Source organism: Trachypithecus francoisi, unplaced genomic scaffold, assembly GCF_009764315.1.
Source record: "Trachypithecus francoisi isolate TF-2019V2 unplaced genomic scaffold, Tfra_2.0 Lachesis_group0, whole genome shotgun sequence".
Taxonomy (NCBI): Eukaryota; Metazoa; Chordata; class Mammalia; order Primates; family Cercopithecidae; genus Trachypithecus; species Trachypithecus francoisi.
In genome coordinates this window covers 140,578,614-141,155,329 of record NW_022681453.1, presented here as the reverse complement: position 1 = coordinate 141,155,329, position 576,716 = coordinate 140,578,614, and the positions used below count along the sequence as shown (strand labels likewise).

General features: G+C 41.1%; 4 protein-coding genes and 5 long non-coding RNA genes across 17 annotated transcripts; 5 read left to right on the top strand and 4 right to left on the bottom strand.

The window, feature by feature from the left end:
• Positions 1–24,776: 24,776 nt before the first annotated feature.
• Positions 24,777–54,963, bottom strand: ABHD5 (abhydrolase domain containing 5, lysophosphatidic acid acyltransferase). Of its 3 annotated transcripts, none has more exons than XM_033212254.1 (7): positions 54,257–54,608; positions 46,696–46,781; positions 43,455–43,827; positions 33,593–33,747; positions 29,514–29,625; positions 26,793–26,979; positions 24,777–26,196 (listed from the first exon to the last, which is right to left on the bottom strand). In XM_033212254.1, the coding sequence occupies exons 1-7, from the start codon at positions 54,301–54,303 to the stop codon at positions 26,107–26,109; spliced, it is 1,050 nt and encodes a 349-aa protein (XP_033068145.1). In that variant the 5' UTR covers positions 54,304–54,608; the 3' UTR covers positions 24,777–26,106. The 3 variants fall into 3 exon arrangements, with proteins under 3 accessions (XP_033068145.1, XP_033068144.1, XP_033068146.1); XM_033212253.1 differs by lacking the exon at positions 54,257–54,608 and adding an exon at positions 54,739–54,945 and having other exon boundaries at positions 24,781–26,196; XM_033212255.1 differs by lacking the exons at positions 26,793–26,979; positions 54,257–54,608 and adding an exon at positions 54,739–54,963 and having other exon boundaries at positions 25,840–26,196.
• A 43,099-nt stretch (positions 54,964–98,062) lies between these two features.
• Positions 98,063–103,021, top strand: LOC117083980. The gene is made up of 4 exons (XR_004437275.1): positions 98,063–98,942; positions 99,833–99,978; positions 101,596–101,760; positions 102,887–103,021. It is a non-coding gene; the product is annotated as an uncharacterized LOC117083980 (long non-coding RNA).
• An 11,702-nt stretch (positions 103,022–114,723) lies between these two features.
• Positions 114,724–375,756, top strand: ANO10 (anoctamin 10). Of its 2 annotated transcripts, none has more exons than XM_033212251.1 (13): positions 114,724–114,891; positions 131,162–131,311; positions 136,845–137,042; positions 138,432–138,566; positions 152,021–152,140; positions 155,248–155,817; positions 157,646–157,701; positions 160,699–160,773; positions 171,926–172,108; positions 177,858–178,049; positions 183,380–183,508; positions 306,201–306,317; positions 375,104–375,748. In XM_033212251.1, exons 2-13 carry the CDS (start codon positions 131,173–131,175, stop codon positions 375,170–375,172), a joined length of 1,983 nt encoding a protein of 660 aa, XP_033068142.1. In that variant the 5' UTR covers positions 114,724–114,891; positions 131,162–131,172; the 3' UTR covers positions 375,173–375,748. The 2 variants fall into 2 exon arrangements, with proteins under 2 accessions (XP_033068142.1, XP_033068141.1); XM_033212250.1 differs by having other exon boundaries at positions 114,732–114,891; positions 131,159–131,311; positions 375,104–375,756.
• LOC117083977 (60S ribosomal protein L18a-like) lies at positions 244,156–245,105 on the top strand. The gene has a single exon (XM_033212252.1). The coding sequence runs from the start codon at positions 244,746–244,748 to the stop codon at positions 245,049–245,051; it is 306 nt and encodes a 101-aa protein (XP_033068143.1). The 5' UTR covers positions 244,156–244,745; the 3' UTR covers positions 245,052–245,105.
• LOC117083979 lies at positions 329,301–333,558 on the bottom strand. The gene is made up of 3 exons (XR_004437274.1): positions 333,453–333,558; positions 330,351–330,398; positions 329,301–329,467 (listed from the first exon to the last, which is right to left on the bottom strand). It is a non-coding gene; the product is annotated as an uncharacterized LOC117083979 (long non-coding RNA).
• A 647-nt stretch (positions 375,757–376,403) lies between the features above and the next one.
• On the top strand, positions 376,404–392,526 carry LOC117083975. The gene is made up of 2 exons (XR_004437273.1): positions 376,404–378,054; positions 387,702–392,526. It is a non-coding gene; the product is annotated as an uncharacterized LOC117083975 (long non-coding RNA).
• On the bottom strand, positions 391,066–460,846 carry SNRK (SNF related kinase). 6 transcript variants are annotated; one of them, XM_033212244.1, is made up of 8 exons: positions 460,682–460,846; positions 457,590–457,639; positions 446,135–446,196; positions 441,565–442,259; positions 411,303–411,444; positions 401,246–401,458; positions 398,688–398,822; positions 391,106–394,837 (listed from the first exon to the last, which is right to left on the bottom strand). In XM_033212244.1, the coding sequence occupies exons 4-8, from the start codon at positions 442,151–442,153 to the stop codon at positions 393,619–393,621; spliced, it is 2,298 nt and encodes a 765-aa protein (XP_033068135.1). In that variant the 5' UTR covers positions 442,154–442,259; positions 446,135–446,196; positions 457,590–457,639; positions 460,682–460,846; the 3' UTR covers positions 391,106–393,618. The 6 variants fall into 6 exon arrangements, with proteins under 6 accessions (XP_033068134.1, XP_033068138.1, XP_033068139.1 ...); XM_033212243.1 differs by lacking the exon at positions 457,590–457,639 and having other exon boundaries at positions 391,066–394,837; positions 460,682–460,818; XM_033212245.1 differs by lacking the exons at positions 457,590–457,639; positions 460,682–460,846 and adding an exon at positions 460,549–460,617.
• Positions 460,847–488,305: 27,459 nt separating this feature from the next.
• Positions 488,306–489,311, bottom strand: LOC117077423. Its single transcript, XR_004434763.1, has 2 exons — positions 489,179–489,311; positions 488,306–488,442 (listed from the first exon to the last, which is right to left on the bottom strand). It is a non-coding gene; the product is annotated as an uncharacterized LOC117077423 (long non-coding RNA).
• Positions 489,312–512,640: 23,329 nt separating this feature from the next.
• Positions 512,641–530,885, top strand: LOC117077420. The gene is made up of 3 exons (XR_004434762.1): positions 512,641–512,931; positions 530,235–530,294; positions 530,843–530,885. It is a non-coding gene; the product is annotated as an uncharacterized LOC117077420 (long non-coding RNA).
• The last annotated feature ends 45,831 nt before the right edge of the window (positions 530,886–576,716 follow it).

The window sequence follows — 576,716 nt, the reverse complement described above, 5'->3', positions numbered from 1 at the left end:
AAGTGAAGGATCTTAAAATGCGGAGATTTTCCTGGATTATCTCAGTGGGCCCACTGTAATCATAAGGGGCCTTATAGGTGGCACACAAGAGAGTCAGACATTAGAAAAAAGAGACATGGCAGAATCAGAGGTTGGAGTGAGGCACATTGAAAATGAAGGAAGGGGCTGCAAGCCGAGGGATGCAGGTGGCCTCCAGAAGCTGGAAGAGGCCAAGAAACAAATCTTTCTCTGAAGCCTCCAGAAGGAACCAGCCGCACCTTGATTTTAGACATCTGGCTTCCAGAATTGTAAGACAATAAATTTGTGTTTTTGTGAGCCTCAAGTTTGTAGTAATTTGTTACAGAAGTAAAGGAAAACTAATACAGACAGGAACTGAGTCTGTGTCTGCTCAACATGGTATCATCCAAGCCCACAGCAGTGCTTCCCATAGAGTGGAGGCTCATTAAGTATTTGATGAATGAACGAATGAGCCTGGCAGGAGATAGTGAATTAAACCCCCAGCAGACGGACTGTAAGAGCTCCTGCTCTTCACTGTTCCTCATGCCTGTGCTTCCCCAATGCTTTCAATTCCCAAAGGAAGAAATATGGCAAAACATTTCTCAGAGTTGGCTGTGAAAGACAAAAAAAAAAAAAAAAAAAAAAAAAGGGTTGGGGGGAAGGTTAGAATAACAGGCTACAGGGTGGTGGGAGGGGTCCAGGAGATGCCACCTACCATACTAATCTCAAGCCAGAAGGGACCATGGTTCACAGTCAAGGCCTCTGGTACCAAAGAAGAGACTGCCCGGTGGCAAGACTCTTCCAGGCTACCCAGCCTATGTGGCGGAGCAGGGAGAGTTCCCAGGACCCCTGGGTGGGTGGAGGTGCCTTTGGAGGGCCACAGTCAGGGAATCCCGCTAACCTTAGTGAATGCGGGACCTGCCAGGCCAGGCTGAGTCTGCCTGGACAGGCCGTGTGTCGGGAGGGCAGCTCTGAAGGCCCTGCTGTGCTGCACGCACAAATGCAAGGAGCTCTGACAGCTTTTCCTCTCATAAGTTCAAACTCAGTGAACCAACAAAGAAGGTGTGATATGGCAGGAGGCGGGGGAGGAGAGAACCAACTGGTTGTGGGGGGAAGCGTGGGGGTGAGCAGGGAATTCAAATGTTTCTACAATGTTTATTTCCTAAAAAATAAACTGAATATGACAGAATGCTAACATTTATTAAATCTAGGAATGGGTTATATAATTCTGCAAATCTCTAAATTTTTCTGCGTTTAAAATCTTTTTAAAAGAATAGAAAAATGGAGAAAGTATTGTTTTCTGATATGTATTCATAAAGGAATCACACTAATTCTCTCTCTCTCTCATACACACACACACACACACACACACACACACACACGTTTCTACGTAGGCTAATTGTCCATTCCTGTCTCCTTTTCCTCCCATCACTAAAATAATTTTCTCTGTACATAGAATTTATATAATCACAGCAGACTTAGTGCTTTTTAAAAATTCAATGAGTTTTCTTATCAATTTAATTATTTCAACACATTGTTCAAGTTAATTAACTTTCATTGAGTTGATTTACTTTTATAGAAACAAAGATTTTTAAGCTCAGAAAAGATTTTTAGAAGTCACCAATATAGAAATGAATGTTGTTGAAATTCTAGCTGTAAAAATATTTATCTGTATTTTCCAATCACCCTACCAGCTACCACCTAGACATAAACTCTTAATGTTTTGTATATTTCCTTTTGATCTTTTTCTTAAAGCAGAGGTGAAAACATGTGATTTATAGAAATGTGTATTCTTTTTTCCCCTTAACATTGCATCACAAGCACTTTATCACACCACTGAAAACTCTTCCTATGCAGTGTTAACGAAACTTTAACACTGATTTTAACACGTGTACCATAAATTGTCTCCACTCCTCGACATTTAGCATGTTCTATTCTTTCCCTATTACTGTACTGCTGAGACAAACATCTTGGCCTATGAATCTTTGACCCCAATGATGTTTATTTTCTTAGGGAAGTTTCCTAGAATTGAAACTGCCCTGTGTTACTGAGTGAAAGGGCATACAAGTTTTTAAGTTTCTTGATATCAGCTGCCAAATTGCCTTCTTTTTTTTTTTTTTTTTTTTTTTTTTGTTTGAGACGGAGTCTTGCTCTGCCACCCAGGCTGGAGTACAGTGGCCAGATCTCAGCTCACTGCAAGCTCCGCCTCCCGGGTTTATGCCATTCTCCTGCCTCAGCCTCCCGAGTAGCTGGGACTACAGGCGCCCGCCTCGTCGCCCGGCTAGTTTTTTGTATTTTTAAGTAGAGACAGGGTTTCACCGTATTAGCCAGGATGGTCTCGATCTCCTGACCTCGTGATCCGCCCGTCTCGGCCTCCCAAAGTGCTGGGATTACAGGCTTGAGCCACCGTGCCCGGCCCAAATTGCCTTCTAGAAAGGATGTAACAGTGTCATGTGGCCACCAGAGTGTCTGTGTGCCAGTCAGTTTGGCAAGAATTTAGAAAATCTAGTTCATTGGTTTAATTTGCTTTTCTCTGATCGCTCGTGAACTTGAACATTCTCCCCCAACTGTCTTGAGCATTTTCATGTCTATTTTTGCCTATTTGTATTCTTTGCCCACATTATCTCTGGATTCTCATTGTTACTCCCATCTTGTGGATATGAGTCCTTTATTTACTAAGCACATAGCCCTTCATCTATTCTACATATGAAAAGCATTTTGCTCCAGTTTATCTTTTGCCTCTTAATTTTGCATATGATGCTTTTGGTGCATGGACAGTAGTTTATGTAGTTTTATCTATTGATCTTTTCCTTTCAGTTGAAATAAGCCAAACAACAACAGTCCATGTAAAAACATAACCCAAAACTTCAATTTGAAATATAAAGAACCACGTGGTGACGTGGCTCACACCTGTAATCCCAGCACTTTGGGAGACCAAGGCAAGAGGAGCCCAGGAGATTGAGGTCAGCCTAGGGAACACAGCAAGACACTGTCCCTACAAAAAGTTAAAAAACGAGCCAGGCGTGGTGGTGCATGCCTATAGTCCCAGCCACTTGGGAGGCTGAGGCAGGAAGACTGCTCGAACCCAGGAGTTAGAGGCTGCGGTGAGCTATGACCACACCACCCAGTGCGACAGAGCAAGGCTGTCTCTAAAAAAATAAATAAAAAGTAAAAAGTAAACATAAAAATATAAAGAACCAAACACAGGCAAGACGAAACCGGTGACCATTTAATTTTCTGATTCACTTGAAATGTGCTTTGGTATACAGCAGAAAGTGGAAACTCTCAGTTGGCTTTTTTCCTCAAATAGCTAATAGCTAACACCATTTGTTGAACAATAGTTTAATTTCCACAGTGATTTATTGTCATTTATTTATTTATTTATTTATTTATTTATTGAGACGGAATTTTGCTCTTGTCGCCCAGGCTGGAATGCAATGACGCACTGCAACCGCCGCCTCCCGCAGTCAAGCGATTCTCCCATCTCAGTCCCCTGAGTAGCTGGGATTGCAGGCATGCGCCACCATGCCCGGCTAATTTTGCATTTTCAGTAGAGACGGGAGTTCACCATATTGGCCAGGCTGGTGTTGAACTCCTGACCTCAGGTGATCTATACACCTTGGCCTCCCAAAGTGCTGGGGTTGCAGGTGTGAGCCACTGTGCCCGGCCAATTTATTGCTATCTTTATCATGGATTATATTTTGTTGTGTGCTAGTATTTGACAACAGTGGATACCCCTGCTCTTGAAATTCTCCCTTTCTGTGGTTTCTCCCAGTTCTTGCTGAATAAAATGCTTCCATCTCCACTGCTCTTCCATTTCCAAAGCTGGCCACCAAGTATGGAGGCTCCCTGGGGCTCTAGCCTGGCCTCAGCTCCCGTCGATCTACGCTGCTCCCTGTGCTGTGGCCTTCCCTCCTGCTGTGTGTCAATGCCACCCTCTTCCTAATGATGCCCAGGTCTTGACATCCAGCCCATGCCTCTTTCCTTAGTTCTTGACCAACTGCCTCCCTATGTCCTGTGTAAAGAGACATCTCAAAATCAATCTTTCCAAAATTGCACGTGTCACCTATTCCATCAGAACTTTTCTGGCTGGTTTACAGGCTCAGAGTTTGGGTTGAGTTTCTTCGAGGGTGGTGTGTGTGTGTGTGTGTGTGTGTGTGTGTGTGTGTGTGTGTAGGGGAGTGTATTATAAACATGCACTGTAGCCATCGTAGTAACAAGCACCTTGCAAGAGTGCAGGGAAGACCAGAGCCCAGCCAAGTTCTCGAGGTCACTCAGTCCTGCTCCAGTCACAGCAGCTTGGGGCATCTCAGCAGAAAGAACCCGCCCCTTCACACCAGCAATCTGCCATCAAAAGGACTCAATCTCTCCCTGAGTCTGCCCTGGCCTCTGAGCATAACTGGCTCACACTTTCCCTCTGCAATCACATCACTAGTCTACACAAGGACTCTTCTTTACTTGTAACTTGAGAGGCCCATCTGACCCATCATGGCCTCCATCCTACCTCTTGGCTTCTTTCACCTTCAGCTTCCATCAACTGTGTCATTCTTTCCATTTCTCAGTTCAAATTCTTGAGCACAGGAATCTGACCAACCTTGATCCTTTCACTCCAGACCATGCAGGTTAACAATGCTGATACTGCTTTACATCTATATTGGAACTGAATGGTTAAGTGGATGGATGATGGGTGATGGGAGCCAGTTTTCTCACTTTGGGAACAGGACTTCACAGATAAGCCAGCGGGGCCAGAGGCTTTGCTTCTCCAATGTCTTGACTCCCCTGTTGTCTTTTGGCTTTCCTAAGGACCACTCTCTAGACAGAGTCTGTCTTGTGACCCTTTCAGCTGTAATCTACTACTACTACTACTACTACTACTACTACTACTACTACTATTATTATTATTATTATTATACTGGAAACTGCTAGTGTGGTTATAAGGTATTGGGGAGGGAACATATTCTATGGATGTAACCTTCACAAGTGATTTTTAACACCTGCTTCCCCCACCCCACCCCACCCTGCCCTTAGGCCCTTAGGGGAGTTGGGAAAGCCAGTGTGTGCTGAGTTGGGGAAAGGCCCCATTCTCCAGGTGAGCTAAGGCTCTGGTGAAGTTTTTCCTGCAGTACTCTCCTTTGTTATGGAGAACACACTGGGTGTATTCCACAATGGTTACTTTTCCTTCCCCTTACCAGAGCCAGAATGGGTGGGATCTTTCTTGATTCTTCATCATGAGATGATGGGGTCCCTAAAGATAAAACCCACAGAACTATGGCCCCCCATCTAAAACTGCAGCCCCCAAGAATTTGCCACTCTCATGCTTGCCCACACTCAGCCTCCGGCAATTCCTTTAAATCTCCATGTAAGCATTCCTACCAGAGTGGCTCCAGCAGCTTCTGCTCCAGGGAAGCAGACCTCAGCGAAGATGTGTGGATTTGCCTACCTCTCCAGATTTTGAAGTGGCAGTTAGCCCTGTGACCTCAGTTCTTCAGTGGGTCCAAGAAAAGTCATTGATTTTTAGGTTTTTTAGGGGGAAGGGGCTTTTATCTTCTTTGAGGACAGGAGTAACAATTTCCAAGTTCTTTACAGGTCAGAGTTGAAACCAGAAGAGATTTATTTTTCAGGAGGTTTTCAAATTTGAATAAAATTTATTTAATGGTTATAGGACTATTTAACCATTAAAGAATTTGAATTTGTAACTTAAAAGCTCCCCAAAAACAAATCTTGCAGGCCCAGATGGTCTCAGTGGATAATTCTACCAAACATTGAATAGTCCTATAGCTTAGTTTTTTAAAAATGCTCCACCTGAGTGACTTGACTCCTTTGTTGTAGATCTAATCTTCTCTTTCCATTACCACACATTTTTCATTGTAAACTAAAATATATTTCTAGTTTGTATGTCTACTTATGTATTTCATGTGATCCCAGTACTGACCACTAGAATATGGGTTACAATCATTTTAGCCTTGCACACTTCTTACTTAAGCACCATATTCACTTAATATTTCAGCATATTTCCTTATTCTTCCATTTGAAGCTTTATTTTTCTTTTCTATATCTTTCTCTGTATATTTTGTGGCTTTGCTGATAGAGTTTGAAACACATACAGAAAGAAACAAATGAGCCATTATACCAATTTAGTTTGAGAGTGGCAAGTGCAGCTCTGTTGAATTTTCACCAGCATCAACTTTTTTTAAAAAGTCACTAGTACAGGCCGGGCGCAGCAGTTCATGCCTGTAATCCCAGCACTTTGGGAGGCTGAGGCAGGCAGATTATGAGGTCAGGAGTTTGAGACCAGCCTGGCCAATATGGTGAAATCCCGTCTCTACTAAAAATACAAAAATTACCAGGCGCGGTGGTACACACCTGTAATCCTAGATACTCAGGAGGCTGAGGCAGGAGAATTGCTTGAACCTGGGAGGTGGAGGTTGCAGTGAACTGAGATAGCGCCACTGTACTCCAGCCTGGGCAAGAGAGCGAGACTCCGTCTCAGAAAAAAAATAAATAAAAGTTAAAAAAGTCACTAGTACAACTCTTAGTCACTCTCCTGCTTTACCATTCAAGGGCTGGTTTCTCTAACAATCTATATGTGTCTATGGAGGGCACGATGGTTGCCCTAAATCATAGCTGGTACCATGATATAAACATTGCACTTGGGATCTGTGAAGGCAGAAGCCGTGTCCTAATCCTGAGCTCCCTGTCTCCCTCTCTGGGCTTTAGCACAGCCAAGCAAAAAAACAAAACAAAACAAACAGAAACCTGGGCATGATTTGGAGTAGTTGTTACATTAGCTGTGCCCTAGGGCCAACAAAAATCTTGGGAGGTCCCCAGGCCAGGGTTCCCAAACCAGGCTGTGTATCCAGGTCACCCAGGAAACTTGTCAAATACAGATTCCTGGCCTTCGGTCCAAGAGAGTCTAATTCAGAAGACGGGACCTCAGAAGTTTTAACAAGGTCTCAAATGTCGTTCTGCTACATTGCCAGTTTTAGAAACCTGCAATCCACTGCATTCCTCCATCTGAGGAAGCTACCTGAGCAGGCTACTTGAATAGGTCTCAGAACCTGCAAAAGGGCTTCTTTTTCTATAGATTTTTTTTTTTTTTTTTTGAGATGGAGTCGTGCTCTGTCACCAGGCTGGAGTGCAATGGCGCGATCTCTGCTCACTGCAACCTCTGCCTCCCAGGAGATTTTTTTTTTTTTTTGAAAAATTATCTTTGGTTACTCTTCCCTGGTGGGATTCAATTCATAAACTTACGCATTCAGCTCCTAAGAATACTACAGCCCCATTCAGAGGCTGGAGTCACAACAAGAGACGAGAAGTGTGCTTAAGTTTCTGGGTGAGCAGTGTGAATGTTATTGTGGTATAATGGGTCCCCAGGAATTTTTAAAGCAGCAGGTGGAGATGCTGCTGTATTCACTGGACCTAGGCCTGGGTATTTTGATAGGTGATGCACATGACCCAGCTGAGTAGGCCAGACTCTCCCAAAGCAGTGGCTTTTTACATATGCCACTGATACCTCCCTTAGGCTCTCACTGACATATCCCTTCTGACTCCAAGTCCATTTTTCCAGCCTTGCCTCATTTAGCGCCCAACTTCGGAGCATGGCACTCCTGTCCCAGTATTTGCTGGGCAAGCTCCCCTGTCCAGAGCAGAACTTCTGATGATGGTTTTTGCCAACAGATAGAGCTTGTCAGAGAAATTAGTTTTCCATCTTTTTTTTTCTAGTCCGGATCAAATTCACAGAAAGCAGCACCTTCTTCCATCTCTTTTCTGTACTTTGTCCTGCCCTTGGTCTGTGGGAGCAGCTGGTGCCCAAAGGTGAACTCAGTTTGATTACAGAATGGTGTTCCCAACTGCTCTAGGAACCTGGAATGGAGTTCGAAGGAAGTGAGACTTGTGACTGGGTTAGTCAATTCTTAGATGTGTGGTTCTGCCCCAGAGGGCTGTCATTACTTAATACCAGACACAGCCACACCCTGCTTCCACGGTGGAGCACTGCTGAATAGGTGCCACGAAGCAGGGAGGCCAAATTCCATGGGGCCAGGTCGTTAGGTGGTCTCCCTTCCTCACCCTCTGGGAATAGGACATCACATGACCCTGCATTCTTCTGATAACCACCGAGAAGCTGGTTATCCTGGAGGGGGATACCTTTGGGCAGGCAAGTGGCCCTCCCACTTTCCTTTCTGAAGTTATTTCTCAATCTGTCACCCCATCAAAAACCAGAGTCCTAGCACTTAACCATTCCCAGAGAGGACAGTCTAGGTTGTAAGACTTGCTTTCTTTTTATCTCACCCTCAAGACTACAACGTATGATTTTGCAGTCTGTATACTGCACCATTCCAGGGTGACACCATTTATACAGACTGAGATAAATGATGCAGTGCTCTGATAACCTTAATCCTTCTCATTTCTTGTCTCACCCCAAACTCTTCTGACTCATTTACGTCATGTGTCTGTACCATAGGTCAGCAAACTCTGACTCATAGGCTGGCCACATGGTTTTGTAAATAAGCTTTTATTGGCATAAAGCCACACCCATTCATTTACATCTGGCTGCTTTTACACTAAAACAGCAGAGTTGAGTAGTTCCATCAGGGTCCCTATGGTCTGCAAAGCCTGAAATACTTACTATCTGGCCTTTTATAGAAAATGTGGGCCAACCCCAGCTCTAAATGGAAGGGATCCAGCATCTTTATCCTTTTATCTAGTTGTCCAAAGCCCCGACATGTTCCATCTGGCCTAGGGCCTCCCCAAGCTCCAATATCACCAAGGAAGTCAGACACGCCTAGATTTGTGATAGGCTTTCATCTCTTTGCAAATCAACCTTTCCAGGCTCTGTCTCCTCATAGGGATAACAGCACCCCTCATGGGGTGTTGTGAGGATCAGCGAAATGGCCTATGAGACCCTCAGCTGGTTATTCAGTACATCTTATGTGTGGGGAAACTGAGGTCTGAGAGGTGATTTCTGACTCCCAGGGTTGTTGAGCAGGTCAGAGGAGAGGGGTCACGAGAATGCAGGTGGCATGCAGCCATCGCCCACTCGGTGATCGATGTCTTCGTTTCCTTTATCTTCTTCCTCTCTCCTTTCCCCTCTCCCAACTTACCATCAAGCCTTCTCCCCATCCCAGTGTGAGGATGAGGCCAGGGATCCCTGACAGGCTTGGGAGGTGGACAGGGCATTTTTGACAGATGTTTGTGGTCATAAAGGTCTCCCCGATGGCTGAAGGCTGAAGTTAGGAACATCAACTCTTACCCTGGAAAACCCTCGCACTTCTGAAGGAGTGGCCAGGCCTGGGAGGCCACATTCTCCACCGCAGGCCCTGCGTCCCTCAGACTGTGTCACCTTTACTCGGGTGATGAGCCTCTCTGCCCATGGGGCCCCTCAGGGAAAAGCCTCCAGCTCAGGATGGGCCAGAGCTGATCTCAAGTCCACAGAACACCCAGGGCTGGCGTAGGGGTGGGGACTTCTGTTCTTTGGCCCAGCATCTCAATTCCTTGCCATGGCTCCTATCCCTTGTTCTGAAAAATCCAGAACTAACCCCTCTGAGCTTTATCTGACCACTCAGTAGTGAGAGGGTAAGGACACACAAAATAACTACAAGTCCAAAAGTCAGGTGGGAGGAGAACCACTGAGAAGGCTGGGTATGGATGAAGCAGTGGAGGGGAGGGGAGGGGAACGCAGAGTGTTTCATTTTGAACCATAAATCCCAGCACACCAGGTACCAGGCTAGCAAAGCCCTGGCCTTGTCCCTATGGGACAATGACAGCACCTGCTCTCATTCCCCAGACACTGAGAAAGGCAGGGAGCTGGACCCAGGAGAGCTGCTGAGAGCAGGGAGCTGCCTCCTCTGTCAAGTTTGCCAGCATGGTGGGAGGTGGCTGGGGGTACAGAAGAGGGGTTTCCAAACCTACCAGAATGCTGGCACCGGCAGTCTAGACATACCTGCTAAGACTGACCTCAGATCATTGCCTTCCCTGGGTCCTGATCTCCATCATACTTCCTAGAGGAGCTGGGACAGAGTGAGCCCTCAGCCCAGACTTCTCTTTATAGTATATAAACAATTGTGGCCATTACTTTTAATGGCCAAAACTGCATTTACTTTTGCACCAACCTAATACTTTCTCTCCTTTGTGCCCCTAAACTCTTCTCTCCTACAGTCAAACATCTTCAGGAATTCTAGGCCTCATTTTAGAAATTCAGCATGATTTGGTTCAATAATTATTCAGTGAGTATTCACGCTGAGCCGGACATGAGCAGGTGTTTCTACTTAGAGGTTTCAGCATCACATCAAATGCAAACTAGATTTTCTAGAAACTAAACACTGCACATTTATTCAAATATATCCAGTGCTTTAGTTTAAGACAAGCTTGTCCAACCCATGGCCTGCAGCCCACATTCAGCCCAGGATGACTTTGAATACAGCCCAAAACAAATTTGTAAACCTTCTTAAAGCATTATTAGATTTTTTTGCATTTTTCTTTTAGGTCATCAGCTATCGTTAGTGTTAGTGTATTTTATGTGTGGCCCAGGGAAGCCAAAAGATTGAACATCCCTGGTTTAAGGCTTCCTCTCTGCTTTCACACCTCACCATCCCCCATTTTCATGATGACCTACATCCTCCAGAAAATTCAAGAAATCCCATACCCATAAGCCCTTCCTTATAAGGTGACTTTCTTGGACCAGGGTCTCTAGTAGTAGAGCCTAAGACAAGAATTCTTGTATATTGGGTTTGGGGGGCTCTCAAGAAAAGCAAGGAGAGAGAAATAGGCTGGAGTGAGGGAAACAGCTAAGTAAGGATGTAATTTCATCTGGAGTCTAACTTAGGCCAGTCCCACAGGTGCCCAGGAACATGAATTGCACCAGAGACTGGGTCCCACGTGGAGGCAAGAGGGCAGGCTTTCTACACCCACGTGTCAGTCAATCGTCGGCTGCAGGGGTGTGATCTCCCAGGTGAGGAAGCGCCTGTTTGGCCAAGGGCAATTCTGCAGAGGAAACAGCTATGAGCCACTAGGGGACACCTTCCTAACAGTTGTGGGTAGTTGCACCAGCCCCGTAAAGAGCACCAAGGCATCTACTGACAGCACCCATTCATGGTCATCAGAAAGCATACTGCAGAGGGAGAGATCCCTGAATTACTATTCATCCAAGCCCAGCATTCCACAGACAAGGAAACTGGTGCAGACTGGGTGACTTGCCAAGGCCACTCAGCTCATTGGTTGGGGCACTGGGACAAGAATCCAGACTTCCTGGCTCTCAGACGTGGTTTTGCGGAATGAGCCCCGAAAAAATAGTAACAGTGTTAATGAATTGATTCTCAATCATGTCATCTTAAAGACATTCTCTGAGGGACCTAACATGATGTAATCACCACCCATGTGCACACAGATTTTAAAATTTATGCCAGGATGGTTGTGAAAATATGTACCCCAAATACGGTTTTTTCCTTGAGTAAAGGACATTTAAAGGGAAGTACTGTACTATATTTACTCCTCAAGAGAGAAATGTGACTCAAATGTAAATTGCTGCTGATGGCAGGACTATGACAACAATCCAGATGTAAAAGGCAAACACAAGGGCGTCCTGTGGAAAATTTTCTTCTGGAATGTTTAAGCTGTTGTTTTATCTTTCATGGCACGACATTTTGACCTTTTAATATGCAAAACTGCCAAACCCATTTTACAATGCAAATTAAAAACAACCTGTTAATGGCGCCAAACTGTTTTTTCAAAACTGCTTTTATTTGTAGCAATTCATATGTTCATTCAACAAATAGTGATTGATTATATGAGAGCACCTGACACCAGGTACTGACGCTTATGAGCAAGACATCTTGTCAACCATAGGGAGGCTGGATGAGGCTTTATATAGCTCAGACGTATGACCAAGTCTCCCTTGTCTGACAGGCCTTATTATGAATGAGTGCGGTAGTAAGCTCTAAGACGGCCCCCAGGGATCCCAGCCTCCTGGTGCTCACACCCTTGTGAGTTCCCCTACCCCTGAGTGTGGATGACACCTGTGACTTCCTTCTAACCATCAGAATCCAGCAAAGACCACGGGATGTCACTTCCATGATTACACTGCACAAGGTTGTAACTGCTGTCTTGTTGGTTTACATGCTTTGATAAAGGAAGTGGCCATGCTGAGGAGGTTCACATGGAAACAAACTGAAGGTGGCCTTCAGCAGATGGACAGCTACGAACTGAGGACCTCAATCCATCAGGCTGGAGGAAACAAATCCCACCAACAACCACATGAGCTTGGAAAGCATGTCCTTCCTCACTCAATGAGGAAGCCCAGCAGCCCTGGCCATCGCCTTGGCTCCAAGCCTTGAGACCCCAGCCCTGGCTACCATCTTGACTGCGGCCATGCAAAGATCTTGAAGCAGAGGACCTAGCTCAGCCATGCTTGAATTCTTGATCCGCAGAAACCATGAGATTATAAATGAGTGTTGACGTAAGTCACTAATTTTGCAATTACCTTTAAATACTGTGCTTACCTTTACATATTTAAATCCATTAAAAATATATAATTTGTTCTAATTAATCAGTATTTAAACATCCCCTGCCCGAGTCTAACAAGACTTTAAGCTTGCATTTTACTTTTCTCTTACCTCTTGACCATCTCTTTTATGTTGCTGAAATTATCAAATTTTAATGTGTATGATTTTTAAGTACACATCTCCCCTGTATTCTTTTTGTTTGTTTAAGACACAGATTTTGCTTCCTCGCCCAGGCTAGAGTGCAGTGATGCAATCTCGGCTCACTGCAACCTCCACCTCCCCGGTTCAAGTGATTCTCCTACCTCAGCCTCCCAAATAACTGGAATTACAGGCCCATGCCACCTTGCCTAATTTTTCTATTTTTAGTAGAGACAAGGTTTCATCATGTTGGCCAGGCTGGTCTTGAACTCCTGACCTCAATTCATCCACCCGCCTCGGACTTCCATAGTGCTGGAATTACAAGCATTAGCCACCGTGCCAAGCCCTCCCCTCTATTCTTAATGGTATTCCAAAAATTATTAAGCTCCATAAAGAATATTAAAGACAATTTTTTTAATGTTTTACTGGGATCATTTTTTGTTTTGTCTTGCACCCACCCCTTTTATTGAATTGAATGCTTTCTTTTTTCCAGAAAAGTTCACGAGTGGAGAGTCTTCTCAGCTACCTGGGCACGTGGGTTGTGCAACCGCACAGGGTTCTGCATTCAGAGGGGTCCCACACTTATTTTAATGCTCTGCAGTTGCCATCTTGAAATTCTTAACTTTTTTTTTTTTTTTTTTTGAGACGGAGTTTCACTCTTGTTGCCCAGGCTGGAGTGCAATGGCGCCATCTCAGCTCACCACAACCTCCGCCTCCCGAGTTCAAGTGATTCTCCCGCCTCAGCCTCCTGAGTAGCTGGGATTACAAGCATGTGCCACCATGCCCAGCTACGTCTGAGTGTTTGCATGTTCAAGAACACTGTTATTTTGTTCTCACTCTTAATGATAGTAAACAGAATATAGAATTCTAAATTCAAAATCATTTTCCTTCATACAAATTTAGAACTTTGTAGACAGTTCTCATTTGGAAGATAAACCATTGAGTGCCAGTCTGTTGAAACTTTCTATGTCTCCTCTGGCAATATGTAGAATTTTCACCTTAGCTTTAGCCAAGGATCCTTGGAATTCTTAGGAGGTTGAAATTATACTAGGTGATATCTGTGTGTGAACTTTCTCCCACTATTGCTGCTCACCACCTGGGGCCACAAGGAAATTCACTTAAAAAAAATGGATTAGGGCTGGGTGCGGTGGCTCACGCCTGTCATCCCAGCACTTTGGGAGGCCAAGGTGGGTGGATCACGAGGTCAGGAGATTGAGACCATCCTGGCTAACACGGCGAAACCCTGTCTCTACTAAAAATACAAAAAATTAGCCAGGCATGATGGCATGCACCTGTAGTCCTAGCTACTCAGGAGGCTGAGGGAAGATTGAATGATGAGTCTAGGAGTTCAAGGCTGCAGTGAGCTTTGATCGCACCACTGTATTCCAGCCTCAGAGACAGGGGAAGACCCTGTCTCAAAAAAAATAAAAATAAAAATAAATAAATAAAATAAAAGGATAATTATTTTCTATTCTCCATTAAAACAAATCAAAACAAAAAAATCTTAAAGTCTCTCTTTCTGGACTATCTATTAGATGGAAGATAGATCCAGGAAGTCCAAAGTCTCTCACTAGTGTTTTGCATATTTTCTACTTAGTCAGCAAGGTTTCCTTGACTTTCCCTTCCAGATTACCTCTCCAGGTATGACTGCTCTCATCAGCCAAGAGTATTCCTTAGGAGAAGGCTGGTGTGAACTAGTTAGCAGCCAACACCAAGAGAAGCTGGCCCAGCAAAGGTCATCCAGGTGGGGCACCAATAGCATTGCTCCAATAAGTTAACTGAGCCTTCGGTTCCTCCTCTGTGAAATAAGTGTACCTTTCCCATTGAGTTGTTAGAAGGATTAAATGAAAGATTGTTCCAAAGCTCCAAGCATGCAATAAGTGTTCCATAAATGTCATTTCTTATAAAAGATGAACAGAATTTAATCACCAGCTTCTAAGTCTTTCATTTCAAATGCCACCTCCTGCTTCAGCTTTCCTGATCTCCCAGGCCAGATGCAATCTCTCTCCCTCTGCAACAATACAATATGTTTACTTTGCAGTATAGTTAACAAGAGCACACAAAGGAACTATAGACAGAAATAGACTCCTAAATAGCTTATGATCCAGTAGAAAGGAGTCTACACCTTACTGATTTTCATTTCTGGAATCCCTGTAGCATGGAATACAGTGCTGGCCTATACTAACATTTATTTGAGCACCTCTATCATACAGCAACTTGTAATCATTCTGAACATATCTTCTGTCTGGCTAAGGCACTGGTAGCTTTGTGATATCTCAAAATTTGGCTAGACAAATTATCTACCTTTGTCAACCAAAGATCCTGCCCACTCCAACACATGGCAGGCCAATCCTACACTATTATTGACATTTGGCAACACTATGAAGAAAGAAATACAAATAAAAAGAACTCTAAAGGGAATATTTTGGTTCCAGTGTCCTGGCTGACTACTCATTAGCTGTATGATCCTGGGCAAGTCACTTAACCTCTCTGGGCTTCATTTTACTCTTTGGTAAAATGAAGATGGTTTTTGGAGATGTATCTCAAATCTACTCAGTCCTATCCCTCACTCTCCCCATAAATGCATGTTACCCTTAGGATGAAATCCAAAATCTTATAAGGCACAAAGAACAGATGGTAAGGATGAAATATTTGTGGCGCCTTTTGTAAAAGTGCTGTGCTTTCCCTGTCGTCATCTGCGGGATGTCGTTGTCCTCCAATCATCCAAGATGACCTCCTTTCCACTTCTCACACATCAAGCTCCCCGTCGTATATTCTCTGCCAACCTCACCACGAGGTCGCTACTGTTATGCATCCTTTTGGGGAGGAGAACTACTGCTTTCCTCCCCTTATTGGGGAGGAGAACTACTGTTTTTCCACAAGGATGGATCTCCTGGGAGCTCTGTCTCAGGCTGTTATGGTTAGAGTCACCACAAACACTTTAAAAGTTCATATTTGAAAATACACCAGCTTATTCTTTGTTACTCCTTGCTAAGTCTCTCTGCCAGCAAACATGTTAGAAACCAGGAAATCCTTACTTTTACACGGGATTCTAATCCGCTCAGCAGATTAAAAAGAGTAATTTGTAAGTGCAGTGATTAATTGCTGAGGGAGGGCCTGCTTAAATGCTGAGGGAGGGCCTCTGAGTCTTTCTGGCAACCAGGAAGTGCGCAGGCTTTACGTGTAAGGCTCACTGGTGTCCACTCTGGGCACTCAGGCCTTGTTCTTTCTTCCTTAGTTCTCAGATCTGTTAGTGGAGGTTGCTTAATAGGTATGTGTGTGATACCTGATTTACTTAATGGTTGGCTCCCGTCCCCACAGTCAAGGAGTAATGAACGATGAGGCAGACATCGCAGCGGTAACTAACAGTCACAGAACAGTGATGCTCAGAATTCCAGGTCCCACTTCATCAGTCTCTGGGTAGTAAATAAGTCCCTTACTCATGTCATCTCATTATTTCCAAATTCCTCCTTTATCATTTTTTGGAGAGCGGAGGTGTGGAGGAAGCATATCAGGAACATCACCTCTTAAAGAGTTATTTATGGGTTAGCTTTAGGGAACCATGAATAGTTTTCATCAGCAATGTAGAAGTTTAAAAACACTCATCACTCAAGACTGTTGCTGACTTGTTCATCACTCTTATCCTGTAGTTGGTGCCCTGGTGTTTTGAATGATGCGAATATTAGGGTACTTTACTATCTGAATTTGTTAGAACACTAATTTCCCAATTTAAGAGAATTTGGCATTTTTCAAGAATTTTGCCATGTTGCTTTTTCTCAGCACAGCACTAGGGCTGTTAGATTACAGTGAACCAGCATGGCTCCAACCATAAATATGAATTCAATCCCAGAGAGGACAGAGCCCTCAGGAACAATGGGCCAACAAAATGTTGCAAGCTCTAGAGCCACTGGTGGGCAGAGCAAGGACTGTGAGGTCAGCAAAAGTCAGAGAAGGGCTTACAAGGAAGCTGTTTCATAGATGAGACAGAAATGGTGGTTTCCAGACAAGATGCTGATAGCAAACAACATTTTCATTCCAGCCACATTTGGGGCCTCATTCTTTAAAAGTAGTACAAATATGACTGGGCGCGGTGGCTCACGCCTGTAATACCAGCACTTTGGGAGGCCAAGGCGGGCTGATTACCTGAGGTCAGGAGTTCAAGACCAGCCTGACCAACATGGCGAAACCCTGTTTCTACTAAAAATACAAAAATTAGCCAGGCATGGTGGCGCATGCCTGTAATCCCAGCTACTAGGGAGGCGGAAGCAGAACTGCTTGAACCCGGGAGCCGGAGGTTGCAGTGAGCCGAGATTGCGCACTGCACTCCAGGCTGGGCAACAAGAGTGAAATTCTGTCTCAAAAAAAAAAAATAGTAGTACAAATACACCACCATTTTTTCCTGCATTGGCTAATTCTCATTTACATTTCTAGAGTAAAGTGAAATATCTATAGATTGCTAGATGTGGCCACAGAAGGTTGATGGTAGGGTAAAGTACAGAAATAAAATGTAAGCATTCTTTCAGCATGGTAAACTTCCACCTAGCCAAATCTTGAGGGACACTGGGAAAAGAGATTCTCAAAGTCTGTGATCCAAGAGTTCTGCTTCCAGTACAGTGGAATAAGGTCCAGTGGGGACTAACCCACCTGCTGATAACTATAAAGTGGCCAATATCAAGAAACAACCACCTGAAGACACTAGAGAATGAACACAAGCAAAGAGATTCAGGAAGCGAGTTCACATTTGAAATAGAGACCAGCATTTTCACAGCTTTCAGTCTGAGGGAAGGCAACTCAGGGTTTCAAGGTGGGGAGAGTTGTGGCAGAAAACCAACAGCCCTTCCGGCTTCAAGAACCAGAATGCAGAGTTCAGGGCAGCCACAACCACTGCAAAATGAGGGAGGAGTCCTGGAAAGGAGAGCCAGAGAGGGCACCCCAAAATCTGGATATTATCTCTCCCCAAATTTCTGCAGCTAAGGATAAAGTATTAATAATTAAACTGAGAGTTCAAGTGCCACCAAAAGACAGCATATGTAGTTAACGTCCAACCAAATGAACTGCCCGATAAACCACAAAACAAAAAAACTGAACACTCCTGTGTCAGATATTGAGGGTGGGAGTGCTTGTTAAAATGTCGATTCCCAGGCCCCACCCACAGAGCTGCAGAATTAGAATCTCTTGGGGGTAGTGCCTCAAGTCTGCATTTGCAACAAGCAGCCTTGATGACTCAGGCGCACTAGAGTTTGAGCCTCAGTGCTCTGTGAGTTGGCACAATCCACATCTCATGGTCAGATGTTTGCCGAAACAGGCTGCACTTGAGAGCGCGGTGTTCTGAATGGCTGTCAGTTGCTGGCATCTTTGGTGCTGGCCAAATGAAGCTAAGAGGTCATTCTGCAACACAAAGATGCTCCCTCCTTCAGGTCATCACTGAAACTTTGATAAGGAAGAGGCCATACAGACAGGACAGCTGTCCCTCAGCAGTCTCCTGCAGGCCAGCACGAGAGTCCAGTCCTTTCATGGTGTTATCCTCAATGCCTGACTTCCCCCCTCTGTCATCTTTTTCTCTCCATACCCCCTGACCCTGGTGCCCCTCCCACCCCATGGAAAACAGTATTTTCAAGTCTTGAACAGATGTATGTTAAAGATTGTTGGGACATTCATAAGTCCCAACAGAAATATAGTAAGATGGTTGGCACAGGAAGGTGAAATACCAGTCATTCGTGTCTGGTATCTTGGTCTTAACATTTCATCATTTCCATTGCTGTGATTTCCAATTATAAAAACATTCACAAGTTAAAAATTAGGAAACAGCCCTTAATGAACCTGATAAACAATGCACTTGTTTCCCACCCTGGTCATTGTGACTAATATTTCTCTTTCTTTGAAGAAGGAGACAGGCCAGTTATTCAGGTTTTCAGACCTGTCCTGGAGACACTGTCCAGAATCATACAATGTGGCAAACCAGCTTAAGAACTCTCAGCCTTCACATCTGTTAGCCAAGTGACTCCTCTCTCAGATGAATACAATATTTTGATTTTTTAAAAAGTAGGATTAGGTTATTCTAAATTTTCAAACAACAGGCACCTCATGGAAATCTTTTAATCTTTAAGTGAACACACAGAACATTTTTTTAAGGATTAAACTACATGGTAGAATAACATTCCTTATTCATGTCACTTAGAAAACTACTTGGTAAGAATGTTTTAAATTTTTAAATCTTGGAGCTAACCTAATTAAGCCAAGCTACAGACAACAAACAGGCAAATAAACGCTAACTAGTTCTAACTTAATATAATATTTTTAAAAATTAAGGAATGATTTTAGAGAAAACAGCAGAGGAGATATAACGGTGCATATGAGATGGCAAGAAATAGAGAGGCAGAGCTTAATATACAGAGAGATATAGAGAAGTATATATTCTAATTCAGTTGCCCCTTTCAACAAGAAAAAGGACAAATAAAAAGGGCAGTTTTGTATTGGGACTGTGTTTCTTAGTTAGGGAGAACAGACAGACCAGTTACAGCTTTATAGCTCTATTTCCAGTACTTAAATTACGGAGACTCACAACCTGCCATACATTCAACACCTGTCCCACTTCCCCTAATCTGGATCTGCACATCGACACGCAGACAACAGCACAATAAGACCTTTTAGTTATTTTCCTACCTATTTCATACCCAAGATTTTTCTATATTTTACAGTTTTCATTAAAATATAATGAATATGTAAGGATCCAACATTTACAAAAGCATATCCAACAGGAAGAATTGTCCTTCTCCAAAGCTAACCACTATATTGACAAACTCATGCACATATTTATCCTCCTCAAAATGTCTATACATATATATGGGCGTGTGTATAAGTACATCTTTATATAACTTTGTAGACACACTATTCTGTATGCATGTATATATTTACATATGTGTGTGTATAGAAGAATATTCTGTATTTTGGTAGTTTTGTTTTCCATTAAAGATATTTTGGAAATTTTCCACATTGCCACTTATTTAGAGATCTACCTCAATCTTTAAGGCTGCATAGTACTCCAGCACATGAATTTTGCACATAGTACTCCAGCATAATTTAATCAGTTATATGTTTGATTGGTGACTTCTAATACTACCATATTGCAATGAACATCTTGTGGATGCCTTTGCATATTGAAGCTGGAGTATCTGTGGGATAGAAACTTGGAAACAAAATTGCTGTTAGTGGTGTGATGCACTTACAATTTTGCCATATACAGTATTGTGAAAAGACTTGTCAAAGGGGTTGTACCTATTACAGCCCACTGACAGTATATGAGAGTTCCTATTTGCCCTTAGCCTTGCTGATAACATCACCCCAACCGAGCTCTCCTGCACCATGTTTTCCCCCTCTTTCTGCTGGGTTATTCACAAGGGTTCCCTCCAGCTATTACCTACTTTCTGTTTTCTTTATGCCTAGAGTTATCCATACTGGCATTATCCAATCTCTTTTCCTATTTTTTATTCTTTAAGTTTCTACTATGGAAATTCTAAACATGTATAAAAGTAGAGGAAACAGAATAGACCCTACATAAGCTCCTATGTGTGTGTCACCCAGCATCAACATAACATTCTGCTCATTTTATCTATTTTCTGACAACTGACTTTTTCTCCTGGAGTATTTCCAGGTAAATCCTAGTTAAAATCTCAACCATGAATACTACACCATGTACCTCTAAAGGTAAGGGTTTTTTGTTTTTTGTTTTAAATAAAAGTCGCTATACTTTCACCCAACAAAATTAATAATTCTTTAATATCATGTTACCCAGTCCATTATAAACTCTTCTCTAATTACTTCAAAAATGTCTTTTTAAGGTTTTTTTTGTTCAAATAAGTATCCAAACAAGGTCCTTTAAGTTTCTCTAAGTCTTAAAGTCCTACTAACACTTTTATTTTGCAGCTTCAATTTGCTGAAGAAACTGGAATTTTTGTCCCATGGCATTTTCCACATTCTAGATTTAGCATATTAATGTGCTTTTCAATCTCCTGTGTGTTTTTTATTTATCATTAGATGTAGAGGCTTGATTAGATTCAGGTTCAATTTCATTTGTTTTAGGCAGTAATTCATCATAATTCAACATGGTATGTTGGGTTCTTGCTATTGCAACACAACAGAAGCATGTCTCATTGTTCCTTTTTCAGTAATACTAAGATTGAACATCGGGTTCAGATGTTATGAACCTGAGCCATCCAATAAATGCTTCGCATCAACTTTTTATTTCATGTTTTTAGCAGCTGGATCTGTTACTTCATTAGAGGTGGCAAAATGGTGATTTCCTAATCTTATCATTCCTCTCCTATTTACCTATGATTCTTACATGAAGAAGTTTCCCTTATCAGGGTAACTTGATACACCAAGAAGTTGGGATAAATGATTCATTTTTCCCATGAGCAATTTTCAAAATATTGAATTGGTGCCCTAGTAACCTCCAAAAGTGACCAATTCATTTTTTAAATAGCATTATGATCTCATGGCCATTTTATATATTTCATGTTTCAACTCATTACTCTTTCCGATGCTCACATTAATCCATCTTTGGCCAATGGAAACCCCTTCAAGTTAGCTCCTGGGTCCTTTTGACACGACCTTACTCTGACTGCTGCCTTGCTTTCTGACACAAAATATTCCAGACTCATCTTGTCCTTTGCCTGCCGCCTTTTAGTGGGACAGTCTGGGTGCGAGGGTGGGTCTCACTATTGAGCTGTGATTATTTCTAGGCCTTTTCAGTGAATAAAGCTATGCAATAGGTATTTTTCAGAAATAAAATCATGATTCTTTATTATATTCTTGTGTCTCTTTTCTCCTCCGCTGAAAATCTTGGCCCTTGATTCCAACGACACAAGTAAATATTTGCTTTAACACATATAAATACCCAAATGATACTACCAATATCATTGCTAAAAAAGAAAAACAAAAAACTATTGAATGCAGTTTAAGATTTATTTGTGGTTGTTTGGTCTATAGGATATATTTCACTAGCAAAGTATAGACAAAATACTAGGCTTTCAAGTCACTTGAAGTAATTCTTCTGTGGGTCTATACCACCAACTTGGCAGACTGTTAAGTTTGTTTCACTTTTAAGAGTTGCCTTTTCAAAAAATGTTTATTATATAAAACATTGACAGGGCCTCAAAGTAAAAGGTATGTAAGATACAGAAATAGTTCCCATCCTTGTCTAGCTCCCTACCACTACTAATAAGGGGATTATTTTATTAGTTATTGGTATAACTAATCCTTCTATTGTTTTACAAGAAAAGCAAATACATATATATTTTTTCCATTTGTCTCTTCGTTATACAACAGATAGCACACCATACATTCTCTTCTGTACTTTACATTTTTCATTTCCTATATTCTGGAGATTTCTCCAGACCAGAACTACAAAAATAGTTCACAGTCCTTTCTACAGCTGTGTAGTATTCCATTGTATAGATATACCCTAGTTCCTTCCATCAATTCCCTATCAATGGAGATTTGGTTGGCTTCCAGTCTGTAGCCATTAGAAACAGTGCTGTAATCAAGATCTTTGTGCATATACCATTTCATATTCTTGCAAGTGCATCTCGTATGGATTCTTAGAACTGGGTCTGCCAGGTTGAAGGATATACTCGTTTAATTTTGCTAGGTAACAAATACCATCCATAGGGATTTGTACTTTTTGGAGTGCCTGTTTCCCTACTGACTCAACAGAGTGCATTGCCTAACTTGGATTTTCCCCAATCTGACAGGTAAGAAAGGTATTTCCATTATTTTATTTTATTTTGTATTTGTCTTTTTACGCATATCCTCATATGTTTAAAGGCCATTTGCATTTTATTTTCTGTGAACTGTCTGTTCATATCTTTTTGCCTAATCTTCAGGTTCTTCTCAAAGTTTAAAATTCTTCATATGTGGGGCTACAATTAGCCCTCTGTGATAAATGCTGCAAATATTTTCAGCTATCCAAAAAAATCTTTCTTCTTCTCTGTCACCCAGGCTGAAGTGCAGTGGCTTACTGCATCCTCAAACTCCTGGGCTCACAGTCCTCCCACCTCAGCCTCCCAAGTAGGTGGAACCCAGCCCAGGTACTTAAATTTTCTTTTTTTTTTTGTAGAGCCAGTCCTACTAGGTTGCCCAGGTTGGTTCTGAATTCCTGGTCTCAAGCAGTCCTTCTGCCTCAGTCTCCCAAAATGCTGGCATTACAGGCATGAGCCACTGCATCTGGCTGAAAATTCTTCTATAGACTTTTCTTTTTATTGCTTCTGAATTTTCAGTCCTAAGAAAGTTTTTCTGTCAGATTATACAACAATTCATCTATGTTTTCTTCTAGTTAGAAAGAGGGTTTCATTTTAAAAACTGGGTCTTTGATCTATTCAGATTTTATCCTGTGTACCCTGTGAGAAATCGAATAAATTTTATTTTTTTTCCCAGATGGTTAACCACACTTGTCTCAACACCATTTTTAAAGCCTTTTTCTCTGAATGAGATGCTTCCTTTATCATGTACTAAATTCCTAGACTTTCTCATATTGTAAACATTATGTTATAATATTTAATAGAGTTATCCCTCCTTCCACATTGTTCCTTTCTAGGCATCTCCCAGCTATTTTTGTTTATTCTTTCCAGTACCTTGGTATAAGGAAAAACTTCTTGTTTTATTGAAATCAGGTATGGCCCTTTAAATATAAATATATATTATATATATGACGACATTTCAAAAGTGTTGAAATGCAAATCATATTCTAAAACCAACTTTAGGCAACTTTTTTTTTGGAATATTAGTCTTAGAAAAAAAAAAGAAGAAAACAGAAATCATCTCAAGGGAATGCATGGACACAGATAAAGCCATGTATGGCGGCCACAACACCCAGAGTAGCCTTCCCTAAGAACAGCAGCAGCATTTACTGAACATTCACTGGATCCATGGTCCTGTGGTTAACTATTATACAGAGACTGGTCCATACAAAAGACTTAAGAAAATACACAGCTGTCTTGTAATGACTATCACAGGAAAATTTATTCTGTAAAATAAAATAAAAGTACGCTGCGCATAAGTAGGCAAAGATCAAATGCTGTAATAGATTTTTAAGAAAACATTTAGCACCCAATATATTTTTTGAAATGTGAGGATTGTGAACTTCCCTTCTAGCTCAATCTTCACAAAATCACATATACTACACCTCAGGGTAAAATCTAACTTTAAAAAGAGTTACAATATCTTTCAAATAAAGCAAATTCAGTCTGTAGGAAAATAAAGTATCACTTGATATTCGGGTATATCTTTTTCTTGAATCACTTGGCATATCTGTGGCCAGAAACTCCATTCATTAAGTAAACCAAGGAAATTCTTCCTTCCAAGGGCTGGGACCAAATTTCCTGTGCAAAAACCTGCCTGTATAAGTGAAACCTGTCATTCTCCCAGCAAAGGATAATTGAGATTAGAGAGTGTGTAAAACAAAAAAACAAAAATATTACCCAAATTATTTGTACCACACACGGGTTTGAAACTTGGCCATCCAAGATACTAACTAAAAAGACTACTATTGGCTGGGCGCAGTGGCTCAGTGAGCCTGTAATTCCAGCACTTCGGGGGGCCAAGGCGGGCGGATCACAAGGTCAGGAGATCGAGATCATCCTGGCTAACATGGTGAAACCCCGTCTCTATTAAAAATACAAAAAAATTAGCTGGGCGTGGTGGTGGCGGGTGCCTGTAGTGCCAGCTACTCAGGAGGGTGAGGCAGGAGAATGGCATGAACCTGGGAGGCGGAACGTGCAGTGAGCCGAGATTGTGCCACTGCACTCCAGCCTGGGCGACAGAGCGAGACTCCATTTCAAAAAAAAAAAAAAAGACTATTATTGTTCTTAAGGTAGAGAAATCAGACAATACATCTTGGCGCTCATGTTGCCTTCCTACACTAACCTAGTTAATCTGACAAGTGAGACAAATTATTCATTGGGAAGATGTTTATATCATGCTTCAGTATAATTTGTCTACTCTTTTTGTAGGGGAGAAATGTTGAAAACAGAACATTCAGTCTTTCTGGCAGTTAATCAACAGTGATACAACCTTACATTTCCTAACAACTACAAATTCCCTAATTAACCGTTTTAAAAATGCAATAACAAAGCCATTAAACCACTATTTGCTCTAGTTCACTGTTTTTATTTACATAGCTACCTTTCTCCTGGACAAGCAATGTTAGCCAAAGATGCCTTCTTGATGACAGTCCTATTCAATTTTTATTTATTTTTTTTGGTGAAGGGTTTTCTCAGCAGCCAGTGACCACAGTTTCAAAGAAGTTTTCCTCATTTTAAAACTGCAAGAAAATTCTACACTTGATGGTAGTTCCTAAAAAAATAGTTCAACCTTTTAGAATTTTTGTAATATAACTTCAAGTATATAATGATTTAATTAACACAATACTCTTAACAAACAATAACAACAACAAACCCAAGTGGTAGCTCATTTCTGGTGCCATGAGACATAACAGCACCACTTGTTTTTCTATTTTAGTGGTTAAAATGTATGCATTTTTAGCACCCATCTACAAAAGTTAGATGTTAATAAAAATATGACATTACTCGGCTTACTAGGAAGTAACAGTCTTAATATCCCCTTAAGTGAAGAAATTTGCTTCATTTGCTGCATCCTGGGTCATGGAAAAGAATAGTATGAAAGGGAGAAACAAAGAACACCCTTTTAGCTAAGGCTTTTCAGTACCTGAATCACTGAAGTATTGAAGTCATGTTCCTTGGAAGTGTAGAATCATACCACACATAGGAGGTTCCAAGGAGTTATGTTGTTATACACTGTGTATGTCAGGATAGACCACATTTAAAATGCTGAACATGGCTTAGCAGCCTTAAATATAAAAAAGAGGTAAACTAGAAAAAGTAATGATAGTGATCAACTCCCATCCTTTAACCAAAACTCTGCCTTGTCGCTCCATTTCAAAAACAAAGTGAAATATTCTAAACAACTGACAGGTTTTTTTACATAAAAACACAATGAATTTAGATTAATATCAGTCATCAGACATAATAAATACATGATGGGGAAGACAAAGAAAATAAAGTGCACCTTTACAGTGTAAGAGACTCAGAAATCACTTCCTAATTGGCAATATAAATTGCAATATAAAAAGTAACTGATTAGCAAAATTAGATTAAAAATTTTTCAGCTGAAAAATTAGTTTTTCAGTACATGAGAGGGACAAATAACCTTTTATTTAAAGGTATTAAATTTAGAGACTTGTATATTTTAATTTTGTGTAGGAGAAAGGAAAGCCATTCTTCTAGAAGGCACTAACTGGTTTAAATGTGCAAGTGAATTTCTAAAGAAAACGTGCAAAGTATAGTCAAGAAGGTTGCCTGGTTCTTGTGTTGTATTCATTACTCTTCAGCATATACTATGAATTATTGCTGAACAACTGTATCAGTAACCAGGTTTTCCCATCAGAGCTTCAGTGTGTTCAGTCCACAGTGTCACAGATCTCCTTTACTTTCTGGTTGAATTCTTCTGGTTGATCTGCATATACATAATGTCCTGCCCCAAGAATAGCCTGGATAAGGAAAAGCATTCAGAAGGTTAGTGAGTAAAAGCATTTAATAAAACACAATAATATATAAGCAAAGACACTTAGTAATAAAAGTGAGAGCCACTATATTTAAATAAAACACATGATAAAAAATAACAATAATCTATAGTGACTATTAAGTATATCCATTAAAAGGATCTGAGAATAGAAAAATCTACTGAATTGAATCTACATACAATTTTAATATGCAAAAAACACTAAATTGACCACAAATAAAAGTGCCAACAGAGAAACTGAAAAAAGTGAGACTGTCCTGCCTTGTGAGGTGGGAATTACTTTAAGAGCTACTGGACCAGTCCCTCTGCCCGTCTCTCCTAATGCTGTGGCTCTAGGGACAGGAAAAGTCACTCAGAAAGGTGGTTCATGGTTTGGACATGAAGATGTATGCAGGCCAAACCCTGCACCCAACACATGTGGTATCAAGTCCCTGACTGATACCTGAGGCTGCAGGTGTAGCTTAGATGACCTGTAACACCAGGATGACCTAAAACCTCTTTTAAGGGAGATAATAAAACAGACTTCACTTATACCTAAAAACCCAAATCAAGTCACACACTTACTATTGTCTTCACATATGAATGTGGTCGTAAGGACTGGATGCTGGTGCCAGAATTGCCATCTATGCAGGAGCGGGCACCAAAGATCACTGAAACTGGAATGTCAGGGTGCATTTTACCAATTCGCTGGAGCATTGGCCTTTTTGCCCATCCATAAGGAATAGTCATATTCTTGAAAGCTGTCTCACCACTTTAACAGCAAGGAGAAAATCACAATGTATGATTTTTGGGAATGAGTATGCATTGCACTGTCACTCCTATCAAAACACATTCATATTTAGCTTTTCCAGCACTTAAGAAAAACCTCAGCTTAAATGGATAATAATTTATGAGATAGTGTAAAGAACAAATCTCACAGATCACTGTTAGATAAGCAAGGCTGCTGTATACTTCAGCTGATTTTTAAAAGTTTTCCTGTAAACCAAAATGTACAACCTTAATTTTCTGTCATTAAATTATTTATTGTGGAGATAGTTAAAAATATGTTTTTTCACCCTTATTTAAACTGATGTAGAAGGTAGCTTATCCCCAGGTTCATGGCACCAGCATTTCACCTGCAATGCCAAAACCATTACCAAGTTAAGAAACTCAGATAATATATTCTTGCAAACTCTCAGGATAGGTCTATTTGCTGTCACTTCTGCTATTCATTTTTTTTTTTTTTTGAGATGGAGTCTCGCTCTGTTGCCTAGGCTGGAGTACAGCTACACAATCTTGGCTCACTGCAACCTCTGCCTCCCGGGTTCAAGCAATTTTCCTGCCCCAGCCTCCTGAGTAGCTGGGATTACAGGCACGCATAACTAAATCTTGTATTTTCAGTGGAGACGGGGTTTCACCATGTTGGTCAAGCTGGTCTCAAACCCCTGACCTTGTGATCTGCCCGCCTTGGCCTCCCAAAGTGCTGGGATTACAGGCGTGAGTCACCGCGCCTGGCCACTTCTGCTATTCTTACAGAACTAGAGAAAATTCTAACTTGCCTTTTATGAAGAATTCAAGTCTCACCACAAGAAAGGTAACAAACTAGGACTACATGAACACATGTAATCATGAAATAAGAGGACGTGAAGAGTAAAACTTAGACCATGCAGGAAAGGAATGATGTTCCTGGGGCAGACCCCTAAAAACAGCTGTTGGAGCAAGTCAATCAATGTGTTCACCTAATGCACAAGATCTGACTGCCTAGCAAGTCACAAAACCTCAATCTCTTGGGGACCTTAAACCTCTAGTCTCCCTCACTCTTGGCAGAGAACCTCTAACCTACTTTATTAAAAAGACTGAGGCTACAGCTACACCTATAAATAACTACCATGGCCTCAATCTTTTTAATAAAGTAGGCGTACATATTATCTGCCAAAAGCGAGGGAGGAAATAAAAGGGAGGGAGGCTGCCTCTGCATCTCACCTCTTAGCCTTTCATCCAAACCTCAGTCTTAGAAAGGATGAGATACCACTTCTCTGTCTTAAAGTGTGCTCCATGACCCACTATGCAGAATCACCAGAGTATTTGTTAGAGATGCAGCCCAGAAATGCTAGTCTCAGTCTTAGAAATAAGCCTCAGGAGTCACATTTTAACAAGCACCCCCAATAATTTCAGTACATGACATAGCATGAGAACTGTAGCTCTCATCTTTGCATTCTATTCTTGATGCTCCTCCTAGAAACTCTAGGGCCTTATCGTTTGGCCTCCCCCTAGTTCACCACTGTCGTCAGGCTATGTTTTCTCCACTGGTACTTTTCACCCAACATCCATAAGTAGTATTTGTACAAAATACATTTGGCCCTCTTGCTCCCTCTGCTACTATGCCCCATTCTGTCTCTCTCCTTCTAGTCACTGTCAAAATACATGCAGAATCCCCCACTTCCTCCTCACCCTCTGCAGCTGCATTTCTAAGGCTGACCTACAGATGTTTAGAGTTGTTCAGGAGTACAATCATCAAATAGACTTGAAAAATACTACACAGCCTCTCCCATTCACTTGGGAAATTCAATACCTTTCGGTATAGTAAAGGATAATTCATAGTACAGACAACTATTTACTTTTGTTTAATCTGGCACCCTTTTTTCTTTTTTTGATGAAACATTCATACTCAGTTTGGGAAATACTTCATGTGAAATTCTTCAACTCTCAACTCAAACCATCTCTTGGAGATGCCCAAGACCATGACTTCTTCAACTTATTCATAAGAACTTTGAGGGAAGAGTGAACATCTCACTTTTTAATCCGCCATCAGAACTCAGCACAATGTTTTATACAGTGGGTACTCTAAGAATAGATGAGTAAAATAAACTGTATTAGACACATGTCCTTTTAAATTCAGTAATTTAACTACTGATAAAAATCTTCTGGACCACTGATATATTTTTTAAAAAGGCCGGGAAGAGTGGCTCATGCCACTTTGGGAGGCCGAGGTGGGCGGATCACCTGGGGTCAGAAGTTCAAGACCAGCCTGACCAACATGGAGAAACCCCATCTCTAATAAAAATACAAAAAAATTAGCTGGGCATGGCAGCGCATGCCTGTAATCCCAGCTACTTCGGAGGCTAAGGCAGGAGAATCGCTTGAACACGGGACGCAGACGTTGCAGTGAGCCAAGATGGCGCCATTGCCCTTCACCCTGGGCAACAAGAGCAAAATTCCATCTCAAATAAATAAACAAATATTAACAACAACAAAAAAATAGTCTAAAACACACACACACAGTGAATTGAGAAACCTAACCCTCACCTTGGAGTCTGTACATTACAGTGGTAGATGTATTCTGTCACAGTATCGTCTTCGAACATTGAAGAATACTTCCGTTTGAAATCAGGCCTTAAACGCTGCACTAGACTTAAACCTATTTAACAGGAAATTTTAAAAATGCATGTTTTAAATTATAATTAACTTATCAACTAAATAATACAGAAAGTTTTAGTGCTTGTCTGTGTAATGACTGTTATGTGCACACACACATATATATATGTATTCAAATATATATTGTAGGTGGTAAAAAGCACACATTCTTATAGCTGTCCTCCTAAAGTTCCCCAAGGAAATATTAATGTAAGAATTAAAGAGTATTGTATTTTGACTTGCAGATGTGCTTTAGGGCCTCAAAAACGTGTAAGTTAGAAGGCACTTTTGTAGGTAAATAAATTCTTTAAATGTGGCCAGTGAGTAGCTCATACATAAAATTAATGTTAACTTGTATTTCTTCCATAATTATAACACATTAACATCCAAATGAAGTAAACTAGCATATATAATTATTTCTGTGTGAAAATAAATTCAGTTTTTTCTTGGGACACTAGCAAGACCCCCTGCTAAGGTTATCCCTGGTGGTGCACATAGCCCCACTCTAGAAAAAGCCGAGGGCATCCGGGAGCAGTGGCTCACGCCTGTAATCCCAGCACTTTGGGAGGCCGAGGCGGGCGGATCACAAGGTCAGGAGTTTGAGACTAGCCTAACCAACATGGTGAAACCCCCATTTTGTATTTGTACTGAAAATACAAAAATTAGCCGGGCGTGGTGGCATGCACCTGTAATCCTAGCTACTCAGGAGGCTGAGGCAGGAGAATCACTTGAACCTGGGAGGTGGAGGTTGTAGTGAGCCAAGATCGCGCCACTGCACTCTGGCCAGGGTGACAGAGTGAGACTCCGTCTCAAAAAAAAAAAAAAAAGAAAAGGCTGGGCGCTGTGGCTCATGCCTGTAATCCCAGCACTCTGGGAGGCCGAGGCAGGCGGATCACGAGATCAGGAGATCGAGACATTCCTGGCTAACACAGTGAAACCCTGTCTCTATTAAAAATACAAAAAAATTAGCCGGGCGTGGTGGCGGGTGCCTGTAGTCCCAGCTACTTGGGAGGTTGAGGCAGGAGAATGGAATGAACCCAGGAGGCAGAGCTTGCAGTGAGCAGCGATCGCACCACTGCACTCCAGACTGGGCGACAGAGCAAGACTCTGTCTCAAAAAAAGAAAAAGAAAAAAAGAAAAAGCCCAGGGCAAGGCCCACAAGGGAAAGAGGATGAAAAGCAGAAGCTTTCCTCTAGTCACATTTTTCCATTCTGAGGCCCCAGAGACTGACTGGTCTCCCTTTCTGGTACCACTACCCCATTAACTCCAGCAAGGCTTTACTTCTCTACTGGTCCTCTCTTTCCATCTGTGATGAATTATACAGCTCCACCAAGAAATTCTGTCATGCAGTTGATTCTACATCACCTTCCCACCCGCAAGTGCAAGCAATAATAGGAGGCTGAGGGCATGGCTTTAAAGAGCCTCTCCTAGGTGTTCTCCCTTGGCCGTCACTTCTCCTAATTTCTCTTCATACTTTACTTTTCCCATAATTGTTATTTGTGTACCTGTGATCTAGTAAAATCTATTTCTATTTCAGGGCTATAAAGATTAAACGAAGCTCTTAAGTAGTTTACCAGAGGAGGACCAAGCATACTAAGGAGTGGCTCTACTGGGGAGGGCTGAAAGACTGCAGGTAGGCAAAATGTGCCTTCTGTAAGAGCACTGAGGCCGGGCGCGGTGGCTCACGCCTGTAATCCTAGCACTTTGGGAGGCCGAGGCGGGCGGATCATGAGGTCAGGAGATTGAGATCATCCTGGCTAACACAGTGAAACTCCGTCTCCACTAAAAATACAAAAAAATTAGCTGAGTGTAGTGGCAGGCGCCTGTAGTCCCAGCTACTCGGGAGGCTGAGGCAGGAGAATGGCGTGAACTTGGGAGGCGGAGCTTGCAGTGAGCCGAGACCGCGCCACTGCACTCCAGCCTGGACAGCAGAGCGAGACTCCATCTCAAAAAAAAAAAAAAAAGGAGCACTGAGTAAAGTGTGGTCACCAATTCAACCCCCATACCCTCCTCTAAGTCCTGCAGTCCCACTGCTCTCCCCATCCAAAGAGAAGGCACTAGGGCAAGGAGGGCCAGGGGTGGGCAAAAGGGAACAGCATTTACAATAACCTGCATGACAGTTAATCCCACACCCTCCTCCACACCCCCATGCCTCTTCTGTTTTCTTGCTAACAGAAGAACCCATCTTTCCTTTCTTTCTTTCTTTTTTTTTTTTGACAGGGTCTTGCACTGTTGCCTAGGCTGGAGTACAGTGGCGCAATCTTGGCTCACCACAACCTCCATCTACCTCCCAGGTTTGAGTAATTCTTGTGCCTCAGCCTCCTCTCCTGAGTAGCTGGGATTACAGGTGTGTGTCACCATGCCTGGCTAGTTTTTTTGTATTTTTAATAGAGATGGGGATTTGTCATGTTGGCCAGGCTGGTCTCGAACCCTGGCCTCAAGTGATCTGCCCACCTCAGCCTCCCAAAGTGCTGGGATTACAGGTGTGAGCCACAGCACCTGGTTAGAACACATCTTTTCTATAGTATCAATTAGGCAGCAATGTGCTCAGGAAAGCAGGCCCTGGGAACAAGTCATGATTGGTCCATCACAGAAATTTCTTCTTTGCTGGTGGAAGGACTAGGAATGCGCAGTCATAAGGGGAGGTTGACTGGAGCTTTCCAGAGAGGACTTTCTTCCCTGACAAAGCATTATGGAGACAAGGACCATTTTCCATGCTTTTCTTTCTTTTTGCTCACAAATCAGGGTGCTGATTTGTGAGATGATGCTTAATGCCATGGCAGGCATCAAACCCCTGTGAGGAAAAAAGTCAAGAAAATCACAGACACAGACCAAACCCTAACATCAATGAGCAAGCAACCAGAACAAGTGCTAAAACCTATCTCCAGTTTGCTTATTAAGGAAATAATAAAAGGCCTTATAATTTAAGCCACTTGCGTATTCAGTTACTTACAACTAAAAGTACTCCAAACTCATACAAGTTGTACAGGGGAAAGGCAGAAGTTTGGAACATCATTATCTGTGACAATGAGGGAAGGAAATTCCCATGGCTGTAGGGCTGAGAGAGAACTGCTGAGAATCAAATAAAATTCAATCAGGGACTAAACATTGGTGCCTCAAAATATGGCCAGAAATATACATCAGGAGTCCCCAAAATGTTGTGGAAAAAATAACTTTATCGGCCGGGTGCGGTGGCTCAAGCCTGTAATCCCAGCACTTTGGGAGGCTGAGGCAGGCGGATCATGAGGTCAGATCATCCTGGCTAACATGGTGAAACCCTGTCTCTACTAAAAAATACAAAAAACTAGCCGGGCGAGGTGGCTGGCGCCTGTAGTCCCAGCTACTCAGGAGACTGAGGCAGGAGAATGGCGTGAACCCGGGAGGCGGAGCTTGCAGTGAGCTGAGATCCGGCCATTGCACTCCCGCCCGGGCCACAGAGCGAGACTCCGTCTCAAAAATAAAACAAAAAAAAACTTTATCTTTCCAACATTCTGACATAGATGAGGGAAGAATCTGTGAGTGTAGTGGTACCTGTTATCCCCAGGGTAAATCAAATCAGGTTTTATGATCTACCAAATGGTATCATCAATTGGCGAAATGCTCTCCAATGCTCGCCAACAGGGCAACATGCTACACTTCTCCCAGGCCCTGGACTAGCAGATGTCCTTATATCCTCCCCAAAACACTCTGCTTGTCTGGCTTTTTTTAGAGTGTTGAGGACTAACTAACCTCATCCTCAGCATTTCCCTCCTTTTCTGCTTTGCTAATTATTTGTAATGTTTACAACATAAAGAGTCCCCTTTGAGGAGAAGAGCCTAGTTGCATTCGTCTTTGTGTAAGACATGGTACTTATTAGAGGAAGAGGAGAAAAAGTAAGGGTTGAGGATTTTTTTTAAGATTTTGACTAGCGATAGTGAATTCTCTTCTGATAATCTACCAACATCTTGCTTTCCTAGAACATAAGCACTCACCAAAGGGTCCTGCAATCCTTAGGCCAGCTAAAGGGTTAAAGGGAGTCAACGCTGCTCCCAAGGCTCTGATCCAAACTGGAATTGGTCTGTCTTGATCAGCAAGGTCTGGTCGTTCAGGGAAGCCCCAAGGTTCCACTAAAATGAGATGATTAACCCTGTTGGAGGAAAGAACAGATTTAAGTTCATTTGGTAAAATCACTCTAAGACTATAAAGAGCTAACATGATTTATAAAATAAAGGTAGAATGAACCACTTTCAAAAACCTTCACGTTAAAGACTAATGGCGGTACAGGTCATATCATACTCTTATCCTGTGTAAACTTTTGAGATTCAGTAGGGTCTAAGCGGTGTATGGTAGAAAGAGGGCTTTATTTTTAATATATCTAAATGTGGATAATAAAAGATGTATAGAGTATACAACTGTGTGTTTACTGAGAAAAAGAAAAAAGGGCGTTTGTTATTTAAGTTACAATCTGGGAGATGATGTAGATCACTGGCCACTCAGAAAAATCCAATGGTTCCATTTATATCATGGCTGACACTGCAAAAATGGCCAAAGATCAATATCTCATTCTTTTTTATTTATTATTTATATTTTATTTTATCTTATCTTATTTTATTTTGAGACAGAGTCTCGCTCTGTTACCCAGGCTGGAGTGCAGTGGTGCAATCTCGGCTCACTGCAACCTCTGCCTCCCGGGTACATGCCATTCTCATGCCTCAGCCTCCTGAGTAGCTGGGACGACAGATGCCCACCACCACGCCTGGCTAATTTTTTTGTATTTTTAGTAGAGACGGGGTTTCACCATGTTAGTCAGGATGGTCTTGATCTCCTGACCTCGTGATCTGCCTGCCTCGGCCTCCCAAAGTGCTGGGATTATAGGCGTGAGCCACTGCGCCCGGCCCAATATCACATTCTTATGAAATAGCCTCAAATACCAACAATAGTTATCTCCTATGAATCAACCATCCTAAAAATTTAAGTGAAGTTAAGGACTTAAAGTGGGTTCAAAAGTACTTTAAATTAAGTTTTCATAAACATGAGGATAACGTACTGTGGACTGAAAACACTCCTTAGTTTGGGATTCTAGAACTGTTGAAAAGGAACATGTCTATCTACCTTATCCATGATTTCATGCTATACTAACATTAGATTCTGTTCCCATTGTTTCCCAATTTTCTTTTTCTTTTTTTTTTTTTTTTTTTTTTTTTTTTTTTTTGAGACGGAGTCTTGCTCTGTCGCCCGGGCTGGAGTGCAGTGGCCGGATCTCAGCTCACTGCAAGCTCCGCCTCCCGGGTTTACGCCATTCTCCTGCCTCAGCCTCCGGAGTAGCTGGGACTACAGGCGCCCGCCACCTCGCCCGGCTAGTTTTTTTTTTTTTTTTGTATTTTTAGTAGAGACGGGGTTTCACCGTGTTAGCCAGGATGGTCTCGACCTCCTGACCTCGTGATCCGCCCGTCTCGGCCTCCCAAAGTGCTGGGATTACAGGCTTGAGCCACCGCGCCCGGCCCCAATTTTCTTTTTCATTGACCAAGAGATAGAAAATCTTTAGTACAACTTCATATACAATTATTTCTTATTGTTAATCATTTTAATTTTTCCATCTTATGAAACTTCTTCCCAATGAAGGAAAACCACAACTATCAGCAGTACTTTCATGTAGCTGCATCATACTTTATACATCATAAAGATTCTAAACAAAGTACAAAGATCCTTCTGAAACAATACAATGTTCAACTGTAACCAAACCAGCCAAGAAATGCCTGCCAAAAATCTCCCAAGGATAAACTGACAATGACTCTAAAGTCCCTTTCCTAAGTTATAACTGAAACAGAAAGGTAAAGAAACTAAAACATGGGCACAGATGGTACTATTCCTCATATAAAATCCATTCTATTATTGTTGTCAGCATGCATAAGAATGAGTCAGTAACAGGTCCATACTGTGACTGCTTTTTTTCAGACAGAAAGCTTTAGAGCACAGAGCTCTATGGTCCCTTGGAGAATATTGGGTGCAATCTTTCATCTTAGATAAGAAGGAAGCTGAGATGTACTACACGACCTGCTCTGGTATATAACATTAGTTAACACAGAACTAGGGCTGAAACCCACATTTCTCTACTCCAGCATACTAACAGATGCTGATAAGGAATTGGGCAGAAGGCTTTGTTTTCTAAAAATAGGCTAATCAACGTAAGTAAAATAGACATATTAGTAAAGGTAAAACTTAACCTTTATTAACTCTCAAGACCGGTCCTAATAGTATACTCTAGATTTTACAGCATTGAGAACATATGTAGACTATAACCATAAAGATGTATGAAGATATATGATAAATGAGTTTCATATAATTATGAAGTATGCCTTCACAGCCTAAAAATTTCATATGAGAACATTTTCTAATAGTGTATCAGAAAGAGGTTGGAAATGAGTGTTCTGCTTTGTTTTTTAATGGCAAAGACTATCTCTTATATTCTGACCACTTCCTAAATTCCTTTTTATTTTTATTTTTTGAGATGGAGTCTCACTCTCTTGCCCAGGCTGGAGCGCAGTGACGCAATCTCAGCTCACTTCAACCTCTGCCTCCTAGGTTCAAGTGATTCTCCTACCTCAGTCTCCTGAGTAGCTGGGATTACAGGCATGCACCACCACGCCCAGATAATTTTTGTATTTTTAGTAGAGACGGGGTTTTACCATGTTGCTCAGGCTGGTCTCAAACTCCTGACCTCATGATCCACCCACCTTGGCCTCCCAAAGTGCTGGGATTATGGGCCTGAGCCACTGCACCCGGCCCTAAATTCCTTTAATTACAGCCCACAATAAGATGTGGGGTAGGGAAAGGAAGAGGCCTAACAGGGGTATGAGTGGAACTAACGAGACAGCCACCTAGTTGAAAGCAGCAAAGATTCATGTTAAGAAACAGCCACCATTATTCACTATTGACTTACTTCCCAAAGAGAAAAATGAACTCTTCATTAAAACATACCCTACCCTAAACAATTGTTAAATTTTTATCACAAATTTGTTAATGGATCTTGCTCAGTCTGCTCTAAACTCTTTCTGACCTGCTAACCCAAAAACAGGAGGACAAAGGAAAACTTGACAGAAGTCTCATCTGTCTCTAGGTGACTATTTTTGCCTTAGTTCTGGTTTGCCTTTTAAATATGATCTTCAAAATTTCATCCCTAGGTGAAAATGCCAGTTTAACAAAGTATGCAAAGTATATATACTAAGGCAGATGACCTTTCAGTTCCTTTTTGAAAAGGAGTGAATGTCCCTACAATTGCTCAATTCTACTGTCCCTACAATTGATCAGTTCTATGTCTTCATAACCTAGCATGAGGCTTAGCACGTGGCAGATGCTTGGTAAACATTTGGATTAATATGCTTTTCCACGTTTTCTTTTGGTCCTAGTCTATTAAGCATATACAAATTTTATAAAGTATAATCATAGCATAAGCATCCAACTTGATTTTTCTGGTCCCCCAGATGACATCAGAACATCACTCCTATTTATTAATCTCATTATTCAGTAACAAAATCCATTTAGATAGTCAACAACCAGTCTTTTCTAAATAAAATTATACTGTCTGGAACAGAAAAATAAATCATAAGCATTGAATATTGGCCACAAAATTATATTAATATATGTGTGCATGGGTGTCTGAAACAAGTTTTGTGGGGTGATACAATTGTATTTTTCTAATCCAAACAATATAGAAGGGCTATAGTAAAAAAAGTTTGACCATAATTTTTTAAAACTCTACAACATCTAAACTGTAGTTAACTGTAGTTATATATCATCTGCTTCTACTACATGTAAAAACTCCTTATTTTTGGTTTTAGGAATTTGAAATAAGATAGACCAAGCAAAGCACTCAGGTTAGTGGCTATCAAAAGGTAAATATTCAGTAAATGTAAGATAGTTACAGTAGCAAGAATAGGAAGACTACTAGAGTAGAATTTATTCCAGGGAACATGGAAAGACAGGTATTTATTCTTCAGAAGAGCTTGATCACAGGTGACTACAACGTTGCACCAGACCAAGGTCCCAGGCTATCTTCTAACCTCTACTTCTAGTAAAAATATTATCTCCTCACTTGATAGGAGTTACTGGGTTTTAATGTACATCTAAACTATAATTAGCTAAACCCTACTCTTTAATATTCCAGAGAGGGTTCCCTGCTGGGATTGTTAGTTCACAGTTAGGGTAAAGAATGGGTCCAACCAGACAGCACATGTGAGTCATCCTATTAGACATCCTTGTCAAGAACCAGAGACTGGTTTAAACCACAAGAAAAATAAAGAACCAGCAGAGCAGGAACAACAGAACAGCTCATCAGTTTTGAAATATAAAAAGGCATTCTTCTTAACGTTAGTCATTAGAATTGGCCTTAAGTTTGAAGATGGTGAGCAGAGTACATCCTTAAGGGCACAGCAGTGGACAACACCTGTACCAACACACTGGGACCTGATTTCACTTGGTCTAAATGCTAACAAGGGTAGATAAGCCTGACCTTCATGAGATTTAAAGACAGCCACCAACCGGAAACAATGCAACAAGAACAACAGTCAGGTCAGGCGTGGTGGCTCATGCCTGTAATCCCAACACTTTGGGAGGCTGAGTTAGGAGGATCACTTGAGGCAAGGGGTTCAATATCAGCCTGGCCAACATGGTGAAAACCCGTCTCTACAAAAAATACAAAAAAAATAGCCAGACGTGGTGGTGCATGCCTATAATCCCAGCTACTTGGGAGGCTGAGGCACGAGAATTGCTTGAACCCAGGAGGTGGAGGTTGTAGTGAGCCGAGATTGTGCCACTGCACTGCAGCCAGGGCAACAGAGCAAGACATTGTCTCAGGCGGGGGCGGGGGGGGGGGGAAGCAAAGAAAGGAGAACAATCAGACCTAGGATCAAAGTGTATAAAGGAATTTAAGGAAAATAATCAGAACGAATTCTAGTCAATGCACAAAGGAGGCATTTGCAAAATGAAGTTAGCCCCAGGTATTTCCCATTGGCTCCAAGCCACTGGAGAGAGAAAAGGGAAGGCCTGGAGAACAACAAACTAAATAAATACCTTCAACTTCAAATCAAGTAGAACAGCTTTTCCTAGAACAGCAGAGGGCCAACAAAAATTGCTCAACTCCGTTCTGTACAATCAGAAGACAGAACCAGGCAAAAGAAAAGTATTTGAGATAAAATTATTTAAAAACTTTTCACTAGAGAAATAAAGACTAGTCAAAACTTACTCTAATCTAACTCGGAATAGATCTCTTTGCTAAACACTTTCTAAGTTAAAGTTTCTATAATCTCCTTTTCCTTAGTTTATAACAAATATCTTCAAAATACAGATAGTCTTTTTAATGGGGTCCTGAGCAGCAGGGGCCAGAAGAAAAGGAAAATTAAAAGAGAAAAACTGGACCGGGTGCAGTGGCTCACGCCTGCAATCCAAATGTTGGCAAAAACTGATCAGCTTTTATTTGCTCTTTAGAGTAAGAATCCTTCTTAAACAAGTGCATTAAACTAGGCATTTTCATTCTTCTCCTCAAACTATCCTATAAAAATAACAAATGGAAGAATGGAGCTGCCCATAAAAGACAAAGACTGAAGTAGGTATGGCTTGGAACACTAAGTCCTAAAAAATAAAACAACGTTGTTTTTGTGTTTTTTTCCCTCCATGCATTAAACAGAAAGTAAGGAGCTGTCATTTTACTTAAAAGAAAAAAAGAAAGATTACATTTGCAACACCTGAGGAAGCAAAGAATAAAATAACATTATCAGCTGGGTGCAGTGGCTCATGCCTGTAATCCTGGCAGTTTTGGAGGCCGGAGGATCACTCGAGGCCAGATTGACACTGGCCTGGGCAACATAGTGAGACCCCCCATCTCTACATAAAATTTAAAAAATTACCCAGGCATGGTGGCACACCTGTAGTACTAGCCACATGGGAGGATTGTTGAGCCTAGGAGGTCAAGACTGCAGTGAGCCATGATTGTGCCACTGCACTCTAGACTGTGCAACAGAGTAAGACCCTATCTCCAAAAAAAAAAAAAAAAAAGTAACATTCTCAAAGTCCACTATCGAAAAAAAAGAGAGACAAAAGAGGCACAGTGAGTATAAGAAATGATCTGAATTTCATTTGATCTCCAGACCACTTTTCCCCTCCTCTTAGCGCTCCCCCCACTCCCACCAAAAGTCTTTCTGAAACTCAAAGATTCACTTCAATCTCATGACAGCATAATAAAAATGCTACTGGATCAAAAGCAAGCTGGATGAGCACTGAGTATGTAGTTCGGTACCTGTTTGTTGATACCAAGCGGACTGCTCTGTTGCACCAGAGAAAGCATGTGTGTGCTGCAAAGAAGCTTCTCCAGCTCAGGTGAAACATTCCAGATCACACAGAAGGCAACCCTGACAACTACCCATCTGCTTAGTGGGAATGCCAACTTCAAGACACACCAAACACTAAACATCACTTAATATGAGGTTTGCTATAATGGTGAACACTTATAGTACTCAGTCCTGTTTAATCCTGTTTAATGTTTGGATCTGTGAGTCTACTGAACTATTAACTATCAGATCATCTATATAAATCTGTACAAATTTGCCCAACCAGGATCAAGAGAAAAAAATTCCTTTTAATAAAAAGTTAACAAATATAAGCAACATTATTAGTAATATGAATAAACATGTGGACAGCAAGACCAAAGGGCACCAAAGGAGACGATGCACCTTGCAGAAAAGACAAGAGATATTCATTTTTCCCTGTCCTCTCCATTTAAAGAGAAGTGCTTTCCAGGAAAGTCATACTGAAAAGCAATGAAGGAAAAAAGCTAGGGAGAAGGGGAAGCACGTGAGATTGTTAATTCCAGTCTTCCTACATTATATGCTACAATGGGGTATTAATCTGGTCTATTAGAATAGGGAAAAAATAAACTTTATTTTACTTTTATTTAGTAGATTTAACACACTTCTAAACTAACTAAAGTTGTTGGTTTAAATGGCTGGTCAATTTGTTTAATTCTGTAAAATATTCATGTAGGTTATATATACATATATATGTGTGTGTAAATGTTAGAAGAAACATTCTAATACCTTTTTCTCACACATACATGTAGAATGATCTCTTTATTTCCACTGTATCCTGTTTTTATGACATAGTAACTTAAGATGTAGATTAACTGGGCAAAAGGCATAAAACTGAAATCTCTGCCTGCTTATGCTTGCATATCTGAAACTAATTTTTCTCCCAAAAATAAATTAGAAAGATATGACATGACCAGCTCTTATCTCTTGATACTTCTGTGCAAAATGGAAAGAGAAGAACAGAGAAAAGAACAAAAAATTATAAGCTAAAAGGTGAACTTAGCTTATAATTCTCTTTTTCAAAATCACCTATTCAAGAAATATTTACTAGGCAGCCACTATGTGCCAACCATGATGTTCTGACTGACTGGACATAATCATGATTGGAGATATCTGAAAATCCAGAAAACATCATTATTTTGAAATTAACCTGTATTTAATAATTTAAGTTTTATGCAGAATATAAACTTGAATATTCAACACACTCTGTACTGTTCAAAATTTTGTTGGCAACCAGCCAAATTTAGACAGGCTAATTATTTCAAGCATTCTCATATCCATCTACTGCTACTACTTATGATTCTCGGTCCTGACATAGTACTCTAGTTTTATTTCTAGCATTAGACACAAACATTCAAAAACCATTTTCTAAAATATAATCAATCCAATGCAGGAATCACTAGCTTTGTTTTTAGATACCTTTTGCTATTCTCTTTTATAGATGTTTTTAAAGTGTTGATTCCCTTCTGAATCCCTGAGGCTTCACCCCCTATTTCTTTAGAGCAGTTCACAATTGAAAATGAAATTCTTACCAACTGACTTTATCAGTAGAGAGCTATGAAGGGTCAGGATTCTAAGACTTAGGGTTTAAAGACCAAGGTCTAGCCTGCAGAGTTCCATGTCACATCTCTAGAGAATAAATACCACAAGACAGACACAGACATAATACACACCTGATAAAAAACAAAGGAAGTTCAACTCCCACAAATAGCCCTGTTGACTTGTACCAGAAAGGCATCTACTTCCTTCTCCTTTCACCATAAATGCAGATAGGTGTTTGTCACTAACAGTAAGACACAATAAAAGAAAGTAACCCTAGCCGGGTGCGGCAGATCTCCTGAGGTCAGGAGTTTGAGACCAGCCTGGCCAACATGGTAGAACCCTGTCTCTACTAAAAATACAAAAATTAGCTGGCATGGTGGCAGGCTCCTGTAATCCCAGCTACTCGGGAGGCTGAGGCAGGAGAATTGCTTGAACCTGGGAGATGGAGGTTGTGGTGAGCCGAGATACCGCACTACCGCACTCCAGCCTGGGTGACAGAGTGAGACTGGCTCGAAAAGAAAAGAAAAGAAAGAAAGTAACCCCAAAATGCCAACCAGGAGAAGAAAATTTGCGTTTCTTTTTAAAGAACCGGTCCACCAGTTGACAGGACTATTACTGTCTAACACATATAGGACCATGAGATCAGAAAAATCAGGTGTAAATGCTAAAGTTTAAAGAGTCTATAGAGAAAAAGTGGCTGTTCCAGAGGAAGAGAACCTCAGGTACAGAGGGCTGCTGCTTCACCCATCAAATTCTGTGTTGAACACACACCCAGAGTTACGCAATGGGGCGATCTTATAGGTATATACAGGGACTCTGAAACGACCATCATCCCATGTCTCACTCACAGACCTCAAAGTCAAAATCAGTTGCAATTTTGGATTTAAAAATCAGTCCAATGGAAAAATACACTGGCAACATGAAAATGCTGTATTCATTTTTTGTTGTTTCTTTCCAAAAGATGAGTGTTTCTCCTGTTTTCTTAGCACTTAAATGTGACCTTCTCTCACAGTAGTAACATGAATAATAGAAAATAGCATTTAAAAATAAGGTAAAGAGGCTGGGTGCAGTGGCTCAGGTCTGTCATCCCAGAGCACAGAGGGGAGGCCGAGTCGGGTGGATCACTTGAGGTCAGGAGTTCAAGACCAGCCCGGCCAACATGGCAAAACCCCATCTCTACTAAAACTACAAAAATTAGCTGAGTGTGGTGGCATGCACTTGTAGTCACAGCTACTCGAGAGGCTGAGGCAGAAGAATCGCTTGGGCCTGGGAGGTAGAGGTTGCAGTGAGCCAAGATCACGCCACTGCACTCCAGCCTCGGTGACAGAGCAAGATTATCTCTCTTAAAAAAAAAAAAGACAAAGAAAGGAGATGATGCTAGAAAGACTTTGAAGCAAATATTCATTAATTCAATGTTTTATAATGAGAAAGGTTAGGGTATGGTATAATAAAAAACTCTGGGATATATGCTATGAAGTTATATTTTCTATAGTTTAGATAAAAGAAAACTAAAGGTTAGATGTTAAGTGATTTGCTCTAAGTCATAAAGCTAGCACTAGTACCTACATCTTCTAACCTTCTGGTTTCCCCTTACAGCTTACTATAACTTAGAAAACATTAGACAAAGCCTGCTGGATCCATAGATTTTAATGATAATAGTAACAAATAATTTTTACTTGTGGCTTAAAATCATACATTAAAGTTTCTACAGTTCTAAGTTTAACAAATAGAAAGCCCTTTCCCAAGCCTATTAATGTGTAGTACATGTAATAGGAAGATCTGACATGATTATTTCAGCTACCATATTGGTCATCAGTTGTGGTGTGGTCTATAGGGTCCTTTAAGAGAATGTCTGCCTTGTAAGGTTCAGACACTAAAACCACCAAAGATGAGAACTAGAGTCTGGTACTTGGAAGCACAGTTTTAATCCCACTCTTCTGTCACTAACACTTACCTTGATGGGTACTTCAGCGAGTAAGCAGCAGCCAAGAATCCACCTAGGTTGTGCCCAAGCAAGATCATTTTGTCCAATCCTAGGGCACATCTCCACTCTTCAATGGATTCCACAAACTGATTCTCCACTTCTTCTGCGTCACTGTCAAACCTGGGTCTACTACTTCGTCCAAAACCCAATAGGTCAAAAGCATAGACAGGTCTGTTGGTGCAAAGATCTCCAAAATTCAGTGCCCAGAGCCCAAGACCTCCTCCAAAACCATGTAGAAGGACAAGTGGAGTCTTATTTGAAATATTATGAGAGAACTTCAGTGTCCATATTTTATTTCCATTAGATATACGAACAGGTTCTTTTTTGTATGTGCAAGGGACACCTAATGAAAACATAAAAAAGAAATTCTGTTTCATTTTATTACTTCTGAGAAGGGAAGTATTCTCAGAGCAATCAAAAATTACAAACCATCTAGTATCCAATCTCATGATTTTAGCTTTTATTGTCAGCTATTTTTTAAAAGTACACATTTTATTGAAGTAAATAATTCTAAATGACTATGTTTTAAACCTAAGGGGGAAGACCTACCTCAGACAAAACTCAAGTAACCTGCGGTCAAGGTCTTTGGCAAGTCATATTACCTTCTAACTTCTTTCCACATCTATCAAATGAGGGTATTATACTCCTAGAAGTGAACAGGAACTTAGTGGCTACCGAATCCATTATTTTAAGGTCTCTAGCTTTGCAGACATTTTGTAGAATACTGTCAGGTGTCCTACAATTTCAAGGTGGCATTCTTTTGTTAACTTTGAGTTGAAGTCAGACTCAAAGGCATCATTTTTCCTTTAAAAGTAATCATGAACTTAGGGAAGGATTAATGGTATCTATATTAAACACATAAGTGAAATATTAAGTCATTTCAAAGTTTAGTAGAAAAAAAGTTGACAAAGTATTGTAGGAACTCCTCAGCATGACACACCAGGTAACTTGGGTCCAACTCTAGTAATCTCCCAGAAAAAGCAAATAGTCACAATTTTAAAGATCAAAGCTCTTTTTTACCTTCAATGCTGTGGGACTAAATACTTTAAACACTCCCAAAAATTGCCTAAAAATGAAATGAAATTTGAAATTCACTTATATTTAACTATCAACTGAATAGCTGCATTTCAGATATACCCCTTAATTATTTATGCATATTCATATACAGTAGACAAAACACTGAAGAAACAGGAGTTTCTGCCTTTTAACCAAAGAAATAATCTCAGGTTTTGTATCCATATAGTGGCAGCAAAGAAGAAACCTAACATTCATTCAGATTATTAACAGAGCACATACCCTCAAGTTGGGGGAAATACCATTAGTTTAGAAAAGGGGCTGCTTTGGCTTCAGTACCAAGCCAAACCACTTCAGCATTTTGAACACATACATCTTGTGTATTCCCATAAAAACCATCTGTAAAACTATCAGATAACTCATTCCACAGTAGCTTACTTTCATGTCTGATAAGCAGAGACAAATTCACATTCCTATTTGCATCCCTAGAACCAAAAGGAAGGGAATCAACATGTTTGTTAGATGCATGAATTGAGAATCTAGCACCTCTTTTTATCTCCTGACAAGAATTTTTTTATTTTGGTAAATCACAATGACAACTTTCTCACTTTTGTAGAGAGCAAGTTTACCCACGTACATGGAATAAAAGTTCATTATGTTAAAAATCTGTGTAATAACCAGGTGTGGTAGCTCACGCCTGTAATCCCAGCACTTTGGGAGGCAGAGGCGGGTGGATCACCTGAGGTCAGGAGTTCGAGACTAGCCTGGCCAACATGGCGAAATCCCGTCTTTACTAAAAATACAAAAATTAGCCGGGCATGGTAGCAGGTGCCTGTAATCCCAGCTACTCGGGAGGCTGAGGCAGGAGAACTGCTTGAACCCAGGAGGCAGAGGTTGCAGTGAGCTGAAATTGTACCACTGTACTCTAGCTTGGGTAACAGAGCAAGGCTCCATCTCAAAAAAAAAAAAAAAATTTATGTAAGATGGCTAATTATTCCTTCCTAAGGATATATATAGTTATGGTCACTGACTCCTGAATCATTCAAATGCACAAACAAATTCATTAGTGGTAAAGAGAACGAAAAACAGATATGTACAAACATCTGCACCTACATACAAAAATAACACATGAATGTGAACGGTACTACTTAATCCACTCCTTTAAGTAGAATCAGCAGAACAAAATTGCACAACAAATACCACTGCTTAGAACTATACCCACAGATACCTTGGAATGCCCTGATGGTACAAGTTTGGATAAATTTTAGTGATCATAAGAAGGAAAAAAAAAAGGCTTCCACACAACTATAAATACAGAATCCTAGAATGCTAGAACTAGAAGGAATTCTAAAGATCCCTTCATTTTACAAGAATCCTACCCCTTCATTTTACAAGAAACAAGAAGCTGAGCAAAGTGACTTGTCCAAGATTTTGTGGCAGATCTGGGCCTAGACCAAGTTACCTGGGTCCAGTCTAGTACTTTCACTATACAAGGCTGCATGCTCTGAAACACCTAGAATCTGTTCTGAAAGCATAGTCTCAAGCATAGTCAGGGGGGTGTCCCTGAGACTCTTTGAGGGGATCCAGGAAGTCAAAACTATTTTCATCATAATACTTATAATACTAAGACTTTGTATTTTTCACTCTCATTCTCTAGTAGGTATACCATCTTCCAGAAGTCACATATGTGATTACCCATAAGACTGAAAGCAGAAGCAGCAACCTTATGTCAAGCTAGACATAAAAGAGATTTGTAAACATGTAAACAATGTTACTCTTTTCATTACATATTTTTTGGAAAGTATTTTTTTTTGGTACAAACTTTATTTTAATCTGTAATGGGTTTGTTACCATTATTTTTAAAGAAATTAATAAATTAACATTTTTGATTATTCAATTTTAATTTCTAATTGAATTAGAAATGGTAAATATTGATAATAAGCCCATAAAAAAATCTCCTTGGGGTCCTTACTAATTCAAGAGTATAACAGGGGCCCAAGACCAAAAAGTTTTAGAACTCCTACCTGCCAGCCCCCAGCATTCATTTCTGTACTTTCTAATGACAAGGAAAAGGAAAAAAAGTTATCTTGCTAACAATGAACACACCACAAAATCTTATCTCTAGTTTCAGGGCAATGAGATATATCGGACCTATCTTAGTACACAGTTCATTTAACTTACAAGAAGAAAGCCTTACATTTTAACATCTTCTCTTCAGCTTCTTTAAGGTGTAATGTAGACGTAGGGCACCATGTAGGGAGCCAGCCAGTTAGCCATCCTGACCTACAGCACCAAAAACAAAATACAAATAGGTGAGTTCATGCTCTTCTCAACTACCAATTGTCACATGCACAGAAGAAAGGCAGCACAGGAAATTTACTACCTGTGTGATGGTGAAGCTATGTGTGACAAAAGTGACCTAACATGCACAAAACATGGTGGTAAGTACTGGGATACAGATATTCAACTTCAGCCTGTGTACTTACAAGTAGATCTCAAAGTCTATCTTATTCATGGATAGTCAGATTCCAAATAAACAAAAAGAGGATAAAATGGGCAGAACAAGAAAACACAAAAAATACATTCCTCCCCACTGCAAGACAGCCTCTTATTGGAGAGAAGTGCAAAAAAAGTTAAAGACCAGGAATAGATTCATTTGAATGATAGTTTCACAGTGAATATAAAAGGTACCTCTATAGGGGTTGAGAAAAGAGATGCCTTATTACAATCTGAGATCTATCATTTTTTGGGGAAAAAAAGGCTTCAAATCTCATATGAGTAGTAACATACCCCTAACACAAATGTCAAGGGCTGGACTCTGTACAATCTCCTTGGGGTGAACTGGTTAACTGTTAATAGAAATACAAAAAAGCTTTGGGTTTCAGCAAACAGTAGATGAATAGAATGACCAAAGCATCCATCGGAAGACAGCACAACAAAGAACAAGGATGCAGATCTGAGGCAACTAGTGAAGAAAGGCTTGGGGGGACTGCAGCTGACATACTTTGCTTGTAGCCAACAAAGGAGAGGGTGAGCCTCAACTCCTGGCCTGGCAGCTACAAACCAAAAGCTTATTGTAATAACCTGACATAATGTAGAGCTTCAGCAGTCATTTGACAGTTAGCAAGGGCTGGGTACATGGCTGGTATTATTTAAAATGAGAACTCTCTGATGAAAAAGAAATGAATTAGAAGAGGAAAAGTAAACTACTGCAGAGTCCAGATGAGAGGTAAGGGCCCAATCCAAGGCTTTGGCAACAGGGATAGAGATAAGAAGATGTAGTCACATGTAGTCACAGAATATTTAAAAGGAAAACAGGTTGGATTTGATAATTGGTTGGATATAAAGAAGGTATAATAAGGATTCCCAGGGGTCTCTCTTAGGGTACCACTATAATGACAGACAACACAAGAGTTAGAATAGGTGTGAGTAGGAAAATATGTTAAGTTTTGGAAGTGTTGTGATCAACACCCAGCTTTCTAACCTTTGTACATTCATCCTACAATACTTCCCTTCCCTGTAGAATTTATCTGGATATTATGTATAACAGGTACTCAATAAATAATGTTTGCTGAATGATTAAGTCACTCACAATCCAGGAGATTCTCAGTCCAAATTATCCCCATTTCATAGATGTAAAAACTGAAGTTCAGAAATGTTAAGCACCAAGTCCAAGAGTATACAGCTAGTAAGTAAGTGACACAAGCAGAGATTTGAGTTTGATTCTGAGCCACTCCAAAGTGCTTTTTTCTCAAATGACTACCTTCCTTAAAATGTCTGAAGAGTTGCCCATTACCTACAGGATAAGTCTATATTTTCTTGGACCTGCACAGAAGGTACTTTGCAATCCATCCACAGCCTACCTCCATCCCATCTTTTCTTTTCCTTTATACATTGTACTTTTTCCAGTACCTCATAGCTCCCAAAATTTCACATGATTATGTGTCTCTATGGCTTTGCACAGCTCTTGTAAATTACCCAGTCTCAAGTAGTTCCTTATAGCAGCATGAGAATGGACTAATACACAGGCCACTAAAAATAAAAGAACTCATGATTTTTAGAGGTTAAAAACAATAAACTATCATTAAGGTGAAGCTCTTTTGTTCTTGACCAGCCAGTAGGTCTATATTTAACCATAAAAATATGAACTAGTACCAACATGAAATTACTTACAACTCAATCTCATCCATTGTCTTAAACGAACATCTCTCAAACCATACCACAATAATTTGCCAGAGAGAATCAGAGGTTAACAAAAAAAAAATTACAGTGAAATGAAGTATAATCTACTATTGCTCCAATTGATATCACAGACAAATTGGGGCAAAGAAAAAACAAATGCATTCTTTGCATTAAAAAAGGATGCTTTTTTTAAGAAACAACATTCAAAAAATAATTCAGACACTGAATACCTACTATGTACAAAGCACCAGAATTTAAAAAGTTATATACCAGCCTGTAATGGAAGAATCATGCCTACCTCCATCAACTTACCACTTACTACAAAACCAGCTTTCAAACAATGGGACTGTCTGTCCATGGATTTCCCTCTTAGTGACGAGCTCAACTCAAAGAAGGGGCAAAACATGTTTTCATGTTTGTAAGCTTACATTAAAAAGTAGGGATCTTCAACCATAAGAAGAGGCACCAACTCTTTTCAGGTTTTCAAAGAAGCATCTTCATCAAAACAGGTGATTTTTTTAAAGTGGGTTTTTTTCTAACAGAAAAATATACCTTTAACAAAACATAGCAATATATTCTCACCCTTAATGGAACTGTAAAGACAGCACTCTTCCCCTAAGCCCTGATAATGTTTCTGTCCAGTTTTACTTTAACCAGATGGTTAAATGTTTTACAGAAACTATCCTCTACTTCTTTGAGACACTCTACAGGATTGAGTGTTATACATATAATAGGCTCCAAGGAACACTTCCAATGAGTAAAAAGCAAGGGCCTATCTTTTCCATCCTTTAGTTGATTCCTGTTTGTTCAAAGGTCCCATACCTTACCTTGCAACTTCTATTGCTTCAACCCTCTAAAACTTACCCATCCAACTCTACCTCCTGTCTTTGGGGTAAATTAATCTCACCTTCAAAGAGACCCTTTGCCCCCTTCCCAGTGGTATCCTATGTCATTCAGTGTTGTTCAGCATTCCTAGGTTTAAATATATAGAAGACTGGAACTAAGGACACACGACTGAAGCTTGTCAGATATCCTGCCATTCTTCTGAGGTCACAAAATTCAAGGTAAAAACTAAATTCACACAGACCACCTATAAAACAGTAAACTAGATTCAATGCCTCTTCCTCATAGCTTTGGAAAATAAATAGAAAAGCAAAACCTAACCTCCCTATTTTATTTAAGGAGATAAGCAATAAACACTATCATCCATCACTGAGGCCTAAATTCAACAGTGACCAAAGTGTCAACTATAACACAAAGAAAAGCCATTCACCACAGGAACTATAGCTTTCTAATAGTAAGCATCGATGACATGGGGAAAGCTGACCAATGCAAGCCAAAAAGTTTTCTACACAGCCCCATCAGTTGGGCACTTACCTTATTAGCAAGGAAAGAATACAAGCCCTAAAGCATCTACCTAATCACAGAAACAAAAACAAACAAACAAAAAAAAGGATTCTTGTTTTATAACCATTGTAGTGTAAACTGAGAATCTTTTTAGTGAGCAGACTTTTGAGTAAGTTATAAAAGATCACATCAGAGGTGACAATTCTAAGGAAAGCCAAGTAAGATATGCTTAACATATTTTAATAGAGTATATTTTACCTAAGAATCTGACTTTAAGTATCCTGAGTGAGAGACAGACACCACTTTTTCCATTAACTTTTTACCTAATCTGTTTAAAAAAAATTACATTGTACTTACACCCTATACCATCAACACTTAAGATTCCTGGTAATCTCTGTTTTGTTCTTTAACATATCTGACTATCTATACTATTACCAAACCTGAATTGCACAATCTATAAATATTATGAAACAGTGAAAGAGGTTTCAAAGTATTCTGAAGAAAATATGCAGAAATCTGGCCAGTTTCCACACACTCTTGGCCACTTAAATAACATTTCTAATTAGGTTATAAGTAAAAAGGATTTCATTATATTAAAATTTTGTTTAAAATGGCCTCCATTCCTATTCTAGTACAGTTGAGACAGAAAAATTATGTAAACTTACTATTACTCTTGATAAACTAATCTAAGCACAGTATTCTACCTCATTTAAAGAAACCATGAGGCTTTGATTTTTATTATAAATATCCAAATTAATTACAGGTATGAATATATATATTTATTTATATTTACACTTACATTTATCTGAGATACTTCCTCAACCAATGACTAAAAACTTCCAAATTGGAAATTGTAACACCTGGGTAAATAAAGACCTTTCTTGGGAATTGACTTTTTAAATTCTATTCTTGGGAAAGAGAAAAAGAAAAGAAAAAAGAGGACTTTGGGAGGTTAAGGTGGGAGGATTGCTTGAGCTCAGTCAGGTGGTCAAGACCAGCCGCCTGGCACATGCTTGTAGTCCCAGCAATCTGGAGGGGGAATACGGGGGCTGGAGGGCAAGTTGCTGAGATGCTAGGATTGCTTGAGCCCAGGAGGCTGAGGCTGCAGTGAGCCATGATTGTGTCACTGCACTCCAGCCTGGGAGACAGAGCAAGAACTTGTCTCCAAAAAAAAAAGAATATGGTCTCATACAGCTACAATTTAAGTGGCTAACATGCCATTTTATTTTGGATAAATGATACTTAAGTGATTCAAATTATCAACGACAACCCATGCCCTCTAATATATGTTAACACATTAATACTCTTTTAACTGCTCCCCCACCCATTTCTAACCTGTAACTTTTAAAGACTCAGAGTGGTAGTGTAAGTGTTTTAGACAAGTCATGTGCTGGTAACACTTATCTCCCCATTGTTTGCTACCTTCCTTCACACAGTAAACAAACTATTTTAGAGTCACTTATATGACCTCATTATCAAACACACTTGAAGAAGCCTCATGTGTAGTCTACTTAACAAGTGAGTTACATTTCTTTGCATCAGTTCTAAAATAAGTTCATTCACTAGACAATAAAGAGAATAAAACTAAAAATCCTAGGTCTCAAACTGAACAATCAGTTTTAATGAATCATCTCACTACATGATTTTTTTTTAATAACTCACAATCAGGAGTGGGAATTACAGAACCATGAGATTAGACTAATAACCTAACAATTAGTCAAGGCAATGTTTAAGCCAATATAATGTTTCAAGAGGAAGAACTGAGCTTTTTATATCGTTTAGGAGCAGGAAGGTAAAAATAAGATCATGGTCTGGACATGTTAAATTTGAGGAATCAGGCACAAACATCTGACAATTAGAAACATTACCAGAGTACAGAAGAGGATTCTAGGAAGAAAATGAGATCTGAGTCATCTCCACAGACGAGATAGCTCAAGGAGTTTAAGTAAACAAGACAAAAAATAAAAACAACGGTGATGACAGAATCCTGGAAAATGACTACATTTAGAGAACGAAAAAAAAAAGGGAGAAACTAATAAAAGTATTGTTGCTCTCAGGTAAGATAAAAGGCAAAATGTCATTAAGAGCTAGAATGTCTAATAAGAGTTTCAAATAGTAGTAGCTATCATTACAGTAACAAACACCAAAGAGGACCCAAGAAGTACTGAAAAAACTAGGCCACTGGGATGTGGCAGTGAAAAGTTTTGTGATTTTTAAGATGTCAGGTGGCAAAGGTTTGGGAAGGAGAGAAGGCAGCAGAGAGAAAGGCACATATCTTGCCAGTTTTTAAAAAGATTAGATAGAGAAATCCACTCTTCTATATCCAAGGCAAAGACCTACATTCACAGTCTAATGAAAACCCAGTGAGGAGCTAGCAAACAGACTGAAGCAGGAGGGGAGAGAAAAATCCCTTATTTATACTTTATTTATAGCATTTGATGATTTCCGTGGTGTAAATACTCCCACTATGGCCAATTTCAAGCTGCCAACGGTTGGCAAAATTCCTAAATTTAGCAATGGCTTGCTGGTACAAATCAACTCCAGCACACAACTGCAAATCACCTCTTTTATGGTCTACCCTGCAACTGGGCAATTCTGTGACAGCTTTCCTCTCAACTCAATTGTCACTTAATCATTCTCTAGGATAACTTAAAGCAATTCACAGAAGTCTACTCTACTCTCATTACTTTTAGCTTTCTCAACTGTACTGCAGCTGAAAGGGGTTGGATGTTGAAAGCAAAATGGATCCCAGTATGCCTGTCTTCACTAAGTGCCACAAAGTAAAGGACAAGAATCATATTCAAAAAGCCATCAGATGACCATTTTATAACTTTCCTTTGTTAATGCCATCTCCCTATCTAAACCTCAAATGTTTTAAGGTTAGGGAACTGTATTCAAAACAAGAGTCAGACATCCCACGAGTCCCAATTCCAGTGACAGGCAGCAGAGATACAGGGTAAGCATCTTAGATTAAATCCAGACACCTCAAAGGGTTCCACTCCAGCCCTGCTACTTGCTGGCAGACTGTCAGTAGCCCTTCCAGTGGTAGTTTCAACTGCAAAATGGGAACAATAATATCCAGCACACAGGGTCAACCTTGGACTTCACAGGATCACTTCTAGGGACAGTCCCTAGACACCGCTAAAGCATATTGCCAAGAATACCAGGGAAGCCCACTTCTGTCTAGAAACTATGGCTGATCAGCTGCTAAGGATTTTTTAATCATCTACCTCCAATGACCTCCAACCATCACTGCAAGCCATAAAACCCTTTCACGATTGTGTCCTGGACTCCCAGGCCCCACTACATCAAAACCAAAGAGTCCACCTGAAAGTAGTGTCAAGAATCAAAAATGTTGTAACAAACCAGATGAGAACACAACCTACCAATCAGGTTCCTACTTGCGTCCACATAACATTCAACATTTCACCTCAATGCAACGAGGAAGTTCATCAATAAACCTCAACAAATAAACAAATCTCAAGAGAATAACTTCGTTTCTAATATTTCACAATTTTTCCCCATGACATCTTTCCAAATATCCCCGTCTTCATGGTACTCCATATTCTATCATTTAGGTTATGCTTCCTAGGCAAATTTCTTCAGAGGTCTGAAGTAGAACCGATGTCAAAAAATTAAATATATATGGGGGAAGTTTACTTTCCAATATAAATGACAGGTCTTGAGAAACAAGGCAATAATCTTCCTAATAATTATTCCACTCATTAACTACTATTCTTCTACTAACAAATGCAAGAAGTCATTTAGATGTAGAAAAGAATAAACTCACTACACCTGTATGTCAAAAAGTTTCAGATTAGACATCTGCCCTCCAACTTCCAGTTTCCTATACATTATGTGTGTTCTTCTAAGGCACATGCAGCACACACTTCGCCAGTAAAGTCAGAATAACCTCAGAAGCGCAAACAAATAAGGGACAGTGGAGCTTGCAAGCCAAAGACCTTTATTCGAAAGATGAATTATCACATTTGAACGTGGTATCTCTATCTTAAGGGCTAACTTTCTTTCTATGAAGTATCTGAAACCCACAGCCATACACCCACTTCCCTAACTTCTTCTCCCCCCCCTCCTTCTCGGCACCCCCGCCCTCCCGCCGCTTCCCGGGCGAATTCGGGCCTCTAATATCCCCCCCAAGGAAGCGCCGCCTCTTCCCATGGCTACGGGAAGGATCGCCCAGCGGCCGAGGCTGGACAGAGCACAGGTAGTACCTGTAGACGGAAGCCGCGCTGGGAGGCTGACAGAGAGACCCGGTCATTTCCCGCGCCTCGCAGTCAGGTGCAGGGTCTGCCGGGAACCGCCCGCCGGCCTCACTGGGGCAGGCCGGGTTCCTTGGCAGAGCCCGAGCCACTGCGGCCGCCGCGGCCAGCTCCGTCGCCGGCCCGCGGGGCGGCTTACACAACAACGGGGCGGACCCTCCGCTCGGGGTCAAGGCGGCCTCCCAGCGCGGCCGGAGTCAGGCTCAGACACCTCGCGGCCCCAGCGCTGAGGGGAGCCTATCCCGAGCAGAGCGGCGCCGGGACGCCTCGGGGCGCCGCGCGGAGTCATGCTGGGGAGGGTCGAGGAAGCGGCCGGTCATCGCCAGGCGGGCGGCGAGTCCTTGGTGCTGCCCGCTGGGCCCTAACCCGGCCCCCGCGGAGAGTGCGCGCCGGAGACACATAGAAGCCCCCTGCCCTCTGCTGGCTGCGCTTACCTCTCTCCGGTGTCTGCGGAGTCCACCTCCTCCTCCTCCTCCGCCGCCATAGCCGCCGCCGCGCAAGCGCCGGAACTTACCTCGGAGCCGGCTGACAGGCCGACTGGGCGGCCCTAGGTCGGCGCTGCACTTAAGGCCGCGCGGGCCGCCCGCGCATGCGTCTTCCGCGCCCTAGCACGGCCCGGCGGCGCGCCGGCGTTTGCGCGTGCCCGGCCTTGCCTCCGCCATCCCCAGTCAGCGCGCACGCGTTCTCCCGCCCGACGCCCCCGGGTGTGAGTGCTGGGCGGTAGTCAGCCCAGAAGAACTGGTGAGACTCACCCGACTGAATTAGGTGATAGCTAATTTGAATAATGACTGTATTCATGCATCATCCCGTCAGTGTTGGCTGTCAGGTGGCACCTTGGGGACGGAGGTGCTTCGGGTCCTGGAAGAGCATAGCTAGTGTCCGATAGATGGTGCAGTGGCGAATGAAATGCCGTAATCGAGGTGCTGTGTGGCCTCCGGGGCCTCCCACCAGCCCTTCCCTGCGAGTTGAGGGGCCGGGGGGAGAGGGCGACTCTCAGGAGCCTTCAGGCAGTTGAGCACTGTTCTAGGTATTGGTGTTACTGTAGTGGCCCAAACCAGCAATTTCCCTCCCACCCAACTCTCTAGATACCTGAGAGGGTGAAAAGAGTAGGTGTTGGCCGGGCGCGGTGGCTCACGCCTATAATTCCAGCACTTTGGGCGGCCCAGGCGAGCGGATGACCTGAGGTCGGGAGTTCGAGACCAGCCTGACCAACATGGAGAAACCCTGTCTCTACTAAAAATATAACATTAGCCGAGCGTGGTGGCACATGCCTGTAATCCCAGCTACTCGGGAGCCTGAGGCAGGAGAATCGCTTGAACCCGGGAGGCGGAGGTTGCGGTGAGCCGAGATCAGGCCACTACACTCCAGCCTGGGCAACAAGAAGGAAACTCCGTCTCAAAAAAAAAAAAAATCGATGTTTAGGTACTTAGAGTTATTGAGGGGAAATGACTAACCTAAATAGCAGTATTTCTTGACCTGTTTTCAAGCCTTTTAACCATCAGGTGCAACCTGCTTTTGTAATTCTACCACCCACTACTGCTCATTCATTTGTGTTTCATGTGTATCTACTATGGGCTCACTTGGTTCTAGGTGCTTGAAAACAATCGGTTGAAATATGGCTCCTGTTTTGATAGATCCTATGCTAATACATTAACCTTTATTTTAGACTCAGTTCATTGCTCTCCTTCCCTGACTTTCCTCCCTCTTTTTGTCTCCTCTGAGCCCCGCTGTAAATGTGTCTTTATCGACCATCTAGCTCTCAGATTCTCGGCCTTGTGTAATTGTTACAGCTTTTTAATAAACATTATTGAATATCTTTCCAACTACACGAGAAAGTCCTCTAGGATAGGAATGGTGTCTTCTGTAATTTAGAGGGGGGAAAGCCACTTATAATCTCTTAGGCATAGTAATAACTAATAAATTTTTTATTGTGTTTGATCTAATTCATAAAATATTTTAGGGAAGACCAGAACATATAAAAAACATTTTTACAGGAATTTCTGGTTGTTTTATGAAAGGGCCATATATGCAAAGTGACCTCCAAATGCAGAAGGAGCTGAGAAACTAAAGAATGAAGCAGACAAATCCAGCTTGTCAGTAAAAGGTGGTTTATTAAGGAACTTATGGACAGAAGCATGGTCTTGGACAGCAGCAAGACAGGTAAATCTCTGTGCTGTTACCCTCCCAGACCAAGGTTGTTTTGACCTAAGGGCAGGTAGGTAAGAATGTGCTCTGATATAATTTGGATGTTGTCCTCTCTAAATCTCATGTTGAATTGTGACTTCCACAACTCCAGTCCAGGCTGGAGTTAGAGATGGGGTTTGATGGGTGGTGATTAGATCCTGGGGGTGAATTTTCATGAACGGTTTGGCACTATCCCCTTAATGTTGTCCTTGCAATGGTAAGTTCCTGTGAGATCTGGTCGTTTAAAAGTATATGGCCCCTACTCCTCACTCTCTTGCTCCTGCTCTAGCCATGTAAGATACCTGCTCCCGCTTTGCCCTCTGCCATGAGTAAATGTTCCCTGTGGCCTTCCCAGAAGCCAAGCAGATACCAGCACCTGTACAGCCTGCAGAACCATGAGCCAATTAAACTTCTTTTCTTTATAAATTACCCAGTCCCAGATATTTCTTGTTTTTGTTGTTGTTGTTGTTGTTTGTTTGTTTGTGTTTTTGTTTTTTTTTCTAAGACGGAGTTTTGTTCTGTTGCCCAGGCTGGAGTGCAGTGGTGTGATCTTGGCTCACTGCAACCTCCACCTCCCGGGTTCAAGCAATTCTCCTGCCTCAGCCTCCTGAGTCACTGGGATTACAGGCACCTGCTGCCACGCCGGGCTAATTTTTTGTATTTTTAGTAGAGACAGCGTTTTACCATGTTGGCCAGGCTGGTCTTGAACTCGTGACCTCAAATGATCCTCCCTCCTCTGCCTCCCAAAGTGGTGGGATTACAGGTGTGAGCCACTGTACCCAACCGTATTTCTTTTTAACAATGTAAGAACAGCTGTCACATGCTCTTATAAAAGGAAAATAGATAAAGTAGAAAACTTGGAGGCCTTCCCAAAACTAGGGTTACTCAGAAATCAACATTGTGGATTAGCATCCAAGATGGAGTTACTTTAGCCTCCACAAGAATGTTGTCAGACATTTGTAGTATATCTGCAGAAAGTGATCCCCTACAATCGCACCTCTCAGAGTGTTTGTTGAAGACCCTACTGCCTGGAACACAGTCTAAGCCCAGTGGTACTGAGTCCAGTAAGAAAACCCTAGGATTTTGCAGCAACTCCTGCAACACTTTGGTCTTTATGGACCTGGAGCCTGCTGCACAGTCACGAAAAAAGAAAAGAAAGAAAAAAAGAGAGAAAGAGATAATTGATCCAATGCTAGAGTTTATGCAGAAACTGACAAGCAGTGCATAGGACTATATATAGGACTTCATGATCTTCCTCAACTCTGGGAGTAGCTCTGGCCCAGGCTTCACCTTGCTACTGATGAAGAGTCATCTTCGACAATGGCAAGAAATCCAAGCTAGAATTGACCATCCACCTATCCCCTGGGTGTTGCCAGCAATGATGGAACCCTGCAACTCTATCCTGACCACTATGCCACCCTGGAGCCCTTGGACTGTGTCTTCTTGGGGGATAATGGACCAATACATGTCATTGCAACCTATACCCAAGGGCCTCACATACTTGAACCACAGCTTGGACCAGAATTCCTCCATTACTACCTCCCTGAACTTTGGTGGTGCCCTGAAAGCAGACCTCAGAGTTTTAAGGCCAGCTTGGTCCCTTACCTCCAAATTAACTCCTTTTTGTGACCTACTAACCAGTTACCTGGTTGAGCAGTGCTTACTTTTGGAGATTGCCAGTACCTGCTTTGTACTGTCCAGTCAGATGGCCAGATATGACACTGAACAAAGCAAGTACAGAGTTTGCTCTGCATGTTCTGCCCCAGGGTTGTAGCCTAAAGACTGAATGCTGCCATTGTCCCACCAAGACCAAGTGTGCCATACTCTTGGTTGATGACTGGTGCCCCACTGGGTTCAAGGTTGGCTTTAATTTCCAGCCCTCCAACAGCAGTTCCCCAGGGAAAGTGCTGAGCAATACCACAGCCATCACAGGGGCCTGGGCCTTTATCACAAGCCTGTCAAGCAAGCACTTACAAACCAGAATGAGGGTGAGGGCATGGAGAAGGGGATGTTTTATGAGGGCTTCAATGGCCTGGCTGCTTCGTAAATATTTTTTGGTTTTGGTAGAGACAGGTCTCACTGTGTTGCCCAGGCCAGTCTCAAACTCCTGGCCTCCCAGAGTGCTGGGATTTTACAGGCATAAGCCACCATGTCCAGCCTGTAAATATTTATAAAGAAATGCTGTAATAAAACATATTGAGAAAGCAAATGTGGCAGGGAGATAAGAAGGACACAGGATGATAAGGGAAAGTAGTAGCTTGGGTCAAGGGAAGGGCCTGAAAATCAGCTGTAGTGACTTTTCAAAAAAAAAATCACATGACTTTAGGGCTTCTTGGACTCTAATCTGCATGCAGACTTCCTGTGGATCATGTTAAATTGTAGATTCTGACTCTGTTGGTCTGTGGTAGAGCCTGAGATCTCTATTTCTAACTAGCTCCTAGTTACGCCTGTGTTCCTACTGCCAATCAGCAGACTACCCTTTAAGTAATGAGCTCTAGAGCAACCCTGTCCGCTAGAACATTCTGTAATGATAGAAATGTTCTAGACCCACACTCTCGATACAGTAGGCATTAGCTACATGTGGTTGTGAGCATCTGAAATTTGGCTAGTGTGACTGAATTTTGAATTTTAATTAAGTTAAAATTTAGAAGCCATACGTGGCTAGTAGCTACTTTACTGGACAGCAAGGTCTACATCTCTTAATCCTCATCTATAAAAATAAGAGTTTGGGCTGGGTGCGGTGACTCATGTCTGTCATCCTAGCAGTTCAGGAGGCCAAGATGGATATATCGCTTGAGCCCAGGAGTTCGAGACCAGCCTGGGCAACATGGCAAGACCCCATCTCTACTAAAAGTAAAAAAATTAGCTGGGTGTAATGGCATGTGCCTTTGGCCCCAGCTACTCGGGAGGCTGAAGTGGGAGGATCCTTTGAGCCCAGGGAGGGCAAGGCTGCAGTGAGCTGTGATCATGTCACTGTACCCCAGGCTGGATAACAGAGTGAGACCCTGTCTCCAAAAAAAAAAAAAAGAAAGAAAGAGAGTTTGAGACTAGACAATTCCCGAGGTCCCTTCTAGTATTCTGTGGTTCCAAGTTGTTTTTAAGGTGTGTATGGGGTGGGGTAGGGTCGGGGGAGGATTGACAGATATTAAAGTCTAGAGTAAGGCATGAGGAATTGAGAGGTCCACATAGTTGAATGGAGGAATGAGGAAGAGGAGCATGGTGCCCTGAGGGCTGGATCCTAGAACTCAGTGGTAGAGCTGCCCTCCAGAGACAAGAGATTCTGATTAACTAATGAGCATTAATTGAACTCTCAGAACCAGAATAAAAGACCTTCTTGAGTCGGACACAAATGCCAGGCCATAAAGGAAAAGAGTGATTAATTTAACCACATCAAAATCTAAGACATCGTGTGAAAAAAGGCACAATAAAACTGCAAAATATGGAACAGATTAGAAATCTGTTTGAACATGTTAAGAAACCAAGGCTTTAATATCTTCGATATATTTTTAAAAATAGAAAGTAGATGAAAAAAGCCTTCTCAGAGGAGAAAACCCTCAAGCCATAAACAGCTGCAAGATGCTGAGACTCATCAGTGATCAATTCACTCATCAATATAAAAGGCTGATGCTGCTAAATATTGGCAAGGCCATGGATCAGTGGGGAATGTCCCTACCTATTTGGTGGAAGTGCAAATTGGCACAGCCATTTGGAAAGCAGTTTGGGAGATCTGATTTAAATTGTAAAATCAATGTACTCTGTGGCCTAGGAATTTAACTTCTGGGGGTCTGACCTTTCTCATGTGCACATAGAGACACATAAAAGGATGTTTGCTTCAGTAGTCTAATAGCAAAAAAAAAAAAAAAAATTAATAAGAATGCCTATGATTAAATAAATTCTGGTACCTCCATAATGTGGAATACTATGGCAGCAATTAAGATAAATGAAGTGGATCTATATGCACTAATATGGAAGTACTCCAGAGCATATTGATATGTGGAAAAAGCAAAATCCATGAAATATCCAAAAGTTGGTTCCTTGAGATTAATAAAATTGATAAATGCCTGGATAACTGATAAGAAGAAAAAGAAAAAGTACAAATTAACAGTATCAGAAATGGAAAAGAAGATATCACTAGAGATCTTACCAACATATTCAAAAGATAGTAAGGCAATACTACAAATAGCTTTATGCCAATAAATTTGACAACTTAGATAAACAAAATCTTTAGAAACCATAACTTACTAAAACTGATAAGATAAAATAGAAAATCCAAGTAGCTGGCAGATCACTTGAGGTCAGGAGTTCGAGACCAGCCTGGAAAAAAAAAAAAAAGAAAATCCAAGTAGCTCAATATCCCTTTTTTTCATTGAATGTGTAATTATTTATTTATTTATTTTTATTATTAATTTATTTATTTGTTTTATTTATTTTTTTTGAGACAGAGTCTCGCTCCGTCACCCAGGCTGGAGTGCAATGGTGCTACCTCGGCTCACTGCAAGCTCCGCCTCCCGGGTTCACACCATTCTCCTGCCTCAGTCTCCCGAGTAGCTGGGACTACAGGGGCCCGCCACCACAACCAGCTAATTTTTTGTATTTTTAGTAGACATGGGGTTTCACCATGTTAACCAGGATGGTTTAGATCTCCTGACCTCATGATCTGCCGGCCTCGGCCTCCCAAAGCGCTGGGATTACAGGCATGAGCCGCCGCGCCCGGCCAGAATGTGTAATTTTTTAAAAACTTCCCACAAAGAAAAGTATTTTACAAATATAGCCCCCAACTTATGATGGCTCAACTTACAATTTTGTGACTTTACAATGGTGTGAAAGCAATACACATTCAGTAGAAACCATTCGAGTACCAATACAGCAATTCTGTCTTTTACTCACTGCATTATTCCATAAATTGCATGAAATATTTAAGACTTTATTGTAAAAATAGACCTTGTATTAGATGGTTTTGCATAACAGTAGGTTAATGTAAGAGTTCTGAGGACATTTAAGGTAGGCTAAGCTATGATGTTAGGTAGGTTAGGTGTATTAAATGCACTTTGAACTTAACGGTGTTTGCAACTTACAGTGGGTTTATCAGGAAATAACCTCATGGTAGGTCAAGGCACAACTGTAGTTAATTGATTGGCCCCTCATTGCCCCTCATGTTGATTAGAGTTTGTTTTTCCTTCCCTTGAGTCTGAACTTTGTGACTTGTTTTGACCAAAAGCATGTGGCAGAAGTGATGCTGTGTAATTTCCGATGCTGAAACTTAAGAATCTGTTGCTCCAGAGTTCATCAATTTATCTATTCCCCCTCCTAAGTCAAATACTATGACAAAAGTCTGACTACCCTGAGACCACATGCTGTAAGCAAGCCTTGCTAGCCATGTGGAGAGAGAAGCCATGTGCAGAGCACCGAGCCACCAGACTTATCAGTGAAGGCTTTGAATTCCCAGCCTGCCCACCACCTGAATGCAGCTGAGTGAATGGCCCCATCCAGTATTGTCTGGATTAATGTCTGTCCAGATTAACTTGAATTCCTGACCCACAGAATTGTGAGAAAATAAAATGATGATGGTTTTAAGCCATTATATTTTGAGGTAGTTTGTTAGGTAGCAATAGATCATCAAATCACCTTCACACCATGCATTGATAACTCCTTATCCCACCAATGTGTAATGCCACTATTTCATCTACTAAATTATGTGGTTAATTTAATTCAAGATTTTTTTCACAAAGTCTTTTTTAAACTATTTATATTGAGATAACTGCAGATTCACATGCAGTTGTAAGAATAATACAGAGAGCTCCCATGTACCCTTTACCAACTTCCCCTTGTGGTAACATTTTGCAAAATATTACAGTGTCACAACCAGGACATTGACACTGAAACAATACATATGTGGAACATTTCCATCACCACAGGATCCCTCCTGTTGCCCTTTTACAGCCACACCCACTTCCCTCCTGCACATACAACCCAGCAACTAATCTATTCCTATAATTTTGTCATTCCAAGAAAGTTATCTAAATGGAATCATTATAGAATAGTATATGACTTTAAAAAAAAATTTTTTTTTTTTGAGTCAGGGTCTCACTCTGTCTCCCAGGTTGGAGTGCAGGTGCAAACCTGGTTCAGTACAGCCTTGATCACCTATGCTAAACAATCCTCCTGGCTTAACCTCCGTGTACCGGGGACCACATGCTTACCACCATGCCTAGCTAATTTTTTTTTTTTTTTTTTTTTTTTTTTTGTACATACAGGGTCTCACTTTGTTGCCCAGGCTGGTCTGAAACTCCCGGGCTCAAGTGATCCTCTCACCTCGCCTCCCAAAGTGTTGGGATTACAGGCCTGAGCCACCATACTTGGCCCATATTTAACCTCTTGGGATTGACTTTTCTCTCAGCATAATTATTTGGAGATTAAAATTGTTGCACATATGCCTAGTTCATTCCTTTTTCTTGCAGAGTAGTATTACAAGGTTTAATATACCCGTGGTTTGTTTAATGTTTGCATCAATTAACTGATGCAGGACATCTGAGTTTTTCCAGTTTTCAGCTATCACAAATAAAGCTGCCAGAAACATTCATGTACAGGTTTTTGTGTGATTCCAAGTTTTAATTTCTCTGGGATAAATGTCAAAGAGTACAATTGCTGGGTCATATGATAGTTGCATGTTTTGTTTTTTAAAAATCGCCAAACTACTTTCCAGAGTATCTGTACCATATATTCCTACCAGCAAGCTGTGATCAACCTAGTTTCTCTACTTCCTTGCCAGCCTTTGGTGTTGTCTCTGTTTTTTATTTTAGCCATTCTGATGGGTGTGTAGTGATGTCCCATTGTGACTTTAATTTGCATTTCCCTGATGGCTGGTGATGTTGAGCATCTTTTCATGTGATTATTTGCCCTCTGTATATCATTTTCAAAATGAGGTATCCATTCATATATTTTGCTCATTTTCTAACTGTTGAGTTTTGAGAATTCTTTATATTCCGTAGATACCAGTCCTTTGTCAGGTATGTAGTTTGCAAATACTTCCTGCCATCTGTAGCTTATTTTTTCATCCTCTTCATATGGCGCTTACTTTTGCACAGTAAAAGTTTTTGAATTGATAAAATCCCATTTATTGATTTCTAAAAATGGATTATGCTTTTGCTTTCAAGTCTGAGAACTCTTTGCCTAGCTTGAGGTCTTGAGGATCCTATGTTTCTCCTATGTTTTTTCTTAAAAGTTTTATGATTTTACACATGATGTTTAAATCCATGATTCATTTTGAGTTAATTTTTATGAAAGTGAAATGTTTAGGTCGAGGTTTTGTTTTTGTTTTTGCTTATGGATATCCAATTGTTCCAACACCATATATTGGAAAAACAATAGTTCTTAAATCATTTTGAATGTATTAGTAGGTAGACTCTTATGCTGTTATTTAGTATGTGAGATGTGTAAAAGATGATCTATATTTTTCAGGTTAAGGAGACTTGTGGCTGTTGACACAGAGATGTGGTGCTCAAATTCCCCTTCAAGGAAGGATTTATTGCCCCAACTGTAGTGGGTATTTTGATGGGACAGTGGAACAGCTTTCAGCTTTTAGTCCCTTCCAGGAACACATCATTATAGAAAGCCATCTCACCAAGGTCATACCCTTCTAGGAAAGGCTCACATCTATAGAGGCAGGGACATAAAAGACCAGCCACTCTGACTCAAACTGGGATGATCCTTTTGAGCCATTTCTGCTCCAGAACTCCCTGTGCCAGAGACTGTCAAACCTACATCACAGTTCAACTTCCCCTCTGTCCAATCCCTCTTTCTCCCTTTCTTCCCACAGGTGTTGATTGCAAAAGCACTCCTGAACATTAAACTCTGTCCCAGAGACTGCTTCTTAGAGAACCCAAACTGTGACATTTGTTTTCATTTCTGTTTAATGCTAAGCATGAAATATGTCTTAAGTGTTGAGAATGGTGAGGTCATAACTTGTTGGTTTTTATACTATGATTATAGGAGGCAGGCACCTCAGGAAAACTTTGATCAAAAAGTCTACACTCCTGTGGCCAGGCATGGTGAAGTGTGCCTGTAATCTCAGTTACTTGGGAGACGGAGGCAGGAAGAATACTTGAGGCTAGGAGTTTCAGACCAGCCTGTACAAAATAGTGAGACCTCATCTCTACAAAAAAATAAAAATAAGTAAACAATTAGCTGTGTATGGTGATACGTGCCTATAGTCTCAGCTACTCTGGAGGATAAGGAGAGAAGATCACTTGAGCCCGGAAGTTCAACATTACAGCGAGCTATGATTATGCCACTGCTCTCCAGCCTAGGTGACAGAGGGAAATTCCATGACTAAAAATGCATGGGTAAATATCCCACACATGAAGTGCAGCAGGGCTAAATCTTCCCATTAACATGTGATCAAAAATTAGTCATGACCCTTGAAATAAACCCCAAGCTTATACCAGCTCCCATTCTGATGTCCTTCACATACTCTTCTGGAAGTATGTGACATTTCTGACTTATTAAACCGAGAAGGAAGCCATAGAACAGGTTTTTATCTGATTGTGCAATTTCAAGTTCCAATGTCACTGGGGGTAGGGGTAGAGAAGAAAGAAGAAAGGAAGAGCCCAGAGGAACTACCATTCGATCTCCAGTCATGTTCACCAGCCCCAGGAAATTTAAAGTTGCGATGATTTGGAGAGAGAATTTTAATAGTGTTCTTTTCCTCCACCTTCTATTTCATTTAATACAATAAAGAGCCCTGAATTTTTATTTTCAGTAGAATTAGTGTTTTTTAAAAAATATCTTTTTCCAGCCTATTTCAGATCTTTGAACTTTTATTTTTTTTTTTTTACTGGTTGTTTTTTCCTGGTAAATCCATGCCAACATAATAGGCATCCCCATAAATCAGGAAAAGCATTGCCCTCCAAAATATTGACATTGAAAATGTCAGTTGCCTTTCTGTATTTGAGTTTCCAAGAGCAAAATCCATCTATTGTCATTATTCATGCCACTGAACATTTGTAGCAGGGTCAGGTTTATACAGAAGCAGAAAAAAAGTGTTCATACCCATAATTCCCTCTGACATTAATGTTGCCTGTTTATTCTCCTCCATCCCATTTTGAAAATGCATCCTTCAGTTGAATACAGCTTACTGAATATCCATTCTGTTTAGTCTGCACTTGTGGCAGAAAACAAACACCAATTGGCATCTTGGCTCTATTACACTTTCTGACAAGTGGGAACTAATCTGTTTGTGATGCAATAAATACTTGGTTCTAAGTAATTCAGCAAATTGGCTTATTTAGCCTTAGCTCTGCAGGGATGCATAGAGGGAAGAATTTTCACCCATCATTGATTCCACACTGAAATATGTTATAATTGTCTACGCACACAACTGGAGGAATTTTATGATGGTGTAAGTGAATGAGCAGTTAGTGAATAATACTCTTCTAAGTCAGTGCAAAGCCAGTAATGATCTTACTGTTTACCTACATGGCTAGAGCAGACTTTTTTCTGTTCATGAGAACTGATTGTCAAATATTCAGGAATTTCATGAGCTGGATATTAAACCTTGAAACTTTGAAATTGGAAGTATTTATACCACAGAAATTGTCAATCACTTCAAATCAGGACTTTTTTGTTTTTCTTGAAAGCTGATTTATAAATATACCACTGACTACTTTAAGTCAATGTAGAAAAGTTACAAAGGAGATGGCAGGTAAAAAACTTACGGTTTCAAAGGGAAAACTGAGTAACACAAGTAAACTAAATCACAAAGAAATTGATGACACAGGTGTAATAATTTTTTAGGAAGGTACACAGATGGGGATACACGTATTTAAGCATTTGAAAGATAGAGACCTGGTTATTAGACTAAGCAAGTATGATAATGATTTATGAAAATGCATCTGAAATAAGGTGGGTTTTTTTGTTTTAATTTTTGAGACAGGGTTTCACTCTGTCACCCAGTCTGGAGTGCAGTGGTGCAATTACCGCTCACGGCAGCCTTGACCTCCTAGGCTCAAGCGATCCTCCCACCTCAGTGTCCCAACTAACTGGGACAGCAGGCATGCACCATGCCCAGTTAATTTACTTATTTCTTTTTATTTTTTGTTGTTGAGACGGGGTCTCACTATGTTGCCCAGGCTGGTCTAGAACTCCTGGGCTCAAGTGATCCTCCCAGCTTGGCCTCCCAAAGTGCTGGGATTACAGGCGTGAACCACCACACCCAGCCTGTTTTCTTGTTAGTTGAAGTAGGCAGCACAAATCATAATGATTGTCACAAATCATAATGAACATGCCCACATAAGCACCATCCAGGTAATCAAGCAAACTCTGAAGAGACAAAAAGGTACTTTTTTGTGGAAAGTAATGGATTAGGCATTCCCAGCACGCATGCAACGGGAAAACGACTTGTAGCACCATAACAGATATATTTGAGCTTCAAGAATTTTAGCTGCACAATAAACCCTCCTCTGAATTTTTATTTTATTGGATGCTGCAGATTAGTTTATAAAGACTTTTTAGCTGTGCTGATGAATATATGTAATAGCTAAATTTAGGGCTTTAAAAAACACTCCTTTGAGATTTGAAGGTGTTGTTTAGCTACTCCTTTTCTTAGTGAAGTCTCTTATTTAATGTAATTTCTTGTGCTGCAGGTGGGGGAAGTGGGCTATTATTGAGTATCTTTCTGTCAGGTTTGGTAGCATATGCAGTATACACATTGCTGCTACTTTTGTATCGTTAACTCCTTAGTCTCCTAAAACTAGACATTTAAACCATCATTTATATATGTATGTGTGTGCATTCTTTTCTTGGTATAAAGGTTTATGTAGACACAAATTACAATTATGGTGATAATACCTGTAGTTATACTAAACTGTTTCATTTTTACTGTAAAAATTTTTTCAGTACAAGACCTTTAAAACAAGAATTTTATGGTAGCATGAGATTGTGCTAAATGGTTTTCCAAAATAATTAAACCCTCAGAAGTGAACCCATCCTTTAAGCCTATGTTTTATTCCTTGAGTCTCCTAGAGCTTCCAGTTCTCTACACCTGAACCTGGGCATAGACCATTGAAGGATCAACAGAGTCCTTGTCAGCGGTGGCAAATGCTAATATTTTTGTTAGTGTGCTTATCAACTTTGGGGTTAGTCCTGTCTTACATGGAGTATAATAATTCCATGAGAATAGAGATGTGGCCTCTAATTCCTTTATAATTCCTAAAAGTACTTAGAACTATGTTATAATCCACACATTGCGGGGACCAAGTAAGCTTTTTTTATTGACCAAATTGTAGCTCAGATTTAAATAACACCTGCAAGGAATTCAAAATTCTACCTAATTAAGCCCATTGATCTTTACGTCATTCTTAATAGTTACTATTATTTCCATCATATAAATGGGAAATCAGAGAATAGAGAGGTTCTATTACTTACCAACAATTATACAGAGAGATGGTAGCAGGAGATAAGGGGTCTTTTCTCTGTTTCTTTGCTTGAGTATATCATATGCCCTAACATGATGGCAGTGACTATCCCATGAGTTGGTGGTGGGTTAATAAATGCTGTCTCACCACACACTCCCATTGCTTAGGCACACTCCAGGAGTTGTATTTCTAGCAGTGATAATGGGTTTGCATCTGTTATAGGGCAGTTGAAAGAGTTAGCAGTGTGGCTGTCTATGAAACTGACAAGACTAATTTTGTTGGCTCTAGTATGGAACAGTAACCACTGTGCTACCAGCCATAGATCTACTTCAGTGCCAAAATACAAATGTAACCATCCAGTTCCATTGTCAACCAGCCCATCTAAGTAATGCTATGACTAGTAAATTAGAACCGACCCCTCAGCTATCAAATACACTTGGACCATTTGGATATAAGAATGTTGAATCCACTCTGTTTGCCCTGTTGCACTTGTCATGAATATTGGATTATAAGGATTACTTTTCACCCTAATTGGAAACTTGGAAATCAACTTCATCCTAGTCATATAAACGTTATGTAAAAATACCACCAAATTCTGATTTTTTAAAAATTAAGGTTCTTAACTATAAATCGTCTGACCTATTATGAAATTAGGAATGATCACCAAATTTATTTACTTATTATTTTATTTATTTATTTAAGAAAGGGTCTTGCTCTGTCACCCAGCCTCATCCTCTCATGCTCAAGCAATCCTCCCCACTCATCCTCCTGAGCATCTGGGACTATAGGCATGTGCCACCATGCCTGGCTAATTTACTTATTTATGTATTTATTTGTAGAGATGGGAGCTCACTGTGTTGCCCAGGCTTGTCGTGAACTCCTGGGCTCAAGCAATCTTCCTACTTTAGCCTCCCAAAGTGCTGGGATTATAGGTGTGAGCCACCATGGCTGGCCAATCTCCAGATTTAGACCATAGAATTTTATTTAAAAGTAAACTAAAAAGCCGGGCACGGTGGCTCACACCTGTAATCCCAGCACTTTGAGAGGCCGAGGCGAGTGGATCACGAGGTCAGGAGATCGAGACCATCCTGGCCAATATGGTGAAACCCCGTCTCTACTAAAAATACAAAAATTAGCCAGGTGTGGTGGCAGGCACCTGTAGTCCCAGCTACTTGGGAGGCTGAGGCAGGAGAATCACTTGAACTCAGGAGGCAGAGGTTGCAGTGAGCTGAGATCCCACCACTGTACTCCAGCCTGGGCGACAAGAGCAAAAACTCCATTTCTAAATAAATAAATAAAAACTAAAAAGACTTCTGGTTTCTGGTCCAAAATGTAAAGAGCTTAGAAGTTGCCACTCCATCCAAACATCAAATAAAAAGCTGAATAATCTGAAAAATCAACAACTCTTCTTAGCTCCATCAGAGAAGTGAATTCACAGGGCAAACTGCTGCCCCCATAATTGAAAAAATAGGCAGCAAATACAGAAAAACGCAACTTAACCAGACCAGAAACCTAGGAGCAGAAACCTCTGCAGGAATCAGAGTAGGAAAACCTGAAGTGTAATTGACAAATTGCTGGAGACTCAGTGTGAACAATTCTGAGTTTAAAACTCCAGGGAGACCCATTTATGGGGGGCCCTGACACTTTCTTGAGTTTTACCTCCAGGAATGCTACCAGGTTCTCACAGAGAATATTGGTGACATACTCCCTCATGTCTCCATCAGCAGGGAAAAGGAACCATTTTGCAGTACACTGGAGGATTCTGTTCCTTTTAGTAAGGCCTTTCCTCAGGAGAAACTATTTTATCAGAGCCTAATCTCCTGAGGTTTTTCCGGAGACTAATTGACCTGAGGGAAGGGAAATATTCAACTCCAGCCTGCTCCAGCCTTCCAGTCCCACCTAAGGGAGGAAAAAAACTGAGAAGCAATGGTGAAGGTTGCAGTCCAGGGACATAGACTCATCAAAAGACCAAGACCTAATCATAGGACTATAGAACACTTGGATTAGTTATAAATGTACATTACAAACTCTTGGGCAACAACTAAAATAATGTTTTTAAAGAAGTACAATTGATATGCTTAGAAAGGAGAGAAAATGCAATTATGTAAATGTAATTAATGCTCAATTAAAATGGCAAAAAGCAGAAAAAAGTATGGAATATAAAAATAGGAACAAAGAAAAGAACAACAAATAGAAAACAGTACAATTATGCTAGCTATTAATCTAGGTATATCAATAATGGTGTTAAACATCAATAATAATAATCTCTGGAGAACCCAGAAATAAGAACAAATACAGCCAACTGATCTTCAACAAAGCATACAAAAACATAAATTGAGGAAAGGATGCCCTATTCGATAAACGGTACTGAGAAAATTGGCAAGCCACATGTAGAAGAATGAAACTGGATCCCCATCTATTACCTTATACAAAAATCAACTCAAGATGGATCAAAGACTTAAATCTAAGACCTAAAACAGTAGGAGTTCTAGAAGATAACATCAGAAAAAACTCTTCTAGACGTTGGCTTAGGCAAAGAATTCATGACTAAGACCCCCAAAGCAAATACAACAAAAAAAAAATTAAAAAATGGAACCTAATTAGACTAAAATGCTTCTGCACAGCAAAATAAATAATCAGCAGAACAAACAGCCCATGGAGTGAGAAAAAAAAATTCACAAAATTTGCGTCTAACAAAGAACTAATATCCAGAATCTAAAAGAAACTCAAATCAGCAAGAAAAAAAAAAAATCCCATCAAAAAGTGGGCTAAGACATGAATAGACAATTCTCAAAAGAAGATACACAAACAGCCAACAAACATATGAAAAAATGCTCAACATCACTAATCATCAGGGAAATGCAAATTAAAACCACAATGAGATACCACCTTACTCCTGCAAGAATGGCCATAATAAAGAAGTCAAAAAACAATAGACGTTGGTGTGGATATGGTGAAAAGGGAACACTTTTACCCTACTGGTGGGAATGTAAATTAGTACAACCACTATGAAAAACAGCATGGAGATTCCTTAAAGAACTAAAAGAACTACCTTTTGATCTAGCAATCCCACTACTGGGTATCTATCCAAAGGAAAATAAGTCATTATATAAAAAGATACTTAAACACACATGTTTCTGGTGCCATAATTGGCAATTGTAAATATATATAGAACCAACCTAAGTACTCATCGACCAATGATCAGATAAAGAAAATGTGGTGTAATATATATACCATGGAATACCACTCAGGCATAAAAAGGAACAAAATAATGTCTTTTGCAGCAACTTGGATAGAGCTGAAGGCCATAATTTTAAGTGAAGTAACTCAGCAGTAGAAAACCAAATATTGTATGTTCTCATTTATAAGTGAGCGCTAAGCTGATGCAAAGGCATAAAAATAATACAATGGGCTTTGGGAACTTGGGGTGGGGGGAAGGTCACGAGTGGGATGAGGGATAAAAGACTACATATTGGGGCCGGGCGCGGTGGCTCAAGCCTGTAATCCCAGCACTTTGGGAGGCCGAGACGGGAGGATCACGAGGTCAGGAGCTGGAGACCATCCAAAGCTATTGAAATACAAGTCAAAAAAATTTAAAAAACAATAGTCTAAGTACACCAATTAAATTACATGGATTGGGCCAGGCACAGTGGCTCATGCCTGTAATCCCAGCACTTCGGGAGGCTGACTTGGGTGTATCATGAGGTCAGGAGTTTGAGACCAGCCTGACCAACATGGTGAAACCCTGTCTCTACTAAAAATACAAAAATTAGCTGGGTTTGGTGGTACGCTCCTGTAATCCCAGCTACTCAGAAGGCTGAGGCAGGAGAATTGTTTGAACCTGGGAGGCAAAGGTTGCAGTGAGCCAAGATTGCCCCACTGCACTCCACCCTTGGCGACAGAGTTAGACTCTGTCTCAAAACAACAAAAAACAAAAAAACCAAAAACCAAAAAGCCATGGATTGTATTCTAATGCATGAGAATTAAAAAACAAGAAAGGGTCAAAAAACAAGACCCAACTATATGTTCCCCTCAATAAATCCACTTTAAATATAATTACACATGTAAATTAAAAGTGAGATGGAGATATACCATGCTAACATTAATCAAAAGTGTACTAAAATTAAAAACTGTATATATTCAAGGTGTACAATGTGATGATTTGCTATTCTGCCAAGCAAAGACACAGCATTCAGTCTTTCCTCCATGTGAGGATGCAGCAAGAAGAGCCACCCAAGAGCTCTCTTAGAAGAAGGGAGCAAGCCCTTAACAGATAGCAAATCTGCTGACACCCTGATCTTAGACTTCCCAGCCCCCAGAACTGTGAGAAATAAATTTCTATTATTTATAAATTACCCATCTATTTTACTATAGAAGCAGGAATAGTCCGAGACAGAATGGACTGAGAATATTGATAGATATCTATGATTGATTGATAGAGAGAGATATAGTCTTTCCCACCTTGAGTATCTTGTCAGTGTAATTGTAATCATCTTCATTTGTTGAAAACAAATGACAAGAAAGCAATTATCACTCTAAAGAAAATATATAGAATACTGGCTAAATCCCCAAACAAGAAAAAATTAGGTCTCTTACATTAATTTTTAGCTATTTTAACAACTTACAGAAAACTAATTACTAGATTTAGTTAAAAATTCAGTTCCCCAATCCAGAATGAGATACTTCATATTCCATGTAACTGTAATTCTTAATCTCTTCCAGTTGTTTGAATCATCACTATAATTTAGCCTTTATTCAAATGTGAGTTTTTTTTTCTCTTGAGAGAAAGAAAACAAAGGGACATTAAGTACTTCCTTTTGAATTATTCTTTAATGCTTGAAATAGAGGTTTTATTTCAAAACCAATATTTGTGCTTTGAATGATATGTAAATCGGGGTTTGAATTAAAATCCCTGAAGATATTACAAAAATGTAATATTATTTTAAATTTAAATGTTCCTTAACATGTAAATGACTTAAAATTACATTAATATATTTTTTGTCATCTGCACGTTCTGTAGCTCCTTTGGAGTTATGAAAAGTATACTGAAAACAAAAACAAATAAATACCTAACATAAAAGCACATGCTGAAACCTCTTTATAATTGTATAATTAAGCACCCCCAAGTTGGGAAATGTAAAATTGAACATTTCATACAACCGTCAGTTCCTGGTGTTGCATACAATGAGAGCATTACTCAACTTCACTCACAAATAATTAGTTGAAAATATAATTAGGCCGGGCGCGGTGGCTCAAGCCTGTAATCCCAGCACTTTGGGAGGCCGAGGCGGGCGGATCAGGAGGTCAGGAGATCGAGACCATCCTGGCTAACACGGTGAAACCCCGTCTCTACTAAAAAATACAAAAAACTAGCCGGGCGAGGTGGCGGGCGCCTGTAGTCCCAGCTACTCGGGAGGCTGAGGCAGGAGAATGGCGTAAACCCGGGAGGCGGAGCTTGCAGTGAGCTGAGATCCGGCCACTGCACTCCAGCCCGGGCGACAGAGTGAGACTCCGTCTCAAAAAAAAAAAAAAAAAAAAAAAAGAAAATATAATTACATTTAAACTAGCTAATTGGATCTCAAAGTTGGAGCTATGACCAACCAGTGAATCCTGAAGATTTTGTGAATTACTCATATTGTGTTCTTGAGCAGGAGCAGTGTTTTCAGAGAGGTGTTGGCAGAGAGGAAGGTAAATGAAAAGGAAAGCAAGAGAACAGTAAAGAAGGCAAACTTGTTGAGTTCTCTGTAATAAATGCCTTAAGATCACCAATGCAGATGACTGGATTTTTCTTTTTTTTTTTTTTTTATTATACTTTAAGTTTTGGGTTACATTTGTAGAATGTGCAGTTTTGTTATATGGGTATACACATGCCATGGTGGTTTGCTGCACCCATCAACCCGTCACCTACATTAGGTATTTCTCCTAATGTTATCCCTCCATTAGCCGCCCACCCCCAACAGGCCCTGGTGTGTGATGTTCCCCTCCCTGTGTCCATGTGTTCTCATTGTTCAACCCCCACTTATGAGTGAGAACATGAGGTGTTTGGTTTTCTGATCTTGTGATAGTTTGCTGAGAATGATGGTTTCCAGCTTCATCCGTGTCCCTGAAAAGGACATGAACTCATCCTTTTTTATGCCTGCATAGTATTCCATGGTGTATATGTGCCGTATTTTCTTAATCCAGTCTATCATTGATGGGCATTTGGGTTGGTTCCAAGTCTCTGCTATTGCTAACAGTGCCACAGTTAACATATGTGTGCATATGCCTTTATTGTAGAATGATTTATAATCCTTTGGGTATATGCCCAGTAATGGGATTGCTGGGACAAATGGTATTTCCAGTTCTAGGTCCTTGAGGAATTGCCACACTGTCTTCCACAATGGTTGAACTAATTTACACTCCCACCAACAGTGTAAAAGTGTTCCTATTTTTCCACAACCTCTCCAGCTTCTGCTGTTTCCTGACTTTTTAATGATCACCATTCTAACTTGTGTGAGATAGTATCTCATTGTGGTTTTGATTTGCATTTCTCCAATAACCAGTGATGACTGGCATTTTTTCATATGTCTGTTGGCCGCATAAATGTCTTCTTTTGAGAAGTGTCTGTTCATATGCTTTGCCCATTTTTTGGTGGGGTTGTTTGCTTTTTTCTTGTAAATTTGTTTAAGTTCTTTGTAGATTCTGGATATTAGCCCTTTGTCAGATTGGAAGATTGCAAAAATTTTCTCCCATTCTGTAGGTTGCCTGTTCACTCTGATGATAGTTTCTTTTGCTGTGCAGAAGCTCTTTAGTTTAATTAGATCCCATTTGTCAATTTTGGCTTTTGTTGCCATTGCTTTTGGTGTTTTAGAGGTGAAGTCTTTGCCCGTGCCTATATCCTGAATGCTATTGGCCAGGTTTTCTTCTAGGATTTTTATGGTCCTAGGTCTTACGTTTAAGTCTTTGTTCCATCTTGAGTTGATTTTTGTAAAGGTGTAAGGAAGGGGTCCAGTTTCAGTTTTCTGCATATGGCTAGCCAGTTTTCCCAACACCATTTATTAAATAGGGAATCTTTTCCCCATTGCTTGTGTGTTTCAGGTTTGTCAAAGATCAGATGGTGGTAGATGTGTGGTGTTATTCCTGAGGACTCCTTTCTGTTCCATTGGTCTATATATCTGTTTTGGTACCAACACCATGCTGTTTTGGTTACTGTAGCCTTGTACTATAGTTTGAAGTCAGGTAGCGTGATGCCTCCAGCATTGTTCTTCTTGCCCAGGATTGTCTTGGCTATGCGAGCTCTTTTTTGGTTCCATATGAAGTTTAAAGTAGTTTTTCCAATTCTGTGAAGAAAGTTAGTGGTAGCTTGATGGGAATAGCATTGAATCTATAAACTATTTTGGGCAGTAAGGCCGTTTTCACAATATTAATTCTTGCTATTGATGAGCATGGAATGTTTTTCCATTTGTTTGTGTCTTCTCTTATTTCCTTCAGCAGTGGTTTGTAGTTCTCCTTGAAGAGGTTCTTCACATCCTTTGTAAGTTGTATTCTTAGGTATTTTATTCTCTTAGTAGCATTGTGAATGGGAGTTCATTCATGATTTGGCTCTTTGTCTTTCTGTTATTGGTGTATAGGCATGCTTGTGATTTTTGCACATTGATTTTGTATCCTGAGACTTTGCTAAAGTTGCTTATCAGCTTAAGGAGATTTTGGGCTGAGGTGATGGGATTTTTCTGAATATACCATTATGTCATCTGCAAACTTAGACAATTTGACTTCCTCTCTTCCTATTTGAAAACACTTTATTGCTTTCTCTTGCCTGATTGCCCTCACCAGAACTTCCAATACTATGTTGAATAGGAGGGGTGAGAGAGGGCATCCTTGTCTTGTGCAGTTTTCAAAAGGAATGCTTCCAGTTTTTGCCCATTCAGTATGATATTGGCTATGGGTTTGTCATAATTAGCTCTTATTATGTTGAGATACGTTTCACTGATACCTAGTTTATTGAGAGTTTTTAGCATGAAAGGCTGTTGAATTTTGTTGAAGGTCTTTTCTGCATCTATTGAGATAATCACGTGGTTTTTGTTGTTGGTTCTGTTTATGTGATGGATTACGTTTATTGATTTGCGTATGTTGAACCAGCCTTGCATCCCAGGGATGAAGCTAACTCGATCATGGTGGATAAGCTTTTTGATGTGCTACTGGATTGGGTTTGCGGGCATTTTATTGAGGATTTTCACATCGATGTTCATCAGGGATATTGGCCTAATTCTCTTTTTTTTGTGGTGTCTCTGCCAGGCTTTGATATCAGGATGATGCTGGCCTCATAAAATGAGTTAGGGAGGATTCCTTCTTTTTGTATTGATTGGAATAGTTTCAGAAGGAAAGATACCAGCTCCTCTTTATACCTCTGGTAGAATTTGGCTGTGAATCTGTCTGGTCCTGGACTTTTTTTGGTTGGTAGGCTGTTAATCATTGCCTCAATTTCAGAGCCTGTAATTGGTCTGTTTGGAGATTCAACTTCTTCCTGGTTTAGTCTTGGGAGGGTGTATGTGTCCAGGAATTTATCCATTTTTTCTAAATTTTCTAGTTTATTTGTGTAGAGGTGTTTATAGTATTCTCTGATGGTAGTTTGTATTTCTGTGGGATTGGTGGTGATATCCCCTTCATCATTTTTTATTGCATCTATTTGATTCTCTCTTTTCTTCTTTATTAGTCTTGCTAGCCGTTTATCAATTTTGTTGATCTTTTCAAAAAGTCAGCTCCTGGATTTATTGATTTTTTGAAGGGCTTTTCGTTTCTCTATCTCCTTCAGTTCTGCTCCGATCTTAGTTATTTCTTGTCTTCCTCTAGCTTTTGAATGTGTTTGCTCTTGCTTCTCTAGTGCTTTTAATTGTGATGTTAGGGTGTCGATTTTGGATTTCTTGTGGGCATTTAGTGGTTTAAATTTCCCTCTACATACTGCTTTAAATGTGTCCCAGAGATTCTGGTATGTTGTGTCTTTGTTCTTATTGGTTTCAAAGAACATCTTTATTTCTGCCTTCATTTTGTTATTTGCCCAGCAGTCATTCAGGAGCAGGTTGTTCAGTTTCCATGTAGTTGTACGGTTTTGAGTGAGATTCTTAATTCTGAGTTCTAATTTGATTGCACTGTGGTCTAAGAGACAGTTTCTTGTGATTTCTATTCTTTTACATTTGCTAAGGAGTGTTTTACTTCCAATTATGTGGTCACTTTTAGAGTAAGTGCGATATGGTGCTGAGAAGAATGTATATTCTGTTGTTTTGGGATGGAGAGTTCTGTAGATGTCTATTAGGTCTGCTTGGTGCAGAGCTGAGTTCAAGACCTGGATATCCTTTTTAATTTTCTGTCTCATTGATCTGTCTAATATTGACAGTGGGGTGTCTCCCATTATTATTGTGTGGGAGTCTAAGTCTCTTTGTAGGTCTCTAAGAACTTGCTTTATGAATCTGGGTGCAACTGTATTGGGTGCATATATATTTAGGATAGTTAGCTCTTCTTGTTGAATTGATCCCTTTACCTTTATGTAATGGCCTTCTTTGTCTCTTTTGATCTTTGTTGGTTTAACATCTGTTTTATCAGAGACCAGGATTGCAACCCCTGCTTTTTTTTGCTTTCCATTTGCTTGGTAGATCTTCCTCTCTCCCTTTGTTTTGAGCCTATGTGTGTCTTTGCACATGAGATGGGTCTCCTGAATAGAGCACACCAATGGGTCTTGACTCTTTATCCAATTTGCCAGTCTGTGTCTTTTAATTGGGGCATTTACATTTAAAGTTAATATTGTTATATGTGAATTTGATCCTGTCATTATGATGCTAGCTGGTTATTTTGCCCGTTAATTGATGCAGTTTCTTCATAGCATCGATGGTCTTTATAATTTGGTATGTTTTTGCAGTGACTGGTACTGGTTGTTCCTATCCATGTTTATTACTTCCTTCAGGAGCTCTTGTAAGGCAGGCCTGGTGGTGACAAAATCTCTCAGCATTTGCTTGTCTGTAAAGGTTTTTATTTCTCCTTCACTTATGAAGCTTAGTTGGACTGGATATGAAATCCTGGGTTGAAAATTCTTTTCTTTAAGAATGTTGAATATTGGCCCCCACTGTCTTCTGGGTTGTAGGATTTCTACAGAGAGATCTGCTGTAAGTCTGATGGGCTTCCCTTTGTGGGTAACCCGACCTTTCTCTCTGGCTATTCTTAACATTTTTTTTCCTTCATTTCAACCTTGTTGAATATGACAATTATGTTTCTTGGGGTTGCTCTTCTCGAGGAGTATCTTTGTGGTGTTCTCTGTATTTCCTGAATTTGAATGTTGGCCTGCCTTGCTAGGTTGGGGAAGTTCTCCTGGATAATATCCTGAAGAGTGTTTTCTTTTTTGTTGTTTTTTGGTTTTTGAGATGGAGTTTTGCCCTTGTTGCCCAGGCTGGAGTGCAATGACATGATCTCAGCTCAACACAACCTCCGTCTCCTGGGTTCAAGCAATTCTTCTGCCTCAGCCTCCTGAGTAGCTAGGATTACAGGCATGTACCACGATGCCCAGCTAATTTTGTAGTTTTATTAGAGACAGGGTTTCTCCATGTTGGTCAGGTGGGTCTTGAACTCCTGACCTCAAGTGATCCGCCTGCCTTGGCCTCCCAAAGTGCTGGGATTACAGGCGTGAGCCACCGTGCCTGGCTAGAGTGTTTTGTAACTTGGTTCCATTCTCCCTATCACTTTCAGGTACACCAATCGAACATAGATTTGGTCTTTTCACATAGTCCCATATGTCTTGGAGGCTTTGTTCGTTTCTTTTCACTCTTTTTTTTCCTAATGTTGTCTTCTTGCTTTATTTCATTAATTTGATCTTCAATCACTCATATCCTTTCTTCCACTTGATCGAATCAGCTGTTGAAGCTTGTGTATGCTTCACGAAGTTCTGTTATTGTGGTTTTCAGCTCCATCAGGTCATTTAAGCTCTTGTCTTCACTGGTTATTCTAGTTAGCTTCATCTAACCTTTTTTCAGAGTTTTCAGCTTCCATGTGATGAGTTAGAACATGCTCCTTTAGCTCAGAGAAGGTTGTTATTACCGACCTTTGGAAACCTACTTCTGTCAACTAGTCAAACTCATTCTCCACCCAGTTTTGTTCTCTCACTGGCGAGGAGTTGTGTTCCTTTGGAGAAGAGGCATTCTGATTTTTGGAGTTTTCAGCCTTTCTGCTCTGGTTTCTCCCCATCTTTGTGGTTTTATCTACCTTTGGTCTTTGATATTGGTGACCTACGGATGGGGTCTTGGTGTGGATGTCCTTTTTGTTGATGTTGATGCTATTCCTTTCTGTTTGTTAGTTTTCCTTCTAACAGACAGGCCCCTTAGCAGCAGGTCTGTTGGAGTTTGCTGGATGTCCACTCCAGACCCTGTTTGCCTGGGTACCACCAGCAGAGGCTGCAGAACAGCAAATATTGCTGCCTGATCCTTCCTCTTGAAGCTTCATCCCAGAGGGGCACCTGCTTGTATGAGGTGTCTGGGAGGTGTCTCCCAGTCAGGCTACACGGGGGTCAGGGACCCACTTGAGGAGGCAGTTTAGTCCGTCATTGGAGCTCAAACACCATGATGGGAGAACCACTGCTCTCTTCAGAGCTGTCAAGCAGGGGCTTTTAAGTCTGGAGAAGCTGTTTGCTGCCTTTTGTTCAGATATGCCCTGCCCCCAGAGGTGGAATCTAGAAAGGCAGTAGGCCTTGCTGAGCTGCAGTGGGATCTGCCCAGTTCTAGCTTCCCTACCACTTTGTTTAGACTGTGAGCATAGAACCGCCTACTCAAGCCTCAGCAATGGTGGACGCCCCTCTCCTACCAAGCTCCCATGTCCCAGGGTGATCTCAGACTGCTGTGCTAGCAGTGAGCAAGGTTCCGTGGACATGGGACCCACTGAGCCAGGCACAGGAGGGGATCTCCTGGTCTGCTGGTTGCGAAGACTATGGGAAAAGCACAGTATTTGAGAAGAAGTGTACCATTTACAGTCATTCATGGCTTCCCTTGGCTAGGAAAGGGAAATGCCCTGACCCCTTGCACTTCCCGGGTGAGGCAACACCCTGCCCTGCTTTGGCTCACCCTCTGTGGGCTGCACCCACTGTCCAACCAGTCCCAATGAGATGAACGAGGTACCTCGGTTGGAAATGCAGAAATCACTTGTCTTTTGTGTCAGTCTCTCTGGGAGCTGTAGACTAGAGCTGTTCCTATTCAGCCATCTTGGAAGTGACCAAGATTTCTCTTTAAAACCAAGAAAAGAAGATACTGCCTTTTCCCCCATACTTAACTTTTCTCCATTAAAATATATATACAGAAAAGTGCACAAAATATAAATATTCAACTTAATGCTTTATAATAAGATATAACACAACCACCACCCAGATCAAGAAATAGACTATTCCAGCACCACAAAGACCTTTATAGACCCCCACTCAATCACTATTGCTCCTCTCTAAAGTTAACTACTCTCTTAACTTCTAATACCATAGTTTAGTTTGGCCTGATCTCGAGCCTTACATAAAGATTCATAAAGAACGTAAACTGGCTGGGTGTGGTGGCTCATGTCTGTGGTCCCAGCACTTTGGGAGGCCAAGGCAGGTGAATCATGAGGTCAGCAGTTCGAGACCAGCCTGGCCAAGATGGTGAAATTTCATCTCTACTAAAAATACAAAAAATTAGCTGGGCTGGTAGCAGGCACCTATAATCGCAGCTACTTAGGAGGCTGAGGCAGGATAATTGCTTGAACCCAGGAGGTGGAGGTTGCAGTGAACCAAGATTGCACCACTGCACTCCAGCCTAGGCAACAGTGCAAGACTCCATCTCAAAAAAAAAAGAAAAAAGAACACAAACTTTGGTATCTGACTTCTTTCACACCATATTCATCCTTATGATTGCAATTCCTTGTAGGTGGTCACATTCATTGCTGTAGAATATCCCATTATCCACATATACTGTATATGTGCTGATCCATGCTAATGCTCATTCTTCGATGATTTGCTCTGTGACAAAGATCTGTTTGAATTTTTTTTAGTACTAGATTATGACCTTTCTTGATGACTTATCCATTCCTATGGCCCTTAAAAATACTTCTTTAAGATACATAAATTTTGATTGTTTAGTTTCTCTAAAGAAGCAATTTTAAGCTGATATTTCCCATATAACTTGTACTGTTATAATTATTTCATATTATTTTCAAAGACTGTTTAAATGGCAGCAGATGTGTGCTCCTGCAGTGGGTTTTACCTGTGTGAAGGGAGGACTAGCTGGGAAAAGAGAAAGAAGAAAACTCAAGTTTAATGTTTTAAAATATTTATTCATAACCCTAGGAAGAAAAAATCATGCCATCCAGGCAGAATACACATCTTAAAAGAAAGAACTAAGGGCTTTATAACTTTTTGAGATCTTTAAGTTTTTCCAAACAATAAATGAAAACATAGCTACTTTCAAAGATGGAATTTGGGAGGTACTGAAGGTTTCTGTTTCAGTTTGGTTCTTTGGCATAATCTATAGTAAGTTCCTCTGGCCATCTTAAAGAGGAAAATATATACCTGAAGCATATTATGGGTGACAGAATGGCTAGGAGGCTGGATAATGGGGCCAGAACAAAGGCTATCCTGGGGCCTAGAAAGACATCTCATAGCAAGAAGTATATGGGCAGATGCCGCCAGTCAGATTGATTAAACTAGTTTTCCGTCTCTTTATTTCTCAGTTCAAGATTCATATTCCAAGAAGGGAGCAAATAATTGCTTTAGCTTGGGTCAAATGCCTTCCCTTTAGCTGGGCAGAGAACTTCGTGACTGTCCCATAAGATGCTATCCAACAATTTAAAGGTAAAACTAATAAATGGAACTGAGGGACCGATAGGAAAGGGAAATAGATGCAAAGAAGCTCCAACCCAGTGATATTCACTGCATGCTCCTACAACATGACCTCCATTTGGGACCAATATGGGCCAATGGAAATTGAAGCCTCTGCTTTATATATAGAATTGGGGGAATGTACAATTGATGTCATTATTGCCCCTGCCTTCTTCAGACTTGTAGACTGTCGGGAGCATTGCTATTCCCAGACTTTATTCCTGGAGATCCCTGTCCTTACAAAAGCAAATAAACAAAAATAGAAGTTGCAAGCTTCTTAGAGCTCCTTGGAGAAGAAGACAGGAAAAGGATCCCCTAATGATTATTGTCACATTTCTTCATGTGAGTTGCATCTAATCGTTGTTAGAATTGAAACATTCATTTATTTTTGGATGAAGAGTTTATTCCCTTCTAAAGTTTTTGTTCACAAGAAAACACTGGTAAAAACTTGAAAGAAATGCTTCGGCTATTACCTGTAAAGAGTGAAAGGCCCTTGCTGTTCTTGGAATCATGTGACATTAAAAGAAACTTCCCTCTAGTTTTACTGTGTATACATGTAAAAGGAAAATATCGTTAGAAGCTTTTCTGATTTAAATAAAGTATTACAGAGCCTGTGATCCCTGTACTTCATGGAATTAATCTGAAACCTATATTTTGCTTCTGAGAAAGAGAAAGTCAGTGACCAAGGTAGCATCCTTCATCCCTGGTACCTCGAGTTGTAACTATTTTAATGCTTTTGCTTAGAGAAAACTGATATGTGTGAACATATAAACATAAGGTACAAAATCCAAGGACTGTAACCCATGGAGTAAAGTCAGAGGTAGGGCCAGTTTTTTCACCAGTCCAGTGCACTCGTTGTTTATGGCAGTCATCCATTCTGACTGATCACTGCCTGTTCTGACCATCACTCCTAGCAGTGGGGATGCAATGAGGATGACCACTTCTCTTCTTTTGTCCATCTTCTGGCTGGAGAAGTCAGAGTGGCAGAAGGGAGGAGTAGAAGGAAAGGGGCAAAGAGCTTTCCACCAAACTGTTTTTGGTTGTGTTACTAGTTCTCTCGTCACATTTTGGCTGGCAATAGCATTTCATTATGGCAAGCATCTAATGCTCGCTCTTTAGTGAGAAGCATTTGCAGTTGGAGACCTCAATCCAGGAGACTCCATTGCAACATTTTCTGATGTAGGTAATGTTAACTCTCAGTTAGAGGTCAGTGAAAATAAATAATTGATTCTTTTTTTTTTTTTTTTTGAGACAGAGTCTCACTCTGTCGTCCAGGCTGGAGTGCAGCGGTGCAATCTCGGCTCACTGCAAGCTCCGCCTCCTGAATTCACACCATTCTCCTGCCTCAGCCTCCCAAGTAGCTGGGACTACAGGCACCCGCCACCACGCCCGGCTAATTTTTTGTATTTTCAGTAGAGACGGGGTTTCACCGTGTTAGCCAGGATGGTCTCGATCTCCTGACCTCGTGATCCACCTGCCTTGGCCTCCCAAAGTGCTGGGATTACAGGCGTGAGCCACCGTGCCCGGCAAGAATTGATTTTTTCCCATTAAAGATCATATACCCTCTGAATTCTATCCCCATAAAAATACTACAGTGTCTGTCTGAGATTTTATCTAGGGGTAGGAAAAGGAGACCCAACAGAGTATTTCAAAGACGTAGGAAGAAAATTAAAGCCATTTCCTATTTCCATCCTATTGGGATTTTTTCCCTTTCTTCTTTTTGTGGAGCATGCAGGGACAGAGTAATCCTCCATGTTAATCTGTGGTGGCAAATTCCAGAATGTCCCTCTCAATCCAGCTCAAATGATAATGAAATGAACAGGTTTATAGCTTGAAGTCCAGAAGAAGAGTGGCTTCAGAGCTGGTGGCTCTGGCTCCATTTTCCTGTAATTTTCTCTTCTCCACCCTTCCCTGGTGTCAGTTTAATTTTCAGACACATTGGAGATGCAAGTCTGGGCCTCATATCCAGGTGTGACCGAGGCCAGAGAAAGGAGGTGATGCTTCCAGAAGTTGCACAAAAGCCCCAGCAAACTGCTCTTTACATCTCATTGACATGTATTAAGTATTAGGCTTATCCATTAACTATTTATTCATTTAAGCAACTTCTGTCCAAAGGGATAGAAGGGGTCAGATTCTCCTGAGTCTGGGGACTTCATGGGATTCTAGGTACGCAGAAAGAGAGAACAGATGCTGGGTAGGCACTCTAGTATCCCTCCCAACAATTTTAATAGCTAGATGGTATTCTATTTATTGATGATTTATTTAATCACCTATTATTAGAGACTTAGGTTGTTTCTAACTTTTCATAAGAATTCATAAGAATGTATAATCTTGTACACATTCTTTTGAATACCTCTCACATTATATATTGGGATATAATTCTAGTAAGATGATTATTCAAAGTATTTACATATTTTTAAGCATTTGATTTATATTCCAAATTGCCTTCAGCATAGTTGTTGCAAGTTGTACTCACACCAGAAGCATATAAGAATCCTATTTTCCCACATATTCAGCCATGTGTATTTTACTTCTTTCAAATCTTTACCAATCTAATGGTTGGAAACAGGTGTTTCATGGTGCTTCAATTGGCATTTCTTTAACTATCAATGAATCTGAATACTTTTATATGTGTTTCTTGGCCAGTTCTGTTTCTTATATTATGAATTGTCTGTTCATGTCCTTTACCTATTTCTATATTAGGGTGTTGATAATTTTCTTCTTTTTTTTTTTCTTGGAGACCGAATCTTGCTCTGTCACCAGGCTGGAGTGCAGTCGTGTGATCTTGGCTCACTGCAACCTCCGCCTCCCAGGTTCAAAGGATTCTCCTGCCTCAGCCTCCCGAGTAGCTGGGACTACAGGCATGCGCCACCATGCCCAGCTAATTTTTTGTTTTTGTATTTTTAGTAGAAATGGGGTTTCACCATGTTGGCCAGGATGGTCTCGATCTCCTGACCTCATGATCTGCCCACCTCGGCCTCTCAAAGTGCTGGGATTACAGGTGTGAGCCACTGCACCCAGCCTGGTATTGATAATTTTCTTACTGATTTTAAATAGTCTCTCTATATTAACAATGCTATTAACACTATGTCTGGTATATATTGTAAAATTTTATTAATGGTATTTTTAATATAGAAATTATAAAAATAATTTATAATCAAGTATATAAATTATATTTTTGCCTTGATAACATGCTTTGAAAGGCCTTATTTGGCTCTAAGTTATGCAAATGTTCAACTATACTTTCTTCTAGTAACTCATTTAAGTCCTTTTAAATTTTATTGAGCAATAACTTACAAACCTTAAAATCCACCCACTGAAGGTGTACTATCCAATGATTTTAGTTTATTTATGGAGTTGTACAACCATCACCAGTATCCAATTTTGGAATATTTTTATCACCCTAAAGTGATTACATTTAAATCTATGATGTATTTTGGGCTAATTTTCGTGTATGGCATTAAGTAGTGGTCCAGCTTTATTCTTTTGCTTGTGAACATTCAGTTGTCTGAGCACTGTTTGTTGAAAAGACTATTCTTTCTCTCATTAAATTATCTTGTCACTCTTCTTGAAAATCTGTTGACCATTAATGTAAGGATTTATTTCTGGATTCTCAATTCTATCCCATTGATGTATTAATATATATCTATCCTTATGCCAGCAAATGCCACACTGTTTTGATTACTATATGTTTGTAGTAAGTTTGGAAATCAGAGTATGTAAGGCCCCTACCTTTGTTCTTCTTTTCCAAAATAGTTGGCTATTATGGATCCCCTATATTTCCATATGAATGTTAGAATCAACTTATCAATTTCTGGAAAAAAAAAAAAAGGCAGCCAAGATTCTGACAAATTGCATTGAATCTGTTGATCAATTTGGGGATATTGTCATCTTGACAATATTAAATCCTCTGACCCAAGAACATGGAATATATTTCTATTAATTTAGATCTTCTTTAAAAAGGAACTCTGCTTTGTAAGAAATGCTGTCTTCCTTATTACTCCCGGCCCCCAACCCCAGAGGAGTAGAACCAAAAGAAGATGGGGAAATGGTCTTGCTACAACCAACCCTAGACTATACTGTAGGAGGAAAGAACTTATCTGAATCAGATATGAAATTTAAGTTTTGAAATTGATTGAACTAAGTATTAATCACTAAAAAGCGCTGGTACAAAATAGAACCTGCCCCTGATGTTATTAAGGGCCAGGCAAGGAAGATTCAACATAGAATGGTAGAAGACATGATTGGAAAAATCTTAAATGTTTTTCACATTTACAATCCAATGAGTTAAGACTTCAAGAAACCTGTTTGGACAAGGCTAAATAAGAGAAAAACTCTACTCTTAAGGAATGCATCATCTTGTCCACATTCAAATGATTTTGCCAAGGCTGCCACTAACCCCCATGGCATTTCTGTGCTAGCTAGAAAAAAATACTCCCTCTTTTCTTAAGATGCTTTACTTCCATCTTCCAAAAATTCTTATAACAAATTGCAACTCTTCCACATGTACCACTGGAACAGCATCCCTTTCAATACTGTGTAGACTTCACTTTTACTGCACAATTAAACACAGCAGCTGTTCTTAGAGGAGGAATTCTGTGGTTTTATGGTGTGTCTTTATGGCATAAGATTATGTATACTTTTATCTTGTTCTTCTAATCATTTTGTATAGGTTTTTCTTCTGTACACTATCAAAAGTTTTGTAAAAGTGAGGACAGTGTAGAACACATAGTAGATATTTATTAATTATTTGTAGACTTGGATTGAATAGAACTGAATAACATTTTTTGAAAAGTGTTGTGAATAGTGTTTTTATCCTAAACTTTGTTCAAATTTCTCATCCATTATTTCACCTAATTTTACTGCCCTCCCAAAAAAACATTTTTTGGAAAACAGCTTTTGTACAAGTAACAGATCAATTGAAAGGAACATGTGCTTGCTGGCACACGAGAGGGCAAGAAATAAATGATGTGATGAGCATATTATTATTCATTTTATCAAAAGGTGCTTCCTCAAGGAGGATACTATTGTGTTCCTTATGAAAGGAAATTAACATAGGTGTTTGTTAATATAAATATAACTTCCACAAGTGTGTTTGAGGCCTTTGACTTCTTTCAGAGATAGCAAATTGCTCATGTATTACATTAATGTTAGTACAACACACAGGAAATTTTAAAAGCTGAATTAACACAAACAGAACACAGCAGCTGGCTTAAGATAATTATTTAGGGCTATGGGGAAATGTTCAAAACAGCCTAAAAACTGGAAAAAAAAAAAAGAATTCAGTACTTTAATTCTCGTATGTGTGCGTTTCCCTAAGTTCTGCTCTAATCCCAACCCAGAAATCCTTTAATAACAGTCTTGCTTTTTATTGAAGTTTTTTTTTAACTTATGCAAAATAATTGCTGATGGCATTTTTTCTGTGACTCTTTATGATTAAAAAAAAAATCAGGTTACTGCATATTGTTTCTTAGTTTTATTTCCTGTGTTTTCTTTTTCTAACCACCCCAAAAGGACACCAGACTTGACATCCTTGATGATTTTGCTCAGTAACTTAATGGTTTTTCTCAGTTTTCAGAAAAGCTTCCTTTCAACTATCTCTTATTTTTCTTATCTCACACCCATAAATGCTTTTACCTACCAAGAGACGGAACACAGGGAGGCGTTCAGCTGGGGATGGTCAAAGAATTGGCCGCTGGATGGCCAAACTCCAGGGGAAGATCATCTTCCCACTCCATCCCCTTTACAGCTCCCCATCCATCCCATGGAGAGCCACCTCCACCACTCAATAAAACCCCCACATTCACCATCCTTCAAGTCCATGTGTCACCTGATTCTTCCAGGACACTGGACAAGAGTTTAGGATACAGAAAGCTGTCACACTGGCCCTCTGCCCTTGCAAAAAGGCAGAAGGTCCACTGAACTTGTTAACTTACGCTGTCCATGGGACAGCAAGGCTAAAAGAGTGCACTGTAGCACATGCCCACTTGGGCTCAGGGAGTCACAGCTGTCCACCCCTGGACACTGCTGTGGGGCCAGAGCCCAGCACCTGGCTCCTGCACCTGTTCGTCTGCATGCTCCCCATCCCATAAGGGATTTGAGCATCAGTGGCGACTGAACAGACAAGCCACACCCCTGTCGCATGTCCTACAAGGGGGGTCGGGGAACTCATCCATTTCACTAATTAGCACAATAACTGAGGTCATGGGACCTGGACTTAGCCTGAGTTCAGATTCCAACTCTGTCTCCTACTAGCTATATGATTTGAGGGCATTAGTTACTTTTTCTAATGCCTATCTATTTCACTTTGCTCAAATCTTGAGTGTGCTGTAATCTCTGACTCTTACACCTCCCTGTTTACTGCCACCTAGAGCTGTTCTGTGTTAGGTGGCTGAGGGAGGGTTAGATAATTCTCCCCCATATAAATAACCAATGAATTTACGCTATTCATTCAGCAAGTGTGACAGAAGACTCAAGTTTCAGCTTAGTGTTTCCCTTAACCCTAGAGAGCTATGGCTCCTGCTCTTACTTACACGGAATCTCATGAGTAGAAACAAAAACAGCTATAATCAGTATACATTATTTAATGTTTTTAAGGCTACCTTTTGTATTTATGTTAATGCAAAAGGAAACTTATTTAATTATCACAGTAAATAATCTGTAAGGTAAACAAAACATAACCCCATTTTATGGAAGAGTTAAGTCAAATGTAAAGCAGTTATTTACACAATATCGCTGGAGGCAAGACATGAACCTACTTGGTTCCCAACTCAGCGGGGCTGTCAGAGGTGTTTGAACCAGAGCAACTTCATCTTGAATAGGAGCTGGGTAAAATAAGACTGAGACCTACTGGGCTGCATTGCCAGACAGTTAAGGGATTCTAAATCACAGGATGAGATCGGAGGTCAGCACAAGATACAGGTCTTAAAGACTTTGCTGATAAAACAGGTTGCAGTAAAGAAGCCGGCTAAGGCCGGGCACAATGGCTCACGCCTGTAATCCCAGCACTTTGGAAGGTCGAGACAGGCGGATCACGAGGTCAGGAGATCGAGACCATCCTGGCTAACACGATGAAACCCCGTCTCTACTAACAATACAAAAAGTTAGCCAGGTACGGTGGCGGGCGCCTGTAGTCCCAGATAATCGGGAGTCTGAGGCAGGAGAATGGTGTGAACCCGGGAGGTGGAGCTTGCAGTGAGCTGAGATCGTCCCACTGCACTCCAGCCTGGGAGACAGAGCGAGACTCTGTCTCAAAACAAAACAAAACAAAAAAAGAAGCCAGCTAAAACCCATCAAAACCAAGATGGCCACGAGAGTGACCTCTGGTCATCTTCACCGCTACACTCCCACCAGTGCCATTACAGTTTACAAGTGCCATGGCAATGTCAAGAAGTTACCCTGTATGGTCTAAAAAGGGGAGGCATGAATAATCTACTTCTTGTTTAGCATATAATCAACAAATAACCATAAAAATGGGCAAGCAGCAGCCCTTGGAGCTGCTCTGTCTATAGAGTAGCCATTCTTTTTTGTTTTCTTGAGACGGAGTCTCACTCTGTCTGTTGCCCAGGCTGGAGTGCAGTGGTGCAATCTCGGCTCACAGCAACCTCCAACTCCCGGGTTCACGCCATTCTCCTGCCTCAGCCTCCCGAGTAGCTGGGACTACAGGCGGCTGCCAACACGCCCGGCTAATTTTTTTTTTTTATATGTTTAGTAGAGACGGGGTTTCACCATGTTAGCCAGGATGGTCTCGATCTCCTGACCTCGTGATCCACCCTCCTTGGCCTCCCAAAGTGCTGGGATTACAGGCGTGAGCCGCCGCACCCGGCCAGAGTAGCCATTCTTTTATTCCTCTACTTTAATAGACTTGCTTTCACTTTATTCTATGGACTCGCCCTGAACTCTTTTTTGGCAAGATCCAAGAACCCTCTCTTGGGGTTTGGATCCAGACCTCTTTTCTGTAACAGGGCCACTTTCTCCCTGCCCATTGGCAGAAGATGAAATTTTCCGCCTCCAAATGTTTGTCTTCCCTGGATTTAAGCTAGTCTGACCTGCCTAAAGGTTAGAAATTCAGGTTGAAAAGTTAATGAATGGATTTGTATTTTGTATTTATGTGAATAAAGTATAAAACTTTATACATGAGGAGCCCAGAGGACGGTGAGATTCTGGAAACTTGGATAGGTAAGGGAAGGTCTCCTGTGCTTCCGCCTGGCTGTAACAGGTAAATAGACAGAGGTTGGTTCCCTAGAGAGAGGAGAAGAAAGAAAGTAACAATGAGTTGGGCATGGCTGCCAAAGTAGAGAGGTGAGGGCCTTTAATGGTAATAGTAGTAGTTGAGGCCACAGCTATGCTAATCACTGTTCATGTATTTAAACTTGTTTAATCCCTACATAAACCTATGAATTCTGAGCTATTGTTATCCCCTTTACCAATGAAGTAACTGAAACCCAGAAAAGTTTAGTCCATCTATGTCACACTACTGGTAAGTGATTGCATCAGAATCCTAAAGGCTGCAATCGGTCTCCTTCCAGTGCCCAAGGGGATATGGTTGAAAAGTAATTAGAATTAGGCAGTAAAAGGATTTGAATACTTTGAATACAGAGTAGTCTAATATAATGGTTAATTTTATGTCTTAACTTCACTGGGTTAAAGGATATCCAGAAAGCTGGTTAAACATTATTTCTGGGTGTGCCTGAGAGGATGTTTCCAGAAGAGATTAACATTTGAATCAGTAGTCTGAGTAGAAAGGAATTTGCTCTCACCAATGTGCATGGGCATCACTGAAGCCGTTGAGGGCCTGGAGAGAATAAAGCTGTGTCGGGGAGGGTGAATTCACTCTCTCTTCTGGAGCTGAGACAGCCATCTTCTGCCCTCGGACATCCAAGCCCCAGGTTCTCAAGCCTTCAGATTCTGGGGCTTATACCAGCGCTCCCCCAACTCCCCAACACACATCACTGGCTTTCCTAGTTCTCCGACTTGCAGACAGCAGATCATGAGATTTCTCAGCCTCCATAATCATGTGAATCAATTCCCATAATGAATCTCTTATCTATTTATCTATGGGTATAGAATACACACACACACACACACACACACACACACACATATCCTATTGGTTCTGGTTCTTTGAAGAATCCACACTAATACATCTAGTCTTCTGGCATGAACCCATAAATCAAAGGAATCATATGCTAATGGCAGACTTCCAGACCTTAACAGTTGGAGGATGGAAGTGAATTTCCTTCTTTGGGAAGGAAGGGTGCATTTCTTTCCCGCTTTTCACAACAAGTCAGTCTTTACCTTCCAGATAAAGACTACCCCCACCTTCAGGAACGACTCCATAATACTTGAAAGGAACAGTTTGTGTGACCAGTACAAATTTCTCGTTTTAGAACCAAACTAGAAGTAAACAGTCATATGAGTCTATGTAGAGAAAGAAGAGGCCAGGTGTGGTGACTCGCGCCTGTAATCCCAGCATTTTGGGAGGCTGAGGCAGGCAGATCACCTGAAGTCAGGAGTTTGAGACCAGCTTGGCCAACATGGTGAAACTTTGTCTTTACTAAGAATACAAAAATTAGCCGGGTGTGGTGTGGTGGCAGGCACCTGTAATCCCAGCCACTCAGGAGGCTGAGGCGGAAGTTGCGGTGAGTCAGAACTGCACCACTGCACTCCAGCCTGGGTGTCAAAAACAAACAAACAAACAAAAAAAGTAGAGACTACTGACTCAGCATGACCATAACCATGGCTCTATCTTCTAAGGCTCCTTCTGCCATAAAATTGTTATCTTAGTTCTCTAACTCAAAGACAAATTCACAATCTCAGCCACACCTGCTGTTACGATGAGCATATACAAGGATCAGGACAGGTAGCAGGTAGAAGTGTGGCCTTGGTCTACTCTCCCTCCTCCTCATCATCCCTGCTCAAAATAGGGAAGTGGAAAGAGTCCCCTCTTGAAAGCATGGGAATTAGAATTCCTGGAGTCTTTTGTTTTTACATTGTATCAGAGTAAAACAATTAAAATTTACACACTAAAACAAGATAATATATAACTTTGAACGTGACTCAGCAGAAAAATAAGAAACTTCCCACAGACGTTTTCCACTAGTCAATTAAGCTACTTAAAACAGGCAGCAGCCAGGTGCAGTGGCTCATGACTGTAATCCCAACACTTCGGGGGACTGGGGTGGGTGGATCACCTGAGCTTAGGCGTTCGAGACCAGCCTGGGCAACATGGCAAAACCCCTCTTTACCAAAAATACAAAAAATTAGCCGGGTGTGATGGTGCATGCCTGCAGTCCCAGCTACTCGGGAGGCTGAGGTGGAGGATCGCTTGAGCCTGGGAGGTGGAGGTTACAGTGAGCCCAGATCGTGTCACTGCACTCCAACCTGGGTGACAGTGAGACCCCATTTCAAAAAAGAAAAAAAAAAAAAATAGAGAAACACTCCAGGCAGAGATACTTAACTTTTCTAGAGCCTTTGGAAAGCTAAGTGCAGAACTATCAGAGTAAATAAATGTGCCCAGGAAGTAGCTCTAGGGGCTTGACTGGAAGTAATGGGAGCAGGGTTATTTTTTATTTTATTTTAAGCAGACATAGCAGAGCCTGCACATGCACATGTCTGACTTCAAAACAATCACTCCAGAGAGAATACTAGCTTGAAATATTTTAGAAATGCTTTTAGTGGAATTGTCTTCAGAGGCAGAGAATATTCTCTTTAATGCCCCTAGGAGGAGTTCAACCTTAAATTATTATTATTATTAATATGTTTGAGACGGACTCTTACTCTGTCACCAGGCTACAGTGCAGTGGCATGATCTCAGCTCACTACAACCTCCGCCTCCTAGGTTCAAGTGATTCTCCTGCCTCAGCCTCCTGAGTAGCTGGGACTACAGGCACATACCACCACACCCAGCTAATTTTTGTATTTTTAGTAGAGACGGGGTTTCACCATGTTGGCCAGGATGATCTCAATTTCTTGACCTCGTAATCTGCCCGCCTCAGCCTCCCAAAGTGCTGGGATTTCAACCTTAAATCTTTGAGATGGGTTTACTTTCTGAAACCAACCACAAATTAGACCAAAGCCTTGCATAGTGAATAAGGAGGATAATCAAGATAAATAATGAATAATCAAGTTAAATCACTGTAGATCTTTAAATGAGATGTGGCCTCCTTGACTATTGGCTTTGTAAATTTTTAAATTTAGGATTGGTGGAGTAGAGCCATACTGCCTACTTTTTTGACAGATGGATTGGTATGTATTTGTGATGTCGCTGGTATCAGCCAGGTTCTGGCAGGACACAGGCTGCACACTCAGTGGACGAGAAGGCATACCTGAAAAGGGTTTGGGAGGGCCTCTTTACAGAGGTGTGGCAAGGTTGAGGAAGCAACCCAGCAAGTGGGAGGAAGGGCCTATCAGCAGTCAGCAAGAGCTTCAGCCAGAAGGGTGGCTGACCCACTGAAGAGGTGGTTGTGGAGAACACACTGCAGCACCTGCCAAAGGGAATCCAGTTTCTCTTATCTTGTGCTCAGATCTCCTGGCAGTGTGACAGTCCCCCATCAGAGTAAACCCAACCAAAAGCCAGGGGCAAGGCTACTGAGTGATGTCATCCACAGAGGTCAGCCTTCTGGAGGAGAGCAGGCCAAGGCAGGCCAGAGCTTGGATCTGGAAAGGCCAGTGGAGGACAGCACAGACACACTGTGCGTGCATTGCTCCTCTCTGTTCCAGGGAGGGAGGGAGCAGTTCTACTCCATGGCAGAGTAATCATGTCTATTCGTTGATCTCATTTCTCACCCTCCCCACCCCTGTGTTTGCTTCTTAGTCTCTGTGTGCTGCATTACAGCAAGTTAAAGTCTAAAACTAAATCAAGTTATTCCTGTCTGAGGAAAAACTGGGTTTTTAAATACATGGTATTGGGACAAATAGAAAGTCACCTGAAAAAGGATGAAGTGAATCTAAACCTCATACTAAAATAAATCCTAAATGGACCAGAGATCCAAATGTACAACGTGCAACCAAGGAGGTTTGGCACATGTGAATTACTTTATAACCTGGGGGTGAGGAAAGCCTTTCAACATTCAGCAAAAAAAAAAAAAAAAAAAAAAAAAGAAGAAGAAAAGAAAAAAGAAAAAAAAATAGGGAAAGAAGACTGGTGAACTTTGCTACCTAAAACAAATAAAATCCCAGAAGCAAGGTCAAAAAACAAATGACACACTAGGAGAGACCAATTGCAAGTTATATCAGCAGTGGCTTACGCCTGTAATCCCAGCACTTTTGGAGGCCAAGGTGGGCAGATCACCTGAGGTCAGGAGTTTGAGACCAGCCTGACCAACATGGAGATACCCACCGTCTCTACTAAAAATAAAAAATTAGCCGGGCATGGTAGTGCATGCCTGTAATCCCAGCTACTGAGGAGGCTGAGGCAGGAGAATCCCTTGAACCCGGGAGGCGGAGGTTGCAGTGGGCCAAGATCGAGCCATTATACTCCAGCCTGGATAAGAGCGAAACTCCGTCTCAAAAAAAAATAAAAATAAAAGGGTGGGGACAAGTGCATGAAAAGCGTTTAACAATGGAGAAGCCCCAAAATTGCATAGAAATATGTGCAAAAGTCACGAAAAGAGAGAAATGTGAGAACGGAGTGAAAAAGAAATGCAAGTCACTCCCTACACATATGAAATGATGCCCAATTTCCCTTACAATAAGAGAAATGCAAGTTAGAATTCTTCTGGACCCAAACGTTTTACAACATACTCTACTGAGAGTGGAAATGCAAAATGGAACAAACCCTATGGATGGGGATTTGGCAAAATTGAACAAAATTACATATGTGCTAACCTTTCATGCAGCAATCTCATTTCTAGGAATCTACCCTGAAAATACATCTCTACAAATGATCAATAACATTTGCACAAGGTTATGTAACACAACATTGTTTGCAGTAGCAAAAGATTAGAAATAATCTAAACATCCACCAACAAGAGAGGCAGTAAATAAACTGCAGTACATACATGAATTGGCAACCAGGTGTCATAAAACACAGAAAAAAGTGTCTGTGAATTGAAATAATCTCCAGAATATATTTTTAGATTTAAAAAGTTAGTACACAGCAGTACATAGACTGTGGTATATTTTGTGTATAAGGGGAAAAAAGTAGGAATAAGAATATATTTAAATATTTGCCTATATTTGCAAAAAGAAGCAATAAAAATAATTACCTATAGGAGGTGGGGGGAATGAAGTGAAGGGAGAGGGTTAGGAGCGAAACTTCTGTGGGTTTGGTTACCTTTTTGTATATTTTTAAACTTTGGGACCACATAAATGTTTTATATATTTTAAAAATTCAAATAAAAAAGACAAAAGTAAAATCTTAAAATGGAAAACAATTGAGACCAATGAGCCTAACTTTATTTCAAATGTGGCAACAACAGCTATACAAAGAACAGAATTATTTCAGTACTTTAATTATACACTCATAATGGAATATGATCTAAGGACAAATAAATAGAAGGAAATCTTAAATTTCACTCAGTAATGTATTATTAATATAGTATTATAATTCTGACCTAGGAGAAAACAAGTGTACAATTATGAATTAGGAGGAAAGAAGCACTATATTATTACAAACCAAAACTTTCAGTTTAACAGAAAAGAGAGGCAAAAACAACTATTAAGTCAAAGAACTTAAAACACTGTAAGGTTAAATTTGAATTGAGAAATTCATATGCAATAACCTTTTAAAAGTGTATTTGTCTTTCCTGGATCTGTTCACTGAAAGGGCTTTGAAGCAATGATACCCTTGTGTCAATGAACATACCTTGCCCCTTGATCTTGGCATTGAAATATCATTTCTCACCAATAAGGAGAATGTTCTTATTAGGAAATGCATGTTGAAATATTTAGGAATGAAATGGCATGAGTCTATAGTTTATTTTCAAATGGCTCAGCTGTGTGTGTGTATCTGTGTATGTGTGTATGTGGCTAGGTGGGTAGGTGGTAAGGATCTAATTATTACACCAAGAAATCCCTTTTCCTGCACCTGGCATAACCTCCTGTAGAATGAGCTCAAGCTGCCCACACTCTCTTGACATAGCCTCCATTCTGAAGATGAAACAAAACTTGGAGGAACACTCATGGAAAGATCTAAATTACTAAAATGCCTGTCCCTGAGACTCCGAGATCCTAAAAATAGACAGTGCCATGTGTGCTCTAATTTTCTGCTTAAAGTGACTTAAATTATTTCAATTCAGACATTTTCAATAGAATATATGGTACTTCAACCTTATAAGTCAAATGCATTTACTGAAATACCATTTCCCAGTAGTTTTTTCAGTTTCCCTGGCTGCAATGGGTGGAGAACTTTCATTAGCAGTATTGGCTTTGGTGTGGCCCTGGATGTTGCACAAAGGCCTTTGCTTAGGAATTGGGAAACACAGGTTCTCACTGGGCTCTATAACTAACTTGCTATGTAGCTTTGTATAAGTCATATCACCTTTTGGGATCTTGGTCTTTCAACTGCCAAATATAGATATTGGATTTTTCTTCTACTATAAACAGTGATTTGGAATTTTCTCCAAGTAGAGTGATATATCTACCATAACAGGGGTAGCAAGAAAGAGACAAGAGTGAGGGTTTATTACAGCATGAGGTGGCACCAGGAATAGGAAAGGAACCCCTAATCCAGATAATTTTTTGGTATCAATCTTGTGTCAAATTCTTTAAACATATAACAATGAATAAGAGCAACAAATGCATCCTCAATTTTAAGATCAATATTTTGGTATATCATTTTATGTATAATTATCCTTAGTTCCAATAATTATTTTCTTTTTCTGTCTAGAAGGAAAATGATGGGTTCTGAGTGGTTCCAGCTATCCATATCTCCCTATAGCTGCAATTCGTGTGGCAGCCTGTATCTGTGCTAGCGTTGGCTGAGGATTTGTAATGCACTTCAGATTTTGGTTTAATATGCTCGCAAATAACTTACCGTGGAAGTCCCCTTGAAACACATTAAATCCTCTGTTTACTCGCATGACTGGGGAATTAGACAATCAACCGTGACAATCTATCAAAAGTATTAGAATACAAAAAGCACTAAGCATGAAATCCTATTGAAAACCATTTCATTCTCTTAATTATTCATTAGGCTCCTCAGACTCTGAGCGACCTTCAAGGTCATTATTATGAATATTAATTATCACTGTAATATGGCAATGGAAATGTATTTTAAAAGAGTTCTGTTCAGTAGAACACTGCTATTAAAAGAATTCACCATTTTATTTTGGAGTGCGTGCTCTTCTGCTCTTTTGCTACATGATGAGAAAATGGGAACATTAGAAGTGAACCTTCCAGAATCTTTTTAGTGCATGGGATGGGTTCCAGTTTGCATGATTCCTGTGCAAAGACCTGGAAGGAAGGAGTACCTGCTGACTGGGGTCAGGGAGGAGGTGGAATGAAGTAGTGCCAGGCAAAGATGGCAAGCTCTCCACTGGCCAGGACTGATGCTTTGCCCTGCTAGCCAGTTGTTTTTAAAAAAAATTCAGCCAACATCCACCAGATGCCTTCTCTTCAACATGCTTTTTGTTGGTTTAGAAACAACAGAATGAAGTTGGTTGAGTGGTGCAGCTTCAAGTAAACTCTTTCTACATTATAAGCTGGGGAGTATACTTTTTAACCATTTCTTCCCTGTCCCCTCAAAGCACACAACCAGCAGTGAGAGGTCCTGTGAAATTGAAACCCATTAAATATAAAGACATCTAATGACTGATGTGTTTAAATATCAGTCCTTCAAATAGAGCTTTGTAGAGTGGTTCATTTTGGAATGATTGTCCAGAACACTGTTTTCAGACCTACTCTGTGTCCTCTTCCTTTACCAGCCCACTTTCACCCTGACATACACCTTCTCCAACCCCACCTCTCAGGACTAAGCTTGCTTAGGCTAGTGACACTCCAATGAGTTCAGCTGGTTGTGCTGATAACACAAAATAATGCTGGAGACATTCTCCGAATGAACTGGGGTGCCATCCAAATGGGCTCATATCTGAAAGTATACTAATGTGCCAGATCCTACTTTCTAAAAAGGCAGAATTGTCTGTATTTTCTTTTTCTTTTTCTTTTGAAATGGAGTCTCACTCTGTCACCAGGCTGAAGTGCTGTGATGTGATCTCAGCTCACTGCAACCTCCGACTCCCTGGTTCAAGGGACTCTCCTACCTCAGCCTCCTGAGTAGCTGGGATTACAGGCATGCACCACCACCCCTGGCTAATTTTTGTATTTTAGTAAAGACGGAGTTTCACTATGTTGGCCAGGATGGTCTCGATCTCCTGACCTCATGATCTGCCTGACTCGGCCTCCCAAAGTGCTGGGATTACAGGTGAGAACCACTGCACCTAGCCAGAATTGTCTGTATTTTCATCACAAATTGATTCTTCAACTGATTTTAGTTGTGTGGCATTCGGATCTATGTCTTAAACATTAGCGCTAGGAATGCACTGTAAACGCCTAGCAAGGGTATAGATGGGAGCCCTCTAGATCTAGTGAGGGCAAACTCTCTGAGTCATCTGATCTCTGGGCTGGCTGCACTGCGGTGATTTAAAATGTGAAATTCTTTGACACTCCTTTCAAAGGATGAAGCCTGATTCCTCTCCCCTGGAATGTGGGCTGGACCTAGTGACATGCTTCTAAGAGCTAGAACAACACAGAAATGATGGTGTGTGACACGGGAGAGTAGGTGATTCATGGGTATTACAGCTTCCTGCTTGCTCTCTCTGTCTCTGAGCCCTCCCTCTGCAGGAAGCCCATGCTGTGTCCTGAGGACGGGTGAGCAGCCCAGTGGAGAGATCTACCCGGTGAGGAACCGAAACTGCCTGCAGTCATGTGAGGGAGCCACCATAGAGGCAGACCATCCAGCCTGAGTCAAGCCTTCAGATGACTGCAGATGACATCTTGACCACAACCTCAGGATCGATTCTGAGCCAGAACCACTCAGCTAAGCCACTCCCACATTCCTGACTGTCAGAAACTGAGTGACATAATGACTCTGTGGTTTTAGGCTGCTATATCTGGGAGCAATTTGTTCAACAGGAGTGGCACCTACCTGAAAAATTAATAGTTGTTGAGAGTCACCTTTCTCACCCCTTCACTTGATGGCGCTGTTGTGCAACTGCAAACTCCTGTAGAGACGACTTGTCTCATTGTACACCAGGTATGTAACTTCCTGCCCAGTGAGTGCTGGGAATCAGGCCCTTGACCACCGTTTCACAAACCTCTAGCTACTCTCTGGCTACTTGTGAGTTAAAGTATTTTTACCTTTAAAAAATACTTACTAAACATTTCATTTTTCACAAATAGGTAGAAAAAAGATATGTCACAATATCCCATCTATATCCCATTGAGCAGATTGAATAGTCAATATTACATGCATTTATTGCTTGATTCTGAAGACTAAAAATCGCAGTAAAATGACACTTGCTTTAATAGGGGTAATTATAATCAAAATTTTCCAATTTGTATTATTTTTATTAACACCATAAAAACATCTCAAAAAAACTTCCCTTCTTAACTCTTTGTAAATTGTGATCAAGAGGATTAATATAAATTGCATAATTTCAACAAAAATATCTATTTATTACTTGTGAAAATTATTCATCTCTTCAATTGTAATGCAAGTTCGAAGGTCATCCTTATAAATGAGTAGTTTATAGCCTGGTTAGTCAACGACCATTTATACATTTCAGTCTGGAGAAGGCAGATTTTCAGGAGGAATAATGTAGAGTTTGGGTTTTCACAAGATGATCTCATTAAGAATTTTAAACTTACAGTTCAATTAAACAATGTATCTCAACTTAATCTGCTTGTATTTGAAGATAAATAGGCACATTTTCTTTATGCTTTATGAAGGAAACAATTTTTAAAACTTGATGGAATTCTACTTTGGATATTTTTATGATTACTCATTCATTGCTGCCCATTATATTCTTATACTGTATTCAGAACAGGTAGTAAATCCCACTAGTTCTAAAAGGGAAAATGACCACTTTCTGATTTATCCTCCAACAATGGTTACTTTTTGCCTCATAAATTGTTTTCTTTAAGACAAGAGGTAAAAAGCAAGATTTGAGAGAGGTTCATGGATCAACTGGCACAATCTGCTTAGTTCTACAAAGTGGAGTTTCTGGGTATCATTCTCCATTCCTGTACACAAAGTGCTGTGAAGCTCAAGAAGAAACAGCTCTGCGCAGGTATGATGTGCACCACCCTACTGCTTCTTTATCTAATAGGTGAAAACAAAATGCCCTGACACCGTCTCTTGGGCTCTTTTATTTTTCTTCTAAATGTTGTCCCTAATTCTCCATGATCCTATTGTTTTTAATGGGGCGTTTGTTTGTTTGCTTGTTCGTTTGTTTTGAGACGGAGTCTTGCTCTGTCACCTAGGCTGGAGTGCAGGGGCGCCATCTCGGCTTGTTGCAGCCTCTGCTTCCCAGGTTCAAGTGATTCTCTTGCCTCAGCCTCCTGAGTAGCTGGGATTACAGGCAAGTGCCCCCAAGCCCGGCTAATTTTTGTATTTTTAGTGGAGACGGGGTTTCACCATGTTGGCCAGCCTGGTCTTGAACTCCTGACCTCAGGTGATCCGCCCACTTTGGCCTCCCACAATGCTGGAATTACAGGTGTGAGCCACCGGACCCGGCCTTTTGTTTTTCTGAGGCAGGGTCTCACTCTGTCACCCAGGCTGGAGTGCAGTGGTGTGAACACAGCTCGCTTCAGCCTCCATCTCCCAGGCTCAATTGATCCTCCCACCACAGCCTTCCTGCTAGCTGGGACTGCAGGCATGCACCACCACGCCTGCCTGGCTAACTTTTATTTATTTATTTGTAGAGACAGATTCTCACCATTTTGCCCAGGCTGGTTTCAAATTCCTGGACTCAAGGATTGGCCTGCCTTGGCCTCCCAAAGTGCTGGGATTATAGGCCTGAGCCACTGCACCAAGCTAAACGGGGCCTTTTTAGTGGTGAGAGAGACCAGGTGTTTTCAGTTTTTGAGACTCCCAATATATTTAAAAAATAAAGAAATGTCAGTTCAGGGTTATAAAAAATTTAAGTGCCAAATACTTTCAACACCCACATTTAACAAAGTACGCCTGTTAAACACAAAAATATAAGACAATATATTATATGAATTGCAAGATGAAGAAAGGCTTTGTGAGAAATATTAAATTCGTTGTGTATAATTACTACTACTGTGGTCTGTTAATGAGACACAAGTTTAAAGTTACTTTGAAGGATGTCTTCTTTCAGTCCTCTCTGTATATCTCTGTAACTACTTCTGTACCCTCAGAGATGGTGTTTCAACTTCAACTTGTGAATGTGAAATATGAGCCAAAAGACTCCCTTGGCCCTGAAATGATCTTTGTGGCAGATGCTGCCAGAAGCCCCTCTTATCCTCCCTGGACTCTCCACCTAACCTGATGTCAACTGCCAGTATGTGCATCTCCTTGCCTGAGGGCTCTTCTGGTGGCAAGAGTCCTTGCTACTCACAGAAATGGCCACCAGAAGTGCCAGAAAATTAACCTCCCTTGGCCAGTGGTCCTCAACCAGCTCCCTCACTGACACTGATGTGCAGGTATCTCCTATACTGGTTGCTGGAGTCAACCACAGTAGCAGCCTTCTTGACAACATACCCTTCACTGGCTGCCTTCCTTTCTGTCTTCCTTCTTCACTCCCTTACCTATGCCTCCTGGGCTTTCCCTTCAAATAAACAGCTTGCACGCGAATCGTTGTCTCAGGGTCTGCTTCTCGGGAAACCCACACTAGGACAACTCTGTTTTTTGTTTATTTTTGTTTGTTTACTTGTTTATTAAGGATTCACCATATAAAAATGCTAACATCTGACACACTGGACCACTCAAAGAGAAGACACCAGAGCTGGGTCGGGCACAGTGGCTCACACCTGTAATCCCAGCACTTTGGGAGGCCGAGGCGGGCAGATCATGAGGTCAGGAGATCGAGACCATCCTGGCCAACATGGTAAAATCCCGTCTTTGTTAAAATACAAAAAATTAGCTGGGTGTGGTGGGTGTGCGTCTGTAGTCCCAGCTACTCAGGAGGCTGAGGCAGGATAATTGCTGGAACCCAGGAGGCGGAGGTCGCAGTGAGCCAAGATCGCACCACCGCACTCCAGTCTGGTAAAAGAGCGAGACTCCGTCTCAAAAAAAAAAAAAAAGATACCAGAGCTTACCAAATTATACGAACTAAAGAAACCAAAACTATAACGACGGATTAAGTCAAAGACCTTTAAAACATTACCATTGTTTACTTCATCATATATATAAAGGACTATATTTACTTTATAAAAATCACAATTCATCTTCAGCCATGAACTTGTGTTTACTAGAGAATACTTAAGTAGCAGTCAGTGTAACATCTATAGGTTATATGGCCAGATGGAGGGATTTTTATTTAAGTCTAGGATATGTGAATGAGGACTTGAAGTGTTGTTCAGGGTGATTAGAGTTCAGACGACTAGCATTTGACATCACAGAGGGTTCTGGTACTCAAATTTAGCTCCGAATGTTTTGCAGTCTGTGCTTGAGGATATGGATTCTGGCAATGAGTGTCCTAAATGATGCTTAGGCTGTTACATGTGGGCTCAGTATCCTTGTTCTTTTGCATTAGGACCAAAGAAGATCATGTTGCTACACATATTCCCAAGAAAAACATAACTGGCAGTAACATTGCGTTTGAGGCCCTTTTGCATGAATGACCCCTCCCTCCCTCCTTTCCTCATCATCCTTCTGCCCCAGCTCCATGGACTGTTCCTTGTGTCCTTAGTCCACACCATGCTTTCCTGCCTCTGTACATCTGCTCATGTCTTCCTTCTTCCTGGAATGCCTGTCTATTCCACTTTCCACCTGCTGCCTAACTCACACATGCCACAGGACCACATCTTCTTTCATCAGACTAGCTCACATACCACATCTGCCATAAATCCTCTCACGAGACCCTCTAGCTTTAAGTAGTTTATCCCTCCTCTGATTACCTGTGCTAATCATTCTTTATCTTGTATTTATGTGTGTAGATGCCTTACTCCCCAACACAGGTGTGAGCTCAGTGAGGGCAAGGATCATGATATAACTATCCTTAAGTCTTCCAGGATGGTCACCAGATGGGAATAAATGAAGAAATGCAAGAATTCCGAAAGCCACTGGATGAAATTGAAGTGCTTCTTGTTTTAGATTTTTCACCTGCTTTAATATTATTGCTTCTGGAGGGTGGAGATGTGTGTAGGACAAGATTTTTTTTTTTTTTTTTTTTTTTTTTTTTTTTTTGAGACGGAGTCTCGCTCTGTCGCCCAGGCTGGAGTGCAGTGGCCGGATCTCAGCTCACTGCAAGCTCCGCCTCCCAGTTTACGCCATTCTCTCGCCTCAGCCTCCCGAGTAGCTGGGACTACAGGCGCCCGCCATCTCGCCCGGCTATTTTTTGTATATTTTAGTAGAGACGGGTTTCACCGTGTTAGCCAGGATGGTCTCGATCTCCTGACCTCGTGATCCGCCCGTCTCGCCTCCCAAAGTGCTGGGATTACAGGCTTGAGCCACCGCGCCCGGCCAGGACAAGAATTTCAGGTAGGGGGAAGACATGAGTATACATACACATACCGCGGCCCCAACATGTATGAAATCTATATCATATGCAACATTTATATATAAGTAGTATGTATATCCAGGACATTCAGAATAAGCTTGTTTACTCTGGGGAGAAAGACTGGGGGGTTGGGAGACAGGGAAAGTCACCTACTTTTCACGGCTTACACTCTTAATAGTTTTTTTATTTTTATATTAAGTGCTTGTATTATATCTATCTTAATTTTTTTAATTATTAAAAGACATATAAAAATGAAATCTAGCAATTGTTCTAAGTTATGTAACTCCGAAGGTCTGCTACCTGTGTAGGCTGTAGAATATATTTCTGCTGAGAAAGCTCATGAGTTGTGCTGGTGGCAAGGGTACTCCTAATTGTTGGGAGATAATTCTACATGGGTCTTTTGTGTGTCTGCCCATCTTCTGAGTAAAGGCACTGACACCCTTTGTTTAAAATTATTAAATATCTTTTGGAAGATGTTTGTATAGCCAACAGCCTTGAAGATAGTGGCAGATTTTTTTTTTTTTTCTGTCCAGGACAAGAAAAATAATGTTTCCCTCAGGTTGAGCACATTTGCTAACAGTCCCTTGAAAATACCAGGGTTAAAAGTCTGAGTTTTTTTAGCTATGATGCAAATTTATTGATTGTGTAGAATCCACCTGAGCTGTTCCACATTGTTCCTATGGGACTTGGGGAGTAAGGAGAACTGACACAAATATGAAGCCCATGCTGACTGCTACACAACGAGTGATAATGTCTTTTGTCTCTGACCCAGGAGTCTTGTGTCTTCTGTCAACAACCGTGAAACTGTGACAGGCTAACTTATTAGCTCATACATGTGGTAAAATTCCAACCCGTTTGTAGTTCTTGACACTAATGGTGCATATTCTGATAGTTAAAATATCTATATTCATCAAAATCTAAATTTAGAATGAGCAGTTCTCAGGTGAGTAATTTCGTAAAGGAATTCTATTACTTCAATGGCTTTATTCTAGGAATGTATTACATACACAGAAGACACAGAAAAGACCCATTAGCCATTTAGCCTCTTCCCTGCTAAGACAAGAAACTGAAATGGCACTGTGAGCCAAATTGTGTCTTTGGTTATTTGGCAGATGTCAAATGGTCATTATGTTGTAGGTTTCCAGCAAAAACACAGTGGAAATAAAACCACACTTTCCCCAAGATAGTCAAAATATCTATATGGTATTTTATCTACTGTAACTTGTATTCAACATTATAGGGAGGATGGAAACAGTTTACATATTATGTTGGTGCAAAAGTTATTGCGGTTTTTGCCATTACTCTCAATGGCAAAAACCGCAATAACTTTTGCACCAACCTAATATTTCTTTCCAGGAGGATGAGATAGGTCTTTTAATACATGAAAATAAATTTATGTTTTCTATTTCAAAATAGAAAACATAAAAATGTCTTCAGCAAAAATGTAAAGTTCTTTTTCTCTTCATTTTATTTCTACTTGATATGCTGAGACATTTTAAATGTGATGCGAAATACTTGACTGTAATTGATTTGATCTAAAGAAAGATTGCTGTTATATTTAAATAGAAATTTTTGTAATCAGAATATTAATTCTCTTTACCACCGCTGCTCTTCATATAGACTTTTTATTCATTGCCTACTAGAAGCTAAATTTTTACATCTAAAACTATTTTCATTATGTCATAGTTGCCTTATGAAGGCTGTCCAAACATGAAAAATCAAATAGTGAATTACCTCCATTAAAATCTGAGTCATGTTGGGAAGAGTTTAGGATGGCAGTCAAGTCTATTATAGAAACTGTGTAGTGCTGCATGGAGATGCTGGAATATATTTAGGGCAGCAAAACATGTCCAATGCATCAGTCACAGTCCTGGCAGGAAACAGATGGCATACTCCAATTTGGTAATTTGAGTGGAGTTTTAAAAAGAGACTATTCACAAATGTGTGAGCAAAGTTTAGGGAAACCATGCGGGATGGTGGTGCATCCTGAAGCTAGTAATAATTGAGTCATTACCATTCTAGGCCTGAAGGGCAAGGGGCAGGAGCAGTTACTCCACTATATGGAAAAGGCTGCCTGACTGGAGCTGTGGCCTTCCACTGAGGGACATGGCCAACTCGCTATAACTCAGCACAGAGACAGCCAAGGAACAAATACTCTGACCTCACTCTCTTACCTCTGTCTAGTCTCCTGCCAGTGCTCCCATTATCTGAACCCAATCAGGAACCAGAGGACAAGGAAGCCTATTGATGCATCCACAGAGGCCAGTGCCTCCTAGGGCACAGAGGAGGATGGAGAAGGGTAGAGGGTAGATGTGGACAAACAGAAAATAACCAGCACTGTCAATTTTATTCAAAACGAGTTTCTTAAGCACTGAACTCTGTATCATATTCCGGAGGAGAAAATTACGATTTTGTAACTTTCTATTTTTTTTTTTTTTGAGACAGAGTCTCACTGTGTCACCCAGGCTGAAATGCAGTGGTATCATGTTGGCTAACTGCAACCTGTCTTTTGGGTTCAAGCAATCTCCTGCCTCAGCCTCCCGAGTAGCTGGGATTACAGGTGCCCAGCACCATGCCCGATTAGTTTTTATATTTTTAGTAGAGATGGGGTTTCACCATGTTGGCCAGTCTGGTCTTGAACTCCTGACCTCAGGTGATCCACCTGCCTTGGCCTCTCACAGTGCTGGGATTACAGGTGTGATCCACCGTGCCCAGCCTGTAACTTTCTTTTCTTTTCTTTTTAAAAAATATATAAGCACTTTCTTTTGCCTTAGAAAATAATGGGTTCTCTGCATTCATTGAGGTAAGTTGGGTGTGTTACATAGAATCATGGAATTTCCAAGCTGAAGGGGACCTAGAAGTTATTTAGTGGGTCCCTCTCATACAACGAGAATATTTTTAAACAAGTCTTAGAAAGAAAAAAAAAATCACTATGTTTATGCCAAGTCTGAAAACCTTTTAATAGCTGAAACTCCTAACTTGGCTTTTGCTAATAGTAAAACCCTAATTTATAGAAAATCAGTTGGCAACTCTGGTTTGAGAAGGGTGGATACTATAAGCATTTCTCCTTTCTCTTAGAAACCACTCAGCAGTAATGAGGACACTGAGGAACAGAAATGAAAACCCCACTTTTGCAAAACAAGGAGACATCTCAAACTCGAAACCACACAAAACACGTGGTAGTGGTATCAAGGCAGTGAGGGTTAGTAGGAAAGCTGGCAGAAGGGGTTGCAGATCTCAAATGAGGCTAGTGCACACTCCAAGTTAAAAGGCTTGTGGAAGGAGGTCACAAAGCCAGATCCTAACCAGAGGAGCAGCATGCGGAGAACAGAGCTGAATGAAGATGCGGACAATTCATGTATTTGCAGGAAGCAGTCAGCCAGTGAACATGGAGAGAAGACCGCACTGACAGCAGCCTTCCAGCTGCCTAGTTTTTGGCTTGGGAGAAGTAAAGGCTAAAACAATTCACTCACTCAATCCTGAACCATAAGTCAAACTCCTTCCAGCCAGGAAACTGGATTCTACTAACATATACCTCTTGCAGGTAGCTCACGTGAGAAAAAGTGAGACAACCGATCAAACATGAGCTGGTAGCACTTCAAAAAGAAGTGAAAGGGGAAAAAAAAGCATCAGAGAAAAATAGGAAAAACTGGAAGCAGTCCATGAAAGAACAGGCACTAAAGAACATTCAGCAAGGGCCATGAAAAGCAGGAACAAAATGTGCAAAATAGAGTTTCAAAGAATTAGACAGAATAGGTTACGATTTTAAATATGGAAGTCATAGTAGGATTCATTGAGAAAATAAGGTTTTAAGCAAAGTCTCAGGGAAATGAAGGAGTTACTTGTGCTCTGGGGGACAGTGTTCCAGGCAGTGGTAGCAACCACAGCCAAGGCTCCAAAGCAGGGGCACCTGGGTGCATTTGAGGGGTAGCAATGTTACTTAGGGCATATATACTCATAGGAGGTTATGTCATTGTGAAGTCTGCACCTTAACATTCTAAACTCCCCTTCTTTGTTTTGTTTAATAGGTTTCTTTTCTCTGAATTTAACTTTGTCATAATCTTGGCTTTATTGGTGTTTATATTTGCCTGGTGTGTTTTTGCCCATCTTTTATTTTAAAACTTTTTGAATCAATTTGTTTTAGGTGTGTCTCTTATATAACGTACAGAGCTGAGTTTTAATTCATCCAGTTTCAGTATCTTTGTTTATTCACAAATGATTTTAGTATTTAGATTTCTGTGTTAGTATTTAGATTTTAGTTTTATAATAATTGATAGGACAAATACATTCATCCTAGTGCTGTCCCTTTATTTTTTCAGTTCTTATCTTACTTGACCTAGCATCAACATATGGCACAGCTCTTAAATTCAGATTCTTCGTTTGCTTCTGAAACACTGCCCTTCCCCATTCTCTGGGTTTACCTCACATCTCATTGACCAGTCTTTCCCAAGTTCCTTTGCTATTTTCTCTTCTCTCAACTTCTTACTATTGGAGTTAAGGATTGAGGCTCAGTCCATGGTCCTCTTCCCTTCTGTAACTGCACTCACAACTCTGGTGAGCTCATCCAATCTCGTAGCATCAAATATCATTTTGTGTTGATAACTTGCAAATTCTTATCTGTAGCTTTGGCCTCTCTCCTGAATGCCAGAGGCCTATTGACTGACTCAGATTTCCAAAAGGCATCTCAAACCCAAGAGTATCCATCACAGGGCTCCTGAATTTCTCCCAAATCTGCTTTTCCTATAGTTTTCCTTACCTCAGTTATCAGCTGACTCCTCTTTCTCTTATACTTTACATCTAATATGTCATCAATTCCTGAAAATTCTACCATCAAAATATTTCTAAAATGCAACTGCTTCTCATCACTTCTGCTGCTACCCCCCTAGTACAACCAATCCATCTCTTGTCTCAAAGATTGCAATAGCCAGCTTCCATCCTTGTGTCTCTGCTGTGTATTTCAATGCAGAAACCTGAGTGATTCTGTTAAGATCTAAGTCTGAATAATGTCTCTCATCTGCTCAGAATTCCCCAGTGACTCCTCATTTCTCTTAGAATAAAGGCTAAATAAGGAAGCCTATTAACAAAACTCAAAATTACTAAGAAAAAAAAATCACATGACTATCTCCATAGATGATGAAAAGGCATATAATAAAATCCAGCATTCATCCTTAATAGGTAAAGAATTTCAACAAAATAAGAATTGATAAATTCTTACTTAATGATAAAATATGTTTATCTCAAATCCAAAGTCAATCTCCTCCTTGCTGAGTGAACACCAAAAACATTTTCTTAATACCAGAAACAAGACAAGAAAGGAGGAAAAATAATTATTACCTTCATATTATATGACCGTAAACTTGGAAATCCTAAAAGAACCAACTACTATGCACGCCTGTAGTCCCAGCTACTTGGGAGGCTGAGGCAGGAGAATCGCTTGAACCCGGGAAACGGAGATTGTGGTGAGCTTAGATAGCGCCACCGCACTCCAGCCTGGCGACAAAACAAACAAACAAACAAACAAACTGACTACTATAAACTATGATATTTTATTCTGAGTATAATATTAATATACAGAAATTAATGATTATATATATGCAACAACTAATCAGAAATATAATGGAAGAAACAACAGTTTCTTTAGTAATTAGAAAAATAAATTGCCTAGAAATAAACTCTATAAGAAACGAGCAAGATTTATGTAAAGAGGTATAGAGGTCAGAGTCCTAAAAACATCAGGCTCTCCAGTTAGATGCACTCTCTTGGTATCAGGCAAGTAGAGGTTAGGAAACCATCCTCCTGTGGCTTTGGATGCTTCCCCGTGAATAGGAAGGTTGTGGCTTCTTTGTCACAAGTTTCAGTCCTTATTCTTCAGCTTCCTGGGTGTTAAGAAGCAGTAGTGACTGTGGCAGCCTCTTGACCAAATGCAGAAATCCCCAGATCACAGATTAAGGTGTCCACATTCAGGCCATGGCCTTGGTTCCAGGCCTAGCCTGGCTCCAGTGGCCTCAGACTGAGCAGCTCCTTTGGTAGACTGGCCCAGTAGAGTTGTTCACTCCAAGATGTCCAGCCCAGAGCTGCTTCTTCAGGCCTTCCACCAATTTGGTAAGAACTTATTTCTCTTTATTAAATATCTTCCTGTGTAAAATACACACAGTGATTTCTGTTTTCTGCACTGAAATTTGACTGCCAAGTTTGGTATTGGAAGTGGTTGCAGAAATCAGACCCTGAAACTGGGAATCTGGGACTGGCTGGGTTTGAAGACAATGGTGGACGGTGGCCTTGTCACTTAGTGGAAAATGGGATGCTATGAATCTAAGCATACAGAAGAAAAATTATGTAAATTATCACTTTGGATGAACAGTGAAATTACGTGGTCACCTTGAATGAACAATTTATTGACAGTGAGTCTTCAGTGGCTGCTATTGTAGGTGGTTATGAAGGGAATTCGAGATACAGAAACCTCTGGGTGGGTGGGTGGGTTGACTTTTCTGATTATATTGTAGAGTTTAAAGATAGAGAATGATGTATTATGAAGATTCAAAAATTAAAATCTTATGATTCTGGTACAGAGATAAACCAACAGATTAATAAGATAGAATAGAAAGTTCATAAATAGGGAAGGAAATTTAGTATATGATAATGGTGGCATTTAAAATCGGTAGGGGGAAATATGGATTATTAATGAAATGGGGTTGGAAAAATGTGCAGCTATCAAGATATAAAGTTGGATCCATTCCACTTACCTCACATCAAAATAAATTCCTGATTGGTCAAATTTTAGAAGTAAAGGACATGGCCAGGTGCTGTGGCTCATGCCTGTAATCCCAGCACTTTGAGAGGCTGAGGTGGTCAGATCACTTGAGGTCAGGAGTTCAAAACTAGCCTGGCCAACATGGTGAAACCTCGTCTCTACTAAAAAAATATAAAAATTAGCCAGGCGTGGTGGCACATGCCTGTAATCCCAGCTACTCGGGAGGCTGAGGCACGAGAATTGCCTAAACCTGGCAGGCAGAAGTTGCAGTGAGCCAGGAGTATACCACTGCACTCCAGCCTGGGTGATACAGTGAGACTCAGTCTAAAAAAAAAAGTAAAGAACATAACATAATAAGATGTAAACAAGAAACCATGGAAGAATTTAAAAAGTAATTGGGCCAGGTGTGGTGGCTCATGCCTGTAATCCCAGCCCTTTGGGAGGCAGAGGTGGGTGGGTCACTTCAGGTCAGGAGTTTGAGACCAGCCTGACCAACATGGTGAAACTCCGACTCTACTAAAGATACAAAAACTAGCTGGGTGTGGTGGCTTACGCCTGTAGTCCCAGCTTCTTGGGAGGCTGAGGCAGGAGAAGCACTTGAACCCGTGAAGTAGAAGTTGCAGTCAGTCTAGATCATGCCACTGCACTCTAGCCTGGGCAACAGAGCTAGACCTGTTTAAAAAAAAAAAAAGTAATTGGAGAGAGAGAGGTGTAGGTCTTTCTAAGTACGATACAACCCAGAAATAGTAAGTAGTAAAAGAAAAGCCTAGTAAAATTGACAAGTTAGAAATAGAAAGTTTCATGACCAATAAACAAAAATAAAAACAAACAAACAAAATAGCATAAGAGAAATCAAAGGACATGACAAACTGAGGAGAAGTTTTGACAATCATATCTGAGATAAAGGACTGTACTATTATATAAAGAGTTTCTATACATAGAAAATTAGACAATATATGTAAATAGATAATTCACAGAAAATGAAAGACAAATGTCTCTTTAACCTGAGAAGATGCTCTCAAACTCACTCTTCATAAGAAAAATATGACTTAAGGTGTTTTTTCATCTATTAGATTGATGAGTTCCATTTCTGACCAAAATAGAGTAAGTCCACCTCCGCCCATGTCTCCTACTGATTGATCACTACTAAAATCTCTAAATAATATACAAAGAACAACTATCCAAGGACTCTGAAAAGTAAATAATAGCAGGTGGATCGTGATGGCAGGAAACTCAAAGCCTGAAGAAAGACAGATATAGGAGTAGTGAGATTCCTGTTTTTATTTTTTCTCCTCTATCTCTTGGCTTTGATCCGAGGATAGATGAATTGGGAATTGTCAACCAGACACTATCAGCAAAATGTCCGAGAGAAGCCTGACCATGTAGCCACAGGACCAGGAAAAAGGCTGCTGCAAGCTAGAGAAAGTGGTGGAAACTGCTGATTCCTTTTTTCTCTTCCTCCCTTTCCCTGAAGCCGTTCCCAGTCAGGGAGCTGCCCTGCGGTGGTACAGTGACACAGTCACCTGGGAGAAAACCTGTTCTTCTGGACAGACAGAGGAGTTGGGAAAAGGGACTCTTGGAAGCCAGAGAGAACATGGAGGAAATACCCAAAAAGAGACAAGTGGAGAAAGGAATCCCTAATTCTGTATAATTGTTTGACATGCAGTCATAGGTAATTGATACAATTGTTCCCCTTAGCCACAGTTTCTCTTTCGATGTTTTCAGTTACCTTCAGTCAACCGAGGGCAGAAAACATACATGGAAAATTCCAGAAATAAACAATTCATAAGTTTTAAATTGTGTGCCATTCTGAGTATTGTGATGAAATCTTGCACTGTCCTACTCCATCCCTCCTGTGATGTGAATCATCTCTTTGTCTGGTGTATCCATACTGTAGGTCCTTGTATTAGTCCATTCTCATATTGCTATAAAGAAATAACTGAGACTGGGTAATCTGTAAAGCAAAGAGGTTTAATTGGCTCGTGGTTTTGCAGGCTGTACAGGAAGCATGATGCTGGCATCTGCTTGGCTTCTGAGAAGGCCTCAGGAAACTTAAAATCATGGCAGACGGTGAAGGGGGAGCAGGCATATCACATGGCCAGAGCAGGAGCAACAGAGAGAGAGCAAGATGCCACATACTTTTAAACAGCCAGATCTTGTGAAAAGTCACTCACTATTTCGAGGACAGCATCAAGAGGATGGTGCTAAACTATTCATGAGAAATCTACCCCCATGATCCAATCACCTCCTACCAGGCCCCACCCCCAATACTGGAGATTTCAATTCAACATGAGATTTGAGTGAAGACACAAATCCAAACTATATCAATGCTACATACCTGTTGGTCACTTAGTGGCCATCTAGGCTATCAGGTCGAAAAAGCATAATATATACAGAGTTCAGTACTATCTGTGGTTTCAGGCATCCAGGGGTATTGAGAAGTGGATAAAGGGGACTATTATATAGGGATCTATGTTATTAACTCAGTTTTGCCATTTATGTTGTCTGACAATCTGCTATACTTAACAGAAAGTTTTAATTTGTTAATTGTGGAGGTGAAATAAGATTATCCAAGAGAAAAGGAGGTTTATATTTCCATTCTGTTTTTTCCTAATTCCTCCAGCCACATAAATATAAGAAAATAAAGTTATATGGAGGATGGCTATAAGTTGAAGGATTAGAAGATAGGAAGAATACGATTTAAAAACAAAAGTCTAAGGAGTAATTCATGTCTAAACTTATTGAAGTTCATAAATAATTTGTCCTGATTTTCAGAAGACAGAACCTCTGAACATAACCACACAGGACCTACAAAAAGATAGCCGCAGGAGAACTGGTTAATAATGTTGTGAGCTGCCATGATAGCATCAGGGGTCTAGAATGAGTGACAAACTGCTCCTACCAAGTAATTCGTCTTCTGCTCCTTTTTTTTTAGTCTCCCTGCCTCCCGCCTGGAACCTGGAAGACCCAGAAAAGGGTGGGGAGTAAAGAACAGACCAGCCTTCTCCCCACTACAGTTTATTGAGGCCTTGATCTGGCCAAAGCTGGATGTATGGAGGCAGAAAGGGTTCATTCATTTTTTTTTAATTTTTAATTTCGGAGTTATTGCTTGTCTACTATGGACCTAACACTGTTCTAAACATTGGGGTTAGTAATCTTTCATTATCTGTGGGAGATACATTCCAAGATCCCCAGTGGATGCTTGAAACTGAGGATAGTATAAAACTCTATGTATACTATGTTTCTTCCTACACATACATACATACTATGATAAAGTTTCATTTATAAATTAGGTACAGTAAGAGATTAACAACAATGAATAATAACAAAATAGAAAAATTATAAAAATAGACTGTAATAAAAGGTGAATATGGTCTCTCTCTCTCTCCCAATATCTTACTGTTCTGGCCTCACCTATTTTCAGACTGTGGTAGACCCTGGGTAACTAAAAACACTTTAAGCCAGCTAGGCGCGGTGGCTCACGCCTGTAATCCCAGCACTTTGGGAAGCGGAGGCAGGCGGATCACCTGAGGTCAGGAGTTCAAGACCAGCCTGGCCAACATGGTGAAACCCTGTCTCCACAAAAAATACAAAAATTAGCTGGGCGTGGTGGTGCGCGCCTGTAATCCCAGCTACTCGGGAGGCTGAGGCAGAGGTTGCAGTGAGCCGAGACAGCGCCACTGCACTCCAGCCTGGGTGACAGAGCGAGGCTCTATCTCAAAACAACAACAACAAAAAGGCAATAAGCGTGGTGGACAAAAGCAATAGGAGAGCAGGTAAGGAAATGGTGGGGTGGGGAGGAGATGAGAACAGGTGTTAAGTAGGACGGTCAGAAAGGGCCTCAGGGAGAAAGTGAAAGCCCAGCAGAAACCAAGGGAGGTGAGGAAGTGAGCCAAGCAGCTATCCCGAGGGAAGAGCTTTCTGGGCAGAGGGAATGGCTGGGGCAAAGACCCTGGGCCTGGAGGTGGAAAGGTGTCTGGCGAGTTCTAGGAGGAGCAAGGGTACCAGTGTGGCTGGAGAGGAGCAAGTAGGAGAGTAAAAGAGGTTTTCATAGAGGTAAGGGACCGGGAAACCCTATAAGCCACCGAAAGGGATTTGGCTGTGGTTGGATGTTAGGTTTTAATTATAAAAGGATCTGCGTTTTTCACAACTTGAAAGTGAGCTACAGTTAAAATGAGACTTGTTCTTATACCTGAAAGTGACCAGAAAATTAGGTTCTGGTCTTTAAGAGATGGAAGAGGGAAATGTGAAGGGGCGTATTCCTTTCCCCCGCCCCGACCGCTCTGCGTTGGAGAGCCCAGCTCGGAGTGACAGCCCAACCAGTCCTCTCCCCTCTCGGCCCCGCCTCTCCCGCTGCCTTCCGGATCTCGAAGGGTGCTACAGTACGTTAGGCACGCTCCTCCCTTTCTCCCGGCCTGGGCTCCTTTCCAGGCGACAGCCCAATCAGTGCTGCCTTTTGTTTCTTCGGACCGGTTCCAGTCTGGGTTCTCGTCCACGACGACCGCCCAGTGAGGCCCCGCCCCTCCCACCACGGTTCCGCCCCTCCCGGAGCGACCGCCCAGTGAGGCCCCGCCTCTCCCGCCGCGGCCCCGCCCCCTCTGCGTGCGACCGCGTCTAGGCCCCGCCGCGTCCGCCACGCCCAGCGCTCAGCAGCGCCCGCCCCACTGGCCTGGCCCGCCCCCCGCACCAAGCGCTCTTTTGCCCGGCCTCCGGTTCTCGCCGGCTCTCTGGCCAGCCCCCGAAGACGTGGACCTCTGCGGCGGCGGGTGAGTAGGGAAGGGCACCTCGGACCCCCAGCTGTCGGCGGCAGTGCCCGGCTCCGTGCAGCGACAGAGCCCTGGCCACTGCAGGCTCCAGGAGTTCCTCCTGGCCGCCGCCCTGCGTTCCCGGGCCGTCTCCCGGTGCCGGCACCCCTGGGGATGGGAAGTGGGACCAGGATGGGCGCGGAGGCTGTGGGGGCAGGGACGAGTGAAGGTGTTGCGGGTAGTGGAAGTCGCAGGGGAGGGGAGAGGTTTGTAGAGGGAATATGGGTCTGGGGCGAGGGTTTGAGTCCTGAGAGACACGCGATAAGGCTGAAATTTGGGGCTGGTGGAGTCAGGATGGGGGATGTTGGGGGTCTCAGCGCTCTGGGGAAGGAGGCAGTGAGTGGGGTGGTTGGCGGAGCGGAGTGAAGGGTGGTTTTTAGAAGGGCCAGCTCGGGGTCCCGGGATTCTTGCTTCCTGAGCAGTCCGGGGATCAGGGCGGGCAAGGCTGTCTCCAAGCGGGTTTGGCCGGAGCAGTCTTGCAGGGTAATGCTCACATCGAGGTGATCGGGTTTCCAGGTTTTTGACTGGAACATACTGTGCAGTTTAAATAATAGATACCTGGCTGGCTGGTACCTGGGACACCTGAGAAACGTGAATGGAATGGGGTTCTCCCCTACAGGCAGCGTCTGATTTTCTGGGTGCCTTCACAGCACCAGCATTGGTGTGCGCTGCCTTCTGTAAAACCTTATATTCCAACAGAACGGTGTATGGAGGTTCCAGACTTAAAAAGTACAGCTGAGGTTTATTCAGACTCAGGACACAGTTGTATCATATTGCCTTAAATCCTGCGGAGTTTAAATCTAATCCTGTGGGGTTTAAAGCGGTTAAATCCACTTTGTAGTATCTACTTTTAATTTAAAGTCGTACAAATCTAGAGGACTAGATGTTTTCTAAGGGCCCATTCTGCATGATAAACAGTTTAAAATTCAATGTGGAAAGTAAATCATCTGTTCTGAACAGCTGTTGCTGAAAGAATCTTAGAGTTGCAGATGAATGAAATTTGAAAGCTCTAAAATAATGGAAGGGCATAGAAAAGGCTTAGTAAATTGGGGTGTATATGCACTTAAACCCATTGAAACTTTTTTCTTTTCTTTTTCTTTTCTTTTTTAGACGGAGTCTTGCTCTGTCACCCAGGCTGGAGTGCAGTGGCACAATCTCTGCTCACTGCAACCTCCGCCTCTCGGGTTCAAGCGATTCTCCCGCTTCAGCCTCCCGAGTAGCTGGGATTACAGGCGCCCGCCACCATGCCCGGCTAATTTTTGTGTTTTTAATAGAGATGGGGTTCCACCATGTTGGCCAGGCTGATCATGAACTCCTGACCTCAGGTAGTCCTCCCACCTTGGCCTCCCAAAGTGCTGGGATTACAGACGTGAGCCACTGCGCCTGGCCAACTTTTTCACTGTAGACACCTTTGGAAGACAGAGAAAAGGATAAGGATGAAAATTAAAATCTGTAGTTTTGCCACATGTAATAACATTTTGATACATTTCTTCCTAATTTTTGTATTTTTGTACATATGAATGTACACAAAATTAGGGTAGTATTGTTACATAGTTGGGGTAATGTTATATTACTTCATACTTTTGCTTTTTCTTTCCACCTTACATTTTCTCACTTAGCATTTTTGTGGATCAGATTCTTCTTAAACATCTTTGAAAATGCTTGTATAATCATCATGTGGATTCATTCTCTTATGAAATATTAGAGTTTTAGTTATGTGCCTAGTACTGTGCTTGGAGGTGAAAAATCAGTGTTACTCAAATAGATATATTTGTCATGGCTTGCATGTCAGCTGTACTAAGCCTATTTCTCATCTGTCAGTTAAATTGTCTCTAGCCTTCTGTTTTTATAAGCAATAAACCTTTGTTTTAATGGTTACAAGCACACAATAAGTCTCATGTCATGTGTGAATCAAAAACTGTAATTTTTAATGTGTATGAGTTTTTGTGTGTATGTGTTAGGAAATTACAGAATTTTTGGGGGAAGAGGATTTTTCTTTTTTTTTTTTTTGGGCAAGCTCTTACTCTGTTGCCCAGGCTGGAGTGTGTGCAGTGGTGCAGTCACAGCTCACTGCAGCCTCGACCTCTAGGCTCAGGTGATCCTCCCATCTCAGCCTCCTGGGTAGCTGGGACTACAGGCAGGAGCTTCACTATATCCAGCTTATTTATTTATTTATTTATTGTAGAGACAGGGTTTCGCCATGTTGCCCAGGCTGGTCTTCAACTCCTGAGCTCAGTGGATCCACCTGCCATGGCCTCCCAAAGTGCTGGGATTACAGGCCTGAGTTACTGTGCCCAGTCCCTGGAAGAGGCTCTTTTTAAAAAGTTTCTTGTTTTGAAATAATTTTAGATTTACAAAAAGTTGCAAACTAGTACAAATTTCCTTATGCCCTTCACCTAGCTTCCCCAGATGTGAACATCTTAGATGACAATGGTACACTTGTTAAACCCAGGAAACTGACATTGATACAATTCTATTGTGTAATCTTCAGACCTTATTCAAATTTCACTAATTGTCCCGCTAATGTTTAGGATCCAGTCTGAGATCCTACACTATATTTAGTTGTCATATGTCCTTAGCCTCTTTTAACCTGAGCATCCTCCTAAAAAGGATGACCTGATGCAGACCTGTAAAGTGAAGCAGGCCTGCTAGAAAGCACACATGTGCCCTGAATTCATATCCAAAACCCATCCCTTAGAAGGAGATATTTATCTTCTTTTTCTATATAAATAGACTACTGTTTGATTAAGATGTATAACATGGCAGGGCACTGTGGCTCACGCCTGTAATCCCAGCACTTTGGGAGGCTGAGGCGGGTGGATCATGAGGTCAGGAGATCGAGACCATCCTGGCTAACATGACGAAACCCCGTCTGTACTAAAAATACGAAAAAAATTAGCTGGGCGTGGTGGTGGGCACCTGTAGTCCCAGCTACTCGGGAGGCTGAGGCAGGAGAATGGCGTGAACCGGGAGGTGGAGCTTGCAGTGGGCAGAGATCGCGCCATTGCACTCCAGCCTAGGTGACAGAGTGAGACTCCGTATCAAAAAAAAAGAAAAAAAGATGTATAACCAATAAGGCGCCTTTTAATTACTTTTATATGCCATTTCTAAATCATCTGGGAGTTACAGAATAGAAAGGATGATCTGAGTAATCCATGCTTATTATCTCTTTTATTAGTCTATGAATTGGCAGTGGGAGTCTTTCAAAAATAGAGTGCCAGATGCTGACTCTAGTCCCTGGGTCTTTTGGAGGAAAGAGTAATGGCCTTTACTCTTTACCAAGTGTGACCAACTTGTCCCAGTTTTAAAGGTCTGTGTCTTGGGAACTTCTTCAGCCCAGGGCAACCTCACAGCCTCTAGAGCATTTCTACTAAGAAGCCAGAGTGTATTTCTGACATGATTCTAGCCAAACCAAGCAAACTCTTGGCAGTATCGGCGGTAATGAGAGTAGATGGAGGCATGAGTGACAGGAGGAAATACTCTTGTTTTCCTCACTGGTGCTTCCATGGCTAGACCCAACTGGGTGATTGTGTGCAGCGGTCAGTGCAGCATCTAATCAGGCCTGGGCCTGGGCTGTTGTGGCAGGACTGTCTTCAGTATCCTGTGTCTCACCTCTCCTGGACCTTCCTGTGGAATCCTGAGGGCACGGAGTTCCCTCGGGGAGTGGTCCTTACCGGCTTCCCTAAGTTATCTGTGTTACCGAGAAACTATTATAGTAAGGATGGGTGTATGCGGGGCTGATTTTCCACTCTCATGTCTGTCTACATCTGTGTAACTCCCCAAGGCAGCTGCCCTAGGTACAAGGAGGGAGGCTCCCACAGTTAACTCTCACAATTAACTGCCTGCCTGTAGGTAAGTAGTGTCTCCGCATCTCAGGTCCTCTGGAGATGGCCTGGCCCTCTTTTAGCCTGGCCATTAAAATTGCAACTTTTGTCCTATGGAGATTCCTCTCGCCTTCCAGCTTGAGCAGTGTGGCCCTTCATTTTTCTCTTACTGAAGTGTTTCCTATTCTGCTTCATAACTGAGAATACTTTTTGTTCCTGTTTCTCCTTGAATCTGGAATAAGGTGATTCCTGAAGACAGTGTTATGCATTTCCTTCTTAACCTTTGAGTTTGTGATAATTCCACTGACTTTTTTTTTTTTCTTTACCCAAACTTAGGAAAAGAATAATCCCCAGAATAAATGTTCCATTATTCTTTTCCTGATCCTTGTTAAATAACTCCCCACTCTCCGCACACTCCTCTGACCTCTCTGTGGTGAACTCAGTATGTTTCTCTACATCTTGACCACAATGGTCAGACTTTACCTCTTGTGGGCCAGTGATCCAGTTGTTAATGTAAAAGCCACATTAATTTAACTTATTTGTAGGTCTCTCTTTCACCCTGTGTGCAATTCAACACATGATAAAGAACACAATTTGAAATCGCTGTCTCTTGATCCCATGCCACAGGGCCTGTGTGGAACCTGGCTGCTCTGTGCCTTATAATCAGCCTGGCTGCTGTCCTGGCTGAGAGTCCCGATCAAAGGGGGATATTGGCTGCAATAGCAGTAATCATTCTACCCTCTGGTGCCCAGGAAGTCTGTATGGTCAAATCATTGTTTTTAGATTGGCTCCCAACTGGAACCATAAGGTTCGTGCTACACCTGCGGGAAGACTTAAAGCCTTCATGTCCCCATCTGGTATTTTGGTTCCATTTCTTCATCTTGTATGCTTGGTAATGGTAGAGCAAGTTCCCATTAAGACCCTCTGGTAAAAGTAGATTCCAGAATTCAGTTTAGGCCAAGGCTGCCATGAGGCTTCTTGTTTCCACCACTTTACACCTTACACTTGATATTTACATCATTGGGCCAGCTAGAGAAGAGAGATTGGAGCAAGCCTGGCCAGGGAACTGCAAGATGAAAGTCTGTCACATCCATAACCCTGCTGCATGTAAAAACACAGAGAGGGGCAGGAATACCCCAAAGAGAGGGGATCCCCAGAGGTTTTACTATACAGGTAATTCCCTGAGGAGTGGACATACCCAGGTGGGATTACCACATGGGGACAGACATTTCCTGAGCAGAGGGCACCCCTGGATGGAACTGCAGGGACAGAAAGAAGAGACAGCTTAAGTAAGCTGGCCTGTATGTGCGCTGTGGCATAATGACTGACACAAATGTAGAGTGAATGAAAATGGGCACAAGAGGAGCAGATCTGGTTCTTACTGTGGACTGTGTCGCTGTAGTGTTCAAAGCTCCAAGAGCATCTTACGTCCTGGAGCCTTACAGGGGCTAGGCTTACCAGCTTCCACTAAAAAAGCCCAGCAGCCTGTCCTCCGTCTACCTACATGATTCTCATTTCTTAAAGCAGAATCCAAGTAATGCCAGCACTTGTGTTGGTCTTGAGATTATTATTGAGCTGCAGCATGCAGCTGCATGATTGTAGCAAAGGTAGTGTTATTTTTGATGATGAGGGCAAAATACAGGCTTTGACGTTATTGACTGGTAAGTTCACAAAAAGAAAAAACAGAAGGTTGTCTTCTGATGGCATGGTGTTGTTCAAAGAGCATTGGATTCCAGTTCTGCTTCTGCCACACTGGTGGTGTGACTTTGGCTCTGAGTAACATGATGGTGAGGGACTAACTGATCTCCAAGATTCCTTCTCTTCTTAAAGAGTCTATCGTTGTCCAGCTCTCTGAAGCTTTGCAGTCTCCTGGATAGGAGCTGGATGGAAGATGATATGCTTATGTATGGATCCTTTTATTTCTCATACTGTTGAGTGTGTGACCTTTCCTCAGAATAAACCAAATTTTAAATCTAGGTAGCTTTTATACAAGGTTGGCATGCTTTTAATCTGGTGAAGAAAAGCAAAATATCTTGTATCATATAGTTAAAAAATACCATTTGATGGCTGGGTACAGTGGCTCACGCCTGTAATCACAACACTTTGGGAGGCCAAGGCGGGCGGATCACAAGGTCAGGAGATCGAGACCATCCTGGCTAACACAGTGAAACCCTGTCTCTACTAAAAATACAAAAACTTAGCTGGGTGTGGTGGCACGTGCCTATAGTCACAGCTACTCGGGAGGCTGAGGCAGGAGAATCGCTTGAACCCTGGAGGAGGAGGTTGCAGTGAGCCGAGGTTGTGCCACTGCACTCTAGCCCAGGCAACAGAGCAAGACTCCATCTCAAAAAAAAAATATATATATATATGTGTGTGTGTGTGTGTGTGTGTGTATATATATATATATTTAACCTCTTTCACCTAAGTTTTCTCATGGGTAAAATGGAAGCATTAAAGTTTCTTCTTCAAGGGTGAGGATTAATTCACATAAAAATGTATACTGGGCTACAGTCCAGTGCCTTACCTGTAGTAAATCATTAGCAAATGATAGCTGGTGTCATTTTGATATTACTATGTATTTATTATATATATTTATATGATCATACTTTACATTTTTTACCTTACAATGTGTTAGGAAATCTCTCCATGTTAATAAATATAGTTGGGTCTGTATCTCAGTATTAATGGTTCTATTGTATTCTTGTACCAGACTTTAGCCAATTTCTTATTGATGGACATTGAAGTATTAAGTTGTTTTTTTGCCGTAAATGCATAAATAAAAATCTGTAATGAACTTTTACATGCATATTTGGCTTAATTATCTTTTTGAGATAAATTCCATAAAAAATTGTAATGAACTATATATATATTTTGTTTAGTTTTTGTCTAAGAATTTGGGATAAGTTCTTAGAAATAGCATTGTTATGTTGAAGAGTATGAATGTTTCATATTATATTTCTTGTTGCCTCTCCGCTTTATGGAAATGTGATATTAAATTATGACATCTGTCAGCAGTGTGTGAAAATGCTAGATTTTCTACATGTATCCCCAAACTGGGTTCTTTCCATCTTTTAGCTTCAGCTGATTTGAAAAGGGAAAAGTATTTTATTGTTACTTTGCATTTTTTGAATTGGTGACTCTGGACATCTTTTCTTTTTTTTTTTTTTTTTTTTTTTTGAGACGGAGTCTAGCTCTGTCGCCCAGGCTGGAGTGCAGTGGCCAGATTTCAGCTCACTGCAAGCTCCGCCTCCCGGTTTCCGCCATTCTCCTGCCTCAGCCTCCCGAGTAGCTGGGACTACAGGCGCCCGCCACCTCGCCCGGCTAGTTTTTGTATTTTTAGTAGAGACGGGGTTTCACCGTGTTAGCCAGGATGGTCTCGATCTCCTGACCTCGTGATCCGCCCGTCTCGGCCTCCCAAAGTGCTGGGATTACAGGCTTGAGCCACCGCGCCCGGCCTGGACATCTTTTCAAATGTGTCTTGGCATATTTCTCTTATGAGTTGTAGCTTTATGTTTTTGTATTTTCTGTTGTTGATTTGTAAGAACTCTTTGTATATCAGGGATAGTGAAATTTGTCTGTCATATTGCAAATATTGTTAAGGTTGTGCCTTGCATAATGAAAGGCATAAAGTATCTCAAATGAGAATAATCAGTGAGCAAATAATATATGAGTTTGTAGATAGTGGTCATGTACATGTTTAGAATGGAAACCTGCCTTTAGTGTCTCAACAAAATTATTTCATGATCTGGTTATTATGAATAAGGTTGTCCTTTTATTACTCACATTAAACAGTGCATACATGTTCAAAAACGTTGACCTTTAATGCATGTCCCCACATACTCTGCTGAACACTTTATTGTTCCCTTAAACTAACCATTCTTTCCAACTTTGCTGTTTTTTCATACATAGTTATTCTTGCCATATCCAAGGCTGGAAACCTTGGGGTTATCTGTGTATCTAGTCTAAGTTGAATGCTGTCTGGCTCCCATCATCCCTTCCTGGACAGTGCCCTCTCCTGAGGCCACCCCTACTTTTGGGGTTCCTGCTACTGTACTTAGCCCATGTGTTAGAATAATTTGATGTGTGCTTGCTTCTGCTACTAGACTAAGGGCTCCTCAAAAGCAAGATGTAGACTTTATTTACCTTTGTACCTTTAGACTCTCATGGCTTGGCTCATAGTAAGCACATGATAAGTGTTTATTATATTTGGTATTTCCATTTTGAAGGTGATGAACTCAGCTTCTGTATTCTACTGGTAGGTTAATATTCTTCCCCACCAGCTTTTTATTATGAAAAATTTCAGCCAGGAGAGTTGAAAGAATACCACAAAGAATACCCATATTCTCACCCAATAGATTTACTCACTGAGATTCATATTACTCTGACACAAAATCCTCTGCTTAGAAACCTACAAGAACGTACTGGCCATTGGATCAGATGTAAACTATAGCATTTGTTATCCTTAAATGGCTGCATCTAATAAAACGTAGCCCTCTGTTCTGGTCAGGCCAGTCTTCTTATTGTTCTTTTCCCATGCTGTCTTTATTCTTGCTTCATTGATTTTACACATTGTTCCCTTTTGTAGAACATGCGTCCCCCATTGTCTGGTCCAGAATTTTTATGCATTAAGTGTTCTGACTGCATTACTAGCTATTTTAGGTGACCACTAGATTTTGTCTTGATCTGATTTCCTTCGTTGAACCTAGCATGTTGAATATTGATTTGGCTGATATTTTTCAATAGCATTCCTGATACATTTGGAGTATAATTTGATTTTTTTTTTTTTTTTTGACACAGAATCTTGCTTTGTCTGTCACCCAGGCTGGAGTACAGTGGTGTGTCCTTGGCTCACTGCAGCCTCTGCCTCCCAGGTTCAAGCAATTCTCTTGCTCCAGCCTCCCGAGTAGCTGGGATTACAGGCGTGCGCCACCATGCCTGGCTAATGTTTATATTTTTAGTAGAGATGGCGTTCCACCACGTTGGCCAGACTGGTCTCAGACTCCTGACCTCAGGTGATCCACCACCTCTGCCTCCCAAAGTGTTGGGATTATAGGCGTGAGCCACCGCCCCCAGCCTGGAGTATAATTTTAATCCAACATTCACTTAGAAGACCTTTTTTTCCCCTGACAATACCTAAGCTCTGTTAGAGGAAAAAAAAAGTTGAATGGTTCAAGCAAGATATTCTGAATCTGTTTAATCAGATTGCCACAAGATTATGGTTTCTACTGAAGAAAGGAAAGATGTTGTTATACAGTGTTGGCCAGTTCCTTTGTGATTGTTCCCTTGAGTTTGATTTACCTTTGTACTTTGGAGTCATTAAAGCTTGTATGAAGTGCACAGTTAGAATAAGTATGTCTCAAGTCTGAAAATTGCCGTGGTTGAGAATCACTGGGTTAGATAGGGTCACCTGAAAAACATCTTAGAGCAAGGCCTTTAAGTCTTAAGTGACTGACTCCATTTGTATGTCTCCAGGTTGGCTCCACTATTTTGCAAGCTTTGTTACAGAGCTGAAGGTGGTGTCCTTGAGAAAGGTAGGGAAACTGGGAAGGAAGCTGAGGCTGGCGAGAAGTTTATGATTAGTTTTGGTTTTATTGAGACAAGTGTTAGTGAGATAACAGTGTTGGAAACTCCTGAAGGAGCTCAACTTAGAAGACGAAACTAGCGACAGATTGCAAAAACAGCAACACAGAGGTTAGAGTTTGAATTTAAGAGAAAGAAAGAGGGTTTAGAGGGAGAAATAATATAGAAATAAGGCAAAAGTCTTGGGATTGTTTCTTGGGCATATATATATATATATAATATTTAATTTTCTTCGTTCCACTGCACTCAAAGGAGAAATGATTTGGGCATATTTTTGCAGATAGTGTTGGGAGAAGCCAGAAGGAAAAGGGGATTCTAGAGGTAGGGAGAGAATCAAGATAATAAAGCATTCTGGAAACTAAGGAAAGAGTCTATGATAACTTTGAATTTAAATGGAAGTGTTTTGTTTTTTGTGCATCTAAAAGTGTTGTTAATATTTTTTAACAGCAAGTTTGGGCTATTCCAACAAGAGTATCTTTGACACACTAGATAGACTACCTCTACCCTATGGCTACTTACTGTCAGCCTTATCGTATTTGTTCTTGCTGGTTAGAGCTGGAAACTTGATCAGAGTTGACTAGAATTTCTCTGAAGAGAGTTTAATTGCAGAGTTTTAATATTCTATTTATACTAGTAGCCAATAATAAAAAGGTTACCATTTGTTCCATGCCTACGATGTGGCAAGCACTGTGCTGTACATGTCTCTCATTTCCTCTCACACCATTCAGTGTGGCATGTACTTTTATTAATCCCACTTTACAGAAGAGGATAAATAAATTGCCTAAAGTCACCTAACTGAGAGGTCATGAATTGAATTTGAATTTATGTCTGTCTGTCTCCAGAGATTAAGCTCTTAACCAATTCTAATAGACATAATTAACCAAAGTCCAAACCACTAGAACAAAACAAGACAGAGGGATTGTATGCTATTAATCAGAGTAAGCTAGACTGCTGTATTGTTTAAATCCTGATGTATGTAATATGCTCAAACATAATAGATTTCTCACTCATGTAACTGTTCAAGGCAGGTATTCTGGATTGGTGGGTGGCTCAACTTCCTTCTGATTTAGGAAGCCATACTTTCCTGTCTTGTATCTCCCCAGTATCCCAAGGGCCCATGGAAAGGGAAAGAAAACATTGCGGAGAGATAGAACCACTCCCTTAAAAGTCTTCGTCTGGAGTTGTGAGTTCTTCTGCTCACATACTATTGTCTAGAATTTAGTCCCATGCTCACCTAACTCCAACTGTGTGGAAAATATAGCCTAGCCGTGTACTTAGACAAAGAAAGGGAGAGTGGATTTCAGAGGATAGTTCAAATCTCTGCCACAGAAACGAAGGAAAAAGGATTGGTTAGAGAACTAGACAAGAAACCCTAAATAAGGTCTTGAAGATTCTCTTGATAGTCTCCTGAAGTTATCCTAAAAATGCAGGTTCTTTTGGGGTTCATTTCAGTCAATAGGATACAATTTCATAGGCTTTCATTTTTACAGATTGGTAAGGACTACTTATTAATTGGCCATTAAATAAATTATTGAGAATTACTGGTATTTAGTATTCATAAAATAAAATTGGTATACTTCTAGAGTTTATTGAAGTCTAATTCAGCAATCTACTAAAATGTCTAGCTGTTTTTCTGTGCCTGACAGTGTTATAAAGATTAATTTGCAGACACTTGCATGTACAGTCATGTGTTGGATAATGACATTTCAGTCAACAACAGACTGCATATATCATGGTCCCATAAGATTATAACAGAGCTGAGAAATTTGTGTCACCTGGTAACATCATAGTATAACACATTAGTCATGTGTTTGTGGTGATGCGGATGTAAACAAACCAACTGTGCTGCCAGTTGCATAAAAGTAGCACATACAGTAATGTACAGTACATACCTGACAATGATAATGAACCCATTTTTACTGGTTTATGTATTTACTATACTATACTATACTCTTAATAATTATTTTAGAGCGTACTCCTCCTTATATTAAAAAAAGTTAATTGTAAAACAGCCTCAGGCAAGTCCTTCAGGAGGTATTCCAGAAGAAGGCATTGTTGTAGGAGATGACAGCTCCATGTGTGTTACTGCCTCTGAAGACCTTTCTGTGAGACAAGACGTGGAGGTGGAAGACAGTGATACTGACGATCCTGACCCTGTGTAGACCTAGGTTAATGTATTTGGGTCTTAGTTTTTTTAACAAAAAATGTTTAAAAATTAAAAAAAAATTAAATAGAAAACAGTTTCTAGAATAAAGACATAAATAAAATATTTTTGTACAGCTGTACAATGTGTTTGTGTCTTACCCTAAGTGTTATTACAAAAGTCAAAAAATCAAAAAATTAATAAAGTTACAGTTAGCTAAGGTTAATTTATTATTGAAAAAAACTTTAAAAAATATATTTAGTATTGCCTAAATGTACAGTGTTTATAAAGTCTACAGTAGTGTACAATAATGTGCTAGGCCTTCACATTCACTCACCACTCACTCACTGACTCACCCAGAGCAACTTCCAGTTCCGCAAGCGTCATTCATGGTAAATATTCTATACAGGTGTATTCATTTTTAAGTTTTCATACTATATTTTCACTGTACTTTTTCTGTGTTTAGATACACAAATACATATTATTGTGTTACAGTTGCCTACAGGATTCAGTGCAGTAACATGCTGTATAGGTTTGTAGCCTTGGACCAATAAGCTATACTGTATAGTCTGGGTATGTCGTAGGTTATGCCATCTAGGTTTGTATGAGTACACTCTATGATGTTTCCACAACAGTGAAACTGCCCATTTCTCAGAACTGTCTTTGTCATTAAGTGATGCATGACCGTAAATGGTTGGAATTCTCTAAATTGTCAGAAGGATCCTTTGTTATCAGTTCATTGTTGATATTGTCTTCAGTTGGTCATGATTTTGGCTTGAGGTTTACTCTTTGGCTGCTGACTATTTTTTGTTATTAATATTTGGGCACTGTGTTACTTGTTTTATATATTTAATTTTGCTTTAGGTCAGAAGATTCTGTAATATCTTCACTTTGTCATTTTATCTTGAACTGTTTAGCTCATCTTCAACAGAGTTGTATGGTAGACAATTCAAAATTAAGTTTTCATTTAGTAGGAAAAAACATAGAATTTGGATATCTCTAATGACTCTATTTTCTCTAATTTTAAGCTGTATATCATGGGAAACTAACTTCTTGCTTACTGTGAGCTTAACAAAGTAACTTCTTCATTCAATTTTCCTCTGGGTTTTTAAAGTATAAATTATAGAGCTTTAGGAAGATTATGTAGAATTTTGTACGTAGGTATCCAGAAAGTATCTTATATGTAGTGAGAAATTCAACAAAAGAGAAATTTAGTAAAGAAGAAATTAAATTTAAAAGGCAGTAGAGGAGCTCCTATATTACGAATGCTGTCTGTTCACTAAATGTGAGATTGCTATGTTCCAGATGCCAGATCGTTTGCAATCATTTCTTTCTGTCTTAACACTCTTGGCTGGGCACGCTAGCTCACACCTGCAATCCCAGCACTTTGGGAAGCTGAGGAGGGAGGATTGCTTGAGCTTAGTAGTTTGAGACCAGCCTGGACAACACAGAGAAATCCCATCTCTACAAAAATAAAAAAATTAGCTGGGTGTCATGGCACGCACCTGTGGTCCCAGCTGCTTGGAAGGTTGAAGTGGGAGGATTGCTTGGGCCCCAGAGTTTGAGGCTACAGTGAGCCACAATCACACCACTGCACTCCAGACTAGCCTGGGTGACAGAGCAAGACCCTGTCTCAAAAAAAAAAAAAAAGGCCAGGTGCAGTGGCTCACACCTGAGGCTGAAGTCTCAGCATTTGGGGAGGCCAAGACGAAAGGATCACTTGAGCCCAGGTGTTCGAGATGAGCCTGGGCAACATGGCAAAACCCTGTCTCCACAAAAAATTCAAAAATTAGCTGGGCGTGGTGGCACATGCTACTGGACTCCAGCCTGGGCAAAAGAGTGAGACCCTGTCTCAAAAACAAAACAAAACAAAACCACAAAACAAATACCATTTCATTTTCTTTGGTGGAAATATGCTGATGAATCCTCTCAATTTTTGTATGTTTGAAAATGGCTTTATTTCTCTTTTATTCTTGAGGCATATTTTGGCTAAGTATATAATTTTGGAGTAGCCATAATATTCTCTTGGTACACTGAAGATATATGATTGCTCTTCAAGGTATTTTGTCTTTATTTTTCTGCTTTGATTTTTCTCTCTCTTGGCTTTTCTGATGTTTACTATGCTTTTTAAAATTTATCTTGATGGAGGTATATTGAGATTCTTAAATCTGTGCCTTGGTATCTATTTTGTCAGCTTTGGGAAATTCTTGGTCAGTCTCTCTTCAGATATTGTTTGTATTCTAATACCTCCCCCTTTTAGTTCCTTGTCTCTTACTTTTTACTGTATTTTCTTTTTTTTTTTTTTGTCCTCAGGGCTTAATTCTAGATATTTTCTTTGTGCCTGTATTATTATTCATTGGTTTTTATCTTTAGGTTGTCCGATTTTCTATAAAGCCTTCCTTGGGTTCTCAATTTTGACTCATATTTTTAAATTCTAGAATTTCCATTAAAAATAGTTTTCAGTTCTTTGCCAAAGTTATCAATCTTGTCTTTTAGTTCTTTGAATATATGATCATTATTTTAAAGTCCTTTCTTTCTTTTTTTTTTTTTTTGAGACGGAGTCTCGCTCTGTCGCCCAGGCTGAAGTGCAGTGGCGCTATCTCGGCTCACTGCAAGCTCCGCCTCCCGGGTTTACGCCATTCTCCTGCCTCAGCCTCCCGAGTAGCTGGGACTACAGGCGCCCGCCATCTCGCCCGGCTAGTTTTTTGTATTTTTTAGTAGAGACGGGGTTTCACCGTGTAGGCCAGGATGGTCTCGATCTCCTGACCTCGTGATCCACCCGTCTCGGCCTCCCAAAGTGCTGGGATTACAGGCTTGAGCCACCGCGCCCGGCCTAAGTCCTTTCAACTACATTATTTGGATCTATTATGTGTTTGTTTCTATTGCTTGTTACTATTTTTCGTTTTCGTTCGTACTAACTTTTCTCCTGATTAATGATACAAACCTAGAATTTAGTTCCTATCAGGGTTATCTAATTCTCATTCACTATTCTGTTTAGAATGTAGCCTTTTCAGGTCCCAGTTCAAAGTGGATTTTATCTGACTGTCTTCCTTGATCAGTTCTCTACTAATTACATATTTTGTCCCCAAGCCTCCCATGGCCAACAGAAGCCCTGCTTAGCTTCTCACCCTCTCAGCAGAGACCCCAGAGAAACTGGTTGCAAGTGCTTAGCTGTCTTCTGGACTCCATTATTTCCCACTGCCTTGTTTTTTTTTTTTTTTAGAGACAGGGTCTTGCTATGTTGCCCAGGCTGGTCTTGAACTCCTGGGCTCAAGTGATCCTCCAGCCTGTCTCCAAAACAGCTGGGATTACAGGTGTAAGCCACTATGCCCAGCTTAGTTGGCTTTTTGTTATTCACAAATTTTTAAAAATACAGGTCACGTATTCCTTATCCAAAATGCTGGGACCAATAGTGTTTCAGATTTTGGGTTTTTTCAGATTTTGGAATATTTGCATTTATATAATGACATTTCTCGGGAATGGGACCCAAGGCTAAACATGAAATTTATATTTCAAATGCACTTTACACACATAGCCCAAAAGTAATGTTATATAGTATTTTAAATAATTTTGTACGTGAGATCAACTTTGTGTTAAGTACTTATGTGTGGAATTTTCCACTTGTGGTGTCACATATATATGCACATATTTATGTATGTGACTGTGGGTGTATGTTGTCTAGTTGTCTTCAGCAGAAGAGTTTGAACCCTTTAATCTACTGTCCTGGAAGTGGAAGTCTTGGCTTGTGTTCATAGTTAATATGTCACTTTGAGGATGTGTAGTTTTGGAGGAAATGTATAGTAGTAATTCTGCCTAGCTGAGATGGGTACTGTAGAGAGTTCCATATAATTACACCCTGACTACTCATTACCCACTAGCATTTTTCTTTTTCTTTTTCTTTTTTTAGTAGTTATATTCAGCCCAGTTGTCTGCTTCTATAGATTTAACCCCCAGCTATCCTTTCCTCTTCATTGTCATTGTTCAGATCAGTATCAGCTTTTTCTAGACTACTTTAATGGCCCCCTAACTGGCCTCCCACTCTCTAGGCTGACCCTTTGTGATCTGTAATAGCTCCCTACTGACTACATCAGTTCCCTGCTCATGATGAATTGGTGACTCCCATTGTATGTTAGACAAAGCCCATTTCTTTTGTAATCTGGGACCCTAGTTGGATACCAGCTCATTGCCACCTTTCTTTCCTCCTACACAAAGTTAATGTTCCAACCATACCTGACCATTTGTATTTCTCTGAGCCTCTTGGCTGTTTTTTCATCATAATTTTCTAGGGAAATAAAATTTTGTTCACTTAGGATACCTCTCATTGTGTATCTGGCAAACTCCTATTCATTCCTCTGAATCTTGTTCAGATGCCACATTCTTTGAAAATACTTTCTTATTGTGTGACAGCACATTTTACATTGTTATCCTTCATTTACACAAATGTCTATTCTGCTGCATTCTGAGCTGCTTATAGAAAAGGATGGCGTTCTTTCCAAAGCTTGGCTCACACATGTACTTTGAACCATTGGTTGAGTCTGTCATATAACCCGTCTGAATCATGAGAAATTTGCTTTGATCTTGGAAGCCAGAATTAGGTATAATTGAGAGAAAATGGAAGTCTATAGCATATTTCTCTTTGCCATAGTAACAACCCATTTTCACTCTTTATTTTAATTTTCAGCAGATTTGTCAAAGATGAAAGTGACCTTATCAGCTTTGAATACTTCTGAGAGTTCTTTCACGCCTTTGGTGGTCATAGAACTTGCTCAGGATGTCAAAGAAGAAACCAAAGAATGGCTGAAAAACAGAATTATAGCTAAAAAAAACGATGGAGGTGAGTAAAATAGTCACTACTCAGACTTAGTCTGGCCTCCCACACTGTATGCTCAGTCACTAAAAATGTATTTGCAAATGTATTTTGTAATTTTCATTGGTATATTTTATTTACTAATGTTACATTTTTTTGCCTTTTATTGTCTGTCTGGGACCTGGAAGGAGGTCCTAAATCAACAGGAGGCTTTAAGTTCCCATTAAACTGAAAGCAGCATGAGTGGTTTTCTTCACAGCTCTAAATAGTATGCCTACTACAGTGTTTGGTGCATAGTAGGTGCTTAAAAAATATCTGTCAAATGAATGGACAAGTATCTATTGTATGGTCTTTGTGTGCCAGTTATGGTACTAAGGGAGAGAGAAATATAGTCTCTGCCTGCAAAGATGTTACCATCAGGGTAGAAAGAAATTTAAAATAAAGAAAAGTACTTGGAAGAGCTGTCACAAAGCAATGCATGGCATGAACAAATGAATCGTGTATATTTACTGTAAAAGTAAAGGGAAAGGCTAGATGACACCATGGCAGTACTTTCTGCAGTGGCAAGAAATGACTTCAGATGCCAAGGTTTAGCCTTCTCTTGAAAGGTGACATGGGTTCCCAGTCTGGGTGAGAAAGCAGCAGGTGTTTTAGTGTTTTACATGAGCAAATATTTTGTAAACTACCCAAAACAACACCTTAGTCTGCACAGAGTCTCTAAACACTGGACTAGACTTAGACTCTTAAAAAAAAAAAAAACTGTTACTATAAACTGAAGTTATTTCTTAAGAATAAAATTGGAATCAAAGTGGAATTAAAATTTTTTTCAGACAGTTGAACCAGAAGGAAACTTAAAAACAAGAGTATTTGCTTGCAGAAATGTGAGCATTTCACTGAACTTAAGTCTGTTCTTTAAAATTTTTGTAATTTAAGAATTATATAGTGTTTCAGTGTGAAAGATTCCAGTGTATTCCCCGTGGTCTTTTTGCTGATTGTGTGCCTCCAGGGACACACAGGGATGGGATGGGCATCTTTCCACACTTTTTGGGCGATCATTAAAAATCTTCCCAAAAAAGTGTTCAGCATCTTCCAGGTGAAGGGAGTGGATTTATACGCATGTTTACTTTTATTCTCTTCCAACCTGCTATTAAATTGACAATAATAATAAAAAATATGTAAAAGACCAAAGTCACATGGACCAAAAAAAAAAAAAAAGGAAAAGATATAAGAGCAGCAAAAAGTGGAAGCTAGGAAATAGGTGACTGAATAGTTATTGACTTGTCAGATTTGAGAAAGCCAAAAGTTAAGCCGACAGGGAAGGAAGTTGAGATGCAATTTGGTTTACTCTGCACAATACCCACAATGACTCAGGAATTAGGGACACTGGACCTATGGAGGTGGGGATAAAAGTAGGACCAAGAAGAAAAGGTAACTGGCTGAGATCCATTTAAGAAGTAATACAGAGTTTCAAATAGCTAGAAGGAGGATATTGAATGTTCCCAACACAAAGAAATAATAAATGTTTGAGATGATGGGTGTGCTAACAATCGTGATCTGAGCACTCTACATTATATGTATTGAAATACTACTATGTACTCCATGAATATATATACAATTATTATGTGTCAATTAAAATAAAAATAAATCCTCGAATCCCTTCCATATTCTACAACCCCAGCAGAAGACTTGAGGTTTATTCTCTGGAGATGGTCAGATGCATGGTTTTTGGCATAGGAGTCTATACACAGTTGAAGGCACAGATTCTGAACCGAAAATAAGATACTGAATACCATTCCCCTTTCCCCCACTCCACCACTCACATACCTAATTCAGTTTCCAAAATATTAGCAGTGAGATTCACACCTCATAGGACGCAGATTGGACAGTCTTTGTTTGGAGAATCTGACCGGCTTAAGACAAAATAACTAAAGGTGCAGAAATCAGGGAGTTGCTAACGGAAAATTATTTGACCAGACTGCCTTACATTAAAGGCCATCCTTGATGAGCTCCATCTAAGCCCTCAGAACTTCCGTTTAGCCTCATACGGCCCCTTTCTTAAATGTGAACATGTAATAAAAGATCACCAAACATCTGAGAACAATTCCTAACATGAAAGAGAAATCTAAAACTAAACAGATAAAAGCAACAGACTATTCAGAAGAAGAAAACCAAAAGATAATAAAAATCCCAGCACTCAGAGTTGTGAAAAGATGTAACATCTGTAAATCAAGAATAGGATATTATAAAAATCATTTAGGAAAAAAGCAGCTCTTATAAAGTGAAAATATGAAGTTAAAATGTAAAAACTCAGTAAAATTATTAGAAGATCATGTTGAGAAAAGCCTCCAAGAAAGAAGAGCAAAAAGGTAAAGAATTGGAAAATATGAGAACAAATAATAAGAAAATTAAAGGACTAGTTCATGAGGTACACATCTGAATAAAAGGAGTTCTAGAAAGAGAACAAAGAAAAGTGAGGTGTGAGGGCAGAGTGAAGAAAGAGTTCTCCAAGAAGATGATGTTGATAGGTTATCTTTTGTGTCAGTGGATCGAGGAGAGAGACAGTTGGCAGAGAACTTGGGGGATTGGCTTACTGATAGGTACATAATAAACTAAGCAAATGATAAAACAAGACAGCAACTTTTGGGAAAATGGAAAGTATGAGAAAGGAAAATCATAGCATACTGTATATAACATGTAGTCATAATCACACACTGACTTGATGTAACCAAAGGATGATTTAACCATATTGTGAGAATAGGTGATGGGAATGATGAATGGAAATGGTGAAGAAGGAAAGTGAGCTAAAAATCCTCATCTTCAATGGTTAAAACTGAAAAATCAAGAAATAGCTCTATAAGCATGTTATTTGATGACGTGAAAACAACTAACAAAGGAATCACCTGAACAATTTGAAAGGGAAAGGTTAATGGAGGGGAGGAAGACCTTACATTAAAGGCCATCCTTGATGAGCTCTATACAAGCCCTCAGAAATTCCGTTTAGCCTCACAGAACCTCTTTCTTAAACATGAACATATAATGAAAGATCACCAAACATCTGAGAAAAATGCTCTTTTTCAAAGCAAAATGTTGACAAATGGTTCTTCATAAAGGTTATACCAGACCAGGCATAGTGGCTTATACCTGTACTCCCAGCACTTTGGGAGGCCAAGGCAGGAGGATCACTTGAGGTCAGAAGTTCAAGACCAGCCTGGCTAACACAGTGGAACTCCATCTCTACTAAAATTACAAAAATTAGCTGGGCGTGGTTGTGTGAGCCTGTAATCCCAGTTATTTGGAGACTGAAGCAGGAGAATCACTTGAACCTGGAGGCGGAGGTTGCAGTGAGCCAATATCGCACCATTGCACTCTAGCCTGGGTGACAGAGTGAGACACTGTCTCAAAATAAATTAATTAATTAACTAATAAAAAAAGGTTATACCAATTGCCGTCCCACTAAAAATGACTGGGATGCCTTTCCCCAAAAACTCACTGTGTCTGTTTGGGTCTTCCAAACAAGAGATGGGATTTGATGAACAAGAAGTTTATTGAGAGAAATATTTGTGGAAAGAAGGAGGAGGGAGCAAGAGTGGGTCTAGAGAGCCTTCAGACTTTGTCAGTTTGACACTTGTGAAAGGAGAGAGGAGAGGAAGGAGAATTGAGTCCGAAGAGCCTCAGACCACAGCCCAGTTCTGAGAAACTAACAGCCAGGCTTAAAGTTGCCCTTTAAAGGAAACTTACGTTGTGCAGAAATGGCCTTATTCCAGTATCCCCTCTGTGCCCAGCTGATGGCTGGAGGCAGCTGGGGGAAGCATCTTAAGGTGTGGCAACAGGAGCCTGGCAGTCAACCCTGTTCTTCAAAGCAGATTGTCTTGAAGGGAGAGCTGGTGGAGTGGTACCGGTACCTTCACAGCTACCATGCTCACCAACCTGTTATCAAACTTTCTATCTTTGCAGTGTGAGAAGTGAGAAACAGCATATTGGTATAGTTTTTACGTTTGTCTTAATATGAATGAGGTTAAGGATCTTATATTTATGTGTATACATGCAAATATTTTTGTTTTCCTTTTTCTTTCTTTCTTTTTTTTTTTTTTTGAGACAAAGTCTCCCTCTATTGCCCAGGCTGGAGTGCAGTGGGGCCATCTCTGCTCACTGCAAACTCCACCTCCTGGGTTCGCGCCATTCTCCTGTCTCAGCCTCCCGAGTAGCTGGGACTACAGGCGCCCACCACAACGCCCGGCTAATTTTTTTGTATTTTTAGTGGAGACGGGGTTTCACCATGTTAGCCAGGATGGTCTCGATCTCCTGACCTTGTGGTCCGCCCGCCTCGGCCTCCCAAAGTGCTGAGATTACAGGCTTGAGCCACCGCGCCCGGCAAGGATCTTATATTTAAGAGCCATTGGTATTTTCTGTAAATTGAATACACCTTTTACTAAAGTCTTTAATAGCTTTACTGTACATTACCTAGATAATAGTGTCATAATGCATTCATCTTAATATATTAATCCATTTGATAAATGAAGTACAAATTCTGCTCATGATCCTGTTATCATCTGATTAATATTTTCATCATTCCTGTCAACCATCTCTAGAGGGTAAATAGTAAAGAAATAAATGTACCTTTAAAAGTTTGAGGCCGGGCGCTGTGGCTTATGCCTATAATCCCAGCACTTGGGAGGCCGAAGTGGTTGGCTCTCTTGAGCTCAGGAGTTCAAGACCAGCCTGGGCAACATGGTGAAACCCTGCCTCTACAAAAAATACAAAAAAATAGCTTGGCGTGGTGGCACACACCTGTAGTCCCACCTACTCGAGAGGCAAAGGTGGGAGAATCTCCTGAGCCTGGCAGGTGGAGGTTGCAGTGAGCCAAGATCATGCCACCGCACTCCAGCCTGGGCAATAGAGTGAGACCATGTCTCAAAAACAACAAAAATTGATGTAGGTGGAAATAATCTTTTTTCTTTATAATCTTTTAAGTAATAATTACATGTACATGATCAAATCATAGCATCTCTTTATGTTTTGGTAACTTATTTCAGAAAAATATTAAACCAAATAGAACATAGAAATTTATGGGAAAAATCAGTGAAAAGTTATATTGCTTTTTATGATTTAGTATTTAACATTCACAAAATCTGTTATAGTCCAGTGTAATTGTATTACATTTTTGGTTTTTCTTTTTACTGAAACATATTGTTCCAAATTAATTTTCTTAAATTTTGGTCTATTATGTTTATATTAAACTGCAGTCTTTGTTCTATATTTTTATTTAGTGCACTTTTATACCTAGAGCTCGTAAATACTGAATTCTTGTCTCATCTCCTTCACATTTGAATAAGTGGAAGGCCACTTACTGCTACATTTTTCAGTTTTTGCATTTATTGAAAAACTATAAAGAACTGCCATCCCTAATGTACTTATGTTATTTACTTGGAAGATGGATTTAAATTGTTAATATAATTTCTTTTTCTTCTACCAGACTAGAAACATTATATTTATTTAGAAAGTTTTTATTTTTGAATCTTTTATGTTTGTCTAAGATTGTACTTATCTTTTGTTTTTGAAGGTGCCCAGTTGTTGTTTAGACCATTGTTAAATAAATATGAACAAGAAACACTAGAAAATCAGAACTTATATCTTGTTGGTGCCTCCAAGATTAGAATGTTACTGGGAGCAGAAGCAGTGGGATTGGTAAAAGAGTGCAATGATAACACCATGAGAGCCTTCACATACAGAACCAGACAGAACTTCAAAGGTTTCGATGGTAAGCCCTAAGTTCTTTGTCTCTGTTAGAATCCATTTATCAAAAAGAAGTTTATGATGAATAGATCAAATAGTGAGTATTTTTTCAGTAAAGGATCAAATAGTGAATATTTTAGGCTTTGCAGTCCGTGTGGTCTCTGCTGCAGTTACTCAACACTGGCATTGTGGAGCAAAAAAGCAGCCATAGACCATAAGTAAGTGAATGGGTGAGGCTGTGTTCAATAAAACTTTATTTATAAGACCATGTGGCAGGCTAGCTTTGGCCTGTTGCCATCCTTTGCCTCCCCTGGATGAACACAAATTAGAAGAACACATGTAACTTATTTATATTATTCTATTCTAATTCTTATGAGTATTCAGTAGCTTGATACAGAAAAATCCTTTTTTTGGAATGCAGAATGATTGTCACCAATCAATTCTAAGTTAACAAAATACTCCAAAAAAAGTATTATATTTTCTAACTCTACAAGAAAACAGTCATGTAAAAAGAAATTAACTATAGAAAGTTGCATAAGTAGAGATTATTTTCTATAAATAACCACGTGTGAATATTTATTAGAAAAAATTTGTAGTAATGAGAAACACAGTAGTAGTTCAGTACCTTAGAAACCTCATTTCCTGAATTTTCTGGCTCCTGCTGAATGTGATAGGGTCATTGGTTCTATACTGGCCCCAAAACAGGTTCTAGTAGAGAATATTTTCAGGAAAGAACTGGGAAAGCCAGGGTGGATATGATAACAGGATGGGAGCTTAGCTTCAGAATCAAACTGATCCCTGCCAGGGCTTTCAGAGTTAGAAGATGTGATTAGACTTCTTTGGATTCACTTACTCTGGATTTTTATACCTGAGTGAATAAATGTTCAAGATGAAATTTACCTTATTTAAGAGGATTCACCTGTCAAATAGCAACAATATTTTCTTACAAGACTTTCTTCTCTCTCATTAATGGAAAGGATGTTTGACTCCAGAAGGGAATGGAATGGGCTTGAGAGTTTGAAGGAGGATAATTTGCCATATAGGCAAACTTCTTCGATTCCATCCCTGGTTTAACACAATAATATGTTAATAAGTTTAATATATTATTATAATTTAAGAACATACTGCTTTCTGCTCATTGGTACTAAATGAGATCAATTATATGCTTTTTGAATGTTTCTACTATAAGTATTAAAATGGTTATTGTAGAATTGTATTATGTGAAGGCATAACATTTTTTTTATTCTTATAAAATATCTAAGGAGCTTTATGTTCCATTTAATTTACCAGCTTCATACTTTGTTTACTTATGTTAATTACTTCTTGTTTACACCATTGTTTCTCTAATCTCAGGTAATTGGAATATTTTTATTTTGATTACAACTAAAATCTGGTAATTTCTGTTTTATTTTAGATAACAATGATGATTTCCTGACAATGGCAGAATGTCAATTCATTATCAAACATGAACTTGAAAATCTTAGAGCTAAAGATGAAAAAATGATCCCTGGCTACCCCCAGGCAAAGCTGTATCCAGGAAAATCATTGTGTAAGTCCTTATGTCAACCAGCTTTTTCCTTTTTTTTTGAGACGGAGTCTCACTCTGTCGCCCAGGTTGGAGTGCAGTGGCCGGATCTCAGCTCACTGCAAGCTCCGCCTCCCGGGTTTACACCATTCTCCTGCCTCAGCCTCCGGAGTAGCTGGGACCACAGGCGCCCACCACTTCGCCCGGCTAGTTTTTTGTATTTTTTAGTAGAGACGGGGTTTCACCATGTTAGCCAGGATGGTCTCGATCTCCTGACCTCATGACCCGCCCGTCTCGGCCTCCCAAAGTGCTGGGATTACAGGCTTGAGCCACCGCGCCCGGCCACCTTTTTTCTTAATAGACATAAATAGCAAATTATAGATGCCTTTTTCCCTCTTACAGAAGAATTTACACAAACTTACAATGACTTGTATTTTTATGAACATATCTTTTCCCCTTGGAACCTCAGTATATTGCACCTTTAAATCAATGTTTGTTTTGTGTTGTTGACTACTTATTTATCAAGGTCTCATAGCATACAGTTAGCTTAAAATCCAGTGTGAACACATATACATATTACTCAATTAAAATGAGCAAAGTTTGCTTTATGCCCTAACATTGTACATGAAAATCTGTGGAGGAATATAAAAGGGAAGACATGATGTTTTCCTGGAGCACTCTTTCCATTTCCTCTGATGTCACTGGGTATACAAATTAGAATTTTGCAACTTTTTGGTTTTGTGTGATTTCATTTTAATGAGGATACTAGTTTGCAAATGAAAGAGTTTATTACAATGCATAATTCCAAGTTTGCTTCAAACCAGATAGTGGCAAAGCTTCAGAACATTTTTGCTGCCTAAGATACACTTAAACATGTAAGCTTCTCTGTCCCCTAGTCTGTTTTTTTTGTTGTTGTTGTTGTTTTGTTTGTTTGTTTTTTTGAGACAGTCATATTCTGTCACTCAGAATGGAGTGCAGTGGTGTGAACATGGCTCACTGCGGCCTCCACCTCAGGGGCTCAAGTAATCTCCTGCCTTAGCCTTCTGAGTAGCTGGGACCACATGGTTTACGTTTAATAGTGTAATACCACCTTCCAATCTTCATCCAGGTGTTACTGGTGGGTCTTTGTTCTTAGAGCTCCCAAGGTGGGGGCGGGTCGCTCCCAAGGAGGGGGCGGGCCGCTCCAAGGAGGGGGCGGGCGGCTGGGGAAAGCGGCTCCCAAGATGGGGGCAAGCCTTTTCTTCTCTGACCTGGAGTTCTTGGCTTCACAGATTCCAAGGAATGGAACCTTGGGCCATGCGATAAATGTGATATTATAAGCTGTAAGTCACAGCTTATAATGTGGAACCCAGCAACTAGTGTTTAACTCCATTAGGATGAACCTGGGCACTTAGCTGCGCAGGAGCAATGGCGAGCTTCTAGCCCAATCGGGAGCGGCAGTGGGTGCCTTGCTGGATCAGAAGCGTGGCAGACGCCTTGTGGGATCCGGAGGGGTAGAAGTCAATGGCGGGTCTGCGACTGCGGCGAACAGCAGTGGTGGACCATGAGCAAAAGCTCAGCTCGAGCCAGAACAAACAGGAACCAGAAGAGTGTGCAGTTGCCAGATTTAATAGAGTGAAAACAGAGCTCCTGTACCAGGGAAGGGGACCCAAAGTGGGTTGCCGCTCCCTGCTCGAATGCCTGGGTTTGTATCCCTATCATTGTCCCTCCCCCGGTGCTCTCAGGCGATGGATGATTTGACTATGTCTTTTTTTTTTTTAAATTATACTTTATGTTCTAGGGTACATGTGCACAACGTGCAGGTTTGTTACATATGTATACATGTGCCATTTTGGTGTGCTGCACCCATTAACTCGTCATTTACATTAGGTATATTTCCTAATGCTATCCCTCCCCGCTTCCCTCACCCCACAACAGGCCCCGGTGTGTGATGTTCCCCTTCCTGTGTCCAAGTTTTCTCATTCAATTCCCACCTATGAGTGAGAACATGCGGTGTTTGGTTTTCTGTTCTTGTGATAGTTTGCTGAGAAAGATGGTTTCTAGCTGCATCTGTGTCCCTACAAAGGTCATGAACTCATCCTTTTTTATGGCTGCATAGTGTTCCATAGTGTATATGTGCCGTATTTTCTTAATCCAGTCTATCATTAATGGACATTTGGGTTGGTTCCAAGTCTTTGCTACTGTGAACAGTGCCGCAATAAACATACATGTGCATGTGTTTTTATAGCAGCATGATTTATAATCCTTTGGGTATATACCCAGTAATGGGATGGCTGGGTCAAATGGTATTTCTAGTTCTGCATCCTTGAGGAATCGCCACACTGTCTTCCACAATGGTTGAACCAGTTTACAGTCCCACCAACAGTGTAGAAGTGTTCCTATTTCTCCACATCCTCTCCAGCACTTGTTGTTTCCTGACTTTTTAATGATTGCCATTCTAACTGGTGTGAGATGGTATCTCATTGTGGTTTTGATTTGCATTTCTCTGATGGCTAGTGATGACGAGCATTTTTTCATGCGTCTGTTGGTTGGTTTCATGTGTCTTCTTTTGAGAAGTGTCTGTTCGTATCCTTTGCCCACTTTTTGATGGGGTTGTTTTTTTCTTGTAAATTTGTTTGAGTTCTTTGTAGGTTCTGGATATTAGCCGTTTGTCAGATGAGTAGATTGCAAACATTTTCTCCCATTCTGTAGGTTGCCTGTTCACTTTGATGGTAGTTTCTTCTGCTGTGCAGAAGCTCTTTAGTTTAATTCGATCCCATTTGTCAGTTTTGGCTTTTGTTGCCATTGCTTTTGGAGTTTTAGACATGAAGTCCCTGTCCATGCCTATGTCCTGAATGGTATTGCCTAGGTTTTCTTCTAGGGTTTTTATGGTTTTAGGTCTAACATTCAAGTCTCTAATCCATCTTGAAGTAATTTTTGTATAAGATGTAAGGAAGGGATCCAGTTTCAGCTTTCTACTTATGGCTAGCCAGTTTTCCCAGTACCATTTATTAAATAGGGAATCCTTTCCCTATTTCTTGTTTTTGTCAGGTTTGTCAAAGATCAGATGGTTGTAGATGTGTGGTACTATTTCTGAGGGCTCTGTTCTGTTCCATTGGTCTATATCTCTGTTTTGGTACCTGTAGCATGCTGTTTTGGTTACTGTAGCCTTGTAGTATAGTTTGAAGTCAGGTAGTGTGATGCCTCCAGCTTTGTTCTTTTGTTTTAGGATTGTCTTGGCAATGTGGGCTCTTTTTTGGTTCCATATGAACTTTAAAGCAGTTTTTTCCAATTCTGTGAAGAAAGTCATTGGTAGCTTAATGGGGATGGCATTGAATCTATAAATTACCTTGGTTTACCTCCTGCTTTTAGCCTAATTGGTATTTTAGTGAGCCCTCTTAACTACCTGATGGGTCGAGTGTGAGCTGAATTACAAGCCCTGTGTTTAAAGGTGGATGCAGTCCACCTCCACAGCTAGGCTTAGGAATTCTTAGCCTCGTAAATCCGGCTAGTCCTATCTCTCACAGGCAGACAGATGCCCAAGAACCAGTTCATATTCGCATTTCCCAGTTGTCACCAAATATATTTTAGAGCTTGTTTGCTCACACTAAGATCCAGTCTAAGTTAACCCATGTTTTTTGGTTATGTCTGTCTCTTTTAATATAGAATAGTTTCTCTTTTCCATTTTTTCCCTCATGATATCGACTTGCTGAAGAGACCATGCCATTTGTCTCTTAGATTTTCTCATTGTTCCCCTATCCTCTGTTTTTCCTGAAAACTGGAAAATTTTTGTCAAGAATTCTTTATAGGTGATGCTGTATCTTTTCTGGACTTCCTGATTTCCTTAGACATGATAGGGAATAGAAGGCCTTCTGAGATTTTATTTGCCTCTCTAACTTCCTAACTCTCTAACTTCTAACTTCCTCTTTTGTGTTCAGAATTGTGCCTTACTTTTGACAGAACTTTTTCTAATTGTAATCTTTCTCGACCTTCTTGCATTTTAGAGTATTTTCTTAGGATAAATTATAATTTTTACATTTTTTTATAGGAAGTCTTTTTTAAAATAAGATGTAGTATTTATTCTAGCCTATTCTGAACTGTATTCAGAGTTCTGATGAAAACAGAGTTTATCATCTGTACTGTGGACATATACATGATTCCTTTCAATATATAACATATAGCAGGAAAATACTTCTCCCAAGCATCTTACAATTTTTGTATTTATTTTCTATTAGTTTCTGTCAATTTAAAAAATAATACATGTATATGATGAAAATTCAAATAGTACAAAAATTTAGACAATGATAAGTTGTCTCTTTCCTGTCCCATGTTCCAAATGCCTTTGTTCCCTCCCTATTATATACCCTTAGAGAAATGCTGTTCAAGAGAAGACATGTTCAGACAGATGGGGAGTGTATTGTGCATACCATTTTGGATCTTGCTTTTTTATTTAACAATATATTTTGAGCATTATTGTAGAATACCAAATTAGGCTCATTCCTTTTCTTGGCCACCTAGTATTCCATCATATAGATATTATATTGATGAACATCTAATCATTTTCCTTCAATGTTTTCATTAAAAATAAAGTAGGAAAATTCCCAGAAGTGAAATTGTTAGATCAAAGGTATATGCATCTTTTAGAGTAGATACTGCCAAATTGCCTTCCATAGTGATTGCTTCAATTTATTTATGTATTTATTTATTTATTTGAGACAGAGTCTCGCTCTGTCACCCAGGCTGGAGTGCAGTGGCATGATCGTGGCTCACTGCAACCTCCGCCTCCCAGGTTCAAGCAATTCTGCTGTCTTAGGTTTCACCATGTTGCCCAGGGTGGTCTTGAACTCCTGACCTCAGGTGATCTACTCGCCTTGGCCTCCCAAAGTGCTGGGATTAGAGGCGTGAGCCACTGTGCCCAGCCGATTGCTTCAGTTTATAAAGGGAATGCATGTTATATTGAGCATTCAGCATGATGTTGGCTTTTGACTAGGTAATTTTTATTGTGTTTGGAAAACATTCATTCTTTTACTTTATTAAGAATATTTTGTATTTTAATTTATATTGTATATATTAATGACATCTGTGAAGACTATTTTTTTATCCCTGACATTATCAATATGGCAACTGATGTTAATAGAATTCCTAATATTAACTCATTCATTTATTCCCATGGTGAACCACACTTGCTTATATTATCTATTTTCCTGCTGACTTCCATTTAATATTTTATTATTTTTGCATCAGTATTCATATGACGTGAGTATTTAGATTTCTTTTTTGTTGTATTCAACAATTTATATTACATATACATTGTTAATTTTTTCATGTAGTTTTTATGTCCCTTGTACTTTGCTTTCTTGAGCCGTCATAGCCCTAGATCTCTATAACAACTATGGGAATTTCCTTATGTTCCTGCCAATTTGCTCTTTGTATTTTCTTTTACCTTTGTTTTATGAATTTTGTAGCTGTGTTTTGGCTGCATAAAGATTTTGGATAGATTTTTATTGTTGATTGCACCTTTTATCATTATGAAATATTATTCTTCATCTTCCTTAATGTTTTATTGTTGCTGAATTCAGCCTTGTCTTGTGGTTCTTGCCTTATTTCAGTTTGCATCTGTTAGAATGTTTTTGCCCAGCCTTTTACTTTCAGCCCCTCTCAGTATCATTTTACATGGATCTCTTATATCAGGATGTAGTCAGATTTTGCTTTGCACTCTAATCTGAGGAGTTTTTTTTTTTTACTAAGTAAATTTATGCTAAGTAAAATATTTACTAAGTAAACTTAAACAAATTACATATTTTGTGTTAGGTTATGGTAGTTGATGTTATATTTTATGTTGAAATTGCTTTTTTGTGTGCTTAAAATATTTTATATAGGCTATGCCATCTTTTTTCCCATTTCAGTGGAAAAGACTAGGAAATATATTTTTGAAAATCATGAATTTATATTGATATAGTCAATTCAAATTTAACATTATAGGCTATCAATTTGTTTGGTTTATATTTGTATCTTTTTACTTATATTGAAAATATTGATTCTTAATAACATTACCGTAATTACTAATTTGCTTTATTTTACAATTTACATAAAATAGCTTGTAAGGCCATGCTAATTTTAATATTAATGCAAGTTCTGGATAAAGTTTAAGATTTTCTTTTTTCTTTTTTGTTCTATAACTATATGTAGTCACAATCTAACCTGTTTTAAAGGTATGTTAGAATTTCTATATGAAACCATCTGGTTCTGATGTTTGTTTGTGGATTAGGTTTTTGAACAGTTTTCTCTAAGTCTTCTATGGAAATTGGTTTGTTTAGACTTTCCATCACTACTGGGGTTAGTTTGGGTAAATTATATTTTCCTAGAAAAGTTTCCATTTTATCACATAGGCTTTCAAATTTGTGTGAATTGGTTTGTACAAATTTCTCTCAGCATCTTTTAAACTCCTGTTTTAATGGTATTTTTCCCTTATCTTATTTGTGCTTACTTTTTTCTTCTTGATTAAAAAAAATTCTCATTAACATTTAATTATTGAGGGTATTCCTCTATCAGCCATTAGCAGGAGATCTTATGGAATGTGGGATCTTGATTCAGTAGGACTCTTAATCACTTTTTAACTTCCTTTCCTTCCCCATAGGCTGCTACCCCCAAAGTCCATTGCTTTTCCAGACACTTCCCTCTGCATTTCCCAGAAGCAGTGCTTTCCGGTCCGCTTGCCTCTTGTTCTGTGTGCTTTCCAGCCCTTCCCTTCAGCCCTTCCTGCTGTCAGAGCTCTGACCTATCAGGTCTCAGACTTGTTTCTGGAAGTTCCCACTTGGTGTGGGGCCTTCTCCTGAAGGAGGGTGATGAGGCCTCATTGGTGTTATCTGGGTTCCTACACCAAATGGACTCCTCTGGCCTCCCCGTTTGTCTCTGCAGCTCCTGCTGGGGCTTCCTGCACCATTCTAGTCTGTGGCCAAGATCTCTTCCAGGTTTTGGTTCTTTATTGCCTGGCTTACATGTTGCAGTCTCCCCTGTCTCTGGGTTGTGCTGTAGGCATATGTTATAGGTGCTTTTAGTTGCTCTCCTTGTTCATCTGCATGGCTTTTAGGAGGTATTAGGAAGTTTGAAGGTAGGCACTCATTGTTCTTATTTGTCTAAATTTCCAGTTATCTGTGTATGTCTTGACGTTATTTTTTATCAGTTTTTTTTTTTGGCTGGACATACGTTCTTTCAGTATACAGAGTAAGGATTACCATGATTTCAGGAAAAATTTCTTCAGTTCTCTTTGAAGAGTTATTTGGTTGTATTTGCTCTGTTCTCATCTTGAGGGGTGCGAATTTTATATATATGGGCTCTTACATATTCTTTGTAGTATTTTCAAGTCTTTGTTCTTACGTAATTTTCTTAGGCTTGTCTGCCCGTTTCCTGATTGTATTTTCAGTCTTTCCTTTTTATTGTTGCTTTTATCATGACTTGAATCTGTAACAAGTTTATAGATTTTTCTCTTGTATTGCTTCTCTGAACTCTCTCCTTCAGCTCTCAGAGATCTTTGAGTTTTCATTTCAGACATGGGATGTTTGCGTGAATTTCTTTAATTTCACGAAGAATTTCATAGTTTTTTGTTGCTGGATGCTATAATTTTCTGCTGTTTGTTCTTTGACTTTCTTTTATATATTTTTTTCTTATAGTATTTTTGGTTTCCCCTTTTTTCCAGGTAGTATTTTTGTATAGCTCTATGCCAGTTTCTTTGTGATTATTACTTATTTTTTATTACTTATGTTTTAATGAACCCCTATTTTTCCTGGACTGGCCATTTTTAGAAGAAAGTGTGTGTGGGAGAGAGAAGGTGCTAGGGGCTTCCAGCAGGGAACTGTGGTAGTGAGAAGCTTAGATTTTGCCTGGCAGTGTGTTCTCCTTGAGCCATCTTAGTCCCTGAAGAGAACCTCCATGGAGCCCTGATCTTGCAGGGTTTTTCTTGTGTTTGGCAGTTATGCCTGTCTTTGGCCCACCAAGACCCACAGCTCCATAGCTAGTTACCTTCCATCCTTGGGTCCCAGCAGGTCACTCTTCTTCCTCCAACCTGGCCTCTTATCTATCTGGCTATGGTGCCAGGCAGGGAGCAAACATACTCCAGGTGTCTGTCATGCACCCTCATTGCCTGCATTCTGAGCAAGGGGACTGTGATTGACCATCCCCGGTTCCAGGAGAGCCTTGCTCTTTGTGTGCTTGGCCCAGGTTTGCAGACGCATGGGTGCTCTTAGTTTACCCAGGGCTAATTTTCAAGGCCTCTTTTTATAGTTGGTGATTTGGGATTTTAGTTTGTTTTCTCATACTTGCGTGAAAGATAGGGATTTCTTTTTATGTTTCTTGTTTCCTTTTGTTTTTAATTTGGCATCACAAACAAGAATAGGGCAGAGGTATCTTTTTGCCACTATTTGTAACCACGATTTCCACATTCTGTAGTTAAGCAGTTGTTTGATACTGTCCCAAAATTTTTAAATCTTTCGTCATCTCCTAGCGGGAAGGCATGTTTTCAGACACAGCTGGGTACTGCATCCAATAAAATACGAAGCAGACTGGGGCAGAGTTCTGATTGTTAGTGTAAGCATTCTGTTTCTCCCTTTTCATGCACATTGATAATGTGGAAATCACGGCTTCCACCTGTGAGTTTCTGCACAGGTACGTCCTCTTGGATGTGGCTGGGACAGAGAAAAGAGTGAGTGTGCTCTTTGATCAGATGGGATAATGGCGCAGCAGTTTTTCAAATGCTTCTAGTTGCTTCAAAGAGATAAATTTTCAGCTGAATGAAAACCTTCAAGGAAATATGTAAATGGATTTCTCTAACTGTGTAGGTAGGCAGTCTGGTATCCTGAAGCAATAATAGAAATAACTTTCTTTCTGGCAGGATGAGGCTTTTGTAAACAAGGATTTTTTTTTCCTTTCTTCCTCTCTTCTCCCTTTCTCCCTTCTCCCTTCCCTTTCCTTCCATTTTGGTACTAAATATGAGTACAATAAAATCATCTTGATCGTGGTCATTGGAAAGATTTTTATACTGAGATAAGAATTAAGTTGTCAGTCCTGGGATTTTAAATGCTGCATTATTCTCTTCCTTTATGCCTTTGAGAATGTGATCCTTAAACTGCTGTGTTTTTTGCATCATTCTAATTTTATATAATAATACTTGGTTGAAGGAAAGTGGTATATGCATAATTAAAACTATAACCTATTTTGAGAGTGCAAATTTTAGAACTAATGAAACTTGGAGTAACTTAAATCCTGGATTTGCATTAAGTTAAACTACAGAAATAAGTGGAAAAGCTATTTTCATTTTATTTGAAGGCATCTGCTCCCCTAGGCAGCCTCTTTGAGGCTAATTGGGAGGTGAGGCTTTAGTTTGCCCAATGTAATGCCCCTCAAGACTGAAAGGCGGCCAGGACTTTCATGAGAAACACTCCCCAGATCTTACATTTAATTTGATTTTCATTTTACACACACTTATAAAGTTGCTTGCTGCTTGCTGTAATGCTGTGTTTTGATAGAAAGCTTTCATTAAGTAGATAGCAAGTTTTGTCATGTAAACATGATTTCAAGGCAGTTAGATGGCGCTGTGAGATGTGCATTATAGGTCCATGACTATGCCGAATGTTATGCTTGGGGTCAGGTTCCAGCTCATGCTGAGGTCTGAAGGGAGTGGGTGGATGAGCCGATAGCTGGGGGTCCGTAGGTAGGTGAAAGGTAGTTTTATTCAGCAGCTGTCTCAGCAGCAGCTTACTTACACTAGCTCTCTCACACTGTTCGCCCTGTCTCAGCTGCTTAGTCCGGTGGCTCCCACACACAGCTGCATGGTCGGCTCTCCAGGGTCAGCAGCCTAACTCTTTCTCTTTCTGGGTATGCGTGAGCTGAGCCGTGTCCTGGCTTCCCGCTGTCCATCTATTAAAGCCATGTTATGGCTACATGGCTATGATAACAAGTGGAGTTATATGCCTGTGCTCTAAAGTTGCTGAGTCACTTTGGATGTTTACCTTGGGCTTTCCTCGACCAAAGCACAGCCGTGTTCCTTACATGCATATAAGGGTTCGCCTTCATTCCACCACGTGACAAGCAACATGGAGAATTAGCAATTGGCTACATGTGTCTTAGTCCCCAAACATTCATCTTGACAGCCATTCATTTCTTGTTTTCATGTCTTCTAAGATCTTTTCATACCCTCAGACTTTGCCTCTCCTAGTGATTAACAGTCAATCATCATGCAAATAACCTAATGAAAGAGTTTTAGAGGAGTTTTTAAGGGATCCAAGGTTTTCTTACATTTTAACCATATCCTAAGGGATGTTACTTTATTTAGATTAAAGCTGTGTCTAAAAATGTCTATTGGATGTTTATCACGTTTTGATTGATGGGACCACTTGGCACATGTATTATGTCTTTAATATTATATAGATATTATTTTAGAACCTTATGATAGTGTTTTAAGAAAGACATTTCTTTTTTATTAAGACAAAAGTGATCTCTTCACACCTGAGTGCTAGAGTTAGAGTAGTAGGTGCAGCAGCAGCTGTGGGAACAGGGACTGTCTTCATTGTGCAAAGGCTGCTGGCCACCACTTCCTGCAGTCATCTATGCTTATCACCCCCTATTGGATTGGAGGTAGCATGACCTGCTCCTCTCTCTCCCACAGAAATGCTGTAAGGAGTTATGAGAGGGATTTTGCTTTTACTTTTGCAGTAAACACATCACATAAACCAAAGACAGAAGCAGTACTGTGTTAATATTGTTAATTGCATTAGTTAATCTGGAGGGTCCTACTGTAAACTATGTTACTGATGATAGTCTCTCTTAAACTAAATTTTGATTTGTTTGGCTAACGGTTCAATGGCTATTACAGCCCCAGTACCTTGACAAGAGATCATTCAGAACTCTTGAAGGAAGGAATCTGGCTTAGTTTTTTGTTTTCTTTAAATAGGCCCACATGGCATCATGATTTCCTTTGAAGGTAAGTCTCCTTCCTAGTAATTACATTCTTAACTGACATGAGAAGTTTGAAGGATTAAAAAAAACAAAAAACAAAAAACACCTTAAAGCAAACCTCTGTTTTTAGAAGCTGAAACCAGAACCATGGCTTTGGCACTGATAAACAGAAGATCAGTAATTTAGGACCTGCAACTTTGTATTCTCTCCAAGTCTTCAGTTCACAGTCCTATTTTTAGAAACTGGTTTTTATGCCTGCCTGAAAAGTCTTCTACAGTAGAATGGAGTCATTTTTTTTTTAAAACAGAACTTAGAAATAAATAATTTATATGCTATAAGTCAATTCAGTTAAAAAACTTCATGTAGTAATTTACAAGGGTAGTAATACGAAGAAGGAATCAGCTGTAGCCTGTACATCCCCAAATAAGGACTAAGAATCAGAACAGTCGTGTGCGATCAACTTTAACTCTTGCAAGCTGAAGAAAAATCCACTGAACCATGTTAGAATTAAAATATTAAAAAATGGATTTGCCAGTACCAGAGACTGAATAACTTAAACCACATGTCTTTTTACCCTAGTTACTGATACTTTGAGTATATACTTTTTTACAATCATGAAGGATAATTTTATCACAAACCTAGCTTTTAAAAACTTTTTTCCTTGTATAACTTATGAAAATATAATTGTGGGGAGAACTATATATGAAGAATCTTTTTTTTTTCAGACTTTTCCTATTGTTAGTACCAGATATCTCTTTATTATCTTTTTCTTTTTCATTTCTAAGAAGTTGCGTTTACTTTTAAATTATTCTGAAGATTTTATGATGGGGACCTGTCCTAAGAATACATTGTCTTTATGTAGTGTTACTACACTGAAAACTTTGTGTTTCTGTTCCACACTGCAGATGTTTATTTGCCAGTCCTCAATAAGGGGTCTTATACTTTTATCACCTGTCTCTGGTAACAGGTAGATAGGAGATAAGGGAGGTAGCCCTCTGAAGACTTGAGCTGATAAACCTTAAAGAGCTCAAAGCTTATCAGTGGATGAAAACAGCAAAGCATCCTTTCTTAATGCAAATTTTATCTTTTTTTTTTTTTTTTTTTGAGATGAGCTCTTGCTCTGTTGCCCAGGCTGGACTGCAGTGGCACTCTCATAGCTCACTGTAGCCTTGAACTCCTGGACTCCAGTCATCCTCCCACCTCAGCCTCCTGAGTAGCTAGGACTACAGGCACACACCACCATGGCCAGCTCATTTTATTTTTTTTGTAGAGATGGATGTCTTGTAATGGTGCCCGGGCTGGTTTTGAACTCCTGACCTCAGGCAATCCTCCACCTCAGCCTCCTAAAGTGCTGGAATCGTGGGTGTGAACCACTGTGCCTGGCCAAATTTCATTTTATAAGCAACCATATTCTTAGTAACAGACTGTATTAGGAACTCATGTGGAAAATATTCCATCTCCCCAAATATGGCACAAGGCATTGTATTTGAGTTCTCTATATCTACAGAACACACTTCCTCTTGAAGACCTGAAGATACTCTTCTCCATCCACTGAGTCATTCTAATTACTGTGGATGAGACAATTCCAAATTTTCATTTAATATTGCTGGGAGATACTGTCTTTGGTTAAATTCATTTGTCTCTTCCAGATATGTGCATGAGTGTTCAAACCATACTAGTCAAATGACTGCTAAAAATAGGAAGTCTTAATTTGATTTTGTTATTTGCTATTTGTGAGTGTAAGCTTTTGTTATCAGATTAGAAGAGATGAGATGGATTGAAAATACTCTGTATCAACAAGAATGAAAAGAACTGAACATTTTCTTATCTTTGCTATAGTGGAAGGACAGATTGGTAGATTTTTTCTAGAGACAATTTTATAATATGTGTCAAATATTAAAATACATATGCCCTTGGACCTAGCAGTTCCCCCTCTAAGTACTAAAGAAATAGTAGACAGGTAGGGAATGGTATTTGTACACATTTTAGCATTACTTACAATAGCAAAAAAAGGGAAACAAATGTTTTTAAATAGAGGATTAGTTGAATTACAGCTTTTCATGCAAGGGAATATCACGGTACTATTAAAAGGACATTTCATGTTCTATTTTTATTGGCATCAAAAAAATTCACTGTATACTACTACATGAGAGGAGATTACAAAACACCGTAATGTGTATAAAATGATTCTATTTTTGTTCTTAAAATATATATGGATATATTTTTATGTCTGGTTATACACTACATTGCTTTTTACAGTGATTGTTTTCAAGGGGAAGGAGAGACTAACAGGGGCCTCTCATAGCCTAATTTGTACACTTCTGTATGGTGTAAAATGTTATATTTTCTTGTTTTGCTTCATAGTCAAAGAGAATAGTAAAGATATTTACATTCTGAAAAAGGAAAGAATATACAGGTTTGGAGTAGGCAGTATGACATTGACCTTTGCGTTGTACTTCTCTGTGGAGTGTCCTTACAGTATTTGCTGAAGCGTATCATGCACAATCTCCAGTCCATTTCATGCAGTTTGGCACATTTTCCCTGTGCAGTGAGAAGATTGCTCACGTCTGGCATCGTGATTCAGGTGTTTCCACTGCATGACAATGAAGCCCTGAAGAAGCTTGAGGACACCTGGTACACTCGGTTTGCTTTAAAGTATCAGCCCATAGGTATGTGTCAGTACTTGTTCTCTTAAAGAAGAGGAAGGCCTCCAATGAAAAGTTATGATCCAGCAGTGCGGTCAGCTCCCTTGGGCAGATATTTAGTGCTCTACTAGGCAGGGATCACCAGCTGCATATGGGAAAACATTTTGTGGGGGAAATAAGATGGGTTAGATGACCTCTTTATTCTTTTTTTTAAACTTTCTTTTTTTTTTTTTTTTGAGAAAAGGTCTCACTATGTCACAGGCTAGAGTGCAGTGGTATGATCACAGCTCACTGCAGCCTTGACCTTCCAGACTTAATCAATCCTCCCATCTCAGCCTCGTGAGTAGCTGAGATCACAGGTGTGCACCACCATCTCCAGCTAATTTTTTGTATTTTTTTGTAAAGACGGGGTTTCGCCATGTTGCTCAGGCTTGTCTTGAACTCATGCTTAGGCAATCCCTGTGCCTTGGCCCCCCAAAGTGCTGGGATTATGGGCGTGAGCTACTGTGCCTGGCATTTTTTGATGTTCTAATACTACTTTAGATCAGCTGAATCATAGGCTTTCACTACCCTTCACCAACAATACAGACAGTTCAGAGTGGCCTTCCTACATATGTGTCAGAGTTGGAATCAAACAAGTTTTTTTGTTTGTTTGTTTGTTTTGAGATGGAGTTTCACTCTTGTTGCCTAGGCTAGAGTGCAATGGTGCAATCTCAGCTCACTGCAACTTCTGCCTCCCAGGTTCAAGCAATTCTCCTGCCTTAGCCTGCTGCATAGCTGGGATTATAGGCATGTGCCACCACACCTCGCTAATTTTTTGTATTTTTATTAGAGATGGGGTTTCACCATGTTGGCCAGGCTGGTTTCGAACTCCTGAACTTAGGTGATCCACCAGCCTCGGCCTCCCAAAGTGCTGGGATTACAGGTGTGAGCCACCGTGCCTGGCCTCAAACAAGTTTTAATAAGAATTTAGTTTGACTATGAATGACTATTTTGTATTTGAAAATTTCTATTTTTGAGGAGCCAGTTATTTAGAATGAACCAAGCTATGCCACACTTAGGGCAACTAGCAGGCCAAGCATCTTTGAGGTGATTTGTGATTACCTTGGCATGAATTACTGGATCTATCCATTTTCTTTGAATATAATTATAAGAATAATTATTTATTTGGTATGTGCTGGGCATTACTTAAAATTTTGTCAATATGGATGTTCAAGTATTTTAGTCTGGTTATGTTTTTTAAGCATGAGAATTAAATTTAAGCTCGTAGATTTCACCTTTGCATTACTATCATTTTTTTTTTCTTTAAAGGATATTTTCCTTTTGATTTTGTTTAATGGTATCCTTCTAAAATAATTTTCTTTCTGTTTTCTGTTTCTGAAAACAACTATTATATAATGCTTTACCAAACAAAAATTGTTTTTAAGATCAAACTCTGAAATTACATTTTGAATTTTGTTTGTATTCTCTGAAAGGAAAAGTTCTGTTTTTGTTAATTCTGGGTCATACAATAGTCATTTTATGTTATACTTATAACTCTTTAACTTTGTTTTGGCATTTAAGTGGGAGGGAATTTGAATATTGCCTCTAGAACTGGTAAAGTGACTGTATCTGTTAGCTACTTTTTTTTTTTTTTTTTTTTTTTGAGATGGAATCTCGCTCTGTGGCCCATGCTGGAGTACAGTGGCGCAATCTCAGCTCACTGCAATCTCCGCTTCCCGGGTTCAAGCGATTCTCCTGCCTTAGCCTCCTGAGTAGCTGGGATTACAGGTACACATCAGCATGCCTGGCTAATTTTTGTATTTTTGGTAGAGACGGGGTTACACCATGTTGACCAGGCTGGTCTCGAACTCCTGACCTCAGGTGATCTGCCTGCATTGGCCTCCCAAAGTGTTGGGATTACAGGTGTGAACCACTGCTCCCAGCCTCTATTAGCTACTTCTTAGAAAGTAAAGGGAGAAAGTCGATGGTGAAGGCTAGGCATGGGGTGGTAGTGAATTTGGGGTCTCTGGGGACTGAGACTGGTGATAGCATCTGGGATACAGGCAAATCTTGAGGCTCCTTGAGATTGAAAGGGGAAAGTCATCTGCTGTGAGCCAAGTGTCATGAGCACCTTTTTTTTTTTTCTTTTTTTTAAAAAAGATCAGATGTTCTTTAACCTGATTTAAATTTGAGGTGACATCATACCTACTGTTTTCATTTACTCCTGGGTTAGGGGGAAGAATTAAGGATAGGAGAAAATCAGTTCATTCTAACTCACCTTTATAGACTACTCAAATTATCTTAAGAAAAATATGTTAACTGTGTGTTATTAACTAAGAAATAATAATGCCCACTGCCACACTTCCTCTCACCCGCTGCTTCCCACCCTAGTCCTGGTGCAGGATGCTCTTACGATCCAAGCACTCCCCATGTGGATGAGGCTGGCAAAGGATGCAGTGTTGGTGACCTCTCTAGAGTCAGTTAGCTTGTGTCACATTCACAGAACATTAGCAGTCATGTTGCTTGGACCTTCTTCCCAGTGCATATATGAAAGTGTTGATAAATGTGTTCCATGGCTGTTCTGGGAGTTCATGTGTAGAATCCTGTTTTGTGCTTTTGAATAATTTTTCTTTAGTGTATTGAAAAATTTGCCATGATACATTGATGAAAGTTTGTCTTTGGGTAGGGAAGAGCAGAATTTTGTGGATGGGTAGTCTTCTTTGAAAAGAACATTTACAACACCAAAGTGGGAGAAAAGTGGGGAGCATAAATTAAACCCCCAAATTAATGTTCAGTGGCCATGGCTGAACTTAAATTAGGACCTTGGAGATTTTGGGTAAGCTACAAGATGAGTTTTCCTTTGGGAAGAAGGTATCTACCAGGTGAGGGGAAACAGAGTCCAGGTGCCTGCAGAGCAGGCCCTGCAGCTAAGGCCTGGGTGCTTACCTGGGGGAAATGTTGGACCTACCATGCAGACAAGCAGGGTCTTTGTACTGCATGGAGGCTGGATTTACCACCACATGCTGATTGGGAAGTGAGGGTTAAATGATCCCCACTTAACTAAAAAATGAATAAGTGTACTTGAAATGATTTTTTAAAGTCTTTGGTAGTCTATACTTATGTTCTTTCTTTCTTTCTTTCCACTATAGACAGTATTCGTGGCTACTTCGGGGAAACAATTGCTCTGTACTTTGGATTTTTGGAATATTTCACTTTTGCATTAATCCCCATGGCTGTCATTGGGTTACCTTACTACTTGTTTGTGTGGGAAGACTATGACAAGTATGTGATCTTTGCCTCATTCAACCTAATCTGGTCCACGGTGATTCTGGAAGTGTGGAAGCGTGGCTGTGCCGACATGACCTACAGGTGGGGGACATTGCTCATGAAGAGAAAGTTTGAGGAGCCCCGGCCGGGATTTCACGGTGTCTTGGGTATCAATCCCATCACTGGGAAAGAGGAGCCTCTGTACCCCAGCTACAAGAGACAGTTGCGCATTTACCTGGTCTCCCTGCCATTTGTATGCCTCTGCCTCTATTTCTCACTGTATGTCATGATGATTTACTTCGACTTGGAGGTTTGGGCCTTGGGTCTACATGAGAACAGCGGGTCTGAGTGGACCAGTGTCCTGTTGTATGTGCCCAGCATCATCTATGCCATTGTGATTGAGATCATGAATCGTCTCTATCGATATGCTGCCGAATTTTTAACTTCATGGGGTAAGACTTGAGGCTTTATATTCACGTCTTACTTGCCTGTAAGAAATGTTGCCTAGATCGTGGGATTCATATAGCTGCTACCTTACAGAGAAAATAGACGTTGCTTTTGGCTCATTATAGAGACATAAGGAAAAATTCATCAGCTTTGTGAACACTGATGATCTCCATGCCATGGTTATCATAACTCTCATTTATTGAGTGTTAATTACTATGTTCTAGGTATCCTGCTAAGCACTTTATTCACGGTATCTCACCATCACCTTCTCAAGGGTACCGTGAAGTAGAAGTTATTTCACCCTTTTATGGATAAAGATAACTGATGCTTAATGAGGTTCAGACAGCAAATAATGGAGCTAGACTAATTCAGACCTATCTGTCCAAAACTTGTGCTCCTAATACTATGACATTGTGTTTCATGCCGAGGGTAAAATAGATTGAAATTGTTTCACTGGCTAGAGCCACAGAAAAAAGAAAAAATTGTCTTCATGATACTCAGCTAAATCAACTGTGACCACTTTCCTAAAATGGAGTATCTAGTTGGTGTGAGGCACTGAGGACTGCTATTGAACTCGTTGAAGGCAGGTGTTTATGGATGTATCTGTGGTAAAAAAGGAACTTGGTTATAAGTTGAAAATGGTCTTGATAGGCCATTCACTCTTTATGTATTCATTCAAACCAATGAACAAATTCACTATATTATTCCCTAGGAAGAAGTCTAGGCCTTAACTTTATGGGCCATAAAGATGTTTTAGGGGCCAGACATGGTGGTTCACACCTGTAATCCCAGCACTTTGGGAGGCTGAGGCGGGTGGATCACAAGTTCAGGATTTTGAGAGCAGCCTGGCCAATATGGTGAAACCCCGTCTCTACTAAAAATACAAAACTTGGTGTGGTAGCGGGCAGCTGTAGTCCCAGCTACTCGGGAGGCTGAGGCAGGAGAATCGCTTGAACCCGGGAGGCGGAGGTTGCAGTGAGCTGAGATTGCCCCACTGCACTCCAGCTTGGCCCACTGCACTCCAGCCTGGGCGACAGAGCAAGCCTCCGTCTCAAAGAAAAAAGATGTTTTAAATTATTTTTATTAGTTGTATAGCAATATCAGCTGTCATTTATCAAGTACTTTCCTTATGCTAATACTAGGCTAAAGTTTTATATTAGATCCTGAGAGTGACCCTGGGAGGAAGATGGTCAGCCTTGTTTTGAGGGAATAAGGCTAAGTATCAGGAGGTTAAGTAACTTACCCAAGGTTAGGCAGTGGCTGAGTAGCTGAGTTGGCGTTCAGATCCAGGTCAGTCCAACACTCTATGTGTAAGATGACATTTCTCTTCAGAACTTTCGTTTTTGTCATTTTATCTTGCTGTTTTGGGATCTATGCAGTGTTAGCTTTTCTAGATTAAGATAGAAATTTGAGTTTCCTTTCAAGTTAACCCTTGCAAGCCACATGAAACTTTACTTACAGAATTTTATTTACAGAAAACTTTATTTATTGCCCTCTTCTTTAGCGGTTACTATTAGTTTTCACTATTTCTTCTTATACAGGGTCTTTGGGTGGCTGTCTGTAGGACTGTTTGCCAGCACTTCCCAAATTTCATTGTAGCAGTAATTTAAAAAATAATTTCAGACTACAATGCTATTGCAGTACCCTGAAAAATGTGTCCTTGTTTGATGCTCTTGGTGGTAAGACATAGCTGTGATTGACAGCCTAGATCATTTACTGACTGAGGCTCTGATGTTGGACGTCTCTTCCCTCAGTGCAATTCACTTGACCTCATAACAGTGCTTTCATGTTGTTTTCTTACTGAGAAGTTACCTCTGTGTTTTAATGTTTTAGAGAATCATAGATTGGAATCTGCCTATCAGAACCATCTAATTCTGAAAGTTTTAGTGGTAAGTACAGCATTTATATACAAATCCATGTTATGAAACTGATATATGCTACATAATGTATAGGAATATGAATATGAAGAATTGCTTCTAAGTTATCAGTTAACATATTTTGTGCAAATAGGCAAGGATTGATTAATAAATATGTTTACCCCTGTGTTTGGTAGTCTTGTTACAAATGTGCATGTGATGTAAGACTTCAAAATATGGGAGTTGTATTATGGCCAATTTCCAGTTATTTAAAAACTAGACCGGGTGCAGTGGTTCATACCTGTAATCCCAGCACTTTGGGAGGCCTATGCTGGTGGGTCATGAGTTCGAGACCAGCCTGGCCAACATAGTGAGACCCTGTGTCTACTAAAAACAGAAAAATTACCTGGGCATGATGGCGCAGGCCTGTAATCCCAGCTACTCGGGAAGCTGAGGCATGACAATTGCTTGAACCCAGGAGGTGGAGGTTGCAGTGAGCCAAGATGGTGCTGCTGCACTCCAGCTTGGGTGACGGAGCGAGACTCTGTCTCAAATAAATAAATAAATAAACAAATAAATAAAATAAAAAAAACTAACGGGCCAGACACGGTAGCACATGCCTGTAATCCCAGCATTTTGGGAAGCTTGAGGCAGGTGGATCACTTGAGGCCGGGAGTTTGAGACCAGCCTGGCTAACACAGTGAAAACCTGTCTCTACCATAAAACACACAAAAAATTTGCCGGGTGTGGTGGCACCTGTAATCCCAGCTACTGGGGTGGCTGAGGCAGGAGAATTGCTTGAACCTAGGAGGCAGAGGTGGCAGTGAGCCGAGATTGCACCACTGTACTGCATCCTGGGTGACAGAGCAAGACCTTGTCTCAAAAAACAACAACAACAAAATAACCACTTTTTAGACATGTTTCTGTTCTTTTCCTTTTGGTGATTTCTTTGAATGTTTTGCTATTCAGCAATCGTTCCTGTCACCACAACCTGTATAGTGATGGAACATTACATTAAAAAAAGGTTTTTTTTTGGTTAAATTTCCAAAGCTCAAAAAGTTCCCAGCATGTTTTGACAGGTGGGAGGAAAGAGACAGAGAGAAAGCAGTATGTAACCTGCTTGCTGTTTGTGTAAAAGCTGACATGTTATGCCTTTATGCCTCTTTCCATAATAAAGAAGTACCAGCTTGAAAACACCTCATTTATCAGGGGTTTACCTCAGTCATCTGTAACATAAGTGAGAATCAAGAAAGGTGCATGAAGAATCCTCTGAACTTTCAACTGGAATTGATTTAACACAGTCCATGTACTTTACTCCCAAGAGAAGGATCCAGGCCCTCTTTTAGAATCTCTGTTCTAGCCGTAGAAATCATTCTAAGAAGTTTATCTATCTGGTTTTTCGGTCCTTGAAAAATCAGAAACCACCATCATGAGGTGTTTAGATTTCTGGAAGTAGGCAAACCTACAGAGGAAGAACAGGTAAGGAAATGAAAACCTGTCATAAGAGATAAGAATTCAACAACTGGGCATTAGGAAAGCAAAAAGTAGCCCTACATATCCAAAAGACTTCGAAGGCCTCCTTCACACTGTGAAATGGCTGATACTTAGAATGTTGGTGCTAAATCCGCAAGGAAGTTCTGTTCTGTGCTCTCTGTGTAAGAAAGTAGAGAAACATGGGATACATTAAAAAGTTCATTCAAAAAGGTTATAATAGGAGGAGGTTTTTCCCTCAGAGGTAAAAACATTCCGTTTGTCTTGAAGACTTCAGTTATTTGTGAGACTTTATTATTTTCTGATGATGCCAGTTACAAGGTAACTGCCTTGTAAAAAAAAAAAGCCATTAGTTAAAGTCTTCTTCCTCCATGGTGCTTCTTAGGCCTTTCTCTTCCTTTTCAATCTTAAGGGGATGGTGTTTCTTAGCCTTCCCAGGCTTTTGCTTTTCAACTTCTGCTCTAACTTAGCACCCCTGTCCTGTGGCAGTATTGATCTTACTACTCACTTTCTAGAACGACTCCCCATCTCCGCAGTAATTAAGCACTCACACCTGTACACATAGCAGCTGTTGTCTAAGTGATGCTACTGGGTTGGAATAGTCAGCATGGGGGCTGGGAGGCAGAAAGGAAACCCACTGGTACCTGGGGTAAGCTATAGGTTCTTGAGCAGGGAACTCCTGGAAGAGATGGCACTTTTTGTGGGAGGATCCCCTTAATTGGTACTTCCCTTCACCCAGCCTGCTTCTGTGTATCTGGCAGGGCAAGGGAGTTCATGCTCATGGTGACAAAGATGCTTCCCAGGCCAGACTGGTTGTTATAGCCTCCCAGTTACCTGCTGTCTCTCTGTAACAGAGAGAATCTCAGGTCCATAGGCATGAAGAGGCCTCTTGTATTAGGCCCTTGTGGCAGGGCCCCCTTTGCCAGTGTCACCCAGCTGCCCCACTTACTTTTGATGGGGTTTCCAGGCATGGGCTTGCTGTGATGGGGTCTTTCTTGCCAGTGCTTGCCTGGCCATCCTGGGATCTCTCTGTGGAGTAGGGGAGTCTCAGGCCCAGCAAGGAAGAAGAGCACTTCCCCAGGAAACTTATTGTTAGTGAGGGGGTCCTCATTGATTTCCCCTTGCCGGTTTAGCAGGGCTCCCCTGGCACTGACAGAATTCCTATTCAAATGTGGGAGGAATGAGCCTGCTTGGGCTACCTGGGTTGGTAGGTTGGGGTTGGGAAATGCCAGGCCTTGGTCTCCTCCTTCTGTTGGGTGGCGGAACTTAAGGTGTGCATGTGCTGTGTTGTTCCTTCAGCTCTGGGTTCCTAAACCATCTCATCTTCCTTTAAGCATCTTTCACAGTTCTCCTTTGGTTGCCTTGTTTGTTATTTCCAGAGTTTGTTTATTTAATAAGGAGACATGGGGAGAAACAAGTCTTCTCTATTGCATTTAGACTGGAAGTCTCTCATTACATTTTTAAATGCTACATTACAGTTGTAATAAAGTACTCTAAAGCAGTGTTTAACACTTACCTTTTTTTTTTTTTTTTTGGCAGTTCAACTTTCTCAATTGCTTTGCCTCACTCTTCTACATTGCCTTTGTCCTGAAAGATATGAAGCTTTTGCGCCAGGTGAGTGTAAATAACAGAAAAATACCATTTTTTTAGGTCATGGAGGTGGTTTTCTATCTTTAGATGCTGTAATTGGCTTCAAATTATTTTTACAAATAAAACTCTTTTAAATTTTGTATATTTTTAAGCAAATTCTAAATAAAAAGTTATTAGGAATCACATTGTGTATTATGCTCAGCTGAAATGAGTTGAACCTAAGCAACCTGAAAAATTAATAGTATAGGGCAGTAAAATCAATTATATAGTTCACCTCAAAGCTTGTAAGCAACTCTAACAGCAAAAATGTAGTATTCATTAATCGAACTGTTTTGTGTGCCTTGGGTGGGGATGATTGGTGTAACCCTAGGTCTCATAAATTTAATTTTTAAATTAATAAGTTGTTAAACTTTAGAGACCAGTGGATCCTATGCAGTGCTGTATCTTTTCTAAAGTGTCTGACATTGATTTTGGTGTGTTGTCATTTCTGGATCACATGATAACAATGAATAATAAATTAAGAACTAATTATTGATTCTAAATTCTCCTTTTTATATTTGAACCAGTTATAAGTAAATGGCTGTTTTTTTCCCAGTTTTAATATTCTGAGATTGTTGGTGAGCAGTCTCAAAGCCTAGACTCCACTTGTTAAAAATTATTTTTCAAAATAGAGAACGTTTAAAGTAATACATTTGGAATTGATGAGTTGGATGTACATGTAATAGTGGTCCCATGTAATAGTGTATTAGTCGAATGTGACTTCTCATTTCTTCTGCTTTAGAGAGTCTCCTTTATTTAGCAGAAAATAGGGGAATGGAGGAGGACTGCTTAAAAAAACAGTTGTAATACCGCAAAGGTGGAGTGTGATGGAAACACTCATATCTATCTGAGAAAAGTGGAGATTGATATATCTCTGGAAAGCAGCTCTCTTGACAGCTTTGCCAAGAACCTTAACTCATCCCTAGTAAATCTTCAGAGAGGAGCAAAGATTCATGCACATAGATATCCAAGCGCCAGCATTATAATAGCGAAAATTGGGAGTAATGCTTAATTCAACAGCAGTGTACGGGCCAAGTAAAAAAGAATTTTTAATGACATGGGAAAATGCTCACACATATTAAGTGATAAAAGCAGTAAACAAAGTTGTATCCATATAGGATAATTATGGTTTTATTTTTATATATGATTGGAAAGAAATATCCCAAGAAATAGCAGTGGTTTTGTCATGGTTGTGTAATTATGGGTGGCTCTTTTTTTCTATTTTCTTTTTTTTTTAATTAATACATGCCTAGTTGTACATTTTTATGGGGTACATATGCTGTTTTGTTACATTCATAAAATGTGTAATGAAGGCCGGGCATAATGGCTCATGCCTGTAATCCCAGCACTTTAGCAGGCTGAAGCAGGCAGATTGCTTGAGCCCAGGAGTTCAAGACTAACCTGGGCAATGTGGCGAAATCTTGTCTCTGTCAAATATACAAAAAATTAGCTGGGTGTGGTGGCACATGCCTGTAGTCCCAGCTACCTGGGAGGCTGAGGTGGGAGGATCACCTGAGCCTGGGAGCTCCAGGCTGCAGTGAACTGTGATCGCACCACTGCAAAGTGAGACCTTGTCTCAAAAAAAAAAAAAAGTGTAATGATCAATCAAGGTATTTAGAGTATCTATCACCTCAGGTATTTATCATTTCTATATGTTGGGAGCGTACAATACATTATTTACACACCCACCCAGCCTCTGGTAACTGTTGTCCCACTCTGTCTCTATGAGATCAACTTTTTTAGCTCCCACATATGAGTGAGAGCCTGTGATATTTGTCTTTCTGTGCCCAGCTTATTTCACTTAACATAATGACCTGCATTTCCATCCGTGTTGCTGCAATTGACAGAATTTCAGTCTTTTTTATGGCCAACTAGTATTCCATTGTGTATATATACCACATTTTCCTTTTCTGTTTATCTGTTGATAGACACTGAGGTTGATTCTGTTTCTTTATTATTAAGAATAGTGCTGCAGTAAACATGGGGGTGCAGGTATCCCTTTGATATGCTAATTTCTTTTCCTTTGGAGAAATACCCAATAGTTGGAATGCTGGATTCTATGGTTGTTCTATTTTCAGTTTTTTTTTTTTAGATGTCTAAAACAAAAAAAAAAACTCCATACTCTTTTATATAATGTCTGTATTAATTTCCATTCCCACCACCAACAGTGTTTTTAAAAGTTCCCTTTGTTGCACATTCTTGTCAGCATCTGGATTTTTTGGGTGTTTTAATAATAGCTATTCTAGTTGGAGTAGGATGATATCTCATTGTGGCTTTGATTTCCATTTCCCTGATGATGAGTGGTGCTGAGCATTTTTTCATATACCTGTGGCTATGTATATGTCTTCTTTAGAGAAATGTGTATTCATGTCTTTTGCCTACTTTTTAATGGGATTATTTGTATTTTTGCTATTGTTTGAGTTCCTTGTATATTCTGGTATTCTAGGTATTAGTTCCTTATCAGATGCATAGTTTGCAGATCTTTTCTCCCATTCAACGATTGTCTCTTCACTGTGTTGTTTCCTTTGCTGTGCAGGAGCTTTTTTCTTTTCTTTTCTTTTTTTTTTTTGAGGCGGAGTCTCGCTCTGTCGCCCAGACTGGAGTGCAGTGGCGCAATCTCGGCTCACTGCAAGCTCCGCCTCTCCGGTTCACGCCATTCTCCTGCCTCAGCCTCCCAAGTAGCTGGGACTACAGGCGCCCGCCACCTCGCCCGGCTAGTTTTTTGTATTTTTAGTAGAGACGGGGTTTCACCATGTTAGCCAGGATGGTCTCGATCTCCTGACCTCGTGATCCGCTCGTCTCGGCCTCCCAAAGTGCTGGGATTACAGGCTTGAGCCACCGCGCCCGGCCGCTTTTTTCTTTAATGTAGTCACAGTTGTCTATTTTTGGTTTTATTGCCTGTGCTTTTGGGGTCCTAGCCATAAAATCTTTGCTTTGACCAATGTCCTATAGTATTTCCCCTATGTTTTCTTCTAGTAGTTTTATAGTTTCAGGTTTTATGTTTAGATCTTTAATCCATTTTGAGTTGACTTTTGTCTGTGGTGATAGAGAGGGGTCTAGTTTCGTTCTTCTGCGTATAGATACCTGGTTTTCCCAGCACCATTTATTGAAGAGGGTATTTTTTTCTCCAGTATACATTTTTTTTTGAGATGGAGTCTCACTCTGTTGCCCAGGCTGGAGTGCAGTGGTGCAATCTTGGCTCACTGCAGCCTCCAAGGTTCAAGAGTTTCTCGTGCCTCAGCCTTCCAAGTAGCTGGGATTACAGACGTTCGCCGCCACGTCCAGCTGATTTTTGTATTTTTAGTAGAGACGGGGTTTCACCATATCGGCCAGGCTGGTCTCAAACTTCCTTTTTTTATTTTTTCTTTGAGACAGGGCCTCGCTCTGCCGCCCAAGCTGGAGTGCAGTGGCGCGATCTCGGCTCACTGCAAGCTCTGCCTCCCAGGTTCATGCAATTCTTCTGCCTCAGCCTCCCAAGTAGCTGGGACTACAGGCGCCCCCCACCATACCCGGCTAATTTTTTGTATTTTTAGTAGTAGAGATGGGGTTTCACTGTGTTAGCCAGAATGGTCTCAATCTCCTGACCTCATGATCCGCCCGCCTTGGCCTCCCAAAGTGCTGGGATTACAGGCATGAGCCACCGTGCCGGGCCTCAAACTTTCAATCTCAGGTGATCTGCCCGCCTTGGCCTCTCAAAGTACTGGGATTACAGGTATGAGCCACTGCAACCCGCCTCAATACAGATTCTTAGTGCCTTTATAGAAAATCAGTTGACTGTAAATATGTGGATTAATTATTTTTTCTGTTTTTTTGTAGCAAGGGGGTATGTATTAGTGGCATACTTTAAATTCTTTAAAAAAGAATTTAGTCAAACTTTTTTTCCATAGTTGGCAACATCATTTAGATTTACATGTTGCAGTCAGGAAGAAATGTTGAAGAACACAACTGCAAGTTAATTCATTTTCGTAATGATTCTTTTTTTAAAGTTTTAGAATTGACAAATAATTGTACATATTCATGAAGTACATGGTGATGTTTTCATACATAAAATGTATCACAATCAGATCAGGGTAGTTAGCATATCCATCCTCTCAAACATTTTTTATTTCCTTGTATTGGGACTGTTTAATTGACCAGTTTGTTTCTTATTATAACGTTATTTGTATTATAATCTTATTTATCTTTTTTATATGTATATATATTTTTTTATTATTATACTTTAAGTTCTAGGGTACATGTGCATAACGTGCAGGTTTGTTACATATGTATACTTGTGCCATGTTGGTGTGCTGCACCCATCAACTCATCAGCACCCATCAATTCGTCATTTATATCAGGTATAACTCCCAATGCAATCCCTCCTCCCTCCTCCCTCCCCATGATAGGCCCTGGTGTATGATGTTCCCCTTCCCGAGTCCAAGTGATCTCATTGTTCGTTCCCACCTATGAGTGAGAACATGCGGTGTTTGGTTTTCTGTTCTTGTGATAGTTTGCTAAGAATGATGGTTTCTAGCTGCATCCATGTCCCTACAAAGGATGCAGACTTATCCTTTTTTATGGCTGCATAGTATTCCATGGTGTATATGTGCTACATTTTCTTAATCCAGTCTGTCACAGATGGACATTTGGGTTGATTCCAAGTCTTTGCTATTGTGAATAGTGCCGCAATAAACATACGTGTGCATGTGTCTTTAGAGCAGCATGATTTATAATCCTTTGGGTATATACCCAGTAGTGGGATGGCTGGGTCATATGGTACATCTAGTTCTAGATCCTTGAGAATTGCCATACTGTTTTCCATAATGGTTGAACTAGTTTACAATCCCACCAACAGTGTAAAAGTGTTCCTATTTCTCCACGTCCTCTCCAGCACCTGTTGTTTCCTGACTTTTTAATGATTGCCATTCTAACTGGTGTGAGATGGTATCTCATTGTGGTTTTGATTTGCATTTCTCTGATGGCGAGTGATGATGAGCATTTTTTCATGTGTCGGCTGTATGAATGTCTTCTTTTGAGAAATGTCTGTTCATATCCTTTGCCGACTTTCTGATGGGGTTGTTTGTTTTTTTCTTGTATATTTGTTTGAGTTCTTTGTAGATTCTGGATATTAGCCATTTGTCAGATGAGTAGATTGCAAAAATTTTCTCCCATTCTGTAGGCTGCCTGTTCACTCTGATGGTAGTTTCTTTTGCTGTGCAGAAGCTCTTTAGTTTAATGAGATCCCATTTGTCAATTTTGGCTTTTGCTGCCGTTGCTTTTGGTGTTTTAGACATGAAGTCCTTGCCCATGCCTATGTCCTGAATGGTACTACCTAGGTTTTCTTCTAGGGTTTTTATGGTATTAGGTCTAACATTTAAGTCTCTAATCCATCTTGAATTAATTTTCGTATAAGGAGTAAGGAAAGGATCCAGTTTCAGCTTTCTACTTATGGCTAGCCAATTTTCCCAGCACCATTTATTAAACAGGGAATCCTTTCCCCATTTCCTGTTTCTCTCAGGTTTGTCAAAGATCAGGTGGCTGTAGATGTGTGGTATTATTTCTGAGGACTCTGTTCTGTTCCATTGGTCTATAGCTCTGTTTTGGTACCAGTACCATGCTGTTTTGGTTACTGTAGCCTTGTAGTATAGTTTAAAGTCAGGTAGCGTGATGCCTCCAGCTTTGTTCTTTTGACTTAGGATTGTGTTGGCAATGCAGGCTCTTTTTTGGTTCCATATGAACTTTAAAGCAGTTTTTTCCAATTCTGTGAAGAAACTCATTGGTAGCTTGATGGGGATGGCATTGAATCTATAAATAACCTTGGGCAGTATGGCCATTTTCACAATACTGATTCTTCCTATCCATGAGCATGATATGTTCTTCCATTTGTTTGTGTCCTCTTTGATTTCACTGAGCAGTGGTTTGTAGTTCTCCTTGAAGAGGTCCTTTACATCCCTTGTAAGTTGGATTCCTAGGTATTTTATTCTCTTTGAAGCAATTGTGAATGGAAGTTCATTCATGATTTGGCTCTCTGTTTGTCTATTACTGGTATATAAGAATGCTTGTGATTTTTGCACATTAATTTTGTATCCTGAGACTTTGCTGAAGTTGCTTATCAGCTTAAGGAGATTTTGGGCTGAGACCATGGGGTTTTCTAAATATACAATCATGTCATCTGCAAACAGGGACAATTTGACTTCTTCTTTTCCTAACTGAATACCCTTGATTTCTTTCTCTTGCCTGATTGCCCTAGCCAGAACTTGCAACACTATGTTGAATAGGAGTGGTGAGAGAGGGCATCCCTGTCTTGTGCTAATTTTCAAAGGGAATTTTTCCAGTTTTTGTCCATTCAGTATGATATTGGCTGTGGGTTTGTCATAAATAGCTCTTATTATTTTGAGGTACGTTCCATCAATACCGAATTTATTGAGCGTTTTTAGCATGAAGGGCTGTTGAATTTTGTCAAAAGCCTTTTCTGCATCTATTGAGATAATCATGTGGTTCTTGTCTTTGCTTCTGTTTATATGCTGGATTACGTTTATTGATTTGCGAATGTTGAACCAGCCTTGCATCCCAGGGATGAAGCCCACTTGATCATGGTGGATAAGCTTTTTGATGTGCTGCTGAATGCGGTTTGCCAGTATTTTATTGAGGATTTTTGCATCGATGTTCATCAGGGATATTGGCCTAAAATTCTCTTTTTTTGTTGTGTCTCTGCCAGGCTTTGGTATCAGAATGATGTTGGCCTCATCAAATGAGTTAGGGAGGATTCCCTCTTTTTCTATTGATTGGAATAGTTTCAGAAGGAATGGTACCAGCTCCTCCTTATACCTCTGGTAGAATTCAGCTGTGAATCCATCTGGTCCTGGACTTTTTTTGGTTGGTAGGCTATTAATTATTGCCTCAATTTCAGAGCCTGCTATTGGTCTATTCAGGGATTCAACTTCTTCCTGTTTAGTCTTGGGAGAGTGTAAGTGTCCAGGAAATTATCCATTTCTTCTAGATTTTCTAGTTGATTTGCGTAGAGGTGTTTATAGTATTCTCTGATGGTAGTTTGTATTTCTGTGGGGTCAGTGGTGATATCCCCTTTATCATTTTTTATTGCGTCTGTTTGATTCCTCTCTCTTCTTCTTTATTAGTCTTGCTAGCGGTCTGTCAATTTTGTTGATCTTTTCAAAAAACCAACTCCTGGATTCATTGATTTTTTGGAGGGTTTTTTGTGTCTCTATCTCCTTCAGTTCTGCTCTGATCTTAGTTATTTCTTGCCTTCTGCTAGCTTTTGAATGTGTTTGCTCTTGCCTCTCTAGTTCTTTTAATTGTGATGTTAGAGTGTCCATTTTAGATCTTTCCAGCTTTCTCTTGTGGGCATTTAGTGCTATAAATTTCCCTCTACACACTGCTTTAAATGTGTCCCAGAGATTCTGGTATGTTGTATCTTTGTTCTCATTGGTTTCAAAGAACATCTTTATTTCTGCCTTCATTTCGTTATGTACCCAGTAGTCATTCAGGAGCAGGTTGTTCAGTTTCCATGTAGTTGAGCGGTTTTGATTGAGTTTCTTAGTCCTGAGTTCTAGTTTGATTGCACTGTGGTCTGAGAGACAGTTTGTTATAATTTCTGTTCTTTTACATTTGCTGAGGAGTGTTTTACTTACAATTATGTGGTCAATTTTGGAATAAGTGCGATGTGGTGCTGAGAAGAATGTATATTCTGTTGATTTGGGGTGGAGAGTTCTATAGATGTCTATTAGGTCCGCTTGGTGCAGAGATGAGTTCAATTCCTGGATATCCTTGTTAACTTTCTGTCTCGTTGATCTGTCTAATGTTGACAGTGGAGTGTTGAAGTCTCCCATTATTATTGTATGTGAGTCTAAGTCACTTTGTAAGTCTCTAAGGACTTGCTTTATGAATCTGGGTGCTCCTGTATTGGGTGCATATATATTTAGGAGAGTTAGCTCTTCCTGTGAATTGATCCCTTTACCATTATGTAATGTCCTTCTTTGTCTCTTTTGATCTTTGATGGTTTTTTTTTTTTTTTTTTTTTTTTTTTTGAGACGGAGTCTCGCTCTGTCGCCCAGGCTGGAGTGCAGTGGCCGGATCTCAGCTCACTGCAAGCTCCGCCTCCCGGGTTTACGCCATTCTCCCGCCTCAGCCTCCCGAGTAGCTGGGACTACAGGCGCCCACCACCTTGCCCGGCTAGTTTTTTGTAATTTTTAGTAGAGACGGGGTTTCACCGTGTTAGCCAGGATGGTCTCGATCTCCTGACCTCGTGATCCGCCCGTCTCGGCCTCCCAAAGTGCTGGGATTACAGGCTTGAGCCACCGCGCCCGGCCGATCTTTGATGGTTTAAAGTCTATTTTATCAGAGACTAGTATTGCAACCCCTGCTTTTTTTTTGTTCTCCATTTGCTTGGTAGATCTTCCTCCATTCCTTTATTTTGAGCCTATGTATGTCTCTGCATGTGAGATGGGTCTCCTGAATACAGCAGACTGATGGGTCTTGACTCTTTATCCAGTTTGCCAGTCTGTGTCTTTTAATTGGAGCATTTAGTCCATTTACATTTAAGGTTAATATTGTTATGTGTGAACTTGGTCCTGCCATTATGATATTAACTGGTTATTTTGCTCGTTAGTTGATGCAGTTTCTTCCTAGCCTCGATGGTCTTTACATTTTGGCATGTTTTTGCAATGGCTGGTACCGGTTGTTCCTTTCCATGTTTAGGGCTTCCTTCAGGGTCTCTTGTAAGGCAGGCCTGGTGGTGACAAAATCTCTAAGCATTTGCTTATCTGTAAAGGATTTTCTTTCTCCTTCACTTATGAAACTTAGTTTGGCTGGATATGAAATTCTGGGTTGAAAATTCTTTTATTTAAGAACGTTGAATATTGGCCCCCACTCTCTTCTGGCTTGTAGAGTTTCTTCCGAGAGATCTGCTGTTAGTCTGATGGACTTCCCTTTGTGGGTACCCTGACCTTTCTCTCTGGCTGCCCTTAAGATTTTTTCCTTCATTTCAACTTTGGTGAATCTGGCAATTATGTGTCTTGGAGTTGCTCTTCTGGAGGAGTATCTTTGTGGCGTTCTCTGTATTTCCTGAATTTGAATGTTGGCCTGCCCTACTAGGTTGGGGAAGTTCTCCTGGATGATATCCTGAAGAGTGTTTTCCAAGTTGGTTCCATTTTCCCCCTCACTTTCAGGCACCCCAATCAGACGTAGATTTGGTCTTTTTACATAATCCCATACTTCTTGCAGGCTTTGTTCATTTCTTTTTCTTCTTTTTTCTTTTGGTTTCTCTTCTCGCTTCATTTCATTCATTTGATCCTCAATCACTGATACTCTTTCTTCCAGTTGATCGAGTCGGTTAATGAACCTTGTGCATTTGTCACGAATTTCTCGTGTCATGGTTTTCATCTCTGTCATTTCGTTTATGACCTTCTCTGCATTAATTAGTCTAGCTGTCAATTCTTCCACTCTTTTTTCAAGATTTTTAGTTTCTTTGCGCTGGGTACGTAATTCCTCCTTTAGCTCTGAGAAGTTTGATGGACCGAAGCCTTCTTCTCTCATCTCATCAAAGTCATTCTCTCACCAGCTTCGATCCGTTACTGGCGATGGGCTGCGCTCCTTTGCAGGGGGAGATGCGCTCTTATTTTTTGAATTTCCAGCTTTTCTGCCCTGCTTCTTCCCCATCTTTGTGGTTTTATCTGTCTCTGGTCTTTGATGATGGTGACGTACTGATGGGGTTTTGGTATAGGTGTCCTTCCTGTTTGATAGTTTTCCTTCTGACAGTCAGGATCCTCAGCTATAGGTCTGTTGGAGATTGCTTGAGGTCCACTCCAGACCCTGTTTGCCTGGGTATCAGCAGCAGAGGTTGCAGAAGATAGAATATTGCTGAACAGCAAGTGTACCTGTCTGATTCTTCCTTTGGAAGCTTCCTCTCAGGGGTGTACTCCACCCTGTGAGGTGTGGGGTGTCAGACTGCCCCTAGTGGGGGATGTCTCCCAGTTAGGCTACTCAGGGGTCAGGGACCCACTTGAGCAGGCAGTCTGTCAGTTCTCAGATCTCAACCTCTGTGTTGGGAGATCCACTGCTCTCTTCAAAGCTGTCAGACAGAGTCGTTTGCGTCTGCACAGGTTTCAGCTGCTTTTGTTGTTGTTGTTGTTTAGGTGTGCCCTGTCCCCAGAGGTGGAGTCTACAGAGACAGGCAGGATTCCTTGAACTGCTGTGAGCTCCACCCAGTTCGAGCTTCCCAGCGGCTTTGTTTACCTACTTAAGCCTCAGCAATGGCGGGCGCCCCTCCCCCATCCTCACTGCTGCCTTGCGGTTAGATCGCAGACTGCTGTGCTAGCAATAAGGGAGGCTCTGTGGGCTTGGGACCCTCACGGCCAGGTGTGGGATATAATCTCCTGGTGTGCCCGTTTGCTTAAAGTGCAGTATTGGGGTGGGAGTTACCCGATTTTCCAGGTGTTGTGTGTCTCAGTTCCCCTGGCTAGGAAAAGGGATTCCCTTCCCCCTTGTGCTTCCCAGGTGAGGCGATGCCTCGCCCTGCTTCAGCTCTCGCTGGTCGGGCTGCAGCAGCTGACCAGCACCGATTGTCCGGCACTCCCTAGTGAGATGACCCCAGTACCTCAGTTGAAAATGCAGAAATCACCAGTCTTCTGTGTCGCTCGCGCTGGGAGTTGGAGACTGGAGCTGTTCTTATTCAGCCATCTTGCCACCACAGGGTACTCTTAACAGAAGCTCTTTCCACTTTTTATCTGACGATATTGCCTTTTTCACCATAGCCCTCACTGGGCTCCCAAATATCACTTTGCAAATTCCACGAGAACAGTCTTAGCGAATGGCTTCATGAGGAGAAAGGTGTAAGTCTGTGAGATGAATACACAGATCACAAAGAAGTCTTATTTATCTTTTAATCTTGGTCTTTCATTTGAAAAACCGTAAATTGGGAACACCATTCTAACACCTAGCTTTTCTAATACTAGTTTTTATAACACAATAGTATGCTATTTATTGAAGATTCCATTTTATTTGTTGCATAATTGTATTTATGTTATAGATGCTATAGTTTTATTAATTTATATATAATTTATATATATTATATATAATTTATATAAATGCTATATTTTATTAAGCTATATTCCCAAAATATGATTTGTGTGCTTCTCTTTAGAGCTTGGCCACTCTCCTGATTACCTCCCAGATTCTCAACCAAATTGTGGAATCTCTTCTTCCTTATTGGCTCCAAAGGAAGCATGGTGTGCGGGTGAAGAGGAAGATGCAGGCTTTAAAGGGAGACATTGATGCTACATTGTATGAACAAGTCATCCTGGAAAAAGAAATGGGAGCTTATTTGGTAAGTTGAAATATTGCTGAATTAAACATTTACTGAAAGTGAATAGTAGCCATGCACCGAGTTCAACAAACGTTACACATTCATGATCTCAGATGTGGCTATTCTAGAAATGCTTTCTACTCAGTCTCTTCATCATGAACCACTTTAAAGTGAAAAGGATAGAATTGTGCATTGAAGCACTGCTGTCTGAAATCTAAAGTTATGCCTAATGACACCAAAGGGCAAATTTGGAGAATTACATGACTACTTTGCTTTGCGGAGAGCAGGGTAGAAATAGTTGCCCCAGAGATGACAGAATGGGAGATATGGTCCCTGAAGAGGCAGTAGCATTGCTCACTCTTGACACTTCAAACTCATGGAAAATGATGGCCGCACAAGCAAAAGATAGAGACCCATTGATGAACAATAGAATGCCAATCTGAAGATTGAATTTTAGTTTACGTTACTGCTATTGTATAAATATAAAACAGTTCCTTTAAGACAGAGACTTTCTGAATTATTTTTAGGAACTACAAGCAGATCAGTAGAGCTTTACACTTTTAATATTTGAAAGAAAGGTCTAGCTCATAAAATCTAACTATGTGTTCAACCAACTTTTATTGAGCTCTGACTACATTCACTGTTTCTATATTTCACATTTTTTAAGGCCATTGTTTCTTAACATCCTGCACCTTCCTTATTGCTACAGTATTCCTTCTGGTGAAATAGATCCTTTAGTGGGTCATTTACTAAAAGCCCATTATTGTGAAACTTTCATAGTCTTGTTTTTCATCTTGAATGAGTTTATCTCCTGATTATTGAGTATCTTGACTGACTTTCATAATTTTTCTCACGTGCTTAGGAATTTCAGTTTGTATGTTCATGTTGAGTAGGACTTTGTCCTTTTCTCTTTGCTCACTTCTGCCTTATTTTTTGCAGTTGCCCCCACTGAGCCTCCAAGCCCCTCATGCAGAACCAGGTGTTTGTAGCCCAGAGCTCCCATCTTGTGGTGTTGATGAGGATTTTATAGATCTGGTCACAGAGCCAGTAGGTAGCATGCTGTTGGCATAGCTGTAGTTACCAGGCAGCAGTTGTGGCTTTTTTAAAGCCTCCTGTGAAGGGCAGGGAGCATGGTCCCAACCCCTGGTTTTGCTCAGCAAGCCTGGTTCCAGTTACACTTCAGGGGAGAGGGTGCTCTTGGTCCTCCTCCTGATAGGATACAGATCCTAGCCCCTTCTATCATTGCTGTGTTTGAGGGAGATTATTCAAAGTATAAACACATAGTACACTTTGAACAGTAACATTGTTTATATTTATATATGAAGCATAGAGAAAAGACACACACCTACTCTCTCTCCAGAGGAAGAATTAAAGAGAAAGAGCACGTGGGCATAAGTGTGGAGCTGTCCTTTCTGGATTGATTGAGTGCTAGCTTACTATGGGATAAAAGTTAAATTATATCATTTTACTGTAGGATAAAAGTTCCCATTATGTCAAGATCCTATCCTTGCCTATGCTTGGGGGTGGTATTCTTGACCACATTTATTTTCCTTTCTTCACTCTCTTATAGAAACTGCACCAGCAGTCCGTCCCCAATACTCTCATTCCATCCCCCCTCGTCTTTGGAGGCCTCCTGTCACCAGCCATCACCTGGTACTCTTGTATCTCCTTCTTCTCCTTCTAACTGCTCCACCAAGTCAGCAACTTGCCTATTTTGAACTAAGCAAACTCTTCACATCTTCTGCTATTTTTGGCCTGTCTTTCCCTCCCCTCACAGTTTTCTGCAGTAATTCTCCATATTGTTGTCTCTAGTTTCCTACTTCTCTTTCTATAATCAATTAGAATCTGCTTTCAGCTCTTCTTTTTCTCCAAAACTGTTTGGGCAAACAACATTATCTCCTGAAGTACCCAAAACACAATTCATAATCTTCTCAAGATGGGTTTCTCCTGCTTTGCCCCTGACTCAATGAATGGTTTTTAGTATAGTCCTCATCTAAGCAATTCTAATTTATCTAAGAACTGTATGCCAGTGATGGGACACTGCCAAAATCTCAGATCTTACCTCTTTTGACATTTCAAGGTATCTGACAAAACCTTTATGAAGGAAGGTGAGGGAGGCATGGCTATTCCCATGTCAAAAAGAAGCGAATGAAGCTCTATGTCATTAATCATTTGGTGACTAAATCAGAAAGAAGGTTCAAGACTTTGCCTTGCCAATTCAGAATATTTCCGTTACACACCACAGGCTCTCTGATATGAAGTAAAGGAAATAATATATTGATTTCTCTCAGGCCCTGGGTCTGTGAGTGAACTCTAGGCTTTACAGTGCCACTCCTTTTGGGCCTGCAGAGTTTTGCATGATCTGGCCATTTCCCACTCCTAATCTCTTATAGGTTTCTTTTTCACTGTCTCCACTGGAGTGACATTGGATATTTGCCATTTCAGTTCTCTCCATGTATTTGGAGGTGGGGATACTTTTGGGTGACATTTATTCTGGATGATTGTTTCCTATGCATGAATCCTTTCTTCTGGGTTCATTTTTCTTCTAATTGAAATCAATAAATTTAGAATTGTATTTTCTGTAATCTCATCCTGACTGTTATATATGAGTCTAAAATAATGTTACCAAGCTTTGGGAAAAAGCAATTTGGTTGAAACTTTAAAAACATTATTATAAGAGTAATACTTTCTCACTCACTATAGAAAACTTAGAAAATGCAGGATAGAGTCAATATATAAAAAGAAATTCTCTGTAATATTCCCACCCATGGTAGTCCCCTGGGTCTCCTGACTGCTGCTCCACCAGCCCAGGACTAAAGCTGTGTTGCTTCCTAGATCTTCACTGTCCTCTGCTGTCCTTTTCCTGTGAACTGCCCGCTCATATCCAACTGCATAGCTGGGTGAGGCTGAATTTTCATGATGACTGTTCCAAGTAGAACATCATATTGCTGCACAGTAAATGAACTGCCTTCTACTAAATGATACATTACAGAAGTTTGCGAAAAATGTAAAAAGTACCAGTCTGCATTAACATTTTTTGAAATGTAATTATTTTTCAAAAGACATTTATGTTAATATGTTATTGTTTAAATGAATTAATGGACTATCTTTAAAATTTCTCAGTTTTTTTTTTTTTTTTTTCTTGTGAAACAGGGTCTCACTTTGTCACCCAGATTGGAGGGCAGTGGTGGCAATAGTGGCTCACTGCAACCTCAACCTCCCAGGCTCAAGCAATCCTTCTATCTCAGCCTCCTGAGTATCTGGGACTATAGGCATGCACCATCATGCCTGGCTTATTTTTGTATTTTTTGTAGAGATGAGCTCTCACCGTGTTGCCCAGGCTGGTCTTGAACTCCTGGATTTAAGCAGTTCTCCCACCTTGGCCTCCCAAAGTGTTGGGATGAGCCACCATGCCTGGCCTAATTTCTCAGTTTTAATTAATAATATAGTAAGCATCAAAGCATCAAGTAGATAAACTCACATAAACAAAATGTCTTTTTTTTTTTTTTTGAGACAGAGTCTCACTCTGTCGCCCAGGCTGAAGTGCAGTGGCGTGATCTCGGCTCACTGTACCTGGGTACGGTGTACCCAGTATGCTCCCGAGTACCTGGGACTACAGGTGCCCGCCACGCCCAGCTAATTTGTTGTAGTTTTTAGTAGAGACAGGATTTCACCGTGTTAGCCAGGATGGTCTCAATCTCCTGACCTCGTTATCCACCTGCCTCGGCCTCCCAAAGTGCTGGGATTACAGGCGTGAGCCACCGTGCCTGGCCAAACAGAATGTCTTTAATGTCCTCAATAATTTTTAAGGGTTTAGGGCTCTTAAGACCAAAAAAGCTTGAAAAATTACAGCTCTAGAGCAACCTCCTTCGCGTTTTTCAAGGAATTGGCTTTTGTAAATCTATTGTTTGGTCTTACTTCTCATAAGATTTGAGTTAAATGATTTTGGAAGTATATACCACCATTGCACCCCATCAGGAGGCATTGACGTCTGGTTGCCCATTTTGTGGGGTCACCTTGTTTGATCATTTGGTTGGCTTGGTAAAAGGCAGACTGCACAGGTGTTTTTTTTCCTTCATTTTATAATGAGTAAGTTATCTGTGGGTCAATACTTTTGAGACTTTCCTTTTCCTTTTTATAAATAGTATCTCTTTAAAAATACAATTTCTAATTGTTTGTTGCTGGCATATGGGAATGCTGTTAATTTTTATATCTTTTACCCACAATTTTGCTGAACTCTCCTGTTATTTCCAAAATATTTTCTATAGATTTTGTTGGATTTTCTACAGTCAGTAATTTGAGCTATAAATAATGACCATTTTCTTTCTTCGTTCAGTCTTTACCCTTTTTATTATCTACTAGGCTTACTAGTATGTTCAATATAATTTGAATAGAAGTAATTATTACAGGAATCTTTATCTTATTTCTGATTTTTTTTTTATCTTCTCACCATTGTGTGTTATGTTTGTTCTGTGTTTTTAGTAAATAACATTTTATCAGTTTAAAACTTCCCAGCTGAGTGTTGATAGCATGGTCCAACAAAAAGAGAGAATAGGGTAGATTGTGTCTTGGTTAATATATTCTTAGTGTGTGTATGTGTTTTCTTTGTTAAATTTTCATTTTTTTCCTTCTTGCTGTTGGATTATGTCCCTGGTTTGCTAAATGTATTGGCTCAAAAGCACTCAGAAGTGTAAAAGGTACTGATACAATGTTAACGTGTACCTATCATCACTCAGAATCACCCGGAGAGATGGAAACACAGAGTGTGGGGAAACAGAGTGTGGGGAAACACAGAGTGTGGAGCACAGTGCTGTGTTTGGAAAGGACTCCCTGGGTGCTATACACTAATAACTCCAAGAAGGCCTTTGCATGATTTCCAGAGGCTTCCCAATAGCACACCTGAGAAAAACTGCCTGCACATCTCTGCATAGGCTTGATCTTTACAGCCTGAAACAGTGCAATTTTGAATGCTGAGCATAGAGTATCAGGATTTCTTAAGACTGAATGTGGTAAAAATGGCTTGATTGCTAAGATTTTTACTCTTTCCCAACTCTTGATTTCTTCATCCTTCAGAGAAAGAGATTGATGCAATGCCACTGGGTATATTTAAGAACCATAACTAGATGCTGCAACACAACACAAGAACATACTATCTACAGCCAAAGGCAACCAACCAAGTTATTTAGAAACTGCTCACCTTTGAATCCCAAGCTGAGCATTTAACCTGCCAGTTCTGAGGTTTATGTGTATAGTGGTACTTTCTGGTGAACCTCGAAGACAGCCAGTGAGACTCAGAATCTGTGGGTTCATACTTGATTCAGATATCCAGAACATCTGGAAGAAGCACCTTTTGCCATTCCCAATACCCTATTGTTGTGTTTGAGATTTTCTATTTAGTAAAATATAAAATAAGAAAAGCTGACTGGAAGTGGACTCTGACTTACACTAACACTGAACCTAATATGCATATCTTAGTGAAAGACTGGTTCAGAGATGCAATAATAATAATGTTTATTAATTTAAAAACATTAATGCTTATGATTGCTATAAAATATTGTGATGAATACTTTTCTTAAACTGAAATTGTTTTTGCATGTGTGTGGGATGATCATGAAGCCTGAGGGTGTCAGAAGTTGGAGAAACACTGGTGTGTGGTGGGGAAACTCTGAGGTTTTTTTGAATAGTTAGAGGCCACGGCTTTGAAGAGTATTGCAAAAAGATATTCCTATTATATGATATTAAAATAATGCATGCTTGTTTATATTTTCAGGGCACCTTTGATGATTACTTGGAGTTATTCCTGCAGTTTGGTTATGTGAGCCTTTTCTCCTGTGTTTACCCATTAGCAGCTGCCTTTGCTGTGTTAAATAACTTCACTGAAGTCAATTCAGATGCCTTGAAAATGTGCAGGGTCTTCAAACGTCCATTCTCAGAACCTTCAGCCAATATTGGTGTGTGGCAGGTAATTGTTTGAGAAAATAATTATTCCTTTAAAAAATAAAAATATGAGGTGTTCTGACAGAGAGAAAAAATTTAAAAAGTAAGCCCTACAGAGAGATTTAGGAAAACTGAGTTTGTTTGTTTTGCTACAAACTAGCTGTGTGGCCTTAGATAACCATTAACTTTGTCTAGCTTCACTTTTCTTGTTTTTAAAATTGGGGATTAGGGGAGATAAATATAATTTCTAAGACGCCTTTTAGATGTGAAACTCTGACAATCTTCTAGGAAAGTAGCCAGCTGAGACTTCATCTCAGCCAGTATTAATGAGACCCTCCCTGCTACAGTGTCAGTGGAAGCCACATGGGGAGCCTAGACTTCTGCTCCTATCTGGCAGTAATAGACTCCTTTTTTAGTTTCTGCTAGTCTAGTTTTCTAGTCCTGGGGTGGTCTCAGAGGAAGCCTAGTGGAATATAAGGAGTTTCACCACAACCCTGCACAGTGGAGGCCACATGGGAACATATATGAGGCACCTGTCCTTCTCTCCCTGAAGGAAGAATCAGTAGAGGTCTAGTGGGAAGCCAGAGCACCCATCCTTGTCCAGCAATAATGAGGAATCCCCCCTGGGTGCCAGTAGTTTCTACATGGGGAACCTGGACTTCTACCTCTACCTGATAGTAATAAGGCGTTATCCCCTCTTCCCTTTCTGGAATGATGTCAGAGAAATCAACTAAAACAGAAGGTTTAAATAAGATTTAGAATCTTATCTCTCCTAACATGTCCAGGTTTCCATTTAAAAAATCACTGATCAGACTGGGTGTGGTGGCTCACACCTGTAATCCCAGCACTTTGGGAGGTTGAGGCAGGCAGATCACCTGAGGTTAGGAGTTTGAGACCAGCCTGGCCAACATGGTGAAACCCCATCTCTACTAAAAATACAAAAATTAGCCAGGCATGCTGCTGGGTGCCTGTAATCCCAGCTACTCAGGAGGCTGAGGCAGAAGAATCACTTGAACCCAAGAGGAAGAGGTTGCAGTGAGCTGAGACTGCACCATTGCACTCCAGCTTGGGTGACAGAATGACACTCCATCTCAAAAAAAAAAAAAAAAAGAAAAAAGAAAAGAAAAATCACTCATCATAGAAAGAACCAGGAAGAAATCAAGCTTAATAAGAAAAGACAGTCAGCAGATGCCACTACCAAGATGACACAGGTTAGAAATATTGGACAGAGATTTTAAAACAGCCTTATATAAAAGTTTCAGTGAATAATTATGACCATATCTGAAACAAATGAAAAAACAGACCCATTTTAGATGTGGGTGTCTCAGCAAAGAGATGGAAGATATAAAAGAGAATCACATTGATATTTTAGAAGTGACAAATACTATAACTGAAATAAAAAGCACACTGAATGAGTGCAACAGCAGAATGGAAGGGAGAGAGGAAATAATCAGAAACTGGAAAATAGAATAAAATAAATTATCAGCTGGGTGCTGTGGCTCACGCCTGTAATCCCAGCACTTTGGGAGGCCAAAGCAGGCAGATCACGAGGTCAGGAGTTCAAGACCAGCCTGGCCAACATGGTGAAACCCCATCTCTACTAAAAATACAAAAAATTAGCTGGGCCTGGTGGCGGGCACTTATAATCCCAGCTACTTGGGAGGCTGAGGCAGGAGAATTGCTTAAACCTGGGAGGCAGAGGTTGAAGTGAGCTGGATTGCACCACTGCACTCCAGCCCGAGCAACAGTGAGAGACTCTGTCTCAAAAAAAATATTAGCTGGGCGTGGTGGCCGACACTTATAATCCCAGCTACTTGGGAGGCTGAGGCAGGAGAATCGCCTAAACCTGGGAGGCAGAAGTTGAAGTGAGCTGGATCGCGCCACTGCACTCCAGCCCGAGCAACAGTGAGAGATTCCGTCTTAAAAAAAAAATTAGCTGGGCGTGGTGGCGGACACTTACAATCCCAGCTACCTGGGAGGCTGAGGCAGGAGAATCACTTAACCTGGGAGGCAGAGGTTGAAGTGAGCTGGATCGCACCACTGCACTCCAGCCCGAGCAACAGTGAGAGACTCCATCTCAAAAAAAAAAAAAAAAAAAAAGAGGGAAATTATCCAGTCTGAACAACAGAGAGAAAATATTCTGTAAGAACAAACATAACCTCAGGGACCTCTGTGGATATAAAAAAGAGCTCACATTCATGTCACCGAAGTTACAGAAGGAGAGAGGAAGGAGGGAGGGGCCCAAAAAGTACTTGAGTAAACAATAGCTAAGAACTTTTCAAATGTGGCAAGAGACCCAAAACTGCAGATTTAATTAAGAAGCATTGTGAACCACAAACAAGATAAACCAAAGAAATCCTTGCCAACACACATCATAAACATTTGAAAGCTAAAGACAGCATTTCAAGAGCATCAAAAGAGAAATGACATCTCACCTATAGGGGAAAAACAATTAGAATGACAGCCAATTTCTTATTGGAAGCCATGGAGGCTGGAAGAAAGTGGCAAAATATTTTTCAGGTCCTTTAAGTGTTGTCAATATAGAATCCTGGCTGGGTGTGGTGGCTCACACCTGTAATCCCAGCTTTTTGGGAGACTGAGGCAGGTGGATCACCTGAGGTCAGAAGTTTGAGACCAGCCTGACCAACATGGGGAAACCCCATCTCTACTAAAAATACAAAAATTAGCTGGGTGTGGTTGCAGGTGCCTGTAATCCCAGCTACTTGAGAGGCCAAGGCAGGAGAATTGCCTGTACCTGGGAGGCGGAAGTTGCAGTGAGCCGTAGGTTGCAGTGAGCCGGGATCACACCATTGTACTCCAGCCCGGGCGACAAGAACAAAACTCCATCTCAAAAAAAAAGTATGTGTGTATTTTATTTTTATATATATATATATATATATATATATATATATATATATATAAATACACACACACACATATATATATATCTCCAGAGATAATATTTTTCAGAAATGAAGGAAAAAGCAAGACGCTTTCAGATGAGAGCAAACTAAGAGAATTTGTTGCCAGTAGACCTAGCCTAAGAGAATGGCTATAGGAAGTTCTCTTAAGGAATTATAAAGGAAGAAATCTGGGAACCTGAGGAAGAAAAAACATGGTAACCAAAAATATTAGTAAACAAAACAGACTTTTCTTCTCTTATTGAGTTTTCTATGTTATGTTTGATGGTTGAAGCAAAACTTATAATACTGTCCAATGATTCTAAATATATATAGAAAAAAATGTTTTATTTATTTTTTGTAGACATGGGCTCCCACTGTATTGACCAGGTTGGTCTTAAACTTCTGGCCTCAAATGATTCTACCACCTTGGCCTTCCAAAGTGCTAGGATTACAGGTGTGAGCCACTGCACCCAGCCTATGTAGACAAGATACACTGTCTGATTCTTTCCCCTGTGTCAAGACAAGTATATTATAAATAAAGGATGGTAGAGGGAGGTAAGGTTTCTGTACTTCACTGAAGCTGATAAATGATGACACAAGTAGAATGCAGTAAGTTATGGATATGTAATACCTAGAGCAACCACTGAAAACATTACACAACAGATATACTGAGGAACATTATAGATAAACCAAAATGGAATTCTAAACAATGTTCAAGTAAACCACAGTAAGACAGGAAAAAGAAAGCAGAGAAATGAAAAACAGGGAACAAACAGAAAACAAGGAAATGACCAGCCGTACATCCTAACATATCAATAACTACATTACTTGTAAATGGTCAGACAACAATTAAAAACAGAGATTGGGAGAGTGGATTAAAACACATGACTGAAGTATATGCTGTCTTTAAGAATCTCAAGTCAAATATGATTTAGGTAGGTTGAAAGTAAAAGAATAGAAAAAGATATATATGGAAATATTAAAAGAAAGAAGGAATGACTATATTAGTGTCAGATAAAGTAGACATTGGAGCAAAAATTGCCAGAGAGGACCATTCTATGATAAAAGTGTCAAATTACCAGGAAGACATAGTAATCTTAAATGTATATGTACCAAAGAACAGAGTTTCAAAATATGTGGGGGAAAAAAAACTTGAACTGAAAGGAGAAATATTAACAGATGACCAGGAGAAATGAATGGATATGTTCGTACAAAGACTGCACAGGAATGTTCATAGCAACTTTATTCACAGTAACCCCTAACTGGAAACAACCCGACTTGCCACCAGTAGGCAAATGGAAAACAAAAATCAGACTACACAAAAGATTTCTGAATTGTAAGATGGCAGAAGTTCTCCATGGGACAAGATGTATTCATACTAAGTTTGGATTCAGTCATCTTTTGTTTTACTTCTTTTAAAATTAATGTTTCTTTTTTTTTTTTGAGACGGAGTCTCCCTCTGTCGCCCGGGCTGGAGTGCAGTGGCCGGATCTCAGCTCACTGCAAGCTCTGCCTCCCGGGTTCACGCCATTCTCCTGCCTCAGCTTCCTGAGTAGCTGGGACTACAGGTGCCCGCCACCTCGCCCGGCTAGTTTTTTGTATTTTTTAGTAGAGACGGAGTTTCACCGTGTTAGCCAGGATGGTCTCGATCTGCTGACCTCGTGATCCGCCCGTCTCAGCCTCCCAAAGTGCTGGGATTACAGGCTTGAGCCACCGCGCCCGGCCTAAAATTAATGTTTCTAATAGTACTTGTGTTTCTTGGAATTAGTGGGTAAATTATTAAGTAGTGATCACCATATGTTTTATATTAAAGAAAAAAAGAGCAATGGTCACAACATTTCTCCATCCATCCTTTGCAGTATGCACCAAAGTCTCCTTCAGGGGATGCTGGACCAGTTTGTCTAGTACGTCTCAGTGGGGCCTAACATCTATATTTTTCTAAAGTTCTACATTTGGTTTGCTAAATGATGCTAGGAAAGGATCATCATTTATCACTGGTGCCTTGATTATAAAGCTGGTTATAGCTGAGTCAGATGTGGTGTGTGATGTCAAAGTAGAAGGATGGTTTCACAACATAAGTTCTGTTTGAAATCTTACCTGTTTTTTAATGTGAAACATTTTTCCCTGGCAGCCCTACTTTAGATTCCCCTTAGATGTGAGTAGAGTAACTTTAACAGTATTCCCAATTCAGGTCCAGGGCTGCCTCCAATTAGGAAGATAGAACATACTGCTTTGGGATATTCATGCCAAAAGTGTCTAAAATACTGCCTAACAGTATGGCTTTTTTCAGCTAAAAAAATCATACCATGACAGAGAAAAAAGTTTAAAATGTACTTGGAATGTTTAGAACTAGGGTAAGACATTTTCCTTGATTTTTAGATAATATGAAAAAGGATGAGGAAATATGGAAGCAGTCATTGCAATTTTTAATTTCCATTCTTTTTTCTTTTAGTTGGCTTTTGAAACAATGAGTGTTATATCTGTGGTCACTAACTGTGCTCTGATTGGAATGTCACCACAAGTGAATGCAATCTTTCCAGAGTCAAAAGCAGACCTCATTTTGATTGTAGTGGCAGTGGAGGTAAGTAAAGATTTAAACTTCTTTTAAGCAGCATCCATATCACGTTTCTCTATTCCAAAGCAGTGCTGTCTTGGGCTGTCCATGACTGACAATTGAGCAATATGGATTTACTGGTAAGAAAGCAAAAATGGTTCAAGTAATAGAAGACATGAGGATTCAGGCTTTGTATTTATGGTTATTGCCCAAGTATGAAAAACTGTCACCCTAATGCAAACAGGAAGTGACATTTCCACTATTGTGCTGGTCTGCCCAGTGCTAAGTAGGTAAATCCTATTTGAGGGTCAGGTGCCAAGGCTCATGTCTGTAATCCCAGCACCCAGGCCAAGGCAGAAGGATGACATGAGGCCAGGAGTTCAAGACCTGGGCAACATCATAAGACCCTGTCTTCACAAAAAATTTAAAAATTACCTGATGTAATTTGGTACCTGATGTGTTGGTTCATTTTTGTAGTCCTAGCTATTTGGAAGGCTGAGGCAGGAGGATTGATTGAGCCCTAGAGTTCAAAGTTATAGTGAGCTTTGATGGCACCACTGCACTGCAGCCTGGTCAACAGAGCGAGACACTGTCCCTTAAAAAAAAAATTCCTATTCAAAATCAAATTCTATACATTTAATATGTATTTTTAGTCTATTTTAGAGAAAAGACAGTTCTACTTTCTTAAGCAAATAAATCCTAAGAAATGCTTTTTGATAATGACTTAAGTCTCATTTGCTACAGGTGTGAAATTCATTGTGAAACACTCTCAAACTTCAAAATGTAATTGGTAGGACGGTACATAATTTCACATGCAAAGCACAAGTAGGCTGTCTGTGCTCTTTTTAGGTTTTTCTTTTATCATGTTTCAGAATATGGATCACTGTAACATCTTGGAAATTAAGCACTAACCAAATGTAAATGGAATAATTTGTAGGATTTTTTTTTGTTGCTTGTAATTATAGTTGTCAAGAATATTGTGACCACCTTTCATTTTTAGATATTTTAAAAACAGAACAGTTATGGAACTCTATAAAAGCAGAACTTAGGAGGATCCTGAATGGTGTTTCATATACTTAAGGCCTTAGGACTCAGGGCTGACCAGAGGAAAGGAAATCATGAACTTGCACATTTCCAGTGTTGGCTAAAGAAATATATTCTGCTTTGCTCTTTTTTGCTCTTATTGTATTTGGTAGGAATCTGTGTTCATGATAGATGCTATATGTGGAATATGCATTTTGGAGAATGATTTTAGACAGCAGTGAGTGGGAGGGAAAAGAGAATGGCCCTGACAGATACAAGTAGGTCTATTTTGAATTTTGTAAGTTGAATAGAATTTTGGAGAGCTATTTGCAAGGCTGATTTATGACCTGTGGAAGTGAGAAAACAAGACAGAGTTACCTTTGACAGGGAGAGACCAGCTGGCTGGGCTTGTAGTGCGCCTTCCTGATTTAGAATATGGCACTTAACTTCACAGATCTAAAAATTTGTCTTTGCCAGTACACTCAGAGTTAATTAAAGGCTTTTGGGACTGACTGAGACTTAAAACTCATGAAACTTACAAGGGATTGACCAGAAATCCAGGTGGTTAATTTACAATAAAAAGATACTTTACCAATACCATAACAGTGGATGTTCAAGTGAAGGTGGATTGGTTATTAGAAGATTTCTTGGTAAATTGAGAACAAGAGCAGGAGTAGTGTAATATCCTGAAAGACGTAGAAAACCTGAAAACCGTCCCTGCTTCCACACAGAGCAGAGCTCTCTCATGAGCCAGCTCTTGGTGTCCATCGCTAGCTTCTGAGCAATGCTGGATGAGCTCATTATAGTCCACTTCTTGATTTTTGCCCTCACTTTCTCTAGATTCCTGGCTGACTCAGTATATTACCATTGATTAGCCTACTGTTTTCTTTTGTGTTTAGAGATACATTAATCACATATTGAGGGCCTGGTTCTTCTTACTTAATTTGGGAGACTTACTGGCCTATAATACTGTTCTGCAGGTGGCTAGTCTTACGTGTTACAGGATGGTTTTGCTAGTCTAATCCTCACGGATTCACTTAATCTGCACATTCTAGGGATACTTGGCTGTTACCCTCTAGGTTCTAACCATTATGCCTTCTCTTATTTATTTATTTATTTATTTATTTATTTATTGTCTCTTCACATTGTGTAAAAACAGCTGTTTTAATTGTCATTGTCTAAACTGGCAAAGTAAGAAGCATCAAGGAAGGCTTGGAAGAAGCCAGGAAGCATCAAGGAAGGCTCCCTCCAGGTTTTATTCCTGCCAACATCTTGATTTTGGACTTCTAACCTCCAGACTATGAGACAATACAGTCCTGCTGTTTTAAGCCATCTATAATAGTTTGTGATAATTTTGTTCTGGAAACCCTGAGAAACAAATGCAGTTTCTTTTCTGTTCTAATAACTTTTGTTAGCTGATTTTTAAAGGGTCAGTCTGCTAGCAACAAATTCTCTTAATTTTTTTCTTCATCTGAAAACTTTTTTTCTCTTTCATTCTTAAGTATAGTTTTGCTGGACATAGAATTCATGGATGATAATCTTTTTCTTTCAGCACATGAAAACCATTTTGGTACTTCCTTCTAGTCTCCATGATTTCGGATGAGAAATATATCATTCCAATTGGTGTTTGCCTGTAGTTAATGAGTCCTTTTTTCTCTGGCTGCTTTCAAGATTTTTTTCCCTGTATCTTTAATTTTTGAAAGTTTAATCATAATGGGTCTTAGTGTAGCTTCTTGGGGGTTTATTCCGTTTGGGGCATGCTCAGCTTCTTAGATCTGTGAGTTTTTGTCTTTAACCAAATTAAGGAACTTTATAGCTATTATTTCTTCAAGTACTCTTTCAGCCCCACTCTCTCTCTTCTCCTGGGATTTTGATATAAATCTTGGGTCTTTTGTATTTTCCCACAGGTCCCTAAGGCTCTGTTCAATTTTTGTCAGCCTGTTTTCTGTTATTCACATTAGGTGAATTCTGTTGATGTATTTTCAAGTTCACTGTTTCAGCATCTTCTGTATGTCCACACTACTATTGAGCCCATATACTGAGGTGTTTTTTTAAAAAAATTTCTATCACTGCATTTTTCAGTTCTATAATTTTCATTTGGTTGTTTTTATAAGTTGTATTTCTTTTGCATGTGGATGTCCAGTTTTCCCAGTACTATTTGTTGAAAAGATTGTCTTTTCCCTAATGAGTGGTCTTGGCACCCTTGTTGAAAATCATTTGACTGTGTATGCAAAGTTTGCAAAATCATTTGACTGTATATGCAGAGTTTATTTCTGGGCTCTTGATTCCATTGGTCATTGTTTCTGTTTTTATGCCAGTGCCATACTCTTGATTTCCATGGCTTTGTAGTATGTTTTGAAATCAGGCGGTGTGAGACTACTAACTTTGTTTTTCTTTTTCAAGATTGTTTTGGCTGTTTCAGTGTGTATTTGTGTCAATGTGCTTGCAGTAAGCTATGGCTATTTATTTTATGATGTTTTAAAATGTTAACTATTGATCAGAAGTTGGATTATATTGGCACAGATGGGTGCTCTCTTTCTGCCACAGTGTGTATTTGAAGATTTGTTTTGTTTATACCTTACTGACTTTCACACATTTGAGAGGGCCCTAGCTTTGGTTTCTCAATAGAAAATTTTGTGTGTCAGGACAAAACCAAGCTCAAGCTATTTGAAATAGCCAAAAAATTAGAAATTTACCAATTTTATTCTAGTGTTGCTGAGACCTCAGCTGAATGCCATCTGGTCTTGTAATGAATCCAAAAAGTGTAACATTTACAAATAGAATAGAAAATACAAATTTTTGGTTTGCTACCATTAAGTTTGTACAATTGTGTTGAAATTCTGATTCTGAATTTTACAAGGTAACTATGTGAGGTGATAGATAAGATAATTAGATTAATTTTGCTAATCATTTCATAGGATATACATATTTAAAAATATGTTGTGTAACTTAAATATATTCAATTTTTATTTGTCAGTTATACCTCTGTAATGCTGGAAAAAAAGAGTGTTACAGAAAGTTCATCAAAACTATCAGTGGGGCCGGACGCGGTGGCTCATGTCTGTAATCTCAGCACTTTGGGAGGCTGAGGTGGGCAGATCACCTGAGGTCAGGAGTTCGAGACCAGCCTGGTCAATATGGTGAAACACCATCTCTACTAAAAATACAAAAATTAGCCAGGTGTGATGGTGCATGCCTGTAATCCCAGCTACTCGGGAGGCTGAGGCAGGGGAATCACTTGAACCCAGGAGGCAGAGGCTGTGGTAAGCTGAGATTGTGCCACTGTGCTCCAGCCTGGGCGACAGAGCAAGACTCTGTCTAAGAAAAAAAAAAAAAAAAAAAACCATCATTGGGTCCATTAACATGTTTCTGTTTATAAGATTTTTCTTTTATCTGAAAATCTTTTCAAATAAGGAAATTAAATCTTAAAATTAACTTTAAAATAGAGTTTTTTACTGGAGTCTACATAATGTTCTTATTGATTTAAAAAAGTTTTGCTAGTAGCATATTAAATTAGCAGCATACTATACTTTCATATGTTTATTCATGGTTCCTATAAGAGCAGAAATTTTACTAACTCAAAAAATGCCATAATCTATAAATATATAAAAATTCTCATAAATTTTTAACGTCTTGATGGAAAAAGCAATTTAAGATGCTTTTTTCCTCCAAATTAATTAACCAAATAAATATCCAGATACATTTACATGATTAGAATTTGTTAACAGAACAAACACGACTTAGAAAATGTAACAGTTGGCCGGGCGCGGTGGCTCAAGCCTGTAATCCCAGCACTTTGGGAGGCCGAGGCGGGCGGATCACGAGGTCAGGAGATCAAGACCATCCTGGCTAACATGGTGAAACCCCGTCTCTACTAAAAAAAATACAAAAAACTAGCCGGGCGAGGTGGCGGGCGCCTGTAGTCCCAGCTACTCGGGAGGCTGAGGCAGGAGAATGGCCTGAACCCGGGAGGCGGAGCTTGCCGTGAGCTGAGATCCGGCCACTGCACTCCAGCCCGGGCCACAGAGCGAGACTCCGTCTCAAAAAAAAAAAAAAAAAAAGAAAATGTAACAGTTTTATAAAGTTGATGTTGAGTGTTAATGTTCTCAAAATTTAAAATTGGATGAATTGATAGTTTCTATTGCTTTCTGGATCACACTTCCAAAGCCAGTTCACTTTATTTTTTACGTAGGTTTCTGATTCTTCTTCTTCTGTTTTTTTTGTTGTTGTTGTTGTTTTTCAGACAGAGTCTTGCTCTGTCACCCAGGTTGGAGTGCAGTGGCACGATCTTGGCTCACTGCATCCTCTGCCTTCTGGGTTCAAGCAATTCTCATGGCTCAGCCTTCCAAGTAGCTGGGATTACAGGTGCACACCACCATGCTTGGCTAATATTTGTATTTTTAGTAGAGACGGGGTTTCACCATTTTGGCCAGGCTGATCTCAAACTCCTGACCTCAAGTGATCTGCCTGCTTCGGCCTCCCAAAGTGCTGGGATTACAGGTGTGAACCACCACACCTAGCCCTGATTCTTCATTTTTTTTAAAGCTTGATTTAGTACAGATGAAATTGAGTAAAGACAAAAATGATCACTACTGTATTCTGAGAACTGTCATGTCTGTCACAACTTTTGTGTATTTACTGCCATCTAGTGTTGCCTTTAAAAATTAATGACACTTGAACACTACTTTTATTTGCAAAATAGTTGAAGAAATTTTTATGGACTGAACCAGAGAATAACCTACCAATGTAATAGATGAAAACATATGAAAATGCCATTTTTTGTGGGTTAAAAATAAATATTGGCGGTGTCATAAAGTTCAGCCCTGAAGATTAAATCAATATTCGAATAATTTCCCTTAAGAAATTATCATCCTTTCTTTTGAGGCAAACTTAATTTACTTTTTTGATGTAATTTTTAGCAAAAGATTACTACTTTACTTGCAGAATTACATATGTCTCCAATTTCTAAAAAATGGAAATGGCCTGATATCCTCCAAATATCAAATCTTAGCTAATAATTCATTTTAGTAATAAATGAATTGACAATTTTCTTTTAATTCTAAAATTGGCAAGATGTAGCTATCAGATATGTTGAACACTAACAATTTACCTACTAAAATCGGTTCTTTTTCTAAGCTGAAAATGAGTTAACTACTCACTCCAGAAATTACACTGCATTTCTGATGTTTAGGGCCTGGTGACCACCAAGCTTGCTAGTACCATGCATGTTTAATTGTTGGTTTAAAAAATGTCATTTAATTGCAGCTTCCTTTTAAAAATAAGTTTTCATGTGGCACCCCCTCTCCCTCTGCCAGCAGCTGCTTAGAAGCAGAATTAAGTCCGGGCATGGTGGCTCACGCCTGTAATCCTAGCACTCTGGGAGGCCGAAGTGGGCAGATCATGAGGTCAGGAGATTGAAACCATTCTGGCTAACACCGTGAAACCCTGTCTCTATTGAAAATACAAAAAATTAGCGGGCACTGTGGCAGGCTCGTGTAGTCCCAGCTACTCAGGAGGCTGAGGCAGGAGAATGTCGTGAACCCAGGAGGCGGAGCTGGCAGTGAGCTGAGATCACGCCACTACACTCCAGTCTGGGCGACAGAGCAAGACTCCATCTCAAAAAAAAAAAAAAAAAGGAAAAGAAAAGAGGCAGAATTGAGTCTAATCTGTAATTACCAGAGGGTATCCTCTGAGAATGAACTGAGCCTTTCCAGATTCTTTTGTGCCCTGACTCACAGGCTTTATTTTCCTAGTTTCAGATTTGAAAGTTGCAAGCATTATACAGATAATTCCTATATATTCTTTATCAGGATTCACTAATTTTGAACATTTTGTCACACATGTGTTCTTCCTCTCTCTCAACTAAGAGGGAGGGAGGGAGGGAGGGAGGGAGGGAGAGAGAGAGAGAGAGAGAGAGAAAGAGAGAAACAGAGGGAGAGGAGAGAGATTTGTAGATATTTGAAACTATACAAATGTAGTTTCTACCCCTATACTGCCTATTAGTGTATCACCTTGTCTTGTGAGCCCACTTCCTTGACTTCAGAGTGAGGCCAGTGCAGCCTCCCTTGCATGAGTGCTCTAAAGAGTAGAAATGACACATGTATAACTCTGATTATGTGTCTGGTATTGAGGAGGTGCTTACTAATTTGCAGGTCTTGTTACCACTCTCACAAGGCGAGGCATAGATGAGGTTGTATATGTGAAATGCCAAACACAGAGCTGAGCACTTGGTCAAGGCACAGGGGATGTGAGCTGCAGTTCTAACCACCTCAGTATCAGAATGAAACTTTTGTTATCTTTATGATCATTTTCATCATTATTTGTTTAAGCAGGCACTGTCACAGCATAGAGGTAGCTTGGGGTGTCAAAGTCTGGTGGTAGCTGAATTAGAATCCCAGCATTTTCTTTTAATCTTTGAGTCTCAGTTTCCTTGGATATAAAATGGAGACATTGGTAGTGTACACTAGAAGTGTCAGGCACCATGTTCAATGCAGAGGAGGAAGTGGAAAATTGATAACAGTTTATAGCACCACGATTGTTAATGAGTTTCTCTTTCAGCAGTTAGTTCATATGTCTCTGTCGGCTCTAGATTTGTTGTCATGGGCCAGGCTGTCCATCATAACATTGCATTGGTTCCGTCTGTGTTACAGTTTGCTGCTTACATGTTTATCTCCCTCTCTTACGTACCTTCTATCTGTGGCATGGCTGTTTTCTTCTCTCTGCTGATCTTGCTTCCACGCCTCAGCCTAGCCCTCCCTCCCTCTCATTCATCCCTCATCAAGACCTGCTGATTCTGACTTCTGAGTATTTGTTTCAGCTCTCTCCCTTGTCACTCAGTAGAGTTACTTTAACTCTTTGTTTTCAAGTGATTAAGTAACTGCTTGTTAAATGTTTATTAATGAATGAATGAGTCATATATAGTTTTTTTATTCAGTAAACATATAGTTAGTGCCAATTACTTAAAAATTAATTTATAATTATAAGGACTTTGATAATGTACCTTTGAGAAGTATACTAAGAAAACCCTTAGGTAAAATATTAAAATTATATCATTTATAAGAAAAGGCAAACTATATTGGGCAGTATGGTACAGTGGTTGAGAACATGGGTTCTGGGTTCAAATCCTGGCTACACCACTGACTAGCTCTGTGTCTTTGAATGAGTACCTGCTTCTACAAACTTAGGATTAAATGAATAAATGCATGCAGTGTGTTTAGTACAGTGCCTGGCAAGATTAAGTGTTTAGTTTTGTTAGCTATTACTGTCATTGTTTCTGAAAAACGATCTGTTCTCATAGAAGGTGCTTCACCTAATTGAAAGGTTTGATTAAGTTATGAGAATCTAGTTTAAAAACTTAGCCTAGGAAGGAGGCCACAACCAACTAAGTTATTAATCTGGTCACCATTTCCCATTGTTGAGCATGAGTTGGGTTGTTTTTTTATTTTTGGATTAAGGTACTTTTGAATAGAATTGTGGAACTGGGTTTTTTCTTCCTCCTCTTGCTTCCTTTATTCCTGTGATAATCTTGGAATTTACTAGTCTTTCCATGGGCTCTTTAGCTTTTATCTAGATAAAACATTGCTCTATGTTGTCCTAATGTTGTGGGAATAATTAGAGAGTGAAATCAAATGCTTACATTGAATACATATTTATTATGTGCTTAAAATATGCTAGGCATTACTAAGATACATCCCTGGCTTTAGGAAAGCTCACAGACAGAACTATCCAAGAGATACATTTCAGTGCAATAGGAGGCCTCTTTCTTCACCTCCTTCCCCTTTTGACGCAGCTCTCTCCATTCCCTCCTAACAGTGCCCTGACTAGTGCAGGCTCTGTTGGCCTGCTGAGTGGGCATTGGTGTGAGGATGATGGGGAAGATGTCCAGTTACTGAGTTTATGGCTCACCGAGAGGTATTTTGTTCCCAAATCTGTTTATGTGTGGTATTCTAGTTACTGTAATTGGCATAATTTAATGAAATGGAATGGAGGATGATGAAAAGTGTGTGCTAAAATAGAGCCATCATTTCTATGAAAACCTTTGGAAAGACTTCATGAAGACAAATTGCTATCAGATTGAATAAAGATGAGACAATTATAAAAGATTGGGGAAAAAATCATCAGAATATGGGCAGCTTCCAGATTCTGTTTTTACATTGCTTCACAAGTGTCTTTAAGTTTTCACTCTCCTTTAAAGAAAACAAACCTGGGCATCTTAGACATTGTCTTATAGGTGTTATTTAGGCATGTCAGACAGTGAGACAATCCATCACTGGATTCTACTCAGAGGAAGGGCCCTAGCTCTACAGCAGAAGATTTGCAAATTAGTGTACATTTAAATGTTTGCTAAAACGAAATGAATATATGCATTTTGTGTGATTCTTCATTTTAGCTGTTTTGATTAACAAAAGAATTATTGGCCCCAATTGTGTCATCTAAATGGGCCTCTTCTGTTCCTTGGGAGTGCTAAATTAGGATTTTAAGTTTGTCAATTAATGGGAAATACTTGTTTTGTTGAAAAACCCAATGCCCTTGGAATTGATGGTTAATGCATAATCTGTTTAAATATGACTTAGTGAATATCCAGTTTTTGGAGATTACATTGCAATTTTTTAAGGTCTTACCGTGGTTAACCTAACCTGTTTCTTGCCTAAGAAAAGTTTAGGAAAAGGCAAGTCTCACACCTCTGCAAGAGATCATTTTACATTCAGAATAGAGTTGTTTTCAGAAAAGAATTGTCTGAAAGGAGATAAGAATTAGAAAATTCAACAGCTTCTCTGTACTCTTAAGCCATAATTTCAAAGTCGGGCGTCATTATTTTCTTTAAAGTGAAATCACAGAACATCATATGTATCCATATTCAAATGTAAATGCTTCAGATATCCACAAACAAAAAACTGATTTGGGTTATTCATCTTCGAGGACTGTTCCTCTTGCCTCCTCTCATTTCGTGCTTTCAAGACCTCTGTCAATTACCTGCACCCTCTGCTATCTCCTACTGCACTCCAGCCTGTGCTTCCCACTTTCAACAACAGACCTGCTAGGTGCGTCACCCTCCTCTTGGACCTGACTGCTAACCTCATTCTTGCATGAAAGTTAACTTTCCTTTCAGATGCCTGAACCAATCCAGAGTCAAACTGACCCTCTTTCTCTGACTTCCTATCCATTTTAATGGGGAGATAAAAAAGCATGTTTGGTTTCATTTTTTTTCTAGGGTAGAAAGCAAGTGTTGCTTTAGAAAGTTGAAAATAGACTAAAAAGGGTCGGGGGACAGTTTCTTATGCAACACATAAGAAACCCCTGTTCTTTACAATATTGAGTTGTGTGTTGAGCAGTCTCAAATCTCATGGAAATACATTTGAGGTGGCTCTGTGGCAGGGGACCCCTAGAAAAAGTGGAATGTGGGGGCAGCTCCAGCACCAGGAGGGAGCAGGAGGGGTGAAATAAGAGACTGTAGGTTTTCTTAGGGAGAGCGGAGAGTATGAATGGGAGGATAAGAGGTAATGGATGGGAAAACTGAAGGAGGGCTCTAAGGTCATGATGAAAACTTCATAGCCCATTTACATTTTATTCCAAAATGATGTTTTTTTTAAAACACTTTCAAAGTCATGACTGAAGTATTCATTTTCATTCACTTACATAAATTCTACTTGGCCTTTCCAATGATCTCTAAAAATGAATACATTGCAGAATGAATTTACTGTATCTTCTTATTGTGAGACTGAACTTCCAATCCTCTCCTTACCAGGAGCAGCCTCTTCATTGGGTTGAGGAAGCTGAAACAGTTCTAGTCTATGAAGCGCCTGCACTTGTGTGTGTAGACAGCAGGCCATTCTCCATCCTGCATCCCTCTCTGCATCTAGCCTCTCCTGTCTCTGGTCCAACCACCCTCAAGTCCAAAAGAGCAGCTGGAGTCTGCCTCAGCTTTTCCTCTTGATTGTTCTCAAATTCACCTCATTTTTTCCATTTCTTCAGTCCTGTTGGTTAGATCCCAGTTCTTTATGCCTGCCATCGTTAGTTTATTTCTTCTGCCAGAATTACAAAGCTGCCACAGTAATTGTTGTTAACCTGTTCTTTAAGGTATCCTTCTGTATTTTCACATAACTCGTTTTATTTCAGTTTAAAAAATGGTTTCTGAATTTCTGGTCATTGCTGGAGATACAAAGAAGATAAATCACACATCTCTTGCAAGAGCTGGACTCACAAGCAATATCATTTCAGTACCATTTTTGATACCTCTTTTCTTATTTTTTTCCCTCAGTTAAAACGCTGTCCTTAAATTCGTATTTGTCAATGTGTAGACCCTGTTCAGCAACCCATTTTCTTTAGGAATGGTTTCCCACATTAACAATACCCCAAACTCAAACAGCTGTGTTAGTACCCTAGGTCAAATTTCACTTTTAGAAACACTTAGCTGTTTTTTAATACTGAAATTTTACGTCAAAAATAGGGCCAGGATTAACTATCGTTTTTTAGTATCATAGATGTTTATATATATTTGGGTTTGGTGAAAGGTATAAATTTTGGCAGATCTTAATGTTTATAGTTATTTTGATATGTTGTAATTGTTCTTTTGTCTTGTTACTTCTGTCCCCCGACCCTTTTTAGTCTGTAGCTTAAAAGCTTCAGAGAGTCTTTAGTTTCTTTTGCAGTCCCCCAAGGTGCCATGTGGCTAAGACTGAATTAAATTTGAAACTATGTAAGGGTGCTTTGTGGACTCTAGGGTGCTTACAAATGTAAGATGTTAATATTACTACTATAATTTCCTCCTAATTAATAAAATGTGTTCCCAGTCTCATTATGTTATGTTATTGAAACGGACTATTTCTAAGGATGTTAAGAACAATGAATGGAAAGGAAAGGTTTTTGAATACTGGTTACTTTCTAAGAAAATTTCTTCCTATCTGACATATATTAGTTACGTGTGTGTGTGTGTGTGTGTGTGTATGTGTGTGTGTGTGTGTGTTTTATAAAGTATGCCTGCTCTGAGCCTGAGATCATGGTTCTCCTCTGGTGGATGGAGCAGGAGTGGAAGGTGAGCTGCAGAATGTAAAGATATGGTTGCCCCCAAGCTGTCAGTGGGCCCCAGCTGTGACCATTTTTAGGAAGCTTGTATTGCTTCTATTATCCTTTCCATTTCAGTACTTCACACAGAACTAATTGGCACCATCTGTGCTAATAATTAAGCCTGTGATGTGGTCATTGGTGCACAAGGAACTCAGGTTGAGGGAATATTTCACAGCAAAAAGGAGGTGGGATATGAGCAGAAAGAATACAGTTTGTTGATATTCTTTCGTGCTGGTCAGTTATAGAAAAGGAAACCCAAGGAAAGAGGAGCTCTCTGATAGATCAATGATATTCTTCCACAGCCTATAAGCCTCTTCCCCACTGAGTGTGTAGGAAGGACATATGAGCAAGATGACAGGTAGAGCTCTTGGTATTGTCTTCTCTTTGCTATTAAATTTGCCCTGGAGATTGCTGTAATATGCATCTAGTCTATATTTGAACATTAAAACTTAACTGAGGATGGTTGCCAAGAATTAAGAGTAAGGTGAGAGGTGAGGGCATTTTTTTTTTTTTTTTTTTTTAGTGATGAAATTGTTCTGTATCTTGATTATGGTGATCATTTCGCAGCTGGCTGCATTTATTAAAACTGAAAGTGCTATACACCAAGATGAGTGATTTTCTATCTAAGTTAAAAGGTAAATTTTAGAATGTATAAAAACTTATTGAAAAAATACTTTAGAAAATCTTTTGTGGCTGAGGACATGTTTACAAGATGAAAAAAGTAGGCTTTTTTTCTTTTTCAAGATTAATTAAGAAAAAAACAACCTAAAACCAGCTAATCTAAAATTTGATTTTATATAGTAAATGGCTCCTTTCAAACTCCAAATAAGATTTTATAATTGAATGTTTAGGCATGTTGCTGAAAGGAACAAAAGAACAGGGCTTTTATGCTTTTCTTTCTTTGAGCCCCCGAACTCCATTTTACCATAAAAGGAGCTGCTCATCTTGAGTATTGTTTTGCTGATGAGAGGAAATTAATGAAGTGAGGCATCATTCTCATACATTTGAGAATTCACTGATCAAACTTAAGAACAAAAATGATCTATTGTTTTATGTTTTAACACTCTTTCAAAATGTAGGTCATATCCGTAAATACAAATGACTGTGTGAAAAGTAATATGCCACTGCTGCTAACTGTTTTGAGGGCACAGGGTATTCATGTGCTTCTAGAATCAGCAGGATTTGCAGAAGGGCAATAGGAGGTGGCACACTGGGAGTGACTGAGATTTCTAGTGCTCTGATGAGTGAAGGATCAAGGTTGATATCAGTGGAGTCATTAATAAATATAAAGTTTGCATTTGGTACTTTTTAAAGAAATAATTTCAAATTAAAAGAAGCATTTTAAGCAACTTGGAATGTTAAATTTACTTTTGCATTTTACTTTTATCAGGAATGTTTAAATAATCTACAAAGTACCCTAAGCCAAGAAACTTTTTAAGAGTTTAAGCCGAAGAAGCGTTTTTAAAATACAAAAGACTAGAAAGTATGTGATTATGGTCCAAGTGAAAGTTAATTTATCAGTTGGATAACAAACATTTGTCAGTACTTATCTTATGGTTTTTATGCTTTAAAATAAGGGACAACAGCCTTTCAAAACTAGAGTACCAAGTCCTGCTTACTCATTCCTCTTCAGGAGAAAGAGTTTTATAATCTTTAAAGTCTTTGGGAAGACTTAAAGAGACTTAATCTTTAAAGCCTTTATCAACTGATATCATAGTTACTCATTTACACAGTAGCTGAGATTAATGGAATTTGGATTGTCAGGATTTTCCCCCGGTTCTCTTTGTCACTGTGTTACTAAAATTTACCATCATTTATATACTCACAGTGCTACTCTAACTGTGGCACACACTGTGCTGGTCTGAGAACTGTTAGTAGTTCACAGTAAGATAAGGAGCTTATGCTAAAATGTAAATCAACATACTGCTTCTTTCCTTAAGAATGTCTAGGAGGCTGGGCGTGGTGGCTCATGCCTGTAATCCCAGAACTTTGAGAGGCCGAAGCAGGTGGATCACAAGGTCAAGAGATCACGACCATCCTGGCTAACATGGTGAGATCCTGTCTCTACTAAAAATACAAAAATTAACTGGATGTGGTGGCACGTGCCTGTAGTCCCAGCTACTCGGGAGGCTGAGGCAGGAGAATCGCTTGAACCCTGGAGGCAGAGGTTGCAGTAAGCCAAGATGGCACCATTGCACTCCAGCCTGGTGACAGAGCGAGACTCCGTCCCAAGAGAAAAAAAAAAAAAAAGAATGTCTAGGTATGGTGGTTTACTCCTGTAATCTCAGCACTTTGGGAGGCCAAAGCAGGCGGATCACTTGAGGTCAGGAATTTGAGACCAACCTGGCCAACATGGCAAAAACCTATCTCTACTAAAAATGCAAAAATTAGCCAGCTGTGGTGGTGCACGCCTGTAATGGTAGCTACTCAAGAGGCTGAGGCACGAGAATCACTTGAACCTGGGAGGCGAAGGTTACAGTGGGCTGAGATTGTGCCACTGCACTCCAGCCTGGGTAACAGAGTAAGACTCTGTCTCAAAAAAAAAAAAAAGTCTACATATAGGGAAAAAAAAGTTAGCAGAGCCCTAAGTGTGCTTAGTGACACAGCTGATTTACATTCTGGTACAAGTCATCTCTCGTTGGTGGGCTGCTAACAAGTAGTGCTTTGACCTGTACTGGTTTACAGCACTGTAATTAAATACATGGTTCTCTCCTCTGTAAGACAGTTGTTGGGTTTAGATAACATTCATGCTATTGAGCAGGAGCAGTGCCTGCTGTGTTGCTCCCATCCTGACTCTCAAGCTGTCATGCTCCACTGCCTTACTCTGGCTATTTCCAGGTAGACACTGGGACAGTGGGTAAGGGTGCAGGACTTTTCTGCAGAGAGGTGGCTTTCACCATTTGGCTCTGTGTATTGGTGTTGTCAGGAGTGTTGTCTGAGTCAGGGGATTACACTCCACAGAGACATGGCTGCCCCTCCCTTCCTCCCCCCCAACCCCCTCCTCTGTCTCTTTCTCTTTTTCTGTCTCCCATTCTCTCTTGCACGCTCCCTCTTGTGCATGCGCATTCACATGCACACACACGTGTTCACATAGACGTGAACAGAGTTCTGAAAACAGAAGGCATTCAGATGGCCATTTCAACCACTGGGAGAAAGGACCATCCCCAAGCATTGCTATCTACTCAGCTCTTTGTCTTCTAAAATGTAACGTTTAATCAAATTTTTAGAGAAATCATTCTTTCCCGTATATACCTCCCATGTGGACAGTGGTGGCCTGTCACATGTCTTTTGATAGTTTCATTTTTGTTATTAGCTGACTGCGTGTGCAGGCTAGAAAGATATTCTCTTACAGAAATGATTATCTTCTTTATTTACATTTTGTGTATTTATTCTCTGGGTAGCAATGCATTTACGTAATTCAAAACTCAAAAGGCTCAAAAAAACAGTGATAAGGATCCTCTACTTCTGTCTCCCAGTCAACAAATTCCCTTCTGTGGAGGCAGCCAGTGTGATTGGTTTCTTATGTTTGCTTCCAGGCATATTTAATGTGCAGATAAACAAGTATATATAAATAAGCATTGATTCATAAGCAGAATTTAGTGCATTTGTTTTACACTTAGTTGTTTAGTACAAATAAGAACGCTATTGGCAATTAATAAAATTTTCAATGTAAAGGAATCCATATGTAAGATGACCTCTGATGCTATTGAACTTTGGAATTCATGACTTGAATGATATTTCACAAAGCAGTTTGACCTTTTCACAGTAAGAGAAATTCTTGCATCATGAATAAATGACAGGTTGAAGTAAAGTGATTGGTGTGCTTAATATTTCAATTTTGGATCAGTTTCACCTGTCATTTAGCAAAAGCAAGAGCTGTTTATGAATAACAAATATTTTTGTCCTGCTTTTTGCCAAGGATAGTACTGGTCAGCTGGATTAGGGTCAAAGCTAAGGAGCTGTCTATCTGTACATTTATTACAGTTTTTAAAATAAGAATGAATTTTTTTACTGTTCCTAAGGCTAAAGCTTGTTTAAATAGATAATTGTGGAACTATGGAATGAGAATCTGTTAGTAGAATAACTCAACAAAAATGCATTGGATTAGGGAGTTTTTGAGTGTTTTTTTAATAAGCTGCATAAAACTTACATGTGATATAAACATACTTTTTGGTCTACAAATTCTACTTCAAATAATTTATTTTGAGGAGAGATACTTGGAGGCAGGGGCATGGCTAACCTCAATGATATGGTTCTTTGAATGAAATTGCCTTGACTTTCCTGTTTTCAGCTCCTTTCTCAGTCCTGTTTTTTGCTACATCAGCTTTTCTCCCCAACCCTTACATATCCCTCAACTTTCTTGGTTTCACTTGACAACATGCTTCTCACTTCCATCATCTGAAATGTGCTACCATTTTTTTTCTGCTAACAGCTCGTTTCCTGTTTGAGTCTTTACCAACTGTTTTTGATGAAGTCTTGGGCTCTGTCATGCCTAGAAGCAAGGGGAGGTATTATTGAGCATCTCCTGGATTTAGGTCCTGGCTTTGCCATAGAGGCCACAAAGACAGAGAGTATAGAGAACGTTTGTGCCATGCAGAACAGGGATGACCAAGTAAAGAATCATGCCTTTAGAACAGAGCATGTGCTTTACATGAGTTCCCCTCCTCACTTAGACTGAAAAAGGAACTGAGCACACATAAACCTTACCATATCACTTTGTATTTGAATCTCTGGGTTGGGGATTCCCAGATATTTTGGGGAGATTGCTGTTGTTGTTTTGCATTACTCTTTTATGGAAAGAAGCATTAAAATAATATGAATTAAAATTAATTTTGCTTCATCTAACTATAAAGATATACCTTGAGAGATTTTTGGTGGGTGATGAAACTGTTCTGTACCTGATTATGGTTGTGGGTATATGAAACTATACATGTGTTAAAATTCATAAAACAATACACCAAAGAGTTTATTATATGATATAAAAAACAATTTAAAATAATTTTGTTTTGAGAATTTTATGTATCTCTGCAAATAAAGATACATCTGTGGGAGTCATTAAGGAATCACTATCATACTGGATGAACAGTTGTATAGCCTCCTTTATGAAAACTGGGATTTCCAAGGACCTGGTCAGATTATTTCTTTCTATCTACTCCTCCCTGCATGTACACACCTACCTGTATTTTCATATTCAGTATAAAATTAGTTCTAAACTGAGCAAGGATGGCAAGGCAGCGATGATGGCTTTTTCTCCCCTAATCCTTGGAAAGAATTTTAAGCCATTAAACGTGAGAAGTTTAAGCAAAGACATAGCATTTGCAATTATCAAAACGTCAGTGACTATTACCTCTTTATTTAGATAGTCTGAGTCCTCTGTCCTTTTGACTATTGGACTTTTATCCCTTTGCATTACTAAGAGCTTTAGGGGAATATTTGAGACTTTCATCCTAGCTGCTTGTGATTCTACTCTTCTCCTTGTTGGCAAGGTACGGTTGATGTCATACATAGGGCTGGCAGATGAATTGGCAGGATGCTGCTTGGGAATGTGGACAGGGTAACTGAGTGAAGAGGGTTTAAATTTATTGGGTGAAGCATCCCTGAGCTTGTGACAATGCTCTTGGCTCTTTCATGATTATGGTTTGATTCTTTTGTTTTGTTTTGTTTTTGTTTTTGAGACAGGGTCTTGTTCTGTCACCCAGGTTGGAGTGCAGTGGCGAATAGCCCGATCTTGGCTCACTACAACCTCCGCTCCCTGGGCTCAGGTAATCCTCCTGCCTCAGCCTCCTATGAGTAGCTGGGACTACAGTGCTCACTGCCACACCTGGCTAATTGTTGTATTTTTTAGTAGAGATGGGATTTCACCATGTTAGCCAGGCTGGTCTTGAACTCCTGACTTGAAGTGATCTGCCCACCTCGGCCTCCAAAAGTGCTGAGATTACAGGTGTGAGCCACTGCGCCTGGCCTTATGGTTATGTTTTAATTACCATGTAAATGACAAATTGTGAGATCATACATTCTGTTTTTATTTTAGAGAGCTATGTATTTATTTTTTATACCAATAAGAAACCCAAAATGCAGTATAGTAGCTTTTCATTTCATATTTTAAAATGTTGGTGCAAGAAAAGACTGCCATAGACATTAGAAGATAGAGAATTTTATCTGAGTCATGAGAATCCATTATTTTACCTTTATTCTCACAAAATAATTTGGAAAAGCTGAAATAATTTATAAGCCACTGTTAAGGTGACATAGATCTTGGTGAATTCTTTGGATAAAAATTAAGCCAGAACTTGTAATTTAAAGTTTGTTAAAAGCATTTCTCCAAAGTAAAAGAGTTTGCTTACAAATGTAGGTTGGTTCTTGAAGATCTGTCATTTTGTCTTCAAAATAATTGAAATATTAGCTATATAGCATGTAGACATACTTGAAAGTTAGAATGTCTCTACTTAGCTATATAGCATGTAGACATACTTGAAAGTTAGAATGTCTCTACTGGTGACCGCAGACTTACTTTTTGTCTTTTTGCCTAGAGTTTATTAGTCATATTACACATTCAGGTTTTAGTTAAAAGAATACCCAAATTTGGCCTTTTAAATACATAACACGCCTTTTGATATCAAGAATTCTTCTGTGACCTAACATAGGATTAGGTTTTTGAATATTCTGTGTGTTCCCAAGGAGAAGGTATATCCTCTGTTATCAGTGTAGTGTTTTATTTGTACACACACACATACACACATATTAGTCCCATCTTATCTGCAAAGGATGGTTCCAAGACTCCCAGTGGATGCCTGAAGCTGTAGATAGTACTGAACCCTGTATACACTATGTTTTTTTCTTATATATACATACCTGTGATAAAGTTTAATTGATAAATTAGGCACAGTAAGATATTAACAATAGTAGAACAATTATAATAATATACTTTAACAAAAATTATGTGAACGTGGGGTCTCTCTCTCTAAAAATACTGCTTTAATAAAAGTTATGTGAATGTGGGGTATCTCTCTTTCTCTCTCTCTCAAAATAGTACGATATTTTTGGACTGCAGTTGACCATAGGTGTCTGAAACTGTGGAAAGTGAAACTGCGGATAAGGAGACTACTACATACCTATTATATACCTGTATATATATATATATATAGAAAACCTTTATAGGTTATATATACTATATATAAAATATATAGTATGTATAATATATAGGCTATATGTTTTATATAAGAAATATATAACCTATATAACCTCTACCCTATTAAACATGACATGTAGATCTTTTAAATTACTGCTTACTTTTTGTTCACTTGTTTTGGTTTAAGATTGTTAAAGTCTATTCAATAGCGTATTTCTCTTAGAAAGCATCTATTGTTGGCCGAGCGCGGTGGCTCAAGCCTGTAATCCCAGCACTTTGGGAGGCTGAGACGGGCAGATCAGGAGGTCAGGAGATCGAGACCATCCTGGCTAACACGGTGAAACCCCGTCTCTACTAAAAATACAAAAAGTAGCGGGGCGAGGTGGCGGGCGCCTGTAGTCCCAGCTACTCAGGAGGCTGAGGCAGGAGAATGGCGTAAACCCGGGAGGCGGAGCTTGCAGTGAGCTGAGATCTGGCCACTGCACTCCAGTCCGGGCGACAGAGCGAGACTCCGCCTCAAAAAAAAAAAAAAGAAAAGAAAAAAAGAAAGCATCTGTTGTAGTTTGTGATTTGTAAATGTAGTTACTCTGTTATTTGGTGCATAGAAATTTATAACTGCTACATTTTCATTTTTAATTGTGATCTTTGAGATTATAAAAATATTTCTTTAATGCTTTTGGACCTTAATTCCACTTTGTCTGATAGTAGGATTGCATCCTCTATCTTCTTAATTTCTGTTTTTCCTTAGTGTATCTTTAGTTTTAGCCTTTCTGAATCACTCTAAGTGTGTCTCTTATATACAGCATAGAAGTGGGTTTTGTTTTGCAAGAAAGTTTGAGGTATTTTTCTTTTGATTAGTGTCTTAAGCTCATTTGCATTAATTGAGATGCAGAATGTGTTTGGTCCCAACTTTATCATATTATTTTATGTTATATATACTCTGGTATTATGTTATATTTACCATGTTTCTTTCCTTGGTGGGGGGGGCAGTATTTAGGAAAGTTTGTTTTGTACCTCTATAGTTTTATGTTCTATAATACCCTAATTTCCTTTGTTTTTACTTAGATTTCTACTATTTGGTTTGTCAGTTTAAAATAATATCCTTTATTATGTATTATCTACTTGACAATTAATGTATTCTGCTGTCTCCTTTTCTCTTCTCATTATTTCAGTTGTACTATTTCTACTTTATCAGATTGTTTACCGTTTACATATGTTTTTTAGTTCTAGATATGTTTAAATCTTTTTGTTGCTTGCCATCAGTCATCTTGACAAAGTTTTCCTTTTCCCCTTTGTTCTATGAAACGTGTTCTTCAGTATAGCAGTTCTCAAACAATAATGAGCATACTCATCACCTGGACATCTTGGGCAGGGCCTAGATTCCGACTCCTAAAAAATCCCAAATGGTATAGATGCTGTGGACCATGAACCCCACTTTGAGTAGCAAAAGATTTATCAGGAAGAGTTCTCAAGTTCTTGAACGTAAGTTCCATATTAGGTTCTATAACATGTATACTTGAAGGACAGATTGGCTGGATTTTAAAATATTTTGGTTCAAAGTTCTTGAAATTTCTTGAAAATGTTCCTCCATTGTTGTCTTGCATTGTTGCTGTCAAACTCTGATGTGAATCTGCTTTCCTTCCTTTAGCGAGTGACTCGGTCATTTTGTTTGGAGGCTCAGGTGTTTAATATTAGTGTAATTATTTTATAGGCATATGTCTCAGAGTTGATTGGTTTAGATCACAGATACACATGGTCCCTTTCAAATGTAGTTTCAGGCTTTCTTTTGTTTCTGGAACATTTTCTTAAATTACAGGGTTTTTTTGTTTGCTTATGTGGCTTTTTTTGAGACAGGGTCTCACTCTGTTGCCCAGGCTGGAGAACAGTGATGCAGTCCAGCTCACTGCAGCCTGCACCTTCGGGGCTCAAGCAGTCCTCCCATCTCAGCTTCCCGAGTAGGTGGGACTAACAGGCACACACCACCATGCTCAGCTGATTTTTGTATTTTTTGTAGAGATGGGGTTTCGCCATGTTGCCCAGGCTGGTAAGTTACAGTTTTCAATATCGTGTTCTATTGTGTTTTTCTTCTAAATCTCCAGTTATATGAATGTTGGATCTTCTTTGCCGGTCTTCCTTATCATTTTTTTCATTTTGACACATGTTTTTCTTTTATTTTTGTCCTCTTAGTTTTTCAAGCTTTTCTTCAGTGTCCCTTATTATATTTTCATTTGGGTACTTTACCCCTTGCCACTTTGTAATTTATCACTATTTCTAAGATGATTTTGTTTTCTTCTTCCTTTTCTTTACTGAGTTTAGTCACTTTCATTTCATATCTTCCATTTTGTTCATTTGTTAGATATTTTTGATCTGAGTTTTTGTACTTCTTATTTGAAGTTTTTTTTCGTGTTCTTTTTTTTTTTTGAGACGGAGTCTCGCTCTGCCGCCCAGGCTGGAGTGCAGTGGCCGGATCTCAGCTCACTGCAAGCTCCGCCTCCTGGGTTTACGCCATTCTCCTGCCTCAGCCTCCCGAGTAGCTGGGACTACAGGCGCCCGCCACCTCGCCCGGCTAGTTTTTTGTATTTTTTAGTAGAGACGGGGTTTCATCATGTTAGCCAGGATGGTCTCGATCTCCTGACCTCGTGATCCGCCCGTCGGCCTCCCAAAGTGCTGGGATTACAGGCTTGAGCCACCGCGCCCGGCCTTTTTCGTGTTCTTAAATGCTTATTTAAGGTTATTTAATTCAGGTTTGATTATTGAGTTATAATTTTCATTTAGTTATGTTTTGTTTGATTGGTTTTTGTTTGCTTTCATGTTGTTGAGGAACAAAATCAAAAATGGAAATATTTTGATTCTCAATATCTGTTTTATTTTTGTAGTAACTTTGTACAGATGTTATCTGCCTTCTTTTTTTTTTTTTTTTTTTTTCATTTTGAAATTTTCCTAGACTAGCAGTAATATTTCGTGTTGGAAAGGATAAGGAGTTTTTGGGTAGCTTACTGAGTTTTTTTAGTTTGAGAGCACTCTTTTCTCCTGGTATAGTAAAATGTTGTTTCTTTTAATGAGTATCTTCTTTGTAGTGAGAGGTGTGTGTATTGTTCTTGTGTCTTTAGGACTGTTAATTTCTACCTTTTGCTTGCTTCTTTCCCATAATCTTCAACTTCCAGGAGATACCTGAGCCTTCCGTATAATCTTTCCTCCCCATCCTTCCCTCAAAATTGTGCCTTCCTAAAACTACCACATCTGATTCTGTGCATTTTCAAGCACCGTCCTTTTGATTCTCCAGAAAATCTCTGATCTAGCAGTTCACAGACCTTTTTTAAGTGAAAATTTCTTTTTCTGAGGGTGATTTTATCTGTGTTTCAGTATCCCTAGATCTCTATTTCCCTCTCTTTCGTATTGTCTGACTTGACTTGCCACTTAGGTGTGGGCTCTGGAGCTAGTCTTGCTGGATTTGGGTGTTTATTTCCCTATTTTCATGTAACATGAAGCTCATGCCATTCCTTATCTCCTAGTTAATGTTGTAGGTATGAGGAATGGTTACTTTGTCTTTTCTTCCTATTGATCTGTTTGTTTTTCGTTTTGAGTATATATGGAGAGATTTGGATTTAGATGGCTCCATTATCCTGTGAGAGAACCCAGAACTCTGTAATAATGTTTTGACATCTAGAAAAAATTGAATTCATTTTGGTGTTTCCAGGCAATTTAAATAGATTTATATATGAACTAAAGAGTACTTCATCGTCTGTGCAGTGTACAGCATATTTTATTTTATATTATTTGAATCATCATACTGATTTATACCTAGTTCATTACAAAATCTATTCTTGTTAACCTAATAGTAAACTTCTAGTATGTCATCTGTAAGGAGCATGCTGGATATGTTGTAATAGTTTAATTGGATAAGGGGCATTTTGAAATAGAATTTGTATAAATATACAAACAGCCATTGGACACAATGTGAAAATCTTTCCCAGAAGTCCATTTACACAGATGAGTCCATAAATCTATGATTTAAATCTTGTGTGACTTTGCCCCAAGCCACTAAAGAGAAGCATGGTGTGTGTGTGTGTGTGTGTGTGGTGTGTGTGTGTGTGTGTGTGTGTGTTACATCCATTTTATATATATATATGTACTATATATATATATGTACCACTGTATGTACCATATGTGTGTATGTGTACACACATATATACATATATTTGTATACACACATACGTATGTGTGTATATTATAAATATATACTGTTTTTCATTATTGTTGAAGTCAATCAGTAGACTAGAAATTATTTTAGACCCTAAGAGAACTTAAGGGACCTCTGCTATTACTGATTAAAGTAGGGCTAAAATAAGGATATAGATGCTATATTCTATAATATTTATAGGCTATCTTAAGTAAATATTCAAAATATTTTAAGGAACTGCTTGTTAAGGTGTAGCATAGATACAGATACTGGTTATGAATGTCAGGCTCAATGAGGTGTCAAGAAGTGAACATATTCATAAAACATAGGATATTTTACCAGAAGGCTCTTCATGCTCTTCCTAGTCACCAGCAACCCAGAATAACCACTTTCCTGACACCGATTGCCATTTGGTTTTGCCTTTTTAAATTCTGTATATGTTATACTGTACATTCTCTTGATATATTTTCAGTCGTCTCAGGATGTTGAAATTGTTTCCCAACTCTGGTGCACTTTTAGCAGTTGTTTCCCTGGTCAGTTAATCCTCCGTGTTGCCGCGTGGGCATGCATGCTGACGCTTCTCCGTGACTGGCAGAGAGCTGCAAGACTCCACAGAGGCCCTGTTTCTAGTGTTACAAAAATAATCATACATGTTGCATATCTAAATCCAGTGAAGAACTTGTCAAAATGATGGTTGATTAGAGAGATTAATAAAATATAAAGATATTTAAAGATTTGGTGGCTGAACAGGACAGTTAACATGTTGCTAATTCTGAAAGTGAATCTAAAATGGGAAAGGTAATTTTACAGTCCATATGTTAGTCATGTCCCTGACTAAAGAAATAAGTTGGCAGTCTTTTTAAAGTTTCATCATTTTCATCATTCAAGTGCTTTTATTTCTCTAAGTGTACTGCATTTAATGAATTTTTTACTTAATACTTTCTAAGTATAGTATGTGAATATGCTAGAATATTTTAAATGTTGTCATTTGAAGATAGAATAATGACTCTGTTGCAAAACAAATAAATAAATCCAAAGTGGAGCAATGATGTTTGTACACTACAGTGGCAACAGATCCTTGGATTTGGAAGGAATGATTTCCAGAAAATCTGAGGTTTGAAGTGACCAACTGTTATTAGATTTCTCACAAATTGAGGCATTTTACTATTGAAAACAGAAGGAGGAAAACTCACAATGGAGAAGAACGAATTTGAAAACTGGGCCACCGCTCTTTCAAAATGCATCAGCTCCCTTCGCCACCACTTGCAAGTTTATTTTAGGAACTTAGAAAGAGGAAAGAAGAGAGACAAAACATCTTTTCCTGCCTAATAACTCTATGCCATTTACATTACTTCTTCCCACCAAATATGGTGAAAGTACTTTGCGGTGATGAGAAGGGAAGTTCATTGGCCCCTGACCATGGGGTTGACTGTGCCTCGTGGGGGTGCTCACCTAGCAGATACTTGGGTGCTCTCACCTTGTGCTAAGGCTGAGCAGAAGCAGGCATGGTTATTGGCCTTGGGGCTTCATCTAGCATGAACACAAAGCACCAGTTATGCAGAGAGATGTAAAAGGATTGAGTTTAGAGTAGGGGAACGTGACCTCGTCCGGAGTCTGAAAGAAGGTGTTTTTAAGGAGAGGTAGCCAATAAAATGGAGTAAGATGTGGGGATGAGGGACTGTGGAGGGAATGCTTTGGGCAGAGAGGATAGCATGCCCAGGGACCATGGATTCCCAGAGCTATGAAGATGCAGGGAAGAATGTGATGTGAGTCTAGAGAGGACACAGAGGCCGGATGACCTGGCTGCACAGGCCACATTGAGGATACCTTTTTTTCACTTATGAGCCCTGGGCAGTCATTGGTCAGGGTGGGTAAGAGTATGGCTGTGGTGATGACCTCAACACATTTGCAGTTTATAAAACCAAAACAACCCTTGTCTTGCTCAATTTGGAGGATGGTTCTCACTCATACCCAGCACGGAGGATGTTTAAGAGGGGTTGGAAGAGTCAGTGAGTTGGGCAGTAACTGCAGTGGTTCTAGGGAAGGATCCTGGTAGATTGGAACAGGACAGACAGTGGGTCTTCTGGAGAGGCATGTACTGGAAGCAGTATTCAGAGTCCTTAGTGCTATGTTGGATACACTGTGTGTTAGGGGAGAGGGAATATCATGAGTGGCTATAGGTTTCTGGCTTGGGTACTGGAGGAGGGCCAGTTATTGAGATAAAGGATGCTGGAAAAGATCTGTGTTTTGGCAGAAGAGCCCAAATGTGTTTGTTGTCCCACTGAGTCTAAGGTACCTGTGAAACAGGCAAGAGGAGCCCAGTGGGCAGTTGGGTGGACTAGAAACCCAGTTCAGTGAATCATCTGCATGAGTAAATCCATGTTCCCTTTCCCTCCCCCTTTCTTACTGCCCTAACTGTGCCACACATAATCATTGCACAGGGTACTTGGGAAAGGAAGGAAGTGTCTTGGGGAAACCTTCCTGGTCTCTAGGGCCAGGCCAGATGACTGTTGTGGGGTAGACTGTAAATGCAGGAACTGTTGCACTCATGCTGCAGTTACCACTTACAGACAGCTCTTAGGATCTACATGGGAAAGGTAGGGTAGAGGGAGTTAAAGGGAATTGAGTTGGAAACTTGACAAAACTGTTGCCTAAAATTTTATTTGAATGTTTCTCCCCACCAGGAACCCAGGTCTTTAAAACTGGGTAGAAAAAATATACTCTTAATTAGAAACATGTTTACACCACCTTTATATAGAAACTTGAAATTTCATCGTTATCTGTGTGTGAGAACTGCTGGAACAAAAGCATGGGAGGATGAATAAACATGATCTGTGCACCGTGCTTGTTTGAAGCAAATGACTCAGTTATTCTTGAAAGTCATTCCTTCTGTGAGGGAGTTGTTTCCTGGTTTTCTTCTGCCTCTTTGGCTATCCTTCCTTAAGCCTTTTCCTGAGCATCTTCCTGGGCTATTCTTTCTTAAGGTTCCTTCCCAGTCCTCTTCTTCTTCATTCAGTCGTTGGTTAAACTCATCTGCTCATCTCCATGGCTTCCGCTGTAGCCCCTGTGCTCATCTACTCCATGGTGTAGCCCCTAGGTGAGCTTATCTACTCCATGGCTTCCACTGTATTTCCTGGGTGAGCTCATCTACCCCATGGCTTCCATTGTGGCCCCTGGGTGAGCTTGTTTACCCCATGACTTCCACCTCCGCTGTAGCCCCTGTATGAGCTCATCTACTCCATGGCTTCCACTCTATTCCCTGGATGAACTCATCTACTCCATGGCTTCCACTGTAGCCCCTGGATGAGCTCATCTACCCCATGACTTCCTCTGTCCTCTGTAGCCCCTGGGTGAGCTCGTCTACTTCATGGCTTACTTTACCTTTACTCCTAACACTGCCTATTGGACATCTACGTGTGTATTGTATATGTATTTACCTTCATTGCCTTCACTTGACTGTCTCCCAGTGATCTCAAACTGAGCAATCCAATCTACCACCATCCATCTAGTCACAACCAGAACTTGGGGTTAATCACCCTCACTCCCCACACTCAAACAGCTACTGTCCAGGTGATTGTTTCATCTCACCAATTTCTTCTCCACTCAGTGCCTTGTGCGTAGCCTTGGGGTAAGCCCTTGTTATTCCTTGCCTGAGTTGCTACAGCATAGCATGTTCTTAATTGGCATCCAGGTTCCCCAGTCTTGATGCTCTCTAATCCATTCTGCTGCTAAAATGGTTATTATGAAACACAAATCTGATCTTACTCCCTCCTTAAAAGCCTTTACTGCCTTTCTACCATCTTCAGGATTAAAGTCCAGATTTTAGTGTGGCTTTCCAGGCCCTTCATGAAATCGTGCAGCTCTTTCCACTGCTCTCCTCTCTCCACTTTAATAATACTCAACTCATATGACTCCTCCAATGAAATGAGCTCTTGCTTACTTGGTATTGTAGGCTGTGCTGTTTCCTCTGCTGAGAACCCCCTTTTCAGGCATACTTAGCTTAAATTGACAGGTTTGAATATTAGTTTGCCTGAAAGACTGGTGTAATATACATGAGTCATCCTGTTTTATCACTGAACACATAAACCTCTTTCCTGTGTCCAGAGAATCTCTGACCTCATGGCAGATGCCTCTTCCCATTATAGAAGCTGATAATGCAGGTACTCCCTTTCCAGCCTCCCTTGCTTCTAGGGTATGGACATGGGCACATGATCTGTATTGAGCCAGTAATAACCTTTTACCCTAAACTTTGAACTGGAAGCTATTGTACCCCAAGAGGTAGGTGCCATGCAGAATCCACTCAGCTGACAGTAGCTGTGGCAGTGCTATGCCAATGGTGTGCCTGTGTGAAGCCTGGCATCATTGCTGGACCAGCTCTAGATGTGACTTTGGACATTGCTCCTCACTGTATGACTGCTCAGCCTGGTTCTTTAGACCTTTTAGAAGGTATGTGAAGTAACTGATAACCTTTTAACCAACCGCTTCTTTGCCCAAATAAACCAGAATTGGTACTTATGGCTTGCAAGTAAAAACCCTGCTTGATTCAGGTAGATTTCTAGCATCAATACTTTCAAAGACAGAGAGCAGAACACAGTTATCTATATAACTGCAGTGAAGTGACAGATCCCTAATGCGTAAAATTGTATAAAGCTCTTGGTTTGTAGGTAAATGAATAGTCACAAGACTTAGGAGGATCTTGTGCTACATCTGCAATGACATGATGAAAGTCACAGGGTTTTCCTAGAGAAGAACACCAGAATATTGCTGTGATCATAAAGAATGGTGAAAGTGTAGATACAGAAATAGTTGTAGAGCTTCTTTTTAACATATTTTTTTATTGTGGTAAAATATAATAACATAATTTGCCATTTTAATTGTATTAAGTATATAATTTAGTCACATTAATTATAGTCACAGCACTGTGCAATCATCACCACTATCAATTTCCAAAACTTTTTCATTACCTCTAACAGAAATTCTGTACTCAGCAGGCAATGCCTCTCCATTTCTCCCTTCCCCTAGTCCCTGGCAACTTCTGCTTTACTTTCTGTCTTTATGATGTTGCCTGTTCTAGACATTTCATGTAAACAAAATAATACATTTATTTGTCCCTTTGTGTCTGGCTTATTTCACTTAGCATTATGCTTTTAAGTCTTACCTATGTTGTAGTATGTATCAGAGCCTCATTCCTTTTTATGGCTAAATAATATGTCATTGTATACATATACTGAATTTATTCTTCTGTTGATGGACTCTTGGGTTATTTTGACCTTTTGGCTATTTTAGTACAAATATAAATAATGCTGCAGTGAACACTGGCATACAAATATCTGAGTTCCTGCTTTCAGTTCTTGTGAGTATATATCCAGGAGTAGAATTGCTGGGTCATATGATAATTCTGTGTTTAATTTTCTGAGAAACCGCCAAACTGTTTTCCATAGCAGCTGTGCCATTTTGCATTCCCATCAGCAATGTATGAGGGTTTCAGTTTCTCCATATTCTCGTCAACACTTATTTTCCATTTTCTAAATTATAGCTAACCTAGTGGATGTGAAGTAGTAACTCACTGTGGTTTTGATTTGCATTTCCCTAATGATTACTGATGTTGAGCATCTTTTCAGATGTCTGGAGCTTCTCAACTATATCATTTGTCTCGAGAGCATCCTAATCAGTTAAGTAAAGTTCCATTTCTGTAATTATTTTTCCTAGAAGTAAGAGATTGGTGTTCTCTACTATTTATCTTTATCTTTTTTTTTTTTTCGAGACGTAGTCTCGCTCTGTTGCCCAGGCTGGAGTGCAGTGGCGTGATCTTGGCTCACTGCAAGCTCGGCCTCCTGGGTTCACGACATTCTCCTGCCTCGGCCTCCTGAGTAGCTGGGACTGCAGGTGCCCACCACCACGCCCGGCTAATTATTTGTATTTTTAGTAGAGATGGGGTTTCACCATAGCCAGGATGGTCTTGATCTCCTGACCTCGTGATCCACCTGCCTTGGCCTCCCAAAGTGCTGGGATTACAGTCATGAGCCACCGTGCCCGGCTACTATTTATCATTTTATGGCCAGACTCAGCTCTCAAACATAAGGCTTCCCTGTAAATATCATTAAAGGCTTGACAGCAGCATTTTAAAATTTATGCCTTTTCTTCAACCTGAGAAATGATGGGTGTGCAAAACCTGCAGTTAACATCATACTTAATGGTAAAAGGCTGAATGCTTTTTCTCTGAGATTGAGAACAAGAAAAGGGTACCTCCCCTTACCACTTACCAGTTTTATTTAGCATTGTTCAGGAAGTTCTAGCCAAGGCAAGTACATAAGAAAATAAAATGCATGTAGATTGGAAAGGAAGAAGTAAAGCTGTTTCTCTTTGCAGGTGATGTGCTCTTGTAAATAGAAAATCGTAAGGAATCCATTAAAAACAATTCAAATGAGTAAATGAGTTCAGGTTACACGAGACAAGAGCAATGTACAAAACTGAATTGTATTTCTATGCATTAGCAATAAGCAGACTAAACGTGAAACTAAGAACACAATTCCATTTATTGTAGCATCAAAAAGAAAAAAATGGAAGACTAAATATTAATATGGTAGTAATTCTCCAATTAATCTATAGATCCAACACAATCCCTATTTTAAATCCTAGCTGACTTATTTCCAAAAATTAAAAATTGATCCTATAATTCACATGGAAATGCAAGGAACCCAGAATAGCTAAAACAATCTTGAAATAAAGAAAAAAGTACAAAGACTCACATTTCCAAATTTCAAAACTGCAGTAAAAGTAGCATAAGAATGTCCATGTAGTAAAATAATAAATAAATAAATAAATAAATAAATAAATAAATAAAAATAATGTACTGTAGATCAGTGTACTCAACTTGAGAGTCCAGAAATCAACCTTCAGATCTTATGGTCAGTTGATTTTCAACAAGAGTTCCACAACAGTTCACTGGGGGAAAGAATAGTCTTTTCAACAAATAGTACAAACAGCTGGATATCCACATGCAAAAGGATGAAGTTTGGACTCCATGCTGTGGTCTGTTTCTGTCCCCCTAAAATTCATATGTTGAAACCTAATCGCCAATGTTATGGTGATTATCAGACACCAAATTTGCCAGCACCTTAATCGTGGACTTCCCAGCCTCCAGAACTGTGAGAAATAAATTTTTGTTGTTTATAAGCCATCTAGTTAATGGTATTTTGTTTATAGCAGCCTGAATAGACTAACATACACTATATACAAAAATCAACTAAAAATGGATTAATGACATAAATGTAAGAGCTGGGAAGGAGGATATGGAAGATGGCAAGAAGGAAAGTTGTATGGACCAGGCCAGGAAGGGACACACACATATAATCCTACTCACGTTTCACTGGCTGTGGAAGTCAGCCATGTGGCTATCGGGAGACCATATGGTCACTGGGAAGCTGGGAAATGTGGTCCAGCTCTGTGCCCAGAATGAAGAGGAGATGATTTAGGTGGATAGACAGCCATCTCTGCTACAAGGAGGTTGCCATTGGTTATTCCTATGGACGTCTACATTGTGAAATTCTGTTCTGTGCTAGCTCTCCCTCATTAAGCCCTACAGTTACGAGAACTAAAAAGAAGCAAGACAAATAATACTTCTTTCCCTTGGACATAAGAAAAAGGTAAAGTTCAGCCAGCAAAGTTAACTTCACAGAAATCTTGCTTGCAAAAAATATGCCCCATGATCTTGTAATGTATCTGTGTATCAGCATGATCCTGGCCCAAGACCATGATGACCTCTACTCGTCTCTGGTCTGCCCCCATATGAATGAAGGGATAAGCATGGTTCTCATTCTTGATATAGAGGCTAGTTGGATGAAGCTTTTGAAAAGGAGTGAACACTACCTTGTAGGAGGACAAACAAGCAAACAAGTAATGGCTCAGAATGAAACCAAATATATGAATTAAGATTCCATCAAAGATCCTCTGGAATGGACATCAGAAAGTTGGACAGTGCCCCATTGCAACCAGAGGATTCTCCCCTCAGTGGCAGGATCACAAGAATAAATTTGCTTGTCCATCTTAGTTAGAGTGTCTTGAGGGCATCTGTTTTGTGAATTGATATATATTCTCAATTGAAAAAGAAGTAGTGTGCTCCAGCTGTGAGTTTGTAATCTAATTGTATATAATATGCTCTGTGGATATGATTACAGAGACTGATGGAAGAGCTAAAGAGAAACAGAATACATTGTAAACAAGGCACAATGCTGTTAATTTTTAAGAAACTGCTTTCTGCAATGTCTTGAGGGATCTTGCCCAGATAGGATATGACTGAGCTTCTGTATTATTCCCCTCACTCTGCAGCATGCGTGTGTTTAAAATTCATGCCTTTATTTTGAGTCATGTGCTTAAGCTAAATGTTGCATTTTTTTTCATAAAACAATCACAGAAAGACTGTAAACTGGTGCTGGACAAAGTGTGGTCTGCAGACTGGTGTTAGTCCACAAAGTATTTTTTACCAGTCCACAATGAGTTAAGCATAGAAATGGAAGGTGTTTAGAAACTTCTAAGGCAATTTGATACTATTGCAATATTTAAGCACATGATCAGTGGGCTTATCTTATTGACCAAGGTAAACCAATTAGGGTAGTGCTCAGTTTGTACGATTATCTGCATGAGATACAAGCTCATTTTGGTCACATGTAGTATGCATTAGTTTGCACAATAACACAGGCTGGGTGGTTTAAAGAACAGAAATCCAAGCAAGGTACCAACAAAGTAGGTTCTATTCTGAGACCTTTTTTCCTAGCTTTTAGATGGCCACAATCTTGCTGTATCCTAACATGACCAATTCTTTGTGTGTACACAAAGAGAATGAGCTCACTAGTATCTCTTCATGTAAGGATGACAGTCCTGTCATATCATGGCCCCACCCTTATGACCCATTCAACATTAATTACCTTCTTGTAGGCTCTGTCTCCAAATACAGCCACATGGAGGGTTTACAGCTTTAACATGAATTTGTTGCAGGCAAGGGGGCATTCAGTCTATAGGATAGTAGGACCATCGTGGACTGGGAATTTAAAAATTGGTCCTTCACCTCAGATAGTTCAAGCAGCACTCTAGGTATCATTAAGCTAAACACAACTGGATATTACTAATATAAAAACTAGAAGAAATTTGCTTTAAGTTATAAATGTTTGAATATTTATCAAATTTATATAATCTTGACATTCAATAAAATTGTGTAAAACATTGAATGTTTAGAAGAGATTAGATTACAAAAACTTGATTTGATACTGAAAAAAATATACTGATTAGTTAATTCCTACAGAGGCCTGGGCTTAAGCTTGATGTAATTACAGCATAGTAACTGTTTTTATAGCATAGCTCTCCTGCCTGTGCAGCCGACTCATAAATCTGTGGCTTTCCCTGCTGGCCCTTGCCTTCTGGCTTCCTGAAGACATGTCCCCATGGCCATTCCATAAATACCGCTATCTCAACCATTCAGAAGAAGGCACGGCACCTCCCTGGAGCCCCACCCCTGTGCTTCCTTCCTTCTCTGTGTTTTATAATCTCAACAAATAGGAACGTTATTTTCATGGTTACTCACACTGAAACCATGGAACATTTTCAGTTTTGCTATTTTCCTTTGGAGATCTCTTTTCTCTCCCACCTGCTGATTCTGCCTCCAGAATGCCTACTCCCTCAATCCCCGCCATTCTAAGGTGCTAACAGCCGTGCACCAGGCCACTGCTGTCATATCTTATTTGGAATATTTCAGTAAGCACCTCACCACTATCCTTGACTTCAGTTTCTTTCTCTCCAGTCTAATATGTGTGAAGCACGGTTCTGACTATATCACTTTCAAGCTGAGAAAGCCTTTGCTGGTTTCCTTTTCTTACAAAATAAAGTCCAGCCTCCTTAACAAGGGATTCACGGTCCTCTGTAATCTCCTCTTATCTGTCTTTCATCCCTGGTCTCCCTTCACCCTACGCTTTCAACATGCATACTATAGTATAGGCATAGCTGTGTTTTACTTTTTCCTACTTTTGTGTCTTTGCCTGGAGTTTTCTTTGGCCTGTAATTTTCTGCCATCCAATTTCTGCTCTTCAGAGGATTCCTTGTTCTTCAAAGTCTAGTTCAGACATCACCTTTCTCTCAGTTTTCCCTGGTCTCTCTGTTTAGCATTAATGATTAATTAATATGCTCCCATAACATGTTGATGTGTCATCCATTCATTTACTGTGTATTCACTCTCCCCTAGTTGATCAGTTCTTTGAGAGCAGGATCCATGCTGTATTCACAGTTGGCATTACCCCAGTCCCAGGTCACAGTACTGAGCACATGGTTGGTGCTCAGTTGGGGTGTTGCCAATGTAAGGCCATGATCCAAATGTGGAAGAAGAGCATAGGAAACTCAGATCACGAAGAGAATTATAATGCCTCTCTACATCGTTTTGAGAACCAGGAGAGCAGAAGAGGCAGCTTTGCATGTGCCCTTGATTCTGCTCAGAAGGCAGAAGTAGATTCCTTAAGATTAGTCTTCGCTGTACCTCCTGAGGGAAGATAGTCAGGGGATATTCAGTAGTCAGAAGGAAACCTTGCCCCAGGCTGGGGTATTTACAGCTTATGGTTTTTAGAAAAGTGACGAGTTCTTAAGAATATGAAGCAAAGAAGTTATCTCGATTGTGTCCATTGATTCTAGGGCTAGATTATAGCCTCAACTGCAACTTTTCAGCTGTGCTTTTATTTTCCCTATCACCAGTGATGTCACCTTTCCTATTCTTGATATTGGTAATTTGTATCTTTTATTCTTCCTTGTCAACCTGGCTAGAAGTTTATTGTATTTCTCTAAGTTCTCAAGAAAAATAGAACCATAGATTATATAAAATGAGATTTATTATAGGGAATTGGTTTATGCAGTTATGGAGGCCAAGCCCCAACCCAAGATCCACACTTGGCAAGCCGGAGACCCAGGAGAGCCAATGGTGTCATTCCAGTCCTGGTCTGAAGACCCGAGGACCAGGAGAGCCCATGATGTGAGTGCTGGGCTACCCAAAGGCAGGAGAAGACAGGTAGAGAGAATTCTTTCTTACCCAGTCTTTTATTCTATTCAGGCCTTCAGTGGATTGGATGAGGCCCATCCACATTGAGGAAGGCATTTGCTTTATTCACTCTATGGATTCAATTATTAATTCCATCCAGAAACACCCTCATAGACACAGCCAGAAATAATGTTTAATCAATTATCCTGACACCCATGGCTCGGTCAAGTTGACATATAAAATTAACCTTCACATTTATAGATCTTCTGAAAAAGCAGTGACACTTTGGATTTTATTGATTTTCTGTATTGTTTTACTATTTTCTATTTCTTTGCTTTCTGCTCCATTCTTTATTGTTTCTTTTATTTTTGTTTTTCTAGTTCCTGAAGATGGAATTGAGATAAAATTTCCTGCTACATAGTGTTTTAGTGCATCCCACATATTCTGGCAAGTGTTTCCATTTTTACTCAGTGCAAAATACTTTCTTATTCTTCTTTTGATATCTTCTTTGACCCATGTGTTATTCAGAAGTATGTTAGTTTCCAGATATTGGGATTTTCCAAAGACCTTTTTGCTACTGATTTCTAATTTAATTACGTTGTAGTCAGAGAAAACATTTTGTCTGATTTGAGTCCTTTTAAATTTATTGAGACTTATTTAATGTCCCATAATATGGTCTGTCTTGGCAAATGTTCCATGTGCATCTCAAAGGAATGTGTATTCTGGTATTGTTGGGTAGAATGTTCTATAAATGACAATTAGGTCAAGTTGGCTGATAGTTTTGTTCAAGCTTTCTGTATCCTTACTGATTTTTTTTGTCTACTTTTTCTATTAATTTTTGAGAACAGTATTGAAATTTTCCATTATAATTGTGACTTTGTTTCTCCCTGCAGTTCTCTCACTTTTTGCTTTTTTTTTTTTTTTTGAAGCTCTGTCATGTGGTATATAATTGTTTCATCATCTTCATGGATTGACCTCTTTATGATATAATCTCTTTATCCCAGATGTAACATTCTTTGCTTTGAAATCTACTTTGTCTAATACTAAGTGAGCTTTCTGTTGATTTGTGTTACCATAATATGACTTTTTACATCCTTTTACTTTGAACCTATTTGTGTCTGTATATTTCAGATGAGATTGGGCGCGTTCAGGGTGGTATGGCCATAGACTGTTTGTATATTTCAAATGTGTTTTCTTTTGGCAACATATCGTTAGGTCTTGTAGTTTTATCCAATCTGACAAGCTCAACCTTTTTAATTGGGGTGTTATGGCATTTATATTTAATCTGATTATTGATATGATTAGATTTAAATGTATCATTTTGCTATTTGTATGTTTGCTATTTTTTCTGTTTTTGCTTGCTATTTTTATTTTGTTTGCTATTATTTATAATGTAAAATTGTATAAATTATAATATATTATTTATAATATAGCAAACAAAATAAAAATAGGAAGCAAAAATAGAAAAACAGCAAACACGTCTATATTATGTTATAAATAATAGCACACAAAATATTTAATATTAATATTAAATATTTTAAAATAGCAAATAATACATACGTATTTTTATTATTTATATGCCTCATCTGTCATTTGTTCCCTTTTCTTCCTTCTTTTAAATCACAGAAGTTTGTGGCTGGGCGCGATGGCTCATGCCTGTAATCCCAGCACTTTGGGAGGCCCAGGTGGGTGGATCACGAGGTCAGGAGATCGAGACCATCCTGGCTAACATGGTGAAACCCCATCTCTGCTAAAAATACAAAAAATTAGTGGGGCACGGTGGCGGGTGCCTGTAGTCCCAGCTACTCAGGAGGCTGAGGCAGGAGAATGGTGTGAACCTGGGAGGCGGAGCTAGCGGAGATCGTACCACTGCACTCCAGCCTGGGCGACAGAGCGAGACTCTGTCTCAAAAAAAAAAAGAAAAAAAAATTCATAGAAGTGTGTGTTTGTGTCTAAGTGAAATTCCATATTTTTCCTTTTTGATGATTGTTTACAACTTTTTGTTTTGTTATTTTAGTGGTTACTTTAGGGTTTCTAGTATACATCTTTATTTTATCACAGTTTACCCTCAAGATATTATACCACTTCACATACAACACAGTATAAGAATCATACAATAGTTTACTTCCATTTTTCCCCTCCTTCCTAATTATTTCCCAGTACTGAGTCAAGATCCTTCTAAGCACTGTCTCTGGTGACCCTGAGTTAGATTTTCTGGTCTGGCTGGTGGGAACAGACACTCTTCTCAGTCCTGTGTGAACAGAGCTCTGTTTCTTCTGGTCTGATGTTGCTTTCCCGGACCTCAGATAGTTTGCTCACATACGTGTGCTGGTAAGACGTCTGCTGAAAACCTGGGGGAGACCACCTGCAGATCTCCTGAGCTATCTGTTGCTCTGCAGCTCTGTCTTCTTTTGTTTTCCTGCAAACAGCTGGTGCCATGTTGTCCGTAGATTCTCATCATGACTCAGAAAGTCTGCTGTGCTCATCCTGACCTTTTCTCCCTGCACTGTGGCCTGGAGACTTTGTCTAGGCAGTAAGTTGGAGCAACTGTAGGCTCACCCTGCTTGTTTCCCATTAGGAACCACAGTCTTTCATTGCCTGATGTCCAGTGTCTGGAAAGTGTTATTTTATAAAGTTTGTCTCGTTTTTTGGTTGTTGTTTCAAGTGGAAGGGTTACTTCATCTTGGTGGAAGTGGTCAGTTAGGATATTTCTAAAAAGGGTGTAAGAAGAATGAAAATAACTTTTTTTTTCAATTTCTGTAATTCGTGACTTCATCTTTATAGTTGCTAAGGCCAGAAACCTTGGAGTCATCCTTGACTCATCTCTCTGCAACCTCTAGTCCAAGATTCATGTTCACACCATTGCAAAATATAATATATCCAGAATCTGACAACTCCTCATGACTTCCACTGCTAGCATTGTGGTCCACTCACACTTTGGGCAAATTGCTAAGTCTCTCTGTGCCTCAGTTCTTAATTTTGCAAAATAATACCTAATAATAGTACCACCTCATAACGTTATGAAGTGTAAGTCATTTATTTTAAAATAATGCACAGAATAGTGCACAGTGTGCATTAAGAGTTATATGAGCGTTTATTATGTGACAAAGGCAGAGTTGGGATTCTCTCTCATGTCTGACTGGCTCCTGAGACATTGCTCTCTCATGTTACCTTGCTTTTCTTCTGTGCCTAGAGTTCTCAGTGCTAGAAAATACAAAATGGTGAGAGAGTGGAATATACCTTCCCAGAAGATGCTTGCTAGTTGGGTGACAGGAGCTAAATATGATAGAATCATGCATTGACATAATGAAAGATCATGGGCTGCATCTGGGACTTGTCCTGGTAAAAGTCCCCACATTCGGGCCTCCCAGCCTTCTCCACACTCCCACCCCAGCTTACAGCCTGGGCTGTCCGAAAGCACAGTGGGGAGCTTGTGATCGTCTGGGTTTAGATGACAAGACTCTGCTGCTTTAGACTTTGGCGCTTGTACCATGGACCTTGTTGTTCTGTGTGTGTATTGCTTAGGAAAACACCTTGGAGCAAGACAGTGCCCTGAGGGCTGCCTGGAGCCAGTGCTCTGACCCCACAGGCATGATTTCATCTCACAATAAAGAGCCCCTATATGCGTTGTGAGTGGTTTCTGAATTCAAGCAAGCATTTTCTTTCTCTAGAGAAGCTTACAGGTCATGTTCTTGTCGGACTGCAGACATGACTGTCTCTGATCCTCTTAGGTAGCAGGGCCAGTTCAGCCTGTATATCCTAAAACTAAAACTGGGGTACTAAGGTGGGAGCTACAAGGAATGAAGGGCAGTGACTAACAGACATAAGCAGAAAAACAAACAAATGGGCTCTGCCTGACTCTATTTATCCACAGTCATGATTTACCCGTGAAGAAAGATGCTTAAGTTTATTTTATAAAAGATTATTTTCAGTCAGAGATAGGGATTGGATGTTAGACGTTAATTTAATATGGAAGAGTTTATGCAGACTCTGCTCTAGGACTAAATAGAATTGGAAATGTCAGCCTAGAGCTAGGACATTGCTAAAACATTTTTCTGAGATTTTGCAGATACTGTCAAGTCAGAAAATAGATATATGGACTATATTTTGTGAATTTTTTAAAAATCTAATTTGTGTTACTAGAGCAGCAATAAAAAAGCTAAAATAACCATAATGTATAAATAAATTATGTTGGAAATATAATAATACTTTTTATTTTGTGCATGTTGCAGTCCATTATTTTATTGGCATTAACTCTTTTTGCATTAATTGACTTAAAATGATCGTCTTTAAAAATGAAATCATAAAGAGCATGAAATTTTGAATGTTGCTTATATTCACTAATTGGACACATTAATCAAACTATACTATCTTGCTTATTAAGAATTTTAATTATACTATGAATTGGGATAAACAGGTAATTTTTGACACCTTGAGGACAGTATAATACTAAAACTAAATATGATTGTGTCCTAGTATTCTAAAATACCGTTTTTTCAACTGTAGCCTGAGATGCGAATAGCATACAGAATGTAAACCCTGGCTGACTCAGTAAGAGGATTGTTAGAGAGTGTCTGTATAAATTTGATGGGTTTAATTAAGCATCAATTGAACCAAACGCATTTTATGGCTGTCCAAGCTCACTCACGTCTTTGTACACAGTGGTATATTCATTTAGGTCTCAGGGATGTGGGAGAAGGTGCCATAATGTCTCCATGATTTTTTTTTAAATTTAAATGTTTATTGAGATAATTGGAGAGATCTGTGTGCCTGCTACCTAGTTTCCTGGATGGTGATATTCTGTAGAACTATAGAGCTGTGTCATAACCAGTATATTTACAATGATATAATCCACTGATCTTATTCAGATTTCCCCAGTTTTACTTGTACTTGTGTGTGTATATTTGTGTTTAGTTCTCTTTTTTTTTTTTTTTTTTGAGACAGAGTTTTGCTCTTGTCTCCCAGAATGGAGTGCAATGGCACCATCCTGGCTCACTGCAACTTCTGCCTCCTGGATTTAAGTGATTCTCCTGCCTCAGCCTCCCCAGTAGGTAGGATTACAGGCATGCATCACCATGCCTGGCTAATTTTTTGTATTTTTGGTAGAGATGGGGTTTCACCATGTTGGCCAGGCTGGTCTCGAACCTCAGACCTCAGGTGATCCACCTGCCTTGGCCTCCCACACTGCTGGGATTACAGGCGTGAGCCACTGTGCCTGGCCTTATGTTTAGTTCTCTACAGTTTTGTCACATGTATAGGTTCATGTATCTACCACCACCATCAAAATACAGGACTGTTCCATTACCATGGAACCCCTCACCCACCCCAATTCCTTACCCCTGATGACTACCAAAATCTGTTCTCTATATCCAAAATTTTGGTCTCTCAAAAATGTTATGTAAATGAAATCATACAGTATATAACCTTTTGGGGTTGACTTTTTCATTCAGCAGAGTTCCCTGGAGATTCATTCAATATATGTGTATACCAGTAGCTTGTTCCTTTTTATTGCTAATTATTATCTATGGTATATATATACCACAATTTGTTTAAACATTCACCCACTGAAGGACATCTGGTCTGATTCCTGTTTTTGGCTATCACAAATAAAGTTGCCATGAACATTTTAGTACTGGTTTTTGTATTAAGTAAGTTTTTCTTTCTCTGGGATTAATGTTCAAAGGTAACATTGCTGGGTTGAATGGTAATTGCATGTTGAGTTTTATAAGAAACTGCCCAACTATTTTCCAGAGTGGTTGTACCATTTTATATTCTCACCAGCAATGTGTGAGTGATCTAGTTTCTCCACATCCTTGCCAGAATTTGGTGCTATCAGTAATTTTTATTTTAGCCATTCTGATGGGTATGTAGTGATACTGTATTGTAGTTTTACTTTGTGGTTTCCTGATGGCTGATGATGTTGAACAACTTTTCAAGTGCTTATTTGCCGTTGCTAAATCCTCTTCAGTGAAACGTCTATGTTTTTGCCCATTTTATTTTTTTATTTTTTAATTATACTTTAAGTTCTAGGATACATGTGCACAACATGCAGGTTTGTTACATATGTATACTTATGCCATGTTGGTGTGCTGCACATGTTAACTCGTTATTTATATTAGGTTTATCTCCTAATGCTACCCCTCCTCCCTTCCCCCACCCCATGACAGGCTCCGGTGTGTGATGTTCCCCTTCCTGTGTCCAAGTATTCTCATTGTTCAATTCCCACCTATGAGTGAGAACATGCGGTGTTTGGTTTTCTGTCCTTGCGATAGTTTGCTCAGAATGCTGGTTTCCAGCTTCATCCATGTCGCCACAAAGGACATGAACTCATCCTTTTTTATGGCTGCATAGTATTTCATGGTATATATGTGCCTCATTTTCTTAATCCAGTCTATCATTGATGGACATTTGGGTTGGTTCCAAGTCTTTGCTATTGTGAATAGTGCCTCAGTAAACATACATGTGCATGTGTCTTTATGGCAGCATGATTTATAATCCTTTGGGTATATACCCAGTACTGGGGTGGCTGGGTCAAATAGTATTTCTAGTAATAGATCCTTGAGGAATTGCCACACTGTCTTCCACAATGGCTGAAGTTTTTGCCCATTTTCTTTTCTTTTCTTTTTTTTTTTTTTTTTTTTTGAGACGGAGTCTGGCTCTGTCGCCCGGGCTGGAGTACAGTGGCCGGATCTCAGCTCACTGCAAGCTCTGCCTCCTGGGTTCACGCCATTCTCCTGCCTCAGCGTCCCGAGTAGCTGGGACTACAGGCGCCCGCCACCTCACCTGGCTAGTTTTTTGTATCTTTAGTAGAGACGAGGTTTCACTGTGTTAGCCAGGATGGTCTCGATCTCCTGACCTCGTGATCCGCCCGTCTCGGCCTCCCAAAGTCCTGGGATTACAGGCTTGAGCCACCGCGCCCGGCCATTTTTGCCCATTTTCTAATGATTTTTTTTAGTTGTTGAGTTTTTAAAAATATTTCTGTATCCTAGGTAGTACTCCTTTGTTGGATATGTGGTTTGCAAATATTTTTTCCGAGTCTGTAGCTTCACATAAGCTTTGAAAAGTTTTTAATTTCAGTGAGGTCTTTTCATGACTTTTTAATGTTTGGTCGTTTTTGAAAAATAGGGAGAAGTACCTTCACTAGAATTAGAGCATTTTTCTGTTTTAATTATTTTTATTCTTTTTTATTCTCTACCCTCTCCCCCTTGACTTTTACTCTCTCTTTAGCAACATAAACTTTTTCTTGATTGTGAAAAATGTTGTAAAGTATTAAAATTATACTTTTTTTCAGTGTTCCTAGTGTTCTTTAATAAGGAACTTCACATTTTTCCCTTGCCTTGTACAAACACCTAGAATATTTCCTTTTCATTTGATCACATTTTTTGCAAGCATTTGTTGGCAATTGTTTATGCTCTTCAACAGTTTCATGCTAACTAGACAATCTTCCCCTTTTTCTTCAAAACTAGACCCGTGTGCAGATTGCATTTCATTTTTATCATAGTTAATAGTGACAGAACAGCCCCCTAGAACCCACAGAGAAAATCCCTGAGCTTGTATATTTATTTTCTCCAGTTATGAGAAGAAAAGGCTACCCTCATCCTTCAGGATTTAGAGATATGCCTTTCCTGGGTGTCCCTGGTCACTCTCCTGCAGTCCACCATCAGAGGTTTGCTGTGTTTCTTTTTTTTTTTTGTCTCTTGTGAAGGGGTCAGTCCTAGCTATGAGGGCATCCAGGCAGTGCTGGCTGGTCTGCTGCTAAACTTCCAGGCACCAGCAGCAGCAGGGGTTGTAGGAGGTATGCCTTGCACATTTGACCCGTCTGCATGTTGTGTCCCGTTGAAGAAGCAGCCCTGGGTAAGGATTGTACCCCAGCTTCCCACATGGCCTGGACCTGTGGTAGGTCCCTGAGCCTCGATGAACACTTCGTATTCCCTCCTGTGAAGAAGGGGAAGGGGAAGAATACAACCCACCCTGTCTCCTATGAAGAGCAATCCAGAAAATTTCTCACATCCCTCTTTTTGTGGTATCTGACTCTAGTGAAAGAAGGTACCCAGTGACTTTCCTTGCTGTATGGATACAGAGAGAAATGTACTTATCAACTCTTGGGTAGATAAAAAGATAATGATACCAAGCCTACTAACAAAAAGCACCTTTTTTCTTATGAAACTGACATGACTTCTAGAATCTTCCAGTAAGTAGGAATTAGAACTCATTCAGTTAATTCAATAAAGATATATTAGCACCTACTTGATGCCAGACACTTTTCTTGGCAGTGAGGATACAGCAGTGAACAGAAGGAAGGAAAACTTCTGTACTCGTGGAGTATATTTTAGGGGGGAAGATAGATGATAACGAGATGAAATGTATAGTATATTAATCAGTGATAACCACTCAGGAGAAAAATAAGGTGAGGAAGGGAAATAGGAAGTACCATGGTGGGGGTGGTGGTGCAGTTTTAAGGAAGTTGGTCTGAGAAAATGTCCTAGGGAGACTGATATCTGGGTTAAGACCTGGAGTGAATGATGGGAAAGCAATGCAGATGCCTGGTGGAGGAAGAGCAGTGCAGGCAGAGGGCACAGCACCCTAAAGGCCCAGGGGTGGACCTGGGCTATTAAAGAACAGCAAAGAAACTCATGTGGCTGGATCACAGGGAGTGATGGGAATTCGAGTCCATAAATACGATGAAGAGGATCACACAGGGATTTTCAGGTCATTTGGCTTAACTCTGGGTGGCATGGAAGCTGCCAGAGGGCTCTGAGTGTAGGAGTGGATAGTCAGAGTCAGACTTATGTATTCATGGGGCCTCTGGATATTCTGTTGACTGGATATTCTGTTGCACAGGATATGAGCAAAGGCAGAGAGACCAGGTAGGAAGCCATGGCGGTGACTTAGGACAGAGACAATAGTGTCCTGGACCAGGGCAGGAAATGTGAAGGTAGCCAAAGTGGATGGGTTGTGGATAGATTTTCAAGGCAAAATGAAGGATTTAAGGCCGGGCGCGGTGGCTCAAGCCTGTAATCCCAGCACTTTGGGAGGCCGAGACGAGCGGATCACGAGGTCAGCAGATCGAGACCATCCTGGCTAACACGGTGAAACCTCGTCTCTACTAAAAAAATACAAAAAACTAGCCGGGCGAGATGGCGGGCGCCTGTAGTCCCAGCTACTCAGGAGGCTGAGGCAGGAGAATGGCGTGAACCCGGAAAGCGGAGCTTGCAGTGAGCTGAGATCCGGCCACTGCACTCCAGCCCGGGCAACAGAGCGAGACTCCACCTCAAAAAAAAAAAAAAAAAAAAAAAAATGAAGGATTTGATAATATGTTGGAGGTGAGGGGTAACAAAAGGGAGACATCACAGATGACCCTCAGGTTTGGCCCGAGCAACTTCACAAATGGAATTATCATTTCTGAGACAAGGACGACGTTATGAATGGTTTGTGTCAAGTAAGTCCTAGATAATACTGTAAGAGCATTATATCTTTATTTTAAAGGTGAGGATTAACACACATAGAGTAAAACGCATTAAAGTGTACTCATTCCAAATTATAGCTTTGCAGGAACACTGTATCTTAAACATATTTTATTCATCATCGGAATTTGGGGGAAATATTTTTTCTTTGTTTCTTTAATAATTTACATCTTAAATCCTTTATCATTTTTAGCTGTTCTGAGAAAGAAGGCACATGTCTCTCTGCTACAGATTGAAACATAAAATAATTTCTTCCACAAGTATCTTTTAGCCCTATTATGCATACTCAATATCCTGGCCCTATAGGGAGAATAAAGTATAATCTTTGCCCTCAGGGACCATATTATTTAGTTGAACATAAATAAATAATGTGAAAACTGCAGAATAATAACAAATTCAAACCCACTGGCTGACAGTTTTTCATGTCTTGACTTCGTGAATGTGTATGTCACCTCCTTCTCTGGAATATCTATCACAAAATGACAGTGTTTTGGTTCTGTGATCTGAAAGATGACTTACTGAAAAGAGCATGTGAAGAAAATGTGTTATATCATTCCTGATGAGTAAGAAAGCCAACTGAGGTTTTGGAGCATGCCTCACATAAAGGGCTTTGATGTGGTATAATTTTGGGTTTCACTGGTACCTGAGTAAATCCATGTAGATGATGACATCTCATGAAAAACACATGCTTCTTAGTCAATTTACTAGTGAAATAGTGTTGAGGGAATCCAGCCTATAGGCAGTCCTCATGCTCAGCAGAAAAATGTTCTGACAATTAAAACAATTTTAATTTGAATCTTATTTTCTCATAGAAAAAGTGATGTGACAGAAAATTTTGATTCTAACTGGGGATCTGATGCCCAACATTTTATAGAAATTACTGTAAACATTGTACGTAATTACATTTATTTTCAAGTGTAAGTGGCATGCTATTTAGTGTAGAACTTAGATAGTATTTAACAACTCAATGGCATTTTATTTATGCTAATCCTATCTCATACTATACCAGAGGCTGCTTTTGTTTTCATGCATTCTACTTAAATTTTACTAAAGCAAATCAGAGCAACTCTCATGGCACTTAACAGAATTCAAAAGAACTTTGTTCAGATTTTTACCATCTTCTTTGAAAGAAACTTTGGACTGGTTGATAAATTTTTTGAAATGGATTCAAGAATAATTTTCTTTCTGCTGGACACAGTGGCTCACACCTATAATCCCAGCGCTTTGGGAGGCCAAGGTGAGAGAATCACGAGGTCAGGAGTTCAAGACCAGCCTGGCTAACATGGTGAAACCCTGTCTCTACCAAAAATACAAAAATTAGCCAGGCATGGTGGCATGCGCCTGTAATCCAGCTACTCAGGAGGCTGAGGCAGGAGAATCGCTTGAACCCAGGAGGCAGAGGTTGCAGTGAGCCGAGATCGTGCCATTGTACCTCAGCCTGGGTGACAGAGCAAGACTCCGTCTTAAAAAAAAAAAGAATAATTTTCTTTCTGTCATTTCTCTGATATTTTGTTGAAAAGGCTTTTTCCTCTAAACTACATAAATTAATCTGATTTTTTTATGAACAGTAACTCTCTCAGCAATGGCAGAAAACTGTGCCATCATAGACAGCTACAGTTGCAGTCAGCTAGGTACCAATTACATTGCCCATCTGTTTCATAATTGTTATTTACGTTTCTTAGCAGAGATATTTCATGCTTCTCCTTTGCCTTTGATTTACTTGCATTGGTTTTTTTCACCTGTAGATCTCACTTTAGATCTCCAACACTTTATTTTTATCTGTCTGTCTATCTATCTATCTATCTATCTATCTATCTATCTAATTTTTTGAGGCGGAGTTTTACTCGTCACCCAGGTTGGAGTGCAGTGGCGCGATCTCAGCTCACTGCAACCTCTGCCTCCTGGGTTCAAGTGATTCTTTTGCCTCAGCATCCCGAGTAGCTGGGATGACAGGTGTCTGCCACCATGCCAGCTAATTTTTGCATTTTTAGTAGAGACAGGGTTTCACCATGTTGACCAGGCTCGTCTCGGACTCCTGACCTCAGGTGATCCACCGCCTCGGCCTCTCAAAGCGCTGGGATTATAGGCGTGAGCCACTGCGCCCAGCCAATCCCCAACACTTTATTATAACAAGATTTTATTTAACAAGGTGTTATATAACAAGACTCAAACCTTCAGTGCAAATGGCAGCCTTCCTAAGATTTGCTATACTGTGAAAAAAAATCCTCTTTCAGCCTTAAAATAATAAAAATCACTTGATGAGAGTACAGTTTTTAATAGGATAAATGACTGAAGTGATGAGACCTCTCTTTGTATGACAGCACTGAGAAATTCAAACAAATCTTAACTGTCAGAGCAGCCAAGGCAGCCTATAAACTTAGGCTGGGCTTGGCCTGAAACCTGTTTGAAACTCTTTTATTTGTTTTTTTTCAGAGATGTCTTCATAGCCACATGAGAAAATTCATTTTTTATGTTATGGTGATAGCTCACTCCCCCTTTGACTAATATTGTTCTCTTTGTCCTGTCTTCCTTGTCATATGGCTTAGCTCTGCCCCCTTCTCTTCATTCATGGCTGCTTAAGCTTCTGATGGATCCTGAAGGAAGTAGATAAACTTGCCTTGTGGCTTTGGAGCCATCACATCACATTTGATCTATGGGCCTACTCCCCTCTCCTCATCTCCTGGGATGAATATTAGTAGTGATCTACTTGTAAGACTTAGATTTCCCAAGAAGAAAATAATTAGGTGATCTCTCTCCCCACCCCTCACCAAGAAATCAAAATAAATTAGAATCTTCCTTTCAGTATGAGAGTATTTAAAGGTGTTTTAAACCACTAGAGGGAGCCCATATTGTTCTGATTTCTGAATCCTATAATGTTTAACAGCTTGATTTTATTGCCTATATAAAAGGATCTCTCTAACCAATGCCTGGATCACTACATTCATAACTGTAGTATTCTCCGTTAGTTTGCATGTTTTCCTTTTTCCCAGTTTTTTTTTTTTTTTTGGTGGTAAAATATACATAATACAAAATTTACTGTCCTGACCATTTTAAGTGTACAATTCAGTGGTATTAAATAAATTCATAATGTGCAATCACAGTCATCATCCACCTCTGTAATTCTTTTCATCTTGTAAAACAGAAACTCTATACCCATTAAACAATAACTCCCTATTATCCCCTCCACCTAGATCCTGGCAATAGCCCTTCTACTTTCTGTCTTTATGATTTTGATTATACTAGGTATTTGATACAAGTGGAGTCATACAGTACTTGTCTTTTTGTGGCTGGCCTATTTCCCTCAACATAATGTTGTTAGGGTTCATCCATGCTATAGCATGTCAGAATTCCCTTAGTTTTTAAGGCTGAATAATATTCCTTTGCACATACGTACCTCATTTTGCTTATCCATTCATCTGTTGGTGAACACTGTGATGTGTCTACTTTTTAGCTGTTGTCTTAGTTCATTTGTGTTGCTATAAAGGTATACCTGAGGCTGGGTAACTTGTTTTTAAAAGAGGTTTATTTGGCTCATGGTTCTGCAGGCTATACAGGAAGTGTGGCACAAGCATTTCCATATGGTGAGGGCCTCTGGCTGCTTCCACTTGTGGTGCAAGGTGAAGGGGAGCTGGTGTGTAGAGATCACATGGTGAGAGAGGAAGCAGGAGAAGCGGGGAGGTGCCAGGCTTTTTCTGACAGTCAGCTCTGGCAGGAACAAATAGAGTGAGAACTCACTCATTACAGCACGGATGGCACCAAGCCATTCATGAGGAATATGTCTCCATGACACAAAAACTGTCCACTAGGCACCATCTCCAATATCAGGGATCAGATTTCAACATGAGGTTTGGGGGAACAAATATACAAACTATAGCAGCTATTGTGAATAATGTTTTATAAACACAGGTGTACATGTATCTCTTCAAGACCCTGATTTCAATTCTTTTGGATATATACCCAGAAGTGGAATTACTGGATCATATGGTAATTCTATTTTTAATTATTTGAGGAACTTCCATACTGTTTTCCATAGTGGCTGTACTATTTTACATTTCCACCAGCAATGCACAAGGATTCCAATTTCTCCGTATTCTCACCAACACTTGTTATTTTCTGATTTTGTTTGTTTGTTTGTAGTAGCCATCCTAATGGGTGTGAGGTAAGGAGAAAAATGGAAAATCACCAAACAGAGACCATCGTTTATACTGGTGTTCTTGTACTCTTTGGCTCAGAATGGGATGTGGGTGAAGTAATTTGAGACAGATCATTTTGGTAGCTCCTTGGCTGGGGTCTGTGTCTGTCTTCCTCCCCTTCTCCATAATACTCACTGTCATCTTCCACCACCTTTCTTTCCACCAATCCCTGGACAGATTTAGTTCCATTCAGCAGAATATCAGTCATGTGTAGACATTATTATGCTGGGCTCTGTGGCAAAGTAGAAGGTGAATAATGAGCTGTCTTTCTTGTCAGGGTAACAATCTTAGTCTTCATTGCATCCAGGGAATGTGTTTTGGCCTCTTTCAACCTTTCTTCCCTTTGCTTTCCTCTGCCTCTCTGCTAAGAAGCTTTGACCTCGTGATTTCTCAGGTCCCCTTCAGTGTTTTAGATTCTCTAGATTTTTCATTTTTCGATCAGTGGCATTGTTTTTGTGTTTTATTGTCTTTTTAAAGTGTTGGGAATTTATAAGATTTTACACTTCCTGCTATAGTTTGGATGCTTGTCCCTCCAAACCTCATGTTGAAATCTGATCTGTAATGTTGGAGGTGGTGCCTAATGGGCAGTGTTTGGGTCATGCAGGCAGATCCCTCATGAATGGCTTGGTGCCATCCTTGTGCTAACAAATGAGTTCCCACTCTGTTGGTTCCTGCTGGAGCTGGTTGTTAAAGAGCCTGGCACCTCCCCTCCCTTTGCTTCCTCTCTTGCCATGTGACTGGCTTCCCTTCACCTTCCACCATGAGTGGAAGCAACCTGAGGCCCTCACCAGATGGAGATGCTGGTGCCATGTTTATTGTACACCCTGAAAAATCGTGAGCCAAGTAAACCTCTTTTCTTTATAGATGACCCAGCCTCAGGTATTTCTTCATAGCTATACTAATGGACGATGACATCTTCTGTTTCAGAATACAACTAATTTTTTCACTGAGAGATTTGAGTTGATTCAACTCTGCATACAGCGCCCTCCCCGGCCCTCTTACATACCTGTGTTATAAGATGCTCTGCCTTCTGTTTTTGCTCTTGTTATTCTTTTTAACCACCATTCTAGGTTGAACTATAGGAAGTCATGTAGATGTCAAAGCTTATGGAGTCTTTCTAAACTTTCTAAGATTATGCCAACCCAATTCAGAGTACCTACACTGATAAAGTAAGATATTTATTAGGATAATTTCTGTAATAGTTGTGTTTGTATACGAAAGTGTCATTCAGGGTTGAAAAGGCAAATCCTGATTTCAGTTAATTACATTCAAGAGTGGTTTTACTATTATTACCTGTAGAGTTATAGCTTAGGAAAGAAGCTTAAGAGATCATACCACCACATTTCACTGAGCCTAAGGTTAACTTTTCCCACATTTTAGTACCTCTGAAATTGAATATATTTTACAGTGGCTATCAGGTAGCTGCCATCGTCAACATGTGCACAGATTTGAATGTCAACACTGGAACATTCCTGGTACTGTGATTTGGCAACAGCAACTCCTCATGGTTTCAGTCAGTATAGAAAATGAATTCTGGGTGGGGCTGTAAACCTTACATTGACTCCTTTTGATAAGATCAGAAAAAGCACCAGCATGGGAACTTGCAAATGGGTGCCAGCGGCTTGGAAGGAAATCCCAGATAGAGTGGTGAAGCACTGTTTTAAGGACTACTGCATCACTGACACTGCTGAGGCCACATAAGAGGATTCTGTATTGGAAAACTTGCGCATTGTCAACTCTGAGATAAAATTTGATTTAGAAGTCTTAGATTCTGAATGTTTAAAAGATCTAGTAGTACCTGGGGCTGGGTGCGGTGGCTCACGCCTGTAATCCCAGCACTTTGGGAGGCTGAGACGGGTGGATCACCTGCAGTCAGGAGTTTAAGAGCAGCCTGGCCAACATGGCAAAACCCTGTCTCTACTAAAAATACAAAAAAAAAAAAAATAGCTGGGCATGGTGGTGCACGCCTATAGTCCCAGCTACTTGGGAGGCTGAGATAGGGGAATCGCTTGAACCCAGGAGGCGGAGGTTGCAATGAGCCAAGGTCACGCCACTGCACTCTAGCATGGGTGATAGAGTAAGACTCTGTCTTAAAAAAAAAAAAAATCTAGTAGTACATTAACCAGCATATTATGCTTACATTTTGTATGTAGCACAGGAGTGATGACAAAAAAAAAATCTATCTAAAGAAGTTTTAAAAGAGTCCTTCAAATTAGAATTCTAGGTAATAAGAACACTTTGTGTAATTGTTTAATTGGCAGTATTTTTTTTTCTTGGTGGTGAATGAGAGAATGGTATGTCTTATGGTGTCTTACAGTTTATGATATCCTAGATAGTTGAAAGAAGGTAATAGTGGGAAGTATGGTTTGCCTGCATTTCTGACTGTCTTCTCTAGCACCCAGTTTTTGCACTGCTGCTGATCCTGGCTTCTGTGCCTTGCAAATGCCCTCTTCTCCTGCTCAGTACTCCTCCTGTCGGCCTACTTCCTCTACTTCCTTTGATGCCCAATCTGAGACAGACTTCCTCTGCCAAGCCCTCCCTAGTAAACATTTCCCCATCTAGAGCATTCAGTGTACTTCTATGGAGGTATATCATTTGAAGTATACACTTGACTGTATATGGCTGTGGAAATGTTTTATATTTGTTTCATGACTGGGTTCTGCAACTGTAAAAGATTGTAAACTCTTTGTGATGGGGTCTCTGTACCCTATCACAAGTATCATTTGAGAAATACTTGCGGAGTTTCTTTTCACTCTGCATTTGCCTGTGCCATTGTTAGAAATTTGAAGACACATGTGAAAAACAAGGACAAACACTTTAACTGCCCCTCTCTCTAGTGATTTCTCTACATGAGCTCTGCAACTCTGGTGGAGAAGGCTCAACGTAATCCCCTGGTTTTGGTGTGATTTTAGCTTCTTCCTCAGTATTCACCACCACCTCAGGTAATCAGGTCTGGGGACTTACCCCAGTGCCCGCGCACCACAGCCTCAAGACTGTTGCATTGCAAAACCATTTGACAATGAATTGTGTATGTGTGTTTACCTTATATGCATATAGCAAGGATTAAATTATTTTGTATAAATAAGAAATGTTATATCTTATTTTTCTGAATTTTATTCCCCTCCTGCCCCATCTGCTGAAAAGGACAGTCCCATTCATGTTTTGACTGCTCTTTGCTTCTCTCTGGGGATGTGCACAAATAAGAGGGAGGATTATATTTTTTGAAAAACAAAGGACAGCATCAGTAAATCTCAGCTATAGTAAGCTGCATAGTCCAGACTACAAAGTAGAGGGAAGGGAATGGCTGGTTTCCTCTGTGCCAAGCTTTGCACTTGGGATCTTTTACGCAGGCTTTGAAAGCCACGGGAGGTGGTGTTTATTCCCCACTCTTCCCTCAACATGCCATCCCATCAGAGTTTCTGTTACTTTCTAGGACATGCTGGGGGCAAATCTCTCCTACTGACACAATTGGTAGGTAACACTGCCATCAGGGATTGTCCTCCCAGGTTAGGTCACATCTGCTCTACTGCACAGTTCTTCCCTCAATCAGCTGGATTTTGCAGAGGTGGAGGGCAATTGGCTTGCCCGCTGGGTACCATCCATCTTCTGGGGAGGCATTAGAAGTATCCAAGGCCAGAACAGCCAGTGGCTTCCCAAGAAGTGGGCAGGAAAACTCCCACTGTCTCCTTGCTGTACCTGCCAACAGCCAGTCAGTGGCTAAACCAAGCATCAAGTCTTATCCTGCTGCACATAGACACTTTGCAGTCCAGAACAAGGCTTCAGTGTTTCATGCTTTTCTAAAAAAATACATGAACAGAAAATTTGATGCTACTTACATCCTTTTAAAATAATTACCAGATTAATGCTTGATTCACAGCTGAGAATTTATGCTGATAGGGACACAGTATATGAGTCATTCCACATAAGAAGTACAGAGATGATGCAACAGAATTACAATTAAGCATCACTATTAGGATACATTCGTAATTTCCACTTTCAGATCTTTTAAGTCTATGTTTAGAGTAGCTCAATTTGTACTGGCTTTTCCTTTCATATATCACAGCAAAACAGTATCAAAAATATTGTATTTGAGGTGAATTAATAGAAATACAGAATATAAATATATTTCATATAAATATGTAAATATATATCACAGAAATATACAAATCCCCCTCCATGCTGCTACCCTCCCCCATGAAAACCACAGGCATAGGAAGGTTCTGTAGGAGGGCAGAGGGCATCTGGGAGATGGTAGGGGCGCCTGCTTTCCCTCACTCCAAGGACTTAGGCTCCACAGGATGTCTGTCTTAGGAACAGCATCACAAAGATTCAGTAGGGTGGATTCCTTAACTAGCCTTAGATCCACCCTGCTGAGGGAACACAAGCCTGAAAGGGAGGCCCTTTCTCTACCTTTCTGGGACTAGAGTTTTCTGCAATCAGGAAAAAACAGAGCAGAAGGAGTATGTGCTGTTTGCCAAAGGTTGAAACCCTGAAGAAAGTTCTCCCAAAGAAAGAGGATGTAAAAGAAGCATGTAAGGAGACAGGGTTATGTGACTAGGGGATACTTTTCTTTGTTTTGTGAACTATTAAGGTTTTCTATCTTTTCTCTTTAATACGAAAGCATTACTTGCTTATTGCAACCAGATAAAGACTATAGATATTTCCTTCTGTGTACACGCTGACTTTTGTGTGCTAGATAAGTTTGTATTTGCCTCCTGTGGGGTGAGGCAGTAGGAATTACTCACACATTTACCCTCCAGTAGGTTTATTGTCTGCACTTAATTCAAAATCACAAAAATCTTTTGAAATGTGACAGAATAAGAAAAAGTGCTCACATATGTACTCTTCATCCCATCTACCAAAGAAAATTCTGCAATTGCTAGCCCAGTCCTATCTCCTACCCCCGTACTGCCAAGTAGGGTTGTTCTTTGTCTTTAAGGATGCAACATATGAAGATAGGAAATTCCATAGCTTGGGGAGGACATGGCCTAAATCACTGTACATCTTCAGGAACAGGAAGGAGCTTACATCACTGTACATCTCCAGAACAGGGAGGAGAAAGGGAGAAGAGAACAAAAATCAGAGCAGGATTTGAATTTTGGTTTGGGCTTGGTTTAGTTGGTTGCTCTGGTTCAGGGGTGGAGGACAAAGAAGAAGCTTCATAGTGGTGAAGTGTGGAGAAAACTGGTGGGAACAAAGGGGGAGACATGGTAAGTACCATGCAAAATATGTGAATAAAGAATAGAATAACCAGCTTGGGCAGGCCGGGCGCGGTGGCTCAAGCCTGTAATCCCAGCACTTTGGGAGGCCGAGACGGGCGGATCACGAGGTCAGGAGATCGAGACCATCCTGACTAACACGGTGAAATCCCGTCTCTACTAAAAAATACAAAAAACTAGCCGGGCGAGGTGGTGGGCCCCTGTAGTCCCAGCTACTCGGGAGGCTGAGGCAGGAGAATGGCGTAAACCCGGGAGGCGGAGCTTGCAGTGAGCTGAGATCCGGCCACTGCACTCCAGCCTGGGCGACAGAGCGAGACTCCGTCTCAAAAAAAAAAAAAAGAATAACCAGCTTGGGCAACATGGTGAAACCCTGTCTCTGCCCCTGCTCCCCCCCGCGCCCCCCCAAAAAAATGTAAATCAGCAAGATATGGTGGCATGCCGCTGTAGTCCCAAGTAGTCAGGAGGCTGAGGTAGGAGGATTGCTTGAGCTTGGAAGATGGAGGTTGCAGTGAGCCGAGATCGTGCCACTGCGCTCAAGCCTGGGTGACAGAGCTCAAGCTGGCCTCAAAAAAAAGAATAGAATTGTTCTTAAATTAGGTTTTGGTTTCTGATCTGTGCTTCTGAAATTTGACACTCCTTAGGGATAGACCACTAGGGAACCATGTTTGTCATGGCTACAGTGGGGTTGCATATGTCAATATATACAGGTAAATAAATATATACCTTGCTCTTTGTAATGGCTACAGAATATTCCACAAGGTCCAGCTTTTCTCCTGTCAGTAGGCATTCTGATTGTTTTCCAATATTTTGAGTTACTGGCAATGTAACTTTTCTATACACATACCCTTTTTCAATAGAGTATATATTCCTAAAACCAGGATTGCTGGATCAGAGAGTAGGCACTATTTTTTATAGGTACAGTGAGATCATTTCCAAAAGTGTCCTGATAAGTTATTTATGACAGCCCAATTTTCATATACCTTACTGCCTACTTGCTCTTAAAAATAATTTTTCCCAAATTGGATAGGCAAAATGTTGTCTGAGGTGGCATTAGGTTCAATTTCCTGACCAGCAGTGAGAAAGAAAACTTTTTTATTATGTTGAATGGCCACTTGCCATGCCTCATCTGTGAAGTTGCCGACACATGCCTTAAGCTCATTTTTCCTTTGAGTGTGGTTTATCTTCTTCTTGTGAATTTGCAGCAGTTTTGTATTTTAAGTATATTAACTCTTTGGTCACATGTTACAAATATTTTCTCCTATTGTTTAGTATTTTCATTTTGTCTCTGGCATATATTACATACATACTTTTTTCCATTTTTATATAACTCAAGTGTGTATTTTTCTTTGTTTCTCCTGGTTTCTTGTTATGCTTAAGACTTCCAAATAATCCTCAGAATTTCTTGGAGGAGTTTTGAATGTTGTTTGCTATGTGTCTTTTTTTTTTTTTTTTTTTGTATTTTTTAGTAGAGATGGGGTTTCACCGTGTTAGCCAGGATAGTCTCGATCTCCTGACCTCGTGATCCACCCGCCTCGGCCTCCCAAAGTGCTGGGATTACAGGCTTGAGCCACCGCGCCCGGCCTGCTATGTGTCTTATTTACATTTAGATATTGCATTAATTTCAAAATTACTCTTTTTCATTATTTTTGTTTTGAAGTAAGAGTCCAACTTCGTATTTTCCAAAGGAATAGTCATTTATATGATTTATTAAACTATCTTTTCCAGTAACCTAAAGTACACTTTTATCACATGTATTTTGAGATTATTTTCTGTTTCACTGACCTTTTTGTCTGTTTTTGAGCCAATTCATAATGTTTTGATTATAGTTGTTATAGTCAGTTTTAGTATTTGATAGGGTGAAATTGTTCCTAAAAATTTTCCTACTACAATTTTTCCCTAGAAATTTGTTGATAATTCTTTTACATTTACTTTTCTATGTAAACTTTAAACTTATTTAGTTCAGCTTCAACAAAATTCATTAGGCTCTGACTGAAATTCTGTTAAATTTGTATGTGAATTTTGGAAGGAGTAACACTTTTGTGATGAGTTTATCCTCCTAAAAACGTATTCACTGTCTCTGTCAATCGTTTATTATGTATACTTCAATAAAATTTTATAGTTCTTTCATATAAGCTCTGTGCTCTCCTTGTTTTTCATTGGTAATTCATTGCATTTATTTCTCTTGTAAATAGTATTTTTCTAATCAATCTTCATTTTTAACTAGTTATTACTACTATAAAGAAGAACTTTTGAAAAATATATCCCGTAACTACTAAGCCCTCTTATTAGTTATAATTGGTTGTTAGTTTTTCTTGGGTTCCTACTCATAGCTGCAAATAAGGATCATGTTTTCTTTTTTCTGCTAATACTCATACTATTTATTCATTCTATTTTTTATTTTTTGAGATGGAGTTTCGCTTTTGTTGCCTAGGCTAGAGTGTGATGGCATGATCTCAGCTCACTGCAACCTCCGCCTCCTGGGTTCAAGCAATTCTGCTGCTTCAGCCACCTGAGTAGCTGGGATTACAGGTGCTTGCCACCATGCCCAGCTAATCTTGTATTTGTAGTAGAGACAGTGTTTCACCATGTTGGCCAGGCTGGTCTTGAACCCCTGATTTCAGGTGATCCGCCCGCCTCAACCTTCCAAAGTGCTGAGATTACAGGCATGAGCCACCATGTCTGGCCACTTATACTATTTATTTTATGTCTTCTCTTATGGCATTAGCTAGGGCTCAAAACAATATTGCAAACATCTCTGTCTTAGTCTTGACTTGAATAGTAATGGCCTTATTATTTCACCCTTTAATAAAGTGTTTGCAGGCAAGGAGTGGTGGCTTGTGTCTGAAATACCAGCACTTTGGGAAGTAGAAGTGGGAGGATTGCTTAAAGCCAGGAGTTCAAGACTAGCCTGGACAACAAAGCAAGACCCTGTCTCTGTGAAAAATTTAAAAATTAGCGTAGTATGGTCGTATGTGCCTGTAGTACTAGCTACTCAGGAGGCTGAGGCAGGAGGATCACTTGAATCCAGGAGTTTGAGATTACAGTGAGCTGTGATCATGCTACTACACTCCAGCCTGGGCAACGGAATGAGACTTGTCTCTTAATAATAATAATGAGTTGTTTGCTGTAGGTTTTGTAGTAAGTGATTTTTATTTAAGTATATTTTTCTACTTCCATTTTAGGTCGTTTGCTGTTTATTTATTTTAATTGGGAATAACTATTGAATTGTATAGCAAGTGCTTTTTTAACCTTTATTATTATTTTTTTAACCTTAAATTATTTTTTATTGTGTTTCTTACTTCATTCAAGAGCTAATGGTCCTTTTTTGTGGAAATGCAGAAGCCTGTTTAGTTGCTATTATTTTAAATAATTTCAATAAATAAATGGCATATTAAATAAATTGTCTGATGTCCTAAAGGATAGGCGTTATCGACTATTTGAAGCATGAATTTATTTATTTATTTTTTTTTAAAATTATACTTTAAGTTCTGGGTTACATGTGCAGAACGTGCAGTTTTGTTACATAGGTATACACGTGCCATGGTGGTTTGCTGCACCCATCAACTCATCACCTACATTTGGTATTTCTCCTAATGTTATCCCTCCCCTAGCCCCCCATGCCTCACACGCTCTAGTGTGTGATGTCCCCCTCCCTGTGTCCATGTGTTCTTATTGTTCAACTCCGACTTATCAGTGAGAACATGTGGTGTTTGGTTTTCTGATCTTGTGATAGTTTGCTGAGAATGATGGTTTCCATTCCCTGCAAAGGACATGAACTCATCCTTTTTTATGGCTGCGTAGTATTCCTTGGTGTATATGTGCCACGTTTTCTTCATCCATTCTATCGTTGATGGACATTTGGGTTGGTTCCAAGTCTTTGCGGTTGTTATTGGTGCCACAGTAAACATACATATGCACATGTCTTTATAGTAGAATGATTTATAATCCTTTGGGTATATACCCAGTAATGGGATTTCTGGGTCAAGTGGTATTTCTAGTTCTAGATCCTTGAGGAATCGCCACACTGTCTTCCATAGTGATTGAACTAATTTACACTCCCACCAACAGTGTAAAAGTGTTCCCATTTTTCCACAACCTCTCCAGCATCTCTTGTTTCCTGACTTTTTAATGATCGCCATTCTAACTGGCATGAGATAGTAGCTCATTATTATGATTTTCATTTGCATTTCTCTAATGACCCGTGATGATGAGCATTTTTTCTTATGTCTGTTGGCTGCATAAATGTCTTCTTTCGAGAAGTGTCTGTTCATATCCTTTGCCCATTTTTTGATGGGGTTGTTTGCTTTGTTCTTGTAAATTTGTTTAAGTTCTTTATAGATTCTAGATATTAGCCCTTTGTCAGATGGGAAGATTGCAAAAATGTTCTCCCATTCTGTAGGTTGCCTGTTCACTCTGGTGGTAGTTTCTTTTGCTGTGCAGAAGCTCTTTAGTTTAATTAGATCCCATTTGTCAATTTTGGCTTTTGTTGCCGTTGCTTTTGATGTTTTACACATGAAGTCTTTGCCCATGCTGATGTCCTGAATGGTATTGGCCAGGTTTCCTTCTAGGATTTTTATGATCCTAGGTCTTAAGTTTAAGTCTTTGATCCATCTTGAGTTGATTTTTGCATAATGTGTAAGGAAGGGGCCCAGTTGCAGTTTTCTGCATATGGCTAGCAGTTTTCTCAACACCATTTATTAAATAGGGAATCTTTTCCCCATTGCTTGTGTGTGTCAGGTTTGTCAAAGATCAGATGGTAGTAGATGTGTGGTGTTATTTTGGAGGCCTCTGGTTTTTTCTGAGGCGTTCTGGTTTTTGGAATTTTCAGCCTTTCTGCTGTGATTTCTCCCCATATTTGTGGTTTTATCTACCTTTGGTCTTTGATGCTGGTGAGCTCAGTTGGAAATGCAGAAATCACCCGTCTTCTGCTTTGATCTTGCTGGGAGCTGTAAATCGGAGCTGTTCCTATTCGGCCATCTTCCGACCTTTATGTTTTATTGTATGGTTATCTTTTCACTTAAAAACATAATAAATTATGTTGATAGTTTTGCTAATGTTAAGCCATCTCTGCATTCCTGGAATAAACCATGTTATATTATTATATTGTATTCCGTATATTTTTCTGTTAATTTGTTACTGGTGGTGAATCCATGTAGGTTTGCAGCAACTTCAGTTCTGGCCTCCTCAGAAGGATTTGACCAAGGTGTAAGGCAGAAGGAGAGACCGAGGCAAGTTTTAGAACAGGACTGAAAGTTTATTTAAAAGCTTTAGAGCGTGAATGAAAGGAAGTAAAGTCCACTTGGAAGAGGGCCAAGCAGGTGACTTGTGAGATGAAGTGTGCAGTTTGACCTTTGACTTAGGGTTGTTTGTTGTTTTTCTTGGAGATAGAGTCTTACTGTATCTCCCATGTTGAAGTGCAATGGCGCAATCTCGGCTCATTGAAGCCTCCGCCTCCCTGGTTCAAGTGATTCTCATGCCGCAGGCTCCTGAGAAGCTGGGATTACAGGCACGCTGCCACTATGCCTGGCTAATTTTTGCATTTTTAGTAGAGATGGGGTTTCGTCATGTTGGCCAGGCTGGTCTCGAACTTCTGACTTCAAGTCATCTCCCCGCCTCAGCCTCCCAAACTGCTGGGTGTACAGGCATGAGCTACCGTGCCTGGCCTGACTTAGGGTTTTGTATGTTGACATACTTCCAGGGTCTTGGATTCCTTCTGATTCTTCCCTTGAGGTGGGATGTCCACGTGCACAGTAGCCTACTAGTGCTTGGGAGATGAGCATGCACAGTGTGTTTACTGGAGTTGTACACATGCTCACTTGAGGTCCTTACCAGTCAGATGTCCCTGGAAGGTCATATACCATTTAAACCCCACCCCCCCTGCCATTCTGCCTCTTAATATGCATGCCTGAGCCCACTTGTCCAACTCCTGAGATCTTATCGGGAAACTGCTGCTCACCAGTTTCAGGTGTTCTCTATCTATTAGGAGACTGCCTTTCTCTGGCACCGGCTGTGATCAATTATTATTTTAGAAAGAGAGTCAGCAACCGCCTGACCATCACCTGATGGTCATCTCACATTCCAGGTGTGTGTGTGTGTGTATGCGTGCTGGGAGCACCTTCCTGTCCTGCTTATGCCTGACTAGCTACCTACTGTAACAAATTCACTTCTGGGTTCTGTTTGCCAGTACTTGATTTAGAATCTTTGCATCAATATTTATAAGTGAAATTGGTTTCTGTTTTTCTTTATCATACTTTGGTATTAAGTGTGTTCTAGCTTCTTAGAATGAATTAGGGAGAGCCTTCCATCGTTTTCTAGGGTCTGGACCAGTTCGAGTACATATTAAATATCTGTTCTGTGATGATGCGTACTGCCCAATATTAATAAAGGTGTGGAGTATTACTGAGTTTTTAATCTTCACTATTATGATCTTAAAATATGACCTTGTTTTAAAAGGAGTCCTCTAAAATACTTTTCTTCTCCCCCTTCCAAGTTGCCAGGTTTTTGGTTATCTCATTGTTTTGCTTTTTATTTCACTTAGTGTTTAGATAAAAAGTTTTTAAATTTCACATTTTTAGGCTGGAAACTTATTGCAACAGGAGGGAATATTTAGAGAGGAGAGGAACACACACATCATGCAAGACTTTTGTTGTGGCATAGTTGGAGATCTGAGAAGGGGAAGGAAACTGGATTTATCAGAAAGAGAGAGGTCAGGGCTAGATGTCAAAGCCTGACTGCAGCCCTGATTCTTGTAAGCTGAGTGACTTTACGCAAGCCTTCTCTGACTTCAGGCTGTTTTTCCGTCATCCATGTATCACGTTGAGAACAGCCTAATGGAATTGCTGTGAGGATCAGAAGAAATAATATTCAAGGACTTCTGAACGTTCCTTAAGGCATTATTTGGTGCAAAGGGTACTGTTACAGGCTTATTCTTTTCAAGTGATTCCTTATAACAGAATACTTCTTCAGTGAAAGGAGATTTTAATTTGTAAATGTTTAGGTAGTTGTTGATTTTTGTAAGATAGTCGTTTTTTTTTTTTTTTTTTTTTTTTTTACATCAGGGCCTCTAATGGTCATGAGATTAAAAACAGGTTTTAAATTTCACCCCTGGTTTTTTTCACCAGGGAAAGAGACTGTTGTGTAGCAAACTAGTCTTCTAGCTCAAAGAAAAGAAAAGAGAAATATATGTTTTTTTCTGGCGTGCAATTTCAATATCAGTTAATTGAACTACATGTTCTGAGCACCTGAAATGAAAAATAATACGAGTTCATCCTGTCAAACTGTGTAATCTCCTAGTCTTATTGTGAAAACTTGCTGCATCCTCTTGTGCCCCTTGTGTCTTCCTTCACTGTTCACTCTAAGGGCCAAAGGAGAGTTTTCCCCTTGGCCCTGTAAAGGTTCACTGAAAAATCAACTTACAAAAAGCAAATGAATAGGAGAAAAGGCAGATTTATTTAACATGCATACATGGGAGCTTTCAGAATGAAGATCCAACCCCTCAATAAGGTACAGAAGCTTATATACCACCTTGAGGTTATAAAAAGAACGCAGGCTCAGAGTGTGGCCCAAAACAGGTTTTAATGGCATGACAGGTTATAGGGGAGAGAAAAAAGGAGGCTTGGCTAGCAAAAGTGGCCTTGTTATGTGGATGAAGCCTTATAGCTAGAACCCCTAGAGGGAATGGATAGTAAACATGTCTTTTCAGACTTGTAAAGGTTTCAGACTCAATCTCTCCCAGATCTGTGAAAGACCTAGAAAGGGAAGGCCTGGCTGCATTAATGGAGATTCTCTACAGATGCAAATTTCCCCGACAAGAGACAGCTTTACAAGGCCACTTCTGTCTGCTGGCCCTGTGGCAGCCATTTCAAAATGTGTCAAAGAAATATACTTTGGGGTAAAATATTTTTATTTTCTTCAAGTGCAATTACCCATAAAGACATAAACTGTACCTTTTGCGGGTGGCAGCGAGCGCGGAGAGGATGCCATGAAGGCCTTGGGCACACTACGAGAGTGCAAGGTGGTGGGTCGCTGCCCGCCCACCCCCAAATGCCACACACCGCCCCTCTACCGCATGCGAATCTTTGCGCCTAATGATGTCATCGCCAAGACCCGCTTCTGGTACTTCCTATCTCAGTTAAAGAAGATGAAGAAGCCTTCAGGGGAGATTGTCTACTGTGGGCAGGTGTTTGAGAAGTCTCCCTTTTGGGTGAAGAACTTTGGCATCTGGCTGTGCTATGACTCCCGTAGAGGCACCCACAACATGTACCGGGTGTTTCACGTGTCCGTGTGAAGAGATCACCAAACAGTTTTGTGTGAGCAACATGGCTGTTTATTTCACCTGGGTGCAGGCAGGCTGAGTCCGAAAAAGGAGTCAGCAAAGGGTGGTGGGCTTATCATTGGTTCTTACAGGTTTTGGGATAGGCGGTGAAGTTAAGAACAATGTTTTGGGGGCAGGGGGTGTGAAGCTCACCAAGTACATTCTCAAGGGTGGGGAGAATTACAAAGAAACTTCTTAAGGGTGGGAGAGATTATAAAGAACCTTCTTAAGGGTGGGGGAAATTACAAAGCACATCGATCTGTTAGGGCGGGGCAGAAACAAATCACAATGGTGGACTGTCATCAGTTAAGCCTATTTTCACTTCTGTGGATCTTCAGTTGCTTCAGGCCATCTGGATGTACACGTGCAGGTCACTGGGGATTTGATGGCTTAGCTCGGGCTCAGAGGCCTGACACCGGGAATACCAGGACCCGACCACCACGGGTGCTGTCATCCAGTACTAGCGAGACAGGCGCCCGGCACCGCGCCCAGGCCCACTCCATCCAGATCATGAAGGTGGAGGAGATCGCAGCCAGTAAGTGCCACCGGCCGGCCGTCAAGCCACAATTCCTAGATAAAGTTCCTGCTACCCGACCCGGTCCTGCGCCGTCAGCACTAGCCACGCTTCACCACCAGGAGGCCCAACATTTTAGGTTCAGGGCCTTCGCCCAGGTGTGCCCCAAATAAACTCAGGAACGCCCCGGTGCAAAAAAAGAAAGAAAAAAAAAAGACATAAACTGTAAATACTTAGACAATTGGTCGTGCGTGTTGACGGAGAACACGGCCTCCACCTCCATGATGTAAACCAAAAATAAAATCTTAAGTCCCCCAGACAACTGAATGGACCCTATCTTGGCCAGGAAGGCCTCAGAGAAAACTGAAAAACTGTGTTTTTGGCCATGATGGGAAGGGAGGTTAGACATACCTCGTTATACCCTTTCCCTTTCGGAGTTGGGCACAACTGACTAGCATTAACATTGAAATAGAGATTATTAAACTGATAAAACAGACACTTTGTTGCCACAAAGACTGGCACATAAGATAGCAAATTACAACCTGATTCTGGTATAGCATCACATGACAGCCGACTCTGAAGGAAATAAAAATATTTTACCCCCAAAATATATTTCTTTGATATATTTTGAAATGGCCCTGCAAAACTATTTCCTGTGGGGGGAATTTGCATCTGTAGAAATATCTCCATTAATGCGGCCAGGCCTTCCCCTTCTAGGTCTTTCTGGGATCTAGGAGAGATTAAATGAATTTGTTACCTTTAAGATCTGAAAAGAGACATTTACCTTCTGTGTTCTCTGAAAGCTGCTACCTGGAGGCTTCATCTGCATAACAAGAACCTTGGTCTGGCTGGGCCTGTAGCTCACACCTGTAATCCCACACTTTGGGAGGCTGAGATGGGCAGATCGCTTGAGCCCAGGAGATTGATACCAGTCTGGGCAACATGGTTAAACCCCATCTTTACAAACAAACAAAAAACCCAGTCATGGTGGTGTGTGCCTGCAGCCCTAGCTTACTCGAGAGGCTGAGGTGGGAGGATCATTGAGTCTGGGAGGTTGAGGCTGCAGCGAGTTGTGATTGCACCACTGCACTCCAGCCTGGGCAATTGAATGAGACCCTGTATCAAATAATAATAGCAAAGAACCTTGGTGTCCACAGCCCCCTTTAACTTAACTCAGGCATTTCTTTTGTCTTTAAACAAAGCTTAATTATTTCAATCAATTGCTAATCAGAAAATATTGGAATCCACCTGTGACCTGTCAGCCCCTGCTTCAAGGTATCCTACCTCTTTAGGTTGAACCAATGTATACCTTCCATGGATTGATTTATGTTTTTGCCTGTAACTTCTGTCTCCCTAAAATGTATAAAACCAAACTGTAACCCAACCACCTCAGGCACACTGTTTCAGGACATCTTGAAACTGAACACTGGGCCATGGTCACTCATATTGGCTCAGTATAAACATCTTGAGATATTTTACAGAGTTTTGTTTTTCTGTTAACACTTATCAATCACGTGAATAGTATTGGCTTATGAATCTTTGAGCAATGTGAGAGGCAATTGATTTTAGTTTTTTGTGTCTATTGCATGGTTAGGAACCAGACCGAGTGTATGTGTTACCCCAGAGGCATCAACATGAACTGTTACTTTTGAATCTATTTCTAGCAGCTTGGCTCCTCTGATGAGATACCATTTTACAATGCAAATGGAAATAACAAAAAACACACCACCTGAAGACAAAAATTGTAAAGTCACCAAAACTCTATAAAAATGTCCCATTACTAAACTTATGAGTAAAAGGTTTAAGGTCTGGAAGCAGATTTTTTTTACTCTTGCCATGGTTACCCAGGAAGTCATTATTTCCACAGGAAATAAACAAAGAGACATTTTCTTAAAAACAAATGATCATCTTGTTGAATTCCTGCTTTGTGGCATTTGATGCTGATCATCCTTCCATGTCCCAGAGCACAGGAAGCTTATAGCATAAAATCATTAGTTAGAGAAGACATAATTAATTCTTAAACATTACCAAAAATTGAATCTTTTAAGAGACAAATTTAATAAACATTCTCTTTCTTTACCATCCATGGCCTATTTCATGGATTGCCTACCCCTTACCAGTTTCTCCTGGAGAATGACCCTCCTCCCTCAGCTGACTGCAAGGGTACAGCTTTGCTCCTGGTGCGGACTGTGTCCCCATCCCTGCCCTGTTCCCTGGCCAGTGGTGAGCACATGAGCACCCAGCCTAGGCTCCACCCTGCAGCCCATCCTTGCAAGGTTCGAAATTGCCACAAAGAGTAGTCTGTCTTGGTCTGGCTACTCTCCCAGATTGGAGGGATGTGAGATTAGGAGCTATTGCCTAAGGCCTTTTTGATCACACAGTCTGGGACTCAGAGAGAGCCCCTCAGAAGCTAGAGAGAAATAGAAGTAGAAACTCAGCAGAGAAGAGGCTTCAGGGTCATGCCTGGCCATCTTTGACTATTGAAAAGTTAGTGTGTTTGCCTGGGTATGGTGTTTTGGGGCCCATAACTGTGTTGGGAGCAGTTCCTAGGGGCAGAGTTTGTTCACAGTTCACCTAGCCGGTCTCACACTGGGGAGCAGGTGGCATATCAGATGATTGTTCAGGGGCTTCCAATCCTGAGATCCCATGGTTCTCCTAAAGGCATGCCAATGAAAAGAGTCAATCTCTATGAAATATTTGAAGAGACTTATTCTGAGCCAAATATGAGTGACCAATGGCTCGTGACACAGCCCCAGGAGATCCTGAGAACATGTGCCAAGGTGGTTGGGCTACAACTTGGTTTTATACATTATAGGGAGATATAAGACATCAATTGGCCGGGCGCGGTAGCTCACACCTGTAATCCCAGCACTTTGGGGGGCCGAGGTGGGCAGATCATGAGGTCAGGAGATCAAGACCATCCTGGCTAACACAGAGAAACCCTGTCTGTACTAAAAATACAAACCATTAGCCAGGGGTGGTGGCACACACCTGTCCCAGCTACTCGGGAGGCTGAGGCAGGAGAATTGCTTAAACCCAGGAGGCAAAAGTTGCAGTGAGCCAAGATCATGCCATTGCACTCCAGCCTGGGCGACAAGAGCAAGACTCCAAAAAAAAAGATCAATCAATCAATCAATACATACAAGATGTACACTGGTTTGGTCCAAAAGGTTCACCGAGGTTCAGGCACTGTGGACTGTCATTTTAGTGTGATTTGGAAAGCCTCTGGCTTCCAGGTTATAGGTAGATTAAAAGATTTTCTGATTGGCAATTGGTTGAAAGAGTTATTATCTTAAAAACATGAAAATCAACAGAAGGGAATGTCTGGGTTAAGATAAGTGATGGTTGAGACCAAGGTTTTATCATGCAGATGAAGCCTCCAGATAGTGGGCTTCAGAAATAATAGATTGTAAATGTTTCCTATCATTTCTGTCAGTCTTAAGGTCTCTGTTTTGATGTTAATGCTGGTCATCTGGGCCTGAATTCCAAAGGGAGGAGGGTATAATGAGGCATGTTCAACCCCCCATGTCCCATCATGGCCTGAACTAGTTTTCAGGTTAGCTTTGGAATGCCCTTGGCTGAGTGAAGGACCCTCAGTCAGATGGGGAGCTTAGAATTTTATTTTTGGTTTATAGGCACAAATTGAGTATCAGTCTTAGTACCTGCCATAATTTAAAAACTACATTTTACTCATTTTTTTCACTTACAGTTGACCAAGAAAATTCAGCTTTTTTATCTAATCATATTTTGTTTTTATGAAAGTGATACATATAAATAATTTTAAAGGTCAAATATTCCTTTAAGAGTAATAGCAGAAGAATGGGTCTCTGCCTTGTCCCAATTTCCTAGAGTATATGACTCAAATTTTTAGCCCTTTTCTGCTGTTTACCTCTATTTTTCTAAATACTGTTTTTCAGTTTTATTGACTCTCTACTATAAAATATGAATGTCTTTGTGTTCCATCCTGCCAGTGTAGTTTCACATCACAACTTTTGGTTAAATCAATATTTAATGATTGTATTATTGTGCAAATTGTATTTGTAGATAACTATGTAGTGTGCCATGATTATGTTTCCTTAAGCGTAATTGAGTTGAAAACGGCCTTGTTTTTTCTTTGTTTGGTTTCTGTGTACCTATGCGTTGATTCTTTCCTAAACATAGTGTGCTTAAACACACCAGACAGCCTCTCAGTGTGTTGTGTTGTTTTCCTTGGAGAGGGTATTCCTGGAACTATGTTGTTCCCTTCCCATTTGGGCAGTTCACCTCCAAACTGGCTGCAGGGTTTTTGTCCTCACTTCCCAACTTCTTGGGAATTCACTTGGCTTCTCGTTTCTGCACCGTCCCCCTTTCTTGTAACCTCCTCCTTTATCTTGGCAGGTTCATGAGAGAGAGTTTGGAATCTTGCATATCTGCAGACATCTTTATGCCCATCTGCCCTCCAAATTTGGAGGATATTACCCATTGCCTCTAACATTGCTGTTGAGAACCTAATGCCAGCCTGACCCCTGATCCTTTACACGGGGTCTGTTCATTCTCTCTGGAAGCTTCCACAGTCTTCTCTTTATCCCTGGTGTCTTGACATTTCACAATGATATGCCTTTGTGGTCTCCTTGACCAGTGGGACTTAACACTTGCAAACACCTGTTCTTTAGTTCTGTGAAATCCTTGAATTATTTCTTTGAGAATTATCTTTTCTCCATGTTCTATCTTTATTTCTGGCCCTCTGTTGCATTTTCTGGACTTACCATTTGTTGTATGTTTTCCGCCTTTTTTGTGTCTCCTTGTTTGTTTGGGTTCGTCTATTTTGAGATTTTCTCAACTATATTTCCTAATTCTTCTATTGAATGTCAGCAGTCGTAAGTTTAGTATCCAAGAGCTCTTTTTTATTCTCTGAATGTTCCCACCTCCTTTTAGAAAATAGCATTCTGTACTTTATTTCATGAATACAGTGTTATCCCTCTGTACTTTTCTTCTGATCTCTGCCTTGTCTCTGTTTCCTCCCTAATTCTTCTTTTAGTGGAAAGGCGTTTTCATTATTGTGTTACTGCCCCTGGTGCTGTCTGTAGTCCAGTCTCACATGATAGGAAGTCTTTTGTCCTCCACTGGGTTAGAGAGGGCATGGGGCTTTGAAGGACAGAGAGGGGACAAGGAGTGTCTTCTGTCCTTCTGCAGCCCTTCTGAGGGCCTAGACTCTATCTCCTGGGGTTCTCCAAGGCCCAGGCACTGTGGGCTGTCATTTTATGGTGATTCAGAAGGAGGGGAGAGCCGACGTTAAGTTCATCTGTTTAATCCAGAAGTCTCTCAGGTCCCAGTATTACACTTTGACTTCAACCATTTGGTAATTCACTTTTCTCCTACTTAGTCTACCCACTTTAATACTTAGAAATGTCTGCAGCCTTCAACTTTCCTTTTTCCCTCCCTCCTTTCCTTCCTTTGAAAAAGCTCTCTTCAGGGCAGATGTACCAATCGCATTTCATTAGAGGTCTTTACTTCTCTGGTTCTTTTTTATTGTTGAGTCCTGTGAATTTGATAATTTTTCATAGATTATTGAACTTTAGATTGACCAACTTCTGAATTAATAAATATATCAAAGTTTAATTTTTTTTTTATTTCTAACTTCACCTACTTGAAAAAGAAAGTAAGAACAATGTTCAAAATGTAAATAGGATAATTAGGTACAGAAATTTTTAGAGAACGTCTGGGATAAGAGGGGCAGTGTGTTCTTACCGCGTAAGACATGATACAGTTTTTATACAATTAGGCTTTACTGCTTGCTCTTCTGTTTTCGTGTTAGCACAAGTGAAAAGAAAAAAGTAGTGCCTCTTTTCTGTTATTAAACAAAAGGATCAGGGAACCTGGATTTACACAATACTCTATGTCCTCAAGATAGTTTTAGAAAACCATTCAGATGGTTCACTATAGTTTCTCAGGTGCCCTAACTTGTGGAGGCATTTCTGTAGGGGCTATAATGTTATCACATAGGTACTTTGGTTTGCTTTTAGATGCTCTAACCTTAAAATGGAGACAGTTTGGAAGTCTAAGGATATATTAGACTTTTAAAAGCTATTTGACTTCTCAAGCTTTTGCCAAGTGTTTGATCACAGTCAATTTATTATTGAATTATCTGCTACATATGTATGGTGTGAATAATCTGTGTTTGAAAATGAAAAAAATTATACTGTGTCAAATATGAATACTACATAGGAGTGAGAGCTAAGCATTAATATAAATTAATTACTTGTGCCAAAGACTTCTCCCCACTAGGAGGAAAGCCTGTGTTAGCACAAGCATAAACCATCAGAGCAGACAGAGCCACTATTTTTCTGATTGTGATGATGTTGGAATTTCTCACTCACACACAGTCACTGTAGTGAAATGAAAAAAGCATGGGTCCTGGAGTCAGACAGCTAAGATCCAGACTTCAGATCTCACTAGCTGGGGGAAGTTACTTTCCAGACCTTAATTTCCTACTCTGTAAAATGGGTGGTTAAAGTGCCTACTTTAAAGGGTTTGTTAGGATTGGGCTTTTCTTTTATAAAACACGTAGCACAGTGGTGAGGTCATAATAGATGGCTGTTGTTTTTTAGGTTGCTGATTTCAGAATTATCATTTTGCATAGAAGAGGCAACTTTGACGAGGACATTTTAAGGCATCAGTTCTGACTAACCCCAACTTGCATCTCCAGAAGCTCACTCCATGTGGCTCGTATAGACAGCTCACTAACTGTGACCTTGGCCAGGGTACATAACCTCTCTGATCCTCGGTTTCCTTATCTGTCAAGTGGGAGTAAATATAGTTTCTGCCTCATAGGGCTGCTGTGGGCATTAAATGAGTAAATATATGAAAAGGACTTAGAATAGGGCCTGGCACTAGGTTAGCATTGCAGTAAAGTATGAGCTGAAAAAACAGGGACTATTTCCTTAGCAATGGGCCATTGGGAAATCACTTTTCAACATTCCACCCTCACTCCCCATGTGTGCCTCTGGTGTGCAGGTTGGCTGGCCCCTACCAAAGAGGTCTGTGCAATTGTAAGTGATACTGGCTCTTTTTTCTGCCCATAAAGAGCAACAGGCACCTTCTATGTTAAGATTATGCCTTGCCCAAACAGGAAGGCCACGTCAACTTTGCGTCTTCCTGTGTGCTGTTGTGTGTGAACACACCCAAGGTCGACTGACAGTATAGGGGATGTTAGGACATTAAGATGGGGGTGATTTGTCATCAGGCCATTCCTTCCTGCTCTGAGCTTACCGCAAGTACAGTATTATGGTATTATGGTCCAGGATCCAAGGAAGCATTAAGAGTTTTAGATCTGTGTTGAGATTGTTCCATTTGATTCACAAATGACTTTTATGTGATGACATTTTGATTTAGCACTTAAAATATAACTGTCAGCTCTTATTAGCAATTATCTTAATAAAATGAAATGGAGGGTAGTAGATGGAGTATGTCTTGCCTCATTTTCTGTCCATACCACTTAGGACAATCCCTAGCATATGGTAGATGCTCAGTAAATGTTTGAGTAAATGATTTATAAATTATTTTCATATTCATTAATAAAAAGGGAGAGGTAGTACATCTTTGTTGTGCATCTGCCTAAGTTTTATCCAGTACAATACCTTTGATATTATTCTAGCTTTTCTTAACAATTACATACTGTATCTTCTCAATATCATATCATCTCAATATGCTGATCAGTTTTAATTTGAGGGATAATGAAGGATTTTTCTATTTGTAAACCAGTAGATAAATAACAGGGCTTGTCTCTAGGGAGAACACTGTAGGATGGTAGAGGGATGCAGAGCAGGAATGGATAGGAGATAATTTCTGTGTATTCTTTGTCTTTATTCTTTAAAACTATGCATACACATTACTTTCTCAAATGAAAGAAATTTTACCCATGTCAAAAGAAAAAAAAAACAAAACAAAACTCTTGTATCTGCCCACTGTGGAGATCTGCCTGCATTGAGTAGTACAGGGAAATTACTTATTGATCAGCAAATTGCTTATTGATTGGCAATTTTTGCTATGTTTTCTTTCTTCTTTCAAAATACATAGTGTGGTCATGCATGGATTCAGAGCTAGTCTTCTTTTTCTTTGAGCAGTTCATCTTAGGCTGTCTCATTATTTTAATGTTTATTAGTGGTATAACTTGCTCATACAAAGTTCCACAAAGTGATCTAACTCAAGATTTCCTGGGAAGATGCTGAAGGAAGGGAAGAAACCAATAAAAATTGCAAAGAAAATGGAAAGTAAGGAGAAAACTCCATAAACCAAGAAAAAGAAAAGTAAGGAGAAAACAGGGAGCTGGCACGGAAGTGGTGTCCGTTGCATTCTATAGGTGTTGAGAAGTTTTTATCTGATATAACATGTGAAGGACAGACCAACTTCAGGAAGACACCAAGAACCAGCCAATGGCTTCCCTTTCTGAGACAATTGGTGAGATGACATAAGGAATGAATTTAACAAATGCTGGTAGACCACTATAGAGCCTGCTAATTGGAGACCAAAAGCAGGCCTAGAAGAGGTAGAGACTCTTTCTACCTTAGGATTCAGTAACATTCAGAGACTAGGTACACTGATATCACCAAAATAAACCGAAAATTTGGGGGCAACCTTCAGGTCTACCAATAATTATTTTTTGGAATTTTCTTTTGTTCCCCTTTGGTTTTTATTTAGACATGGTTAAATACATGATAATTTTAGGGGAAAAGTAGATAAGCTAACAGAAAAAAGTATTGTAAAACCCAGAGTAAAGTAGTTAACATTATAAAATGACAATAATGAGCAAACAGGGTATCAGAATATATGATTCTGAAGTAAATCACATAGAATAAATATGAGATAATGGCCATGGACATTTTTGAAGAAAATAAAGCTACAGTAACTGAAAAATTCTGATATTGGCACTAGAATAAATAAACAGATAAATAGAACAGATCATAAAATCCATGAACTGTCAAAAGTATAGATACATACAAATTTGTAGGCCAGGTGTGGTGGCTCACACCTATAATCCCAGCACTTTGGGAGGGTGAAGTGGGCGGATCACTCGAGGTCAGGAGTTCGAGACCAGCCTGGCCAACATGGTGAAACCCTATCTCTACTAAAAAATAAAAATTAGCCAGGTGTGGTGGCACACGCCTGTAATCCCAGCTACTCCAGAGGCTGATGCAGGAGACAGTCCTGAACCTGGAAGGCAGAGATTGGTTTCAGTGAGCCAAGATTGCGCCATTGCACTCCAGCCTAGGCGACACAGCAAGGCTCCATCTCAAAAACAAAACAAAAACAAAGAACCGCCCCCCACCGCAAATTTGTGGTAGGCATTTTTTGTCAGTGGAAAAATGATTAATTAGTTATTAAATGTTGCTGGTACAAATGGCAAGCATTTGGGGAGAGTGGATAAAGTCTCCCCTCTTTTAAGGTATACACTGAAATGAAATTCAGTCAAGTTAAATATATGAATATAACAAAACCATAAACGGACTGGAAAGAATTATGGGTGAATATTTATCTGATCTTTGGGTGGGGAAACCTTGACTATAAGAATGACACCAAAGAAAGAAACTCTAAGAAAAAAAATTCACAGGTTCTTCATACTAATGTTGTATGTAAGGTTCAAGACTGAGAAGGAGCTATGTGTCCAGCATTAGACAATTGATTAAATGTTGACCCATCCTTATAATGATATATCTTGCCACTATAAACAAAACTGTATGTAAGTCTTTATCCTTGGAAAGACAGCCATGACATAGTGCTAAGTGAAAAGCTTATAAAGGCATATGTGTAGATGTTTGCTTTTGTATAAATGGCCTGGGCGGATATAATCCCATGTTAACACCAGTAGTTTTCTCTGGCTATTAAGATTTGGGTAATTTATTTCTTTTGGCTTTTCTGTGTTTCTTTCTTTTCTCCTTCTATAGTGATTATATATTTAAATAATCATGTCTAGTTAAAAACCAAGGGACAAAAAAATTTCTACAAAATAATTAGTGATAATAAAATCGGAGAGAAAACTGAGCTTCACACTCCCCCCTTGACTAGATTAGATAGATAGATTTCTTACAAGGATTTTGGGGACCATCTGTTTTGTTACATGATAACAGCATTTCTTTATGTGGCAACTTGAATCTGTAATGACCATAAATGCAGATTTCTTTAAACATAAAAATCAAATACATGTATTTATTCTAAAATACCACTAAAAGATCATATTTTTAAATGATGATTTGTTATAGTTGATATTTGACTTATTTATACATTCATTCTTTTTAACCAGTGTTTGTTTTAATTTCTCTGAATTAAGCATCAAAGAGCTGTTTTAAAATATAAATTTATTATGAAGAACCAAAGTTAGTGAATATGTCTCTTAATGAGAGCTTTGGTTAAGCCAATTAAAAACATTTACAAGTCAAAAATGCAATCAAGGAGAGATTGTTTTAGTTTATTGTCCACCAAGAAGCTTAGCTGCCAGCAAGAAAAACCCTCATTTTCTGGGGAGATGTTGCTCCTCCTGCTTTGAGCTCTCCATTATCGACTTGGAAAAACAACATATTCGTTTTGATAATCAAGCCTGATAAAGTCCTCTGAGCCCATCAGTTTTCTCTTGTGAGTTGACAGTCTTCTAATGTGAAAAAGGAAGAAATTCGGGGGCCGAAGGGAAGCACTGAAACTTTCAGCAAATGGTATGACCACATGTAATCAGTCTTATATGGCCCTTTATATCCTAGGTTGAAATCAGTAATCATCATTTTGCCTTTGCTTGAAATTACTTTATACCAAAACCAAAAAGACCTCTGTTATACCACTTTCTCTCAGTTGCACACAATATAAAAATGCTCTTTGGACCATTCCAAAACTGTATACACATGTTGGCTGGGAGGAATGAATGTATGTGTTTACTTTGAACCCTCCTCAGCCCAGCTGTGTTGTCACTTGGGCTGTACTCTCACTGTCATCACCAGGCCTCTGTCACTGACTCCAGAACTCTCCATCTTCAGAGGTTGTAATTTTCTTTGTATAGTCTTCCCCACAACCCCACCCAATAATTGCCATTTATATAAGAATACCTCAGGATCATTCATTCATTTATTCAATATTTAAGCGCTGCTGAACATCCTACAACGTCCAGGGCAGCTGCACAACAAAGAAGTTTCCAGTCCAAAATGTCAGCAGTGCTGAGGTTGAGAAACGCTGAGGTTGAGAAACCTTCAGTTAAAACAACTATTTTCTTCAGCGTGTCTAGGAACTGTATTGGGCATAAAGTGATAGAAGAGTGAATGGGATTTCTTTCCTCCCATTCTGGTAAATTGGCACCTGAGAAAAGTCAACAAATAACGACAGTGGCATGAAAAGTGTGGGAGAGGCGTGTGTGGCACTGAGACCACAGGGGTGGTCATGCTGTCTCTGACTGTGCCTGTGGGGCTCAGAGCATTCCAGACCAGCTTTATCACGGCAGGAAAGAGGAACAAGTAGAGTGACATGGCAGGAGCCTAGCAGTGAGGAAGGACGTGGCTTATGACATCGAGGAGGAGAGCATAGACAGCGCTGGGCATGGAATCAGGCCAGCAAAGCGGACAGTGTCTCATCATCAGAGGTCCGATATTGGGCACTGATCATGTTTAAAAGAGATCAGAGAGAAATAATCAAATGCTTTGCATGAATTTTGATTCTGTCTACTGGGAAAGCAGCTATTTAAAAAAGACATGTTGGACCAAAAATCTTCCAGAGAGGATTTTACAATGTAGCAGGACAAACCGCGGACAAAACCCCTCAGACACCAAGATAGTGAAGGGAGTGGCTTTAATCAGCTGGGAGCATTGGCAGGCTAGCATCTTAAAATCTGAGCTTGTCAGGTGCCCAACTTCTGTCCCTTTTAAAGGCTCACAACTCTAAGGGGGTCCATGTCAGAGGGTTGTGATCGATTGAGCAAGCCGGGGGTATGTGACAGGGGCTGCAAGCACTGGTGGTCAGAGTGAAACAGAACAGAACGAGAGGTTTCACAGTGTCCTTCCATACAATGTCTGGAATCTATAGATAACATCGGTTGCTAGGTCGGGGTCAAATTTTAACTCCCAGGCTTAGGTCAGGCAGTCCCAGGCCTGGTTTGGGGTCTGGTTCCTTGGTTTCGGGTCTGGTTCCTAGGCGCCAGGCTACTTCCCTTTAGTTTCGCTTCTCTTTCCTTTTCTGAGTATAAAACAATATGAAACAATATGAGAGGGTCTCTCTCTTCCCTTAACAACACACTGGTTTGCCAAGATTAGTTTTGTGAATGATTTCTCTCCACTTATTATTTTGAAATTTTCAAATATACAGAAATACTAAAAAAAAGTTCAGTGAATAGTTGTATTCTTTTAACCCAGATTCTGCAATTGTCATTCATATTTATCATTTTGCTTATATTTGTTTTATTTTTGTGTATATACATGCACATACAAACACATATAGATAAAAACACAACTTTTAAAAAAATGAACTTCTTGAAAGTAAGGTGCAGACATCAAGGCAATTTACCTGAAATATTTCAGCATACATCTCCTAAGAATAAGGATAGTGTCCTATTTAATCCCATTGCCATTATCACATTATGCAAATTAACAAGAATTTCATAATTCCCTCTAAAATCTGGTCTATATTCATTCACATTTCCCCGGTTGTCTTCCAATTTTTTTTTATAGCAATTTTTCCTCCTACGTCAAATAGGAAGAGCCAGTTGAAATTCATTGCATTTGGTTGTTATGCCTCTTTGGTCTCTCTCTCTCTTTTTTTTTTTAGGCTGGTCAAGTGCAGTAGTGAGAAGGATGGGGAAAGAGCGGAACAAAGAGTTTGATCTGTAACTGACCGTGAGCAATCAATTGAGATAATTCACTGTGATAACTTCAGACCAGCCTCTTTGGTCTCTTTTAAACTTGAACAGTTCTATCAGCCTTTCCCCCTACCCACCATATCAGTGACTTTTTTTCATTTTACAAATTTTAAGTGTTTTTTAAAAAAATTTACATACAGGAAAAGTCATACTTTTTGGTGTAAAGACCTGTGTGTTTTTGTATTAATTCTTGTAATAATCATCAAAATTAAGAAATAGAAGTTTCATCCTCCTTTCCAAAATTCCCTCCATTGTCAAACTCTCTCCCTACCCTTAACCACTAATCTGTTCTCTCTCCCTACAAGTTTTGCCTTTCTCATGTGGTACGTAGGCTCTTAAGTCTGTTTTTTTTTTCACTTAGCATAATGCATTTGAGATTCGTCCATGTTCTTGCATTTATCAATAGTTTGTTCCTTTTTTGTTGCTGAGTAGTGTACCATCGTGTGGATATACCACAGCTTGTTTTTCCATTCTGTAAAAGAGGAATATTTTGATTTTTTTCCAGCCTTTGTGATTTTGAATAGAGCTGCCATAAACATTTGCTCACAGGTTTTTGCATAAATACAGGTTTTCATTTCACTTGGGTAAATACATAGGAGTGGGATTGTTGAGTCAAATGGTAATGGAATATTTGACATTGTAAACTGCCAGTTGTTTTCCATAATTGCTGTGCCATTTGCATTCCTACCAGCAGTGTATGAGAGTTCCAGCTATTTTGCATCCCTGTCAGCACACGGTATTGTCAGTTTTTTAATTTTAGCTTTCTAATTAAGTGTGTCATGGTATTCATACTTCCATTTCTTTAATTATTAATAATGTTGACCTTTTTCATCTGTTTATTTGTGATCTTCATTGATAAAGTAACTATGACATTGATTTTTGAAGAGGCAAAGTCAGTTTTCATGTAGATTGTTCCACAGTGTGGATCTGATTGGTTCCTATGATGTTTCGTTTCATTTTTCTTTCTTCCTTTATTTTTTATTGTACTTTAAGTTCTAGGGTACATGTGCACAACGTGCAGGTTTGTTACATATGTATACATGTGCCATGTTGGTGTGCTGCACCCATTAGCTCGTCATTTACATTAGGTATATCTCCTAATGCTATCCCTCCCCCCTCCCGTCATTTTTCTTAAAAAAATTTTTTTTTTTAGAGATGAGGTCTCACTGTGTCACCCAGGCTGGAGTGCAGTGGCACTATCATGGCTTACTGCAGCCTCCAACTCCTGGTCTCAAGTGATCCTCCTGCCTCAGCCTCTTAAGTAGCATGTCCACCTTGCTTCATTTTCTTTTTCTTTCTTTTTTAAAAACTTGCTCCTCTGTCACTATATTATATTAGAAATTGTGTCTAGAAGCATAGGATGTCATCATAATATGGGAGTACCTGTGGGAGTGTATCATTTGTAGGAAAGTCATCAGGAAAACTGGTTACATGTGGAATTTAACACCCTTGATGTTCACCAAGACGCCCTGAACACTCGTCCTCTGCGGCAGAGGGACATGATGAGGTTTCAGATCAAGAGTAGAAAATCTAGACTTGCAAGGAATATTCCTTTTCCTAAGCATTGAATTTTAAAACTTTGTCTCTTCCTAAATAGAAGATGTTTTATGGCAAGTAAGTAAGGAAAAAATAAATGTTTTATTTATACTTGATTTTTTTCCTAATGTTTCTGTTTTAATTGGATATACTTTTTCTGTTAGTTAAAACTGGGGTTGAGTGTTTGATGTTTCTATAAATAGGTTTCCAGCTGGGGGAAAGTAATTTCTAAATATTTTCTGGGTCATCACAACAGTGTTATGTAAGAGAAGAAATCATTATAGCATCCTTCTAAAAATACTTTAATGGAAAATTATTCTACAATCAGACTATATCTGTTTAATGATGTAACATTAAAGTCTTGATTTACAATGTAATTTATAAATTTATAAACTTTATTTTTTTAAGCAGTCTTAGTTTTATAGAAAAATTATGCAGAAAGTAGAATTACCATATATTGGCCAAGTGCAGTGGCACACACCTGTAATCCCAGCACTTTGGGAAGCAGAGGCAGGCAGATCGTTTGAGTTCAGGAGCTTGAGATCAGCCTGGCAACATGGTAAAAACCATTCTCTATAAAAATCACAAAGTTAGCTGTATGTGTGGTGACACACAGCTGTACTCCCAGCTACTCAGGAAGCTGAGGTGAGAGAATTGCTTGAGCCTGGGAGGTCGAGGCTACAATATGCCATGATTGCATTACTGCACTCCAGCCTGGATGACAGAGTGAAACTCTGCCTCTAAATGAATAAATGAATTACCATATATCTCCCATACTCCCCATAGCCCAAACAGGTTCCTCTGATCTTTTCACTGTCTCTGTAGTTTTGCTTTTTCCAGAATGTTGGAATCATTTAGTAGGCAGCCTTTTCAGACCTGCTCCTTTTACTTAGCAGTATCCATTTAAGATTTCTCTATGTCTTTTCATGGTTTGATAGGTCATTTCTTCTTACCACTGAGTAATATGTCATTATATAACTATACAACAGTTTATTTATCCATTTATTTACTGAAAGACATTCCAATTGCTTCCAATTTGGGCAATTATGAATAAAACTGTTATAAAGTAGAATGTAGTTTTTAAAATACAACTCCAATTGTTGGTACTTCTCTGAAGTTCAGCAACATCTGCATTTGTTAAGCTTTACATTGACTGTTTACCCACAGTGTGTCCAAGAATGTTTCCCAATGGCACTAGCCATCACAAAGCAGATGATCAAATTCCTTGCCTCATGGAGCTTCCTGTCTCAGAAAGAGCTGGATTATATTTAAAATATATGTTTGTGGGTGTGTGGAATTAATATATGTACAGACATATGTGAACCGCTACAAAAACTTTTAAAAACTCTAGTCATTAGAAGAAGATTAAACACTGAGAATAGAAGTATGTTTAGGGTTAATGGGAGACTGAAGCCATGAGCTTCCTTAGTGGCGGCATTCTGGAGAAGAAACCTTTGACTGTGATACCTGTGCAATGACCACCATGCATCTCTTATTTAGGGTAGCTTCATTTATACAGGTAAAAGCACTGGTTCTTGGCACTTCCAGAAGCCTTCAGAATTTTCACTCCTAACAGTGCAATTGATGAAACAACTGAACAGGACCTGGAATATTATAAAAGAGAATAGTGAAAGATTCTTGGCAGGTCATGTGCCTTCAAGTCCTGTTAATTTGATGAATCCACAGGAGATGAAATCAATATAAACCTGAAGGAATTGTCAGCGGGGCAAATCACTAAAAGTAGCTGATTAGGCCGGGCATGGTGGCTCATGCCTGTAATCTCAGCACTTTGGAACGCCAAGGTGGGTGGACCATGAGGTCAGGAGTTCAAGACCAGCCTGGCCAACATGGTGAAACCTCATCTCTACTAAAGATACCCCCCAAAAAATTAGCCAGGGATGGTGGCATGCGCCTGTAATTCCAGCTACTCGGGAGGCTGAGGCAGGAGAATCGCTCAAACCTGGGAGGTGGAGGTTGCACTCAACCGAGATCATGCCATTGCACTCTAGCCTGGGTGACAGGACAAGACTGTCTCAAAAAAAAAAAAAAGCAGCTCATTGATGTAGGATTGAAAATCCAGCCAGGCGTGATGGCTCACACCTGTAATCCCAGTACTTTGGGAGGCTGAGGTGGGCGGATCACAAGGTCAGGAGACTGAGACCATACTGGCCAACACAGTGAAACCCTGTCTCTACTAAAAGTACAAAAACTTAGCTGGGCTTGGTGGCATGCACCTGTAGTTCTAGCTACTCAGGAGGCTGAGGCAGGAGAATCACTTGGACTTGGGAGGCCGAGGGTGCAGTGAGCTGAGATTGCGCCACTGCACTCCAGCCTGGGCGACAGAGCGAGACTCTGTCTCAAAAAAAAAAGAAAAGAAAAGAAAAAGAAAAAAAAAAAAGAAAACCCACTGAGAGGTTTAGGGAAGAGGTTTGAGTTACCACCACTACAGTCTGACCTGCTGAGATTGTTTAGTTTGAAGCCTGGATGCATTCGTGAAAACAGGTGAAACATTAGGTGCCGTGGGAACTTTGTAAAGCTTGGTTTACACTTAAAGTTTATGTGAGCTCCAGAAATCTGGAAAATTCACTCTTTCTTTCTACAGTCCTAGAAAGCCATGTACACACATACCAGGCACATAGTGGTAGTTCTTCCACTGGTGTAGCCTTTGCTCTGTCACTCTTTGACTCCTGCACAGGAAGCTTCCATTCTTCCAGGGTTCTTTCTGTTACAGAAAAGTGTTTTGGGTCAGTGATAATCCTTTCAGCATTTCCCAAGGGCCCATGTGCCAATACTGTGCTGCACACTGGGGATGCCATGGTGACTGAAACAGTTGTGGACATTATGAAACCAACTTGTAGGGTAGACCACTTTGTGAAATCCTTAAGGATTACCCACCTACCAGCACTGTGTCCACAGCGATTTTTTAAACACATAAGAAATCACTGCTAAAAATTACTACACATTATGGCCAAAGCAGGAAAGTATTTTGCTATGAAAAGAAAATAGCTTGTGGATTGAAAGGATTTATAATTAAAGCTTAAAATATGACCTAGATGCTCACATTATACAAACCCAGGCACCACAAAAGGGTACTTATGCTCAATGCTAAGAATTCCATCACTGTGATGAAAGCTAATTAAAGTGTCAGTGTTTTTCCATGTAGTTTCATAGCTATAAATTGACTGGAAAACTCTTAAGTTCATTTGTATTTTCTTTTAATTGCCTTTACAATTTGGTTTGTGAATCTCTCTGTCTAACACTGTATTTATTACTGTTGCAGTTAAACTTAGAAGAGTTAAGGAAGGATCACTGCCTTATACTTTATGCACTATTCTTCATCAACTTTCTTGAAGTATAATTTACATACAATAAAGAGGACCCATTTTAAATGTTCAGCTTGATAGGTCTTGACAATTGTGTATATCCAAAATAACCATCACAAGAAGATTTAGAACATTCCTATCACTCCGGAAAGTTTCCTTCTCCCCTCTGCCATCAGTCCCTCCTACTCCCCAGCACAGGCTGTCACTGAAGTGCTTTCTTGTCACTGCAGATGACAATAGCCTGTTACAGAAATTCATATAGATGGAATAACATAGTAAGTATTCTTTATATCTGGCTTTTCTTATTTAGCATAATGCTTTTGAGATTCACCCATGTCGTTGTGTGTAGTTTGTTTCTTTATATTGCTAAATATTTACTCCATTATATGAATATACCACAGAATTCTTATCCATTCATCCATTAATGAACATTTGGGTTGTTTCCATATTTTTACCATTATGAATGAAGCAGCAGTGAACATTCTTGTACCCATTTCTCATGTGCATATGTCTTTATTTCTCTAGAGTAAATACTTCAGTGGAATGACTGAGGCTCATGATAAGTACATGTTTAACTTTGCAAGGAATTTTCTAACTGTTTTACAGAGTGGTGTTAACATTTTACATAAACTTCAACCAGCAATGATTGAGAGTTTCAGTTGTTCCAAATCCTTGCAAATATTTTTAGCTTTGTTTTTTAGCCATTCTGGTAGATGCACTAATATTTCGTTGTGGTTTTAGTTTGCATTTCCCTGGTGACAAATGATACTGAACATCTTTTCATGTGTTTATTAGCATATTATTTCTGAACATTCTGTTAAAGTTTTATGCCCATTTTTATTGCACTATCATTTCATTATTGAGTTTTATGTGATCTTTGCATATTCAATATAAAAGTTAATTATCAAATATAATACATATGTTGCAGGTATTTTCCCCAGTGTATGACTTGCTTTTTCATTTACTTAACATAATGTGCTGAAGACAAATTTTTAATTTTTGGTAAAGTACACTTTCGCATTGTGTGTTTGTGATTATTGCTTTTCTGTGTTTTCTCAGAAAAATCTTTGGTTACCCTAAGGTCCTGAAGATTTTCTTCTGTGAGTTTTACAGTTTTAACATTTACATTTCTATCTATGATCCATTTCAAGTTAATTTTTGTTTATGGTATGAGATAGAGGTTAAGGTTCATTGTTTTCCTATATGAATATCCAGTTGTTACTCTAGTCATTTGTTTAAGAGACCCTTTTTGGTTATTGATTATTTTCGCATCTTTGTCTACATTCATCTTGCCATATATGTGTGTCTCAATCTCAGGACTCTATTATATTCCACTTATGTTTTGAAACTGTTTTTTTTTTTGTTTGATGTTTTGAAACTGTTTTTTGTTTGTTTGTTTGTTTGTTTTTTTGAGACGGAGTCTTCCTCTATCGCCAGGCTGGAGTGCACTGGAGCAATGTTGGCTCACTGCAACCTCCTCCTCCCAGGTTCAAGCTATTCCCCTGCCTCAGCCTCCCTAGTAGCTGGAACTACAGGCATGCACCACCATGCCCGGCTAATTTTTTGTATTTTAGTAGAGACAGGTTTTCATCATGTTAGCCAGGATGGTCTTGATCTCCTGACCTCGTGATCCACCCACCTTGGCCTCCCAAAGTGCTGGGATTACAGGCATGAGCCACCATGCCCAGCCCGATTACTGTTGTTTTAACTCTTCATATCAGATAGTGTTAGTCCTGTAACTTTATTCTTTTTTCTTTTTTTTTTTTTATTATACTTTAAGTTCTAGGGTACATGTGCACAATGTGCAGGTTTGTTACATATGTATACATGTGCCATGTTGGTGTGCTGCACCCATTAACTCGTCATTTACATTAGGTATATCTCCTAATGCTATCCCTGGACCATCCCCCACACCACGACAGGCCCTGGTGTGTGATGTTCCCCTTCCTGTGTCCAAGTATTCTCATTGTTCAGTTCCCATCTATGAGTGAGAACATGCGGTGTTTGGTTTTCTGTCCTTGTGATAGTTTGCTCAGAATGCTGGTTTCCAGGTTCATCCATGTCGCTACAAAAGGCATGAACTCATCCATTTTTATGGCTTCATAGTATTCCATGGTGTATATGTGCCACATTTTCTTAATCCAGTCTATCATTGATGGACATTTGGGTTGGTTCCAAGTCTTTGCTATTGTGAATAGTGCCGCAGTAAACATACGTGTGCATGTGTCTTTATAGCAGCATGATTTATAATCCGTTGGGTATGTACCCAGTACTGGGATGGCTGGGTCAAATGGTATTTCTAGTTCTAGATCCTTGAGGAATCGCCACACTGTCTTCCACAATGGTTGAACTAGTTTACAGTCCCACCAACAACAATAAAAGTGTTCCTATTTCTCCACATCCTCTCCAGCACCTGTTGTTTCCTGACTTTTTAATGATTGCCATTCTAACTGGTGTGAGATGGTATCTCATTGTGGTTTAGATTTGCATTTCTCTGATGGCCAGTGATGATGAGCATTTTTTCATGTGTCTTTGGCTGCATAAATGTCTTCTTTTGAGAAGTGTCTGTTCATATCCTTTGCCTACTTTTTGATGGGATTGTTTTTTTCTTGTAAATTTGTTTGAGTTCTTTGTAGGTTCTAGATATTAGCCCTTTGTCAGATGAGTAGATTGCAAAAATTTTCTCCCATTCTGTAGGTTGCCTGTTCAGTCTGATGGTAGTTTCTTCTGCTGTGCAGAAGCTCTTTAGTTTAATTCGATCCCATTTGTCAATTTTGGCTTTTGTTGCCATTGCTTTTGGTGTTTTAGACATAAAGTCCTTGCCCATGCCTATGTCCTGAATGGTATTGCCTAGGTTTTCCTCTAGGGTTTTATGGTTTTAGGTCTAACATTTAAGTATTTAATCTATCTTGAATTAATTTTTGTATAAGGTGTAAGGAAGGGATCCAGTTTCAGCTTTCTACATATGGCTAGCCAGTTTTCCCAGCATCATTTATTAAATATGGAATCCTTTCCCCATTTCTTGTTTTTGTTAGGTGTGTGAAAGATCAGATGGTTGTAGATGCATGGTATTATTTCTGAGGGCTCTGTTCAGTTCCATTGGTCTATATCTCTGTTTTAGTACCAGTACCATGCTGTTTTGGTTACTGTAGCCTTGTAGTATAGTTTGAAGTCAGGTAGCATGATGCCTCCAGCTTTGTTCTTTTGGGTTAGGATTGACGTGGCAATTTGGGCTCTTTTTTGTTTCCACATGAAGTTTAAAGTAGTTTTTTCCAATTCTGTGAAGAAAGTCATTGGTAGCTTAATGGGGATGGCATTGAATCTATAAATTACATTGGGCAGTATGGCCATTTTCACTATATTGATTCTTCCTATCCATGAGCATGGAATGTTCTTCCATTTGTTTGTGTTCTCTTTTATTTTGTTGAGCAGTGATCTGTAGTTCTCCTTGAAGAGGTCCTTCACATTCCTTGTAAGTTGGATTCCTAGGTATTTTATTCTCTTTGAAGCAGTTGTGAATGGGAGTTCACTTATGAGTTGGCTCTCTGTCTGTTATTGGTGTATAGGAATGCTTGTGATTTTTGCACATTGATTTTGTATCCTGAGACTTTGCTGAAGTTGCTTATCAGCTTAAGGAGATTTGGGGCTGAGATGATGGGGTATTCTAAATATACAATCATGTCATCTGCAAACAGGGACAATTTGACTTCCTCTTTTCCTAATTGAATACCCTTTATTTCTTTCTCCTGCCTGATTGCCCTGGCCAGAACTTCCAACACTATGTTGAATAGGAGTGGTGAGAGAGGGCATCCCTGTCTTGTGCCAGTTTTCAAAGGGAATGCTTCCAGTTTTTGTCCATTCAGTACGATATTGACTGTGGGTTTGTCATAAATAGCTCTTATTATTTTGAGATACGTTCCATCAAAACCGAATTTATTGAGAGTTTTTAGCATGAAGGGCTGTTGAATTTTGTCAAAGGCCTTTTCTGCATCTATTGAGATAATCATGTGGTTTTTGTCTTTGGTTCTGTTTATATGCTGGATTACGTTTATTGATTTGCGAATGTTGAACCAGCCTTGCATCCCAGAAATGAAGCCCACTTGATCGTGATAGATAAACTTTTTGATGTGCTGCTGGATTTGGTTTGCCAGTATTTTATTGAGGATTTTTGCATCGATGTTCATCAGGGATATTGGTATAAAATTCTCTTTTTTTGTCGTGTCTCTGCCCAGCTTTGGTATCAGGATGATGCTGCCTCATAAAATAAGTTAGGGAGGATTCCCTCTTTTTCTACTGATTGGAATAGTTTCAGAAGGAATGGTACCAGCTCTTCCTTGTACCTCCGGTAGAATTCGGCTGTGAATCTGTCTGGTCCTGGACTTTTTTTGGTTGGTAGGCTATTAATTATTGCCTCAGTTTCAGAGCCTGCTATTGGTCTATTCAGGGATTCAACTTCTTCCTGGTTTAGTCTTGGGAGGGTGTATGTGTCCAGGAATTTATCCATTTCTTCTAGATTTTCTAATTTATTTGCATAGAGGTGTTTATAGTATTCTCTGATGGTAGTTTGTATTTCTGTGGAATCAGTGATGATATCCCCTTTATCATTTTTTATTGCATCTATTTGGTTCTTCTCTCTTTTCTTCTTTATTAGTCTTGCTAGCAGTCTATCAATTTTGTTGATCTTTTCAAAAAACCAGCTCCCAGATTCATTGATGTTTTTGAAGGGTTTTTGTGTCTCTATCTCCTTGAGTTCTGCTCTGATCTTAGTTATTTCTTACCTTCTGCTAGCTTTTGAATGTGTTTGCTCTTGCTTCTGTAGTTCTTTTAATGTGGTGTTAGGGTGTCAATTTTAGATCTTTCCTACTTTCTCTTGTGGGTATGTAAAAGTGCTATAAATTTCCCCCTACACACTGCTTTAAATGTGTCCCAGAGAGTCTGGTATGTTGTGTCTTTTTTCTCATTGGTTTCAAATAACATCTTTATTTCTGCCTTCATTTCGTTATGTACCCAGTAGTCATTCAGGAGCAAGTTGTTCAGTTTCCATGTAGTTGAGCAGTTTTGAGTGAACTTCTTAGTCCTGAGTTCTAGTTTGATTACACCGTGGTCTGAGGGACAGTTTGTTGTAGTTTTTGTTCTTTTACATTTGCTGAGAAGTTCTTTACTTACAACTATGTGGTCAGTTTTGGAATAAGTGCAGTGTGGTGCTGAGAAGAGTGTATATTCTGTTGATTTGGGGTGGAGAGTTCTGTAGATGTCTTTTAAGTCTGCTTGGTGCAGAGCTGAATTCAGTTCCTGGATATCCTTGTTAGCTTTCTGTCTGGTTGATCTGCCTAATGTTGACAGTGGGGTGTTAAAGTCTCCCATTATTATTGTGTGGGACTCTAAGTCTCTTTGTGGGTCTCTAAGGACTTGTTTTATGAATCTGGGTGCTCCTGTATTGGGTGCATATATATTTAGGATAATTAGCTCTTCTTGTTGAATTGATCCCTTTACCATTATGTAATGGCCTTCTTTGTCTCTCTTGATCTTTGTTGATTTAAAGTCTGTTTTATCAGAGACTAAGATTGCAACCCCTGCCTTTTTTTGTTTTCCATTTGCTTGGCAGATCTTCCTGCATCCCTTTATTTTGAGCCTATGTGTGTCTCTGCACATGAGATGGGTCTCCTGAATATAACATACCGATGGGTCTTGACTCTTTATCCAATTTGCCAGTCTGTGTCTTTTAATTGGAGCATTTAGCCCATTTACATTTAAGGTTAATGTTGTTATGTGTGAATTTGATCCTGTCATTATGATGTTAGCTGGTTATTTTGCTCGTTAGTTGATGCGGTTTCTTCCTAGCATCGATAGTCTTTACAATTTGACATGTTTTTGCAGTGGCTGGTACTGGTTGTTTCTATCAATGTTTAGTGCTTCCTTTAGGAGCTCTTGTAGGGCAGACCTGGTGGTGACAGAATCTCCCAGCATTTGCTTCTCCGTAAAGGATTTTATTTCTCCTTGACTTACGAAGCTTAGTTTGGCTTGATATGAAATTCTGGATTGAAAATTCTTTTATTTAAGAATGTTGAATATTGGCCCCCACTCTCTTCTGGCTTGTAGAGTTTCTGCCAAGAGAAACGCTGTTAGTCTGATAGGCTTCCCTTTGTGGGTAACCTGACCTTTCTCTATGGCTGCTCTTAACATTTTTTCCTTCATTTCAACTTTGGTGAATCTGACAGTTATGTGTCTTGGAGTTGCTCTTCTCGAGGACTGTCTTTGTGGTGTTCTCTGTATTTCCTGAATTTGAATGTTGGCCTGCCTCACTAAGTTGGGGAAGTTCTGGATAATATACTGCAGAGTGTTTTCCAACTTGGTTCCAATTCTCCCCGTCACTTTCAGGTACACCAATCAGACGTAGATTTGGTCTTTTCACATAGTCCTGTATTTCTTGGAGGCTTTGTTCATTTATTTTTACTCTTTTTTATCTAAATTTATCTTCTTGCTTCATTTCATTCATTTGATCTTCAGTCACTGATACCATTTCTTCCAGTTGATCGAATCGGCTACTGAAGCTTGTGCATTCGTCACATAGTTCTCATGCCATGGTTTTGAGCTCCATCAGGTCATTTAAGGACTTCTCTACACTGGTTATTCTAGTTAGCCATTCGTCTAATCTTTTTTTCAAGATTTTTAGCTTCTTTGCAATGGGTTAGAACTTCCTCCTTTAGCTCGGAGAAGTTTGATCATCTGAAGCCTTCTTCTCTCAACTTGTCAAAGTCATTCTCCATCCAGCTTTGTTCCATTGCTGGTGAGGAGCTGCATTCCTTTGGAGGGGGAGAGGTGCTCTGATTTTTAGAATTTTCAGCTTTTCTGCTCTGTTTTTTCCCCATCTTTGTGGTTTTATCTCCCTTCGATCTTTGATGATGGTGACGTACAGATGGCGTTTTGGTATGGATGTCCTTTCTGTTTGTTAGTTTTCCTTCTAGGAACCTCAGCTGTAGGTCTGTTGGAGTTTTCTAGAGGTCCACTACAGATACTGTTTGCCTGGGTATGAGCAGCGGAGTCTGCAGAACAACGAATATTGCAGAACAGCAAATGTTGCTGCCTGATCGTTCCTCTGGAAGCTTCGTCTCAGAGGGGTACCTGGCTGTGTGAGGTGTCAATCTGCCCCTACTGGGTGGTGCCTCCCAGTTAGGCTACTCGGGGGTCAGGGATTCACTTGAGGAGGCAGTCTGTCCGTTCTCAGATCTCAAACTCTGAGTAGTGCTGGGAAAACCACTACTCTCTTCAAAGCTGTCAGACAGGGACATTTAAGTCTGTAGAGGTTTCTGCTGCCTTTTGTTTGGCTATGCCCTGCCCCCAGAGGTGGAGTCTACAGAGGCAGGCAGGCCTCCTTGAGCTGCAGTGGGCTCCACCCAGTTCAAGCTTCCAGCCGTTTTGTTTACCTACTCAAGCCTCAGCAATGGCGGGCGCCCCTCCCCCAGCCTCACTGATGCCTTGCAGTTAGATCTCGGTCTGCTGTGCTAGCAATGAGTGAGGCTCTGTGGGCGTGGGACCTGCTGAGCCAGGCTCAGGATATAATCTCCTGGTGTGCCATTTGCTAAGACCATTGGAAAAGTGCAATATTAGGGTGGGAGTGACCCAATTTTCCAGGTGCTGTCTGTCACAGCTTCCCTTGGCTAGTAAATGGAAATCCCTGACCCCTTGCGCTTCCCGGGTGAGGTGATGCCTCGCCCTGCTTCTGCTTGCGCTTGGTGGTCTGCACTCACTGTCCTGCACCCAGTGTCTGACAAGCCCCAGTGAGATGAACCCAGTACCTCAGTTGGAAATGCAGAAATCACCCGTCTTCTCTCTCTTATAGGCCATATGGGCTATACCACATGGCCTAGGTGTGTAGTAGATCCTCTTTAATTTTTCACAACAATATTTTATAGACTTATTTGACAGAATTTGTACATATTTTATTCATCCCTAAATATCCATTTCCAATTTTAATTGCTGGTACTGTCGTGTGCTGTATAACAACATCACAATCAGTAATGAACCATATATACGACAGTGGTCTCATAAGATTATTTATTTATTTATTTATTTTTGAGATGGAGTCTCACCCTGTTGTCCAGGCTGGAGTGCAGTGGTGCGATCTTGGCTCACTGCAACCTCTGCCTCCTAGGTTAAATCGATTCTCCTGCCTCCGCCTCCCGAGCAGCTGAGATTATAAGTGCCTGCCACCGTATCTGGATATTTTTTGTATTTTTAGTAGAGATGGGGTTTCACAATACCATATTTTTACTGTACCTTTTCTATGCTTATATATATTTAGGTACACAAATATTTACCATTGTGTTACAGTTGGGGACAGTATTTAGTATAGTAACATGCTGTACATTTTTGAAGCCTAGGAGCAATGGGCTATACCACATGGCCTAGGTGCGTAGTAGACTGTACCATCTAAGTTTGTGTAAATACTGTCTATGATGTTTACACTATGACAAAATCATCTAATGACACTTTTCCCAGAGTGTATATCCATTGTTAAGTGAGGCATGACAGCAAACAGAAAGAAAATTGCTTTTTATGTTGACATTTTATCCTGAAACTTTGCAAAATTTGCTTATTAATGGTAGTTTTATTTATATAGGGTAAAACTTAGAATTTACTCTGTACATGACCACATCATCTGCAAATAAAAACAAATTATCTTCTTCATTAATAATCTATAGGTTCTTTGTCTGCTTTTCTTGCCTGATTGCACTGGTTAGGACCTTCAGTAGAATGTTGAATAGAACTAGTAAAGGTTGTCATTCTTGCTTTGTTCCTGATTTTAAGGAAAAAGCAATTAAGTTTTTACCATTAAGTATGATGTTAGTGACTCTCTTTCCCAATGTCTTTTTAAGATTGAGGAAATTTGCCTGTATTTCCGTTTTACTGAGACTTTTTGTCCTGAATGACTACTGAATTTTGTCAAAAATTTTCTGCATATACCAATATGATGGATCATTTTTCTCCTTTATTCTGTTATTGTGTTGAATTATATTAAATAACTTTCTAGTGTAAAACCAACCTTGCATTTTTTTTTTTTAATATGGGGTCTCTGTCTGTCACCCAGGCTAAAGTGCAGTGGGTCTATGGCTCACTGCAACCTCAACCTCTTGGGCTCAAGTGATTCTCTCACCTCAGCCTCCCAAGTTGCTGGGACTATAGGCATGTGCCAACATGCCTGGCTAATTTTTTAACTTTTTGTAGCTACAGGGTCTTGCTGTGTTGACCAGGTTGGTCTCAAACTCCTGGGTTCAAGTGATCCCACCTTGGCCTCCTGAAGTGCTAGGATTACAGATGTGAGCCACCAAGCCACGCCCAACCTTGCGTTTATGAAATATATCGCACTTGGTCATATTTTATTAGAGATTGCTGGATTTGATTTTCTAATATTTTGCTAAAGAAGTTTACATCTATACTAATGAGAGATATTGGTCTGTGGTGTTCTTTTCTTGAAATGTTTTTGTCAGGTTTTGGTATCAGAATAATACTGTCCTTGTAATTGTCTCCCCTTTTTTTTCTCTGAGAGAGACTGTGTAGGATTGATGTATTAGTCCATTTTCAGGTTGCTGATAAAAACATACCAGAGGTTGGGCGATTTACAAAAGAAAGATGTTTAATTGGACTTACACTCCAACATGGCTGAGGAAGCCTCATGATCATGGTGGAAGGCAAGGAAGAGCAAGTTACTTCTTACATGGATGGCAGCAGGCAAAGAGAGAGAGCTTGTGCAGGGGAACTCCTCATGAGACTTATTCACTGTCATGAGAACAGCATGGGAAAGACTTGCCCCCATGATTCAGTTACCTCCCACTGGGTCCCTCCCACAACACATGGGAATTCAAGATGAGATTTGGGTAAGGACACAGTCAAACCATATCATTCTGCCCCTGACCCCTCCCAAATCTCATGTCCTCTCATTTCAAAACCAATAATGCTTTCCCAACAATCCCCCAAAGTCTTAGCTCATTTCAGTATTAACTCAGAAGTCCACAGTCCACTCATCCAAGACAAGTCCCTTCCACCTATGGGCCTGTAAAATCAAAAGCAGGTCAGTTACTTCCTAGATGCAGTGGGGGTACAGGCATTGGGTAAATACAGCCATTCCAAATGGGAGAAATTGGCCAAAACAAAGGGGCTACAGGCCCCATGCAAGTCTAAAATCCAGCAGGGCAGTAAAATCTTAAAGCTCCAAAATGATCTCCTTTGACTCCATGTCTCACATCCAGGTAACATTGATGCAAGAGGTAGGGACTTAGCATTGAGCATAAGTACACTTTTGTGGTACCTGAGGTTGTGTAATGTAAGCATCTGGGTCATGTTTTAAGCTTTAATTATAAATCCTTTCAATCCACAAGCTATTTTCCCTTCATAGCAAAATCTCCTTTGACTCTATGTCTCATACTCAGGTAACACTGATGCAAGAGCAGCTCTGCTCCTATGGCTTTGCAGGGTACAGCCTCCCTCCTGGCTGCTTTCAGAGGCTGGTGTTGAGTGTTTGCAGCTTTTCCAGGTGCACAGTGAAAGCTGCCAGTGGATCTGCCATTCTCAGGTCTGGAGGACAGTGGCCCTCTTTTCACAGCTCCATTAGACAGTGCTCCAGTAGAGACTCTGTGGGGGCTCCAACCCCACATTTCCTCTCCTCACTGTCCTAGCAGAGTTTCTTCATGAGAGCCCCGTCCCCGCTGCAAACTTCTGCCTGGACATCCAGGCATTTCCATAGATCTTCAGAAATGTAGGTGGAGGCCCCCAAACCTCAATTTTTTACTGCTGTGTGCTCACAGTGTCAACACCATGTGGAAGCTGCCAAGGCTTGGGGCTTGCACCCTCTGAAGCCATGGCCTGAGCTCTGCATTGGCACCTTTCAGTCATGGCTGGAGTGACTGAGACGTAGGGCACCAAGTCCCTAGGCTGCACACAGCGTGGGGACCCTGGGTCTGGCCCATGAAACCGCTTTTTCCTCCTAAGCCTCCCAGCCTGTGATGGGAGGAGCTGCCTCCCATCTGACATGCTCTGGAGACATTTTCACCATTGTCTTGGGGATTAACATTGAGCTCCTCGTTACTTATGCAAATTTCTGCAGCTGGCTTGAATTTCTCCTCAGAAAATGGGATTTTCTTTTCTATCACATTGTCAGGCTGTAAATTTTCCAAACTTTTATGCTCTTCTTCCCTTATAAAAATGAGTGCTAGGCTTGGTGTGGTGGCTCACACCTGTAATCCCAGCACTTTGTGAGGCTGAGGCGGGTGGATCACCTGAGGTCAGGAGTTCAAGACAAGCCTGGCCAACATGGCAAAACCCTGTGTCTACTAAAAATATAAAAAATTAGCCAGGCGTGGTGGTGGGCACCTGTAATCCCAGCAACTCAGGAGGCTGGGGCAGGAGAATCACTTGAAGCCAGGAGGCAGAGGTTGCGGTGAGCCAAGATCACGCTGCTGCACTCCAGCCTGGGTGACAAGAGCAAACCTCTATCTCAAAAAACAAAGAAACAAAAAACTGAATGCTTTCAACAGCACCCAAGTCACCTCTTGAATGCTTTGCTGCTTAGAAATTTCTTCCACCAGATACCCTAAATCAATTCTCTCAAGCTCAAAGTTCCATGAATTTCTAGGGCAGGGGCAAAATGCCACCAGTCTCTTTACTAAAGCATAACAAGCGTCACCTTTGCTCCAGTTCCCAACAAGTTTCTCATCTCCATCTGAGACCACCTCAGCCTAGACCTTATTGTTCATAGCACTATCAGCATTTTTGTCAAAGCCATTCAACAAGTCTCTAGGAAGTTCCAAACTTTCCCACATTTTCCTGTCATCTTCTAAACCCTTCTAACTGTTCAAACCTCTGCCTGTTACCCCGTTCCAAAATCGCTTCCACATTTTTGGGTATCTTTCCAGCAGCGCCCCACTCTTCTGGTACCAGTTTACTGTATTAGTCCATTTTCATGCTATTGATAAAGACATACCTGAGATTGGGCAATTTACAAAAGAAGGAGGCTTAATTGAACTTACAGTTCCACGTGGCTGAGGAAGCCTCATGATCATGGTGGAAGGCAAGGAGAGCAAGTCACGTCTTACATGAACGTCAGCAGGCAAAGAGAGAGAGCTTGCTCAGGGAACTCCTCTTTTTTAAACCATCATATCTCGTGAGACTTATTCACTATCACGAGAACAGCACAGGAAAGACTTGCTCCCATGATTCATTTCCCTCCCACTGGGTCCCTCCCATAACACATGGGAATTCAAGATGAGATTTGGGTGGGACACATATGAGATTTGATATGGACAAACCATATCAATTGATAATATTTATTCCTTAAATGTTTTATATACTTTCCCAATAAAACTGTCTGGGCCTAGAAGATTTTCTGTTATGAATTCAATATCTTTAATAGATAGAGGGAGCTATTCAGATGTTCTGTTTCTTCCTATGTCAGTTTTGGTAATTTTGTTCCTTATTTGTTTATGTCATCTGAGTTTTAAAATTTACAGGCGGCCGGACGCGGTGGCTCAAGCCTGTAATCCCAGCACTTTGGGAGGCCGAGACGGGCGGATCACGAGGTCAGGAGATCGAGACCATCCTGGCTAACACAGTGAAACCCCGTCTCTACTAAAAATACAAAAACTAGCCGGGCGAGGCGGCGGGCGCCTGTAGTCCCAGCTACTCGGGAGGCTGAGGCAGGAGAATGGCGTAAACCCAGGAGGCGGAGCTTGCAGTGAGCTGAGATCCGGCCACTGCACTCCAGTCCGGGTGACAGAGCGAGACTCCGCCTCAAAAAAAAAAATAAAATAAAATAAAATAAAATAAAATTTACAGGCATAAAGTAATTATGTCTCCCTTTTATTCTTAATTAGTTTAGCTAGAGGTTTATTAGTTTTATTGATCTTTTTAAAAAACGTTTGTTTTTATTGATTTTCTTCTATTTGATTTCTATTTTACTGATTTTTACACTTTTAAGATTTTCTTCATTTTTCCTGTTTTTTTTTTCTAGCCCCTTCTTAGTTCTGTTGTGTGAAAGATTCTTAGATTAGATTCCTCAGCTTTTCTATTGAAGTTTTCATTTTGACAATCATGTGGTAATTTCCAAGAACGCTTTCTGGCTTTCGATTGTTCCTTTTCTGTGTCTGCTCTTGCTGTATGAATACAAGATTTTCTTAGTTCTCCCTGAGGCTACTGTCCTTTTTTAAAAAAAACCCTCTCTCCTGTTCTCAGAATTATCTCTGTTTCATCTGGATTCATTTTCTTCTTTTTTGCTGTGGGGTATACGTGCATAGCTGTGTGTCTGTCTGATTTTCTTTATTAAGACTTTTCTCAAGTGTCTGGTAACTCTTGGCTATCTGTTCATATTGAGAATTAACCAATAGCATGGCTGGCTCAGGCCTTCGTGATATGGATGAGGTTTTCCAAGAGGCAAAGCTTTGCTTTATGATAGAAGACAAAGGGGAGATGGGGAGGGTGCAGAATACACTGCCCATCCACCAATGCCAGAATGTGGAAGGTGTTTTGAGCTCCCTTAGTCCTCCTACCTCCCACCCCAAGAAAGTTCACTTAATTTGTTTAGTAAAGATCTCTTTTGTGTGTGCATGTGTGGCGCATGCATGTATGCATCTGAGAGTTACTTAGCTGCAGCCATTTGCACATGGGATTATGGGGAGAGATGAGCTTCCGTATCACTGTTCCTACCATTATGAGGGTATTGTCCAGGTGTGAAGCCTTTCCAGGTCTTTGCTGTACTGGTTGGCTTTTTCCATAGCCAAAGCCTGCCTCCATCTGGTTCTAGGCTGCAATTTTCTACCCTCAGTTTTATCATGCTATACTCTTGCATTTATTTTCTGATTTCCAGAAATTTATAGACTTTTCCTATGTGCTGATGGCCTTCTTCCCATTTCCCTCATTATTATGGATGCCTTTTTGTTTCTTTGCTGCTCTTTTGATGATCTCTCCAAATGGATATGAGAGATAAATGGAAATCTTCAATCTCCCATCGAAACCAATGTACGGCATTCTTTTTTACTTCTTTATATAGTAGTTTATAATTTTCCTGATTCCTAATCCCATGCTGCCATTTACTGGTTTGTGACCCTGAGTAACTTGTTTAATTTCTCTGTGCCTGTTTTTTAAAATAGAGATAACAGTAGTGTCTATGTCATAGGATTGTTGTAAGTACTAAGTGAATTATTATATACAAAGCCCTTAGAATAACTTGCAGCATAAATAAGCCCTATATAAATGATTTCTGTATCATAGTTAGGTTGTGGTCTAATTGTGTAATTGTGCATGCCTATACTGGCTGACTCTGTATTCCGCATTTGTGTGTTATAACAATGCTGTGGTGGGTGTCTCTGCTTAGTGTTCATGCTCTTGATATGTTGTAAGAATTTTTCCACAAAAGGTGGAAGTTGCTGGAGGGAAGCATGAGTATATTCTAGATTTTCATGGAGACACCAGATTACTTTCTTTGCCCTCCAGCAAACTGTGGATGTGAGAATTCTCAATGGTTTTCATCTTTTTTTCCAAACTGATGGACAAATGGGAATGGATCCCTCAGCTGCAGAGCTATAAAATAAATTAAACACATTAAATTAAATTTGTACGTAGAATTCCTAATAATCATGAGCTGTAGACAAGGCTCACCTCACTCACAGAAGTATATACCTGAAGGAGGGCAGGGGCAGCTGGGATGGGCCACTGAGGAGTAGCTCCACTGTCAGGGCCAGCCATGATGGTGGAAGTGTTAAAACTAACCCGCCAGCCTGGAGCTCAGTCCCTCCTGTCATGGCCAAGTCCTCACCAACTCCTACCATCTGAGGCACAAAAAGCACTTTCCCCCTTGAATGGTTGGAGGCCTGAGCAGAAACTCCAGACAGGCACTGGCAGGAAGCACTCACTAGCTCTGGGCCAGTGGGAAGCACCTTCCTCAGGAGGGTCCCACTCAGAAACTGGCAGCTCCATCATTCCTCTTAGCCATGTCACCTCCTGGCCACATTCTCCTCACTCCCCACTTGGAGCTTCCTCTCCACAAGCCATTCTTCTCCTGGCAGATATTTCCGTGAGCCCTCTAAAACCTTGTTTCATTGCCAGCAAGCCCTCCCTCATCCTTAGCTTCTTCACGGAAGACTCTCTATCTGTAGAAACCTTGCCCTCTCTCTGATAATACCACCTTGTTTTACTCACTGAATTGGATGATGCTCAATTTGGTTATCCTCCATTTACTAAGGAAGTGCATCAGGTAGAAATGGGATCTGAGCATTGACTGGTCCTTTTCATTCAACAGCACTGAATCCTGGAGCAAGTTGTGGCTACTGAAAGAAGAGAACAAAAGATAAAAACAACTTAGTGGCAGGAGGTCAGGTGGTGGTGGTTGGACAGAAAGCGAGTTAGGAAAAAAAAATGAGACGTGCCACCCTATGAGAGTGACACATGTAGCTAGCTATTGCTTTTAGAGCCCACCTAATGGCATTAAACAGTACTGCCTTTCTGTTCTCATATATTTATGTTCCACTTGGTTGCACTTAATTCAAGGGGCTCAGAGACTTTGTTTCACTGTTGTAGAGACATTGATTTGGAAGGGCATATAAGAAATCGGTTTAATCATCATCCTCAGCAAACTAACACAGGAACAGAAAACCAAACACCGCATCTTCTCACTCATAAGTGGGAGCTGAACTATGAGAACACACGGACACAGGGAGAGGAACATCACACACCCGGCCTGTCAGGGAGTAGCGGGAAAGGGGAGGGAGAGCATTAGGACAAATCCCTAATGTATGCAGACCTTAAAACCTAGATAACAAGTTGATAGGTGCAGCAACCCACCATGGCACATATATACCTATGTAACAAACCTGCACATTCAGTACATGTGTCCTAGAACTTAAAGTAAAAAAGAAAAAAAAAGAAAAGAAGTAGATTTAAGCCTAATGAGAGATTGAAAGCTCTCTACATTTCTTGTCTATGGCATCCTGTAAGAGAATTCTTGTAGAAATATTTCCTATGTAGAAATATTTTCAGAATATTTTATTGTTGTGGTAAGTAAAAGGAGGATGTGGAGAAATTTGGTGGAGCAAATCAAATTATTTCAGCTTAAATTTTAAAACTTTGCAGGGTAACATGGTCTTATTGCTAGAAACATCATTCCAAGAAGGGAAAAACAGGTATCCTGGATTCTTTGTTAAACTTCTCCTTAGAACAGATTTTTATAAAGTGTGTCTGTCTTTTTTATTTTTTATTTTTTGAGGCGGAGTCTCGCTCTGTCGCCGGGACTGGAGTGCAGTGGCCAGATCTCAGCTCACTGCAAGCTCCGCCTCCCGGGTTTACGCCATTCTCCTGCCTCAGCCTCCCAAGTAGCTGGGACTACAGGCGTCCGCCACCTCGCCCGGCTAGTTTTTGTATTTTTAGTAGAGACGGGGTTTCACTGTGTTAGCCAGGATGGTCTCGATCTCCTGACCTCGTGATCCGCCCGTCTCGGCCTCCCAAAGTGCTGGGATTACAGGCTTGAGCCACCGCGCCCGGCCAAGTGTGTCTGTCTTTAAGGAGATTCATCTATGGGTGCTGAAAGGATCTTGTTGCACAGTGGTCTCCATTGTAAGGGGTCTCTTGACTAGGACTCCAGGGTCAGCATTTATAACAAGTCTTCAGGGTTTTAATATTTTTGTTTTACAAATGGCAAAGATGATATATAGCACAGTGGGGATATGTTGTCATCTCCCCTTTTATAGGTTAACAAGCTAGGAACAAAGTGAGAGTTCTGACTCCTCTTCCAGTGTGTGGTTGTCTACTGTCTTTGTTGCCTAGAGCTCAGTGTCAGTCAATGAAAGAGAGACAAAGAAACTTAAGTGATTATTCCAAGATCCCACACAAACTCCCATAGGAATAGGAACAGGGTAGGGGGTGGGGAATGGGAGGGCCCTTGCATCTTCATCTTGGTTGATCCGGACTACAAGCTCCTCAAGCCCCAGGTACACCACTGCAGAACTCTCCATATTGCACTGAGCATTCAAGTGGCCGCGCCTCAGAACACATTAATTTGATTTCCACCTGGTCCTGATCTCCTCCTTGCAGTTGATTTTATTTTAGAAAGTAATTTGTAGTTTAGAGATGGCAAAGAAAAAGCATGTAATGAATTAGGAACCTATAGGAAACATACATGTATTATAAAGTGAAGGAGTTTTGACTCTGTGTTCCCACTCAGATCTCATCTTGAATTGTAATTCTCACATATTGAGGGAGGGACCTGTGATCCCCACGTGTCCAGGGAGGGAGGTGATTGGATCATGGGCGCAGTTTCCCCCATGCTGTTCTCATGATAGTGAGTGAGTTCTCATGAGATCTGGTGGTTTTATAAGTGTTTGATAGTTCCTCTCTCACTCCCTGCTCACTCCTGCTGCCTTCTAAAAAAGGTGCTTGCTTCCTCTACACTTTCCGCCATGATTGTAAGTGTCCTGAGGCCTCCCCAGCCATGCAGAACTGTGAGTCAATTAAACCTCTTTCCTTTGTAAATTACCCAGTCTCAGGGAAGTTCTTCATAGTAGTGTGAAAATGGACTAATACAAGCATGTTTTTGCAATAAGTTATTAACTGTCAAGGTTAACTTTGATATGTGTATTTAGCAATCTGCTAAGAGGCATTTTGTGTGCTAAGTTACTAGTCACAGTGTCAAGTTCAATACCAAAGGAGTTTTTTTTCTACTTTTCTCTCTGACTTTATTTCAAAGCGTAATCAAATCTTTATTCTTCATTAGATTTAGCATTAGCTAACTTGTTTTTTGGCAACTTTTATTCCAGTTTCTATTATATACCATTCATAAATTGAAATGATGATTGTGCCAAAACATGTCAAGTTATAGAATGGTAATGCACTGTTGGGTGCATTGTTATGGTACATTATAGATGGCTCTGGAGCAAGATTTACAAGTAAAAAATACAAGAAAATTGTAAGTATGAAAAAACCATACTTACTGTGTTTCACTCATAGGAACACAGCTATCTACTTTCCCCATGACCACTGCCACTTCAGGTACACAAAGTTAAAGTGATCCTACTCTTTGCTTCATGTCACAGACACCTTTGTAATTGTATTAATTCCTACATCTGTGGCCCTCCCTTTTGTAGGCACCAATGGCATGTTTAATGTATGTCCTTCCCTTCCACCTTTCACTCATTTAAATTGTGTGTTTGTGTGTGTTGTAATTGATGAGCGTGGCTTTGGACTCTGAATCTCTAATTCTTTTTCACTCAGTGTTTATGATATATGTCTATGTGGCTATATATGAATTTAGTTCATTGCTTCTGACTGCTATGCAGATATCCATTTTCTGAATACACCAAAGTTTTCTTATCTGTTTTCCTACCGGTAAACAACTCTTTGCTTCTAAAGCCAGAGCTACATAAGGATGCATAGGCTTCTATTTGCTTCCTTGTGGATGTGTGCAAGAGCTTACCTCAGAGCACATGTGAAGAAAATGCCCAGGTTTTTAGCAGATTTTTAGCATCTTTAAGGCAAAACACAGTGCCATCAGTATAACATAGAACCTCTAGAGTTTTAAAATATATACATTTTGTGTAAAAGATGACACTCAAAAATGCAGTTGAGAGTATCATTAATTATAAACTGCAGTGTCTGCAGATTCTATTTTTGTAGCATCCTTTTCCTTTCTTCCTAATGACTGTGCAGGTGTTGGTGACTGCCTTACCTGTTCACCTGCTGAGCCCAGGTTCCCAGGGAGGGAACCAGCCCAAGTTATCTGAGGAGTGGGCAAATGTAGCATGTCAATTTCTATTTAAAGAAATTATCATCATGTAGTAGGTACTTAAATTTTTTTTTAATGTTATTCTTTTTCCTTTTGTTCATCCCTATGCATCATAAATTAGAGTTAACACAAGTCTTTGTTCCTGTCGCATATTGAACTTGCTGTAGAATAGCAGTGCGGGAGTATGTTACTCTAACAAGTAAATACTGCGTCATGTACCACAAGATATTATAATTTGTTTTTATATATCTTTATATATTCATCTTTGCACCTGAGGACCTAAGTTCAGCATCTGTTGAAAAAAAAAAAAAAAACAGTTTGGAACCAGTGTTTGTTTGACTGATGGTGTCTGGAAAAATTTTAAGTGTAGTTCATTCAGAAACCCTCAGGAAAAGATCACACATGCAGCCCAGCCCAGTGAAGTTTTGAGAAGGGTTCTCAGGGTGGTGAAAGGAGAAATAATCAACCAGTCAGAACAGTTAAATTAGCTGGCCCCAGAAAGGATCCATGAAGTGGAAGATGGCCCTGTTATCCTGCTGACTAGTTGATTTCCAGTACCTAGCCTGGCTTACCCCATTTGCCCCGATTCCTCAAGGACTTAAGGGCCTGACTCACCCCCTGTCTCTGCAGAACCTCTCTAATACACGTACCTGTCACTCCTTCCACATCCATGGCTGCTGACATCCTTGACCTCTCCTCCACTGACCTGCCTTCCTTCTGATCTCAGCCTCCCACCTCCACAGTCATACCCTTGACTCGTGGCCTGCCTCACTTTAGATTCCTAATCACTGACCTTAAATAGCCCTCAGTGCTGCTTGGCATGCATGTGTATTTCCGTGGTCATTCTCTCTCCTGCCCTCCCACATGACTGTTTCATGCCTTCTCCCCCCTCAGTCCTTCAGTGCCTCCTTCCCTCCCTTGCTCTTGGCTCATGACCTTGCTTCCTACCTCACTGAGAAAATGGGCGCACTACATGAAAACTCCCGCCGACTATAACACCTGCATGCATTTGTGCCCGTGTATTTGACCTTTTTTCCTGTCACTGCAGATGGCCTACATCTGTGCCCCATGAGGGACACCTCCACACTCAGGGGCTGGATCCCATTCTCTCACATCTCTCCAGCACAGGCTCCAGGAGACTCCCTCACTCTCGCTTGCATTGTCTTTTTCCCTTTCTATAGGATCATCCTCATCGGTGCATAAACATGCTATTATTTCTTCCACCCTGGCCTCACATTTCCCTCTAGTTACTGCCTCATTTGTCTTTAAACAAAACTCAGGTAAATTGTTCATACTTACTGTCTTCAATTCCTCTTCTTTCATATTATCTTGAATCATTAGTCCACCAAGACACCACTTCTCAAGGTCTCTGGTGATCAGCACCTTGCTAATGCCATGGTCCTTTCTCAGACCTCACTTTACCTGACACCTTTTTCCTGGAAACATTGTTTTCACTTGATTTTCAGGTCCCTACATCACTTTTGGCCACTCTTCTTTAGTGTCTCCTCCTCCTTCCCTCCCTCCATATCGCCTCCCCTCCCTTTCTTTCTGCCTCTCTCCCTTTTTTGGTGTGTATGTTTTGTTGTGTGTGCTTCTTGCCCACTCTCCCTCTCTGATGGCCAGACTGTCTTGGGCTTCACCCTTGGGCCACCCTTCTGCTTTTGTCTGGTCTCAACACAGCAGCCAGAGTGGTTTTGTTAATAACATTACTCCTCCATCCAGAAACCTCCAGCAGGTTCCAATCTGATTTAAAATAAAAGCCAGTGCCCTCACTATGACTTTTGAAACCCTATAGAATCAGGCCCTAGATTATCTCTCTGCCCTTATCATCAACTCCTCTCACATTCTTGCAACTCATTCCAGACACAGAGGCCTTCCTCTGTGTTCCTTGAACAGCCAGGCTACTGCCTCAGGGCTTTTACATTTGCCTTTCCCTTGACCCAACATGCTTTTTGCCCAGAAGAAAGCCTCCTTCCTTCAGGTCTTTATTGAGAGTCACCTTCCCCTGGCTATCCTGTTTACATTTTAGTCCCCCTACCAAAACTTTCTCTTCTTTGTTTCATAAGTGATACCACTCTCTGACATGCTATGTATGTTACTTATGAATAGTTTAATTATATGTCTTCTCCAAAAAGGTAAACTCCAGCTGTGCTTAAGTTTAATTCCAATCTACAGCACCTAGAGAGTGTCTGGTATGTGGTAGTTGCCTACTGAGCATTTGATGAATGAATGCATGTAAGTGGATACCTTAAGAAGGATACAATATGTAATACCGGCATAAGGACAGACTTATCGACCAATGCAATAGAACTGAGAGGCCAGAAATAAACTCTCACATATAGTGTTCAACAAGGGTGTCAAGATAATTGAATGAGGAAAGAATAATCTTTTCAGCACTTGGTGCTGGGACAACTGGATAGCCATATGCAAACGAATGAAATTGGATCCCTACCCCACACTATATGCAAAAAATAACTCAAAATAGATCAAAGACCTAAGTATAAGAGCCAAGACTAGAAAACTCCTAAGAAGAAACATGGATGTAAATCTTTTGTGAATTTGAATTAAACAGTGGTTCTTAGATGTGACACCAAAAGCACAAGCAATAAAAGAGAAAGAAGATAGGCCAGGCACGGTGGCTCACGCCTGTAATCCCAGCACTTTGGGAGGCCGAGGTGGGCGGATCCACAAGGTTAGGAGATCGAGACCATCCTGGCTAACATGGTGAAACCCAGTCTTTACTAAAAATACAAAAAATTAGCCAGGCGTGGTGGCGGGCGCCTGTAGTCCCAGCTACTCAGGAGGCTGAGGCAGGAGAATGGCGTGAACTCCAGAGGCAGAGCTTGTAGTGAGCCGAGATCGCACCACTGCACTCCAGAGCCTGGGTGACAGAGCGAGACTCCATCGAAAAAAAAAAAAAAAGAAAAAGAAGATAAACTGGGCTCCATCAAAATTGAAACCTTTTGCGCCTCAAAGGACGCCACAGAAAGGTTACAGGTATTTGCAAATCACATATCTGAGAAGGAATTTGTATCTAGAATATGTAAACAACTATTATAACTCACAATTAACCCAATTAAAAAATGGGCAAAGGATCGAAATAGACATTTCTACAAAGAAGATTTTTTAAGTGGCCAGCAAGCACAGGGAAAGATATTTCCATCATTAGCCATCAGGGAACTACAAATCAAAACCACTATAAGATAATACTTTATACTCAGTAGCATAGATATGAACAAAATGGCAAATAATAACAAGATTTGGTGAGGATTTAGAGAAATTGAAACCCTTGTACACTGCTGGTGGGAATGTGAAATGGTACAGCCACTGTGGAAAATGGTTTAGCAGTTCCACTAAATGTTAACCATAGAGTTAGTTACTATGCGATCCAGCAATTCCACTCCTAGTTATATACCCAAGTGAAATAAAAACATATGTCTACACAAAAACTTGCACATTAATATTCAGAGCAGCATTATTCATGATAGCCTTAAATGGCAACAATCCAAATGTCCATCAGCTGATGAATGGGTAAGTGAAATGTGGTTTATTTATACAATGGAATATTATTAGGCAATAAAAAGAAATGAACTAGTAATCCATGCCACAGCATGGATGAAACTTGAAAACACTATGCTAGATGAAAGAAACCCATCACAAAGGACCACATATTGTATGATTCCATTTATGTGGAATTTCCAGAATAACTACTTTAATACAGAAAGTAGACTGGTGGTTGCCTAGGGGATTTAAGGGATTGGAAAATGACCATTAAGGGGCATGGGCTTTTTGGAGGGTGCAAGGAAAATGTCCTGAAATGTATTGTGATAGTTGCACAAACTCTGAGTATACTAAAAGGTATTGAATTATACACTTTCATTGGGAAAATTCTATGGTATGTGAATCAATAAAGCTGTTGTTGGTTTTTCTTTAAACAAGAATACATTTACAAGCCTAGAGAGTGTTCTAATTCTTTTATAATTGATCTACGTTGGTATCCAAGAAGACTAAATAAATAAATAAGAAAAAAATTAGAATTGCTCTAAACTAATCTTTAGCCTTTGAGGGTAGATCTGACTTTAGAGTAGCCAAAAATAATTCTAATATTATCTTTTTCTTTTTGGAGACGGAGTCTTGCTCTGTCTCCCAGGCTGGAGTGCAGTGGCACAATCTCCGCTCATTGCAAGCTCTGCCTCCTGGGTTCACGCCATTCTCCTGCCTCAGCCTCCTGAGTAGCTGGGAATACAGGCGCCCGCCACCACACCCAGCCAATTTTTTTTTTCTTTGTATTTTTAGTAGCGATGGGGTTTCACGGTATTAGCCAGAATGGTCTCGATCTCCTGACCTGGTGATCCGCCCGCCTCAGCCTCCCAAAGTGCTGGGATTGCAGGCATGAGCCACCATGCCCAGCCCAAAAATAATTTAATACCAAATCTTAGGAGTTTATCGGTAGCCAAACTGCCTCATATAGTTGGGAGTAGAAAATCAACAACAGAAAGCCATTTTCACTTACTCACTGTGACTGGATATCTAAGAGTTCCAAAAATCTTTTGTGACTTTGCAATTCCATTTCGCTAGAGTAAGCATAGAGCCTCTCAAACTCAATGCTGAGTGAACCACAGTTATTTGAATGTATAATTTCTTGGGTGTTTTCTTTAAACTTCATTTACTTTACTTTATAGTCTTACATAAGTGTATTTGGACTCCTCAGCTAAATTGTACCTTGTATGCAAAAAAATTGTTTTGTATTTCTTTTGCAAATCCTCCTTCCCACCCCATAACCCCCACCCTTCATCCCTAACCACCACTACCTAGATAAAGCCATAAAAAGGTGATTTAAAAATCCTCATTTTAAAATTGATTACTGTCACAGGTCAGGTTTCCCAGCAAGCAAACTCTGATATGGAGACTAGTGTGTAGGACTTTCATTAGAGAAAGCTCTTGAGAATCAACACTTGAAAGGAATGGGAAAGGAAGCCGATTGAATAGAGGGAGAAGTTGGACAACAAAGCCTCAGCTGATTTCATAGGGAGCTCTGAAGCTGGAATGGCCAGGTTATTGTTTTCCATCCTGATAGACTAGTCAGTGGGTACAGTAGCCTCAGGAGAAAGGAGCGAGTGTGGTCAAGGTGGCTCTCATCAGCTCAGGTGTGTCTTCTAGTAGCCCTTGCAGCAGCTGGGAGAATAATTCCATCAGTTCTGATGGGACATCTTGGCAGCACATCCTAGCATTCTCTGAAGTTCCCTTATACTCTGAGTGTTGCCTCTCTCAAGGTCCAACTCCTTAAGCAACTGTTCCTGCAAGAATGTGCTTAGTGACTGTGACTCAAAGTAATCTCAACATTATAAACTTCAGATTTGTGCTGTGATATACTTTGAAAATGGGGAGTTTCTTCTAATCAGATTGGCATTAACCTTATGACTATATAAAATATCAGTGCTATATTATAAAGCCTAAGCAACAGAAAACAATACCTGGACTTCGCAGATACCTAATCCATTTATAGAAGTTCATCTGTGAATGGATTAGAAGCTTAAGGAACTTATGACCAAAATGCAGTTTTTCAGGACTCTGCCAAAGTTTGAAGGAAGTGCTTTTTAAACTGTAATCCATTATATTACAAAAAGATGACATGAATGTTGTGATCAATATTTTCCAGAGTGCAGGGTACCTTTCTTATGGCTTTAGTTCATGTGGACTTGAATATTATATTCAGGAATCTTATTTCACGTTTATAACTTGATTTATAAAAGTGTGTTGCAAATGACAAAGTTATTGACATATGATTTCCTTATCATAACCAGGGAATTATCTGAGACGTATAATTCTGGCATAGGTGAAAAGCTAGATATGTAATTTTTCTTTTTTTTTTTTCTTCTTTTTTTGAGATGGAATTTCACTCTTGTCGTCCAGGCTGGAGTGCAGTGGTGCAATCTCAGCTCACTGCAACCTCCTGGGTTCAAGCGATTCTCTTGCCTCAGCCTCCCGAGTAGCTGGGGTTACAGGTGTCCGCCACTACACCTGGCTAATTTTTGTATTTTTAGTAGAGATGCTGTCTCAATATGTTTCCCAGGCTGGTCTGGAACTCCTGACCTCAGGTGTTCTGCCCACCTCGCCCTCCCAAAGTGCTGGGATTATAGGCATGAGCCACCGTGCCTGGCTGATATATAATTTTTCACAGCCTTCAAGGCTCTGATTTATCATGCTGTAAATTGCATTCATATTTTTCTAGTTTATTCCAGAAAAAAAATTCAAATATTTTTCTACTTTATTCTAAAAACAATGGCAGAAACTAGTAGAATAAAAGTCAACTGCTTACCCATATACCAGCAGTGAACATTTGGAATTTGAAATTAAAAACATAACACCATTTACGTTAGCTCCAAAAAAATGCAATACTTAGGTGTAAATCTAAAAATGTACAAATAGATGAGAAAAACTGCTAAACTCGTCTGAAAGAAATCAAAGAAAATATAAATAAATTGAGAGATATTCCATGTTTATGGGTGGGAGGACTCTCTATTAAGATGTCAGTTCTTCTCAACTTGATGCATACATTGAGCACAATCTCTGTCAAAATCCAAGCAGGTTATCTTATGGATATTGACAAACTGATTCTATTGTTTATGTGGAGTGGCAAAAGACCCAAAAGAGCCAACACAATGCTGAAGAAAAACAAAGTCAGAGGACTGGCACTACGCAAGTTCAAGACTTGCTGTAAAGCTACAGTCATAAAGACAGTATGGTATTGGTGAAAGAATAGACAAATAAATAAATGGAACAAAATAACTCCAAAATAGATCTACTATTGGCAAAGGCAATTCAATGGAGAAAGGATAGTCCTTTCCGTGGATGCAGCTGGAAACCATCATTCTCAGCAAACTATCACAAGAACAGAAAACCAAACACCGCATGTTCTCACTCATAGGTGGGAACTGAACAATGAGATCACTTGGACTTGGGAAGGGGAACATCACACACTGGGGCCTATCATGGGGAGGGGGGAAGGGGGAGGGATTGCATTGGGAGTTATACCTGATGTAAATGATGAGTTGATGGGTGCTGACGAGTTGATGGGTGCAGCACACCAACATGGCACAACTATACATATGTAACAAACCTGCACATTATGCACATGTACCCTAGAACTTAAAGTATAATAATAATAATAATAATAATAATAATAATAAAAGGATAGTCCTTTCAACAAAGGGTGCTGTAACAACTGCACATCACATACAAAACAAAAAAATGATTCTAGATATGGACCTTACACCTTTAACAAAAATTAATCCCAAATGGATCAGAAACCTAAATGTAAAACACAAAACTTTAAAACTTCTAGAAGATAACATAAAAGAAAATCTAGGTGTTCTAGGGTTTGGTAATTAATTACTTTTTAAATTCAGTTCAAAAGCATGAAAGAAATATTTGTAAGTTAGACTTCTTCAAAATTAAAAACTTCTTCTCTGCAAAAGATACTTTTAAGAGAATGAAAAAAGCCAAAAACAAAAGCCAAAAACTGGGAGAAAATACTTGCAAAATATGTAAATGATAAAGGATTTGTACCCAAAATATACAAAAAACTCTTGAAACTCAACAGTAAGAAAACAACCCAGCCAGGCATGGTGGCTCACGCCTGTAATCCCAGCATTTTGGGAGACCAAGGTGGGTGGATCACTTGAGGTCAGGAGATCGAGACCATCCTGGCTAACACGGTGAAACCCCATCTCTACTAAAAATACAAAAATTAGTCAGGTGTGGCATGGTGGTGGACACCTGTAATCCCAGCTACTAAGGAGGCTGAGGCAGGAGAATCACTTGAACCCGGGAGGCAGAAGTTGCAATGAGCCGAGATCGCACCATTGCACTCCAGCCTGGGTTACAGAGCGAGACTCGGTCTCCCAAAAAAAGAAAAAAAAAAAGAAAAAAAAATCCATAAACAAACTATCCAATAGCTCAGTCATTGCTGTGCAAATGTGAAATGGTACAGCCACTTTGGAGGACAGTTTGGCAGTTTCTTAGAAAACTAAGAATACTTTTACCATATGATTTAGCAGCCATGCTCCTTGGTATTTAACCAAATGGGTTGAAAACTTATGTCCATACACAAACCTGCAGATGGATGTTTATAGCAGCTTTATTCATGATTGTCCAAACTTGGGAGCAACCAAGATGTCCTTCAGTAGATGAGTAGATAAAATTCTGTTGTACATCTGTATGAGGGAATAATAATCACTGTTAAGAAGAAGAAATGAGCTATCAAGCCATGAAAAAACATGGAGGGACCTTAAATGCCAGTTCCTAAGTGGAAGAAGTCAGTTTGAAAAGGCTATATACTATATGATTCAAAATATATAACACTTTAGAAAAGACAAAAGTGTAGAGACAGTAAAAAGATAAGTGGCAGCTGGGAGTTGAGGGGGAGGGAAGAGATGCAAGGGAGGAAGTGTGGAATGAATAAGTGAACCACAGGGGATTTTTAGGGCAGTAAAACTATCGTGTATGATAGCTACTGTAATGGTGGATACATGACACGATATATGTCACAGCTCAAGCTGCCATAACAGAATACCAGACCAAGTGACCTAAGTGACATTTATTTTTCATTCTTCTGGAAGTTGAGAAGTCCAAGATGAAGATGCTGGCAGATTTGATTTTTAGGCCTTCTTGAGTCCTCCTGTGGTAGACAGAGGAAGCTCTAGTGTCTCTCTTCCACTTCTTATCTGGGCCTTATCTTATCCCATCATTGGCGCTCCACCCTTATGACGTCATCTAAATCTAATTACCTCCCTAACACCCTACCTTCTAAAACTATCGTGTTGGAGGTTAGCACTTCAACATGTGAATTCGTGGGGACACAAACGTTCAAGCCGTAACAATGCATTTATGAAAACCTGTATAGTGAACCCTAATGTAAACTATGGGCCTTGGTTAATAATAATGTATCGTATTGGTTCATCAGTTGTAGCAGATGACTAATACAAATGTTAGATCTTAATAATAGGGGAAACTGGGAGAATGACAGATATACAGCAACTCTACTTTCTGTGTAGTTTTTCTGCAAAACTAAAACTGCTTTAAAAAATAGAATCTCTTAATAAAAAATAGAGAACTTCATTAGAGTTTAACATGTTCTAATATATAGTTTAAATTTAAGCCAAAAAATGAGTTGTTTGTACTTGTACAGAACTGGAATCAGTGTCTTTCTTCTTTCTTCCCCTTTCTCCAATCCCTCAACCTTCTCAAATGCTTTTCATTATGAACAGAAAGTTTACAAACAAAGCAAAATGCAAATGGCTGTTAAGTGTGTGAATAGATGCTCAACATCATTCAGAGTAAGATAGGCAAGTGAACACTAAACTGAAACACCTGTTATCACCTTATCAGATTGGCAGAAATCCACCAGAGGGATATTCCCTTGGGTTGACAAGGCTGTGGACGACCAGACAGTCTCATATTCAGCTGCTGATTATACATGCCAGCTTAATACCATGTCCAGAACAATTTGACAGAATCTACTTAAATTACAACTGTGTGTATCCTTTGACTCAGCAGTTCTGTCTTTGGGAATATATTCCACAAATATACTTGCCTATGCATAAAATGACAAATGTTGGAGGAAATTTATTACAGCACCCTTACTAATAACAAAAATATTTGAAATAGTGTAAATGTCCATCACTGGTTGATAAATTATGGGTGCTCTCTAGGTACTAATATGGAAAGATCTCTAATATTAGGAAATACAAAAAAGGAAAACTCTGAACAATATTTCTGTGTGCTCCTTTTATATAAAAATGGAGAAAATATTAATATATTCTGATTGTACATGTGGGCAGGAGGCACAGTGGGGCATTGGGAAGATGAGGGCAGGGATAGGGGTATCACTATATACCTTTTTTCCTGACCATGTGACTGTATTACCTTCAAACTATAGTTCAAAAAGATATAGGTATATACATTTTTAAATAATAAATTCAGAATAGCTAGGATAAATCGCTTTTGCTGCTGTTAAACCTTAAATATTATTTTTATCTACCTATGAATATTTATCTTCCCTTGAGTGTTTTTGGTATGGCAAGTCCTGAGTTGTTAAAATTGATTGTTATTGTCATTTTGTAACCGAGAGGGTCTCCCTAGTGAAAACCTGACTTTCTCAAAGAAGTAGTTCAAATTCCTCCTTACTTTTCTGACAGTAGTGTTCCTCAAGCATACCTTAAGAACACAACAAGTAGTAAACCATAAACCAGTGTTTTCTTCAAGAAAATATATCAGTGGAGAACAGAAAATGTTCTCTTTGAAAAAAATATGTAGTTAAAAAAGTTTTAGCTCTTTTTTTTGTTTGTTATAAATTGTCTGTTCAATTGTACAGAATTACTCTCTCTCAGAGCAAAGACTTGCCAGTTGGCTTTACTTTTTTCATCCCCTTTCTTCTGTGTCCACTGCCTCGATACATTTTTCCCACTTCTCTTACTCTGACAAAGATATCAAAGGTTACATTAAAGCAAAACCTGAGAAGCTTAAGTGATTGCCGATAAGTTCGACAAGATTTAAATACAATCTGAGAAGTAGAAGATGGGAAGCATTCCTTCCTGAATCTACATGCTCTGTTAGGCCCTAAGGCACAATGAAATGTAGGACATGAACCCTGGGCCCCAAAGCTGATGACGGTGGAGGTCACAAAGTGATCACCCACTCTAAGAATATACGCACAGTGTTATCTATATGTTTCCCTCTATGCCAGGCTTCTTGTCTTTACTCTCATCAGTGTTTGGATAGCTCCTGACAGAATAAAGGCTGGGTTTGGTGTTCTGTAATCCTAGCTTTTTGGGAGGCTGTGGGAAGATTGCTTGAGCTCAGGAGTTCAAGACCAGCCTGAGCAACATGGCAAAACCCCATCTCTACAAAAAATACAAATATTAGCTGGATGTGGTGGTGCACACCTGTAGTCCCAGGTACTCTGGAGGCTGAGGTGGGAAGATCACTTGAGCCTGGCAAGCAGAGGTTATAGTGAGTTGAGATGTGCCACTACACAGCCTGGGTGACAGAGTGAGACCCTGTCTCAGAAACAAAAAATTAAAAAATGCATTTCCTCAGTTGTAGGCAATGATATTTCTAATGTAAGGAAACATGGTCTTAGATTTGGGAGATGTAGGTCATTTTCAGGATATTCACCCTTAACCTGATAACTGGTTTAGCAGATTTTGCTGAGTTGTGTTTAGGTGGTTTCTTTGGAATCCTAGTTTAATTCTTCGTTGTTTTACCTGTGATTTTGGGAGACATATATATGATAAAAGTCTTTTTAAAATAAAGTTTTTAGTTTTAAGATTTAGATTACAGAAAAGTTGACAAGCTGGAACTGATGGTTTCCATGTACTCCATAGCTAGCTTCCCCTGCTTTTAACATCTAACACTGGTATGGTACACTTGTTATAATTAGTGAACAACTTTTCATATGTTATTATTAACTAAAGTTCGTGCTTTTTTCAGATTTCCTTAGTTTTTATCTGATAAGACTCATCTTGTATATCTCCTGCCTTGGTCCTAGACTCAGCCATTTTTCCAAGGAGCTCTGGTTCCTTTGTTTTGGACAGTGGTATTAGAAACCAAGATATGTGTGCATCTCTTAATTTTTTTTTTTTTTTTTTGAGATGGAGTCTTGCTCTGTAGCCCAGGCTGGAGTGCAGTGGCGCAGTCTCAGCTCACTGCAAGCTCCGCCTCCCAGGTTCACCATTCTCCTGCCTCAGCCCCCCGAGTAGCTGAGACTACAGGCGCCCACCACCACACCTGGCTACTTTTTTGTATTTTTAGTAGAGATGGGGTTTCACCGTGTTAGCCAGGATGGTCTCAATCCCCTGACCTCATGATCTGCCCGCCTTGGCCTCCCAGCATGTCTTAACTTTTAACCTGAATCCCTCTATTTAAGATGGATTTCTTGCAGTTAACATAGTTGAGCCTTGCTTTTTATTCTAACTCTGACATTCTTTGTCTTTGAATTGGTATGTTTAGGCCACCTGGAGTGTCCTGCACCCTGCCCTCCTCACCATGACTGTGTCAGGTGACCGCAGGAGGTCGATTGTATGTTCTCCTTGCACTGTTGTAGAGCCACCAACTTTCCTGTGGCCCGTGCAGTACCACATCTGCCTTATAGCTCTCAATTTAAGGTTTACAAATGTGTATTTCTCCATTGTGACTTAAATTCTCACTTGATACAATTAAAGTAAATGAAGTAAGTATATAGTAGAATGAAATCATAGTCTTAAGATACCACTTTGCTTTGTAGGCCTTAGTTAGAGAATATTTCCGGGCACACAGTTTTTATATGTTCTTTGGTTTTTTTACTTGTCAAGTGATCAAAATAATTGTTGAAAAAACAAAGCAAGCTCCAAATCACACATAACCCTCTTACAGATTTTATTTCCTTTCACCATCATCAAATCTGCTCTAGAAACTGCTTTGTGCATGAAATGTGGCTCTGAATGAAAGGAAAACAAACTTTAACACATGTAAATTGCTTTAAGCTGTATAAGATGTGTTCTTTGGTGACACAGGGCATGCCAAAGCCTTGAAAGCCAGCTTTCTTACCCCAGTGACAAATGACAACCCCATCATTCAGTGTCCCTCAATTACAACAAGCCTCTTGATTAGCAGGTCCCTACAATGGAGATTATATTTTAAGAGAGAAGAGCCGATGAGATACATGATTTAATTTATCTGTAAACCTTTAGATTATTTTCTTCTGTTCATTTGGTCTAATTGATATTTCCCCCAATCCGCTTTTCTATTAAATGATGAAATAGAGAAGGAGCCGGGTGTGGTGGCTCATGCCTGTAATCCCAGCACTTTGGGAGGCCAAGGCAGGTGGATCACCTTAGGTTAGGAGTTCAAGACCAGCCTGGCCAACATGGTGAAACCCGTCTCTACTAAAAATACAAAAAAATTAGCCAGGCATGGTGGTGCATGCCTGTAATCCCAGCTACTCAGAAAGCTGAGGCAGGAGAATCGCTGGAACCCGGGAGGCGGAAGTTGCAGTGAGCCGAGATTGTGCCATAGCACTCCAGCCTGGGCAACAAGAGTGAAACTCTGTCTAAAAACAAACAAACAAAACAAACAACAAAAAAACAACAAAAAAAGGCCAGGCGCGGTGGCTCATGCCTGTAATCCCAACACTTTGGGAGGCCGAGGCAGACAGATCACAAGGTCAGGAGATCGAGACCATCCTGGCTAACATGGTGAAACCCTGTCTCTAGCCAGGCATGGTGGTGGGCACCTGTAGTCCCAGCTACTTGGGAGGCAGAGGTAGGAGAATGGCGTGAACCCGCGAGGCGGAGCTTGCAGTGAGCCGAGATTGCGCCACTGTACTCCAGCCTGGGCTCCAAAGCGAGACTCCATCAAAGAAAGAGAGAAAGAGAGAGAAGGAAGTAAAATACTTTTCATGCTTTTATACTGACCAGTTCTCCCTCTCTCATTTTTTTGACTCTCCTAACATTTTCCCTGTATACTTCTTTTAGGTTCCAGCTTTCTATTAATCTTTATTGAGGCTCAGAAACCAATACCCCCAAATACTGCACTTTGACACGCTGAACTCAACGTCTTTCTGATCTCCCCCATACCATCTCTCTCAAAGCATTGGATTCTCTAAAGTTCCCTTGTCTGCCTAAAGTCCAGACCTACCAAAGAAGAAAACAATTAACTGCTGATCACTTCCCTGAGTTCTCATTAACTGAATCCATATCACATCTTTTCTCCTGTTAATCTGCTTTTTGTGAGTTGATTTTTCAGCAAATCTTCAGGGGTTTGCTGTACATCTTTTAAGTCCAACTCCTTGTTCACTTGACTGATCTTGGGAAGTCGCCCATGCAGACAGCCCAGAGGCCTAGGCCTTTTGTGATATTAGCGATTCCCTGTCATTCCCTGTGTGGATGCTCAGCACACCAGGAATGGAGCTTGGTTGGAGTGGAGCAAGGTGAGCTGGGTCGTAGACGTAGCCCTGCCCTGAAGACGTCTTCTCAGGGTGTCCACCAGGGCATAGGGCCTGAAGACACTGCCAGAGAATTCCTCTTAAACTCCAGGGAAGAGTCCTAATCATTGTGTTATTGAGACACAAATTTTGTGATGCTTTCTCGTCTTTTAACAAATACATGTAAGTTAATTAACTAATTAAATAGAGTTTTCAGTCCTTCTATACAATCTATACCAAAGGATGGCAAACCCCGGCCAAAGGACCAAATCCTCCTGCCGCCTATTATTAAAGTTGTATTTGCACCTAGCCGCACCCATTTGTTTTTATATTCTGCTTTTCATGTTGCAAGGAATGGCAGAGTTGAGTAATCGTGACAGAGATTGTGTGCTGCAAAGCCTAAAATATTTACTCTGTGGCCTTTTAAGAAGTTTGCTGATCCTGCTGGAGATTAAGAATCTTTTGTGATAGAAATTGTATTGAATCTATAGATCACTTTGGGTGATATACACATTTTAACAATATTAAGAGTTCTAATACAGCACATGAACACAGAATGTCTTTTCATTTATTTGTGTAGTCTTCAGTTTCTTGTGGCAATGTTTTGTGGTTTCAGTGTACACGTTTTTCATCTGCTTGGTTACATTTGTCCCTAAGTATTTTAGTATTTTTATTCTTTTTGATGCTATTGTAAAAATGATTGATTTCTGAATTTCCTTTTCAAATTGTTCATTGTTAGTATATAGAAATGTTACTGATTTTTGTGTGTTGATTTTGTAGTCTACAATTCTGCTGAGTTCATTTATTAGTTCTAATGAGGGTGTGTGTGTGTATGTGTGTAGAATTAGGGTTGTCTGCATTTAAAATAATGTAATCCACAAACAGATAATTTTACTACTTTCCAATTTGGATACCTTTTATTTATTTTTATTTATTTATTTTCTTAATTGCTCTGACAATTAAGAAAGTACTGGACTTCCAGTACTTTGTTGATAAGAAGTGGCAAGACTAAGCATTCGTCACCATGTTCCTGATCTTAGAGGGAAAGCTTTCAGTTTTCCATCATTTGATACGATGTTACTCTAGGCTTCTTCGTATATAACCTTTAGTATGTTAAGGTAATTTCTTTCTACTCCTAGTTTGTTGAGTGTTTTTATCGTGAAAGGGTATTGAATTTTTGTCATATACTTTTTCTGCATCAATTAAAATAATGTGGTTTGTCCTTCATCCTGTTAATGTGGTGTATCATGTTGATTGGTTTACATATGTTGTTCCATCCTTGTAGTTCAGGAATAAATCCCGCTTGGTCATGATGTGTAACTTTTTTAATGTGTTGTTGAATTTGGTTTGCTAGTATTTTGTTAAGGAATTTGCATCAGTATTGATTAGGGATATTGAACTATGGTTTTCTTTTTTTAATTATGTCTTTGGTTTTGGTCTCACAGTGATATTGACCTCATAAGATGAGTTTGGAAGTATTCCCTTCTTGTCAGTATTTTGCAAGAATTCAAGATGTATTGCTGGTAATTCTTTAAATGTTTGGTGAAATTCACCCATGAAGCTCTCTGGTCCTGGGCTTTTCTTTGTTGGTAGGTTTTTCATTACCGATTCAATCTCCTTACTAGTATAGTTCTGTTCAGATTTTTTTTCTTCATGATTCAGTTTTGGTAGGTTGCATGTTTCTGGGAATTTATTTATTTCTAGTTTATCCAGTTTAGTGGTGTATAATTGTTCTTAGTCGTCTCATATTTTATTTCTCTGGCATCAGTTATAATGTTTCTTCTTACATTTCTGATTTTTGCTATGTGAGTCTTTTTCTTCATTAGTCTAGCCTAAGGATTTCTTAATTTTGTTGATCTTTTCAAAAGACCAACTCTTACTTTTGTTGACTTTTTTTTGCTGTTGTTTTTCTATTCTCTTTTTTATTTTTGCTCTCATCTTTATTATTTCCTTTCTTCTGCTAACTTTAGTTGGTTCTTTTTGTAGTTTCTTGAGGTTAAAGTCAAGTTATTGACTTGAGATCTTTCTTTTATAATGTAAGCATTTACCACTATAAACTTCCCTCTTAGTACTGTCGTTGCTGTGTCCCATAAGTTTTGGTGTGTTGTGTTTTTGTTTTCATTTGTTTCAAGATATTTTCTGATTTCCTTTGTGATTTCTTCTTTGACTCACTAGTTGTTCAAGAGTGTATTAATTTCCACAGTTTGTGAATTTTCCAGTTTCCTTTTGCTTTTGATTTCTAGTTCCATTCCATTTGGTCAGAAATGATAGTTGGTATGATTTCAGTCTTTTTAAATTTGTTAAGGCTTGTTTTGTGGCCTAAGGTATGATCTATACTGGAGAATCTTTTATATGGACTTGAAAAGAATGTTTATTCTGTTGTTACTGGGTAGAGTGTTCTGTATATATCTATTAGGTTAAATTGGTTTGTGATGTTAAGTCCTCTGCTTCCTTATTGATCTTATGTCTGATTGTTTTATCCATTATTGAAGTGCAGTATTGAAATCTCCCACTGGTACTGTATTAGTGTTCATTTCTCCCTTCAATTCTGTCAATATTTGTTCCATATATTTGGTACTCTGATGTTAGATGCATATACAATTATAATTGTTATGTCTTCTTAGTAAATTGACCCTTTCATTTTTACATAATATCCTCATTTGTCTCTTATAACCGTTTTTTAATTAAAGTCTGTTTTGTCTGATATAAGTATGGTCATTCTGGCTCTCTTTTTGTTACCATTTTCATGGTAAATGAAAATGAGCATTTTTCCTCATTCCTGAACTTTGATTATATGTATGTCTTTATATCTGCAGGTAATTGGATCTTGTTTTTTGTTTTGTTTTTTTAAAATCCATTCAGCCACTCTATGTCTTTAGATCAGGGAGTTTAACCCATTCACACTTAAGTACTGATAGAGCAGACTTACAATTGCCATTTTGTTTATTGCTTTCAGTATGTCTTGTAATTATTTTGCTGCACTTTTTCTGTCTTGCTGCCTTCCTTTGTATTTTGTTGATTTTTTTTTTGTAGGAACTTGCTTTGATTCCTTTCTCATTTTCTTTTTTGTATCTTTTACAGATATTTTCTTTGTAGTTACCATGGGGATTACATAAAATATCTTATAGTTGAAACTGATAAAAACTTTAGCAGCATGCAAAAAAATCTTCTCCTTTGCATTTTCCCTTCACCACTTTTTATTATCAGTGTCACAAAGAACATTATTTCTTTTTTGAGACGGGGTCTCACTGTGTCACTCAGGTTGGAATGGAGTGGCACAATCACAGCTCACTGCAACCACAACTTCCCTGGGCTCAGGTGATCCGCCCACCTCAGCCTCCCAAGTAGCTTGAACTATAGGCATGGGCCACCATGCCTGGCTAATTTTTGTATTTTTTTTTGTGAGACAGAGTTTTACTATATTGCTCAGGCTGGTCTCAAACTCCTGAGGCTCAATGATTCACCCACCTAGGCCTCTCAAAGTGCTGGAATTATAGGCATAGTACCCAGCCACAAATTACATTTTTTGATCCATTAGTATTCTTTTGTAGTTAGTTTTATGTTTTTATCTTTTAAAGTGTGTACTAGAATTAAAAGTGATTTATATACCACCATCGCATTATTAAAGGATTTTTTGTTTGTCTATATATTTACCTTTACTAGAGAGTTTATTTTTTCTTATGCTGTTGTGTTGCTGTCTAGTGTCCTTGAGCTTCTGCTTGAAGGAATGCCTATTATGTGTAAGGCAGTTGTAGTAGTGATGAAATTCCTCCGCTTTTGCTTATCCAAAAGGTCTTTATTTCTCTCCTATGTTTTTGAAGGATGATTTTTCCTGGTATAGAATTCTTGGTTGGGAGTTTTTTTTTCAGTACTTTGAATATGTCATCTTGTTCTCTTCTGGCCTCCAGTCTTTCTACTGAGAAATCTGCTGATAATCTGGGAATTCCCTTGTACATGATGAATTACCTTTCTCTTGCTGCTTTCAAGATACTCTCTTTGTCTTTGATTTTGACAGTTTGATTATAATGTGTCTTGGTGTAGGCCGCTTTGGGCTCATCTTAGTGGGATTCCTTTCAGCTTCTTGAATTTGGATGCACATTTCCTCAGATTTGGGAAATTTCCAGCTATTATTTCCTCAAATAAGTTCTGTTCCCATTTCTTTCTCTCTCTTCTCCTCTGGAACTCTTATAATGCATAATTGGTCCAGTTGATGGTGTTTCATTAAGCTTTCTTCACTTTTCTTCTTGTGTTGTTTTTGCTCCTGTGACTCAGTAATTTCCAATGACCTATCTGAGTTCACTGATTCTTTTTTTCTGCTTGTTCAAATCTGCTGTTGAATCTCACTAGTGAATTTTTTTTTTTTTTGAGATGGAGTTTCATTCTTGTTGCCCGGGCTGGTCCACCTGCCCGGGCTGATCCACCTGCCTTGTCCTCCCAAAGTGGTGGGATTACAGGCATGGGCCCCCGTGCGTGGTTGAATTTTTTTTTTTTTTTTTTTTTGATACAGACAAGGCTGTATCCGTGTCACAAGGCCGGAGTGTGGTGGTGTGATAATAGCTCACTTCAGCCTCAAATTTCTGGATTCAAGCAATCCTACAGCCTCAGTCTCCCAAGTAGCTGGGACAACAGGCATGCAGCACCACACCCAGCTAAGTTTTTGATTTTTTTTTTTTTTTTTGGTAGAGATGAGGTCTTGCTATGTTACTTGGGCCAGTCTCAAATCCTGTTCTCAAATGATCCTCTACCTTGGGCTTCCAAAGTGCTTGAGATTACAAGTGTGAGCCACCATACCTAGGTGTGACTTGTTCAATTCAGTTATTCTTCAGCACCAGAATTTCTGTTGGGTTCTTTTTTATAGTTTCTATTTGATTGCTGATATATTCTCTTTCTGTTCATGTATTGTTTTCCTCATTTTATTTAGTTGTCTGTGACCTCTTACAGCTCACTGAGCTTTTTAAAGACAGTTATTTGAATTCTCTGTCAGGCAATTCACAGATCTTCATTTCTTTTGGGTCAGCTTCTGAAGAATTACTGTTTCTTTGCTTGGGCCATTTTTCCTTTTTTTTCATATGTCCTTTTGTTTTTTTGCTGGCATTTGGGCATTTGAAAAACAGCCATCTGTCTGTCATTACAGACTAGCTTTATACAAGGAAAGCCTTCACCATTCAGCCCAGTTAGAGAATCAGAGACTCAAATCTTTTCTGGTAGTGTGTCTTCTCTGGGATTATGCATCTAATTTCCCAATTAGAAAGGCTTGCCAGCTTCTTTTTCAGGAGGTTGTAATTTCTTGCTGCCTCTGGTGTCTGTGTGCAGTACTGCAAGTTCTCTGGTGCTGCTGCAAGCTGACAAGCCCTTAATTGTTCTCAGCACCCCCTAGGCATTTAAAGTATGCCCTTTAAGTTCACATGCCTTCTAATTTAGAAAAGACAGAAACTAGTCCCTCAGGCGGTCCTCTGAAAAGACAGAAAGTTGAATGTATTCATTCTGCTTTCTCTTTCCCTTTCAAGGTGGCATGAGAAACGCTCCTCATGGTCCCAGCTTCTCTGATGACTGTTCTTTATTCACTTTGGTGCAGACTCCCTGGCTCACCAGGGGTCCTTTGTGGGGTCAAATCTGACATTGGCCCTTCTCTGAGGCTCCTTTGGGAGTACCTGCCTTTGCCTTGGTCCTATCCTCAGAAGTTCTGGCAAATTCTCTTATTTTCCAGTGTTGTTGCTTTTAGAATATATCTTTCTGTCATTTCAGGGGACCTTTGGGAAGTGGAAGAAGTAGATGTACCTGCTTGGTCTACCATCTTAAAATGAAAATCCCTGAGGTTGTTTTCCTAAGAGCCTAATTCCATAACATTTTTTTCAATCTCTGCTCCGTTAATCATTTTTATTAATTTGCATTTGGCATGTAATTTGTCTAGTAATCAGCAGAGGACACCTTTTTCAGGGCACTCCTTTTGTGCAGTTGTGGCTGGGATCTCAGTGGAGACAGGTAACTCTGCATACATACCATTGTAGGTATCAGATCTGCTTTTCAGAAGTCTAAGAATTCAACTCTAATTTGCATTTTCTGTTTCAGTAGAGACAGGGTTGGGGACATATTACTACAAAACACAGCTACTACTATGGATCATGTCACAAGTTTTCTAGTTTTTGCAAAATAAAATGGTTCTGCTGGCTCTATGTGCAGCTGACATGAGAGTCCCAGGGTTTGACAACCCTGCAGTGACCAAAGGTGAGCAATGTGCTAAAAGCAGAGCAGGCAGTACTTTACTACTGGCACTGGAAAACATTTAGCTTCTGAGTGCTAATTTTCTCTGGTCCTGTTACTTTTTTTCCTTTTCCCAACTCAGACACCCTATAATCACTGTTTAAGGCATATTGTTGTGGGGAGCCAACTTCTTTGTATTTACTAGTTTTAAAATTCTGCCCATCTCCTCCCCTTCCCCTTCCTCCACCTTCACTGTTTTTCTCCTTTACTTTGTTTAGGATATAATTTTGTGAGTTTTACTGTAAAAGAAGAATCACAATTCTGGTGCATAAAATGTCTTCTTTTTTCATAGACAAGCTCCTTCCACCCCACTATTCATTTTGAGTGTTTCTTTTTCAAATATGAATAAATTCCTATTTTATCTCAAGTTTTCTTTTATTTAAACAAGAAAAAATGACAAAAATGCTTTTTACAGTTTTTTCTTTCTCAGATTATTTAGCATAAAACAGTTCCCAGCCTTGAAACGGAGTGGCTGTATGGAAAATATAAATAATATCCAAAAAATAAATGTTACTTAGGTTTCCAGGCTACAACACAAAAGCTTACTTAACATGATGCTCAACTTGAATTCTGGATCCTGGATAAGAGAAACCGCTAAGAAAGTAGGGGTGGAGGTGGGGAAGGTCTAATATATCCTTTCCTGACCATAGAGACAATATTGGCTCCTTTCTGCTTCTCTTTACACCACTTCTTTGAAGCAGGACCCCTGCTGTTGGAGCTGATCCTATCCCTGCTGTGTTGTCTTCCCACCTCACTCCCAAGTATTCATTGTTATTTGCCTAGGGGTTAGCGGTAGGGGTGGAGGAGAGCAAGAAAGAACTTGTTAGCAACAACTAATTAAAGTAATTAACCAATATCTGTGAATAGTTGATGCTCCTTAACCTTCCCACTGATGCTTTCACTTTTAACAGAGAATGTGTATCAAAGCAAATGAACCTATAATTGTTGAAATTTCTGGTAGTTTGGCAAAATGGGAAGAAAATCAGTATGACAGATTAGAGAAGGTTGGGAAGTTGTTGATGAAGGCTTCCATCTGAGCACTCTGGCCCTGCATAAGTACTTTCCACATATTTGCAGAATGAATGAATACAAAGTGATCGCTTTGCCCAGCTTTTTTTTTTTTTTTTTTTTTTTTGAGATGGAGTCTCTCACTGTGTCTCCCTGGCTGGTGTGCAGCAGCACGATCTCAGCTCACTGAAACCTCTGCCTTCCAAGTGCAAGCAATTCCCCTGCCTCAGCCTCCCAAGTAGTTGCAATTGCAGGTGCCTGCCACCATGCCTGGCTAATTTTTATATAAGTTTTCCCCCCATATAAAAGTAATGTATGGGCCGGGCGTGGTGGCTCAAGCCTGTAATCCCAGCACTTTGGGAGGCCGAGGCGGGCAGATCACGAGGTCAGGAGATCGAGACCATCCTGGCTAACACGGTGAAACCCCGTCTCTACTAAAAAAAAAACTACAAGAAACACTAGCCGGGTGACATGGTGGGCGCCTGTAGTCCCAGCTACTCAGGAGGCTGAGGCAGGAGAATGGCGTGAACCCGGGAGGCGGAGGTTGCAGTGAGCTGAGATCCAGCCACTGCACTCCAGCCTGGGCGGCAGAGCGAGACTCCGTCTCAAAAAAAAAAAAAAAAAAAAAAAGTAATGTATGTCCATTAAAAAGTGAAGATAGACTGCCTATAGTGCCACCATCTAAAGAAAACCATCGTGAAGATGCTATATTTTTTGGAAAATAAACTATAGAGAATTACTCATAAAAGCATGTTGCTATGTAAATGTTTAAAATGGCATCCTGTTTTGATTAATATTGTCTAATCAATACTAACTTTTTTCAATTCATGAAAATTTTGTGAACGGTTTGCATGGAAACCAGAGCAGCAAAATCTGGGCAACCTTGTTCTGTTACCTAATAGCCAGTCCTGGTTCCCAAAGGAGAGTTAATACACCTTCCAGATGCCTTAACATCCAAGGGAAGCATGTCCTTCCTCAGCAGCATATTTTGTTTTGCAATTCCTGCCAAGACTCTGAGGAAGAGGAAATGGGTACAGATTTATTAGGAGAGATGGAAAGGGGCCATGACTTTGTCATGTCATGTAGGACTCCGGCAACCTAAGGCTACACAGACTCTGAAATACATGGAATATTTCTTTTTATCTACTAATTTGTTTATTTCTTGTCTAATATTTCCACTGAAGAGATTGTCTTGTATAAAATTATATCTCAGTATTCTAATGGAATGAAATAATGGTACAGCATAGCCTTTTCTGAATTATTTGTGTATTATTTGGAGATTATATCCAGGTTTTTATTAATTCAGTTCAGAATTTTAACATAGGGTATCATCTGGTCCATGCTGTATTATCTACTTGTTTTTCTACTCTGGACCCTTAATCAGTATCTTCCAGTGTCATCTTTGGTCATGGCAGTCACATTTACATGAAGGCTGTCTGTCCCTGGTCTATTCTATGGCACTGCTTGGCCTGTCCTGGGGTTCTGCTGATTTTCAAGTCTTCTGATTAAATTTTTGCTTGTTCTGGCATCATGCTGATTTCCTTCACTATTTCATGCTTCTCCCAGGAGATATCTGCTTGTTATTTATCGCTCATTCCTCCTTTTGAAAATATCACAGTAAGAAATTCTTTTAATTTTTTTCAACTGTTCTTTTTCTGTCAGTAATTCAATGCAACATTTCTTAAAGGCTGTTCCATCTCTCTCCTTGATTTTCTTAATGCCTTTTAATTATTTCTTTTAAAATTCACAACTTTTAATATTTAGTAATTCATGCTGTCACCACAGAGGCAGCTGTATCCTTTTGATTACTTAGATTTCTGTGGGTGTTGATTCTGGAACACAAGATGATCTGGATTTGGAGAAGCATCAGTAGGTTGAGCCTATACATCTGAACAGCGGGATTACCAATGGAAGCAATACCATTGGCTTAATTATACATCTCATGTCATTATGTTATAGAGGACTTCTTTATGATGCTTGTATGAGAAAGAAAAGTAATAGCCAGGTTTTAAGTTTTCCATATTATAATGTCTGTGTACTTACCATATATGGAGTCAGCAGCATAAGGTTACAGTCATTGAATTAATCTTTATTGATTATCACATCATAAAAGAAAATGCACCAAACGCTATTGGGATTAGAGGATTCATGGCACCTTATTTTTAACATATATGTACATTTTATGTAACTCAAACTGAAGTGCAGCACAGGGACATTGGGCAGAGAATGAAGTGACTACAAATATTGTATACTAAGATACATTGCTAGAAAAGAGTTTGTGGAAGACTTCAGAATAAACTATTTTTCTATAAAACATTGAGGGTACCATTACGGTATCCGTTTATGGGAATACCTGATTTTAAAAGAATAAAGCTGGCTGGATGTGATAGCTCAACACCTGTAATCCCAGCACTTTGGGAGGCTGAGGTGGGTGGATCACCTGAGGTCAGGAGTTTGAGACCAGCCTGACCAACATGGTGAAACCCCCATCTCTACTAAAAAATACAAAAAAAATTAGTTGGGTGTGATGGTACCTGCCTGTAATCCCAGCTACTCAGGAGGCTGAGGCAGGAGAATCGCTTAAACCTGGGAGGCAGAGGTAGCAGTGAGCCGAGATCGTGCCACCGCACTCCTCTAGCTTGGGCGACAGAGTGAGACTCGGTCTCAAAAAAAAAAAAAAAGAATTAAATAAAGTCAGTAAATTATTGAATGAACCACAACAGGGAGGACTCAGTACAACTCATGAGCCTGCTTGGTCCTTGACACTTCACAGGTCAATAGTTAGAAATTACCCAAGATTAATATAAAGGATCCTAGATTGCTTAGATATCAATTTATCTCCTTGCGTATATGGTCTGATGTATCACATCAACATGTACTCTTTCTTGTTTTCAGCACGCAATCCTGGCTTTAAAGTTTATCCTTGCATTTGCCATACCTGATAAACCACGGCATATCCAGATAAAACTAGCCAGATTGGAATTTGAGTCTTTGGAGGCACTCAAGCAGCAGGTAAGAGCAGCTGTCCTGAAAATGTATGTATTACTTTAGCAAATGACAGGAAAAATAATTCAGAAGAATCAGTCTCAGCATTTTCTTCAGCCTTGAAGTTACCAGTTTAAATGAATACAGAGGACTCCAGTTTAGGATGACATAACAAAACCAAAATCCTAATATGAGCAACAAATAGGTTTAAAGAACTAAACTAAACAAACAAAAATATTCAGGCAATGTTAAATAAAGAATAGAGCTAGCGTTCAGCAAAAGAACAAGACAGACATCTAAGAGTCAACTTGGGGTAGCTCCCCACAAGCTTCCAGTTTTGCCATCTACTGAAACATTAAGTGAGGAGAAGTGAGTGAATAAAATCCTGAATAATAGCTTTCAGAGAGCAAGACAGAATGAGATCAGGTGTGTAGAAGCAGCAAAATTGCCCTGAAAGGAGAAACTGTGTCTCAGTGACTTCCACATTCTACCAGAGACTACAAAAAAAAAAAAAAAAAGCCATGCTGGAGTTGACCATTTTGATGATTTTCTGCTTGTAGGAGAGTGGGAGTATACAGGAGATCCCTAGATGCCTGGAGTATCTCTCACTTCTTATCTTTAGTGCTACATAGGAATTTAAGCATTGAGAGAATCAGTAAAGCATTGTCATCTGAGGGGACAAGCTGTGGTCAGAACCTGCTGGACAGACACTCTTTCTTTGGCCTCTAAACTACTTTGCATAGGAATATTTCTTCTTATGTTTGGGGAGTTGGGAGAAAAAAAGAACGTGAAGAGGACCCACTTAAGATGACCCTTTGATCAAAGCATGAGGGCTCTAAGGGTGGTGCGCCAGACAGGGGAACCCCACATCGAACCAATACTTGCCCCTGATGAGGCAGGGTGACTCCAGAAGAGGACTTGTGATAAGAATATGGAAAAGAGGATGAACCTGGGCCAACTAGCCAGAGCTGTGCTCATGTTTGCCACACAGTAGGTGACAAGACTAAGTTACCTGCATTCCTAGAGGTTGGGCAGGTTCACTTTTGGCATGTGGGCTAGCCAGTGTGTCTATATGTTAAAGCAGAACCCACCATCATGCCCAATAATGAAACTCCAGAGCATTCCCAGCAATGGCAGGAAACCTATCATCACCACGGACAGCTAGCATTCTTCTAGAGGTACTAACCAATGCAGTTGTATAAGAGGAAGAGCTAAGTTCAAGTAGAAGAGGCAAGCTTATTACTTGAAAATTAGAGGATTAGGCTGGGTGCAGTGGCTCACACCTGTAATCCCAGCACTTTGGGAGGCCGAGGTGGGTAGATCCCTTGAGCCCAGGAGTTTAAGACCAACCTGGGCAACATGATGAAACCCTGTCTCAACAAAAAAATACAAAAATTAGCCAGGCGTGGTGGTGCACGCTTATAGTAACAGCTACTTGGGAGGCTGAGCTGGGAGAATTGCTTGAGCCTAGGAGGTCAAGGCTGTAATGAGCCGTGATTACGCCACTGCACTCCCACCTGGGTGATAGAGTGAGACCTTGTCTCAAAAAAAAAGGAAAAAAAAAAAAAGAAAAAATTAGAGGATTATATAGCTAAAAAAATTATAAGTTATTAAAAATAGGAAAATGTGGTAAGGAAGCAAGTTACAAAGTTTATTTAAAATCATGTTTCTTTTCACAAGAAATAATCAGTTAGAAAATATTTTTGATGAAAAATTCACATTTACAGAAGGAACCAAAATGTAAAAACTTAGGTGGTAATTTATGGAAACAATATAGATAACTTATAGGAGAAATGTTTTTAAACTTTACTGGGATCAAAAGATTCAGTCTTGTAAATATCCAATGCCAATTCAAATATAGCAAAATAAACATCCGAGAATAGCAAGGAAACTTCTGATAAAGAAGAAAAATGGGGACTCTCACTCTGTCAGATATTAAAATGTATTCTGCATAGTACAATAATTATAATTAAATACATTTTAAATTAGTGAAGAAATGGAAAAATCAGTGGAATAGAGAGCATTGAGTTCATAAATGGGCCCAAATAAAATTGGGGATTTCATTTATGGTAAAAGTGGTATTTTATGTCAGTGGAAAAAAGAAGGATTATTTGTTACACAGCTTGATGGAAATCAGCTGTTTGGGAAAATTATTATACTTTATTTTAACTCATTCCTTGTGAACCTCCCCACCACCACAAAATTCAAGGTTGACAGATTTAAATGTAAAAAATGTAAGCCATAAGAAGTCTATTAAAAGTCTGGGTATATCTTTTAGTGGGAAATGCCTTCCCAATCAAGACATAAAACCCAAAAATCATTTTTAAAAATGATAAAGTAAAATACATGAAAAATGAAAACTTATGTATGACAAAAAATAAGCAGACTCAAAAGATAAATTGGACAACCTGGAAAAATATTTTCGTATATAACAAAGTCAGTATCTTTTAATTCAAAAAAAGTTTCCACAAATCTATAAAAAATGACAGTACAGTAATGAAAGGATAACATATGAAGAGATGCTCAACCTCATTCAAAATTAAAGAAATATAAATTTAAACACCAGTGAAATACCACATTTCACATGTTCTATTGGATTATGTCATGATAGCCTGTCCTCGTTGGATTTGGGAAATGGACATTCTTTTATATAATGTAAATAGGTTCAGTCTTTCTAGAATTGTAGTTGAATTTAATTTCAATTACTCTGCAATACAAACCAAATCTTACTAGGGTAATGGTTGTATCTGAAAATTGTACCAAAATTTAATCATTGAAACATTAGGTGTCAGTTTAAAAATGTGTGAGAGGGCATAAAGCATCTAAAAACTTTAAGAGGTATGTAAGAAAAAAAGCTTAATATACAGCCTTGTGTCTGGAAGAGTTTTAGTTAATCAGATTTCTCCATTGATTACATTTCTGGTGACATTTTGTAGATGGGGGCAGGCAACTTCCTGGCTCGTACATACACATCTTAACTCCAGGTCAAGGAAGAATCATGCTTCATGTTACTCAGGATTTCATGGTATATCTATACAATAAATTTTATGGTCTGTCTATACCATAAAATTCCATGAATTTGCTTTTTTAAAAAAGATCTGCTTTTGAAAAAATCACTCAGGATTTCATGTTACTACTTAAAGTTTGCCTAAAAAGAAAAGGATTTTTATTGAGAGAATGAAATTATAACTCATTCCCTATGAACCTCCCTCACCACCACCAAATTCAACATATTATTAATATGTCTTATGTTACTAAATACATTTACCTAAAACTCCAAATGCAGGACCGTTACATTTGCCATTGAGGGTGTCATGGATATGTGTTTACTATGGATATGGCTAAATGACCTCTCAAGTCATCTCAGCTCTTAAGATTCCCATATCTTCAGGTACACTTTACCTGACAGTGAGGCAAAGCCCTAATTCCAAATTTATTCACACTCATCTTCTTTGAGAAATGAAACACTGACCAAAACCCTATCTCATACAAGTTGAGTATCCCTTATCCAAAGTGCTTAGGACCAGAAGTGTTTTAGATTTTGTTTTTTTTTTCAGATTTTTGAATATTTGTATTGTATTTACTACTGAGCATTCCTAATGGGAAAATCTGAAATCTGAAATGCTCCAGTGAGCTTTTTTTTTTTTTTTTTTTTTTTTTTGGCATTCACAAAGTTTCGGGATTTTGGAGTATTTCAGATTTTCAGATTAGGGATGCTCGACCTGTATTACTTAGAAAGAAGAAAAAAATCTAAAAGATGTTATGTCTCTTTGAGATTTTTTTCACCTGAGGACATAGATCTGATTCTCTGGTTAAAATCACCTTGTAAGAAAAGGTGATTCTGGAGGGACAGATGTCTAACAGGTTCCATTCAGTATACTTATTTAATGCTTTCTAATAGGACTTACATAGCTTGCCCTGAAGGTGATTTTTAAATTTGTACATGAGCACCTCTGATGTCTCTGATCCATCAAGTGGGCAGACAGCAATGATGAGTGTTGTCAGGCTCTCTTAGGGCCTTGCAAACCCAGAAGTGTTCTCCTTCCCTGTCTCCACTAGATTTTTTTTCTTTTAATTATCAATCTGAGAATAAAAGGTTCAGGGTTGGCTGGGTGCGGTGGCTCACACCTGTAATCCCAGCACTTTGGGAGGCCAAGGTGGGTGGATCAGTTAAGGTCAGGAGTTCGAGACCAGCCCAGCCAACATGGTAAAACCCCATCTCTGCTAAAAATACAAAAATTAGCTGGATGTGGTGGCACATGCCTGTAATTCCAGCTACTCGGGAGGCTGAGGCACAAGAATTGCTTGAATCTGGAAGGCAGAGGTTGCAGTGAGCCGAGATCATGCCTCTGCACTCCAGTAAGACTCTGTCTCAAAAAAAAAAAAAAAAAAAAGGTTCAGGGTAAAAGTTGAACTGAAGATACTGTATGTAACAACCGCCTCTCACTGTCTTTCACTGACTCAAGGCTTTGCTGTATGGTGGACACTGCTACATGGGCCACCCAAGTTTGTGCCACCATCCAGGAGAGACAAACATTTTCATCACAATTCCTGTTTAGTCTCACTGCCCAGGAGGTCCTAGAAGGTACAAAAGGTCACCTACTTTTCAGAAACTCAAAAAATTATCTGGCCATGACTTCAGTTTACTAGCTGAACTAGTGCCATTTCTAGGATGTAGAATATGTTTCTCATTTTTCTTTAACCTGACATTTAACTATCTCCTTTGTAACTATAAGTAGCCTCAACTCACTGGGCTCCTCCCATGTAACAAAAGCAGAGAGAGCTTCTGTCAGGTACCTTGGTCAGTTTATGGGCCCAGATCAGAAATTGAGTTACTGAAAACACATTTGGGTGAAGTCTCACTATTAAGTAACCAGACATTAATAGTAAGCTTATCAGTAGAAATTATTACTTATGGATAGTCATGATGTTTAATTTAGACCTGAATTGCTAACCAGACATTGATAGTGAGCTTATCAGTAGAAATTATTACTTATGAATACTTACTATGTTTAATTTATACCTGAATTGCTACTTTTCAACTCAAGTCTCATTTTATGGGCAGAATATAATTGAGAAATTTAAGTCATCAGGCAGTCCTTAAATAGGATTGTGCATTTTACATGTAAGCCTTGTGAAAAAAACATGTACCTAGACCCTATGCCTTGAAGATTCTTATTCCCTAAATCAAAGGTGGGACCCAAGGACCTACATTTTTCAAAAAACGCTCCTGTGTCTCCACCCCACTTTTATCAATCCCCACCCCCCCAGCAAAGATAGATTCCCAGGCATGGCCAGGTGAGTGCCAAGAACAAGCAAGTTTGGGGCCACCTTGTACCACCTGTGGACAAGTCAGGTGGCCTCTTTGCATCTCAGGGGTTTTTTTGTTGTTTTTTTTTTTGTGTTTTTTTCCCCCATAAAATGAAAGACTGGATTCCCCAGTCTGTGGGAAGGCCCAAGAAATCTCCTTTTTAAACCAGCATATCAAGTGATTCTAATGCAGGGCCCTTGGATCCCATTTGGAGACGTGGTCTGTGGATTCAGTTATTCCTCTCAGCTTGTGACAGGAGGAGTGGTGGTGGATTGCCGAAATGAATGTGAGAAGAAAATGTACTGAAAACAGATCTTTTTTGGTATCGAATAGGAAGCTATGTGGTATTTCTAAATATATAGGCAAATTAGACATACTTGAAGGTGAGAGGCAAACTGAGGAAAATAAAATAGTTTACTTTGCAAAGGGCATTTTCAAATGATTAGGCTTCATTTGGCTGAAACCTTTACAAAGAATTCTAGACAGTAAATATCATCCTAGTGATGCCCTTTTATTTATCTTCAAATTGATTTATTCATCTCTTAGTCATTTTAAGATCCAATTAAAAATAGAAAGGATTCTAATGCAGGAACCATTTGATAACTCCGTGGCCTGGAGCACAAGGACAACATCCACTTAACCTGCTTCTGGGCAGCCAGCCCTCCTGGGAGCCCAGAACACAAACAGAAGCCAGGGAGCAGGGCTGGCTGCCCAGAGCCTTTGAGAAAGAAAACAGCCTCAGGAATCAGTTAAATGAACAAGAGAAGGACTTTAAGGAGACACTACTAAGTATAGCTCTCAGGGGCCTCAAATTAGGTGTAGGACCCTTAACTAGACAGGCCAACTGGGCCAGGCTTTATCAAATAGTGTCTTTGTTTTTTAGAGTTAAGTGTATTTAAATTTAGTTATGTTAAGGGAAAAACCAAACTCTGTAAGATATTTAAAGAGGTTTTAGTCTAAGCCAGTATGAGTGACCATAGCCCCAGGGAACAGTCTCGAGTCCTGAGAAAGTGCCCAAGGCAGTCAAATTACAGTTTGACGTAATTATACATTTTAGGTAGACAGAAGTTATAGAGAAAGACATAAATAAATACATGTGAGGTATACATTGATGCGATGTGAAAGGTGTGGGGGTGGGGGAGGGCTGGGCTTATAGGTCATAGATGGATTCAAATTGGCAATTGGTTGAAAGAGTCAAGCTTCATCTAAAGACCTGGAGGCAGTAGAAGAAAATGCCTGAGTTAAGATTAAGGGGGTTTGTGGAAGCCAAGGTTCTCGTTGGATAGGTGGTAGCACCCTTCAGAGGGAATGCATGGTAAATGTTTCTTCAGACTTTAAGAGGCATCAGACTCTTGGTTCATCTCTCCTACATACAGGAAAGGACTGGCTGTATTAATGGATATTCTCTACAGATGCAGATTTTCCCCACAAGAGATAGTATTGTGGAACCATTTCAAAATATGTCAAAGAAATATATTGTGGGGTAAAATATTTGATTTCCTTTGGAGTGTGCTATCTGTCATGTGATGCTGTACCGCAGTCAGGTTGCAATTTGATATCTTACTGCCACAAAGGGTCTGTTTTGACAGTCTAATGATCTCTATTTTAATGTTAATGCTGGTGGTCATTTGTACCTAAATTCCAAAAGGGAGATGTATAATGAGGCCTGTCCGACCTCCCTGTCATGGCTGAGAATTCAGCGTTCCAGGTTTCTCTGAGATCCCCTTGGCCCAGGGGAGGGGGGTCCATTCTGTTAGTTGGGGGGCTTAGGATTTTATTTTTGGTCTATATTTAAGTATTCAGTTTTAAATTGATAGGTTTTTTTCAACATCTGAACTTCTTCCCCACCGCTCCATTTGTGCTGTCAAGTTAAGGTAAATATAGGAGACCAAGGCAGACAGATAGCTTGAGACCAGCCTGAGCAACATGGCAACACCTCATCTCTATTAAAAAAAAAAAAAAAGTTACAGTAAATATATAAGCATTTTAATGGAAACCGTGAAATTTCACAGCCTAGAATTAAGGTGCTAAAGTATTTGACTATTGAATAGGTAATCGCATATTAATCTGCCAACATCTAGTTCAGAATGAAATGTTAAATCCAAATAAAGAATTAGCCTCTAACAAAGCCAATAGCCACCAGTGCCAGAGCCATAGTTCTTAGGAAGGGGTGGTCTACTTCCCAGGGCCACAGGTCAAGTCTAGGCCCAGTAAAAAGTACAAAAGTTTATGGTATATCTGTCATTTGGGTGACCTGTCTGAGCCTGCCTTTCCCTTTCTTCTTTTGTTGGAAGGTTTGTCTTCCAGCCCTGTAACCGCCCAAAGGGTTCATTTCGCCCACTGTTCAGATAGAGCCAATTTATCAAGACAGGAGAATTGCACTAGAGAACTAGTTTAATTCATGCAGAGCAGGTTGAACATGAGAGAAGAGTTTTATTATTACTCAAATCAGTCTCCCCAAAAATTCAGACTAGAGTTTTTCAAGGATAGTTTGGCAGGTAGGGGGCCAGGGAGTGGGGAGTACTGACTGATTGGATCAGAGATGAAATCACAGTGAGTCAAAGCTGTTTTCTTCAGCTGAGTCAGTTCCTGGGTGAGGGCCATAGGACTGGCTGGTGAATCTAGTAGAGCCATCAGTCCTCAGAAATGCAAAAATTGGAAAAGACATCTTAAAAGACCGATCTTAGGTTCTGCATGTGATCTGCAGGAGTAACTGGGGAAGTTGCAAGTCTTGTGGCCAATTTGTTAGTTTTATAAAGGTGGTCTGGCTCCCAGGCAAGAAAGGAGTTTGTTTCAGGAGAGGACTTTTATCATCTTTGTTTCAAAGTTAAACTATAAACTGAATTTCTTCCAAAGTTAGTTTGGCCTTTGCCTAGGAATGAGCAAGGGCAGCTAGCTTAGAGGTTGGAAGTAAGATAGAGTTGGTTAGATCAGATCCCTTTCACTGTCATAACTTTCTCACTGTTAACGATTTTTGCAAAGGAGGTTTCAGCCTCGTGTAGCTGCAGAGCAAGTAACTTGACCTTCCTGTATTTAAGTCCCCCCAACACTCAAATGGGGCAAAGTCAGAATGAGGCTGGAATAAGGCAATGTGAGTAAGACCCATTATGGAGCAGTGTGCTGGGGGAATGAGGATGATGAGGGAGGAGGAGGACTACCTCATGCAGTTGCTGGGTGAACCCAACAAGGAATTCTAGGATAAAATCGTACTGTAACATCAGATTTGCCTGGAGAGTCAGAATTCTACCTTTGTGGCAATCCCGCCTATTTTCATGACCGAACACAGCTGGGCTGTAATAACAATGAGGTAGTAACAGCTGACATGTAGTGTGTGAGAACATGAGCCAGGCACTGTTCTAAACCTTCTGCATGTGCCAGTGTCTCTTCAGAACAGCTCTCCAGGGTAGGGTCTGTTAGCCATTTGCAGGTAATTTTTTGCATAGTAAATTTCTCTCCAGTTAATACAATGATAACCTCCTTTAAAGATACTGAATGCACGAATAAAATACTGGCTCCTCTGCACCTTTTGGGTCTAGCAAGATTCCCAAGCACCCCTGCTACTTTGTAACTCTGACCACCAGTATACCTGCCCTCTGCTGTCAGCTTCACAGACCCCACCTCCTGGAGAAAGCCTTCTTCCCATTGAGTAACAGGAGCCTGGTACCCATTTCTGTTCATTTGCCCCACTATAGTTGGTTCTGTTTCAGTCTTCTTGTGAGCTGTGAGGTCCCCAAGGGCCAGGTGACGACTCACTCACCGCTGAGTCCCCTCACCCAGCACAGGGCCTGGTGCCCAGTAGACTCTGAATAAATATCCACTTCATCAAACTGAGTTTGTTGACTCATATGTAATTCACAAGCCAATATATTAAATAAATAAGGACAAATTATGTCCTTGGACAAAAAAAGAAGAGTCTTAAAATAGATACCCTGGCAGAAATGGAAAACAGGTCATGTGCCTTTCTGGGATCACTGGGGAAGAGAACGCATTCTGAAGAGTTACATGTGGACACTTTAGAAGGACCACGTACCTTGCCTTGATAAAGTTCAAATCCTTTTTTTTTTTTTTCCCCAAAAATACTGACTGTGGTTGACATTAGTAACAAGAGTAGCTCCCCAAGACTGTAAAATAACCCCAAATCAAGCAAGGAAGAATTCTAAAATAGTTTGTTTTACACTTGTACTTGTTAGCTAGAAAACTAATTCAGGCCCTGGAGCAATCCTCCTTTAACCACTGATGGGTAGACGTTTTCCCCCTGTATTTTCTGTTTTCACCAGAGAAAAATTTCTTTAAAGTGCGCAGAGTCATCCAGACAGTAAATAAAACTACAGCTCTTCTGATCATCGTCTTCCTCAGTAAACAATGTATGTAAATGGCTACTTTATATCATTGGTTTTCTAAGCAAACTTTACAATTGATATATCTTAATATTCCCCATAGATGTAAGAAACATGGCCAAATCAGAAGCAGATTTATTTTTTCTTATGAAAACTACCGAATAGGCTATGAAATGGAATAAAATTCAGCATTTTTCTTTTTTTTTTTTTTTTTTTTTTTTTTTTTTTTTTTTTTTTTTTGAGACGGAGTCTCGCTCTGCCGCCCAGGCTGGAGTGCTGTGGCCGGATCTCAGCTCACTGCAAGCTCCGTCTCCCGGGTTTACGCCATTCTCCTGTCTCAGCCTCCCGAGCAGCTGGGACTACAGGCGCCCGCCACCTCGCCCGGCTAATTTTTTTGTATTTTTTTAGTAGAGACGGGGTTTCACAGTGTTAGCCAGGATGGTCTCGACCTCCTGACCTCGTGATCCGCCTGTCTCGGCCTCCCAAAGTGCTGGGATTACAGGCTTGAGCCACCGCGCCCGGCCTAAAATTCAGCATTTTTCGAGTCACCCTATTGATAGATTGGAAGCAGTGTGGTAAGAGGGGGCCTGGAAGCACAAGTCCGTTCCACAGAGAAAGGCCTTGGGGTCACTGTGCTGTAGAAGTGATGGCCGTGTGCTTGGGACCATGTTCACAGATGTCATTCAAATGTATTTGCATTGGTAAAGAAAAAACTTGCCTCATTTAATAAATTCTAGAGATTTCAGAATGCTTAAAACTATATTTAAAAAACAACAAAAAAGGCTGGGCATGGTGGCTCACACCTATAATGCTAGCACTTTGGGAGGCTGAGGCAGGCGGACCACTAGGTCAGGAGTTCAAGACCAGCCTCACCAACGCGGTGAAACCCCATCTCTACTAAAAATACAAAAATTAGCCGGGCATGGTGGCACGCACCTGTAATCCCAGGTACTCAGGAGGCTGAGGCAGGAGAGTTGCTTGAACCGGTGAGGCAGAGGTTGCAGTGAGCTGAGATCGCACACTGCATTCCAGCCTGGGTGGCAGAACAAGACTCCGTCTCAAAAAACAACAACAGGCCGGGCGCGGTGGCTCAAGCCTGTAATCCCCGCACTTTGGGAGGCCGAGACGGGCGGATCACGAGGTCAGGAGATCGAGACCATCCTGGCTAATACGGTGAAACCCTGTCTCTACTTAAAAATACAAAAAACTAGCCGGGCGACGAGGCGGGCACCTGTAGTCCCAGCTACTCGGGAGGCTGAGGCAGGAGAATGGTGTAAACCCGGGAGGCGGAGCTTGCAGTGAGCTGAGATCCGGCCACTGCACTCCAGCCTGGGTGGCAGAGCAAGACTCCGTCTCAAAAAAAAAACAAAAAAAAAAAACAAAAAAAAAAAACAACAACAAAAAAGGGATGTATTCTTTTTTAAAGTTAGAGTTCCAATCTCATATTCTGTATTAGATTAATAATTGCATTGCCATGATGGTCAACATATGTGAGAGCAGCTTTTCCTTTTGCAGGTAAATGCCTAGGATTAACTTATGCGTCCATTTATTTACTTTTTATTAAATGTTTTAGGAAATTAAAAGATTATACTGTTACATGAAAAAGTTATGAAGATGGAGGTAGCGATGTGTTAATACTACTGGACACCTGATAGTAGTTAAGATGGTAAATTTTATGTTATGTGTATTTTACCACAAGAATTTTTTTTTTTTTTTTTTTTTTTGAGACATGGTCTTACTCTGTCACTCAGGCTGGAGTGCAGTGGCAAGATCACAGCTAACTACAGCCTTGACCTCCAGGTTCAAACAATCCTGCTTCCTCAGCCTACCAAGTAGCTGGAACTACCAGCGTTAGCTACCACATCTGGCTAATATTTTGTATTTTTCTGTATATTTATAGTAGAGACAGGGTCTTGCCATGTTGCCCAGGCTGGTTTCGAACTCCTGGACTCAAGTGATCTGCCCACCTGGGCCTGCTAAAGTGCTGGCATTATAGGCATGAGCCACCACGCCCAATTCTTTTCTTTATTTTTTGAGACAGGGTGTCACTTTGTCACCCAGGCTGGAATGCAGTGGAATGCATGCTCACTGCAGCCTCAACCTCCCAGGCTCAAGTGATCTTCCTGCCTCAGTCCCCCAAGTAGCTGGGACTACAGGTGTGCACCACCATCCCCAGCTAATTATAATTTTTATTTTTATTTTTTGTAGAAACAGGGTTTCACCGTGTTCCCCAGGCTGGTCTAGATCTTCTGAGCTCAAGCAAGTCACCCACATTGGCCTCCCAAAGTGCTGGGATTACAAGTGTTAGCCACCGCTCCCAGCCCTGGCCAGTTCTTTTTTTGAGACAGTCTCGCTCTGTCATCTACCCTGGAGTGTGGTGGTGCAATCTCAGTTCACTGCAACTTCCACCTTCTGGATTCAAGCGATTCTCCCACCTCAGCCTCCCGAGTAGCTGGGACTACAGGTGTGTGCCACCATGCCCGGATAATTTTTGTATTTTTAGCAGAGACAGAGTTTCGCCATGTTGGCCAGGCTGGTCTCAAACGCTTGACCTCAAGTGATCCATCCATTTTGGCCTCCCAAAGTGCTGGGATTACAGGTGTGAGCCCCTGTGCTTGGCCCTCGACCAATTCTTTTTAAAAGATTATACTGTTGGCATCATCGAATTTAAAGATATTGGTCTATGACTACCAGACAAGCTTTTTGGAAGCAGGATTACTTCAGAAATATAGATTTATAATCGTTGAATGAAGGAGTCATTAATTAAGTGAACATCATTAGGGTCAAAGCCCCATCCCATTGTGCCTTTTTTCTATTAAGTGCTAATCCTTTGACTTTGAAATTATCCTCTGTGTGTTATAGTTGAGTATTAGATTCAGGAAACCATTATTAAATATTTAATATACTTTCCTACACCAAAAGTGTAGGAAACCACACTTAAAAAAAACCTTTTGTTTTTAATTAGTGGTAAATTGCTAAAATAGGAAATTTTTTGTTTACTATAACAGTATTCCTTTCCTTTTTCTTTTTCCTTTGCCTTTGCTTTTTCTTTTTGTTTCTGTTTTTCTTTTTCTTTTTTGAGACAGTCTGGCTCTGTTGCCCAGGCTGGAGTACAGTGGCACGTTCACAGCTCACTGCAACCTGCAGCCTCCACCTCCTGGGCTCAAGCCATCCTCCCACCTCAGCCTCCCGAGTATCTGGGACTACAGGTGTGCGCCACCATGACGGACTAATTTTTGTATTTTTTGTAGAGACAGGGTTTCACCATGTTGCCCAGGCTAGTCTCAAACTCCTGGGCTCAAGCAATCCACCCTCCTCAGCCTCTCAAAGTGTTGGGATTACAGGCGTGAGCCACTGTGCCCGGCCCGGTATTATTTTTCACTTGATTTCTAGTGCTATGGGATCTCAGGAATATGACTGAATATTACATTATGTAATGAACATAGATCAGAGAAATTGGGCTGAAATATATTAGTGATTGATAGGCTAGGAAATTTAGACTTTTAAAGTAAAGCCCTAAGAGCAACACATTTGCTCATTTGTCTCTTTGCCTTAAGAATAGAATGTAGAGAGGCCGGGCACGGTGGCTCAAGCCTGTAATCCCAGCACTTTGGGAGGCTGAGACGGGCGGATCATGAGGTCAGGAGATCGAGACCATCCTGGCTAATGCGGTGAAACCCCGCCTCTACTAAAAAATACAAAAAAGACTAGCTGGGCGAGGTTGCGGGCGCCTGTAGTCCCAGCTACTCGGGAGGCTGAGGCAGGAGAATGGCGTGAACCCGGGAGGCGGAGCTTGCAGTGAGCTGAGATCCGGCCAGTGCATTCCAGCCTGGGCGACAGAGTGAGACTCCGTCTCAAAAAAAAAAAAAGAATAGAATGTAGAAAACAAGAAATGTTTGGATTTGAGAACTCTTTGAAATACTACCTAAAGGAAAATAATCACTTCATAAAGAAATAATGCTTATGAGAACATAAATAGTAATATAATTAACTCATGAAACTCAAAATGAAAATACATGTATTAAAGTTCAGCAACAGCTGGGTACAGTAGCTCACGCCTGTCATCCCAGCACTTTGGGAGGCCCAGGCTGGTGGATTGCTTGAAGTCAGGAGTTCAAGACCAGCCTGGCCAACATGGTGAAACCCCATCTCTACAAAAATACAAAGAATTAGCCAGCTGTGGTGGCACATGGCTGTAGTCCTAGCTACTAAGGAGGCTGAGGCAGGAGAATTGCTTGAACCCGGGAGGCGGAGGTTGCAGTGAGCTGAGACCACAGTCCAGCCTGGGCGACAGAGCAAGACTCCATCTCAAAAAAAAAAAAAAAAAAAAAATTCTGCAACAAATACTAATTGAATACATCTATGATTAAAACACAAAAATATATCAGAAGTTCTCTGCATCATGTAACTGTCCAATGTTAAAGCTGAAAAATTCTATAGAAATGATCTTGTTGGGAATCCTGACTTTACAGATTAAGGAATGGATCTCCAGCTGTGGTTGTCAGCTTCTAAGATGGTCTGCAGTGATCCCTGCTGCCTAGTATTTATGCCCTTTTGGAGTCCTCTCCTATTTTACATCTTGATTGGTCTGTGGATCAGTAGAATACTGCAGAAATGATGTTATGTTTCTTCTGAGGCCACGTCATTAAAAAACATGATGGCTTCTGCCTTCTGCCTCTTGAATCACTCTTCCTCTTGTGAAGCTAGCTTCCATGTTGTGAGGACACTTAGCCAGCCAGTGTAGAAGCCTACATGACTAGGAACATGGCCTATTGCCAATAATCATGGGAGCAAGTGATCTTGGAAACAGATTCTCTGGGCTAGGAGCTGGCAAACTTTTTCTGTAAAGGGTCAGATAGTAAACACTTTAGGCATGTGGGCCATCCAGTCTCTATCACAGCTATTTAGTTCTGCTGCTGTAATGCAAAAGCAGTCATAGACATATGTAAATGAAAGAGAGTGGCTGTGTTCCAGTAAAACTTTGTTTACCGAACAGGCTGTGGGTCAGTTTTGGCTTAGGGACCTATTGCCATTCCCTTCTTTAGCCATAGCTAATCCTTTGACTGCAGTTCCTGCCTACATCCTGACTATAGCTTTATGAGAGACTGAGCCAGAGCCACCCAGCTGCTTCCAAATTCCTGATGCACAGGAAGTGTGAGATAATAAATCCTTGTTCTAAACCACTAAGTGTTGGGATAATTTGTTACACAATAATAGATAACCAATGCATCAACAATCCAGGAATGGAGGCTGAGTGACAAAGGCACTGTTTGGTTATGAGTTGATCATTGTTGAAGCGAGGTGATAAGTAAGTGGGGGTTCATTATTCTCTCTACTTTTGTATAATAAAATGGAAAAAGAAAAGGAAATTGGTCACTAAGAAGGATATGTGATTTGTCTAAAACCAGACCTTCAGCACCTTGAAAAAGCCCATGCTGCACACCCAGGTCTCTGGCCTAAAGTCCCATGTTCTCTTGGCTACCTCTTCCTGCCTAAGTTACAACCAATAAAGATCTAGCCCTTTGGCTAAGTTTTCCTTCCAGTTGTTTGTTTGTTTTGGTTTGGTTTTTTGTTTTGAGAAAGAGTCTCACCCTGTCGCCCAGGCTGGAGTACAGTAGCACTATCTCGGGTCACTGCAACCTCTGCCCCCCAGGTTCAGACGGTTCTCCTGCCTCAGCCTCCCGAGTAGCTGGGATTACAGGTGCCCGCCACCACGCCCAGCTAATTTTTGTATTTTTAGTAGATATGGAGTTTCACCATGTTGGCCAGGCCGGTCTTGAACTCCTGACCTCGTGATCCATCCGCCTCAGCCTCCCAAAGTGTTGGGATTACAGGCGTGAGCCACTGCGCCCAGCCTTCCTTACAATTCTTTACCACCTTAGTACCTCCAGTTTAACATCCAAGGCAGTTCTTTGGACTTTGATATCACTGCTGTTATGGAACCATCCTCAAAGCCTCTTTAGACCATAGACTGTAAGCTTAGAGCTGAGGGAGGGAGCCTTGGTGAGACAAAAACCCTTCTGTTGTCATTTCCAATTTCAATGGGAATGTATGGAATTGAACCTCCATGTGACCTGAAATAAAATAACATTTAACATTTATTTTCTTTAATTTTGCTGTTCATAGAGCACTAGCAATCCATTATCTTTGTTAATCTTCACACAGCCTATAAGAATAGACCTGTCAGGTCACAATATAGCAGTTTATGTTTGACTTTAAATAAAAGCACTGTTGAAGTGGCTACATTGTGTGGGGTAAATACCTAGGGTTCGTCACTCTTGCACCAAGAAAATTTAGGACACGGACACACATAAGTAGTTTAGGAGTGGAGGTTTAATAGGCAGAAGAAAGAGAAAGGAAAACAGGAAGAAAGAGAAAGGAAAACAGCTCTCTCTCTAGTAAAAGAGAGGACTTCCGAGAGGAAAAGGCCAGCTGGCAGTGGATGCGCAGGACTTTATCATCTGGCTTGAGGAGGCAGTGTCCGATTTAGGTAGGGCTCACAGATTGGTTCAGTCAGGTGTGACAATTGCATAGCCTGGGGAAGGCTGGTCGCCCCACCCTAATCTTATTATGCATATGAACTTTCCCTTGGCCAGCACCATCTTGTCTCCTTCTTACTACACATGTGGTTGGCAGAGAAGGGAAGACGGAGCCACCATTTTGAACATGTCTAGTCCCAGGTAGTTCTTTCCTTCTGGCATTTACCCGTGCAAGCTCCCAGCTTGCTTGTCTTTGTCTGCAGCTCAGCTTTACAGGCTGCTCTTTGTTAGAAAATGATTTGGAGCTGCTTTTCATTAAAAGGAAAACCTTTCCAAGGACTTCTGTACCCTTACTATCTGCCTAAGTAATTTCTTAACTCCTGTATCACTGTGTGAAGGTGCCTAGCACAGTGTTGGACACATAGCTTCTAAATCAGAGTTTAGCTTCCTTTTAAAATCCCATTGAAATTGGAAATGATACCAGAAGGGTTTTTGTTGGCATAAATAAATTAATGAAGTGATTGTTAGGTACACAGAATGGATGTTTGAAATAACTCATCTTTTGATCCATTGCATTGACCAAATGGACTTTCCTCCCCAGGATGGTTGATGATTGACAATAATCTCTAAACTTGGTTGGTGGATGGGGGGATCCTGTGGATTTTCAGGATAACCGTGAAATCAGATTTAGTATTAGGTTCTGACTATGTCGTGTTTTCTGGATGTTTAACCAGATGTCCTTGGTAATTCCATTTACAAATGAGATAAAATTATGTGAACAAGGCCTCACAAGTAAGTAGTGGGAGAGCAAAAAACAAAATATCAGACCTGCTAAAATGCCACTGGACTATGAATTTTAGTTGACAAATACATCTTCTCTTCCTTTTCTTTTCAGAATTCTGTTTAATGTTGTATTTTCCCATTAATAAAAATATGGTTGAGAACAAGTGAATTTTTCCTCCATAAATTTTTGAGTTTTGTATTTTTATTTTTGATGGCGATTCTTTTAGATAGAATCTACAAGGCAGTTATTATCTGCCAACTAACTGTTATCAAGAGTATAACTAACCATTTGATCTCTCTCCCAAACCAGTTTGGAAAGAATCTTATATTATTTGTTATTAGGAAAATAATTGGATCTTAGGATTCTCCCCAGTTCTTCATCCAAGTTGCTTTAATTAGTGTATGCATAGATTTGTAGACACTTTTTGTTTGAATATTTCTGAAAAAAGATAGGCATATTTTAAATTTGCAAGTCTGGTTTTAGTCACAGGCACAAGAGAAAATGAACTGCCAAATGTCTGGAATATACAACTCCAACCCCTCTGCTTTCATATGTGAGAAATACTGTTTTGATTAGAGATAGAATAAATCCAGGTTGACTTTTTTTTTTTTTTTTTAACTTCTTGGACTAATGAGTTCACTTTTTAAAGTGTCTGTTGTGGAAAACCATCTTTAACAACATCAGCCTAGATTATTTAAACTTTATCCAGGATATCTGTCCACAAATCACTTCTATGAGAATGATGTGTGATTTCACAGTTACAATCAGGGAAACTCTCTAAAGAATTGTCATTTTTTGGCCAGGCACGATGGCTCATGCCTGTAATCCCAGCACTTTGGGAGGCCGAGGCGGGTGGATCTCTTGAGGTCAGGAGTTCGTGACCAGCCTGGCCAACATGGTGAAACCCCATCTCTACTAAAAATACAAAAATTAGCCAGGCATGGTGGTGCATACCTGTAATCCCAGCTACTTGGCAGGCTGAGGCAGGAGAATCGCTTGAATCCAGGAGGTGGAGGTTGCAGTGAGCTGAGATTGGGCCATAGCACTCCAGCCTGGGTGACAGAGCAAGACTCCATCTCAAAAAAAAAAAAGAAAAAATAAAAACTGTCATTTTAATTCACAGTCTGTACTAAAACATTAGCCTTTAAGTGAAGCATTTTGGTTTGCTGAGGACATAATCAAAATCCATCAGGAGCAGGGAGGGTGTTTTGTGTGTCTTGGTGTTGATAAAATGGCTGTTGGAATCAGATATACATGTCTTTAAAATATCAGCTTTCACCATTACTAAGTAACCTTGGGCAAGTTACCAAACCTCTCTGGGCCTCAGTTTCTTCCTCTGTAAAATGGGCACAGCCAGGCATGATGGCTTACGCTTGTAATTCCAGTACTTTGGGAGGCCGAGGCGGGCAGATCACTTGAGGTCAGGAGTTCGAGACCAGCCTGGCCAGCGTGATGAAACCCCGTTTCTACTAAAAATACAAAATAATGAGCCATGTATGGTGGTGCATGCCTGTAATCCAGCTACTCAGGAGGCTCAGTCACGAGAATCTCTTGAACCCAGGAGGCAGAGGTTGCAATGAGTCGAGATCATGCCACTGCACTCTAGCCTGGGTGACAGAGTGAGACCCTGTCTCAAAAGCAAGCAAACAAAAAAAGGCACAATGACAGGAACAACCATACAGGGTGAGGAAGTAGAGTTAGGCCCAGGTCAGTGACTCTCAGTCTGTGGCTTTTCCATCATACCAATTAGGAAGATGCAGAATGAACAGAGCACATGGGTATAAGTAACACAAAATTCTTAATTGAGTGTAACAAAGAAATTATGGACCATCAGGATATAAAATATTTCCATGCTTGGAGATGGATGGTTTTAATACTCCATTCCTAGAGATCTTCCAGAAAAGAGGAAACCACTTTCTTTAGAAATTTACCTGCTTTCGGCCGGGCACGGTGGCTCAAGCCTGTAATCCCAGCACTTTGGGAGGCCGAGACGGGCGGATCACGAGGTCAGGAGATCGAGACCATCCTGGCTAATACGGTGAAACCCTGTCTCTACTTAAAAAAAATACAAAAAACTAGCCGGGCGACGAGGCGGGCGCCTGTAGTCCCAGCTACTCGGGAGGCTGAGGCAGGAGAATGGCGTAAACCCGGGAGGCGGAGCTTGCAGTGAGCTGAGATCCGGCCACTGCACTCCAGCCTGGGTGGCAGAGCAAGACTCCGTCTCAAAAAAAAAAAAAAAAAAAAAAAAAAAAAAAAAAAAAAAAGAAATTTACCTGCTTTCTGGCAAGAAGCAGTCTCGTATTCCTCCCAAACCTGTGATTCCTTAAAAATATTTGCTATCCCACTGTAGTTTAACCAGAAACAGGTCGTTTTGAAGGCTAATTAGCCAAAACTAATTTGGATTTTGAATGAATTTCTGGAAATGAAGAGTGGTGTCAGGTCACTGAGCAGTGGCCTTCCTTCAAAAATTATGAGGCTCCTGTTGGAGATCTCTTTTGGGGCTCAAGCTTGAAAGATAAATCTACCCTTTTGGTGCCAGAATACACTGAGCAGCTGATTTGAAATAAATCACAACATAGAGTTTCTAATAATATTAAACATATAGAATTGAGCTGCAAGTATAGTATCTTGTCTGTATGTTAGTCACTATTCCTTTTCTCTTTGCTGCTCTCCCCCCATTTTCATCTTTCGTCTTTTTTTCGTTTTTCTGAAACGGAAAAGGACTAACTGCACAGAGTAGCCATTCTTTGAACTGATGTTATCTGAACGCCCTTCTTTTTGTGTGTGTGCTTGTGTTACTAGTTGTTTTCTTCATTTCCTTTTAGCAAATTATCCTGCCTTTTCTTTTGTTTATCTTTGCAGATGCTCATGCATCCCTTCTTTTTTCTGGTGGTTCTGTCTTCCAATCTTCAAAGCTCTTGTCTCAAACCCTTCCTTGGAAAGGCCTCAGGCCTTGTGGTCTGTGCTTTCAGCCAGAATTCCTGCCTGGGAAGCTCTGTGTGGAGGATGACTTCTCTCATGAAGGCTGCCTTCTCTTGTGGGGAGACAGGGGGAGATGGATCTTAGAGAGCATGTCCAGTGCAGCTGACTGTGGTGGGGCCTGTGAGACATGCAGACTACTTTCCTGGTAACAGCAGGCAAGGTGAAAATAGATCTAATCCAGATCCTGTTATGGATTCAGCCCTGCAGTCAATTTGTCACTGTTCTCTGAAGAAAAGGGTCTGCCTCTGTTGGTGATCATAAACTAATTCACTTTTAATTGTTGACATACTAGATGGCTCTGTTAGGCTGTTCTTGCATTGCTATAAGGAAATACCTGAGACTGGGCAATTTGTAAAGAAAAGAGGTTTAATTGGCTCGTGGTTCTGCAGGCTGTACAGGAAGCATGGTGTTGGTTCTGCTTGGCTTCTGAGGAGGCCTGAAGGAGCTTTTACTCATGGGTGAAGGTGAAGCAGGAACAGGCATCTTACGTGGCAGAAGCAGGACTGAGAGGGAGAGGGAGGTGCTACACACTTTTAAACAACCAGATCTTGTGAGAATGAACTGTCAGGAGGACAGCACCAAGCCATTAGGGATGGTGCTAAACCTTTCATGAGAAATCCACCCCCATGATCCAGATGCCTCCCACCAGGATTACAATTCAATATAAGATTTGAGTGGGGACAAATAACCAAACTATATCAATGGCACACAAGGAGTCTCTCTTAAATTGAACTAGAATCAAAAAGTAAATGCAGCCTGGGGAAGAGAGAACTTCCGTCTATTCTCTCCTGTGGCCTCTTCCATAGACATAGGCAGAGAGAAGTAAAAAGTAGGGTGAGAAGAAACAGGAAGAGAGAGTAGAGGATGACAGAGCTTTGAGAAGCAGAACTGTCTCTTCCACATAGAGATTGTTTTTTGTTTTTTGTGGTTTTTTTTTTTTTTTTTAATGGAGTCTTGCTTTGTTGCCCAGGCTGGAGTGCAGGTGGGATGATCGTGGCTTACTGCAACCTCCGCCTCCTGGGTTCATGTGATTTTCCTGCCTTAGCCTCCTGAGTAGCTGGAACTACAGGCATGTGCCACCATGCCTGGCTAATTTTTGTATTTTTAGTAGAGACGGAGTTTCACCATGTTGGCCAGGCTGGTCTCCAACTCCTGACCTCAAGTGATCCTCCTGCCTCGGCCTCCCAAAGTGTTGGGATTACAGGCGTGAGCCACCGTGCCCGGCCACATCGAGATTGTTTTATCTCCAAGTACAGGCTCTTATATTGCTCTACCATAGAGAAGATTTTTTTGAGATCACAGCACACATACTTTCCATTGTTCAAACAAGGCAGGGAATACAGAGTTTGTTTCTTTCATTTGATTAAAAAAGAATGACTGTGAACGAGAAGTGATGTCAAAGATTTAGGCAGCCCCACCTATGGAGATGAGTAGTTGCTTCGAAAGTGCCAGGGCGCACTCTGGAGTGGGAACAGCTTTGCAGTGTTGGGAGAGAAAGTGTGAGAACGCGCCAGAGCAGCTGGCCCGGTGCAGTGCAGGCAACGGTGTGTTCAGCCACCCTCAGAGTGGGTACCTGGGATGGTCAACAGCCACAAGTCTTGGCAGTTATCTCTCGTCCCCTCCTTTTCCACTCCTCAAACCGACTGCATCCGCATCCCTGATCTGCCTCTGATACCAACACTTTGTCCCACTGCCCTGCACACTCCTGTCAAGCCCTGTGTGCTTGGTTAGAGGGTGGTTAAGTAGTACCAAGATAGCATCGTCGTAGGAGAGAGCAGAGGGGGTTTGATTTTCACTTTTGGTTGAAGACTTGGTTGTTTTCTATCCCTAGCTTCAGGACTCTTATTTGAGTCGTCAAATGTCCATTTATAACTATCCAGATACCCTTATTATTTGGACTTGTCAGTTTAAAATATATATATGTTATATATTTAAATGCAAATATATAAAATACAAATATATAAAATATTTAAATACAAATATATAAAATATGTATATTTTATATATTTAAATACAAATATATAAATATGAAATAAATACAAATATATATTTTATATATTTAAATACAAATATTTGTATATAAATATTTATATTTATATACAAATTATATATTTATATTGTATATAAATATATATATTTATATTAAAATATATAAAAATATATTTTTTTAAAACTTCCCCTTTGTAATACTTAGGCCCTATCCTGTCCACAGATGCAGGGAGCTCAAATCAAACAGTGTAACTGGAGAGAGAGAGAAAAGACTGTCTTTTTGAGTTAATTACATCCTAACACAGTGGCAGTCTCAGAAAGAAATGGTTGGTTAGCACACAGCTAATCCGCCTGAAACTGATTTCTCAGCAAAACAGTAGCTCCAAAATGCAGTTGTTCCTGAGCCCCAAAATACAGACTGAGGCATTTTCAAATGGCCCTCCATTGGAGTTGAAACCATCTGCTTGTTTGTAGCTAAAGTATGAATTTTCCACTGTTCTAAGCACCATGACAGTGGCATCACTCCAGAGAGAGAAGCAGCACCACAGGAGCCCTGTGGAAGGACTCCTGCCAGCCCTGCTCTGAGAGGCACTTCAGCTTCATTTCCATTGATTTGATTAAAGGACAAAGAACCAAAGAGAAATATAGTGTCTATTCAGAATTGAGCTCAACTCTCCTCATATTCTCTTGGGCTTCTGAAGGATTAAATCTCTCTTCATCTGCTTCCATCGAGTACCCATTTACTATGTCTCTCAAAGAGTAATTAGCCCTCAGCTGCAAAATAGTTGTCAAAATCAGATGATTTGCTTTTGAAGGGCCGTAAAGAAAATGGGGAAGCAAGTTTGTCTTACAGGAAAATTATGGACCATAAAGATGATATTAGCTATGATACCAGAGTGGGTTGTGCCTTGCTCTGATTCTTAGTGTAGCTTCCAGTAAATTCTTGATTAAACTTCTTTAATCATACTGTATTTGTGCATGTCCAGTTTTCCATGACCAGTTCCCCACAGTGTCTCTACATTTATGTACACTAGCAAATCAAAATGGGTAATGCCTAAGGCTGTAGACATAATTATGGAAGTAATACTTTGATTTTCAATGCACCAAAAAAGTGTACACATACCAGGGATTTGCTGAAGGACCTTGTCATTCTGCTATTATGGAACTTTTCTTATAGGTAAGCCCGTGAGGAAGGTGCTATCTTCTGCTTGCCATGTTATCAGAACTGCAGTCATTTATTCAGGAATTATCAGACAAAAGTTATACTTCAGACCACTTAGAATCATATTCTCCATCTGAAAACATTCACAGAAAATCTTATTCGTAAATACTGCACTGTATTCAAAATATATTTTCTCATACAACTAAATGCCTTGAGCTAGCATGGATTTTCTGAGTGTTCAGTTACATACCCTGCGGCTGAGTAAGTTGGAATGGACTTGGTAATGTTAACTTCTTGCTAGTTACATAAATTGCACCCTGGTTGAAAAGGTATATCCATGTGTTCTTACAGTTTTTAAAAGCACATCAAAATAGTTTATTATGCTGCAGACTTGGAATGTCTTATTTTTTAAGAAAATATAAACACAGAAAACTCATAATATTGTAGTCATAAAAGGTTCCATTGCAATCTAGGTAATGAAATTCAAATAGTATTGCCTCGCAGAATCAGATACAGGGCCAGCAAGACCAATATAATATTTTAAAACAAACTTTTTAAATGACAGTAATAGGACATTTAAAATCACATAGAAGCCAGGTGTGGTAGTGCATACCTATAGTCCCAGCTACTTGGGAGGCTGAGGCAAGAGGATCTCTTAAGCCCAGGAATTCAAGGATGCAGTGAGCTATAACTGCACCACTGTACTCCAGCCTGGGTGACACAGAGAGACTCTGTCTCTAAAAACTAAATAAAATCACATAGAGAAATTTTTGCAACAACTTCTTAGTAAAATATAGTTAAACAAAACTTGTACAAAATCCTTGTTCTCTTGTTTACCTTTCTGTCATCTTATGTTAAATATGGAAGATTTTGTAAGGGAAGTAAAAGGTAATCTCACAAAATGTAATATGTTTTATCATTCATTTTCCAAAGTGATTGGCATGATATCCCATTTCAGTGGGAAGAAACAGTCCAAACTTCTCATTTAACACAAACGAAGGACTCAAATCACTTACATCCTCCTTACAGTTTTCTTAAAGTTTGGGTCTTCAGGAATAATACTGCTGAAAAAAGAAAAAACGATATTCAAATGTAATATAAAAAGTCATAAAAAGTCAAATCCTCTTAAAACACTTGAGTAGACCCTTAGCTTTGATGATGCTTTTCTTCACTCTATATTTTGTTAACACAACATTAACCTCAGATGGATTGATTGCAGTTTAGTCATGGAATATGCATATGCTTATCATTGGTTGCAGTTGTTCTTTTATTGTTTATTAAAAGTAACTGGTAAAAATTAATTCCAGTTCCTTGCAGTAATAAACTGTAAGTAACATGAACTGTATTTTATATCTGGATAAACAAGATTCTGAAAGACATAGACCCTTGACTACAGAGGAGTAAGAATAGTGCTTCCTTTTGTTTCTTCTTTCTTTTTATTTTCTTATTTTTATTGAAACAGGGTCGTTCTGTCACCCAGGCTGGAGTACAGTGGTGCAGTCTTGGCTCACTGCAACCTCCGCTTCCCAGGCTCAAGCAATCCTATTACCTCAGCCCCACAAGTAGCTGGGACCAAAGATGCATGCCACGCCCAACTAATTTGTCTATATTTTCTAGAGACTGGGTTTTGCCACATTGCCCAGACTGATCTTGAACACCTGAACTCAGCTGATCCACCTGCCTCTGTCTCCCAAAGTGCTGGAATTACAGACATGAGCCCCTGTGCCCAGACACTTCCTTTTATTTCCTAACAGCACAGCTTCATAGACTCCTTCATTTTCATTTCTACTCCATGAATGCTGGATTTTTTATTAGGCAGTGGTGTTAGTAGTGGTAGTGATAATGTGTGTGTTAAATTAACTTTAGGTACTGTTCATGGTTAAGGTACCCTGAAAGGAAAATATTGGTGTTGCACAGATGTCGTGACTAGTCAGAAAATATCTAGAGGTACAGCACTTTTTGAGACAGGGTTTCTGTTGCCCAGGCTGGAGTGCAATGGCACGATCTTGACCCACTGCAACCTCTTTCTCCCAGGTTCAAGCTATTCTCCCACCTCAGCCTCCCAAGTAGCTGGGACTACAGGCGCATGCCACCACACCCAGGCTGATCTTTTGTATTTTTAGTAGAGATGGGGTTTCACCATGTTGGCCAAGCTGATCTCGAACTCCTGACCTCAAGTGTTCCACCCACGTCAGTCTCCCAAAGTGCTAGGATTACAGATGTGAACCACTGTGCCTGGCCAAGGTAAACACTTATTTTTAATTTTTTGTGAGCAAAAAACATTTATTTAAATAACTAAACTTAGAGTCACCAACAACTTTATTTTATATGTAAGAGAAATTAAACAAAGGGGAATAAAATGATTCATAAAAGTAGAAGGCCACATTGTAGGAAACATGGAATAAGGATACATGTTTCTAAATTCTCTAAATTGACACATTCTGCCTAACTTACTGTACAAATTCAGTACATGAGAGAAAATACCATCACATGTTACCTATGCATATAACATCTCTGCATAGCAATGTTACTAACCTGGATATTTTCCCTCCAGAGAACTTATTTACAATTATAATTGACTACAGAGTAACTATTTTTGTTGTACTTAATGTTTTCTAATTTATTAGCTTCATACACCTAACAACTAAGACTATCCAGCATTTTTCAGATATCTCCCTATGATTGAGAATTAATAAATAGCTGTTGAAGTAATTAATTAACTAATTAACAAATGACAATATGTAGAAACATAACATAAACCTTTACCTGCCTTCTCTATTATCATTTTGTCACTACACCACCCTGCGTGCTACCTATGAATAATGCACCTCCTGGGGTTAAGGAAATACTTACCTTCGTTGGTATTAAAGAACCATGTCTAATTAGGCTGGGGTTTGCAAATGTCACCAAGGCTTCTGTTTATTGCTACACTGTTTTTTGTTTTGTTTTTGTTTTGTTTTGGATGTATCTATTTTCAAGTAACATATTTTGTTCATATATTGTTATTACGTTTCTCTCTATTCAAGTTTCTTCTAAATTTTAAAATTTTAGCTCTGGCCAGTTTTAAATTTATGTATTTATGAACCAGCAAGAAGGGTAAACACTTTTACACTGTAGTCGTGTATCCTCGCATCACCAGCCAGAAAGTAAAAGTAGAAAGTTGGCGGGAGAGTGATCCTATCCTGAGCTCAGTGCAGGGCATCCACTGCAGTCTGTTCGGTGAAGTCGGAGAACACTGAGGCCTCCCAGGTTTCCGATCGCAGGCTTGGCTTCTTCATTCATCAGACAATCTTTATGCGTCTTTTGTGTATTTTAAACTGGGCAGTAAGTAAAACGTAAGGCAGTATGAAAGGAGCAGGTCGGGAAGTGAAATACAAGAGCAAGCCCTAAGTTGAAAAACCCATTTTCCAAATCACAGTAGATACTGCTGGTTTCCCTTATGTCCTTATTTTCATTTTGTACTTTACAAATTACAGAAATTATCTTAAGGATGTGTAAGACAACTTAAATCTCTAAGATTAATTAATATTTTAATATATCTGCTTTTAAAAGATTTGAAATTCTTCTTTTACATCATTTGAGAACTCTCTATGACCAAGAACTGCTAATTCTGGTAACAAGCTGTATTTTTGGATTTTCTTTGTCAGGGTTAAGAATTCAAATACCTAACTTAGGACTCCACATGATATCTAGACCACCAGTATTTTTTGAATGAGGCTTTCTTAGGAGTATGTTGATGCACTCTCATCCTTTCCTCCCTGGACTCCTACCACAGACCTCTGACTGACCTCCCTACCTCCACTCTCTCCTCGCTCCACTCCAGTTTTCCTTTTGCTGCCACAGCTTACTATCCCAAATACAAAGATGACTCCATGTTATGGTCCTGCTCAAAATTTTTAACAGCTCCACATGACTCAAGAGAAACCCCAGCCCCTCCATGTGGCTATTCCTGCAGCCTAATGCCCCTGCAACGCCCCACATGGGCTTTGGCCACTGGAACTGTACCCTGTTCCTAGAACACCCTGTGTTCTTTTGCCTTTGCATGTTCTCCTCACCCTGCTGGTTCCCTGTTGTCCACTTGTCCTCCTGGACAATTTCTCCTCCTTTTAAAGACTCACCTTATGGATCACCGCCATGGTGAGGCTGTCCTTTGTTGGTACTGTCATGCTGCATTGTAATCTCTGGGCTACAACCAGAGTGTTTCTTCTCTGTGTTATCTTAGTACTGAGCTTGCGGTGGGTGTGCACTAAAGTGACATCATTCTCCTTGACCTGATGATCCCATATTTGCATCTATACTTCCAAAGATGGTGATACATGCACTGCTGCTTGAGGCAGCCCTGTTATCCTAGGGAAAGATTCTAAGGGATAGGCCTTGCCTGTCCCTGGGAGTCAGAGAAGTACAGGTTAGGGAGAGAAACATATTTGGAGTTACAGCACCTCCGATCAATTTGGCAGTCTCCTTAAGTCAAGGGAGTTTAACCAGCATTCAGGGAGTTCATGAATCTGAGGTCTGAATTCCAGTCTGCATGCTGGCACAAAAAGGCCGTGCAAGCTTGGGCAAGTCTGATGACTTTTGCTTTGGTATTCTCATCACTAAATGGACAAGGTGGACCAGGTGATCTCTAAAGTATCTCCATTGTGGCTGGGCACGGTGGCTCACACCTTTATTCCCAGCACTTTAGGAGATCAAGGTGTGTGGATCACTTGAGGTCAGGAGTTTGAGACCAGCCTGGCGAACATGGTGAAACTCCATCTCTACCAAAAATACAAAAATTAGCTGGGCATGGTGGCACATGCCTGTAGTCCCAGCTACTCGGGAGGCTGAGACAGGAGAATCGCGTGAACCCGGGAGGCAGAGGTTGCAGTGAGCCAAGATCGTGCCACTGTACTCCAGCCTGGGTGATAGAACGAGACTCCCTCTCAAAAAAAAAATAAAAATCTCCGTTGTGAGACTCAGCATGCACACTGCGGGTGGAATAACCCAGTGACTTTCTCAGGTGTTCAGTTGGCAGTCATATGATCAGCTGGCGCTATCGTGTAAAAATGCCCATTTCCAGAGATGGAGAGGGAGTTTGGAATGTCGTAAATGGAACTTAGTGTTCATGTCATCTTTTCTGCTGTAGAGTTGTGAACTAATTTTGACTTCCTAAAAGGAAACAGCCCAGCTCTGTGGGTAACTAGGGTAGAAAGCAGCAGTTTGCTTTATAGTGAGTTCTGCATGCTTTGTCATGAATTGGTGGCATGCGATTCATCATGTAAGCCATTCATAACTGGTGTTTGTCAGTCATATGCGTACAAAAGGCAGTTCTCTATGTGCTCATACTTTAGCAGAATAAGAATGTGACTGTTGTTTCAAAATTAGAAACAGTAAATAGGTGATGATGGCTTCTTTTTTGCCCCTATTTCAGTATTGGCTCACAACACTTGAAAATGCGCCTCTAAAAAATGTCGTCATGATATTTATAGCCCAATGTTTTGTAAATGAGCTGAATGTGGTGAGTGAGAACAGTTGCACGTCCTGTGCTTTTGATGTCTCCCCTGACTGCTGTGAAGGCTGTGACTCAGCATGGATGATGTGCAGTCTGCTCAAGATACAGCCCCGCAGGAGCAGAGGCTGGCGTCATTCCGGAGGCCTGTTCCCGAGGTGCCGGAAGATGGCATGGAGTGGTTGCCATGCTGATGGGATTCTTCCCGCTGCCCTGGGAGTTGCCATTCTAGAACTGGGAATTGTGGACATGTTTATGTCCATCACAGTAGCGGTCTGTGGTTAGCCTGCTTTCATACTGATAGGGCCCAGCTCTGGGGTGATGATTTCTTTCATTTTTTTCCCCTTCCTTTTCACAGTATACTTTCAAGAATGGTTAAAATAATTATTTCACCTTAACTACTATGCAACTTGGAGTAAATTAAAGGCAAATTGTTTTTCTTTTCAGGTTCAAAGAAGTAGGTAATTACTTTTGGCAAAGGAGCAGATGAAGATCTAGCAATATGAGATTCATTTGTCAATAATTAGGCAATGATAAGTATATATTTTAGGTTGAAATTTTAGCTATTTGGAAAAAACTACAGGCTGGGTACAGTGGCTCACGCCTCCAGTACCAGCACTTTGGGAGGCTGAGGTGGGTAGATCACTTGAGCCGAGGAGTTCAAGACTAGCCTGGGCAACATGGGGAGGGAGACCTCATCTCTACAAAAAATACAAAAATTAGCCGGGTGTGATAGCGCCCTCCTGTGGTCCCAGCTGAGGTGGGAGGATCACTTGAGCCTGGCAGAGCATGGCTCCAGTGAGCTGAGACCGCGCCACTGCACTCCAGCCTGGGTAATGGAGTGAGACCCTGTCTCAAAAAAAAAAGAAAAAGAAAAAGAAAAAAAGAAAAGGAGAAAACTACAGTTGCATAATTTGCCAGTTTCTCATAAATTAACAGAAAGCTTTTGAGTCTTCAAAGTCACAACATAGTAAGTTCGTGGATGGTAAGTGGGACTTTTGGCCTAAGTGGCCATTGTCACATCACTTCTGCCCTTTTCCCCGTGGACTGCTTTAGGAATCCATGGGTCCTTCCTCTAATTAGAATGTAACACCCTCTTGCCCCAGAATTCCTCCAGGTAGGATTGCTTGGGACTCAGGTGTTTACAGTTTATCAAAGGGTAACATTTCTTAAAAGTCACCAAAATCCTGAAGAACTAGGAGTAATTTGCCAGAAAAGCTAGGCAACACACACGCAGGAATTTGGATTTAAGATTAAAAGGACATGTTAGATCAACTTGCCAATGAAAATTATGGTGCAGATCTTAAATATTTTCTAAATTTGTGTTTAATTGAAACTAAAAAGTTTTGTAACTCATTTCTGCTCAGCTATTTCATGTGTTCATCATGTTTCATGTATAAATCAAGAATGTAGCATAAATAATTTATAGATTGGCACTATATTAGTTTTGCTTTTTTTCTTTTCCTTTCTGGGTTTTTTTTTTTTTTTTTTTTTTTTTTTTATGGAACAGGTTCTTGCTCTGTCACCCAAGATGGAACGCAGTGGCTCATTGCAGCCTAAACTTCCTGGGTTCAAATGATCTTTCCATCTTAGCCTCCTGAGTACCTGAGACCACAGGTGCACACCACCATGCCCAGCTAATTTTTTTTTTTTTTGTAGAGATGGAGTCTCTTTATGTTGCCTAGGCTGTCTCAAACTCCTGGGCTCAAGCTATTCTCCCACCTCAGCCTTGTAAAATGCTAGGATTACAGGGATGAGCCATTACACTTGGCTGCTGTATTAGATTTCTGTTCCTCTGTAACAAATTACCACAAATATGATGGGTTAAAATAGTCCACATTTGTTATTTCGCAGTTTCTGTGGATCCAGAGTTCCAACACAGCTTAACTGGGTCCCCTGCTCAGGGTCTTAGCAGGCTGCAATCCAAGATGTCAGCTGGGTCTTTGGTCTCATCAGAGGCTTAACTGGAGAAAGTTCTGCTTTAAGCTCTCTGAGGATGTTAGTGGAATTCATCTCCTTGTAGCCTTAAGGCTGTGTTCGGCATTTTCTTGCTGGTTGTTGTCCAGAGGCTGCTCTTAGCTCCTGGAGGCCACCTACAGTTTCTTGCCATGTATCCCTTTCCATAGGCCCTCTCGCAGCATGACACTTACTTATACAAAGCCACCTATAAAGAGTGTCTCTGCTCAGAGTCTCTGGCCTCAGGGACATCCGAGACCCTCTTTTAAATGGCTGCTTGTTTATTAAGTCTGGCTTACTATGGATAATCTCCTTTTTGGTTAACTTAAAAGTCAGCTGAATAGGGACCTTAATTACATCGGAAAACATCTCTTCACCCTTGTCATATAACATAACCTGTCATGGGAGTGACCATCCACTTTTCTACATGCTGTTGATGAGAAGCAAGTCCCAGCTGCTTCTTATACTCCAGGAGGGGAGGGTGTTATACAAGGTATGGTTACCAGGATATGGGAATCATTGTGTGGTGTGGGGAACAGGGCCTAGGACTTACCCTAGGGTGTGTCTACCACAGATACTCTGAATGTTTATTAACTTGAAAGATTCTGTTATAAATCATTCATTTGGAATGAAAATTACATGTACCAGTAGCAATCAGGTGATATTTGTAGTTAAGCTTATAGGTAAGCTGACCAAGCCTATTTAAAATAAAGTGTGGCTAATCTAAAATATTACTATTCCATTTGCCTTAAATTTGGAATAAGGTCAGGGTGTGAAGTACAGGAAAATGCTTCTTCCCATCTTCAGGGGCACAGGGTTGTCCCATCCATCAGCTCCACAGCTTTCGCCTACTCCAGCCCTGTTTGGTGATAGGCCACATTTGCCTTTCTCTTTCCCATAGACTCGGAGTAGCTGGTCCTCTCCTGCTGCCCTGAGCTCTTGCTGTTGGACCCACATGGGCCCAGCCCAGCCCCCCACTTCCCCATGTGACCAGATGATCTTTCTCTTGTTCCTCCTGTCCAAACCATTTTCCCTCAGTAAGTTTCACTTCACTAGGTATTAGACCAAAAGCTTCCAGTGTGGAGAAAGGAGAAAGGCTAATTATGGGTTCTGCTTCTCTCTGACAGATGTCAAGTTTTGCTGTGTTTCTCTCAAACATTTAAAATATCGGTGGCACCTCTGTGGGTTTGCTGCGGTTCCCAGGGGTGCCTCTGGGCATAGCTTGGGAACTGTGACTGTACCCTGTGTAGGATTCTACCTGCATTGAGCACTCATTATTTGTGAGGTCCAGTGTTTGGGGTTGGAACAGCCATAATCTAACAGCTGACTTGAGCACTGAGAAGGATGCATTTGAGGCTCTGAGGCCCTGCTGTGGGAGGGCAGAGCAAAGTGTGTTTGCTTCTGGGATGGGGTAGAAAATGTCATTATGCCTTAAGACGAAACAAATACCAGCCACAGCGTGATGCTTTCTGATAAAATGTTCCTATATTTTGCCTGAAGCAGAGCTGAAATCCTCAACAAACCATGGTATGGTCTTGGTAATCTGTTTATTTGTTTTAGAGCATCTACTGCCCACTTCAGTGGTCCACTGTTTAATTGTTTTTAATAGGGACACTAAGGCATGTTTTCAAAAATCAACTTGAAGGGAAAGCACGTAAATATAATCACATATCCTGAGCGCTCACCTTGGGCTGGCTAAGGGTCGCTGGTGGGGCAGGGTGCCATTTTGAAAAGAGCCATTGTGGTACCTCTCAGGACCAAGGACACAGAAGAAGGGATGACCTGGGAAAAGACCAGGATTCCTTCAGCCTGTAGCCAGGTGATGGTATTTCTACAGCACACAGGGATAAGGGCTGCTGGGGAAGTAACCCACAAGGATATGGGAATCAGCACCCCAGCATGTCGGTGGCCAGATCACCCTGGAGCCCTGGGCAGGCAACTCTACCATGAACATGTTTTAAAATATGCAAAGTGATATTATGTATCATTTAGGCATAATACATGAAGGGGAAAGAAACATGGGAATGATAAATACCACATCTAGGCAGGTGATCCTGTCTGAGGGTGAGGGTGGAAGATGAGATCCAGAGGGCCTGTGACGTGAAGCAAGCTCTGTTAGCCATGCCCACTTCTTAAAGGAGCTCATGCACAGGGGCTGAGGGTGCCTTTCTTTCCAACTTCAAGTCTTCATGAATTTTTTTCTGATTTTTAATGGGAAAAGTAATACTTTATAGATTTACGATAATTAAATTTTTCGTTTATGTTTGTGCATTTGATTTGAGGAAAACTAGTGAGTGAGCAGGCATGCCAGGGGCCAACTGTTGTCACCAAGGTTTGTCAGCCTCTGGATTGAAGGAAGAGCCCACTGGGAGTGTTAGAGACTCTGTACCCAAGCCGGACTGTGCTTAAAGCACCTCCTTATAACCTGGGCATGGGACCCTCAGAGCTGTACCACGTCATCAGGAAAATGCAGAGGGTGGCACCCACTCCCTTGAGTGACTGCAGAGGAAGGAAGATACCATGTGCCTGAGCCCGGCATTTAATTGACCACAGAGTAAACATCAGTTAAACGTGGATCTAAAAATGTGATTGGTTTTGGATGCTCCAAAGAATGCAAGGGGAAAGTGAGCAGATATGGGAAGATATTTATATATATCTTATTTATTATATCTATTATCCTATCACAGAACTTATTTAAATATGGAAAATGTTCCATTCTATGATTAGAACAAAAGAAGCAATCATGTAGAATTGTCCCAATTTTAATTCATTAATTTTTCCAACTTGAAAATACTTTGGGATATTTTGTAATAGCTCATTTTGCCTGAAACAAATTGAACCATGAAACCGCTGGTCTGTGAAATGACCGAACAAATTAAAACTGTGTGTGAGCAGCTAGATCAAAATTAATAAGAGAATCTAAGCATAAGTAGAAGCCCATTAACAAAGAAGCAATTCTTGAAGTGTCTTTGTAGCATATTTTCATGGAGTTCCCCCCCTTTTAAAAAATGTAATGTATCTTTACACAGAGTGATTTAATAACAGAACTTCAGCCTGCAAGAGAATTTTTGAGTTTTTTATTTTGTTTTTTAAAATGAACTGTGTACTCCTTTGGGTCATGAGTGTTCACATGATGAGAAGTGTGAGTTTGCTGCTGGTTTCTGGTACATCACCCTAGCACGTCCTTCATAAATGCTGTGGCCGTGCTGTCTTACTTAGGAAAAAAGATACAGGAAATAAAAATCAAACAAAACAAAAAGCTGGGGGCCAAGAGTATTAATGCTTTAAAGGAAAAAGCAAAGTCTCTCAATATAGCTTTTTAAAATGTACTACTACCAAGTACTGACTAGTTACTGGAAATATATACACATGTATACTTTTCTTCCAGGAAACAGATAAAGGCAGACTAAAGTCTATCATGAAAGATGATTAGGGGAAGGGAAAAAAGTTCTTGACATGGCAGACTGTAGGCTTGCTTCTTGACAAAGTACTTTCCTACTTGACCTGTGGCTTATAGCATCCCTCAATCCCTCATCCTCATCTCACTGTGCCTGTGCCCCAGCCTTACATACAACCATGCTACTCCACAGTCAGAAGAGGTCATTTTATTTATTTGTTTATTATTTTGAGACAGGGTCTCACTCTCCCAGGCTGGAGTTCAGTGGCACCATCAGGGCTTACTGCAGCGTTAGACTCCTAGGCCCAAGTGATCCTCCCACCTCAGCTTCCCAAGTAGTTGGGACTACAGGTGTGTACCACCATGCCTGGCTAGTTTTGTTTTGTTTTTGTTTTTGTTTTTATTTTGTAGAGACAGAGTTTAGCCATGTTGCCCACGCTGGTTTTGAATTCCTGGGCTCAAGCAATTCTCTTGCTCAGCTTCCCAAAGTGTTGGGAATATATATATGAGCCACCATGCCCAGTCAGAAAAGATCTTCTGAAGACACAGTATTTCACAGTTTGGAAGTGAGACCCAGAAAGCCAGAGGACTTTCCCATGCTTCCCAGCCAGCCGACTTTCTCTAGGTAGCCAGCTGGCTTTCATCCAGTATTGCTGGATGGCCTGCTGATTTGTCCAGTTCTGCATTCTATCTCTGGGAGTGACCTAGTGGACATTATATGGGGAAGGGGGGTCAGACATCCCTAATACTTATTATCATCTAGTCGGACTTCCTAACTTGAGCATACCCCACTAGCCTCTGCCTCTTCAAAAACCATATTTAAACAAAAGGAAACGTAAAAGCATACATCTATTAAAAATGTTGGAAAATGAAAGAATGCCATCGGCTAACCAAAAAATAGTTTTGAGAAATTTTTGTAAAATAGCAGAATAGGAAAGGGTTGACAGAGAACCAGAGCAGAGAAGCCGCAACCCCCTTCAGATACAGCCAGCTATCGTGAGAGCACTCCCTCTGTTGGAGGACATTCCAGCCAGTAATGAAACAGGAGCAGGCCAGCATCTGGGCAGTTCATTAACTTCCCCAAAATGAGGAAAACTGGGGTGGGAGCTTAGGGAAGGAGCTTTGGAACCATGAGGGATCTCCAAGTTATTCTGGACTTCCATGACCCATAAGAAGGGGATGCAAGGAAAGGCTGTGATACCCAGGGAGGAAAGATGCTACATCTGTGCCCTTGGGGCTCTTCTGATGTGAGTCTTCATGAGGCCTGCAGATAATTTGCCTGCCACTTGCTTATATTTCCTGAATAAAAACATGCACTGTTACATGCAGTCTACATACACAGAGCCCCCCGCCCCCATTCAGATGGGAGGGCAAGATGAAGAAAGATGGGACAAAGACTGAGGAAACCTCTGGAAGCTACTCATTTTTATCACCTGGTCCTTCTTTCCCAAATGCAAGTAGACCACCAGAAACCATGTAGCCCTTCTTTCTAAAATGTGGAGAAACCACCAAGGGTCATCAGATATTTGAAGAGCACCAATAGAGACAGACAGACACCATGATGAAAATCTGACCCACAAGGAAACAGCAAAGTAAAATGAGAACATTCTAATAAAAACCTTTGCAAAGATTTGAAAAAGTATTGCATTCATAAATTATGAAAGGCCGACAGGAAAAAGAAGTTATCAGAGAACAAAAAGGCGTTACTGGCAACTAAAAGCATGATTGTCAAAATAGATTCATTAGAAATGACTCATAATAGAATGGGCAAGGCTGTATGTTTATGTTAGCTGGATAATAATAATAACAGCTAACATTTATGAGTATTTGCAACTCTTCAGACACTGTTCTACGTGTTTCGCTTGTAAATCAGTTTCATCCTTTTAAGAACTATCTGTCCAGGCATGGTGGCTTACGCCTATAATCCCAGCACTTTTGAAGTTCAAGGTGAGTGAATCACTTGAGCCCAGAAGTTCAAGACCAGCCTAGGCAACATGGCAAAACCCCATCTCTACTAAAAATACAAAAATTAGCTGGGCATGGTGTCGCACGCCTGTAGTTCAGCTACCTGGGGGACTGAGGTGGGAGACCTCACATCAGCCCAGGAGGCAGAGGTTGCAGTGAGCCAAGATGGAGCCACTTCACTCCAGCCTGGGTGGCAGAGTGAGACCCTTCCTCAGAAAGCTCTATGAGATAGATACTATTATCCCCATTTTACAGATAAGGTAACTGAGGCACAGCGATTAGGAAATTCTCAGGGACATGCTATTTCAAAGAGGCAGAACTAGAATTTAGCCCATGTGGCTTGATTCCAATGCCCACACTCAACTATATTGAAGATCAAATTAGTATTGTAACAAGCAGGCAAGCTCCCCCAAAACAGGGACCGTCTCTATCTTTGCAGGTTCTGCAACAGTTACTGACCCATGTGTGCCAAGTCAATATTTGCCTGGTGAATGAATAAAATAAGAATAAATACCAAACTCTTCCCAGAAGTTACCTATGAGGAAGGAGACCAAGGTTAGAATGTGAAAGGGAAATTCACTCTTTATTCTCTGTAATGCCTGTATTATTTGAATTTTTACAAAGAGATATATTACTTTATTTAAATAAAAAGTTTTAATGACAAACTTTTTGTTACCTACAAATTTATCAAAACTTTACATTAATCTTCACATTAATCTACAACTTTAATTTAATCTACTTTACGTTAATCTATGTCATGTACAAAATCCCACAATAGATAAAATGGACATGAAAGCAATTTTTGAAAGTTAAAGCCACTAGCCAAGCCTTAAGAGTCCTTGTTAAGTTGCCATATCCATATTTGTTGTTATTTGTTCTAAACAGCCCTTTCCATACCTTATTATATAGGAGACAACTGTGGAGTCCAGAGTCCTGTCTTTATTTACCATATGGCTTTGACCAAAGTAATCTTTGTCCATGAATCCCAGTTTCTGAATCTGTAAAACCTGGATTTAAATATCATATAGTTTTGAAGATCAAAAGTAAATGAAGGAACTCCTGCTTCCTGTCAAGATGGAGTAACAGGGACCAAACCCCTTCATACCAGAAAGAACCCCCCAAAACAGACAAAATACATGAATCAATGTTTTTCTAACAGTGGACATCAGGCAATGAAGGACAGTAATCTCTAAGAGATAGAGATAGAAAAGAGACGATTTGAGTTCTACAGTCACCCCAGTTTGCCCCACTGAGAGACAGAGTCTGGGGAGGCCACAGCAGCCAGAGTTCACAGGACAGAGTACCAGAGACAGCAGAGCTGCATGGTGAGATAACCCCAGAGATCTGCTGAGGGCTCTATTTACTATTCAGCAGAGCATGTGCATTTGAGGAAACTCTCTGAGGCTCAGAGGGAACAGTGCTGTTCCTACCAGCCTGATTAGAAAAATCGGAATACACGAGGTGTGGGGTAAAATGCTCAGAAAGGTGTTGCCCTGTTAGTAGGGAATAATAAATTCTGGACTGAGATCTGCTCTGAACTCACCTAACAAATAAAAACAAGACCCAAGAGGATTGAACTGTTTCTAACTTAACTGCATCCTAGAACAAAGCCCAGGAGTATAAATATACACTCCCTCTCCCCATGATGAGGAGAATCATGATCAATTAGAACTGACCCAAAGCTGAAATGCTTGTCAGAATTAGCAAGCAGGGGCGTTAATACAGTTATTAAAACTGTATTCCATATGTTTAAAAACTATACAGAGACTTGCAAATACTTTTAAAAGATGCACACCTGACTTCTAAAGATAAAAACTACAGGGCCAGGCAGGGTGGCTTACACCTGTAATCCCAGCATTTTGGGAGGCCAAGGCGGGTGGATCACCTCAGGTCAAGAGTTCAAGACCAGCCTGACCAACATGGTGAAACCCCATCTCTACTAAAAATATAAATATCAGCTGGGCGTGGTGGCACATGCCTGTAATCCCAGCTACTTGGGAGATTGAGGCAGTAGAATCGCTTGAACCTAGAAGACGGAGGTTGCAGTGAGCCAAGATCAGGCCTTTGCATTCTAGCATGGGCAACAGGAGTGAAACTCCATCTGAAAAAAAAAAAAAAAAAAAAAAAACTACAATGCCTGAGACAAAAAAAAAATATACTGGATGGGATTAGCAGCAGATTAGACATTGCAGAAGAAAAAAATTAGTAACCTTAAAGACACAGCAATAAATGGCCTGGCGTGGTGGTGCACACCTGTAGTCCTACTTATTCAGGAGGTGAAGGCACGAGGAGCTCAGGAGTTTGAGGCTACAGTGAGCTATGATTGTGCTTCTGTATTCCAGCTTGGAAGACAGAGCAAGGCCCTGTCTCTGGAAAAAAAAATAATAATAATAAAAATCAATAAAACTTACCAAACATGGGCCAGGCGTGGTGGCTCACACCTGTAATCCCAGCACTTTGGGAGGCCGAGGGGGGTGGATCACGAGGTCAGGAGATCAAGACCATCCTGGCTAACATGGTGAAACCCTATCTCTACTAAAAATACAAAAACTTAGCCGGGCTTGGTGGCAGGTGCCTGTAGTCCCAGCTGCTCAGGAGACTGAGGCAGGAGAATGGCGTGGACTCGGGAGGCGGAGCTTACATTGAGCCGAGATTGCACCACTGCACTCCAGCCTGGGTGACAGAGCGAGACTCCGTCTCAAAAAAAAAAAAAAAAAAACATCAAACATGAAGTACAGAAAGAAAAAATAATTGTAAAAATGAAAAGCGCTTTAGAGAACTATGGCACATCATCCAACAATTGAGAATTTCCTCAACCTGATGAAGGATATCTATGAAAAGTCTAAAACTGGTGTCATGCTTAGTGATAAAAGAAGAACAATAAAAGGGATGAAAGAAGGAACAATAAAAGGGTGTCTATTCTTACCACTTCTTTTCAACATTATGCCAAAGGTTCTGGCCAGTGCAATCTAGCAAAAATAATAATAATAATAATAATAATAATAATAAATAAGAGGCATTCAGAATAGAAAGGAAGAAGTAAAACTGTCTATTCACAAATGACATGATCATCTGTGTAGAAAATCTGATGGATCTGCAGAAAGCACTAGAAGTCGTCATTTGCAGGTTGTCTGTGGCTGCTTTTGCACCCCAGTGGGAAAATTGAGTCATTGTGACAGAGACTATATGGCCCAAAAGCCTCAAATATTTACTGTCCAGCCTTTTAATAATATTTTGCCAACCCCTGTTCTATAGATTCAGTGTAATCCGAATAAGAATCTAAGTAGGCTTTTTTTGTAGAAGTTGATGAACCTGCTTCTAAAATTCATGTGGAAATGCAAAGGACCTAGAATAGCCAAAACTTAAAAAGAAGAACAAAATTGGAAGACTACTTGATTTCAGAGCTTATTATAAAGGGGGGAATAGTGTAGATTAACGGAGCAGAATAGAGTTCGGTAATAACCTCACACATATATGTACCACTGGTTTTTGACAAAAGTGCAAAGACCATGCAGTAGAGAATAGTCTTTTCAATAAACGGTTCTGGAACAATTGGATATTCATGTGCAAAAAAATGAACATGGACTCACATATCATACGAAAATGGTTTATAGACGAATATGTAAAATCTAAAATTCTGAATCTTCCAGAAAAAATAGATGTAATATTTGAGACCTTACATTAGGCAAAGATTTCTCAGCTACAATTCCTAAGATATGATCTATAAAAGAACAAATCGATAAATGACACTTCATCGAAATTTAAAACTTCTGCCCTTCCAAATCTTGTCATGTATATAATGAGACAGCTAAAAGAAAAGCAGGAGAATCTGCTAGAAAACTGTCCTAGGGGCCTCTGATTGTTAAAAAACTGATAATTACCCTGATTATTACCTGATAACAACACTGATTATTACCCTCTCTGGGCTGGAAATGAACTGTATTAGAGAATCCAGCCACCCACCCTGTTCCCTCTCACCTCAGTCCCCCTCACCTCATACCCTTTCTTCTCTAGGGGAAAAAGCCAAGCAGCGAAAGAGTCCAGCAAAGTCATAGTTTCCTAAAATAAGAGGACTTTTTACCAAAAGCCACATAAGAGTGGACCTGTCTTGAATGCCAGAAGATAGGGAAATTTAGGCAATTGGGAAGAAAAGTAGTTTTGAGCCAAGCAGCACTCCCTGGATTTTTACCCTAAGACTTAAGCTTATTAGTGGTCAGATCAGTTACTACATCTGTAAATGGGAACACTGTGAGAATTAGAGATCAGGGGTTCAAAGTGCACCCCCACCTTCCACACGGGGCAGCACCAGGTGGCCTTCTCTTAACCACTGTTGCGTTTTTCAGTTGTGCCAAGATAGGCTGCTTGGTTTTCTTCACTACCATGGGAAGTGATTCTGTAAAATGGGAAGACTAAATGCAAGTGTAAGGGGGTTGTCGTTGTCATTTTAACTGCTTCCTATAAATTCTAGATCTTCTTACTGGAAGAGAAGATCTAGGCTCTAACTCTTTAGAGGAGATTAAAAATTCTTGTGCAGGATGGAAAAAATTCAGGAAGGGAGCCAGGAAAACAAATACCCTGAAGAGGCTTAGAGTCAAGAGGTGAGGGTGGGAGAATTTGAAACAAGGGAAAAAGAAAAATACAAAGCTACTGGTGGTATATTTATGACAGGAAGGTTTTCCCATAGAGGATAGAGCTGGACTTTTCAAGGGGTGGCTGCCTGCCAGGCCTTAGTACAAGAAGGAAAGATCATAGGCAGGTCAGAGGAAACGTGCTGCTGACCATGAGAGGTGGCGATGCCTGGGGGTAGGGACCAGAGAGGGACAACGTCTAAGGCCCCTCTTCCAGGGAGGCCAAGCAGGAAGGATGTTGTCTCATTAGCACGGATTTCCAAGATGTGAAAGCATATCTGCCAACACTTATCAGGCCTACCAGCCACCTAAACTTCCCCCAATTCTCATGCAAATAAAGTAACAGAAAAAACAGTTATGATACCCTGTGAGTGTTCACAGCCTTTTCCCACTCCCAGGGGTGTTCATGCTCTCCTAGCTCAGTTCCTAGGCTTATGTATAGGGCAGAAAAATTAGGAGCTGGGCAGCAGGTAGAGGGGGGCTTGAGGTGGCATTGCCTTACTCTGGAAAAGGCCAAGATCTGGAAATGGAGGGGCTGGGGATAGAGAGAGAGACCAAAGTCTCTGAGCATTGGAGGAGAAGATTGGAAAGGGAAACCTTCATGGTGTGGGTAACAGGAGGGTTTTGCTTGCTTGCTTCCCAACATCACCTTTTGTAACATCCCAGAGTTACAAAAGGCAATGTTGAAAATTGGGAAATGAATAAAAAAGAAATGAAAATATCTGTCCATGGTAACTGCAGGAGGCCTGGAGACCAGTGTGGCTGGAGGGAAAGAGAGGAGGGCTGTGGAGAGTTGGCCAGGGATTTGCAGGAATGAGCCTATGAACACATAGGGCTGTTGCCTTTATCCCAAAAGCCCAGGAAGCCACCAAAGGGGCTTGAGCATAGGTGTATCATCTTTAGATTTATGTTTAGGTTATATCAGAAAAGACAGAATGAGGATGTGACCAGAGAGGGTATAAGTAAACCAGTAAGAAGGTTGTTCAAGCAGTTTCTGTGATGGATTTATGTGAAGGTGGTCAAAATGTAGAGAAGTAGACAAATTTAAGAAATGATTAGGAGATCAAGTCAACCAAAACCAATCTTGGTTTTCCAAGGCTCCAGAGCTGTGCTCTGGGGTGAATGGCTGTGCACTTCACTAGATAGGAGGATAGCCTTGCTTCGGAAGATGATCTTGAATTTAGTGTTGTTAATTTATTAACGTCCAAGGGAAATGTGAGGTAGGCATTGGTTATGTCATTGTAGAGTTCAGAGGAAAGTCTGGGCTGGAATACAGACGTGTGCGTGATCTGCATGTAGATGTGGCTGAGGCCATGGGTGTGTGTGGTCTCTCTCAGGGAGAGCACATAGAGCCTCACTGTCCACAGTAGCCTCTGGCCATCTGTGCCTATTTGGATTTAAATTAGTTCAAATTAAATCAGATTAAAAATTCAGTTCCTCAGTTGCACTAAGCAAAATGAGGACCAGGAAATGCCCCCTTGGATTTAACAATATGGCGGTCATGGGTGACCCTAGAGGGAGCTATTTTAGTGGATGAAAAGGGCCAGGAGCCAATGTGGAGTGGTTTGGGGAGCTAGAGTTGAAAAAGCAACCAGGATAGACAACTTAAACGCATTTAGCTGGAAAAGAGAGGAGAGAAATAGAATGTCGACTGATGGGTGAGTAGGGATGAGGAGTGGAGAAGAGAGCTTTGTTTGTAGGTTTAATAAGAGAAACTGTGTGTTTGTTTAATAGCCAGTGGGCAATAGCCAAATTCTAGGAATTTGTCCCCTAGATTTACTCACATATATATAAGGGGATAAACACGTGTGTGTGAGCAGCAATGGTTTAAAAACAACCTAAGTAGCCTGGTTCAGGGGACTGGTTAAATGAATTCTCTTGTCCATACAATGGAATTATTGCAGCCATTCTAAATAAAAAGAGCTTTCTACAGTTCCTGATATAGGATCATTTCCATGATTTATCAGACTGATTTTGCAAGATGCAGAACAGGATATATTATTGCCATTCTTTGTATTAAAAACAAGAGGGTAGATATTCCGGAGGTATCCTACACTGCTATTTATTTTTTTAAACCACACACACTGAAAGAATGATCAAGAAAATTGCTGCTAAGATGGGGAACTGGGGAATAAAAGTATGGGTAAACATTTTTTTCACAGTATTTTTATACTGCTTGATTTGATTTTTTTTAAATGATGGACTATATTTTAACAATAAAATATATTTTTTAAGTCAGTGAGAAAGATTCAGTTGAGAGAAGTTAAATAATCAGGAGACTGGAAGGAGAGGGGCCCACCTTCTGCCTCTCTGGTGAGGACCCTGTGCTCCTTTATTACTTCACTGACCAGAAGCTCCATAAAATCAGGCGTAGTTTTACTTAAAATGAGTTTTTGTGATACTAGAGTATCTTAGATCTAGGTAGATCTCACCCATCCCATATGATCTATTGCTAGGTAACAAATTGCCTCCAGACTTCACAGCTTATGACAGACATTTGCTGTCTCACAGTTTCTTTGAATCTACACATGGCTTACTTCAGTGCCTCTGAGTCAGGATCTCTCTCAAGGCCACAGTCAAGGTGATGGCCAAGGCTGCAGGCATCTCAAGGCTCATCTTAGGGAGGATCCATTTCCAGGCTCACTCCCCTGGCTGCTGGCTGGAGATTCCAGTTCCTCACCACCCCTCATCCGGGCCACCCACAACATGGCTTCCATCACAGCTAGCAAATGAGCGAAGGTGCACCCAAGATGGAAACCATAGCCTCTGTAAACTCAGAAGTGAGCCTGTCACTTTTACTGTATTCTGTTGGTTAGAAATGAGTCACTAGGTGCAACTGACACTCGAGGGTAGGGGATTCCACAAAGGAGTGAATCCCAGGAGGCACAGGGATCATTGGGGCCATTTAGAGGCTGCCTACAACAAACCCTAAATTCAGCAAAGTTGAATACTTCTTTATATGGTGGTGTTCTGTTCTAACTTACGGAAATAATTTTTGTTTCATGAACGAAAGAATTCATGCATTCATCCTTATATGTTTTTTTCCCAGAATAATCAGTTGCAGTTTTATTGTTCTGCAGTAACACTTTAGAACTTCCCATCTGTTTTTGATATTTTCTGAATTTTATCATTTTGATACAGTTTGAGAAGTTTGATAAACTAGGAAACTGATTATCACTTCACCTTTCAGGATCATTTAGGGAACATTCTCCTGTAGTCCTTGTTTTAGAAACATACGCTGACATGAGTGGGTGTAAAAGGGCATAATGTCTGCAGCTTACCCTCAGATCGTTCAGAAAACATGCTGCAGGGAGAGTGATCAAGCTAATGGGGTGAATGCCAGCCATTGGTAAATCTGAATGAGGGTATTCCGGACTCTTTTTTACTATGCTTATAATTTTTTCCGTAAGTTTGAGATAATGTCAAAGTTAAAATTTTGAAAAAGAAATTCTTATACTCCTCCCCAGACCTCCTATATGAGAATTACAAATGGGACCTGAGAAACTTATTTTTATCCTTAGATCCATTCTGATTACCAATCAGCAAGGTTGGGAACACACTGCGTTGAGAATACACTCATTCTACTCATAAAGTTGTCTTCATAGAGCATCTGAAATTGCCAGTTGCATTTTTTAGTGTAATTTTTTAAGGCCGAGGGCAGAAGAGACCCCTCAAAGATGTGTTTGTGGTTACTTTGCATAAATCCTCCTCGTAAGTCTTCTGGCTCACCCCCAATTTTGTGCTACATCTCAGATATAGGGAGACCAACAAACAGGGTAATGTCAGCTCCCACACTGGGTCCTCTGCTTATGGGGTGCAGCCCAGTGGGAACGCAGAGTGGAGCATATCAGTCCTACCTGTGGCGGGCTACGGAGGCTTCATGGAAGATGTGGCACATGCACTCTGCCTTCAGAGTGATAGAAATGCATGGGTCTGTGCAAAGCCAAAGAACTCTCAAACGGGAGGACCCTGAAACTAGAAACCTGCTACTGTTCAGTGTGCTGGGCACAGAGGTTGAGAGTGAGAGCCAAGAGAGGCATCTGTGATTTTCCCAGAGCTGCCTGCACAGCCTGCACAGTGGCTCTGCACTAAGGTTCCCAGCCAGAAGGGCAGTGGGGAAGGAGCAGGGGAGGGAGCTGTAGAGAAGTGGGAGAGGAGACCCAGAGGTGGTAGGCTCAAGGTCCAGTCCAGGTGTGTCAGTTTGGTGGCTGGAAGATTGGGTGACTCCGACACTCTCCCAGGGACCACACATTCCTCAGCACATTTTAAATAGCATAGGTGGGGTTTGTGTGAGACCCTGCTTCCCTAAGAATGAAGAACTTTCCCTGGAGGCCAGGACTTTAAAAACTGTTGGCAGAGTTCCTTTCTTGCATATGACTGTTGGTGATGCACATTTGTACCTGACGAAGGTTTTGTTTGGAAAGAGTTGTCTCTCATTGAGTCAAGGCCTTTAGGCTCTGACTCACCCCGCTGTTTTGTTTTGTTTTGTTTTGTTCCATTTCCGTCTAGTACGTGCTTTCCTCTGTGGTCAGCCATCACTTCCTCCCAGCCCGGAACACACATGGGAGTGACTGGCTTTTCCGAGGACACTGAGGAAGTGTTGATACTGATACCAGTTCCTTTTTGAAAATAAAAATGGTAGTTTTTATCCTTGAGCTTATTGTGTTAAGTCATTGTGGATGTTTTAATCTTCCTTTCCATTGGTTTTCATGCCCTTTTAATCAGGCTTACATAAGTAAGAACATTTATCCATGTGCTTTGCTACATACTTATCTGGAATGCTTGGTTCAAAGGGCAATAAAATAAACACAACTCAGTACAGTTGCATGATTATTTATTTGGTACAAGCTTGTTTGTTTGACTTCTCTGAAATGACTTACGGAAATATTGGTTTGCTTTCTTCTTCTAGATCCATCCAAATTAACTGTGAATCAGCTGTGGGCTTTGCTAGGTGACACAGAATCACCCACTGAAAGCTGACCATGAGCTCCTGAAACATTTATTTCATGTGCTTTTAACAAAATGGCTTGTAGGTCTTTCAGGGTAACAGGCTCAAATCATCTATATTTTATAACTTTTACCAAGCGATTTCCTGTTAGCAAATAGCTTATCTCTTGTGCTCTCTGCTGTTCTTGGCTTCATATAAGAAAGCACTAGTAATGTTAGAGGAAGGACTAAATATTTGAAGGCATATTTACTTCAACACCTGTTGAGTGGATCAGCTCATGTTTCTGAAAAGCAAAGCAAGGAGGTAGAGTTCTAACACACTCTAGATTTCACAACTTTTGTTCATTTGTCTGCAGCCATATGGTTTAGGCAGGATCATGCTGGCCAGCAGTTTAACCTAAACTGTGACTGTGATCTCCCTTCCAAAGAGTACCAGTCACATGGGCTAGATGCCATCTTTATAGAACTTTCCAGCTTTTGAAAAGGTTTGTGTGAAGGAAACAGAAGGAAGCCATTGCTGCTCTCAGTATACAGTAGAGCTATATCTTTAGACTTAGAAGCAGTGAATAGAAACGGGGAATTGGCATATAGGTAGTATTTGGGACTAGCTTCTTTCCATAGTGACTTTTTGAAATGTGTTTTACTACTTCTCTTAGTATTTTGCATACTCTTCTGAATGTGCTGTGTAGATTGAACCATAATATTTTAAGTTCTAGCTTTTATTCTCTTTGTGAATTCATAAACATTAGTTTTTTTCAGTAACATATCTAACTTTGGTAATATTGGTCTTACCTAAAGAACCAAAAACGTTCTAATTTCACCCATGTACTTAAGGTTTTTCTTAGTTTTCTCAGAGCCTAGGAAAAATCAGAACTTTTTAATATCCATTAGGTGATCAAAGTGTGAGCCTATGATATTGCATAGAGAGTAAGAAACTAGCTGCGGTTATATTTCCATTATCTTGGTAAGAACACAAAAGAGCCTTTGGAATGTGGTCAGGAACACAGGGATACGGCCATGCATTCGCACGTGCCATCTCCCAGGGCCACACCCTGTCTCCCTGGGAGCGCCGCTGTTCATAGCCAGCTGGGGTGTGTGCATAATGCTGGCTGCCAACAGGGACTGAGTTCATGGTTGATTCCCGTGAAACTCTATAATCACTGCAGTTCTCAAAACCCTATCTCAGCCCACCAGTGCCGACACACACACCGCAGGCCAGCTCTCTTCTGAAGCACTTACACAGTCAGGAGGAACCTGGTATGGTTTGATGAGGCTGTACACAGGGGTTGTTAGTCACATATGCCCCAATTTCTGCATCCAGGCCCTGTGTTTTGATCACACCACGGTCTTTCATTTCTTTGCTCTCAAAAACCTAGAGTGCACATGTTTGTGAAAAAGTCATTTACTTTTCACAGATAAAGTGGTACCCTGCCTTCCTGCATGTATTTCTTTGTGTGTGCCATTATAACCTATTCCTCTAAGAAAGGTGAATATCCAATTTAGGATTGTCAGGAAAAAATAAAGAAGTTGGGAAAACACAGACATGTCCCTTAGTATATGTAAACCAAGTCTCAGATCTCCACAGGAAGCCTCTCGCTGGGGATACAAGCCCAGCACAGGGTGGACCACAGAACTCAGCCACTCGGGGAGTTCTGCTAGGGCAGGTGCACCAAACCATCAGAGGAAAGGGGCTGTCCTGCCACCTGCTGACTCCCTCAGCAGAGGAGCTCCCCCCAGGAGGGGCAGTGCCCAGTACCAGCCACTTGGAAGTGAGCCGTTGACACCTCTGTTGATCCTGAAATGGCTTCCACTGAGAGCCACAGTGTTTATGGTATTCAGTGATGCCTCATGTAGCCCCAGAAGCTGCCCTCTCTCTTCACAGACCTTTCTTTGGAATATCTGGGGAAAGATGGAAAGGGGATCTCATGTCTGCTCCTCACTTAGCCCCAGCTACAGACTGCTCCCAGATGCATGTAGGGCCTCTGCCACAAACCATGGTCTAGAAATCTCAGCCATCACCTCCACCTGACAGTGCTCTCCCTCCTGCCCTCCTCAAGCTCTCCCTGCCACCCAGCACCCCAAGATGAGGCTGGAGACATGGGAGTGATAAGGGGCAATTACAGCTGGAAGGGAGACCTTAAAGCTGGGCACAAAGTGCAGTCACGCACTGTGTCGACGTTTTGGTCAATGACGAACCACATATATGATGGTGGTCCCAGTGATTATTACTGTACTTTTCTGTGTTTAGACACACACATACTTCCCATGGGGTTACAGTTGCCTATAGTGTTCAGTACAGTAACATGCTGTGCAGATTCGCAGCCTAGCAGCAGTGGGCTACACCATGTAGCCTAGGAGTGTAGTATGCTCTGTCACCTAGGTCCATGTAAGTGCACTCTGTGATGTTCACAGTGCAACAAAATTGCCTGACAATACAGTTCTCAGAATGTGTCCTGTTATTAAGAGACATATGACTGTATGACGGTTCCCAGAGTCCAGTGAAGAAAACAACCAGATCAGGGCACTCTCAAGTTCCTAATTCTCTTCCCCATTTCGAGACTGGCCCTCTGTCCTCCCAATGGAGATCCTAGGTTTCAGTCCTGCCCCTAGGAAAGCCCCACCCTTACTCATAGGCGGCTTTCTCCAGCTTTAACCCCCTTTCCCTCAGCAGGACCACCTGTAGAGTCCAGGGATGCACATGGGTTGCTGGGACTGAGGAGCTGTCAGGGCAGCCGAGGTGTGACCCCTGCTCATTCTCTCTGCCTCCTTCCCAGAGGTAGCTGATTTGGACACCCACATACACACATGTACACACCTACACACAACTTTGAAAAAGCCCGTTTCTCAGACACCGTGCAGCAACCTGAATCCCTACCAAGGAAGATACACCTTTTCATGAGAATGAGGCCACCTACAGAGACCCAGCCCACAGTGGTGTCTCCTTTTTCTCTATGGTGAGGGAACATTTAAGTTTCTCAGATCAGGTGTTGCTGGCTCCATGTGCAAAGCCAAGACTCCCTGAGTTCTCAAGATATCTTTCCTTCCTTCCCTTTCCTTTCCTTTCCCCTTTCCTCCTTTCTTCCTCTTTATTTCCCTTCCTTCTTCCTTCCTTCTTGCTTTCTCTTTTGCTTCCTTGCTCCTCTCCCACCTTTCTTCCTTCCTTCTTTCTTTTTAAAGTATTTTATCTCAGATTGCTTTCAGGAAGAGAGGAGTGGCCATCAGCCAGAAGCAAAGGCACTTCCTTCAGACAAAAATGATTTAAACCAGGTCTTCTACTCTCCTAGCTAAAAAGAAGCAGGCGAATCCTTGAAATCACAACTTCCTCAGAATCCTCACACAGGACTCCCTGGACTCCAGAGCCAGAGAGAGCTCCCTTGTCCATGGCAAGCCGCAGGAGCCTGGGGGAGAAGGTGTCTTCCTAGAACAGAAGCTCCTTGAGGAATGAATTTAATGTTGCATAATATTTTTTGTTTGGTTGGTTGTCTTGTTTGTTTTAGAACTTTGTCACATTTAATTTTTTTTATTTCAATATTTTTTTGGGGAACAAGTGGTGTTTGGTTACATGAAGAAGTTCTTTAGTGGTAATCACTGAGATTTTAGTGCACCCATCACCTGAGCACTGTGCACTGTACCCAATGTGTGGTCTTTTATCCCTCACTCCCCTCCCATCCTTTCCCCTGTGTCCCCAAAGTCCACTGTATCATTCTTATACCTTTGCCTCCTCATAGTTTAACTCCCACTTACGAGTGAGGACATGAGATGTTTGGTTTTCCATTCCTGAGTTACCTCAGCTAATGTCTCCAGTGGTCTCCAGTTCCATCCAGGTCGCTGCAGATGCCATTATTTCATTTCTTTTTGTGGCTGAGTAGTATTCCATGATATATACACCACATTTTCTTTATCCATTCGTTGGTTGATGGGCATTTGGGCTGGTTCCATATTTATGCAGTTGCAAATTGTGCTGCTATAAACATGCATGTACAAGTACCTTTTTCGTATAATAATTTATTTTCCTCTGGGGAGATACCTAGTATTGGGATTGCTGGATCAGGGTAGGTCTATTTTTAGTTATTTAAGGAATCTCCACTCTCTTTTCTATAATGGTTATACTAGTTTACATTCCCACCAACAGTGTAAAAGTGTTACCTTTTCACTGTATCCATGCCAACATTTATTACTTTTTATTTTTTTGATTATGGCCATTCTTATAGGAGGTATTGCATTGTGGTTTTGATTTGCATTTCCCTGATCATTAGTGATGTTGAGCATTTTTTCATATGCTTGTTGTCCATTTGTATATCTTATTTTGAGAATTGTCTATTCATGTCCTTAGCCTACTTTTTGATGGGATTTTTATTTTTCCTTGCTGATTTGAGTTCTTTGTGGATTCTGGATATTAGTCCTTTGTTGGTTGTATATATAGATTGTGAAGATTTTCTCCCACTCAGTGGGTTGTCTGTTAACTCTGCTGATTATTTCTTTTGCTGTGCAGAAGCTTTTTAATTTAATTAAGTCCCATCTATTTATCTTTATTTTTGTTGCATTTGCTTTTGGGTTCTTGGTCATGAAGTCTTTGCCTAAGTCAGTGTCTAGAAGAGTTTTTCTGATGTTATATTCTAGAATCTTTATGGTTTCAGGTCTTAGATTTAAGTATTTGATTAATCTTGAGTTGATTTTTGTATAAAGTGAGAGATGAGGATCCGGTCTCATTCTTCTACATGTGGCTAGCCAATTATCCCACCATCATTTGTTGAATAAGGTGTCCTTCCCCACTTTATGTTTTTGTTTGCTTTGTCGAAAATCAGTTCACTGTAAGTACTTGGCTTTATTTCTGGGTTCTCTATTCTATTTGATTGTTCTATATGCTTTTTTTTATGCTGGTACCATGCTGTTTTGGTGACTGTGGCCTGATCATATAGTTTGCAGCTGGGTAATGTATGCCTCAAGATTTATTCTTTTTGCTTAGTCTTGCTTTGGCTATGCAGGCTCTTTTTTGGTTCCATATGAATTTTAGGATTTTTTTTTTTTTTTTTGTAGTTCTGTAAAGAATGATGGTAGTATTTTAATGGGAATTGCATTGAATTTGTAGATTGCTTTTGGTGGTATGGTCATTTTCACAATATTGGTTCTACCCATACATGAACATGGGATGTATTTCCATTTGTTTGTGTCATCTGTGATTTATTTCAGCAATATTTTGTAGTTTTCCTTGTAGAGGTCTTTCACCTCCTTGGTTAGGTATAGTCCTAAATATTATACTTTTTTTTTTTTTTTGAAGCTATTTTAAAAGGGGTTGAATTCTTTATTTGATTCTCAGCTTGGTCGCTGTTGGTATATAGCAGGGCTACTGATTTGTGTACATTAATTTTGTATCTAGAAATTTTTCTGAATTCATGTACCAGTTCTAGGAACTTTTTGGATGAGTCTTTAGGGTTTTTTAGGTATATGATAATGTCATCAGCAAACAGCAGCAGTTTGATTTCCTCTTTACGGATTTGGATGCCCTTTGTTTCTTTCTCTTGTCTGATTGCTCTGGCTAGGACTTCCAGTACTGTGTCGAATAGAAATAGTGAAAGTGGGCCTCCTTGTCTTGTTCCAGGGGGAATGCCTTCAACATTTTTCCCTGTTCATTAAAATGTTGACTGTGGTTTGTCATGGATGGCTTTTATTACCTTAGGGTATGTCCCTTCTATGCTGATTTTGCTGAGGGTTTTAATCATAAAGCGATGCTGGATTTTGTCAAATGCTCTTTCTGCCTCTTTTGAGATGATCATTTGATTTTTGTTTTTAATTCTGTTTATGTGGTGTATCACATTTATTGACTTGCGGATGTTAAATCGTCCCTGCATCCCAGGTATGAAACCAGAGATTTTTGTTTTTTATTTGATTTATGTGGTATATCACATTTATTGACTTGCAGATGTTAAACCATCCCTGCATCCCTGGTGTGGAACCCACTTGATCATGGTGGATTATCTTTTTTTTTTTTTTTTTTTTTGAGACGGAGTCTCGCGCTGTCACCCAGGCTGGAGTGCTGTGGCCGGATCTCAGCTCACTGCAAGCTCCGCCTCCCGGGTTCACGCCATTCTCCTGCCTCAGCCTCCCGAGTAGCTGGGACTACAGGCGCCGCCACCTCGCCCGGCTAGTTTTTTGTAGTTTTTAGTAGAGACAGGGTTTCACCGTGTTAGTCAGGATGGTCTCGATCTCCTGACCTCGTGAATCGCCCGTCTCGGCCTCCCAAAGTGCTAGGATTACAGGCTTGAGCCACCGCGCCCGGCCTTTTTTTTTTTTTTTGAGATGGAGTCTCACTTTGTAGCCCAGGCTTGAGTGCAGTGGCGCGATCTCGGCCCACTGCAAGCTCTGCCTCCCATGTTCACGCCATTCTCCTGTCTCAGCCTCCCAAGTAGCTGGGACTACAGGTGCCCACCACCACGCCCAGCTAATTTTTTTGTATGTTTAGTAGAGATGGGGTTTCACCATGTTACCCAGGATGGTCTTGATCTCCTGACCTCATGATCTACCTGCCTCAGCCTCTCAAAGTGCTGGGAGTACAGGCATGAGCCACTGCGCCCAGCCATGGATTATCTTTTTGATATGCTGTTGTATTCTGTTAGCTACTATTTTGTTGACAATTTTTGCATCTGTGTTCATCAGGGATGTTGGTCTGTAGTTTTCTTTTTTTATGTCCTTTCCTGGTTTTGGTATTAGGGTGATACTGGCTTCATAGAATGATTTAGGGAGGATTCCCTCCTTCTCTATCTTTTGGAATAATGTCAATAGGATTGTTACCAATTCTTTGAATGTCTGATAGAATTCAGCTGTGAATCCATCTGGTGCTGGATTCTTTTTTTGTTGGTAACTTTTTAATTACCATTTCAACTCACTGCTTGTTATTGATCTGTTCAGAGTTTCTATTTCTCCCTCGTTTAAACTAGGAAGCCAGGAATTTATCTGTCTCTTCTAGGTTTCCTAGTTTATGCACATAAAGGTGTTCATAGTAGCCTGAATGATCTTTTGTATTTCTGTGGTATCGTTTGTAATATCTCCCATTTCATTTCTAATTAAGCTTATTTGGATCTTCTCTTTTCTTAATCTCACTATTAGTCTATCTTTTCAAAGAACCAGCTTTTTGTTTCATTTATCTCTTGTATTGTTTTTATTTGTTTGTTTGTTTCATTTAGTTCTGCTCTGATCTTGGTTATTTCGTTTCTTCTGTTGGGTTTCGGTTTGGTTTGTTCTTGTTTGTCTAGCTTCTTGAGATGTGACCTTAGATTGTCTTTTTGTGCTCTTTCAGACTTTTTGACATAGGCATTTTGTGCTGTGAACTTTCTTCTTAGCACCACCTTTGCTGTATCCCAGAGGTTTTGATAGGTTATGTCACTATTGTTCAGTTCAAAGAATTGTTTAATTTCCATCTTGATTTCATTGTTAACCCAATGATCATTCAGGAGCAGGCTATTTAATTTCCATGTATTTGCATGGTTTCAAGGGTTTCGTTTGGAGTTGATTTCCAGTTTTATTCCACTGTGGTCTGAGATAGTACTTGCCATAATTTCAATTTTCTTAAATTTGTTGAGACTTGTTCTGTGGCCCATTGTATGGTCTATCTTGGAGAATGTTCCATGTACTCATGAGCAGAATGTATATTCTGCAGTTGTTGAGTAGAATGTTCTGTAAATATCCATTAAGTCCATTTGTTCTAGGGTATAGTTTAAGTCTGTTGTTTCTTTGTTGATTTCCTGTCTTAATGACCTATCTAGTGCTGTCAGTGGAGTACTGAAGTCCCCCACTATTATTTTGTTGCTGTCTATTTCATTTCTTAGGTCTAGGAGTAATTGTTTTATGAATTTGGGAGATCTCGTGTTAGGTACATATATATTTAAGATTGTGATATTTTCTGGTTGGACTATTTCTTTTATCATTTTATCATGTCCCTGTTTGTCCTTTTTAACTGCTGTTGTTTTAAAGTTTGTTTTGTCTGATATAAGACTAGCGGCCGGGCGCGGTGGCTCAAGCCTGTAATCCCAGCACTTTGGGAGGCCGAGACGGGTGGATCACGAGGTCAGGAGATCGAGACCATCCTGGCTAACACGGTGAAACCCCGTCTCTACTAAAAAAATACAAAAAATTAGCCGGGCGATGTGGCGGGCGCCTGTAGTCCCAGCTACTCGGGAGGCTGAGGCGAGAGAATGGCATAAACCCGGGAGGCGGAGCTTGCAGTGAGCTGAGATCCGGCCACTGCACTCCAGCCTGGGCGACAGAGCGAGACTCCGTCTCAAAAAAAAAAAAAAAAAAAAAAAGACTAGCTACTCCTGCTTGCTTTTGGTGTCCATTTTCAATGAATATCTTTGTCCACCCCTTTACCTTAAGTTTATGTGAGTCCTTTGAGTCCTTATGTGTCAGGTGAGTCTCCTGAAGGCAGCAGATACTTGGTTGGTGAATTCTTATCTCTTCTGCCATTCTATATCTTTTAAGTGAAGTATTTAGCCATTTACATTCAACATTAGTGACATGGGTTGACTGTGTCCTGGCCCAGATCTCGTCTTGAATTGTACTTTCCATAATCCCCATGTGTCATGGGAGGGCCCAGTGGGAGCTGTTTTAATCATGGGGGCGGTTACCCTCATGCTATTCTTCTCATGGTGGCAGGTGAGTTCTCATGAGATCTGATGGTTTTATACGGGGCTTGTTCCCCTTTGCTCGGCACTTCTCTCTCCTGCCACCATGTGAAGAAGGGCGTGTTTACTTCCCCTTCCACCATGATTGTATGTTTCCTAAGGCCTCCCCAGCCTTGGAGAAATGTGAGTTAATTAAACTTCTTTCCTTTGTAAATTATCCAGTCTTGGGCACTTCTTCAGAGCAGCATGAGAACGGATTAATGAATTAGTATTGAGATGTGAGGTACTCTTCTATTCATCTTGTTATTTGTTGCCTGAATGCCTTGTTTTTTTCATTGTGGTGGTGTTTTGTAGGTCCTGTGAGATTTATACTTTAAGGAGATTCTATTTTGGTGTATTTTGAGGATTTGTTTCAAGATTTAGAGCTCCTTTTAGCAGTTTTTGTAGTGTTGGCTTGGTAGTGGCGAATTCTCTTAGCATTTGTTTGTCTGAAAAAGACTATCTTTCCTTCATTTATGAAGCTTAGTTTTGGTAGATACAAAATTCTTGGCTAATTGTTTTGTTTAAGGAGGCTAAAGATAGGACCCCAATCCCTTCTAGCTTGTAGAATTTCTGATGAGAAATCTGCTGTTAATCTGATAGGTTAATCTGATAGGTCCTTTATAGGTTACCTGATGCATTTGCCTCACAGCTCTTAAGATTCTTTCCTTCATCTTGACCTTACATAACCTGATGACTACGTCCCTAAGTGATAATCTTTTTGTGATGTATTTCCCAGGTGTTCTTTGAGCTTCTTGTATTTGGATGTTAGATTTCTATCAATTTTGGAGAAGTTTTCCTAAATTATTCCCTCAAATATGTTTTCCAAACTTTTAGATTTCTCTTCTTCCTTGAGAACACCAATTATTCTTAGGTTTGGTCGTTTAACATAATCCCAAACTTCTCAGAGGTTTTTTTTTTTTTTTTTAATTCTTTTTCTTTGTCCTTGTCAGATGGGGTTAATTTGAAAGCCTTGTCTTTGAGCTCTGAAATTCTTTCTTCTGTTGGTTCAATTCTGTTGCTGAGACTTCCAGTGCATTTTGCAGTTCTCTAAGTGCGTCCTTAATTTCCAGAAGTTGTGATGGTTTTTTATTTATGCTATCTATTTCACTGGAGATTTTTCCATTCATATCCTGCATCATTTTTTTTTTTAATGTCTTTAAGTTGGACTTCATCTTTCTCTGGTGCCTTCTTGATTGGCTTAATAGTCAACCTTCTGAATTATTTTTCTAGCAGTTCAGAGATTTGATCTTGGTTTGGCTCCATTGCTGGTGAGCTAGTGTGATCTTTTGGGGGTGTTAAACAACCTTGCCTCTGCTGTATTACACAGGTCATCAGGAAAGTTGGGGAAAACCAGCAGCCACAGGCCTTACCCAGCCCCCATGCAGCCCACAGTCCAAAAGGCCAGTCTCCCTCCCACCATGCCCCCACAACAGCGCTGAGTTTATTTCCGGGGCTGAGAACTTTCCCCAGGCTACATGCCTCCCAGCCGAGAAAGCAAGGCGACTTAGTTCCTGGCTGTCCCACAGAGCCTGCGGCGGCAGTCCACCTCCTTCAAAGGGTCTGTGGATTCTCTTGGCTTTCCTGGTATGTTCCTGCAGTAGTTCCTGGAGCAAAAGTTCATGATGTGGGTCTCCACGCACTGCTCTGTTTGCCCAAGTGGAAGCTGCAGGTTAGTCCTTCCTTCTATTCACCATTTTCAAGTTCAGGGCTCACTCCTCACTGCTTCTCAGTTCTCCAATTGCAAACGCACATTCAATATTTTTAATAAAAAAAGGCATATGCTTTAAATATTATCCAGTTTATTACTAACTGTACCCCATTAAAATGTGTAACCTGGAGGAAAAAGAATGGAAAGACAGTCCCTTGGTGGTTCCAGTGCTGTGTGTGCCCCAGATGTGTTTTGATGGCCTTTTGTCACCAACTGGGACAGTATTATGTCACTTTAGTTCTAGATTTGTGAAAATATTGACTGGCTGCCGTGTGTGCTCAAGATCCTGTAGCATAGCAGTGAGGAGTGTTCAGTGACATTTTCATCAACCTATATTTAGTGATCAGTATTGGTTACAGGGACTGCCACTCAGGAAGGGCTATAGGTAATGGAAAATTAAAGTGAAATGAAAGGTGTTGGGGAGAAGCAGTAATTAATCCTGCTTGTTGAGGTTTATAGGTGGGAATGAGTAAAAATTCACTTTTCTGAAGGAAAATGATGTCAAGTGAACAAAGGCTAGAATCCCTGCCTAACACTTACTGTGTTGTTTCTATACAAAAATCAAGCATAGTCAGTCAACCATCCATGGCTCCAGCTTCACCCAGGTTCTACAGAAGGGGTGCCTAGTGCCTGCAATTCTGATGACTCACAGCCATCAGCACCCAGGGGTAGCCCTTCTCAACTGGCCAGCAACAGGGCCCTGCTCTTGGGGGAAGGGTACATGGTAATCTTTTGTGCAGTGAGGGGATATAGAATTTTAAAAATCATAATGTTGTAATTATCAATTTTGTTTTGTTCATAGTAGTAATATTGAAATTTTAAATGACATTATAGAGGATATAGATATTTGCGTATATCAAAGGGCTATACAGTGTTCAGATGTGGGGAAAACTGCCCTGGGAAAGATTATAAAGCTGATGGGAAACATTTATACTTTCTCTGTGGCTGGCAGTTGTGGCTGCATTTCATAAGGATCTGTTTTCACCTTGGTGATGGACTTGGTGTTTCTGAAGAATGGAACCAATCCCCTCTGCCACCACCAGGGGTCCTTTGATGCCTGGGTGCCTCCTTTACCTTCCCAGGTGTGCAGAAAGTGGGTGCAGAGCTTCTCTGGGCAGAGAAGGAGCTCACCCTTTGGCAGCTGCTCCTACTCATCCCACTTTCACTTTCCTTGTGGCCACTGGCAGTGTTTTCTTAGATTAAAGTTGTTCTCCCTTTATAGTTAACAGTAACATTTAGTAAGTTGTGTTGAAACTGATGTGGGCAGTGGACTGTCTCCTACATTTCATTTAGTGGGCTCTTACCTCATCCTTTAATTTTCTAAACTGAATTTCTTTCTCATGCCACAGTGAAATTGTGTCCCCTCATACTCCATGAGTCGGGACTCCAGTGGGAGGGTGGACACTGGATTACCTCTGACCACCAAGGCATCTTTCTTAGGTGGCCACCACTGTGCCACTCCAGCTCAGGGTCCTTTTAGAGACTCTTTGATTTTGAGAGTGCTTATTTCTATTCTTTGGGCTTTTAAACTTTTGTGTCATGCCTTGATCTAACCAAACTGTCAAGCTTTCAGTTCCTGGATCTGTAAATGTCACCTAGCCATGGCTTTCAGTGAAGGAGCCTGCGGAGGGTTTCTTTGGAGCAGCCACTTGTGCTTGGTGTCCCCTGGCCTGGCCACGCCTCCTCTCCCAGCCTGAACCTGAGTCCTGGCTCTCTGGCTATCAACATGGAACCTGCAGATCAAAGATGAGGTCTGGCTAGATGGTCATCTTGGCCTTGGATGGTCACAAACGTCTCTGGGTCTCATCTCTCAAGGGCCCCAGGTGACCTGTGTGGCAACATAGGGGACTCTCTGGCTTGTGAAAGAGCAATGCTGCCGCCCTCCTTGGCTCTAAGGGCTTACAGACAGGAAAGTAGTTATTCCTGAAAGACTTGGCACCCTTCCTCCCAGCCAAGGAGGGGGGAGCACCTTCCTGAAAAAGTGATGCTGTGGGCCTTGTATGGGGGCTCACACCTGTAATCCCAGTGCTTTGGGAGGCCAAGGCAGACAGATCACTTGAACCAGGAGTTAAAGACAAGCCTGGGCAACATGGTGAAAACCCATCTCTACAAAACATACAAAAAATGAGCTGGGTGTGATGGCACACTCCAGCCTCCCAGCTACTCAGGAGGCTGAGGTGGGAGGATCACCTGCACCCAGGAGGTCCAGGCTGCAGTGAGCTGTGATTGTGCCACCGCATTCCACTCCAGCCTGGGTGACAGAGTGAAACCCTGTCTCAAAAAAAAGTAATTTAAATATTGTTTTAAAAAAGAAGTGATGCTATGTAAGTCCTGTCCAAGAAATATCTCCTCCAGACCAGATGCTCTTGGTCATCTAGATGACCTGAACAATTGGGACAATGTCCTAGTAACATCACTGAACGTGTCAGTGTCATGGGGCCGAGGATAATATGCAAGAAGATTGTAGATCTTGGCCGGGCACGGTGGCTCAAGCCTGTAATCCCAGCACTTTGGGAGGCCGAGATGGGTGGATCACAAGGTCAGGAGATCGAGACCATCCTGGCTAACACGGTGAAACCCCATCTCTACTAAAAAATACAAAAAACTAGCCGGGCGAGGTGGCGAGCGCCTGTAGTCCCAGCTACTCGGGAGGCTGAGGCAGGAGAACGGCGTAAACCCAGCAGGCGGAGCTTGCAGTGAGCTGAGATCCACTGCACTCCAGCCTGGGCGACAGAGCGAGACTCCGTCTCAAAAAAAAAAAAAAAAAAAAGAAGATTGTAGATCTCGCTGGCTTCTGAAACAGCTCACCGCCATCTTACAGCAGAACCTGGGTGGAAGATCTCCTCTTTGCATTTCTGTTTGCAAAATAACATCACAGCTGTAGATCTAGATGTAGTTACAGTGAAACTAGAAAGAAGCCATGCCAAAGTTATTTTTAAAAGAAACTTCATTCTTTGCCCTATGATTTGGAGGCAAACTGGTTACATGTTATTTTTACATTACTATTTGCAAAAATATGAAAATTTACCCCTTTCTCAGAATTGGTGTCACCTTCATTGTCTTTTTGGTCTTCCCATCTGGGAACATCACTCCCTTGTCTTCCTCACTCTTTGTTGCCCTCTTACCTATGTTGCCGTAATACACATAGTTGATGGTCATTCCAGAAGCAATTGTAGCTTTTGTAAATAATTATATTATTTCCTTAAGATTAGTCATAGGTTGCTCTTGATGTTAGGGACTTTGATTCTTTTTATTTACAATTATACCTCTACTTTACAAGTGTCAAAATACTGCCCCCATCTCAGCCTCAGGCCACTGCTGTAGTACCCTTGGTCGATGTCCGCAGTACACCCCCAGCCCACTGTTCTCCATGCTCATATCAGGATGTTTCAAAAAACCGTCCATTCAGTTCAGCCTTTTAAGCAACATCTGTTGCCGGCTTTTTCTCTTCATCCAGTGGAGGAGACATGGCTTATTTTAACTTTTCTTGTTCCTGAATAATTTATTAATGTTTCTGCTCCCTTTTATGTGTTTAGTAAACTGCAGTCCCTTGCAGATTGAGGTTTCTAGTTCTGCCATGCTCTTTGTTGGCAGTGCTCTTCAGCAGCTCTCCATCCCAGCCAGCTGGTGACAAGAGGCTATCAGAACACATCTGGGGCACACACAGCACTGAACCACCAAGGGACTCCTTCCATTCTCTTTCCTCCAGGTCACACGTTTTAATGGGGTGCAGTTGGTAATAAGTTGGATAATATTTAAAGCACATGCCTGTTTTTTATTTATTAAAAATATTGAATGTGACAAAGTTGTAAAAACAAACAAAAATAAACAAACAAAAAATATTATATGGCATTAAATCCATCCCTCAAGGAGCTTCTGTTCTAGGAAGACACACTTCTCCCCCAGGCTCCTATGGCTTGCCAGGCATGGGCAAGAGGGGAATAAACTGTCCTGTTGCTCTCTCTGGCTCTGGAGTCCAGGGAGTCTTGCCTGAAGATTCTGAGGAAGTTGTGATTTCAAGGATTCACCTGCCTCTTTTAGCTAGGAGAGTAGGAGACCTGGTCTAAATCATTTTTGTTTAAAGGAAGTGCCTCTGCATCTGAGTTTCAGCTGCTTGAGCATTTGTGATTTTGCCAACTGTCTCACTGTGGTTTCCACATTTTCTTGTTCTTGTTCCCGTTGGAAGCCTTTCTTTAAAAAAAAAAAATCATCAAGGACTTCTGGATATTTTTTAAAAATTGATTCTTTTTTTGTGAGATGGAGTTTCACTCTTGTCACCCAAGCTGGACTGCAATGGTGCGTTCTTGGCTCACTGCCACCTCTACCTCTTGGGTTCAAGCAATTCCCCTACACTAGCCTCCTGAGTAGCTGGGATTACAGGCACCCACCACCACACCCGGCTTTTTTTTTTTTTGTATTTTTAGTAGAGACAGGGTTTCACCATGTTGGCCAGGCTGGTCTCAAACTCCTGACCTCAGGTGATCCACCTGCCTTGGCCTCCCAAAGTGCTGGGATCACCAGCGTGAGCTACTGCACCCACCCAAAAAAAATGATTCTTGCAGTTTTTTTTGTTCGTTTTTTGAGACGGAGTTTCACTTTGTCACCCAGGCTGGAGTGCAGTGGTGCAATCTCGGCTCACTGCAACCTCTGCCTCCCGGGTTCATGTGATTCTCCTGCCTCAGCCTGGGATTACAGGTACCTGCCACCACGCCCGGCTAATTTTTGTATTTTTAGTAGAGACAGGGTTTCACTATGTTGGCTAGGCTGGTCTTGAACTCCTGACTTCAAGTCATCTGCCCACCTTGGCCTCCCAAAGTGCTAGGATTACAGGCATGAGCCACCATGCCCGGCTGATTCTTAAAGTTTTAAACACTCTTTAATATCTTGCTAAAATGTGTGCATATAGATCAAGATAAGGTTAACCTAGTGTATCTGGAGCCAGGCTGCCATGGTTTCAGAGATTTAGCAGAAGCAGGAAATCTGAGCCAGGTGTGACAAGACAAAATTGGATTCACACCAACAATTCAGAGATACTTACAAGACCTCATGGATTGGAGGTGTGATCCAGTTGAATCTGAATCTCAAAGCACAGGTGACCGCGGTGGACAGTTGGGTGATATTATTATAGTACAAAAACGAAGCGTCTAGATCTGACATCAGGGCAGGGGCAGGGCAGCCTGCAGGTTGGGAGCCAGCTCTGGAGCCAGACGGCCTGGGCTAAAACCTGCTATAACCTGGTGCACGTTTCTCAACCTTTCTGTGCCTCTGTTTTTTCTTTAAAATGATAATGGTATGTCTCTCATAGGGTGGTTATGAGGAGTAAATCAAATGTGCATAGCGTTTAGAACAGTGCCTGGCATGCAATGTGATGTAAGTGTTGGTCACTATAAATTTAAATTACACACAGGTAATATAGCAGACATTAAAAGTTATATCAACAAAGGAGGTAAAAAAGAGGTTTTGCTGTACAAGAGCGATTAGAAATGTAGGAAATGGGGAGGTAAGTAGCCAAGATTGGCATGAACCTGGCACAGGGAACCCTAGGAAGCATAGGACTGATACCCAGACCCACGGGCCTGAGCCCTACAGCCTGCAGGAACCATCTAGATGGGTGCGTCCACTCCGTGCTGCAGCCTGGGGGTTATGCAGAAGGGTCTGTTGGATTAGTTACTAGGTGATTTCATGTATATTTGGGGTATCCATAACTTGGAGAAAATATCAGTGCCCACTGAGGGAACATGAAAGGACAGAGGGGATGAGCAGCCCTGGTGAGGGCTTGCTGCCCCGACGACATTTTCCAGACCCAGGGAGGTTGGTCCGTTTTGCTTGGTCATTTTGTGTTAGCATCCAGCTCTTTCTGGCCACCTGTGGAACCTCATGGCCTGTAGCATTGGCAGGTGTGTGAGGAGTCCAACAGCCCAGATTTGGGAGGTGGCTGTAGTTAATCAGACATGACTAGCTCCCTGTTCCAGAAGCGTCAGAAAAAGTGTGTGCCTGGGGATGGCTGGAAAGCCAACCTCTGGCTTCTGTGGGCTCCTCACTCTCCATGGGAAGTAATTTGCAGTCTCACAATATCTCCTTTCAAAGTCCTTTAACTTCTGCTTTGGGAAATTTTGCTCTGAAACCCAGATGTGCAGAGAAAACAGGGCTCAAAAAATCATTTGAGAAACAGACATTACACCTTTGTTTCCCCTTTTTGAACTGACATCCACCCACCCCACGGTCAGCTCATGCAGTTAATGGACTGTGTCATAGACTCCCTCATATGTCTCCTGTTGCGTGAGCGGGAGCGTTTCTGGAGTGGGGATTTGATTTTCTTGGAGGAGTCTTTGTTTCTAGCTGGGACCAAGCTGATTATTTGGCACCATCCTTCTCCCACACAGGTGTAACTGCAGACCACCTTCCCCTTCACCAGAGCCACATCTGAGCTTGCTAACTATGATTTCTGTCACACTTCCCCGCCACCCCACCCCGACCCTCACCCAGCTTGAGCTTGCTAGCCATGATTTCTGCCACCCACCCCTCACCCAGCTTCTGAGTCAAAACCTTAGGCTGGGACCCAAATCTGCACTGTTACCAGGGCAGGTAGCTGTTGGGAACCCTGAAACCCGGTGCTTCTGACATAAAGCCCATGCTACTGGTATGTTTTCTGTGATCCCATACATGGGACTGGCCAATTCGTGGGCCATAGCGTGATGCTGACTTCAAGAACTTGAATATGTGTTACATGAGAAAAGAGGCTTTTCTCTTTCATACACATGAAAAAAGAGGCTTTACAAGTTCATCGGAATTACACCGAGGTTACTGGCTAAATTAGAATTTCTCTGGCTGCTACTGCAGGCTGCAAGCTGGTCCCTCTTCCAGTTTTCATGGAGCATCAACTCAGTGCCAGGCACTGTCATAGGCCCTGGGATCTAGTCATGGCCCTGCTCTCTGGAGACCACATACCAGGAAGGATACAACATTTAAGACAGAAAAGAAAATCTGCAAATAAACAATGAATAAACCAGATGGTAATGAGAGGAGTGCAGGAATTGAAATAGAGGGATGGGATGGTGACAGGAGAGGAGGAAATAGAGGAATGAGGAAGAGACAGGCTGAGGACTGAGTGGCAGAAAGGAGTTGCCAGCAAAGCTCAGGCAGGGCAGGCAAGCCTGGGTGGAGGGAGCTGGAGGCTGGAGCAGAAGCAAGGCTGGAGTGCAGGGCAGCAGGGTACGAGGATGAGAGACAAGAAGGGATGAACTGCAGTCCCCAGCATGGTGGGAACCTTGGAGTGGCATACTACAGCCCCCCATTTAAAACCCTGCTTGGGCTGCCTTGGGACAAGAGTGGGACGGTCTGGGGTGCAGTCTCAGTGCAGGCAGGGGCACAGCCTTGAGGAGGGAGGCAGGAGCAGTGGGTGTGTGACAGGTAGAGGCGCTGGACTGGGGGAGCAGGCATCCGCAGAGATGGCTGAAGTTCCACGGTCTGAGATGCTGGCTGGTGGTGGCACTGCTTCCTGAGATGGGGACAACTGGAGAAAGACTGGCTGGGGTGGGAGGTGGGAGCTGGAGCACTGGCACTTGTGGTTGCCCGCAAGTCTTACATTTTTACATTTTGTCAAGTATTAAAATGAAGCAACAATCAGAGGGAGAGGTGGGCGTAACTCCCTCCAGGACTGCGTGGTGGGCTGCTGTAGGCACCTTCTTGCCCCTCTACTCACTGCTGTCGTGGCTGGTTAGAGCCTTATGGCATCACCAAGCCCAGACAGCCTTGGACTTTTTTTGTTGTTGAGACAGAGTCTTGCTCTGTCGCCCAGGCTGGAGTGCAGTGGTGCGATCTCAGCTCACGGCAAGCTCCGCCTGCCGGGTTTACTCCATTCTCCTGCCTCAGCCTCCCGAGTAGCTGGGACTACAGGCGCCCGCCACCTCACCCGGCTAGTTTTTTTGTATTTTTTAGTAGAGACGGGGTTTCACTGTGTTAGCCAGGATGGTCTCGATCTCCTGACCTCGTGATCTGCCCGTCTCGGCCTCCCAAAGTGCTGGGATTACAGGCTTGAGCCACCGTGCCCGGCCAGCCTTGGACTTTTTAATCATTGTATTATGGTATTTTCAGAACACTGTTTGAGGTAAACTTTCCAATAGAGATAACAAATAAAGTCTTTGTGAAAATAGGTGCTTCAGAAGCCCCGCTCTCCTTTTTTGTCTAAATTGTCAGGCTTGATTTTTGCCCTGACTCTAGTTGTATGTCCTCAATAAGCTGTGTAGCTTTGTGAGTCCCCAGGGCCATGTCAGTGACACCTGTAGAGAAGCCTGTGCTTGTTGCAAGGCGTGAATAAGGGGTGTGTGCACAGCTTGAGTGGAGGAGGCTCGAAGTTGATCCTCCCTTCTTCCCTGCCATTCCCCTTCTCAGGGAGACTTGGAGGGTGGCTTCGTTTCAGGTAGTGGCTCTCCACCTCACCTGCATGTTAGAATCACTTGGGAATCTTTGAAAAGCCCCTGTGCCCAGGCCACACTTAGGTGCATTAAATCAGATTTTGAGTGGGGGAGTGGGAATGGGTGATCATGATGCTCTGTTCTCAGGCCTGCACACCTAAGGCTAGGGTGGGCCAGGGGAGCCAGGTGCTGCTGCTGGGCTGAACTGAACTGGCCTAGAACTCCATTCCCAGACACCCTATGTGGCCACCGGCCTGGCTCCATCCCAGCCACTGCACCCTGCACTCAGAGGACATGAACGGTGAGGCCACTAGTGAACAGTAACTGATGACACATGGGATTTTTCTATCCTTCAGTCAAGGGCTCCCCAGACAGATTCCTTCTGTAGGTCGTGGTTTGGGAGGGGGACAGGGGTGAGAAGGGGTAATGCAGTAGTTGCTAGTAGATTTCAAATTGAGCAGGAGATGTAATCAAATGGTAGTGATTCCCTGAATGCTATGAATAGAAGGATCCTAAAGTTTATTGTGGGCTCAGCCAGAGGGAGTCTCTGCTACAGGGCTGGGAGGGAGAAGGAGCCATTTCAGGTTCATGGTGTCCACTGTGGTTATCACAAGTCTGTGGAGTCCACCGTGGCCATTCCAGGTCTGTGGGAAGTGTTGCAATTCTCAGAAAGTTTTCTGTACTTCTCCACAGAGAAAAGGGGATCCAGTAACCCAGTCTTCCTCAGGTCAAGCTGTGCATTTGGCCAACACACTTAATGACTGGGTTCCTATTATAACCATTAGTAATCATGATGCAAAAAATTAGTGCTTTTTAAAGAATAATTTGGAGCATGGATGTTTTAATGAGTCACAAGTTAGGGGAAAATTCCATTCTCTCTCCATTTTGATACTTTTTTGGAAAAGTTGTCAGCTCTATTATCTTGCTTATATTTTTATGAAGGTTTTAATTTAAGGATCCCCAAAGAAGCCAGGTTTTTTTTAAGGGGATAATGTTGCTCACTCCCACCCCACCCACCCTCCAGCCAGGTTTGTTAAGGAGAAGAAGCCAAAGAGCTGAGCTGCCAGAGGCAGCCTGGTGCCTAGGCACTGCCCAGCCCGCTCAGCCGGAGCCTGCAGTATGGCCTGGGAGAAACCTGTTTCACCCCTTGTGGCCCAAGCTTGCTTGTTTGTGAAAGGTGACCGACAACAAATCAGAGATTTGCAAGCCTGGGATAGCCAGTGAAAAAACTCAAGGGCTCGTTAAAAATTCGAGTCTGGGGCCCACTGTAGGGCCTGCATTTAACCAGGTCTCAGGATCCTTAAGTGGCCGTGAGACTGACTGTTCTTCAAGTTTCCTTCCTAATCATAAATGTTGTGATCCTGACGTCGCTTCTGCCAGTGCTCCCACTTCCCCATCGGGGAGGGTGTGGGAAGTGCTCTTGGACCAGGACTGTGGTTAGGGCTCAGCCTCCTCTTCACCAGGAGGGCAGGTTTGCATCACAGTCACTACAGGGAAGACAAATGAGATATTCTTGTTGTAAGTCGCATGACCCCGTACTGAGGGTTACAGACTCAGATAGCAATTAGTTTACCTAAGAGAAGCTATCTTAGGGCCAGTCAGCCAGTAATGAGTATCTGTGGCTCTGACTCGATTTGCAGCCAAGGGAGGTAGAGGCCTGCCCCATTTACACAGAAAAGGTGTGGGTGTCAGCCACTGACTTCATGACAATTTAAATTGTCTCAGCAAAGCAGGCTGTTGCAGCTCATTTCCTCCAAATCACTTGGGTTTTTCTTTGAACTTTAGCTGCAGGTTTTAATTTCTGGTTCTGCCATTGGCTTAGGGTCTCCCAGCTGGAGACCGTGGGCACAGGCAACCCAGGGAGTCGAGTTGAGCCCCCCTCCATACCATGGCCGTGGGAGGGACAGTGCCCTTGGAAGGAAATCACCTGGTCTGCCACTGCCCTGTAGAGGCCCTGGGAGCACAGCCTTCCTATCCCCTCCTGCTCTCCTGGCTGCCAAGTTCGCCTTGAGACATCCCATGGCCCTGGCCCAACTTGGGGATCACAGAACTCCAGTGAGGCTTGATCATTCATGGCTTTAAAAGAAGCCTTGCTCCAGGGCAGGTGAAGGAAAGAGCAGAAATGTGCAAATGGCTCCTGCCTGGCCTGAGGCAAGGGAGGACTGGAGGGTCCCTGGCCATTCTTTCTACCTTTGCCACCAGCAGGGCAGTTCAGCACAGATGACCTTGTGACCTCGCGGACATCCTCAGGCTCTTAGGTGCTGCCCTGAGCAAGGTGGGCACTGCAGGTGGGAGGAGCCCAGTCAAGTGAGTTCTGAGTTCCTTCCCTGAACTTGGGTGAAGCCCCCAACCCTGGGCCTGAGAGAAGGGGCTGTGGCCCTGAAGAAGCCCCCCATGGGCACATCAGTTATAAGGACAAGTGGGGGGCACCCCAGAAGCAGCCCCAGGAAGTGAGACAAAAGTCACATTGGGTTTGGTCAATCAGAGGAGAAGGCCCATCAACCCTGGCTACTGTGGAGCATGGGGCCCCTCCCAGAGAGCTGCTGGATGCTTCTGTGCCTGACCTCACGGGGCTTCCAGCCACACATGCCTTGAAAGGAGCCTCAAATGCTCCCATTTTTATTTTATTCCCCATGTGGAATGCCAGGGAAATGTGGCTGCAAGGTTCTGTGACAAGCTGGGGAATGTTCTGTCTTCATTATTGTTTTAGTTTAGCTAAATTTCCTGGGCACAGTGGCTCATGCCTGTAGTCCTAGCTACTTGGGAAACTGAGGCAGGAGGATCCCTTGAGCCCAGGAGTTCAAGGCTGCAGTGTGATCATGCCTCAGCACTCCAGCCTGGGCAATAGAGTGAGACCCTCTTAAAAAAAAAAAAAAAAGACATTTTAAAAGTTATATAAGTATTAAATGATAACAGCTAGAAGAGTCTGCAGTGAACCTGGGCTGAAATACTACAGTTTTTATTTATGGTGACATTTTATATCTGTAGTTAACAGCATGGGTTTGTGGGAAGACCTGAAATGTTAGTAATGGAAGAGGTAGCAGATGCAAAAAACTCTGGGGAGACTTTTACAGGGCCTGGCAGTTCAGCCTCTCTAGGTGTGTGAACTATTAATCAAACCATCTCTATCCCCCTGGCAGGATGAAGGTTATAGAAATCTTACAGTGGTGGGTCATTTGGACAGGGCATGTCCCTGGGCCCGTGTTAACTCCTGTGTCTACCCCCTACTCCGGGCCTGTTGAAATGCTGTGGCCCCTGCAGAAAGAACCCTCTCACCCCCACTGCTGATAAACTGGTCACCTTGACTCTCTGTAGCCCCCTTTCTTATCAAAAGTCATCTCCTAAGCCCTGCTTCGACATGGATAAGAAAGGGCCAGCCAGTCCCCTCCTCAAGCCAAATGCAGAGGGCTCAGCTTCCAGGAGCCATCACTGAGCTGCCCCATGGGAGACAGGCCAGGCTCAGAAAACAGGAGAATGGTCAGGAGTTGAGAGCGCCTTCCTGAGGTACTGCAGAGCTAAAGGCTCCTTAGAAGGGTAAGTTAAAGCAGCAGACAAGGGCTTTGGATAGACAGCCTATGAAAGCGGCTTCTCCCACTGAAAGCCACAGGGAGCGTGGTATTGCTTCCAGCCCTGTGTGGCCCTCGGGGCTCTCAAGATGAGTAGCCAGGTACTGGGGGCACCAGCCGCATTTGCACTCAAGAGTTTTGTTTTTCCATAAGTGACTCACTGTTATCGAAAATCTGTTTGAAGCCAACTTCCACAGTATTATAGTTATTCATTTATTCAACAAATAGGGCAGAGCTGCAGTGGTGTTTTCTAGCCACAAAACCGAAGTGTCTGGGAGCTTCGGGGCTGGGGTTGGGGAAGGTAGGAGCAGCAGAACTGCCCCTCACACTGCTGCCTGACTTGTGGGCACAGGCTCTCCCTTCTGACACCTCCCTGGAAGTCTCCCATCCTGCCCTCCAGGAGGGCGCCTCTATCTTGATGTCACCCTCACAGAGACTTAATGGGTTGTTCCCAGTGAGGATGGGGGTGGAGGGGTGAGGGTAAGTCCTGTGGCTGTACTAGGGACAAAAGGCTGGTGAGAAACATCTGATGATTTTGGGCATCTGTTCTGTGCCAGGAACTTCGTGGACAACAATACTTGCACCCGCCCTGCAAAATATACACTGTTGCTCTCACTGCAGATTTGGAAACTCCGGCTCAGCGAGGTCAAACTGCCAGGGTCCCTCAGTGCACAGGGGCAAAGCAAGCACTTGGTCCCAAGCCTATGCCCCGTCCTCTCTCAGGCTCTGTCCCCCATTCCTCTCATCCTGGCCATCCAGGGAGGAGACACCAGCTGCTTCTCATTTCAGTGTCCTTAAAATCCCTGCTGGTCTGAGCTCACACAGTTCAACATTGCATTTCCACCACACCAACTGTCTGCCATCTCCTCAGAGTCAGACCCAGGGACTTGCTGGAAGCTGCAGGCAGCATCAGAGTCACCACTTCCCTGGGGTCAAAGGCGCTGGCCAGGCTTCCACAGAGAGCAGGGGCCTCTGCCACTACTTAGGTGCCACTACTTAGGCTTCTGTGGCTCACCTGGTGTCCTATTTTCTCTTAACAGCAAATGAAGCTCGTGACTGAGAACCTGAAAGAGGAACCAAAGGAAAGCGGGAAGGAGAAGGCAACCTGAGTGCCCGGTGTGCCCAGCTGCCCTGTTGGCAGAGGCCTGTGTCTGTGCCACACCCACCACGGTGGGGGGGGGGGTACCCGGGGCAGCATCGTGGCTCCTGAACCTAGACCCAATGCTTAGCCAAATGAAGTGGCTCCCATGTGACAAGCACCCGTCTCAGTTTCGCAGTGGCCCAGCTCAGGATCCTTGGCAGTTCCTGGCAGTTCCCCCAGCCCCACCCTGTCTGTTCCTTCCCAGTTCCTTCCCAGGCCCCACACACTGCTCCAGCTGCCAGCTTTGCTGCAAAGCCACTGCCGCCCTTGAGCCTCTCACCATGAGTGAGCCACCAGCTTTCCATGTTCCCCTCACAGCAGTGTCACTCCTGGCCCCACCATGGCCCAGCGACCTGTGGACAGGTTGGGGATGGGGTGTGTGCCCACTGTGCTCATCACAGGAGCCTCAGTTGAGAGCGGGGTACCGTAAGGCAGTGCTTCCCATGCTGGACCTCTTTCCTGGTTCTCTTTTGCAGTATGTTAACAGACCCTTTATCAACATAAACAATAGTAACTAAGCTATTAAAGGCAACCTCTCTGACTCCTATTGCCCACATGGGGACTGCAATGGGCTTCCCTGTTCTGAAACAAGCATGGGTGAGGGTCACTGAAGGTGGAGCGGTGAGATCAGGAGCCCAGGGTGAGGGGCTTGGCTAGAGGCCAGGCACCAAAGCTCGATGCTGAAGACTAGGCCATTTTTGAGAACTGCTGCTGCTGGTGGTGCCTGCCTACAGGGACACTAGGGCTTTCAAATGCAGGGTGTACCCATGGTGCCAAGCCAAGAGCCAGCAGCCACTCCTGGTGCCCTTGCCTGGGCTTGGGCTTGCAGAGAAAAGGGTCCTCCTTGCCCAGTGGTGGTGCTCACCTCCCTAGCTGTGTCCATGGACTGCCTGCATTCACAAGCACAAGCCATGTGCTGCCCACGTATACAGCCCTTCCCACCGGCACTGGCTATCCTGCTGCAGCCAAGATGCTGCAGACCCGTGAGCGCCTCCACTCGGACAGCAGCACTGGCTATCCCGCTGCAGCCAAGATGCTGCAGACCCGTGAGCGCCTCCACTCGGACAGCAGCACTGGCTATCCCGCTGCAGCCAAGATGCTGCAGACCGTGAGCGCCTCCACTCGGACAGCAGCACTGGCTATCCCGCTGCAGCCAAGATGCTGCAGACCCGTGAGCGCCTCCACTCGGACAGCAGCACTGGCTATCCCGCTGCAGCCAAGATGCTGCAGACCCGTGAGCGCCTCCACTCGGACAGCAGCAGATGCCCTGGCCCACCCGGAGAAGGAAGAGCGGGGAGGGCCGCCGTGCTTCACCTTCTGGTTGGCAGAGGCCTGTTTCCCTCAACTCAGGAGTCAGGCACCTTGATCCCTCCCCCACCTCAGAGATGGGGCAGCCTCCTCAAGCCAGCTCAAGCACCACTTGTCTTTGGAGGTCCCGACTCTCCCTCTCTGCCCCTTCATGGGTGTTTGTGTTGGTCCTGCGAGCCCATCCGGTTTTCCAGAGTGGACACGGGTCAGTGAGTTTTGCCCCTGCCCTTACATGGGATGAGCCACTCCAGGGCCTTGTTATTCAGTGGTTGTTCAGTGTTTGATGGACAATATTTAGAACAGGCTCATGTTTTGAAATGTTAGTGAGTGGCAGCCACCAATATAGGCCTGAGTCTTGAGACCCCAGGATCTTTACTCTGTTTCAGCCTGGGTACCTGTGTTTGCTGGGAAAGGAGAAAGTTGAAATGGCGCCCATGGCGCCAGCTCTTGGTGTCGCCCCATCCCTCAGAGCCCGGCTTTGGGAGTCAGTCGCATGAATGCAGTTGGTTGTGAACCAGTGGGTCCTGGATGCCCGGAACATCAAGCCACGGAATCACTTGCCGCCTGCAGGGTCGCGGAGCCAGACAGCCTCTTCCCAGCACTGTGACTGTGCCTTTCCCAGAAGCTGCCCATCTGCCCTTCCTCAGCGTCTGATTGGGCACAACTACACCGCTAAACTAAGCCTCAGCCAGTCACTGCACAGGGGAGAACGGGACCCTCCAATGAGGCCAGATCTCAGGCACAAGGCCACGGGGGAGGGTGGATGTGGAACCAATCGGGTTGTGTCAAGAGGGATATTGGCAGGAGGGGGAGGTTGTGGCGGTTTGCTAGGCTCTAGCTGGCTGGAGGTGTGGCAAGTTCCTTTCAGTATCCCCCGGGCTGTCATGGATGCCATCTAGCACGCTGCAGGTGCTCAGGGCTCAGTGGCATAGTTGGAAGTAGGGGTAGAGGAACAGCGTGTCTGCTGCTCCACATTCTGTAGCTCCCTCGTATCTAAGTTGGACTGAGGAAGACATCTAGGCTGATGCCGTCCCACTCACACCCTGGCCTCACACAACCATTCCCTGCGGTCACGGTCTCCGCCTGGAACCCTATCGGGTCCCCCCTCCCTGCAGCTCACTTCATCCCCCAGCCCTTCTGGCCACTGGCTCGCCCACTGTTCTCTTGTCGCTGGCCTCACCTCAGCCTCAGATCCAACCCCACCACACCCCCGAGAGCCTCTTGAGGTCCCCCTCTCCCCGGCAGTGCTGCCTTAGGGCTCCTAGTGACCCCACCCAAGAGAACTTACCCACTGTGACCACCCAGTTCCCCTGACACCCCTGAGGACTCCAGAGGGTGAAACCCCCTACCCCCACCCCCACCCAACGGTTCCAGCCCGCCTTCCTCCATGGCTTCCAGGAGCTAGGAGGCACCTGCTTGCGTGAACAGACGTGGACACCAGAGGTACCAGCCCCGCGCCTGGCCAAGAAAAGTGCCCAGAGGCAGAGCAGCCAAGAGTCAGGAAGCTGAGACTGCAGCGGCCCCTGAGGGACGGACGGGCAGGTAGGAAGGGCTTCGTAACCCCTGTCCAAACCCCTCATGGCTCAGAGGAGGGAGGCCCACGCCAGGGAACCACAGGAGACTGAACCCAGGTATTTGGACCCCAGGCCCAGAGCTCTCCCGGGCACCAGACAGCTTCCAAGGAGGACAGCTGGAGAGCAGCTGTGGGGCAGGGCGTGGGAAAATAACCTCGGCCACCCAGGGGAGGCCCCAGTAAGTTGAGCCTAGGCCCCGTTCTCAAGCGCAAGCCCGTTCTGCCTGCGGCCTCAGAGAAGGGTTCCCAGGGAGCCGCCCCGGCAAGTTGCTCAGACTAGCTCTACGCGCCCCGCGGCTCCTGGGGTATTTGCGCAGACGGCCATGCCGGAGCGCTCCTGCCTCACCTCAAAAGTGGCCAGGGATGCATCCCTAACCTGCCTCCCTCAAGCCATGAGATACAAGCTGCCTCCAAGTCCCACAGATTGTCACTGGGACTTGACCCCAGTTGGGGTTTGGCGGCAGGTCTAATTCACTTCACAGCCCAACTCTTCTCTCTCACACAACCAGCCCAGACCGTGTTGAGCCCTGTGCCGTGACATTCCCTAGGTGCCCTCCCCATGGGGGAGGACTATCCCACTCCACACAGGCGGCTCCTTTCACTCTCCAGGGCACTAAAGCCCCACACAGAGGCCAATAGAAACCCCAGAGCATCCCAGGGCTGCAGCCTCTGGGCAGGGGGATCAGGCGGTGGACCCCTCCCCCTCACAGTAGCCACATTGCCATACTCCCCATTAGCAGCTCAAAAACTCAGACTTGAGAACGAATCTTTATTTTAGCAGCTTCACTAGCAAATAAGCAAATGCTCATGGCCAACCAGTCCTGCAGCAAAGCTAGACAGCCAAGTGCCCTCTGGGTCACAGTTGCCTCAGCTGTCCCCATTTAATAGAGGAACCCTGAGGTTTGCAGGGTTCAAGTGATTTCTCCACAGCCCATGTCCACCCACATCTGTCCTTTGCCATCTCTGCCAAGCCCCGCTACCCCACAGCCTCTGCCCAGCACCTGAGACCTGTGTTCCCAGACTCAAACCCTACGGCTCCTGCCCTTCTTCCAGCACGAAAGTAGCAACAGGAAGGAGGAAGGCCAAAGGCCACACACTGAGGACTGAAGGGTCCAGACTGGTCCTTACTAAGTTTTAAGAACCCCATGACCCTGCAAGGACAGTGCCTGGCCAGTGCCTTGATAAACAGCCAGACAGTGTGGGCCTTGGGGAACTTCTTGCCAGTAGCTGGGTCTACAAAGCTGCCAAGCTCCAGGCCTCCCCGCATGCGCTCCACGCCCCATCCAAGGGACCTGACAGAAGAGAAGGAACCTGACAGAACCTGGAGCCTCCAGCACCTCCAGGAGCCCAACAGGACACAGCCAGGGCAGCTGTGTCCTCAGGCTTGGGAACACCCTTCTGTCCCGACCACAAGAGGGGCCACAGTCACTTGAGGGGAAGGAAGATGCTTTTCCTGGTCCTGGGAAGGGACCCAGTCAAGTAGGCACCATGGAAGCGTGTGGGGAGCCGCTCATCCCAACCCTCTAAGAGTCAAAGTTAGGAGGTCTCATGAGCTAGCCCAGGGCCCTAATCAAGACCTGAACCCAGCCTGGCTGGGGCCAGGCTCAGCAACAGGGCCTCATGTTCCTCTGAGCATTGCCACAGACCCCTGGAGAGCATTGTCTAGACCTTGTTCCATGCAGATGCCCAGTGCCACCACCCAGGCCTGAGAAGCCACATGGTGATGGTTTGGCCCAGGAATCTGTATGTTTGACAATGCCGGCATCAGATGCTGTTGCACACTGAAATCTGAGAACCATAGCAGGGTAAAGGGCCTTGCTGGTTTCTGCCCAGGAGCAGCTGATGCTAAAGGCCCCTGCAGAGCCAGCCTCCTTCCCTGCTGACTTGTCACCATGGGGGCAGGTCTGGGGTGCTTCTATGGGGCTGTCAGGGATCTAGAGCCACAAGTATCCTGGGCCTGAACAGGATCCAAGGCAGAAACGAGTAACAAGGTGCGGGACCCAAGAGACCAGCTTCCTCCCTACCTGGCGTTGGATGACTGACATCTTCCACCACCCTCTGTAAGCCTTGGAGATTCTTGGGCAATTCAGAGATGGCAGCAGTCTCCACTCAGGAGGGAGGAGACCCTTGGCTTCCTGCTGATTGGTATGTGGGGGCCTCACATGATAGAAAAGGGAGGTCTGGTGAAGTTTGTCCCCTAAATTTGTGGTACAGATCACGCTGATTGCATTTGGCTCAAGAAAGGTGGCCTCCTCACTAGATCTTAAAGTGCTGGTGAATTTCTTCAGTGAAAGGGGAAAACAGTGGCACAGAGCACATGGATTATGAGGCTCCTTCACTTGTATTATTCCCACCCACCCATTATTACCTCCTATTTTCACCTGGGAGTCCCACAGCCCAGGGGGTGGATAGATGCAGTCACCACAAGAAGTGGGGGCAGAACTTTGATAAATCCAGGCCAGCTGACCCTCTGTGGGAGAAAGGAAAACGCACCCCCAAGTTTCCCAGGGCCCAGGCCTGGGCAACCAGATGAGGTGTGAAGGGCTTCTGGCCTAATCATCAAATTAAAGTGTGCTCAGTACAAGGAAAATCACTGTATATTTCTGAAAAATTAACCAGAAGGGCAACAGTAGGGTAGACGTGGATACGTGGATATGTACCTCCCTTTACATAACTGTCTGGCTTAGAAAACAGAAACCAAAGGTGTCTCCATCCTAAGGAAGACTGAAGAGCAACTCAACGTCACCTCTACCTCCCCTTCCCAGAACACAAGGCCACAAACTGGCACCCACAGTTTGTCCTAGCAAGTGGGGTCAATAAAGACAGGGAGGGCAATAGTGTGGCACAAATGACTGCTTTCTGGGAGTTGCCCGCCCTTCTGCCACCATACTGGGGTGCCCTGCCTGGTCATGGTGCCCTTGTAAGCCGTTTGCTGCAGGAGCTGCTCTCCAGCTATAAATGGCTCTGTAGCTGCTGGCATCTGCACCACAGCAGAAGGAAGAATGCAGGTTGGAATTTGCAATAATAATCTGAATCCAGTGACATGGTAGGCCTCCACCTAAAATATGTCCAGGATTTTGCTGCAATTCTTGCACAAACACGTTGATGACATTGATTCCTAATGGACAGAAGGCATCTTGGGGACCGAGAGACACTTCTTGCCTAGTTCCAATTTCCTCTCAGACAGCTGGTCCCAGGGAATGGCCATCCAGACCAGGGAAGCTTCCTAGCACTGGAATTCTTTGGGAAATGTTGTGAGCCCAGGTCTTAGCCCCTGAATCCGAATGGTTCCTCATCATGAGGTGTAAGAAGCGGCTTCACCTAATATCATCTACACGCCTACAATCTCTTAGGACCAGATGTGTCACGGAATTTTGACTTGTTCAGGTGTTAGGTAACAAGATGCATATACATGTGTTATGCAACAGCTTGAATGTGGTATAAAGTGGACTCCTACAGTCAATTGCCTTAATAATTGCTTTCCTCAGCTCTCTGTTACCAAACGGTCAAAGGCAAAGTCGAGATAGTGCCATCTTCTCACACCTCTCCCCACCCACCTGGGCAGCCTGAGGAGTGGGCTCCAGGATCAGGTTAACAGTGCATCCCTGGCCAAGACTCTTTCCTTTTCTGAGTCTCATTGCCCCCTGCAAATGAAATGCAAACAAGAGCCTGCCCTGCCCATCCCTTTCTGTGGGGTTCCATCAGAATAACATCCACATTCTCTGGCTTCTAAGACTCTGAAGTCTGCCTTTAGAAGAGAGGTTCACACACCATGCCTCTTTTGCTCAATACTTTTTTTTTTTTTTTGAGACAGAGTCTCGCTCTGTCACCCAGGCTGGAGTGCAGTGGTACGATCTCAGCTTACTGCAAGCTCTGCCACCCAGGTTCACGCCATTCTCTTCCCTCAGCCTCCCGAGTAGCTGGGACTACAGGTGCCTGCCACCCTGCCCGGCTAAATTTTTTATATTTTTAGTAGAGATGGGGTTTCACCATGTTAGCCAGGATGGTCTCGATCTCCTGACCTCATGATCCACCTGCCTTGGCTTCCCAAAGTGCTGGGATTACAGGCATGAGCCACCATGCCCAGCCTTTTTTTTTTTTTTTTTTTTTTTTAAGACAGAGTCTTGTTCTGTCACCCAGGCTGGAGTGCAGTGGTGCAATCTCGGCTCACTGCAACCTTCGCCTCCTGGGATCAAGCGATTCTCTTGCCTCAGCCTCCCAAGTAGCTGGGATTACAGGTGCCCGCCACCACGCCCAGCTAATTTTTGTATTTTTAGTAGAGACAGGGTTTCACCATATTAGCAGGCTGGTCTCAAACTCCTGACCTCAGGTGATCTGCCCGCCTCAGTATCCCAAAGTGCTAGGATTAGAGACGTGAGCCACGTGCCCGGCCCTCCTCTGAGACTCTTCGTGGCACATAGGTCATGGGTCAGTGGACAGGCAATGAGAATTTCGGGTTGAGAGCAGCATGGGTGAGCTGGAGAGAGCTGTGGAAGGGAAGGTGTCCAGGCAGAGCCAGGGGCAGGAGCAGGGTAGCTAAGAGGAAAAGAATTCCCATTTCCAAGACCCTCCATTCCTTTCTTGAGCACCCACCTGTGTTCTAACCCCCTCTCTCCTCACACTTCCAGAGAGGCCCCCATAGGACCTACTTCTAGGTTTTTTAAAAATTCCCTTCGGCCTCAGGGGGACCTCTGGCTCCCAGGCTACAGAGCCTTTGTGAGAATTCTCAGGCTTACCTGCTGGTGTCCCACTCTCTGGCCCTCCACTCCCCACCCCCACATTTGAGTGGTCCCTGGGCTTCTGTCTCAGGCCTTTGCTGCCTTCTCTGGGCCTAAGCTCTCACCAAAGTCTCCTATTCTCAGGGGTGAGAGCATTTCCTCAATACTTGCAGAGCACAGATCTACAAAGGGATCCCTCGGTCAGATGCAGAATCCACAGTGTAAAATGAAAATGCAATGCCCTTTTTCAAACATTCTTGAGAATTTTATCTTAGGCTGGGTGCAGTGGCTCACACCTGTAATTACAGCATTTTCGGAGGCTGAGGCAGGTGTATCACCTGAGGTCAGGAGTTCGATACCAGCCTGGGCAACACAGTGAAACCCTGTCTCTACTAAAAATACAAAAATTAGCCGGGTGTGGTGGCGCATGCCTGTAGTCCCAGCTACTCAGGAGACCGAGGTGGGAGAATCACTTGAGCCCAGGAGGTGGAGATTGCAGTGAGCTGAGATCGTGCCACCATATTCCAGCCTGGCAGAGTGAGACTCTGTCTCAAAAAATTATTTTATTTTTTAACTTTTAAGTTCAGAGGTACAATGTGCAGGTTTGTCATATAGGTAAACTGTGTCATGGAGGTTTGTTGTACAATTATTTCATCACCCAGGTATTAAGCCTAGTATCTATTATTTTTCCTGTCCTCTCCTTCATCCCACCCTTCACTTTCAGGTAGGCCTCAGTGTGTGTTGTTCCCCTCTATGTGTCCATGTGTTCTCATCATTTAGCTACCACTTGTAAGTGAGAACATGTGGTGTTTGGTTTTCTGTTCCTGTGTTAGTTTGCTAAGGATAACAGCCTCCAGCTCTATGCATATTGCAGCAAAAAAACAAGATCTGGTTCTTTTTTTTTATTGCTGTGTAGTATTCCACAGTGTATATGTACCACATTTTCTTTATCCAGTCTATCATTGATGGGCATTTAGGTTGATTCCATATCTTTGCTATTGTGAATAGTGCTACAGTGAACATAAATGTGCGTGTCTCTTTATGATAGAACGATTTATTATCCTTTGGATATATATCAAAGGTATATACCCCTTGGTATGTTAATAGTTCTGTTTTTAGCTCTTTGAGGAATTGTACTTTCCACAATGGCTGAAATAATTTACACTTCCACCCACAATGTTATATAAGAGTTTATTTTTCTCCACAACCTCACCAGCGTCTGTTTTGACTTTTTAATAATAGCCATTCAGACATTCAGACTGGTGTGAGATGGTATCTCATTATGGTTTTGATTTGAATTTCTCTAATAGTCAGTAATGTTGAGCTTTTCTTCATATGCTTGTTGGCCACATGTATGTCTTCTTTTGAGACGTGTCTGTTCATGTCCTTTGCCCACATTTTAATGGGGTTGTTTTCTTCTTATAAATTTAAGTTCCTTATAGATGCTGGATATTAGACCTTTGTCAGATGCATAGTTTGTAAAAATTTTCTCCCATTCTGTAGGTTGTCTGTTTACTCTGTTGACAGCTTCTTCTGCTGTGCAGAAGCTCGTTAGTTTTATTAGATCCCATTTGTCCATTTTTGTTTTTGCTGCAATTGCTTTCAGCATTTTTGTCATGGAATCTTTGCCCATTCCTGTGTCCAGAATGGTATTGCCTATGTTGTCTTCTGGGGTTTTTATAGTTTTGGGTTTTACATTTAAGTCTCTGACCTGTCTTGAGTTGATTTTTTGTATATGGTGTAAGGAAGGGGTCCAGTTTCAGCTTGCATCTGGCTAACCAGTTATCCCAGTACCATTTATTGAATAGGGAGTCTGTTCCCATTGCTTGTTTTTGTCAGCTTTGTCAAAGATCAGATGGTTGTAGGTGTGCAGACTCATTTCTTAGCTCTCTATTCGGTTCCACTGGTCTGTGTGTCTGTTTTTATACCAGTACCATGCTGTTTTGGTTACTGTGGCCCTGTAATATAGTTTGAAATCAGGTAGCATGATGCCTCCAGCATTGTTCTTTTTGCTTAGAATTGCCTTGGCTATTCAGGGTCTTTTTTGGTTCCATGTGAATTTTGAAATAGTTTTTTCTAGTTCTGTGAAGAAGGTCATTGGTATTTTGATAGGAATAGCATTGAACCTGTAAATTGCATTGGACAGTATGGCTATTTTAATGATATTGATTCTTCCTATCTATGAGCATGGAATGTTTTTCCACTTGTTGGTGTTATCTCAGATTTCTTTGAGCAGTGTTTCTTGTTTTTGTTTTTCAGAAGGAGTCTCACTCTGTCGCCCAGGCTGGAGTGCAGTAGTGCGATCTCGGCTCACTGCAACCTCTGAACAGTATTTTGTAGTTCTCATTGTAGAGATCTTTCACCTTCCTGGTCAGCTGTATTCCTAGATATTTTACTCTTTTGTGAAAATTGTGAATGGGATTGCCTTCCTGATTCGGCTCTTGACTTGACTATTGTTGATGTATAGGAATGCTAGTGATTTTTGTACATTGATTTTATTTCCTGAGACTGCCGAAGTTGTTTATCAGCTGAAGGAGCTTTTGGGCTGAGACTATGGGGTTTTCTAGATATGGAATCATGTGTCTGCAAACAGGGATAGTTTGACTTCTTCTCTTCTTATTTGGATGCCCTTTCTTTCTTTCTCTTGACAGGACTTGCCCTGGCCAGGACCTCTAATGCTGTGTTGAATATGAGTGGTGAGAGAGGACATCCTTGTCTTGTGCCAGTTTTCAAGGGAAATGCTCCAGTTTTTGTCCATTCAGTATGACATGGCTATGGGTTGGTCATAGATGGCTCTTATTATTATTATCATTATTTTTCAGATAGAGTCTCACTCTGTTGCCCAGGCTGGAGTGCAGTGGCACGATTTCCACTCACTGCAGCCTCCGCCTCCCAGGTTCAAGCAATTCTCCTGCCTCAGCCTCCCAGGTAGCTGGGGCTACAGCCACCAAATCCAGCTAATTTTTGTATTTTTAGTAGAGACGGGGTTTCACCATGTTGGCCAGGCTGGTCTTGAACTCCGTACCTCATGATCCACCAGCCACGGCCTCCCAAAGTGCTGAGATTACAGGAGTGAGCCACCATGCCCAGCCAGATGACTCTTATTGTTTTGAGGTATGTTCCTTCAATACCTAGTTTATTGAGAGTTGAACATGAAAGGGTGTTGAATTTTGTTGAAAGCCTTTTCTGCATCTGTTGAGATAATCATGTGGTCTCTGTCGTTATTTCTGCTTATGTGATGAGTCACATTTATTGAGTCGCATATGTTGAACCAACCTTGAGTTCTGGGGATGAAGCCTACTTGATCATGGTGGATAAGCTTTTTGATGTGCTGCTGAATTTGGCTTGCCAGCATTTTGTTGAGGATTTTTGCATCAATGTTCATCAGGGATATTGGCCTGAAGTTTTCTGGTGTCTCTGCTAGGTTTTGGTATCAGGATGATGTTGGCCTCAAAGAATGAGTTAGGAAGGAGTCCTTCCTCCTCAATTTTTTAGAGTAGTTTTAGTAAGAATGGTGCCAGCTCATCTTTGTACATCTGGTAGAATTTGGCTGTGAATCTGTCTGGTCCTGAGCTTTTTGGGGGTGGTAGGCTAATACTGATTCAATTTCAGAGCTCATTATTGGTCTGTTCAAGGATTCAGTTTTTTCCTGGTTCAGTCTTGGGAGGGTGTATGTATTCAGAAATTTATCAATTTCTTCTAGATTTTCTAGTTTGTGTGCATAGAGCTGTTCATAATATTCTCTGACGGTTATCTGCATTTCAGCAGGGTCAGTGGTAATATCCTCTTTGTTGTTTGTTTCTGATTATGTTTATTTGGATCATCTCTCTTTTGCTCTTTATTAGTCTAGCTAGCAGTCTATTTTATTAATGTTTTCAAAGAAACAACTCCTGGATTCGATCTTTTGAATGGTTTTTTGTGTCTCAATCTCCTTCAGTTCAGCTCTGATTTTGGTTATTTCTTGTCTTCTGGTAGCTTTCTTAATTTCAGCCTAAATTTCATTATTTACCCAAAAGTCATTCAGGAGCAGGTTATTTAATTTCCATGTAATTGTATGGTTCTGAGCAATTTTCTTAATTTCTAATTTTATTGCACCATGGTCCAAGAGAGTCACTGGTATTTCACTTCTTCTGCATTTGCTGATGATTGTTTTATGTCCAATTGTGTGATCAATGTTAAGAGTATGTGCCATGTGGCAATGAATTTTAAAACAACAGCAGAGTGTCGAACTTAATGTGGGACTCTTCTAAGTGTGGTGCCCCCAAATGAGTATACAGGTCACATATACACATGAAGCCAGCTCTGCCAGCCAGACATTGACTCAGTCTTGTTTCCACCTTCATGCTGGTCTTCCTGTTAGTCTGTTTCTACCAGTGCCCCCACCCCAACCCTCACTCTTTTCATCTTCTAATCCAGAAACCTTGGAGTCCTTGTAAAAGGATAAAGGTATCAAGAAGCAAAATGAATTCTGTCTCAGCAATGTCCACTGCTACCTCCTGTGGCTCACACAGGGACCTCCAGATGATTGGAACCCTGCTCACACTCTTCAATTCTCCACTGTCTGCATTCTTCCTCCCTGCTTCGCCCTTCTTTGAATTCCCTGACCCTGATAGCGGTGCTGTGCAGACGCATCACCACCTCTGATCCATCAACTTGTGCTAATTTAAATCACCATTTTCTTCTCCAATGAACTGGCAAGAACCACCATTCATTTTTTTCTCTTCTGACTTCCCAATCTGTAACGCCTTGCTCAGAGTGAGGTGTCCAGCAAGTGCTTAGTCCTGGATCCAGGGGTCCTGAAAAATACGACTCTCTCCCTAGTAGTCACAATGTCGTTAGGCCCTACTAGCTCAAAAAGGGCTACATCCTATTTCCCCTTCTCGTCTGTCTCTCTCCAGATCCCAGAAGTCTGAGAAACCTCTTCCTTGCTGAGCAGCTGTAGGGGGCAGAAGGGCCATGGATTAATAGCCACTTGAAGTCTGACGTGTCCTGTGTTTGGCCTCTTCAAGAACTAGCAAGGAGGTTATTGCAGCCAGAGCTGAATGAGCAAGTTGAGAGAAGCAGATGTGGTAACTGGGGCAGAGGACAGACGAGGGCCTTGTGGGCCACCACACAGGATTAGACTTTCAAATCTGAGATGGGAAGCCACGGAAGGATTCGGAGCAGGGGAGTGACCCACTATTTAGACTGCTGTTTCTGGCCATGATGGAATTAGAGGAAGTTGATTGACCCATTGCTTTAAACAACTAAGAAACCAAACAAAATATATGGAGCAATAGTTTCCAGACATTGAGCAACACCCCTGAGAGAAGGGAGGCAAATGAGGTGAGCCTTGTGAGTTGAATGCCCCAGCTGACTGCCCAAAGGCAGTTGCCAGAACACAGAGAGGGAGAGCCCAAATAGTCTGGTTGAGTTGAGCAAGTAGTTTGAAGTTCAAGATCAATGTGCAGGGCAGAGAGGAGGGAGTTGCACAGATAGTGAGCAAGCTCCAAAAGAAAATCTGTGGTCTTTGGTTGAGTACTGATCAGTACTTATGAGAAAACTACCCGAAGCTGGAGAAAGAACCACTGGAAAGCAGTAGGCTGAACAATGCTCAGAACTTACCCAAGGCTGCGAATAGTTCATGTTCCTACCAGCCAGAAGAGAAAAATCTCAAGAGTCCCTAGAGAGGTACTGCCTCAGTAGTGGGTCAAATTAGCCCTATACTGAAGACTGCTCAGGATCTACCCTAACAGTTTAAAAGCGAGACATGAATGATCCAATTATTTTAAATAACTGCATTCCAAAATGAAATACAACACTTCATATACGAATACAAAAAATTCCAGCACTCAACAATGTAAAATTCAGTGTCCAGCTGTGCAATAAAAATAAATCAATTTTTATACCCAATGATATCTTTAAGGAAAAATAATTTTTCAGACAAGCAAAAGCTGACAGAATGTAATGCCAGCAGATTTGCATTATATGAAATGTTAAAGAATGTTCTACAGACAGAAGGAAAACCAAAGTGTGGATCTACACAAAGAAATGAAGAGTGCTGCAAATGACAAATATGTAGCTAAAATACTCCCCCCACCCATGTTTAATCCCTTAAAAACTAGTTAAAACAGTATTTATATATACAAAAATAAAATGTATGACAACAGTAGTATAAAGAACAGGAAGAGGAAAGTAGAGGCATACAGTTGCAAGGTTTTTATACTCTACATGAAGTGATATATTAAGATAGACTGTGATATAATAAAACACATGTATTGCAAATCTTATAGCATCTACTGAGAAACAAGAGGTACAGCCAATAAGCCAATAATGGAGATAAAATGGAGAAACAAAAGGTGCTCAGTTAAACCAAAACAAGGTAGTAAAAGAGGGAAAAAGAACAGACGAGACAAATGGAAAACTAGGTAGGTTTAAACTCAACCATATTGACAATTACACTAAATGTAATACATCTAAACCCTCAATAAAAGACATTTGCTGATGGGATGAAAAAGCAAGCTCTAACTATATGATATCTACAAAAAACAAACCTTAAACATAAACACACAATAGGTTAACAGTTCTAAAGAATGGAAAAAGATATATTCTCATAAGTCAAAAGAAAGCTGGAGTGACTGTATCACTATCACACAAAGTAGATTTCAGAACAAATAATTTACCAGGCATAAAGAGGGAACATTTCATGAGGAAAGGGATCAATCCACTGATATGACGTAACAATCTTAAATGTATATGTACCAAACAACAGAGCTTCAAATTTTCTAAACTACCACTGCTAGAACTAAAAGGAGAAACAGACAAATCCACAACTATAGTTGGAGATTTCAACACTCCTCTCTCAATAATTGACACAGAAAATCAGTAAGAATATAGAAAACTTGAACATTATCAACCAACCTGAACGAACTGACATGTGTAGAACACCCAACCAATAGCACTTTCCAAGTACTCAGGAAACATTCACCAAGGTAGGTCATATGCTGAGCCATAAAACAAGTTTCAAAAGATTTAAACTGTACAAAGCATGCACTGATAAAAATGGAATTAAACCAAAAATCATAGAAACGTATGTGGGAAGACCCCAAATATTTGGAAACTAAATACCTTTCAAAACATGGTATGTTTTAGCCTTTAAAATTATCTCTCATACTGCTAAGTGGAAAATAAACGAGAAAGACAAGGGCAAAAGCAGGGAAACCCTTTAAGAGGCATTTACAGTTGAGTGCCATGGACTAGAGTGGTAGTGGTGGCGGCAACGAGAAGTCGTCAACTTTGAAAGGCAAGTAACATTTGCTCATAGACTGAATGTTGGGATGAAAAAGTAGATGACACCAAGATTTTCCGCTTGTATGAAACTATTGAAGGCTAGGAGTTGCTATTTATTAAGATGGGTGCACTAGTAAAAGGATTTGAGGGGAAAGATTAGTAGTTTTGAACTTGTAAAAATTGAGATGCTGTAGACACACAGATACATCCAAGTAGAAAAGTCAAATAGGTAGTTGAAATTCAGTGTTCCCAGGCTATGTGGGCTAAATATAATTTGGGCTTCTATCAGCATATAGATACTAGACTAAATGAGATGAGGAGTCACTGCAGATAGAGCAGGGGTCCAGAATTGAACCTTGGGACATTCCAAATTTAAGAGGTTGGAAGAATGAGGAAGTACCACTGGACTTGAAGAGCAGCAAGGCAGAAGTGAGATACTGAGAGATGGGAAGTTCATAAGGAAGAGAGTGAGCAATTTATCAGATTCTAACATAGGATTGAAAATGGATCACAGGAAGTGGTTGCATGAGGCTGGAGTAAGGTGAGTTGCGGACAAAGGTAAAGTATGCCAAAGGGCACAAGATTTCTTTTTGCGGGGGTTGGAGTGGGGGTGGGGTGAAAGTCGATTATGGTAATGGTTGTGAGAATTGAGTAAGAGTAGCTGACCTTGGAATCACAGTAACAGGAGGCATGTGTATGAAGGAAGGGAGGAAGGCAGAGGTGAGAACTTGTGGCAGTTCCCATTGCCTCCCTTTATTCAGTTAGGCAGCATGGTGACCAGCAGAGTGAGGAAAGGAGATGAAATAGAGAAAGTATACTTAATGGGCACCCTGGCCCCACCTCTTATTTGTGGCCATGAGTTTAAACATAGTAATGACTGTACTTTTTCAGCCACATCTGGTGGTGCGGGCACAGGGCATGGAGGAGGCTGGGTCTAACTGAGGTGGGATCACACAAAGCTGCACTCATGAGAAGCAATACAACACGACACAGTTTATATTGCTGAACACCAATATGTCACTTTATTATTTGGATTTTTTCCCATTTGTCACATACCTGTCAATGTTTACACAATGAGGGAAATCAACTAGCATTGGAAGCAACTGACCAAATCAGTTGATAATTCTGTACCCTCTTAACACACATCAATTTTCACTTGGTAGGGATTATCTTTAATTCGGTCTCACAGCTATTCTTAAAATTGGTGTCAAGATTGTCACATCCTTAAATACAGACAGAATTGCCAGAAGTACATAATTATATATATACACACATACAGAAAAATACAAGACTGTTTTTCCACAATATTTAATTTATACACTACTGTAACTCTATGCAACTTTTGAAGACGGGTTAAGGGGTACAAGTAACTGTTTAGAGCAAGTAAGTAGTTTGGTCCAATATTATCTTAATGTAATGGTTTTTCGCTCCCTCCCTTTTATGTGATGACATACTATGACATACAACACATGCACAATCATTCACTTATAAACAAAGGAGTAAGACACCACTCAGACTGACATTTGTACACCCCGAGGGTCAACCAAACAACTAATAAGGCTATAATACAGCTATGCAGCATAAATGGTCAACACTGCTGATCCTAAAGTGAGCACCATATATACATCTGAATATAAAAAACCATTGAAACCAAACACATATGGGTTAAAAGGTGCCATTCCAAGGCTATACATAATCACAGGAAAAAGTATTTACACTGCTTGGAAAACAGCTGCAACAAAGAGTTTATTGCCAATGCCCTTTATAAACTTCTCTCCTACGTTTAATACAGATGTTACGCTCACTATCTATGTGAACCACACATCTTATTTCTGGCCCTTTATAAGATCCCTGCTCAAGAATTTCAAGCAAATATGTTCTATGGCTTCACCCACACATCTATTCTCATAGCTTTCAAATTATAAATACCACAATGAACTAGAGCTGTAGCTTAAAACATATCTAGCCTAGGTCTAGAAAGTAAAATAAGTATTTTAAGTATCATTTTTACTTAGTTTAGTAAGTATACTGTGAAATTCAGAGTTCTGAGTAAAATATATTTATCCTAAAGTAGCAGAGTCAGTGTGTACTTGAAGAAACAGTGACCACAGCAATGCAGTTCTTTGGTGATCCGCCCACTCTCCGAATTACAGGACCAGATGCATCTTAGTCCGTCACCTCAGAGACATGATGTGGGGCTGAAGAGTGGGGAAGGGCCCTGGGTCCCAGCCACATTCTATCACCAATGTTGCTAAGCACTGCTTTTAAGACTCCCAGGGCACTGCATGAAAAAACAGCAACTGGCCCCTTCCATAATTAGCAATTTGCAATATACAGTGTCCTACAAGATAAAATGCCACAACAGATGATTCTCTGGTCAAAAGCAATCTTTGTAAAGCAAGAGTTCTTTGATTATTGTTTTGGCAGGAAAAGGCAAAGTGAAAAACAATTCCAGAAAAAAAAGTTACAAAGCAGGCTTTGTGCATTTTTGTTTGCTGTATGTGTGAATTTTACCCTTTTATGTCTATTTTTCATTCAGAGCTAGCTGAGCCAAATAATATAACTGAATGAAAATAACAAGAGATAAGCTAACTACCAAACTCCTAAAAACCAAATCCCAGTAGGTTTTAATTCATAGGGTTTTAACTTTGCCAACATTTGTGTGCACCTTCTGTACTAGGCCCTATAGTTCTATCTACATGGAAATCCTGCAGTGTGCCCTACAGGAAGGAATTTACACAGAGCATCTTTTTGTTCTGTTAGACAGACATACACTCTCTAAGTAGAGTTAAGACATCATCACTTCATCACATTACAAAATAAGATTGTCTGCTTGTAATTTATCACTACAGGGGAAGCTGCCTTATAAATCTAAGTACTTTATCTCACCTATTACAAAAACAAGGAAATCTTTTTCAGTTAAATTTTAAGAGCCCAAACTTTGTTTTTACACTATAGCTTAAGACAAACAGGTGTGGGTATGTTCAAATTGTTGTTTTAAGGTTCTCAGTGCAGACACTCACTGTCCTCTGCTCTGCACAGACCACGGACGGCTGGGCGGCACAAGGTCGCTAGCTGGCTCCAGGCCTGTGGGCATCACAACATTATTGCTTTGGTTCTGTCTCAGACACCAGAGAGCATGTCTCAGAGCCCAGAGTTTCCACATCACAGAAGGTCAGGACAGGAATTCAGATTTTTCACAAAGAAAAGCATTTTTTCTCTAAGTTAAGTGCAGAACATCAAATTTCTAAGTGCTCCATTTATAAGAGGTTCCAGATATACATCTTAATTTAATCCTGATCATCCACATTAAAATTATGAATGTAAAAATTACGTAATAGGCTTTTCGGCTGGAAAAGAAAAGAAGTGTCTAGCAGCATGCACAAAGACCATGCATTGTCACATCATCAGGCGAACAAATGGAAAGGTAATAAATAATTGCTCCTAACGCCCACTTTAAAATAGTAAAACCAAATGGGAACAGTGAAGTGAGCCGGTCTTCACTGCTCTGAGCAGGAAGCTGCTAGTGGCCAGATGGGGCCACAGTCAGATGACGTGGCAACAGCTGGCTGGACTGGATGCACACAGCAGCCCCTCCTTAGGGTTCCGCTGGATGTTCACAGAGATGGTCTTTTCGCACAGAGGTAGCTGCAGCACATTATTTTTCAGGTTCTTGCTCTTTATCCGTTCCAATTCAGTGGTGGTATCTGCCATGTGGTCAGAGAAAAACTTTATGCTGCCCACTGCAGGGGCCTGCCCTGCATTCCCTGTGGAGCTGATGCACATTTTCCACGTAGATTTCTCTTGGACTTTCACACTGGAAAACGACAAGCCATTCTGTGGATCAATAATGTACTTGGTGCTCCCATGAAGCTGGGAACCGAGGCAGAGGCTCATGAGTTTGAGGCTCTCAACGAGCTCCCCAGCACTGCGAGAGGCCAGCTGCATGGAGCTGCTGGGGCCGGCACAGCGGCGTGTGGTACCCGATGTATTGGTGGGGTTGCCACCTGAGCCACTGGAGGGGCTGCCTCCACCAGCATTGTTCTCGCTGGGGCTGGCCTTGTCCGCCCCTCCACTGGCATTGCTCGGCTTGCTCTGGCCCCCGCCATCCCCCTCACTGCCAGGGGGCCCCTCACTGCTATCCCGGCGGTGCCAGGAGTAGGTGAACCCACTATCTTTATCGAGCCGCCGCCGGCTTTCAGAATCGTCATCACTGGTCTCCGAACTACTGCAGCTGGAGCCCCGGCCCTGACTTTTCCTCCGGTGGTAGCGTTTGTGAACTGTACCTGGAGAAGCTATGTTCATCTTTAATCTGCTCAACTTGGGAGGCAGATTCTCATCCATGTCAAACTCATCATCAGATTCCCCTTCCTCAAAGATCTGGTTGAGGACGGGCGCGCTCTTCCTGGATGTCAGGCGGTTGGTCACAGATGGCTTCCGGCGCAAAACCACTTGTGTTGAGAGGGACATGGGTTTCTTGTCCTCCTCATCTTCCTCTTCATCTTCTTCCACCCTGAACAGACACTTCCGCCCACTGGCTGTGGGTTTTAAGCTTGCGGGTGGCACCGTAGACAGTGCTGGTCCAGCCAACTCGGGGAGGTCATCTTTCTTAGCTGAGTCACACAGGCCTTTGCTCCTGTGGCCATTGAGGACACTGTCAGCAGCCCGAGCAGGAGACTGAGGGACAGTCGTGTGGGACAAAGGAGTGGCCGTGAGGTCATCCTCAAGGTCCTGGGGCACATCAATTTTGGTTGGCCATGACTGCCTATGTAACAGATAGATTGGAGGGGGGAAAGCCATATAATCATTATGGAGATGATAGTAAAGTACATCACATCAAACTTACTGGGACAAAATCTACAGACTTAAAGAAAAAAGCAGCAACCCTGCAAACCCATTCAACATCCTGTAAACATCAGCAAGGCCACCAGAAGGGCAAATGTGGTTTTGAAACATGGTTCAGTTTGTGGCTTATTGGCCAAGTGACAACTTCATCACAGCTGTCAGAAAAGAAAACAGGGCAAAAAGCTACTCCATCTTTTCTATACAAAAGCTTTATACTACAAGATAAACATTTTTTGAAAGCCCATGGAAGCTACTGGCAAAGCAAAATCTGAACAGCACACGTTTTGTTTCTTTGGTTCTTAGATCACAACCTTTAAAGGTATATTACTACAAATAAAATTCACCTGAAATTTCTAGGGCTCCTGATTTTACCATGGGGTAAGAACTTGGCGTTTATAAAATGAAATGGAAACAGTTCAATGGATCTGAATAGAAAGAAAAGTTACATGTGTAACACATATATATCATACAAAATCATATAAAAATTTCTTCTCCAATTAAAAAACTCACTAGGTTAAATAAAAATGTCTGTCTTTTGAGACAGGGTCTCACTGTTATTCAGGCTGTTATCAGGACATGAATGCGGCTCACTGCAGCCTTGACCCCCAGGGATATCAAGCAATCCTCCCACCTCAGCCTCTCGAATAGCTGGGACTATAGGTGCACACCACAGTGCCAGCCTTAAATAAGTATATTTTTAAATGCCCATACAAGAGTAGTGAATAGCAAAATTCACCATTATTTAAACTTTGATTTTATCTCCTAACCTGGAGTTGCCAAAGTAACAAGAATACTGCTTGGTTCCCAGAGAAGATGAATTTTTTAAATGAGGCTCTCTAGCTGCTATTCTGAATAAACATCTCTGAATTGTCAACTATCCTCTCTCCCCAGGGGGCACAGTAATATAGTTATAATAATAAAGGCAGGAACAAAATTTTACCAGTGGCCACTGTATGTGGAATATCGACTAGACTTGCTATGTGCAAGTTTTCTTTTGTTTTGCACAGGTCCTCCTTTAATAAAATAAACGTGTCATTAAGAAAAACATTTAAATTTGAAGCTAAGAAGCAGTATTCTCTGAAGTGGTCATAACCGAACAATGGCTAACACTGTGTGGCCACGTCCTGCTTCTGGGTTAACTTCTTGATTTTCCATTCCAGAACTATCTGGCTGCAGTCTATGAGATGCCTACCCTGCTATCTGGCTCCTCCCTAGAGAGTTCCAACAGTGCTGTCCTCGGCTCTACAGGGCAGGCTGGAGGAAGAGTCTCTGGAGTCTGCAGACAGGCCCCGGACACAGTCAGTCATAAGAGTTCTCAATTAGAAATAATTCTAAATGCCTAGACCCTTCTCTCAGACCTCATGTTCTTCCATACAAATGTCCTGGGGCAGCCCTACAATTATTCATATTTTTAACAAAGTTAATGCTACTATATCTGAAACAGAATCCGTTCTAGAATTTAAGAAACCTTAAGCTACTTGACTTGACAACTCCCAAATACCACACCACCTCACTGCTGCAGGATCCCATCTGTACCAACACCACTCCTTTCAGCTAAGCCACATCTTATACCTACATTCCTGAGATGGCATCTGGGACTTCATTCGCTAGTGGAGTCCCTGTGTTCTCGCTCAATTCCAGGTCTAGGACTCTGCCCCTGGACTCCAGAACCTGCCTACCGATCTGCTTGTGAAGACACCCAGCCCCACTAGGAGGCTGGATATCAGTCTCCAGTTAACCACCCATCTCAACCAGTCTGTCACCAATTCTTCCGGACTACCCACTGGTGCACACAGCATGTATCTGTTCTCTGTGGTTGTGGCTCTCACTGGCCTGACCCTTCCTTCCAGCTAGTTGCCATTTTAAATACAGTCTCCTGACTCAGTCCAGGTTTCCACCTCCTAGGTCATTCTGACCACAAGGCATACCCAGCAATGGAACCAAGGGAGGTCCAGGGTCTTGTCAATAAAGTTACACTGACAACAAAGAGAAGGCAAGTCAGGAGACATTGCCACTGCCAGTGGGTCCTGTGCCATAGAAAAAAAGGCGCACATAGCTTCTCCACTTCAGAGTCCTCATGACAGCAAAAGGAAAACAGTTCAGAAAGCTCTAGTATTTTAAATTCTTTTTATTTTTAATTTTTATAGAGACAGGGTCTATGTTGCCCAGGCTAGTCATGAACTCCTGGGCTCAAGGGATCTTCCCGCCTTGGCCTCTCAAAGGGTTGAATCACTGTGCCTGGCCTACTATTTCTTTATAGCTAATGTTGGTCTCACATATACAATCAGCTTTAAACTGAGTTCTGGTATGTTTCACTGAACAGAAGAGTTCAAATCTAAATATTCTCTCCTCCAGAAGCCCGGTGGTAGCGCCAGTCTCGGTGCACCTGGTGAGTAGTGATGATCTGCCTTGGGGTTACTCTTTCTTGCCAGGGAGCTCGGGTCAGGACTAGGTTGACCATAATTTCTGAGCATCAGTCTCTGGTTTATCTCATCCTCAAGAATCCCCTCACTCCCTGGGTTCAGTCCTCTTCTAAAGCAGACACTAGACAGTGTGCCTACTTTTTATTACAGAGGAATGCATCCAAGATATGAATAAAGTTACTAAATTCATGTTCTAGTTAAACTAGACTTCTAAATCTTTACTGTTTGGCAAGCTGGGAATGTTTTCCTCCCCCTACTCTGCCACTCCACCCAAGCAACAAAGTTCACATGGCGAGACAACTGCAAGTAACTTAAAATCGAAATGGCTCTCTTAATCTTTTACAATCATATTATTATTATTCACAATAATATTCACACACACATATATTCATAAATATTTGGAGGTACACACAGCTTTACTCAGAATCAGGAGCACTCTTCTGTTTTTGAACTACAGTTCCATGGGTTACTTTATCTGAGTGCATAAAGATAAACTTGAAATAAATTTCATAATGATAATGAAAAAAGTAAGCCTTTTCCATGCTTTGATTTTAAGTGGAAAGTTACTCTGGCAGAAGAAAAAGCAAAGTGGGAAGGCTGGAAGAGAGGAGGAGGAGGAGGAGGAGAGAGGGGGTTAGAAAAGGCTTGGGGAGCAGCACGTTCTGACTTTATTGAAGATAATGGTGGTAAAATATTCCCAGCAGTGTCCGGCAAACACACAAAGCCCTGGTTCTAAGTGCTTTACATGTGTTAATTCATCATTCCTCTCCACAACCCCATGAGGTAAATAGCATTGTTACTTTTGTTTTACAGATTGGGCAGCTAAGTCATAGAGAGGTTAAGCAACCTCCCAAGGTCAAGCAGCTAAGGAATCAACTAGCTAATGTGACTATCCAATTCTGGAAATCCTGAGAGAACAATGTGGCATAGCAATACTCTATTTAATTTTAAAAATTACTTCAAATAACTGAGGGAAAATTCAGCCTTGTTCCTAGAATGAAAAACTAAAGAAAATAACAGATTAATACATGTTGGAGTTGGAAGAATTTAATGAAAATAACTAGCAAGACACTCTGGCGTGAGGCTGCTTCTCCAAACATGTTTTCCTGACCATGCCAACAGACACGGCCCGTCCCCACTGAGACCAGGAGGGGACGGCATCCCTGGTGACGAGGGAACCCAGACCCTCATGTACACCCGAAGAGCCCATGTGTGGCCTCTGCAATGAGGCCATCATCACTGTTTGTACTCTCTTGCCCCAAAGAGTTAGGAAGCATTAAAAAAAAAAAAAAGTTCGCTATTTCAAAACGTTAAACTTACTAAAATCAGTGAAGATTTTTTTCTCACCTAAACTGGGCCTTGATATTGCTCGGGCTTGCAGATCTGGTCTGTATTTCTTTCTCTTGCTTTTCTCTCAGGATCCTTTCAGCCAGCAGGAAGTATGTGGCTGTGATATGGTTATACCTGTTGGTTTCCAGGGCTCTAAGGAAAACAAGGTGAGAGCAAACGTCAGCCATATCAGGAGGTTTTTTACAAGAAGCAGAACTGATTTTTAAAAGCACACGCAAGTTAAATTCAATGGCTGGAATCTTTAAAATTATGCAAAAAATGCAAACCAGAAAAAAAATTAAACTAGTAGCTATTTAGGTCACTCAACATTCTAAAAACAACTGCATAAAAATGTTCATATTTTTATCAACATTTTTCATAAATGAGAGAAAAATCCAAAATGCCAACAGCAGCTGAGTTAGACATCAGTTTTAGACACTTAAGATAATGAGTGCACGCATTATTCAAAATCTGGATTTGTGTGTACAGTGTTTGTTCAGGTGGCTTACTTGCTTCCACTAGAAGTATGAAATGAAGACAAAGTCTGTGTTACATGAATGTGCACTGAAGTACTAATATCAGTCAGAAAAATTAGAAAATGTTTTTATTTTCATACTCCCTCTGCATTTACTGGCAATTTAGGCACTACAGAATTATTAAAGAAATTGAAAGTATGTCACCATTAATTGCTGTGAATAAGGTCAATGTAGTCATTCATCCATTTAAAAAGTAATGCTCACCGAGTACGCAGTCTGGCTAGACACGGTGCTGGGACGCAAGGCCCAACAAGGCCCATAGCCCTGCCCACTCTTTTGTAGCTGGCCTGTCACAGGATATACTGGGGCGTGCTTTGGTGGATCCCACAAGGCCAGGAAATAACTATGGTTTTCAGAAACTTTCTGTAGTTACTGAAAATACTTACACAATGAACACTCAGGAAAGAAGCAACAGTGGACACCCATTTTTCAAAATGTACATTGGGGTCACAACTAATGGGGGCAGGGCAGGCTGAGGCATGCGATTCCAAAGGAAGTGTCCAAGGTAAAATTCAAGGGTAGAATGACTTATTAGTTTCTTCAGCAAAGTACTGAATACAGGAGTTGGCTTGGGTTTGGACATGTATTGTGAGACAAAGGTGTGTGTTGGAACTCAGGAGTCACCCTCAGAATGAGCAGCTTCCCACGATGTGAGCAGCAAGCACGGAGTAAGGCTAGCTGAGGGGACACCAAGACTGGCTTGCCCAGCTATCGGGAAACCAGCAAACTGGCAAACTGGAGTCACCTCAACCATTTAAATTGTACTACCTTTTGGATTTATAATTGAATTTATATTAACTAAGTAGTTCTAGATGACACTACTGCATATATATATGTTTTAAGCTAAGAACATAAGGCCAGTTCAGAGAGATATAAACAGCCTTTTATCCACTCAAAAGTAAAAAATCATTTTCTACACATTCCAAAAGTGAGTGTCTGTAGCAGAAACAGCAAGTGTCCTGTCATTGTCACATGTTTAGGTCATTTAAGTAGCTGTGGGTCAATACTGTAAAGAATCATAATACATTTGGAAACTTATAGAAATTTGTACTTAAACCAAAATTAAGAACCTGGGGGTCAGAGCCTTCCAGTGGGCATGCGTGTGGCAGGTAGACACACAGCAGGGGTCTGCAGGCCCAGCCCACAGGCTTCTCTTCCCCCAAGTCAGGGAACTGGATCAAATCCCGAAAGGGCCCTCCTGATGGGAACCCCTTTTTTTGCCTTCTAGGGCATACTCTCTTTCCAACATACCCAACTGTTTCATCCAACACATTAAATAACCTTTGACCTTTAATTTGTGGAAAAATTCCTTATTTTTACAGTCAGGACCTCTTACAGATTTTAATCATTATCACAACTAAGAAAATGCATTTTTTCTCTGTATTATCTTTGATTCCAAACTGTTTATTAAAAACTGGCTTTGGTTTTAAAGGATGTAATTAACAACTTGTATAACCTGCAGACTCCAGGTGGCTGCAGCAGGGTCTCTCAAGGGCCAGACAATAAATATTTCAGGCTTTGTGGGCCATGTGGTCTCTCCCACAACCACTCTGCCACTGTAGCACAATGCAACCATTGACAATACTTAAATGAATGGGCATGGCTGTGGCCCAATAAAACTTCACTTATAAAAATGTGTGGCCGGCACCATTTACCATCTCCTGATTTAGAGGACTCTAGGCATGTGGTACTCTTCTCCCTACTCACTGTGGGGACCAGAAGGAGACACAGGAATGAGAATAGTGCTACAGATAAGGTATATACTGGGATACAAAACAAGCTGTTTCATTCCACCCCTACAGAAAGGGAAAAAGGTCACAGCACTCACTGACACTACCCAGCAATGGCTTACTTGTTCACTAGCATAAAACCAAAACACCAAAAAAATCCTGTGTCAGACCCTGGGCCAAGAACTTTAGAGATAAATGACACAACTCTTGCCACCTATTACACAGGTGTCCAAAGGCTGTGTTAAGTAGAGAGAGCGCATTCCAAGAATCCTAAACCTGTGGCCCCCTGTACTGACAGGCATTGACGTACTCTACAATGGCGTCTCGATCCGCTATGTCCCCAAGCACCATGCGCTGAATGATGCTGTTGTGCTCCTCTTCCGAGAGATTTTTGTATGACACAAGGGGAATGTTATACTTTGTGGCTGGTGAAGGGTCCACTCCCTGAAGCCAAGGATGATTTTCAATCTCTTCTAAAGAAGCCCTTCTCTTGGGATCTCTCTGTAGCATCCGTGTGATCAGGCTGGAAAGGAAGGTAAGTCCACTGTTAAAGCAAACTGCTTGCAAGGATTAGTAATGATGGATCATTTTATTAATAAAAATGATTTCCTATACCATCAATTAAATTAGGTGCACTAGTGGTGGCAGTGGGGCAGATGGGAATAATAAAAATTTAGTACCACTGTAGTCATAAAATAAAAAATCACAACCTCCAGGTATACTGATAAGCCAAATGCATAAATAAGAGCTCCCTATCATCTAGAATTAAATATAGGTATCAACATCTGTTCTTGAATTAACTGCTGGCTTAGTGACATACCAGAATCAAATTCAATGATCAGCAATGACATACAGAATAGAGTACACAAGCCCACTTCTGCTTCAGAAAAAAATGAATGATGCTTCTGATGAAGACAACTAAAATACTACGTGATTTTTTTTGTTTTTTATTTTTTTTTGAAACAGAGTCTCGCTCCATTACCAGGTTGGAGTGCGGTGGCGCGACCTCGGCTCACTGCAACCTCTAACTCCTGGGTTCAAGCGATCCTCCTGCCTCAGCCTCCCAAGTAGCTGGGACTACAGGAATGAGCCACCACACCCAGCTAAGTTTTGTATTTTTGGTAGAGACGGGTTTCACTATGTTGGCCAAGATGGTCTCGATCTCTTGACCTAGTGATCTGCCCGCCTCGGTCTCCCAAAGTGCTGGAATTACGGGCGTGAGCCACCGCGCCTGGCCCATGTAATGTATTTTTAGGAAAATATTTTATTTAAAGGCACCATTTTGGCAGAATAAATAAGTAACACTCAGCAACTAAAAATGAAGTAAAAGCAGAACCCTTATGAAGTGAATGACATCTGCTTCAGCTTTACAGGCTATGTTGGGTGCATATAACAGAATATAATGTGTAAGGCCTACTGAAGGTAGATAGTACAACTAGAGTCCTTGCAAAGAGCTAGGACTCCAGCTTTGATGTGAGGGTAAATGAAAAATGAGAAACAACTTAGAACTTCTTACTACAAGCCGGTCCTCACACAAGTCTGTGTTCCAAACTATTGATATCTGTGTGGTACACAGAAGTTAATTTATAGTGCTTTCAGCTGGAAACACTCCTGCGCAACTAGTAAAGTAAATATACAGACCCCTCCTGTAGGAATGTAACTGAAAACCAGCCTCAAATAATTCTCCAAATAATATTACAAAGAATATCAGTCAAAACCACAAAAGAAACAAGTTACCAATAGCAAGACCTTGGAAACAAGCAAACTCAGAATGCAAATACTTCAGATACTGAAATTTTCAGATGTAAAATGTAACTGTGTTAAATATGTTTAAGACATGAAAGAGAATCTTGAAAATAATATAGCCAGTGAACTAAAGATGATACTTTATACTATAAATAAAGCTACTATATATAAAATTACTAGGCAGTGGAGAAAAAACTAAATAGGGCCTCTAAAATGAAAAATAATCACTATAACTAAAAACAAAATCAACAAACAAAATTTAAAAATTAGACACAGAATCAATGTAAGATAAAATTAAGTAAATAACTGTATCAACAGACTGAGATAGGAAATATAAAAGTTTTATAAAAAGAAGAGGACAGAGTGAGGGAAATGAGAAAATCAGGAAGAAACTATATTTGAAAAGATAATGAGAAAATCAGGAAGAAACTATATTTGAAAAGATAATGAGAAAATCAGGAAGAAACTATATTTGAAAAGATAATGGCTGAGAATTTTCCAAAATTCATCAAAGAGCACAAATCCTGAAGCACTAAGCCTAACGTATCCTAAGCACAATAAACAGAAAATCTTAAAGCAGCCTAAGTGAAGACAGGACACCTGCGTGGAGACAACAAGATGATAAGATGGACAGCTGACTTCTCAACAGCAACAACAAATGCCAGAAAATAGTGGAATAGTATCTTCCATGAGCTGAGAGAAAATAACTATCAACCTAGAATTCTATACTCAATGAAACCATCTTTTAGGAGCATACATAACTTGAAGACATTCCAAATAAAAACTGAGAATGCTTATCACCAACACATGTTCATCCAAACAAATTCTACACAATTTTATTTTGACAGGATAGTGTGATTCCACTTGGAAGGGTCAACAGTTTCTGTCGAGCATCTGGGTAAATACGAAATTTTTAACTGTGTAGAATGATAATCATATCTACCTTGTGGCATTTGAAAAATTATTAAAATATTGTATGGTAGTTAAAATATTCTAAAGATTTTGTGTTGTTCAAGAAGAGAATAAAGAAGCCGGACACAGTGGCTCATGCCCGTCATCATGGCACTTTGGAAGGCTGAGGTGGAGGGACGGCTTGAGTCTAGGAGTCTCAGACCAGCCTGGGTAACATATCAGACACTGATAAGATTAGGCTTTGTGTCCCCACCCAAATCTAATTTTGAATTATAATCCCCATAATCCCCATAATCCCCACGTGTCAAGGGAGAGACCAGGTGGAGGTAAATGAATCATGGGGGCAGTTTCCCCCATGCTGTTCTCATGACAGTGATGATGAGCTGATGGTTTTATTAAGTGTTCAGTAGCTTCTCCTGAGTTCCTTTTCCTTCCTGCTGCCTTGTGAAGAAGGCACCTTGCTTCCCCTTCACTTTCGGCCATGATTCTAAGTTTCCTGAGGCCTCTCCAGCCATGCTGAACTGCAAGTCAATTAAATCTCTTTCCTCTATAAATTACCCAGTCTGGGGAAGTTCTTTATAGCAGTATGAAAATAGACTAATACACCATCTCTACAAAAAAAATAAAAAACAAAAAAAAATAGCCAGGTGTGGTGACTTGCACCTGTGGTTCCAGCTACTTGGGAGGATCACTTGAGGCTGAGGTCGAGACTGTAGTGAGCCATTATTGCACTGCAGCATTCCAACCTGGGTGACAGGGTGAGACCATTCCCCACCCCTCCCCCCAAAAATAAATAAGAATCAGCTATAGTTTTTGTTAAATTAAGTATAAAAACATGAGGCCCCTGAGCATGGTGGCTCATGCCTGTAATCCTAACACTTTGGGAGGCTGAGGCAGGTGGATTGCCTGAGCTCAGGAGTTCGAGACCAGCCTGGGCAAAATGCAAAACCCCGTCAATACTAAAAATACAAAAAATTAGCCAGGTGTGATGGCGGGTGCCTGTAATCCCAGTTACTCTGGAGGCTGAGGCACGAGAATCACTTGAACCTAGGAGGTGGAGGCTGCAGTGAGCCAAGATTGCATGACTGCACTCCAGCCTGGGCGACAGAGTGAGACTCCATCTCAAAAAAAAAAAAAAAGGTATAAAAACATGTATATTTGGCCGGGCACGGTGGCTCACGCCTGTAATCCCAGCACTTTGGGAGGCCAAGGCAGGTGGATCACGAGGTCAGGAGATTGAGGCCATCCTGGCTAACAGGTGAAACCCCATCTCTACTAATGATACAAAAAATTAGCCAAGCGTGGTGGTGGGCGCCTGTAGTCCCAGCTACTCGGGAGGCTGAGGCAGGAGAATGGCGTGAACCTGGGAGGCGGAGCTTGCAGCGAGCTGAGATCGCAACACTGCACTCCAGTCAGGGCAACAAGTGAGACTCCATCTAAAGAAAAACAAAAACAAAAACAAAAACAAAAAAAAATAGCCAGGTGTGGTGACTTGCACCTGTGGTTCCAGCTACTTGGGAGGATCACTTGAGGCTGAGGTCGAGACTGTAGTGAGCCATTATTGCACTGCAGCATTCCAACCTGGGTGACAGGGTGAGACCATTCCCCACCCCTCCCCCCAAAAATAAATAAGAATCAGCTATAGTTTTTGTTAAATTAAGTATAAAAACATGAGGCCCCTGAGCATGGTGGCTCATGCCTGTAATCCTAACACTTTGGGAGGCTGAGGCAGGTGGATTGCCTGAGCTCAGGAGTTCGAGACCAGCCTGGGCAAAATGCAAAACCCCGTCAATACTAAAAATACAAAAAATTAGCCAGGTGTGATGGCGGGTGCCTGTAATCCCAGTTACTCTGGAGGCTGAGGCACGAGAATCACTTGAACCTAGGAGGTGGAGGCTGCAGTGAGCCAAGATTGCATGACTGCACTCCAGCCTGGGCGACAGAGTGAGACTCCATCTCAAAAAAAAAAAAAAAAAGGTATAAAAACATGTATATTTGGCCGGGCACGGTGGCTCACGCCTGTAATCCCAGCACTTTGGGAGGCCAAGGCAGGTGGATCACGAGGTCAGGAGATTGAGGCCATCCTGGCTAACAGGTGAAACCCCATCTCTACTAATGATACAAAAAATTAGCCAAGCGTGGTGGTGGGCGCCTGTAGTCCCAGCTACTCGGGAGGCTGAGGCAGGAGAATGGCGTGAACCTGGGAGGCGGAGCTTGCAGCGAGCTGAGATCGCAACACTGCACTCCAGTCAGGGCAACAAGTGAGACTCCATCTAAAGAAAAACAAAAACAAAAACAAAAATAAACAAAAAAATGTGTATCTGTGTTAAAACAGGTAGAAAAATCACTAAAATAACAGACTATAACTTCCTAGCTAATTCAGGGAGAAAGTCAAACGAGGGGAAAAAGAAAAACTTTGGCAGGGCATGGTAGCTCATGTTTATAATCCCAGCACTTTGGGAGGCAGAGGCTGGAGGATCTCTTGAGACCAGGAGTTCGAGAACAGCCTGGGCAACATAGTGAGACCCAGTCTCTACAAAAAGTTTAAAAATTAGCCAGGCATGGTGGCAAGCACCTGTAGTCCCAGCCACTCAGGAGGCTGAGGCAGGACAACCACTTGAGCCCAGGAGTTGAAGGCTGCAGTGAGCGATGTATGATTGTACCACTGTATTCCAGCCTGGGCAATAAAGCAAGACCCTAAGAAAAGAAAGAGGGAGGGAGGGAGGACAGAGAGAGAGAGAGAGCAAGGGAGGGAGAAGCAAGAGAGAGGATGGAGGGAGGGGAAGGAGGAGAGGAAAGGGAAGAAGGGAGGGAAGGAGAGGGGAGGAAAGAGAGGGCAGAGGGAGGGGGAGGGGAAGGGAGGGAGGGAGGAAGGAAGGGGAGGGAGACAGAGAAGAAAGAAAGAAAAAGAGAAAGAAGGAGGCGAAAGGGAAAGGAAAGGAATCCTCCATCAACTCCAAAGAAGAATGGGGTAAAAAGAAAAAACAGGCCGGGCGTGGTGGCTCACACCTGTAATCCCAGCACTTTGGGAGGCTGAGACGGGCGGATCACAAGGTCAGGAGATCGAGACCATCCTGGCTAACACGGTGAAATCCCGTCTCTACTAAAACTACAAAAATTAGCCAGGCGCAGTGGCAGGCGCCTGTAGTCCCAGCTACACGGGAGGCTGAGGCAGGAGAATGGCATGAACCCGGGAGGTGGAGCTTGCAGTGAGTGGAGATTGCCCCACTGCACTCTAGCCTGAGCAACAGAGCGACACTCCATCTCAAAAAAAAAAGAAAAAGAAAAAGAAAAAAACAAGTAGGACAAACATAAAACATATAAAAAGATGGCATAAATAGATCTACATCTATCAGTGACTACAATAAATGTAAATGGAATAAACTCTCCATTTAAAACACAAAAATGATCAGATAGGATTAAAGAAAAACTTGGCTCCAGTCTGTTAAAAAAAGATGTATTTAAAACCAGAACAATGGGAAGTTTAAAGTAAGAAAAGAAAGAAAAATTATACAGTACACAAATAGTAACCAACAGAAGACTGGTGTGGCTAAAATTAGACAACACAGACTGACTTTAAGGCAAAAAAGCAGTACTAAAGAGGGCCATTACCTCATTGATACAAATTGATAGAATGGGAAGATAAGACGGTTTTCAACTTGTTTGCACCTAATAACATTACCTCAAAACAAAGCAAAAACTGACAGAGCTCCAAGAATAAAACATATCCACCATCACAGTGGAAGAATATCTCAGTAACTGATCAACTAGGAGAAAAAAAAACTCAGAATGGATGCAAATAATTTTGAACAGCATAATCAAAAAGCTTGATCTTATGGATTTATACACAACTCCAAAATTGGAAAATATACACTATTTTCCAGAACAAAAAGATCTTATGGTAGGCCATAAGCAAGCCTCAGCAATTTGAAAAACCAAAAAAACCAAAAACAACACTGGTACCATAGAGGCTATTATTCTTGGACCATAACACAATTAAGGTAGAAATCAATAAAAAGCTAATTAGAAAAATGCCATAGATTTGGAAATGTAAAACACCCCTGTAAAAAACTCACACATGAAATAAATCAACACAAACTAGAAAATACTTATTAGAACTGAATAATAGCAAAAGGACTATAAATCAAAACCAGTGGGATGCAGCTAAAATGGTATCAGAAGGCAATTTATAGCCTTAAATTATTACAACAGAAAAGGGAAATTTGTGAGCTAAGTATCTGACAACAGAAAGAAAAAGAACAGAATTAGCCCATGGAAGTGAGTGGCATGAAATACTACAGACAAGAGAAAAGAAAATTAAGAAAACATAAAACAAAAATTATAATTGTTAATAAAAGCAAAAGGTAGTTCTTAGAAAAAGACTAATAAAATAATAGACTTCTTGCAAAACTGATCAAGACAAAAAAGCACAAATTATCACTACTGAAATAAAAAAGGACAATATATCCACACTTCTTATAGATTTAAAAAATACAACTAAAAGATACTATAGGCTGGGCATAGTGGCTCACGCCTGTAATCCCAGCACTTTGGGAAGTCGAGGTGGGCGGATCATGAGGTTGAGAGATCGAGACCATCCTGACCAACATGGTGAAACACTGTCTGTACTAAAAATACAAAAATTAGCTGGGCATGGTGGTGCACACCTCTAGTCCCAGCTAACTGGGAGGCTGATGCAGGAGAATCGCTTGAACCCAGGAGGTGGAGGCTGCAGTGAGCTGAGACTGTGCCACTGCACTCTAGCCTGGTGACAGTTCTAGACTCCATCTCAAAAAAATAAAAAAGATAAATACTTGAGGTTAATACATTTGAAAAATTAGATAAAACAGACATGTCCCTTAGAAAACACAGGTTAGCAAAACTGATACAGGAAAAAAGTTTAAAAACCTAAATAGTCCCAATAATTTTTTTTTTTCTTTGAGACAGGGTCTTATTCTGTCACCCAGACTGGAGTGCAGTGGCGCAATCACAGCTAACTGCGTCCTCGACCTTCTGGGCCCATGCCATCCTCCCACCTCAGCCTCTCCAGTAGCTGGGACCACGGGCATGGGCCACCATAAATGGCTAATTTTTCCTTTTTTGTTTGTTTGTTTAGTAGAGACAGGGTCTCCCTGTGTTTCCCAGGCTGGTCTTGAACTCCTGGGCACAAATGATCCTTCCGTCTTGGCCTCCCAAAATGCTGGGATTACAGGCGTGAGCCACCATGCCTGGCCCCAATAATAATAATTTTTTTTTTTTTTTGAGACGGAGTCTTGCTCTGTCACCCAGGCTGGAGTGCAGTGGTGCGGTCTGGGCTCACTGCCAGCTCCACCTCCCGGGTTCACGCCATTCTCCTGCCTCAGCCCCCTGAGTAGCTGGGACTACAGGTGCCCCGCCACCACGCCCGGCTAATTTTTTGTATTTTTAGTAGAGACGGGGTTTCACCGTGTTAGCCAGGATGGTCTCGATCTCCTGACCTCGTGATCCGCCCGCCTCAGCCTCCCAAAGTGCTGGGATTACAGGCGTGAGCCACCATGCCTGGCCCCAATAATAATAATTTTTTTTTTTTTTTTGAGACGGAGTCTTGCTCTGTCACCCAGGCTGGAGTGCAGTGGTGCGGTCTGGGCTCACTGCCAGCTCCACCTCCCGGGTTCACGCCATTCTCCTGCCTCAGCCCCCTGAGTAGCTGGGACTACAGGTGCCCCGCCACCACGCCCGGCTAATTTTTTGTATTTTTAGTAGAGACGGGGTTTCACCGTGTTAGCCAGGATGGTCTCGATCTCCTGACCTCGTGATCCGCCCGCCTCAGCCTCCCAAAGTGCTGGGATTACAGGCGTGAGCCACTGCGCCCGGCCAATAATTATTATTATTATTTTTTTGAGACAGAGTCTTGCTCTGTCACCCAGGCTGGAGTGCAGTGGCATGATCTCAGCTCACTGCAACCGCCACCTCCCGGGTTCAAGTGATTCTCCTGCCTCAGCTTTCTGAGTAGCTGGGATTACAGGCGCATGCCACCACACTCAGCTAATTTTCGTATTTTTTAGTAGAAACAGGGTTTCACCATGTTGGTCAGGCTGGTCTCAAACTCCTGATCTTGTGATCCGCTTGTCTCGGCCTCAAAAAGTGCTGGGATTACAGATGTGAGCCACTGCACCCAGCCCCAATAAGTATTAAAAAGTAATTCTTCTAGGAGGGAGACACAGCTACTAGACACTAGGAACTGTTCTACTTCTTAAGCTAGATAATGGGGTACACAGGTACTCATTTAACTACATATACACTGTATACTTATTTGAATGATATATATATCAATATAAAAATAAGCTTTTTCAGTAGAAGCTGTGGAAATACTCCTTGAATTATAACACGAATCACAAACATTCAACATGCAGACAGCGTATGCCCCCAGACAGCTGCCCTGCTTCCTGGGGTAGAGAATAGTTAACAGTAAGGTCATAAAAATAATCATCATCAATATTCATAGTTTCCTATGTGCTAAGGACCGAGCTAAGAGCTTTACACATATTAATTCATTTAATTTTCACAATAACCCTATATGGTAGTTTCTACCACTCTGACATCATTAGTAAATGGAGAAGTCAATATCTGAATCCAGAGTTTGAATACCTAAGGTCTTTTTTTTTTTTGAGACGGAGTCTCACTCTGTCACCCAGGCTGGAGTGCAATGGCGCAATCTTGGCTCACTGCAAGCTCCACCTCCTAGGTTCACGCCATTCTCCTGCTTCAGCCTCCCAAGTAGCTGGGACCAGAGGCACCCGCCTCCACGCCCAGCTAATTTTTTGTATTTTCAGTAGAGACAGGGTTTCACCGTGTTAGCCAGGATGGTCTCGATCTCCTGACCTCGAGATCCACCCGCCTCAGCCTTGAATACCTAAGTTCTTAAACATCCACCTGAGATGGGGCTTCACTTAGAGAAAAAAATTCCTCAAGCAATCAGATTTCCTTCTTACCAGTTGACAGGAGAAACTCAAAACTGTTTCCACAGCAAAGTCCTCTAAGTAGTGGCTATAACCTCAGCTGAGGTCATTAAAAAAATGTCACTTACAATGTCAATGAAATACTGAACTTCCAACAGTTCTATTCCATTACTATATTTCTCACTACACATTATCATAGTACTATGTACTAATTTAAATTCCAAATAATCGAGTATACTTTTTGTTGCCGGCTTCCCATAGTCGCATAAACCTAAACAGCTTTAGTCAATTGGCAGGAGGTGTGTGTGAAGAAAATTATGAGACGTACTGTGTAAACCCTAAAATAGTGTGTTGATGGTCTATTCAGGAAAGAAAATGCCCTAACTCTTCTCTGGAACTTAAAACAATTCCAGGTGATCTTGCTTTTTGCTCATGCAGAGAAAGGTAGTTCCCATGGTATTTCTTCACTTCAAGTGAAATCACCACCACTCCTGAAGGCTGAAGAGGCATGCAATATTATTTCTTGAATAAGAAATAGATGAATACATTTTGTACTCTAATATTAAATTTCAGATCCTATTCAGGGGTTAACTACCCCCCCCCCAACCAAACACTCTTAACAACAGTAGAAATACTAAATTCAAAAATTAAAATGAACCCAGATGCTTGAATGTTTGAAGTCCTCTCACATTTTCTTGACATGTTAATGGAATTAAAACTTCTGGTTTTAATCTGAGTCCTTAAGGTTCCCACATACTTTTTTTTACTTACTCTTTACACTCTTTAGACACACGGGATGGTACTGTATATTTGCAATCCATGATCATTGTCAGTGTTTCACTGTCATTGGCTTCTTGAAAGGGTGGCTGCCCACACACCAACATGAAAAGGATCACTCCCAGACTCCAAATATCTATAAATCAAAGACATACTTTTAAATACTGGACTAATTAGAAAACCAAAAACATTAAGAGTAAAAGTGGGCTAACAATAATATTTTATCTTGAGCAGTCAAAAGCATTTATATCTCAAAGTACAAACATCCATGAAGGAAAAGAAGCCCCAATAGGGCAGGGAAGGTGTCTGTCTTCTTCACTGTTTTTATAGTAAGTGCTAGTAAACAGTGAACGGTCAATGAATGTTCAATGAAGAGATAAACTAATGTCTTTGTTAATATAGCAATAACATCAACTGGAAAGTATCTATCCAGGTGCCCAAGCCAACAGACAACACACTGCTGTTTCTCCCATTAGAATATATACCAGAAATAAAACTAATATATTAATACTCTGAGATCTGAAAAGAATTTTGCCTAAGGTCACAATTATCTCAAGTTGTTCTTTACCTCAATGCTAGTGAAGTAACCAGGTGAAGTAACTCATGTCATTTTATAGGCAAGAAAATTAAAGCTCAAGGAGGAAAGAAACATGGCCATCAATATAGTCAATCAGGAAAAAGACTGGTTATGTATTACTCCAGAGGATGAAACTAGGACCAAAGGTATAAGTAACCAAGAGGCACACTTCAGCTTAAAAATGGGGAACTACTCAATGGAGCCGTTACAATACCAGAAAAGGCAGTGAGTTATCCATCACTAAAAGTATTCCAGCAAAGGCGGGACAAACATCTGTCTAAAATTCTGCATAAGGCATTTCTGCACCAATGGTAAGGCTGGACTACCTGACATCTAAGGACCTCTCAACTCTAGCATTAGACTAACTCTGACAGTAAGAAACAACTCCTTAACTTGTTCATCATCAAATAAAAAGCAAACCCATCAATCATATGGGAAAATGATCTTTTGTTCAGATGAAAAAAAATGTTTAAGATGAAAAGGACTTAGGAAAGGCATCACAAATCATTTATTCATTCCAGAAACTAAAGAACAGACATGAAATTATAAACATTCACATAATTAGAAACCAATCCAAGAAGTATTCTAGACCACAAAAGGCTTAAAAGAGAATGGAAGGGCAGACCACACGGCCTTTGTCATCACATCTGTTAACATTCAACTGTTGTTTCCATTTAAACTTAAAACACCCAAAATAATGTAGGTTCCATGTTATTTCCCAAGATAATTAAAACTTAATATCTTTTCCTTGGTTCAGACTAAACAAAGACTGGTCACAAAGGCAGAAACTCAAAAGTTACACACAATGTGATTTTTCTATATGTACAATAAATTTTACTAAGGATACTCCGATGGAAACCAATGATCAGATGAAAAAAACAGACTGAAATTAAACATTTACATAAATGAAGATGAAAGGGAACTGTGGATCATTCAGTTCAAACCCTTGGCTCTGCAGTGTCCCTAAGAGGACTGACATTGCTTTTTGAATGCATGCATTATCTGTCCCCGGACAGCAAGCTCACTCAGGAGTCCACTCTACTCACGTTCATTTCTTTGCCTTGACTTTGGAATCCAGAGAGCCATTCCCATTCAAAAATCAAACGTATCTTAATAATGGTGACTAGTCATATCTATTCTTTAGCCAGTGAAAAGAATCTATAACCCCAGTCCTAGCAGTACCTTAAGATTTTTTTAAAAGGACATTTATACAGTTGATGTTTAACTTAAATCCTCCTCTTTGTACCACTTGAACCTGCTATTTTGGGTCACTTGTCCCAACTCCCAAGCCACCACTGTGAACAAGTGGCAATTACAATTATTCTCCCTTTATTGCAATGTGTCCTTCATTTACAAAAAGTTACATTGTAGAAATTCACTGTAAAGTAAATCCCATCTTTCCAACTATGTCCATTATACAAGGAGGGTTATAACCTACCAAGTTTAAAAAAATAATATATACTTGGCTATCCCTCCACAGCAAAATAGGGGATGATTTTAAATGGCTTACAATGAAAATACATAAACAATAAAAATCCAGGTAGTTAAAAACTTTTTCTTCTATTGTTCAAATACTGACAATGTTTAACGCAACTACTTATAATCATACCTAACTACTAATACATATGCATTTGAAATACAATAAACATATATCTTTCCATATAAGTCCTACAAAACATCAACTTTTATAAAATGAGTTTAATTTACATTATTTCCTGTACTATCTCATACTATAACTGTGCATAAACCAGTTTGGTTTTTTACCTCTTGTCCATGCCAAACTGGGTATCTGATAGTGCAATTATTCAAAATAACGTTCTAAAAATACAATGAACAATATAAATGTCAACTAACAATTACCCAACATTCTTGTTTGACTGAAGAAAACTTTCACTTTCTGTTCAAGATTAGCCTCACAAACAACAAGAAGTTCAATTATTTGGAAATTCTCTCTTCAGGACGATTTGTCCAATCACCTTAACACACTCTGCTTGCTATGATGTGACACACGATTAGAAGAATAAAAAAGAAGAAAAGCAACATAAAACCGCAGTTTCCAGTTAAGGCTCAAATAATTTCTAAATATAGACATGCTAAAAGGTTGAAAAACTTAGAAATACAATTCTATGTCAAGTAGTTGGCTAAGCTAAATGACATAATTTGAAGCATTTAAACTAGAAAAGAACAGCAGGGTAACTAAGTTTCAGAGAGGGCAAATGACTCTCCCACTGAGACAATGTGATTATTCAAGGGGCCATTTATTCCACATATTTATTTTCCAGACTTTTTATTTGTCTTCTTACTTTACTTTTGTCTTTGAATAATTTTACTTTTTCATCCCAAGGGCCAAAGGAAAGAATAAAAACAGGCCACTAAACAGAGTGCTATGACTTTAGCCAAACTATTTTAAAATGTGTTCCCAATCTTTAAAATGGGAGTACTAATAGTCATCTACTGTCTTGTAAAGCTACTGTGGGCATTAAATGAATTAAAACAGAATCCATGCTAAGCATTCAGCACAGAGAAAACATTCAAAGGTGGCTGCTGCTGCCCTGCCCCGCTTCATCTGTGGCAGGCACTGTTCTTGGCATAGCAGACAGAGATGAATGAGAGATGCCCTTGTCCTTACAAGCCTCCCAAGCCACTAAGGATGCTCCAGTGGAAATTAACGAAACAGATATGGGAAACAGACAGTAAGTAAGTTCAAGGAGGCACAAAGCCAACACAGTTTGAGATGAGAGGGAGAAGAAACAGGGAAAGCTTCTTATTCTTAGTAATTGAGGTTTTTTTAAAAAAAGGTGATGATTCAGGAGCTTGGGTCCCCAGAATTAGACATCTGGTATTATAGGACTAAGAATGACATCAACAAAAATTATCCACCATATTCCTCCACAAATGGGGGTGGGAAGTGGTATCTGTCTTAATATAACATTCATTTTAAGCCGGGAACAGTGGTGCATGCCTACAGTCCCAGCTAGTAGGGAGACTGAGGTGGGAGGACCACTTGAACCCAGGAATTTGAGGCCACAGTGTGCTAAACCACATCTGTGAATAGCCACTGTGCTCTAGCCTGGGCAACATAGCCAGACCCCATCTCTTAAGAAAAAAGAAAAACCGTTCATTTTAGAGAATTTGTTATCTTTTTCCATAAGAAAAAAAAAAAAAAATGTTAACAAAACTACAAACTCCTAACGTATAGACCACAGCCTCAGCTTGAGATCTTAAGACTGCAAGGGATCACTGAAACCGTAAATGGGGGATGGGGGTGTAAGGGAGCAAAATGTACAGGGGACCTTACGCTATAATCATTTCCAAAAAATGTTAATGGAATTGTCTATTCACATTAAAGATCCACAGGTTACCAAACATCAACCATCTGAATCAAATTTCATATAGATAGGACTATCTGAAGTGTATGTTTTTATTTCAGACCCAGCTATAGGTGCTTGGTTAATGAAAATGAAAAAAAGGAAATATTTAATAAATGTAATCAGCTTGGTTAAAAAACAAAACCCCAACTCATGGAACTATAGGAAGGAGTGAAGAGATAATGAAGTTTTTGATAATATAAAGGGTGGGGAGTTACAAGTTTCCCCTTACTGGTTGTCTTCGAGCTAGCTGGAAATGAGGTCACAGAAAGGAGCACCGAAGTCTCATATGGCTAACACTCAGCAGGTCTATATATCATAACATAACTGAATTATGCTATTTCTAGGGTTGGGGTAGAGTTTAAGATCAAAATGAAAACAAAACAGAGTAAAAGAACATGCTAATCATTCATCTGAGGAAAAGCAAATGCCAACAGCGTGGGGAGGGGACTACAGGACTACTGAGAGGTTTCCTAAAAAGTCATTTCTAAAGTGAATTATCTATATAACAAAAGAGGAGGATTAGAAAATAATAAAAATCGGAAGACCAGAAGAAGGGTTTTAGGTAGAAACCTCTATTTTTTCCTTTTAATAGCTTTCTTTTATCAGTATAGCCATAAATCATGAAAGAAGCAATAGAAGTAGAATGTTCTGAAACCACAGCACATAAAATAGGGGCACCTTTTACAAGACCACTTAACAGCTGCCAGGATTTATGCAATCACTTTTCAGTTCCAAGTAGGGTCACAAGCCACTGACATATGACCTAACACTAATGTAGAAGGCAATGCTTTCTTAGAATAGCAAGTATTGTTTCAGAAGTGTGTAGGTCCCAGGAGTTCTATAATAAAACCTAGGACCTTTGTTTTTTGTACAACACTCAGAAACCTAATTGCCCACGTTTATCCATCTGAATTTCTATTTACACAGAAGAACTACATGTCTGCATTCAAAATTATGTAGAGCTTTGGTTACTAATGATTCTTTCTTGTTCCAAAAAGATCAGTGGTTAGTTTTAAGGAACATGACTAGAAAGCATTCCAGAAGTAGAAAACGGTCAGGTCATCTGAATAGCATAAGAAAGAAACAGAAGAGGAATGAAGAACTTGCACAAGTTTTTTAGATCTGTTTTCTGATATGTCTAGTATTCCTAGTTTTATCAATACTTTAGTTAGAAGCAAGGTTTTATTATTTAACAGGGAAATGGTTGCCCCCACCGAAAAAAGAATGAATGCCATCATCTGATACCTACTTTAAAACACTCCTTTCTCAGACCTTAATTCATCTAAATGTCCCTTGGGGACTTCAAAAATCAATGCTGCTAAAACTAAGCTTATCATTTTTTCCCCCAAGTTTATTTCTCCCCATCTACCCTGGTCGGTACAATGCAAACTTAGGAGACATTCCAGACTCCCTACTCTGAGGGTCCTCTGACTTCCAGATCAAGGAGGCACTGCCAATTCTATCACGTGCTTAAAATCCTCCAATGATCTTCATCTTCCCCAAGGTATTCCCACACTGCCCTCCAACTTAGAAACCTGGGCTACCTAACAATTTCAGCATCATCACAATGGGCTGTGATTACAGATATTCTATTTCCCTCCATTACTTGGAGCTCCTTGAGTGCAGAATAGGGCCTTCTGCTGAGCCTACACTCAGCTAGGGCCTGCTCAACAGAAGTTTGCTGAATGAAAACCTGAAATTAAAGAGTTCTGCAAATACTGTGGGGCCCCCTCAAAAGGCAGCTGATGCAGAGTTTTAGGGTACAGAGGAAGGTGGTGGTTATTCCCAATTCTACACACACACACACACAAAGGAAAAAAAAAGGTAAGAGTTTTGAAAAAGAGACTAAGGAGGGCTCAGAGCAGACTGTGGTGGGATAAATCAGTGAAGATAAGCTGCAGTTTATTTCAGTCACCTGTTTAAGGCCCTATGAAAACTTGTTTTTTTCAAGTAAAATAGAAAAAGTTCAAAAAGTCAAAGTGTTATCAATCACATATTGTGAGAATGCACACATTCACACAAATCCAAACCAGACAAGCAGCAGACACCCTACCAACTCAGCATTCCTTCATAAAATAATTTTACAAAGCTGCTATTGGTACCACTCAGGAAGAATACTTTACAAATGAAAATGGAAAGATAAGATGGCGAAAACATCATACTTGGGCGATTTCTTTCAGTGTGCCCTAATGAAAATAGCATGCCTGGCCTAAAGCTCCAGAGAGACCTGGTTCAAATCCTCTGATGGCTGCTTAGCTGAGTTTCAATATGGATACTCATCCAAGGGGGAACTGCTTCACCAGGGATACAGAGTGACTTTTTAAATTTAGTTTCAAGCAGTGATTTCACATTTCAAATTTCCCACAAGATTATGACAAATGCAATGCAATTTTAGGCGTATATGCCTAACTTCAAACTAGAAAGAAGAAACATTTAAATTTAGTACCACATCTAAAAATGTCCAATTCTATTTGTCTAGTCAGTCAAATGCAACTAGATTAGAGACCTATATGAATTAGCATTTTACACATTTGATTTGGAGTGTCCACCAACTAAATGTTTTAGTTTGATAGCTAGTGGAGTATTTTGATGTTTTCTTAAGTTGATGTTAAAAACATAGTCTTTTGTGTGAGGCCAAGGTGTGCTAACATAAGACGAATATACAAGCTATTAAAACACCAGTTGATAAAAATCACCTGCTGCAAATGGCAGACTAAGAAAATGGGTTCTCTTTCAAAAAGCAAAAAAGTTTAATGAAACAAAGCTTTCTGGGCACTGGGGATAAAAGTCAAGCAAGGTATGTCCTTTAACAGAAGATACATTATGCAGGTTTCTCTAAAATGTTTAAGCTTGCCAGGAAACTAACTTCCTCATTTGAGAATAAAGAGAAATGAACTTTAAATAGCAAATTTAATATAACAAATTTCAAAATTCAAAATATTAGCTCTTGAAATGTTTGTTTTGGCTAGTTCTCCATGCATAATACCTAAATGAGACATGTGGTTTTAAAATGTATGCAATTTATTTTCCTGTATTTAAAAATATCAGTATATCTTTCTAGGAATTACAATAAATACACAACCTGGTTGGTTCCATGTAGGATTATAACTTTCAGATTTTCCTTCATATTAAAATTTTAGAAAAGTTCTCTCAAATATAACCACACATTTCTTGTTTTTCAAATTAACACTACTTTTTTCAGATTATGAAAGTAGTGCATATTTAACGCCAGTAAGATTTATTAGCAGCCTGTGGGAGGGCCCCCTACTCACCAACACTATAGATAATCCTTACTATTAGCCTACTAGGTAAAATTATAAAGATCTGTTTTAATGTATACTGACCTGATTATTTTTTCCCTAATTTCTTTAAGGTATATACAACAAAATTCACCATTTTTAGGGTGCGTTTCTCCAAGTTCTCACAAATGCAGTCACTTAACAAATACCACAATCAAGATACAGAGCAGCTGTATTACCCCAAAATTTCCTTTGTACTTCTTGTAGTCAACCTTTCCCCAAGCCCAGTCCCTGACAACCACAGCTATTGTGTGTCCTTGCAAGTTTTGCCTAGAAATGGAGTCACAGAGTATGTAGTCTTTGCCGTCTGGTTTTTCTCAATAATGCATTTGAGATTCACTCACATTGTTGTACACATCAATAGGTCACCATTTTTCATGGCTGAGTAGTATTCCATTGTGTAGATGTTCCACAATTTATTTCAGTTTGGGACAGTAATGAATAAAGTCACAAAAAAAGTGTGTACAGGCTTTTGTATAAACATAAATTCCCATTTATCTTGGGTAAATACCTAGGAGTGAGTTTGCTGGGCCACTGCTGGGTAAGTGTATGTTCATCTTTCTAAGAAACTGCCAAATGATTTTTCTAACTGGTTATACAATTTTACATTCCCACCAGAAATGTACCAGCGTTTCAATTGCTCCATTCACACCCTTGCCAGCTCTTGGTATTGTCAGTTTAAAAAATTTTAGCTCTTCTAATAGGTGTGGTTTTAACTTGCATTTCCCTAATGACTAATGGTGTGGAACATCTGCATGTGCTTATCTGCCATATTATGTCTTTTTTGGTTAATTATTCATAATTTTTCTTTTTTGGATCATGCTCTTGGTACTGTACCGAATATCTTTGCCTAAGCTAAGGTTGCAAAGATCCCCTATGTTTTCTTCTAGAAGTTTTATAGTTTTCCATTTTACATTTACATCTATGACACAGATTGAGTTTTTACAAATGGCGTGAGGTACCGATCAAGGTTCATTTTATTGCATATGGATATCAAACTGTTGCCACAGCATTGCTGAAAAAAAAAAGCTCTTTCTCCATTGAATTGCTTTAGCACCTTTCTTGAAAATCAACTGGCCACGTATGTGTAGGTTTATTTATGGACTTTCTATTCTATTTCACAGATCTACCAGACTACCCTTTGCCAATACAGTCTTTATCATTGTAGCTTTTCTACTAAGTCCTGAATAATTATTTGCAAGGTTAAACTTTTTCTTCTTTTACTGGCTAGTTATATCACTTCTTTAATAAATTCTCTTTTCATTTGTCTATAGGGGAGTTTGTCATTGATTTGTAAGAACTCTTTCTATATTAAGAATAGTAACCATTTCCTATATTACAAATATTGCCCCAACTTGTTTGCATATATATATGCAATAATATGTGTACTACATCCATCAACTGCAATCAAAGCTATTACCCTTTTCCTTATGACTCTTGCTTAGAAAGGCCAAGATAGTATGAATATTCGCTTTTTTTCTTAATTACTCATATACAAATCCTTAAATCACCTGGAATTTACTTTGATATAGACATACATAGAAATCAATAATTTCTTCTCCAAATGTTGAATTTTTCCAGTCAATTTATTAATTCTTCCTTTTATGTTGTCTAATAATAGAGGAATTTAAAATGATTAGACCCTGTTCTTTTTTCTGCATCATTCAGGAATGACCAGCTGAAGAACCATGCTAAGATACAGAGGTGCCCATGGGGGCATCAGTCTGTATGCCAAAAAGCCACAAAGCAGACACTGATATGTCTATTCAACAAATGTGTGGCAACACTATTTGCCAGGCACTGTGCTAGGCGCTGAGATATAATCATAATGAAACCTAAAAGGTTGGCAATGAAGGGACCTAGGTGAGACAGCACCACTGGACTTCGTGTCCTGGGACTTGCCAAAATTCACCTCTGTTCATTCACTCACACAGAAAGTAACAACCACCTGGCTTTAAAAGATGCCTCCATCTTATCTTCCATCAAAGATTCTCCTTTTAGAGCTGCTTCCATGGTAAGTAGGTGCCTTGCCTTACCTCCAGAGGTGCCCAGAAGCACTGTTCAAGAACACTTGAACTTCAGGTGGCAAGGAGAGGCGCATACCGTGTTTTTTAAGTTTTTTAAGTTTTCGATGATGATTTCACGATTCTTTCTCATCTTGCTGCTATCAATCAGGGCACCTGACTTTAGGAGGTCCCTGTTACCTATCAGCTGACAGCTGGAAATACGAATTTACTGAACTTGCTAGAATTATATGTAAAATTAACTCAATTAGGGTCTGAGTGAGACCCTGAATGACAGCTACCAGCAAAATACATGAGCTTTGTACATGGACTTCGGATAGTCCATTTCATCTACCAGGAGTCTTTATTTGCTTGCTTCCTAGTGCTCTGCTGGGTTTAGGACAACTCAAAAACTGATAAGTGATCAATAGGCAGTCCTCTAATTGGTAAGATTCACGGATAGCCAAGGATTTTGAAGACGGTTTATCTTATATAAAGTAACATAAAAACAATTTTGGAAAGCCTCCTTACCATATGAAAAGCTGCCCCCTTTATTCTCCTGACAACAGCTGGAGGAGTCAAAGGTTACAAAGTCAGGGAACACTCAAGTTCTCTCTATTCTTGCCTCTACTAATTAATAAATTCATTTTGATACTGAAGCTAGATGGTAAATCCAAGATTCTTATCAAGTTGTTTACTGATATTGATAATACAGCCTTGCATGGGATAGAGGGCAAGGTACCTCACAAACTGATAACTGAGTACAAAACTAGAACTACTCTAAAACCAAGGGACTCTTCTGTCTCCAGGTGGAACATAATGGGTTTCAGCCAAATGAAGGTTTTCTATAATAACTTTAAAAAAAAAAAAAAAGCCTTGTGAAAAGCTTTGGGAGTAACAGGAATACATGAGCTGAAATTCAAAGTCATAAGAGCCCTTTGTAGACCTTAAGCAAAAATCCATATAAGAATCTTAAAAGTGTGACTTCAGGAGTTTCAATGGATCACAAATGTTCCTAAAAATGATTAAACCTAATCAACGTATATTATACACAAATTATCAGGTTTTCTTGGTAGAGTATCTTATTAAAACTCTGAAAGTAGGTAAATTTGGGGGAAAAAAAAAAACCCAGCCACTCTGATACAAGAATACAAGCTTGGTGCTAACATTTAATACGTCTCATTGTAAATCAACTGATGGGTGTTCTAGTGTATACATTAGTATATACACAAAACACTTTGTTAAGCCAGTTTCGGTCCTCTAGAAACTAACCACTACTGAATACAAAGCAGAGAATCACAGCCTGGAACATGGTGGTGAATCAGCGATACCATCTCAGCGGCATCTCTCAATCCATGTTAAGTCTCTTTTAAACTCTAACAAGGGCCTCCAAATGCCAGTGGAGAGTTGCTACATACACACTCTGTTATACAAAATGGGTTTTTAAGAAAACCATATAAAATATACCAAACATCTACAAGTCTATTTGACTTTAGGAAATAAAAAGAACACTGTACCCAATGACTTGATGTTTCCTTTGGAAACAGATCCATTTATAACCTTACCTCCAATTTTCCATTACAATCTCCTACTCAAGTCATATCTATGAAATTTAAAACACACTAGGGAAAATGGAAGATCAAGTATATAAAACAACAATGAATGAGTCATGTATTCAAAGGCACAAAAATAAGAACACTATTTTACACATGTATTTTATGTTCCAAAGCTTATTTCAAAACTGTTTGTGTTCATCCAAATAGTTGTGGGTCCACTTTTTACTCAACCTCATAAGCTTGCAAGATCAGATCCAGAAAAGGCTTCACAGTGTTCAACAAACACCTCTGAAACTAACCCAAAATGTATGTTTGTATCTCTCTGAAGACAGGAACCACAGCCTTCACTGGGTCCTCTAAGAGTCTAGGACTCATTAAATATATATAAGGCAAAGAAAAGGAATTACAACATGAGCAAAGAAATCAGGAAGAGCCACAGAGGGTGACCACAATTAATGTAATCTTCATTTCCTTGGTTCATCTCTGTAACATTTATTAATTTAAATAAACATTAAGAGCTTGTCATGTTTGCCAGGTGATAGGACACTGACAAAATATAAACAAACACACAGTCCCCTCTCTCAAGGACTTTACTATTGAGCAAGGGGGACAAGTGAGCCATCTGGAGTGAGGCAGGCTTGGCACTGCCCCATCCAATTCCAAAGAGAAAGGGAATCAGGGCATGTGTTCTCCTAACTTCATCATCCTCCTTTTTTAGCCATCCACAGCCCCCCTTTTATTTTTACCCAGCAAAATAGTATGCCTACTCTGTGCCTGGCTGCATCCCAGGTGCCGAGATTTAGATATATCTATGAAGAGGGTCTTACTCTAAAAGATGTTGTTTTCCTACTCACCAGACACAGTATAACAACGGTTGAGAACCTGTAATTTTTTTCTTGGGTTTCAGAGTTTAAAATCTAAATTAAAATTTTAAAAATATTAAATTAGACACTGTTTACACTACACTAGAAATAATTTCTGCTGGGCGCAGTGGCTCACGCCTGTAATCCCAGCATTTTGGGAGGCCGAGACGGGCGGATCACTAGGTCAGGAGATCGAGACCATCCTGGCTAACACGGTGAAACCCCGTCTCTACTAAAAAAATACAAAAAACTAGCCAGGCGAGGTGGCAGGCGCCTGTAGTCCCAGCTACTCGGGAGGCTGAGGCAGGAGAATGGCGTGAACCCGGGAGGCGGAGCTTGCAGCGAGCTGAGATCCGGCCACTGCACTCCAGCCTGGGCGACAGAGCCAGACTCCGTCTCAAAAAAAAAAAAAGAAAGAAAGAATTTCTTATTACGACTCTATATAAGGCTAATACATCAACCTGATGACCACACATACAACTTGCTAACGTGCTGGGACAGGGATTCCCCAGGAACTGAGATCGGTCACTAACTGGTCCCACCTGGCCCCTCTCAGTGAGCACAAGAGAGTGATCAAGCATAGCAGCCTGCGTATAAACAAACAAACCGATTCTTTTTTTTTTTTTTTGAGACAGAGTCTCACTTTGTCGCCCAGGCTGGAGTGCAGTGGCATGATCTCAGTCCACTGCAACCTCCGCCTCCCAGGTTCAAGTGATTCTCCTGCCTCAGCCTCTTGAGTAGCTGGGAGTACATGCATGCGCCACCACGCCTGGCTAATTTTTATATTTTTAGTAGAGACAGAGTTTCATCTGGCTGGCCAGGCTGATCTCAAACTCCTGGCTTCATGTGATCCACCTGCCTCAGCCTCCCAAAGTGCTGGGATTAAAGGCGTGGAGCCACCGCACCCGGCTCGATTCTTTACTACATTCTAAAACACTAAAATAACTTTTAGAGTTCAGTCTGTTCAGCAACATGCAATGCGAATAACAGGATTCCAAATTTATTGTGTTAGAAAGTTTGCTCTAACTGCTAATTTTTTGTATTGCAAACTTATCTTTCTTCTTCAACAGGCATACATTTCTTACCTCAATAAGCTTTTTTTTTAAAAAAAAAAAGAAAAAAGAAAGAAAAAAGAAAATTTAGTATTTTCAACTCCCTAAAGGTTTCTCATGTTATGACCTAAGGTGAATGTAAGTTGATTCAGTTTCCATATGTATTTTTGTACTAAAATAGCTACTGTTTTGAGTGTTTTGAAAAGCCTTTCTGAAGTTCTAAGAAACTAACCTGCTATCAAACACCAAGACTGTCGTTTCTTATCTAACATTTTAAAAAAGAAATAAAAATCCCTACTTTAGAAGTTAACCTATTCCCTAAATATAAATAACATTCTGAAAGTTAAATACAACTAAAAACAACATGTGAGAAAAACACAAGAGCAAAGGTCCCGGGCCTGCCCTTCCTCCCCATTTTCCCACGGCAGCCAACATTTCAGAAATTCCCGAGGACAAATTTCCAAAGGGGACAAGGGTATCTCGGATACACTTCCTCCCACATTGAGAAAGAGGCAAGAAAGGAAAATGAGGGCAGGGTCTAATGTTAAGTGTCCCTCTGGGACCACAGCAGCAACACCATAGAAACATAAAGCATCCTGTGATTTTTCCCAAAGCAGCAGCACTGAGACAGTGACATCTGATGGACTGAGGGTTAATTTTGTGTCTGGCATTATGCTAAGTACTTTACTTATATTCATTCTTTTAATCCCCTCAACAATCCTCAAGGCAGGAACTATGAACCCCATTTCACAAGTGGAGGCAACAGAGCCCAGAGATGCAAGTCAAGTGGGGAAAGAGAACAGGCAGGGCTGGGGTCCTACACCTCTGGAGAAGCTGAGGCCTCGCTGAGGGGAGACATGTAGGCAAGAAAATCAGGGGCAAGAGTGGCTAGGCAGCAGAGGGAGATGGATGGCCCTGAGGTAGGGCCAAGCTTGGAGTGTGCCTAACAGCAAGGAGACAGCGTGGCTGGAGCTGAGGGAGCAACTGGGAAGGTAGTGAGAGGGAAGTCTGGGAAGAAATGGAGATGACAATCTTTTGGGCTGTGTTGGCCACAGTGAGGATGGTGGCTTTGATTCAGACTGAAATGGAAGGTCTCTAAATAGTTTTCAGCAGAGAAATAACATGATCCAACTTGAATTGTACAAAGAAAGGGTAAACATTGTTTTCCTTATGAGTAGGGGTTACCTGAAACTGCCACCTTAGTCTGCTGACCCAAGGAATTCTCTCCTTACAGCTGCTCCCCACTGCAATTCCCGACATACTCTTGCCCAAAGCCCCAGATCCTCCTCTCAACTGGAACTTTCCACATCAGAAAACTGTGGTAGAAGAAACAAAGGAAAGAAAACCTGCCCCTAAAATCCCTCCTTTCTCTTGTTTTCTTTCTAAAATACACACACTTATGCCAGTCAGTCCCATTAGGAAGCTCAGACAAACTACCCAGATTCAGCGCATGAGTTCTGCTTTGAAATATATATAAATATTAACTTTTCATTTTTGTTCTTGTTCCTGTACCAGAACTTACAATAATCAATTGTGCACAACTTTGTCATTTTACACAGGATTTTAGAGGAAGGGGGTGGGCACTAAGGACCCTTTTAAAACAAACAAACAAAATGAAAAAATCCCTTTCTAGTTAAAAGCACTAAGAGCCCTTAGAAAACTGCAAAGGTACTATGAACCCAAGAAAATGAGTTGGAATGAGGCGGTGTGGTAATCTGACTTGCAGAGGACCAGGGGCACTAATCAGAAGCTCCAGGGAATGGCAGTGGAAAGGAAACAGGCAGGACAGTCTCTGGGCTCCTCAGGGAAGAGGAAAGGACAAGCAATCAATGCAGAGGAGTTTCCAAAGGGGGTGTGTGGGGGAGGGTCTAGCTTGAAGTTTCAGAACTGGTTCTGAGGACACACATCAGAAAAAATTTCCAAGGGGTCTAAAATGTGGTTTTCACTTATCCCTAAATGAGCAGACAGTGGTTAAAAATGGGAGGCAGGGAAGAAGAAAAAAAATTAAGCTCCAATTATTAACGTCAAAAAAGAAATATTCCCTTTTACTCTTTAAACTTAAAAACAATTTTTAAAGAATATCAGAATTTAAAATGTTGAAAATATCTTTTTCCACTAATATCTAAAAATATTTGATTCTATAGGATAAAATCAGCGGTAGGCAAGGCTGGATGCATATTAGAATTGCATGGAAGCTTCTGAATGTGAGCCTAAGCCACGTAAATCTGAATCATAATCTCTGGGGGTGGGGCCCAGGCAACATAGTTATTTTTGAAAAATCTCCCCCAGGTAAAACTGATGGATGGTGACCACTGAGAGCCACCAGTTTAAATTTTACCCTACCACTAAAGTAGAATAAATTATACATTTGTATCAACATATATTTTGTTTGATCTGAGCCTTATAACACAGTGAGAACAATAAGTACCACAGCTAAAAATCAGTGGAGAAAATAAAAAACACATAAATGATTTCTATCATATTTTTCAGTCTGCTCAAATACTTTTATATGACTGAAAAACACACCTATATGATACCTATAGACTACTTCCCATAAACATCTCATGATCAAGAATCTTTACTAATTCTAAATACTTTTTATTTACAGAGGGTTTATGCCAGATCAATTTTTAATTGTGATTTCAGAAATATCTGTTTCTTCTGGCACAAGACAGGGATGCCCTCTCTCACCACTCCTATTCAACATAGTGTTGCAAGTTCTGGCTAGGGCAATCAGGCAAGAGAAAGAAATCAAGGGTATTCAGTTAGGAAAAGAAGAAGTCAAATTGTCCCTGTTTGCAGATGACATGATGGTATATTTAGAAAACCCCATCGTCTCAGCCCAAAATCTCCTTAAGCTGATAAGCAACTTCAGCAAAGTCTCAGGATACAAAATTAATGTGCAAAAATCACAAGCATTCTTATACACCAGTAACAGACAAGCAGAGAGCCAAATCAGGAATCAACTTCCATTCACAATTGCTTCAAAGAGAATAAAATACCTAGGAATCCAACTTACAAGGGATGTAAAGGACCTCTTCAAAGAGAACTACAAACCACTGCTCAGTGAAATCAAAGAGGACACAAACAAATGGAAGAACATACCATGCTCATGGATAGGAAGAATCAATATCGTGAAAATGGCCATACTGCCCAAGGTTATTTATAGATTCAATGCCATCCCCATCAAGCTACCAATGAGTTTCTTCACAGAATTGGAAAAAACGGCTTTAAAGTTCATATGGAACCAAAAAACAGCCCGCACTGCCAAGACAATCCTAAGTCAAAAGGACAAAGCTGGAGGCGTCACGCTACCTGACTTCAAACTATACTACAAGGCTACAGTAACCAAAACAGCATGGTACTGGTACCAAAACAGAGATATAGACCAATGGAACAGAACAGAGTCCTCAGAAATAATACCACACATCTACAGCCATCTGATCTTTGACAAACCTGACAAAAACAAGAAATGGGGAAAGGATTCCCTATTCAATAAATGGTGCTGGGAAAATTGGCTAGCCATAAGTAGAAAGCTGAAACTGGATCCTTTCCTTACCCCTTATACGAAGATTAATTCAAGATGGATTAGAGACTTAAATGTTAGACCTAATACCATAAAAACCCTAGAAGAAAATCTAGGTAGTACCATTCAGGACATAGGCATGGGCAAGGACTTCATGTCTAAAACACCAAAAGCAACGGCAGCAAAAGCCAAAATTGACAAATGGCATCTAATTAAACTAAAGAGCTTCTGCACAGCAAAAGAAACTACCATCAGAGTGAACAGGCAACCTACAGAATGGAAGAAAATTTCTGCAACCTACTCATCTGACAAAGGGCTAATATCCAGAATCTACAAAGAACTCAAACAAATATACAAGAAAAAAACAAACAACCCCATCAAAAAGTGGGCAAAGGATATGAACAGACATTTCTCAAAAGAGGACATTCATACAGCCAACAGACACATGAAAAAATGCTCATCATCACTCACCATCAGAGAAATGCAAATCAAAACCACAATGAGATACCATCTCACACCAGTTAGAATGGCAATCATTAAGAAGTCAGGAAACAACAGGTATTGGAGAGGATGTGGAGAAATAGGAACACTTTTACACTGTTGGTGGGATTGTAAACTAGTTCAACCATTATGGAAAACAGTATGGCAATTCCTCAAGGATCTAGAACTAGATGTACCATATGACCCAGCCATCCCACTACTGGGTATATACCCAAAGGATTATAAATTATTCTACTACAAAGACACATGCACACGTATGTTTATTGCGGCACTATTCACAATAGCAAAGACTTGGAATCAACCCAAATGTCCATCTGTGACAGACTGGATTAAGAAAATGTGGCACATATACACCATGGCATACTATGCAGCCATAAAAAAGGATGAGTTTGCGTCCTTTGTAGGGACATGGATGCAGCTGGAAACCATCATTCTTAGCAAACTATCACAAGAACAGAAAACCAAACACCGCATGTTCTCACTCATAGGTGGGAACTGAACAATGAGATCACTTGGACTCGGGAAGGGGAACATCACACACTGGGGCCTATCATGGGAAGGGGGAGGAGGGAGGGATTGCATTGGGGAGTTATACATGATATAAATGATGAATTGATGGGTGCTGACGAGTTGATGGGTGCAGCACACCAACATGGCATAAGTATACATATGTAACAAACCTGCACGTTATGCACATGTACCCTAGAACTTAAAGTATAATAAAAAAATAAAATGAAATAAAATAAAATAAAGAAATATCTGTTTCTTACAGGCACGTGAAATTTCAGGAAGCTTAGGAAAAGATTTTCATTTTTTCCTTCTGGTTTTATATGACAAGTGATAACATTACAGATGCATAAAGTATCTTTCAGAGTATGTGACATTTCACTTGGGTTATGGAAGGTGTGTGCTACATTTCTATGGATACGTTGTTCATTTCTTGACAATTTTAATATTGCACTAGTGACTATACCTGGGCCCCAGGCTGCAAGGCAGTTTGTGCTGGGCACACTTATCCATGCAGGTATTATTTTTAATAAAACTTACTGAGGTGCTACTTTAAAGAAGATCAAACTTCTTTTCCTAACCATAGAAGAGGCACAAATCATCCCTTTAAAATAGATAATTCCAAACTCCACAGTCGGGAGTGGTCCCTGTGACACAAGCCTAATGTCTTCTAATCTAGAACTCATCAGGGCCTGTATATCCAAATGGTAAATAGTACAAGAGTAAGTAATATAAAAGTTAAATTCTGCCTCTGGGAAGAGAAGGTCCTCTGAAAAACTGAAACATTACTAAAACATTTGTTTCTAATAAACAATAACTTAAAATGGGAAATGAAACTACACATTCAAATTTGGTACCACTTGGGAAGGACTATAAAAGTAAATACATTAATAGCATCTCTGGAATCTGAAATAAAAAGTGTTACCGATTCCTGTATAACTTACAATAGCAGTTTTTGTTTGTTTGTTTTTTGTTTTTAAGAGATGGGGCCTCATTACCTTGCCCAGGCTTGTAGCACAGTGACTATTTCCAGGCACTATCCCACTATTGATCAACACAGGAGTTTTAACTTGCTATATTTCCGAACTGGGCCAGTTCATCTCTTCTTAGGCAGCCTAGAGGTAACCCTGGCTCCCGAGAGGTCACCATATTAATGTCCAACTTAGTGCAGACACCCGATCGGCATAATACACTACAGCCTGGAACTCCCGGGCTCAAGTGGTCTTCCTCCTGTCTCAGCCTCCTGAGTAGCTGGGACTACAGGTGTTTGCCACCACACACAGCTATAACTGCAGATTATTTATAAACCAAAGAGAAAATTTCTGATTCGTTTATGACCATTTTTTAAAAAAATTTTTTTAAGAGATGGAGTCTCACTATGTTGCCCAGGCTGGCCTTGAACTCCTGGGCTCAAGCAATCTTCCCACCTCAGCCTTTTGAGTAGCTACAGGCACACACTACCAGGCCTGACTTCATTTATGTCCTTCTGAAATAGTTCAAAGTTTTATCGAAAGGTTTTACGGCTTACTTAGGCTGTACTATCTTACAAGCAGGAGCGATCCTTTAAAAAATATTTAAACATTTTAACATTATACATAATGCTACAATCACAACTCTTTTGGTGGACACCCATTTCCAAAATTCTCTAAAAGACTCTTTTACAGGAAAGAGTCTACTGAGGAGCTATTTTATCACAGACTAGGGTAGACAGAAAGAAATTAGTCTTTTTTTTTTTTTTTTTTTTGAGACGGAGTCTCGCTCTGTCACCCAGGCTGGAGTGCAGTGGCGCGATCTCGGCTCACTGCAAGCTCCGCCTCCCGGGTTTACGCCATTCTCCTGCCTCAGCCTCCCGAGTAGCTGGGACTACAGGCGCCCGCCATCTCGCCCGGCTAATTTTTTGTATTTTTTAGTAGAGACGGGGTTTCACCGTGTTAGCCAGGATGGTCTCGATCTCCTGACCTCGTGATCCACCCGTCTCGGCCTCCCAAAGTGCTGGGATTACAGGCTTGAGCCACCGCGCCCGGCCATAGAAATTACAGTCTTAAGCACAACTCTTGGCTTGATTATGTCAAGATTTCCAAAAACTGGCATATTATACAAATGATAAGAAACAGTAAGTTAATAGCTATAAAGAATGTCTCAATTTATATTTTATTAATTTACCTTTTCACAAGACAAGGCAATTCATTTCAGGTAGACCAGAGATAGCAATTTTTAAATGCATACTGGATTTTAAAATGTTCTTTACATGTAGTAAGTTAAGCCAAATAAAGATGCTTAAGGATGCAATTCTAAGATAAGTCTATATCTTTCCTCATTATGGAACATTTTAAGGCATTATGACTCAGAAAAAGTTAAGAATCAGTGCTCTAAAATACAAGTACACACTTTTAACATGGTGAGGGGAAATGCTCTCACCTCAGTAGAGATAATTTTTCAGCTGATTATCTGATTTTATATTTATTTTTTAAAAATAAAAATACCAGTGTAAGACTGACATTTGTTAGCATGCAACACACTGCAAAATATAGTGTGTTTCTGTCGTATCGACCTTCATTCCCAGACCATCATCAGGCATTACTGCTAAAAACGAAAATCACACTACACAGTAAGTCAGAAACACCCGTAATACTGGGATACTTGCCTTCCAGTTAATGAATAATATGTATCCATATTCAAACTTTTCATTTTGAAATAATTACAGATTCACAAGAGTGGCCAACAAAACAAATGGACAGTTAAGTTTCATGTATTCTTCACCCAGTTTCCCCCAACAGTAACATCGTGCTTAAATATAGTAAAATACCAAAACTAGGAAACTGACATTGGTACAGTCCACAGAGCTTATTCAGATTTCATCATTTCACATGTATTTGTGTATGTAGTTTCTATGAAATTTTTATCACATGTGGAGATTTGTATAACCACCAGACACAAAAGTGCTCTATCACAAGGCTCCTTCATGCTATCTTTTACATGCACACCGCCTACCACCATCTCTAATTCCTGGCAGCCACCAATCTGTTCTCCATTTTTACAGTTTTGTTATATCAAGAGAATTTTATAAATGGAATTACATAACATGCAACCTGAGATGATTGTTTTTGCCCCTTGGAATCCATCCAAGTTGTTGTATCAATAGTTTATTCCTTTTTATTGCTGCACAGTATTCCATGGTATGAATACACCACAGTATAACAATTAACATGTTGAAGGATAACACCTGGGCTGTTTCCAGTTTATGGCTATTATAAATAAAACTGCTATGAACATCCATGTACAGATTTTTGTGAATACAGGTATTCATTTCTCTGGGACAAACACCCGGTAATGCAATTGCATATTTAGTTTTATAAGAGCATATTTACTAGGCCGGGCGCGGTGGCTCAAGCCTGTAATCCCAGCACTTTGGGAGGCCGAGACGGGCGGATCATGAGGTCAGGAGATCGAGACCATCCTGGCTAATACGGTGAAACCCCGTCTCTACTGAAAAAATACAAAAAACTAGCCGGGCGATGTGGCCGGCGCCTGTAGTCCCAGCTACTCGGGAGGCTGAGGCAGGAGAATGGCGTAAACCCGGGAGGCGGAGCTTGCAGTGAGCTGAGATCCGGCCACTGCACTCCAGCCTGGGCGGCAGAGCGAGACTCCGTCTCAAAAAAAAAAAAAAAAAGCATATTTACTTTTATAAGAAACTGTCAAACTATTTTTCAGAGTGTGTGTGGTAGTGATTTCTCTCCTTATTCTTTTCATAATTGTTTTAGTTATTCTAGGTTCTTTGCCTTTCCAGATACATTTTAGAATAATGTTGTCTATGTCTATAAAAGCCCCGCAGAGTTTTGACAGGAATTATGTTAAACCTATAGATCCATTTGGGGAAGACTGGCATCTGTACTATGTTGTATTCCAATTCATGAACATACGTCTCTCCATTTATTTAGGCCTTCTTTGATTTCTATCACTAATATTATTTTTTCGTTAGATGTATTCTGTTAGATGTGTATCTAGGTATTTCACTTTCTTTAGCATGACTTTACATTTCAGTCTCTACATGTTCCTTATCAGTGTAGAAAAGCAATCGATTTTGTGTTGATCTAGTATCCTGTGATACTGCAGAATTCATTTGATATTCTAGGAATTTTTCTGTAGATTCCATGAGATTGTCTATGTACACATTCACATCATCTGAAAACAGAGACGGTTTTATTTCTTCTTTTCCCATCTTTATATAACTTTCAGTACTATGTTGAGTAAAAGTGATATGTGTACATCCTTGCCTTGTTTCTCAACTTAGGACGAAAGCTTTGAGTCTTTCACCATTAAGTAGGATGTTATCTTCAGGGTTTTTGTAGATTCTCTTCATATAAAAAGTTGATGTTCCTCTCTATTCCTTGTTTAGTTAGAGCAAGCAAAGAATAATATTTTAATGTAGGACAAAATACAGAGTATAAAGAAAAGATGTCTAGTTTTTTACACACCAATATGTGTGAGGACACACTCCATGACTCTAAACAACTTCCATTAAATGCTGAACTGCAAATGAGAAATGCTGTAGAGAATGTATATAGGCTTTTTGTGCATATTCAAGACTTAATCTAAATCCAAACATTTGCACTGTATCCATATGGAGCCATGTTTCAAGTAACTCAGCTTTCATTGATTACTGCATAATTGGTAGTAAGAATTAATGCAGAGACTGAATATTTCATCTTTGAAATAGTCTATAAACTAGGAAACACCTAACATAAAGGTTTTTAAATCCAGATCTGTAATATCCTAGAAGACTCCAAACCGTAGGTGAGATGATGAAGTTCTCAATACCAAATTTAATTCATTTTAACTTGAAAATAAGAATTTTCAGGAAAGTAGAAAAAGGTCATAAATAATGTCAGGGTTTTACAATTATTGAAAAGTTGTGAATCTATTATTTAAGAAACAATTTTCCCATTTTAGAGTTCCTATAATAATGAAGAAAATTTTAAAGTACAATTTTTTAAAGAGTAAGTTCTTTCCTAATGCTGCTCTGACAAAACCTTTATTTATCAAGAAATTCACTTGGAACCTCACTACAAGCAGGCCACCCCACAGGACAAGCAGCCATGCATCCATCAGTTTCAGCAGAGCCTGGTCGCTCAGAGCAAAGACATTACACTTGTCTTGGCCCAGCAGGCACAGGTTCATTGCCCTGTCTCTTCTTCCACTGTATAACCTGATGTGACAAGCAGCAATGAGTTCTCCACGGTGTACACCACTGCACTGCACTCTACCACAGTAATTCCACAGACTGCAATGAGAGATTCCAGGATTTTTCCCACAGATTCTTTTTCCCCCCCATCCTTTCTGACTCTGTGAAATCAACTTAATATACATTCTTGAAAGCTCAGAGAGCTGACTGAATCAATAGTGCATGAGCATGATCTAGCTACCCTTCCTCTTTCCAAATCCCTAGATATGAAACAAACAGTAGAAAGCAGGTAGGATCAGACTGAAAGAGGAAACCAGAGCCCCAAAATCCAGCCAGCAGGGGCTTCTGTGGTGCTCTTTTCTAGATGATGCACACTGGAAACAGGAAAGAACTGCACCCAGACAACCATCAGAAGGATTAACTGAGGACTAATTTCCTACCTTATAATTCTACACTAGCACCAAGCATGTCCACGTAGACATGTGTTTCAGGATTTTTGTAGATTCTCTTTATCAAGTTGAGGATGTTCCTCTCTATCGTGGACATTAGGAACAGAGAGAGAGGGATGGTGTCCAAGAGGTGTATTAACAACCTGACACATAATAAGACCAGATACCAGCACTCCCCAGTCAGCTGTATGACCCTGCTCCTCTCCCATATCCCCTAGAGTACTCAGATATCATATTCACAGCAAAGTATCTGGAAGTCTCAAAAACAGAGATGAACAAACAACGAACACCCCCAAGAACGAAAGAAAAATGAGAGACAGGAACCAAGTTCATCAAACAGAAGCAGCAGCACCCAAGAAAACCTGCTTAATGAAGCACTTTCGGAACTGTTAAGAAAAACAAAATATGCTCCACTGAATTAATGAAATGTAGTTCTACAAAGAAAATTAGTCTTGCATCAGACTTCTCACCGACAACTTTAAAAGCAAAAAGATGACAGAAAAATATCTGAAAAACATATCTTCAAAGTTGGGAGAAAAATGATTTTGAGTATTTCTATATCCAGTCAAATTAGCATTCAAATGTGAAGACATTTTAGACACACAAGGACTTGAATTTTTCAAAACTCCTCTCTGAAAGGGTTACAAACAAAACAAAGCAAAATAAAAATAATCCAAGAAAGGGACAGGGAGGCCAAGAAATTCATAAAATTAAGTAAAAAGTAAGTATTTATTACAGACAAACACAAGCAAACAAGAATGTTATTAACCAAAAAAGAAGTAAAAACAAACTGATTCTTATTTGTAGGGCAGGAGAAATAATGTGAAATCTAGACATTAAAGGTGGACACCAACACAAAAAGAAACAGATTACACATCGTGCAAACTACTGCGGGGGAAAGAGCAAAGAAAGCTTGCATAATCTAACAAACTATGGGAAAAGGTAATAAATAATAAGGCAAATGAAAACCACAAAATAAGACAGGACAAGTCCGAACACTCCAGTAATATTAAATATAAATAAATCAAAATCACCTATTCAAAGACTGATTCATAGATTAGACATGAAACACTGTTACACACAGGCATACCTCGGAGATACTCTGGGTTCTGTTTCAGACCACTGAAATAAAGCGAATGTTGCAATAAAGCGAGACACACAATTTTTTGTTTCCCAGTGCATAAAAAGTTGCGTTTATACTATACTGTAGTCTATTAAATGTGCAACATCATTATGTCTAAAAAAGATACTGTACATACCTTAATTTAAAAATACTTTACGAGGGGCACATGTTCTCAGAATCTCCTGGGGCTGTGTCACAGGCAAAAAATTAAAAAAACAAACAAATAACAAAAAAAACTTTTTCAAGACCAGCCTAGGCAACATAATAAGACCCTATCTTCACAAAACTTTAAAAATTAGCTGGATGTGGTGGTGCACGCCTGTAGTCCCAGTTACTCAGGAGGCTGAAGTGCGAGGACTGCTTGAGCCCAGGAGTTCAAGTCTGCAACGAACTATGATCATGCCACTACACTCCAGCCTGGGCTACAGAGGGAGTCCCAGTCTCAAAGAAATTTTTAAAAAAAACTTATTTCTAAAAAATGTTAACAATCATCTGAGCCTTCAATGAGTCAAGGCATAATCTTTTTGCTGGTGGAAGTTCTGCCTTGATGTTGATGGCTGCTTACTTATCAGGGTCATGGTTGCTGAAGGTTGGCATGGCTGTGGCTATTTCTTAAAATAAGACAACAATGAAGTTTGCTGCATCATGTGATTCTTCCTTTCATGAAAGATTTATCTCTGGCATGTAATGCTGTTTGACAGCATTTTACCTAGAGTAGAAATGCAGAACCTCTTTCAAAACTGAAGTCAGTTCTCTCAAACCTTGCCACTGCTTTACCAAACTTACTATGTGAGTTTACATAATAGTCTAAATCCTTTGTTGTCATTTCAACAATATTCACCACATCTTCACTAATAGAATCCATCTTAAGAAACCATTTCTTCACCTGCGTTCATGGATTTTAAAAAATTAAGATTAAAAAAAAAAACAAAACACCACTTTCTTTGCTCATCCCTAAGAAGCCACTTCTCATCCATTCAAGTTTTATCATGAAACTGTAGCAATTCAGTCGTATCTTCAGGCTCCCTTTCTATTTATCTTCCTATTTCCACCACATATGCAGTTATTTCCTCCACAGACTGTGAACCCCTCAAAGTCAATCAACTTCTTCCAAATTCCTCTTAATGTTGATATTCTGATCTCCTCCCATGAGTCACGAATGTTCTTAATGGTGCATCCTTTCCAGGTTTTCAACTTACTTTGCCCAGATGGATTGGAGGAATTACTACCTATGGCAGACATACCCTTACAAGATGCATTTCTTAAACAGTAAGACTTGAAAGTCGAAATTACTCCTTGATCCATGGGCTGCAGAATGGATGCTGTTATCTGCATGAAAACATCATCAATTTCCTTGTACATCTCCATCAGAGCTCCTGGGTGACCAGGTGCATTGTCAGTGAGTGGTAGTATTTTAAAAGGCATCTTTTTTTCTGAGTAGTAGGTCTCAAATAGTGGGCTTAAGAAATTCAGTTAACTATGCTGTAAACAGATGTGTTGTCATTCAGGCTTTGTTGTTCCATTTACAGAGCACAGGTAGAGTATATTTGACTTAATTCTTAATGGCCCCAGGATTTTCTGAATGGTTAATGAGTATGGCTTCAACTTGAAGTCACCAGCTGCATTTACCCATAACAAGAGTGTCAGCCTACCTTTTGAGGCACTGAAACCAGGCAACGACTTCTCTCTAGCTATGAAAGTCCTACATGGGATCTTCTTCCAATAGAAGGCTGTTTTAGTTGTATCAAAAATCTGTTGTTCAGTGGAGCCACCTTCATCAATTACCTTAGCTAGATCTTCTGGTTTCTCCATCAGCACTTGGTGTTTCATCTTGTACTTTTATGTTATGGAGATGGCTTCTTTCCTTAAACCTCATGAACCAAACTCGGCTAGTTTCAAACTTTTCCTCTGTAGCTTCTTCCCCTCTCTTCGCCCTTAGAGAACTGAAGAGAGTTAGGGCCTTGCTCTGGATTAGGCTTTGGCTTAAGGGAATATTGTGGCTGGCTAGATCTTTCACCCACACCACTAAAACTTTCTTCATATCAACAATAAGGCTGTTTCACTTTCTTACCATTCATATGTTCACTGGAGTGGCACTTTTAATTTCCTTCAAGAACTTTTCTTTTGCATTCGCAACTTGGCTGTTAGGTGCATGAAGCCTAGCTTTCAGTCTATCTTGGCTCACCATGTCTTGCTCGCTAAGCTTATTCATTTACGGCTTTTGACTTAAAAGTGAGAGATGTACCACTATTCCTTTCACTTGAACACCCAGAGGCCACTGTAATTAATTGGCCTAATTTCAATATTGTTGTGTCTCAGAGAATAGGGAAGCCCAAGGAGAGAGAGAGATGGGGGAATGGCTGGTAGGTGAAACAGTCGGAACACATACAACATTTATTGGTTAAGTTTGCTGTCTTATATGGGTGCTGTGTCTGGCACTCCAAAACAACTATAATAGTAACATTAAAGATCACTGATCACAGATCACCATAAAAAATAAATAACGACAAAGTTTAAAATATTTTGAGAATTACCAAAACGTGACAGAGAGGCATGATGTGAGCATATGCTGTTGGAAAAATGATGCCAAGAGACTTGCTTGATGAAGGGTGGTGGTAACCTTCAATATGTAAATAAACAAAAAAACTGCAAGATCTGAGACATGCAATAAAGTTATGCACAATAAAATGAAGTATGCCTTTATTGTTTAAAAGGGATAAATTTAAAGCAATGACAAAACAGACTTTAAGGCAATATGTATCAAAGAGTATACTTTTGTATTGATAAAAGGTATAACTCATCATGTAAAATATATTAGAAACTTTTAACATCTTTATTGCCAATCAAAGCTTGACAATGTCATGTATAAAGCAAAGAATGGTTAAATTACAAAGTTCACAGATCAGAATAGAAGACTAGCATTATTCTCTCAGAAAATGACAGGTCAGAATAAAAACATGTAAGGGTACAAAGGAACAAACTGCATAATGCATAATCCTAAGTATGTATAAAAACTCCAACTTTACAAATATTTTAATCACATTAGTCACCATGGTATGAATTACCATGTATCAAGCCACAAAGAAAATCTAAAAATAGTATCCAAAGCAGAAACCAATTGGGCATAAATTAACTTCAGAGTACTAAAATTAGAAGTTAAAAAACAAAGAGAAAAATAAATCTATCCATTTTGAATTTTTAAAAAGGAACACCTTCCTAAATAATCTTTCAGTTAAATAAGAAACCAAAGATAAATTTTAGCAATGAACAACAACTGCAGAGTGAAACCCCTAGGACGTCCTCAGAGATTCTGGGAGAGGGCATCATATAGCATCAAATCACACAGCATTAAAGTTAAAGATGTACACATCAGATATTGCCAAATTGTCTTCTAAATAGCATTAATAAACCATTTGTTAGAAATCAAAGACACACAGAAATAAGCTTTTGATACATGATGCTATTAAAAAATAGAAAACCTCAAAGATCCTAGAAAGAATAAAGAAAAAAAAGACGTCTAAAACAAAAAGTATAGTTGATAAGTAAAATCAAATCTGATTTTTTGAAAAGAATAATAGACAATTCCTCAGCGAATTCTCAAGGCAGAGGACCAGCATACTATAAAACACTTATTTTAAAAAAAAAAGAAAGTTTTTTTATTTAGTAACATCTCAAAATATAATGTCTGATTTTAATTTTTGTGTATGCTCATTTTAGTAAACATTTGTGAAAAATCAGACTACTTTTGGCATGATAAACTAATAGTACATTAACAGAAAGACACCTGTCCATTTTTTAAAAACAGCAATTCTATATTTCAATCACGCATCACACAATATGAATTGAAATAACTATAAATAATGAAAATGAAAATGTTACCCATGAACTCCACCCAAGCCTACTTCACCAACACACGGTAATCATTTATCAGACTGGTGAACATCTTCCCAAGTGGTTTTCTTTTCCTTTTTTAATAGCTTTTTAAAAGTTTTATTATGCAATATTTAAGATATAAGGAGGGGTAAAAGGAACATTACAATGAACCCCTGTGTACCCACCATTCAACTTAGAAAATAAACATCAACAATACAGCTGAAAGTCTACAGATATGCCTGCCCCTTAGAAGTTACCTATCTTGCTCTCACGCATTCTTCAGAGTTTACTACATGTAATACACGTGCACATACTAGTAAATAATATATGACACTGCTTTGTATGTTTTAAAATTTTATATAAATGTTGGCTGGGTGCGGTGGCTCATGCCGGTAATGCCAGCGCTTTGGGAGGCCGAGGCGGGTGGATCACAAGGTCAGGAGATCAAGACCATCCTGGCTAACACAGTGAAACCCCATCTCTACTAAAAATACAAAAAAAATTATCTGGGCGTGGTGGCGGGTGCCTGTAGTCCCAGCTACTCGGGAGGCTGAGGCAGGAGAATGGTGTGAACCCGGGAGGTGGAGCTTGCAGTGAGCTGAGATCATGCCACTGCACTCCAGCCTGGGTGACAGAGCGAGACTCTGTCTCAAAAAAAAAAAAAAAAAATTATATAAATGTTGTATGTACTCTTCATCAATTTGCTTTGTTTCCCTTAAAAAGTATGCTTGAGATCCAATCATGTTGGCAAAAATGTTTAATTTTCACCATATATAGAATTCAATATGAATACTGAACAAATTATTCCCCTGCTGTACATTCAATAATGCTGTTAAAAACGTTCTTTGAAAATCTCTTGTATACATAAGTGAGAGTTACTCCAGAGTGCATATGTAGGAGAGAATTGCTGGGTTACCAGATGTGTACATCTTTAACTTTATCAGATACTGCCAAATTGTCTTCTAAATAGTGTAAGAGTTCCTGACAGTCTATGGTCTTATCAACACTTAAGTTTTGTCTGACTTTAGTTTTTCCCAATGTGAAAAGTATGAAAGAGTATCTTATGTTTAATAGATTTTAAAGAGTACCTTATCTTTAATAGGATACTCTTATTAAATTTGCACTAATGAGGTTCAAGAGTTTTTCATGTGTAGACATTTGTGTTTCTTCTTCTGGAAATTCCTGGCTTCACTGTCTGATTAGAATGGCTCCATTAATCAAAAATCTCCACTCACATATTCTAAGGAAAGACTTCAGTGAAGTCTAGTTATCTGTAGTAGGCAGAAACCGCTCATTAACCCTTTCTTTTCCAGAACATGATAGTCTTAACATGAAAATCAGTGTCTTGGTGCACAAAGTATTCAACATAACATCAACACTCTTCAACGTTAAGTGCACCTTTGTCATTAATCCTTTAACCTGCATTTCAAGTTACCACAAATGCATGCAGAATACTTACATGTATGAATCTGACATCATGTGCATGTAACATTAGTACATTTTTTCCAAGATTAAACTAACAGAAAGCTGACTGCACCTTCTGATCAACAAATCCTTAAAAAAAATTAAGCACAAATTCCTACATGAACTTCAAAACAAATACAATCCCAAGAAGACAAAGTTGACACAAACTGAAAGGCAGTAAATACTTTCACCACAAATAGATAAATCTTGACAAGTGAAAGAGCACAAAGTGTGTGGAGAGGGAAAGAAGGCAGTTAGGAATGTCAAAGGTACCACAATTCCAGAATCCACCATACAGAAAGCCTCTGTATGCCAGTTTCCTATTCTGAACAATGAGATGGACAATAACAACCCCACAGGTCACTGTGAAGAGTAAACAAGATAATATGGGAGTGCTACACCTGTACCTGATTCAATTCTATATTATGGATAAAAAATGAAGCAGACAGGTCAAGCATTTGTTCAAGTTCACAGTTAATAAATGATTCTAATACCCAAATTATTGACACTGCACTGTAATATTTACAGTACCTTTCCAATATGGGTCTCCAATGATTGTTAGAGGATATGCACAGAGAGGAGATGGCTAAAGACAGCCACTAAAAGAAAAATCTAAGGTAAGAAAAGCATTGGGACCTTAAGAAAAAAATTACAATGAGCAGAAAAGAGATTACCTTAAATGGTAACTTACTCATTTTCCTTTGTACTCACAAATATACTTTAGACATGTGCCATCTAAAGGTTGAAATCAACAAATTGCCAGCTTTAGGAATATACAGCATTTATGAAACCCAATTTGCTAGTTAAGGCCAATTAAATTCTCTAGACATCATTTTTAGATAAACAACTGATTTGACCAACTCTAGCTGGCAGAATTCAAGTGGCCAAATACTGGACTGAGGTTACCTACCTACTGCAGGTGCATCATACTCATCACCAAGCAGAATTTCTGGAGCAGAATATGCAAGAGATCCACAACTTGTAGTGAGCTTCTTCCCTGGTTGAAATTTGTTGCTGAACCCAAAGTCTGTCAACTTTACAAGACCTTGTTTTTCAAAGAAGACTACATTCTCTGGTTTTAAGTCTCTGTGAACCACATGGAGTTTATGGCAATAAGATATAGCATGAACTATTTGAGCAAAGTACTTCTTGGCCAAGTCTTCGTTAAGACCCTCCTCATGTTTCATTATATAATCAAACATATCTCCTCCATCCCCAAGTTCTAGAATAAGATATAGTTTGGTCTGGGTGTCAATAACTTCATAAAGGCGGACGATGTTAGGATGCTGCACTAGTTTCATGCATCTCACCTCCTGGAAAAGATGACCAGTAGCTAGAGTGTCCAGTTTTGTCTTGTCAATAACTTTTACTGCCACCTTTTCACCCGTAAAGACATGCCTGGCAAGTTTAACCACAGCAAAATGGCCTCGACCCAAGGTTTTATCCAGATCATATAATCCAGCAATCTTTCCATCATACCCTCGCTTAAATCCCGCCATGCTGGTCCAACAGAAGAAAAAATATTTAGACTGTTTGAAATAGATCTTCTCATATAAGAATATCTGGTGAATACAAAAAATTCATTTTCAATGTCGTCATGGATATCTACAAAAGAAGAAGAGAAACAAAATTAAGTTTCTGTGACTTTTCTTCACAAACTTTAAAATCAGTTCATTTTTTGTTTTTTTCATTTTAAGAGAAACTTGAAGAAAATAAATTGAGATATAAAATGAGTCAGGGTCATTCATAACAACCTATTTCTATATTTAGACTTCATATTACAAAGACTGAGAATTTAAATACTATATTAAATTTTTGCAAACTGAAAAAAAATTAGTTCATTGGAAGCAATTTTTTGGTGGTCAGTAATAAGAAAACTGGCAAGTTTGAGAAGTATGTTTAAAAAACAAACATTTTCTAAATGTAATTTTAATTAGTGTCTTAAAAAATAAGGCGGCTGGGCGCGGTGGCTCAAGCCTGTAATCCCAGCACTTTGGGAGGCCGAGACGGGCAGATCACGAGGTCAAGAGATAGAGACCATCCTGGCTAACACTGTGAAACCCTGTCTCTACTAAAAATACAAAAAACTAGCTGGGCGAGGTGGCGGGCGCCTGTAGTCCCAGCTACTCGGGAGGCTGAGGCAGGAGAATGGCGTAAACCCGGAAGGCGGAGCTTGCAGTGAGCTGAGATCCGGCCACCGCACTCCAGCCTGGGCGACAGAGCGAGACTCCGTCTCAAAAAAAAAAAAAAAAAAAATAAGGCAAGAGTTGACAAGGGAAAACATGAAGAATAAACATTTGGACAGAAACCCAACAACTTTTCAGTTTCCCCAAGACCAACACCACTTCCTTTAAGTGCAAAAAAAAAAAAGAAAGAAAAAAAGAAAAAATCCATTCTGTGAAGGTTTCTCTAACTCCTTCTCTCCTCAATATCTCCAGAGCACCTTGGGACACCTCTATTTTATGTGGTCGTATTCTACAGGTATTCGGGTACACCATCTCCTCTATGCTGACAGCAGCAGGTTCTCAGGGATTTTCTATTCTCAGATTCTGTTTTTTTTCTTCTACTTTCCCCCAATACCTAGAACAGTGCTTACAAATAGCATGTAATCAAAACTGTCTTATTACATTTTGAAATGCAACTTTTTCCAAAATGTTTTGGAGGTAATTGTTTGCTCTTGCATCACTATTGTTTAGGATAAGCACCTGGCACACAGTAGGTGCTTAACATATTAGTAAACATATTAACATTGACTTTTTAAACTTATAACTGAACTTATATAAATTTTTTGAGGGGGTTCTAGGTATGTAGTAGTAGGTACTTAATAAATATTTGCTAATTTACTGGTATTCATCAGTTATGCTGATTTTTAATGATCGTTTTCCAACTCTCAATCACAACCCAGCATAACGTGATTATATTCCAAGAGTAAAAAGGCATGCATTCTTACAGATGATTTAAAGATCATTTGGTTTTTAAGAACCACATTTCATACTGTACTTAAAATTTTCAACTTTTATAATAAATGAATAGAAATAGGTTCCCCATAAATTACACTGACTCAGAAAAACAAACATGTATAAAATTAAACAAGATGCAACTTTATATCTCACAGGCTGAACCCTCACTTTTTTTTCTGACCAACATTTAATAGAACTGAGTAACAAAATCCAATGAGGAATATAGCAACCTCCTAAGGCCAGCTCTCTCCCATTAGTCAGTATCTATCCCTTTGACGAAGCTTTTTCTACGGCTCTCAATATACAGCTTCACATTTTCAGTTACATATTAAGAGCATTAATTATTGAGTCCACTTAGATAAAAACATCCCAAAAAAATGAAATTTGACATATAATGGGTAAGATTTTTTTTAATTTTTAAAAACTGTTATTTATTCTTATTTGAGACAGGGTCTTGCTATGTTGTTCAGGCTGGTCTTGAACTCCTGGCCTCATGCAATCCTCCTGCCTTGGCCTCCCAAAGTAAAAAGATTACAGGCTTGAGCCACCGTGCCTGGTCAGTCAGCACTGGTCTCATTTTTATAGCTAAGGCAATAGGCTGCACTAGGTACAAGTGACATTAACTGCAAAAGCTAGGATTCACACCTAATTAATAAATTTCAAAGTCCACATTCTTTATAAACATTTGGCCACTCTAATCAATGCCCCATTTTGGATAATATCATCTTAAGAGTTAAAATACTAACTATAAAAGAAGCATAAAGTCACTTTTATATTTATACCACTTCAGAAATGATCTGAATCACATACCTAGAACCCCCTCAAAAAATTTATGTTAAGTTAAATTACAAGTTCAAAAAGTCAATGTTAATATGTTTACCAATATATTTTTTGCATTTTGGTAATTATTGTAATAAAAAATAGCACTACCATTTACTGAATGAGTACACACCAGTCACATGCCACATACTTCACATCATCCTCATTCAATCCTCACAATTCCCCTCGGAGACAGGAATTATTAACCCCCTTTTTGAGGCACAGTAACTTGGTCTAGGTCAAATGGCCAGTGTGTAAAAGAGCCGGGACTGAAACCCAGGGCTGTCTGACACCAAAGTCCGTGCTTTAAAACATTATGCTACGCTGTGTTTGCAAATTGATTTTAGAACCAAAATTATTAATCCTGCTATTAAGATTTTTAAATAAGAAACTGATACAATGCCTAGGTGTTGGGAGGTGGGGGAAGCAAATTTCTTCTATATGTATATTATCCCTGTCATCTGAACTAGTAACTTTAATGACAGGATTAACAGGAAAATCCAAATTGAAAGACCTTGCTTTATTTGGACAGTAGTTCCCCAAAGAAATTTTAATTTGGTATATTTAATTTTCAAATATAAAAACTCTGGGGGGGAGGGCAGGAAACTAACTTTAAATATTTTAACTTCAATTAACTATAAGGGCAATAATTATGCTTAAAATTCTACCCAAGTCTATGTTTCTATTGCATAAGCTTGCAAATGCCACTTTAGCTTTTAAAACACATTCCTTCAGGCTGCCCCCAAGTTATATAATTTTGTTCTTTTCATCTATCATTTTAGTTTAGATGTGTTCCTGGAAAGTTACATAAATCAGATTTTATAAATGAATCTGATTTTTGAAAACAAAACTGTTTTTATTACAAAAATAAATGAAAATGTTTTTTCTTTCCAGAGCCTCAGACACCCACAGATAAGTACTATTAAACCTTAATGTTTCTCTTCCCAAACCTGTGCCAACAAGAGGGCATGGTGAAATAATTTTTAATCTACAGCAAGCTCATGGGAAAGAATCTAATTGGTATCTTCACAATGAGTACCCTATAGTGAAACAATCACTCTTACTACCAAATAATGTCCTTTTTTAATGAGCACCCCTTTTCCATAGTCTATGAAACCACAATTAAATTGTATAGCTAAGAATAGGACACTCTGGGCCGGGCGCGGTGGCTCAAGCCTGTAATCCCAGCACTTTGGGAGGCCGAGACGGGCGGATCACGAGGTCAGGAGATCGAGTCCATCCTGGCTAACACGGTGAAACCCCGTCTCTACTAAAAAATACAAAAAACTAGCCAGGCGATGTGGCGGGCGCCTGTAGTCCCAACTACGTGGGAGGCTGAGGCAGGAGAATGGAGTGAACCCAGGAGGCGGAGCTTGCAGTGAGCTGAGATCTGGCCACTGCACTCCAGCCTGGGCGACAGAGCGAGACTCCGTCTCAAAAAAAAAAAAAAAAAAGAATAGGACACTATGATTAATTGAAAGTTTAGACGAAAAACATCCTTGTTAGTGAACATCTTTTTAAATACTAGTCTACTGTCCAATCCCACTATCAAGTACATTTTGAGTTAGAGTACAAAGTAACTAAATCGTTTTTTTTGATCTTTGAGGATTTTGCAGCTCCCAAAAGTCATTCTGAACATCAATGCCGAATGTTAAGATGTGGCTTATATAAAGGTGAATTTGTAATGTCTCCAAGACACACCCTGCAAACTGCATACTGAATAATCCTTGTTATCACAGTGTTTTGTTAGTTGCTTCTTTTTCCTAAAAGAAAATACAGAAAAAGATTCAGATTTAGTTGTATTTGTTTGAATTTTGCTTAAAGTCAAAATACATACTCTAAGGCTGGATCTAGACAAATGTATAAAAATGGTAAAATTTGTCTTTAGTAACCCAGTTTCCCCCATTATCCTTCTGCCTTCTGTGAATTACAACTCCTTTAAGCGACCTTTAGTAAACAGGGATTTCAGAGTGAACAGATTTTTCCAGGTAGACAGGTCAGAAAAATTATTCCACTGGAATGAAGAAATAATAATGAACAAGGCCGGGCACGGTGGCTCACGCCTGTAATCTGTAATCCCAGCACTTTGGGAGGCCGAGGCGGGTGGATCATTGAGGTCAGGAGCTCAGGACTGGCCTGATCAACATGGTGAAACCCTGTCTCTACTAAAAATACAAAAATTAGCTGGGCGTGGTGGCGGGTGCCTGTATTCCCAGCTACTCAGGAGACTGAGGCAGGAGAATCACTTGAACCCGGAGGTGGAAGCTGCAGTGAGCCGAGATGGCGCCATTGCACTCCAGCCTGGGTGACAAAGTGAGACTCCATCTCAACAAAAAAAAAAAAAGAAAGAAAAGAAAAGAAAGAAAGAAAGAATAATGAACAACAGTACAATTGCCATTTTTTAAATGCCTCCTACAACAGGCCCCAAACTCACATTTCACCGAATCCATGAAACTGCATGCTAAGTACCATGAACCTTAACTTGCCTGAGAAGCAGCAGTCTCTAGCTCCAATTATGCTCAGCCTGGCATCAAAGCCACCCAATCTCTAGGAGCCCCTAACAGGCTCATGAAATACTCACACTACAGCAGCCAAGAAGGGCAAGCTTTACAACACACTATCTTCCAGAAGGCAAGTGGAAATCACTTATGATGCCAGCATCAGGGATCACACAAAACACCTTCTCCATCAGAGGCCCGCCACTTGATAGTAACAAAGAAACTATCACCACAAACAAAAGGAATGTGAACAAATCACTTCTATCCAACTTCGTGGCACAATGAGGGAATACTGACCGAGGTAGCCTTGCAGGTCTTTCCATGAAAATTAACTATTACATGAATAACAGAAAGGCCTAAACATTCACATGACACCAACATAGTAATTTACACTATACACTAAAGGTAAGAGGTGTCCAAGTAAAGTTCAAATGCACTTGGGACAAAAGGAGTGCAAGAGAATGGGGGAAGCAAGATAGGAAAGGTGAAAGAAGGAGGAAAGGTGGTTGACCTCTGGATATGAAAGCAAGTTCCTGCCAGGAATGAGGGAACAAGGAGCAAGAGTTCTGCAGCACACATAGGGCTGGCAAAGCCATGGGCACAGGTCTGTATCTAGTGACAGACGAACCCTGGGATGCCTACCTGACTGGTCTTCAGCTCCAAGAGGGATATGGTAGCTCCTTCCACTATCCTTGCCTGTTTCTCTTTTTGCAGCAGCCCCTGTTTCATCCCTAGTCTCTGTGGCAAAGCAGTGTGTTAGTACAGTGATAAGTACTGGTTCTAAAGACCAACAACCGCATTTGAATCCCAGCTCGCCAATCACTAGCCAGAGGAACTCAGCAAGTTACCCTGACTTCTCTGTATGGTCAGTTTCTTCATCAGAAAATGTTAGTAAAAAGAAAACAATCTAAGAAAACAATCTCATAGGATATGGTAAGGATCAAATGAGTTAATACAGGTAAAGTGTTTAGAACAGTGCCTGGCATAGAGTAAGCATTCTGTAAATACCAGCTACCACCACCACCATCAATGTTACAAAGATGACGTTCCCACCATTCAAGCAGAAATTCTTTTAGCTGTTTACCCTACTTCAAGAGAATGAATTCACTAAACTATTATCTCTCTTACTTTCATAAGAGAGACCAGTTCAGAGACTGAACTGTTGTTCAGTTTCCTAAAATAAACTAAATTGAAAATGAGTGCTATAAGATATAGGAAATAATGTCTCTAGTTAGGCATCAAAGTCTGGGGGTTTTTCAATAAAACATCTCACAAAATCTAAGTATTCGCTTTTAAAATGATATTAATATAATTGTCTATCACATTTAGCTTTTCAAAAAGGACTTAATACTCCTTTACATTTTTTCACATCAAATATATTCTTATAGAAAACCTCAAAAACAATTATGAAAGAAAAATCTGTTTAGTTCAGGAGAAAAATACAATTAGAACATATAGACGTAAAAAAAGGGGAGGGGGAATTTTGAAAACAAAAATCCATTATCCCACCCTTTATGATAACATCTGTTTACATTTTGGTATAATTCTTTCAAATTATTTTCTATTTATAATATATGGCCAGACATAATTTTAAAAAATAAAATGGGGATAATACTTAGGGGCTTGGGGGGATGTCAGGGTAAAAAGAGATTTGTAACTATTTTCACAATACTTCTCTCCAAAAAACAAGTTGGAAAAGTTAATACAAGACTTTCACTTTAGAAAGTTTAGAAAATGCATAAAAGCACAAAAAAGAAAATAAAAATCACCTCTACGCTCATCTAGGATGACTTCTCATCAGGTCCGAGTGTATATCCTTTATACTTACAGTTCTTTACAAAGCTAAGATTTTGGACATGAAGTTTGATAACTACTTTTTCCTCTACTTTAAAAAGTGAACATTTTCCCATGCACTAAGTTCTTCTAAATCAATATTTTAAATGACTATACAGCTAAGATAACATGTTTTTAAACAGCAACCACTAAATAGGCCGTTCTAAAGCAACCTTTTTATTTAGCACAGGCATATAACTAGGCTGGACCTAAATGAAATAGGCCAACTTGCCAAGAGTGCTCATAATATAAAAACTTGTGTCTGCGAAACAAGTACTGTTATGTGCTGCAAGAATATACTGATGTTCTCCTACTAAAGACAGCAGAAGCAACTGAAGCATGTGGGTGTGGCTGGAGAAGAGGAAGGAAGTGTGGGTGGCCCTACACACGTTTTGCAAGCTGCTGAAAACAGTTGTAGAACCAGCTTCTGTTAAACCTACTATCAATTTGGAATTCACCCTGTTATTCTTGTTAAAACTCACTTTTAGCTTTTCATCAACATCATCACCATTGCAGTCTCAACTGCACATCAAACAAATGCCTCTTCCTCACACCTCTTAGAGAGGCAGGGACAAAACAGTATGCTCAACAAAGGCAGCTCTGCCTGGATACCACTCTGAACCAATCCATGGCATGAGAAAGTAGAGGAATTGAACAAAAAGGGCTGTGCAAAAAATTGTACTACTTCTATAGCTTATCTATAGTAATAAACATTTTGTTTGGAATCTAAGTTTTCCTCCAAAATCAGATCACCAATATTCCTCTCAAACATTTAAATGCTTAGATACATACACACACACACACACACACACACACATATATATATGCACCAGTATATCCATCTAATACAGACAACTAAAAGTTGAGTTTTTGCAAAGCTCCACTAAAACTGCATTTAAGCTTCTTACACATAGAAATTACCTGATATCTTTTACAAATACCAAAAAATGAAAACTGTAATCCTTACTCCTGAAAAATAGTAGACCAAACTGTACATCTATAGAAAAACCAACTTAAGTAGAGGAACTAATACTCTCTCAATGGTATTACCAACCTGATTTTACTGCTAAAATTTTTAAAATGGTATAGGCTGAAAGGAAGACAGTAAACTAAGTCTTCCAGGAATAACTTTTAGGTCAAGCAAAATAAACACAACCCTATCATGCAGTCACCACTGCTGTTTTCTTTATTCAAAGTAAATATTTCAGCCAGGCATGGTGGCTCACACCTGTAATCCCAGCACCTTGGGAGGCTAACGCAGATGGATGACCACTTGAGGTGAGGAGTTCGAGACCAGCCTGGTCAACATGTTGAAACCCCATCTGTATTAAAAATGCAAAAGTTAGCTGGACATGGTGGCACGGGCCTGTAGTCTCAGCTACTCAGGAGGCTGAGGCAGGAGAATCGCTTCACCACAGGAGGTGGAGGTTGCAGTGAGCCGAGATCACACCACTGCACTCCAGCCTGAGCAACAGAGCAAGACTCAGTCTCAAAACAAAAAAGAAAAGTAAACAATATTTCACTTTCTAATGATAGCATGCCTCTTCCTAGGAGTTATTAATATAAGCTATAAACCAAAGATAAGAACCATTAACAGGTCAATAGGTCCTAAGTTGTAGAAGAATTCAGTTTTTCACTGGATTGGTTGAATATTACTAGGTGGTTACGCAGTTATCAGTCTGCAATCGCTGGATGGGATCAAGATGGGATCTACAAATTAAAAGATTAAAGTCCATTTATTATTAGAAATCTTCTTTTGGGCAATTTGTACTCCTAAGTCTCTAAGAAAGCATTTTCCAAGACAAGGTAGCTGCCTACTAAAGTATGTTCTTCATTTTCATCAATTTTGATGGACTAGGGGCTGCTAAGGGGACTAGGAATGTCATGGTGAGAAGCCTGTTCCAGTTTTTTGAGGCAATGATTTGGTTGCCAATGCAGAATCCTTGAAGCACTGGTTTGAGTAATCTTATTTCCTCTAAGTAAAACAAGCACAGTCCAGCATATATCAAGGAATTTGAATGTATTCAGGAGTTAAGCAAATCATTAACTGATATATAGTACTTAGTATTTGTAGAGAGGAAGAGATTAACATCCAAGCCACAAGACCTGGACCGGCAACACAGACAATAAGCTGAAATTCCTAAACAGATTCTGTCTCTTGTTAAAGTGACGAAAAATGCTAAGCATGTCATCTTTCTACCTATGGCTAAGTAGGATTTAAAAATTAGTATGGTAACAATTCCAGCATTAAGTGTTCACATAATAAGTAATGACTTAAACAAAAGCTGGGTGTATAGAAATTACTCCAAAATAAACAAAGCCAACCCATAATTACTATTGTGCCCAGGAAAACAGAATATTAAGTTATGGAGAATTTTAATAATCTAAACCTCTTCTGATCTAAAGCTTTTATTACCACTGTCAAAACTCACTTTAACTGCCTACCATCTTTTTATTCCTCCTAATATTTTGATAAAAGTGACCACTAAAAAATGGCCAAAAAAGAATCATGACACAGACAAAAAAAAACAAAAAAACTAATCAATAAACCAAAATACTGGCACCTAACATTTCACTGACTTGGACTCAAAAACAGGTTCATTCCAGGGATTCTCTTCCACTGGTGGAGCTACAAGCAAGCTACCTTTCTGAAAAACAATTTGGCAATAAGTGTACAGGTTGAGCATCCCTAAGGTGAAAATATGAAATCCAAAAATGCTCCAAAATCTGAAACTTTCAGTGCTGACAAGACACTACAAGTAAAAAAACCCTCATGTGACCAATCACAGTTTCTATTAATTTTTGAGAGGAAATGCAGTCATAACTTGGTTTCATGCACAAAATTATTAAAAATGGGGTATAAAATTACCTTTAGCATATATGTACAGGTGTAAATGAAACAGAAATTAATTTCATGTTTAGACTTGGGTCCCATCATTATGTATATTGCAAATGTTACAAAATCTGACAAAATCCAAAACACTTCTGGTGCTAAGCATTTTAGACAGCAGATACTCAACCTGTCTCACGAGCCTTAAAATAATTAATATCCTTGACAATAATCTTACTACTAGATTCATGTCTCAAATAAAGACGAGGACAAATGTTTACATTCAACAATGTTCAGTGATATTTATACATGCAAAAAAAAATCAAATAATCTAAAGGTCTACAATAAGGAGACGGTTAAATAAAACACAAACATACCCAATGTTAACAGTATGCCACCATATTCTGAGGCTACTTAATTTCATGGGAAAGTCTCACAACATAATGTTAAGTTTAAAAAAAAATTGTATATACCAAACTTCACAGCATATAATCCCGATCTTTTTTTTTTTCTTGTGATAAGAGTCTCTGTCACCCAGGCTGGAGTGCAGTGGCACGATCTTGGCTCAATGCAACCTCCGCCTCCCAGGTTCAAGCAATTCTCCTGCCTCAGCCTCCGGAGTAGCTGAGACTATAGACACATGCCACCACATCCAGCTAATTTTTATACTTTTTTTTAGTAGAGATAGGGTTTCACCATATTGGCCAGGCTGGTCTCAAACTCCTGACCTCAAGTGATTCACCTTGCCTTGGCCTCCCAAAGTGCTGGGATTACGAGGTATGAGCCACCATACCTGGTCTGTCCCAATCATTTTTAAAAAGCATATAATCTGTATGAATGTATATATTTTAAAAACTTAAAATGTTAAATTAGTAAGATTACAGAATATTTCTTCTCTTTATGCTTTTCTGTTCTTTTAAAATTTTTGACAGTGAATATGTGCTGCTTTTATACTCCAGGAAAGGCAGAGGCTACTAAATTTTTGACTTTCTGTACATAATTATCCATTCCATTTACTTTTCCATTAAGAGATCTAGGAAATACACCAATTTTTCTGAAAATACACTGTGTAGTATACTATCTAATGCCTATTTATGTAATGTTAATAAACAAGGCATATTCAATGAAATAGTTCCTCTGAGAAAAAGGGTATGCAGCCCAGCATGGTGGCTCACACCTGTAACCCCAGCACTTTGAGAAGCCGAGGCAGGCTGATCACCAGAGCTCAAGAGTCCATGCTCCAACGAGCCGAGATGAGCCACTGCACTCCATCCTGGGAGACAAAGCGAGACCCTGTCTCAAAAAAAAAAAACAAACGAAAAACAAGAAAAACAAATAAAAGAAATAAAGGTATGCAACTGCTTCAGTCTGAATAACAGAAACACTAAGTCATTTTCATTAACAAATAATTTGAGCCTTAACTGTACAGGACACAACACAGTCCCTGTCCATTCAAATCTTAAAAATGATTTAGGAAAATAGGATCTACAGTGCAGCAAACCACCATGGCACATGTATATCTATGTAACAAACCTGCACATTCTGTACATGTATCCCAGGACTTTAAAAAAAAAAAGGAAAATAGTATTCACATATAAAAAGAGAAATAATTATACAAGTGAGCCTAGGTGAGGCATGTCAGAGGAAGAATAGAGGATACTATAGAAGGCAGGCTCACCAAGGACAGGGGCAGTCCACAGACCAGGGCTTATCCTTCAACAGGAGAAGAGGAACACCATTTCTGAAAGTGGGGTAAACAAGCAACAAAGTAAGAGTGCCTACTGCTGGCTGGCTTAGGAAAGGAGAACACCAGTTTGGGTAAAGTGATGACTTGGGGGTAGAAGTGAGATAAATTTAGTAAACTCAAGAAAGGCGGCTGATTCTGAAGAATACCTAATGGTTCATCATTTAAGCAACGGTGCTGGACAGAACAAATGGAAAATTTGCCATACTAAATAATTCACCACATATCTATGTTTGAATTATACTTAAGTTTAGTCAAAGTGTCATTAAAGAATAAAAAATGCATAGAAAAAGCTTCTCATCAAAGAGCCTCAATGGAAGAGGAAAATCCTTTACATATTAACATGAAAGCAACACAGAAATAAGCTTATTTGAGAATTTAAACAGATTTTAAAAGTTCATTTTCACTACAAAGTTTCATAAAACTCTAAATTTTTGTTATTGCTTAATAGATCTCTCTCGTTATCACCCATATACATACTACTAAAAATCTATTACTAACCTAAACAGGTTTATACAGAAACAAGTAAAGCACTACCATGGATTTTTCTTTGTCTTATTTCTAATTTTTAAAATGTCTTTTGCTGCCACAGTTGCCCATTAGAATTCCAGTTTTGTCTGAATGCAGGTCTCAAAATGAGGAAACAGATTTTAATTTCTAGGAATCTATGCATGTACTGCACTTTTTACATTTATTATATCATTTAATTCCTTAAGAGTGATACCCATTTTACAAATGAAAAAGCAGCGCCAATGAGGTTAAGAACTCACTTTGTCCAGGTCCTATACCCAGTTAAGAGTTGCCTGGGTTGGATTCTAGTCCTCACCAACCCCTGAGCCTTGCTTTTTTTCCCCTTAAACAATACAAAGTTTTTACCTACTCCTTTCTAAATTCAAAGAAAAACAAAGACAGTAAAATTAATATATTTTGACATCTCTAGTGTTCCTCCAATTATGCAACTATGCATAATTATGCAGGTAACTATGCAAGCTACCTGCTCCAGCTGTCTTAAGGGGAAGAAATTCATATAATAAACATTAGATGTTTATACATTAAGAACAAATAATTCCATTTAAAACTTTTTGAAATGTTTATAAACTGCATCTTAAGTTGAGAAAGGAAGTTACAGGAAAACAGCCATTCATAAAACAGGCTGAGGTAATTATTGGTCATCTAAAAATGGAAGGGTCCCTTGAAAATAATTTCACACAATTGTTTGCATACAATTTTGTGACAGCAAGATTCCTTCCCAGACAACAACAAGTAATTCAGGTAAAATTTAAGCAGGTTTTATTTTCCCCTTAAAAATACTGTCCTTTATTCTTTCCCAAACTGTAATTTTGATGTATTTTGCAAATCATACTCTTTCCACTTGTTTCTGAAAAAGCATCTTCCTCACAAGAGGATTAGCAAATACTCAGAAAATAGAAAAGCAAAGGACAAAAACCAAGCCCTGAAACTGTAGACTGAATATTCTCATCCCAAATTTCTTTAGTACCATTCATAAAACTTTATGCCAATTAAAGAGAGAACTGTTTAACATGCAAAAAATGAGGTAAAGCAGAAAGTTAAACTTTACTTTAAAATACAATCACCCCTTTTCCATCTACCTATACACTGTAGAAAGATTCAATCAAGCTCATGAGCATATCCTTCACCTTACCTATTTATCACATTTGTGTGTTGAGGATATTAAGGATCTATTCTTTCGGCAATTTAAAGACATACAATACATTATTGTTGACTGCGATCACCATGCAGTGCAACAGATCACTAAAACTTATTTCTTTTTAAGTTACATAAAATAAATTTTCAGTTTCTGAAAAAAAAAGTAATCACTGTTTCTGTCCACTATGAAATAAAAAGGTTGTATAATATTACAGCTGTTTTTAAAAAGAGATCCATGAATATAGTACACTCTAGCTTAATAATCTATGAATATTTGTTAGTATATTGTCCTAAGTCTAAAATGAACTTCATATAAGTCATACTGTAAGAGTAAAACTTATATTAAAATATCTACAATGTCTCTAATATAGAAGAACCAACATAGCTAAGTATTAAAGCAAATTTGATTATTATTCCCCTAGCTATGCAATAGAGTAAAACACAATAACCTAAGTGTGTGTGTATACACATGGGGGCGAAGGAACATCAGAGGAGGAGCTACGATAACAGTCCTAAGGTTCCACATTTCAAAGCACCACATAGTTAACTTTTCTTATCATCTTCACCATGGAAGCACACTTTAGGAATGATCAAAATTCATTTATTAAGCACATATGCAGAGTGGCATGACAGCACAGTGGAAAGAGCACCACAGGATCTACAGCCCAACAAGTTACTCAACTTCTATGAAAAGGTATGTCTTGATAAAGATAATGACCACCTTGGACAGTTACTGTGAAAGCTAAATAGGATAATATGTATTAACAGGGTGTGAGTAGAATACAAATCACCTAAGGATTTTATCCCCCCAACTTTAGAACTGGCCTCCCTCCCACGAGATTACAGTATGAGAGGGGTTGTATATATAGTTCTCCATCTCATTTTTATCAGTAACCTCATCCCCTATTGGCCCAATAAACTGGCCCTTAAACACCTGTACTGGATACTAGGAAGGTCCCTGTCTCAACTTGTTCACAGTCTCTCATGGGAACAGATACGCAAAAAGAAGTGTTCTTTTCTTCTAAATCCGCCTTGGAGAATGCCACAGACAGCATTCTGGAGAAATAATTTTTGTGTGTTTGAGCTAAGAACTGAAACTGGCAACAGTAAGGAAGAGGCTTTTCAGGAAAGAGACCCAAGGATGTTTAGCGTGACTCAGACAACAATATATGCAGAGCGTAGGGGACAAGGTCAGGCAGGTTGGTAAGAACCAGATATCCAAAGGGTCTTGTATTCCATGTAATTCATCAATTTCTGCTTCTTAGGTCTAGGCCAGCCCTTACCCGTGCTCTAGGGCCCAGCTTAAAGGATGACTTCCTGACCATCCCCTTGCCCTCCCCAACTCCCTGCACATACCAGCTCCCTATACTCACTCACAGCACCTCGTCCTTTGCCATTATGACCCTTATCACAACTGTGAGGTCATATAATTATTTGTGTGACTGTGTGGTTAATAATCTGTGTCCCCCATTAAACTAAATGACAGGCTCAGTTCACATAAGGATCATGTTCATTTTATTTAGTTCTTTATCCCAGGGCCTGCCAAGTATAGCATCTACTCAAAATATACAGATACGTTTTATTAAATGAACAAATGAAGGCCAGCATAAAGAGCTAAAAAAAGAGCTCAAGAAAAATCCTGAGCAGGAGAACAGCAATCAGAGACGATGGTTTAACAAATTACTCTGGCAGCAAAGTGAAGATCAGACTGAAGGGACAAGAATAGAGCTAGAAGACAGGTAAGAAGACAACTGAAAATATCTCCAGGTAAATTACTTAAAGACTTAAAAATGAGAGCAGCTGATATGGGCAGTGATGATAATGATGTTGTGGAGGAGACACATTTTGGAAGTAGAATCCAAGACCTCAATGCACAGGAGGCTAAGCAAAGGCAGAAATCCAGAATGACTCTAGTGGAGAGTGGCAGCTGGTGATGCCATTCTCTCAGACTGGACTTTCAGGACAGGAACATCTACAACATGCTAGCAGAGAGTAGAGGATTTGCTTCTAGTTCTGAAATTGTATGACTGAAAAACAATTCAAATCCAACCTGGCTTTATTAGAAAGGGTATGGTTTCTATAACAGGCTGATAAAAATCAACAAATCAAAGATCAGATTTTTTTTAACCTTCTTCACCAAGACACTTCTTGGTACAGACTATATACCAGGCATTACTTGGGTCTGATAATGTAGAGATCAAAGAAGTAGTCTCTGCCTTCAAAGAACTGGCAGTCTTGTGGGTTTAAGAGAGAGAACCACATGTCAACAACTAAGAAATTGAGGCCTAGTAAGGCTGCGATTTGACCACCGTTATGTTGTGTAATCCAGGCTCCTGAAGCATTCTGTCAACCTATACTAAACGCTCCCGACAAATATTAGTCAAGAGGGTATGTGTTTAGATGTACAGATAGACCTAATCTTGCTTTGGGTTTGAAGATACTCCAAAACTTAAAACATGTCAAATGAACAACTAATGACCTCTGAGTCCGAAGTAACTTTTGAGTAGCCACATGGCAGCAGACTAGGGGGCATAACAGCAAAAGGAAAGGGAAAGAGGACTGATTTGCAATGGAAGAGCCTACCTGAGCAGAGGCCAAATGCTGGCGATGCCAAAGCAGACTCTCAGGAGGCTCTGGAAGTGACAGCAGAGAAAGAAATGTTCAGGGAGGGCAAAACAGGAATCCTCTTTAGACAGGTTCCTTCCCTACCACCAGCAAGAAATGGTTTCCCATGAGACACAGAGCCACAACCCAAAGCAGATGTGCAGAAAAGCAGATGAGGATCAATGACATAGGTCTGGATTATCCAGAGCAGACAACACAGTTCCAGTGCTCACTTGTGAGGCCATTAAATCTGAGGAATTTCATACCAGCTCTTTCCAAAGTTAAAACAAAACACCTCACCAACAACCTTCTCCTCCATACCCCAAAGCAACTGCCCCATTTCTCTCCTTCCTTTTCAAAGGCTTTAAGGAAAGAACAGCTGCATTGTCTCAGCCTTCTCAACTCCCTTTCACCCACTTGGATCTATGTTCTTCTCCCACCACTTGACCTCGTCTTCTGAACCCTCTGAGCCTTTTCCCTTCTTCTCTGCCTGGGAATTCCTATCCTTCAAGACCAGTTTAACCATCACCTCCTCTGTGAAGTATTTCCATGTCAGGCTGTTACTGCCACCATCCTTGTGCTTCTGCTTCCCTATGCCTCACCACAGTTCATCTGTTCGTACTGATATTGTTTACCTTGGTGTTCCCCAATAGCTTCTAAGAACCTAAAGTCAGGAACTGGTTTTTACTCACTTTTCTACTGCTGCCCTCCCTCTACCTTAGGGCCCCCAAAAGAGACACACAAGCATTCCACGAATAAATGATCAAAGGTTAAGTTTATCTTCAGAACTGCTAGGATCCACTCAATTTTTCCACCTAAGTTGTTCTAAGTTTACCTGCACATACATACACACTGGGAAATACCTAAATTCTGAATAACAGTTTCCTTACTCAAGTATCTTAGTTATAAACACTCTATCTTTTGGTTGTTAAGCAAACTGGGATGCAGTTACATTAAGTCTAGAGTTTCTCATCTACGTTTTTAATTCCTAAGATTCTGGCCTATGGAAAGTTCATTTGTACCCTTTTCTTCCTGGGCGGTGTAAAGAGCTCTTAGGATTAGACAAGCTGCTACAGGGAAGAAATCATGCCTTATTTATACCAGTGCTTAGAACCATGGCTGCTCAGTATCTCCAGAAAGAAATATTTTTCTATTTAGTTTCACTTTCTATATGAGGGAATACTCACAGTGAAGTGCAGATGAACAGTATTTCCTGTGACCAGTAAAAATATCATGAAAGCCCTTCAATTTTAATAAGGACATTTAAAAGTCTTTCTTTTAGGATTATGTGATTAAATCTAAACCATAAAACCCCAATCTATACTTCTGGTCTAGAAAAATAAAAATTAGTACAACTTCTGAGTTCTAGCATGTTTTAAACTAATGGATCTTACTGCAATAAAAGAGAAAAAATACTCAGAATTATTTTAAAAATACGGTGAGAATAATTTTTGTGCACAAAATGAACAATTAAAAACTGATTATAAAAACTGTAAAAAAAAAATTGAAAGGTGGGACTGAAAGTTTCCTGCCTGAAAAGCCTTGAGGATGAGAGTATTACAAAAAGTTAGCACCGTGCACTTGACTTTCTACACTACTTCAATATGTGACCTTGGGAATGTCATGTAATTTCTCTCATTTCTAGTTCTGTAAAATGGGAATGTCACCTGTTCTCCTCTCAGGGACAATTACACAGATAATGAGATTTAAAATTTGGTATTTGGTGTTCTTTAAAAAAAGAAACTTGTCTAATTAGTATGCTTTAATCATCACTTGTACAGTACATTCCTCTTCAGGAATCCAATTCCGAGAGAAATATTTAAGCAGACGTTGAGGACAGATTTCCTTAAGGGAATTATTTTATAAATCTGGAAAGCAACGTAACAAGATTATAAATTAACAAACTGATTACATAAGCCTTGACAACCCGGGCTTTAAAGTACACTGCTATATATATATTCCGGTAAGTTAAAGACTGGTTTGGGACATAGTGCTCCAATCCCATACAAGGAACCCAAACTGAGGCATTTCATGTTTGATAGGAATTTGGTAGAGATTCAACAGGATGTCCAACACTTGTAAGCCATGCTTCACCTTAAAACCTGACCAAATGTTTAACGCATTAAGTCAACTTTACCACGGTTCCTAAGATTTTGAGAATAAGCATTTCATAATTAAAGGGAAGGGGGGTGGAAAGTAACATGACAGTTTGAAAGGTCCCATATCCTCAGACCTCTATAGATTTAGGAACTCCACTGCTAAATTCTCCCCAAATCCTGAAACTCCCTATGAAGCTACTGGATTGTATGCGATCCAACAGTTACAAATAGCACAGCTCCAAGAACCCCGAAGATAAAAGGCTGCCACTTTCCTGCAACCCAAGTCCAAGTAAAAGGCAGGAAGGTTCCTGTAAAATGGTCCAGAAAGAAATCAACAGGCGATGACTATGGAAAAGAACGTAGGTTTCCCAGTCTCCCCGTCCGAAAAATTCTAGCTCTCCCTGGGGAACAGCACTGCTCCTCCTGCCTTACCCCGTTGCCCTTTCTCTACAGACAACATTCCCACTCTATTGTAAAGCAGTTTGACCAAGGAACCCTTCTGCTGCGGCCGGATTTCTACAGTCTTCTGAAAGGGGAAAACGCATTCAAAGAACACACACCCTACCGAGCGCCCCGGGCGCGGGGCCCCGCGGGCGCCGCACTCGGCCCGCTCCGGGGCGGGGCGCGGGGATGCGGGCGCCTTCCGAGGTGCCGCAATCCCGCCGCGGCCGCAAGGGCAGGGCCTCCAGGCGCCCGCGGACGCCGCCGCAGTGACGGCTCCCGCCGGGCCGCGCCGCCGCCCCGCAGCCAGGCCGCGCCGCGGGGTCCGGGCCGCCGCAGCCCGGGCCCCGCGTCCTCCCGGGCCGCGCGCTGCGGCCGGCGCCGAGAGCGCAACTTACTTTCCGCCTGCGGCGAGCGCCCCGGCCCGGGCGCCCAGCCCGGCAACGGCGGAGGCTACTGAGGCAGCGGAGGCCGGTCCCGCACCCCTGCCTACGGCCGCCGCGCCCCGCCGCGCTCCGCGCTCGCCCCTACCTCAGCCGGCAGGGAAGCGTCCGTCCGCAGCGGCCGCGGCGCCGACAACTCCCTCCCGGCCGCCGAAACCCCGCACCCAGCGCTAATCATAATACCGAGCGGGCTGCCGGCCGCGGGGAGGGGGGTGCTGGCGAGCTGCGCCTGCGCGGGCTGCGCGTCACTGTGACGTCAGCGCTGGGGCGGGGCCGCGGGAAGGGCAGGGCGGGGCGGCGCGCACCTGCGGCCGGCGCGCTGGCTGCTGGAGGGCATTCTGGCGGCTCCCTGACCCCGGCGAGTCGGGACTGCGGTGGCTGGCGGGACAAAGCGGGCAAGGCGCCCAAGGAGGATGGAGGACGGGGGAGGAGGAAGCACCAGGGACACGGAACAATAGCCGGGAAAAGTAGCGCGAGCTGTCAGGGGAAATCGGAGGGAAGGGACCGCGTCTGTACAGGACTGCCTCTTGGCGGCAGGAGGCAGGGAGCCGCACGCGCTTTGCTCTTTGGTTCCAGCCCAGGCTTAAACAAGGATAAAAAAAATTGTAAAAATACATATATATACACACATACCGTATGTATATACATATATGTACATAATATGATTTTTTTTCCTCTGTAATTCTTCTCGCTGGGAATCTAATTTGAAAAAATTCTGTTGATTTTGTTATTTGAGCAAAATTGGAAAAGCCCAACATCTGAATGCAGTGCTGGCCTTAAAGGTCAGCGGGAGACACAGGCCCGGCTAGGCAGCCTCTGGCAACAGCATAGAAAAGTAAGCGGTCGTGGAGACATATCAAAGCACATGAAGTCAGAGATTTAAAACACGCCGGGCATTAACCATAGCCCTGGATGGTTCAGTGGTATGGTCGCCAGGCCGGGTTGCTCTGGAAGGGAGCTTCGGGATGGCCGCAGAGGATGGGAGGGGACTCCCAACTCCCACCCCTGGAGGCATGGCATGCAATAGAGACCAGCTCTTTGGGGTTCCTGGAAGGCAGCACCAACAAACCAGACGCCGGATTTCTCCAACCTGCTTTTCCTCTTCTGTTCCCACGTTGTGTCCACCCTTCCCCAAGAAAGGACCCCTAGCAAAGAACACAAGCCAGAAGAGCTGCTTAGATGCTGCAAGCTTGGTTGAATTGACTGGACTGCGGAGAGAAATCTAGATGGTTTTAGCAAATCTCTGTCGACCTGCAAATGTCGAAAGCCTTTTAGTTTCTATGACATCAACTTTACTTGTCTGAAGATGATTGGGGAGCAGGAGTGGATTGTTGGGAGGTGCAAACAGTTTGATTCTTAGGGTAATAACATAGGGTTTTCTGATCGAGGGGGACTTCCAGTTACCCTAATGCCCTTGCATCAGATGGTGGAAGAGCACCAGGGAAAGCCTCAGATTAGGCCTCTGCGCCTTAGCGTTCCACCTGGGATCACTCTGACTTGAAAAGGCGGTAAAAGAATCATCTCATTTTGACATGGAAATCGTAACTGTAGCAGCATATTAAGCAAGAGCTCCTAACTTGGATTTGTAGAATTTTTTTCCTTTGTTGCTAGAAAGCAGGAAGACCATGCACTTTTCTCCTCAGGGAGATATCACTATTCAGGGAACTCTGTAGCCAGCTAAAGGGAGAAAATACCACTGCAATGGTCTCCCAGCGAATTTCCAGTGGTTGAAGGCCTCCACCCCCAGGTCTGTAGTCCCTGAGTTGTATCGGTAACTACAGAACAATGACTAATATATAAGCTCTTGAAAAATAGAGTGTTTATATTGCTGCTGTTTAGGTTTTGAATGAATTTTCTAAGGAAAAGGCATAAGAACAGCAAAACAAATGAAAAAGAGCAAAATAATAAATTGATTTAAATGAAGTTGTCACCAAAACTCTTCTAGAGAACCATGCAGTACTGGCCACATGGTAAATCATTTATTCATCCCCAGTATATCTTAGGTAGCTGAAGTGCTGCTGGCAAGAACGTGACCCATTTTTGGTTCCACACCATAAATGTGGTGACATGATCTGATTATGCTTGGGCAATATTTAAAAATATTCAAGTACAAATTAATATAGTATTACTTAACTTGGAATTTAAGCAAATGTGCTTATAGTTAATGAAGAAACCCCTTTTCCAATCTGCCCTGGGGCTTTCTCCAACACACTGCTTTTTTAATGTTGGGTCTTTTTATGGACCTGTAAGAAGCTTTAATTAGATGTACAGCGTTCTACAAAACGACAAGATGAAGCATGCGTGCTTGTATTACAGTCTCTGTGATTCAGATCTCAAAAATAACATAATGCCACCAGTTTAAGGAAGATGTTGTTTATTGGAAGGAAACCAGGGAGGTGCTACAAATTAGATCAAAATGTGAAAATTGAGCAGATTGATGAAAGAATTGTCATTTTCGTCTTTGGAACCCCAAAAGCAGCATATGTAATCTTTTCTGGATATTGTTAGTTTTTGTAATTTATTTCAAATTTTAAAATAAATGTATTTAAAATGACAGACATTGAATATTCATACACAGTTCAATTTTGAGTTGTGACATTTTATTTAATAACATTCCCTTTTACATATTTAATTAGTTATTTCATATATTTATACTTGTGCATTTCTAGATCCTGGCTTCACCCCAGTAGGATCAAAATAATACTTAATTGGAATGACCTAAAGAGTTCCTCAAAGACTCCTTCACCACCCTATTGGCATCAGTTAACAACTTCTACTCTTTTGTCTCAGATGTCAGTTAAGGTCCTGTGTGTGTGTGTGTGTGTGTGTGTTATTTTTGATAGTTGCAAACAAGAATTGGAAATGCCAGTCCTTAACTCTGCTTGTTTGCAACCAGTGAACTAGAAAATAGGACAGACATTGACATTTAACCCCATCTCTACTGCTAAGAGCAAGATGGTTTTGGGAAAGTTGCATAACCTTCTATATGTTTCTTCTGTAAAATGAGAAAGACAGTGATGATAATAATACCTTTCCTGTAAGTTTGATGTAAAGCAGCGGTTCTCAAAGTGTGCTCCCTGGACTAGCAACATCAGCTTCTCCTGGGAACTGGATTGAAATGCAGATTTTCCAGTTCCACCTCAGACCTACTGAATCAGAAACTCTGATTTCTCTGTTTTAAGACTTGCAGGTGATTCTGAGACAGGTTAGAGTTTGAGAACCAGAGTTGATAAGATTGAGTTTATATAAAGTATTAGAACAGAGGCTGGCATACAGTAAGCAGTATATTAATGAATTTTTTTTTGATGTGTGCAATATGATCTTGCCAAAATATACAAAGTCTAATTTAGGCCAAAAGAAGCATGTCCATGTTGTTCTTCCAACAAATAAATCCTGATAAATCCCTTATCTAAAAACTTCAATACAGCCTACCAAGCCCTTCCTGATCTGGTCCCTGGCTTCCTCTCCCGCACTTTCTTTTCTGCATATGTACCCTGTCTCCAACCTTTCCATTTCTCAGAAAGAGAAGTGAGTTTTCACACCTCCCAGCCTTTGTCTATTCTGTTCCTTCTGTCTGGAAATGTCACCCACTCGTTTTCTCTACTTCCTACATCTGCAGTTTCCTGAATTCCTACTTACCCATCAAAACCCAGCTCCTGTGTCACATCCTCTGTACTACTCCTAACTGTCCCACTCTAGTCAGAGCCAGGAGTTCTCTGGGACCACCATACCATCCCACTCGTAGTATCATACAGTTTTGTAACTTTATTGTTCCATTTTCTCCCTTTGGATCTTAATCTCCAGGGGGGACAAGGATTGTATTTTATTCCAATTTCTATTCCTGCCTAGCACTGAGGTTGCAAATAGGCAGTCCCAGGGCTTTTCACCCACAGACGTGTGGCATTGTTTTTCCCCACATAGGTTCTTTAAGAATTTGAATTAGTTGAGAACATTTTTGAATTGGGAGATTTAATACTTTTAACAGTTTTATTGAAGTATAATCTGCATACCATAAAATTCACCAATAATATGTGGACAATTCAATGGTTTTTTAGTAAATTTATAAAGTTATTCAGCCATCGCCCCAATCCACTTTTGAAATATTTTCATCTGGGTTGGGAGAGGTGGCTCATGCCTGTAATCCCAAAACTTTGGGAGGCAGAGATGGGAGGATCACTTGAGGCCAGAAATTCAAGAACAACCTGGGCAACACAGAGAGACCCCATCTTCACAAAAATAATGACAAACATTAGCTGGGCGTGGTGGCATGCACATTGGTCCCAGCTACTTGGGAAGCTAAGGTGGGAGGATCACCTGAGCCCATGAGGGCAAGGATGCAGTGAGCTGTAATCTCACCCCTGCACTCCAGCTTGGGCAACAGAGTGAGACCCTATCTCAAAAAAAAATTTTTTTTATCAACCCCAAAAGGTATCTCCTGTGCACATGCAATCAATCCCACTCCAACTTCCAGCCCTCAACACATACCATCTGTTATCTGTCTCTATAGATTTGTGTTTTTCTAGAAATGTCATATAATTGGAATCATGTGATGTGTACTCTTTTGTGTCTGACTTCTTTCATGTAGCATAATGGTTTTCAATCTAGCATGTATCAGTAGTTCATGCCTTTTTGTTGCTGAACAGTATTCCTTTATATGGATATATTAGATTTTCTTTATCCATTCAAATGATAAACATTTCATTTATTTCCAGATTTTTGCTATTATGGATACTGTTGCTATGACTATTTAAACCCTTAGTGGGGACATATTTTCATTTCTCTTGGGTACGTTGCTGAGTGGAATTTTGGGGTCATGCAATAACTCTACGCTTTAAGAAACTGACAAATTATTTCTGAAATGACTGTACCACTTTACATTCCCACCAACAATGTATGAGGGTTCTAGTTTTTCCACATCCTTGCCAACACTTGGCATTGTTAGACTTTTAGATTATTACCATTCTTATACATGTATAGCGGTATCTCCTGATTTTCATTTGCATTTCCCTAATGATTAATGATGTTCATTAGCTTTCCATGTGATTTTTGGTCATTCATATATCTTCTTTGATAAACGGCCTTTTCAAATCTTTTGCCCATTTTTAATTGTGTTGTTTGTCTTACTGTGTTGTAAGAATTTTTTATGCTTTTTGGATATAAGTCCTTAATTAGATATGCGATTTGCAAATATTTTCTCTGGGCCGTGGCCTTTCTTTTCATTTTTAAAATGATGTCTTTAGAAGTTATAAAGTTTTGAATTTTGGTGGATTCCAATTTGTCAGATTTTTCTTTCATGAATCATGGTTTGGTGTCATATCTAAGAAATTTTGCTTAAGCAAAGGTCACAAAGATTTTCTCCTCTGGTCTTTTCAAGTTTTATAGTTTTAAGTTTGGCCTTTAAGTCTGTGGTCCATTTTGAATTTATTTTTATTCATGATGTGAGGTTTAGAGGCTATGGGTTTTTTTTTTTATTATTTGATTTTTGCTTAAGGATATTTAATCATCCCAGAATCATTTATTGAAAATGGTATCCTTTCCAATTAAATTGCCTTGGCAATGACAATCAATTTAATATAAGGATTTTCTATTCATTTTGTTGATCTATATGGCTATTCTTACAACATTATGATCCAGTCTTGACTATTATTATTATACAGTAAGTTTTGAAAATGAGTAAAGTCTTCCATGTATAGTATTCTTTTCAAAATTGTTTTACTATTCTAGGTATGTTGCATTTCCATGTAAACTATAGGACCAACTTGTCAATTTCTACAAAAAAAATTGTTGACTTTTAGAAATTTTGAATAAGATTATGTTATATGAATAGATCAATCTGGGGAGAATTATCATCTTAACAATAATGAGTCTGTCAATTCATGAATATGATATGTATAGTCAGTTTATTTTCTTTTTCTTTTCTTTTCTTTTTTCTTTTTTTTTGAGACAGAATTTCACTCTTCTTGCCCAGGCTGGAGTGCAATGGCACAATCTTGGCTCGCTGCAACCTCTGTCTCCCAGATTCCAGCGATTCTCCTGCCTCAGCCTTCTGAGTAGCTGGGATTACAGGCACTTGCCACCATGCCCAGCTAATATTTTGTATTTTTAGTAGAGACGGGGTTTCACCACATTGGCCAGGCTGGTCTTGAATTCCTGACCTCAGGTGATCCACCTGCCTTGGCCTCCCAAAGTGCTGGGATTACAGGCATGAGCCACCATGCCTGAACAGTCAGTTTCTAATTGTTGCTTTTTCCCCCTCATCTTGAGTCCCATTTTCCTGTTTCTTTCCATGTCTTGTATTTTTTATTAAAAACTGGACATTTAAAATGATATGTTGTAGCAATTCTGGATTCTGATTTTCTCCTTTGAAAGCTTTCCCGTCTTTTCATTAGTAGCTTGCCTGAACTTAATCTGCAGTATCTTCCCTCACAGTGTGCAGCACATGACTCTGCTCAGTTGTTTTGTTCTTAGTTTTATTTTTTAGTCTAGCTTCCACATGGTTGCCTCTGTATCTGCATATCTTAACGGTCAGCAATGATTGGGTAGACATTGCGTCCAAACCCATAAGGTTTCCACACTTTGCTGATGAATCTGTGCATGAATTGAAAAGCAAGGTAGTTTTCAAGCCTATTTCAGCGTTTACTCTCTGCTAAACCCTTTCAGGTCTCCCTGGCACATGTGCTTACCTTCCCAGTCAGCCAGGGATGTGAGGAAAGCTTATCTATCTGTGGCTCTCTTCTTTACATGCTCTTCCTTTTACATTTTTGTTGGTTCATTCCTTACACCAAGGATTGCAGGCTCAGACTAGCCAAGCTATGTATTTTCCCCCTCTGTCTCCTACCACGTTTACTACTTTTACAGATAATACCATAGGGCATGGGTTTGTGCCCTCCACTCCAAATCAAATGAGCTCTTTCAAAACAACACTATTGGTTTTCATAGCCAGTCATCCCCTGGTAAACACTACCTCGCCAACTGAGCTGAGGATTGGACTGGGGAATGGAATACATACTTCCACTATTAATATCTGAAGTTTTAGAATTTCTTCATGAACAAATATTTCTCTTTTTTCATTTTTCAGTTTTGTTTTGTTCATTTGATTTTGGTCTATTTCTAGTGTTCTGAAATCATTGTTTTTGCCAGGCACTGTGGCTTACGCCGTAATCCATGCAACTTGGAAGGTAGAGGTGAGAGAATGACTTGAGGCCAGGAGGTTGAGATCAGCTTGGGCAACATGGTGAAATCCCATCTCTACAAAAATTAAAATGTTTAAAAATTTTCAAAAAAGAAATCATTGTTTTCGAAAACTGTGATAGGCAGAATTCTAAGAATGACCCTCAATGACCCTTGCCCTGTATAATCTCTACCCCTTTGAATCTGGGTGAAACCTGTATATATGATGAGATGTCACTCCTGTGATCTGTAATACCGGCACACCTCACAGATACTGCAGGTTCAGTTCCAGACCACCTCATTAAAGTGAGTCACCCAGCTTTTTTTGTTTCCCAGTGCATGTGAAAGTTATGTTTATACTCTACTGTAGTCTATTAAGTGTATATATTTTAAAATGTACACAACTTAATTTAAAAATACTTTATGCTAAAACTGCTAACAATCATCTGAGCCCTCAGTGAGTTATAATCTTTTTGCTGGTGGAGGGTCTTGCCTCGATGTTGGTGGCTGCTTACTGATCAGGTTGGTGGTTGCTGAAGGTTGGGGTGGCTGTGGCTATTTCTTAAAATAAGACAACAATGAAGTTTGTCTCTTCAGTTGACTCTTGCTTTCATGAAAGAATTCTCTGCAGCAGGTGACGATGTTTGATAACATGCTACCCACGGTCAGACTTTTTTCAAAATTGGAATCAATTCTCGCAGACTCTGCTGCTGCTTTATCAACTAAGTTTATGTTGTATTCTAATCCTTTGTTGTTGTTTCAACAATATTAACAGCATCTTCATCAGAAATAGGTTCCATTTTAAGAAACCACTTCTTTGCTCATCCATAAGAAGCAACTCATCATCCATTCAAGTTTTATCTTGAGATTGCCGCAATTCAGTCACTTCTTCAGGCTTCACTTCTGATTCTAATTCTCTTGCTATGTCCACCATATTTGTAGAGACTTCCTCCACTGAAGTCTCAAACCCCTCAAAGTCATCAATGAGGGTTGGAATTGACTTCTCCCAAACTCCTGTTAATGTCTGTATTTTGACCTCCTCCCAGGAATCATGAATGTTCTTTTTGTTTTGTTTTGATACAGGGTCTTGCTCTGGTCACCCAGCTGGAGTGCATTGGTACAAACAGGGCTCACTGTAGCCTTGATCTCTTAGGCTCAAGTGATCCTCTTGCCTTAGCCTCTCAAGTAGCTGGGACCACAGGCTCGTGCCACCAGATCTTGCAATTTAAAAAAAAAAAAATTTGTAGAGATAGGGTCTTACCATGTTGCCCAGGCTGGTCTCAAACTCCTGGGCTCATGTGATCCTCCCTCCTTGGTCTCCAAAATGCTGGGATTACAGGTGTGAGCCACTGTGCTTGGCCATATGAATGTTCTTAATGACATCTAAATTAGTGAATCCTTTCTAGAAGGTTTTCAGTTTCCACCAGAGGAATCACTATCTATGGCAGCTATAGCCTTACAAAATATACTTCTGTTCTTTCTTTCTTTCTTTCTTTCTTTCTTTCTTTCTTTCTTTCTTTCTTTCTTTCTTCTTTCTTTCTTTCTCTTTCTCTCTTTCTTTCTCCTTCTTTCCTTTCCTCCTCCTCCCCTCCTCCTCCTTCTTCTCTCTTCTTCCTCCTCCTCCTCTTCTTCTTCTTCTTCTTCATCTCCTCCTCCTCCTCCTTTTTTGAGGGTAGACAGAGTCTTGCTCTGTCACCCAGGCTGGAGTGCAGTGGCATGATCATGGCTCACTGCAGCCTCAACCTCCCAGACTTAAGAGATCCTCCCGCCTCAGCCTCCTGAATAACTGGGACCACAGGCATGTGCCACCACACCCCGCTAATTTATTTTTATTTTTCATACTGATGGGGTCTCCCTATATTGCCCAGGCTCCGTAATATACTTCTTAAACAATAAGACTTAAAAGTAAAAATTTCTCCTTGATCCGTGGGTTGCAGAATGGTTGATGTCTATGGCAATTTCTTCCAATGAGAGACTGTCTCTTCTACATTGCAAATCTGTTGTTAAAGTAACCAGCTTCATCAATAATGTTTGCTAGATCTTCTGGCTAACTTGCTGTAGCTTCTCCATCAGCACTTGTACTTTAACGTTATGGAGATGGAAAACAAACAAACAAACAAATAAAAAAAACCTCATGAACCAACTTCTGGTAGCTTCAAACTTCCTTCAGCAGTTTCCTCACCTGTTTCAGCCTTCATAGAATTGAAGAGAGTTAGGACCTTGCTCTAAATTAGGCTTTGACTTAAGGGAATATTGTGGCTGGTTTGATCTTCTATCCAGACCACTAAAACTTTGACCATATCAGCAATAAAGCTGTTTCAGTTTCTTATCATGCATGCATTCACTGGAGTAGCACTTTTAATTTCCTTCAAGAACTTTTCCTTTGCAGTCACAACCTGGCGAACTGTTAGGTGCAAGAAGCCTAGCTTTCAGCCTATCTCAGCTTGATATGCCTTCCTCACTAAACTTAATTATTTCTAGCTTTTGATTTAAAGTGAGAGATTGCCACTCTTCCTTTCACTCGAACACTTAGGAGACCACTGTAGGGTTATTAATTGGCCTCATTTCAGTATGGTTGTTTCTCAGGGAATAGGGGAGACTGAGGAAAGGGAGAGAGATGGGGCAATGGTTAGTTGGTAGAGCAGTCAGAAGACACACATTAAGTTTGCTGTCTACTATGGGTACTGTGTGTGGTGCCCCCAAACAATTACAATGGTAACATCAAGATCACTGACCACAGATCACCATAAAAGATAAGGTACTGATGGCAAAGTTTGAAACATTGTGAGAATTACCAAAATGTGACACATAGACACAAGGTGAGCACGTGTGATTAGAAAAATGGTGCCAATGGAGTTGGTCAATGCAGGGTTACCACAAACCTTCAACTTATAAAAAAAATCTATTATGGGTTGCCACAAACCTTCAATTTGTAAGAAACCTATTGTCTGTGAAGTGCAATCAAGTGAAACACAATAAAATGAGGTATGTCTGTATTTTATAGCAAAAGGGAAATTATCTGATGGGCCTAATATAATCAAGTAAGCTCCTTTGAATCAGAGAATTTCTCCTGCTGGTGGGAAGAAGGGGGAAGTCAGAGATTCAAAGCATGAGAAGAATTAAAAGTGTTCCATTGCTGGCTTTGAAGATGGAGGGCCACATACAAAGGACCAGAGGGCAGCTTCTAGAAGCTAAGTGATTCCCAGCCAACAGCCAGGAAACAGGACATCAGTCCTATAGCTGCAAGAAATTGAATTCTTCCAACAACCTGAATGAAGCAGTTTCTTTCTCAGAACCCCCAGATAAGAGACCAGTCTGGTAAACACTTTGATTTCAATCTTGTGAAGCACTAGGCAGAGGACCCAGTAGAGTCTACCTGGACTTTTGACCTACAGAAAAATGAGGTAATGAATGTGTGTTATTGAAGCTGCTGTTTGTGGTAATTTGTTATGCAGCAATAGAAAACTAATATGACAACTTTGTCCAGTTTGACTCTGCCATAGCTAGAAGTCCTACCTCCTGGCAGAGTTAATTTTGAAAAATAAAATCAAGATTTCTGGCTTCTCTTGAAAAATTGGAAGATCTTGCAACTTGAGATTTGAATTTCTAACATCTGCCAGAACTCAGCAGCACTCTCTCTGTGCTCCTTGTTTAACAGGGTCTAGGGCCTCCAGTTCATCTGCTTTTGTCCTTCACTGTAGGCCTGCATCTCCAATTATAGGCCTGGCTGATATGGTTTGGATTTTTCTCCCTGCCCAAACACAAATATCATGTCGAATTGTAATCTGCAAAGTTGGAAGAGAGGCCTGGTAGGAGGTGATTGGATTATGGTGGTGGTTTCTAATGGTTCAGCACCATCTCCCAGTGCTGTTCTCCTGACAGAGTTCACACGAGATCTGGCTGTTTAAAAGTGTGTAGTACCTCCCCACTCTCTCTTCCTCCTGCTCCGGCCATGGAAGACAGGCCTGCTTCCCCTGGGCCTTCCACCATGATTGAAAGTTTCCTGAGGCCCCCTCAGAAGCCATCATGCTTCCTGTACAGCCCCCAGAATGTGAGCCAATGAAACCTGTTTTCTTTATAAATTTCCCAGTGTCAGGTATTTCTTGATAGCAGTGTGAGAATGGACTAATGCACTGGCTTTGGAACATCTGAATCCGTAACACCTGATCAGCACAACCTAACTGGTAGTAAGTGCTCAGTATTTGTTGAATGAGTGAACAGGCAACAAGTAGGAGATTTTTACACATGAGCACATGAATGGACATTTGGGATGACCAAGGCTGATGGCAATGTATCCTTTAGTGCACTTAGGGAAGGATGAAGGACACTGGCCACAAAGCCTGTCCACCTGAAGAATTCCTGGAAGTCCCATCAAGAACTTTCACTTGCATCTCATCTCATTGGCCAAAAGAGTGTCAAATGACCAGCCCTAATTCCGAAGAAGACTGGGAAATGTAGTTTCAGCTCATCACATGCCACCCCAGCTCCAACAAGGAAATCAGGGTTCTGATAGAAAAGAGAAAAGGAAGGGTGATACTGGGTTAACTGACTATCAGTCTCTACATTCAGATCATGAAAAAAGAGCAAAACCAGCACCCAAAAAGCCTTCATGTGCTTCCTTCTCATGAGTATCCCAACAAGGGTAACCACTACCTGATTTCTTACAACACAGTTTAGTGTTACCTCTTCTTCAACTTCATATGCACAGGATCATACAAGTGGGTTCTTCTGTGTCTGAATTTTTTTACTTGCAGTAGGAATATTAAAGGAAAAAAACAGTATCAGAGCAGCTGAAATTTTCTAATAAGAAATGTATGAATTAGCTTTGAGGAAAGCAAGACTATCAGTGATGAAGTTACCCACCTCCATTTCTTGAGTTAGTTATCGTTAACTACCCATTTGTCCTTGAGACAGGGAAGGTCAAGAGAAACAACAGGAAAGAATAGTGACAAGGGTTTTTTCTCATGGAAAGTATTCAAGACACTTTAAAAATGGGGGTCATATGACCCCTAAATGGATGGACACAAAGTAGAGGGCCCTAGTGCTGGCTAGAGTAGGGTCCTCGGGCCCCCACCAGGCCAGGCCTTTGCCCTTAGTTGTTGGATTCTGGGGGAGGTCTTGTCTGGACTTCCAAAAGGAACCGGGATAACCACGGCAGTAGGACTTGGGGGCTCCAGGCAGTGACCATTTATCAGTTAGTGCAGAATAAGCTTAGTGTTTTAACATCAGTGCTGAGTGCTGCCAAACATTTCCCTTTCTCTGTACTAAAACAGCGTGAAGCTGGACAGCCTCTGGTGAGACTGTGGCCATAAGGTATTCCACCATCACGAGGAATCACTGTAGCTCAAAGGAAGTGTGTGTTTTGATGAGGGTGAGATGGATCCGTCCGTTTAGAGACAGGAGGAAACGGGACACTGGGCAGTGTAGACCCTGCCATTGGACTTGGCATCTGATAACTGAATAGAGCTGAGCTGAAGCATTGTGGCCTGAAGAACAAAACAGCTGATGCTTACTGCCTTAGGTGGTCTTAAAATAAAGCTTTACTAATTTCCAGATCACAATTCTCTTTAACTTTTCTACTCTCCTTCAAAATTAGGAAGTGTTAGACATGTAACATTGACAATAATAAAAACAGGGTAAGGCAAGTTGATTCAGGACCAAGACCACTCTCCCAGAAGCAGCCTTATATTCACTCTCAAACCCCACTCCCTTGCCTGGCCTGTAGAGACTAGCAAAACTAATTGCTCACTTTCCTATCTTTTTTTGCAGATAGTGGTGGCCATAGAATCTGGTTCTAGCCAATAGATCCAGATGGAATTCAACTGTGGGGCAAGGGAAAGGGTTTGTGGAAAGCTTTTGTTTTTCTCATATAAAGGGACAGCTGCAGCTGGTTCTGGCCTTCCCCTGTCCTCCTGCCCTGATGGTGGGCATGATGCCTGGAATAGGAGCTGCCATGTTGAAGCCGTGAAGGAGTGGCTGGGAGAAGCATAGCCATGCTGGCTCTGGACCTCATGAGCTGCTGAACAAATGCTAACAGCTGCCTGCTTCAGACGTTTTGTTCTGTGAATAAATGGAGAAATCTGTTCATTATGCTTCCTTATAGCTGAAAGCATTCCTAAAGGATACAACTAATATAAACCATTACTTGTCATGGATAGGAAAAAGGGTGGAGGTAGGGGGTACAGCAAGGGTTTTCCAAGTCTGATTAATGCCTCAGAAAGAAACTGTGGATGCTTTTAGTTCCTGAAAGCACAGGAGATATCAGAGACTATTGGGATCAGATCAAAACAGCACAGAAGCCAACTTGAAGGGCCTTCCACTGGCCAAGGATGGGATACTCTGAGCATTAAAAAAAAACCTACAATGAATTAAAATTTGTTGAAAATGGATAAATAAAGGGAAAGGTCAAGCAATTCTCCTGCCTTTGCTGTATGAACTGCATTTCAGAGTAACCAAAGAGATGATAAGAAGTTCTTTAAGGAAGGGCCGGGCGCGGTGGCTCACGCCTGTAATTCCAGCACTTTGGGAGGCCAAGGCGGGCGGATCACAAGGTCAGGAGATCGAGACCACGGTGAAACCCCGTCTCTACTAAAAATACAAAAAATTAGTCGGGCGCGGTGGCGGGCACCTGTAGTCCCAGCTACTCGGGAGGCTGAGGCAGGAGAATGGCCTGAACCCGGGAGGCGGAGCTTGCAGTGAGCCGAGATCGTGCCACTGCACTCCAGCCTGGGTGACAGAGCGAGACTCCGTCTCAAAAAAAAAAAAAAAAAAAAAAGAAGTTCTTTAAGGAAGAATCCCATTTAATAAAGACAGAAGGAATGATAGAACTAGAAAATCACCACTTCACAGCATGTAATGAAGTAATGAATCTAGTCAATGACCATCAACAACCATGAGGTAAAAGGAAGACAGAGAACTTTTAATAATGGATAGATCAGGCTAAGAACACTTAAACCCACTGCTCAATTTTCACATCTCTTAAAGTGGAACAATTGGACATGTCCCTTAGCATGTGATACATTAGAAAGTACACACCATCTCCTATGAAGTTTTCTAGCCGAAAAACTGTTTTAAGAAGAATCGAATCCAGTTTACCAAAAATGGATGATCAAGCTAAATGACTTCAAGAAGAAACAATCAGATAAATTTAGCATGTGAGATATTCTATAGGAAAAATGACTCCTTTCTCTCCCTCCTCATGTGAATGGCATAAAAAGGGGGAAGGTGGAAGGGGAAGGACTTGTAAAGTAAAAGAAACTTAAGAGTCCTTTCAATAAAATAAATTGTTTATTGGGTACACATGGACACAAAGATAGGAACAATGAACACTGAGGATTCCTAAAGGAGGATGGAGGGAGGGGAGTCAGGATTGAAAAAAACTACCTATTGGATACTGTTCACTACTTGGGAGATGGGATCATTAGAAGACCAAACCACAGCATCATGCAATATGCCCATGTGACAAACCTGCACATGTACCCCCTCAATCTAAAATTTAAAAAGAAGATAGCTGCAGTGACTCAAGCCTGTAATCCCAGAATTTTGGAAGTCTACGCAGGCCAATTGCTTGTGCTCAGGAGTTTAAGATCAGCCTGTACGACATGGCAAACCCCCGACTCTACAAAACAAAATACATAAATTAGGCCAGATGTGGTGGCTCACACCTGTAATCTCAGCACTTTGGGAGGCCAAGGTGCGTGGATCACTTGAGGTCAGGAGTTTGAGACCAGCCTGGCCAATATGGTGAAACCCTGTCTCTACTAAAAATACAAAAAATTAACCCGATGTGGTGTTGCACACCTTTAGTCCTAGCTACTCTGAGTGCTGAGGCAGGAGAATTGCTTGAACCTAGGAGACAGAGGTTGCAGTGAGCTGAGATCAGACTATTGCACTCTGACCTGGGTAACAAAATGAGACTCTGTCTAAGAAAAAAAAAGTTAGCTAGGCATGATAATGCGTGCCTGTAGTCCCAGCTGCTGAGGAGGCTGAGGATCAATTGAGCACGGGAGGTTGAGGCTGCAGTGAGCCATAATTGTGCCGCTGCACTCCAGCCTGGGTGACAGAGTCAGACCCTATCTGAGAAAATGAGAGAATAGGCTAGGTGCAGTGTCTTACCCCTGTAATCTCAGCACTTTGGGAGGCAGAGACAGATTGCTTGAGCTCAGGAGTTTGAGACCAGCCTGGGCAATATGGCAAGACCTCATCTCTACAAAGAATAAAAAAATTAGCCAGGCGTAGTGGTGCGCACCTGTAGTCCCAGTTACTTGGGAGGCTGAGACAGGAGGATTGCTTGAACCTGGGAGGTCGAGGCTGCAGTAGGCCAAGATTGCACCACTGTACTCCAACCTGGGTGACAACATGAGGCCTGGTCTCAAAAAAAAAAAAAAGGAAAGAAAGAGAGATAAAATAAAATAAAAAACCAATACCATGTTTAGCTTTTGTTTGGATACTGATTTGAATAAAAATAGTATATGAGCTAATTAGGACAATTTTAATAAGTTCTGAGTATTATGTCCCATTATAATGGTAGTGTAGTTATGGTTTTACAAAGTTATTCTCTGATAGAGATACTTACTTAAATATTTCTGGATGAAATGAAATGATTCATGGAATTTGCTTTAAAATATTTCAGCAAATATTGTGTGTGGTAGAATAGGGAGGAAACAAAATCGGGTGTCACAAAAAGGGGTTTATTAAAATTTTTTCTCCACTTTTATACATAGTTGAACATTTCATATACAAAGTTTTTTAAGTGGTGATTATTTTTCCTTCCTGTGTTCTAGATGGTAATAGCAGCGAAATGAAAAAGCAGTAAAAAAATCCTGTCAGAGCCCCTGAACTGTATTTCTTTTCTTCATAGTGTTATTTTCATAAAAGCTAAAGCAAATGCTACATTCACAAAACTGGGATATAAAGCAATACTATGTACCTGTAAAGTGTAGGATTTTACAAGTCCTTTTGCCTAGCATACTTCCATGTTCCTGTCCACCGTGGGACTCCCAGGATGGTTCTCTCCACTGCTCCATGTGTTCCCAAGAGCACTTTGCTCTTCCCATTGACATCTTTTGTTTTGTTTTTTGTTGTTTTTGTTTGTTTGTTTGTTTGAGATGGAGTCTCGCTGTGTCGCCAAGGGTGGAGTGCTGTGGAACAAGGTCAGCTGACCTCAACCTCTGCTTCCCGGGTTCAAGTGATTCTCCTGCCGCAGTCTCCAGAGTAGCTGGGATTACAAGCATGCACCACTATGCCTGGCTAACTTTTGTATTTTTAGTAGAGATGAGCTATGTTGGCCAGGCTGGTCTTGAACTCCTGGCCTCAAGTGATCTGCCTGCCTCAGCCTCCCAAAGTGCTGGGATTACAGGCATGAGCTACTGGGCCTGGCCTTCCCATTGACTTCTAACAACTTATTCATCCTCTTCCATCAGACTGTGAGCCGTCCTCCCATCTCCTACCAAGGACCAAGAATCAATTCCTATAATTATCTGCATTCCCCACATCTAGGGTGGTGTTAACACATAGTAGGTGCTCAATACATACTTGGGGAATATATAAACAGAACCCAATTCATTATATTTTATATCTGTAGAGACTGAAACGCTGAAGAGTTTAAGTTCCTGAGCTACAATGCAACTCATCAGAATAATAACCATTCCCAAGAACTGTAACTCCTGGTTCCTAATCCAGTGCTACTTTTGAATCTTATTGCTGATTCCAGAAGTCTTCCTCTTTATGGGAATATCCTTCCTCTACCAGTGCCAAATGTGTCATTTTCAATCCCTCCCACCCCGACCCCAATTCTCACAACAAACTCAGTGTTCTCTGCCATGATAGTTTTGGATCCTTCTAGAAGACATTACTGAAATTGTTTTAGGCAGGGGAGATTATAAGTAGTTACATAACACAGACAACATGGTGTTGTTTTTAATAATAATAATAATAATAATAAAAGTGAAATCCTTAGCACTAGTGTTTTCAGAACCATTAACTCTTCCTTTATTTCTGCTCTAGCTTTGAATTTGCTGAACCAAGGAAAAGAAACCAGGAAATTACTTGGTTTACTTGTTGCTTGACTTTTGGCCCCCAAGTTATGGCCATACACTGTGTGCCTGACAATCCACTCCTGACTAAAAACAACCTTGGTTTTCTCCAAGCCTTGCTGGTTACTCCGAGCCAGGCTATGGTCAGAGGTCATACTCAGCTACTCCATCCAGCCCACCTTCAGGAAAGACCTCTTTTTTCTGATGCCCCCTAAAGTTACAAACCACAATTTTGTAGCCCTCCAAAGTTACACACCCAGAGACCCATCTCCTACCTTCATTGCTTACTTCCATGACCCTCAGGTCTTAGCTTCAGTGTCAAATCCTCTGCCCTTCCATCTGCATTGGGTGGCCTATTTCTACCTTCTGTTCCCATAACACAACACAAGTCATCTGTCATGGATCTTCCAATGCTCTATTACAATAATCTCTTAATTTCATACTAATTTGTAAACTTTTCTCTAACACAGGGACTGAAAGTCTCTTACCATTGAATTCCCAGTGACTTACACATGGTAGCTACTCAATAAACACTTTTCAGTGAATATACCAAGTACTTGAATGAATGACTTTCAAGATTCAAGAGTCTAGTAGTTAAGACCTTAAATTTAGACTATCCTACTTGTTAAGGTGTTTAAAACAAACAAAGAAACAAAAAAGCCCTTTTGTCCACAAGGTTTAAGTTAATAATGTTGAAAGGGAGGAACCATAGTCTTCAGAAAGTGGTGAAAAGATTTAGTATAAGAAGTGGAATGAGTTATACAGGCATCCATCATCCCTCCTTTTTTCTTTAAGAAGACACCTTCTCTGGAATGACTGGAGGAGGTCATTTGATTTGTCCTCCTCATCTGATCCATGTCTGCCTCTTTTAACGGAGGAAAATTGAGGGGTGTGGATAGTGAGGAAAGGAACAAAGGTTGCTGGAAAGAGCTGAACTCTTCTTTTCTGACACTTATGCACTCCTGATGCTGCATGGGAGCCTGACTCACCCAGAAAATGACTAAACTCAGATCCTTAATCTGTACTGGGGCCCCACCCAACAAGGGCCCATTGCCTGTACCTGATGCTAATTACTAGATATCGATCTGCAATAAAGAGGATGGGTGTGGATTATTCATGATAATCCCCATACTTCCCAAAAGTAAACTCTGGGTTGTTCAAGGTGATGGAGTACTTGTGGAAGCTCAGAGACGAGGGAAGGGCCAGAAAAATACCCGAATCTTAACTGAGAGTGCAAACAGGATAATTCCTTATAATCAGTGAGCTATATCTAACCCTACTCTAAATGAAATCAATCAAAGGGCCTAATTCAGCTTTCTGGAGTTGCTAATCCTGGTCATAAACTAAGGGAAAAAGTCACTAGACTAAACCAATTGAGGTTTAATGAACATAAAATGTACTGTCTGCAAATGTCCAAAAACTCAAGACCAAATCATTCAAATCATTAATATCGTTTAAAGTATCCTCTCAATAGATTCACCCATCGTTAGTTCTGGTAGGAAAATAGCAGTTCCATAATCATCATCATTATCATTTTATTCAATATTCACAATAACCTGCCCCAGCTGAAAGGCCACTGGGAAAGGAGAAAACCTAGGGACTCTTGGCTATGTTCAGAGCTCAGAGCCAGCTACCCCATCAACCTAAACACTGGCGACATGAAAACTCTAAGCCATATCTTGTTGTCAAGGAGGTTGCTACTCATTTGCTGCCAAGGTGTTGTAGAATAAGTGCCAGTACACAGTGCAGACACGCAAGAGCTTTAAATTTAAGATATAGAGGAAAAAAGAAGACTCTGTAAGCAGATGCATGTGTTGCTTTTGACTGGTACAAAATTTTTGCCTCTGCAATGCTTCTATAGCTCTGCAGTTTAAATTCTATGAGGACAGAAATCTCGTGGATTCTGTTCACCATTGTAGCTCCAGCCCCTTTCATTGATGCAAGGCTCAGAGTAAGGGCTCCATAAATATTTATTATATGGATGAACCAATGCCGTGTATGCTGGCATGAATGAATAACACAAATCTGTATCATGTATTAGATATTTTGGGAAAGAAAACTGAGAAGCAAGGAAGTGAATTGATTAATTTGAGGCTAGGGTCACCAGCCCAGCATGTGGCTGATGGCACTTATTATACTTAGTTGTTCATAAAACACAGCCAAACTCCTGTTCCTCTGTCTGGGTGTTCCTCTAATATTTTCTAGAAGTTATGAAAATATAGAAACACTTGACTGAATGACATATACATGTCAAAATAAACAGAAAATGAATCAATGTTCAAAAAGCAACTATTACTATTCACAAAATTACAGACACAAAGATCGTTTCATGGGAGGGGTAGAAGCAGGGCATACGACATGGATTTCGACGTCTTCAGCGGTGAAGCGACCACCTCCCATCTCCTTTCTGCGATTCCATGTTACCTCCTTGATCTGTAGCCACAGTGCATGCCAGTTACTTTTCTTATATTAGTAGACGACATAACAAAGAATTTATATAGGTCACAGAATATTTTAAAATTCCAAACAGAAGAACTGTTAATGAATTTAGTTTGGAGTGTCTTGCCACCAGAAAAATGACAGACCTTTCCTAAACACCTTTGGCTGTTGGCTCATCAAAAAAGTGACACATTTTCTCTCTGTAAAAAGTGTCAAAGAAAAAGGAAAAAAAAAGACTGAGTGCAGTTGCGTCCTGATGCACTGAGCGCTAGGACTGTTTTTAAATTCAATATATATTGAATTGAATGTAACTCCAGAGAACCAAGAGAAAGCTCCACTCAGAAAAGGTAGATGAGGTCAGCTTCCTTTTGTTTCATATCAGAGAAACTTCACAAGGTGAAAATTGAATGCCGAGGCCTGGGCACATTCTTACCCATGGATGGAAAATGTTTGCCTGCCTTTTGTTTTGTTTTCAATAGTGCTTGTGATGACTTCTCAGAAATTTCTGTCTCTGCCACTGCAACCTCTATTAAACCTTCCATAAGCCTTGGATAACGCTCTGATGTACATATTTTAAACATATGACAGGATTGACACAGTGCAAATCCTACCTGTAATTTCCTGAGATAAGTCCATTATAAATATGTGGGTTCAAACCAACATTTGAAGATGCCTCAGTCTGATCAGGTCCCTGGCTTACCAAGAACTCTGAATAGCAAATAAGTGAGAGCAGCAGACACTGACGTTAAATCTTGGGTTGTTATTTCGTTGCTGTTCAAACTTGGTCAAGGCCTCAGGCTGGCATCTATATTCCGAGGGTAATGCAAATACCCTCAAATATTTCAAAGGGCTGTTGAGGTGGAGGATTAAATGAGTGAAGTCATGAGCAGCGCTTAGAAAGGTTAGTAAATGTCAGCTGTTACCAGTAGTGCGAGGAAGTGGGTTTGAACATCTTCGGAGCAGAAGTTCTGATGCCAAAACATAACGTTTAATTCCAGACTTAGTGTGAATCAACCCCCAAACAAAGGGATTAAATTTGAAGGTGCAAAGGATCACGAGGCTGCAGATTTTTTGGCAAGAGCTGTTAACATTCAAAATGCTCATCCCTCTATTACCAGCAATTCCACCTTCCAGCGTGTCATGGTTTCTCCTCTAAAGAAACCCACACACCTTGGCATAAGGAGGTATGTTCACTATATACTTGTGCAAGCAGAAAAATTGTCAATAACCTAGGTGTCCATTAATAGCTTAAACAATGTGTATCCATACAATGATACACCATGCAGCTAAAAATGATGAGGCGGCCCTCTGCTTTCTATCATAGGCTGTTCTTCAATCATGTTGTTGAGTGAGAAAAATAAAATTGCAGAATGAAACAAAAAGTAACAGTAATGTAAAAACTCAAATGCAAAATAACTGTATTTCGTTCTCTGGAAATATATGTATGTGCTTGTGTCAATAACAGAAAGATGTTCTGGGAACGGGATAGCTGCAGGTTAGAGCGGTCGAATGAGAAGTCAGCCATCTCAAAGACGTTTTGCTGTTTTCCAATGTGTTTCAAGTACAAAGTAAAAATCATCACATGTAATAGCTAATAACGTATTTTTACATACAATATCTATGTAGCAATGTATAATAATTTATAATCAATGTAACACAATTTATTACTGAAGCAATGTATTAAATAGGTTTATTATAGCAATGTATGATTTTTATGTATGCAGTTTATAATTTGTATATGAAATTCAACATATCACTCTGGGGTATCTGGTAAACACGTAGATTCTTGGGTTTCACACCCAGATATTTTAATTCTTGCAGGTTTGGGGTGTGACCCAGGAGCCGGAATTTTCAGCAAAGAGATTTCTGCTGCTGATGGCTCAAGGCCCACACTTTGAGAACATTTCATTTTAAAAGCTGCCTCTCCCACTGTAGGGTGCACATGAATCACCCAGGGGGCTAATTAAAGCACAATTCTGCTGCTGCAGTTCTGGGGTGGGGCCCAGGATTCTGTATCTGTAGCAAGCTGATGCTGCTGGTACCCTTCTGTGAAGCTTGACTTGAGTCAGTCTTTGAAATGGGTAGAAATTCATGGGTGCGGGAAGGACGTCGGAAAAGAAGGAGCAGACATGAGGAGGTAGAAGTGAGGGAGTTGTGCCAAGGGACGTCAGAGGAACTGGCCTGATGGAAGAAGCAGCAGAAAGCCTGGTGGGCACCTTGATGCCAGGCCAAGGACCTGGAACTTGGTCCATCAGCAACTGCCGGTGGTTTTAGGTGGGAGCCCAGTGTTCCAGCAGCGTGGAGAATTGGAAGGAGCAAGATCATAGTCCCAGGCACAGGTGTCCAAGGAGCAGCCAATGATCCTGAGTTAGGGCTGGATCCAAGATCAGGGGTTCCTGGCAAGCCAGGCCTCCACCACCCCAAGCAGAGAATGTGTCACTCTGGTCCCTCTCCTGGGACATGGGTGTAGTCATAAATTGCAGGGATGCTCCAGAGCTGCTTATATTCTGCAGTGAACAAAGGGCTGCTTTCCTCATTTATGGGACTGGGCTAGCTTCTTCAGACAGGCAAGGCAAGTGTCACTTTTCTTTGTGGGAAATGGTATTTTGTTTCCCAAACTGGTAAAAGAAGAAAGCTTTCATTTAACAGGATTTGGACTAGCTCACACAACCAGTGAGAGGTCTTCAAGAGAAAGTTATTCAGGTCAAGATAAGAATATGGAATGGGGGAGGGCTAGGCAGTGACAGAGCATTGCAAAATCTCAGGATTCCTGGTTCCTGTTTGATGCTCAAGAAGGCTGTTTGACTCTGAGTAATTAACTTAATTCTCCGCTTCACTTTGCAAGAGGAGATGGAGGCATCCATTTTTTTTCTCCCAAAACTCCTATCTAGAATGACATCAGTACAGCAGGCTCCCATTAGTGCCCATTTTGCATGTCCAGAGGGCTCTCAGGCAGCTTCTTCTATTCCCAGTAGGCAGCTGTGGCTCAGAGTGGTGCCACATGGGTGTGCTCTGGGACACGCTGACAAGGGAGGGATGACCCTCCCAGACCCCTATCTGACCGTGCTCCCTGTACTCATGAAAAGGGCAGGAGGTCTTGAAGGGGCCAAGAGGGCTGAGCACTCCATCGTCAGAACCTCTGCATACTTGTTTTATATGAGCAGTTGCACATTTCGAGCACTTATCATTTGGATATCACTGTACAGTCTGTTTTAATTGCATCTGAAGGAAATATAAGCAGACACCTGCATTGGAATGACAGCAACGACTGCAGCTTAGAATTATGTTTGCATGTGAACAGTTACATGCAAAATGGAGAATCCAGTTCTGTTGTGGTAGTAATATTATGGGTTATTGTATCTTTTACAATTTGTTCTTAATGATGCCATTGTCTTTTCAGTTAAAAACCCAACTTATCACACACACTTGAATATTTTCTAAACCAAGCTATTTAATTATTTTAATAAAAATACTTTTCCAATTTGAAAAGCAATATATGTTATTGTAAAAAGTAGAGAAAATGTAATAAAGGCAGTAAAAATCACCCATCATTTCTTCACCCAGAAATTTATATCTTGCAGTACTTTAAAGAAGAGATGGAATGAACCCTTCCTTTTTTCTTTCCTTTTTCTTTTCTTTTTTTTTTTTGAGATAGAGTCTCGCTCTGTCACCCAGGCTAGAGTGCAGTGGCACGGTCTTGAATCACTGCAACCTCCACCTCCTGGGTTCAAGTGATTCTCCTGCCTCAGCCTCCCAAAAAGCTGGGATTACAGGTGCCTGCCACCGCACCCAGCTAATTTTTGTATTTTTAGTACAGACGGGGTTTCACCATCTTGGTCAGGTTGGTCTCGAACTCCTGACCTCATGATCTACCCGTCTCGGCCTCCCAAAGTGCTGGGATTACAGGCGTGAGCCACTGTGCCCGCCTCTTTTCTTAAATTAACTTTTTATTTTGGAATAATTTTAGACTTACACCAAAGTTGCAAACATGATGCAGAGTTCGCATATACCCTTCACCTATCTCCCCCTAATGTCAACATCATACATAGCTATGGAACATTTGTCAAAACTCAGAAATTAACATTGGTACAATACTGTTAGCGAAATCACAAAGTCTCTTCAGATTTTGCGTTTTTCCACTATGTCCTTTGTGTTGTCTAGGATCCTATTCAGGGTATACACTGGGTGGACTTAGTGCTCAGATTTTATAAGTCTTCATTCTTCCCAGGTGTAATGTGCAAAATACTGATAAGGAAATATTGTCTTTATATTATTTGATGTTTGAGCTTCAGAATAAAACACTGGATACCTACCACCCTTGTATCAGTAGTTTGGGAAGGTGGGGAGTTTAATTTGAGTTGTCTTTGTCCAGGACCCTACAGAGGACCTGGTGTGAAGTTGAGGAGGATGGCTAAGACACAGCAGTGGTACCCTGCTTGGCAGGGGTGCAGGATCCCAGGGCTTCAAGTGCTTGGCCTAGAGAGGCCACTTGTTATTTCCTCTCTTAAGAGTAAGGAGCATACATGGGGACAAGTAACATACAGTAACATACTGTGGGCACACAGAGGGCCAAGAGGGAATGCTGCAGTCTTCTCTTCTTTTCTCCCTCCTTCCTTCCTCCTTCCTTCCTTCCTTCCTTCCTTCCTTCCTTCCTTCCTTCCTTCCTTCCTTCCTCCCTCCCTTCCTTCCTCCCTCCCTCCCTCTCTTCCTTCCTTTCCTCTTTACCATTCCTCTTTTGTTCAATCACTCAACAAATGTTTGACTGTTAGACACTGTGCTATGAGGTGCTGAGGATGTATCTGTTAACAGGACAGGCACCATCCCTGCCTTCATGGAGCCTGCCACCTAGCAAGGAGGAGAGGCTTTCTTCAAATGACCCCACCAATAACTACACAACTACAGCTCTAGTAAGTGCTATGAAGTGAGCTACCAGGAGACTTAATCTGGTCCAGCTGATCTAATCTGGGTGTCAAGGAAGGTTTCTGTGGGGAAGTGACATTTAAGCTGAGTGTGAATAATGGGTAGGAGCTGCTCAGACAAGGCAAAAAGAGTAACCCAGGCAGACGACACAACTTGGGCAAAGGCCTGAGGTGGGAAAGAGTGCTGGCATGCATGGTCCCTCTTACAAAGAGGCTTTTCACAAACTTTGTTGAACAGATGAACAAAGCTCTCAGTTTACAGTGTATTTGAAGGTATGTTTATTCAAGAGACTAGAAACCCAAACAAAAATACTTGCCAATAGGACCCCAGATCCCGACCATGACCCCCACTCTCCCAATTCCTATCAAAACAATCTTTCAGCATTATTTGGAATCTCCAAGGTAACCTACCTTCTTTCCCTCAGCCCAACCTATGGCCCAGCATGTAGTCACCCAGCTATCCCAGCCACCCTGGCTGGAGTGGATGGTGCTCTGCCCTGTTGGCATGGGCCAGGCCCCTGGCATTGTCAGTTTCACCTCCCTCCAGTTTTAGGTGGGTCCTCCCCAGCGTGCTGGGGGTCTTTTGCTCTAGCTTCAACTTCAGCTGTGTGCAATATAATAGTTCATCCCATCATCCACTGAATCTCCTTACAGGAGGACATACTCTCCCCTCCTGCAAGACCCCGTTGATCTGGAATCTTTATCTGCATAACTGCTGCTGAAGGTCACTTGGTAGCCAACTGCCAGGAGGTAGCTGACTATCTCAGGGAATCTTTGGAAGGCCATCAGGGCATGCTTGACAAGAGACTGGAGACCTAATCCTAGAGCTGCTGGCAAACTGGGCAACAGAAATGCTAAGGCCCAGAAATGCTACTATTTGCCCTGGCATTACTGCATCCCTCATGGTTTCATCAGTCCCTGGAAGAATTGGCTGGGGCAGTGAGAGGAGGATCTTCTTTTTGACTTCCCCTAAATCTCAAGGCCACACATAAAGAGATGTCCCAGGGTGTCCCAGAGGTAGAATAAAGCAGAAAGTTGGATGCAAGACAACCCATACTATGACATATGTCTGCTATGATCATTTTATTTTTTCAGTCGTCATCCAATGACTGCCTTATATGATTAAAATCAATCCTAGGCAGTGGAACTCCAAAGGGGAATAGACACAGGACTGTCTCTCCAGGAGCCTGCCTTTACCCTTGGAGGGAGCAGATGGGAGACACATCAGTGCTATAAGTGCTGGAAGGGCCTCTAAGCATGTCTGTGCTGGATGTGCAAAGGTGTGATTAATTCTGATTGGGGAGATGGGCAGGGGTGTTTGGTAAAGCTTGATAGTAGAGGTAACACTGGAGTTACTTATTGAAGGAGGGTTGTTCAAACAGGCAGCTTGCGAGTTTAGGCAAGGTATCAGAACGTTCCAGGCAGAGAGAACAGCAGATGCAAATTCATGGAGGTGTGAAGTAGGCACAATGTTTAAGGAGTTGTAAGCCATTTGTTAGGGCTGGAATTCCCAACTTGAATGAATTCTGGCAAAAAATTTAGGCTGCTCAGATAGGGAGAACTGGGTTGTGCCTGAGACTTTGGATTTTATTCTCTAGACCTGTGCAGTTCAATATGGTAGCCATATGTGGCAATTTAAATTGACTAAAATGAAATACAATTAAAAATCCCATTCTTCAGACACATTACCCACATTTCAAGGGCTCAGTAGCCACTTGTGACTAAGGGTTCTATATCTGCTCTGTCCAATAGCCATAGTCACCCAGCTGTCCAATATGGCTATTGGGTAGAGCAGATACAGGCCATTTCTACCATCATAGGAAGTCCTATTGAACAATGCTGTTCTAGACCACAGGAGAGTGACTATGAGAGAATTTTATGCAAGTGAATGACATATCCATATTTGTATTTCACAGAGTTCTCCTTGTGGCCACTTGAGGATGGATCAGAAGGGGCATAACAGAAGGCTGGAGATCAGTTAGAAGATGATAGAAACTGCCAAGCCCAGAGGCTGTGGTCACAACAGAGGAATTGTCCCCCTTTGTTTTGTGCAAAGCCGAGTGGAGAATATTCCGGGTGACTAATGTTTCATCTCAGTCCCGATGTCCTCCCAGCCCAATTTGGGAGATAGGAGTCCCTTCAAAATCGTAAACTAACGAATCTGGTCATCCCATCTAGTAGGATAAATCTCATTTTATCTCCGGTAGGTCCTGGAGCTTGTTATGTGTGTGTTCTCCAGACCCAGGATCCCCAACTCCTAGGAGTCACATGTCCAAGAACCACCTCACTCACACCAGGTCGGGGGAGAAGATTCAAGTTTTGTCACCATGAACATCAGGTCAGATGTTCAACTGAATCCCCAGTTGCCTATTGTCCTTAAATACCAAAGTAGACAGCAGTTAGGAGGCTAAGAAGGCAGGAATAGCGTTTGAACATTGATAATAATGCCATGGGTTTCTGTTCAGTTTCCCCAGCTGTTTGCAGCTGCAGATGTGGGGTATGGGAACATTGACACATCCTTGCTCTGAGGATAATTAATGACAATGTGCCCAGTGTGCCGCTGACTCAGAGGGAGCACCTGACAGGGATTCCGCTGGAGGCCTCTGTGTTCTGAGGGTGTGGATGTGCCCACATGAACCACTCTGGGGTTTTTGAACATCACTCTTCTGTTTCCAGCTGAGTCAGAAGTGGATCCCGGAGTCAGAAGCCCTGATTCAAGGCTTGCCTTGCCAGTCAGCTAAAGACAGGTTTCTTTATAATACTTACTCCACAGACTCAGAGCCTTCACTACAGGCCAGGCCCTGTCCTAACTCCCTAGATGTATTCATTTAATTCTCACAACAACTCATAAAGCCAACTCTATTATTAACTGTACTTTATAGAGAGGAAACTAAGGCATGGAGGGCAAGCCCCTTGCCCACGCTTACACAGCTGCCAGTATTCAAACCCAGCCACCCGACTCCAACACCTGCACACTGTGTGCCACTGAGAAATGCATAGTGCAGGCCAAAGCCCTGTGACACCTTCCATTGCCACTTCAGCAAGGGAAGCTTCTGTTGTCAGTGCTGTGATCACTATGATGATGGAGATCCTGTGAGGAGAACATGAGCTTCTTTGGGAAGGGGCTGGTACAATTACCCTAAACACACACCAAGTTCTATACCTTTTATTATGACCCCAAACAGGGAGGTCTTGCTGCCTCCATCACTGGATGCTGCTGTGATCAGACTCCTTTCCTGGGGCCTCCTGTGTCCTTCCTGGCTGCATCATAAGCTTCCATTGCATTCCTTTGGAGAAACATTTCTTTGAGAGGTGGTTATAGTGCACGGTGTGCTGGCACAGAGATGGCAAATCACACTTGCCCACTTTCCCAGAACTGAGCTCAGCACCGCCTGCCCGTGCCCTCCCACGCGCCTCCCACTTCAGTGAGCAGGGTCTGCCCCTGTGTCCTCACTGCCAGCTGCAGCAGGCCAACATGCACGTGTCTGAGGATGTCCTTAACAAATGAACACACTGCCCAGAGGGGCAGTTGCTGCAGAGGACCTACTTCATCTGAAAAACATCACCAACCACACTCTGGCCTTGGTGTCAAGGTAATAAACAAGAGCTTGTTTATTTCTATTGTTTTGTTGGGTGATCCCAGCATCTTGTATAGGAAGTCACAAGCACTGGAAAAATCAGGAGTATTTTTCTGGCTTCAGGTCTAGATTGCTCTAGGGCCTGGCTGAGAGTACCACCAGGACTCATTTTCTCTTGGTCTCTCAGCTCTGCCATTCTTGAACCCCATGTTGTGGCTCTCTCCATGTTGAAGTCTAGATGGCTGCAGAATGACTAACTTCAGGGTTGAGCTCAGTAGGAAAGAGTAAACATCTCAGGGCATCCACAGAAATTCCCAAGATTCATTATTGGACTGGCTTAGGGTGTGTGCCCATCCCAGAACCAATCATTGTTGCCCATGGGATAAGCTCCACTCCTGGAGAATGAAGATAGGGTAGATCCCCAAACAAAAATCAAAGGTCTTACCAGGCAAAGAGGGAGCAGATGCTGAGGAGTCAAACCACATGGGGAAACTATTCTCCATGACCCAGAGAGATAAAGTGTTGTCTCCAGGCCACCTAATAGGAAAGTGGCAGCCATGAGTCTGAAACCCAGTCCTTCCACCTTTAAGATCCATTCTGAACCTGTGACCTGACTTAACCCTGGGTGTCCTAACTGTGGCTAGAATGTCAACAGGAAACCCAGAGGCTTTGCAACTTTGTGTACATGCAGAGACTGTCCTTGGGGATCCCTTTTATGCTACAACAAAGTTTACCATTGCTTGCTGCTCACTGCCCTTGGTGTCCTGCACCTTCAGCTCTTGTCTTGTCTCTACTGTAATAGATTACAGCAACAGCCTCTGACTCTCAGCCTGCCTCTAGCTCTGCAACCTTCTACCCACTGCAGGAAGGATTGTTTCAATTTCTCCCCTCCTGGAGCTGCTTAACGCTGTGCACCCTTCATGAGTGGCCTTGCTGACCTCTTCAGGTCCTTCTCCTGCCATACCCAGCTCATGCTGTGCATCCAGCTCAAGGAGATGCTGATGTCCCCCAATCCCAGGCCTCATTAGCTGAGGTTGCATCATTACCTGAGGTTGCACCATCAACTGAATCACTCCTATAAGAATAAGGAACCATGTAAAATGGGGAAATACAGTCTTTACCATTTCCAAAACTGCTCCAGGCTCTCCAGCATCCAGCCACTGGCAGTGGGCTCTGTCCAGAGCATTTCTCAGCTGTCTGCTCCCCTCTGTTGGGTCAGCTCATTGCTGATCCTTCACGTCACAGCTTAGATCTCAGCTCCCTCAGAAAGTCTTTTCATTCATATTCTCAGCACCTCAATTTCCTTGTGGGGAATCCACCATGGTATGTGGTCTTTTGGGGACAGTAACTTCAATAGAGCCCCACCACCCGCAAATGTGGGAGGTTGACCCCTCCTGTGATCATGGCACAATAGAGCTTTGATCACTGTACACAGCCAGGGACAGATGTGTAGCCTATGCTTAGATGCTTTTTTCTGGAACAAACCAGATGGAAGAAATGGCTGCCGCCTTTCATGCTGTTAACACTGACAACAACTGCCCTCAGATCATTCCTGTGGTTCCTTCTTCTTAGCCCCTCCGCCTTGAACTGCCTTCTTTCCTGCCTGTTTCCGAGTTGGTTCTACAACTTTCTTGTATTTTTGTGGCTCATTATCCTTTCAATAAGCTCAGTTTTGCTGCTGTTAAACAAAATTTGTTTCTGCTGCCTGCAATCAAAGGTCCTTGACTGATACTCTCTACTTCTCCTCATTGCTCTCCAGTGTCCCCAGTCCCTTCACAGTGCCTGGCACAGAGAGGGCAACAGCAGCTGTTCCATGGATGCCTGTGGGCCATGTACTTTCCCCAGGCTTCTTGCAGCTGGCACTCCTGCTTCACACCTCAGTGAGGCCAACTCAGTCACCTGGCAGATCTCAGCTCCCTACTTCCTTGTCCCCTCCCCACCGCAGTGAGGACCAGCCCTCCTCCCCAACAGAGCCTTACCCCACACAGAGGCAGAATCTACTGTCCTTTTGGGTCAGTTCCGCTAGGGCCAATGCCTTTCAGAGTTTCTGCTCAGCTGTCTATCCTGTTCCTCAAATTCTCCTTCCTCTTCATTTAATCTAAAACCACATTAGGGGCTATCAACACTGGGTAGTTTAAGATAATCGGAATGTCCTGTGGTTTAGTAACAAATAGTTGGGGCTCCGTTTTTTTTTTTTTTTTCACTCTATACTGATTTGGGATTTGGTTACTTTCAGTTAACAGCCAAATTCCAGCAGAAAATGATATACATATAGAGAGATAAAATTCTCCTGAAGTATAGATTTTGTTGTAGGCTCAACAGAACTTACTGAATTTTCTGGATTTACTTTCCAAAATCAAAGCCGTTAAATACAGGACCGTCACTTCATTTGGAAGAGGCGTGAGTGTTTTCTATTTTTAAATTTAAAATATTTTAATCATACTAATACAAGCACCTGGTGAATTAAAGTCGGAGGGGAGAGGAAGCTTACGGTGAAAAGCAACAGTATCCTACCCCCGTTCCATCGCTTCAAGGCAATCTCTCTTATCAATGTCTACTCAGTTTTTCTCTGATTATTTCTATTACGCTGTAATAAATCTTTTTCATGAGTCTAATGTTTCCCTGTGTCTTAGATAAGGTTGTCCATACAGAGAGCCTGAAAAGGATTCAGGTGCATGTGATTTATTGAGGCAGGGGCAGAGGAGGACAGGAGTGGGAAGCAGGCTGGCGCAGGGAAGAAGCTATGGAAGGATGGGGTCTCAGCTGGAGGTGGCTTTGGCCTGTCCACATGCAGAGCTCTGGACTCGAATTGCACCAAAGTTGATCCTACCTTGAGGCAGAGGAACTTTAGTTGGTCATCGGCTATGGGCTGCCCATGATGGGTAGTTGGCAAGCGCATGTAACTTCCTCCAGAGAAGGGATCAGCTGAGCACTGTTTGCAGCTAACACTCTCAGCAGAGGGAGGCTGGTGGGGAATCAACAGGATCCACTACACACTCTTTTGATGATTTCTTTGGAATATATTTCAAGAAATGGGATTATTAGATAAAATGGTGAACACGTATGTAACTCTTAGAACATGTTTCTTAGTGCAGGAAATTTAGGCATTAGTCTGGGCATTAATACTTCATTATGAGTTAATTGATCAAACATGAGCCAGCCGAGGCAGGCTACCAGTTGAAGGAATGGAATATGGTGTGGGCAAGTGTGTAAGTCCTTTTGTGTTGCTATAAACGAATATCCCAGGCTGGGTAATTTATAAATAAGAGGTTTATTGGCTCACGGTTCTGTAGGCTGAACAAGCATGGCACCAGCATCTGCTCAGCTTCTGGGGAGGCCTGGGAAGCTTTTACTCATGGTGGATAGTAAAGTGGGAACAGGTGTGTCACGCGGTGAGTGTGGAAACACAAGAGAGAGGGAGGAGGAGCCATACTCTTTTCAAACAACCAGCATGAACTCAGAGTGAGAACTCATTATCTTAGGAGGGCACCAAGTCATTCATGAGGAATCCACCCCCACGACCCAAGCACCTCCCATCAGGCCCCATCCCCAACATTGGGTATCACATTTCAACATGAGATTTGGAGGGGACAAACATCCAAACCATATCAGCAAGGCTGGGGAGGATAAGAGCTTTATCTCCGAGGCCTGGCAAGCCAAGGGTTTCTTGCAGAGGACTGCAAAGAGGGGAGGAAAAGGGAGGAAGATAGCCAACCAGAGGGAAGCTGCCAGTGGGAGGAAGGCATTCGATACCTGTCTGGGATGGGGCATGGGAAACTGAAGGGGAGGTGGGGGAGTCTGGAGGTAAATGTCTTCACATTTGCAAAGAAACCAATATTATACGTTGTTCCTGTGTTTCATTTATAAAATATTTTGATTTTTATAAAGAATTACAGACAATTCCAAAAGGTGCAATACAGAAAGAAGAAGGACACCTCCCTTTACTCTCCACCATAAATTCATCTGCCAGGAGCAGCCACTGTTAATAGTTTGGTAATAATCACTGTTCTTCTGTTTGGCTTTTTGAGGGAGAAGTGTTGTTCCTCCTACTCCCAGCTTATAGATGTTTTCAACTTCCAGACTCCATAGAGTGCAAACAATAATAGAGATCAAGGACTCACATCCTATGCAGTGTTCCTACGAGGCAACGGGGCCCCTTGAGGTGCAGGCAAGAGCCGCAGTCCTAGTGGTTATTGTCATGAGACCTGGTGCTTTGGGGTCCTGTTCAGCCGCTCTGCTTCCCACATTTCTCTCTACATCCTCAGGTCTCTTTTCAGAGCAGAGGCAGGTTTGCTAGGATTTCTCGACCACTTCTTTCCCTGCCATGGGTCACCCAAGATGCACTAAGATTGTCTCTACAGTTTCCATTTTTCAAAATGCAAATGTCAGAAACATCGCTCTGTTTTCATTCAAGCTGAAATAATATACCAACTTGTTTAATCTGGGAGAGCCAAAAAGGAAATGCCTGTTTGCCCAAAATCCAAATAAGGAAGCTCAAAAAGCCAGACGATGTTCTGCATGTCACTCCTCTGAGAAAGAGGCAGATAAAATGGAAATAGTTTGAACTGAGAAATTAATTCCCAAAGCAATTCCAAGTTCAAGCTGCAGTCTTGATTCTAGTCCCTGACACTCCAGCATCTACAGGACCACATGAGACATTGAAACATTAGTAAGAAGAAAAACGTCCGGGTACTGCCAGGCTCTGGCCTACTGGAGTCTATGATACTTTTGTGTCTTGCAGGCAGAGTTTGATAATTCATTTACTGAATTCATTGAACATTGCTAAGCAATTCATTGAACATTGTTAAACATTCATTTATTGAATTCATTGAACAGTGCCAAGCACTCTGCAGGATCCCACATAAATAGAATAGTCCAGCTGTTTGGTTTGGAGGACACACTCTACATGTTAAAACACACACAATTAACCATCATGCAGAGCAGCAAAATGGCAAAGAGGTAGAGTAGAAGAGACGTTCCAAGTAGAGGAGCTACATGCAGGTATTGCAGCTTCCCAGGGGTTATATGGAGGCCTTCTTGGAGGAAGAGGAGCATTTGCATTGAATCCAGGATGGGTGATAATTTGGTGCGTAGATATTGGGATTGCCTGGGATGGTGGGGACAGACATTTTAGGAGGGAGAAGTCAGAAGCAAAGATGAATGGGCTTAAATTACAGCTCTATGCAACATGGTGGGACTTCACACACACAATGTTGAGTGAAAGATGCCAGTTGCTGAAGAGGATCTATTGATTGTAGGATTCCATTTTGTAAAGTTTTAAAGAAGACAAACTGCACTGTAGTGATTAGAGACTCACATTTAGCAGTAAAAGGGTAAAGAGAAGCAAGGCATCTTTACCAGAAAGACCAGGCAGAGGGAGGAGGAATACCAGGAGGTGTCTCCTGACCTGGGCGGTGATTATACAGGTATTTGATCTCCAATAATTCATGAGGCTTTATAGACCTGTTCTATGCACTTTTCTATGTTAATGTCTTATACTGGCCCACAGCTACCTCTTCCTTCCACTATCTGTCAAAGGTGAACCAATTCTTGTGTCTCATATCTCCTTGAAGGGGTTTGTCATCTCTGGAATGTAGTTCACTTAGTTTCTTTGTGATCTTAGCTCTCTAATGGGTTCAAGAAAACTTATGATTTTGTAGATTATCTAGCTTTTAACATGACTAGAGAAGGAATGTTGTTTTCTTGTGACTTTCTACATCCTAAGAGGAATTTTGAGATCTCATAATAAAAAATATTTTTTATAAAAAAGAGAAAAAAGCAATATTGGCCAGAAAGAATAAGGCTAGACAAGAGGGTGTCTGAAGGATTGTCAGGGAAGTCAGGTTAAGGGTTGAGCTGGCAGGAGGAGGCTTGGAATGTCAGGCGGGGTTGTCAGAATGTGGTTTAGTTTGGAAGGCAATGGGGAACAGCTATAAGGTTGTCAGCAGGAGCAGAGAGAGGCTGGGTCACAAGGCCACCCGCTCAGGGGACAGGACAAGGGTCCAGCAGAGCCCACACAAAAGCCTGGTCAGTGGAAGGCAGGAGAAACGGGAGAGAAAGGGATGGATATGAGCAGCAAGGAGGGCTAAGGGCCTCAGTGGTGAGAGTCCCTGTAAGAGGGTCCTGGGCAGGGAGCATGCTGAGATAGTGTCAGGGAAGAGGTGATGGTTGGGGTTTTACTGCCACCACATTTGGTGCCAGAATAAGGACACCTGTAGACAATTTTAACTGAAAGAAATATTAGAACTCCCTCCCAGAGCTTCAGGGGATTAATTAAGAAAGCATGGAAGGGCTCAGTAACATGTAACAGGTAATGTTCTGTCTGGAACTTGAGAAGCTTATGCTGCATGCAGGACTTGGGTATAACCAGTTTGTTCCTGGCATTCATATTTAATGTCCTGTCTCTGCTACTTTGTAACCAATTAGCATTGCTAAGTTGACTCTCACACCTACTGTCTGTTGTTAGCTATCTTTCCCTTCATTTATTATCTTTTTATGTCCCTGGTGAAAACCATGAGTTAGGATCCCCAGGGATCTTTTGCCGGGTGTCAAGTTGTCAGTGTGTAATGTTTTATTTTAGTAGATTCTCCTCACATTTCTCCACTTATGCTGGAGTACAAACTGAAGAGCTTGTCCTTTACATTTGACATTCAACTTTGGAATTTGGAAGACCAGGCCTGTGTTATTGTAACAAATAGCATTGTTGACTCTGTGACCTTAGTGATGCTCAACCCTAATCCTAGGTGTCACTCTTTTTATATTTGATTTTTTTGAATATTTAATGCATTAAAATTTATGTCAGAATCTCAGCCAAAACAATGTGGGGAAGTTCCATTCTGTTTCTAGAACTATACATAATTAAATTCTTATATGTATATAAGAATTTATAATTAATACATTCTTAAATCATAATTAAATTATTATATATATATATTTAAAAAGTCAGTTTGTTGGTAGGGGAGTTCTTTATATTCTAATTGTCTGGGTTTAATTTGCAAGACGTGCTCTACTGCCCAATGAGAGAGCACTGAAGAACATTCCTTATTGTGCTCTGAGATCTCCTGGGGAGCTGGTTTGGGGGATAGAAGATGGTTCTGCCCTCCTTATGGTGGGTCTCAGGGAGGAATTGGCCAGCATAAGTTATATGTTAAGATGAAATGGACTCCTACAGAGAGCTGTGTCACTATGGTAGAGGTAGGGAGCAAAAAACATGCTGTGTGTATGGGTTTGTTGGTAAAGTTTGAACAGTTAGGGTCAGCTATACCCTGCGCTGTCTCTCCCTTAACACCCCATGCAGATGCTAGGGAATGGAACAGGGCCCAGAAGCTCTGGACACATGATTTCTCTGGATGTTTTATTCTAATCTTCCTTTTCAACACAGTGATTATAGTGTCTCCATAAAATGAAGGAGACATCCTTAAGTCTGCTTGTGGCATTTCAAATGAACAGGCGATGAGAAGTTGTTAGTTCTGTCGCTACCTATGGAAACTGGTACTATATACTTTATCTTACCATTGACTTTGCTTTTCCTTTACTAGTCCTTATTATTAACTTCTTCATCAGACAGCTGAGCAAAATAAAGATTTTAATGTTTTTTTTTTAGAGATGGGTCTTGCTATGTTGCCCAGGTTGGTCTCCAACTCTTGGGCTCAAGCAATCCTCCCGCCTCAGCCTCCCAAGCAGCTGGGACTACAGGTGCACATCACCTCACCAGGCAGGTTCCAAGATTTTTTGATGGGTGAGATATATACAGTAATTAGTATAAAGAGCATTGATGTTAAATGTTCAGCTCAGTGAGTTTTTTGCAAGTGTGAAAATAGACAAAGACCATGCAAATGAAAATAAGAGGTTATTTATTCAGAACTTGCTATAGCAAGGGAATCAGCACCATCACTTCCTATCGGCAGAGACTCAAAGGCAAGCAGGAGTGGGAAAACTTCACGGCGGCAAAATGGGAAGGCTTCAGGTATGCCGATTGGAGGCTGATAGCATGGGGGAAGCTGGAGGTGGGCTAACAACAAGGGGGGCATCCTATGTGATTGTTAGGGTATCATATTTGTTTTTTTCTGTTTGGTTCTGAGTTGGAAGAGTAGGGCCAAAATATAGGGAAGCTGGCAGTCATTCACCAAGTCCTGACCTGTGCCAATTGCTTCAGAGATTGTGATTTGGCTTTCTGGGCTTCTTATGTGAGTCTGAATTCTATTGTCATATATGGTCTGGCCATTGTTCATTTGCATATTTACTCGCATATATACATATGTGCATAGTCATCCACACATATATACATATATTTGCATATTTAGTCATATATCCATATATAAATGTATATGTCACCATTACCCAGGCAAAGTGAATCTTGATTTGTGTGTTTGAAATTATATCTTTGGTGTTTTTGAGCACACATAGTACAGAAAAATGCTAGAGCCACTTTCTATGTAGAGAAGCCTCCCATTGCATTTAGGGAGGTGATGGTTTAAAGTGTCAAGATAATTGATACAAGGAGTTATAAACAGGCAAAAGTTTCCCCAGATGTTCATGCAAGCTACAACATTTTCTTTCCTTATTTTTAAGTTTCTCTGATCTGAGGGAAAAAGAGAAAGTGAAAAGTGAAGAATAAGAAGTGAGTGCTAGCAGGATCATGGAATCTGGGTAGCAGAGGACTGGCAAAGCGCAGGTCTGGAGGCGCTGTGTGGAGCACAGGAAAGGGAGTGTTGGGGGCCAGAGGGAGGAAAAGGAGAAGTAACTGATGAAGGAGTGTGGGGTGGGAGACTTCCAACAGACAGCCAAAGACTTGGCTGCCATCACACTTCGCTCCTTCAGACTGCCTCTCTCCTGCTCCCATAGAAATATAATTCTTAGCTAAGCACTTGGCTACCCAGGGAAAAAAAAAGAGATTACATTTCCCAGCCTCCTCTACAGTTAGGTGTGATCACATGACTATTTCCTAACCAATGGGATGTGAGTAGAAGTGATGTGTACAATATCCAGGTTGTTCTCATACCAGATAGAGGAGTGCTCTCCCCTTCTCCTTTCCTGTTGGAATGTGGTTATGATGGTCATGAGTCATCTTGGACCATTTAGATGAGGGCAATGCCCTAGGCACAGAGGAGAAACAAGATTGAAGGAGTCTGGGTCCCTTCACCATAAAGCCATTATACTTCCCCAAGACTGTTTATGTCCAGGTTGTTACGTGAGAGAGAAGCAAATTCCATCTTATTTGAGTCATTGAAATTGTGAGTCTTCTTACACTATGTCACCTCTGTCTATGAGGTTTCCCTTCTCCATTCATCTATTTATCTGCTCTGTTGTATATAATAGAATTGGTGCTCTGCTTCCCAATATTCTCCTTGGAATATGCCTGGAGACAAGACTGCTGGTCTTATCCCCAAGGCATCTACAGGGAGTGGCCAAAGGGGAAAAGTAAAGCAATAAACAATGAGTGCCATGTGTGTCTTTTGGCTCTGGCTCCATAGCATCCACTAGCAAGCTGTTACCACACTTGAACCTCAGACTTCCACATGCTGGGAGCCAGTCTCCTCAGAGGCTTATGGTCCAAGAATGCCATGAGGCTGCTTGGGGGGTTTCATTTTCATTCTTTCTTGCACACAGCTTGACAGCTTTGAGGCTCAGGACAACATTTTTTGGTTCTGAATGGACGCATCTGTGCTAAGCATCATGGTTCTGCTCCAAGTCCTGTTTCTGCTCATCAGCTGTGTTGTTAATAATGTTGGTTTCTTTTTTTTTTCTTTTTTCATTTTGGTCTCTCAGCAATTCACCCCCAGGACAACTCACTCCAGGACACCTAGTGAGCCCTAAGGAGACTTAGGTCCCAGCATGCTTAGCGCTTGTAAAACAAAGACTACTGACTTTCCTGGCCTATTGCACAATTAATTAACATTCATAGAGCTTCCTGAGATGTTCCGGACACAAGCCATTACCTACAACATTTTGCTGTATTCCAGGGCCCCTTCTATTGCTAGTTGCTGGAGTTCCATAATTCCTTGCCCTGGTTTGTGCAGAGGGTGGCCAAACAGTGTCTCTGTACTGTTTCCTCTGGCCTGATTAATTATTGCCAGACTTGCTGTTCTCAATGCTAGAAATCATGCCAGCTGAATCGGCTTTGTGTTCAGGGCATTTGCCTTAAATGACACCAAATCCATTCTTGACCCTAATTATATAAAATATGCTTCAATAACTTTCTACTAGGTGAATTAAAATAATGCCAGTACTGCTGCTTGAACCTCTCCTCCTCACTATAACTTGATTAAGAAGCATTCAATGATCTTGAAACATGTAATAAATTTCTTCCTATGCTATTATTCTTGGGGTCCCCCAAAGAGCTGCCAGGAGCCAAGTCTAGTGCCAGGACTCTACTGAAAGGGACTGAGATGGATTGTGGCCTGAATTTTAAACTTAGGATATTTCCAGCAACAGACTCTGGGCTTCTTTTTGACGCCCTCCCCACCTTTCATGCACAAACATACACTATTTGATTACTAATAATTCTTGTTCCTAACTTTTCCCCATACAACTCATTTCCACACATGCATTCTTTAATATCTGACATCTGTCAAAGTTTTGCCAAAAAGCTGCATTGATGCTCCAGCATTTGAGCGGCCAGGGTTTTTGTTTTTGACTGCATTCCAGATAGATGCTTCCGGCCTCATTGTTTACTGTGAGACACACGCAGCTCTTGCTTCCCCTCATTCTTCTTTGGGCACCAGGTTTCTCTGTGCTTCAGTGGCTGCGGAAATCTCTCCTCTAAACACATCCTGTCAAACACAAAGACCCAAACCATCCGAAACTGGAAGCCTGACTTGAGGTTGTTATGCTTGCTTCTTACTGCCCAAGTGAATCAGATTTTATACATTCTAGCAGCATGTGTCCTGTTAACCAAGAGGGGAGGACATAATATTCTGTCATTAGGATAAAAATGTCCTGATGGTACTTCACATCTCTGATGGGATGCCACACCATCATGCATGTCGAGTTCTTTAAGGTGTTCACATTAGTGTCTGTAATGCTAGTCCAGTTGCTGAGATGAAAACTGGCTTGACAATGATCCTCCTTGATCCACACATTTGTTCCAGTTCTATTGCCAAAGCCTCATATTCATTTATCTTCTCTGCATAAGGCCAGGAAGTTCAACCTTCCCCTTTATCTCACTCTGGGATGAGGCTTGGCCAGCCGATGAAGGGTATCTCCCCAGGAAGGTTTTATTTCTTTGCTTCTTAAAAAGCCCTAGAGGGTCTTTTCATCCAGGGAAGACTCAGGAACCCCTAAACTGGTCATTACACTCCAAGTACAGAAGACGGGCAGGACATTTCTCTCTTTCAACAGGGTTCTCTCTACAGAATTCTACAGTGATGTGTCCTCTCCAGGTGAATTGGGTTGGTTCTGGTTTTCAGACTAAATATCCATCATAAAATTTGCCTAGCCATCCACTAATTTACCCACAGCACACTGCACATGCTCTCTAGGTAACCACGGCCAGAACCTCAGCTGCTGTAGCCTGGGGGTCATTCTCCACTGGGTCTCTTCTGAATAAACAGTGTTATCCCCCTGAGACCCACCTCTTCCTGCTGCTCCCCCACAATGAATCCTCAATTCAGCATACAAATGTTGAATGCATACTCTATCCCAGACGAAGCAGGCAGAACGTTCTTAACAATGTTTTAGTCTTGCATCTCCGAAAATTCCAGGACAGCTCTGGACTCCCTTTCTAGAAAAATGCATGTGCTATACATATACATTCTTCTAGGCAATCTCCTGAGGCCAGCTAAACAACTCTAGGTTGAGAACCCTCCGAATGCAAAGAAACTGCATGAGACTTAGACATACGTGGGGCTGAGATGTAGCTCTGTTGTTTACCAACAGTAGGACCTTGGAGAAACCCCCTCCAACTCTCTGAATCTCAGTTGCTTCAACTATAAAAAGGGACTCTGGTAGTACTTGCCTTAGCCTCCTGGCATTTAGTGGGGTTTTAGTGAGAGAATGGATCTAAAGGCAGATGACTGTTACTACACTTGAGCACTTACCATACGTGTGAATTGACCAGGATTTCAAAATCTCACCTCTTGGAAAGGAGGGAGGTGAAGGTTCGTGATTGCCTATGTTCTACAAATGAAAATTCCAAGGTGAGCTAAATGACAGGCTTTGACAAATTGAATCTAAATCTTATTATAATGGAGGGACAAGAAGGTGACCAAACGTTAGGGACTATGGAGGTTTCCAGATCTAGTTCAGCCTCTGATTCCACCTTAGAGAGCCCCTCATCTGCCAGCGTGCTGAAGACCTATTAATAGCTTGGCCCAATCCTGGAATTGTTTCTGTTGGTTGATGTCTCTCTGAGGACTGAGAGGCTCACATGAGGAAATTGATTCAGCTGAAAGTTCAATACAGCTATGATTTATTTGGCCCAGAACTAATCAAGAGGGAAATTTCTTGGGGGTATTAAAAGTCATCCTTTTCACCTGCAGTGCTTTCACAGCAGTTCTTCAGGGTTTTGGCTGCAACTTCAACTCTCCCAAAATGATTTTAGCCTGGGAGTTTTGGTGGCACCACCAGAAATATAACTGGTGCCAAATATCTGATCCTACATTCTGTTTTTGGAGGGTTTTTGGTGAAGTATCCAAGGCTTAGCTTCCATTTGCCTTTGATGGTTTTGTTGACACTTGAACCTGGAGTGGGTGTTCCACCAGTAGGTGAGGAAGTAGGAAGAATTGAACAGTTTGTTTAAAATATGGACAGAACTGGACAAAATCTGTTCTCAAAAGTTTCCTAGAAGATTTAGAAAACAACGTTTGATTGTGTCTACTTCTAAAAGTAAAGTATGACAGCTTGTTGTACAAAAGGTACATCAGCAGTCCTTTGTGCCAAAAGTTTGAACATCACAAAAGTTTAGGAAGCCAGGGAGGGAGGAAGAAAGGAAGGAAGTAATGAAGGCCAAGAAAAAATAAAAACCAATGAAAAGTCAATGTCAGCAGTTCCCAAATGAGCAAAAGCCAGATCTGTAGCTAACGACCAGAGCAGGAACATGGTCTAGGAGCCACATATCCATTTATATGGGCCTGAGCATCCTGTTTACAGGACCATTTCATGAATGTATGTGAGGACACTGATTACTACCCCTCCTCTTAGTTAAGTTTTTTCTGGGTGGAAACATATTGCATTAATCCTCATTTTTTTTTATGAGAAAGCAAATAACATTGGGCTGTTTGAAGAGTCACTAAAGATACTGTATAACATTAAACATTCAATTGTATAAAAATAGATAATAACAAGGAACTCTTATAATGGGCTTTATAGCAAACCTCAGACTTGGGTAGACTTTCATTCTTTTGATCCTCACAACAGCTCTGTAAAGCAGATAAAACAGACAGCGTTTATTAATCCCATTGTGGAATGAAACAAGGCTCTGCAGGGTGTCCAAGACTACAGTCTGTCCTGTGTCAGCTTTGTGGTTCTCTTCAAGCCATCAGACCACAGCAAGAGAGAAAGAAGAAGCTCTGTGTCAGTAACTAAGGGGAAGAGGATGGAAGTTGGAGACATTCGCCCCTAGAAGGTCCTGAATCACGGGTCAGAAACACCCTTCATACAATTCAGGGCTGCTTTAGTCTTATGATCTAAGGGGCAAGTACAAAATGAGGCTGAGAAGGGATGGTTGAGATGGCCAGGAGGTCACTGGAGCAATCTTCAGAGATAACCGAGGAATGTGTGAAGCCCACATCCTGTTGTGGTAGGGCTTTGGTGAAGGGCCCAAGGCTCTGCTTCCATTTGCTTTTGATGGTTTGCTGACACTCAAATTGGGGCTGGTAATCTACTAATGGGTAGGGAGAGCCTCAAATCCAGGTTTTTCTAGGTTCTTTAGTCTAGTGCTTTCTCCACTTCGGTAAATGGTTTGCATAGGAAAACCAAAGATGTGTGTGCATTGTAACAACTCATTTCTGGCAGCAAAGTGAAAACCGTGAAGCTAGAATAAAGTCTTGTGTAAAGAATATGACTATAATCACACAGATGTGCCCAAAATAATGGAAAGGGACCAGAAATGCTGGAAAGCATCTGTGTTGTGTGCCTGAGCCACCTAGGGATGGAGAATCTCTGTTTGGGGAATGCTCCATTTCTTCTGTGAGGAGGTAAGTATAGGTAATTCCCCTGTCTGCTAGATCCATGACTCTGCTTTGCATAGCTGAGCCCAGCAAACTTTCTTTTCAATTAGCCAAGGTTTCCAAGTGCATTCTCCAGAGCATGAGTTCTTTAGAACATTAACAGGAGTTATGCGAAGGAAGGCTACAGGGCCAAGCATGGTGGTAGGTTAAACACAAATTCAGCAAGCTTTTCACCATGGACCATTTAAACCCTTTAATATGCCAGGGTGTGCTGTGCAGTTCCAGAAGGGGCATTCGGGATGCGGGGGTTCCCAGATTTATTTGGCCATGGGACCCTTGCCACGTGAGCATCTTGGGAGAAAGGTTATGTAGAACAATTTGTCTGTAGATGATTCACATCTTCTCACATTACATTCAGATGAGCAAAAAAAGACATAGCTCCTTCGTTTTTCCCAAACTGGTCTAATCTTCCTCATCAGAGCCCACCCTGTAGTGGGGGAGGGGCTTGGCAGGGGTAGGAATAACTCTATTTAGTTAGGTCCAATGTGCCTGATTAGATCCAGTCATGTAAATGGTCTTTCTAGATCTTTTCAGGACAATGCTCCACTTCCACCTCTGCTCCTCTAAGGTGACATGTAAGTATAAGGGAGATGGCTATTTTTGCCATGACGCTATGATGTTAGAGGGAGGTTGGGGTTCTTAGGTAGATGTGAGGTCTATCAGTTCCTTGCTAGTCTCTGCCATGGAGCAGCTGGCTGGGATTGCTGCATGGGTGGTGACCACTGGGCTGGGTGCCCTCCTGGTATTTCCGCTGTCTTCTGCTGTTGGTGTAACTCACAGACTGGCCTCTCTCAGGCTGACTTGCTCCACCATGGCTTCTGCTGGCACTACCAACCCTTCTGAGTTTCTGCCCCCATATCCTCTGCTCTGGGGCCGCACTACCTCTCACCAAGGTCCCTTGGCAGATCCAATGTCTCTCAATTCAGTTTCCTTGTCCCCTAAGAGGGCACATGGGCACAATGGGGGGTATCTTTCACATTGCATAGGAGCCAAAGCACCTCCACTAGATTCTGCTGTGCCCTTAAGTTTTCTCTGATGTGGCTGCACATGGAAGGTTCTTATGAGAGCTTACAGGGTAATCTCCTCCCAGGAATTATTAGTTCCAGGAGTTTTTTGGCCAGTTCATAGACAATCATGCCATCTGCAAACAAAGACCATTTTATTTCTTCCTAATCTGTATACTTTATTTCCTTTTCTTATCTTATTGCGTTAGCTAAGACTTCCAGTACAATGTTGAAAAGAAGTGGTAAGAGTGAACATTCTTGCCGTGTTCCTGGTCTTGGTGAGAAAGTTTCAGGTTTCCCCATTAAGTATGATATTAGCTGTAGGGTTTTTTTCTAAAAATTTCCAAGTGCATTTTTATATTTAGTTTGTTCAAAGCAGAATCTAACTGAAGTTGGCCTGTAATTGGTATTAAAATATGTATTTTTATTTTAGGAGTATTAAGTAAAGCACTCAATTAATTGGCATCAAATTAATGTTTCAAAAAGACACTGATGAAGTAAATGTCTTTTTATAGCTCATTTACTCTAATCATAATCCTATCAAAATTTAACCTGAAATTCTTAGTTTTTGTTTTTTTAATGTGGTAAAGTTATTTATATTGACTATGATAAAAGGATATTACCTAACACATATTTAGTGTACATCTATTTTTTAAAAATAATAGCTTTATTGTGGCCGGGTACGGTGGCTCACGCCTGTAATCCCAGCACTTTGGGAGGCCGAGGTGGGTGGATCACGAGGTCAGGAGATCAAGACCATCCTGGCTAATGTGGTGAAACCCCATCTCTACCAAAAATACAAAAAATTAGTCGGGCATGGTGGTGGGCGCCTGTAGTCCCAGCTACTCGGGAGGCTGAGGCAGGAGAATGGTGTGAACCTGGGAGGTAGAGCTTGCAGTGAGCCGAGATCACGCCACTGCACTCCAGCCTGGGCGACAGAGCGAGACTCCATCTCAAAATAGTAATAATAATAATAATAATAATAATAGCTTTATTGATATAATTTACCCTTTTAAAGTGTGTAGTTCAGTGGTTTTTACTATGTTCACAGAATTGTGCAGCCATTACTGCTATTCAATTTAAGAATATTTTCATCACCCCCACAAAAAAATCCTATACCCATTGGCAGTCACTCCACATTTCCTCCTTACATCAGCCTCTGTCAACTACTCATCTATTTTTTGTCTCTCTGGATTTACCTATTTTAGACGTTTCATAGAAGTGGAATTATACAATATATAATCTTTTGTGCCTGGTTTCTTTCACTTTGTATAATGTTTTCAGGATTTGTCTATGTTGTATGTACTGGTATTTCACTCCTCTTTATGGCTAAATAATATTCCAGTGTCTGGATAAATCACATTTTGTTTATCCATTCACTAGCTGATGGACATTTGACTTAGGTTGTTTCCACTTTCTGGCTCTTATGAATAATGTGGCTATGAACATTCATATACATTTTTTTAGTGTACGTTTTCAATTCTCTTGGGTGTATACTTAGGAACAGAATTCTAAGTCATATGGTAATTCTACATTTAACATTTTGAGGAAATGTCAAACTGTTTTCCAAAGTGGCATTATTTTATAATAATAATTATTATGATGATTATTTTTGAGACACTCTGTTACCAGGCTGGAGTGCAGTGGTGTGATCACAGCTCACTGTAGCCTTCACCTCCGTGGGCTCAGGTGATCCTCCCACTTCAGCTTCCTGAGTAGCTGGGACTCCAGGCATGCGCCACTGTGCCCAGCTAATTTTTTTTTTTTTTTAAGGGATGGGGTTTTGCCGTGTTCCCCAGGCTGGTCTCAAACTCCTAGGCCTAAGTGATTTACCCACCTTGGTTTTAGGCCTAAGTGATTTACCCACCTTGGTTTTCCAAAGTGTTGGGATTACAGGTATGAGCCACCACATCTGGCCTTTATCATTCTTTATTGAAGTAAGTATGTAGGTGTATTTAAGAGACAGCAGTTAGTTTTACTGCTGTCCAGATATTTGCTAGCCTTGCCAATATGACTGAAATTTCCCCAATCTTACTGCTTAAAGCTAAGATATTGAATGCCTTTTGTTAAAAATATACTCCTTTAATATAAATAAAATATGGAGCCAATTCCAGTTAGAAGATGTTTATCCACTTGGCCTGGGTGAATGGAACATTGATCAGGTCAATTTTTTATTTTTTATTTTTATTTATTTACTTATTTTTGAGATGGGGTGTTCCTATGTTGCCCAGGCTGGTCTTGAATTCCTGGGCTCAAGCAATGCTCTCACCTCAGCTTTTCAAAGTGGTGGGATTACAGGAGTGAGCCACCATGCCTGGCCTGGCCAGGTAATTTTTGAAAGGAAGGAATGGTCGGGATATGTCCAGGAAGCCCAGTCTTACTGGAGAAGGGCTGGCTTGGGGATAGATGAGAGTGAAGGAGGGGAGGAGGAACAATCTGGAGGAAAGAGTTCTGAAGAAAACTATGCAGGAGTTGCATAGGGCACATGTTATGGTTTTGCTCAGAACTGGTATTCCCTTTTTGTTATTCTAAGTCTGAAATTAGAGTTAAACACTTATCAGCATAAAGTCAGTCCTAATTAGATTTACCTTTTGAAAAGAAGTAAATCCAGTGGCCTGGTGGCAAATGTTTAAAAATTGGCTCACTGGAGGGAAAAAGCCTTATTTGCAGGATTTGCTCATTTCTGTGCTATAACTACACTCACCCTGCTCAATTTCATGCTACCAAAGTGACACTATTGAACATGTCAATGGGGAGAGATAGGCATAACTGACTATCTTGAGCTGGTAAGAGCTGGCTCTAACACCACTGATTGAAGTGAGGGATTAAACCAACAGATAGAATCAGGGTGTGGCAGCTCATGAGAAGTTGGAACTAGCTAGACTAGCGGTTATGAGAGGAGGAGGAAGCATGAAAGTAGGCCAGTCCCAGATGAGAAGAGTCACTTGGCATAGAAAGGCCATGTTCTGCAGATTGAATCTTGGTGCAGCTCTGAGTTTCTCTTCTACAATGCAAATATCCTTCAGAAACACAGAAACCTACTCAAAAGGCTGCTGCCACGGTTCTGTTGCACTTTGATAATGGTGCAGTCACTCAGGCCAAACTGTTTTCTGCTGCTGTGAATCACCTGATGAGGCTTTCCTGGACTGACTTGGCCTCCCAGAGGCTGAAATGAAATCAAAGAGATAGGATAAACGGAGGCTTTTCCTTCCCTTTGCTGTGAGGCTACGTGGTGTGAGCATATTTTCTGTTGGGAATTAGTTGCTTAGAGAAGGCTCAAGCAAAGCTGGACCAGGTGTTCACTCCATTTAGTCTTAGAGCCAAGAAAAACCATTTTCTAGGCACTGGAAAGAAGTAAAAGGAGAATGCCAATTAATGATCATCTTTCAAATTCTTTCTTCTCTTCCAATGGACTAGGTTTTGTCTGGCCTTCGAGGCTCCGCTAGGCAATTGAACCTCTTTTCTGCAGAGAATTTTCTGATGATGATGAGTCAAGGCACCCAGTGGGGAGTTTTAAAGATAGATGACTTCCTCTGTGAAATCAAAGCTTTACCTGCAGCAGGATCTATAGAAAGCTATCACAGGCAGTAGAAAAGGAGAAATTCAGTGACTCAATTGAGAGGTGCAAGCAGAAGGCCATGGATGTCAAATCACCAGGCTGATGAATTTTTCACAGAATTGAGTGTTTTGGCAGAATTGTCCTGAGTGGCTGGTTGCTTAGGCAATGTGCAGACAGCTTTTTTCTAACTCAATGGAATGCCAATTATCTTTTTTTCTTTACCTGCTAGACCCTCAGGGAAAGAAATCTGTATATTTTAAGAAGGCGCATATATTTCCTTTGTGAGCGAAATGAAACTGAGGAGATGATCTTAATAAATTGTGAGTGTTCTCTTATCCTGATGAGGAGAAAAGAAAGGTTGATTCTCCTTCTAGAGCAGTCTCTTGATCTATCCAATCTATTAAAGAATAATTGAACCAACAACAATCATTTCCATGAAGTATCTACTAATTACACTGCTCTATAAACAGTCTCTGCATTCAGACATGCCAATTGCTAAAAATGGATCATTACATCACTAAGGGTGTCGTTAGAGCTATAACTACTCCCAGATTCAGAAGATCTAAGCTTGAAAAATGAGAGCTGATGTTTTATTTTCTCTTTCTTGGTTGTGCCCCAACTTTCACCTCATATATTCTGAAACCTTTGCTTTACTCCAAATTCTAGTCTTTGTATTAAGGTATCCCAAAATATACTATTTTCTTTAAATGATTCACACATTTTTTAACCTATTCAGCAAACTCTAAGAGAGCTGATAGAAAAGGTCAATTCCAGCCTCCATTTTTATCTTTCAAATGAAGGAGTTGGATTACGTGTGAATTAAGATTAGGCTCAATTGTAATAGAACCAAAATAACAGTGACTTAATTTAAGCATAGGGTTATTTCCCTCTCACATTAGTGAAGCCTGGAGGTAAACCATGCAGGGCTGGTACAGTTACTCCATGATCATCAAGGACCCAGGCTCCTTCTGTCTTGTTGCTCTGCCATCCTTTAAACATGGCTTCCACTTCCTGGTCTAAGATGGTCACTCTAGCCCAAGCCATGAAGCCAATATTTCTGCTTTTAGTAAAAAAGGGCATGTCTCCTCTCTGAAAAGGTACCACCAGAGTCACACTCAACACTTTCACTTGTAATCCACTGGATAGCTGCCAGGGAATCTGGAAATTGAGATATATACTCTGAGAAGCTATTGATCAGCTAAAAATTGAGGATTCAGTTACCATGGAAGAAAGGGAGTATAGATATTGGGAGGAGCTAGCTGTTACTACCGCAGATTAAAACAGTGATTTTTAAATTGTGTTCTCAAAATCCTAAGGTTTTAGTATGTTGTACAGTGACTACTGTAGGTTTGGGATGGGGGACATGTGGAAAAATTTGCACTGGATTCCAGAACACTTCTCAAAATCTGGACACCTGGATCCCCCTTTTTGAAGTGCAATTGTGTTAGGACATTTCTGATGGGTGCAAGTGGTCTGGACTGAGAGCCACTGATAGCTGACTGGTGAGAACTCCCAGGGTCTCAGAAGAAGGGATGCTTTAGTGGTACCTTGGGCTGGTCAAGGGGAGATTGGATTCTGGAACAGAGTGCCAATTCTGAACAAGAACACATTGAGCTGGTGTTAGGCCAATGTTCAACACTGACATCATATGACACTGAGAGAAGAAATAAGTGACAATTGAGCCCTGAAATTGGACTAAGATGCTCTATTTTTTAAAGAGGATTATGAGCCAACTAATGGTTAGAGCAGAGTTTTTCAACCTTGGTACTGTTGACATTCAGGGACGGATAATTCTTTCTGTGTATAACTCTAATGCGCATTGCAGGATCTGCCCAACAGATGCCGACAGTATACCTCTAGTTACAAAACTGAAAATGCCTCCAAACATTGCCAAATGTTCCCTGAGGGCAAAATTGCCAACAGTTGAGAACCACTGATTTAAAATCCATATAATGATATGCATTTTTATACATTGCTAATGGGTACAACTGGATACCAATCCTTTCATAAATTAGATGGGCTACATATCAAAGACCTTAATATGTTCATGACCTTGACTTAATAATTCCACTTCTTAGACTCTGCCCCAAGAAAACAATTTGTAAAACATTTTCTGCCTGGACATGTGCATTCCAGTACTATTTTCAACAGAGAAAAGCTGGAAACAATGGAAAAATATTAAACAGTAGGGAAACAGTTAAGTAAATTATGGCAGATCCATGTACCCACTAAAATGTTCTTATGAATCTATAATAACATGGGGAGAAACTTAAGATATAATAAGGGAGCAAACAAAAAACTATGCAGAGAAAAAGACAAGAAGGAAATTCACTAAAATGGCAGAAGTTGAGGAGTGGATTTGGAATGATTTTTCCTTTTGTTTTTCTATCATTTCCAAACTAAGCTCCATATGAATGACTTTACACCAATACCAAACTATAAAACAAAACTTTAAAAAATATCTTATTTAAAGAAAATACCCTGGTGCACACTTCTTGTGAATAGTGTCTGTCCTGGAGAATCCATAGAAGTTTATAAGCATTCCCATAAGCTCAGGCAGACACAGATCTTCCTTCTTGCACAGTTGTCACGCTTTGTGCCAAGTGACCCTGCCACCCTTGCCACAATCTATCGAATCAGGAAACCCTGTTAGAGGTAAAAGCTCCAGCAGACTAGGTAGAAGGAAGCCCAATCACCTATGAGAAGGCTTGAATGAAGGCATTGTCAAATAGAAGCCTTTGATATTGGAGAGCGACAAACAGGGTCAATCAGGAATTGTGCATATAAAAAACTCCCTGAGGAAGCATCTCTGTCCACCCCTGAGAGATTAACAAGGACACCCAGCCCTTAAGCAACTGTGAATCTCCAAAGGTGAGTGGTATTATTGTGGTTTTCCACAAAGCCACAGAGAAGGCTTTCCTTGCTCCTTCACTCTCTTACAAAAAAATTCAATGCATAGCGATCTTGACAGAGTGTGACCCAGTGTCTACACAAAGCTTGTCTTTGTGTCAGTGTGTATAGCAGACATACAGGCAGCTAGCACCCTCCTTCTTCTCCTCAATGGTCCCAAAGGATACTCCACAGATGAGTGGCATGGAAAACTTGTTAAAGTTCCAAATGCCAAGCTCCTCCACAGATAGTCTCATTGGATAGTCTTGAGGAGTGGGGCTCTTGGGGGTTTGTATTTAAGAGTTCCCAAGTAATTCTGCTGCATAATTTGGTTTTGGAACCATTGTTTTACTCGCTACTGGAATAACTGTACCCTCATGCTCTGACTCTGAAGTAATCCTTAACAATATGAGGTATCCTCAAAAAATTAAATGTAGAGTTGTCACGTGATTCAGCAATTCCATTTCTAGGTATGTACCCAAAAGAATTTAAAGCAGGGTCTCAAAGAGATACTTGTACATCCATAACAGCATTACTCACAATAGCCAAAAGGTAGAAAGCAACTCAAGTGATGTCAATGGTTGAAGAGATAAATAAAATGTGGTATATACCTACAATGGAATATTATTCAGCCTTAAAAAGATAGGAAATTTTGACACATGCTACAACATGGGTGAGCCTTGAGGACATTATGCTAAGTGAAGTAAGTCAATCCAAAAGGGACAAATACCATATTATTACACTTTTATGAGGTACCTAGAATAGGCAAATTCACAGAGACAAAAAGTAGAATGATGGTTGCTGGGAACTGCAGTAGTAAAGAATGAAGAGTTATTTATTAATGGGTATGGAGTATCAGTTGGGGAAGATAGAAGAGTTCTGGAGGTGGATGGTGGTAATGGTTGTATATATGAGTGTAAATACCACTGAACTCTACACTTGAAAATGATACATTTTATGTTTTATATGTATATTTTATGTTTTATATATATATATAACATGACAACTGCCACTTGGCACATAAAATATATATATATATAATGCTTTATATGTATCTCTCTCTATATATAATATGTATATATATAATGCTTTATATGTATCTCTATATATAAATACATATATATCTTTTGACACACACACGTACACATTCAGCCACATACCATCAGCAACCACCAAAACAAATCATGAGATATTTGTTCTAGCAAGGAAATAAGCTGCCCCAAAGAAATCATAGCCAATAAAATAACTTTTTGGGGGTACAAAACACTGTCAGAGATAAAAATCTCTAGGAAATAAAATTAGTACAAAACAAACATCGTATCAGGGTCACTCATCATAAAATAAACAGAGAGAAACAGGAAATGGGAGACTAAAATAAATCTTCTATTTAAGGAAAAAATATCATTCCCACAAGTTTACAAACAAGTCTTTCTGGATCGTTAAAAACATCTCTGAAATGTTGCAGTTTAAAGACCTTAGAATACCATCTCCATTCCCCACTCCCTGAAGTGTGCGTTTACTTCTTCTCTTATAAAATTAATCTTTTTTGAATGTTCAAATATATTTGGTGAGTCTGGTGGGCGCCTAGCAGAAGAGCCCTGTTTCAGCTGGGAAATGCTTCAGGGTGGGCAGGACTTGCTATAAACAAGATGGAGACAGACACGATGGGGAGCAGGGGAGACTGTGTCATATATGATGCTGCAAGTAGGAGGAGAGGAGGCATTTGGCAGGAGATTCCACAAATATGAAAGTCTGCTATTAGGATGGTAAGCTGCTAGTCATTGTTTTCACAGACAGTGAGACCAAAAAAAAGTCAGCTCTAAATACAGTTTGAGTGATGTTTAAATGAGGTGAAAATTCAAAACAACAGTGGCTTTAAAAACACAGAAATTTTTATTTTCTTCATGTAACAGAATCCAGAGGTAGGGAATGATGTGGCGACTGTGAAGTTGTCAGGAACTTAGCCTCCTTCTGTCCTTCTGTCTTGTTGTTCTGTCATTCTCACTTCTTGGGTCAATGTGACTATTTGACTATTTAAGCTTTGGCCATCAAGTTCTATTCTGACCCCAGGGAAAGAGGAGGGGTGAGGAGGCCCATTCCTTCCAGTAACAGAAGCTGTATATGGCGCTCCCATTTATATCCCAGTGGCCAGAACATAGTCTCATGGCCACACCTAACTGCAAGAGAGGCTAGAGGCTAGAAAACGTGGTCTGTATTCCAGGGAGCTGTTTACCCAGTTTAGATAGGGAAAACTAATATTGAGATAGAGGATTTACAATCTTCAGCACTGGAAAGTTAGGTCAGAAGATAGGACTCTGAGAGTCTTTTTCAGTCCAAGTACTGTAAACCTTTTACATGAGACACTTCTAGATGCTCTGGCTGAATCACTTCACTTAATCCTTATAACTTCCCTGGGTTTATGGTCTCATTTCCACTTTACAAACAAAGGCACTAAGATTCCAAGAATTTATGTCACTGAATCCAAAGCAGCTCCATAAATTGTGCTATTGGCCTCCAAGTTCTTCAGGATCAGCCCTGTGTGTTCCCAAAGCCCCTTTCCCTGTGGCACCAAGAGGTGGTAAGTAGAGTCTAGCCAGGGGACAGCTGCCTTGGTCTATCGTAGGTCTCTCAGCTGTAGGCATGGTCACTTCTAAACACATATGTCTTCTCGACTCCACATTCTGCCATGAAGGAGGCCAGCAGCCTGTTGCACAGAAACTATGCACCTCATCTCAGCTCTCCTTTTACCTAGGAGTCTTGAAAACCAAGGCTGGGCTGCTGGCTTACTTGGGTTTTGAACTGATGTTAGCATTCTGGAGTGGACTTACTCATTCTCGGTTTGACTGCTGCACTGTCTTTTGAGAACATGCTTGCGCTAAAAGATGTGTGTGTGTGTGTGTGTGTGTGTGTGTGTGTGTGTGTGTGAGAAAGAGAGAGAGAGAGATGTTTATTTGTTTATTGCAGGCCTCAGAGGACCAAAGAGGAAAAGGGGCGTCAACCACAGAGCTGGGTCCTGTCCAACCCCACACACCTGCTTCCCCACTGTGCTCGTCCCCCAGTGCTGAGACATCTGTTGTCAGGAGATAATACCTGAAACCAACAAAGCTGAGAAGAAGTCTCCTTTTACTGGCTCTATTCTGTCTTGACAGATTATATTGGTTCTTTTCATATTTTCAAAGAACCCTCTTGGGGGATTAGAAAATTTAATGTTTAAGTCACCGAGGATGAGAAATAAGAAGAGCATTTTTGAAAAGGGACAGGTGGCCTGATTTTGTTCCTGCCTGGGAGCTGCTCACTCCATCCCAACACTCAGGGGGGAAGGTTTCTCCTTAGGTCGCTGGCTGGGTGCAGCCTGGAAGTTCTGAAAACACAGATGTCTCTGTATTGCTGTGGAAAGACCATGGAGGCTTCTTCTCAATTCCACAGCAAAGCCATTCCATGGGAGTTTGGAGATGACTTCCTTAGAAGCACAGTTCCTGTGAAAGAGGATCGAATCTTGCTTACCTCTTCCTTTCACAGACCTCCTTTCTTTCCTGAACTACACCTCCACCGTCTTGCCTTTTGACCGCTAAGTCAAATCCTTCTGAAAAGCTCTTAATTTCTGTTTTTAAATATCTTTTCAACAGAAAACATACAAGTAAACACTTGTTTGTTATAAAAAGTTTAGAAAATAGATAATTTCTAAAAGGAAAGAAAAATTGCCTGTTTTTCTATTTCCCAGGGTTCATTGTGGCTAATTTTAAATTTATTTTTAAGCACTATATGTATGTATTATATATATAAGTATGTGTGTATATAAAGCTTTTTTTTAAAAGCAAAAATCGACTGGATGCGGTGGCTCATGCCTATAATCCTAGCACCTTAAGAGGCCGAGGCGGGAGGATTGCCTGAGCTCAGGAGTCCGAGACCAGCCTGGGCAACATGGTGAAACCCCATCTCTATTAAAATACAAAAGAAATTAGTTGAATGTGGTGGCCTGTGCCTATAGTCCCAGCTAGTCAGGAGGCTGAGACAGGAGAAGTGCTTGAACCCAGCAGGTGGAGGTTGCAGTGAGCCGAGATTGCGCCACTGCGCTCCAGCCTGGGCGACAGAGTGAGACTCCGTCTCTACAAAAAAAAAAAAAAGCTAAAGTCAAGTCTGGTTATTTTATAACTAATTTTGGCATCTTTCTATGTTAATAAATATATATTTGAAATATTGTTCTTAATGGCTGAAGATATTCCATTCCATCACCATTTAAAAAAAAACCCTTCTTATTGAGCGATAAGATTAATATACTGCTCTAGTTTTTAAATGATTTTTATAAACAAGATCTTACGGCGCATTCTTGATTGTTTCCTTAGAATAAACTCCTAGAAGTAGAATGCTGGGCAAATGCTTTGCAAGTTTTTAGGAGTTTTTGATATATGTGGTCAAATAACCTATAGAAAAGTTGTAATAATTTACACTCTGGTCTACTGTATCTGAGGGGATTCCCTACAGTCTAGTTTATGGTGGACACTATCTTTTTCTTTAAAGTTCTGGAAAGTCAATGATATTCTCTAATCTTTTGGAACAGAACCACAATTATAGATCTGTCCTGTACAGAAAACTTTTCTTCCATGACAATGCCATCTGAGAACTCAGAACCGAAGGCTGCCAAAAAAGGAGCCAAATTAGAACCAAATTCAGATATATCCGTTTTCCAGGACATCCTTTCATTTCCATCAGCCTCTGAACACACATCTGGCCAAACAACTGTCTGTAATTTGTGACCTAGGCTGGATTCAGTGCTGACCTAGTTAGAGAATACGTTTTATTTCATTACCAGCTCTCTGAACCATCTGGTCCTGGCTAAACAGGTTACCCACACAGTTGGAACCTTCGTCAGTCAACTAGCTTTCCTCTTGCCAGTTTGTTAATAAAAAAAATTTCCTATCTTGCTCTTTACCTCAAAAAAGAAGGCATGATGACTTTTTTTTTTTTTTTTTTTTTTTGCCTGATAGCTAAGTACCTTATTTTTTAAAATCTTGACAATCCTACAGATTCTATCACAGCACCCGAAAGCTCTGAGAGGATGGAAAGAGAGAAGGGAGAAAGATTGAATTTCTGTGGTCACAAGGACTTGGGCCTGAGGAGTTGCCTCTGCATGCTATCAAGCTTATTTAAATATTTGAAATATTTGTGGTTGAGGAGGAAATGCCAATTATCTTTAAAAATAAGATTCTGCTCTTGGCTACAAGGGTTTTTCCAAAATCCAAGGATTAAAGCAAACTGCTTTTCCAAGCTCATGAGCTATTTTTATCTGCAACAATATGGAGCACATACACCTGTTTCACGCACATCAATGTGTCTGGACGCTTGTGTTCATCATGTTGAAGGCAGAGCTATGAGACAGTAAGATTTGTATCTTAACACTTACGTGGAAGTTTATTGCTATGGGATGAAAGACTATCTTCTTTTATAGTTACACATTTTCTCATATGCTGTTTTGGGATCTTAAAATCAGTCACAGGAAACAAATTAGACCTATTTTTGTTTTTATTTTTTTTTTTTAATTTCAGTAGCTCTTGGGATACAAGTGGGTTTTGTTTGCGTGGATGGATTCTATGGTGGTGAATTCTGAAATTTTAATGCACCGTCACTGGAACAATGTACATTGTACCCAGTAAGTAGTCTTTTATCCCTTCCCCTGCAACCTTTCCCAACCCTGAATCTCCGAAGTTCATTGTATCAATCTGTATGTCTTTGTGTCCCCTTAGCTTAGCTCCCATTTATAAGTGAGAACATATGGTATTTGATTTTTCATTCCTGAGTTACTTCACTTAGAATAATGGCCTCCAGCTCCATCCAAGTTGTTGCAAAAGACATTATTTCACTCCTTTTTTAGCTCAGTAGTATTCCATGGTGTGTATATACCATGTATATACCACATTTTCTATATCTGCTCATTGGTTGATAGGCACTTAGGTTGGTTCCATTTCTTTGCAATATGAATTGTGCTGCTATACATATGCGTGTGCATGTGTCTTTTTTACATAATGACTTCTTTTATAACTTTAATTTTAATTTTATTTTAAGTTGTAGGATACATGTGTAGAATGTGCAGATTTGTTACATAGGTAAACGTGTGCCATGGTGATTTGCTATACCTATCCACCCATCACCTAAGTATTAAGTCCAGCATGCATTAGCTATTTTTCCTGATGCTCTCCCTTTCCCCACTGCCTTGCCAACAGGCCTCAGTGTGTGTTGTTCCCTTCCCTGTGTCCATATGTTCTCATTGTTCAGCTCCCACCTATGAGTTTGGTTTTCTGATCCTGCATTAGTTTGCTGAGGATAATGGCTTCTAGTTCCATCCATGTCCCTGCAAAAGACATGATCTCATTTTTTTTCATGGCTGCCTAGTATTCCATGGTGTATATGTACCGCATTTTCTTTATCCCGTCTATCATGTTGGTGGGCATTTGGGTTGATTCCATATCTCTGCTATCGTGAATAGGTCTATAATGAACATACACATGCATATATCTTTATAATAGAATGATTTATATTCTTCTGGGTATATACCCAGTATTGAGATTGCTGGGTCCAGTGGTATTTCTGATTCTAGGTCTTTGATGAGTTATCACCCCATCTTCCACAATGGTTGAACTAATTTACATTCCCACCAACAGTATGAAAGCATTTCTGTCTCTCTGCAGCCTTGCCAGTATCTGTTGTTTCATAACTTTTTAATAATCACCATTCTGACTGGCGTGAGGTGGTATCTCATTATGGTTTTGATTTACATTTCTCTAATGATCAGTGATGTTGAACTTTTTTCATGTTTGTTGGTCACATAAATGTCTTTTGAGATGTGTCTGTTCATGTCCTTTGCCCACTTTTTAATAAGGTTTTTTTTTTTCCTTGTAAATTTGTTTTAGTTCCTTGTAGACTCTGGATATTAGACCTTTCTCAGATAGATAGGTTACAAAAATTTTCTCTAGTTCTGTAGGTTGTCTGTTCACTCTGATGATACTTTCTTTTGCTGTGCAGAAGCTCTTTAGTTTAATTAGATCCCATTTGTCAATTTTCACTTTTGTTGCAATTGCTTTTGATGTTTTCATCATGAAATCTTTGCCTGTGACTATATCCTGAATGATATTGCCTAGGTTTTCTTTGAGGGTTTTTATAGTTTTGGGTTATACATTTAAGTCTTTAATCCATCTTGAGTTAATTTTTGTATAAGGTGTAAGGAAGGGGTTTGGTTTCAATTTTCTGCATATAGTTAGCCAGTTCTCCCAGCATCATTTATTAAATAAGGAATCCTTTCCCCATTGCTTGTTTTTCTCAGGTTTGTCAAAGATCAGATGGTTGTAGATGTGTGGTCTTATTTCTGAGTTCTTTATTCTGTTCCATTGGTCTAGGTGTCTGTTTTTGTACCAGTACCATGCTGTTTTGGTTACTGTAGTCTTGTAGTATGGTTTGAAGTCAGGTAGCGTGATGCCTCCAGCTTTGTTCTTTTCGCTTAGGATTGTCTTGGCTATATGGGCTCTTTTTTGGTTCCATATGAATTTTTAAATATTTTTTTCTAATTTTGTGAAGGATGTCAATAGTAGTTTGATGAACATAGCATTGAATCTATAAATTACTTTGGTCAGTGTGGCCATTTTCATGATATTAATTCTTTCTATCCATGAGCATGAAATGTTTCTCCATTGTTTGTGTCTTCTCTGATTTTCTTGAGCAATGGTTTGTATTTCTGCTTGAAGAGGTCCTTCACTTCCCTTGTTAGCTGTATTCCTAGGTATTTTATTCTGTTTGCAGCAATTGTGAATGGGAGTTCATTCATGATTTGGCTGCTTGTCTATTGTTGGTGTATAGGAATGCTTGTTATTTTTGCACATTGATTTTGCATCCTGAGACTTTGCTGAAGTTGCTTATCAGCTTAAAAAGCTTTGGGGCTGAGATGATGAGGTTTTCTAGATAGAGGATCATGTCATCTGCAAACAAAGACAATTTGACTTCCTCTGTTCCTATTTGAGTACGCTTTATTTCTTTCTCTTGCCTGATTGCCCTGGCCTGAACTTCCAATACTGTGTTGAATAGGAGTGGTGATAGAGGGCATCCTTGTCTTCTGCCGGTTTTCAAGGGGAATGCTTCCAGGTTTTGCCCATTCAGTATGATAATGGCTGTGGGTTTGTCATAAATGGCTCTCATTATTTTGAGGTATGTTATTTCAATACTAGTTTACTGAGAGTTTTTAACATGAAGGGGTGTTGAATTTTACTGAAGGCCTTTTCTGTGTCTATTGAGATAATCATGTGGTTTTTGTCTTTAGTTCTGTTTATGTGATGAATTACCTTTATTGGTTTGTGTATGTTGAACCAGCCTTGCATTCCAGGGATGAAGCCTACTTGATCATGGTGGATAGGCTTTCTGATGTGCTGTTGGATTTAGTTTGCCAGTATTTTACTGAGGATTTTTACATTGATGTTCTTCAGTGATATTGGCCTGAAGTTTTCTTTTTTTGTTATAGTTCTGCCAGGTTTTGGTATCAGGATCAAGCTGGCCTCATCAAATGAGTTAGGGAGGAGTCCCTCCTTTTCAATTGCTTGGAATAGTTCATATAATGACTTCTTTTCCTTTGGGTAGATACCTAGCAGTGGGATTGCTGGATCAAATGGAAGATCTACTTTTAGTTGTTTAAGGAATCCCCATACTATTTTCCATAGAAGTTGTACTAATTTATATTTCTACCAGCAGTGTAAAAGTATTCCCTTTTTACCACATTCATGCCAATATCTATTGTTTTTTGACTTTTTAATTATAGCCATTCCTGTACGAGTGAGGTGGTATCTCTTTGTGGTTTAAATTTACATTTCCCTGATGATTAGTGATGTTAAGCATTTTTTATGTTTGTTGGCTGTTTGTATATCTTCTTTTGAGAAATGTCTATTCATTAGACCTATTTTTAGAACTCTGCGTTGTTAATTGTGTTGTGTTTTTATGGTATCTATGCTTTTGCTCACGCATTTACTTAATCATGCAAAACATCCTTACTGAAGGCCCAGTTTGAGCAAAGCCCTCTGTTGAGTTCTATGGAAGGCATCAAGACAGAAGCCCTAGTCCAGCTCTTCATCAACCAGTTAATGAAGGGGTCTTAGTTTATACACCTTTAAAACAAGACACTTGTGCTTACTATCCCACTGGGCATTAACTTCCCTACACTGTGAGCTCCTCATGGCAGTGCACCTTTTCGTATACCTGCTGACCATTTGTCTGTCCTTTCTGGAAAAATGTCTGTTCAGGTCTTTTGCACATTTTAAAATCAGATTATTTGTGTTTTGTTGTTACTGAGTTGCATGAGTTCCTTATATATTTTGGGTATTAACCCCTTATCAGGCATACTGTATATATGGTTTGCAAATATTTTCTCTGAATCCATAGCTTGCCTTTTCATTGTGTTGATTGTTTCCTTTGCTGTGTAGAAGCATATGTGGTGATGGCAAAATCCTGGGCAGTCCCTAGTTAGCATCCAATGCCACAAATCAGAGACATGTGACTCACTCTGGAATGAGGATGATCAAAACCTTCATGGAACTGTCCACCCCAGCTATGGATGCAAGCATAAGTAAGCCTGACAGATGCTGAAGTCACACCAGAGGTGTCTGATTCAGCATCTCACACAATTTATAGTCATATGTTTGTTGATATTTTGAAATGTTTTATTACGAAAACTTTCAGATGTACATGATATAGACAGAAGAGTATAATGAAGCCTCAGACACTCATCACCCCACTCGACAGTGATAATACGGCCTCCCAGTACTCCCTGCCCTTGAATCCCAAACATTCTGCCATTCCATCCCTTACATGTGTCTGAGATTTATAAGGACTTTTAAGAAATGTAACCACCATGCCATTATCCATCCTCACAAAGTTAATAATTATTCCTTAATATTAGATTAGTTCTTTCAAAGATATCTCTTTAGGGTTTTTTTTTTTTTTTTTTTTTTTTTTTTTTTTTAATTTTTTATTTTTTTTTTAATTTTTTATTTTTTATTATACTTTAAGTTCTAGGGTACATGTGCATAACGTTTATATCATGTATACTCCCCAAAGCAATCCCTCCCTCCTCCCCCCTCCCCATGATAGGCCCCAGTGTGTGATGTTCCCCTTCCCGAGTCCAAGTGATCTCATTGTTCAGTTCCCACCTATGAGTGAGAACATGCGGTGTTTGGTTTTCTCTTCTTGTGATAGTTTGCTAAGAATGATGGTTTCCAGCTGCATCCATGTCCCTACAAAGGACGCAAACTCATCCTTTCTGATGGCTGCATAGTATTCCATGGTGTATATGTGCCACATTTTCTTAATCCAGTCTGTCACAGATGGACATTTGGTTGATTCCAAGTCTTTGCTATTGTGAATAGTGCCGCAATAAACATACGTGTGCATGTGTCTTTGTAGTAGAGTAATTTATAATCCTTTGGGTATATACCCAGTAGTGGGATGGCTGGGTCATATGGTACATCTAGTTCTAGATCCTTGAGGAATCGCCATACTGTTTTCCATAATGGTTGAACTAGTTTACAATCCCACCAACAGTGTAAAAGTGTTCCTATTTCTCCACATCCTCTCCAACATCTATTGTTTCCTGACTTCTTAATGATTGCCATTCTAACTGGTGTGAGATGGTATCTCATTGTGATTTTGATTTGCATTTCTCTGATGGCGAGTGATGACGAGCATTTTTTCATGTGTCTGTTGGCTGTATGGATGTCTTCTTTTGAGAAATGTCTGTTCATATCCTTTCCCCACTTTTTGATGGGGTTGTTTGTTTTTTTCTTGTATATTTGTTTGAGTTCTTTGTAGATTCTGGATATTAGCCCTTTGTCAGATGAGTAGGTTGCAAAAATTTTCTCCCATTCTGTAGGTTGCCTGTTCACTCTGATGGTAGTTTCTTTTGCTGTGCAAAAGCTCTTTAGTTTAATGAGATCCCATTTGTCAATTTTGGCTTTTGCTGCCGTTGCTTTTGGTGTTTTAGACATGAAGTCCTTGCCCATGCCTATGTCCTGAATGGTACTACCTAGATTTTCTTCTAGGGTTTTTATGGTATTAGGTCTAACATTTAAGTCTCTAATCCATCTTGAATTAATTTTCGTATAAGGGGTAAGGAAAGGATCCAGTTTCAGCTTTCTACTTGTGGCTAGCCAATTTTCCCAGCACCATTTATTAAATAGGGAATCCTTTCCCCATTTCTTGTTTTTGTCAGGTTTGTCAAAGATCAGATGGCTGTAGATGTGTGGTATTATTTCTGAGGACTCTGTTCTGTTCCACTGGTCTATTTCTCTGTTGTGGTACCAGTACCATGCTGTTTTGGTTACTGTAGCCTTGTAGTATAGTTTGAAGTCAGGTAGCGTGACGCCTCCAGCTTTGTCCTTTTGACCTAGGATTGTCTTGGCAATGCGGGCTCTTTTTTGGTTCCATATGAACTTTAAAGCAGTTTTTTCCAATTCTGTGAAGAAACTCATTGGTAGCTTGATGGGGATGGCATTGAATCTATAAATAACCTTGGGCAGTATGGCCATTTTCACGATATTGATTCTTCCTATCCATGAGCATGGTATGTTCTTCCATTTGTTTGTGTCCTCCTTGATTTCACTGAGCAGTGGTTTGTAGTTCTCCTTGAAGAGGTCCTTTACATCCCTTGTAAGCTGGATTCCTAGGTATTTTATTCTCTTTGAAGCAATTGTGAATGGAAGTTGATTCCTGATTTGGCTCTCTGCTTGTCTGTTACTGGTGTATAAGAATGCTTGTGATTTTTGCACATTAATTTTGTATCCTGAGACTTTGCTGAAGTTGCTTATCAGCTTAAGGAGATTTTGGGCTGAGACGACGGGGTTTTCTAAATATACAATCATGTCATCTGCAAACAGGGACAATTTGACTTCTTCTTTTCCTAACTGGATACCCTTGATTTCTTTCTCTTGCCTGATTGCCCTAGCCAGAACTTGCAACACTATGTTGAATAGGAGTGGTGAGAGAGGGCATCCCTGTCTTGTGCCAGTTTTCAAAGGGAATTTTTCCAGTTTTTGCCCATTCAGTATGATATTAGCTGTGGGTTTGTCGTAAATAGCTCTTATTATTTTGAGGTACGTTCCATCAATACCGAATTTATTGAGCGTTTTTAGCATAAAGGGCTGTTGAATTTTGTCAAAAGCCTTTTCTGCATCTATTGAGATAATCATGTGGTTCTTGTCTTTGGTTCTGTTTATATGCTGGATTACGTTTATTGATTTGCGAATGTTGAACCAGCCTTGCATCCCAGGGATGAAGCCCACTTGATCATGGTGGATAAGCTTTTTGATGTGCTGCTGAATCCGGTTTGCCAGTATTTTATTGAGAATTTTTGCATCGATGTTCATCAGGGATATTGGTCTAAAATTCTCTTTTTTTGTTGTGTCTCTGCCAGGCTTTGGTATCAGGATGATGTTGGCCTCATAAAATGAGTTAGGGAGGATTCCCTCTTTTTCTATTGATTGGAATAGTTTCAGAAGGAATGGTACCAGCTCCTCCTTGTACCTCTGGTAGAATTCAGCTGTGAATCCATCTGGTCCTGGACTTTTTTTCGTGGGTAGGCTATTAATTGTTGCCTCAATTTCAGAGCCTGTTATTGGTCTATTCAGGGATTCAACTTCTTCCTGGTTCAGTCTTGGGAGACTGTAAGTGTCCAGGAAATTATCCATTTCTTCTAGATTTTCTAGTCGATTTGCGTAGAGGCATTTATAGTATTCTCTGATAGTTGTTTGTATTTCTGTGGGGTTGGTGGTGATATCCCCTTTATCATTTTTTATTGCGTCTATTTGATTCCTCTCTCTTTTCTTCTTTATTAGTCTTGCTAGCGGTCTGTCAATTTTGTTGATCTTTTCAAAAAACCAACTCCTGGATTCATTGATTTTTTGGAGGGTTTTTTGTGACTCTATCTCCTTCAGTTCTGCTCTGATCTTAGTTATTTCTTGCCTTCTGCTAGCTTTTGAATGTGTTTGCTCTTGCCACTCTAGTTCTTTTAATTGTGATGTTAAAGTGTCAATTTTAGATCTTTCCTGCTTTCTCTTGTGGGCATTTAGTGCTATAAATTTCCCTCTACACACTGCTTTAAATGTGTCCCAGAGATTCTGGTATGTTGTATCTTTGTTCTCATTGGTTTCAAAGAACATCTTTATTTCTGCTTTCATTTCGTTATGTACCCAGTAGTCATTCAGGAGCAGGTTATTCAGTTTCCATGTAGTTGAGCGGTTTTGATTGAGTTTCTTAGTCCTGAGTTCTAGTTTGATTGCACTGTGGTCTGAGAGACAGTTTGTTATAATTTCTGTTCTTGTACATTTGCTGAGGAGTGCTTTACTTCCAATTATGTGGTCAATTTTGGAATAAGTGCGATGTGGTGCTGAGAAGAATGTATATTCTGTTGATTTGGGGTGGAGAGTTCTATAGATGTCTATTAGGTCCGCTTGGTGCAGAGATGAGTTCAATTCCTGGATATCCTTGTTAACTTTCTGTCTCGTTGATCTGTCTAATGTTGACAGTGGAGTGTTGAAGTCTCCCATTATTATTGTATGGGAGTCTAAGTCTCTTTGTAGGTCTCTAAGGACTTGCTTTATGAATCTGGGTGCTCCTGTATTGGGTGCATATATATTTAGGAGAGTTAGCTCTTCCTGTTGAATTGATCCCTTTACCATTATGTAATGGCCTTCTTTGTCTCTTTTGATCTTTGATGGTTTAAAGTCTGTTTTATCAGAGACTAGGATTGCAACCCCTGCTTTTTTTTGTTCTCCATTTGCTTGGTAGATCTTTCTCCATCCCTTTATTTTGAGCCTATGTATGTCTCTGCATGTGAGATGGGTCTCCTGAATACAGCAGACTGATGGGTCTTGACTCTTGATCCAGTTTGCCAGTCTGTGTCTTTTCATTGGAGCATTTAGTCCATTTACATTTAAGGTTAATATTGTTATGTGTGAACTTGATCCTGTCATTATGATATTAACTGGTTATTTTGCTCATTAGTTGATGCAGTTTCTTCCTAGCCTCGATGGTCTTTACATTTTGGCATGTTTTTGCAATGGCTGGTACTGGTTGTTCCTTTCCATGTTTAGGGCTTCCTTCAGGGTCTCTTGTAAGGCAGGCCTGGTGGTGACAAAATCTCTAAGCATTTGCTTATCTGTAAAGGATTTTCTTTCTCCTTCACTTATGAAACTTAATTTGGCTGGATATGAAATTCTGGGTTTAAAATTCTTTTCTTTAAGAACGTTGAATATTGGCCCCCACTCTCTTCGGGCTTGTAGAGTTTCTGCCGAGAGATCTGCTGTTAGTCTGATGGGCTTCCCTTTGTGGGTAACCCGACCTTTCTCTCTGGCTGACCTTAACATTTTTTCCTTCATTTCAACTTTGGTGAATCTGGCAATTATGTGTCTTGGAGTTGCTCTTCTGGAGGAGTATCTTTGTGGCGTTCTCTGTATTTCCTGAATTTGAATGTTGGCCTGCCCTACTAGGTTGGGGAAGTTCTCCTGGATGATATCCTGAAGAGTGTTTTCCAAGTTGGTTCCATTTTCCCCCTCACTTTCAGGCACCCCAATCAGACGTAGATTTGGTCTTTTTACATAATCCCATACTTCTTGCAGGCTTTGTTCATTTCTTTTTCTTCTTTTTTCTTTTGGTTTCTCTTCTCGCTTCATTTCATTCATTTGATCCTCAATCGCTGATACTCTTTCTTCCAGTTGATCGAGTCGGTTACTGAAGCTTGTGCATTTGTCACGTATTTCTCGTGTCATGGTTTTCATCTCTGTCATTTCGTTTATGATCTTCTCTGCATTAATTAGTCTAGCTGTCAATTCTTCCACTTTTTTTTCAAGATTTTTAGTTTCTTTGCGCTGGGTACGTAATTCCTCCTTTAGCTCTGAGAAGTTTGATGGACTGAAGCCTTCTTCTCTCATCTCGTCAAAGTCATTCTCTGACCAGCTTTGATCCGTTGCTGGCGATGGGCTGCGCTCCTTTGCAGGGGAGATGCGCTCTTATTTTTTGAATTTCCAGCTTTTCTGCCCTGCTTTTTCCCCATCTTTGTGGTTTTATCTGTCTCTGGTCTTTGATGATGGTGACGTACTGATGGGGTTTTGGTATAGGTGTCCTTCCTGTTTGATAGTTTTCCGTCTGACAGTCAGAAGGACTGTCTGTTGGTCTGTTGGAGATTGCTTGAGGTCCACTCCAGACCCTGTTTGCCTGGGTATCAGCAGCAGAGGTTGCCAAAGATAGAATATTGCTGAACAGCGAGTGTACCTGTCTGATTCTTCCTTTGGAAGTTTCCTCTCAGGGATGACTCCACCCTGTGAGGTGTGGGGTGTCAGACTGCCCCTAGTGGGGGATGTCTCCCAGTTAGGCTACTCAGGGGTCAGGGACCCACCTGAGCAGGCAGTCTGTCCGTTCTCGGATCTCAACCTCCACGTTGGGAGATCCACGGCTCTCCCCAAAGCTGTCAGACAGAGTCGTTCGCCTCTGCACCGCCCCCGCTGCTTTCCCTATTGGACCTCAGCTGTGGGCTGTCCCCAGAGGTGGAGTCTACAGAGTCAGGCAGGTTTCCTTGAGCTGCTGTGAGCTCCACCCAGTTCGAGCTTCCCAGCGGCTTTGTTTACCTACTTAAGCCTCAGCAATGGCGGGCGCCCCTCCCCCAGCCTCGCTGCTGCCTTGCGTATAGATCGCCGCAGACGGCTGTGTTAGCAGTGAGGGAGGCTCCGTGGGCGTGGGACCCTCCCGGCCAGGTGTGGGATATATTCTCCTGGTGTGCCTGTTTCCTTAAAGCGCAGTATTGGGGTGGGAGTTACGCGATTTTCCAGGTGTTATGTGTCTCAGTTCCCCTGGCTAGGAAAACGGATTTCCTTTCCCCTTGCACTTCCAGGTGAGGCGATGCCTCGCCCTGCTTCAGCTCACGCTGGTCAGGCTGCAGCAGCTGACCAGCACCGATTGTCCGGCACTCCCTAGAGAGATGACCCCAGTACCTCAGTTGAAAATGCAGAAATCACCAGTCTTCTGTGTTACTCGCGCTGGGAGTTGGAGACTGGAGCTGTTCCTATTCGGCCATCTTGCTCCGCCCCCCTGTTGTTTTTTTTTTTAAATCACAACCCAAACAAGGCTCATTCATTTCATTCAATTGTCATATGTTTAAGTCTCTTTTATTCTCTAATAGTTCCCAATCCTGACTACATCAAACTGAAAAACTTCTGCACAGCAAAGGAAACAATCAACAAATGAAAAGACAACCTATGGAATTCAGAGAAAATATTTGCAAAATGTACATCTGATCAGGGATTAATATCCAAAATATATAAGGGACTCATACAACTCTATAGCAAAACAAAAACAAATAACCTGATTAAGAAATGGGCAAAGGAACTGAATAGACATTTTCCCAAAAAGGACATACAAGTGGTCAGCAGTACATGAAAAGTTGCCCAACATCACAAATCATCAGGGAAATGCAAATTAAAACCATAGTGAGAGATCATCTCACACAGGTTAGGATGACTGTTATCAAAGAGACAAAAGATAACAAGTGCTGGTGAAGATGTAGAGAAAAGGGGACCCTTGGACACTGTTAGTGGGAATAGAAATTGAAACAGCCATTATGAAGAAACAGTAGGGCGTTTTCTCAAAAAATTAAAAATGGAACTACCATATGATTCAGCAATCTCACTTCTGTGTATATATCCAAAGGAAATAAATTTAGCATGTTGAAGACATATCTACACTTCCATGTTCATGAAAGTATTATTCATAATAGCCAAGATATGGGATCAACTTAAGTGTTTGTTAACAGATGAATGCATAAAGAAAATGTAGTAAACATACACAATGGAATACTATTCAGCCATAAAAGAAGAAAATCTTGCCATTTGTCCCAACATGATAAACCCAGAGGATGGTATGTTAAGTGAAATAAGTCAGATACACACAAAAATATTGCATGATCTCACTTTATTGTGGAATCTAAAAAAGTCAAATTCATAGAACCAAAGAAGAATGGTGGTTACCAGTGTTAAAATAGTTAAAATAGTTAGTTGGGAGGTCATTAGGCTAAGGAGGTAAGGCCTTGGGTCTTACCTAATCTTAACCAAACAGAAACTGCCAACAAATCTCTAATTAGGGATTTTCCACTGAAATAAGGCTACTGCTCCACTTTAACCAATCAAATATTTTCTTTGCCTTACTTTCATGCTTATCCTATAAAAGTCTTCCTTTTGTGCCTCTGCAGGGGAGTCCCCAAACCACTCATGGTCTGGAGTTGCCTGATTAATGAAGCACTGTCTGCTCAAATAAACTCTTTAAAATTTTAATGTGCCTAAGTTTACCTTTTAACACCACGGATAAGGAGTGCAGCAAAGGAAATGGAGAGATGAAAGGATGAATAAGTTATGGAGACCTAATGTGCAGCAGGGTAGCTGTAGTTAATAGTACTGTATTGTATATTGACATTTGCTAAGAGAGTAGAATTTTAAGTGTTCTACACACACACACACACACACAACTATGTAGAGTGACAGATATGTTAATTAGCTTGACTGTAGTAATCATTTTACTGTATGTATATATCAAAACATCACATTGCACACCTTAAATATACACAATTTTTATTAAAAACAAAAACATTTCTCATTCCTTTTTCTTTCTTTTCCATGTTATTGATTTGCTGAAGAAACTTGGTCATTTATGTTGTTGAATGTCTCACAATCTAGATTGGGCTGATTGCTTATTTGCAGTGTTGCTTAATTTGTTCTTCAGTCCCCTATATTTCCTGTAAACTGGTAAGAGATCTAGAGGCTTTTTAAAATTCAGGATTCATTTTTCAAAGGCAAGAATATGTCATAGTTGTGTATTTCATGTTGTGTATTTCATGTTGCCTCACCTCAGTAGACACATAAGGCATGGTTATCTCACTAATAGTGATAGATCAGTGGGTTTAGATGGTGTCAACCTCACTGCTTTGTTATAAAATTCCCCATCAACACTTCCTCTAAGGTTTTCAGCATCCACTAATAATTGTTTCCTAAATTAATTATTCCACTAAAGTCACAAATGGAATTATATCATTCCTTCTGCATTTAATAGTGGAAATTTTTCTGTAAAGAAATTTCCCGGCCGGGCGTGGTGGCTCAAGCCTGTAATCCCAGCACTTTGGGAGGCCGAGACGGGCGGATCACGAGGTCAGGAGATCGAGACCATCCTGGCTAACACGGTGAAACCCCGCTTCTACTAAAAATACAAAAAAACTAGCCGGGCGAGGTGGCGGCGCCTGTAGTCCCAGCTACTCGGGAGGCTGAGGCAGGAGAATGGCGTAAACCTGGGAGATGGAGCTTGCAGTGAGCTGAGATCCGGCCACTGCACTCCAGTCCAGGCGACAGAGCGAGACTCCGCCTCAAAAAAAAAAAAAAAAAAAAAGAAATTTCCCCAGAAACAACTCAATTATCCAGAAATACAGTTATACAGACTAGAAAGTTAAAATAAATGTTTTTCTTTCTGTCTGTTTACCAATTTTTGAAGTAATGAGCTGAAGCCCTAGCAACCTCTAGTGGAGAACCATGATCTTTTCCTTTCTTTTCTTTTTTTAAAGTATTATTTTGAACTCATGGATTTTTATGTTACTGTTTTAATCTACTGTTATTTTGTTGGTGGTGGTGGTGGTGGTGGTAAGAATTTCCAGTCTTCGGGAGTGGAAACCCTTCAGGTTGACCTCTGGGTATCTCTTACATAGTCTTCATATATTTTTTTATTCTGGCACAAGATGTCCCAGGCTCATCTTGTACATTTCCTACTCACCCTTGGAATCAGTCACCTCTCCAAGGAACTCTGCCTCTCATATTGAGAAATGGTATTTAGAGACCACAATCTGGGCACTAGGGGTGCTTGTCATCATCAGACTTTTTCAGTGGATGGCACTACAAATAAATATTTTTTAGAGGGAAATAATATAATTTCATACGCTATTTCCAATTCAAATTTCAAATTACAGAGTTTCTTTTTTTTTTTTTTTTTTTTTGAGACGGAGTCTTGCTCTGCCGCCCAGGCTGGAGTGCAGTGGCCGGCTCTCAGCTCACTGCAAGCTCCGCCTCCCGGGTTCACGCCATTCTCCTGTCTCAGCCTCCCGAGTAGCTGGGACTACAGGCGCCCGCCTCGTCGCCCGGCTAGTTTTTTGTATTTTTTTAGTAGAAACGGGGTTTCACCATATTAGCCAGGATGGTCTCGATCTCCTGACCTCGTGATCCGCCCGTCTCGGCCTCCCAAAGTGCTGGGATTACAGGCTTGAGCCACCGCGCCCGGCCCAAATTACAGAGTTTCTACTTAACCTTATTTCAATATGTAGATCTACTAAAATTTATTCAACTGGTCCCCTATCGTGTGATTATTTGGTTAATGCCTGTCTCCTGCCAGACTCAATGTTCTCTATGATGTCTGCTTTTACTTCCTTCTGTGTCCCTTGTTCTTAGCACAATGCCTAGAACATAGTGGATGCCCAAACATGTGTGGGATAAATGGATGCTTAAATGTGTGAAGGTCACTTCTAGCCCTGAATTTCTAGCCTCCCCAGACCCAGCTACAACTCACTAAGTAAACTCACCTTCAAAATCACTGGAATTCCTAAACCTGAGAGTTTACCTCCACCCTCTAAGTAAGGAGAGACCCCCATGAGAGATTCCTGGCCATGTCCCAGGCAGAGGGAACTCAAGGGGCTGAGGCATGGAAAAGGCAGAAAAAAGGGAGAACGCTAGAGACATAGAGGCCATCAAATGGGAAATAGAGAAATTGATCACACCTGCCTCTGGCCTTCCATGTATGTTTTGCTCAGTTTAACCCAAGACTGTTTTCTTTCCCTTCAAGGAGTAGCTGTGCTACAGGCCTTCCAGGTGCTACGGGCTGCAACAGAGGGGGTCTGTTGAGGTATTTTTCTGTGCCTTTTGTGGTGATTTTGATCTTTTGTGCACTCCCTTCTGACACTCACAAGGAAGACTTGTAGAGTGTCTAATTGTTTACGAGACCATGGACCCTGACAGTGATTTCAAGTCTGCAAATGATGTGCTTGAGGTTTTACCTTGATGAAGTGACTGAGCTGGGACTTGAACAGATGCCCCTGGAAGGCTGAGTGTCTTTCCCTCTGATTACCTCCTTCCCCACAAGATTCTCTTCAGAGAAACAAGAGGGGCTTGGGAACCACTTTCTTTATGCCCCAGTGATTCTTCTTCCCAAGAACTTAGTTGAGACTGCCAGTTGCATTTGCCTTCGTTGTAGTCAGTGTCCTGTGGAAAAAGGTTGGCTGGTTATTCAGAGTAGAACAAAAATTTCTTGAAGCCTCCTTTTCCCACTCTTGTTAATGAAGGCTTTTGGACTGCCCTGGGGTACCTCCTTGGTGCATATTTCTTGTTGATGTTATTATTGTTGTTTGTTTGTTTTCCTTTTTAATTTACAAACAATAGTTTCTCCAATTCTAGGAGTTACATGTGCGAGAAGATCAGAAGATTGAGAAGATTAAAAAAATGGAGAAAAGCATAAAGAAGAAAAGAAAACTTGTCGGTCTCCCACCACTCCGAGTTATGGTGAGGACTTGGTGGGCTGCCTTCTGTGTCCTTGCCCCCTGTGCCCTCCAGATCCATGCCCTGTGCTGCTGTGTGCCTGTAGCCTCATCAGCAGGCCCTGTGCCCTCTTGTATGGCTGTGTTTGGCTACTTGGAAGGCTTGGCAGAAGGAATGAGAGCAAAGTCAGTGAAATTGTTCCCCTGCCCCCCTCCCTGCAAGGTCACCTTGTTGCAGATCGCTGCTCCTCTCAAGACTCAGGAGCCTAATGAGACACTGTCTCCTGCTGTGCTCTGGTTACTGTCCCTTACCTCCCTCCTTTAGGTAAGGATGGTAAGGCCATAGCAACTGCACTTTTGATTGTGCCCCTACCTACCTGCACTTTTGTAAATATTCCCTCCCCAGGTCATCCTGTATTGAGCATGCCGTCTGTTTTCTATTGGGAATCTGATTGATTTACTTCCTGACTCACATTCCAAGGCCTTTCCCCTGAAGCTCCTATTGCCATGAGCTTTCCTGAGGTTTCCAAGCCATGCGTGGTATCTAGAATAAACGTGGGGGGCCGAGGAGAGGAGGCTCTTAATTTCCTGACTCTTCCCTGGTACCACCCCCAACCTGATCATGCACAGAGCAAAGCCCACATCCATGTGTTGTGATGTGAGGGATTCCACACCTCTACCCACTCCCAAGAAGCTCCAACTCCTGCTGCTATTATCCCTCTATTAAAGTCACTCTGTTGGTTACCTGAATTATCTCCAGAAGGTCCTCTGCCAGTCGAAGAGAAAGTTGTAAGAGAAAAGGAATGAGCCATGGCTTGCTCAACCCAAGGTCTTTGTGCATAATCTGCCTCAGAGCCCCACTCACGGCCTGGCTAGTCCTGCTGACCTCTCTGGCCTCAGCTTTAATGAGGCGTCCCCTGCAAAGCCTTCTCCAAGCTCTCCACCCTGGTTAGGGGCCCTTCTTCTGTGCTTCCTCATGAGTCTTATTACAACGTGTTGTAACTCTCCTCATGAGGCTGTGAGGTCTGCGAGGGCAGGATCTGTGCCCTGTTCACCCTTCTACCTGGCACTTGGCCATAGCACCTGGCACATAAGCACTCCATACATATGTTGAACATTGCACATTTGAGATATCCTCCGGTATAAAGTTTCCTCATGAGATCCATTTTGAAGGACTATTTACAGTGGGAAGACCCTTTGATTTGAATGAGCCAGCCACCTCCTCCTTGAATACTGTAAACATTAGAATCCATTTGCCCATCCTCACAGGCACTGATGTGATGGGACCCTTAACAGATGTGTTTATTGCAGATAAGGGTGGAGTGTAGAACAAAAAGTGAAACTTTGTCGGAGATCTTTGTGGGGTGTTGACATGGGAGGGGGCAGAAGAGTATAAAAGCAGAGCTAGGGAGATATAAAAAGACTCTTTTTATTCTATCATTTTCCCAAGAATCAGGTGTAGAAAAAGAATACCTGTGCTGCTGAGGGTCATAGGGAGATAGACTTCAGATGCAGTTTCAGTCTTCTGAGGTCACTTCTGCTTTTGTCTACCTTTTTCAGCTTCATCTGCTAATGTGGGGTCAGCGGAGCTTTATGCATTAGTGAAATACATCTCTGTTTGCATAAAGAAACACTGGAAGGATATACAGGAAACTAATAAAGTGGTGACTTCCAGGGGATGGAGGGGAGGATCCTAATAGACTAGAGTAGCGGTGGAGAAAAACTTCTCAATGATTCCTTTTGATATTATTTTGATTTTGAATCATAAGAATATGTAAGTTATTCAAAAATTCCATCTAAAAATTTTTCCTTGAGAAGAAAAATAGCCCCTCAAATATTTTTTACTTTCACCCACTTAAGTGGAGGAAAAGACTCACTGTTCATCTATTCTACCCTTTTACACATTCTCATGGAAAAACCATGAGACCTGGGTATAATAACAAAATGTTGCTGTGCGAGCAGGGCTCTTTTTGGAGGGAGTGGTATTATGTAACATTTGCTTTTGCACGAAGGATATTGGTGATTCCTATTTGAACCAAAATGGATACATATATTTAAATCCAATTAGAAAATTACAAGACCCTAATACTGATGTGGTAAATATAGAAACCTAAACATTGCAAGGGAGAGCAGATTATCTGCAATCAACTATGTGGATAGCACAGCAGCAGCCACTGATGAATGAGAGAACAAACTTTGCTTCCTTCCAAGTGTGGGACTTCTAGCCATCTGCAGGTATGGATGCACATCAGAAATATTGTTGGTTGCCGCTTGCTGCATGGATGACAAAATTTGGATTAGAAGCCTGAATTAAAGTATTCAGGTCACATACTACTTTTGGTTCACAAATTCCAAATTCACTCATCCTTACTGATTCTCTTAATAGGTTACTAGTAAGAAGCAACGAACTGTCCGTAAAAATGACAGTTGGAGGATTGTGTGGCATTCCCTCAGAAGAGCAGAGGGGATTTACCTATTTGGAAAGCAGTTTGCACTCATCAGGAGAATTCTTGTATCCCATCAGTGCTTTGAAGCCTGCTTTGAAAATGACTGTTAAAATTACTGCATAGGCAAAAATGTATAAGCTACTCTGCCCTGAGATAGCCAAAGTCCTAGAGAATTGGGGCTCTGTGATCAAAAAGGCTACTCACCCAAATCATGCTTGTTCCCAGTGAGGAGCAGCCCTTCAAATGATGAAGGTCCTTCTGAAGCATCAGTGTTGGCATCTGGGACACTTTTTCTAGAAAGAACTTGCTGTGTGAACTGCAAACACTTGGGGAAATCTTTTCACAAGGAGGTTCTAAGAGCTGAATAAGCATTGAGGAGGCTCCAGCCCTACTCTAAACTTTCAATCATAACCAAACTTCCCATGGCAATGCTATGGTAGAGCTTTTGAAGCAGTGGCTTTAGACCCACTTGTTTCACTGTGCTCTGGTCTTCTCAACTCTCTTGTCTTAAGATCTCGCCAGCAACTGCCCTGTTTTTTCCCCTATCTCTTAGGTCTGATTCCTCACTCATCTTTTGGGCTTGGGGACCCTCTTGGGCTTCCCCAGCTTGGACCATTTCAGGCTGTCATTCATGACTTGCACCTACTCTCTTGTTCTTCCTATGTCTGTCCATTTCAGTTATCCACTCACCTGACCTACCTGCAGTTTCCTTTCCAGTTCCAGCAGCCCAGAAGGGAGGTGAGATGCAGCCAAACGACATCTTCAAGTCTCCTGAATCCAAACATACCTGCCACAGTTAACCATCATGTACACCTAGGGACAAGTCTGTGTTCAGCCATGTGCTGTGGATCTGTACTTTGTAGGAATTGAGAATATGTATGAATTTGAGGTTGATAGCTAGGTAAATACTGAATTATTTCTGTATCACTTGGTATAGCCATCTGCCCACCACCATGACCACCTAGACCCTTCCCCAGAACTCTCTGGACCTTCCCTTAATCCTGCAACTTAAGGGGCAATGCCTGGCCAACTGGGGGTGGGAGAATGCCAGTGGGGCTTTGATTGGGTACCTTGGCCAACATTATTTTTAATTGGTTGATGCCTGAGCCATACTAGTTGATATAAATCTTAAATATTAACCCTGTGCAAATGTGCTGTAGTCTTAGACATTTCCATATAAAAAATGAAAAAAGCCAGACATGTGACTGCCATGTCAAATATTCTCAGCCTGCAGTTTCTTCTCTTCAAAGGCTACCCCAGAGGCATGAATGTTGGTTTGCAACAAGGAGAGGATTTCATAAATATTGCTCTTTGCCAAATCCCCAGAGGCCCTTGAAGGTTGGGTGCTAATAAAGCTTGAATTATTATTAAGCGTGTGGTTTATGTAGGTCATTGCCAACTACTGGCATGATGAAAAGTCAAGAAAAACAAAGCAGACACAATAACCCCAGGTAGAGCATGGATGAGGAACTGCAACCCTGTTCTCCAAACAAAAAACACACCTGAAATCTCTTTTCTTTTTTGTCTGGAAACCAAGAAGGACTTGGTTTCCCCACCTGTAAAATGAGGGTCATAAGAATGACCTCCTTCACTAGTGTTTTAGGATTTTTGACGATATGCTTTTTTAGAAGAAGTGGGGCAGCCAGGAGAAATAGAGTTGGTAGACTCATCTTTATCCTGTAGCTTTAAGTTTTTAGTTGCTGACACATTGTTGCAGTGTTTGGCTTTTATTTTACCCAGCAGCCCCAGAAATGGGGTGTGGTGGAAGTAGCAAAAGGAAATGCTCCAGGAATTCAAGGTCTTGCCTGAAGGAAACTGCAGATGCCTTAGTCAGATTCTGCCTGGAGGCTTTTTTCCAGATGTTCACAGGAAGATGACCCATGTCAAACTTTCGGTCACTTGGACAAGTTTCAGGATTGTTCTTTAGGGAGACCTCTTCCTAAGCAATGAGGAACATGTGCATTTCCCAAGCATCCTGTTGGGTGGTGATGTTCACTTCCTTACCAAGGTGCTTCCAGCTGAAAAGGTGTCAGTGCACGCAGGAGAGGCAGATGAATGGTCTGGGGCCTGGGATTAAGCATCTGGAGGAAGATGGTGGGATTGGAGGTATCTGGGGGTTACTGCTGGATCCTAGATTTGGAAAGATGCTCTGGGGGAGAAGGCGGTAGATCTACTTGTGCTAAGATGGTCTCTGGCAAGAAGATTCCAGGCTGGGTCGTCTCCTCTGACTCTAGCAGAGAATGAGAATCCTTAAGAAGGAAGTGTAGAAAGCTCGGGAAGAGAGGAACTCAGGCTAAGCTAGAGGGAGGAGGGCAGAGCTGGGGGAGTTGTAGCACAGTGGAGACCACACTGAGCCCTAAGCATGCTCCTTTTTTTTAAAAGAAGAGAGAGAGAGAGAGAGAGAGAGAGAGAGACAGAAACTCAGCTAGTGTTTACTTCGTCCTGTCTTACAGAATATTTGAAGTAAACCTGTACCTTTAGTTTCATTTATGTATGAAATAAACACGTGTATTATTTGGTGCCAGGTAAAGTTTTAACTCATTTCACAAGTTTTAACTCATTTAGTACCCATGACAGTTGGAGATAGTTAGTATGGTTATTCCCATTGCACCGTGAGGAAATGGAGGCACAGAACGCTTGAGTGACTGGTCCCCACAGTTGTACGACTGGTGAGGAGGAGCTGAGATTGGACTCTAGGCAGCCTGGCTTCCAAATCTGTGCTCTTGACCCTTGACTCAGATTTTTTAAAATAGACTTTATTTTTTAGAACAGATTTATAGAAAATCAAGAAGACAGTATTGAGAGATCCAATATATTCCCTATCTAGTTTATGCTATTATAAGCATCTTATGTTAGTATGGCACATTTGTTACAATTAATGAAGCACTATTGATACACTATTATTAACCAAAGTTCACAGTTCATTTGGATTTCCTTGATTTTTACCTAATTCTTTTTTTCTGTTCCAGGATCCTATCCAGAATTCAACATTACATTTAATCATAATTTGTCCTTGGGCTTCTCTCGGCCGTGACAGTTTCTCCAACTTTCCTTGTTTTTGATGACCTTGATGATTTTGAGGAGTGATGGTCAGGTGTCTGGTGATGTGTCTGATTATTTTTTTCTCATGATTAGACTGGGGCTCAGTCCTTGATTCTTGATAGGTATAATGCAGAATTCCACACTAGTTTTGGTTTTTGTTGTTGTTGTTTTACATACTTGTTTCTTTTTGGAGGGAAAAAGAGACTCCTGTTTTGTAGTTGTTCTGGGTCATCCGGTTCCATTTAAAAAGAATAATCTTAACACAGACTCCCCAGTAGCTATGAGGCAAAAGGGCCCTTGGTCTGTGTTAGCCTCCATATTTCAGGATTGCTGGTTGCATTCGGCGCCTTCACACCCCCGGCTGGCCCTGTTCATTCATCCCTCTTAAAACTGGGCCCTAGCACAGAAAAAGGTAAAAGGAACACTGTTGGGGGCTTGGCACTGTAGGGCTCTGCCCTACCCACTTATCTGTCATCTGGTTGTACTTGTTTCCTGGTAAGCAACTCTTCCTCATGCCTTTGTCTTACCCCACTTAACCCAGAGTAACAGCCTGCAGCATGCACATGGCTAGCTACCTCCCAGCTCTGGACCCTTGATGCTGTCTCTGTAACCTCTTGTGTTTTTTCTGCTGTCTCTGCAGAGGCATCTCCTCAGTTTCTCCTGCTTGTGCACATCTGTAGGATTGCCACCCCCACCACCTTCCTTAGGACCCAGGCACCCAGCAAACCCACCATCCCAGGCTACAGCACTGTCAGATGTCTCCTTATAGTCCAGACTGGGGTCACATCCATTTTTTCTTCTCAAAGGGAATTCAGATCATAAAGATATTTACATATGGGAGAAGTGCTTGAGATATGGTCTTGAGATTATAAAAATACACTCAACCTTTTAAAACCATAGCAACACAAGAGGCAAGAAGGCTGAAAATTAAAGTGCATTTAAAATATGGCTGTAGGCTACAGGTTTCGAAATACACTTTTTTAGGAAAACAATTAGAAGGAATAGAGTCCTGCATTCATTCTCACCTGTATCACCTCCCAGCTCAGAGCCTCACCAAGCTCTAAGCCCAACCCCAATACATGTCTGTTGGCTGCATGAGTGAATGAACCTAAAGAAGGCATTTCCCAGCTGCCTCCAACAGGTCATAGCCCATCCCTTCTCCATCCCTTTTCCTCCTTTCCTTTGGTCTGGACAGTCAGATAACAGGTTTGTGGCTCATGTTACCTTCTCCACCCTCCTTGTGCTACGCTGAGTTCTTGGCCTCAATTCTTCGCCTTTTGCCGCATCCATACCCTTTGCCATGGAACTTTGCTGATCCTTTCACAACTTTGGAAGAACACTTCCCCACCTCTTAACTTTGGGTTTGGCCATGGAATATTAGCAGATGTGATGCACAGAGGGGTTGAAATGTGCTTGTGGGACTGTGTGTGTCCTCTTGTACCTCTGCCATTGCCATGAGAAGAGCATGCCCCAGCTAGCTTGCTGGTCCTGGGAGGACGACAAGCATTTGGAGCAGATCTGGACCAAACTGCAGCCTGGGGCACAACCCCGCTGATCCAAGCCAAGATCAGCCAAATACCCACTGATCTGTGATGTGTGAGCAAGAAACAAATGCTCAGGGGTATGCTACTGAGGTTTTGGGTTGTTTGGTGCCCAGTAATAGCTGATGGAGACACCACTCTACCTTCCAGTCTCTCCTGGAAATCTATACAGGCAGAAGGCTTCTGGGAAAAGGAGTCTTCATGTCAAATCCTGTCCCCGGAGACCATTCCTTCCTTATGTGAGCCTAGTGTGACTCACCACTCCCAGAAAGAATTAGTGTGTTAGTAGCCATAGTAATTAGTGTTTACCTGGGGTTTTATTAGCAGAAGGTTGCTGTAACATACAACTGTCTTAGGCGGTAGAGAGGCCAGGATTATTGCACCCATTTTGCAAAGAGAAAATAAAACACTCAGACAAAGTGAGTGATTCACCAGGGCTGGATGAGGAGGCAACAGTCTGAAGGGAGAATGAGATAAAGGAGTTCCTTACACCCAGGGGGAAGTCACATTTGTGTGTGTGTGTTTTTATTTTTATAACTTTTTCATCATAAAAGGGGATGTATGTCAATTGTAGAAAAATAGGAAAATGTAGAAAGCATTGAAAAATTTCCTGTACTACCTACTAGTGTTTTTATTTATTCTCTTTATTTTAATGTATGTATATTTGTTATATATCTTTCATAAATTAGAATTATGTTGTATATAAAAGCACTTTCCCCATGACATTTAACTTTCTTTAAAGACCTAGTTTCTAATATGTAGTATAATGTTCTATAGACTAATTCTAAGTTGTGTAAGTAAGCATTCTCTATTTTTCTAAATGTAGCTTGTTTACAATTTTTTCTATTAAAAACAACGCTTTTGTGAACATCTTTGTTGGTGTGGGAGATAATTTATGTATTAAGTGTGTGGCACATGGTATACTCCCTTCAGCATAATAAATGGTAACTAGTATAAATATTTGCCTAAATCCCTGATTATTTCCTTTAGAGTAAACTTTTAGATGAATTTGCAGAGTTAATGAGTTTTAATATTTAAGCAGTTTTTGATACATATTGTTGAATTGCTTTCCAGAAAGGATGTCGCATTTATTTTACTAATGATAGGGTTGAAGGAGCCCATCTCACAGCCTCCTGGCTGGCATTGAGTACTCTCCAGAAAAAAAAAAAGCACTGCTAATTTGACAGGTGAAAAAGAGTAGCTCTTTGTTGCATTGTTGATTACTAGTGAGGCTAAAAATTCCTGCATAATTATTAACCATCAGTAACAGGATGACTCAGAGGGACATTTGGGTCAGGCCCTGGCTAATAAATAGTTTTGAATGAATGAATTATCAAAGGCGGCCATGCTGTGGGTTTGAGTAGAATTGTTAAGTCTAGATGCTAAGGACTGGAGTGGTTCAAGTGTTGACTTTATGGGCAGGAGTTTATCCCCAGTCCTGCCTTGCTCAATGGAAAGTACTTTCCAATGGACAACATTCTGATGTAGAAGTGAGACAGGACTGAGAAGGGGATGCTGGGCTTTGGAGTTGGCCGATCAGTCAGTGAGAGCCCCAGTCAAAAAAGGAGCTGGGAAAAAAGCCCCTGGTCAGCTCCTTGGGGACCGGGACTGCCAGTGGTGCTCCCACTCCTCCAGGCTCCCCTCAGCACCTCCAGTACACATGAGGGTCCCTGAGGATCCATCAGGTGTATTTGGACCTACAGGCAAGTCTGTTCTCAGGGAGCATGTGGGAATGTGAACTCAAGTTTTCCCATCTGATGATTTTGTGAAATGACTCAGCCACCAAACTCGTTGAACTAGACCAGCCCCTGCCACACTCCTGTGTTTCTATTCCTCTAGGCATGGCTGACATCCTCCTCTCCTTCCCCATGACTCCCCAGCCCCAAACCAGAGTTCTCTTGCAATCGCTTACTACCCTGTGTTGTCACTTTTTTCATTCACAAGTTACACTCCTCCTCTTGATGCAAGCTACTTGAGAGTAGACATAGGATTTTATTATCTCTGCGTCTTCAACAGATATGAATGTGAGAATGAATGAATGACCCAGTAGCATCTAGAGTACACCAAGAATAAACAAGGGCCTCAGAATCTAGTTGGGAGAAATAGCCAAAGTTTATTCTTTATCAATCTGTTTCACCACAGAGTTTTGCTGGATAGAAAAGTTATACCTCAGGTATTAGGTTCTGTGGTTGGTCAGGTATTTGGCAGACAGTACATCACACATCCTGGTGCCCTGAAAGGTTTCTGTTTTTGCTCTGCTTTGACTTTGCACTGAGAGCCAAGTCTCAGCAAAAGGAGGATTTTGTTTTAACCACCTGCCCAGCTTTCTTCTAATGCAGTGGTCCTCAAACTTTGTTGAGAATCAGAATTACCTGGAGGGCTTGTTAAAACACAGAGAGCTGAGTTCAAACCCCTAAGTTTCTGATTTTATCATTTCTAACAAGTTCCCACTTGGTGCTGTGGCTGCTGGCCTGGGACCACAGTTTGAGAACCACTGGTCCACATGTTTTCATCTGGCCCTGGACAAGATACCAGATTAACCTCCCAAATCCAAGAAAATAGGTATATAGAATATTCGGCCACTGTGCCAGGGCCCAGCTCTGCTCATCCCCACGTCAGGACTGGGCTATCTTTTTTTGACAGGGAGGCATAAGCAGACTGGGCCATCCAAGCCTGGGTTAGAAGGCCTTCAGGGCCTATAAATCACTGTTGCAGGGTCTGAAACCTTATCAGGGTATTCAGTAGCTTCCTGTAGAAGCACATAAAGTTGAAGGAAGATAGAATTTTATATCCTGAGAAAACCCCAAGCTCTAGGACCCCAATTTTGTCCGTGAGGCAGTGGCCAGGTGTCTCACCAGTCCCCTTCCAGAGCTCTTTCAAGAGATGGCCCAGCTCATGGTTGTCCATGAGGGCCTCTGGGTCCTGTCCAGTCTGTGACCTTGATCTTTATAGAAGAAGCTGAGAACCTAGGCTAAGACTTGCTTTCCACCGGCATTATCATCACACTTTAAATAAAATCTGAACTCCTTACCATGGCCTGAGGGTGCTTAGTGCTTGGACCTTGTCTCCCTGCTCTCCAACGGGTCAACTTCACTGCTGTCCCTCAAAAACCCGATTTGTCCCACCTGGCACTGCAGCTGCTCTGCCTAAAAGCTGGAACCCCACACGGAACACTAGGCTGGCTGTTCAGGCATCTCCTCTCCAGAAAGAGCTTCAGTTCACCCTCTATAAAGCAGCCCCACCTTCCACCTGTACTTCTGTCCCTAGCTTCCCAGTACTTGTCACCATCTGCTACATGCTTACTAATCTGTTTACTTGTTTATGATCTGCCTGCCTGTCCCCTCCAGAATGTGAGCCCCACGAAGGCAGGAACCTTGTCTGCCTTCCTCAGCCTGTCCCCAGCATCTAGAACATGCCTGGCACATTGCACATGTTCCATTGAGACTTATAGAATATACTTGTAGACTCTGCCAGATATACCATGGAAGGCAGGGTCTGAAATGCTTAAATAACATACCCCAGACCCTGACTTGGAAATCCAGAATCAAGCTCCAGGTTCACTTCCTAACAGCTTGTTAAGATGAGAAGAGACAGAGTCATAGGTGAGGCTTCTGTCCCCACCCCTGTTGCTCTGGACGGGCCCCTCAACTTGTGTTGGCCCGACCTGCCTCACCTGCCAGCGGGTTGGATAACATTTGTGTTGCCCGTCCCCAAGACTATGTCACGGTCCAAAGGTAGTAGCTGCTGGGAAAGTGCTCTGCTAGGAAAAAGGTGTGGGGCAAATTTGAGTTTGGGGCTGGTTGTACATCTCCATGGCTTTAAAATCTGCACATGGCATTTAATTTTAAATGAATTCTCTGTTCTTGCTGTGGTTTAAAAACTAAAGTAGTAGTTAGCTTCTTCATAAGCATAAGGCAAGTTAATGACAGACTAAAAATCTAAGGAGCTACATTGGAAATAGGAATTCTGGAATTTGAGGCTCTGCCAAGGAATTCTTTCCTTGGTCATTTTTTTGGCCTTCATTTCCTGACCCATGAACACACTTCCCAGGAACAGTTATGGGAAGACCTTAAAAAGCAATTTTCTTTGACCTCAGATCAATAGCTTGCTTAGGGAGATCTGAACTCCCTATCCAGCCTGATATGAAGTCCTCTTTAGTCACCTGGCCTCCCACTTCTGACCTCAGCAGGGAATTAAAGGAGAAAAGTTCTTGTGGTGAAGTCCTTGGGGTAGGGTTGCCAGAGCTAGCAAATAAAAATACAGGATGCCCAGTTACATTTGAATTTCAGATAAGCAACAAAAAAAGTTTCACTATAAGTATGTCCCATGAGATATTTGGGACATACTTATACTAACAAAAGAGTATCTGTTATTTATCTGCACTCTGGATTTAACTGTGTGGCCTCTATTTAATCCGGCAGCTGTAGTCTTGGACACTCCCTCCTATCTGCCAGTCTTTGGTCCTAGGAGGAACAGGAAGACTACCTGGACTTTTCCTAACCTGTTTTACCCTACAAATGGGAATGTTTTGTTATTAGTCTCCACTCACTCCAGCCCCTTTTGACTCTCTCCTGGTCCTGGCCTGTGGGTCATGGGCAATAGATGGACATGACCTTAAGTAACCCGCCTGCCAGGGCTGCTGCTGAAATGCTGCCCTTGGAATCAGCAAGGTACTTACCAAAGCCTGATGCCAGCAAAATGCTCAGTTCGTAAGACAAACCAGGGCAGGAATGTGTTACAGCTGTGGGAGCATTTGATTCTTAGATAAAGGGCCTAGGATACCCAGAACACTCCCTTGAATGCGGAGCCAAACTTCTGGGTCAGCTTATTTATTTTGGTATTACTAAATACCACTTTGATTACTAATAATACCTTGCACTCATGTTGTGCTTTTCATCTAGGGATCTCTAGGTGCTTTATTAACATTAGGCAGCATAGCCTTAGAACCCTTGGATTATATAATTGTACAGAGAGTTTTTTTTTTTTTTTTTTTCCCCTGAGATCGAAGGCTTGGCCCTTCGTGGAAGAGACCTAGACAGAAGTTAGAAATAGTTAAGCCCAAACCTGGCCTAGGTGATAGACATTTGGGTACATATTCCCCACCCCACCTTTTTGGACTGCTAGCCTCTCAAGTATAAGATTAGTACTGCCTTCCCCCCACTTGACCTTTTTTTTTTTCTTCTCAGGAACCCTCAGCATTTAGCACAATAACTGGAATGTAACTAGTGCTCAGTATATGTTTGCTTACATCAATGGATGAGTGATGAACAAATAGATGAACCTGGAAGAAAACTCTGGGTTCCTTCTTTCCTTTAATTTCTTACGTGAGGCAGGATTCTGTCAGCCCCATGTCCATATATCCTCAGATCCTTTCACCCCTTCTGGGCGCATCAGCTCCCTGTGCCTCCTTCCCAGCCGCCCCTGCCTTTCTTTGTTGGAGGATGGCCAGTAGCTACCAGAACCCCTTTGCCCGCATGCACCATGGGCTGCAGACCTGAACCAATGGCTGGGGGATGCAGGGACAGAAATTCTCCCTCATCCCTGATGGGGACACTTGGGTGTGCCCTCTGAGAGACTGTGCCAACATCACCCTTCAGGGGACTCTACTTGGCATCATAACCTTTGTTTGTTTTCCTTCCCTTCTCAGTCCCCTTTCCCCAGTCTACTTAGGATTTCCTTGAGAATACGTCCTAGTGAGTCACTTGTACCAGAATCTTCTCTCAGGGTCTGCTTCTCAGAACCTAGCTTGATTGAATTTTATTTTATTTTTTGAGATGAAGTTTCATTTTGTTGCCCAGGCTGGAGTGCAGTGGTGCAATCTTAGCTCACTGTAGCCTCCGTCTCCCATTCCCAGGTTCAAGCGATTCTCCTGCTTCAGCCTCCTGAGTAGCTGGGATTACAGGTGCCCACTACCACACTACCACACCGAGCTAATTTTCGTATTTTTAGTAGAGATGGGGTTTCACTATGTTGGCCATGCTGGTCTTGAACTCCTGGCCTCAAGTGATCTCCACCTGCCTTGGCCTCTCAAAATGCTGGGATTACAGGTGTGAGCCACTGCACCTGGCCAAAATGGAAGCATTTGGATTTCTTGACCATGGCTCATGTGTCCAATCATGCTGACTCTTTTTCCTGCAACAGGAAGGACTTTCTAATGGAAAACAACAACAACCAAGCTTACTATTGGGTGAGAAGCAATAGAAGACAAGGAACAATCAGCACTTTATATATATCTACCAGGACAATTCTATAGAATTTCAAATTGAAATTTTCTTCAACAAAGATAGCACAGCCATGGATTGCTGTCAAGTAAGCTTCAAATTCTTATGCACACAAGCCAGTGGCCCTTCTTACAGGCTCCCCTCAAAGGGGTGGGAGAGCCTTAAGAAATCCTCCTGCAAGGATCAGAAGTCAATGGGGATGATTGAGAGACAGAGGGAGGGATCTTGGATGGGAGGCCAGGAAGGACCTGGATCAGAGTGTTTTTTTACCTCCTCTTACTCAGATCAGGCAGCTAGGTAGCAAAATGGTGGGGGCGGGACACTGAGCCAGTGGTGATGGCCCATCACTATGTTTCCTGGGAAGACTTTAAACATTTGCTTAAATTCAATTCAACTGTTTTCCTTTTATTTTTAGTTGACACCTAATAATTTTACACATTTATGGGATACAGAGTGGTATTTCAATACATGTAGACAACATATAATGATCACATCAGGGTAATGAGCATATCTACCACCTCAAACATTTTAAAGAGTAATTTCTGCATTCCCTGGGTCTTTCTGGTCCCAAGATTTCCCATTTGTAGAGATCGAGTTCAGGTGTTTGGAGGGGCTGTTCTCCTGTCTCCATGCAAGGGTTTTAGGAAGACAAGATGGAATGGCATTTAATAACTTTTCTGACAGTACTATAAGGGTGATGGCAGGGTTAGGTGTCCCTGAGTTCCCTGAGGTTTTATTGGTCTGTAATATTTTAAGGGGCCCCAGTGATCCTTCTACAACCTACTTCAGAGGAAAATATTTATTATTAACATTGGTTTAACACTTAACTTTCTAGGGTATTTGTGGATGACACAGTCATACATCTGCCTTTTTATAGTGCTTTGCAGCAGAGCACAAGACCTTCTGGCTGACACCTCATAGATCGTCAAAATTAAGACCTCTAGGCAAGCAGAAAAAAGTAGGGCTGGGGTGGGGAGGGGACCGCAACTGGGAATGACTCAAAAGGTTTCCAAGTTAACTTTCCTTTAGAGATAGACCATTTTCATTACAGAGCAAATTATTCTTAACATTAAGATGTCCTTGTTTCCATGGCAACCCGCAACAATTTGAAAGGAATGGTTCTGGGTGGCCATACAGCAAAGTGATATTTCCTATCTGATTGGTGGCAGGCAATGATTAACTCAGAGCTGGGATCAGCCAGCCAGGGGTCAACCTCCAACTGCTTGGCATTTAACGCCCCAGCCCTTCTGTGTTAAAGCCAGAAGATATCTAGAACTCAGAGATCCAGGACTAAAGTAGGTTCTCTATCTCCAACATAAACCATATCATTATAGTGTACGATTTTTACTGGAGACTCAAAAGATTATATTATCAGCAAACTATGACCCAAGGAAGAAAAATGTCTAAGTTTTGACTGAACATCCCCTCTTGGTTCAGGGTTGGCTGGCAGTTTGGGATCTCTTTTGTCTGTCAATAAAAAGACAGGCAAGAGACCATATTATGTGGTTTTGGATACTCTTACGCCCGTGAGCCTCCTTCCCTCAAAGCGGCCAAATGTGACACCTGGGGAATGCTTTATTCTCCACTGCTCTTTAGCCAATCATGTCTACAGAGCTTTATCTGGGCCACAAAACCCACTTTGTGACAAAGGACCTGAGGGATTAACCATGTTTTTGTCCCCATGCCCTGGGATCAGCAATATTTTTGAGAAAAAAAAACAAACAAACAGAACCATGATAAAGAAAATTATCTGAGAAAAGGATTAAAGACCCCAAAACAGCCATTGGGGCAATTCTTGCTGGAGATGACATAACACCTTGCATCTTATCCACATAAGTGGCTGCTATTTGCTCTGGGCTGTCAGGAATCAACAGTGTGTTATATGAAATGTAAAACCCATCCATCTGCTGAGATCCTTTTCCTTGTCTTCTTTTGTCAATGGTGTGACATTAACAACACCATATGACATTTGCGTCATGCATCAAGTACATGCCTCTTGGTTTCCAAATGATTTGTCCAGAGAGAGATAGAGCCTTAAGACCCAAAAAAGGCAGGCGAGGAGAAGGAGCTGTGCCCCCTGCTGTTGCTGACCAGTAAAGCTCCGCTAAAGGCACTGTACCATGGAAGCTGGAGAAAAGCAGAAAAAGGCTTCTGTGCTCTGGGAAAAAGAAAAACAACTGTGGGGAGAAGCTGCAACTGCCGCTATCGGAATGATAAAAACAATGGCCTGAAGCCATCGCTTGCCTTCATGGCCGTCCTTTCCTCGTGTCCAGGCATCCAAGCCGGAGTAGTCACTACCGACTCATGTCATGTTTTTTGTTTTTAAATCCTAAATGATGAGACATTTCAGTCTTCTGTCTCAGTTGTATGTGTGTAGGGCAGGGATATTTATGAGCAACAACAAAACCCCTTTGAACTGTAGTTTTGATCCACCATGGCACAGAAGTCTTTCTGGTAGGTGAGATGGGGTTGTCTGCCCATAACCTTCATGCTGAGGAAGACACAGCTCCTGTTTAACATTACCTGTGTTTGCATGGCTAATCAGAGGGTGTGCACTGCCAGTGAGTTGATCATAAAGGTGATCAAATAGGACTGAATTGTTTGGTGACTGATAATAAACTGTTCAGGACCGATGTAAAATGCTTGGATCCATTCCTCTTCTGGGAGCCTTGAATCAGGTGCTTATCTACTCTCGTAGTCTCCTCCTCTGTGCCCTCCCCAAGACCTCCAGTCCCTTCCGTGGCCCTCCTTCCTCCCTGCCTCCCTTTCCGTCTCCTGCCTGCACAAGTGTCAATACAGAGTCTTCACTTCCCTCTGCCCCGATTGTCCTTTCTCCCTGCTGACATAGGCAGGCTGGTGTCCAGGATGAAAAGGGCTTTTCTTTTGACCTGGTGAACCTGATGGGCATCGCCTCTGCAGGCCAATGGGTGGGGAACGCTTTTGAGTCATGCTGACCGAGAAACATGGGAGGAAGGGGCTTCATCGGACCCTCCACCTTCCCTCCCTCATCTAATTTGGACCCAAGCAACTCCAAGGCCTCCTAGTATGAGATTCATCCCTCATCATTGTCTTTATTATTTTTTATTTTTTTGAGACAGGCTCTCACTCTGTTGCCCAGGTTGGAGTGCAGTGGCATAATTGGCTCACTGCAACTTCTGCCTCCTGGGCTCAAGCAATTCTCCCACCTCAGCCTCCTGAGTAGCTGGAACTACAGGCACCCACCACCACACCTGGCTAATTTTTTTTTTCTCTGTAGAAGTGGAAAAATGGGGTTTCACCATGTTGCTCAGGCTGGTCTTGAACTCTTCAGCCTCCCAAAGTGCTGGGATTACTGGCGTGAGCCACCACTCCTGGCCCTTCATCGTTGTCGTTTAAGGTGTCTCTAAGCCCCTTGTCCTAGGCTTGAGCAAAGTCAACACTTTAAAGAAGTAAACTTATTGATCCCCACAATAAGGAAAAGGTATCCCAGACTCTGATGTGTAGACCTAACCACAGGCACAAGGGGAAAGAAAAATGTGTGACACCCTCTCCCCACCAAGTCTTTCTTCCATTTTGACTGAGAAGCAGTTTAGCATAGTGGTTAGGGCCATGCCCTTCGGGGCCAGACTACTTGGGTCTGTGTCTTGGCCCTGCCAGTGGCATGTTCTGTGACCCTGGGCAAGCCATTTAATCTCCCAGTACCTCAAGTTTCATATCTGAAAAACGGGGAAGTTAACTTACCTGCTGTACTGGGTTGTCAGAAAGATTCAATGAATAATACATACAAAGTACTTAAACTAGTGCTTGGTTATTGTAAACACTCCTTAAGTATTAGCTCTTATATTCTACCACCCAGACGTCGCCTAATTCATGAACACAGGGCCCTGAACTCAGAAGGGCTCCATACTTGGCTTACTGCTTTGCTGTCATCATCTTGAAATTCTTAATAATTTTATCTTTGAACTTGTGTTTTACAAGTGAAGTCAATAAGACAACGAAGCATGCACATGAACAGAGATGTGCAAGCTTTATTCGTGTATAGCATTTTTGATGATGCCATATGAGCACAGAATTCCACCCACAATGCAAGGGAGTTCAGTGAAACTCAAAATGAGTACAAGGGAACCATGTTACCCTATAACTGACAGCTGCAGGTAGCCCAGCGAGGCCATGCTTTCCATCCAACCAGAACTTGCCTTGAATGCAGAAGGAGGACAATGGGGTTCTAAGAACAGCCACAGAGCCCTATCATATTCTTATTCATGTTACTTCCCTGTATTAACCAACCACTTACACTGAAAATAATGAGAGAAGAAAGGAAAAAAATAGAGCAAACACATTTCCTTTTCCTTTCAGTCCTTCCTTACTCACCAGTAAGATAAAGGTGGAGAGAGTTGGTAGAATGTACACGTATCAGGAAATAAGAACAGCTAGTTTTATGCAGCATTTCCATTGTCCTTATAGGAAGGAGATATATAAGCAAGTATGAGCTATGAGATACAAATTGTGGGCCCAGCGTGGTGGCTCACACCTGTAATCTCAGCACTTTGGGAGGCCGAGGTGGGCAGATCATGAGGTCAAGAGATCGAGACCATCCTGGCCAACATGGTGAAATCCTGTCTCTACCAAAAATACAAAAATTAGCTGGGCGTGGTGGCATGTACCTGTAATCCCAGCTAGTCAGGAGGCTGAGGCAGGAGAATAGCTTGAACACAGGGGGCAGAGATTGCAGTGAGCCAAGATTGCACCACTGCATTCCAGCCTGGGCAACAGAGCGAGACTCCATCTCAAAAAAAAAAAAAAAGATACAGATTGTGCCGTTTTGGTGCATCTGAGTTAGATACTCTTATACGTGCATTTAAAACTGGCATTGCATAATATAGACTAATGGTAGAATTCACGCAAATAATTTAAATTATTTATACTAAGAACAACATTACGTAACAAATTTTTTTAAATGTCACAAGTCAGAGAGAGATCACAGAAGAAAGGCAAAAGCTTTACATTTTAGTACTTTTAATGATACTTTTTCCCGCCTTTTTGAACAAGGGTCTTACTTTTTTATTTTGTACTGGGCCTTGCCAATTATGTAGCAAGCCCTTCTTGCAGGCTAACTCCCTTGATGCCACTTCTCTTGAGCCTCTTGTTCAGCCTTGTTTCTCTTACAGCTTGGGCAGGGTCTGGGAGGCAGAAAGAGAATTGTTGAGGTATTTTTCAACTGGGGTTTGACTTCTAAGGGGACGTCAGGACTCTTCCCACAAAGAGTTTTTTGAGGCTTCATGGTGACCTGAGGACCGTACCGTCCCTAGCAGAGAAAATGACAGTAGTCCTCACTCATCAGCAACCAAAATCTCTAGTCCAGTGTTTGCCAGATGTCAGCCTGAAAGGAAATTTCAGCCAGAAGAGGAAAGGAGGAATGATAGTGAAGACCCACATTTTGTGAGGGGGCATTGCCAGCCAGAACTCAGACCTGAGGACCAGATTGGTGCCTTGTTTAGAATGGCAGGAGTGGAGCAGGGTTGTCATTTCTCTTCCCGGGATCAAAATTAGACAAATCTCCTATTTGGCTTACCAGGCAATAAGTGGATAACACCAGTGAATGTCAGTGCAAATTACAGCTCTGGCCTCCTGTCGTCAGCTTTGTGCTGCTTCTTGTCACTTTAATGCAAAGAGACAGCATGGAGCTGATAACAAGCCAGAAGGGTGGGGGATCGGAGGGGGTAGCTGTGTCAGGGACAAGAAAAATACATGTCAGAGAGAATGATTCAAGACAGTAAAAACCCACACTGATGCTTTTTCTTGATTGCCTGTTTAAGGGGGTTGGGTGCCAAGACAATACCTCTTGAATATCCAAAACTAAGCAGCTACCTCATCTATTCATCCACCCAAGCATCTGCCCACCCATCCACCCTCCTCTGTAAATGAAGGCTGGACTGGGCCTCTTGGTACACTGGAATTCTTTTTTTTTTTTTTCAGACAGAATCTTGCTCTGTCACTCAGACTGAAGTGCAGTGGCATGATCTTGGCTCACTACAACCTCCACTTCCTGAGTTCAAGCGATTCTCATGCCTCAGCCTCCCACGTAGCTGGGACTACAGGTGTGCGCCACCATGCCTGGCCAATTTTTGTACTTTTTTAGTAGAGATGGGGTTTCACTGTGTTGCCGAGGATGGTCTCGAACTCCGCCTCAAGTGATCCAACCACCTCAGCCTCGCAAGATGCTGGGATTACAGGTGTGAGCCACCATGCCTGGCCGGTACACTGGAATTCTGAGGGACTCCTGCATCCGCCATCTGTTGAGCACGGCCACTTTGCCACAGTTGAGTGTAAGTAAGGTTTGAAAAATTCTTGGGAGGAAACATTTCTCTTCCTAGCAAAATACAAGAGCTTTGGGGAATTTTTTGTCAAAATCAGCCCAGTGACTGCTCAAAAGCTTTGGTTTTACTCTATTAAATTACACTTTTCTTAAACTGTTGGGTGAATGTTACTGTCTCAGAGTCCCCCTCAGCTGACAGATAAGATCTCCCTTCCAGCCACCTGAAGGAAGAGCGAGTCTTGCATTTTACATGCCAAGATTTGACAGTGTCCATCTGTCTTGGAGCCTGCAAGGGTCAGCTTATAAAAATATGCAGCCTCACTTTATCTTCCACCCACGTTACACATTTGAGGAACGGGTACAGTCAAGGCAACAAGAATCCAGGTCTCTCTATAGTTGTGCTTGCTAGCAAATTAGTGTCTGAGAATTTGGAAACAGTATCAAGAGGATAACTATAAGGGGACATACCTTATATATCCTCTTAGGTTCCCTCTCTGGCTTCATTCCTTCTTCTGGATGGTGCCCCATTCACTCCTGGATGCCCTCCACTTTTGGACTGGGTGAAACACCTCATCATGGGACATGGGATCTGGCTTCTTGGGCAGTCATCAGGGGCTGGATAATGCAAGGTTAGTAACTCCCCAGGGAGTGGATATTGACCTAGGAGATAGACGACAGATAGGAGCAGGGCAGATAACGTCCCCCATCTTACTCTGTCTTGTGGGTGCCTCTGCGTCATTAATCCTTCCTGCAGCCTTTTCAGAGAACTCTTTATGCTAAGTAAACATGCAACCTGGTGTCCCATCCAAGCTTATGGTGAAACAGGTCATCGCAGTAGTGCATTGCATCACTTCTCATGACTTCTCTTGCCTCATTTTCTGCCCCCTCATCTTCATTGCTCTGGGCTTGCACCTTCTAAGCAAATTGGAGCCTCAATCCTTGCTCAGGTTCTGCTATCTGGAGGACCTAGACCAAGGCAGTAAATAATATTTGTTCAGCACCTGCCAAGTGCCCACAGGTGCTTGTGATACATTCAAACTGATTATGGAACTTGGAAAGCTCATTCAGAAGAGCAGGAAACCTGTCCCAAGGGCACCTAGGAAATCAGCAGAAGAATGGGAGTAGAACTGTTAAAACTGGACTGAAACGTGGCTGATGAGAAAAAGAAGGAAAAGAGGGAGGAGCAGAATGGAGATGGGGTGTCATCAGGTCTTTGGGTGCCAGATAAACAAAGGGCAGCTTTTGTATTGAGACTTTCAGGTTAAATCCCAGGCATCCAAGTTAGTGACCAAGTTAGGAAAGATTTCTGTTTTGGAGATTTAGCTTATACAATGCTTTTGTGTTTTCTTTGTGGTAGAAGTTTTCAAGGAATGAGGAAGTGTACGCTTTCAGTACCAGGATATTAGTTATCTATTATTGCCTGACAAATTATTCCACAACTCAGTGGTTTAAAATAACAATAATCAACTGAGCCTGGTGGCTCATGCCCATAATCTCAGCACTTTGGGAGGCCAAGGCAGCAGATCACTTGAGGCCAGGAGTTCGAGACCAGACTGTCCAATATGGCGAAACTCCGTCTCTACCAAAAATACAAAAATTAGCCAAGTGTTGTGGTGTGAGCCTGTAATCCCAGCTACTTGGGAGGTTGAGGCACCAGAATCGTTTGAACCCGGGAGGTGGAGGTTGCAGTGAGCTGAGATTGCACCACTGCACTCCCCTGGGCGACAATGTGAGACTATCTCTAAAAAATACAAATAAATATAAATAAATAAAAGAACAGTAATCAATTATTGTCTCTCAAAGTGTCTGTGGTTCAGGAATTCAGGTATGGCTGGGAGGTTGTGGCTCAGGTTTCTCGTGCGGTTAAAGTCAAATGTTTGCTGGGATTACAGCCAATTGAAGGCTGACTGAAGCAAGAGGATCCAATTCCAAGATAGTTCACTATTAGCAGGAGACCTTAATTACTTTCTTCAAGAACCTCTCCCTGTGGTGGCTTGAGTGTTCTTATGACACAGTGGCTGGCATCCCCTAGAGCAAGCAATCCAAAAGGCCAAAGCAGAAGCCACCGTGCCCTTTATGGCTTACCTTCAGAAGCCACTCACTGTTCTCTTCTCCATACTCTATTGGTCACACAGAAAGCCCCAGGAAGAGTATGGCTATGAGGAGGTAAGTGAGGATCTGCTGGGAGGAGCAGCATTTTTGGAGACTGGACCACAACCAGCATCCTGGACCATGAGAGCTGGGAGAGTTCTTAGAGGTAATCTGTTTCAATATTCTTATTTAGTATCTGAAAAACCCAAAGGTCAGAGAGGTTAAACAACTTGCTGCAGGTCGCTTAGTGAATCATCTGTTCACACTTAATTCAGGATTCAACAGTGCCTGTGGGAAGCCCATTTTATGAGGCCATGTGAGAGCTGGACCTCATGGTCAACCAGCATCACTATGCTGATGAAGAAGGAAGGAAGAAGTCAGGAGTGATGCATTAAACAAGAGTTGCCAAATGAATCCACTGCAAAGCTGATTATAGAAGTCCATTCATTTATTCAAAATATATTTATGGAGTGCTTACTTCATACTTGGCATTGGCTGGGCACTGGTACAGAGGTAGGCAAAAACATGCTCTTGCTCTCCTAGATCTTGTGGTGCAGTGAGGAAAACAGACATGAGTTGTGTGGTTCCATAGATAATGGAAGTACTATGGCTATGACAAGTGCTTTGAAGAGGAGGCTGAAGCACTATGACAGCACAGAATATTAGGTTTGTTCCAGCCAGCAAAGCTTCTCCAAGGAAGTGATGATTCAATTATCATTTGACAGCCTGACAATGAGTTCTAGTATCAATGAGATAATGACTTTTGTTCAAGATTTGTTTTTTTGAAGATATTATATTCTCCACCTCCAAAAGTTTCATTTGGGTTTTATTTTATATCTTCTATTTCTCTTGGAATTGAGTTCATGTTTTCCTTGAGTATCCCTTCATGTATTTATGAGATTTATAATAGCTATTTTAATGTCCTTGTTTGCTAGTTCCATCATCTCTGCCATTGCTGGGACTTCTTCTATTTCTCCTCCTGGTTATGAGTCATATATTCCTGCTTTTTTGTATGCCTGGTCATTTTCTATTGGATGCCAGATAATGGGAATTTTACCGTGTTGGGTACTGGATTTTGTTTTATTCCTCAGAAGAGTGTTGGGCTTTGTTCTGGTACACAGTTACTTGGAAACAGTTTGCTCCTTTCAGGACTTGCTTTTAAATTTTGTTATGGTAGTGTTATCAAGCAAAAGGGCTCACTACCTGGTGTACCAGAAGCCAATACCATGTCATCAGTTTTTTTCAGAAAAGAAAAGCCTTTCCTGTGAGTCAACCAACAAGGAGACAGAAGTCAAGCTCAAATCTGTCTCCCTGTGCTGGCTTTAAGGCAATATATTTATTAGAAAAGGTTTAGGGGATAGATTTTGGGATTAGTAGGTGATTGCTAGGAGGGAAAGGGAGGTCTGGAAAGTCTTTGGACATGTGTAGATTTAAAAAATGTTATTTTATGGATTGTACATGTGAATTTGGGGGAAGTGAGTATGAAACATGTGGTGGAAATTTATGCTGTGACATCAGTAATCTTGTTTTGCCCAGACTCAAGTTGACCATAGTGGTTCCAGCCAATTTCAGCCAGTCTTGTTATCTTACAAAAGTAGAGAGAGTTTCAGCATTTCAACAAGTTGTTTCTTTTCTCATCCATCATCCTACAAACTCAAGAATTTCTGTCAGTCATTGGTTTCTTTAACTCTTTGGTGCACAGTGTCATAGGTCCAGGAAACCTCCAGTCTAGGACTAAGCTAGCCCTATTATTAAGCCAATAGCCTTCTCAAAATGCTACTCATGTATTACGTGGCTGGTGTATACATGTATTTTGGCTGGTAAGAACAGCAATTATTCCTGGCGCTGTAAAGACTCCAGGAATTGTTCTATCTGCACCTTTTAGGTGGTTCTTTTCCCTGCCTTGAAGAATTTTCTCACATTCATGCACTGATCAGAGATCAAAGACTTGAGCTTTTTACCTGAAAATCTCTGGAGTTTTCTCTCTGCATGTAGAACTCCCTCCTCTCTGGTTCCTTGCCCTGCAAATTTCAGCTGCCTTTTTCTGCAGAACTCTGAACCCTTTCTCCTCGATTTTGTGAGACCACTGGACTTCACTGGGGTTCTCTCTAGGCAATGAGCTAGTGTCATTGTAGGACTCACCTTACTTACTTCCCTTCTTTCAGGGATCACAATCTTGCCATGACTCTTAAACAAGGTTGAAAATTGTGTTTTCATATGCCATGTCTAGTTTCCTAGTTGTTTAAGGCAGGGGTAGAAATCTAATCTCTATTACTGCATCATGGCATTTTTTTCTTTAATTTTTAAAAATAGCTTTATTGAGGTTAATTGATATAATTGCATCTATTTAAAGTGTACAACTGACAACTTTTGACATATGTGTATACACATGAAATCATCACCAAATTCAAGAGAATGAACATATCCATCACCTCCAAGGGTTCCTCATGCCCCTTTGCAGTCTCTCCTCCTGGCTCCCTTGCCCCATCTCCCAAGGCAACCACTGATCTACTTTTAGCCATAACAGGTCAGTTTGCATTTTCTTAAGTTTTATATAAATGGAATCATGCAATATTACTCTTTTTTGTCCAGCTTTTTTTTCACTCAGCATAATTATTCTAATTTATCCATTTTTTATATCAGTAGTTTCTCCCTTTTACATTGCCAAGTAGCATTCCATTGTATGAATGTACCTCGATTTGTTTATTCATTTTGTTTATACCATATTTATTTATTCATTACTGATGGACATTTGAATTTTTCCAGTTTTTGGCTATTACGAATAAAGCTGCTATATATATTCATGTAAAAGTTTTAGTATGGACATATGCTTTGTTTTTCTTGGGTAAATACCTAGGAATGGAATGGCTGAACCATATGGTTGGTATATACGTGTAACTTTTAAAGAACCTGCTAAACTTTTCCAGTGACATTTGTTTTAAAGCCAGTTTTTATCATATTTGTTTGTTTTTAGATCCATGTGGTAGTGTGGCAAATCTGTGAGATATTTGGACGTCAATGTTCAACTTCTTTTATTCTGAAGCAATAACCATGCTGTGGCAACTGTCACATTGATAAATGCAGTGCCAGCCTCCACCAGCTTGGCAAGCAGACTTTTACCCCAAAACAGAGGAATAAGAGGGGGAGAATATGAGGGGCTCTCAGTATGCCTGACAGCAGTGAGAAAAGAGTCAGAACCCTTGGACCTTTTGCTCTGAGGCATTTAAATGGAAATAAAAGTAGATTTATTCTTTTTGGATAATTCATTCTTTTTTGTAATTTTTTTGAAACTATGAAATGTTTGAGAACTTAGATCAGAGCTGTTTTTGAAGTTTTGATCTGTTTCCTTGATGTTGTGACTTTGAAGCTCCTGTCTGTGAATAAATTCAGCCTTTGTTTCACCTTTCCCTGCTGAACAATGCCGGTAAGTGTGAAGGAAATATCCAGTAGAGACAAGTAGCTTTGCTTTGATCCATACACAAATCAGGCATGGCGTTCCTTTTAACCAATAGAGGACTGGGATTCACAAATGTCCGCCTGGCTCTGAACCATGCACATATTTTATAGAATGGGCAGCGGCAGCACCCATCTATTTCTAACAACCTCCTTCCCACTCCAAAATGCCCCAGCGCAGATGGACGCTCCTAAAGGAGTTTGCTTACGACAGCCACACACACCAGGCAATATTTTCATACTTCCACTAATATCTCACACAGTTTGAGATTTCTGGCACTTGGCAATATTACTATTGAAGTGTAGAGACCCCTGAAGGCTGCATAATGCCAGGGGAAGGGGGAGTAGGGGTGGAATATAGTATGGAGGACAGTGCTGATTCACTCTTCAGCCTCACCGTCATTCTAACTCTGCAGAAGAAATGGAAGATCAGGCAGTCTGTCAGATGCCTCCATCACCTGATTTTTGTGCTGTGCAGCCCACCCCTGCTGATGGCCTTGGAGGAGGTGGCAGCTTCCCTGGAGATGGCAGTCACCTCCTTCAGAAACAGCATAGTCCTGAGACTCTGAGGCCGGCTGGCTTAGCTCACATCGCAGCTTGAGGAAAGTCATAATAGAACGTTAGTGTTCGTATTCATAAAGTGCCAACGACGGAAATGCAAATGACCCCCCCCCCACCACGTTTGCTTAGCTTGGCCTCCTGGTAAATCTTCAGCTACAGGGTCCCTGATAATTATTCTGGTTCCCATGGTTGGTTTTAGGCTTTCTTCTTAACATTGAGGTTGCTTCCTGTTTTGTTAAGTAGATTTCAGCCTCCCATCTTCTCATCCCCAGAAATAATTTGTTTGCATGGAGCCTTGATGGGACCTGAAGCCACCTAATGCTGGCCGTAGCTCTGCCTCCGCCTTGAGGCAGAGGCCACTCACCCCAGCCTGTGGCCCAGCCTCCTCACCTGGGAGAAGTCCCAGTGGACTCCCAATGCCCGTAGCCAAACTGATTGATACAGATGAAGAGTTAGACATAGGCCAAGTTGAAAGTGATATCATAGTTAATGGCAGATTGGAAAAAGAAGAGCCAATCCTTGCCAGGCACTTCAGTTGTCCAGCAGGTGACAGGTGGAGTCCCCAAGATATCTCCTTTTTGGCTTCCATCTCCTTAGGGATGCTAGTCGTGCTGAGGAAATAAGCATTCAATTGATATTGTTGCCTCCAAAGCCTTGGTACTGTGGCTGAATGATTGCGGTTGTCATGGCAGCAAGCAACATTTTCATTATCATCTGTGGCCTTTCCCCCTCCCCTGGGAATTGTTTGACATGATTCTGGTTTCATTCTAGTTTGGTTCCTTGTCTTTTGGGACAGCTGTCTCCTTCTTGCCTCCAACAGGGGAGAATTCCTGTTGGTTTGAAGGGATGGGATAACATAGGGAAAGATGGGTGGGAGCAAGGTGAGAGGAGAGAGAAGAGACAAAATGTTGTGTGTGTACTGGGGGAGATTGGAATGTGGGGATAGGCTGTCATGGGAAACAAAGATGGGGAGGAGCATGCAGAGGGGCGGGCAGGCTTCTCAGGAAGCTCCGTGTTCACATGTGCAGACACACAACTACAAGGATCGTGGCCCCTCTCAGCATCTCCCCGCACCAGGCTTGTTAAAGGGGCCTGTGTGGTGCCCTGTGCCCTCCCCTAGAATGTCAGCTTCTGGTGAGCTTGGGCTGTTTTTGCTCCTCAGTCTCTGCCTCCCAGGCTACACCATGTGCCTCATAATAGTCAGCAATTCAATGCAGAATGAATGCATGCATGCATGGATAGACATTCAAACACGTCTTAAGAAGTTATTATTATTGAATAAGGCTTTGAGGGCCTGATTGATGGGAATCAAAATCACTGGAGACAGATGGTCAAATTTACATGCCAGTTTGTGGATTCGTTCTGGGAAATGCAGCTTTGCAAAGAGTGGGGGATATGTACTAGCTAGTCTGTGGGTTCTCCTCTTTGAGGGAATTTCCCCCCATTCTGGGGCACCTGCTGTGAGGCTGTCCCTCAGATGCACTGATTACTGTGGAAGCAAAGCTTGGCCAGGGTGGTGGGCCAGCCTCCCTGGTGCCTTCGGCTTCTAGGCACCCCTAGCCTGAGATGCTTCAGGCTCCTGGCCTGCAGGAGGAGGAATGAGACTTTGAGAAAGTGACTTCTCATCTGCTCAGGGCCACCCTTTTGCTCCTCTGCTTAGGATGTGTCTGTGTGTTTGAGAGCATGCAAGCCTGTGTGTAAACACACCGGCTTCTTGCAAAGGACAGGGTACAAGTGACTGAACCGGTGGCTTCTACTCAGCAGAGCAAGTGTTCAGACCTCTTGGAGGGAGGAACAGGATGGCAGAGCACCTGCTCCTGGGGTGCTGACTGGCACATGGGGACCACCAACCAGCCCCTACACCTATGCCTGGGGAATGAATACCAAGGGGCAGCTGCAGGGCGAGTCACTTACAGCAAGACAAGGTCCAGTTCTTGAAACCTCTCTTCCTTCCTCACAACTTGGCTCCTCCTAGATCTTCCTCAGGTGGAAAAAGTGTGAGGGTGAGAGGAAAATGAGACCCTGGAAGAGCAGTTGTCTCCAGGAATGTGTGGGATGTGCCCCTGAAGCTCTGGGAAGCTGGTGGTGTCAACACCTTTAGAATAGACAGGGAGGAAGGGAGGGAGGGACACAGGTCTCAAGCCCTTCGGGCCCCATTGAAGGGCAGCACCTCTGAACTGGCAGCCACCCTGACAGTGGCACAGTGGTTCTACTGCCCGGCGGGCAGGTCAGTGGTTACAAACGGTGCTTCTGGAACTCAGATTTCTCAGCAGTCCCAGGGGTCATCAGAGGAGGCAGAGGATCCAGGGCAGCTGCATTTTTGTTCATGTGTCATGCTGGGTTTATCAGCCAAGGGCCCCACGGGAGCAGAGGGTACATTCAAAGTGGTAGAGTGAAGAATAATTTGGGAAAGGGACTTATCCAGGGGCTGGGCGGGGTGAAGGAAACCAACCTTGAGGACAGAGTTGGCCAGGGACTAGCAATGGCAGGAAGCAGTAACCACCCTGAAGGGACAAAGGAGGGACCATTGCTAAGGAGTCTAAGAAGGCCAGGCACAGTGGCTCACTCTTATAATCCCAGCACTTTGGGAAGCCGAGGCAGGTAGATCCCCTGAGGTCAGGAGTTGGAGACCAGCCTGGCCAACATGGTGACACTCCATTTCTATTAAAAATATAAAAATTAGCCTGACGTGGTGGCAGGCGCCTATATTCCCACCTACTCAGGAGGCTGAGGTGGGAGAATCGCTTGAACCTGGGAGGCAGAGGTTGCAGTGAGCTGAGATCATGCCACTGCACTCCAGCCTGGGCAACACAGTAAGTTCCCATCTCCCCCACCTCACCCCCTACACACACAAAAAGGAGTCTAAGGAGCTGTGGCTGCAGATCTCACACTGTCAGAATCCCAGCCCTACAGAGGCCGCTAGCCCTGAGGCCACCAGGGAACCAGCCAGTTGGGCACTGAGCAGGTCAAAGAAACAAAGAACAGAGCTCAGGAGTCAGGGACAAAGCAAGAGAAACCAGCACTTGGAGCATCCACAGAGCAAAGGTGACACTAAAAAAAAGGAAAAAAAAAAGCCAAATCTTGGAACCCCCCTATTCTACCCACAAAACCTGGGTTCAACTCCTGACTCTGCCTCTTACTTGATGCTCTTGACTAAGTTTCTGAACCTCTGTGATCCTCCAATCTTCACTTCCACATGGGCATGATGAGAACTTCCTTGGCTAATATAATGACCCCTACAGTGTTAGGTAGGCTGTAAAGGCTATGTTGTAGTTTCCCCCAGCGTGGTCCCAGGGCTCCTTTCGGAGTAGGGCTGCTTTCTGTTCTGGGTACAGGTCCTTCTTGCAGGCTCCTTTCAGTGGGTGGTGACAAGGAGAGAGTGAAATGAGAATGGTGAGGGGAGGATGCCTCTGATCTTGCTTCCTGGGGATGTCCCATATGAAAAACTGGACCTTGTATTCCTTCTCTTACAGTCAGAGCTCTGTGTCACCTCATGCCCAAGCCCAGCCCTAGGAAGAGGAAAACACTTACAGTGGAAAATCTTAGCTTGTGTCTAGTGTTGGCAGATACCAGGCTATGAGAACAAATAGGGAGCACATAAGGACGCTGACCCATGCTGACCAAACTCACAGGAGACTGACAGATAAACCCCAATGCTACCTTAAACACGTGTACTGAATTCTTCAAGTTTTTTGATGTCTGAAAACCTGCCCTGAGTGCAAAAATGATCAGAGGCTCTGTGTGACAGATCATGTGGCACTGTCTATAAAAGAAAAGAAAAAGGGTCCATTAAGTCTTTTCCCCAAGAAAGGCAGGAAATCAGGGAGGGAGCAAGTTTGTTGTTCTTTGCCCTTAGTAACTCTGCTTTTAATTCAAGCAAAAACACTGGATTAGAGGAAAAGGATTTATATCCACAAAGTGGTCCCCACTAGTGTCTCTCTACCATTCTTCCAGCCTCTCTCCGCCTTTGCCTCTCCCTGCTCCTTTCTCTTCTCGCCTTTCTTCTCTCTCTAGAATCCCTTAGGAGGTCGAAAATAGTCCCCCATTCTTCATGGCAGAGTAGCTTCAACTTCAAGGCCTCATTTTCTATCCCACACATTTATTAATACTAAAGGCCTTTTTTTTTTTTTCCAAACAAAGATAGTTCCCTCCCTAAGAGGAACTCCCATGCCCCTAAGATACTAGAGTCATTGCATCATCTTTCCTAGACAAACCCTTACTGCAATTTTACACCTCAGTTTCCCCTAAGCACCCCAAAGCTTTAGCTATTTGATGCACCCCAAATGCTACTCCTTTTAGGGAAGGTTGCAGACCCAACTCCTTGTTTCTTCCTGGCTGTCTCTGCAAATGTGTTTACCATGGAAGCAGGTGGTATTGCAGTAGGAATGCAGACAGAAGGAAGTTGGCTATGAGATCTTGGACAAATGTAACCCCTATAAGCCTCCTTGAGGAAGGGAATAAAAGGCAATACACAAAGCTGTTGCAAGGACTGATGCATGGAAAGATCCTCTGTCAGCCGCAAAGCTCCATGAAAGTGATGATTGTTTATGCAGGGGTCTATGCTGGCCAGGATACCAAGCAAGGCGGCATTGATTGCCTGTGTCTTTGTGTGTCTTCCTTTCTTGATGACAGCAGCCTTACTGATGCACTGGTCCACACACTCTGGTGCTTCCTTCTCATGTGCAATTCAAGGTTGTTCCAGTGGTACATAAAGAACAACTCTGTGTGTAGGGGACTAGTGCCCTGCCAGAGATAAAACATCTTAGGCTATGGAAATTTTCAGTTTTGGGGATTTAGAAGTGACCCTATGCCCACACACAATCCTTGCCTCTGACAACCTTATTATAGTTTACAGCAGCAGTCCCCAACGTTTTTGGCACCAGGGACCTGTTTCGTGGTAGACAATTTTTCCATGGACTGGGGGTTGGGTGTGGAGGGGGGTTGGTTTTGGGATGAAACTGTTCCATCTCAGATCATGAGGCATTAGATTCTCATAAGGAGTGTGCAACCTAGATCCCTCGCCTGTGCAGTTCACCATAGGGCTTGTGCTTCTATGAGAATCTAATGCCACTGCTGATCTGACAGGAGGCAGAGCTCAGGCAGTAATGCTCGCGGGCCCACCACTCACCTCCTGCTGTGTGGCCTGGTTCCTAACAGGCCATGGACTGCTCTCAGTCCCTGGCCTGGGGATTGGGGGCCCCTGGTTTATAGCAAGCCGCAGTTTTAAAAAATATATTCCTCTACTTTTGCTTCATTACACAAACAATATATTTATTGTATATTAATTAGAAGCAATAGATGGATAGAAACAAGGAGGGAATCCACTGTAGCTCCTCACCCAGTGAAAACCACTGTGACATTTTAATGTTAATACAGCCATATTTTTTCTGTGTATTTGATGTGAACTCCTCTAGGACATTTTTGTGCATAGAGTAGTCATGCTTTTTTATTTTTCCAAGTCAAATTGAAACTATCTCAGTCATCCACTTTTTAGATTCATTCACTCACTCAACAGATATTTATTTAGCACTTATTTTGCATCAGGCACTCTTCCAGCTGCAGAGAATATAGCAGGGAGAGTGAATAAAAAGTCCTGTCCTTGCCCAGCTGACATTTTATCTTAGTTGAGGGAGACAGACGATAAACGAGTAAGAAATATAGCAAAACAGCTGGGGATAAGCCCAATAAAAATATCACAGCAGAGGAAGGGCTTTGTGAGTGTCGAGCAGGCTTCAGTTTAAGATGAGTGGTCAGCAAAAGCCTGAAAGCAATGGCCTGAAGGAGAGAAAGCATTGAACCATCTGAAGATGGAGAGAAGATGGTTCCAGCAGAAGGGACAGCACATTCAAATGCCCTGGCGTGTCCTTGGAAGCACAGGGAGATCAGGATGGCTGGAAGAGAGCCTGTCAGTGGTAGGAGGGAATTGGAGATGAGATAGGGAGGTAACAAAGTCTGACTGTGTAGGGCCTTGAGGGCTGGTAGAAGGATTTGACTTTTCTCTGATCATGATGGGGAATCATTGGAGTATTACAGCAGAGCAGTAACATGACTTAACCCTAAGAATAAACTACAGGCAGGAAAAGGCAGGAACAGGAGGACCCGTTATGAGGCTATTGCAATAATCCAGGTGAAGGACAATGATTACTTGGACCAGGAGGACATTACAGGTGCGAGATGAGATAGAGTCTTGATATATTTGAAAGTGGAACTGATGGGATTTCCTAGTAGAAATGTGAGACAGGGAAGAAAGGTCAGAGGTGACTCCAAGATTACCCCGAGGTATCCAGGGAATGGAGCTGCCATTTTCTGAGATGGGAAAGACTGGGAGGGTGGGGCTTGAGCAGACAGATTAGAAGTTGGTTTTAAAATTTTAAGTTTGAGATAATACATAGCCAAATTGAATGCCAAGAGGCAGTCTGGGGTTTCGGAAGAGGCTGAGGCTAGAGATACAAGTCTGAGTTTCAAAACCAAAATATTGGTATTTAAAGCCACAAGATTATTAAGGAAGTGCATGCAGACAGAGAAAAGTTTCAAGGAGTGGGTCCTGGATTAAAAGGAAGAATGACATCTCCTTCTTGGGGCAACCCCAGATCCCTGAATGGCCCAGAAACTGACCCTGAGTTTGTACAAAAATGGTACAACTTCCATTCTTAAGTGGGGAGAGCTCTGACACTTAATATTTGACTACAGCAAGCTTCTCTTGCCTTTAGTGACCACCCCACATCACAGATGAAAGATGAACTTTTGTGGTCAGATAGATATGGCTGAGGAGTACCCCTTGATGATCTCACTCCTTGTACAGCCTGCTCAAGTTGCCCAAATTCCTCCAGTGCATGATGGTCAAGAGCACCCAAAGCTAGGATCTCAAGGTCACTATTCAGAGTCCCATGCATGGCCAACCCCACACAACTCCACCTGCTCTTACAGTGCACAGTCAGAATCCTTCGGATGTCCAGTTCTCAGTTTCCTTCACCTCACCATGGATAAGCCCCCAGTGATCAGTCAGCTTAGCTTTCAAGCCTTGAAACAAAATGAGTTGATTTCACTTCCTTTCTTGCAGTACAGTGTTGCCTCCAAGAGAGGACGCTGAATGTTAAGATGTTTGAAGGGAGCCCAGTGAATGACATCCTCTTTCTCACTTTCTCACTTGAATTCTGAACCAATTAAGAAATAAACAAAAGAGTAATATGGCAGATGAAAGCCAGAATGTCACTTATACAGATAAAGCAGATGCTGGAGAAAGACTCGTCATTGGCTACATGTCCTTCCAAGTGCTGAACCCCAGAATTAGGCATCTCACCCACCCAAACATGGCAGAGTTGGACCAACAGTTCTGTCCCTATGAGACGTACAACATGGGTGAGTAGACCCAAGAAGGTCTGGGCAGTGCTGTCCAGCTTCTCCTCCCAAACTCAAAATCAGAATAACCTCTCCCTCCAGGGCAGGGGGACTGAAGAGGATGGAGAGAGTCCAGAAGTGCCATATCAGGGGTGCTGTCTCCACTTGGATGGAAACATCTTGTGGGGATAAGCTATTCTCACTTTCAAACCTCCATTAACACAACTTCTAAAAGACAAAAGACTCCTCTACATCCTTGGAAATGGTGATTCACTCTTCCAGTGGTGAACAAGACAACCCTGGCACAGCTCTTACAAAGACAATGAAAAACAAACCATTGTGTCATGTGTAGATATCAATAGGCAAAGAGATGTGCACACACCTGTGGGTCCACACAGACACACAGGTGGATTACACAATATGATATTTTAAAACTGCTGCTTTCACCTAAAACATCAAGACTCTCTTCTAATACATATACGTTTAAAATTGCCTTAATGGACAAATGTCATTCCGTTGTGTGGTATACCCATCTTTTAATAACCTGTCTCTTATTATTGGTTATCTGGTTTGTTTCCAATCCTTTTCTACTATTAAAAAAAACCTGAACCTTCTTTTAGCTAAGTTGGCTCATATTTTTTTTTATAATTTCCTTAAGCTAAATTCCTGAAATTGTATTTGCTGGTTTAAAAGACAGGCAGGTTTTCAACACTGGTTACATTTTGACAATTATGTAACGGATGTCATTGATGTAGTCCAATGTGCAAAGGACAAAGAGAATAGACAAATAAGTTAGTTTACCTTGCAGGCTATGAGCCCCCATAGTGGACTTCTGTCTCCCTCACAAACCTTGGAACTACGCTGGGTACCGTAGAACTTAATCTCATTGTGTGTGAGCTGATGGTGTGAAGAGAACTAATGGGAAGGGATGGTTATATATGGGCATTCTGAATTTGACAAAGCCAAGTGCATTTTCAAGAGTGTGTAGAGGCCTTTGCCAGCTAGATAGAGGCAAGTATGGTGGTTTCTGGGCCAGAATTCCATGCTTTTTCTCTGTGCCTGAGCTGATTTGGTTTGGTACTCTAATACTAAGCCAGACAAGGATACTACAGGAAAAGAAAATTACAGGCCAATATCTCTGCTGAACATGGAAACAAAAATCCTTAACAAAATACTAGCAAATGAAATTCAACAGCATGTTAAAGGATCATACACCGTAATCAAGTGGTATTTATCCCTGGAATGTAAGGATGGGTTAACATACACTAATTAATAAATGACCCACCTCAATAACAGAATGAAGAATTAAAATAATATGATTTTCTGCATCTCAATAAATGCAGCAAAAGCATTTGGCAAAATTTAACATCTTTTCATGATTAAAACTCTCAACAAATTATACATAGAAAATATGTACTTCAACATAGTAAATGCCCTATATGACAAGTCCACAGCTAATATTATACTCAATGGTAAAAAGTTGAAAGTTTTTCCTCTAATATTGGAAACAAGATAAGGATGTCCACTCTCACCACTTCTATTCGGTAAAGTACTGAAAGTCCTAGCCAGAGCAATTAGGAAAGAAAAAGAAATAAAAGGCATTCAAATTGGAAAGGAAGGAGCAAAATTGTCTGTGTTTGCAGATGATACCATCTATTAAAAACCCTGAAGACGTCACAAAAAACTATTAGAACTGATAAATTCAGTAAAGTTGCAGGATACAAAATTAACATTTCAAAATCAGTAATCTTTCTTTCTTTCTTTGCCTTTCCCTTTCTTCCTTCCTTTCTTTCTTTCTTCTTTCTTTCTTTCTTTTTTCTTTCTTTCTTTCTTTCTTTCTTTCTTCCTTTTTTGGAATGGGCGACAACATTTGCGAACCATGTATCCGATAAGGGATTAATATCCAAAATATATAAGGAATTCAAACAGTTCAATAGCAAAAAAAGTAATAGCCCAATTGAAAAAGGGGCAAAGGACCTGAATAGACATTTCTTAAAATACATATAAATGGCCAACAAGTATACGGAAAAAATGCTTAACATTATTAGTCATCAGAGAAATGCAAATTAAAACCACAATGAGGCATCACCTCACACCTGTTAGGATGGCTATTATCAAAAAGATAAAATAAAAGTGTTGGTAAGGATGTAGAGAAAAGGGGATTCTTGTACACTCTCAGTGGGAATGTAAATTGCTGTAATGGAAAACGGTATTTTAAAAAATAAAAAGTTGGACTACCATATGATGCAGCAAACTCACTTCTGGTTATGTATCCAAAAGAAATAAAATCAGGATGTTGAAAAGATATCTGTACTCCCGTGTTCATTACAGCATTATTTACAACATCCAAGACAGCCTTGAAAAAGAAGGAAATCATCTCATTTGCACCAACATGGATGAATCTGGAGGACATTTTGCTGAGTGAAATAAACCAACCAGAAAGACATATACTGCATGATCTCACTTACATGTGGAATCTAAAACAGTTGAACTTATAAAAGTAGAGCAGAACGGTGGTTGTCAGGGACTGAGAGGAAGTGGGGAGAGGTTGGGTAACGGGTATGAAGTTTCAATTAGACAGGATGAACAAGTTCTAGAGATCTATTGCACAGCATGGTGGTTATAGCTAATAATGTATTGTGTACTTAAAATAGCTAAGACATTAGATCTTAAATGTTCTTACCATAAAAAATGATAAATATGTGAGGTGATGGTTAAGTTAATCAGAATGATTTAATCATTTCACAAATGTGTACATATATCAAGACATCAAACTGTATACTATAATATATATAATTTGCATTTGTCAATTATACCTTAATAATGCTAGGAGGAAAAAATAAGAAAAGAAGAAAAAGAACACCCTTCTGACTTCCTTTGCTATAAGATCCCCCCAGATGACCTGCTACCAGAACAGCTATCTGTGAGCTCAAGGATGGGGATGGTATTTGCTGTGTCCCCAGGTCTGTGCGTGAAGCCTGGACCCTCATGAGCCATTTTCACTCTCTAACATTCCTAGAATGCTTGGGTTGTGTCTCTGAACAGTTGTTTAGTTCACGGGCTAATATTTTCCTTGAAGCACCTCCAAAGAAAATGTGAATGCACACAGCCCCACGAAAAGACATGGCTGCTGACACCCTTGGTCACAGGATGATTTTTGTGGTAGCGGGAATAGAAGCTGCTGAAGGGTTTTCAGCTTCTCAGGGATAAAACTAAGGGAGTGTCTTGCTGTGCCCAGGGAAGATGGCCCTCCAGAACAGGGAGGGGGTTCCCACCTTCCCTTGGCCTCCCAGAGCATGGTGGAGAAGTTAGGACTCAAACAGATGTCTGTTCAAATCCTGGTGCTGACACTATCTCACTGTAGGAATGGGAACGAGTTACTTAACCTCTCTATGCAATCAGTTTTCTTGGCTGAAAGTGAAGGCAGCAATACATAGCACTTAGGGTGGTGTAAGGAACTGATTGGATACTGTGTATATAAACTACTTGGTTTACGGTAGGTGCCCAGCTGGTGATAGCTGTCAGTCTGCATCAGTACCACTAAGAGTAGACAATCAGGAAGCCACACTAGAATGCCAAAGAAATGGATACAAAGACCATTGAACATCTCTCAGATATAACATCACTATGACCCCAGGGCATAGCACATAGTTAGCACTTGGTAAATATTTGATAAACTCAGTGAATGAATGAATCAATCAATATGTCCTAGGCCATCTCAGACATGCAGACAGCAATGAGGGTGAAGAGTTCATCTCTGGAGGAGCTAAGAAAATGCCATGATGATTATACTATTTTTTTTCCCCTCTTTTGAATCAGTTATTTTTTGTTTGTTTGTTTGTTTTTTTGTTTGTTTGTTTTTTTAATTTATTTATTTTTTTATTATACTTTAAGTTCTAGGGTACATGTGCATGACGTTTATATCATGTATAACTCCCCAGTGCAATCCCTCCCTCCTCCCCCCTCCCCATGATAGGCCCCAGTGTGTGATGTTCCCCTTCCCGAGTCCAAGGATTATACTATTAATAAAGTAGCAAATTATTAAGAACACTTACTCCATGCCTGATGCTAAAGTTCACAACACCCTTATAAGGTGGTGCTTCACCTCCATTTGACCTAGGAAGAAACTGAAGCACAGAGAGGTCCCATAACCTGCCCTATCTCATGCAGTTAGAGAGAGTAGAGCAGCGTCCATGTCTGGATCTTGGGGCAGGAGGGTGGTGGAGCAGTGCCTCTTCCTGCTTAGTTAAAGTGACAATGGGCATGGAAATTGAACTCAACTTAGCACTGAAGGCAGATGGAGAGATTTCCTGAATGAGGACAGGATACAGGGTGATCACTTGGTTGAGGCCAGTTACATGCATGGTGCCACCACAGTCAGCTCCTACGTGGCCTGATCAGATTGCTGAGGCTTCACACGCTCTTCTGTTTGGGGTTGGGAACTGCACTGTCGTTTATTAGATGATCCCAAAATGTCCTGATGTATTGTACACTTCAAGGTCTGCTTGGTCATGTTTCAGTGTGTTTTCACCATTTTCATCATCCAGCTGAGTAGTTTTACCTAGAATAACAAACAACACACAGCCATTTAAAAGATCTTTATCACTGACATTCCTATGGCAAACAAATGGCATTGCTATTATAAATCTGAAGCTCTCCAGCCCACAAACCTCTTTATCCTTTTTGTTTGTTTAAACCTTAGAATACAACTCTGTTAATGTGAAGTTTCTTAGGGCATTTTTATCAACCCTGAAAAAGGACAAGCAAGAAAAATATCAGGACTAACAATGTCCTCTTAACATGGCCAAAGGTGATCGAATGGGGAACTACTGGGGGGCCTGGCAGGGGTCACCAAGCCCCGTGCCATGTGAGTGAGGTCACCTGCTCCCCAGTTTGCTTGGACTATGTCTGTGAGTGCCGAACGTGAGTCTTGGCCAGCTCCTGGGGTGTGACCAGACTTGTCCGTTGTGACACCTGCCAGCCTGTCCTGACCTTCCTCAGTGATGACACTGGCTGGGTGAAGGGTGACTCAAGGAAGCTCATCCATTGTTGGTACTTGACCCATGAGATGTGAAGGTCATTGGAGCTGAGCCAATCACATCGGCTCCCTCTAGGATGTGGCCCAGGCCCCCAGGAGAGAGAGGATTGGTTCACTGGGAGCAGCAGGGCCCCAAAATTGAGCAGGGCTGTGTCTCCCTGGGAAACTGGGATCACAAACTTTTGACAGTGCTTGACTCTAGTTCTGGTTCTCTGACTTTCCCTATTTCACAGAGAGGATGCATCATGCCTGAGTTGCAGTGTCCCCTCCTAGAGCATTCTGGGTTGAAGGCCTTTCCTCCCCACTTCCCTGTTCCATCCCTGGTCCTGGCTGGGGCAGGTGGGAGAAGTCCAGAATTGGGCAAGTTGGGTGGCTGAGTTCCATCGCCTTGGTGCTCTGCGTGAGTGTTCAAAAGACCTTTCCAGGCCATAAAGGGACCACTTGTGGCTCAGTGAACAGTTCTTCCTCCCTAAGTCCCACGTCTCTGCTCAGGAGCCTGAGTATGTGAGGCCTTTCATCAGCCAAAAATAAGCTACCAGGTATGAGGTATGGCTGTGCTGCCCTTCAACTTTTAGCAAGATGGTAGGGATAGTGTGAAGAGCCCACGGCTGGCCCTTTCATGATTTATGTTGCCTCTCTGAGCCTCATCTTGAGAAGCACTTTGAGAAGGCCTGACCCATGCCCAGCAAAAAGCTGATCTGCCAAAAGTACAGCTGGGGGGAATGGCCGCTGACCTTGCCAATCCTACAGGCCCCTCTGGGACTTCACTCTTAAGCTCGGCCACTGTAGAGACCATTCCTGGTCTCCATCTGGGTCCAAGTGGTGGTGGTGAGGTCCTGCCAGTGCCTGACCCTCCCTAGAAGGAGCTCTTCAGGGTTCTTAAGCTGTTTGTGGGATAAGCTGAAATAAAAAGCAAGCTTAAAAAGGACCAAAAGATTCCTATCGTCTTTGGTCCTCACTTTCTCTATCTGAAGACAATGAGGGAGTTGGACAAGCCAATCCCAGAGCCTTTCATTGCCCTAATCAAGATCAAATATAGAAATGTGAGCCAGAGGGAAATACAGGAGCCCTATCAAAGCTAGCCATGATAGGGCCTAGCTTGGTGTCACAGAGAGGAGGGCTCAAGGTAGGGACTAGGAGGAAGACCGCAATCCCTATAGCCTGTTTGAGTGTATTATGTACCCACCACATCAGCCAGTGTTTACAAGTTCTCTCCTGGGTTCTGATCAACCTGATCTACTTCTGCACTGGGCTGCTCCGTCTCCCTGACCCTAAATCTTCCCATCATCTGGGAAATTTTTCCACGGTTCCTTTTTCTCTCCTGAGCGTCCCCATCTCTGGGTCCTTAGGGGAAGGACAAAGTAGGCCCCTCAGGTTGGAATTTCTGACTGCAAGCAACAGAAATTAACCAGATCTCAGCTGACTCAAGCAAAAGAGAAATGCAAGAAAGGACACACAAGTAACCCCAGAGAAAGGCATGTATCAGGGTCGATTGACTTTTATCCTTTTGTGGCTCCACCAAGATTGAAATTCCCGGGAAGAGAGGATCTGCTTGGCCTTACGGGTTGGGGTGGGACTGGGCTAACATTTCTGTCTATGTTGAAAGCATATTCTAAAGTAAAATGAACTGCTGTTATAGAAAACAAGGAACACATCTGTTGAGCAGACAAAAACAACTGATGCTCATCATTGGCTCATGCTCGTTAGAACATTCTGGAAACATTTTAGGATAGAGGGAGAAAGGTCTTGCTATTTCTGCTCTTTGAAACTGCAAATAAAGAAAGCTCTGCTTTCGGAATCTGACTTGGCCTTAAGATGGATATGTTTAACTTGTCAGCATATTGACAATGATAATGCCTTTTTTAATGAATTCAGAGTGTTCCACATTCGTTGACTTATTTTTTTCACAACCCCCTATAAAAAAGGGAAGCAAGGCATTATTATTCCCACTTGGCAAGTAAGGAAAACCAGGGCCTAGACATGACTGGCAAGAACATAAAGGACATGCCTGTGGCTACTCTTCTCCCCTCATTCTCAAACCCTCAATGAGACCAGAGGCCTAGCCCAGTGACCTTCTGGTTCCTTCACCTTCTGGCTCCTTAGTCTCCATAATGAAGATGATGATGTCAAAGGACCTCCCTGGCCAGTATCTTTAAAAGGAAATGACTATCAGGAGGGGTGGCTCATGTTTATAATCCCAGCACTTTGGGAGGGTGAGGAGGGTAGATCACCTGAGGTCAGGAGTTTGAGACCAGCCTGGCCAATATGTGAAACCCTGTCTCTACTAAAAATACAAAAATTAGCCAGGCGCGGTGGCACATGCCTGTAATCCCAGCTACTCCAGCGGCTGAGGCAGTAAAATTGCTTGAACCCAGGAGGCAGAGCTTGCAGTGAGCCGGGATCGTACCACTACACTCCAGCCTGGGTAACAGAGCGAGACTCCATCTCAAACAAAACAAAACAAACCAAACAGACAAACAAAAAACAAACAAACAAACAAAAAAACATGAAATGATAACCTTGGACTCTGAGAAATTCTTCCATGTTTTTCCTAATATTCATCTCACGAGCTGCCACATTTCCTTCTCTCGCACAATTTCAGGGATTACAAGCAGGTTTTGCACTCCAGTGGCCAGTGACTAAAGTAATATACTGGGAATCCTAGGTCAAGTGTGTGTGTCTGTCTGTGGCTGTTAGTGTTCCAGTGAGCCCCCGGAGCCAGCCCAGTGACTTCTCAGGATGGGAGATTACCTTTTCTTCGGGGATGACCGCTCAGCTCCCGGAGCAATGGGTGCAGGAACAGGACTGGTGTCAGGTACAGAGGCTCATATTGTCACTTTGCAAGCAGGCTGTGTTAGGCTCTAGCTGTCTCTCACTCATTCCCACGGTCTATATATTCTCTCTGTTTCCCCAATTTTCTTCTTTCTCCTTGCTTTTCTCTTCTTCCTCAACTTATTTGTCTCTCTCTCTCTCCTGTGCTTTCATATCCTCTTTCCTCCTAGAAGCCCAGCCCCCTCGGTTTCCTCTTATCCCTCTCAGGGACAAGAGCCTACAAAAAGACAATATGTCCAGGCGCTGTGGCTCAAGCTTATAATCCCAGCAGTTTGGGAGGCAGAGGCAGGTGGATCACCTGAGGTCAGGAGTTCGGGGCCAGCCTAACCAATATGGTGAAACCCCATCTCTACTAAAAGTACAAAATTTAGCATGGTGGTGTGTGCCTGTAGTCCCAGCCACTTGGGAGGCTGAGACAGGAGAATTGCTTGAACCTGGGAGGCAGAGGTTGCAGTGAGCAGAGGTTGTGACACTGCACTCCAGTCTGGGTGACAGGGCAAAACACAATCTCAAAAAAAAAAAAAAAGAAAGAAAGAAAAGAAATAAATTAATTAAATTAAATTAAAATTTAAAAATAAATAAATGAAAATAAAATGACAATAGCCCATAGGTTATTGTCCCTGGGTTTGTCCCTGGGAGAAGCCCAGCCTTGGCAAGTGCCTCATCACTTATTATCTATTATACAAGCAGCGTCATTGCTATCACGAAGGGATCTGTCATAGAAAATGCAGAGACTTTGAACCCCAGACTCGGGGTTGAATCTTCCTCCGCCTTGTGGCTTGGAGCAGCTTGTTTCACTTTAATGGGCTTCAGTGACCTCCCTATAAAATGCATAATCATCATCATTAGTTCCTGTAGAGAGTGCATGAGATGACAGGTGCAAGGACTAGCCCAGGGAGGTGGCTCGGTCACAGGGAGTGACTTTCCTAGGAGTCTCCTCACACGTGTCACGGTGCCTGGGGCCAGCTTTCCTGGGAGACAGGTGAAAGGCCAGGCCAAAAACACAGGAATGTCTCTGCTGGAATGTGTCCTTTCCTGCCAGGCCCTGAAGATCCCATCTCCTCTTCTAGTTTTGTTCTCACTTTTTGGTTCCCTTAACGTGACATCTCTGGTCCTCCACACTGGGCCACCAACTAGAACTATAAATGATGGAAAAGACCCATCCGGGGAGTCATGAATGAGCAGGGTCCAGCTTCCCAGCTCCTGCCTCCAAGGCTGTGGTTTAATTGCCAAACCATCTGAGCAGGTGTTTCACGTAATTCAGGCCAAGTGTGGTTTAGCAAGGAGGTGTGGAATGACTCAGATAATATATTTTGAAGTCAGGGTTATGTGAGTACAAACTCTGACACTTGTCTCGAAACCCTGTGACCTCAGGCAAAGTTCCTGATCCCCTCTGAGACTTGGTGCCCTACCTGTAAAAGCGCCTTGCCTATATTGTCTCATTGTATCCCATCACAACCCCGTAAGGTCACTTATGCTATTATCATGCTCATCTTACAGTTAAGAAAACAGAGGGATGGAGAACTTAAGTAACTTACTCAAGATCACCTAGCATACTAGAGCTGGGAGTGACAGTGGCTGTAATTGGTGGGCATTTGAGTTTGACTTGCATGGGAAGTTTTGGTGGAGGGGTGAGGGTCCTATACCCTAAAGTGGACACAGGGCTCCAGAACTCCCATGAACCCCATGCAGAGGCTGTCCATGGGGTAAGCAGAACAGTCACATCAGCCCAACTACCTAAGGACTTTGTCAGCAGGGGCGGCTGAATTTGTGGCCACCAACTTCTGCTGGACCTGTCTTTCGCTCCATTTGCTTGGCCACAGTTTATCAAGACTGTCCCCGTTTCTCTGGAGTGCAAGTTTATTAAAAAGAGGGACCGGGTGAGCAGAAACAGCCTGGATGTCAGAGACCAGGAGACTTCTGGCCACAGAGCCTGAACCATTTACTCCGTTACCTGAGATTATTTTTTCAAATGTCAAAGGTCTAATTTACTCTGTTACCTGAGATTATTTTTTCAAATGTCAAAGGCCTAATTTAGGATGATCCAGATGTTCACCAGTGCTCCAACTAATAAAGAAAAATGTATTTAAAAAGCCAACTGCAGAAGCAAACACATTTTGCTTTCGCAATTCTGTTGGGCTGCACCCTGGCTTTGACCTTAAAATAGCTCAGTTTACGTGCTGACAGCGTATACATACACAGTCAGGATTTCCCGTGTCTCCACCTTACCATTTCCTCTCTGCCTCTGAGCTGGTGCCCTTCATTCCTCTTCCTCTCCATCCCAGCTTGTTTAGGTCTGTGAGTAAATGTGTAGGAATGTTCTGGGAAGTAGGAACATTTAGGCTCCAGGCAGACAGGAATTCAAATTCCACCTCAACCATTTCCCAGCTCTGTAAGCATGAGCAGTTCACCTCTCTGAGTGTCAGACTTTCATCTGGAAATTGTGAGAATACATGAAAATGATTTGTCCCAAAGCCTAGCACAAGGTTAAAGAGCGATAATTGGAAGAGATGGGGGAAAGCCTTTCACCCAAAGCTAAGTGTGAGTTGGAGGCAGGGTGCGGCCTAGGGGGCCCCTGGCTGGCTTTTGGAGGACCTGCATGCCATTTGTCTCCCTCCACGGCCTCTGCCCCAGACAGCGATTAGTCCTGCTCTCAGTTCTGCCTCTGAGATGGGTGGGCCCCATCTCTCCACAGAGCCTTCTGCAACTCCCTTCTACTGAAGTAAAATGGACTTTTCCTAGGTGTCTGCCCAGGACTCAGACAGACTGATGAACTGAACTTGGGGAACATTTGAACAGATTGAGGTGATGTTTTTACCAAGGCCCAGGGGCGATGCTTCAGGCAGCTCCAGTTGTCTGCTAGGCCTGTATTTCCCAAATGTCTTGGACCAGGAGTGCCAAAATCAAGCCCCTGGTCCAAGACATTTGGAAAATATTGGCCATGAGCTCTTCTGGCCATTTAGGAAATACTGCCTGTAACCTATGCTTAAGGCCAAACGAGGACCAATGGTATCCACTTGGGCAACAGTAGACAGGACCGTAGAGGAAGATCTTTGCCTTGAACTTGAAGTCACACTGCTCAGATAACTGTTCTGTCAGTCTGTACATCCATGACCTCTACCTTCCCATTGCAATCAGGAGCCAGGGTCCAAAGATCACGGTTAGACCCCACTCTGCTCTTGACTCATGCACGACACAGGGCAGGCCATTACCCTACTGTTCTGACTGAAAGGCAATAATCCTGTTTGACCTCTCCCTGCCTCGTAATGGTGACTCGGAGGATGAATGAGGAAATGAGAGCTAAGCTTTGTGAATGCCAGCCTTGTTCTCACGCTGGCTCCTCTGATTATTCCACAAAGCCAGTGATAAATAGCAAAGGTCAAAGTTCTCTGTGTGTGAGGTTGAATATTCATGTTACAGGAGGCGCCTCTCCAGGTATGGTTCTGCGCTCATTGTCTGTGTGCGTCTCTGTTGCCAGGCCCCAGGGGGCACACTTGCAAAAGGTGTGTGGGGTGACGGTGGTGGCAGGGTGGGGGTGGTATCTCCAGGTGCAGGCCACATGCCTGGGGTGTTTCACGTGGCAAGTCAGCCACAGAAATGGGTCTTGCTGGGCCTTTTGGAAGCTTCCAGTGGTACACCTCACAGACTGAAGAGCCCCTCTCAAGGCGAAGGTGACCGTAAGCGATGCCATCATCTGTCTCACTGAGACGCTGCTTCTCAGCATTGGCTCCACTTGTTTCCCACAGTCAATCTTCATATGTAATTTAATGTTGCTCTCTCTCCTGATCAGTTGACAAACCCTGCAGCACCATCTCTAGGATGCCGTAGCTGAGGCCAGAGCTCTAGGAGGGCAGGAGCAGGGGAGCAGATGGGACAGTTGGCTGTGGCCCTGCCTCATGCAGCGAACTTGGAGGAGCTGCTTCCCTCAGTGCTGTGGATTTTTCAAATGAAAATTGGGAGCTTCTAGTGGGCGTGGTGGCTCACAGCTGTAATCCTAGCACTTTGGGAGGCCGAGGTGGGTGAATCACGAGGTTAGGAGTTCAAGACTAGCCTGGCCAAGATGGTGAAAACCTGTCTCTATTAAAAATACAAAAAATTAGCCAGGTGCAGTGGCAGGCGCCTGTAATCCCAACTACTCGGGAAGCTGAGGCAGGAGAATCACTTGAACTCGGAGGGCAGAGGTTGCAGTGGGCCAACATCGCACCACTGCACTCCAGCCTGAGTGACAGTGTAAGACTCTGTCTCAAAAAGAAAGAAAGAGAGAGAGAGAGAGAGAGAGAGAGAGAAAGAAAGAAAGAAAGAAAGAAAGAAAGAAAGAAAGAAAGAAAGAAAGAAGGAAAATTGGGAGCTTTCGTGGTAAAAGGTCTGGACAGCATCAAACTGCTTACCTCCAAATCATCAGACTTAGAGGTAGAATAGATTATTTCCAGTTTAAGTTCGTTTGATAAGTAGTCACTCATATGCTTCAAAAACAAAATAATATAAATTAGATACGATGGGAAATCTTGCACACCTCTGCCCTGGTTCACCCAGTCCCCCTGCCATATCCCTATGGGAAGCTACTTTTATTAGCTTCTTATGCATTATTCTAGTATTTCTTTATGCAGATTCAGGTATGTATTTTCATCCTGCCACCTCCCTTAAGCACACAAAAGTTAGCATATGGTATTCCCTGTGTATCTGTCAGAGTCTGAATAGTAAGCAAATGGCAGGCTCCAGCCGGGTAACTGAGGAAGGTTTAACTGTTCACAAGGGTGTGTGGACTAGGTGTGCAGGAGGCAATGAGGAACAGGGCTGGAAAATGCAGGGGAGTCAGAGACAGAGAGAGAGAGGGTGCCAAGGAATAAATACCCCACCCTTGCTCCCTTCCCACACTCTGGGTCTTCCGCAGGGCCCCCATTGGCCAATCCCTACCAGAAGTCATAGGGCAAGGAG

Excerpts from the sequence above, each read along its gene's own strand:
- ABHD5 (XM_033212253.1), bottom strand. The coding sequence starts at position 54,788 with ATGGCGGCGGAGGAGGAGGAGGAGGTGGACTCCGCAGACACCGGAGAG. Across the intron at positions 33,748-43,454 it reads TCGCTGAAGTACCCATCAAG|GGTTAATCATCTCATTTTAG; the intron begins GTAAGTGTTAGT and ends TTCCTCCAACAG. Across the intron at positions 29,626-33,592 it reads AAGGATTGCAGGACCCTTTG|GTTTAAGTCTAGTGCAGCGT; the intron begins GTGAGTGCTTAT and ends CCTGTTAAATAG.
- ANO10 (XM_033212250.1), top strand. The coding sequence starts at position 131,173 with ATGAAAGTGACCTTATCAGCTTTGAATACTTCTGAGAGTTCTTTCACG. Across the intron at positions 131,312-136,844 it reads AGCTAAAAAAAACGATGGAG|GTGCCCAGTTGTTGTTTAGA; the intron begins GTGAGTAAAATA and ends TTGTTTTTGAAG. Across the intron at positions 155,818-157,645 it reads CGAATTTTTAACTTCATGGG|AGAATCATAGATTGGAATCT; the intron begins GTAAGACTTGAG and ends TTAATGTTTTAG.
- LOC117083977 (XM_033212252.1), top strand. The coding sequence starts at position 244,746 with ATGAAGGCCTTGGGCACACTACGAGAGTGCAAGGTGGTGGGTCGCTGC.
- SNRK (XM_033212247.1), bottom strand. The coding sequence starts at position 442,153 with ATGGCGGGATTTAAGCGAGGGTATGATGGAAAGATTGCTGGATTATAT. Across the intron at positions 401,459-411,302 it reads GTGTCTAAAGAGTGTAAAGA|CCTGATCACACGGATGCTAC; the intron begins GTAAGTAAAAAA and ends CTTCCTTTCCAG. Across the intron at positions 394,838-398,687 it reads AATATCAAGGCCCAGTTTAG|GCAGTCATGGCCAACCAAAA; the intron begins GTGAGAAAAAAA and ends TCTGTTACATAG.